At 41.9% G+C, this 576716-nt stretch overlaps 8 protein-coding genes and 1 pseudogene across 13 annotated transcripts in view; 4 read left to right on the top strand and 5 right to left on the bottom strand.

Moving 5' to 3' along the window:
• Positions 1–13650, bottom strand: part of PRELID3A (PRELI domain containing 3A) — a 16100-nt gene extending 2450 nt beyond the window's left edge. Inside the window, exons 1-5 of the mRNA XM_065398912.1 lie at positions 13561–13650; positions 8217–8385; positions 7736–7825; positions 6737–6807; positions 6543–6645 (exon numbers count right to left, since the gene is read on the bottom strand). Of these exons, the coding sequence (XP_065254984.1) occupies positions 6543–6645; positions 6737–6807; positions 7736–7825; positions 8217–8385; positions 13561–13592 (465 nt within the window). The 5' untranslated portion in view covers positions 13593–13650. The remainder of the gene's footprint in view (positions 1–6542; positions 6646–6736; positions 6808–7735; positions 7826–8216; positions 8386–13560) is intronic.
• A 7868-nt stretch (positions 13651–21518) lies between these two features.
• AFG3L2 (AFG3 like matrix AAA peptidase subunit 2) lies at positions 21519–48219 on the top strand. Its single transcript, XM_065397882.1, has 14 exons — positions 21519–21581; positions 25450–25524; positions 28148–28272; positions 30414–30687; positions 31389–31526; positions 37019–37172; positions 38393–38500; positions 38652–38777; positions 39901–40011; positions 40667–40782; positions 43611–43811; positions 45247–45441; positions 46999–47245; positions 48106–48219. The coding sequence occupies exons 1-13, from the start codon at positions 21579–21581 to the stop codon at positions 47236–47238; spliced, it is 1866 nt and encodes a 621-aa protein (XP_065253954.1). The 5' UTR covers positions 21519–21578; the 3' UTR covers positions 47239–47245; positions 48106–48219.
• A 6786-nt stretch (positions 48220–55005) lies between these two features.
• On the bottom strand, positions 55006–65754 carry TUBB6 (tubulin beta 6 class V). 5 transcript variants are annotated; one of them, XM_065397874.1, is made up of 5 exons: positions 65698–65754; positions 64748–64856; positions 63487–63597; positions 56049–56069; positions 55006–55964 (listed from the first exon to the last, which is right to left on the bottom strand). In XM_065397874.1, exons 1-5 carry the CDS (start codon positions 65752–65754, stop codon positions 55006–55008), a joined length of 1257 nt encoding a protein of 418 aa, XP_065253946.1. The 5 variants fall into 5 exon arrangements, with proteins under 5 accessions (XP_065253946.1, XP_065253945.1, XP_065253948.1 ...); XM_065397873.1 differs by having other exon boundaries at positions 55006–56069; XM_065397876.1 differs by lacking the exon at positions 56049–56069 and having other exon boundaries at positions 55006–55952.
• Positions 59061–59143, top strand: LOC135875315 (U4 spliceosomal RNA; annotated as a pseudogene).
• Positions 65755–105603: 39849 nt separating the features above from the next.
• On the bottom strand, positions 105604–119832 carry CIDEA (cell death inducing DFFA like effector a). Its single transcript, XM_065399577.1, has 5 exons — positions 119785–119832; positions 114088–114244; positions 113184–113330; positions 109516–109697; positions 105604–105733 (listed from the first exon to the last, which is right to left on the bottom strand). The coding sequence occupies exons 1-5, from the start codon at positions 119820–119822 to the stop codon at positions 105604–105606; spliced, it is 654 nt and encodes a 217-aa protein (XP_065255649.1). The 5' UTR covers positions 119823–119832.
• Positions 119833–143668: 23836 nt separating this feature from the next.
• Positions 143669–175379, bottom strand: IMPA2 (inositol monophosphatase 2). Its single transcript, XM_065399429.1, has 8 exons — positions 175278–175379; positions 161479–161612; positions 155616–155720; positions 153649–153694; positions 150973–151081; positions 147854–147962; positions 147515–147666; positions 143669–144230 (listed from the first exon to the last, which is right to left on the bottom strand). The coding sequence occupies exons 1-8, from the start codon at positions 175377–175379 to the stop codon at positions 144115–144117; spliced, it is 873 nt and encodes a 290-aa protein (XP_065255501.1). The 3' UTR covers positions 143669–144114.
• Positions 175380–191661: 16282 nt separating this feature from the next.
• Positions 191662–204405, top strand: LOC135874579 (centrosomal protein of 290 kDa-like). Its single transcript, XM_065399452.1, has 7 exons — positions 191662–191746; positions 194605–194744; positions 195784–195870; positions 198836–198926; positions 199833–200022; positions 201070–201167; positions 204049–204405. The coding sequence occupies exons 1-7, from the start codon at positions 191714–191716 to the stop codon at positions 204199–204201; spliced, it is 792 nt and encodes a 263-aa protein (XP_065255524.1). The 5' UTR covers positions 191662–191713; the 3' UTR covers positions 204202–204405.
• A 9893-nt stretch (positions 204406–214298) lies between these two features.
• MPPE1 (metallophosphoesterase 1) lies at positions 214299–229247 on the top strand. Its single transcript, XM_065399796.1, has 9 exons — positions 214299–214579; positions 218732–218840; positions 219916–220019; positions 221752–221832; positions 225164–225272; positions 226763–226837; positions 226939–227061; positions 227846–227986; positions 229065–229247. The coding sequence occupies exons 1-9, from the start codon at positions 214299–214301 to the stop codon at positions 229245–229247; spliced, it is 1206 nt and encodes a 401-aa protein (XP_065255868.1).
• A 3450-nt stretch (positions 229248–232697) lies between these two features.
• On the bottom strand, positions 232698–553554 carry GNAL (G protein subunit alpha L). Of its 2 annotated transcripts, none has more exons than XM_065398246.1 (12): positions 553086–553554; positions 427636–427708; positions 426751–426805; positions 426451–426570; positions 326554–326651; positions 258243–258297; positions 246958–247031; positions 245008–245066; positions 244462–244582; positions 242351–242481; positions 239910–239977; positions 232698–232844 (listed from the first exon to the last, which is right to left on the bottom strand). In XM_065398246.1, the coding sequence occupies exons 1-12, from the start codon at positions 553552–553554 to the stop codon at positions 232698–232700; spliced, it is 1470 nt and encodes a 489-aa protein (XP_065254318.1). The 2 variants fall into 2 exon arrangements, with proteins under 2 accessions (XP_065254318.1, XP_065254319.1); XM_065398247.1 differs by lacking the exon at positions 553086–553554 and adding an exon at positions 428001–428455.
• Between the last annotated feature and the right edge of the window lie 23162 nt (positions 553555–576716).

Here is a 576716-nt window from a genome sequence, read left to right as displayed (position 1 = left end):
TGGCCACATAGAATGTGCACTGCCCAGTTTTGTGAGTTCATGTAAGAGACTTATTTGACATGCTTATCTTGCTGGACTCTAGTGAGTCTCACACCCTTACTGAAGATTAGCATTAAAATGAGAAATTTCTAGCCTAGAGTTAGGTACAACTTTTATTTCCTTAATCAAAAGTACTGGAGTGTAGGGCTTTAAAATTCCATTTACCCAGGGTGAGTAGAAGTTTTTCCCAGGTAAATAGGCTGAGTGAGGCCAGGGAGACACTGGCCTCTGTCTGACGGGGAGGGGAAAGGAAGGCCACAAAACCTCTCAAGCACTACTGCTTTAACAGGAATGGTTGATGCAATTAGCAGAGTGCCCAGGTGGAGAGAGGAATATTTGGTAGGTGCAGGGGCTCAGGGCCGGTGCAAGGAAGTTTCACGCCCTAGGCAAAACTTCCACCTTGCGCCCCTCCCCCCAGCCCTGCAGCAGCTCCCCCCCCCCCCCCCGCCCTGAGGCACCCCCCTGCGGCAGCTCCCCCCTCAGGGATCCCCACCCCAGCTCACCTCTGCTCCGCCTCCTCCCCCAGCACGCCGCCCCCACTCTAATTCTCCTCCCCTCCCAGGCTTGCAGCTGATTGGCACTGCAAGCCTGGGAGGCGGGAGAAATGGAGCGGCGACCGCGTGCTCGGGGAGGAACGCTGTTAAAAAAAAATATATATATATATATATATTGGGGGCACTGCTTTTTGGCGCCCCCAAATCTTGGCGCCCTAAGCAACCGCCTAGTTTGCCTAACTGGTAGCACCGGCCCTGCAGGGGCTCAGGCATTTCCTTAAGAGCAAGAGGGGTAAGGGCAGCACCCTGTAAAGCTGAGGGACTGGGGTAGAACTGATTAGGGAGATGGAATTTAATTTATTTGGGTGGCAGAACAGACCAAGGGAGCGGTTATTATTTAAGAGGACAGAAGAAGTGATTTTTTTCCAGGGGAGTTAAGATATGTGGGCACAGGTACTTTCCCACCTGGCATATGAGGCTTAGTCTTCAAGCAAGTGTCAGAAGCTTTTCAAGTCCCCTTGGAGAGAAGTAAAAATCAAGCTCACTGTAACCTCTTACATCCTTACTACCACAAAAAGCATCCTCTAGAACAGGGGTCGGCAACCTTTCATAAGTGGTGTGCCGAGTCTTCATTTATTCACTCTAATTTAAGGTTTGACGTGCCAGTCACACAGTTTAACGTTTTTAGAAGGTCTCTTTCAATAAGTCTATAATATATAGCTAAACTATTGTTGTATGTAAAGTAAATAAGGTTTTTAAAATGTTTAAGAAGCTTCATTTAAAATTAAATTAAAATGCAGAGCCCCCCGGACCAGTGGCCAGACCCTGATTCAACAGTGCAGAATACAGGATGGCACCCAAATGAGCAGATATCAGATGACAGGATTCCTCAGAACAATATTTCAGTAAGAACTGAACTCTTGTGACACAGGCAGCTCAGCAAGCAGCACCAGAATGTATGCTATGGGATTGAGTCGTTATGTCATTAGCTTTACAAATCGCAATGCATGCAAACACGTTGAATAGCTGGGGGAACTTTACTGTTGCAGGAACAAAGAGGGTGTTACCCCTTAAGAGAGAGCACTGTATATGTATATTTGCTATAGGATATTTTAAAAGTCCCTATGCCTCGGTCTCCTCTTCCCTAACCAGAGGGAACTAGAGTGGATGCATATTCAAATAACCAGTCAGTCTTTTTCAAGTTAAGAAAAATAAAAGATTGCACAAGCTTACGATGCTATTTCGATTTAGCCACATTGAAAGAAAATTGATTGTGAAATAGAAAGAGTCATCTTCAATCAAAGCCCTTTGTTATCCAAGTGCTATATTGAGTTATTTATGTTTATGTTACGGTTAGCAGTCAGTGTTCAGTAGGAACTGCCCACACACTAGTAGACAGTCCCCATCCTGAAAAGATTTTAAAGTATTAAAACCAGAAACCAATAGAATCAAAAATTCTCATTCCTGAGCCAAGACCAAGCATGAGAAATTTCAGTTCCTACAAAAATTAGTGGCTCTGAAGTTAGCGTTTCTAGTGAGTGCCACCAACACGTTAAAGGGACATCAACTTGCATATTTTTGGTTTGGCTAATTAAAACTGAATTTATTTTAGTCAGAGCAACCCTTATGTCTTCTTAAAAGTTGTCTTTTCCCCCCTGCTTCCCTGCTGATATCTAGCAGCCCCAAGGGCCATACCAAACTCCCCACTCTCCTCCTCCCCACCAGCCAGTTTCCCCTCTGTGCACACAGTTGCCAACTTCAGTTTGTTTTGCTGGTACTATTGCTGGCAAACTCTCTCTTGCAGGATATAGGGAAGCATGCATGTGAGCTACAACAGAGCAGTGCAGGTTGCTACATGCAACAGGAAATAAATGCACAACAAAATAGTGAAACTGTTTTTTCCCCCTCTAATCTCTGTGAATATGACAGTTCAGTCAAACAAACAAACCACGTAGCTCTTTTCCCACAATGTTAGGTGTTAGAAATAACCCCAGGTATAAGCTTTTCAATTTGAAAAGCTATTTTTCAAGTTATTGTCCTTTTAGTTACAGGGACACTAATATACAAAGCACTGAAAGAAAACAAGTAACATTTAAACACTAAGAATGTTTAAGTCTGATCATACAGAGAGTAGACTTTTACTAGCCAAAAAGTTAGCCAGCATCTTTTGGGTGGGACTCAGATCCACAGAATTCCTTCCAAGGGTTATAACCAGTCAATCATCCAAAGTATGTTTGTTGGTTTTCCAAAACAAATAAAATCAGTGAGGTATTTTCTCGCAGCTCTGGAAAAACTGCTTAAATCCATATAACTTAAGCATCAATGCACCATGCTGACAGAGTAAATTTCAGAACAATTCTCCAGTGGAATCTAAGTTAATAAAGCTTCACCTCTACAATTTCTTTTAAAATTAAGGACCTGGGCAGTTCTACTCAGTAAAAGGAAAACAGAATCTGACAGAGGACTGGAGTTTTTTGATATATATTATCTGTGTAATATATATAGTATTTAATACAATGTTATTTAAGTCCTACATTATATAAGACTTAAGCAAGCACATTCATAACCAAGCATGCACATTACATATATTAGCACTACATTATGCTTTCAATATTAGGTCAAATACTAGTATAAAGATTTATTAGATCTTGGATAATTGATAGCAAACTGACTCCTCCAGTTGAAGTTTTTTGGAGAAGACAAAAGCTTAATGGTTTGTCCAACTCAAGAATTTAGTGGAATGAAAAGTAAACTTGAAAGCACACAGCCAGCATTTGCTGATTTTATAAGTCATATAGACACACATCCCAAAATAAAATTATAAAGGAATGAAGGAGAAGAGTTATGAAAAAAGGTTTTAGGATTTTATCATTGGAAGTTTGTGGTTTCAATACAGGAATGACAGAGTTGAGCTAGGCTAGCTAATGGAAGCCAAGGTGGAGAGCACTATTTACTGTCCAGCATAAAAGTAACTATGAAAACTGTAACCACTCCTTTCAGCCCTGAAGTCGGAATATGAAAGAAAGCAGCACTTCCTACCATGAACAAACTGAAATGCATCTGAAAGTTAAATTTTAAATAATCATGTTGCTTAAAGAAGGTCATTCATTTGTAACAGCAGCAAGCCAGGAAAGCAATTTAAGATGCTAAATGAGATTCTTATTGCAACTATACCAATTCAGAGTGAAATATGTTCAGCTTCCACCTAAATTTTAAAACACCAACAGAAGCTCACCCCCCTGCCCCCCAATCCCATCTACCTCTTAAAAAAGTCTAATGAAAAGGAGGAGACCAGATCAATTCCTGCCAGGGAAGACAAAGCAAGTAGAGATAACTCTGTGCTGAAGACTATGCTTGTTAGGCACCTGTTTTGAGAAAACCAATCCTGAACACATTAAGTGCAATTCTGCTCTAATTTTATAAGGCTGATTCCATTAACCAAGCATTTTTTTGGTTAATTTCTTTAGATAACTGTTCTTATGTAGTCCAATTTAACTGACCAAGCTGGCGTGGGCCCCTATTAAAGAGTGACACATTCACATGCCTAGGTACCTGCAGTAACCGATCATTTGCATGTATAAGAAGCAATACTATGGTACAAAAGCACTGCAGTACATGTAGGAATAACTAAGGTCTGCCTTTCCACTGATATCGTGGATTTGGGCTACTTGACCCATTCCAGGTCACAATGAAAAACAAAAAAAAACAAAAAAAAACCCGAAACCATATGATTCTAGTATTATGAGAACAAGTTTGCCATTCCTGAATGTAACTGTGATTATATATTAAAATACATGCAAGCTAATGTACATATATATAAAAATCACATCACAACAGTCCATGCACACATTTGCTAGAAAGCTGAAATGCTGTACCGAGATAGTGAATGCCGGAGTTACCACTAGTTAGTACAAACTGCAGATGTAGAGATAGACTGCTAGCTTAGAGCGCTTTCAGAATTTTGAATTATCCACTCAATAGCATCCCACCCCTGGAGTAACACAGAAAAGATTAACACATGGCACAAAATTCATCTTTCATCATTGTAGTATTCAGGCATCAGGCCTGCAATCTCAAACCCTCAAAGCAAAATTCAACATTTACGTCAAAATTTCAAGATACAGCAGGAAACACTTTCCAGCAAAGCTTTTGCCATGTCTAAGCAGACTTCTGAAAGCACAGAAACTCAGTCTTGTGCTTCTGCAGTCACCACTTCCTTCAAAGTAGATCTGCTTGTTAGTAATGAGAGGGCTGGAAACACAAATTCCTGCCAAGTTAAGCATCTCTGTATGGACTTAGCTGCCTTAGAAAGGACAAGAAGGTACTGTTCCACTGTTTGACACTTGGCTACGAAGATGTTTAAGTGTTATATGGAAGGAGCCCTTTTCTAATTTGGCTTTCTATATATGTCGGACATTTTCTAAGTGGGCTGTTGGCAAACCAAAGATTTAACCGCAGTTATGAGTGCCAGAGGATGGTGAGATCACAGCATGTACCCCATTACTCTAAGTGGAATTAGAGGAGAGAATTGTAAAAAGTTTAAGTGGAGAGACGTTTATGGCCACCAAACTAAAATACAATCTACACCCTCGAAATTCAACTAGCCACTTTTTCTCCCTCTCCCCAAACCCTGCAGTTCATCCACTTAACCCCCAACCTTAGCACACTTTATTTCTGCCAGTCTATCCCCTCACACACCTTTACTATTTCCTCAGGGAAGTGCACTGCAGGGATGAAGCGAACATTCAGATTCCCTCCTCTTCCCACCCCCCACGATAGCCTTCTGGCCAAGAAGGCTGAATGTTCATCAGTCTAATACTGGACATCAAGTGACAGAAGCAGCATTGCTGCCTAAGGATATCCTACTTCCAGGGGAAAGGGGCTGGCCAAGGCACATACTACCTGGGATGGCATCGGGAAGTAAGACTAGACCTGAACTGCCACTACCCAAGCAGGTCAGCTCCCACTTCTATTTGTGCACCACATCCCACTCACCCTCACATCTGTCTCACTGCTCCCTCCGTCACTGTTTGTCCTTCCCATCCTTACACCTGACCCGTGCTCTATCACACCATATTCATTTCAGTCTGCTGCACTAGCATCTCTGGAGGAAGAGGAGAGGTACAGGTATGATCCTCCATTGATTTCTAGTAGTGTGAGAGCAAGACAGAGTGCCCCCAACAGTAGCAAATAACCACTCCCAAAGCTCTACCTGGAGCATCTGAGCATGACGTTGGGACGAACAGAGCTTTTTTTCTATGCCTTGCAGATTAACACAAATTGGGGAATTTACTTACAACTGGGAGTATACAAGTTGGCCTAGGTTCCTCCCCTTCTCATCGAAAACATCAGGTAATTTAATCTCTGTGCAGAACTGCTTGTATAAAACTAAGCTGGATGATTTCAGGTCAAGAATTCGAACAAATGAGATTGTGCTGAGCACAAAGTCTGCAATCAGTGTGAGCAGTGTTGGATTTTGTGAATTTATTTTCCATTCAGTCTTTACAGACATCTTTGCTGGTAGCCTTTTTAACCATTTGAACTGTGGCACCTTAAAGACTAACAGATTTATTTGGGCACAAGCTTTCGTGGGTAAAAAAAAAAAAAACCTCACTTCTTCAGATGCATCTAAAATGAGGTTTTTTACCCATGAAAGCTTATGCCCAAATAAATCTGTTAGTCTTTAAGGTGCCACTGGACTCCTTGTTGTTTTTGTGGATACAGACTAGCATGGCTACCCCCTGACATTTGAACTGTGACATGAGTGTTTAAGAGCTGCTTGGGTAACAGTCTCTAACAATGGGAACATTACAGACATGTTAGCCTGCATTTAAAAACTAATGAACAAGTACTGCATTTCTTGCTTCTGGTGACATTTACAGGAACAACAAGAATTTAATGGTTAAAAATAAAAGTTGTACACACTTAGGGTCCAATCCTGCAGGTTTGAGCCTTAAGCACGGTATTCAGCAGTACAAGTGCCCAAGAATTATTGCCACAAAAGCATACCTTTCTAGCATTGGAGGATATTGTGTTGGCCATTAAACTTTCCAAATAACTACTCAGGCTAACGCCTTTTACAGTAATAATTGCTTCTTGAGTTAGCACAGTCCTGCAATGAAAGAAATAAAAAAGCTTATTGGTACAGAAAAGGAGCAATATACCCTCTCTCACAAACAGACAGACCCCCGACCCCAACTTACTTTTCTGGGTTTTCAGGATGAGGCGTGTAGACCAATCTCTCATCAACTGACACCAAATTTGTGAGAGTAATCTTAAAAACAAAAAACACACAAATCCTCAGTGTTTCTCCTCTTTGCTGTTTCCTCTTTCAACAATTCAGTGGCACCAACTGGTGCTTCATTATCCTTAACAGCAGAAAACAGGACAGTTACTGTACTTTGTAACAGCACAATTATAATTGTCAATAATAACTGAGAGGTGGTTTGTCTTCTCCTATTGCAAATCCAGTTACAGCTAGGTAACCTTTGCCTTTCACTAGATCTCTCTACATTCCACGTTGTCCGACACAATTTAGGTAGCTTTCCAGTAACATTTCTGAATGTTGAACCAAGTCTGAACTTCAGTATGTTTGCAATGGCAAGCTTTTTAATCCAGGCTCTTGAGGAAAATAAGCAGCCTTACCAATCACACACAAAACATGTACTTAGGAAAGTCCCTAAGCCTACATTTACTGTACAAAGACAAGACTTTTTCTGAAATCGTAGATTTAAAACTCGATAAGTTTGAAGGACATTAGAATACAACATAACAGTTTGCAAATTTCAACAAGATTAAAGATTTGCAATATAGTTCTAAATTTATTTCTGCTGCTGTTTAGGGAAATAATTTCTTTGGCCAGCATGTTTTATTCTCTAAGTTTGTCATTTCTGCTTTCTCAGAAGATGGTTTCACCTGATGTCAAAGTTACACCCATACAAATATTTTATACTGCCTACATATTTAAAGTTGCCTACTCATGCAAAGAAGCAGCCAACAGCAACTGAAAAAGGAAATGTTATTTAAAAATTTGGCAACCCAGAAAAGCTTCACATTGAAAATGCCGGTCTTTGTTTGACAGCCGTGAGTGCATTGTACATTTCTAAAAGCAAAGCTTTCTTTTGTATTGCAAATAAGCAGGCGGTTGTTCTATTCCCCTACAGCCATTACCAAAAGCTTCCTGACCTCACTTAGTCACTTACATTGGTGGAGCAGAGTTCCATTTTCTTTTCTACTGGATCTACCACCGAATGTTCTTTAATGTATGTCAAAGTCCTACTTGTTCCCAAAATCTAGAAGACAAAACATTCTATTTAAATATTCAACATGACATCAGAGCAAATTACAAAAGGTTTTCTGTGTTCTAAATTACTACTTTTACATATTTATGTTGTGGTTGTACATAAACACCCTGATCAGGATCAAGACCTCAACATGCTGAGTGCTAGGCAATCATACAAAGTGACATAGTCCCTGCCTGGAAGATACTACAATCGAAATTTGATTAACATTTCAGCAAACACTGCAGTGCATTCATGGCAAGAGATGTGCTGCTATATTATTACACTTTCCTTACGATTTCTGGAAAAGGCATTTCCTATAAATTCAGAGTTGAGATCCTAGAGGATGAAGTGTTTAAATGCATTACATCATCAGTTACTCATTCAACTTATTAAAACATACCGCTTTTACAATACTTGGTAGTCCCCACTCTGTGCTGAGAAGTCGGTGACTATGTAACCTTCCCTGGTTATCAAGGCTTCTGTCTATCACATCTACTCCTACCACACATGGATTCATGGGATTGGGGTATTTTCTCATAGCAGCTTTGATAACTGTATCCCATGGGTGTCTAGGGGAAAAAAAGACAGTATTTATACATTTCATTAACAATATTCATCTAAGATCGAATGAGTGGTGCAGACTTATCTGGGGTATTGGGTGAAGTACTGGTCACCTCGCGCCTCAAAAACAAATATCGCTGAATTACAGGGGGGCTCAGAAGGTCTATTAAAATAGTTAGGGGCATGGAAGAATTTTTACATGGAAAGATTAAAAAGACAGATTGTCATGTCTCCTCTTATTTGTTTACCTGAAAGGAAACAAAGGTACATAACATGAGGAAGTTATAGTGAAGATAGATCAGGAGCTTCTGTTTTTCCTGTCTAACAAAAACAAGGTGACATTTACTGAAGTTAAAAAATGGCAAATTCAAAACAATTAATAGGAAATACTTTTCCATGCAACATGTAAGCGAACAGTAGAACTCACTACCAAAGGACACGGAGGCAAAAAGGAATAATAAATATCTAGGTAATGCTAACAAATTTTGGAAGCAATATTAAGCCTCATGTTTCAAGATTTAAACCAATCTCTAACTATTTGGGATTAGAGGAAACCTAGTACATGGGGCAGATCATCCCACATGCACCTACTGTGTGGTTTTGGCACCTTCTCTGAAGTATCTGGTGCTGGCCACAGTCAGATACAAGAGAGACAAGACTGGACTAGATGGACCATGGGCTTGATCCAGTATGGAAATTCTTCTGTTCTTAAACAATATTGACAGTGTTGAAAGAATACCTGATAGTTTGTGTAAGTGTACTTTGTATTGCATACATATTATACATGATCAACCTGTTCCAAAGTGATTATTGATTGTCTAACTTGAGAGCTATTAAAAAGGGTGGCGGGGAAGATGGAACAGGCTGAGTTATAGATAATGGGTGCTTGATAAAGTTATGTTTGTTCTAGCAATATGGGGTTAATGTAAGCTTTACCTAAGAGTAGAAGAGACAAGGTGGATGAGGAACTCTTATTGGGCCAACTTCTACTGGTGAAAGAGACAAGCTTTCAAACTTACATAGAGCTCTTCTTCAGGTCTGGGAAAAAGAGACTGCGTAAGCTCAAAAGCTTGTCTCTTTCACCCAATAAAAGGTATAACCTCATCCACCTTGTCTCTCTAATATCCCAGAACTAAAATGGCGAACAAACAGATTTATGAGGTCATGTTCTCCATGCTAAAGCTGGCCTCCTTGAAAACTTCTTTCAATGTTCTAAGGTTGTGGAGACTGGTACTCACCTTACCTTCAGCTCTTGCTATTCACATGTAAAGAAGGCCCCCCACTACATTAGCAAAGTGACAGTGTCAAGAATACATTTCCCCTAAGCCCTCAGCAGCCTCTGAACTAAACACCATATTCCACCAGATCTTTATCAAGATTTCTTTAACAGTTTTGTGTAGTCTAAACTAGCAGACCAACCACTGAAGTCCACGCACCTGCTACCCACAGCTACTGTCTGCAGTAGGATTCTCTCATTTTGTAAATCAGCTGTTACTTCAAGGAGCAAGCTCAAGTCCAGCTAAACCAACACAAACTACAGTGGTTTCTCTCAGGTATTTTCTGCACTCAAGTTTTCCATATTACTAACACTTGTTCAGCTCCACTGCTGTTAGCAAGTGTGGCTCTGCAGTGGAAAAAAAAGTTCGGGAATAAAAGACAAGTGCAGGCACCATGCAAAAGGTGTTGCTATGTGGCGGTGTTAAAACCCTTACAAGAATAAGCATTGCAACAGTAAATTTTATACAACTGACTACTGTTTTTGTTGCGCATAGTCAGGACCTTAGAGGCAATCAGCCTTATGTCATGTTCTGAAGTCTTGAAAGTCAGCTCCTAAGGCCCAGCTTTCCAAGGTCAGTAACAAGGTTTTCTCAGAGGCTCTCACTTTTGACGTCACTCCCCTCAATGCCAGAATTTGATTTGATGTTTAATTCAAACTTCTGACTAAACAGTATTTTGTCTTTTTTATTGGAGATGTTTAAATAGGTGAGGTTTCGTGAAGAGTAAGATATTGAGTCATTTTGACACACACACACACACACACACTTTGTTATAGGAGCTATATTAGATAAATAATGGAAAAGAGTTTCAGTTTTGAATTAGACTACAGCTTAACTCCCCCATGTAGGAAGGCATCTACAAGACATCCCTCTATAACACACACACTGGAGTTTTGCAAACATCTCCAGCATGAACAGGAAAAACAAAGTGGTCCTTCAGCTTCAAATGGGGAAATTTTTATATATATATATATAATTTCAAGCAAAAGTTCCTTCCTCTATTCCTAGACCCTGCTCTCTACTAAAAGATATGCATGAATTGGTCTTCATATTACCATCAGGAATTATGCAATGTAACATGAACATAAAACTAAGCATAAAGGTGATTAACAAAGGCAAGATGTCCTTGAAGACTTTCAAGGAGCTAAAGGCCATTTTATGAATCTCTGATATAACTACACTCTCACACTTTGCAGCATACAGTTTTGCAGGCCGCACACTCTGCGATCTAATTTTCACATAGCATCAAGAAAGTATTATGTTCCACAGATAACTGATTTTCAAGTCAAGCTCTGCAGTTGCTCAAAACAGAAGTTGTGCAACAAAAGAGAAAGTGTTAATAGCACCGACCCCTTTCATTTTACACTAGAAGTTTTGGTTTACACATGATAACTTCAGCTGTCAAAACCCTGAGACTAGATCTTTGTCCACATACCAAATGTACACCAGCTTAACTGAAGTTATTTAATATCGCTAAACCAGTATAAACTCCTATACTAAGGAAGTTTAGCAAAGATTTTAGATTGCTGCTAACATCATTCTAGCTTCATCTATGTTAGCAACTGCGAGAGCCCTAGCATAGGGGGGCTTTCAATGACATTTTTAAACACTCTGGGTATGTCTACACTGCAATAAAGTACCCACAGCTGGCCCATGTCAACTGACTCTGGGTCATGGGGCTTGGATTGCTGGGCTATAAAATTGTAATGTAGACTCCTCCCCCTTCATAGGGTCCCAGCACCCAGCCTCTAGCCCAAATGCCTACACTGCAATTTTATAGCTCTGCAACCAAAGCTAGAGTCAGCTGATAAAGGCCAACCATGCAGTGTAGACATAGCATGTCTAATCAACAGAGGGTCTGTGCCAGGCTAGATGACATGGAGCTTTAAACACAGATGGTACACCTACATTAAGGCTCCCAAAGTTGCTAACACTGGTAAAGCAAGACTGGAGTTTGCAATAATGGGACTTTTTCAAATCCCTCCTCAAAACCCACTTCCATCAGCTTGGAAGAACTGGGTGGTAACAAGCACCCAGTTCCTTTTCTCTTTCCTCCCCCCTCCCCGCTGTAGTCCATTAAAAAAAAGAAAAGAAAAACCAGCACACACAACTACAAGCTTCATCTGGGACTACAGAGTCATATTCTGAATTTACTCAGCAAGGAGGGAGAGGGAAGGAGGAGAGTATCTCCTAGGTTTATCCAGTCTAGACTGTAGAGTCCTAGGAAGCAGGGACTATATTATATTTCTATATAGCGAGGCTATGACTTCACTGACTTAAAAAAAAAAAAAAAAAAAAAAAACACACAACAACAAGCTTCTACCTACCAATCTGTGCCACAACATATAAACAAACGCGAAAAGGAAGCCGCTGTTTTGAAATGTCTAAGCCATCATCACTGAAGTTCGTAGCCTGTTATCTACAGATGTTTCCCAGTATGATGTGGCTAGACTTTGACACACAAGTATTCTCAAACTTTGCTACCAATTATACAGTTCTCGTTTTGTGTGACAAGCAGTTTTCAAATGTCATACATAATCATTTTTGCAGTTAAATGCTTCATTTATATGAAGAACAACATGAAATAAATGACAAAGTAAGTTATTAACTTTGAATGTTAGCAGCTCATTGAAGATATTTCATGGATTACTTAAAACACATTACCCCTTAACAAAAAACAAAAACAAAAAAAGGGGGGGGCATACACAAAATGTTACAATAACTCAGTTTTAATCTGTTCATACCCTTTAGGAGAATCAACTACATCTGTGTTTGCTCTAATATTATGAAAGGTCATTTATGAATGCCTATGCCTTAATGCCAAATAATGTAATAGTTTTGTCAGTTTCATAACTGCCCTTTTAAAGTCTTACTGCATATGTTGGCACTGGCAAACAGAAGACAGCTGTGGAAACCTTTCACACTGCTTTCAGCCCTTGTCTATACAGGAAAGTTTCAGCATAATTTGGGGGGTGAATTTAAACCAATGTAGTTATACCAGCAGAACTCCCTGGTGGACACTCATTCTATTATAAGAGCTTCCTTGGTGGTTGAGAAGTGGTTTAAACTAAGGTGAAAAATGCCACTCTTTTACAGGATTAATAATGTCCACAGGGGGTCACACCAGTATTACCGGTAAAACTTCCCCATTAGACAAGCCCTCAATCACCTCTCTCACGTTGGTATGGAAATTTTGCACAGATCTCCATACTGCACTGCCACCAACTGCATCCCCTTTGAACAGCAAAATGTACTCCTCACTCAGTGAGAGCTGCGCACAATCTTAACTTTAACTACAAAAAGACCTCATGATCAGTTTCTTAGGGAAAAAAAAAGAAAAAAAAAAAAGGAGGAACTGCGGAATTGATAACACTTCCTGCAACCCACACAATGATAGAGAGAGAGATACAGAGTCGCAGCACAGGCTGATAAGCAAAGTTAAGGCCACTGCAGTAACGGTAGATCCTAGTTCGCACTTAGCACTTTTTCCTCTGTAGGTCTAGGTGGTGCCAGCTAGCTCTGCCGCTGTGCTGCGGGGTGACCCCGGACTAGTCACAACCCTACTCTGTGCCTCAGTTTCCTCAACTATGATCTAGGGATAAATGCCATTTCCCGGCCCATGGGCGAAGGGCGCTGGGTAAGGACTGGAGCATCATAGCGCCGGGGTGGCGTTTAGCCCAGCGACCGGCGGGGGCCCGCGCCAGGGAGCCCCGGCTCACAAACAGAGCCCCAGGCTGGGCCGGGAGTCCCCACGGGCACAGACCGGCGTCTGGCCCGGTAACGGTGGAGTCACAGCCCAGGGCCGCAGGGCCAGCGCGCTACGGCCTGCAGGAATCACCGCCCCGCCTGGGGCCCGGCGCCCAAGCTCCCCCAGCCCAGGCGCGGCGCCTGCTCCCGCCCGCTCACCCGAACACGTGCTCCGAGCTCCAGATCTTCATCGCTTCGCTGCTGTACCCCGGCGCGCGAGCTCCAATGGCGACCTCTCAAGCGCTCGCTTAGGGCAAAGAAAGAGCCGGCTCAGCGGGGGAGGGGCCGTGACGCAACCAGGGGGCGGGACGCACCGAGCCGGGTACAGAGTGTGCCGGGCAGGCTCATGACTCACGCGCTCCCAATTGCCTCACGAGTGGGAGGGGCGCGCGGGACACCGGGAAAAAAAACCCTGCCCCACCTTTAAATACGTCATTCCATTGCCTGTAGTTTCCTGCAGCCCCGTGACCCCGCTCCCCTCCTGACGTTACGTGATGAGCTCACACGCTGCGGCGGGGGCGGGGCTTGTGGCCGGAGAATCGAGTCTCACGGTGGCCGTTTGGCCATGGCGTACCGCTACCTGCTGCTGTCGCGGGGCTGCTGCCGGCGCCGGGGCCTGCCCAGGGTCCTGACGCTGCAGCAGCTGCTCTCGGGCCGGGGCCCCTCCGGGCCGGGGCTGGCGCAGGTGAGCGACACGGCGGTGCGGGAGGAGCCAGGGCAGCCGCTGTCAGTGTCCGCGGGGGACGATCGCTCCCAAGCCTGCGAGGGGGGTTGGGGTGACCCGCCCTGGCTCTCCCGCTGACCATCGTGCCCGGGCGCGCTCCCCACGGCCTGCGTTCACCCGCGCCCGGGGCCCGGCTCCGCAGGGGGCTGCTCTCCCCCGGCCAGCGCGCCTGAGGAGACTCACGTTCCTCGGTGCCCGCCGCGTAGGCCCTACGCCCCTGGCCAGAAACGTGCGGGCGTCTGGCTCGGCCCCAGACCACGGCTGCACCCCCCTGCTCGCTTTGAAATCGCGCCCTCCACGGGGCCTTGCCTTTGCGTTTTGTCCTCAAGGAGCCGGGGACCAGGATGCCCAGGCCCTTCAGCGTGTCCCTGCCAAGCGGGGGCTGGAGGCCGCTCTCCAGGGCATCAATGTTAAAGCAAGGCGGGGGCAGTGTAAGGCCAGGAGGGCGCTGGGGGCTCCCCGGGCTGGTTAGTCGGGGCGCTCCGCTCAACTCACAGGATTCTGGATCCCAACGAACTGTTCGCAGCTCACCCGTAAGCCAAGGTGCTAAAAAAAATCTCCTGTGGTCACTTTAAAGGGAAGTGACGGGAATTGGAAGCTCACAGGTTCAAGCTTTAGGTTGCAGATTTGAATGTGGGCAAATGCAGTATTGCACAAAAATCACTGACATCCGATGGCTGTTCACTCTCAAAAGCACAAAAGCTATCTGAGTGGTCACTGGTGAGGAACTTATCTGTATTTAGTTTGATTAGGCATAGATTTGCGCATTTTATTTTATTTTGCTTGTGACTTACTTTGTTCTGTCTGTTACTACTTTGAACCACTTAAATCCTACTGTCTGTATTTAATAAAATCACTTTTTATTTAGTAATTTACTCAGAGTGTGTATTAATACCTGAGGGAGCAAACAACTGTGCATATCTCTCTATCAGTGTTATAGAGGGCGAACAATTTATGAGTTTGCCCTGCATAAGCTTTATGCAGGGTAAAACGGATTTATCTGGGTTTAGACCCCTTTGGGAGTTGGGCATCTGAGTGCTAAAGACAAGCACACTCCTGTGAGCTGTTTTTGGTAAACTTGCAGCTTTGGGACAACTGATTCAGACCCTGAGTCTTTGTTAGAGCAGACTGGAGTGTCTGGCTCAGCAAGACAGGGTGCTGGAATCCTGAGCTGGCAGGGAAAACAGAAGCAGGGGTAGTCTTTGCACATCGGGTGGCAGCTCCCAAGGGGGTTTCTGTGATCCAACCCGTCACAGTAGCACAAAAGCTATCTGAGTGGTTACCCTTATTTGTAATGTCATTGGATTAAAAAGGGAGGATGGTCTTGTGGCATGGCACTGGACAGGGACTCCATTTAGTGCTATGTCACTGGCTCTCAACCTTTCCAGACTACGGTACCCCTTTCAGGAGTCTGATTTATCTTGCATAACCCCAAGTTTCATCTCACGTACAAACTAAGACACAAAAATACAAAGGTGTCACAGCACACTGTTACTGAAAAATTGCTGACTTTCTCATTTTTACCATATACACCTCTACCCCGATATAACGTGACCCTATATAACATGAATTCTTATATAATGCGCTAAAGCAGCGCTCCAAGGGGGGCGGGGCTGTGCACTCCAGCGGATCAAAGCAAATATAACATGGTTTCACCTATAACACGGTAAGATTTTTTGGCTCCCAAGGACAGCGTTATATCGGGGTAGAGGTGTAATTATAAAATAAATCAATTGGAATATAAATATTGTACTTACATTTTAGTGGATAGCATATAGAGCAGTATTAGCAAGTCCTTGTCTATGAAATTTTAGTTTGTACTGACTTCACAAGTGCTTTTTATGTAGCTTGTTGTAAAACTAAGAAAATATCTAGATGAGTTGATGTATCCCCTGGAAGACCTCTGCGTACCCCCAGGGGTATGTGTACTCCTGGTTGAGAACCACTATCCTACGTGACTTTTGGCAAGTCACTTAATGTCTCCATGCCTCAGTTTCCTATGTGATGGGGGAATAGTTCATGTTGTTGCTGCAAAGGTAAATGAATACTTATGAAGTGCTTGGGATACTTCAGCATGAGGTCTCAAACCCTGAGTATATACTTCCATCTCTAGGCATAGTTTGTTTTAATTCTTAGTTTCTTTGTGTAGATTTTAGTGAAGCCTTAACTTTATCAGGACATCTTTCTTAATGGCTTCTTGTAGGCAATGCCACTGATCTTTAAGAAAGTTGAACACTTACTATTATTATTGGGTATATTCTTATTCAAAGTAGTATGTTTTCCTTTTAAGAATTCTTATATTAAGGAGGTAGAATATACATGATGATGAACATTAGAAATTTAATATCTTAACTAGAGTATCTTCAGTGGAAAGCATAATTTACAAGAAACTGAAGTAAACTGTGGAGATAACCTTATGTAATGATCTGCTGTGCCTGCCTTTATGTAAGTTAGTTATACTGCATTTTCAAAGGATTAGTCTTTATTAGAAACCTTCTACTTTTTTTTTCTAAGCACTCTTATGAAGTAGCTGATGGTTGTCAGATACTAAAAAGGATGTCAGCTGGGTCCAGTTTACTTTGTTCAGTTTAAGACAGTGGCTCTCAACCTTTCCAGACTACTGTACCCCTTTCACGAGTCTGATTTGTCTTGCATACCCCCAAGTTTCACTTCACTTAAAAACTACTTAAAAAATCAGACCTACAAATACAGAAGTTTCACAGCACACTATTACTGAAAAATTGCTTACTTTCTAATTATTACCATATAATTATATAATATTTATATTCCAATTGATTTATTTTATTTCCATTTTAGTGTATAGCATACAGAGCAGTATAAACAAGTCGTATGAAATTTTAGTTTGTGCTGACTTCGCTGGTGCTTTTTATGTAGCCCGTTGTAAAACAAGACAAGTATCTAGATGAGTTGATGTATCCCCTGGAAGACCTCTGTGTACCCCCAGGGGTGCATGTACTACTGGTTGGAAATCACCAGTTTTCACACTTTAATCACACTTTATTCAGTATATTCTAAAAGTTTTAAGGATCATTATTCAGGTAACATTAAGTTTTAACTTGTCATTTAACTTAATTTATTTTATCTTAACAATTAAAATTGTTTAAAATGGATCCTTTCCACCAAACTCTAAAATCTAGAACCCTGCAAACCTGGAAGGTACTTCAATTAGCATAATATGAACTTGTTGTGAGTCTGCTGTAAATGGATCCTAATGTATATAAAAGCTTTAGATCTGCTTTAAGATTCTCTTTCTCTCAAATGGGCTTTTCAGCTCTGTGTAAGCACTGTCTAATATGCCCCTCTGTCTTGGACCTCTGAGCAGATCCTTCCTGTACAGAAAGAATCTGGATTTTTTTCATAGGAACTCATGCCATACCTGTGAGGATCTCACCTGCCCAACCAGGCTCAGTGCTACACTTCAAGTACCCATTAGCTGATGATGTGAAAAATACATTTAGTAATATACTTTAAATTATCCTATGTCTGAGATTGTACGGGAAATGTAAAGCTAAATATCTGCACTGTGTACCATATGTAATTATTTATAAGAAATGTTTTGTGCATTTCCTCTTGTTGCCCAATCTGCACTATTGCTGGCAAAATCATAGATTTGTACAACAAAGGTAACAAAGACTTGCCTATTCCAGAAAACCATATGATGACTAATTTCCACCTTTCTCCTCCTAATTTTTTTCTTTCTCTGCTCATATCCACAGCAATTCTTGCTATATTAGGGTGGAAGAAAGAATCTTCTGACATGCTGTGTAATATCTGATGACTGGTGTCATCTAAAGATTTTTAAAGAGATTGATTGAAGACATCTCTAATACTTTCTTGTTACCTAATAGTGTTTGCACTTCATCTTTCAGCTCCATGAACAAGTTACCACTAGAGTGACTACTAACAAAAGTACTGTCTTGGCAAGCGTAATTGCTGCTTACAGAAGACTCTTCTCCCAACCTCCTAAAGGTAATTATAACTTAGCAGTAGTGAGTGAAATAATGAGGACCACTCTCATGTTTCATTTGGCCCTATTCTCAGAAACAACAGGTTCCAGCATTAAATGGCCACTGATAGCAAGATGGAGCAATGCTGGGATCAGCAGACTGCACCTCCTGTTAAAGATGAGTAACTGCAGTTTGCTCCCTCTTACGGAATTTAAACTGGTCTTCAGGTTCCTGACAAGTTGCCAGTGCATCGCTCAGTTAAGCAAAATTTGCGTATCCCTGATTTATAACTTTGTGTATGGAGTAGAAAGCTCTACTGAATTGTTAATAAAATAGTGCTATAAATGCTTATTTTTCTACCTGCACGAGTTGGGATCTTTATACACAAAGATCTCTCAGATACATGGTATGTATCATCTAATTTAAACATTGATAGTGCAATTATTTAAATATGACATATATACATGAGTGGTGCTTGATAGATAGGAAGAGGGACATGTTCATGCTGTTGGTGAATCTTTGGCTAGCTTTTTCACTAGAAGCCTCAATCCTCCCCCCCTCAACCCCCATTTGGAGGGTTAGTATTGAAAAAAGGGTTGGTAGTTAAAAGGCAAGATTCTTGTCCGGCACTTTTTCTAGGTCTCTCTTTTTTCCAGTACCTTATTAAACACCCTTTCTTTCCTTGACTTGTAGGGCAATTAGACTTTGGCTCAATGTTAATTTAATAAGAGCATAAAAACTACTTATTTTTCTTTTACAAGTAAATATCTTTAGTCTAAATAAACCAAATATTTTCTACTGAACATTATAATGAGTTCTTGTGGAAAGAGCCACCACTGAGATGAAGCTAATAACTTATATGATACAGGGTGATAAGTGCATAATATTTATGCTTATTATATTTGAGTACCCCCATTAATCTTCATAAAAGTACCAATGGCTAGAAGTATATCAGGCACTTTTAATGTGTTCTCTTAATAGGATTTGAAAAGTATTTTCGTAATGGAAAGAAAACTAATGAATCCAAAGGATCAGCTGGAGAAACAAAAGGTACTAATGGGCTTTTCCCAATTCAGGCTTTGCTTTAGGATACTTATTAATTCTGTTACTATGTCACTGATATATTCATATTAGATGTTTGCAGAAACCGTGCTCCATGTTGGCTCTGAAACCGCAGACTTCATTAAAACCTTTTCAGTTTCATATGGCATATAGAGTCAGTCATTCATGGAGTCATTTTTTGCTTCCTCTTATGCCCCTCCCAGCCTGGTATTCTAGGATACATGTTCAATGCCCTTTTAATCGACATAATCATGTGATGTACATATGTAGATCTCTGAGCCTTTCCCAGAGCAAGTTAAAACATCTGTTCCTTGTGCAGGAAGCAATCACAGAATCACTGTTCAGAGGGTGGGGCCCCAAGCATTAGCTGTGTGTAGGCTATTGCTTGAAGGAGAGGCTGGCAGTGTCAGTCCCATAGAGTCCCTTGCTCAGGTGTATGTGTAGGCCAGGAGATGGGGAAACCATTGGCCGTAGCAACCATTTGGTTGTCATAGTGATAGATGTATTAAGGGTCTGATTACAGGAAAATAGGCAGTAATCAGAGCCTGTTGTGAGGAGGGTAACCAGCAGTCACAAAAGCACAGTGCAGAGATAATGAACTCCTATCCCCGGATTCTTTTCCATTGTCTTACAACTAGGATGTCAAACCAGACTCCAGATTCTATTTTAAACATTTCCTGAACGTTGAAAGAAGTAAACAATGATCTATAGGCCTAGATATCATGGGGAGTTTTAGTCATATGATGCTTAATGCTGGTCATGGGTACCAGATTGACAGCCCAGGAAAAGTCCTCCATTTTTTTTGCAAAATGGGGACAGAGATAGTATAATCTTCCCCACATTGCCCAGCCAATACACCTCCATGTTCTGGAGGGACCAAATCTAGGGAATTGCGTATTCAATTCTTAGAAGCTCCCAAGAGTTGTGGAATACAAATAGTGGTGCTCTGCTTTGATCATGGTCATGTGATGTGGCCATCTGTTGATTAAGGAGTGGATTACGCGACTCTTGTTTGAGGGGGGAAAACAAAAAGAGAAAAATGTGATTCTTCAATAGATGATATTTTGTAATTGATTTCTGAGATGCTTTGCATTTGTAAACTATTGTGCATTTCGGGTTAGTTTTGTTCTTGAGAAAAGCTTTTATTTAATTATATTATAAACAGAAAATCCCTGTGTTAGTCTGAGATTTCTGTAGGACTTGAAAATGTTGTTAATGTGTCTCTCTCTTTGGTAGAAGCAAAGCAGACTAATGCCCAGCGACCTCCTGGGAGCAACAGTGGAGGAGGAGGAGGAGGAGGTGGAAAAAGAGGTGGCAAGAAAGAAGACACTGGATGGTGGGCCAGAGTTCAGAAGGTCTTCACTCTAAAATACATTGTTTTGTGGCACTGGCTTACCTTGTATAAACACTGTGTGGTGAACCAATGAAAGAATATGATTTTGACTCTTTGGAAGAAGTGCTTAGTGTATCTATAATGAAGCTTTGAGTGTATATCGTTGGCTTTAAAAACTTCTTATTGTCAGGGGAGACTTGATGATTTTTTATTTATTTATTTATTTATTTATTTTGAGGCACTATGTGGATCAATAGACCAAACTGATAATAGTTTTCATAAAGTTTGGTACATTTAATGAATGTAGGCAACGCGAGTCATTTTGGCCATAGAAATACAGTTGACATAAACACAGCTTTTCTGGAATTTTTTGACACCATTAAACGTAACACCAAGGATTGCGATAATTAAGGGTAGAAATAATATTTTTCTTTTCAGTTTCTTTATTCTGTCTGTTTGACAGCACTTTGTGTATAATCAGTTTCTTTCTCCTGTATAGCTTGATCAGTTTCCCCTTTTGTTTGTGTGGGTCTTGTACACAGCAGTGATGGAAAGAGAGAGGTTTTTTAAAAATGGGGGGGTGGGGTGCGGGAAGTGATTGTAAAACCACAAAAGTTGTCAGGAGGACTTGGGACAGGAGTAAATATCTGAAAACTCTTTAATTGGTTAGCTTTCAAATTTACTGTGTCCTCTTACTGTTTATAAAGTACTTTTTAAGATCCTCTAATAAAAGGCATTGCTGTGGAAATGGCATAGCCTTGTCTTTTGAATATAAAAAGTACAGTATTTTGGCAAACTTAATTCAGTTTAGCTTGATGCACTCCTTGTTTAACCCTGGGAACAAACAGAAAATGCACGTGACATCCGTTCTTTAACCTTGCACTCCCTGCACTAGAGAGACAAAAAAATTCTTTTGTTTTTTCTTCTTTCCGTGTCCTAGGGTGACTTTCCATGGGATGACAAAGAGTTCCGGGCTTACTTCCTGAGCAGTTGCTTTATCTGGGCTGTTGTTACATATGTCTCTTTCTTCAGGAACTCTGGCAGCGAAATCACTTGGAAGGATTTTGTCAATAATTACCTTTCTAAAGGAATGGTGAGTAGTAGGTATGGGGAATCATAAAATGAGAGATGGCTAGATTGGGCAACAGCATTAGCATGACTTCTGCACAAAAATACTCTGAAACATACTAACAAAGGTAACTAATAAATAGGCTTGGCAGAATTTGACTCTTACTATTTTGTAAGTTTGACAATTGGTATCTATTTGTATTTTTAAGATTTTTGTTTTGTTTTACCTATTTTAACACTTGCAGTTACAGGAAGACTAGGGTTGGGGTTAGGGCAGTGCTGACAGTGGTGCTGCAGGAGGCTCCCTGCATGACTGAGACACCTACATAAGGTGTGAGGGAGGCTGAAGTCCTGGCCTGATGAGCAGAGACCCCTGGGCAGGACTGCAAGGAGGAAGATGTGACCCCGGCTGTAGGGAAGGCCACTCTGCTGCTGAACAGTTCCTGCCCAGGGACAGTTCCCACACTCCTGGATGGTGGCTGAGGCCATGTCTAAACTACCAGCTAAATCAGCACTGCAATGCAGCGGTTTCAATTTAGCGGGTCTTGTGAAGACAAGCCAAATTGATGGGAGCACGCTCTCCCATCAATCTGTGTACTCCACCTCCCTGAGAAGCATAAGGGAAATCAGCGGGAGAGCGTTTCCCGTCAACACAGTGCAGTGTAGACAACGCGGTAACTGGATCTAGCTATGTCGACTTAATCACATAACTGAAGTACCGTAACTTTTTAGATCAATTTACCGCGGTGGCGCAACAATTTTCCATGTTCCACGGTAGTGTAGACCAGCCCTGAGTGAACAGAGACAACTGTTCGCTGAAGGTATAAGATGCAGGGAAGGCGGTTCGCTGCTCCTGGCCAATGGGGGCTGCGTGAAGCAGCACGGGCCAAGGGTTGTGCTGGCCGCCCTTCCCGCAGCCCCCATTGGCCCGGGACGGCAAACCGCAGCCAGTGGGAGCCGCAATTGGCCGAACCTGTGGACGCGGCAGGTAAACAAACTGGCCCGGCCCGCCAGGGGCTTTCCCTGAACAAGCGGTGGACCAGCTTTGAGAACCACTGTTTTAAGGGAAATGATTGGAAGAGCATATATTGGGATTCAAGGCCAGGTATTACTTTAAATTCTAATTAATTTTTTTAATTAACTGGATTTCAGCTTTCTGGTGTTTTTATAGTTCCTATTGCGATGTTAACATGGCTATGTTGTGTGTATGTTGTGTATTGGATGATTGTTTATACAGTTTAAATAGGTGACTTTATATGTTTTCTGTAATGTGGCAGAATTAAGATTATTGTAACTTAATTTTTGAGCTTCCAAACTTGTTTGGTTGAAACTTTCAACGTTACTGTTGTACTGATGTGCTTTGCGGTTTTTTGGATTTAATTTCATTTTGAGAGTGTGGGAGGAGAAAACTACCTGATCGTTTTGTGAGTTCCCACAAGTGTCTACATGTTTGACACACAAGTAATTATGCAGTAACATAATTATTTCTGTGTTCTTGCATGTGTACAGCTGAACACTTCATCATGTTTTGAGCCTAATTTTCAAACCTAGGTGCTCCGATAGGATGTCTTAAACTTGTATTTGGATACTCATATTGACATCTCATAGAAGTGTACGGCTGGAAGGGACCTCAAGAGGTCATCAAGTCCAGCCCCTTTTATGAGGCAGGACGAAGTACCCCTACACCATCCCTGAAAGGTGTTTCTCTAACTTGTTCTTAACCTCCAATGATGGGGATTCCACAACCTTTCTTGGAAGCCTATTCCAGTGCTTAACTATCCTTTAAGATAGGTTTTCTTAATATCTAACCTAAATCTCCCTTGCTGCAGATTACTTCTTGTCCTTTCTTCAGTGGACATGGAGAATAATCGATCACCATCCTTTTTAGAACAGTCCTTAACATATTTTGAAGACTGTTTTCTGGTGCCCCCTTAGTCTTCTGTTCTCAAGACTAAATATGACCGGTTTTTCAACTTTTTCTCATAGGTATGTTGGTTGTTTGTTTTTTGTTTTTGTAGACCTTTTATCATTTTTGTTGCTCTCCTCTGGATTCTCTCCAGTTTGTCCATATCTTTCTTAAAGTGTGTCACCCAGAACTGGACACAGTATTCTGGCTGAGGCCTCACCAGTGCTGAGTAGAATGGTATTAGCCTTTTTTGCAACTGCATCACACTGTTGACTGATATTCAATTTGTGATCCACAGTAACCCCCAGATCCTTTTCAGCAGTAGTGCTGCCTAGCCAGTTATTACCCATTTTGTAACTGTGCATTTGATTTTTTTTTTTTTTTCCTTCCTAAGTGCCACTTTGCCACTTTCTTTATTGAATTTCATCTTGTTAATTTCAGACCAATTCTCTGATTTGTCAAGGTCATTTTGAATTCTAATCTTGTCCTCCAAAGTGGTTGCGACACCTCTCACCTTGATGTGATCCTCAGATTTTTATTCACAAACACTCTCCGTTCTATTGTCCAAGTAATTAACAAAATTACAGAATAGTATCAGACCCCTAGGGGATCCCACAAGATGTGCCCCCCTCCCTCATCTCCAGCTTGACTGTGAACTGTTGATGACTACTCATTCAACCAGTTTTGCACCTACCTTAGGCCTGGGCTACACTAGCAGGGGGGTTCAAACTAAGATACGCAACTTCAGCTACGCTATTCGTGTAGCTCTTAGTTCAACTTTCCTGGCCGTCCTCACGGCGGTGAGTTGACTGCTGCGGCTCCCCTGTCGACTCCGCTTACTCCTCCTGCCGAGGTGGAGTACAGGCGTCAATTCAGGGATCGATTTATCGCGTCCAGACGAGACGCGATAAGTCGATCCCCGATACATCGAACACTACCCGCCGATCCGGCGGGTAGTATATACATACCCTTATATAATTTCATCTAGGCCTCTTCTGTGATAAAAAGGCCTATTAGGTCATCTGGTCCTCCTTTCTAATACAGTAGTTTTTGCTGTTGATCATTTATTAAGACTTATGTAGCTGACTGTCAAAATGAGATTTGGGCACCCTGTTTAGATTATTATATTTGAAAATTGGGCTCTCGCTGTTTATTTGCATGTCCAGTCACTGAAGTAAATGCAATTAGATATGTGTATTCCCAACTAAATGCAAATCGGTTGCCCACTAGAATGGTGCACTCATAGAGCGTTTGTTTCATGGAGAGAAGTGTTTTCCTATTTTAACATAATGAAATTAAACTTGACACCATACATTCCTCAAAAGGATTAGGAATATGACAAATTTGAGGCTTTCAAACAAAGCTGTTTGAGTTATGAATTAGAGGTATGGCGGAGTACAACTTCTTAAATGTGAAGCTTCTTTCACTTGCATAAATCAGAAGCAGCTCAATAGATTTTTAACTCAAATAATTCAGCTTTTGGAATGAAAATGTTTGAAAAATGGCAAAATGTTGACATTTAAGGCTATGTCTACACTACAAATTAGTTCGGTATAATTTACGTCTCTCAGGGGTTTTGAATAATCCATACCCCTGGGCAACGTAAATTATACCGACCTAAGTGGCAAAGTAGACAGTGCTATGTTAGTGGGAGAGCTCTCTCGTGTTGGCTTAGAGCACCTCTGGTGGAGATGCTACAGCGGCACAGCTGTATTGGCACAGCTGCGCTGCTGTAAAGGGTGATATAGACATGGCCTAAGTGATTGAAAGTTATTTTTGATAGCATGGCCATCTCAGCCTTAACTGTAGCTTCTCAACTATAAAATAATCTCAATCTTAACTTTGCTGCTTCTATACATTAAAAGGAAGATATGGAATTGCACACTGTTACACCAGCAGTGAATCTGGGCTGCATTTTAAAATGTTTCTGTAAAATGTAAAATTATCTGTAGTGCATTCTAAAAATGTTTATTCCTTTCTCTTGCAGGTGGACAGACTAGAAGTAGTGAACAAGCGCTTTGTTAGAGTGGTCTTTACTCCAGGAAAGTCTCCTATGGAGGGGGTAAATTTTAGTTTTGAATATGGATACATGTATTGCAGAAGGCAGCAGAACTCTTCACTTCAAATACAAAATTGTTGCTGCAGAAAACTTGGTCTATCTATTACCATTCTCCCCTATTTTAACTTCCATAAGGTTACCTTTAATATTCTGACTATTTACCTTTAATGTTCTGACTATTTTGTTTTTTGTCTCTCCTGATTCTTTGCCTCTGCTTATCCATGCTCTACCCCTATAAATAGCTAAAACCAAGACACATTACCAAACTAATTTTAAAAATTGTTTTGTAGTTGTTCTTTCCTTCCCATGCCCACTGTCTTAGTCCACATGCAGAGCCTTCAGAAATCTGTGTTTCAGCAGCTAGCAGTTTCCTACTGTAAATTAGTCCACAACATGCTGCACATCTAGTATTGAAAATCCTTTAGTAGTACATGCATTTATCTATAAACTCACTTGATTGCCCCTACCAAAAAAAAAATTGCATCTTGATGATTTTCCAATCTTCACTAGCTAAGTGAAAACTGAAGAGATGATCTGGATTTTGACTCTTTCATTGTCTTAAGAAACATAGTTCTTAGCTTGGTAAAACACTTCCTGGTTCTCCTTGGGAACCATTTCCCTGTAACCTGGTGAGGATGAAAGTGTAAGTCCTGGCTAAAGTGCTCCAAAGAGTAAAGTACCCAAAGACAAGCCCTAAACTTTTTTTTTTTTTTTTAAAGTTAGTGCTAATAACTATCAGTATTCCCTGTAAACTACACACACTTGTGGCGGTGGCGCAACAATTTTCCATGTACCACTCATGTCACAAACTGCGCCGCTCACAACTTCCTATTTCTCTGGGGCAGGTGCTGCAGGGGCTGGACTAATGACTGAGGCCGGGTGGGGCTTTGTGGCTCATGGGGGCAGAGGCGAGAGTGGGACCTGGATGGGCTGAAGTGGCTGCAGCAGTGACTGGGATCGGTGAGGGAGCAAGTAGGATATGGGGTGATTGGGTGAGGGCCAAGAACAGCTACCTTTGCAAGAGAGATGCAAACTGCCGAGACCCCTTTCCAGTCTGGGACTGACTGGGCTGTTTCCACCACCACCACCATGAGACTCAGCTGCTCCCCTCAGTCCCAATGCAGAGCACCCACCCGTCTCTTCCTCTTATCCCTGACGCCCCGACTGTCCCCCACTCCCTATATGGAGCACCCACCCTGACTCCTCTTCCTATCCCTGACACCCTGACCTCCCCCACAGCCCCATTTCAATCTGCTCCTCATGTGCAACACCCACCCACACATGCTCCATTCCTCTGCTCCCTCCACCCTGACACTCCATTCCCCATTCCCATACAGAGTAGCCACCCCAACACCCCGATAAGAAGACTTAAAAAAAAAGTTTGCCCAAAGACTAAAATCTAGTGCTCAGAGGAGTTTGTGGCCCATGCAGCAGAAAGCAAACTTAGAGGGAATGTTGATAACTATTGAAATATTCGGGTTTGGATGACAGCACTGATCATTTCAGACATGCTTAATGTTAAGCAAGCTGGATGACATTACCACTGGCCATATCCCTAAAACATCATTCCATATTTTTAAGACATTATATGGTTGTCACTTCTATTTTTAGACTGTACCCAAGGAGCTTCTTTTCCAGACTATTAGCTTTTGCTGAACCAATGTCTGGAAGTCCCTCCAGGGTAAAATGAAATATGCAATAGTTATTTCATCAGTGAAACTAATGTGATTTACTGCTCAGATTTGTTTGTACACTTACTCTTTAACCTATAAACCACGATTGGCCGTGGTTTCTCAACCGGTTAATGGTTAGGATTACAATTTTATGCAATAGCAGGTTTTCAGGGCTAGTCATGGTGAAAAAGAGAAATCATAGAAACATGTTCCTTAAAATAAAAAATCTAGTCTCAGCATTGTTTCAAACCTGAGTGTGGTGTTTTTAACAAGAACAGTGCACTAACTGTTAAGAATTGTGATAAAAGTGAATAGTTGAGGTGCCATAGCAAGCCAAATTTTGTAATTTAGTTTCACAAAATGTATGTAGAAAATTTTTCTTTTCAAACCTGAGAGTGAGGAGCCTCCTTTCCTCTTCAGGAGAAATAGTGGCCATTGTATATTTGTGGCCATTGTATATTTGCTGGGCTCTTGCTCTCCCTCTGCCTCATAGGCAGCCCTAGATTTCCCTTTGAAGATTTTAATGTCTGTTCTATTGGGCTTGTTGAATTCACCCTCTCAAAAAAAAAAACAAAAAAAACAAAAAAAAAAAAACACTTTTTAACAAGTCAGAATTTAAGCCTGTTTAAAGTGCATGAAAATCCTGGCATATATGACTTCTGTGATTGCAATGACCAAAGTCAAGCCTAAGTAATGGTCCTCCAGTAACAATTTGGGTGATATGAGTTTCCATAAATGTACCTACTAAACCTAAACTCATTCTATTCTGCAGTAAATATAAATTATAGTTTTGTAAACTAAAGTAAATATTTCAGTTGTGAAACAGTGAATCAGTCCTTTAGTCTGAGATTAGGCCACTGATTTTTGTGTCTGTTTTTTATCTTTAGATGGATTGTGATGAGGCTGAAACAAATTATTCATCTTGTGGTGATCATAATTTTGTTTTTTTATAGCGATATGTCTGGTTTAATATTGGTAGTGTGGACACTTTTGAGCGGAATCTGGAAACTGCACAGCTAGAGTTTGGAATAGAAGGGGAGAACAGATTACCTGTAGTCTACTCAGCAGAAAGTGATGGGTAAGAAGCTGTTTAAACTAGATATGTTGATAAACTTTTTCTTTCCCAGTGGAATAATGGGGTTGTCCTGTATGCATATCATGGCACACTAGATGGCAGTATTATGAAACACTCACTCTGCTTTGACCTTTGGTTGTGTTCAATATGCTGAACATATGACAATTAATTACTTAACTTTATTCAAAATCTTCATCTCATGTAAGCTTTCCAAGGTTAGCTTCTCATTATATAATATGTATCTGTTTCTGTGCATCCGCAGCTGACCCTGCTTATCCCCTTAAATAGGCAAACTTAATTTATGTTTGCAGCACCTGTGTTTACCCAAATAAAGAGTAGTGGCTCCAAAACATTACATTCTTTGCATTTATCTTCTGTGGCTTCATTTTTCTGAGCTGTCTTTAGCACAGATCACAACTGCCTCTCTTGTTAAGGGTATGTGTCCTGGGCTCTGAATGGCTCAGGTGTATGGGGAAATAGGGATTTTTACCTCAAATTTGGTTTCATTCTGGTCCAGGTGAGCAGTTATAGAAAGAATGACTGCTGTTGAGCTATGTAAAATTAGTTTGGCCTGTCAGGAATTACATCTCCTGGGGTATGCTACTCCCAGGGGCTTCTTGACTCCTTGAGGAGAAATGAACCGGTTCTGGCCTCTTGAGAAGCTGTAGGTAGCAGATGGGTCACTGCTGCCAAGCACTTGGCTGCTGCCTCTCCATATATGCATGTTCTTTCAATGTCTGTTTGTCACTGTTGCCACGGTCTGGGTATGCATATTTTTTTTCTTCCTCTGTACAAGGTAGTGATACACTGTGGTGTTCCTTGTTTTCTCTATGGCAACAGGAAAGATGGTCCAGTGGTTAGCCTGGACTCCAGAGCCCTGGGTTCAATTAGCTGATTCTCCACAGGCTGCCTGTGAGACTTTGAGCCAAGTCACTTAAGCCTTGTCTTCATTGCTAAAATGGTGCATTTTTTTTACCTTGGGGTAACTAGTGCATGAGCTATTCTCAGGTAAAAATTCAGTGAGGACAAGACACTTTTATTTTACCACAAGGTCAGCACTATACCCCTGCCTGAGGTTGACCTCACCTAATTAATCTCACAGTAAAACTCAGTGCGTTGTCTTCACTGTGTTTTCAGTGGGGATTGCTCACATGTATTGGTTACCCTGAGGTAAAAAATACACTTTTCTTAGTAGTTAAGACAAGGCTTTATGTGTCTTTGTGCTTCAGTCCTCATCAGTGAAATGGAAATAGTACTTCCCAGGGATATTGTAAAGATAAATGCATTAAAGATTGTTAGGATACTATGGAAATGGGGATGTCTAAGTACCAGAGGTAACTAGCTTGCAGAGAGCTGTGCTGGGACAGAATGAACAATGATGGTGGAAGGGGTGTGTCAGACGATGGGGAGCATGGGTATGGGGAAGGGCTATACTGGGACTGAATGAGGAAGGAAGAAAGAAGGAGTAGACAGAGTGAAATAACAGCAAGAGCAAAAAGCAGCGTTAGAGAAAATGAGGGGGGGGTGGGGGTTAAGGGGAAAACGATGCCTGCAAGAGGAATTCCAGCATAAAGGTTGGGAGCTGTTGTCTTAGGACTGTTGATCATAACTGACAGCCTCATTAGCAGAGAAAGTTTTAATGGGCCTGGACACTGAGCTGCTTCTCTCTTCTAGGTGGTCTTCTGATAAAATATTGAGGCATACTGTCATTTCCCATTGTGCTTGTTACAAGGATAAGTAGATGACTTCAGTTTCCAGTTCTATCACTTGTCACTAATCAGATGCATAGGAGTATTTCTCTGTTTAAATGCTGTTTGACAGTTGTCTTTTTTTTTTTTAAGGGCTTTAATTCAAATACATTTCAATCCACATTTTTAAATGTTGATTCTTTGCGATCATGATTACAAAAAAGGAGGCTCTGTAGAATCTGTTTATGGTTTCTCTAGTTTAGTATCTGTTCCCATATTTCCCCTTAACCCTGTTATGCATTGTATGCACTTCCTGTAACTTAGTCTACAGATTACTAGAACATAAACTCTGAATAACCCCCAAGATCTATAATGGAAATTAACTTTTGTATGCATTGTAATATACAGTAGAGACTCTTTACCAATGTGTGATTATTTTTTCCTCTCTCTCCTCAGCTCGTTTCTTCTGAGCATGCTGCCCACAGTCCTTATAGTTGGCTTCTTACTGTACACAATAAGACGAGGGCCCGCTGGCATGGGTCGAACAGGGCGAGGAATGGGTGGACTCTTCAGCGTAGGTGAAACCACAGCCAAGGTCCTAAAGGATGAAGTAGATATAAAGTTCAAAGATGTAGCTGGCTGTGAAGAGGCCAAATTAGAAATAATGGAGTTTGTTAACTTTCTGAAAAACCCAAAGCAATATCAGGATCTAGGAGCAAAAATCCCTAAGGTAAGAGAACAATAGCTCAGAAGATGAGGGAGATGTAACACTTATTTTAAACAGCACTTTGTGAATTTTTTTCCTCTCCTCATTTAAAATTATTTCAACTACAAAGCTATTCTCTAGGTACTTTGAATCAGAGTAGTAACCTTTAAAGTAGATGGTGCTTTCCAGCTCCTGTCTTCTGACAAAGAATCTGAAGAAAAGCCAGTATTAAGAGCCAACAGTGTGCATTGCTATAAGGCTGTCCCTGTCCTGAGGGGCATACTCTAATTTCATGTTGGCCAAAACTAGAGAACAAGAGAGAGAGAATTTACGGACTATAGTATATAATCAATTGTTGTAAAGCTGCCTATTTTTTCACCCAGACCCAATCTTACACCTGGCATATTTAAGTTAATATTTTTCAAAATTTTGGCCAAAATGCTTTGAATTTACTACTTGCACTAAATCTGTTTTCAAAATCAGGCATCATATTGTCATTAGTTTTAATCTCTCATATGCTGGTTTAACACCAGTATAATTCCAGTGAGTTTAAGTGAGATCGGAATCAGGCGTACAGCCTCCTAAACTTAATTCTTCATCCCATTCTAGACGTCTTGAATTGGACTGATTAATTATCATAACATTAACTGGAGAAGGTGTTCTGATGGAAATGTTATAACAAATATACTTTCTTTGAAAAAAGCTAATTATGCTCCTTTTTGCAGGGGGCCATTCTGACGGGTCCTCCAGGCACTGGGAAAACACTTCTAGCTAAAGCTACAGCAGGAGAAGCTAATGTTCCTTTCATTACAGTCAATGGCTCTGAGTTCTTAGAGATGTTTGTCGGCGTGGGTCCAGCTAGAGTAAGTCTTTGGCCTTGCTCTGTTGTTGCAGTGTCAGTTGTTAAAAAGACGCTGTCAAGGTTGGTAGGCCAAAAGTTTGATGTACCTTAAGTTAGTCATCTGTTCAATATCCTACTAATAATTTCAGGTGTTTTTCTTTAAATGATAGCCACAAAGTTAGCTTTCTTTAAAAAATAAAATAAAATAAAAAAAAATATATCAGTGCAGTTATTCTCCAGTTGCAGGCCACCCTGTGCTTGTTACTCTTTACCTTTGCTGTGTTTGCATAAATTGGTACTAAATAAACTCTCATAATTCTGTTCTGATGTGCATATAAATTGCGACTGCAGCCGTGGCAATGTCTCCTCCCTCTCTAAATTTTTGTCAGCATTTCTCTGAGACCTTGGGCCCTTTTTAAGTGTCTGTCTGTTCAGAAACTTGTCTGGGTCATAAAAATTTTGCTTCTAGCTGAAAAATGAGCTAGAAAGACTTAGTCCAAAAATTATGTATTAAACTTGTTTGGCTGTTTTAACGGAAGGTTAAAAAGTAACATTACAGTTTCAGATGCTGTTTTGCATACATCCATAACTAATCAATGAATTGGGATTAAAAATTAAATGTATGGCTCATCATTAGACAATGTCCAACCCTGAGATTCGAGCAGTTTCAATAGAGCTTTCAGACATAACTGCAACAGAACAGCTTGTTCATCCCTAACATGATTTTGCAGCTGTGTTACTGATAGAAGTGCTGCTTGTATTGAGTTTTTTGGGTGAGGTGGATACCTGGTCACTAGAACTATATTAAGACCATTAACTTAACATAGACCAATAGCTTTGACCTATACATGCTTATGTTCTTGTATCAATAGATTTTTAAAAAATATTACCAGCCCCACCTATATTAAGGTTACTCAACACTTCCCATTATAAGCAACTGAGAATAGGGTCTTATAACTTTGTCAAGCTCTAATTATTTAGGCTGAAATTTTTCATGCTGGGTGTCTGCGTTGGCTGAATTCTTACGGAAAACTTCAGCCAAAACAGTTCAGCCATTTCTGATTTCAAGACTAGGGAAGAATACATAGTTTTGCCCATGTGAAAAATTTCTCCTGATTCTTTGGGGGGGGAGAGGGGGGAATGCCTACCATCCTCCCATTCTTTGGAGCAGAGATGTGAAATTTGGCAGAGTGAGATGGCCTATGAGTCTGGGATGTGCCTTTTGTGAAGTCCCTGTGAAAAATGCACCCAAATTTGGACAAGATATATAAGCCTTCCAAAAAAAAAAAAAAAATGCAGTTCAGTTCAGTAGAGATTTAATAGCTAAATTCTCCGAAGATTTAATACACATTGAGCATGCTTAAGCCTCTCTCAGCTGCTAGTGCTGACCAGACTTGCACATGTGCCATCCACACAGAATGAGAATACTCTGTCCCCCCACACACTCCAGTCACAGGCAGAAGATGTATGTACTATTCCCCACAGAGTGATGAAGTATGCTCCAGCCCAGGACTTTGGGGGCTCAGAAGGACTTTCCCTGTAATGGCTGCTCCAGGCTTGGCACTAAAACTCTGAGCAGGGAGCCTGTTTCTCTGTCTTCTCAGTTACACCCCTGAGCCCTGCTAACATCCAGGCAACATGGAGAGGAAAGCTGCCTGATTCAACGCAGAGGGCACAAAATCAGGACTGGAAGAGGGAAAGGAGTAGATTGGGGTCGGGGGACTGAGTTGGAATGGTAGACTGGGACTGGTTGAGCAAGGGGACTGGGATGAAGGGGTACGTGCTGAGGGATGCTGGTACTGGAAGCCATTAAAGGAAGGAGGTGTGAAGGAGACAGCCAGTTGGTTTGGCAGGGGACGAAGTGGGGGAAAGATGAAAAGAAGCAGATTGTACGACAAGCCTGCTGAGGGAGAGTGGGACTGGGAGCTAGTGCTGGGGGAGGAAGACACTGGCTGGATGAGAACAGTAGGAGGGAACTAGGACTGACAGAGCAAAGACACTGGCTACAGGAAGGTGGGGGTGGGGAGGTGGATGAAAACAGCATCTGGTTGGACAAGGGTAATGGGACTAGGACAAGGAGCCAGAAGTGAGGAAGACACAGGACTGAGACAAGGAGAGTTTGGAGGGGACGGAGCAAGAGGGATGAAGACTGGGGGAATGGGCAGAAGTCTATTCCTGCTAGAGAGCACTCCCCTCCAGAATCTGGAATGGAACCTATGATTCCAGAGTCTCACCATTCTTCTCATCAGAAAATATTAAGTGAAACCCACTGACAAATGGTTTCATCCTCCTCTAGTGCTGGTTCATAGAAAGGATGACAATTTACCACTGCTAACAGTTATTGTTGGCTCAAGTGGCAGAGGGTCTGTGCTGTGCACCTAAAGGTACCAACCCTGCTGAAGATCCATGTGAGTGCCAGTATGAGGCCAGATGATGGAATTTCTGATTTTTCAGTTTGCTTTTTTAAAATCCTACAAAATTATGGATTAAAAAAAAATTTTTAAAAGAACATTATTAAGGTTGCTACATCAAGCACTCTAAATGAAGAAACACTAGAGTTAAGGTTACCTGTGTGGGCTTAATTCAGCCCCCTTGTGTATGTGCATTACAATATAATCTTTAATTACATGATCGCATGTTATTTTTTTCCCACAGGATGTCTGCCTTATTTGTTACACTGTGTGGAAGGTGCTTGATTAATGAGTAGCTGTTCAGTATATTATTTTATCCTGGTTGTTCTATCTGGCCCCAGGCCTTATTTACTGTACACTATTCAAACCCTGCTTTGAATACAGAATTTAATTTCCTTATCAATTTTTCTATGGTGCTCCTATCTATGGCATCAGAATGCCTCAACATTAATTAATCTTCACAAAACCCTGCGAGGAGAAGGAATGGTATTATCCCCGTTTTCTAGATAAGGAGTTGAGGCACAGAGTTAAAGTCAAGTTTCTAATAATCTGGGGTGCCAAATTTGAGACAACTAGAACCTAAGTTTTGAGTCTTCAGCAGTATATAACATTTATATATTCAAGTACAGTTCCTGTTGATTTCCGTTTCAGCACTTCTGCAAATCAGGTCCCAGGGTCTCAAGTTGGGCACCTAGAGAATGAGGAACAATTAATTAGTGATCACCTGTGGAAAAGTTTGGTTTAAATGATTTTCTTGGCATTACACAGGAACTCTGGCAGAGGCAGGGATAGAATCAGTTTTCCGGGGCACGATGAGTCCATCCTTTCTGCAATGCCCTGCCTTACTCATTACAAATCTGTCAACTTCAACAAATGAGGTGGAAGTCCTGCAGACAGGACTCCTTTATAAAAACAACCCTGATTCATCACCAGAGCAGGTCCATCCTGTTCACTGGAAGGAAAAAAAAAGTGATCACGTAATTTAAAACCATATCATAATACATATGCACAAGGGCTCTCAACTTTCATTCTGGCACTTCCTAACTTTTGAGTGCTTAACTTTGCAACCATAATGTTAACATAGTTTTGTGTATAACAAACAATTGTTTTGTCCAAAACTCATTTCTCATTGCACCACCTTTTGCCTTTTTGGGATATGCCTTTATTTTACAGCTTTAGTAACCTGAATAATAAAGCTGTGAAGCTGGACTATATTGGCAAATAGTTCTCCATAGACCCTTGTGCAAGCTTTCTCTTGGATTGGTTTATTCTCATGCCTTCTCCTTTTCTGTTCTTCCCTGTTAGTGCCCTTCGTCTTTTTGGTTTTTTTTTTTCTCTTGCTGACTTGGCTCTAATGAGACCCTCATGGTCTGATTACTAGGGTGAGACAGCAGAATACCTCCATAGGGCCACACTGCATCCAAAAGCCTGACATTCTGTCTCATTGGCTACAACCTTTACTATTGGATATGATAGTTAATACCTTTGCTTAATTAAACCATAACTTCAAGTATAGCCTGCATACAGGTTTTCCAAGAGAGAAATATACTGAAAGGTAGAGGTAGGAATAAGGTGTTTGCGAGTGAGGGAACCCAGAAAAAGATAGACATTCAAAATTTCATATCCCATCTCTTCTTAACTGACCTATAACTTGAACCAATTATTTTCAACCTTTGGAGAAAAATTTTCCTGTGGCTTCACATTATATTTGCTAACTTCTAGGCCAATTCCTAGCCAATGTAATGGGGATAGGATGGGACTAAAATATAGGTATTATAATTTAACATGGCTACAGGTTAAGTATGATCATGGCCCTAATGTCTCTCTTGAACACATTGATGTCTTGTACCTGCAGATGATAAACTAAAGCTGACTAAGAACATATCACACAGTAGACCTAAATACATCTAGTTCCAGTGATTTTTTTTTTTTTTTTTTTTGGATTGTGAAAACTTTTGTGTTTTTTATTGATTACAAAAACTCATTCCATATTTAACTTGCCTGCAGTGGAGAAATAGTACACCACATACCTCTTAAACTTCACTTTGGTCAAGAAAATGACAGTTGAAAAGTCAGTCACATTTTATAGTAGAACTATGTAAAATTGGTGTCACTTTTCTCGACATATCTATTTTGTGGTTATTCAGAGTATTATCTGTTTACTTGAGTGGAAAAAAAATGAGTTGCTAGGGGTTTTTTACTGCTTTTTGCTCCTCTCAGACCTATAAAGTTGCCACAGCTATCATTGACCTGGAGTCTATTCTCTTCTTTATTATGATACAGTTGGGACACTTGTACAAACCCGGTGAAGGCAATGGGCATGTAAATGTATCACTAGTGACATAACTTGTCTTACAGAACCTTTATTACTAGTGATCGTGTATTGAGAGATTCCAGTCTGAGTTTGTAGGACTGAACTTTAGAAAAATGTCTTTATCCTGCAGTGAGTTGCATGGGTTGGACTGTCATCAAACTTGTAAACCAAATATATTTTGATTTGTAAGCCATTGAGAGATTAATTGGGACCCACAATGCAATTGTTAAAGTTACTGTTCAGGATAGAACAGCACTTTAATCATGCAAGTACAACAGTCAGTGGTTGTTTTCCTTTTTACACCTCTACCCCGATATAACGCGACCCGATATAACACGAATTTGGATATAACGCGGTAAAGCAGTGCTCCGGGGGGGTGGGGCTGCGCAGTCCGGTGGATCAAAGCAAGTTCAATATAACACAGTTTCACCTATAACGCAGTAAGATTTTTTTGACTCCCGAGGACAGCATTATATCGGGGTAGAGATGTATTTAAAAATTTAACTCTCTGGTCTGGTATGTTTTCCTAAAACAATCTCTGCAACCCAAGAATGTATGAAAGACAGGTTTATCTTGCATTACTGCCTTTCAGTCTTGCAGTATTGTGGCTTCATTGTAGTCTTCCATTCCTTGCCATTTGGGCTAGAGGATCTTGTTTTGAACATTTAACAGTGAGACTAGCTGGAATCTTAAAAGCCAGTGATGTGATACTGTGATGTGACACTGATCTTGGGTCTATTTGTGACTAGATGATTGAAAATAACAGAGGTATTACCTTCTCTTTTTAAGGTCCGTGATTTATTTGCTCTGGCCCGTAAAAACGCCCCTTGCATTCTCTTCATTGATGAAATAGATGCAGTAGGAAGGAAGAGAGGACGGGGAAACTTTGGAGGGCAAAGTGAACAAGAAAACACACTCAACCAACTTCTAGTAGAAATGGATGGTAACTATTTAGTTCTAATACTGGGTTATAAGAGTAAGACACAGATGTATCTTGATTAATTTGTAATGGAATGAGATAAATATAATAATGGTCATGGACAAAAATATAAATGTTTTTATAGATGTGGGTGCAGAAGGAAGAGAAAATGAAATAATAAATTAGCTGTTCATATCTATAAATCTTAGCTAAAATCCTGGTCAACTATAAGTAAAATGAATATGACGTGCTTTTCCCCATTTATTTAAATTAAAGAGAGAGCACTCGGTTTGGCACACATTGAGGTCTTCACTTAAAAGTGTTCAGGAAATAGCAGAGCAGAGATTCTGCATTTGAGGTTTGTTTCTTTGGCAGATTTGTGTGGAAAAGTCTTTGCTCAAGACTAGTCCATCTCTAGTCAATGTTACTAATCCCAGAATTTCATTAGCATTATATTCACTGTCAAATATGTAGAATAAACTAGATGTTAATACAGTGATTTACCCAAGGACCCCCCCCCTTTTTTTTTTTAACAAGTTGTGAGAATCCAGACATTTTCTGCCACATATACTAATGAGTTTCTAAGGTATTTGCAGTATCACTACCTTAGAGCTTGTGTGGATTACTGTATAGTGAAGTGGTTCTCAAACTTTAGCAACCTGAGAACCCCCATTTTGATTTAAATTTTTTTTGCAGACCCCCCAAGCCAGCTTCTAATTTTCCCGAGGGGTGCTCAAGCCCTGCTCGGCCCCAGGCCTCGCCCCCATTCCACCCCTTCTCCCAAGGCCCTACCCTGCCCCACCTCTTCCCACCCCACCCTTGTCCTTCCTCTTCCCCACCTCTTTCCACCCCATCCCCAAGTGTACCCGGTCCCTGCTCCTCCCCCTCCCTCCCAGCGCCTCCTGCTCGCCGCTGAACAGCTGTTCCGCAGCATGCAGGAGGCATTGGGAGGGATGGGGAGGAGTTGATCAGTGGTCCCAGACATGACTCATGGACCCCCAGGGGTCTGCGGACCCCAGTTTGAGAACCGCTGGTATAGTGGTTAGGTTTAAAAAGTGCTTCTTTCTAATGCACTGTCTCTCTTTCGTTTACAGAGATGCAGTAGTTCTGTAAAGTGGGCAGTCTAAACTACTTTCTGCTACACCATATGATTTTTTTTTTTTTAATTAATGAATGGTGATTGTGTGGTTTTAAATATTGTTTACCCACTTCATGGTTCTTTTTTGTTTTTGTTTTTTGGACAGGATTTAACACTACCACAAATGTAGTCATTTTGGCAGGCACCAATAGACCAGATATCTTAGATCCTGCACTAATGAGGCCAGGGCGCTTTGATAGACAGATCTACATTGGTAAGATTATCTATATCTTAGCCTATATGAGTGTGTTCCTACAATCACTTGGGCACATAAATATTCCCACGCCTAAGTGTTTGCTTTTTTAATAGGAAGACATATGTTTATTATGTATTAAATAAAAAAAATTCTTTTTAAACCCTTAAAGGACCTCCAGATATAAAGGGAAGAGCATCTATTTTCAAAGTTCACCTCAGGCCCCTGAAACTAGAAAGCATCATAGATAAAGATAACCTGGCAAGAAAACTTGCAGCACTAACTCCCGGGTTTTCAGGTAAGTGAATTATAAAGCCATACTTGCTCTAAATACACTCATTACATCAGCTGTACCAGCTATCGGGACTGCAGATACTGTTTTCTTTCCTTCCCCACCCTCCTACAGCTTTACTTTTCTGAATGGCTAATAATTTTTAGGTACAGTATGAAATTCTCCCTCTGTTCCATCATTGTGACAGATCCAGATGGTAATTCCCTCCTCCCTCCACCAAAAAAGTCACCTAATTCTCACTACTACTGAAACTGATTTTTTTTTTTTTTTTTTTTTTTTTAATTAATACATTGATTTGGATGTTCCTTTTCTGACTCTAAATGTTACTGGGGAAAAAACCCATACATATAATATATTTTATTTTCTACCCCAGCAGAAAGTTTAGTTATAATCAAATGTTGTCATGATTTTTTCTCAGATATTGAGACATGCTTCCTAGAAATGGGTTTTGGAAATTTTAATCACTGTTCTAATCTAGCCCAGGTCTGTATCGACCAAAAGTTGTTGCCATCTGACAGTGGTGGTCTATATAAAACTTTGTCTGTCTCTGTGTTGCTGTATTTGTCTACAACACTATACCACCACCATAGTTGTCATCAATTGGTGTCATTATATGGAGTCTCTGTAGACATACCAATGATTGAACGGCTTGAAGCCAGAGCTGTCCTTGTGTTCTTACAAGAGATCATTCCCAAGCAAGATTTGAGATGCATTTGGCCCATATGGGGGAAGCCTTCACTGTTGCTACCCATTCTGTACCTGGTCTATAGCTAGATAGCAGACTTTAGGATATAGGACTTACTAGTTGAGTACTTCACAAACAATAAATTCCTCTTAATAATCGATTTAAAGAATTAGGTCCATTAACCTTACTGAATGTATTTATACAGCATAATATATTAAGTGGCGCTCTAGTTCTTTAACGTATACTTAATTTGAGTCAATATTAAAAACAGATTTTTCTGTAGCAATTAAAACCATTCTCTCAAGATTTATTGTGACATTTGTTTTATTGGGATGCTTCAGTCACTTAGCCAAGCACCAGACTATTTTCATCCTGTTAGTGCTAAAAAAATCAGTACTGTAGTTGGAAATGACACTGATGCACATCCTCTGCCTTGGTTTTTAGGTGCTGACATTGCTAATGTTTGTAATGAAGCTGCTTTGATCGCTGCAAGACACCTTTCGAATGCCATAAACCAAAAGCACTTTGAGCAAGCGATTGAACGAGTAATAGGAGGTGAGAGAATAGAATGGATCATTGGTCAACAAGGGAAAAGAGTGGCAGAAGGTTTCTATTTAAATGCTGTAGGTCAGATCTATTTCAGATATTTTGAAAAATAAGTCTTTAGTTTTGCACTAATAGTTAATGTCCTATCTTAAGATTTTAAAAGAATTGGCATCACATATTAAAATGTTCCTCTGCCTCACTGATTCTCCATTCCATTACAAATCTCATCAGGAAACTTCCTTTCTCATTTGCTTAAGCTGAGGGGAAGAACAGCTAACTCTTTATCACTTAAAAGCATTTTGAGATCCGCTTAGTTTGAAAGATACCATACAAAATAAAGTAGTATTGTTTGATTTAAAGAGGAAGTTTTAGTATAGTGCATCAGAATATACTGAAGAACTATTATGTCCAAATTAGAAAGTCTTTTTGATAAAAGTACAACATGCAAACTACTAATTTATTTATCTTCAAGATAATATGGAATTTAAAGTCTTGCATCTCCTTTTCTCGTCTCTTGACTTAACAATATATTCCATACATGGTACCTAAATACCACTGTGACAGGCATGTTATCAATACATAGAGATGCCAATAGGAAATGGAATGTTTTTGTGGAAGAGGGTGTGTCTGAAACTTTTGGTAAGTTATTGTGTTCTTTGTAAAGGTTTGGAAAAGAAAACGCAGGTACTACAACCCGAGGAGAAAAAGACAGTAGCATATCATGAGGCAGGCCATGCAGTAGCAGGATGGTTTCTGGAACATGCTGACCCACTCTTAAAGGTAAAATAGGGAAAAAATTAAAAATTCCCTTGTTTAGAAAAAGGAACACTAAATTAGAAGTATAAGGTTACTAATTCACTTTTTCTTATTCCTTGTTTTGGGAAGAAAATATAAAAATGTGGTGTATTTGTTACTGTCCTATCGGGTATTAAAACATAGTTTCATGAAAGACCATGTGAGTTCTAAGATGCTACTTTCTTGGTTCTCCTTTGCAGCTAGCTTTTTCTTAACTATTTCTGATCAGTTTTTATGGGGGTCTGCTATTAAGGGCCTTCTTGGAAGGTGAAAGACTCCTATCTGGCTCAAAATAAACATGTTCTGTTGAATAGCTTGATGCCATATTACCATGTTACAGTATTAGGAATTGTCTTGTCCACTGTAATTTCCCAATGTCCGTTATGAATCCAGCTACCATCCTCCTGGTTTGTTTAAAAAGAATACAAAATATTAGGAACTAGATAGTTTGTGAGATTTAGAGCCTGCCTTGGTTAGATCAGATTCAAATCTGGGTTGATTCAATAGTGACAAGAAGTTGCAACCATATGACAACTATTCAGCAGCTTATGAGAAATGAACTGATGAGTCTCAGTGCAGTCCTTCAAGGACAAAAACCACCACAACAGTTCACACTAATTGGCAGCTTTGTTGGCAGTATTAGCAGAGAGGCCAAAGACAGAGTGGAATTCAGATTTAATTTCTAATCCAATGCCTAGAGAGGTTTCCTCTAGGTTTGAGGAACACTGAGGAGGGGTGGAGAAGACTGTCAGTTCTCAACTGAGGGGGGGTCGTGACCAGGTATAATGGTGTTGCAACCACACTGTACTCATATTACTAAATGAGAGGGGGAGGTCCGAGCTATGCTTTGACAACCTGAGCGAATGAGTTTCAGTATGTAAGAGGTTGAGAACCACTGAGCTAGATACATCATGAGTTCAGAATACAATTTTTAAGGATTACTAAAGCATTTCTACATTATGATTGGTAATGATCCCTTCTCAGATTTGTTCATCCTTGCTGAAAAATATATCCTAAATCTTCATTACTTCTAGCATTCTCAGTAATGACTACACCATGCCCACCCATTCCCTCCATTCTGTTGATCATTCTCTCACCTCTTCCAACCTTCTTGTTAATTTAATCCAAAACCTTCCAGCTTTTTGTGTACAGACTGGATTTCATCTCAGGTATCAGTTTGTTTAGATTTGATGTAACAGGTGCTAGATTAACAACACTGGAAATTAATTCTTTTTCTCATAAAAAGTATTGCACAATTAAAAATAGGCCAATCTAGATAAGTGTTATGTTTTAAGATGGCTGCTACTAGAGCTCTGCTTTGAATATACTACTGATACCACAGTCCAGGGGTAGCTGAAGCTGCTGCACATGTGGGAAAAACATTTTAATGTATACAGACTAAGGTCTTAGTTTGCAGGAGAAAAGGATTTGAAAAAGTGACCTGTGGTAGACAGTAATGCCCTTGGCATTGACCTTTTAAAACAGTATATGTCACTGTCATGAGATGATCTAGAGAGGGTAAAGATCATGGAGCTGAGGTCAGGAGACATGGCTTTGAGACCCTAAAATGAAAATCTCACTTCTGCATTGCCTATCTGTTTTGATATTTTTACTGTTTGTTACTATGCCATTTCATCAGTATAATCTACCCAACATATTTTTCTTTTTTTGGATCATAATTCAGGAGTTAAATATTTAAGCTTATGTTTATTTTTAAAAGGTAAAATAGAGATGTTTCACAGTTTGGGAATAAAGAGCTATATCTATATCAGATCTCTAAATTTCTTTTAGGATTTCTGATGTCTCCAGTCCATAGTTTTGGTTTACATAAAGTGATAGTGTATGTTAAATTCAACTGAATAGGTATCTTCTTGGGGCACCCAGCTTTAAAAACATTGATCTAGGGTTTGTTCTGATTATCTGAGTTTAAACAGATGCACAAAGCTTGACAAGCAGATGATTGAGTACAGTCTCCTGATTCCAGTTTTAACTATCTGGGTATCAAGTAGTTGTGCTACTAGTCATTTTCTGTTTTTAAAATTATCCACTTGTCTCCAACTGCAGGCATCCCAAATTCCTACAACTTAGACTATTAAACATGGACACCCTCCTTACCAGTAAATGGAAAAAGGATGTCAAGAGTTCTGTACACCCTGTCACAGGACACGTAATACTAAAAGGGCTTAAAGTTCCTTACTATCACCAAATCAAATTTACTTGATTTAAGTATCTTTGAATCTTCATTGGCTGAATAAAATATTAGGACACGTTATAATAGCTGTATCCCAGGTATAAATATTATAATATTTTCCAGGCTTCCAACCTTAGCTGTTGATATCCCTGGTTAGGATCATCCTCATCATAAGTCTGTTTCATAGTTTGAAAGGGGTATGTCTAAAGTCCTATCCTGTCACAAATTCTAAGCTTACCATTAAATCTGAAGGCTGTGGTTTTCTTCAAGTGCTTGCTCATGTCCATTCCATATTAGGTTTGTGTGCTGACCACATGCACCAGTGCCGGAACTGGTGTTCTTCGAGATGTGTTGCTTGTGTCCATTCCACAACCCGCCCTCCTTCCCCACTCTCAGAGTTTCCGGCAAGAAGGAACTGAGGGTGGAGAGAGCCGGTGGCACCCCTTATACGGCGCCATGCGGGTGCCACTCCAGAAGGCGCCAGAGCCGGTCCCCTATGGATACTGCAAAGGGAAAAACTTCCCACATCGGTGGGAAAAACTTCCCACATCTTCACATCTCGAAGAACACCAGTTACGGAAAAGGTAAGTAACTGTCTTTTTTTTTTTTTCCTTAAACCAAGGTATCTATTATCCCACGTGGCAGAGGATTGGGTTATGCCCAGTATTTACCCAAAGAACAATACCTTTACACCAAAGAGCAGTTACTCGACAGAATGTGCATGACGCTGGGAGGACGTGTGTCAGAACAAATCTTTTTCGGAAGAATTACAACAGGAGCCCAAGATGACTTGAAGAAGGTGACTCAGAGTGCATATGCTCAGGTTTGTACTTCAAGTAGGAAATTTTATTTTCTATGTTTCCCACTAAATTGTTTAATACAAAATAACTTTGAAGAAGAGCACACTTTGGCTTGCTGGCCAGGTTTTTGAGTTGCAGAATTTAGACCATATTTTACTGTGCAAGGCTATATTGTCATGTGGTATGCATTTGTTGCATGATATTGGCACTTTGTCTTAAGCATCTGTATTCTGTTTTTGCCCATAGCAATAATCCATGGCTGGGCTGTGATCATTGCATCATATACATTATTCAATGGCCTAGAGATCAAATCAAAGCTGATTGCTCTGCAGGAATGTGTATGTGACATGGCTACACTCAAATGTGCAAAGAAATTTTGCACTTAGAAAATGGCTTTAATATTTTAGTTTACAAGTTTGGATTTGTGGACACGTTCTCGTAGTTATATACCTTAGAGTCCTGATTGCTCAACTAGACTGAATCCATGGGTATGTAGTTAATAGCTGGAAACCATGTGTTTAATGCACCACATGCTGTAAATCTAAGGATGAAAAGAAGGCTAATATTCCAGTGTTTAATATAATAAACAAGACTTCTCAATGGTGATTGTTGTATTATTAATGTAAAGACACAGCTGAGTGAGGTCATTAGCAATGTTCCCTCTAATTTTTTCCATCCATGTGCGGAATAAATTTTGTTATGTGCACTGAGGTATGTGCGGAAATTAGTTAATCAGCATATGGGGTCAGGAAGATATTTCCTACTATTCCAGGGTACATTTACAGGATGGTGATACTTTTACCTTCTGAGTGTCTTGAACTGAATTTCAAATGTACTCCTGACTCAACACACTAAGTGTCATTTATGTGCTGTTTAAAATTTTTAAATACTTTGTGGAAAACTTTCGAAAAGAACAGAATTACCATACTTTGAGACACGGGTGAGGTAATATCTTTTATTGGACCAACTTCTGTTGGTGAGAGAGACAATCTTTCGAGCTACATAGACCTGAAGAATAGCTGTGTGTAGCTTGAAAGGTTCTCTCTCACCATCAGAAGTTGGTCCAATAAAAGATATCACCTCATTCATATCACCTTGTCTCTCTAATATCCGGGGACCAACATGGCTACAATACTGCATACAGTGATACTTTTGTAACTCAGAAACATTCAAACATAGTGAGCATTTAAATGCATCTTGGCTGTTTACAGATCTTTTCGAAATATGTCAAAGATAGATAACTATGAATCTCCTACTTGAAGGAATCTGTTAGTGATTTACAAAAGAGGGAATTAACTCTAGTGTTATGTGTTTTGTAGAAAAAATGCTATTATTTTCTCATTCTAATAAATTATATATTTTAATTCAACTTATAAATAGGTTACTTTTGCTTGATGCTCTATTTTCCAGTACTACACTAATCTAAGTCTTCCACTTATTGCACTGTTCATCTTTCAGATCGTTCAGTTTGGCATGAATGAAAAGGTAGGGCAGATTTCCTTTGATCTCCCGCGTCAAGGGGACATGGTATTGGAGAAACCTTACAGCGAGGCAACTGCAAGACTGATTGATGAAGAAGTGCGAAATCTTATTAACAGTGCCTATGAAAGGACAGTAACTCTCTTGACGGAGAAGAAAGCATATGTGGAGAAGGTAGGTTTTATAATAAAATCTCTTATCACCAATGTCAAGTTTACTAGTTAAAATGGTCAGAATGAGCTGAATACATAGATAAATATGTTGAGTATTGGACCAATAAATTCTTCAACAATATAAAGCATTCAAATGTCCTTGTAATAAGTTGAGTACTTGCTAATATGCAACAAGATGTGTAAGAAGCATATTGTGCACTATTGTTCCAGTATCTTCAGAGCTGTACTTAGGGTTGTTCTGTTAGCAAGTTTTCTTGCAGAGTCGAAGACAGAATTACTCTCCTGCAAACCCTATAGCTGGTGTGGGGGGGGGAAGAAACAGTAAAAGGGTAAAATTAAACATCAAGGTTCTGGAGACAGTAGGTATCTGGAAGAGTATGGTGTAAAACTTCACTTTAATCTTATGGAAGGTGAACATGTAAAATTCTTTCCTCCTTTTTCTCCTCCCTCTGAAACGTTTTTAAATTTTAGGTAACAGGGCTCACAGATTGGAAATAATGCATCTTGGGGATCCCACTTCAGTTCAGGTTCCCCTCCTCCATAAGCTTTACCTCTGATCCAGGCAGACTGATCTTTCAAGGACAAGACAGTTTTCTTGGATGTGCATTATCTGACAGACTTATCTGCAAGAATACAACAACTTGTATGGGTTTCTGTCAGAGTGGTATAGCTGACTACCACCCCAAGAAAGACAGACTGTGCAGTAGTGTTTCATCATCAAAAGGGACAGTTATAAAGTTTGGCAAAACTTCATCTTAAGTGTAATGAACAATGAGAATACAGGAGCCAAGTGTCTGTCAATCACACTTCTTTATTTCCTGTTTATTAAACCATTGTAAGCTTTCCTGTTTTCCTTGTTAACATTTAATCCCTCTTCTCAGTCTCTCCCTTCCTACTTCATAATGTTTCATTTTTCTATGATGAAATATTCTTTTAAGTACATTCCAAAGAAATGTGTGTTGTCCTTGTCATAGCTTACGCTTCTTTTATTTAAGCATGGGTGCTGTACAAGACATCACTTGCCCAAGAAGCTTGCAACCTACAGTCTTATACCACTTTCCTCTTGGTACTGTACATGCTATATTCTGCAGAGTGAAACTTAGCCAGTAATAGCTTTGTTTTGTAGCTTGGCGAATACTCTGAACGTAAGTCAACCTCAGACCCATTGTGCCTTTTAATGGTCTGGTGAGCAAAGATACAGGAGCAACTAAGAAGCTGGCCTTCTATCCGTTATTAAATCCCTGTAACATTCTCCAGAGCTCTCTAGCCGCAGCAGCATTATTCTGAAGCAGCCATCGTTGAGCAACAGTGGTATTCAAGGCACTGCACCTGATACAGGGTTTTAAAAGTGCAAAATTCTCAACTACTTTCATGCACATTGAAGGTCTTACAGCATGAAGTGAACCTTGCTGAGAATCCCAGCTCTCCGCCTAAAATCTACCAGCATAGAATTTTGAAGCACAGACTGCCTCTCTAAGTGCTTGCTCTCCCTCTTTTATGTGAGAAAGCAAATACATCCTGTACCTGTTTGTGTAATATAATTTGTTGCTATTTTCAGGTTGCTTTACGACTGTTGGAGAAGGAGGTAATAGATAAAAGTGATATGGTTGAACTACTTGGCCCAAGACCATTTGCAGAAAAATCTACTTACGAAGAATTTGTTGAAGGCACAGGCAGTCTAGATGAGGATACTTCACTCCCAGAAGGCCTTAAAGATTGGAACAAAGATCGTGAAAAAGAGAAGGAGAGCACAGATGAACAGATTGCCAGGCAGATAACAGGAGGGATACCATTTTAGTTTTGAAGTATGCTGTGATATAAAATTGCACAATATTTTTGATTTGCATTCTGAAAAGACCGGAAAACACTTCAATAGTTTGACTTAAGAACCATCTGCATAGTCAAACATATCTTTAGTGATGGTAATCAGAAGAGCAGGGGTTGACACAGAGGGATAAGAATACTCAGATCTCTCTTAAGCTGTCCTCACTTCATAGGTAAAAGATTATCACTTCTGAGCTGTCAACTAAGGGAGATGTTAATTAGAGATTGGCCTGCATTAGAACCTGAGAACTGAACCCCTCTAAAATTTTGGAATGGTTTGGATCCAAGTCCAAACTGTGTGTGTCAGGTCCATTTCTAAATTTATTTAAGCTGATGCAAATTAAGGTTCCATTAGTATTGATCTAGATAGTCTGTTTATGTGAGCTCTACCCAATGTGAATCATTTTTAACATCTATATGTGGGAAAACGTATTATTAAATGCTTAGCCAAGGGTCTAGTCAGCTTACGAAAACACTTGATGTTTCTGCAAAGCATCAGCTTTTTTCACCCTCCTCCTATTTAATCTTACTCCTTTTTTCTTTCCCCCTCATCTCCAAAACCAATTTGTTCACAGGGAACTACCATGTAAATTTACCATGAAATTGGAGACCCATTGAATGCTTTACAGTTATAGTCATGGTTCAGTGTCTTAAAGTGTAAAACTAAATTCAACTTCTGCAGTTTTAATAAAATGTGGGTTTTTGGTTTTTTTTACAGGGAGCTGTAAGATATTGAATATGTGAATGCACTGTGTTCATTGTGTAAATAAGATTTCTTTGAAAGTCATTAAAATCAGAACGTTGTACTTTTCTGAATATACTGTCTTGCCATTTATTTTAGGTTGATTTCTTATGAGAAAATTTTGGCCCAACTCGGAGGTCTTTATTTCAGCAAAACTCCTACTGACCTGAATGTAAGCTTTTCCTGAGTTAGTACACCAGGATTATTCCTCATAAATGTAAAAAGTCTAGTAACCCTGTATTTCTGTCTTTGTACAAGCACTTGAAAGTTTGTAGAGGGCTGGAGTAAGTAGAATATTTAATATATCAGTCTTTCATATCTGAACACTGGTGTCCAATCTGCTTAATCCTGAGTTTGTTTTTCTAACCTCAAGTAGGCAATAGTTATCTGCACAGGTTCAGCACACAGTTTAACACAGTACACGTAGTCTGTTTTCTACACTACAGGTTGCATCAGTTAAGGAATTCTAATTTTTGGAAAAGTTCACTGTCAGGCTCCATCATTGAAAAGAGATGAGTCCATCTAGATTATCTTCTGTCTCTTTAAGAGGAGGAAGACCAGGAAAATTGAGCCACTGGTCTCCTTTGTGATGGTCAAGAAATACATTTAACACTTTCTTTTCTTGTGACTGAAACTTCATGTTTAAGTGAATGACCATTTAATTGGTTCCAGCCATACATTCTGATTAAAAGGTAGTATGGCAATAGAAAAGAAAACCAGTAATAGTCTCTGAGAAGAAGTCTAGGATGATATGAGTGGCTTGCATACAAGAGTGAAGATCCTTAGAGAGCTGTAGGTGAAAGAACTATCTCCTGTAACTTTTCTGCCCCTCCCTTTATAATGTGAAGCCTTTTAAATTGGCATTTACAAACTGAGCCAAACTGACCATGATAAAATATTGTTCTCTGACTGTTTGGACTTCTGCTAATTGGCAATGCTTTATACATTTGTTGACAACCTCATGAATGCCGAAGACTCAAAAGTCTATAAATAACTATGATCTCGTCTCTTGACTATATTCTGGAGAATTCTCCACTTTTGGGGTAAAGCTAATTGGCAGATGGGATATGGGAAAAGTCTGTACTGTGTTGTGTGTGGCTAAGAAAAGGCTTCAGTATCTAATGCTATCAATCAGTGCTGGTTGTAAGAATTAAATTCTCTTTGCCATCAGCAACCAAATTATATAGACTAAAAAGAAAATGCCCTTCTCCCTTCTAAATAAGGAACATACAATTAAAATACGTTTTAAATTATATCAAACTCAAGGTTAGTACTAAAAATTGAGCTTTTTCTTCAGAGATAAATAATATGCCATAGAACTGATCTGAATGGGAGGTATTTAAACTATTCTGCTGACACTGTAAACAGCAGATCTGAGGGTCCGTTCTACAGCCTGTACACAGGTACACCTAACTAACTCAGTGGGAGTTGTTCTTGTGCAAGATAAAACGGGGTGTCAAAACAGGATTAGAAGATGGTGTCCTGCTTTGAGCAACCACTGCAGAAAAGTAATGGCATTTCCCAGGATAACCTTCAGTGGAGGAAATTAGAGGGGAGGAAATACAATGGGGAGGGTGGGGAGAAAGACATGCATTCTGGAAACAAGGGAGGTTGAGAGAATATTGCCATTTAGGAAACATTTATTTCTATAACTATTGTGTGGGGCTTAAATACTCCAGTAATTGCCTCGGAAAAACTTCAAATATATATTTTTATTGTAGCATGCAAAATAAACCATGTGTTGGTGGGGGAACACCTCAAATAAACTAACGCAATAATAAAGGAAAATTGGTGTACCCAATTTCAGGATGAATAGAGTCTTAGTGACAAAGTTGTTAAATTGACTTAAAGTAAGACACAATGTGGGAGGTAGGAGGATTTATTTCTTTGTCTTTGGGCATCCTCTAGTGTGGTATTTTCCATATACTTTGGATTGGCGCCTTTTTTCCCCCTCCTTTGTTTAACGTGGCTAGTAACTATTACTGTTAGGAATCACCAATTTGTAGTCTCTAAGGATTATATATGTCTCTCCACTTCCTCAAGCCTTCAGCAATTGCTATCCCAGCTCTGTGAAAGTGATGTCACCTATCCATAATACTAAGAATTTTCTGTTAACATGTATCCTTTTTCTGGCTGTCCAACTGCATATTGAATTGACTTTCCCATTTAGATTGTAAGCTTCTCTGGGCACGGACTGTCCTGCTTAAATGACTCTGCAGTGGATGAAGTGCTGCATGTCCCACTTTATAGCCGTAGTGCTTTTCACATGGTCCTAGTTCTATTGCGTCACTAGGATAAGTCTGAAGATGTTGCACCTTTAAAGTAGCATAGAGTGGCCCCAACTGGTGATAGCTGGAGCCAAAATGGAAAACATTAAACCTGAATGTTATTTACCCCTTCACATAACACAACAACCCCGAGGTCACCCAAGAAAATTAATAGGCAGCAGCTTTAAAATAGAAGTGTGAAAAAGTACTTACAATGCACAATTAACCTGTGGAGCTCGTTGCCGGGGATGTTGTGAAGGCCAAAGCTATAACTGGATTCAAAAAAGATAGGTCCATCAATAGCTATTAACCAGGTTGGGCAGGGATGCAACCCCATGCTTTAGGTGCCCTACACCTCTAACTGCCAGATGCTGGGACTGGATGACAGGGGAGGGATCACTCAAAAATTGATCTGTTCATTCCCTCAGAAGCATCTGGCACCAGCCACTGTTGGAAGATCGGATACTGGGCTAGATGGACTGTTGGTCTGACCCACTATGGCCGTTATTGTGTTCTTATGAGCAAAACCAACCCTGTCTTACCACCTGCCCCTTTACAAACACTTAAAATCACAGAACTTTAAATGTGAGGTGGAAGGAGGGGACTCTAAACCCACCCACTCAAGTGCAGGCGAATGCAGTAGCTACAGGTGGGCTTGTGGCCAGACAGCTGCAGTTTCACAAGCTGTCTGAAAATCTTTCAGAATGCTGGTGTCTTTTCCAGTAGGGACTCTGCGGGTGAGGTGACCAGCTGACTCTGGCTGACATTCTCCCCTTCCCCTGCCAGCTGAGTGCAGGTGAAGCAAGAGAATGGTTTCAAGAGGATGGGGTGGGAAAGCATAGGCCCCTTAGTACTGTTCAGCCTGGTGCTCTAGGAGGACCAGAGAAGGGCCTGGCCCAAATCCCACCCCACCTTGTTGTAAGAAGCCAGGGTGGGAACATGAGACATCACTAACTTGAGGGGCAAGACCAGGACCAGGAACCTGCAGTGGTTCAGTGCATGACCAGCTGAGAAGTCCCATCCCCATGGCCTTGTGTCCTTTTATCTGTTTTGTCTTGGTTTTTGGAAATCCTAGTAGCCTGGCTGGCTAAATCAGAGGAAGTCACAGAGTCTGGCTCAGCATGTGCTCCTTGAGAACAACCTCCCCACCATCCCTTCTCAGATTGCTACCCCAGCCCTGCCCTACCCTACCCCTCTGCCTCTCACACAGTCAGATACGCTGCCAGGCAGATATGCTTTGACTGTGATGCTCAAGGTGTGAGCCTACTGGTATTTCTTGGTATGGCATCCCCTACATCTGTGGTGGGTGGGTATAATAGGCTGGGGGAGGCTAAGCCTCCCCCAACAGACACTGCCCCACCCATGTTGCTCCTCTTCCTGCCCCCACTCCTCTTTCCCTCCACAAGGCCCGCCTTCATTCTGCCCCTTCCCGGAGGCCCCCACCACTCACTGTGTTGCTCCTCTCCTCAACCCTCCCTCCCCCGAGATCGCCACTGCTCACTGTGTCACTCCTGTCTTCCACCTTCCTCCCCGCCCCCCAGGTCCCTACTGCCTGCCATGTGGCTCCTCTCCTCCACCATCCCTTGAGGCCCCCACCACTCACTGTTGCTCCTCTCTTCCACACACCCCACCTCCTGCATCATTCCTCTCCTTCAGCCCCGCTCCCTCAAGGTGCCCACTGCTCACCAAGTTGCTCCTCTCCTCCACCCCGCTTCCCCTGAGTCCCCACCACCACATCGCTCCTCCGCAGCAGAGGAGAGGTGCAATGGTGAGCAGCTGGGGGGCAGGGGTAAGCAGAAGCGAGGCCTGGCGTGGAGTGGGGTGGTGTGTGGGCAGGGCCTCAGGGAGGAGGCCAAGTAAGGGTGAGCCTTGGGGCAGAGCAGGGAGTGAGGCCACAGTCTGTGTGCCAGGGGAATATCCTGCGTTCACACCAGCCTTCCCAAATGCTGGAGCCACACGCCGCCCATGCCTACCTATCAGGTAAGTACAACATTGTGGCTGGGCACGTAGAGAGACTAGGGAGCTTGTCTGAGGACAGGGGAGACAACAGAATAAATGAGTTTAGCAGACGTGGTGAGGGAGGAACCAGGGAAGGAAGGTGAAAGGGGGAATAGACTAAAAATGAGAGAGGAGAAAAAAGACAAACAGAAAACTCAGGTGGAGGATATAAAGACTAAAGAGGAGGAGCAGAAACAAGATAGGACTCAAGCAGGGTAAGTTTCAAAATAAAAACTGCCAGGCTTGCAGATAAAGGTAGAAAATCAAATGAAGGGACTGGGAGAATACAATAAAGGAAACAGTGGTACTATTAGCAACTCCTCTCTCCAAATCCATTACTGAAACATCTCAATTTTAATTCTGAAAGTGGGGCAGTGATTTGGAGGGAGGAATAGATGCACTCCCATGCATGGCTCCACTCAAACTGGTCCCTTGTGCCCTTTCCTACTGAGAAGTGACTCGGGGGAGAAAGAGGGACGATGTCCAGGTTTTCCCTCCTTCAGGAAAAAGAGAGCTGGAGATATTCTCAACAGAACCCTTCTCAGTACACAGTAGAGGTTCTCTTTCCCCAGGAGACAACTACAGTTAGAAGTGCATGTTGAGAGAGAGTGAATTAGGTGAGGGCGTAGGATTTCAGGACTCCATGGTGCTCCAAAGGTTCAGAATTGATACTCCAGATGTTAATTCAGTGTGCACATAAAGACAGCAATATAGAATTGCCTAATGTTCACCAGATGAGCACACAAACCTCTGGCATCCCTCAGGTTTATGGCTTATTTGAAGAATTGTCCCTGGCCATTTGTTTCTAAATGGAGTCAACTGTGGCTGATGCTCCATCCTTAATTTAATCTGTATTGCAATACACAAGCAATTGCATGTACTATAACTAAGATAGTAGGCTGTTGGGAGATTTCCATCTTAGCTATTTAAGGTACCTATCGTGATATCTGAGCACATTTTAAACTTGTTCTTGTGTAGTGTGAGCTAGAAAAAGCCATGCTAGAAGTTTTAGTTACATAGGAGAAAGACTAGTAGCTGTAGATCGTACAAGTTAGTACAGTAGTATGCTCTTACTCTCTCTGGCTGTAGAGCACAGAACGTTTGTCCACTCTTTTTCTTTAACCTAACAGTCATCATAGCCACAGTGTTTGTGAACTTATTTGTCTGTGAGTCCCCTCTTTGTTTTGTATAATATTAGATGTTAAGTCCTCATTAACATGTTTAGAATTTCATGTAATTCTTAGTTAACATTCAATATAGTGTTAAAACCATATTCCCCAATCTCCTGCTATGTAATGTTAATTTCCTTTTGCATAATTGATCATTTCAAAGAGTATAGTCAGCTCTACAGTTGGCACTTTCTTGACCTTTCAAAGTACACCTATCCAGTGTCCATGGATATCTGGGTATACACTTGTAACAGGGCCACTTGCATCTTTAAGGGCTAGGAACTAGCCAGTCCTCTTCAATTTATCGGATCCAGCTGGGAAGGAGGTCAGGTGATGGGCATTTTTAATTTATTAAAGATAATTTAGTACAGATTCAATATGGATAAAACTAAGTAGACAATTTTAGATTATAAAATAAATACAGTTTTGTCTAATGAATTTTTTAAAATTCTGACTCCCTGAAATCAACTTAATAAATATTGTAATCTTATTAGACGTGATGGATGTTGGGACAAAATAAAATTTTTCTAGAGTATTTGTAAAGTTCTTTAAGTACTGAGTAGTACTTTGGCTTAAACAGCATTTTGGGAGGGGGAAGGAAAGAAACAGAAGGTTCCTGAAACTTTTACAGTTTGGGTTTTCTGATTATTTTTTTTCTTTTGGCCTTTCCCTAGAGCTCTTCCAAGTACTTGAAAAAAATCAGTTTTATGGAATGTAAGGCATATGAGTTGGTTTGTACATGTGCTTCCTTTTTACTATCTTTAATATTTTTATATTCAATTCATAGGATGGGTGAGCTTACACAAGTTCTGCAGTGTTGTGCATGAATTTCATATAAACGTTGTGTGTGATCATTCTGGGACAAGTTGGTAAAGGATTCCTGAATACATTGCTAGTGACCTTTGGTTCTCAGTTCACTTGATGTCAATATAGCACTGACTCCTGAAAACACTCTTCTTAAGAGGATACTTGTCATTTGTATTTAGATTTGCTGTTAAATGTCTGAAGTCAAATATCAGTGTCAACATTTACTATACAAAAGAGTAGAATATGATTAAATTTTAATTTATTATGAATAGATTCTGCTCCTGGCACGTAGGTACTATACATTCAGTACAGAATAACACTTCAAAGACCCACAAGATTTTTGCTGTTATTGCTGTTCACAGTTTGATGAAAACAGGACAGCCCTATTTTCAAATGACTTTCCATCCCCATTCTACCTCTTGTACAACTTTTCATAGAAGACAAGTTTTGTTTATTTAAACAAATCTAGTGATCTCTATATTTAAACTTTTAGGCCAAAATTCTAAAATTGGATGCCTAAAATTAGCCTCCTATATAAAAGTGGCATGATTTTCAGAGGTGCTGATCTCCCTCAGTTCCCACGGAAGCCAACGGAAGCTGAAGGAAACTCATCATCTCTGAGAATCAAGCTACTTTTTTTTCCTCTCTATTTTTTGAAGAAAGGAGGATGGAGATTAAATATGGATATACAAAACTAATTTTAAAAATCCATATTTGAGAATTTTGATGTAGATTAGAGTGTGTAAGACAGAATTTCTTTATTCATTGATCTCTTCCTCATCATCTTCAAATGTTTCCTCTCCATCATTTGCCGTAGCTTCTTGGTACTGCTGGTACTCCGAAACCAGGTCATTCATGTTGCTTTCTGCTTCTGTAAATTCCATCTCATCCATCCCTTCTCCTGTAAACCAATGGAGGAAAGCCTTTCTCCTGAACATGGCAGAGAACTGCTCAGAGATCCTTTTGAAGAGCTCTTGAATAGCTGTGCTGTTGCCAATGAAGGTGGAGGCCATCTTGAGGCCACGGGGTGGGATGTCACAAACTGCCACTTTGACATTATTTGGGATCCATTCCACAAAGTAGCTGCTGTTCTTGTTTTGGATGGCCAGCATCTGCTCATCAACCTCTTTCATGGACATGGGACCTCGGAATACTGTTGCCACTGTTAAATATCGTCCATGTCTTGGGTCACATGCTGCCATCATGTTTTTGGCATCGAACATCTGTTGAGTGAGCTCTGGAACAGTGAGTGCTCGGTATTGCTGACTGCCTCGGGCTGTCAAAGGAGCAAACCCTGGCATGAAAAAGTGAAGGCGTGGGAATGGCACCATATTTACTGCCAGTTTTCGAAGGTCAGCATTCAGCTGGCCTGGAAAACGCAACGATGTAGTTACTCCACTCATTGTAGCAGACACCAAATGGTTTAAATCTCCATACGTCGGGGTGGTGAGCTTCAGGGTGCGGAAACAAATGTCATACAAAGCTTCATTATCAATGCAGTAGGTTTCATCTGTGTTTTCAACCAGCTGGTGGACTGAGAGTGTAGCATTATAAGGCTCCACCACTGTGTCAGAGACTTTTGGAGAGGGCATGACACTAAATGTATTCATTATCCTATCGGGATATTCCTCTCGGATTTTGCTGATTAGTAGCGTTCCCATGCCAGAACCTGTTCCTCCTCCAAGGGAATGAGTGAGCTGAAATCCTTGCAAGCAATCACAGTGTTCGCATTCTTTTCTTACAACATCAAGCACTGAATCTACCAGCTCTGCTCCTTCTGTATAGTGTCCTTTGGCCCAGTTATTTCCTGCACCTGTTTGTCCTGAAATAATATAGGATAAAGGAAGAAAATATTACTGATAGGGTTTGACGGTTGGAGGCTTGATGATCTCAAATCACATATAATTAATTGTTCTAAATTTGTGAGCTAGTAAATCATACTCTCTGGTCTTCCTTACAAATATGTACAGAAGAATTACTAGTGGCATTTTTTGACAATGAGCACATAGAAAAGTATTGTTAATTATGTTAGCTGTGATTTCTGACAGACACTGAAGGGGAAATTAGGTTTTCCAAATATTAACTGAACTTTATCTTTAGTTACTAAGTTTAGTTGAATTTACTTCCTGACTTTCTCTCAGCTTGGATAGTGAAAATTGGCTAGTCTGTTTCATGGTCATGTCTAATAATTTTGACTTTTTAGTTCCCATTCATAAACAATATTTGAATTGTAGACTCCGCAGAGGGAATGGTATTCTTTTAAAAATAAGCTGTTTCCACTGAAAGATTTAAAAATAATAATGAATGCATTGCTTTATACTTCCCTAAATGGTTTAAAACCTAAATTCCTTTTAATGTCCTAACCTGGTGTGAATCTTGTCATTTTAATGTATATTTTGTGATCTTTATCACGAAGGTGCCAGATTAAAAAACTCAGCAACCGAACCTCTCTATACATCCGCAGAGGAGTTGTAGCAATGGGCAGTTTTAGAGCAAGTTTCACATGTTACTTTGCCTATTGTGCCTCGTCCGGGCATCCCTGATGTGGATGACCCAATTCTAGGCATAAGAGAGTGTGTTTCAGTTTCCATGCCCATTAATTTATTTTTCTTGGCCTTGTACCTGCATCTTGTATCCGCACTGACTCCAGTGCAAAATAAGTGCAAAACACAACTATCCTCATCTGGCAGTGGAGCCAGTGGGGATGGGGGGGGGTGATCGACACCCCTCACTCGTGGCCTTTAAGTGTATGTGTGGCACCTTTTCACACAGGGCTGGAGACTGAGCCTGCCCCACTCTCACCCAGCAACGATGGCTCCTGTCCTGCAGGGCTGAGCCTGGCTTCGCATTCCAGGCATTGTGACATGGCACATGGGGTCACATGGTGCTGTGACCCCATGTGCCATGTAGGGTTGCCCTGGAGTCACCAGGAATTAAAAATTAATCTTTCATTAAAGATTGTCATGTGATGAAACCTCCAGGAATACGTCCAACCAAAACTGGCAACCCTAGTGCCATGTCACAATGCCACTCTCTCACATTTGGCTTGGCCGCTCCTCTGGAGGGGTAGCCCTGCCAAGCCTGAGTGATGCTGCAACCCATGCACCGTGTGGCAATGCCTGGAGTGGGGAGCCAGGTCCAGCCTCACAGGACAGGACCCACTGCTGCTGGGTGAGCATGGGGCAGACTGATTCTCCAACCCCCACCCCTCCTCTGGGTCTCCCCTCTGCAGCACCACGCAGGGATTAGGGTTGCAGTGCCAGGGCACGGGGTGCATTATGGGTGGTCAGTGCCAGCTGGGTGGGACAAAGAAGAGGAGTGTATTCATCAATACATTGCCTCCCTGCTTGCAAAACATGGCTCTACCACCGTCGGGTAGTATTTTACACACAGGTTTCTCACTTTACACTGGTGTAAATGACTGTGTGAGATGCAGAATTAGGCCCTAGATTTTAAAATTACAGCACTTCATAGAGAACTGGGGGTTTGAGCTTCACTTTGAAGAAACTCTCTTGTTCTGTTAAGCTATTTTAAGAAAATTTGAGTTGTTAAAATGTTTACTTTTGTCTTATGTTACTGGTCACTTTAGTTTATATTCAGTGAATTTTGTCTCTGTATTTTGCCTTCTCCAAAACAGATCTAGAAATAAAGTTGACTCCTTGCTTTAGAGGCTTTTAATACCCCTAATCCAGTTTATTCCATAAGCACAAAGCTATCATTTGTTCACATTTAAAAGCTCGCTTTTTATAAATAATATGATGCATATGCCACCAAATCATAGACACGAATCTTTTAAATTAAAGTATGTTAGTGTTTCATGTGGTTACTGGTTTCAAGCAAGGAATACAATTTCATTCAAGGATGAAGCTGACCTTCTGAAACTAGATTTTATGCCAAGATACAATGCTATATTTAACTTGATGTAACCAAAACTATGCTTCTTTACTTAAGTGACTGGCTTGAATCAAGATGTTGGTGTAAATAGGGGCCAAAGGTCTGATCTTGCAAGTTACTGAAAATGTCTAGCAGGTAGTGAGTGCCCTCAACTTTCATTAATTTCAGGAGGAGCTGAGGGCACTCAGCACCTCTCATTGCTGCTCATTGCTATAAGATTGGGCCTCCAACTTTTCCTCAGCTTATGTTTTCTCTCTCCATGCCACATTTTCCCCTCCCATTACAATATGGATGCTACGGGAGCTCCTTCCCTGTGTTGTTTCAGTGTTGTTCTATTAACTGGATAACAAAAGGTGCTAATAGAGGACCAGGTTTTTACGCTCCTCTTACTACTTTTATGAATAGTCCCATGAACTCAGTGGGACTACTTTTATGAGTAAATGCTACTCAGCATGAGTAATGGTTGCAGAATCAGACCCAGCTTCCAACTTTCATAGCTCTGCCCCACTCCTTTTCACCTTCTACCCACCCTCCATGACCAGGTTTAAGCCCCAGTCCATGTGCTGTGATGCGCTGCTGCCAAACCATCGGGTCAGCTAAACTGCTGGTTTTGGTATTGTTTAAATATCTTGTAACTTCACCATACCAATTTCAGTTTCCTTGTTCCATTATTGGTTAGCTAAGACATTGTTCTATACGTTGTTATAGCTTCCTCTCTCTTGAGAATGTAGGAAGTTCTGTATTTCCTGTCCAGCTGTGCAGAGTGCAAAACAATATCCTCCCAGCACTGAATAAGATAAAAATTGTCCTTGCTCTGCTTGAGCTAACCACCCCCTGTGCGTACTGCAGCCCATCAGGCAGCATCTAGCAAACAGATACTACTGTGCTGTGTATTTTGTAGGATCCTAACAAAAGATTCTGCTTTGCGCAGTGGCAGTATCATAGCCAATGAGGTTAATCCGAGGCGTGATTATTGCTAGTTGAAATCTTTCTCTGAAAATTGTCCCAGGAGTACGGGTAGCAGAATGTGGCTCAGAGATGGGAATAGTGATAAAGCATGAATGGAAACAAAACATAAGTAGATAAATTGATGGGGAATAAAGCAGAAAAAGGCAAATTACTCAGGAAAGATAGGTGCATGTGATTTGTTCAGTACAAAGAAATTAAATAGCAAAGATTATACTTATTTTCCCTCCTTTTATGTAGATAGTTATCTTTTGACCTTAGGAACACCTATTTTACCTCATTGAGTTGATAAATCTGTGACAATGCAGAGATATGATCTCATCCTGCTCACCAATAGGAGACTTTTTTTTTTTTAGCTTCGAGTTAAATAACGCAAACAAATCCAAGGCAATGAAAACTGGTCTCGTAAAGGATGTATAGAGGGAACAAACATAACCTACTATAAAATAAACATCTGACAGAAGGCTGTATATTTTTAAACTGCAATTGTCTGATGACAGTATTAAATCACAGAAGGAAAAACAAAAAGGCTCAAGTTGTAAGAAAACATTACTTAATGTTTTACTTAAAATATTTATATTGGAGTTGATCGGCATACAAATTGCTCTCCCTTGTGATAGAATATTAAATCTGGGGACTTTAGAAGATGTTTTGCTGTATTTTGAACATTCTGAATGATCAGATTCACATTTTCATTAGATACAACAAATTGTTATAGCTTATGACACTATGATGCGAAAATTTGCAGTTTATTAGGCTCAAGTAGATGCCCATCAGTTTACTCATACAGACTGTGGTAAATTATACTTTACCACCAAACACAATTGTGTTAGATCCTACTGGTCAAACACAGAGCCTACTATATTAAGGTTGTGGAACAATTCCCACTATAAGACCCAGTTTTCAGTTGCTTATAACTTTGCCAAACTGTAACTGTTTGGGCTGAAAATGTCCATGCTGGATGTCTGCCCCAGGCTGAATTATTTTTGCAACATTTCAGTCAACATTGTACAGCCATTTCTGAGAATGAGGCTAGGGGAAAATACATTGTTTTGCCCATGTAAAAAAAATTCTGGCAACCTTTTCTTTGAACAGCTCTAGAGCTCCCATGCTTTGACTGTGGGGTGGCCTTTGTCTCAGGATTTCACTTTTTGCTATCCTCATGAAACTCTGCCCACATTTGGCCAGGGTATAAGCCTTTGAAAAAAGTCAGTTTGCATATGCTCAAAGATTGATTGATTTAATTTTTAGCAGCTAAAATCTCTGAAAATTCCCATCCTCACTGAACATGCTCAAGTCTCTCTCAGCTCCTAGTACTGACCATACTGTGCATGTGTCATCTCCAGAGAGCAAACAAGCATGTTCCAGCCCTGTGTGTAACTCTCCCTGTAATGAGTATATTCCAGCCTTGTGCTGTAACTCCCCCAGGCACAGTGGGAGCAGGCATCAGAACTGATAGGGCACCTGTCTCTCCTGTGCACACACATGTACTTGTGCACTCTCACACCCCCACTGGCACCCTGGCAGCTTGGAGGAGGACACTGATTCAAACGCAAAGGGAACAAACTCCGGACTGGGGAGAGGGAAAGGAATAGATTGGAACAAGGAGCCTGCTGAGACTGGGACTGCAGGGGGGAGGGAGAGAGAGAGAGAGAGAGACTGACTGGGACTTGGGGGGGAGTGGCTAAACTGGGATTGACACTGGTTGGGCAGAGAGGCTAGGACTAGTTTGACAAGGAGACCAGGAGCTGGGGAAGGGGGTGAGGAGACTGGGAGACAGTGAGGGAAAATGGGGCAGGGAGGACTGGGAGCTAGTTGGCTGGGGGATGGCGACACTGAGATTAGATAAGGAACTGGGGGGAGGACGGGTGACTGGGACTGGCTGGACAGGGAGACTTGGACTAGGAACCAGTGGGGGAGAGGAGAAAGATCTACCAACAAGCTGGTATGGGGGGCAGGGGACTGGGAATGGCTTGTCAAAGAGACTGAAGCAAGGAGGAGAAGGGAAATTACTCTTCTCATCCCAGTCCAATGCTATAACCAGCAAACTTGCTGCCTCATATGAAAGAGGAATTATTTTCCCTGTGCTTATTCATATTTTAGGTCAATAAGCTTGTTAATGTAAACTTTTACTCCTATTGACTTTAGTGGAAATTTTAGGTGTGCAAGGAATGCAGGATCAGGCCCGACATGCACAGAGAACTCTAAGGCATTTGATGCACTTTAACTGACCTACTTTAGCATTTTGATGTGCTACAACTATAAGTTCTGACTTAAAAAAAGCAAAAAGCTGAGTTTAGGAACAAATCCCTCCCTATAACCATAGATCTGAGATACAGCAAATATAGAATCACCATCCTCTGCCACAGAATCCTTAGTGGGGCCCATAACAGATATCAAATAATAAATAAAAAGATGGGGGGGGGGCGAGCTTTATTGGCTTTTGACACAGTAGATTTCCATTTCAGTTCTAAGGCACCCATTCACCAGATTTGTAGGACAGTGCCTGATGCTGGCATTAGGCCCAGCATGGGACACCAATTGATCACATGCTTTTAGCTCATTGTTAGTTTAGCAGGAAGAGAGTATAATGTAGTGGAGGGCTGTTCAAGAAGTTTTTAATTTATTTTGCTGTGTTTTGAGATGGTTCCAGGCTGCAAAGTTCTGATTCAGACTTTTCAGAAGTGTAGGTGAGTTCATTTTCATGGGTTTGATTTGGCCCACTATTGAAAAAGGGAGCCGTTGTGAAGTTTGGGTTCAGAAACAAAGTTTCAGGTTGTTTGGATCTGTGGTTTTGGATCAGACCCACCTCTGCTTACTATAATTTAAAAGCATTTTAGAGGAACACACACACCCCTTTACCATAATTGCCAGGAAGTTTAATGTCTGGAAAGGGAATGGGGATACTGTTACAAAAGCAGTTAAAAATTTAAAGGCCTTTGAAAGTGTATAGCCTTTTATTCCCCTCCTCAGTTGCAAGGTCTTGGGGTTTGTTTCATTTTCCGCTACCAGCCTAATATTTATCCTTCCCATGCTTGTGTTTGACACCTTCCTTATGTTGACATAGCACACCAACTTGTATGTTGCAGCCTAACAATAATCTGGGGAATGGTTTTTGTGGTTAAGGCATAGAACTGAAAACCAGGAGATAGCGGTTCTAGTGATAGTTCCAGGGCCGCCCAGAGGGGGGGGGAAGGGAGTGGGGCAATTTGCCCCGGGCCCCGCAGGGGCCCCCACGAGAGTTTTTCGGGGGCCCTGGAGCGGGGTCCTTCACTTGCTCCAGGGGCCCCGGAAAACTCTCGTGGGGCCCGGGCCCCCGGAGCTTCTTCCGCTCCGGGTCTTGGGCGGCAATTCGGCGGCGGGGGGTCCTTCCGCCCCGGGACCCGCCGCCAAAGTGCCCTGAAGACCCGCGGCAGGGGGTCCTTCCACCCCAGGACCTGACGCCGAAGCGCCAGGTCTTCGGCAGCAGGGGCCCCCCGCCGCCGAAGACCCCAGGCCCCCTGAATCCTCTGGGTGGCCCTGGATAGTTCTGCCTGGACACTTAACTTACAGATGCTTGAGTTTCCTCATCTGTAAAATGGGTCTGATAATACTCTCTAACTTGAAAGGGGGTATTGTGAGGTTTAATTCACTAGTGTTTGTAAAGTGCTTGGTGACCCTCAGATGGAAGGTGCTACAGAAGTATAAAGTTGAAAAAATTCTCACTCGATGGAATCTCCCTGTTTGCTTTCAGAGTGACAGTTCTGTTTGGTTTCGAGCTGGTTTCTTATTTTACTAGAAAAAAACCAACTACACCAGCATGCGGTTGCACCTAATCTGCTTTGCACACCGTTTTCCCCCCCATTTCTGACTATACTGCACACTGACCTACTGAAAAGGTAAGAAATTCCATGGTCAGTGAAGAATTTCATGCCCATGGAATTTATATAAAACTATGGCTCCAACTAATAGTGGAATTTGTGAGAGAGAGAGAGCAGTTCCCTTTTTCCCCCTGCAGAATTTCCCTACCCTTTTAAAAGAAGTTCAGGAACCCTGTAAGTTCAATGAATATAGCACAATTTAGAGTATCAGAAAATCATGGGAAATATTTAGTATGTTTGTGTAATTCAGAAAATTGTCAATGTAATTAATAGAGCAATGTTTGACCCTCTTTTGGATTTTTGTTTTGTTTTTGTTTTGTTTTTGTGGACAACTGATATTTGGATAATTGAACTGTACTGTTCAGCTACCAAACTTCTTGTTACTAATGGCTGCTTACAGCTGTTCGCATAAAAAAAAATGTAAGCTCTTCTGTCCCCTCTATCCCAAAGTACATTTTGACAGTTAATTTCTTGGTAATTGAGCACATGTTTTAAAAGGAAAACATGATATCCACATACCAAAGATGAAATTATCAGGTCGAAACAGTTGACCAAACGGACCAGATCTCACACTGTCCATGGTTCCTGGCTCCAAGTCCATTAAGACTGCTCTGGGTACATATTTCTGTGCTACAATAAAAATTAAAGACATCCTTAGTATACTGAAATAGACTAAGTTCCTTCTATTATATTTCTTAATATATAAACAAATTATATGTCATAGTATGTAACATTCTTAGCTTGCTCATGTATCCTGATACAACTTGTATTCCTATATAGGTGTCTTTCCTCTCAAACATTATAGGAAAAAATCACTTCTGGTTTAGCAGCTGATTTAAAATCCTTTTGTTTTTTGTCATTCATCCATCTAAATTACATTTTAAAAACTGCTCTTCTACCAGTTGATATCCATATATGTAATTATCTGGGGAAATATAGGTTACATGTCCTTGGTAAACAGTTTATCATATATTACATGAGTAGAGGGTCTTTTATTCAAATAATCCCCAGATATTTTATAAATGTAAAGAACCACTTGCATCCACCACTGAAATGGAGCCACTTCTGGGAGGTGGAAAACAGCAGCTGTTTAACAGCACACACCACCACTATACAGTACAACAGTTAATAACAGGAAGTGAAAAATGTCTTACCCAATTGAAATTGTAGGGGGAATTTAGGTAGAAAGAATTACCCGATCTGAAATTTGTCCCACACTTTGCAAAAAGTGCCAGGGATCTTGAATGTGCACAAGTGATCCAGATATCAGTTTTACAACCCATATGGAGGAAACATCTTCAGCAGCACAGTACCCACTAACACCATACTGGGGTATTGATTCCCAGCATTCAGGGAACACTGCCATCTTAGTGAGTCACCATCACTTCCCGAGGCCCAACTTTTCTTAGCTTCTGAACTCGTAGTCAGTGTACTCTGGGGACAAGCTCACGTTATAAACTGCTTAGTGGTGTCAGTCAATCAACAGACACGTTTATGTGACTTAATCGTATATTCACAAGCAAAAACTCCTAGCAAACAAAAAATAAATTCAGAGCTGTTTGCACCATTTCCTTCCTGCTGCCTAGAGAGAGGGAGTCACAGCAGATGTTGGGTTGGGTGGTTGATTGGAAGACAATGCACACATGTCTAATCAAGTTTTGTAGCTGAAGCTATGAGTAAACCTTTGCTTTCTTCACCATTTTAACATGCCTCCTCTCCCAGTTAGGGAATATCACTCTCCTCGCCCCTCCTAACCTCCTCCGGCGGCGGCAGCACTTACAGGATGATTCATTATAGTAGACATTGATTCTCTCCAGCTGCAGTGCTGAGTCACCAGCGTAGCCTCCTGCTGGGTCGATGCCATGTTCATCACTGATCACTTCCCAAAACTTAGGGAGGAACAGAAAAAGGGAGAGAAACTTGGTTAAAGGAAGACGTGAGCAGATCTGTTCTCACCAAAAAAAAACCCCAACCCTGTGTCTCCTTCTTTCACCAGCGTCAAAATAATCCAAACCCACCCACACTTGGCAGGGACTGGGAAGCCCTTGGAGGCATGCCTTGCCCTAACAGCTGCCGGATTCTTGGCATGTCTGAGAGCTGCTTCTCTGAGCCCCGCCCTGACCCTGGCCCGACCAGCAGAGAGGAGATGGGGTGGGGTTGGAGAGAGACAAAAGCCTGGCAGCAGATCTACCCCAGGATTTAACACCAAACACAGCAAATGGTTAACATCACAAACTGTTTGCGGGGCTATTTTACTGGTTGTTGCTTTTATTTTTGCTGCTTTTCTTTCTTTGATCCACTACTCCAGTTCATTTTTTTTGGCTATTGCTTGTAGTTTTTCCAAAGCCTTTTATGGTCACATGAAGGAGGCAACTTTTGCTAGTTTTCAAGCTCTCTGGTCTGTATGCACCGACCCCAAGAGAAGTCAGAGTCCAAACTTTTTGTTGTGAGAAAAAACACCGCCTCTAAACGGCCATAGATATCAGAGGAAAATGTTTTCACCCCTCAGCCAAAAGGCTAGAATTTCTCAAGATAAGAACATCCTAAGGCAATGACACGCCTTGTTGCTTTGCAGAACTTTTCGTTGTGCTGCTGAAGGACTTAAAAAGCAGCTGTGGTACCGTTGTACAACAAAACACAACATCTTCAAAAACAACTACATTTCCCTACGTGCAGTTCTTAGGAAATAATAAGTGAGGATACTATTTAGAGGAGGAAAAGATCTCTTACCTTAGTTCCAATTTGGTTTCCACACTGGCCAGCCTGGATGTGGACAATTTCCCTCATTGTGATACTTACAAGTGTCTCTCTCTCTCACTCTCAGACTCTTTGCAGAGTTCAGCTATGTGCAGTGTGTCTCTGGCTCAATGAGTGTTTTATTGGCTCTGGGACTGTGATCTTCCCTCCCAGCTCGGCTCACTAATAGCCAGCCCAGGCTGAGCAACTGGCTTTGGCCAGCCTCCACTGGGGCTGGATCTCTGTGTGAATGGCATTTCAGCTCATCTTTCATTTCTGGTCCAGAATGATGTCAAGGGGCCAAGACTGGAACAGGCTAATACATTAACCATTTGGGAACTTGCATTTTCCTTACTCAGAAGTGTCTATTTATAATAGACAAGATAAATAAAATAATACCAAAGTAACAATAATTTATGGACATAATCATCACATCAAACTTGAACACAGGTGACTGTACTTTACTGAGAGCAGGTTAAATAGTTTTTTCACCCCAAGTTTGGTGGCTGCATTTTCATAATACTTTTTTTTAATTTTAGCATTAGATAAGTAGGGAAATAATTAATTGCTCTCGCGTTGTGTGATTAGTATCTTAGCACATACCTGCACGTTTGACATTTACAATAAAAGTCCCAAATATTTCTCGCATGGAGTCAGTTCACTCCTACACAAGCCCACATTTTGCTTTTAATCTTGACAATAGTTTGCAAATATCAGGTTAGTTAGCTTCACAACACCCCTGTGAAAGAAGGGCTATCCAATTTGACATGGAAGGAAACCATTGTCTTCACTGGGATATTTGCATGAGGATGGGTTTGCAACATCAGGCCTTAAGTGTCAGAGCTAGGGTTGGTACCACATCCTGTGCTCAGACCGCTAAACCATACACCACTTATAACAATCATAATCTTGCAAATCTATAGTTATTTTTATATCACTGTTGTGGTTAGAAGCCCTAGTCATGGACCAAGACCCTATTGTGCTAGGCACTGTACAAACAGAACAAAAAGATGGTATCTGCTCCAAAGGGCTAACAATCTAAGGCAAGAGACAACAGATAGATGAGTGAGTACAAGGCAACTTTGGCATGATGGCCACCTTTAATCCAAATAGCTTCCAAAAGACTTTATTAATTGCACAAACAAATCATTGTATATATCCACTAAATGTACATGTGCTGGCTATAAGTAGCAGCTGATCAAACAAACAATGTTTAGGTGCCAAACCTTCTTGCCTTATTCCCACAAATAGTCCCATTGTAGCCATAACTATTTGTGTGAGCAAGGAGAGCAGATACTGGCCCATTTGCACGCATTTTCCAAAAGGTGAAATATGCACTAGGGATCAGCCTGACTTGAATCAACCTAGAATCTCACTCCCTTTTCCTGGTGTCAGTCTGCTAGGCCCAGAGAAAAACATTCCAGCACCAACCTGGCAATCACTGAATGTAAACATCCTCACTGCTCCTCTGTCATCCATGTTAATGTTTACTCAGCCTGTAGTCTGGTTAAAGGCAAGTTATGAGATTCAACCTCCTTTATAACCTGTATATATCTGAGGTAAATGCACTCCTCCTAAGTTGTTCATAGCTTTGATCCTGGAAGGGACTGACCACTCCATCCAGCAAAGACCTAAGAAATGTGTTTAAGTACTTGAGTATAGTCTTAATTACTTTAAATTATGCAGGTGCCCAAGGGCCATGTTTTAAGGTGTTTATATGCAGTGGTGAGCTGGAGCTGGTTCGCACCAGTTTGAAGCAGTTTTAGAACCGGTTGTTAACCCGCTTCCCTGCGAGGGGGCGCAGTGGTTTTGATGGGCTCCAGCCGGGAAGTGATGTAATTCCTCCTCCGGCCGCCGGGGGCGCTGCGCTGCGGGAGCCATGTGGGCTGCCGCCTGGCCCTGGGCACGGGCCCTGTTGTTGCTGCTGCTCCTCTGGCCCTGGGGCTCCCACTGCTGCCTGGTGGGTCCCCGGCTGCTCTGCTGGGCCTGGGCTGCGTCTTGCTGCTCAGGCTGCTCTGAGCCGCTCTCCCTGTGAGTACCTGCCACCCTGCCCGCAGCCAGCCCCTGTCTCCAGCCAGCCCCTGCCCTGCCCCCCCACCCTACCCACAGCCAGCCCCGCCACACCCCCTGCCCTGCCCGCACCAGTCCTGCACCCCCTGGCCTGCCCCCCTATCCTACCCACAGCCAGCCCCGCCACACCCCCTGCCCTGCCCGCACCAGTCCTGCACCCCCTGGCCTGCCTGCAGCCAGCCCCGCACCCTCTGTCCGCAGCCAGCCCCTGCCGCACCCCCTGCCCTGCCCTGCACCCCCACCCTACCCACAGCCAGCCCCGCCACACCCCCTGCCCTGCCCGCACCAATCCTGCACCCCCTGCCCTGCCCCCCTATCCTACCCACAGCCAGCCCCGCCACACCCCCTGCCCTGCCCGCACCAATCCTGCACCCCCTGCCCTGCCCCCCTATCCTACCCACAGCCAGCCCCGCCACACCCCCCTGCCCTGCCCGCACCAATCCTGCACCCCCTGCCCTGCCCCCCTATCCTACCCACAGCCAGCCCCGCCACACCCCCTGCCCTGCCCGCACCAGTCCTGCACCCCCTGGCCTGCCTGCAGCCAGCCCCGCACCCTCTGTCCGCAGCCAGCCCCTGCCGCACCCCCTGCCCTGCCCTGCACCCCCACCCTACCCACAGCCAGCCCCGCCACACCCCCTGCCCTGCCCGCACCAATCCTGCACCCCCTGCCCTGCCCCCCTATCCTACCCACAGCCAGCCCCGCCACACCCCCTGCCCTGCCCGCACCAATCCTGCACCCCCTGCCCTGCCCCCCTATCCTACCCACAGCCAGCCCCGCCACACCCCCCTGCCCTGCCCGCACCAATCCTGCACCCCCTGCCCTGCCCCCCTATCCTACCCACAGCCAGCCCCGCCACACCCCCTGCCCTGCCCGCACCAGTCCTGCACCCCCTGCCCTGCCCCCCTATCCTACCCACAGCCAGCCCCGCCACACCCCCTGCCCTGCCCGCACCAGTCCTGCACCCCCTGCCCTGCCCCCCTATCCTACCCACAGCCAGCCCCGCCACACCCCCTGCCCTGCCCGCACCAGTCCTGCACCCCCTGGCCTGCCCCCCTATCCTACCCACAGCCAGCCCCGCCACACCCCCTGCCCTGCCCGCACCAGTCCTGCACCCCCTGGCCTGCCTGCAGCCAGCCCCGCACCCTCTGTCCACAGCCAGCCCCTGCCGCACCCCCTGCCCTGCCCTGCCCTGCACCCCCACCCTACCCACAGCCAGCCCCGCCACAACCCTTGCCCTGCCCGCACCAGTCCTGCACCCCCTGCCCTGCCCTGCCCCGCCCCCCCATCCTACCCACAGCCAGCCCCGCCACACCCCCTGCCCGGCCCGCACCAGTCCTGCACCCCCTGGCCTGCCTGCAGCCAGCCCCGCACCCCCTGTACGCAGCCAGCCCCTGCCGCACCCCCTGCCCTGCCCCGCCCCCCCACCCCTACCCACAGCCAGCCCCGCCACACCCCCTGCCCTGCCCTGCCCCCCCACCCCTACCCACAGCCAGCCCCGCCACACCCCCTGCCCTGCCCTGCCCCCCCACCCCTACCCACAGCCAGCCCCGCCACACCCCCTGCCCTGCCCTGCCCCCCCACCCCTACCCACAGCCAGCCCCGCCACACCCCCTGCCCTGCCCTGCCCCCCCACCCCTACCCACAGCCAGCCCCGCCACACCCCCTGCCCTGCCCGCACCAATCCTGCACCCCCTGCCCTGCCCCCCTATCCTACCCACAGCCAGCCCCGCCACACCCCCTGCCCTGCCCGCACCAGTCCTGCACCCCCTGCCCTGCCCCCCTATCCTACCCACAGCCAGCCCCGCCACACCCCCTGCCCTGCCCGCACCAGTCCTGCACCCCCTGGCCTGCCTGCAGCCAGCCCCGCACCCCCTGTCCACAGCCAGCCCCTGCCGCACCCCCTGCCCTGCCCCGCCCCCCCACCCTACCCACAGCCAGCCCCGCCACACCCCCTGCCCTGCCCGCACCAATCCTGCACCCCCTGCCCTGCCCCCCCATCCTACCCACAGCCAGCCCCGCCACACCCCCTGCCCTGCCCGCACCAGTCCTGCACCCCCTGGCCTGCCTGCAGCCAGCCCCGCACCCTCTGTCCGCAGCCAGACCCTGCCGCACCCCCTGCCCTGCCCCGCCCCCCCACCCTACCCACAGCCAGCCCCGCCACACCCCCTGCCCTGCCCGCACCAATCCTGCACCCCCTGGCCTGCCTGCAGCCAGCCCCGCACCCCCTGCCCACAGCCAGCCCCACCACACCCCCTGCCCTGCCCGCACCAGTCCTGCACCCCTTGGCCTGCCCGCAGCCAGCCCCTGCCGCACCCCCTGCCCTGTCTCCAGCCAACCCCTGCTGCTCCCCCCTGCCCGAAGCCAGCCAGACAGCCCTGCACTCCTCTGTCTCCAGCCAACCCCTGCCGCACCCCCCTGCGGCCCTGCCCGAAGTCAGCCAGCCTCACACACCCGTCTCCAGCCAGCCCCGCACCCCCCTGCCCTGCCTCCCTACCTCCAGTCAGCCCCTGCCCTGCCTCCAGCTAGCCCTGCCCCATGCCCCTGTCTGCAGCTGGCCCCACGTCCACTGGTGCCCTGCAGTTCCCAGGCAGTAATCCTGCACACCTGCTTCAATGAGGAGGGCAGGGAGCAGCTGAGACCCACACATGTGCACACCTTAGGGTGACCAGACAGCAAGTGTGAAAAATCAGGACAGGGGGTGGGGAGTAATAGGAGCCTATATAAGAAAAAGACCCAAAAATCGGGACTGTCCCTATAAAATCGGGACATCTGGTCAGCCTAGCACACCCCCACGGAGTGGCGGGGACCCACACATGTGAAACGGAGCTCATTTCTAGTTCAGGCCCATCTTTTAAAAAAAGAACTTTAGGTAGGGTTAACATACATCCATATTTTCCCGGACATGTCAGGCTTTTTGGTTCTTAAATCGCCGTCTGAGAGGAATTTTTAAATTTTAAAAATTTTAAATTTTAAAAATTCCTCCCGGGAAAATACGAATGTATGGTAATCCTATTGATACAAAAAATACATACTGTGGCACAACCCTTAAATCAGAACTTTTTATAGGGAACCGGTTGTTAAGATTTTGGCAGCTCATCACTGTTTATGTGCCTAAAGATGCACATAGGTACTTTTGAAAATTCCACTAGCCAACTAATTGATTGTGCTTAGGCATTTTTTGAAAGTCCTGCTAGGTACCTATCTGCATCTTTTGGCACCTAAATACCTATAAAAATGTGGCCCTAAGTGCTTTATAGGATTGAGCCCCAGAAGAACAATCTTTTAAACAGGGATTACTTGTATGAACATAATCTTAACTCTCTATTATAGATTTATACCTATTGCAATTTTATCATGATCTCTTTCTCAGCTACCTTATACCTATAATTTAAATTAACTACAACTAAGGGCTGTATTCTCCCATTTATTTTATGCCTAACTTGACAATTATAATATGAATTTTATATCTGCTGCATTAAGAGGACAACAGATCTCTAAATATCTTGTTCTAGCAAAGTTCCCTCAGACATTTCAGAACTGTCTCATACTTTGGCTTCTAATAAAATCGCTGTCCCTTCTTTTTGCAATAGTTATCTGTACACTCAAAGTAAATATAGTAAAAGCTGGTCACATGTCTTATGGCCAGAAGATACAACCTCTATGCACCTCACAGGCCTGACCCTTTGAACACTCATCTCATATGGCCTACATTCTCAAAAGTATCCCCTCCAGTAAGTATAGGAGCGGGGGATAGGGCTAGTGCATCCCCTAATATGCAATAGACCATATGTAAAATAAGGAACATATAACCTCTAGGGCATCTGTCTGAATTTGTCTATGAATGCTGTTTATTAAAAGCCATTAGTTTTAGTTAACATTAAACAGTTCTTTGATGTTCTGGTTGGAGATCTCTGTCCATTTTATAGTAGACAGGCATCTATGTCACAAGCAGGATTCGGCACCACCATTTGGTGTGATAGACACTTGACAAAATGACCGTACTTAGAGACGGACATTGGAGGAGTTGGGTTATGTCATTCAGTCATTCAATTTTTTTAAAAATTACCACAGTCTTCAAAAATTTTACCACGGACGCCTGTGTCCGTGTACGGACACGTTGCTGACCCCAGGTCACAAGTAGCATCGACAGACACCTTCACTGGCAGCCTCAGCAGAGATGTCAGAGATGGAATGAAGAATTAAATACTTGTATGCCTCTAGAGGTGGTCTTACTTCCTCCAAAATGACACTCCTCCTGGCAATACACCAGGGTCAAGGTGTATTGCCAAGAAGGAAAAGCTTGCGTTGCCATTGTCTGTGCTATACTGACAGGGCCGGCTCCAGGCACCAGCCCACCAAGCTTGTGCTTGGGGCGGCACCTGGAGGGGGGCGGCGCAGCGCTCCGGCCGCCGGGGAGAGCGGGGCCACAGCCGGGCTCGCCGCCCTCCCCCCGGCGCTCTGGCCGCCCTCCCCCCCGCGCCCTCCCAGCTGGGGCTCGCCGCCCTCTCGCCGCCCTGCGCTCTGGCCGCCGGGGGGAGAGCCGAGCCCCAGCCGGGGCTCGCCGCCCTCTCGCCGCCCTGCCCCCTGCGCTCTGGCCGCCGGGGGGAGAGCCGAGCCCCAGCCGGGGCTCGCCGCCCTCTCGCCGCCCTGCCCCCTGCGCTCTGGCCGCCGGGGGGAGAGCCGAGCCCCAGCCGGGGCTCGCCGCCCTCTCGCCGCCCTGCCCCCGGCGCTCTGGCCGCCGGGGGGAGAGCGGAGCCCCGGCCGGGGCTCGCCGCCCTCTCGCCGCCCTGCCCCCTGCGCTCTGGCCGCCGGGGGGAGAGCCGAGCCCCCGCCGGGGCTCGCTGCCCTCCTCCCAGGGCTCCGGCCGCCCTCCCCCCCGGCGCCCTCCCCCCGGCCGCCGGGGGGAGAGCGGAGCCCCCGCCGGGGCTCACCGCCCTCCCCCCGGGAGGGCGGCCGGAGGCTTTTTTGCCTGGGGCGGCAAAAAAGCCAGAGCCGGCCCTGTATACTGAACATGTTCTTTGGATAAACCAAAGACTAACATTCCCAGTGCTCTCAATCTGGCACCTTTCACAAGAACTAAAAGTTCACTTTAAAACTAAAATAAATATTGAGACACAAGGGAGAATAAATTCCACAGTGCAGATAAAGTGTCTAGGTTCATGACAAGTTGCTACAGTACACAGAAAAGATGTTCCAATAATAACATCACAGACTCATCATCTTCTTAGCAGTCAGTATAGTCAGAAAAACCACATGGAAATTTTTTTAACATCCTGGGAAAACACCACAGTAGTTCTTTCCTATTTAGTTGGTCATGAGACTTGATTGTTAAGCTGTTTCCTGCTTTTCTGGGAATGTATTTGTGTTCAGTGCAATGTTATTGCTGGGAGCACTCCTATATATTAGAGGAGTTTGCATAGGCTAATGAGATGTTAATGTTGCAAAAGAGCTGTTAACGCGATTGTTAGGTGTGGGGTTCCCTAATAATTAAATAAACAACATAAAATAACTATTTTATTTTGATTTGGTTTATCAGAACATTAGCAAGTGTCCATCACATGCTCTGGGTGATTTTACAAAATTTTAAAATTCACAGTATCAAAATAATATTCAAAATTCACATAGTACGCTGCACATTTCACACTAACAGTCAGCTTACCAGCAAGCTTATAAACAAAACTCACCCTACACTAAAGACTGAACAGGAATGTCTTGTTGAGGCTGCGATTTATTTATTTATGTATGTATTGTTTGGCAGTTTTTAAGTTTCCATGTGTTTAAAAAAACAACTCTAGGTTGTATTTAATTAATTAATTTCTCCACATGTACAGGAAGTGAAATTCTTTGATTAAATTTGGTACAAGTTTACTCTAATAAATGATGGTTTTGGTACATTTAAAATTAAACCGTTTGAGACATTTTACACAGATAAAAACTATGCACTCATGTATTTGTCATGGGTGTTTCGCATTCAATCATGTCAGCTCATCTATACTCCCAGGATTATTTCCTTTTTTATTGTGAGACAGAGAGGAGACAGGAGTGCTTAAGCAGTTTCCAGAATTGGGGGGGGGGGGGGGAGTCCTTAGTCTTTTTCTATTTGACAAAAAAAATAATATTTTTCCTCCAGTGATATCAAGAATTTGTGCAGGGCTGCTAATAATGTTTACTAGGCAACTGCTACTACTGTAGAGACAGGTTTGGTGTATCCTATATATAGTGTGGCTACATTTTTAACTCAGCAGTTGGATTTATATAAGTAAACAGACTAACCCAGACAAACCTTTCACCAGATTATAAAATGTATGAGTTAGGGCAAATTAGGCAGTTAAACTACCTGGCAGTAGCACAACACAAACTGAGACAAGCAAGGAGATTCAAAATTAAGACAGAAGTTGGTCTCCATTCAGCTTTGGTGCCACTCTGTGTGACAGATTTCAGAGTAGCAGCCGTGTTAGTCTTTATCCACAAAAAGAACAGGAGTACTTGTGGCACCTTAGAGACTAACAAATGTATTTGAGCATAAGCTTTCGTGCGCCAAAACCCACTTCATCGGATGCATGCAGTGGAAAATACAGTAGGAAGATATATATATACACACAGAGAACATGAAACAATGGGTGTTACCATACACACTGTAACGAGAGTGATCAGTTAAGGTGAGCTATTACCAGCAGGAGAGAAAAAAAACTTTTTGTAGTGGTAATCAAAATGGCCCATTTCCAGCAGTTGACAAGAAGGTGTGAGGAACAGTGTGTGTGGGGGGGGGAATTCTTGTCAACTGCTGGAAATGGGCCATTTTGATTACCACTACAAAAAGTTTTTTTTCTCTCCTGCTGGTAATAGCTCACTTAACTGATCACTCTCGTTACAGTGTGTATGGTAACACCCATTGTTTCATGTTCTCTGTGTGTATATATATATCTTCCTACTGTATTTTCCACTGCATGCATCCGATGAAGTGGGTTTTGGCCCACGAAAGCTTATGCTCAAATACATTTGTTAGTCTCTAAGGTGCCACAAGTACTCCTGTTCTTTCTGTGTGACAGAGACTTTTGAAATCTGATTTGTTTGAGACAGAAAGGCCCAGATCCTCAGTGGTATTTAGGCCCCTAACTTCCATTACTACCTTTGAGGATTTGGGCCAAAGTGCAAAATAAAAGTATTCTAGAAGGAACACACTGTCATTTCTACAACCCCCTGTGAGCGATACAGTTGCTAAAGGACATTCAATCTGGAGATTAATATTAATTATTATTATTATTATTATATTTTGAAAAAGGTTTGTTTTGAACTTTACAGTGCATTAGTACTGCTGACCACGAGGTATTGCTGATTTGCTTGCTGGAATGTACTGTATGACCTTACAATGAGCTTGCTGTTTTCTTTTTAAGGGAACCCAGAAGGTGGTGCTGGGTAACTACTCACTCCCCAAATGCTTTCATAAGCAAAGTCCTTCTGGATTCTGTTTTGTCAGTGCTCCTTTTCAAGATAAATGTGAACTCACCATAAGTCACTGAGATGCACTGTCATTAATATACAAATGATGAGCAACATTTCCTTTTCACTGAATCCAGATTCTGTAGTCACATCACACTTGCCATCTCTGTCTGAAATGAGGATTGGAATCAAAGCAACGTCAACTCAGCGAAATGGAAGTTATGAATGTTTTGCAGGGGAAACACTGAGAAAGATGGGCAGCAGCAAGGGTGGCTGTAGCACTTTTTTAGCTTTGTTTTTAACATGTTGCATACCAGATCTTCACATTCCTAATCTGTGCACTTATATGGGCCTCATCACCATAGTACTCACAATCATTAATGGATTTTATCTTCAGAACACTCCTCTGATGTAGAGGAACATTATTACCATTTTACAGACAGGGAACTGAGGGACAGTGTAAAGTAAGTCACTTGCCCAAGGTAATACATGAAACCTGTCACTCATCTGGGAACTGAACCCAGCTCTCCCACAGCTAAGGTCAATGCCCTATCTACTTTAGACCATCCATGCTCTCATGGCAGCTACCACTATTAAAATACATCACACTATCATCTTTTTTTCTCCACATGCAAGGTCCTTGCACCTGTACTGTCCTGGAGATAGTCCATGCATATTTCTGACCAAAACTTCGAACAATCAAAGAGACTGGCCCCAGAGGACAGATCTCAGAGTTTACATGGAGCCCAGTGTGTGTGTGGGGATAGGAATTTTAGAGTCTAGTCAATGCTGAATAGATGCCAGTGCAGTCCAGACATGATTAGTAAATCTTATGTATTCAGTCTTGGTGCTCTGAGCAAAGGAGGCATCAGGAATGAGGAAAATAATTGTTTTGCTGCCACTAGAGAATCATTCTAAAGAGCATCAGAGACAAAATTATTTTCTGACAAGAACGTTCTTCTGGTTGCGGCTTATACAAAAAATAGTTCTCAGCTTTTTGTGTCCTCTGACAAAAGTGCAAGCAATAATGCTCTATGGCAAAGTATTTGAGTTCTTTCTAAATTGTCAGTCAAGGAAGTGTACTTTTGAGATTAAATATGCTGGTTTGGAAATGAAGGTGATTCATTTCACCATGAGTGACTTGATTCTACATGAGGAGTTTGGAAAGTAAGATCAGTTATACCTTTGCTTTGTGTAGATTCATCAGCTTTACAAATGGGCCACAGTTTTGTCTTTTTCTCTGTCACCTAGTGATAATTTCCTCTCATCCTCTGCCCTTCCCATTGCATCCACTCGCTAACACAGCTCCCATTCATCTGTCACACATGTCCAAACCAACTCAGCATACCGCCTCCAGGCTTCTTGACAAATGATTCTCTCAGATTACATTCACAGAGAGAACAGCATCATTCCGAGCAATCCCATCTAGGTTTAGCACAAACAGTGTAGCAGAAGCTGCCATTCAACAGCCCCCAGCCTATTTTTAAAATGCCAATCTGAAATGCAGCCACAGGCATGGTGGTATTGCCTATTGAAGGAATGCAGTCTCATATTAATTACATTAAAGCAGCTGAAGAGTTACCCCTTTGAGCAGTACACTGTGAAAGATTTTAGTCAAGAATCTGAGTGGGGGGAAGGGACAAATCATACACTAGACAGGCGATTTCTTTTGGAAAACTTCCTTAAGTATCGAAGCCAAGTCTCTCTCTGTGCGGCGGCTGCATAAGACTGCAGACTATCAGCATTATTGCCATATTGATGATTAAAGGCTTATGAATGCTGAGAATGTAAGAGGTCAGTATAGCCCATATCCAGGGTTCATCCCACTACCCGCCCACATTGAAAAATCCATTTCACAGTCCATTTGTTAAACAATATACCCAGAATATTTGAGGGTATTGGATTACATTACATGCTGTCACACAACAAAATGCATTGCTTTGAGGGCGGCTGTGGGGAGGAAGCGCTATTGTAATCTCTGTGAGGGAAATTTTCAGAGAGATTTAGCTTTATTTTGTAAAATGACTTCAATTTAGTACCACAGCTCTACATGGAATTGAAGCTAAAAATGACGTACAGTGGATCACCTCCATGATATGTTGTCCGTACATTGGCCTTTCTTATTAAGTATTTATATTACAGTACTGCCAAGAGGCCCCAAATAGGATGGGGGCACTGTTGTGATAGGCATGGTGGTATAAATACAGAGGTAGTCTCTTTCTGAAGCATTTCTGTCTAAGATGAGTAACACACAAAGGGTGGGAGAGCATGAGATGATGATATACATTTTTAGCTCAGTGGTTTGAGCATTGGCCTGCTAAACCCAGGGTTGTGAGTTCAATCCTTGAGGGGGGCCATTTAGGGATCTAGGGGCAAAAAGAAAAAAAAATCTGTCAGGGACAGTACTTGGTCCTGCTGTGAAGGCAGGGGACTGGACTCGATGTCCTTTCAAGGTCCCTACCAGTTCTATGAGATAGGTATATCTCCATATCTCACTTTAGCTTTGCAATTACATGAAAAAAAATTAGACTCTCACCAGCAGCCCCTCATCTTAGCCATTGAACTTTGGATGATTTCTTGAAGGAATGCGGCAGGAGTGCATCTTGAGAATGGATTTGAAGAAGTAGCCTCACAGATCATGATAGTTTCAGGGAGTGCCTTCTCTGTAGAAAAGATGGCATGGTACAAAGCACAAAGCTAGTTGTGGGAGGAGTGGACAAGCAAGAGGCTGAGGCTGGCATCCTTGGAGAGAAAGTGGGGAGGGACTGAGGCAATAGGAGACAAGAGTGGATAGATGGGGAGGGCCAGAGTTATGAAGGGCTTTGAAGGTTGGGCCCAGGAGTTTGAACTTGATGCAGTTGAACAGGGGAGCAAGCGAAATGATTGGAAAAGGAGGAGGATGTCATCAGAGTGATGGGCATTGAAGATAATCTAGGCCAGTGGTGGGCAACCTGCAGCCCATCAGGGTAATCTGATTCCGGGCCATGAGACATTTTGTTGACGTTGACCCTCCGCAGGCACAGCCCTCAGCAGTTCCCAGTGGCTGCGGTTCACCATTCCCGGACAATGGGAGCTGCGGAAAATGGCAGCCAGCACGTCCCTGATAGTGTTTCAGTCACATCATGTATGTCACATAGCCACAGTATATTACCTGTAGCAAAACGGAAAAAAAAAAATTTCCATCATCCAGAAACAACCATAGATAAGTTTGTGATAAGAACCAGCAGATTACAAAAAGAGGTAATTGATGAAAAAATTGCGCAGTTTGTTTATGCAACAAACTCTCCTTTCTGAATGATCGAGAACCCACACTTCATTAACATGGTTCAGTCATTAAGACCAGGATACAGTCCACCCAACAGAGCAGATGTTGCAGGCAAATTGCGGAATAAAGTGTATGAAAGAGAAATTGAGCAGTGTGCAAAAGGTCTAGAGGGTAAAATTGTTAACCTGAGTCTTGATGGGTGGAGCAATGTCCACAATGATCCTGTTGTATATGTTTGTGTGACAACAGAAGAAGGGAATGTCTTCCTTACAGAAACAATTGATACATCAGGAAATGCACACACAGCAGAATACTTACAAGAAGTAGCAATAAAAGCTATAACAAACTGTGAAAAAAAAATCAAATGTCTAGTATGCAGCTTGGTCACAGACAATGCTGCAAATGTATCCAAGATGAGAAGAAATTATTTAGAAGAGAGTGAAGAGAGTCCCAAGCTAATGACATAGGGTTGCAGTGCTCATTTGATGCACCTCCTAGCCAAAGACTTCAGTGTTCCAGAAATAAAGGCTAATGTTGTTGAAATTGCAAAATACTTCCGTAACAACCACTTTGCAGCAGTTGCTCTGAAAAAAGTGGGAGGAACCAAGCTAACTCTCCCACAAGACGTGCGATGGAACTCAGTAGTGGACTGTTTTGAGCACTATATCAAGAATTGGTCTAATCTGATGATAGTTTGTGAACAAAGTTGTGAAAAAATAGATGGCACTGTCACAGCCAAAGTTCTCAACACTGGGCTTAAGAGAAATGTTGAACACATGCTGAGTACCCTGAAGCCTATTTCTGTAGCCTTGAACAAAATGCGGGGAAATAGCTGTTTTATTGCTGACGCTGTTGAAATTTGGAAGGAACTGAGTGATATCTTAAAAAGAGAAATATGCAATGACCGAGTTAAATTACAAGCATTAAAAAAACCCAATGGGACAAGCACTATCTCCAGCTCATTTTCTTACAAATATTCTCAATACTCGGTACCAGGGTCAAACCTTAACTGCTGAAGAAGAGGAGTTGGCTATGACATGGACATCCAGCAATTATCCCTCCATAATGCCAACTGTAATAAACTTCAGAGCTAAGGGTTAGCCATTCAAGAAATATATGTTTGCTGATGATGTTTTAAAGCAAGTCTCACCAGTGAATTGGTGGAAGTCGCTTAAGTACTTGGATTCAGAGACTTTTGAAGTGATAATCTCACTTTTAACAGCAGTAGCTGCTGGTGTAGAAAGAATATTTTCTTCCTTTGGACTAATTCATTCCAAACTGAGCAATCGTTTGGGACCTGAAATAGCAGACAGCTGTGGCGGCACAGGAGCCAGCAAACAGAGCTGTAAACAGGGGAGTTTCAGTGGGAGTTTGCAAGGGGAATTTGCGGGAAAAACTAAGGGCTTGTCTACACTACAAAATTAGGTCGGATTTATAGAAGCCGGTTTTATAGAAACCGGTTTTATGCAGCCGACTGTGTGTGTCCCCACATAAAATGCTCTAAGTGCATGAAGTCGGCGGACCGCGTCCACAGTACCGAGGCTAGCGTCGACTTCCGGTGCATAGCTCTATGGGTGCCTATGGGTACCTATCCCACAGTTCCCGGAGTCTCCGGCGCCCATTGGAATTATGGGTTGAGATCGCAATGCCCGAATGATGCAAAGCAGTGCCACGGGGGGTTCTGGGTACATTGCGTCACGCACCTCCCCCGCCGTCACAGCAACGGCAGACAATAGATTCGCGCCTTTTTACCTGGGTTACCTGTGCAGACAACATACCACGCCAAGCATGGAGCCCGCTCAGCTCAGCTCACCGTCACCATATGTCTTCCGGGTGCCGGCAAACGTGGGACTGCATTGCTAAACAGCAGCAGCAGATTACTGCCTTTTGGCGGTAGACGGTGCAGCATGAGTAGTAGCCTTCATCGGCGCTCGGGATGCTGGTAGCTGTGGGGCTGGCAGCCATAGGGCTGCATTGCACCAGCCCCTTGCCTTTTGGCAGTAGATGGTTTATTACGACTGGTAACCGTCCTGTCAGTATTGTCTGCTGAGCATCCAGAAGAGGCCGAGGGCAATCTGGGTGCTCAGCAGATCTGCAAGAAGAGCTTTCCTCAGGTCTGAAAGCAAGTAAATTTAGAGGTTGCCTGAAATGCTCATAGATTATTGTAGCCTGAGCGCCTTTACCGATCCTTCTGGCTACTGTACAGCAGCAACCCCTTGCCTTTAACCGTCCTCGTTGGACAATGATGGTTACCAGTCGTAGTATACTATTTGCTGCCAAGTATTGTCTGCTAAGCACCCAGAAAAGGCCGAGGGCGATCTGGGTGCTGGCAGACATGTGGCTGGCACACGTGGGGCTACATTGCTACACAGCAGCAACCCCTTGGCTTTAACCGTCCTCGTTGGACAATGATGGTTACCAGTCGTAGTATACTATTTGCTGCCAAGTATTGGCTGCCAAGCACCCAGAAAATGCCGAGGGCTATCAGTCATGCTGCACTGTCGTCTTAAGATGTAAAAAATAGATTTGTGTTTTATTCATTTCCTTCCCCCCTCCCTCCGTCAAATCAACGGCCCGCTAAACCCAGGTTTAGGAGTTCAATCTCTGGGGGGGGGGGCATTCTGTGTGACAGTTGTTTGTATTTCTCCCTGATGCACAGCCACCTTTCTTGATTTTAATTCCCTGTACCTGTACGCCATGTCGTCAGTCGCCCGCCTCTCCCTCCCTCCCTTCTTCCCCTGGTCTTTAGATACTAGTTTCGCGCCTTTTTTCAGACCAGACGCCATAGCTAGCACTGGGATCATGGAGCCCGCTCAGATCACCGCGGCAATTATGAGCACTATGAACACCACGCGCATTGTCCTGGAGTATATGCAGAGCCTGGACATGCCAAAGCAAAACCAGGAGGACCAGCTGAGGAGGAGGAGGCGATTGCAGCGCGGCGACGATAGTGATGAGGAAATTGACATGGACCTCTCACAAGGCACAGGCCCCAGCAATGTGGAAATCATGGTGTTACTGGGGCAGGTTCATGCCATGGAACGCCGATTCTGGGCCCGGGAAACAAGCACAGACTGGTGGGACCGCATCGTGTTGCAGGTCTGGGACGATTCCCAGTGGCTGCGAAACTTTCGCATGCGTAAGGGCACTTTCATGGAACTTTGTGACTTGCTTTCCCCTGCCCTGAAGCGCCAGAATACCAAGATGAGAGCAGCCCTCACAGTTGAGAAGCGAGTGGCAATAGCCCTGTGGAAGCTTGCAACGCCAGACAGCTACCGGTCAGTCGGGAATCAATTTGGAGTGGGCAAATCTACTGTGGGGGCTGCTGTGATCCAAGTTGCCAGGGCAATGAGAGGCCTGGTGATATCAAGGGTAGTGACTCTGGGAAACGTGCAGGACATAGTGGATGGCTTTGCTGCAATGGGATTCCCAAACTGTGGTGGGGCGATAGACGGAACCCATATCCCTATCTTGGCACCGGCGCACCAAGCCACCGAGTACATAAACCGCAAGGGGTACTTTTCAATGCTGCTGCAAGCCCTGGTGGATCACAAGGGACGTTTCACCGACATCAACGTGGGCTGGCCGGGAAGGGTACATGATGCTCGCGTCTTCAGGCACTCTGTTCTGTTTCAAAAGCTGGAGGAAGGGACTTTCTTCCCGGACCAGAAAATAACCATTGGGGATGTTGAAATGCCTATCGTGATCCTTGGGGACCCAGCCTACCCCTTAATGCCATGGCTCATGAAGCCATACACAGGCAGCCTGGACAGGAGTCAGGACCTGTTCAACTACAGGCTGAGCAAGTGCCGAATGGTGGTGGAATGTGCATTTGGGCGTTTAAAAGCACGCTGGCGCAGCTTACTGACTCGCTGTGACCTCAGCGAAAAGAATATCCCCATTGTTATTGCTACTTGCTGTGCGCTCCACAATATCTGTGAGAGTAAGGGGGAGACATTTATGGCGGGGTGGGAGGTAGAGGCAAATCGCCTGGCCGCTGATTACGCGCAGCCAGACACCAGGTCGGTTAGAGCAGCACAGCAGGGCGCGGTGCGCATCAGAGAGGCTTTGAAAACTAGTTTTGTGACTGGGCAGGATTTGGTGTGAAACTTCTGTTTGTTTCTCCTTGATGAAATCGCAGCCCCCCCCACGCACCCGGTTAACTCTACTACCCTGTAAACCAAGCACCCCAACCTCCCCTACCCTCCCCTCTTCAAGCACCACTTGCAGAGGCAATAAAGTCATTGTTACTTCACATTCATGCATTCTTTATTAATTGAGCACACAACTAGGGGGATAATTGCAAAGGTAGCCCGGGATGGGTGGGGGAGGAGGGAAGGAAAAGGACACACTGCACTTTAAAACTTATTGCTGTGGAAATCATCTAGGGTGGAGTGATTGGGTGGCCGGAGGCCCCCCCACCGTGTTCTTGGGCGTCTGGGTGAGGAGGCAATGGGACTTGGGGAGGAGGGCTGGTGGTTACAGAGGGGCTGTAGCGGCGGTCTCTGCTCCTGCTGTTGGTTACAGAGGGGCTGTAGCGGCGGTCTCTGCTCCTGCTGCCTTTCCTGCAGCTCAACCATACGCAGGAGCATATCACTTTGATGCTCCAGCAGCCGGAGCATCGACTCTTGCTTTCTGAGTACAAGCTGACGCCACTTCTCCTCTTCAGCCCGCGTTTCAGCACGCAAACTCTGCTCTTCAGCCCGCCACCTCTCCTCTCGCTCATATTGGGCTTTTTTAAAATCAGTCATTGACTGCCTCCACGCATTCTGCTGTGCTCTGTCAGCGTGGGAGGCAGTCTGTAGTTCAGTGAACATTTCGTCACGTGTCCTTCGCTTCCTTCTTCGAATATTCACTAGCCTCTGTGAAGGTGAAACATTTGCAGCTGGTGGAGGAGAAGGGAGAGTTGTTTAAAAAAGATACATTTTTGAGAACAATGGGTACACTCTTTCACGTTAGATTTTGCTGTTCACATCACACAGCACATGTGCTTTCGTTACAAGGTCGCATTTTTCCTCTTATATTGAGGGACTGCCGGTTTGGTGTGAGAGATCACTCACGCAGTGCCAGGCCACAGATTTCAGCTTGCAGGCAGCCATGGTAAGACACAGTCTTTGGGCTTTTTTAACCTTGTTAACAAGTGGGGATGGTTTAAAACAGTACTGCTCTCATTAACCATACCAACCACCCGTTGGGTTGGCCATTTAAAATGGGTTTGCAATGTAAAAGGAGGGGCTGAGGTTTAAGGTTTAACATGCAGCACAAACCCAACTAACTCCCCTCCCCCACACACCCAATTCTCTGGGTTGGTCACTTCACCCCTCCCCCCCACCGCGTGGTTAACAGCGGGGAATATTTCTGTTCAGCAGAGCAGGAAGGGGCACCTCTGAATGTCCCCTTAATAAAATCGCCCCATTTCAACCAGGTGACCGTGAATGATATCACTCTCCTGAGGATAACAAAGAGCGATAAGGAATGGATGTTGTCTGCATGCCAGCAAACACCGGGACCATACGCTGCCATGCTTTGTTATGCAATGATTCCAGACTACGTGCTACTGGCCTGGCGTGGTAAAGTGTCCTACCATGGCGGACGGGATAAGGCAGCCCTCCCCAGAAACCTTTTGCAAAGGCTTTGGGAGTACATGAAGGAGAGCTTTCTGGAGATGTCCCTGGAGGATTTCCGCTCCATCCCCATACACGTTAACAGACTTTTCCAGTAGCTGTACTGGCCGCGATTGCCAGGGCAAATTAATCATTAATCATTAAACACGCTTGTTTTTAAACCATGTGTAATATTTACAAAGGTACACTCACCAGAGGTCCCCTGTGTGCCCACAGGGTCTTGGGTGAGTTCGGGGGTTACTGGTTCCAGGTCCAGGGTGACAAACATATCCTGGCTGTTGGGGAAACTGGTTTCTCCGCTTCCTTGCTGCTGTGAGCTATCTATGATGTTCTCTCCATCCTCATCTTCCTCGTCCGCCGAACCCGCTTCCCTGTCTCCAGAGAGGGACTGATAGCACACGCTTGGGCTACTGGTGGCTGCACCCCCTAGAATGGCATGCAGCTCCTCGTAGTAGCGGCATGTTTGCGGCTCAGCCCCGGACCTTCCGTTTGCGTCTCTGGCTTTGTGGTAGGCTTGCCTTAGCTCCTTAATTTTCACGCGGCACTGCTGTGCGTCCCTGTTATGGCCTCTGTCCTTCATGGCCTTGGAGATCTTTTCTAATGTTTTGCCATTTCTTTTACTGTTTCGGAGTTCGGCCAGCACTGCTTCATCTCCCCAGATGGCGATCAGATCCCGTACCTCCCGTTCGGTCCAGGCTGGAGCTCTTTTGCGATCCTGAGACTGGGACTGGGACCCCATCACGGTTACCTGTGCTGATGAGCTCTGCATGGTCACCTGTGCTCTCCACGCTGAGCAAACAGGAAATGAAATTCAAACGTTCGCGGGGCTTTTCCTGTCTACCTGGCCAGTGCATCTGAGATGAGAGTGCTGTCCAGAGCGGTCACAATGAAGCACTGTGGGATAGCTCCCGGAGGCCACTAATGTCGAATTCCGTCCTCACTACCCAATTCCGACCCCCATAAGGCCGATTTTATCGCTAATCCCCTCGTCGAGGTGGTGTAAAGAAACCGGTTTAAAGGGCCCTTTAAGTCGAAAGAAAGGGCTTCGTCGTGTAAACGTGTCCAGGCTTAAGTCGACTTAACGCAGCTAAAGTCAACCTAAACTCGTAGTGTAGACCAGGCCTAAGAGAGCTAGACAGAGGAATAGACAGACTAGTGAAGGGAGTGTGTGGTGTTCTGGCAGTGTTCTGGTGCTCGTTGGGGGTTTGTTTTGCTGTGGGTGGTGGTGTTTTGGTTTGGTTTGTGTTTCCCGGACTAACAGGTTTTAGGTGGGAAGGCTATGACAGATACAGAGGCAGCAGTGGAAGACACAATGAAGATGACTGGATGTGGAAGCTGCAGCATGTACATGATCCTGGAGGGGGTACCTGAAAAGAGTTTCATCTGCATGAAGTGCCGCCTGATAGAGCTGATGGAAGAAAAGATCCGAGGATTGGAGATGCAGGTAGAAACTCTGATTGAGTTTAGAAGGGGGTTCGAGCAGATGATGGAGCAAAGACATGAGGAGGCTGAAGGGAAAAGCTCAGATTTGCAGATGGAAGCAGGACCAAAGAACTCGGAGGGGAGACTGCTGGGTGAGGAAAGTGGACAGTGGAAGCATGTGACTAAGAGAACCAGGCAGAGGAAAAGATGGGCTAGTGAAGGAGAAATAGAGCTCAGGAACAGGTTTGCGGAGTTGGAAAATGAAGAAGGGGCACAGCAGGTGGTCACTGAAGGTGAGAGGGCAAGGAAGAAGAGAAGAGCAGCTAGTCCTGTAGGAAGAGGGGAAGAGTCAATGGAGATAACACCACCAAATATGAGCCCCAGGAGGATACGGGATGGGTTGCAGAGGATTGCAAGGGACAATAGGAATCGAGAGGATTTGCAGCCAGAGGGAACAGGGGATAGACCGGAGAATCGCACCATCACCAGGAAAAGGCAGGTCTACGTGATTGGGGACTCCTTACTGAGAAGAATAGACAGGCCTGTAACTAGAGCTGATCCGGAGAACAGAAGGGTGTGCTGTCTGCTGGGTGCTAAGATACAGGATGTGGACCTGAGGCTGAAGAGGATCCTAACGGGAGCGGGAAAGAATCCACTGATTGTCCTTCATGTGGGAACAAATGGTACGGCTAGATTCTCTCTGGAACGTATCAAAGGAGACTATGCCAGGCTGGGGAAGATGCTTAAGGAAATCGAGGCTCAGGTGATCTTCAGTGGGATTCTGCCTTTTCCTAGAGAAGGGCAACAAAGGTGTGACAAGATTATGGCGATCAACAGATAGCTCAGGCAGTGGTGCTATAAGGAGGGCTTTGGGATGTATGGCCACTGGGAAGCATTCATGGACAGAGGACTGTTCTCCTGGGATGGACTTCACCTGAGTAGGGAGGGAAATAGACTTCTAGGATGGAGGCTGGCACAACTGATTAAGAGAGCTTTAAACTAGGAATTTGGGGGAGATGGTTGGGAGATGTCCAGGTAATCTCCACGCCGGAATTTAACATTGAGAGGGAAGAAAACGAAGTAAGAAAGGATACAGCCATGGGTATGAGAATGAACATAAGGAGGAAGAGTAGTGTAGATACCAGTCTAATAGGTGATACTGGTGGTAGAATGTCTGGGCCTAATCGGGTAAAGAATATCACTGAAGCCAAATGGCAAAAATTAAGATGTTTGTACACTAATGCGAGGAGCCTAGGTAACAAAATGGAGGAACTAGAGCTACTGGTGCAGGAAGTGAAACCAGATATTATAGGGATAACAGAAACATGGTGGAATAGTAGTCATGACTGGAGTACAGGTATTGAAGGGTATGTGCTGTTTAGGAAAGACAGAAATAAAGGCAAAGGTGGTGGAGTAGCATTGTATATCAATGATGAGGTAGACTGTAAAGAAATAAGAAGTGATGGAATGGATAAGACAGAGTCTGTCTGGGCAAAAATCACACGGGGAAAGAAAGCCTCCCCTGGGATAGTGCTTGGGGTGTGCTACAGACCACCGGGATCCGATTTGGATATGGATAGAGACCTTTTTAATGTTTTTAATGAAGTAAACACTAATGGGAATTGTGAGATCATGGGAGACTTTAACTTCCCAGATATAGACTGGAGGACAAGTGCTAGTAATAATATAATAGGGCTCAGATTTTCCTGGATGCGATAGCTGATGGATTCCTTCACCAAGTAGTTGCTGAACCAACAAGAGGGGATGCCATTTTAGATTTGGTTTTGGTGAGTAGTGAGGACCTCATAGAAGAAATGGTTGTAGGGGACAACCTTGGTTCGAAAGATCATGAGCTAATTCAGTTCAAACTAGATGGAAGGATAAACAAAAATAGATCTGGGATTAGGGTTTTTGATTTCAAAAGGGCTAACTTTAAAGAATTAAGGAAATTAGTTAGGGAAGTGGATTGGACTGAAGAACTTGTGGATCTAAAGGCAGAGGAGGCCTGGAATTACTTCAAGTCAAAGTTGCAGAAACTATCAGAAGCCTGCATCCCAAGAAAGGGGGAAAAATTCATAGGCAGGAGTTGTAGACCAAGCTGGATGAGCAAGCATCTCGGAGAGGTGATTAAGAAAAAGCAGAAAGCCTAAAAGGAGTGGAAGATGGGAGGGATCAGCAAGGAAAGCTACTTTATTGAAGTCAGAACATGTAGGGATAAAGTGAGAAAGGCCAAAAGCCATGTAGAGTTGGACCTTGCAAAGGGAATTAAAACTAATAGTAAAAGGTTCTATAGCCATATAAATAAGAAGAAAACAAAGAAAGAAAAAGGGGGACCGCTACACACTGAGGATGGAGTGGAGGTTAAGGATAATCTAGGCATGGCCCAATATCTAAACAAATACTTTGCCTCAGTTTTTAACAAAGCGCTTAGGGACAAATGGGAATGAGGATATGGAGGTAGATATTATCACATCTGAGGTAGAATCTGAACTCGAACAGCTTAATGGGACTAAATTGGGGGGCCCAGATAATCTCCATCCAAGAATATTAAAGGTACTGGCACATGAAATTGTAAGCCCATTAGCAAGAATTTTTAATGAATCTGTAAACTCAGGGGTTGTACCGTATGACTGGAGAATTGCTAACGTAAGAAAGGGAAAAAAAGTGATCCGTGTAACTACAGGCCTGTTAGTTTGACATCTGTAGTATGCAAGGTCTTGGAAAAAAATTTGAAGGAGAAAGTAGTTAAGGACATTGAGGTCAATGGTAATTGGGACAAAATACAACATGGTTTTACGAAAGATCGTGCCAAACCAACCTGATCTCCTTCTTTGACAAGGTAACAGATTTTTTAGACAAAGGAAACGCAGTGGATCTAATTTATCTCGATTTCAGTAAGGCATTTGATACAGTTCCACATGGGGAATTATTAGCTAAATTGGAAAAGATGGGGATCAATATAAAAATTGAAAAGTGGATAAGGAACTGGTTAAAGGGGAGACTACAACGGGTCATACTGAAAGGCGAACTGTCAGGCTGGAAGGAGGTTACTAGTGGAGTTCCTCAGGGATCAGTTTTGGGACCAATCTTGTTTAATCTTTTTATTACTGACCTTGGCACAAAAAGTGGGAATGTGCTAATAAAGTTTGCGGATGACACAAAGCTGGGAGGTATTGCTAATACAGAGAAGGACCGGGATATCATACAGGAAGAGCTGGATGACCTTGTAAACTAGACTAATAGTAATAGGATGAAATTTAATAGTGAAAAGTGCAAGGTCATGCATTTAGGGATTATTAACAAGAATTTTTGTTATAAACTGGGGACTTATCAGTTGGAAGTAACAGAGGAGAAGGACCTCGGAATATTGGTTGATCACAGGATGACTATGAGCCGCCAATGTGATATGGCCGTTAAAAAAGCTAATGTGGTCTTTGGATGCATCCGGCGAGGTATTTCCAGTAAAGATAAGGAGGTGTTAGTACCGTTATACAAGGCACTGGTGAGACCTCATCTGGAATATTGTGTGTAGTTCTGGTCTCCCATGTTTAAGAAGGATGAATTCAAACTGGAACAGGTGCAGAGATGGGCTACTAGGATGATCCAAGGAATGGAAAACCTGTCTTATGAAAGGAGACTCAAAGAGCTTGGCTTGTTTAGCCTAACCAAAAGAAGGCTGAGGGGAGATATGATTGCTCTTTATAATTATATCAGAGGGATAAATATCAGGGAGGGAGAGGAATTATTTAAGCTTAGTACCAATGTGGACACAAGAACAAATGGATATAAACTGGACATTAGGAAGTTTAGACTTGAAATTAGATGAAGATTTCTAACCATTAGAGGAATGAAGTTCTGGAACAACCTTCAAAGGGGAGTAGTGGAGTCAAAAGACATATCTGGCTTCAAGACTAAGCTTGATAAGTTTATGGAGGGGATGGTATGATGGGATAGCCTAATTTTGGCAATTAATTAGGATCTGAGTTACTACAGAGAATGATTTCCTGGGTGTCTGGCTGGTGAGTCTTGCCCACATGCTCAGGGTTTAGCTGATCGCCATATTTGGGGTCGGGAAGGAATTTTCCTCCAGGGCAGATTGGCAGAGGCCCTGGAAGTTTTTCGCCTTCCTCTGCAGCGTGGGGTACGGGTCACTCGCTGGAGGATTCTCTGCACCTTGAGGTCTTTAAACCACAATTTGAGGACTTCAATAACTCAGACATAGGTTAGGGGTTTGTTACAGGAGTCGGTGGGTGAGATTCTGTGGCCTGTGTTGTGCACAGGTCAGACTAGATGATCATAATGGTCCCTTCTGACCTTAAAGTCTATGATTCTATGAAAGCTTGTTTTTCTTTTCCAGATTATGATCAAACAGGAAAATGAAGATGAAGACGACAGAGTTAGCTGCAGAAGTCAATATTTTAAGTTTCTCATGTTGACCTGGCTGACAGTTGATTTATTTTTTTTTTAAATATTTCATTTAACTATTTTAGTTAAAAACAATTTTAACAAAAACAAACCTGATTTAAAAAAACTTGAATGTTTAACTACATTCAAAAATTCATATGCTTGTTTTGTTAAAATATTATGTTTGCTGTTGAAGAAAAAAATCCAGAATACATAACATTGTTGCTTTAGTTAAATAAAACAATTTAAATGTCTGTCTGGTGATGTTCTACTCCTAATACAGCATGGCAAGAAAATCCTCCAAATATTAATGATTAACCTGTTGAATTGGAAATAGTTTGCATCCCAATGACTTCACAAATATCTGCTTCAATTACCTTTGGTAAATGAAATAACCAGACAATCATTCATTTTCTGATATAGCTGTAAAACTAATCTGAAAATTTTAAAAATAAATCACTTTTAAAATGTATAGTGTGTACCTTCTAAAATGAAACCTACATTTATCTCTGAGTTGTGAAGAATATGTATTAGGGTTCTAACAACCAACAAGAATGCACTTTTATGTAGAAAACCATGATTAAATCGAGTCTTCCTGACTAGTGATTTAAATCAATCATGATTTGATTTAAATCAAATCTACCCTGTCGGGAAATCATTGGGATAAATATGGTAAAGTTGTGTAAGCAGTTGAGAAAAAGTGAAAATGGAGAAGAGGAGGGACCAAGGACAGAGGCCTGTGGAGGCCCCCAAGACAATAACAGAGGGGAGGAGGAGAACTGCTGAAAAAATGACCAGGGAAGTGAAGCTTAAAGTACAGATCTGCTCTGAAAGGTGACCATAGAGAATGGAAGCTTCTTACTCAACAGATTTGCTCCCTGTGTAGATTCAGTCAGAGCTGCTGACTTCAGTGACAAATTTTTTTTTACTGCTTTGCACTCTTGTGACAACTGCGGAGCCAGCACTGCTGAGTTTACTTCTTGTGTATTAACAGAATTGTTTACTAAATTCCACCCAGTTACCATGGCCATAATTTGGCTTGGAGAATTTAAAAAAGAAAATGTTTATGATGCTTAAGAAAGAAAGAATGATAGCTTGACTCTCAGATCCTAGGCTGAGGGCTTGTCTACATGGGGACATTGACCGGAATAGCTATTCTGGAATAAGCTATTCTGTAATAACTATTTTGCAATAGCTTCTCATCTGAAACCTCTATTCTGAATGTCCACATAGTTAGCTATTCAGGAATAGCTTCTTCCACAATAGTTATTCCAGTCCACTTTTGTGTGTAATCAAGCCCCCAGTCAGCAGGGCTGGCAGTCAGAAAAAACAACCTTTTCTGTAAATTAAGGACATTTGATACAGAAGTTTCTGATGTGGAAACCTACAATGCCATTTCCATATCATTTTTCAGAACAGAACACAATGCAGTAAGTATTGCTGCAGACTTTGTACTTGCCCAGTACAATAACCAGTCAATAGTCCCTTTCATTCATTCACCACAGTGAAAGGCATGCATCTATGTATTCTCTTTTAGTTGCAAACATTAGAAATTTGGGCTGGAGGAGGAGAGAGAAGAGATATTTAAAAACGCAAATTGCTAAATAAAGAACTTGCAAACCAAACAGCTTGTTCCTGCAATGTAAGCTGCTTTACTTTCCTATAGCCATAAAAATTCCTATCAAATAAGTGATTGAGTACATAGAATAATGAGATTAGTCAGAAATAGTTAAACCAAACTGGACTGTAACCATTAGTCAAAGGCCCGCTACGTGTGATATTTCTTTCATCAATAATGAAAAAGACCAACCCACTAAAGGCAGAGTGAGTAAGAAGCAAATTTTTTGTACTTGAATAGCACCTTACAGCTGAAGATTTCAAAGTGCTTTATAAACATTAATTAAGACTCACAACAAACCTGTGATGCTGATAATGATACTGAAAAAGGTATCAAGGACTGATTTATCCAGTTTATACTTACTAAAATAATTAAAACTTGTGTTTCCCTTTCAGTTTAGGTAGTTTAATTTATTTTATGTTGGAACCAGGTAGGGTGCTTCATGCTGGCTCCAGAATTTATTAGACCATGTTGTAGTTTCAATAAAGTTACATTTTGTTTGATGCCCTATACAAATTTGAAAATAACACCATTTCAGTACACTCTATCAAACAAAAATAGAGACAGTACAAACAGTGAGCAAAGCCGCTTAATCTAGGAAAGCTTAAGAGCAGAGTCTACTGTGCACAACGTTGAGTGATGAGTATCCTTAGAAAATACTTAAGATAGATAAACATGTTCAATGGGGGGAGAGATAGCTCAGTGGTTTGAGCATTGGCCTGCTAAACCCAGCGTTATGAGTTCAATCTCAGGGCCATTTAGGGATCTGGGGCAAAAATCTGGGGATTGGTCCCCCTTTGAGCAGGGGGTTGGACTAGATGACCTCCTGAGGTCCCTTCCAACTCTATGATGATTATTCAATAAATAGTGTGTACCATAAGCTTTGATAAAAATATATCAACCTGGCTTCATCTACATAAAGCTGGAGTTTATCTTGGCAAACACCAGATTCTAGGGCTATTCAGAAAGTCTTCACAGACAGTTACTATGGATTTCAATGACTGATTATATTGTTTAGTGCCCAGGTTTGTAGATTGCTTTTTTCTTTCTAGCCTGTTCTTTTTGTTTTTATTATTTTCTTGGTGATGAGCAGTGCCATTTAGGCTCCCAATCCACTGTTATTCAGGTGTCTAAATCCCAGTTTTAGGCTCCACTGTGATTGACAAAATTCCCACCAAACCCTGTAGGCACCTAAACTCACTCAGTGCCTAGGTTTTCAGGGTGAAAGTTCCCTAGGCACCTAAGTTTCTGCCTGTGGGCATGTGCACTGCTGCCTCATTCTAAACATCCGGACATGTATCTCCCACCTAAGCCTCAAAACAATTCATGAACTGGGGGTAAGATAGGCATTCAGCTGCCTATCTTGTTTGCGGAGCTCAATCTAGTAGCCAGGCTCGGAGGCCACCTACTGGATTTGGTCCCATTCAAAATCTGGCCAGAGAAGGAAGTGGAGGCGGTGCCCACCTTATAACTTTTAGCCCAGTGTTTAAAGCACTCTGCTGGAATGAGAGAAAGAATCTGAACAGGGGTCTCCCACATCTCAGGAGCGTGCTCTAACCACTGAGCTATTTTTGCTTGCTGTCTCTCTCCCTCTGTTGCACAGTGGATAAATATTTAAATAGTCATTGGGCCAGAGAGAGAATGAGAATGACTCTGTAGTTCAGTTGTTAGGGCACCCACTTAGAAGGTGGGAGATCCAGGGTCCAGTCCTCTTGCTCCAATCATGCTTTCATTATTTATCCACAGTGGAACCGCTTCAACAGGAGAGACTGAGGGAGCCCCAGGTCCAAATATCCCAGGGCTGAGTGCTTAGAGCACACTCCTGAGAGGTGGGAGAATCCTGTTCAAATACTTTCTCTCCTTCTAACATAGGGGCAAATTGAACCTGGGTCTCCCATGTCCCAGGTAAGTGCTCCAACCCCTGGGCAAAAAGTTATAAGGTGGACACTACCACCTCCTCTGCCTCCCACCCCCATTTTGCGTGGAGCAGGGCAGGTGCATAACTCATTCCCTCCGGAAATGCCTTCTGTGCTTAAGCCATCTGATTCCAGGAGACAGGGTCCTGTTCCTGGATCGCTAAACAGAGATAGGTACTTAAGACTGGATTGCAGGGAGATGCCTATTTCTGTGAGAGGGGGTGAGGTTTAGGCAGGGCCGGCTCCAGGGTTTTGGCAGCCCCAAGCAGCCACACCAAAAAAAAAAAAAAAAAAAAAAAAAAAAAAAAAAGCCGCGATTGCGATCTGCGGCGGCAATTCGGCGGGAGGTCCTTCGCTCCGAGCGGGAGTGAGGGACCGTCCGCCGAATTGCCGCCGAATAGCTGGACCTGCCGCCCCTCTCCGGAGCGGCCGCCCCAAGCACCTGCTTGCCCGGCTGGTGCCTGGAGCCGGCCCTGGGTTTAGGACACATACTGTCATCAGTATCTCCCATTGGTTAGTTTAGGTGGCTCCCTGCCCAGCCTTTCTGGATTGCATTCTAAGGTGCCTATCTCTCCCCCTTCATTGTATAGGGAATTTATGTGCCTAACTCAGGCTTTGTGGATTGCTGTGTTGTTCCTGTGATTTTCTAGGTGCCATGACGCTCAGCTTTGCAACACTCAAGCCCCTTGGTGGATCTGGCCCTCAATGCCTTTCCTAAAGCCAGAAACATAGGAAAATAATTGGGTTTTTGGTTCCCCTACAAGGGGACAGACCTGGCCCAATAAGAATCACAAATTAATAGTCTATTTCTGCAGGCCTTAATCCAACAAAACTGCCACAGAAGCCAATTGCAGTTTTGCTCATTTAAGGTTTGTAGAAGTTGGAACAATAGTGGTAGATTAATTAAAAACATATCCAAGGGAAACAGAATAAAGGCCTGATGTCAGTCCTTGGCTAGCCAGGTTTGGATCTTTTACTGCAATGAAATGCATATATCCATGCAGTCAAATAAGAGCCATTGAGTGCAGGGCCGGCTCTGGCTTTTTTGCCGCCCCAGGCAAAAAAGCCTCCGGCCGCCCCCCCCCCCCCCCGCGGGGGGGGGGGCCCTCTGGCCGCGGGGGGGGGGGCGGCGAGTCCCGCCGAGGGCAGGGCGGTGAGCCCCGCGCTCTCCCTTGGGCGGCCGAGGGCAGGGCGCGGGGGGGGGGGGGGGGCAGGGCGGCGAGCCCCGCGCTCTCCCTCGGGCGGCCGGGGGGAGGGCGCGGGGGGGGGGGCGGAGCCGGGGGGAGGGCGGCGAGCCCCGGCGGGGGCCTCCGCTCTCCCGCCGGGGGGAGGGCGGCCGGAGCCCCGGGGCGAGGGTGGTGAGTCCCGGCGGGGGCTCCGCTCTCCCTCCGGCGGCCGGGGGCAGGGCGCCGGGGGGAGGGCGGCCGGAGCCCTGGGAGGAGGGCTTCGAGCCCCGGCGGGGGCTCGGCTCTCCCCCCCGCGGCGGCCAGAGCGCCGGGGGCAGGGCGGTGAGCCCCGGCGGGGGCTCGGCTCTCCCCCCGGCGGCCAGAGCGCCGGGGGCAGGGCAGCGAGCCCTGGCGGGGGCAGGGCGGTGAGCCCCGGTAGGGGCTCGCAGCTCTCCCCCCGGCAGCCGGGGGGGAGGGCGGCCAGAGCGCCGGGGGGAGGGCGGCGAGCCCGGCTGTGGCCCCGCTCTCCCCGGCGGCCCGAGCGCCGCGCCGCCCCCCTCCAGGTGCCGCCCCAAGCACCAGCTTGGTTGCCTGGTGCCGGCCCTGATTGAGTGAGGGGCACATGACCACAGGAATTTTTCCCATTAAGTATTATAAAATGGATTGGATCCTCTGATCTCAGCTCCCTTTCTTGGAAGCAGTGACCCACAACTGAGATATCCCAGGCTCCCCCTACCCTGCCACATTCAGTACTGAGTTATGTAGTACTTTACAGCTGAGCTTTGGTAAACCTAAATACAGCTGGAGGCAGGGCCGGCTCTAGGCACCAGCCCTCCAAGCACGTGCTTGGGGCGGCACTTTCTAAGAGGCGGCACTCCGGCCCCCCTTTTTTATTTTTATTTTTTATTTTTTTGCTTGGGGCGGCATTGCCGGGAGCCGGCCCTGGCCCAGCGGCGCCCTGTACAGCGCTGCATCCCGGGCGCCGCTTCCCTTCCCCCCCCCCTCCCCGAGCCCCTCTCGCGGCCGCTGCAGCCCGGGCTGTGGCAGTGGCTAGAGGGGCTCCCGGAGTGTGTGAGGAGCGGGGGGGGGGGGAGGGGGGAAGGGAAGTGGCGCCTGGGATGCAGGGAGGGAGATGGGGTCCTGCTGCCGCTGCCGCGCCGAGTCTTCCCTTCCCTTCCCCCCCGCCGCTCCTCACACACTCCGGGAGCCCCTCTAGCCACCGCTGCAGCGGCCGCGAGAGGGGCTCCCAGAGTGTGTGAGGAACGCGGAGGGAGAGAAGCGGCGCCCCCTGGAGCCGAGCCCGGGCTGCGGTGGAGGCGAGAGGGGCTCCCAGAGTCAGGGCCGCCCGGGAGGGGGCAAGTGGGGCAATTTGCCCCAGGCCCCGGGTATGTCCAAGGCTCCCCCCGCCTTCGTCTTCCCCCATCCCCCGGCATCTCAGCCGGTAAGGGGGCGGGGCTGCAAGCTGCGGCCCAGCGGCGGGAACTCAGGCCCCGCTGGAGACACCAGGCGGCTGCAGCGATGTTTGGGAGAGGGGTAAGCGGCATGGTAAGGGGCCAGGGCACCCCTGACCCCATCCCCCACAACCCTGACCCCCAGCTCCGAGCCCAGCCCCTCTGAGCCGGGCACCCCTGACCCCATCCCCCACAGCCCTGACCCCCAGCTCCGAGCCTAGCCCCTCTGAGCCGGGCACCCCCTGAGCCCATCCTCCCCACAGCCCTGACCCCCAGCTCCGAGCCCAGCCTCTCTAAGCTGGGCACCCCCCGACCCCATCCCCCACAACCCTGACCCCCAGCTCCGAGCCCAGCCCCTCTGAGCCGGACAGCCCCCAACCCCTTCCCCCCCACAGCCCTGACCCCCAGCGCCGAGCCCAGCCCCTGTGAGCCGGGTACCCCCCAACCCAGAGCCCAGCTCCCCACCCAGCCCTGGGCAACAGCAGCACCATCCCCAGGCAGCGACAGCCCATTGGCACCAACCATCACCCAGCAACAGCCCATTATGTAATTGCAAATGTATACATACTATTAAAGCATTTAATGTTTTTAAATAGTGTATTTAGTGTATTTTCAAATTATTACAAATTAATTTTTGAATCTATTTCACTAGTTATTTTTTACATTTCCAAATACATGTTACTATAGTATTGCAACTTTTTTTATGGAAGGGGCCCCCGAAATTGCTTTGCCCCAGGCCCCCTGAATTCTCTGGGCAGCCCTTCCCAGAGTGTGTGAGGAGCCAGGGAGGGAGGGACGTGGCGTCCCCTGGAGCCAAGCCCGGGCTGCGGCGGCGGCGAGAGGGGCTCCCGGGGTGTGTGGAGAGGTGAGCGGCCGGCTGGGCTCGTCGGTGCTGAGCAGGTAGCCCCGCAGCCGGAGATCCTCACCTTCCCGCCCGCCGGGGCTGGGCCAGGGCGCGGTGAGGCTGAAGAGCAGCAGGTCCGGGGGGCTCTCCAGGTCCTCGGCTGCCAGCATGTCAGGGGTGAGGGCGGTGAGCACAAACTGATCCACCTTGGCCACCAGCAGTGCCGCGAAGCCCAGGGAGGGGGCCGTGTTCTCCGCGCCGCCCCGCAGCCGCACTGCCACCTGGAAGTACTCCCACTCCGCGCCGCCCAGCAGCTCCACCCGCATGGGGACAGAGTCATGGCTGGGCCAGGGCTTGGCCGCCGTGTGCTGGTAGCAGATCCCACGTTTGGGGGGGAGCCCAGTGCTGGGGTGGCAAGGGGTGCAGGGGGGGAAGAGAGAGCCCAGTGCTGGGGTGGCAGGGGGTGCGGGGGGGGCACTGGTGGGCTGGGGGGGGGCAGCCAAAATTTTTTTTGCTTGGGGCGGCAAAAAACCTAGAGCCGGCCCTGGCTGGAGGGAGACAAGTATCTTTATCCCCCTTATGCAGAAGGAGAAATTTGGTGACATGAGTTGTTGAAGGTCATAAAGTGAGTCAGCAGCAGAGGCAGGGTTGGAAGTCCACAACCATGCTCAGTCCACAAAAGTGGACAATTACCTCATTTCTATAAATCCAGCATTAGGGAGCTGCCTGTGGCAGACCTGCTGCACAGATGGATCTGTTAATATTCCTGAATATTTCAGGAACAAAGTATTCACAAGATAAAAATAAACTCCTCACCCAGACCACCACACCCCCATATCTATGCATGAGTTAAGTAATTTTAAACATTACCTCATACACCTACTTGCAGTATACAAAATCATGGTTATGAGTATTTTAAGTTCACTTGATGAAGAATGTGTTTTTTCCCATTTGAAACAATTTATAAAATATGTGCATCTTTGCTGCTATTTTGTTACTAATTCAGCAAAGAGGTTAGCACAGAAATAGGGTCAAGTGAAGTCAAAGGAATTAAATAAAAACTTTTTGACCTTAATTTTTAAAATCTTCTTTGTATGAATTAAACGTATGCACAGTTCACCTGCTGACGTATGACCACCAATGTGGCTCAATTGCCCCCAAAGTAATAAATTAATGATCTACATTAAATTTTTGGCTCATACTTAAGGCTAGCATTGCTCTGCACTAGTAACAGGGGTTCTGCAGAATTAGAGGTACTCTCTGGACAAGCTGTCTAGCTAAGACCCTTTCTCCCAGTCTCTGCCAAATGGCACGATAAAAGGTATAGGAAAGCCACTAGAAGTCAGTGTCATCCAACATTTCTCCCTTACAGAAAGAATTCACATGTACAGACTGTAAGTTGTTCCTGGGTATGTAACTATCACTACTGCAGGCACATTCAAATGAAAATAAGAGAAAGATGAAGGAGTAGGACTATTACTTAATGAGGAAGAAGAGCAAAGAATGGATGACACAGAAGGCTTCTGAAGCATTTATAATGCCCCTTTTGCTTCAGTCTTCGCTAAAAAGGTTAATTGTGACCAGATGTTTAACAATTAACCAGGGGGAAGGAACACAAGCCAGAATAGGGAAAGAACAGTTTTAAAAGTATTTAGTTAAGTTAGATGTATTCCTGATGAAATCAACCCTAGAGTACTTAAAGAACTAGCTGAAGCAATCTCTGAACTATTAGTGATTATGTTTGAGAACTCTCTGAGAAAAGTTGACATCACAGAGGACTGGAAAAGGTCAAACATAGTACCTATCTTTAAAGGGGCAGGGGGAGAATCTGGGAGAATTATAGACTAGTCTCCTAATTTTGATACCTGGAAAGATTCTGGAATAGTGATAAGAAATAATCAAAATGGATCTGTCAAGAACAAATCAGGCCAAGCTAATCTACTTTCCTTCTTTGACAGGCTAACCAGCCAAGTGGATGGTGGAAAGCAATAGATGAAAAGTTTTCACTAATATTCAACCTAACTATAAGGATATTTAAGCACTGGAACGCATTATTAGGGAGGTTATGGAATCACCATCATTGGATTTTAAGAACAGGTTAGACAAATAGCTGTAAGGCATGATCTAGGTATACTTAATACTACTTCAGCTTGGGGCCAGGAGTGGAAATGGACTAGATGACCTCTTGAGGTCCCTTTCAGGCCTGTATTTCTGTTTCTAGAAAACTGTTTGTCTGTATGCAGTACAAAGCCAGTAACATTTCAGTATAAAAGAAATAAAGCCCAAATGTTAGTTGAGCTATAGCCCAATGCAGTCCATAGGTTTCTACGGCTATGTCTGTTGCAGTTATCTCCATAGCTGTTTCACTATTGGTATCAAGATATCAAAAGTATATGACTAATGTTTAAGATTGAATCTATGTTAGCGTATTAGACTTTAAGGCCAGAAGGGACCATCATGATCTTCTAGTCTGACTTTCTGCACATTGAAGGCCACAGAACCTCACCCACCCACTCCTGTAATAGGCTCATAATCTCTTGCTGAGTTATGGAAGTCCTCAATTTTTGATGTAAACACCTCAAGTTACAGGAAGTCACCATGTAATCTAGTTCAAACCAGGAAGTGACCTGCACCCCATGCTGTAGAGGAGGGCAACCCCAAATATGGCCAACAATTTGACCTTGAGCATGTAGGCAAGACTCATCAACTAGACACCTGGGAGAGAATTCTCTGTAGTAACCCAGAGCCCTCCCCGTCTAGTATCCCATCTTCAGCTGTTGGAGGTATTTGCTAATAGCAGTTGCAGATGGGCAATCTGCCATTGTAGGTAATCTCATCATACCATCCCTTCCCTAAATTTATCAAACTCAGTCTTGAAACAAGTTACATGTTTTGCCTCCATTACTCCCCTTGGAAGATGGCTCCAGAACTTCACTCCTCTGATGCTTTGAAACCTTCATCTAATTTCAAACCTAAATTTAATCAATGGCCAGTTTATATCCATTTGTTCTTGTGTCAACATTGGCCCTTAATTTAAATAACTCCTCTCACTTCCTGGTGTTTAGCCCTCTAATGTATTTAGAGGCCAGCCTTCATTTTGTTAGGCGAAACAAGTCAAGCTCCTTAAGTCTTCTCCTGTAAAGTAGGTTCTCCATTCCCCTTATCATCATACTCGCCCTTCTCTGCACCTGTTCCAGTTTGCATTCATCTTTCTTAAACATGGGAAATCAGAATTGCACACAGTATTCCAGATGAGATATCACCAGTGCCTTGTATAATGGTAATAACACTTCCCTGTCCCTACTGGAAATACTCCACCTGATGCATCCTAGGATTGCATTTTGCACAGCCACAGCACATTGGCAGCTCATAATCATCCTGTGATCGACTGATACACCCAGGTCTTTCTCCTCCTCCGTTGCTTCAAACTGATACACCCTCAGCTTATACCAAAAATTCTTTTTGTCAACCCCTAAGTACATGACTTTGCACTATTAAATTTAATTCCATTTCTATTACTCCAGTTTTCAAGGTCATCTAAATCTTCTTGTAGGATATTCTGGTCCTCCTCCATTTAGCAATACCTCCCAACTTTGTGTTATCTGCAGATGTTATTAAATCACTGTCAAGTTGTCTTGAGTGGCTCAGAGTGTGAGTACCAACCTCAGGGCAGACTGAAAAAGCAGGGTACAAACCCCAAATTGGCTTAGAGTTTTATGCTTAGATTTCACCAACCAAGTATCAAGTGTGAACACCTCAGGTACTATAACAGCCTATAACGTTCCCTTGGGTACTCCAGTTTATCTTGCCACCAGCTTGCCTTTGTGATAGATGGTCCCTTACACCAAAACATCACAACTATGTTCAGATTACTCCCAGTCTTAAAGGACTAGTCACTTACCCCAGGTCAACTGTACCTTAGCTCCTACCCCACAGACAACCCTTGTAGCCCATCCTATAAACAACCAACTAAAGATTTATTAATGAAGTAAAGAAATGAGCATTATTTACAAGGTTAAATCAGGTAACACGCAGATAAATGAATTACAGTCTTATGTTCCAAAAGGGTAATAGCTTGCATATTACAGCAGCTTCTCTATATATCCTTTAGGGCTAATCCACATGGAGTACTCTTGCTTAGAAATCTTCCCCCCTCAGAATTCAAGCAGCAGAGAGATACAGTTCCTCTTGTCAGGGATTTTATTGCCTTCCCCCAAAGTTCAAGATGATGGAAGATTGATCCCTCCCCCCACCTGCACATCTCCTCTTCATGGGTGCATGTGGGGGGAGGGATCAATCAACAAAGTCTTTATCCTTTGATGTTTCACAACAGCTCATTTGATTTCAATGGGCCTTTTTCTGTGCAGGACCTAACACCTTCTGTAGGAAGCCAGCCTGTACATCAGTGGTCCCCAAACTGTGAGATGCACTTCCCTAAGGGCATGGAGGGGCCCCACCCTGCCCCTAGCTCCGCTCTGGCTCCCAACCACAGTTTCAAGGGGCAGCCGGGCACACATACAGATTCCATTACGGGTAAAGGGGGGGTGCAATGGAAAGTTCTGGAACATCAGCTTTACACTAATGAATGCTTCTTTCTTGTTTGAAGATACAAAAGTTTACATGCAAACACTCAGTATGACCATGTAACATGAGGTATAGATGTTAAGTGAAATTAATACAGTCAGCATCCTACAAGCATTTCATAAAGTCATTTTTATAAATCTAATACCTATTTTAATAATACTAACACCCAGATGAGCCAGACTGGTTTCCAGCTATGCATTCAGCAGTGTTCATTTGGGGCCTAGGGACCTTGGTATGAGCTGGCATCTGGTCTACCCGCATCACACATTCCCATTTTGTGCACCAAGGTCATTAATGAAAATGTTAAATAAGACTGGGCCCAAGATGAATCCTTGAGAAACTCCACTAGTAACTTCCCTCTAGCCTGACGTTTCAGCATGACTGATTGGAGTCTACTATTTAACCAGTTCTTTGCTCACCTTTCAGTTCATTAATCCCCATCTTCTCTAATTTAATTAATAATTTCCCACATGGAACTGTAACAAATGCTTTACTGTAATCCAGGTAGATTAGAGCTATTGCATTTCCTTTGTCTAGAAAATCAGTTATCTTCTCAAAAAGAGAGCAGGTTGGTCTGGCACAAACTACCATGTTATATTTTATCCAAATTATCTTTTATCTCTATGTCCTTAACTCCCCTCTCTTTCAAAATGTGTTTCAAGACCTTACATACAATTAGGTCAAACCAGGGCCGTCTCTAGAATTTTTGCCGCCCCCGCCCCGTTTTTTTCTTACCCCACCCCCGGCCCCGCCTCAGCTCCGCCCCTTCCCCAAATCCCCAGCCCTGCCTCCTCCCCCCAGGCTCTCAAGCCTGGGAGGGCGGGGGAGCAGCGGCGCGCGAATCAGCTGTTTCGCGTGCCGCGGCCGCTCGGGATCTCCCCCTCCCTCCCAGGTTTGAGAGCCTGGAAGGGAGGGCGAGCCCCGGCGCGCGAATCGGCTGTTTCGGGTGCTGTGGCGTGCGAGCGGCAGCAGCGGAGGTGAGCTAGGGCAGCCGGGGCACATTTTTAGGGGCGGCATTCTGGCGCTGGCCATGCCGCCCCAAGCACCAGCTTGTTTTGCTGGTGCCTAGAGCCGGCCCTGGGTCAAACTAACAGGCCTGTAATTTGCTGGCTCACTTTTTTCTTCCTTTCTTAAATATAGGTACTATATTTGCAATTCCAGTCATAGGGTATGACCCCTAAATTTTATGGATTCATTACCAATCCTTTTTATTGGGCTTCCAATTTCATGTGCCAGTTCCTTTCATATTCTTAGATGGAGATTATCTGGATCTCCCGATTTGGTACCATTAAGCTGTTTGAGTTTGGCTTCCACCTCAGATGTGTTCATGTCTACTTCCATACCCTTATTCCTATTTGCCACCCTGCTACTGGCCCCAAGCTCTATGTTAACCTTATTAAAAAGGGAGGCAAAGTATTCATTTAGGGCCATACCTAAATTTTCAATCTCCACCCTATCCTCCATGCCCTCCTTCCACATTCTGTAGTAAAAGGCTAAACAGTCCTTGGACTGAAGTCCCCTTGTCTCCATTGGTTTATTATAGCCATCCCCACCTCTTCTCTAGTATGCGTTCAAAGTGACAGAGGGTACTTGCTCTTTCAGCCCCGGCACGCTACTGCCTCCAGGCAGAAGTCTTTTCCTGCAATAGAATTTTGACTACATGCACGTCCTGATCTTAGGATAGAGTGGAACCAGGTATGATAAATACTGGATCACAGTAGGAAGGCAACACTATTTTAATTCTAATTCTTAAGGAGCCTTGTTTTGCCTACAGAACATGAGCAGGAGCTGAGTCCAAAGGCTTGAGTGAGTACTGAGTGAAAATGCCTTTAATTAACTAGGCAGCATGACTGGAGGTATGTCAACAATAGAGTTAAACACCTACAGCTGGACCATGTCAGCTGACCTCCATTTGCAGGGCTCAGGCTGCAAGGTTATAAAGTCGCAGTGTAAATGTTCATTTACAGCCCCACAACTTGAGGCAGCTGACATGGGCCAGCTGTGGGTGTTTTACTCCACTATAAACAAACCAACAATCTACTTGATTTAGGTTAAGTAATGCAAACCCAGAGCAGAGAGAAGGGCCACTGCAATACAGGCAAGAGGAACAGCTAATGTGTTTGATAACTTTGACACAAGTGCCACAACATCCAGCTCCTTGAGTGTAACAAGTACACCTTTGGTAGGACTAGGAATGAACCTAGATTATACTTAAATTCTTAAGCTAGTCAATGGGGTAGTAAAACTAGCTTCACATCTGTACTTACCCAGAGTGGAATGCTTTCCCTGACTAGTTTTAACCATACTAATCAAAGCAGCATACCACCTTTGCAATATTGTCCAGTTACAGACTGTATAGCGTTATCCCTCCTTGACTGTTAGCCCCCAAAGGAAAGCTATGCCTATTACCACAGGGTAATATTTAGCATAGCTGTAATTTGGAAGATTGACCTCCCCCCTTACACACAAATATGGAACCTGTTTTCCCTGTATCTGAACATGGGGGAATGACCTATGACAAATTTGCAGAATGTCATAGTACCATAGCTACAAGAGAGGCAATTAACACAAGAAGCCTCATTTGATGCAATATTGGAAGGGTAAATGTATTGAGTTAGGAACAGCAGTGTGAAGGTCTTACTGAGATCATTAATACCAACATAGTATTTCACATGGCAGGCTAGCTAGTAGTTAGTTACTGGATCTCATGGAATTGATTCTTTCCCTGAGGCTGTGTGTGCTTGTATGGTGGCTGATGTGCAACCTTAAAGACCGAATATTGGAACTTGTAGCATCTCTTGAAGAGGCCATTAGCAAGGACAACTGCTAGAGGTACATCTTCTAGAATTTGTCTTTTAACAGTTTGCTATCATGGATGATTACAATTTAAGGAACCCAATAGCTTTGAGGGACAGTTTGTTGATTCAGAAGGTAATTATATACATAATTGTTACTGAAGATGCTACTGTATGTATAGCTTCTAGCTGTATTTAGAGTGGATGTTCTGCAAGTCCAGTTCTCAAAAAAAATAAGCTCCTAAATATAAAATTTAGGAATTGTAAATGTGCCTTTGAGGGTGCCTTAAGAGATGGGACAAACTGCAATTTCAGTTGAGACTTATGAATCTCATTGTTTTAGAGAAAGGAAGCGTGTAAGCATTCTAGGCATAAGACATTAAGCCAGTTTATTCAATGCAGGACTGGAAATTGTAAATACTGAGTTAAGAGAAATGCAAGTTAAGTAAGTGATCCTCAAGATGTAAATCAACACAGTTTGTGCTGCTTTAATTCACTTTTAGAAGCCACTACAGTTAACAGTGCATAAACCTGTGGGGCTGTACTTACATGGATATAGTTTCAGTATGCTTACAGGGCAATGGTTATACATATTAGCACTGTAATGCAAAAAATGTGTATGCCAGCCTTAAAAAAAAAGTGGTAAGGGCAGCTCTATTTCTACTATCTTTAAACTAATTATTTTAATCAGATAATTAGACAGAGCTCACTGCACCAGATCCTATGGTACTGAAAAAAAAAAATCAAGTTATTTATTTACATTGATACAGAGTGAAACACATAATTTAACTGGGAATTTGAGTACCAAGGGGGTGAACACTTATGAACAGTACTGAGGACATAAAAGAAACTTAAAAACCACAGAGAATTCATTCAGAAGGTGCAACATGGTTGTTTACTCACAAGACAATTAAGTCTTGATCCATGCAGGGGTATCAACCACTTGGTACAAAAAGAGTCCATGCTTCCATGTATACCTTTTCTTCATTTTGGATATCTGTGTGTGTGGGGGGGGGGGGGGGGGGGGAAGGAACTTCTGTCCAATTCCCACACATTAGACCTCTTTCTATTCACTGCATTAAAAAGACTAAAGACTCTGATCATATTTACAATTGTCACATCATTATCTTACAATGAAAGATCTGCAAATGTGCCAAAGGGCAAAGGTTAGATTCATGTTTGTCCATTAAAGTGAACTTCTCATCTACTTTCATTTAAGATCATGAAGCTCTCTTTAGAATTGGACAGGAGAATGTTTGGTGTGAAAAGGTGCAACTGATATTAGAAGTGAGATGGCTTGTTAGTGCTTTGAGCTTGTACACATGCCATCTTCCTCATATTCACCCATCAGCTGCAACACATAAGATCCAGTGTAGAGAAGAAACTGCCCAGTTATTTGTGCCACATGGGACACAAACCGAAGCATTCTCCTAGAAGAGAAAAAAATTTAACAATGTCATTTCTAAAAGAAAGTCTTAGAATGCTGCATCATGTTTCAGGACACATAGGGCTCTTTTAGGATGAGTCACATATTTATAAGAATCCTCATATTCCATCCACTTCTAGCCATTGTTTGGCAACAAACATTACACCAAGGCCTGATTCTGCAGTCACAACATAAGCAACTCCCACTGAGTGGGAAGGAAGCTGTTTGCATGTAGCAGAGTTAGGGCCTGCAAGAGAAACTTAAGTTATGCAGACAAAGCAGTTACCTGAGTATCAGCAGAACATTCCAAATACCCTTACTGGGATTGCCATGTTTCCATTAATGACTTCAGGTAATCAGGAAGTCAATTTGAGCTCTGCAGCATTAATCCATTTTACCTGTTAGTATAGTACAAGGTGGGAAGTAAGGAGGAATGCCAGCTACAGAGCCACCACTGACATGTCTATTAAAGTATTGACCAGGTCTTATACTTGAGCACTCACATTGGCTTGTTTGGCTGCAGTGAACTTACATATGGAATACTAATGGAGCTGAGAATCTTAAAGCTTTGTCCTCCCAATTCGTGAGTATTAATTACTGCTTACATTCCAGAGTGAATTACTGGCTTGAAACATGTATTGGGTCTTGGAGCCTGCCTAAAGCTGCAAGACCCACAAAACTAAGGCAGTGTAAGCACTATTATCAGGACCCACAGGTTTTGGTGCAAGTTCCAGGGGTATAGAGAAGATAAAGCTGAACACTTGGGGTATCCATGATCTCTTGGTACATACACTTTGTACACCAGCCTCCAGTCACCCCTTAGAGTGATATTTTTTAAGAATGAGAAAACCAGGCCATCTAGACTAGGAACTACACTGAGTTCAGCTTTCTGTACCAGCTCTGAGTCTGTATATTTACAATTCTGCTTTCTTTCTCTCTAAACCAGGGGTCGGCAACCTTTCAAAAGTGGTGTGCTGAGTCTTCATTTATTCACTCTAATTTAAGGTTTCACGTGCCAGTAATACATTTTAATGTTTTTAGAAGGTCTCTTTCTAGAAGTCTATAATATATAACTAAACTATTGTATGTAAAGTAAATAAGGTTTTTAAAATGTTTAAGAAGCTTCATTTAAAATTAAATTAAAATGCAGAGCCTCCCAGACTGGTGGCCAGGACCCAGGCAGTGTGAGTGCCACTGAAAATCAGCTCGCATGCCGCCTTTGGCGCATGTGCCATAGGTTGCCTACCCCTGCTCTAAACCCAAATGAATCTTTTAGACTCAAGTACCTGGAAGTTACCTGAACTCACAGCTACAAGCTAAATATATTAGGAAGCAGAGAACAAGGGAAAGGGAACAAAGTACAGTAATAATCAGAGGGCTAGTCAAACTCAACCATTGCTCTATGAATGAGATCCTCTTCCCCACTCCTCCGCCCAACAATTCCTTAGAAGATAGGAACTAGGCCAACACTCCCCCTTCCTCAAAGTAAAGCCTCACTTCTCTTGTCTGCCTAGCTTTCCTAGCCCTGAGTAAGGACCAATGCAAGGGATCTACTAGTACTGCCCACTTCTAGGATTCCTGTTTAATGCAGAAGGCAGATCCTCTTATCCTACAATCCTCCCTGATTGCCTATGGGAAGTTCATTGTTCTCTCAACAGGAAGACAATTTAGGTTTTTTTTTTTTATATATACTTACAGTCAGCAATTCACTCTACAGAAGTTGAATAAAGATCTCTCAGGAACTTGGCAGTGCTTTAAAGACCATTCCTTTTTCATGATATGGAAGGCACCTATTTGCTATAGCTTCAGTATGTTCTTTTCAATTAGTCTGCTGGGACTGGCCAAGTGACTTTATGGAACCAGGTGCAGCCTTCTTAGGCCTCCATGCAGCTGAGTCTTACAACAGCTGCAATGTGTGTGACAACTGGCCGTGGGTGCCAGTGGCATTTTTAGCTGTGGAGGAGATTGTTATTTGTTGGTCTGGACATTTGATCCTTTCTTTGATAAGACAATAAGAAATAGAAAATTCATCAAGTTTGATGGCATGTAAGGGGCTCCCTGCCTGCCAAGTGAACATTCACAGTATGAGACTTCAGAATCACTAGAACACATTTTTCAAGGGACTCTTAAACTCTGCACTGGAGTCTAGTCTTCAGCTTGCAGCCACTTGGGATAGGCTCTTATCTTCCTTCTAGCTAGCCCTTTGCAGGACTTGCTTGCTTGTACTGGCCCTAGAACGGTCTTATTGTAATATAGCTATGCTTGTAGCAGGACTCCAGATACCTCAGCTGTCTGCCTGCTGCTTTTTGCAGCACTTCCTGTATCAGCTTCTCTCAGCAGCTGCAGCATGCTGGCAAGAGTTTGGAGGAACTATCACTTAAAATTCCCTCTTACAATGCAAGTTCCATTGTTAGAGTCCAAAGCCATAACTGTTAATTGAATTAAAGATTGGCACAAGACATTAGTCCCCACTTGTCACAAGGGGACAGTGTTTAGTTCTGTTAAACAAAGTTCTGCACTCAGTTACCCATCCAGCCCCACTGAAATCAGTGCTGGGCAAGGGTATAATACATGGCATAACTGGACCCTCATTTAAATCCAAGACTGAGAATCCAGACATTAAGGGATAGACTATCAGTCTATGCCAATTTTAGGCCAGTGTCTTTAGTCTTAAGTTACATAGGATTTGAGGGGTCAGAACTTTGTCAGACAGGTGCAGAAAGGTGTGCTGTTTGCAATTTAGAACTCTTTCATCTCTGTCAGTAAGCCATTGTCTTTTGAAGTCCTCACTTAAGTGATACAGAATATCTTCAGGTTCATGTAGTTTCAACCTATAACGAATAGGCCTTCTACACTCTGGCAGAGTAGGTAGAATATTTGCTTCCATCTTCACCCAGGGAGTGTCAATATATGCTATTAAAAAGTATCTGCATTTCAGTATTTGAAGGGATACACTTAGCCCAAACTGCTCTGTATCAGGGAGAGGCAGTTCACTTGGGAACCAAGACATCCCACAATCAGGGCCGGCGCAACCCATTAGGCGACCTAGGCGGTCACCTAGGGTGCTACAATTTGGGGGGCAGCGACTGCAGTGGTATTTCGGCGGCGGGACCTTCCGCTGCCTCTGTGGGGGGCAGCATTTTGGGGCGGGACCTTCTGCCGCCCTAGGGCGGCAGAAAAGCTGGCGGCGCTCCTGCCCACAATCTTATTCAGATATGTGAAATCCACCTAAAGATGTGTAAAGTGAACTTTACACCCCTCATTTCTCTATTTTCTCCATGCCCATCAGAAGGGGAACTCATCTTGTTCTGTAGAATGTGGGAAAAGCCTAAAGGTTACTGTTATTCAGTCCTTCATTTCACTACACTGAAGTTGTTTTGATTTCAACTAAAGGAACTTGGCATCCTTCCCAACAAGTCAGCCTTCAACCACCAGGTACTGTACATAGACTGGTTTTGCTTATAACACTTCCATTTGTAATATCTTACTCTTGTGGTAAGGTTCTATTTTAAATTTCTGCCACAGAACCTTAGCTCTTAGATACATAAAAGTCACATTGTAAAAAAAAAAAAAAAAAAAAAAAAGCTAAGAATGGCTATTGCAGAGTGCTGTGTCATGGGCAGGAAACAGTCTAAAAATGCCTTTGCCTCTACTAGTTAATGCTGACATGGGTAACCAGTTAGCATCTTCATTGTGGGATCATTTAAAGTTCATGCTCCTTTGAGACTTGTTTCGGTTTATATCTACTTTATTACCCCCACTGGACAAATAGGAATGCATACTTACCGCAGCACAGTCTTTGCTCCCATACATTTGATGTCATATGACACAGAGTAGATTTCATAGAAAGTAGCTCTAATGTTTAGACAGCCAATAAAATCCTTTGGATTCAGCTTGTACAAGTCCAGAGTAATGTTGGCTACCCCCATTTTCTTATTCTGTTGTACAGTGAGGATATAATTTTCTCCCTAATTTAAAGACATTTAATTATATACTATATTAGTAAAGGCAATAGCATAGAGAATATACCTTAATGACCCTAGATAATGCAGCTATTCTTTAGAGGTATCAAATGTTATTCCAATCTACATTATTGGTGTGGGATATGAATCCAAGTAGTGGTAACAAGGTATTTGCCACCAACTTGCAGCTTTCATCAGGCCTGTTAGAGGACTCTAAAGTAACTAATCCTTTATATGTTAATGGATACTCCCTTCAAGATGTCATTTTTGCATATATGAAATATTACTTTTCTTTAGTCAGACTTGTCCCAAGATGACCTGAGACTCCTTGAACTATCAGGGCCAAATTCCATCAGGATTACAACACTAGTCACATGTTAAAGTTATTTAGCAAGTCAGCTGTATTGGCACAATGACACCAGTTATGACATGAACAACCAGTAACTGAGAAGAGATTACTTTAAAATATTAGTCTGTTTGCTGCAGCAGTCCACTTAAAGCAAATCAGGAGTCCAGATGCCCAATGTTTGCCTTCAAAGGGGAGTTTGCCCAGCTTCATGGTGACTGGGCCTTGGAATGGCACCTGGGAATTGGGTGTTTGGTGATTTGTGGACCCAGTCCTTAGGACTAGGATTTGAAGTAACCACCAAGTAGTCTAATAAGTCACTGGAAGGAATCACTATGATGGGACTTAGTGCTGTTCTGTGACTATTCTAAGTTGTACTTAAGCAAACTTAAAGGAGGGAAGGACAGGGATAGTGGTTAGAAAGCAAGTACCTTCAACTGCTAAATCTTGATCTCCTCCCAGGTTGTCTACCAAGTGAAAAGCTGCTCATGCTTTTCCCCCCTTCTTAAGATACTGTCACTGAGAAGTGTCTGCAGCAGTCCAATGCTGTAGGGAGACACCTAGTGGATATATCTTGTATCTTACTCAATGAGAAATTTTAGTGCTTCTGGAATGCTTTGTACATCACTTATCACTATTTTTAAAAAATGAAGACTGCTTGGAGCAGCTTTGCAATTTTATCTAGTAAGCAATGTACAAGAAAGGCTAAGATACAGATTACTAGGGCACTTGGCCTCACTAATGTTTACACTAGACTGCTCTGCATTTGTTTTTGCTTTGCCAGTCCACAGTAAATGCTTAGGGTTTGGCTCCCTTTCACAAGGATGAATTTAAAACCTTTGGAATTATGTTTTACAAGTACTCTTTCAGCATGCTCATTAGCTAGTTCCCATGCCCTTTTTTGTAGCTTTTTAAGTTGGAGGATGCTAGCAGATGACATATGACTGAGCCATGTTCCTCATTTGAGTTATTTTGCAACTATACATAGATCACTGTGGAGTCTGAATCATTGAAATATAGGGCTAGAAGTGACCTCAAGAATGCAAGTCCAACTTGCTGTGCTGGAGGCAGGACCAAGTAAACCAGATGATTCCAGACAGGGGGTTGTCCAACCTCTCCATAAAAGCCTCCAGTGATGAGGGTTCCACAACTTCCCCTGGAAACCTATTCCAGAGATTAATTACCCTTATAGATACTAGAAAACCCTTTCTAACTTAGATTTCCCTTGCTGCAGATTATTTGAGGTAGGACAAGTAGTTATGAGCCTAGACATAGAAAAAAATTGATCCCCCATCCTCTCTATAAACAGCCTTGAACATATTTGAAGACTGAGGAGGAACCTAAATCTTTTTTCTTCTCCCCTGCCCCTGCCCCCCCACCCCATATGCCCAGTTTTTAGCCTTTCCTCATAGGTCAGGTTTTTTTTGGGGGGGGGGAGGGGAGTATTGCTCTCCTCTGGAGTCTCCAATTCATACACTTTTTCTAGAGATGTGGGGCTTCTATTAATTTATGCACATTATGCTTGTTCAATTGCTGCAAGGATAGTTTGACTATGGACCAGGTCAAAAGGGGTCTTGTGGAGGGAAACTAAGCAGGAACCACCACAATAACTACAGACAGGATACTTCTGAGGAGAACACTTCCAGGAACATTAAGAAAACAATGTCTGGGCTATTAGTTAAGGAATCAGAGATGAAGCCTAAGATCAAAGGGACACTAAACAGTAAGTCCCACTTTGGAAAGAAAGGAGAATCTGTCAGAGGAAATTTGAAAACATTAGGTCTACCTGGCTAACATCAAGAGGATGGTGAACTCTAGGTAGATGAGCCTGTATAGGCAATTTCAAAATTTTTGTTTTATGCTAGGTGATGTTCCTTCTGTTAAGAAACATGACCTGGTTTTGAAAAGGCTATCTGGTCACTGGGGACTACTGCCCAATCTCTTCAGTTCTGCTCCTTGGAAGCTTTGTCTGCAACCCAGGCCTACTGAGGCAATCATGCGTAAACAGGAGCCTGCAACCTAGGTCCTAGTCTAAGACAGGTGACCACTTAAGGCTGGACATTCATAGGCATTCAGAGGAGATAGTGGTACTGCTAGCCTGTGTCACTTGACAAGCACAAGCAATTTGTTTTTCTAGAGAGCTGTCATATAACAGAAGGGCCATTAGAGAAATGACCTAGTCTCTTATTTGCATTATGGAGATCTGATCTGGACTATTCCCACATGTGACTAAGGCCCCCCAATTTGCAGCCCAAGGGAAGGAGTGTCCAAACAAAAAACAAAACAAACAAACAAAAACCAACAACCCTAAAACCATTAGGTGAACCAGGCACATTCATCTTGAAATGCTCTTATGCCAATAAAAAAGTCTAGACTTGTGTTTTTCTATTTCATAATTATGTTTTGATGGAACACTTTAGCCCTTTCCTAAGATTCTGCAAGTGGAATAATGCAGAAATATTTTTTCCTAAGTTAGTTACCTCCATTGACTATCTAATATGGAGTTTTACACTATTTCAGATTATGCTGTAATCATGCCTTGGCTTTTACTTTAAGGTGAGCTGCATAGAGGAAAAGTCATGCTTTAAAAAAAAAAAGTCTGTTTTGCCTGATGTAAATAGGGTGACCAAACACAAATGTGAAATCAGGATGGAGGTGGGGTGGGGGGGAGGGTGTAATAGGAGCCTATATAAGAAAAAGACACAAAAATGGGGACTGTCCCTTTAAAATTGGGACATCTGGTCACCCTAGATGTAAAAAAAAAATATTGGTGTATAGTTTTCCTCCCCCCCCCAGGAAAAGTCAGATTTCTATACTATAGGATAGAGACTTGAGCAAAAAAGGGATTTTTTTGGTCCTTGTAGATGCCTGTTAGCATAAATTGGAATTAAATTCGTATGTTTTTGTAAGAGGTTTTCTGCCTGTTCAGCAAGGGTCAGAAGAACTCCCTATTTCTAGTCCTCTGGAAAGATTATGTATTCTTAGCATAGTAAGCAGGTTTTGGTTTTGACATCCAGCCTTCTCTGAAGAGAATTTTCCTCCCATTCCTCCCCCAGTCCCACCCCTTCCCCACTGCCAGCTGCCACAAGTCTCCTTAAGCCAAAGAGGATCTGCAAAAGTTACAAAAAAAGCTGTTAACACTTTACTTGTGTCCACTTCTGTCCTTTTTCTAGAAGAAGGAAGTGAGTATTATCTCCCAGTGATTGAAAGAACTCTTCAGTATCCACAACTGTGCCATCTTCCTCCAAAACTAGAGTAATCAGTCCAGCAGTAATCAGCAAGGCATCTAGGGCCTACAATAAAAATAGTAGATCTAATTCACAATGCTATCTGCTTTGTTAAGTTAATTCCTTCTGTCTATTCAACATTTAAGGACAGCAACCTACTCACTTGTAGAGTAGCTGAACACCAAAAGAAGGTACTGATTTGCTTCTGTTTTACCTATAAAGATCAGTTCCAACTTCCACACCAAGGAAGAGTTGTGACATCCAATATGACACCACATGGTCCTGTACTCCGCAGAGTAGTTACTCTTTTCTTCCCCCACCCCCTAATCAAGTTACTCTGAAAGTTCTGTGCACTTTCACAGCATCTGGATCTCATGGTAATGTAAGCAGGCTTTGATAATGTATTTAAAGGCAAAGGTTTAGTTTTAAAAAGGAGGAATCCAACTACAGGTCATTAAGTATAGCTCCATAAGCAGTCTAGTTGAGTCTTGCTCTGAAAGACTCCATTTTAGTTTAGTTTTGAGACAGTATTTCCAGTATCTCCTTCTGTTGAAGGACTATGCTATGTTTCAATGAAGTTTCATCCCAAATTTGACACTAAATATCCCACATACCATGGCTTTTTAGAAATTTATTTATCTTAGACTCCAATTCACCAAGTTTCAGAATTCAGAGCCTCAAAAACGAGAGCCTATATTTCAGTCATTTGACTTAGCCCAGGGTAAAGTAAGTGTTGCTCTCATACAGAATTGAGACCAGAAGGCCTAGGTATTATGTTCTTACTGACAAGTAGTTTTAAGTCTCAATCAAGTGTTTGATATACCTTGCTAATAAGCTCCTGCAGACTGCTTGCAACAACTCCTTTCCGACTGCTGCGGTCATGATTTGATACACGGAAGGGTCGGGCTGCAGGTGTGAGAGGAGGGAATAGGGTCTGTCTCGTCACCGACCCCACAGATGTTCCCATGGATACCAGAGATCTAAAAAGCAGTTTATTTTAATTAAAATACAAACATTGAAATTAGTCATTGTGATTTATGCATTCACTATATAATGCTCATATGTAGTTCTCACAGGCCAGTTGAGACCAGACTAGTTTCTTTAAGGTGGTCAGGGATCAAAGTTGTTTCAATAAAACTAGTGTATTTACTTTCTTCTTGGCAAGATAATGATTTTCAGTTTTAGAACTGTATCGACATTTGGGACCAACTTGGCCAGGTCACACCACTGGTCACAGTCCTGCTTACAACAACTGACATTCTTTAATAGGATATTGCAGCATTTTTCAAACTGGGATCTGTGGACTCCTGGGGGTCCCCAAGTGTACCCCAAGGGGTCTGCAGGTTCTGCTGATCAACCCCTTCCCCTCCCTGCACACAAAGTCCAGCAGCGCAGCAGGGCAAAGGCAGGCTTCCTACCTGCCCTGACTCCGTGCTGCTCCCAGAAGCGCATGGCACATCCCTGAGGGTCTCCTTGCTTAGAGCAGCTACCTTTCCAACTTAGTTTACTTCAGCACCATTGTTTATCTTACAGATAAGGAAACTGATCTTTCATTTGGCTGATGCATTTGAATGCCTCCCAATAGCTGTATGAAAGAAAGTTCTTTACTAGATAAGACAAGCCAGTTTTAGTCTAGTAAATTGTAATGCATACATGGCTGTGGGTCCCATCAACACAGTGCCTCTGCATCCACCTGCTATGAGGCAGGGATTCACCTGGATAACTTCCATTATTACATCACCAAAGCACTGGGGGTTTACATACCTGTTGCAAGTAGCAAACTAGCTAGCAGGAGCTATTTTAAGATACGAGCCATTACTTCTCTGCAGCACTGGCTTTGTCAAGATTTGAAAATCTGCCAGTGATGCAGCAAGTTAGATGCCCCAGGTAGCCTAATCACTGGAATGACTATTTTGAATACTAGTGTTCAATTTGATGCAATTATTTGGCTGAAGTTAGATTTATTTGCTTGAAATTAGATTTAGTATAGTGAATATGATAAAAATCTTCCCTCAGCCCATTTAATTCAGCTGAGGATGCATGGACTAAGTTTGTTGGTCTGAAAGTCAGAGATTGCTAGTTTTGACTATCAAGTTTGTTTTGGTTCTAGTTCCTGATAAACCTGTGAGAGGCACTTAATTCTGGCCAGACATATCCTTCACTTATACTGGCTTTGTTCTTCATAATCAGCAACATATTCTTAGTTTGAGATTCACTTAATTCAAGAAGTATTCTTTTGATTCATATTTATTCCATGTATAGTTGAAGCCATTGCTTGCTGGATGGTTTTTCCCCCTCTGAAGAGCAAATTCAGCACATGAGGTACTAGGCATCACTGATAATAATCAGATACAGTGCAAAATGCAACATTGTAAGTTTTCCTGCCATACCAGTGTGCACTTCAACCCTGATTTGAAGTTATCCCTGGGGCGAATTGGCATTTTTCTGCCCAGTTACCAGTTTCAGCAAAGAATTACAGTACAGTTAAGTTTGTGATGTAGGTATTTGCTCTTGATCTTATGCCTAGTGACAAATGTGATCAGTTTTTACCTTTTGAATGCTAGCAATATGGATTAGATTTGGATAAGTAGCATACAACTACAAAGTTTCATATCCCATCATCAAGCTTAAGGCCCCCATAGTAGGAAGCTGTCTGCAACTTTTTCAAACAGGAAGCATACATCACTTTTATATAAAAGTCACTTTGCCAGTACAGTACTAGAATCTATCAGTCAAAAGGACCCTACAAGCCCAGGTGGAACAGTTGAGGTTTGAGGATATTAAGTGTCACAGTTTACTTTCTAACTACACCTCTACCCCGATACAACGCTGTCCTCGGGAGCCAAAAAAAAAAAAAAAAAATCTTACCGCGTTTTAGGTGAAACCACGTTATATTGAACTTGCTTTGATCTGCCAGAGTGCGCAGCCCCCTCTCCCCCAGAGCGCTGCTTTACCGCATTATATCTGAATTCGTGTTATATCAGGGTAGAGGTGTACTAAGCTGAATTAAATCTTGTGAAGTCTTATTTTGCCAAGAAGGGAATTTATTTGTTCAGGCAGAAGACAAAGCATAAGAAAAAAGCAAAAGGCCAAGGCATGTATTATGTATCAATAAGAGTTACTGACAGAACAAGGAAGCATCATGTGGGCTTTAGGTTTAGGATTCAGAGCCAAGTAAGAGCTTGGGTTCAGGTTAAACAGCTCAAGAGCTGAGCTTATATGATTTCTGCCATCTTGTGCTGCTATTTGTCCAATTTTGGCACCCAAATCCTCCAGTAGTATCAAAATATAGTGCCCAGTTTTGGATCCAACACGTAAACAAAGCCATAGGATCACATTAAGATTCAAGATTCTCATTCGAATTACCTTTTTTGGTGATATGAACAGGTTCAGAATTGAAGTTCTCTAGTACTACCATCAGTCACGGTTTCCATCTATGATACCTGCCTACATTTATAGCAAGACTGTTACTGCCTGTTCAGGTAGCTGAGAACTCTGGGTTCCCAAGTGGTAGAGCAAACATGATTCTCTTAGTGATAGGAGCCATCAGTGACTGCTTGCCTTTTTACCTATTTGGACACCAGATCCAATTCTTACATGTCCATAGTGACTGCAGCCAAAGACTTTTAGATATACTAATCCAGATTCTTGGAACCCAGTCTGGCTGCTTTATACAGTAGCAATTAGAAAGCAGCCTTTGAAACAGACAAGTGGATGCCTGATGCAAGGGAATCCTCGGGTGGCTTGGTGTCACCGCAAGACTTGGTACCCCACAATCTACTGTGTAAAGAAAAAGTGAAAGCCAAGAAAGGAAAATAGTGCAACAATAGCAAGAAATGCTAATTACATTTAATAACTTCATTAGCAAGTTAAACAGGCCCACAACTGTTTTATTAAACTACAAGGGGTATGTTTTAGGGAGGCAGTGAGGGTCAGGGCCGGCTCCAGGCACCAGCTTAACAAGCAGGTGCTTGGGGCGGCTAAAGGAGAGGGGCGGCACCTGCGGCAATTCGGGGGCGGCAGGTCCCTCACTCCCTCTAGGAGCAAAGGATCTGCTGCTGAACTGCCGCTCGCGGCTTTTTTTTGTTGTTGCTTGGGGTGGCAGAAATGCTGGAGCCGGCCCTGGTGAGGGTACAGGTATTTTACTCTGTCTAGGCAGTAATACCAGTTCCAGGGCATGGAAGAGTTTTCTACAAAGGTACACAACCATCATCCTCAAACTTTAGTAATCTGCTAAACTTGGTGTTAGAGCCATATTAGAAGTTCTTCATTTTTGAACTAGGAACTTGCATAGTATTCCAAACACTTGTTTTTAGAATGGAGACATGTAGGATTCATAATTCAGCTACTTTTCAGTGGGTGGTACTTTATAATGAACCCTATGCACACTGTTGGCTGAAAAGCTTGAGACAGCTTGCAGACAACGTACAGGGTGTCATGCATGGTTGTCTAAGTGATGTGGTGCAACAGCCTTCAGTCATACTCAGAAGTCACAAGTTGCACAACACCAATCTATAGCCTGTTTGTGACCTTTAGATTAGAGTAAATTGACTAAAAGGGCTACCCTTAGCATCAAGAGAGTGAATCAGCTAAAAGTGATTCAGTTAGTGTTTCAGGGAGGATGTGCTATTAGCATTTCCCCAAACTATGCATTTTAGAGCGCTCTCTAAAGTTCTGTGAATGATAAAAAAATTACTCGAATAGCTAATTTAGATTAATTAGAATGTACAAGATGAAGACAGGAATGAGACAAATTTAAGACTGCTCCATAGTGAGAACTGTCTTTTTTAGACATACTGAATAGCTGCAACACAAATATAGATTTAAGTCTTAAGTCACATCTTAAATTTAATGGTTGACCCATGAGCCTTACACTTTCTTGGCATGACAGCTGGTTGTTTAGTACAGTGGTTTTCAAACTTTTTCTGAGGACCCAGTTGAAGAAAATTGTTGATGCCTACGACCCAATGGAGCTGGGGATGCAGGGCTTGGGGTGTGGGAGGGGCTCAGGGCTGGGGCAGAGGGTTGGGGGTGCAGGCTCTGAGCTGGGGCCAGGGATGAGGGGTTTGGAAGGCTCAGGACTGGGGCAGGGGTGCAGGAACAGATTTACCTCTGGCAGCTCCCAGTCAGCAACACAGCCGGGGTGCACCACAGACCACTCTGTGCCCTGGAAGTGGCCAGCAGGTCTGGCTCCTAGGCGGAGGCACTCAAGCAGCTCCACGTAGCTCACCCGCAGGCACCGCCCCAGTTCCCATTGGCTGGTGCGGAGCTGGTGCTTGGGGCGGGGGCAGCATATGGAGCTCTGTGCCCCCCCCCCACCTAGGAGCCAGACCTGCTGCTGTCCGCTTCCGGGGCACAGGGCAGTGTCCGAAAGGGTAAGCACTAGCCTGCCTTAGCTGGGCAGCACTGACAATGGGACTTTTAATGTCTCGGATGGCAGTGCTGACCAGAGCAAGGCGACCCAGTGCCTGACATGCCATGATCCAGTACTGGGTCGCGACCCACAGATTGATTGGTTTAGTATATACTATGGTGCAGTAAATGTACCATTTGCTAGTTTTACTGCCAGAACATTGCTTTAATTAAATACAGGACACTAAATCATATGTACAAAGTTACTTTTGTTTACTTGCTATTATCTTTTATAAGATCTCAATCATCAAGATGCAAGTGTTAGGCAACTAAGAATTGAAACAAACTCCAGAATGCCAAAGCTTATAATCAAGACAGTGAGAGTTTCACCTTCAAATGCTATAGAACACAAGACCAATCACAATTTTGTCTAGTCTTTAAGATCATCTTATTGTTTTCTTTCAGTCTCAATTTTCAAACATTTGCGATTTAATAGCAGTGTATACAGTAACTCCTGAAGCAACGGAGCTAACTGTACTCCTGCTGTAGTACCAATACTACGGTAGAGCCATGGCTATCGTCTAAAAATAGTTTGATCACTGTTAAGACACTTGACCCAAATCTTTGTTCTCTTTTAAAAAAGAAGTGGATGAAAGGAGACACTAGGAAAAAAAGTTTCCTTTTCAGTACAACGAACGTGCAACTATGTTGCGATTCCTTTTCATACGGAAACTGCTAATCCACTACCATCTCTTCTGTCTCCTTAAAACAACGCGAGTTTCAGAGGAAGCAAGATGCCAAGCTCGGATGCACGGGGTTTTCAGCAGGTGAAGTCATCACTACAAGGCACTGCAGCTTCTATATTAAGCCAGAAGGTGCGGGCGCTAGGTTACTTCCAAGGGCGCCTGGTAACATCTGCGAGTTACATTTTCAACAGCAGCTATCGAAAGGTTTCGAGTGAGCCAGAGAGCCCCCCCTGCTGCGGGATCCCCCGGGATTAGGGCAGGCGGAGGGCGAAGCGGATTGCTCGGCGGCCCACGGGCTGAGCCCCGGCAGCAGCATATGGGCGGGGAGGCTGGAAGCCCCCGCGTTTGGATCCAGCCTCGGATCCCCGCTGCGCTTTGCTAGTCTCGGGCCGGTGCACCCCCGGGGACACGCGCTCACTCACCGCACCAGGGTGCCGGCGTAATCCCGAGCGCTCTCCATGCTGTGCCGTGCCGTGCTGACCCGGGCGCCGCGCCAACAACCACCAGCCTAGGAACCACCCCCGGCCGCCGCTACTTATGCCGGCAGCTGGCCCCGCCCCCGCCCGAGCGAACCCCGCCCACTCATGGGAAGCCACGCCCATTATCCTCTCCCCCCTCCCCCATGCTCAGCCGCGCCCACTCCTAGTGCCCTCCTGGCGGGGGTGCGGAGCTGCTGGGGTTCGCGTGAGCCCGGGCGTGAGGGATGGGGCCGCAGTGAGGGTCAGAGGGGGGAGGGGTAATGGGGGGGTTGAGGAGAAGGCTTAAGGTAGAGGGGAGGGTCAGAGAGTGAGAATTGGGGTGGGGGAGGGAAGATGAGCAGGAAAGGTGGAGAAGGGACCGGGGAAGAAGTGGGTGGGGTTGACTGGAGGGGCAGGGACCACATCAAAACATTTATTGGCAGGCTGCAGCCCCCTGGCTGTTGCGAGAGTGCAAAGGTCACGGGCTGTTTCTCAGAGCAGGCGGCTGGATGCACCAGGCATCCCGCTTACTTATCTTCATAATGATTAACGAATAAATGGGGCTTGGTCCCCTCTGCCTATGTATCACTGATGACTGTTTCTGATTCCCTGGTAGCCAATGTGATGGTCTCTTCACTGTCACTTTATTTTCCCTGCTTTGGTTTTGCCCAATTTTTCCTCACTACCTTTTAATAGAAAGCTTTCTATAGATTTTGTTAGTGTTTGTCTTTGTACAGTACATTCTGATGCGATCATAGAGGTTTTCTGGTGGGTATAGGTTGAGATGGCCATAGTCTGATAAATAGAGCAGTGGTGTGACTACTATGGCATGACTGCTCTGCAGCTGGTGTGTTTGTTTACATCTGTGCAAAGTGGGTATAAAATGAATAGTACATTAAAATGGTAGTGTTCGCCCAGGTGTAAACTGAGTATAAAAGCTTCCAAGCCACTGTAGAATCAGTGGGCTGTAGCCCACGAAAGCTTATGCTCTAATAAATTTGTTAGTCTCTAAGGTGCCACAAGTACTCCTGTTCTTTTTGCAGATACAGGCTAACACGGCTGCTACTCTGAGACCCAAGTCAGTTATGGCAGCTGTTGCCCTCTACAGAGCTAAAAGCAAATCTGCCTAAAGAGCTCTCTCTTTTATTTTTGCTAAGGATATACAAAAGTGGTTATATAGGGGTAAGGTATCATGAACTAGGGAGAGGGATGGTAAAAAGCGGTAGATTGACAACACTGGAAAATAAAGTCCTCTGTTTTTCCAGCAGATCAGACATATCAGAGATACCAGTGAACTTGTTAACTGGAGAAATCACAAGGCAAAAGTGTATCTTAAGAGAATTATGTTTTAACCCTTGTAGATCATATGTTGTAACGTGATTTCTTCTGGCCTGCGTGAATAGGAAAAGCATAAAATAACTGTGTTAAAGAACCATGTTTTAGCCTAGCTACCTACCTGCAATAAAATAGTTCCCTAACATGATTTCTTTAAGCCACACAGGCAAGAATAAAACATGTTATAATATATTGGGGCCACCACCCCAATGTTTAAGCAGTTATTTTGGTACCGTAGATGGAGCATTAGTGGCTGATATGTAGTGACAGGGAAAATTGAACAGGCAATTCATCTGAAAAAGAAAAAAGTTCCTTTCAAATATGCTTTTGCCTGATGATTTCACCTATGAAAGACTTGCATAAAAACTTCTCTATACATGAGGTAGGCCCATAGTTGGTGCAACAAATCACAAGGATCATTGTAGAAATCAAAGTGGCAATCACTCTGTGGAAGCAGGCTGTCTTGCATAGATACCTGTTAGTTGGGCACTAGCTTGGGGTTAAGATGTTCACACTGGCTGGGTGCTGTTGTGTTGGGCATGACAGTACATGATCTGTTGCACAGGTGTGTATTATCAATGTGGTCAATGTGACAGAGATTGCTGAGGGTTTAATAAATCGAGGTGCCTGAACTGTGCAGGTTTACTGATAGAACATATGTGCTCGTTCTAGGTTCACATCACCTCCTCAGTAAGCCCAAGAGTACATGAATTACGGTAACAGAAAGGAGAACTACTCAATGGTGATACAAGCCTTAGTTTATCATTGTGGCAAACTTTTGGACATTTGTATGGAATGGCCAGGAAAAGCACATGATTGTCTGAAGCATCAAGCAAAGATGAGATGTTCAATATACAGTGCAGTGAGGAGGCAGAAGGACCTGGAACACCTTATGAACAATCTGGCTATTGCAGTGGAGGCTGTTACTTATTTTAGCACAGCTTGCAAATTAGAGATGCTCTGAGCACACACAGTTGCATACTGATGGTAGGGAACTGTGAATGAATCATGTATATCAATGAACTGTTACCATTTATTTTTGTTTTGAGTAGTTTCTTGCTATGTTGGTAATGGTTGCTCATCTGTTAAATAATGTAGTAATTAAATTATCCCATTCATTTAATTTGTATGGTGAGGGATTTTATGGAGTCTGGAACTAAGGATGCATTGATGTGGCAATAATTATTATCAACTGCAGCTATAAAGTTCCTTTACATAGTCTAAAAATGGTGAACTTTATACATTTGCTGTTTGTATGTATTTCTTTTTCTCATGGTTTATTAATTATTTGTATTCGCTATAGTAAGGGAGTGTATGGAGGAGTGATTTGTTGTATTGATATGAAAGAGCAGTCTGACTGATGTAGTGATTACACACAAACATTTTTTTCAGAATCTGCTTTATTATACAAACACAAAGTGAAGACCAGCTACAACATCAACTCAGTGTAACAGATTTACAAAAAACAAGGGTCATAAGTATTCCATTTCATAGAATCATAGAAGATTAGGGTTGAAAGAGACCTCAGGAGGTCATCTAATCCAACCCCCTGCTCAAAGCAGGACCAACCCCAACTAAATCATCCCAGCCAGGGCATTGTCAAGGATGGAGATTCCACCACCTCCCTAGGTAACCCATTCCTGTGCTTCACCACCCTCCTAGCGAAATAGTTTTTCCTAATATCCAACCTAGACCTCCCCCACTGCAACTTGAGACCATTGCTCCTTGTTCTGCCATCTGCCACCACTTTGCACAGACTAATTCCATCCTATTTATCTTTTCCCCTTTTCATGTGAAGAGGTGGGATGGCTTAGAGCAGATGTAGGGAGCTGGAGAGTAGCGTGCAGTCATATAATAAGTACTATTGTCTTGAGTGACAGTGTTGTATTGAGCAGATGGTATCTGTGCAGGGACAAGTTGCAGAACAGATGTGTTGTCATTTCTTCTTGCTTGAGGAAAGCCAAATTCAAATTGTTATGTGGTTACCTGTGGATTACTGAGAGCATTTTTGTATGTGGACATATGTCATGTTGCAGATGTGATAGAGGGAAGAATGAGTATGCCAAATATTTAATGTAGGCAAATTTGTCTGGAATATTTACATAGAAACTAGAAAGGAAACTGTTTTGAATCCCACATATTTAAACAATACTTTACAATACCTGGCAGCTTAATTTCTGTCAACCTTTGGACATGTGAGTGATACTGGGATTCCTCCTTGCCTCACCCAGGTATGATCTTTCAGAGCTGTGTGTGCCTCTGCAAAATATCTTGGAACAAATTCTGCCCTGATTTAAGCCTGTGCAATTCTGCTGAAATCCATTCCATTTTCTTATGTGTAGATTGGAAATTAATTTAAAAGTACCATTTTGATGGACCAGAGAGACCAGCCCTTAGCTCCGGCGAAGTATCTGTCCAATAGTGAAGTTCTCTAAAAAAAATTACTTCATGAGAAGAGGTCATGTGATGTTTAAAATGTATTAGAAAAACATCCAGACATTATTGAGGGGCACATATTACATATGAAAAAATAATAAGCATTTTTAGTGCACTGGGATTGTTCCAAGACAGGTTCAAATTTATATCAGTCATTGTTAGGTGAGGTATTAAATACAAAAGCTGAAATCCTGCCTTTATTTACACCTTCTGCAACCCTGTTGAAGTTAATGGGTGGCATGGGATGTTCATTGGCAGGAGCTGACCCTGAATGCTGAAAGCTGAATTGTTAAGTTTAGGGCTGAATTATGTCATCAGTAATTACAAGCAGAATTTTTGCTATGGGCTTTATTATTGTAGGTAATGCATCATATAATTAACTTCTGTTTATTATGACTGGAGCCAAGTCTGATGTACTTAGTCTGAGCTGAAACAATGCCTTGTTTGAAATTGCAAAAGTTTTGAATTAATTTTTTTAAAAGCACAGATTGAGTGTATTTGCATTTTCTAAAAAGGCTGATTGTAAATCACTTTTTATTAATAATTTTGTTTTTGATTGTAACAATATATTTGGAGGTACTCCAGACAACAAGGAAACAAATAATTCTTTCACGAGACGGAAATAAGATTCCAACAGCCCCCCTTTTTTTTTATTTAACAAACATCCACTTTTTCCTTAACAGGTCTCTTTTTACATTTTAGCTTATTCTGTGTTTCTTTATCACTTCTGTGGGTGATGCTCCTATAATAGTCATTGATTTAAGGGTTCTGGACCATATACTAAGTCCTATTGGTTTCTCTCCTTAGCTGAGAAGGGCTTTGTGTAGGAGGACATAGGGGCTTGGGTCAGGGCCTTCTCTAGTTATTCATGTGGGAAAATGCATTGAGGTGTTTTAGTTAATATTTAGATTTATAAACGTCCATTTTCTTTAACAGGTCTCTTGCACACATTTTTAAACATCTCTTTCTCTCCTTTTACACCCCCCCCCCCCAGCTTTTAGCTGCAGGTCTTCATTGTTTCTAGAGATCATGCTATTTATCAGTCTTGATTTAAGGTTCTGAGCCATATATCAAAGCCTATTGTTTTTGCTCCTTAGTTATGGTGGGTTCAAGTGCCATAAAGGTTAAGCCTGATCCCAGAAGGGAAAGGGTTTAGGTCATAAGATCACACCCATAATCATATCAGGCACATTGTCATTTCTGGTGACATCACAGTAGGTTACATCACATCCAGTGACACATGCTTATCTTATTTCTGGATCAATCTCTTATCTCATCTATCACTCTAATTTTAACTGAAGCTAGGGGCTTAGCACTATTGTCACAGATCTAATAAGTGAGACCTCTTAAAAAGACCAACAAGATAGTGAAACATTAGTTGTAATATTTATCCATGTTCCCCTTAAGAATTTCCTGTGTACCTGTAATCCTGCATTATAGCAATAACCTAGGAACCAAAGGGCTGATAGTTTAATTTGAGACTGTAGTATTAATTTTTTGTTGGCTTCCATGAGGTTCTGTAGAGCAGTGCTATTATATGCACCTGTTCCCACCCCATAGCTGGTGAGAGTCCTCTCCCTGAGCCACTCAGCTTCTGTTGGCCTGAAGCCTTCAGTTTTAATGTCCCATGATTTACTTACACTCTGACTATTGTTATTTGGCCTTTGGGCATTTAAATTGCATGTATATGACATATTGAGACAAATTGAACCATTGTAAAATTTCACTGAAGTCATATGAAGACCAGGAATGAATTTTGCCCATAAGTCCTAGTAAAATGAAGCTACTGAGAAGGTGAGAATTGTAGCTTGTGTTTAACAGAGTCTCTGCAACTTTGAGATTCTGAAGAAGCTAGGGCGCAGGTCAACAAAATGTGTCATGCTTTTTGTAGAATCATAGAATCATAGAATATCAGGTTTCGAAGGGACCTCAGGAGGTCATCTAGTCCAACTCCCTACTCAAAGCAGGACCAATCCCCAATTAAATCATCCCAGCCTGGGCTTTGTCAAGCCTGATCTTAAAAACATCTAAGGAAGGAGATTCCACCACCTCCCTAGGTAGCCCATTCCAGTGCTTCACCACCCTCCTAGTGAAAAAGTTTTCCCTTATATCCAGCCTAAACCTCCCCCACTGCAACTTGAGACCATTACTCCTTGTTCTGTCATCTGCTACCACTGAGAACAGTCTAGATCCATCCTCTTTGGAACCCCCTTTCAGGTAGTTGAAAGCAGCTGTCAAATCCCCTCTCATTCTGCTCTTCTGCAGACTAAATAATCCCAGTTCCCTCAGCCTCTCCTCATAAGTCATGTGCTCCAGCCCCCTAATAATTTTTGTTGCCCTCCGCTGGACTCTTTCCAATTTTTCCATATCCTTCTTGTAGTGTGGGGCCCAAAACTGGACACAGTACTCCAGATGAGGCCTCACCAATGTCGAATAGAGGGGAATGATCACGTCCCTCGATCTGCTGGCAATGCTCCTACTTATACAGCCCAAAATGCCATTAGCCTTCTTGGCAACAAGGGCACACTATTGACTCATATCCAGCTTCTTGTCCACTGTAACCCCTAGGTCATTTTCTGCAGAACTACTGCCTAGCCACTTGGTCCCTAGTCTGTAGCGGTGCATGGGATTTTTGCATCCTAAGTGCAGGACTCTGCAGTTGTCCTTGTTGAACTTCATCAGATTTCTTTTGGCCCAATTCTCTAATTTGTCTAGGTCCCTCTGTATCCTATCCCTACCCTCCAGCATATCTACCATTCCTCCCAGTTTAGTGTCATCTGCAAACTTGCTGAGGGTGCAATCCACGCCATCCTCCAGATCATTAATGAAGATATTGAACAAAACCGGCCCCAGGACCGACCCTTGGGGCACTCCGCTTGAAACCGGCTGCCAACTAGACATGGAGCCATTGATCACTACCCGTAGAGTCCGATGATCTAGCCAGCTTTCTATCCACCTTGTAGACCATTCATCCAGCCCATACTTCTTTAACTTGCTGGCAGGGGCGGCTCTAGCTTTTTTGCCGCCCCAGCACGGCAGGCAGGCTGCCTTCAGCGGCATGCCTGCGAGAGGTCCACCGGTCCCGCGGCTTCGATGTACCCATCGCCAAATTGCCGCCGAATCCGCGGGACCGGCGGACCTCCCGCAGGCATGCCATCGAAGGCAGCCTGACTGCCGCCTTCGCAGGGACCGGCAGGCCGCCCCCCGCGGCTTGCCGCCCCAGGCATGCTCTTGGAGCACTGGTGCTTGGAGCCGCTGCTGCTTGCTGGCAAGAATACTGTGGGAGGCCATATCAAAAGCTTTGTTAAAGTCAAGGAATAACACGTCCACTGCTTTCCCCTCATCCACAGAGCCAGTTATCTCATCATAGAAGGCAATTAGGTTAGTCAGGCATGACTTGCCCTTGGTGAATCCATGCTGACTGTTCCTGATCACTTTCCTCTCCTCTAAGTGCTTCAAAATGGATTCCTTGAGGACCTGCTCCATGATTTTTCCAGGGACTGAGGTGAGGCTGACTGGCCTGTAGTTCCCCGGATCTATCTTCCTTCTCCCCTTTTTTAAAGATGGGCACTACATTAGCCTTTTCCCAGTCATCCGGGACCTCCCCCATTGCCATGAGTTTTCAGAGATAATGGCCAATGGCTCTGCAGTCACATCCGCCAGCTCCTTTAGCACCCTCGGATGCAGCGCATCTTGCCCCATGGACTTGTGCTCATCCAGCTTTTCTAAATAGTCCTGAGCCACTTCTTTCTCCACAGAGGGCTGGTCACCTCCTCCCCGTACTGTGCTGCCCAGTGCAGCAGTCTGGGAGCTGACCTTGTTTGTGAAGAAAGAGGCAAAAAAAAGCATTGAGTACATTAGCTTTTTCCACATCCTCTGTCACTAGGTTGCCTCCCCCATTCAGTAAGGGGCCCACACTTTCCTTGACTTTCTTCTTGTTGCTAACATACCTGAAGAAACCCTTCTTGTTACTCTTAACATCCCTTGCTAGCTGCAACTTCAAGTGTGATTTGGCCTTCCTGATTTCACTTCTGCATGCCTGAGCAATATCTTTATACTCCTCCCTGGTCATTTGTCCAATCTTCCACTTCTTGTAAGCTTCTTTTTTGTGTTTAAGTTCAGCAAGGATTTCATTGTTAAGCCAACTATTCTTTCTACACATCGGGATGGTTTGTTCTTGCAACCTCAATAACGATTCTTTAAAATACAGCCTGCTCTCCTGGACTCCTTTCCCCCTCATGTTATTCTCCCAGGGGATCCTGCCCATCAGTTCCCTGAGGGAGTCAAAGTCTGCTTTTCTGAAGTCCAGGGTCCATATTCTGCTGATCTCCTTTCTTCCTTGTGTCAGGATCCTGAACTCGACCATCTCATGGTCACTGCCTCCCAGGTTCCCATCCACTTTTGCTTTTGGATCACACCCACAAAAGCATTGTGTGGGTTCAGTTATATCCATGCCAAGTCTAGTTTTTACAGAATCTGCCTAAAGACAGAGGTATCTGGGAAATTGGATACCTCTGTCTTTAGTCAGGAGCACGTGATCTGACCTGCATAAATAACTTTCTGTTTTGGGAGGTGTGTGTAATGGCTTCAGGGAAAAAGCATTCAGACATTCGGGCTCCATCACCATACAAACAACGTAGCACAGGAACTTTAAAGAAAGAGACAGTATAGAGTTATCATAATTGAATTCCTGCTTACCATAACCTAGACTCTTAAGAAAGGAGGCGTAAAGTTTTTTTTTAATCCAGACAATGTTACTGGGCTATTTTAATGCAGCAGGTAATTTATAGCAGCATATATATATAGCTGTAGTAGATTCATAGATTCTAGGACTGGAAGGGACCTCAAGAGGTCATCGAGTCTAGTCCCCTGCCCTCATGGCAGGACCAAATACTGTCTAGACCATCCCTGATAGACATTTATCTAACCTACTCTTAAATATCTCCAGAGATGGAGATTCCACAACCTCCCTAGGCAGTTTATTCCAGTGTTTAACCACCCTGACAGTTAGGAACTTTTTCCTAATGTCCAACCTAAACCTCCCTTGCTGCTGTTTAAGCCCATTGCTTCTTGTTCTATCCTTAGAGGCTAAGGTGAACAAGTTTTCTCCCTCCTCCTTATGACACCCTTTTAGATACCTGAAAACTGCTATCATGTCCCCTCTCAGTCTTCTCTTTTCCAGAGTATGTAGCCTCTTTCTCTCATACCTGTTTATTATAACTCTGTATGGAAATCTCTCATATGGACAATAGTTGTACATTTCTATGGATCCTGTTAACTATAGTAGGGGCAGTTTTGGTGATGTTTAGTGTGCTGTTCAGTATCTGTTATAGAGTTTCTGGTTGGGCCCACTTGAGTTGGTTAGCAAAATAAAGACAGATGGCAAAGGATTAACACTTCTAACACTTCTTCATTAGTATGCAATCATCCCAGATTTTTTTCTTTTCTTAGGGCTCAATCCAAAGCCTATTAGGTCAAGAGAAACACCTGTTGATTTCAGTGGACTTTGAATCAGACCCTATGTCTAATTAGACTTTCCTCATCTAATGCCCGGTCTAGACACAGGTTTGTTTGTTTTTTAACCAATTTAACTATTTCAGTTAGGAGTGTAATTTTTTTTAAACCAAAATAATTATATTGGTACAACCCCTTGGGTGGACACAGGTAGACCATTGTAAAGGTCCCTACATTTTTTGGGAATAAGCTATATCTGTATAAGCACCTTTATACTGATATAACTGACCAAACTAGGAATAGGGATGTAAATATCAGTTTAAAAAGTTAACCAGTTAAACGATTAAAATTATATCGTTTAACTGGTTAACCGTTAACTGAGGTCGCTCCGGCTGACCTGGCACGGCAAGGGATGGGGCCACTCCAGCCCAGCTGGGATGGGGTCCCTCTGTCTGGCTAGCCCGACGCGGCCGGGGCGGCTTCAGCCGATGCGGCCGGGGCGGCTTCAGCCGGCCCGGCGCGGTTGGGCTGCGGTCCCTCTGGCTGGCCTGCACGGCTGGGGCTGGGGTCCCTCCGGCTGCTGCAGGGCCGCCGGGGTTAACAGTAAAGGCCGGTTAACCGTAAGCTTAATGCTTACCGGTTAACCAGTTAACCTTTCACATCCCTAACTAGGAGGTTGCACTGCTTTAACAATACTAGTTTCAAACCAACATAGTTAAAGTGGTACAAAAACTGTGTGTGGACAAGCCCTTAGTTCCCCTACAACTCAGGACGTCTTCACTGCAGAATTAATTTGTGTCAAAAGCCCTTAGTTCGAGTGTGGTAGTGCTTTTAAGTTACATTGTCTGGCCTATCAGGGGATATACGCTACAGCTCTTGTTAGCCGATTTAGGCCTGGTCTACACCTAAAACTTAGGTTGACCTAGCTATGTTGCTCAGGGCTGTGAAACATTTCACGCCCTGAGCATTGCAGTTAGGTAAACCTAACCCCTCATGCAGCCACAGCTAGGTTGATGGGAAGTTGGAAGTGTCTACACTTTGGTGCTACAGTGGCATAGCTGCAACACCGTAGTTGTGCTGCTGTATCGGCTGTAGTGTAGACATAGCCTTAGTCAGCTGCTAACACAGCCACTCTGTGCTGATAATACAGTCACTCAGAAGCTACTCTCACTGAGCTGGGCTAACTCAAGAGGAGTTAAGATGAGAGTAGATAACTTGAGTTAACTCTGCAGTGAAGACACAGCCTCCATCACACAGCACATATACACCTAACGGAATCACTGCTTCTGCTGCATTAAGAATATGGATGTCAGACAAGGCAGACTCATATACTCCATAATGTATAATAATAAAGATTCATCATACTGGCAACATTTCAAGATTCAGAAAAATAGAACTGGTAGCTCGAGTAAATATGTATTGCAGTTTTTGTGTACTTCATCTTAAACTGTAGATACAAAATCACACAATTGTTTTGAGTTACACTTTAATTGCCAAAAAGATATATATATAGATTAGATGGAAGGAGTTAATGCTCAGTATATCTGTAGTTGTCAGACACTTCAGCTAATCTAGCTGTTTAGAGCACCAGCCTTAATCCGTGTAGGGAACTAGGACATCAGACTGCCAGGGATGAAATGGTTACAAAATGAGCAAAAGGGTTTGTGAAGGACCTGGGGCTGATCTGTAATAATTTATGACTACTGTATGAGATCTGGTTATTAAGATAGTTACTGTATGGCTATATTTGGTTATTGGAGTCTTTAATGTATGCATATGTTGTTTTAGTTTAATAGCAGGGCTGTTGTGAAACAAGCCAGGAGATAACACAATGGCTGTACATAAGCAACCTCCTGGTAAACACATTGAGTGTCATTAACAGACAATGTCTGAACTATTAGCTGGGAAGATGCTACTTCCAGGCTCTAGCCAAAGTTACAAGCTATGTTCCCTGGTGCTGGTCGCCAATAGATTTAAACAGTTATCAAAGAACTTTAAATAGTTAAAAAGAAAATCTCTAGAGAGGAGGGAGGAATTGTAAGGGAGCTATTCATGGGGAACAGACACAGAGATCAACGCAGCTGGAAGGTCAGAAGCAGTTAGGCCTTCTTAGGCTTCCCAGGGGATAATAAGAAAGATGTTGGTAAGATAGACGGATTTATCCCTTTGATTGATTTAAAATCCTTTTTCTCTTATGTCATGCTTTCCTTCTACTGTTAAGATTAAGCAGTACTTGGGTTTGAGAAAGCTGTCTAGTCACCTCACCTGTATTAATGACTGGTCACAAGCTCCCAAAGGGAAGACTTGCAGGTGCCGAATCCAGCAGGCCTGCTGGGTAAACACGGTTAAATCACAGGGTGCTGTAGTCCAGGACGCCATCTAAGAGTGGGAGATTCATGGGATTCCAGCCTGAAAGAGACGAGGGCACAAGTCTGGGCCGCCCGGGGGGGGGGGGGGGCAAGTGGGGCAATTTGCCCCAGGCCCCGGGCCCCGCAGGGGCCCCCACAAGAGTTTTTCGGGGCCCCTGGAGTGGGGTCCTTCACTCACTCCGGGGGGCCCGGAAAACTCTTGCGGGGCCCGGGCCCCCAGAGCTTCTTCCGCTCTGGGTCTTCGGCGGCAGTTCGGCGGCGGCGGGGGGGGTCCTTCCGCCCCGGGACCTGCCGCCGAAGTGCCGGGTCTTTGGCGGCAATTCGGCAGCGGGGGCTGCCTGAATCCTCTGGGTGGCCCTGGCACAGGTGCCACCACCTGAGGGGATCCACTCAGAGAGAGACCACGGTGGGGCCAAACATTACAACGCACAAGCCTGAGAAGGAAATAATTACAGAGATACCAACCCCCAATAATATATCGTAACTATTTCAAAATTATCCGCTTGATATCATTGAATCACACTAGTTTCTTTTTACAGCAGTAAACAACATAACCGTAAATGCATTTCCATTCCAGGGGTGGATCAAAGTCAGTCTCTGCAACATGGATGCTGTTCCCAAAATACTGTCAAGTGCTTTTTTACCAGGTATTAGGCAGCTCACCTCACTGCTGCACAAGGTCAGTGTGGCTGGAGACGTGAGGCTTGTCTGCACAAACAGTCCATGGCAAGCGAGGATGTGAATCTACCCTGCACTCACCTGCAATGCACTACTCTCCATGTGGACCCTGCTGGTGTGCACTAACAGTTCCTTAATGTGCTTTGATCTAGTCCTACTTCAAAGTGAGGTGGAGCAAAGCGCACTGAGGAATTGTCTGAGAAACCCTGTGTAATGCCCATATAATGATACAAAGATTTAAAGACAAAAGAGGATTACTGCTTTATTTTCAATAAGCAGACTTTTAACTCATTCCCACCCAACGTTTTTTGTCGCAGTGGCCCAGAGAGGGTGCTGTAAGCTAATGCTTACTAGAGAATTGGCAGAAACCACGGTCCAAATTCAGTGTGTGGAAGACACAAAGGGTGCTGCTGGTTGAAATCAATTCATGTATTTTCTACAATCTGTGTTTTAACCGTATATGATATTAACACATGTGACCCAAGCCAGGAAAACATAGTTCCCAGGATACCTCCAATCCTGGCTTCAAAGGATTAAAATAAATATACTTGGCTGTCAGTAGATGGCTGTGTGTTAAATCGGGGTGAACCACAAAGTTGGAACGCTTTCAAACAATCTTCTTGTAAGCCAATAGGGGGAAAATAGAGGGCTACTACTTGGCAGTAGAATGTATAAGTGTGGAGAAGAGAACAAAATACAATCTCCTGCATGAAACAAACTATGGCAATGATAACTCCATCTTGCCAGGAAAAATCTTGTTATTTTAAGAATAGTCACTGCAGATCTGATAGAAATGCTAGTGGATTTTAAATTCATACATCATGCATCTTATTTGTGTCAAGCATTAGTTGTTTAGAGCTTCATTCTTCCTGTTTATATAAAGGATATTTCCTGTGGAATGAAATCAGTGAGTGCCTGCAGTGTTTAGTGAGGACAAAGGGAGTAGCAGGCGTTTAGGGCCTGCTCTAACTGCCATTGAAATTAATTGAACTCTTGCCATTGATTTCAGTGGTAATGAGATTGGATCCTTATTAGTGCCCCACAGTATCAGGCCCACCGTCACTACTGTGGTTGTTCAGCAGGCTGCAGATCAGATGGGCATTTGAAACTAATCCAACTACAGTCAGGAGATCATGAATACATTACAATATACTATTGTTTGAAACTGTCTGCCTAAATGTCAAGACTGGAGTTCACCTAGTACAGTGTTCTGCTCCACCATTAAATACAGCGACTGCTAAATCTCCAGCACTTTTAACTGCACCCACTGTTGCTATTTTTTGGGTGCTGTAAGTGTATGCCCCCCGTACAAGACTCCGCCCCAGGGAGATTGCAGTTTAAATAGGTAGACAATGTAAAACATACTGGATGAGCCAGAGCAAGGTGCTGTTCCTGAGTATTTTTTTATGTGGATGTGATGGTCTTCTTTAAGTGGGTAACAGTATCTTTTGTTGATATGGGCATTTGTGGGAGAAGCAAGTTGAGATAGGTTTGAAGAGAGGAGAGGGGAAGGTCCCTGACACACTGGGATAGGAAGAGAATTCAGGGTGTAGAGGCTGGCATAAGATACAGTTTAGAATTAGATACTGAATACTATCAGCATCTAAACACTTCTGAGCATGTCCATATTTCAGCAATATAAGTAGGATTATCATTGTTATAATGGCATCCAGATTGAGGCAATTTAGTTCCTACCTCATAAATCAGAATTAAATGACACAATTTTCTGCAAAGTAGTGAGACACCTGCTTATAGTTGCATTGATTCTGTTGTGTGACATTCAGCTTGATAGTGCATTAGCTTTGTGTAATCACTGATCTCTAGTTCTATATTATTTGTCGTTAACACATACCGGCTTTTGTGAGGGTATTGATCTACTGTTTTTAAACCTGAGCCTGAACTATTTCAGTGAGATATTAGTGGAAGAAATGTGTAAATCAGATTACTGCACTCTCTTATTCACAGCTCTTTTCAATACACCGTTATTAATACAGAACACTGCTGCTCATGGTATTATTGACACCCAACATTTCCAAGACGAGTTCTTCAGTCTTTGGGTTGTTGTACTGGTGCAACTGAACTAATGGTACATCTACACTGCAGGCTTCTTTTGGCAGCGTGTAAAGTCCATACTCCCCAACACATGTATAAATAGCAGTGTAGCTATTTGGTTTAGGCAAGTAGAGTAAAGACACTTGAAGGATGTGGGTTAATATGCGAGTACATACCCTACACACTCTCTACTTTCCCAAGCTGTGTCTCCCCATCTCCACTGCTATTTTTAGCCATGTAGTGTCCTGTTGCCTCCCAGCTGCTGGAGCCTTTCCCCTCTGCAGGAAAAGACACCCTCCCTGCTGCAGGGAAAGGCTCTAGCAGAGGGGAAAGACTCTTCCAGCTCCCCACCACTGGAGCCCTTCCCTGCTGCAGGGAAACACTCTGCAGCTGGAGCATTTCCTCTCCACGGGGAAAGGCTCTGGCAGGGGGAGGCAGCAAGGAAAGGCTCTGGGTGTGGGGAAAGGCTCTGGTGTAACATTTCCCAGCTTCAGGGAAAGTCTCTGGCACCTCCCTTCTGCTGGAGCCCTTCCCCACCACAGGAAACGTAAGAGTGGCCGTACTGGGTCAGACCAATGGTCCATCTAACCTAGTATCCTGTCTTCCAACATTGGCTGGTGCCAGAGGCTTCAGAGGGAATGAGCAGAACAGGACAATTTATTGAGTGATCCATCCTGTCATCCAGTCCCAGCTTCTGTCAGTCAGAGGCTTAGGGACACCCAGAGCATAGGGTTGCATCCCTGACCATCTTGGCTAATAGCTGTTGATGGACCTATCATCCATGAAAGTATCTAATCCCCTTTTTTAATCCAGGTATAATTTTGACCTTCATAACATCCCCTGGCAATGAGTTCCACAGGTTAACTGCGCATTGTGTAAAGAAATACTTAAAATTCCAGCAGCGAGGAGGAAAGGCTCTGCCAGGTCCCCATTGCTGGAGCCTTTCCCTGCAGCAGGGAAACACTCCAGCAGTGGGGAAAGGCTCTAGTAGGAGGGAGCCTCACCCTGCTGCCTCCCCTTTGCCACAGCCTTTCACTGACATGCGTAGCTACACAGCAGTGTAGACACAGCCTGCTTTTCATAGAGGCATGTAGCTATACATACACTACATGCCACAACCAGTGGTGTCTAGTGTAGATCTAGCCTAAATCCACATTGATTTACATCTACTGAACTAAATGTTGTTTGAGTGCTCTTTTTAAACTGCAAGGCGGTGAAAATGATCCAACTTTGTTGCACCTGCTGCTGAGGTGCTCACTGCTAAATTGCACACTCAGGCCCAGTGAAGCTTGTCTGAAGCGGATGCCTATATGTTGGCGCCACTGCAATTCTGCTTATTCTTGCAGCAAGGGTTGATACATTTCTCCCCCTTTTGAAAGTAAAAGCTATAGGCCACTGGTCTCATTGAGGAATAATTAAAGACAGAGCTCTGTTATGAGACAATTCAAGTTATGACCTCAGTTGCATCTGTGCAAACCTTCTGAAGGATAATGGGGTTGCAGAGGCATAACTGAAGGTATACTAGGAAGACAATGGAGTTACACACACATCACAAAAGATGTAATTTGACCTGTAGAATCTCTACTACTGGTGGTGATGTATGAAAAGGACATTTGACTGTCAGAGGCCAGGATCCATTTGTGGAGCCAGCCGTTAGTTCAAACCATTTTTACCTGCAAACTGAGCAAATTGAATATAGAAATTAGTGAGACACAATGAATATTGAAACCTTGCCGTAATATTTTTCAGAGAGTCACTTTTCAGGGAAAAATGCACTTTACAGGCAGTTTCCATATTTTCATAAAAGTGAATCTAGACTCTCATATGATTAGGATGTACTTCATTTAATCATTTCTCTCACATATAAAGTTTTACTCTATATTAAGTTATTATCCTAAAAGGATTTGCCAATAGGCAACCCTACTATGAAATGCAAAACTGAATACAGCAATGATTTGATTGCAACACCTCATGTTGGCAGTTGGGACATTTCCTAATGTGAGAGAAGAAATTTGTACAAAAGAAAAATATATTTACAAACTGAACATGCAACACAGACTTAATTTGCTTTTATATATATATTTTAACCCAAAAAATCAGACAGTTTCGCCACTCCTTGGAGTAGTTCTAATATTCACATTGGTCAATTCAGTAAGTTTTGTGACCATTAGCTTTTAACATTTATTACAAAAACAAACAAACAACATTTAAAATAAAAATTAGTTATATATGGTATAGTACAAAACAAAAGATACCGTCTGATATATAGAGCATGACATTAGAAAAGAAAAAATAATACGTGGACATTTCTGAATTTTTTATAAACATATTTTCAAAGCGAAATCAATGTTTCTATTTTAAACAGTGGCCCCAGTTCAATCCTGGCATAAGTAGGGGGAGCTCCCGATGAAACCAATGGAAAGTGCACTGCTCACATCAGGCATTAATTTGGCCCTTGATTTGCAGTTCCTACTTGTGTTTTTAATTCACTAACCATTTCTTCCTATGATTTAAAAATAGCCATAACTACAAAGTGAAAAGATGAGCACTGTTATATTTATGAAGACATGTCTTCAGTCAAAACTAAGAACAGTAAGAGCAATCCATATATGGCTATAGTCTATAAAACATCTTTTTGGTAGTGAGAATGTAACAATAGAGCAGCTAAAATTATGTTAAAATATGGATGTGTTTATAGTGGTGAATATGTTATCCGGCCTTTTTATGATGATTAATTTTTTTGTTGGCTTCCATGATTTACTCATCATTCTCCCCCCCCAAACGCTTATAAATAGATTAAGCAGTACAGGAATACAGTGCAGCTCAAATAATCTGCAGCAAAGTGTGGTAATTTCCAAAATATTTGTAATTAGAGTGCATTTGCACTTCTTGTAATTATTCTGTCCATGCAAAGTGGGTGCAAAATACTGCCTAATCTAGTAGCATTTTTCATCCACTTTGCACAAGTGTCCATGATTACACTAGTTGCAAGGCAGGAGAGACTCAGGCAATAGGGCTCACATCCACAAAGATATTTAAGCTTCTAGCTTCCATTAAATGTCCTTGGAGATCTGGGCCTACATTTCCAAACTATCATAAAAATATTAGAAAACAATTTCATTGTTGTATTTATTAAACACATAACAAAGGAACTTGTTAACACATCAACTGTCTGAAGCTTTGGGAATGATCCTGAAAAGTGTTGAGCACCTGAAACAAGCATTTAGGAGCACTCAGCACCTCCCAAGAGCCTGCCCATTATTTGTACTGGACAGAGGAAATGTAAGTATTTATGTACAATACTGTCTGCTAGCTAAAAATCAATAGCCTTTAAGCTTATTTCTTATTTTTATGGCTTTGGAGAGTTAGGGTTAAATTCACTGCTGGGGGCTCAACTCCATTGACATCAGTGGAGTTGGGTCCACTTATACCAGGGGTGAGTTTGGACCATGGTTTCTAAACGGAGGCACTCCTGCATAATCTGTTGATACTGCTTAACAAGGAAGTAACATGAGCAACACTAGGCACTACAGAATAGCTGTATTATAGGAGAACAATGTGTTACTTATTCCAGTGGACAAACAAAAGTGGTTGAATTTGATATTTCTATCACCAGTTTGTTCTTGACAGCATTCAAATCATACCTGAATTAAAAAATTAGCATGTAAGTGTTCATATTATGTCTTCCAAATTAATGATTTATAAGTGACCATTGATACTATAGTACTTAGAAAGACCACTGTCTCATTTCATGTAGCAACAACAGACTTCACATCCTCTCTCTCTCTCTCACACACACACACACACACACACACACACACACACACACACACACACACACACACACACACACACAACTGCATATATATAATATGTGGAAAAAAGAAAGGGATATATCCAAGATCCATTTTGTTACATTTGACAGAGATGGATGGTACCTCTTCACTACATTGCTTAAAAGTAAAAGGGACACATGATCTTCTGATTGAATTTTAGTTTTTTGAAAAATGATTTTAAACTGTTCAAAGTGTCCTGACTTCAGGAAGTAATTCAAGGAGATGCAGAGTTCCAGAAATGGGATTTCTGACATGCCAGAGCAGTGTCGGTATTTCAGGCAGTAAGGAATATATTAGCATTATCAATGGTTAAATGATGGGGAACACAGGGATATACTTATCTTAAATCTTTAATATTATTTTAAAAGCACATAAGATTAAGAAGCACAGAACTAATATACCACCACATTGTTGGAAATTATAGAGATGGAGGGCTAGAGGCCAATACACAATACTGATTACTTCAACCTCCACCCCACCTTTTTACTATCAGAGGATAACTGATGTGTTCTGAATTCTGTAATAGTAAAAGATGTTGATGTATGAGTGAAACAGATTTCTTTAGATCTTTGGGTCAGTGCTCGCTACAGAATCGATCCTTGAAATTATGCTTTGTTTTATTCTCTGTCAAACCTTGCTCACTTTCTGATGCACTTTTTTTGTGTTAAACAAACAAGAGATAGATAAACACTCAGGGTAAAATGTTCAAAAGTGCCTACGTCAATTAGGTGCCTAAGTCCTATTGAAAGTCAATGGGACTAGACTCCTGAGTCAGTAAGGCACTTTTGAAAATTTTACCCTCAGCGATTGGGGGTTTATTAACACCTTTGATTATTTGGAAGAGACAATGGTATGGTTATGGCTTTTGTCTGTACTGTTGGAAGCACCAGGGCTCAAGTGCTACTCAGAGAGGGGTACACAATTGAGTGTTTTCCTCACTCAAATAAGAACACACCAGTGGTCCAGATACTGTGATATTTGGTCTATGACGGAGGAGGTTTTAGAGGAGGAAAGTGTAAACTCTTCCCCCTAAATTCACTCTGTGCAGTTCAATACTATGTACTTTTTTATTCTGACTTTTTTAGCATTCAGAATGGTCATCATCTTGTACCTTGAAGCATGAGGATCTGTCTACAGCCCTTATACATTTTTATCCTAGCCTGTGTGCTATCTTCTTTCCAATAACTACTCCCCTTCTTTGAATTTGGCTGCCAGTAAAGCCATTCACAAACAAACAACCCACACCAAACCCATAAGCACTTAACCTTGTGTATGTCTAGATTTCCATGTTTTTGCAGGTGGAGTTCATAAAGCAGAGAAATACAGACTCCGTCTCTCAATTTCTGTCTACCATATGTTTAATGCAGATTATAATCCTTTTCTCATTGAAAAATAGATTGTTACAAAAACATTTAAAAATAATTTCAAACAGAGAGTTACTAACTGGGTTTATATTACCCCATTAAGTGTTATATACAACACTGACAGAGTGTAGGAAAATAAGTGAACAATATTTTTGTAACAGCTGCTGATATATGTTTCTGTTAATGATGATCTTGATCTTATCAACTGTCAGTGGCCTCTCCTAAGAAGTGGACAGTCAACTGGGCACTGCACACTCTAAATCTGAAGTCATTGTTGAGCAATAAGAGACACTCCCTTTGTAGCACCATGAATGTTTTACCTCGGTAGTATTTCTAGGGCTAAATGCTCTGTTGTAAACAGGTGCAATTTCTTGACTGCAGTGGACTGGGATGGGATGATTTTAAGGGATATATTATTGAAAACTTGAGCATTTATTTGCTTTTCTGCCCCACCTCCTTATAAGAACAACGGCAATAGACAATTTAAAATATGTAACCAATTCAATAGGGTGTAGTGTATTAGAGTCTTGACATTACTGGTGCATGCAAACTGTGGTGTTTGTAACTTGTTACAGACCAAAACCCAGGGATGTGTAAAAGCTGTACATTAGGGCATGCACTGAAGTATGCCACATGACAGAAATACATAGTGCTATTGTTATATGTGCTACATGTTATAGACAAAGATGGAGTTCCTTTCTATGTTACTTAGTATTTGATGAACAGTATATCACATTTCCCTATGCTGTGTGATCATGTAATGGAAGACTTTACTTTATCTGCAGTTTACTGTTATTCCCATAGTTTGTTTGTTCATACCAGAATGCACTCATACAGGAGTTCTACATTATTATTTCAGATTATTATACCAAAACAGTAGATTTAAAATGTTCTAAACCATTGTGCAGGTGACAGACTGAAAAGTCAAGGAATAGGATGCTGAGCAGCAGTCTCTTGAATAAAAGATACCATCTATTCAGAGCATGTACACACTTGCAGATATCTTCACCCATTTTGGTCACCCAGTTACACATGCATGGTCTAAGATATTCATAATTGCAGACATTTGACACGTGCTAGCTTCCTTTATGTTTCTACAGATAGAACTGAGTGTTCTCTGCACATGCCATATACTGTTTTAAAATGCCCATAATTTTGTTTTTTTCAAAACCAAATTATTTCTATATAGCAAAGGCACTAGTTTCCATTTCAGATTAAATTCTATAAAGACTAGAGATTTAAAACTTTTTTTTTTGAGTTATCCAAGCACAAAACAAACATTTTTGAAAAATTTTTCAACAGCTGGAAAAACACTTAGGCCTGGTTCATGCAGGCAAACTGATGATTTCAATAAGGCTCTGCAAAGGTGCAGGATCTGCCTGCATAGATCCAATTGCTGCCACATTCTGACAACTCAAAAAAAAGCTGAATACATTTATATAATTTTCTTGGTGGAAATGAAACAAGCATCTTCAACCCCTAAAAGTACATTTTAAAGTAAATTTGCAAAGTACTGTCCTGTAATTAAGATGATTAAATTATGTGTTTGTAAAACAAACTATTTTTCATCCTGAATACACTAGGGACACAAGAGTATGAGGCCACAAAAAGTATCCTTTGGTGTATCAGAGATGCCCGTGGCTTCTCCTTACTCTCTTCTGCAATCTCCACCAACATTCACTAGGATACTAACATGGAAAAAATGCCAGCACAGGTTATGACATTCAGGATAGGAAAAACTTGTTCTCAACATTTATAATTTATAATCTTTGTTCACATTTAAATACTGCCTCTGCTTTCAGAAACTGGCCTCCAAAATAATCTAAAGCCTGAAACGTGTTTTAAAAACAACCCAAAGCATGTGAAATGGATTGTAGCCTTTCACATCTTACTGTGTTAAAAATACTAATTTTATAACTGCTGGTTAAAGAGTAGTTACCAACCTTATTTTATTTAAGAAAAAAAGAACCCTAATTAAAAATGTAAAGATTTGGCTCCCATATTATACACACAGTATTAATTTAAACCAGTGGTTCTCAAACTTTTGCACTGGTGACCCCTTTCACATAGCAAGCCCCTGAGTGCGACCCCCCCTTATAAATTAAAAACACTTTTATATATATTTCACACCATTATAAATGCTGGAGGCAAAGCAGGGTTTGGGGTGGAGGCTCACAGCTCTCGACCCCCCATGTAATAACCTCGCAACCCCCTGAGGGGTCCCACCCCCCAGTTTGAGAACCCCTGATTTAAACCTTAGAATGGAAAGTCTACAGTAAGGAATATGCCTACAAAAGAGAGCTTTAGCTAGTAAGCAAGGAAAGATGGACGGGAAGGTCAAAATCTAGTACAGGATTTACCTCTAAGAACTGTCAGCTAATTAATAATTCTAAGTAAAATGTGGGAATCACCGTGGCCAATGGCACTGCAAACTCTGGGCCTTCTGAAGCTACTGATCAGCTGTAACTCCACTAACATCAGTAGGAGTCTGAGGTGCTCATCAACTCTCAGAAGCCCTCTATTTATTTTTAAAAAATAATGTTTTATCCATGACAGTAACAGGTGAATCCGAGACTGGATTTCTGGACATTCCCCTCCCCACCTCACTGAGGCCCCAATTCAGCAAAGCATTCAAGTGTGCTCAAATGCCATGAAAATCAGTGGGCAGGATTCTTTCATCCATTAAGTGCACCATGTAAGTGGTGCAGAGTGAATTTAAACCAGCCAGAGAGTCTTCCTGCGTACAAGGAATCTCTACTGATGTAAAGCTGGTAGAGGTGGTATAGACACCTCCTAAACCAGCTCTCTCTCTGGCATAAGGAAAAGAAGGGATAGGCTGGTGGACTGAGAGGGGGAATGGTGGAGCTGAACTCCACTACACCTGATTCTCTGCAGGTGTAAGATCCATTTACAGAACTTACATCAATCAGTGGCAGAAGCTAGAGCAGCAGGGGGCCTACTCTGTCTTCTGCCCTGGCTAAGTGGCCAGAGATCGGGGAATTACAGCCGGCTTCCTGCATCTGTCATTGTCCTCTGCGTCTGAGGTGTGCTTTGATGGAGAGGAGAATCAGGGCCAATGAGACTTAAGCATGTGCTTAAATGCTTTGCTAAATCAGGGCCCTATATTTTAGCCATTCTCTCCACAGCCAGCATTTTGCATTTCTCATTTTAAAAAATACAGTATACGAGTTATACTCGTAATGAAAAACATTTTTCACAGAAGAAAATTAAAAGGCATGTACAACGGCTAATATTTTTAACAATGTGTTCTTTAGTTGTGCATGCAAAATGGATAACTGTATACTCAATTTCCAGTTTCTCATTGCAGTTTACATGCACATTTACATAGTCTGCACGTGCAATTTAGGAACTGATTTTGAAAATTTAGACCTATATGTATTTTGGGGGCCTTTTTGTTTCTTTGTATTATTAAAAAATAATTGTAGATTTGAATTCTCAACATCAATAGAAAAACTAGAGGTAAATCCCCATGTTTAAAATCAGATTCTTTTCTGGACACTAACATTTAAGAAGTTCAGTAGTGTCAGATGATATGATTTCTTTAAAAAAAACCCCAGAAAGTATCAACTTGATTTTAAAAAAAGTGCCAAACACAAAACTAGAGTTGCACAGAATTTTTGTGTTTTTAGATTTAGTCATTTAATTTACAGGGTTTCCATATATTCTGAAGGTGACTACAATTGTACGTGCAAATGAATACTTTATGTTTACAATTATCCTTTTGCAAGCACAACTAAGGTGCCCATTTTTACAATTTACCCCTAAAGACCAAATCCTGCAGTTTCTTCTTGGGCAAAACTTCCACTGAAGTCAATAGTTCCTTGACATAGGACCCTATTTTCCAGAACTAACTACCATGTATAGTATTTACCATTGTAAATAGTCCCCACAGACATCAGTACTCATGGTAGTAAGCACTCTGCCCACTAGTCACAGCTACTCCATGGTAGTAAATGTTTGCAGGTTTGAGCTCTCAGCAAGGGTTCAATAAGGACTGTAAGATTTGGCCCCAATTGGTTAACGTTCTCTATAAGCTAGAGTTGGTTGGACAATTTGAAAAAAAAAAAAAATCATGAAATATTTTCCATTTTTTTAGCAGCTCTGTTATTAACCATATAGGTAACTCCCACTGCATTCATAAAGGTAATATATACACTTCCTTGAAACAAATACCTAAAATCACCTTCTTCTGTACACTTTGTAAATCACCGTAAACATCCAAAATATACATATATATGGCCATGATATAGTTAGAAAAGAGAAATGGAGTAATAACACTTTTTATTGCATTCTCAAGTACTGTTGAATATGGGTACGGTAGGCACACATTTTAACTACTTATCATCTACTACATTCCTAAAGCTCATTTACCTGAGATCTGTGTTTTGTAAAAATAAAGTTTTCTTTTTAGTTGCATATGTTACAAAAGACTCAGTTTCAGCCTGAACAGATGTGAAACTTTGAATCTGGCAACAAGCGCTACAGGTGATCATATAAAAAAGGTACTGCTGAAATAGATGTATATTAAAAAGAAGCCACAAATCTTAGAGGTTTTAAAAATCTCCCTTCCCCCACCCCACAATGTTGGGAAGCCACATTGTAATAAAATTTTTAAAACATTTGACACAGAAGACCTGCACAGAAAGCATGTTGTTAAAATCATGTACCCTCTAAGACACCCATCTTGGAAGAAGTTAAGTAGCTTAGAAGGACAAACTCCATGTTACTTGTAAATGTATTTAATGTCACTCAGTTCTCATCATCCCGTCTGTAGTGAATAGTTTGTATTTCCTGAGCTAAGAACATGGCCATCTCTTTAGTGCCGGCAGCAATCACTCGGCATGACATGAGATCTAGAGGTCCCCCTAAGAACAAGAGGATAAAGAAGAACCATGTTTAGATACAGAAGTGATGTATGGCATATTATATTATACCCTTGTTGTAGATAGAGAGATTCAAAAATACTGAAACAACGTCACAGCCACATTTAGAGGGGGAAATACCTTGTTGAGGCATTCAAATTCAGAGATGTCTTGCAAAGCAAAGTGTTCTAGAAACCATAGACTTATCAAACACCAAAGTACACAGCAAAAGCAATGAATGTTTTTATTTGTTCAGTACACAAAAACAAACACAACATATTCCATTTTACTCTCTTAAACAAAACACCAGATGTTTTGTTTGCAAAACTAGGGGTAGTAAGGAATAAAATAGGAACCAGCATAACCCGTTTTCAGGGTTAAACATACCCTACAACTGGCAACTGTTCTTTAACACATCAAGTCTTTCCACAGTCATGCACACTTTGATCACCACTGGGCTTGACTACTAAAGAGCACTCTACTTGGGGGATGTATGCTCTAGAAATTAATAAAATAATAATCCTTAACATTTTGGGTCTTTACATCTTCAAGGTGCTGTACAAATATAAATATTCAGATGAGCACTCTTGTGTCTCCCTGACAGCCCTTTCTTCCCAAGAAGCCTTCATCTTTGCTGAAATCTGTTTAGGAGTCTCAGCATATCCAGTAATCTCTGCTGGGCCCAGCTGTATACTTCAAATGTAACACTTTAAAGGGCTTACTCAAAGACACAGACATTCATCCTCAGCATCTCTGACCCGGGAAAGCCCTAGACTGGAAATGCAAAATTGCGATGAAATTAGCCAGTCAGAGCCTAGGGCAGAGTGGGCCAGACCTGAGATGTTTCACTGGATTATCACTATAAGCAAAGGAACTGTATGGGGGTGTGAGGGAAAGAGAAAAGAATACAAAGATTGCGGCTATAAAAGCAGCCCATAAATAGCCACCTAGGGACAACGTTAAATAAAAGTCACTCAAAATTGTGGGAAAACTGTACTCCTGGAAAGGACAACAGGGAATGGGAAGAACCATCTGAGGACTACTTCCATCGGGGGGGACGGAAGGGGGGTTTAAAATGTCCATGGAAGCAATATCCTGATATAGGAAACAAGAGTTTGTTAGCTGCATTTCTATTAGAATGTCTCTCTAATGACTGACTTATTGAAGTTGCATTGCTAGTGCCTTTGGATCAGACAGCTTATCTCACCCTATTGCTTACCAGGTGCTGTAATTGTAACAGCAGCAGGGGAATTTAAAGCTCTCCCAGTGCAAAGCAAGTAGAAGCACCACCATGGTCCACCCCAAAATAACCTTGGTCTGAGCCAAACTCAAAATTTACTCGTAGAACACTATGCAGCCAAGAGGCAAAGGGATAGAAGAATCAGCGAGGCACTACAATCACACACGGATTACTGTTAGAGACACTCTAGCACCAAAAGGCCCTCTCTCATCCCACTGCCCACATAGATTGCCAAGGTTCTCAGCAAACCTATGGCAGAAAATGCAGGAAGGAAGAAAACTTGATTGTTGGTGGCAGAAAATACAGGGAGACTAAGGAGCAAAGTATTTCTGTAAACCCATCCTTCTTTAAGGGAGGCAGAGTTTACCTCTGCTCTCCACTACCACAGAGATAGCAAAGTCACACCTTGCAGAATTTTTCTAGATTGTAAATCCCTACATATACGCATATGTCTCCACCCAATCCCAGAACACAGCCCCTCCCCCCGCACGGGAATTACATCACAGTTGAGCAGAATACCCTCAGAGGCCATCAAGAACAAGAAGCTAAGATCAGGACTAGAAACAGAGTCCTCTTCCCAAGAATTCTGCCTATTCACGCCAGTAGTAATTATAGTAGACTGACACAACCACAATCAGGGCCGTCCCCCTCCCCCCCATGACTCCCCTGCCATTCCTGGCTGGTAAAGAAAAGAGACCACCAGGAAGGAATCCTGGCAACAGGCTGTTAACATCTCCTTTTGAAGGGACTCTGCCATCCACTCCCAAACATACAATAGTCCAACCAGAATTTAAAAACTATCCCGCAATTCCAGAGAACTTGGAAGCTACTGCTCAGCATCTAAGCTTCCTTTTCCAAGCAGACTAAGAGAGAGCTGGCAAAAAGGCATCTCCAACGCCACTTGTTATCTGTCAGAATCATGGATCCCTCTAAGTGTGGCGTGAGGGCAGGGAGTATAATACTGAGACAGCATTTGTTGCTCTGGTGGATTACCTTCTCCGGTCCATACCCATTCTACTGGACTTGTCTGAGACATTTGATACTGATAAATACACCTGTCTTGCCTCTAAGAGCTGAAGGAATGAACAGAAACGCTTTGAATTGGCTTAGATCCCTCCTCTCAGAACAAAGCCAGAGGATCACTATGGGTAACTGTTCCTCTACCTCCTAATCCCTCACCTGTAAACCCAAACTCAGTTCCTCTCCCATATTATTCAGCATCTATGAGTAAACACTGGGAGCATTGGCAAGATAACACAGACTGAAATGCAGGCAACACCCAACTCCACAGTTCCTTTACACCAAGCATAAAGAGCACTATCTACCAGCATTCTGAATACCTAACTGAAATTACCTTCTGGATGAAAATCAGATAGCAAAAACTGAACCCAGAAAGACTTGGGTGATGCTGGTAGGAAGACAGAACTGCTCTGTAGAACTAGTTTTCTTTATAACACCCCCCACTTTCAAGAATATCCACTCATGTTTTTATGTTGGTCCTCGGCCTCGCAGCTCTTATAGTACTGGTAGGAAAAAACCACCACCCTCTACCTCCAGCTGGCCAGAAAATCATGCCCCATCCTATCAGCCCCAGCCTGTATTGATCCTCCACTTTCAGAACTAAATGCAAAACCCAATTATTCATCTTAGTTTTCCCTCAGTTTCATCTGACATACACACACACACAAAACTCTTTCCCTTCTCACCCATATACAAATCAAGCCTTTTCTCCTACCAGCGGGGAAGGAAGAGAAAGATTATAATTATTTCTTTTAAAAATAGTTTGGAGATATTCAGATAGTATTGCAATGAGGACCGTGTAAGTACACAGATAGATTAGACAGAGACAGGGAAGTAAAAAAGAAGAATGCAGCCCAAACTAGAAAAGCTAAACATCTGAACATTTATCTGCCTCACCCCTCAGAGACTATGAAAGGTGATTGAAAAAAATTGAGTGTGACAATTATTTAGATTGTAGTAGTGCCTATTATGTGCTTTCCAAACATGAAGACACAGTCCCTGCTCCAAAACAACATACTTTACTCACCTGAAGTATCTATCACAATACCACCTGCCTCTCTAATAATGACAGTAGCTGCTGCCAAGTCCCAGCAATGTAAACCAAACTGGTAATATGCATCTGCAGCACCCGATGCTAGATGGCACAGAGCCAAGGTAGAACTTCCGATTACACGGATCCTAGAAGCAGAGAGGTATAAAAGAATGAAAGGGGGAAAACTGCTTTTATTTCAACCCAGGTATTTATTAACAGGGTACAATATGCATCACATTTGATTTAAGTAGAATAACATTCTGCTTGGAATTTCAGAAAGTTGAGAATGTTGATGATTTTTAACATAATAAAATGTTTTCTTAAAAACCTTACCCATGTACTTGGGCTTTGAGTAAGCTCTCCATGTTACCGAGGAACAATTTCAAAGTCTCAGGGTCACGTTTTGGACCAATTTCTGTTAAGATCAAGGCCTTCGACTTATCTGCAATGTAGACAATTGTTTCTATTAACTCAACAACCTTTCAAAGTAGGTCTTGGCAATTTCGTCACATTAAATATGAAGGGGCTTTTCACAGCAAAACCATTTCTCATGCACACAAAAATTGTTCTTCTTTTCATATTCTTTCTCAGGATGAGAAACTGCTTTTGTCTAAATGACTGTAACAAGACTAAATTGCTCATACAGTTGGGTTATCTAAAAATACTTGTTTGGTAAAAGAAGGGAAGGAAGAATAAGAACAAAACTGGTTTCTATGAGTTTCCTTTGTTCCCTTGGAATTTTTCCTTCATTGACCAGTCAGCCTTTGGTGACCTCACAAACTTTTAGCAGTCAGCTAAAAATAATTGACATAGGATCTATGCATTCCACTGTAAATGAATTGTATTTTAAAGCAGAATGCTTCCTGAACAGGGAACTTCGATCTCTTGGATTATACCATTCATTTTAATTAGACAAAGCTAGGTGTATGATAAGTAAAGATCAATTAAAAACATCCACCAAAACCTCCATTTATCTTGCAAAAACTACCCCCTTTTACGTTTAGACATTGGAAAGACTACAAAAGTCACAAACGTGCAAGTATCAATATATTTACCAGCTATTCTATATAAAAAAAGTCAGTAGGTCTAATTCTGAACTAATTTTTACGGCATTAGTTTTTCCTTTTGTATTGTGTTCAATTCAGTAACTTCTGATTTACAGCAGTATAGGGGCCTAATCAAAGCCAAGGACTCTTAAAGCCAAAGGAAAGATTCACATAGAGTTCAATGGGTATTAGATTCCTGATGAATAAACAAACACTTCCTAATACTTAGTCGAAGTTATGCTAATTTAGGAATTGGATTTAAAGACTGAAACGCTTTAAGGAGGGTTTGGGCTTAAGGCATAGGGAGGAATTGAACTTAGGGAAGAGACCATCTAGTGAAAAGACACAAGGTGGCTTCAGGAATTCAAACTACAGGAGACAGCTGACCAGAAGACAAGTTCTCCACCCTGATGAGGGGAAGAGAAACAGGGAGGGTTGGTAGAAGAGAGATGACAGTGACCTGGGTAAATGTGTGAGGAAAAGAGACAAGGGACCAACATTTTTGACTACTGAAGGGGGCAGAGTGGAGACCAAAAAAAAAACCTCACGCCATCTATGGTATCAACACACTTAAGGCTAGGCCTGGCTTTAAACTGTGACAACGTTTGTCAAAGGGAATTTTATATCTTTGGGATGTTCCTTCATTACGATTATTTAAATCTGTGCGTGGTGGATATCCCAGACCACAGCTCTGTTTTCTTACTGTGACATAACCTTTGCAAAATTCTGTCATCACCACAATGTGATTTTCTTTAGTTCTGAATTGTTAAATGCTGAACATATCTAGCATTAATCTAATTTTATATTGTACATCAACATTTTCTATACAAAATACATTTCATGAAACAAAAGCATGAGGTAACATATAAGTCTAAAAGCCACAAATTCCAGATGCCAGCACGAGGAGAAACATCTTGTACTCCAGAGGTGATTCATTCTATTGAAGTTAAAATCCTTATTAGACAAGAACAACCGCAAATGGGCTACATTTAAACACCATAAAAATCAATAAAAATATTCTCCATCTTCCCTGTTCAAAATACCCCACACAAATGAGTACATCTCAAAAGAGAAAAAATTATAAAGCATCTGACCCTGCACTTATGTTCTGGACTCCCACATTAGCAGAAAGTCCACAGGGAATTGGGACAAAGTGGTGCTGTCTCCCACAGCCCTTGCTCAGCTGAAGGCCCAGGACCATTTAGACATAAAAGTGAATGGGGCCAGTTTATGAAGGATGTAGGGCAGTTGGGAGATGCCCTGATTCCATAAGCCTCCCAGGCATACTCTGCCAAGGGGATTCTTGTGGAACATGGGCTGTATTTTAAAACTTCCCTCCCCTGACAGAACACCTTTGGAAGGGTGGCTAGGGTAGGACCATGGACACCTATTCTGGGTAAATGTCCTCCCTCAGGCACAGCTGCTCCTGTGGGGGAGAAGTGTACCATTTGTATGCTCTTTCTCCAGATAAATAAACCTGGCCCACTAAAGACTGGTCCAAGCCACAAAGTCTGGATCTGGATCCAAATTTTTCCAACTATCAGGGAAGTTCTCGTCATCCAGGGTTGGTCTGGACCCATATCTAATCTGTACATTAAATTGCTTTAATTTACTATGATTTCAGTCTGCACCAAACCATTTTTCTACTGTAATTTTATCATTTCTGGGGTACAAAGATACAGCTCTGTAACATCTGCTTGCTTCTGTCTGCTAATTATGCTGCCTTATCTTCTGCATTGGATTTGTTAAAAGAAAGCTTCTTGTTGTTATGTGCATTTGATTGAACTTAACTATTATAACTAGGCAAATGCAGAATCACTTTATTAGGTTTATAGTAATAAATTCCAATACAGTAGGGACTAAGTGTTCTAACTAACTGTATGATTAAATAGACCTCTCACACACATCACAGCAAGTTGTTTTTAAAGTAGTATAATGTATGCATCCATTAATTCCATTTACTACTGGCATATGTGTTTACAAACAAGATGCAGTATATGGCACCATTAAGTCATCTGAAAATAAGTGAATGACAGATGCCATAATAATGTGGGCCTGATTCACCATTCCAGCTGCACTTTGTATCCCGGAGTTACACCAGTGTACAGAAGGCATGGTATAGTGGTGAATTTCATCCTATTTCTTGATCTTAAAGGAGTGGTTTTGGGTCAATACTGATCAATTCATGTGGGAATTGCAAAATATTTTAGGACCATTTAATACTAATTCACATAAAGCTGTATATTTTAAACAGAAATTTGGGAACATCCTTATGTTTCCAGGAAAGACACAGTTATAATGCAGGAAAGATACTTTAAATCAGGATAATAATTTCCATTTAGGATTAGCATCAACTCTGAAATTCAACATATTTCTTTTAGAGTTCTAACAAAAATCTAGACCAACCTGTCTCTTTTGATACCTGCAGCCTTTTTTCATTACAAAATGCCCCTTGACCTCTTCTACCAGTGTATAATCGTTCTTCAGTGCAATGGTAAATTACACCAAATTCAAGCTTTAAGATTTTGAAAAGGAAAGAAATGAATGCAACTCAAATTACTCATCACAAGTATAAACAACTACTAATGGCAGAAAGATCAAAATTATTTTAATTAGCTATATAACCAAAGATTATGCTGCTGCTAATAAATAACTGTAATGTTAAACTGAAGTTTTAGATACATAACATATAAAATTCAGTTTAGAGAGAGATATATTAATTCTATCTATTCACAGCTCATTTTTACGCACACTATTAGAATGATATAAAAAGTTACTCTGAAATTCAATTCAAGGAGTTATTGAGAATATGTAAATCCCCCAGGGCCAGATTCTGAATACTTTACTCCCATTAGTGAGCAGTCACTCACATGAATAGGCCCATTGACTTCACTGGGGCTATTAATATTGCCAACCTCAAGCATCTCAAATTCATGACTCAGGCCTCCAAAACACATGAGATTGGCTTACAAATCAGGCAATTTAAAAACAAACAAACATAGTTTGCATGTTATAATACATTTCACTTGCCTTCTATCTTTTGAGCCCTTGAGGTGCACTCAAGTCATCTTTGAGTTTTTCTCTGCAATCATGAAAGCTAGAAGCTAACTGGTCTTTTAAATGAACACTGAGATTCTCGTGAAACACCTGACTCCAGGAGCTGGGGCTTGAAGAAAAATACCGAATATCACGAGACTCATGATAAAATTATGAGAATTGGCAACACTGAACTATTTGTGCGAGCACCTGCTTACAAATGGGAATAAGGGGTTCACAATTGGAGCCTTAATAATCCAGGCCCAAAGTACACCTCTACCCCGATATAACGCTGTCCTCGGGAGCCAAAAAATCTTACCACGTTATAGGTGAAACCGCGTTATATTGAACTTGCTTTGATCCGCCGGAGCGCGCAGCCCCCCCCCCCCCCGGAGCACTGCTTTACCGCGTTATATACGAATTCGTGTTATATCGGGTCGTGTTATATCGGGGTAGAGGTGTACCTAATATTTTGTACAACTATAGTACCTTCCATCAGAAGATCTTAAAACACTTTACAGACATTAATGAATCAATCCTCACATCATTACTATGAGATAAAATATTATCTACATTTTACTCATAGGGAAACAGACATAGAGAAGTTAAGTGACTTGCCCAAGGTCACAGAATAAGTTTGTAGAAGAGCCAGTAATAGGACTCAGATCTTCTAGACTCCCAGTCCCTTGCTGCAACCATGACCCATGCTACTTGAGTGACCACCTCTTACCCAATAGTCCTCAAAGATAGCTTAGAGGGAATGGGTTTTCCTTAATATTCATCCTGAGGTCCCATCTAAACCAACCTGGAGTCAGACTCTTCTTGGTTCAGGGTCCCTATGTATGGAACTCCAGGTCTGAAGATATCCACAAGAATCTCTCTTTAGCAGTATTCAGGGCTTGATGCTAGATCTTTCTATTCTGGTCAGTTCATCTATGCCCATTTTGGCTCCTTTATTGAGTTATTTTTTTTACTTTTGCCTGGTTTTTTTTTACTACAATGGATGGTAAAATTTAATATGATTGTTTATTTTTGTTTTAGCAGCATCTAAAGCCTGATGGGTGCTATAGAAAATAAATAAACACTAAAGAAAGCTGTTTTGTAATTATATGCAATATTTGAAAACATTTGGGAAGGAATAATCTTTGGAATGGCACTAAAGTGTGTCTTTACAATTTCTATGTTTTTAAAGGCAAGCTGCAGTCCATCTAGATACACATATAGCACTATACTGTCCAAACCAAAGGGAGTTGCTAGTCCTCATCACATCTGAAAATTAGGCCATCGCTGAATTTGCCTGATGCTGCATTCCTTGCACACATAAAATTCCTGTTGGCTTCAATGGGAGCTAACGGCATGTCAATGCATGTAAATGCAAAGGCCCAAGAAGCACATTTTACAATGGTGTGAATAACTACTTAAAAATAGCTACTTTTATTTTATAAATCAAACTGTACAACTACAGTAGCTGTACAAACCCCTCCAAAATGAATTGTGAGAACTAGGAAATTTAAAAAGAACAGTATTCCCAAGCCCCAAGGCCAGGTTCTTTGTTTTTCTATGGACAGGCTCTTATGAAGATACATGGAATAATATTAAATTTACTGCACCTCAAAAGCACACAAGGGAATCCAAACCATAACTTTGCACGTATCACAAAAAGTAATCCTACTATATACTATACACTGTACATCGAAAAAACTGTCTGAGAGTCATGGAGATTGCTAACAGCTTTAAAGCAATAGGAATCAGCATAATAACAAGAGAACAGTAGAAGATAAATATAGAGATGCTTAGTCACAATTTAACTTATTAATGCCTGATTTTATTAACTCTTGCATCAGTAGTCCCCTTTTAATAATATATAAATCCAATTAACATGGGACTACCTGCAGGAGTAACGGTTTGGGTATTATATTGGTGTAGTGTGACCAAACAAATTTCAATAGCATGGAAAGAGCCTTTGTATTAATTTTTTAGTTCCCACATGGCTCTGAGGTTTATAGCTGGATCTCAGGTTACCAACTCACAGAACATATTTTATACCTCTTGGTTAACAGCAAATCCAATGCTAACTGCCACTGTTGGAAACCTGTGACAAATAAGAAAGAAAGTACTATTCATGAATAATCTCTCTAAACATGCAAATTCCGCAACTCCCAGCAGCAACTGAACCCACAGAGAGCACTGTAATTTTACTCAACTAAAAACTTCATCTACATTATACCTTCCCTCTGTTTCCACCCAAGACTGTCCCTTGTACTTTGTCAATTCTTTTTTTTTTTTTTTTTTTAATCGAAACTAACATTTCAAAAAGTTAAAAAATAAATTAATGAAAACAAATAGGCTGTGTATATTAAACATATATTTGAAATTTTAATGATTTTCCCCCTTAGCGTAACTAAATAACCTAATCTTAAAATAATATTGTAATAAATAATTTATACTTAGAGTACATTTCATCCAATGATCTCAGAGCACTTTGCAGACAGTAATTAATTAGGGAGAAACTTTGTACCTGAGGTCAACAATAAATGAAACCTGTTATACTACCTTCTGTCTTGCCAAAGTAATAACTACATATTTCACTTGCTCCTTTTGACATAGGTATTAATTGTCCCAAAATTTAAGTATGAACTGACAAATTAATAATTTCTTAAAACTTGTAGAATAACAGCAGAAAGTATTACTGGAAGGCACAATTTCACTGTATTACCTGAAACATCAACCCCCAGAAGCTGGCCCCAATTAACCACAGTGTAAGCACATATTATTCCATTGGAGTCAATGCACCAAGGCAGAATTAGGCCCATCATTTTAAAAATCTTGGCCTATTAGACCAACCATACGGAATTATTTTAAATTTAGTGGGACTGTCCAGGTGAAGTAAACAGTCATCGTTAAAAAAAAAAAATCAAATATTTAAATTTTGAGTTAAAGTTGTAGTTTTGTCGGTGCACCGGGGTGGGCAGGCGGGCTCAGCAAGGCAGTATCCAGGTGTGGAGGGGCTTAGCATGGGGGGGCTTAGGAGTGGGTTGAGAGGGGTAATCTGTGTCGGGCAATCTGGGTGCAGGCAGCTCAGAGTGGGATCCAGGTGCGGGGGGGATCTGGATGCACAGGGGCTTGTTGTGGGGTTCAAGGAGCAACGGTAATAGGACTCTGCAGGGGGGCCCAGGTGCAGCTGGTTGGGGCTTGGTGGGGTGGGGATCTGGGTGGGGATGGCTCGTCAGGATGGTCCAGGTGCAGGGGGAGTGGAGCTCAGTGTGTGTGTGGGTTCTGAGTGTGGGGGGTGAGGTTTGGCGGGAGGGTCTGAGTATGAGGGGGTCTGAATGCATGGGGGTTGGGCAGATGGGGGAGCAGCTCCCTGTACAGGGATCCCTCCCCCTGAAGCTGAGGAGTGATGGGTGCAGGAAGCGCGGCGGGGGGGGGGGGCAGTTTGCAGAGCTTCCTGCAGCCGGGGGAGAAATCTGGGGGTGGGTGTGACCCGGCCCTGAATGCCATGCAGGGAAAGAGGAAGTCTTGTCCTCTCCAGCCCAGCCGGGACTAGCAGCTGAGCCCGGTGCAGGGTAGGAGCCATCAGCTGGGTCTTTCCCAGTCCCGCCCCTTGCCCCACAGTGATTTACCTCTCTGCCGTCTGCTCTGGGCACCGGAAACATACTGCTGGGGAGGGTCGCATGACCACTTGTGGCTTCCCTTTGCTTCCCCATCAGAAAGTCATTTTTCTGCGGGGAAGGAAAGAAATCTGCGGGCGATATAAATTCTGCACATGCGCAGTGGCGCAGAATTCCCCCACGAGTATCAAATACTATATCAGATATAAAAAGATACTGGAATGGATCCTGCAGGTCTTGTTCAGGCAAAACCCCTCAGTTTGTAAATATAATGCTGTAGGTAAGTGTAAATTGAGCAAACTTAACACAGTGAAATATATTTCGGTAATGGGGGGAGAGAAGGATTGAGGAGTAACTGAAGAGTTACTATATTTTAACAATTCTCCATGTTACTGAATTTACCTGTGCACAAAATTGCAGGTTCCATCAATGGGATCAATAATCCAGGTAGGATTGTCAGTGAGGACACATTTTGAACCAGCAGCAGTGGACTCTTCTCCAATAAACCTATATTTGACATGGAGTAAAGTATGCTCAGAAAACTCAACTCCACTTTCTTGGCTTTTGGGGACTATTGTTACATTTATGTATTTTTAAAGTTTAGTTACCAAAAACAAAACAAAACAAAAAACCCACACAAAAAGCCCACCACCACCACCCACCAACTCACAGAAACTTTGTAAAGAAGTTCTGAAAAGATAGCTAGAAAATTGTTTTATACAGTATATTAAAAAAAATCCCATTCTAGTTCCCCCTCCCTATATATTAATGATACATACTTCAAAATCCTGTAATGCATGTAGAGATGGATCTGAAATGAAACCCCAACTTTGGCAGAAGTTTAGATCTGGATTGCAATTTGGCAGCTCAGGCCCACTTCTAGAAGGAACCTCCATTCCTTGCAGGTGAATTCACCAGGAAATAATATAGCCTTAGAAAACCTACAATCCCACTCCCACCACAATTTTTAATAGCAGAGTAGATCAGGAAGCAAAAAGTTCACAAAGCTGAACTTTCCTCTTCGCAAGACCCAGAGTAATTCAAGAGAATTAAAAAAAAAAATACACAATTTACAGGAGCACATTGAATTCCATGTTGAGCTGCTGATTTTCTGTCCTGTCATAATTTATTTCAATAGGTTTTCTGTTTTCCTTTTCCTAGGAATTGTACATCCTGTTCTGGCATCTGTCCTGCCTTCCTTAGTTATCTTTTCCATTCCCTAGATCAGTGGTTCTCAACCAGGGGGTACGCGTATCCCTGGGGTACGCAAAGGTCTTCCAGGGGGTACATCAAAGCATCTAGATATTTGTAGAGCTCTGCACGGATATACATTTATATACGTGGATGCAGATATCCGCAGATATAAATCGGTATCCGTGGAACTGTAGGGCTCTCCCGGGAACCGCAGTGGCGAAAGGAGCAGATCATGGGGCTGCTGCTCCCAGGAGCCAGCGTCCTGCACCGGCAGCTCTTCTGGCACAGCTGTACCGCCCCCAGTCCTGTCCTCCGGCATGGCTGTACAGACCCCAGACAGGAGACGCAGTCACGCAGACAGCTGCCTGGAAGGGACGGGGGCAAGGCTGGAGGCGGTACAGCCGCCTGGGAGGAGCTGCAGGGACAGGGCATGTTCAACTCTTGCCCGTTGGGCTCCCTGGGGATTGGAATGGTGTGATGGCAGAGGCACTCCGCCTTGTGGAGAGAAAGGGAGGGAACAGATTCATGGTACTCAAGAGACAAATGACTGTCTCTGACGTGAGTCCCTTCCAGTCTTCTTTGGCTGGGAAGATGGTGGCTACAATTCAGGCCCTTGTGGGCGGGCTAGAAAGAGGGCTGAAGCAGTGAAGTGAGTGATGGCAGGGAGAGAAAGGACCCTCCGGGCTTTGACAGGGAGGGACATAGGGAGAAGAGAGCATGGTGAGGGAGAAAAGGAAGGCAAAGAAACATATTTGCTGTATAAGACCAGTTATATGTAGTATTTACTGTCAAAACTTTTGTAAGGTAAGAAAGTTCCTTTGTAACTAAAAGTTTATTGGTACTATTGATTTTAAAAGGGCTTTACACAGTAAAAATAAATGTACAGGAACAGAGCCAGATCTCGTGCCCATCTGAGTCAATGGCAAAGCTCAGTCGTTGACATCACTGGTGCAAGGTCAGACTCATATAGTATGATCCTGTACCCAGGGAAGTAAATGGTAACAATCCCATTAACTTCCATGGGAGCAGGATCAAGCCCATAGTGCATAACATAGGACTTGTCTACACTACCGTGCGGGGTTGATCTAAGATACGCAACTTCAGTTACATGAATAGCGTAGCTGAAGTTGACGTACTTAGATCTACTTACCGTGGTGTCTTCACTGCAGTAAATCGACAGCTGACACTCTCCCGTCGACTCTGCTTACGCTTCTCGTTCTGGTGGAGTACCGGAGTCGACGGGAGAGTCCTCAGCGGTCGATTTATCGTGTCTATACTAGACGCGATAAATTGACCCCTGCTGGATCGATAGTTGCCCGCTGATCCAGTGGGTAGTGTAGACAAGCCCATAGCATTGAAAGATACTGCTCTGTGGTAAAAATAATGTCATTAATGGAGAACTATGTGATGAGTGCTTCATTCTGTGAAGAGTCCAAACCATGTTACTATGTAAAGATACATTAGAAAAAGAAACAGAGAGTCCTGTGGCACCTTTAAGACTAACAGATGTATTGTTAGTACAATACATCTGTTAGTCTTAAAGGTGCCACAGGACTCTCTGTTGCTTTTTACAGATCCAGACTAACACGGCTACCCCTCTGATACTAGAAAAAGAAAGTTAAAAAAATCAGTCATCTAGAAAATACTCATTAAAATCCATGAAAGTACTGAAATAAAATACTGAAATTCTTTATTTTTAAAGAATCAGTAAAGCAAAAATGAAAACTGAGGCACAGATTAATGGGCTGACTCTCACCACTAACCAAGTAGGGAGTTGGACATCCAGCGTAGAAATATATTTTTAACAAACTTTTCCACTATTTTTCCCGTTACCTCTGTGAAATCTTCTTGGTATTAGCTGATGCACTGAATGCATAATTCTGCCACATCACAAATATCTCTGATTGCAGTGACGACTCTGGTAAAGTTTGTCACTACCAGAATTTCCTTTTTAAACTAAGAAGTACCTGAACCAAAATAATTTAAGAAAAGGGGAATAAAAAAAATCTAAAAATCTTAGTTGGATGTCCCTGAGAGCCGGATTAGTGGAGAGACAGAGCACATAAACCTGTACTGAAGTCAATTTTAATTTTTTTCTTTGCTGTTTACCTTTGTACCTATCTACTGTATCTCGTATGTTGCAAGATGGACCTTTATTCAGACAGAAGACTATATTCTGTAAACTGAAATATGCATTTGGGTCAATACGAACCCTGGCCAAAACATAACAAACAGAAACTGAACTGTCTTAAAGAAAGCGTTGTTCACTTAGTTACCTTATGAAATCAGAAGCTAGGAAAAATGCATGGGCAAATTCAAAATGGAAGTTGACTGTATAGGGTTAATAATCTCTCATCATGTTGGAGACTTCCATTTCTGGGTCTATGTTGACCTTGCACCTGGTATTCCTATTCTAAATAGCATGAATGCTTCTAACACTTTATGCTCATGTTACATGAACCTTGTATGCTACACTTCCTCTGGCGGATCATTAAGGAAAACTCACATATTACAGAACAGACAACAGCACAGCAAGCAGTACTTTAGATGGAATATTACTCAAATAATATATTTGTAAATCTCAGCACTGCCTAAGAATTGCAACCAAATATTACACACTTAAATTGTGTAGTACTGCCACAGTTTTGGATCACATAACAGATAGTTAGAAAGATGTACTTAATGTAAAAAATTTTCAGTAATTTTTGCATTAAGTGTGCTCTTTACACCAACATGACCAATGAGGTCAGGTTTTTCAAATATGTTCCATTTTAGCTGAATTCTTTGGAATCTGACACAAAATCATCCCTATGTAGTGCAAGGCCTATGTGTGACGTTCTATGCCTTGGGGGAGCACCCTATAACCCCCCATATTCCTCATCTGTATATAATTGTGATATTACATATAAAGCATGCCTTGTAAGGCATCAGGGGAAAGGTTACGATCTGCTGAAAGTAATTTCTCTATCCATACATGTATCATTAATGCATGTGAAGTTATGAGAATTGTGTTGTATGGTTGTCACTAAAACATACTGTAAGTTGGGGAATCAGCCAGATATTAGCTCCCCAGAGGCAACAGCAAGGAAAGTAACCAATGCCTGAGTTGGTAACCAGATATTAGCTCCCCAGAGGCAAGAGCAAGGAAAGTAACCAACGCCCAATCCATCAACAGCCATTGTCCAGCAAGGGAGCTCAAATGCAATGACTCACCTGCATGAGGCCACACCAGGGGAATTACTCAAACTTACTGGGAGACTCAGCAATGCCCCCAGACACGCCTGAACTTGTGTTTTCCAAGTACATGGAGTGAGGGTATAAAACAGACAGAGTGGACACATACTGGGCCTTTTCTCCTGCCCCCACCTATGCTGCAAGCGGCTAAGACACTGAGAAGAAGAAAAGACTCCAACAGAGGAGACTTTTTTAAGGAACAAACCTGTTTAAGGACTGCAATATCCAGTGGGGTGAGAAAAACTGCTTAATCGAGATATTGCCCAGTCTAATAGGGTTGAGAGCTTAGACTGCGTGCTTATATTTTATTTTATTTTGGTAACTAACTCTGACTTTTTTCCTATCACTTAATATCACTTAAAAATCTATATTTTATAGTCAATAAATTTGTTTAACTGTTTATCTTTACCAGTGAGTTGGTATGAAGTGTGGGGGCAAATCTGCTCAGGCTTGACAAAGGCTGATGTATGTCCACTTTCCATTGTTGAAGTGGTGAACCAATTAATAAATTAGATGGTATATTCCTGAGGTACAGTACTGGGAGCTGGGGGAGTGGAGGGGCGGGGGGGGATTGAGCTGGTGTCTGTGTGATTCATGAGTGCCTCTGGGAGCATTCATGCAATCTAGATGGGTGTGGGGCTCCACATGCTGTTGTGTTGAGTGATCACAGCACCTGGAGGGGCTTGCTGCTGGTCACTAGCAAGGCATTGTGAGAGACAGCCCAGGCTGGAGAGAGTTAAGGGGGCACAGCAGTCCCATGGTCCCAGGCTGTACCCCGGGGGGATCCCGTCACACTATGTACCACTTAAAGTACACATAGAGGGTTTATGTAGATTTAAGTGGCACACAGGCCTTGTATTGGCTCTCTTCAGAGGGCTGAATTTTACCTTCATAGGTTAAAGTCAAATGTGGAAATCAGTTGTAAAGTATATATTTTGTGTGCATCAAGCCAATCTTAAGACATGTTTTATAAAGCCTATTTCCAATGTGAATATGCTAAAATGTATCATTTTATGGTTTCTGTTTATAGGGGGTTACTCTCAGCTGGCCCCTAATAGCTCAAGGGGAATCACATATCTGAATTCATGTTTAAGACCTACCGTTAAATCCTGTGCAGTAATTCGTACAACATTTATTTTTCTATAGGCTAGGAGAGCTAAATGTGAATTAATGCTATACTCAGTCCAGATCCTGCGCGCACACACATACACATGAGTAAAACAAAATTATTCACATGAATGTTTGCAGAACTGGGGCCTTAGTGATAACTGAATGCAGCTTGATTCTAATGTCCATTTGATGAAATATTCCTGGCATTATATTACAGCAGAAAAAAAGATACAGAGTTGTGAACAAATTAAGCTTTCTTAGGGATAGTTTAATTTAGAGACCCTTACTGGGGACAAGAGTGTTATATTACTATTTAATTAAATCCAAAAAGGTTGCAAAATATTAAAAACCTCAGATGATGACTCAAGTTAATCCAGAGCAATAATACTGTGTGGCCAATAATGAAAAATACAGTGGACCTTCTCAAAGTAATTGTCAACATGAAAGTGAATCTGGAACCGAAATTTTTAAAGAAAGGAAGCTTAATATTTTTTCCAAACTGCTTAAATTCAAGACATTTATTAATTCTTAACAATGGAGACCAGAACAGAGTGATATCTAAATGGTATTAAAACTGAATTCAGTTATTAGGAGGCAAATTAATATGTACAGATGGTCATCTGACATCTAGGGACTGAATTTTATAAATTCCCTTTTAATGATGGTCACATACATGGCCTGTGCAGGGGACAGGGTCTTGGGCAGTTCTCTCTCTAGAGATACTTACCTGTGGGAGGGAAACTTCTCTTTCAGAGCAGAAATAATCACATTTTCCACAAAATTATCAGTTTCTGTCACAAGATCTGCTGCAGATGTTTTTGTAGACACTTGTTTTTCCTCTGTAAGAGCTTTCTTAATAATCTGAAAGAGGAGTACACACATCAGATTTATTTCTGACATTCCTTCCCTAGACACTAACAAAATATATTACATATGAGGTTCTCTGCGGACCCTAAAATCTATTGACACATCAGTATGCTACCATGCAAGAGAAGGGATCCAGGTCTGGGACTCAAAATCCATCTTGTTTGTTCAGGGGCGGAGAATACTACTGAGGCAATGAGGGTAGGACGCACCTTGCATCTCTCTCTATAACAACCCCTCTAACTAGTTTAGGAAAGTCATTGACAAGCTCTGGAAGGAAATGCAGCCACAAGTATAGTAAGAAGGATAGCAGCAGAAGGACACATTAAGGATTGGAAATATTAGGAGAGAGACCCAGGGGAAAAAGGAGGATCCTCAGGGCTTAGGAGTTTTCTTTCCCCTTCCATCGGAAATACAATATTAAAAAAAATAAACTACAGGGACAAAACTCCCACCTCTTACATTTTAAAAAGTGACAAAAAATGTAAACCATACTAGTTTGGCTCTGAAAAGAAGCCTTTTATATCAGATTTGGGCCAAGATTGTCAAACACGGGTGTCTAGTGTTAAGGTCCTAAATCCACATAGGTGGCCAGATTTTAAAAAATGCTCAGCACCCTGCGAAATTGGTGGTAGTTGCTGGGTGCTCAACACCTTTAAAAAACTGGCCATTTATTTAAGTGCGTAAAGATGGACTTAGGAGTCTAACTCTGGGTTTGTTTGTTTTTAAATCTTGGTGTTATGTTTTTAAAAAACTTGAAAGCCAAACTAAACTAAAGTAAATCTGATGCAAATTCACAAATGGGAAAATGATGAACGACAAACTTCTTCATATTTTCACCTCTCATTCTGTTTCTTACTTCATAAGGCAAGACATTATGAAACGAGGCATGATGACAAAATGTTTCTCTTGGAGGAACAACTAACTTATTTTTTTAACCAAAGACAATTAGGAAGTACCTAAGAAAGGACATCAAAACAGTCTGTGATAGAAAAGACAAATTAATGTAATTGCTGGATTTGTACATAACTATACAAAATAAAAAGGAACATCAAACCAATATTCCAAACACAACCTCCTCCTGAGGCATATATTTTTTTAAATCCTTCAATCGAAACTCTGGCACTAAAGTATTTTTAAACCTACCTAAAGAAAAGCCATTTATGTTCAAATGGCAGTTTGTTCTACAGTACTGTGTATGGGACTAGAAACCAGGAAATTCCAAATTTCTATAACATTTCTACCACTTGTTTATCATGGGCAAAAATATTACATTTGAAGGGTTTCACTCTCTTAACTGTTATAGTGACCATCCTTACATAATCTGGACCATGACTTGCTGTGGGGCCCTAGGAAAGTCCCACTACCTCTCTGTCTCAGTTTCATCAGCTGTAAAATTAAAGTTATACACCTCTACCCTGATATAACACGACCCGATATAACACGAATTCGGCTATAAAGCAGTAAAGCAGTGCTCCGGGGGGGCGGGGCTGCGCACTCTGGCGGATCAAAGCAAGTTCGATATAACGCGGTTTCACCTATAACACGGTAAGATTTTTTTGGCTCCCGAGGACAGCATTATATCGGGGTAGAGGTGTACTTATTTCCCTAGCTCACAAAGGAGTTTAAAGATTAATTAATATTTTTACCTTTGAAGATGGTACACAAAAGTTTTTGTATTATTACATGGCAAAATGTTTACTGCAGAAAACTCATTTATTTCCTTACGTACTGCCCTGTTTTCCTGGTGGTACTGAACCTCTTTAGCTAACTTAGTGCCTTGTGTGTGCACGATATCAAGGCCCCAACCTTTTAAGAACTTTACACATGAGTAACTGTGCACATGTGAACGATTCCAAATTCAATGGGCTCACTCACATGTGTAAAGTTACCATTATGAGTAAGTATTTATAGGATTAGGGCCTAAATTACTACTCTCATGGTGTCCCCAAAAAGTCATAAGGCAGTCAAGTGAATTAAGAGATCTCCTTTGTATGATATTAAATATTTATTTATTTTTCTTAACACAGGACTAGATTGAGCAAGGAGAAGTACATACATAAACTGGTCTGCACCAGGAGGCGTTCTGACTTAGAGACACACCTCTGAGTCTCAGTTCCTTTCCTGATTTCTCCTTGCTCCTGGGATGTGCCAACAGTAAATTACTACCCCATCTGTACGGGCTCAAATGACTCTAGCCACGGGTTGTGTGTGTGTGTGTGTGTGTATGGGGGTGTGGCCTACGTTCCGCCAGTTTTCTGCATATCCCCCTGTTCCTCTTATATGGACAACAGATCCAAGGTCTGTGTAAGCTGCATAAATTGCTAAGGAGAGGGGTTCTTACTCCATCTCACCCACTTGCACCTGAAATCCAAGTCAGAAACTAGGGTAGGTCTATACTACGGGGTTAAGTCGACCTAAGTTACACAACTCCAGCTACATGAATAACGTAGCGGGAGTCAACGTAGCATAGGTCGACTTATTGCGGTGTCTACACCGTGCTGCGTCGACAGGAGAAACTCTCGCCTCATCTTATGTTATGCTTCTCATTCCGATGGAGTACCGGAGTCGACGGGAGAGTGATCTGCGGTCAATTTAGCAGGTTTTCACTAGATCCGCTAAATCGACTCCCGGTGGATCGATCGCTGCAGCCTCAATCCATGGTAAGTGTAGACATGCCCGAGCTCACCATGCTTACATTTTTTGCGTTATAAACAGAACAGCATTTGTTCTTCATAAAATTAAATTTATCAAGTATCTCATATTGGGCCAAATTCTTTATGCTGAATAGTACCTTGCACTAGTCCACTGAAGTTAGTGGGACTACTTGTGGAGTAAAGTACTTCAGACCTGGGTAAAAGTATTAGAAGCTGGCCAAATGATGAAAAAAATACAGAGTATGTACAACAGAATCCCATTAGGTTTGACTCTTTACAGAACACTTGATATAAATACATTTTAAATGGCCGAATATAATCACCTAATGCATTTGGCTAGTCTTCCAAATTAGGTGTGGAGTCACGTAAAAGTCCTTCAAGATGATAAGAGCTATGACAGTTAAGTGAAATCTATTCAGGGACCACAAAATGTGTAAATGAAATAAAAATAGCTCATCCCCCCCTTAGTATTGTGTAATGAAACTGGCAACCAAGCTGAGCAATTATATGTTGGCTATACAAGTATTACACTAATCATCCTCATTAGATTACAGTTTGCCCATATTGTAACTGTTTATTTTTATAGGGAAGGACAGATAATACCTAGTTGCTGATCTAACAGCCACGTAATTTACAGAAGTATATATCAACACTTCATTGCACCACTAAGAGGTAGACTGCGCCTGGCCCTTGTGTGATTGCACAAAGGGCAGAGAGAAGTGAAGATGCAAGGTGCCCATGCTTAAGAGTCTGACATAATCATGGTGTTAGTATAGGGGATGACAGAGACTATTCCCATCTAGCATCTCTGGGAGTTCAAGCCACCTTAAAGGGAATGGAGAGGCGGCAGGGCCATGGCTCCATCTCCCGCCATACCACACAGTAGAGCAATAGGCTGTGGAGGGGGGATCATGCTATAACCTCCTAAGAGATGGTACACGGTATGCACTTGCCTGGCACACCTGAGTTTCAGGAAGGATTGTGCCTCCCCGCAGCATGGCTCTGGAATGCCCCTCAAAATGGGCTGTGCCTTAATGGCACAATCAAACCCTAAATACTGAATGCTTGGACAAGTGTCATTCCCCAAAATAAAATTATTCTTTAAAATCAGCCTGCCTGTGTTTCACTACAAGATACCCTAAAAATGTCACAGAAAGACAAAACAGATAAGGTGAAATCCTGGCCCGACTGAAGTCAATGGGGGTTTTGCCATTGACTTCACTAGGGCCAGGATTTCACACCTAATTCTGTCTGGCAGCTTTCTCCTTGTACAGTTTAAAAACATATGGAAACATTAACATACTAGACATATACATTGCCTAATTTTTCTCTCAGGACCTCACGTCTGGGGGTGGTCTACACTACAAACTTAGGTCAGCTTAACTACATTGCTCAGGGTTGTGAAAACTTTCACAGTCTGTGCAATGTAATTAAGCCAACCTAAGCCCCAGTGTAGACACTGCTAGGTCAAGCTAGTAACCTCTTGGAGAGGTGGATTATCTACAGTGACAGAAGAACCCATCCATTGCTATAGTAAGTGTCCACACTACTGTGGCGCAGCTGCAGCAATGCAGCTGTGCCACTGTGGCCTTTCTAGTGTCCACATACCCCTGGTTTTACACTGGTGTAACTCTAGTGACTTCACTGACGTTTCTCTCAATTTACACAGCGTAAATGAAAATAGATCAGATCCATATTGTCCAGTACTGTTGGAATAGCAAACATATGAGATGAGGCCAGCCACATCTGTGTCATTATTAATTAGCTGCTTCCGAGCCTGTGGGGGTGGGACTAAGGAGGGCCATGCCCATGTGACAGTTTAATGGACATCTGGGCCTTATGAGATCCATATGGGAGTTGGAGCCACTATGAGTGGGAAGGTTCCTGTGGAAGGCCCTAAATTTTAGTCTGCAGGAGGCCAAATACTCTAGGGGCCCCAGTGCTCTATACCAGAGCAGGGAAGGACACAAGGAACACAGCCCAGGAGGGTCTGAGAATAGTACTCCGGGGGAATCAGACTGGGGTCTGAATGCTCGATCCCAGAGCCAGAAAGACTCGCACAGCAAGCCCACAAAAGGGTTGGGAACAGGGCCCAGAGAGTGGGCTAAAGAGAAGCCCTTGAAGGGCAGAAGAACCTTTTTGTTTGTTGGGACTTTTTCAGTTGGACTTTCCTTACCCTGGAAGGGGATAAGTTTTGTTTGTTATTTGGTTGGAGGGCTAAGCCACCTCTCCAGAAGAAACCGGTGTCTGGCAAGCCAAGAAAATCTGCCCTGGGGAGGGAAACTGAGGCAGGGGACTTCCTGCTCTGCCATGCTTGGCCAGCAGGGAATGCTACAGTGCAGCTACAACCCCACAACAGGTCCTAATCCCACTTACTTAACTTTGGGGTGACTTTTTGCATAAGTTAGTACGTTTACTTACACGAATAAAGTAAGCAGGATTTGGTAATAGAGTACTCAACAGAAGAAGGATGTGAGAAAGTCCATGGTAAATCCACAGGTATAGTGAATGGGGAGGGATTTCAATACAGGCCAGTTATGCACAGAAAATGGCCCAAATTAAAATACTGAATCCATGCTCCCATGCCCCTCCAAAGTAACTGGATCCAAACTGCACGGCACAGACCCACATATGTAATATACGTAAGCAGAGCTAAACAATGGGTTCAAGCATGAGATTCACGACTTGGAGCAGGTACATTCCCAGATCAGACAGCATCACTATGACACATATTCATGTAACTATTTCTTTATCAGCCTTCTGACTTTTGGAGACACTAGTCCAAAAGTATTAAAAAAATTCCCATTGGTGGATATGTTTGTGGGCTCCTCTGCTAAACATGGATGAACATCTTTGAGAAGAAGAATACCATGTCCTTTTAAAAAACAATTCCATGGAGACTGATGAATTTCCTCTTTCAATTCTCATTCTTAAGGTTTTTACCAAAACAAACAATCCCCCCCCCCCAAAAAAAACAAACAGGAAGCCCCAGAAGATGTAGTTCTGATTAACTTTTACCAGAAATCCATAATCTGGATTTCAGTACTCCCCTCCAAGAGATGCCGTTGGTAGGACAAATACCACTTCCAAAATGTCCACCAACTTCTCACAGTTGCTTTGGCTGACTCCCGAAATAGGAGTGAAAGCATGACCTGGAGAAGTTCTTCCACTGGGCGGTGATCCATGTTGACAACTCTGGCTGCTAGGAGCATGTGGACCCAAATGGCTCTGCTGGATGCATTGGCTCAAACCACTTCTGGTCAAGTCCCAAGGGATGAATAGACATGTTCTCTCACAATACACCAGGGATCGGCAACCTTTGGCATGCGGCCCGCCAGGGCGGGAAGCGGTGGCCAGCACATCCCTCGGCCCATGCCGCTTCCCGCAGCCCCCATTGGCCTGGGACGGCAAACTGTGGGCAGTGGGAGCCGCGATCGGCCGAACCTGCGGACGCGGCAGGTAAACAAACCGGCCCGGCCCGCCAAAGGTTGCCGATTCCTGCAATACTCTATGAATCAAGCCCTAAAGCAGCCATGGCTACCAAAGGTGCTAAGAACCCTGAGTTATGCCCAAGAAACAGCAAGGTCTGATCTGGGTCTTCATACTGAGAGTGTACCTGCTGGCGTGTACATGAGATTCAAACAGCAATGGAGTGTGGATGCTCAAGCATGAGCTTAGAAAGAATAGGTCTGCAAGTGTGGATCCCACAGACCTGGGTTTACTATCCAGTGTAGAGATACCCTAACTCTCAGATTGAGACAGATATTGACTAAGGCCACTAAAAAAGATTTGTTACTATACCCCCTCTCCCCCATGGAGATGCTGATACTTGCAAAAGAGTTCTTTTGTTATGATATCCTAAATCACTTTCCCATGCAGAGTAAGTTATAATAGCAAAAGGACTTTTTGGCTGGTACAGTTACATCTACTGTGGCAAAGTACCGTCTCCTCCGCAGCAGGCTCAGTCCTTTTTAGCCTTGGAGACACAGGCTTGGGCAAGGCAAATCCCTGCAGGTAGCGCAGGGTCTGGCTATTCCTTTTCTCAGTCAGCCCCTTGTGCTTGTTTATCTTCCCTTCTGGGGACAGAGTGCAGCCTTCCTTGCAGGAAGGGTTCAGAGTCTTGCTGCTCCTAACTTACTGGCAGCTTCCCTGGTTCTCTCACTCTCTCTCCCCCCTCCTTCCACACTGGGGAGGGTTTAAAAAGGTCCCAAGCAGTTGGAGCCAGCTGACCCTAATTAGTTCCCTAGTAACCCCTTGCCCAGCTGAACCTTATTTCCCCATGGTTCTCTCTCTTCAGTGGCTTGGGAGAGGCCTTTTTAACCCCCTGGGACTGATTACTACCCCCTTTGTAGCTGTTTGTCCTGGGTTTGCCACATATCCCCCCCCCCTGCTCAACACTACGGGGTTGGGCTACTTGGGTCGGAAAGCAGTGCACTCTCGACAGGCCATCCGCATTGCCATGTCAGGTCCCAGACCTATGTCGTACCGTGAAGTGGAAGGGTTGAAGCGACAGGAACCACCTTGTTACTCTCGCGTTTTTGTCCTTGTTTTGGTGCATCCACTGCAAAGGGGCATGGTCCGTGACAAGGGTAAATCTCCGTCCAAGTAGATAGTAGCGGAGGCTCTCTATGGCCCATTTCACAGCCAGGCACTCCTTCTCCACCACGGCGTATTTCCGTTCCCTAGGTAGGAGCTTCCTACTGAGGAAGAGGACGGGGTGTTCATCATCTCCGACCATTTGGGAAAGCACCGCTCCCAGCCCTACTTCAGAGGCGTCGGTTTGTAGGATAAACTCCTTCCCCCAGTCTGGGGCTACTAGTACGGGGTCTGTGCAGAGGGCCGTCCTCAGATCCGCAAAAGCGCCCTCGGCCGCCGCGGACCATTTTACTATGTCAGGGCCCCGAGCTTTTGTTAGGTCCATTAATGGGCATGCCCTGGTGGCGAAGTGGGGAATGAACCGCCTATAGTACCCCACTAGTCCCAGGAATGCTCTGACCTGTTTCTTCCGGAGTGGTCGGGGCCACTTCTGTATAGCTTCTAACTTGTTGAGCTGGGGCTTCACCACGCCCCTCCCCACTATATACCCAAGGTACTTAGCCTCAGCTAACCCAATCGAACATTTGGAGGGATTGGCAGTCAACCCTGCCTTCCTGAGGGTGTCCAGGACCGCTTCTACCTTCTCCACATGAGTCTCCCAGTCGGGGCTATATATGATGACGTCATCGAGATAGGCTGCCGCGTACTTCCCATGGGGTCGCAACAGTTTGTCCATTAGCCGTTGGAAAGTAGCGGGGGCCCCATGCAACCCAAAGGGGAGAACAGTGTACTGATATAGACCTTCTGGCGTTGCAAAGGCGGTCTTCTCCTTGTCGGCCTTGGCCAGGGGGATCTGCCAATAGCCCTTGGTAAGGTCAAGGGTAGACATAAACCGTGCCTTTCCCAACTGTCAATCAGCTCATCTATCCTGGGTATAGGGTAGGCATCAAATTGGGACACCTCATTGAGTTTGCGGAAGTCATTGCAGAACCTCATACTGCCGTCCGGCTTAGGCACTAAAACCACGGGGCTGGACCATTGGCTATGAGATTCTTCAATGACTCCTAAGGCCAGCATTTTCCTGACCTCTGTCCTAATCTCTTCTCTCTTGGCCTCTGGGATCCGGTATGGCTTAACGTTCACTTTCACTCCAGGCTCCGTGAGGATGTGATGGTGAACCTCCGTAGTCCTGCCCGGCTTTTCGGAGAACACATCCTGGTTGCGTTTGATCAGGCTGATCACTTGTGATCGTTATTCCGGAGTCAACTCCGGGGATATCCCCACCAGGTCAGGCTGGTTGCTTTTAGGGGATGGCACCCCCAGTGCAGCCACCGGAGCTTCTCTACCGTGCCAAGGTTTCAGCAGATTTATATGGTAGATCTGCTCCAGCTTCCGGCGGCCCGGCTGTCGTACCTTATAGTCGACGTCTCCTATCGCTTCTATTACCTCGTATGGCCCCTGCCACCTGGCCAGGAGCTTGCTCTCGGCCGTGGGTATGAGCACCATCACCCGGTCCCCCACCTGGAACTTCCGGGTCGTTGCTCGGCGATCGTAGTTTGTCCGTTGTGCCCCTTGGGCCTTCTCCATGTGTTCGCGCACAAGGGGGGTGACTTGGGCTATTCTGTCTTTCATCTGCAACACATGTTCAACAACGTTTCTCCCAGGGTTCGGCTGTTCTTCCCAGTCTTCTTTAGCCAGGTCCAGTATGCCCCTGGGGTGGCGACCGTATAACAGCTCGAAGGGGGAGAATCCAGTGGAAGCCTGAGGTACCTCCCGTACGGCAAACAGCAAGTAAGGCAGCAGGGCGTCCCAGTCTTTCCCGTCACGACTAATCACTTTACGTAACAGGTTCTTCAATGTCCTATTAAAGCGTTCGACCAGGCCATCGGTCTGGGGATGGTAGACCAATGTTCTAAGGGTCCGTATGTGGAGCATTGTACACAGGTCCTTCATCAGCTTAGACACAAAGGGGGTCCCTTGGTCCGTCAGGATCTCCTTAGGTATTCCTACTCTGGAAAAAATCTGGACTAATTCTTTGGCTATGGTCTTGGACGTGGTATTCCGTAGGGGTATGGCCTCGGGGTATCGGGTGGCATAATCTAGTACTACCAGAATGTATTGATGGCCCCGGGCTGACTTTTCCAATGGCCCTACTATGTCCATAGCTATACGCTCAAATGGGACCTCGATAATTGGCAGAGGTACCAGAGGGGCCCTTAAGTGGGGTCGGGGCCCATGTATCTGGCATTCTGGACAGGATGTGCAATATCGTCGGACCGCTGCATAAACGCCAGGCCAAAAAAACCTCTGTAGAATCCGATCCAGGGTCTTATCTACCCCTAGATGGCCCCCGAACAGATGGCTGTGGGCCAGCTCCATTACGGCTCTTTGATGCTTCCGTGGGACCAAGAGTTGTTGTATGACTTGCTCTTGGACCCGGACTACTCTGTATAGCAGGTCATTCTTAATCATATAATATGGCCCCGCGCCCTTAACTCTCCCCTCCACGGGTACCCCATTTACCTCGACTACTTCTTTGAGAATATTGTGGTATATGGGATCATTGGCCTGATCCTGACCAAAATTCCCGCGTGCGGTCCCCATTTGTCTAAACTCGGGGGGGTCTACCTCCGTCTCCCCCTCGGGGAAAGCCCCTGGGGAACCAGGTCCGGCGATAGGGTTGTTGATCGCCGACCCAGTCCCACTGTCAGTCGAGCCCCTTCTTTCCCCTACAAGCGTAGACTTCTGGCACTGGGTCAGGACCCTTGTCCCCCTCCTTTTATCCACCCTCCGTTCCCTCCTAGTCTTCCTGGGCTTCCCCGGCGGGGAGAACAAATCCTGGCTAAATTCATGGAAGGTTGGGGGAGGGTTAACGATCTGGGCCACACCCTGGGTCCCAGGGTCATTATTTTCTTCTACCTTCTCCCCAGGGAGTAGGCTATCAAACCCCGGGAAGTCTCGTCCGATAAGGACAGGGTAGGGGAGTTTTGGAACTACTCCCACCGTCAACCTAGTGGGGCTTCCGAAAACTTCTATTTTTACGGGGATGGTTGGATAATAGTTGACATCCCCATGCACACAGGATATTCCCGAGCGTTTGGCCCGGGATAGTTGGTCTTGTCCGACCAGCTTCCCCGAGACTAACGTGATTGCACTTCCCGAGTCTACTAAGGCTGTGGTCTTTATACCATTCATCTTAACTGGCCTAGTGTATCTATGAGGGACCATCGCAACCCCGACTAGACTTATTAGATCACATGGTCCCCCTATATCTCCCAGTTCGCATTGCATAGGCTCTCCTAGATTCGGGCATTGGGCAGCGATATGCCCCATTTCGCCACAGGCATAACATCGGTACCCCGCTCGGGGCAGCCCCCTATTTTTCGGGCTGCTGGGCTTTATCTCTCGAGTCTTTCTCCCCCAGTCCTCAAGTCTCTCCGGGACCACGGGCTGCTCTTCTGCCTCCTTCCTCCCCTCCATTGTCCGGCCTGGCGCTAGGGCAAACCGGGGCCTCGGTGCAGAGACTGGTCTCCGATTCTGGCGCCTTCCTTCCCCGGGGGTCCGAGAAAGTTCTTGGGCTGCTAAGTGTCTCTCTACAAGGGCAACTAGCTCATCATACGAGGAGGGATCATTTTGGCGGACCCACCCTCGTACGCCCGGCGGCAACCCCCTCATGTACCTGTCCAACACCAGGATTTCCACCACCTTCTCCGGCCCATGGGTCTCAGGGCGGAGCCACTTCCGGGCGAGGTGGATCAAGTCAAATAGCTGGGACCTCGGCGCTTTGTCGTCCCGGTACTTCCACTCGTGGAAGCGCTGGGCCCTTATGGCCGGCGTCACCCCTGACCTCGCCAGGATTTCCGCCTTCAGCTGGGGGTAATCCATAGCTGCTTCTATGGTCATATCGAAATAGGCCTTCTGAGCCTCCCCACACAGAAATGGAGCCAGGAGGCCTGCCCACTGATCTTGGGGCCAAGCCTCCCGCAGTGCCGTCCTCTCGAATGCAAGGAGATACGCCTCTATATCGTCATCCGTTGTCATCTTCTGTAAATAGTTGCTTGCGCGTAGCGGCCGGGTCCCCTGGGGCCCATGCGTCAGCGCGGTCAGGGCTTTCAACTGGTTCACTACATCATTCAGGGTGGCTCGATCTTGGGCCGCCTGGTTCATCAGCAATTGGTTTGTCTCCTGTTGGACACGTACTGAGTCTTGCTGGGCTGTCATCTGTACTCTGGTAGCCTCTTGTTGGGCCGCAGTGGCCTGAATCAAGGCCTTCACTACGTCCTCCATTTTTGTGTGTGTGCGTGTGCGATTTACCTTGCTCTGAGATGGCTTGCCACAACGCCTCACTCCATCCCACTTCTGACACCAAGTGTGGCAAAGTACCGTCTCCTCCGCAGCAGGCTCAGTCCTTTTTAGCCTTGGAGACACAGGCTTGGGCAAGGCAAATCCCTGCAGGTAGCGCAGGGTCTGGCTATTCCTTTTCTCAGTCAGCCCCTTGTGCTTGTTTATCTTCCCTTCTGGGGACAGAGTGCAGCCTTCCTTGCAGGAAGGGTTCAGAGTCTTGCTGCTCCTAACTTACTGGCAGCTTCCCTGGTTCTCTCACTCTCTCTCCCCCCTCCTTCCACACTGGGGAGGGTTTAAAAAGGTCCCAAGCAGTTGGAGCCAGCTGACCCTAATTAGTTCCCTAGTAACCCCTTGCCCAGCTGAACCTTATTTCCCCATGGTTCTCTCTCTTCAGTGGCTTGGGAGAGGCCTTTTTAACCCCCTGGGACTGATTACAACCCCTTTTGTAGCTGTTTGTCCTGGGTTTGCCACACTACATTATAGCTTTTTCTGGCATAGCTGTTTTGGTTAGGGGTGTGATTTTTTTCACACTTCTAACCGGCACAGCTATGCTGGCAAAACTTTTAAATGTTGACAATTCTTTATTTACACCACTGTAAATCTGCAGTGACTTTTATTTTATCTGCCCCATTGTGAGAAGACTGGCAAAGCAAGAAGATAATAGCAGGCAAGAAACCAGTCATTCAGCTAAATATCTTTGACACACTCACTTTCTCAGAGAGAAACCCTACCTTTTATAAAATGGAAATATAACATATTTTGGATATATGCATCATGATATGAAGTATCCTCAATTCCCCATAATCCAGCATTGTTATTACTGTATATACTAATAATATTACAGTAATACATGTGAAGATGCTTTTTTCTTACTAAGAAAGAAAATACATTAAAACATGTTTGCTTTGGCAAATCATTCTAATCTTATTTTTAAATATAAAAAATGCTCCCAGTCACAAAATATGTCTGCTTCTGGAGTGTGTATTGGAGCCTTTTCCTTCATACTGTTAATTAGAGAATTAAAACAAAACAAACCACCCCAAACCACCCCTTAACCACAGACCATTATTTTAGATACATTCTGAAATTATTTTGAAATGTGAAAAAACACTCCGATGGTGGAATTTCCCTTAAATACCCTACTAAGACGGTATATCATTACTGCATTCTCATTTTTCCTCAAGAAGACTGTATGATGATGCCATTCATCTAAAAGATCATTATTGGTGGCTTGAATATTTGCAGTTCAGGCTGCTAAAGCCTGCAAAAACCAAACAAAATGATAGACTAAAGGCCGCATTGCTACATGTTTGTTAAAAATATCACCTATGCTCAGTTTATGTGAAAGCAAAATCCCTCATTGATATTCAACACGATGCTGAAAACTCAGCCTATGTGCAGCATGCAATGGCAGGTCTCTACCTCAACAAAAACATCTACAAAAACGCTTTACAAAAAGCTTTTCCAGCTACTTAGTGTAATTGTTTGAAACGTTCCTGCAGGTGTTTAAAATATATACACTACAGTATGTCATTTATAAGTTGGTGACGAAGGGACGTTTCTGTGACCTGGATCAATGTAAGGCAGCTTTGTCACTGCATTTGACCTGACCCAGTTGGCTCTCTTACCTCCTCTTACACTAATCCCCTCCCCTTCAGAGATTTTTCCTGCAACTCTTTCCCCCCGGCCTGTTCCTTCGCCCGCCCTCGTTAACACCGCAGGCACCAACAGGTTAGAGTGCTGAGTGCACAGGAGCGTAGCCTGCAGCACACAGCAGGGAACTGTCCCGACCACTCCAGCAGCATTATTAACCCTTGCAAGCAAGATTTCCTCACCCCGGAAAGGGGCATTTATTTGGGGGACCGTAGTAGGGAGAGAGCCGCTGAAAACTCTCTACGGACTGCAGCACACGTCGTGACTGAGCAGATGATCTTGCAAGTGCGGACCCTCCATTCCCTGGAAGGGGGAAGTGACTGACCCGTCAGGGGCAGGGGCCAGCCGGAGGGGGAGGAAAGGAATGGCTCTCGCTTGCCCCTACACATGCTATCCCCAAGCTGTGACCGGGGAAAGGGAGAAGACCGAGGCAAGTACAAAAGTATCAGTGTGGGCTCTTGCTGCTGCTAACCTGCCCAGCCCGCCGCGCCAGCTGCACCGCCGCCTCCATACACTCCTTCCAGGGGTCCCCTCCGGCCGCAGCCCCCGGCCCCTCCTCTTCGCAGGGCTTCATCGCAGCTCCTCCTGCCACCTCTTCTCCTGCGCACCCCACGCGGCAGGCAGCTCCCCGGGCTCCCTGTCAGTCTCACTGCCAGGGAGCACAAGTGGGGGGTCGTGTTCCAGCTCCCCCCGAACCAATCAGACTTGCTCGGAAACTTCTCTGGCTTCTCCCCTGCCGCTGCTGTAGCTTGGGTGAGGCGAGCGGGGAGATTCCAGCTGCCGCAGGCTGCTGCTTCCAGCTGCAGGGTGTCTGTCGTGCTGCTGCCTTTTCCCTCTCTCTTCCACCCCCTTACCCCGCCTTTCCTGTTTCTCTCCTCCTCCCTCTTCTCTTCCCCCTTCCTTCTCTCCCTGGTGCACAGGGGCGGGACTGCCCCTGTCACTCTCTCCCCCAGTACCGCCTCTCTGCAATGAATGGCAGCCTGGGCCTGCCTGCGGGAGGAAGGGAGGCAAGACGGCCAAGCGCCTGACGCTGGTACTGGGCAGAGCGATGGGAGGGCGGCAGCTGCCGCTCAAAGCCTTCAGGCTGCTAATTTGAGCTATAGGAGCTGCTGGGGAGGTAAGCAGCTCAATAGCGATGACTCAGTGATGTGAAGAACAGGATGTGGCGGAGAGCAAGTCATGGTGGTTACTTGCTTTGATCTGCCTCCTGGCCCATAAACCTTGCGAGCTGCACGTAATCGCTCCCCTTTGTGCAGGTTGAAGACAGGCTCGAACAGCAACACTTGCTCTTCTCGTTGCAGGGATGGGCATGCCAAGGATTAATATCCACTGAACCTAGTAGTGTATAACCTTGCTGATCTGAACCCCTCGTTGATCTCCAGCTCCCTGTTAATTGAAATGGGGTCTCATATCCCCCAGTGTCTATTAATTATAGCAGTCTCCTTTTGGTCCTGCTCTTACCCATTAATTTCCCCCACCCCGTTGGTCTCTGGGCATACTGCAATACTTATCTGTTTCCCCAGGTTTTTGAGAAGGGTATGAGTTCCTGACAGGTGAGTTAAGAGTTTGCTATATTTGTAAGATAAAATTATTGTTTTTAAATGTTAACCCTCTAAGAACATTGCTGGATGGACATATAGTAGACATTCTAAATATATAAATACATGTCTTTCATAATAAATCCTCAGCAAATATGTTAGACTCAGTCATGTATTTAGTATAAAAATCTTATTAGATATACAGTTTGCTTTAGTAGGATTTCTACTATATTTTACATGCAAAGCTATTTAAAATAACCTTCCTGTGGTTTTACGAGGTCCCCAGATATTTGCTGCCCTAGACAAAGTGGAGAATGTATGTAATTTAGACAATCAACACTCCCTAAATATTTTGCTGCATTAGGCAGCTGTCTGTTCTGCCTATATGGTTTGACTATTGTGAAAGAGATACCCTTTCACATTAAGGATTATATACTGTAACACTTGCTAATAAATCAGAGATAAAGGACAGATACTGAGTAGTAGACAGCCATTATTTTAGTTGTTTAGAAAATGCTCATGTTTTAGGCTGTAATATAACATTAACTGCCCTATAGAAGAAAAGGGAATTATTCCGGGAAATTAGGAGATGTACAACATAGTCCACCGGAATTTCTCAATGACAAGAGGAACAGAACTCAAAACCTACTGGTCCAATAACGCAGGCCTCTACCACATAAACTAAAAGAAAATCTCTGTTAGCTAAAAACATGAGAGGGCCTATGACACACAGATGAGTAGTTCAGATACCATCTAGTAGAGGGCAGTGGCACAAACTAATACACACTCATAAACTAGCCAGTTCATTACAATATTTACATTGTCAAGCAAGAAGTTCAAATAATATATTCTGGAATTTTTTGCTTTAGACATCAAAATAAGGCCTTCCCAAATGACTTCTTTGGGAGGACTCAATAGCACAAGGAATTAGTAATGAGACATAGAGCCTTTGTCTCTAGTTATCAGTCCAGTCTAGCTGATTGTGAACAAAAGTTATTACCATCAAATATCTGTTCAGCAGCTAAAATGAAAAGAGTTGGTAGTTCCAGACCACATCCTAGAAGAAAGGCGTTGGTAATCTCATCAAAGATGGCCAAAGGGTTGAATGAGCACAGAGAAGGAATCATACTAATATGTTTTTTGGAAAAGGATTGTGGAAATTTTTATTGTCATTCTGTACCTGTTCTGTGGTTAAAGGGCTTCATTTTCCAGGATTGTCAATTTGACGACCTTTCAGAAACACTGATTTCAATTGGAATAGAAATGACTACAAAAATGCCTGAGTCGTGAGCATATTTGCATTTTAAAAACATATTTGTAAATCACTAATCTTAGGCCTGGTCTTTACTACAAAGTTAGGTCGGCTTAACTGCATTGCTCAGGGCTCTGAAAAATTGCACACTCTGGGCAATGTAATTAAGCTGACCTAAGCCCTGGTGTAGACACCACGAGGTCAATGGAAAAATTCTTCCATTGACCTAGCTGCCACCTCTTGGAGAGGTGGATTTACTAAAGTGACTTCCATCTCTGTGGTGTCTACACTACAGTGCTACAGTGGTGCAGCTGCAGCACTTCAGCTGTGCTGCTGAAGTGTTTCTGGTGTAGACATACCCTTAGTCTCCTTTTTATAATCGGTGCCAATTCAGATATTTCTTGGGGGCAAGGGAGGGAATTCTGGTCCCTGCTGCCCTCCCATCAGGGACCCTATTCTGGTCCTCGCTCATCCCCCCCACCCCTTTCTCCTTCTGGAAACCCACGTCTCCCTTGGCTGGGGAGTCTCCCATCTCATAGTGCATGAACCGGTGCTGCCAGGAGTGGATCAGCAGAATCCCCAGTGCTCTGCCATACCGGAACGGACTCCTCATGTGCTAGGCCACAATACCATGTGGCTCAGCTTTCCCTCCACCTGGATGGAGGGGTGACCAGGCCTAATTTGAGTGGCATTGCAACCCCATGTGAAACTGAATGTCTGAAGTTAAGCTCTTAAATCAGTACTTAGGTGGCTAAATAAGTGACCTGATTTTCAAAAGTGCTGAGCACCCAGCAATTCCTTTTGCATAAGTAATAAAGATGGATCTTTTGACTCCCAGTTCTGTCCTCAATCCTTTAGACCAGTGCTTCTCAAAGTCGGGCCGCTGCTTGTTCAGGGAAAGCCCCTGGCGGTCCGGGCCAGTTTGTTTACCTGCCGCGTCCGCAGGTTCAGACGAGCGCGGCTCCCACTGGCCGCAGTTCGCCGCTCCAGGCCAATGGGGGCTGCGGGAAGGGCAGCCCGCACATCCCTCAGCCCGTGCCGCTTCCTGCAGCCCCCATTGGCCTGGAGTGGCGAACCGCGGCCAGTGGGAACCGCGATTGGCCGAACCTGCGGACGCGGCAGGTAAAGAAACCGGCCCGGACCGCCAGGGGCTTTCCCTGAACAAGCGGTGGACCGGATTTGAGAAGCACTGCTTTAGACCACATATGTTAGTTAGAGATTTCTGGAACAGGATGGTCTGTGAATACAAGCCTTTGTTAAGTTTCTTTAATCATCTTGAATTATCTGTTTTTCTTTCATTACTATCTCTACATGTTATATCAACATACCACCGGTCTCAGCAAGAGTGAACCTACTGTAGTTGAATATAATTATTCCACCTCTAAACCCCGTCTATGTAGGCATTGCATTTTCATGCTATGTTTCCACAGGCCACATCCGCATTTGTGCTGTCTGAGCCTGTTTTGCAGATCTTTTGCATGGAACCAGTTTTCTGTTGGAATTAAGTATGGCATCGTACTGAGCAGGAGGATTTGATAACAACAAGTAGCATTTGAGGCTGGATTTGTAGCAAGTCGCTTTGTCTTTCTTCACTGCACACTCACTCCTTGCTCTTAGAAATGAAAATACTGACATTCATGATTAATTAGTTTTACAAATCTTTACATACAGTGTAAAATTCAAAGTGTCAGATCCTCAGTGCAAAGTGGACATAGAGCTGCACTAAAACAGCAGCTGGAAACTCCTCTTGCATGAAGGAGTCTCTGGCTGGTATAGTGCCATGGTAATGTAAGGGGAAGGAAGAGTGTGGCTGGAGCACCTTGTTTTCTGATGCTCTTGAACAGAATGGCCACTAAGAAGTATTATTGCAGTGGCAACATAAGTTTAAACAGTCCTAAGACTCCTTGGACTTATGCATGAACAAACCACAAGTTGCCACCAGGTTTGGGGAGATGGAAAGGTGGCTTAAAGTCACTTTGCTCCTTGGCTTGGTTTCTGTGCTGAACATAGCTTGACCAGACCCGAGGTTCTGGCCCTAATTCTGTTTCTACACTGAGACAGACTGGATAAGAATATTTACCAGCAGTATTTAGTAAAGACAGGTTATACGTTGGCAAATAATAAGCAAATCTACAAAGATAGGGGGCTTCATATTCTGAGAAGATACTTGAAGCAGGATTAAGATGGCTGCCTTTTTTTACAGGTGATTTATGAAAGAAGATTTTTGTAGTTACTTAATTGACTGCCAACAGCAAAACAATACATTGGATCTTTCCTTCTATAATTCAGCAGTTATCTGTTTATTACTCTTATACAAAGCAGAACATTTCCTTTCTTGCTGCTCAGATCTGCTACTGGCAATTCTTCAACAAAAAAACTTCAAAAACAGACTTCAACGAGAAACTGCAGAACTGAAATTAATTTGCAAACTGGAAACCATCAAATTAGGCCTCAATAAAGACTGGGAGTGGATGGGTCACTGCAAAAAGTAATTTTCCCTCTATTGATACTCACACCTTCTTGTCAACTGTTGGGAATGGGCGACGTCCACCTTGATTGCATTGGCCTCGTTAGCACTACAAAAGTAATTTTCCCTCTGTTGATATTCACTCCTTCTTGTCAACTGTTGGGAATAGGCCACTTCCATCTTAATTGAATTGTCCACATTAGCAATGACCCCCCACTTGGTAAGGCAACTCCCATCTTTTCATGTGCTGTAATATATATTCTGCTTACAGTATTTTTCACTCCATGCTTCTGATGAAGTGGGTTTTAGCCCACAAAAACTTATGCCCAAATAAATTTGTTGGTCTCTAAGGTGCCACAAGGGCTCTTCGTTGTTTTTGTGAAAATCTAGTAAATTGATTCAGGAGTATCCTGAGAACAATTTTGGAAAATCCCGGACACTTGATAAAATCTGGTTGATGGGAAAGGGGGAAAATGCTCTTCACAAGAATTTTTAGGAACTTTAGGGATAAGTCATCTCCAGAAGGGAGGATTCGGTAGCATTCAGAGAGGGGGTAACTCCATCAGAGGCAGGAAAATTATCGTACTACTCCCTTTAATATGGTGGTAGAATTTTAACAATAGGCTCTTATAAGCCCTGGCAGCCCATCCAGCACACTGAATTGCAAAGATTTTAGGTATGTAGTGTAGTTGTAGCTCAGGGGTCGGCAACGTTCGGCACGCGGCTCGCCAGGGTAAGGACCCTGGCGGGCCGGGCCAGTTTTATTTACCTGCTGACGCGGCAGGTTCGGCCGATCGCGGCCCCCACTGGCCGCGGTTCGCCGTCCTGGGCCAATGGGGGCGGTGGGAAGTGGCGCGGGTGAGCAATGTGCTGGCCGCGGCTTCTCGCCGCCCCCATTGGCCCGGGACGGCGAACCGCGGCCAGTGGGGGCCGCGATCGGCCGAACCTGCCGCGTCAGCAGGTAAATAAAACTGGCCCGGCCCGCCAGGGTGCTTACCCTGCCGAGCCGCGTGCCGAACGTTGCCGACCCCTGTTGTAGCTTATTAGAGAGACAAAGTGGGTGGGGTAATATCTTTTATTAAACCAACTTCTGTTTCTATTTTGAGGTGGCTTGAAAGCTTGTCTCTCTCACCAACAGAAGTTGGTCCAATAAAAGATATTACCTCACCAACCTTGTCTCTGTAAATATTTTTAGGGGCAAAAGTATCAGTTGAATAAGCCATCATTTTTTGCAGGTTCACACTGGCCATGCAGCTGTTCAGCTCATGCTGCACATTAAAAACAAAACAAACAAAACAAAAACAAGCTAATCAGTTACTGTAAATAGTATTTTAAGAACCCCACAAATATTCTGTAGAATTGTAGTATTCCCTGTAATATCTACAAACAAATAGCAAAACTTCCTACCATTTTCCTCAGGAAATTTTCACTGGCTCTTTATTATTACTCTGCTGATTACACTGAGTTTATCCAAATGTGTCTTAAGGCCCAATCCTGCAAGGTGTAAGGCACCACCTATTATGCGGTGCTGAGTGCCCTCAACTTCTGTGTGCATTTCGGTGTGCATTGAAGGTGCACTCCACCTTGCTGGATCAGGCCCTTAACCAATCTTTCATAATGTCTAAGATCTTTCATAACTTCTAATCTTTCATAACTCCTAAACACTGGCCAATTCCTCTCACATAACTCTTATGGTCTACACACATTACTCTTATTTAAGCATGTCAACTCAAAGTAGTTTCATTTTGACTGGATCTGAAATACTGTTGTTTACCAGGTACTTCATTATTTGTGTGAATGCTCATCATCTTAGATTAGCTGCTCTTACAGGTCACTCTTCCTCCAGAGTTGCATAAGAGTCATGCAGCTTCTTTCTTTTAGAAAATGAACATCTGGTGAAGTGAAAACTTGTAACCCTGACCTAAGTAGAAAACAGACTGTAATTGTAGATCTCTCTCACTTCCAGGAAGTAAAGCCTTAATTGATATATTTGTCATTCAATTAAATGTGGTATTCTTTGTTTCCTGTTCTAACCAGTTGTGCAGCATTAATCAATATCAATGTTCTCTATGCCATCTGAAGTGCACTATCATAGTCTATTCAGTGGTACAGTACAGAAAGGAGGGTCACCCAAAGGTGAAATTGCTATAACTGAAATTGATTTAATTACACCTCAGCCAACAATTTGTCATGTCCCTATTTCACAGTAACTGTACACTGCACAAATTTTACTATATTGGTGCAGTTATCATACAGAGAATCCAACCTCCAACATCCCTTCCGAAATCAGCATGAAATACATGGAAATCGTCATATAAAATTCCCTGTCACTTCACAGGATTGATGGATGATCTCTTAAGGGGAAACTAAATGGGAAAGCAAACTACTAAAAGCAGGACTATTAATCCCACAGTGCAAAAGAGCACTTCCCTAGCATCACAGCCAGTGACTTTCTCCATTGTTATTAAAGCACTTCAGGGTGATCCCTTACAGATGCTCTTTTATCTACCATGGGATTTTAGTTACTTTTTCTAGCCATTGTTACTAAAGCTTTTATGAGTGTATTGTTCTTATAAAAGATGAGGTTTGTGACTGAGGTGCCTGCAGTTGAGAGATATTCTGGATAATAAGGCTTTTAACAGGCAACCAACTGTTAAAATGCTCATTTGATATTACAATGATAGTTTTAACCCCTAATAAAAAGAATGTTTAGGGCCAGATTTTGGCTTTTCCTGTTGGGTGTGGAAGAGGAGAGGTAAATTACAAGGAGACTTGCTTGACTACCACACCCCTAGAGGAATTGTGGAGATATCAACAAGAGTCCCATTGTTTGTACTCCCTGCTCATAAGCAAAGGGGCATTCATAGCTCAACCAGTGGCTCTTCACCTACTTCTACACTAAAGTTGCACTAACAGGAGTGCATGCTTACACCCTCCGCTTAAAGGGTGTTCACTTCCCCAGCGCTCACAGATATAGTCTGACTGCCTCTGCAGGCTGACAGAATGCTCCAGGGAACTACTCCTGGTGCAGTGTCCTCCACTCTCTCCCTAATGCTGCAAATTAGCCACAATCTAGTCTTAAACATTTAGGGCAGAATTCTGCTCTCAGATCTGTTCTGGGAGCTCCTCATATATATAGGTAGATCAGAATATTGGATTCAAGATCTGCCAGGCAGCTCTGATGGCAAAATTGTACCCTTCATTATTTTCTACCCCAGAAATAAAAAAATAATATAAAATTAACCAATTATAACTGGAAAATTGTATTGAAGAAACTGTAAAATAAAAATGATACTAACCCACCTTATAAAGGTCTTAAGAGAGATCTACAGATGAAAAGCACAATATGAGTACTAAATATTATTACTATTGGGACTAGGTTGCTCCTTCCTGTGGTAAAACCTGGGAAGGACCTGTGGGCCCAGCCCATATATATATGGACAGAGGCGACACATAACTGTGGATAGTGGGTGAGGGCACAATTTAAAGGTTCTGTGAGGGCACGTGACTGCCCCGCACTTTGCCTCTGGATCGAAGCTGTTGCTGAATGGAAGACAGGGCAAACCTCGCTGCAGTGCGAGTGGAGCCGTTTCCCCTGGGCAGAGCTCCTGCTATAGGAGTGGGAGAGCAGCCTCTGCCCTGGGAAAAGGCACAGGGAGTTTGCCCCAGGGTGGTCTGCAAAGCAGGCACCTGGAAGCACTGGGACTCCAGCAGCAGGGAAGGAGAAGCAGCCCCATATAGCAGGGGAGGGTGGGGGAGCCTCAGCCCACAGCCAGCTGCTCCCTCCCTCCCCATGCTGCATGGACACTCAGGTGACTGCTGCCACCAGGGTGAGCTGCTGCCTCCTCGCTGCTGGGCATCCCGGCGAGAGGTGTCCCAAGTCCTTTCCCAGAGTCTGCAGTGGCCACTCTGGATGGGTTCCTTTGTAACATTTAACTGTTGCTAAATGGAAGGCTGAAATCTGGAGGGTGGGGGGGAGGGCATGTGACCCCATGTGCTCCCACCCACGTGTCGCCTAATAATGTGGAGGATCTCATGGGATCCAAAAAAAATCATAAATCAACCACACAGAGGCCCTGTGCCTTCAAATTGGCTCTCTATTCCTGGTGACCCCTAATCTTGGTAATGTAACTCAGATGGACTTGCCCAATGTGGCTGTCTGATACCTCTTTAAAGGGAGGTTTCCCTCTGTAGAAAGGCTATTGCCTTTTATCAGTTTTCAGTTTTCCAGATTTCGATTTAATAGACTCTCTCTCCCCTTGCTCTTCTTCTTATGAAAAGGGATGAATAGAAGTTCCTCTTTTACCTTCTGTATACTATCTAGGACATTTTTATTGCATACCCTTTTATTTGTTTCCTATCTAAGATGAACAGTCCCAGGGTATATGTACACTAAGGACCTTGTCTACATAGTTAGGCTGGAAAAGTGTAGATGCAGCCTACACCAACAGGAGTTTTTCTGTTGGTGTAGGAATACCACTGCTCTGAATGACATAGTCTACATTGACATAAGCCCTCTTCCATTGACATACAGTAGAATCTCAGAGTTACAAACTGACGGTCAACCACACACCTCATTTGGAACGTGAAGTATGCAATCAGGCAGCAGCTGAGACAAAACAAGAAAAGCAAATACAGTACAGTGCTCTGTTAAATGTAAACTACTAAAAAAATCAAGGGAATGTTTAAAAAAAAGATTTGACAAGATAAGGAAACTGTTTCTGTGCTTGTTTCATTTAAATTAAGATGGTTAAAAGAAGCATTTTTCTTCTGCATAGTAAAGTTCCAAAGCTGTATTAAGTCAATGTTCAGTTGTAAACTTTTGAAAGAGCAACCATAACATTTTGTTCAGAATTACGAACATTTCAGAGTCACGAACAACCTCCATTCCCAAAGTGTTCGTAACTCTGAGGTTCTACTGTAGCTGTGTCTACACTGGGATTTTTGTTGGCATAGCTGTGTCGGTCAAAAGTGTGTTTTTTTCACACCCTGAATGATGTAACTATGCCGACATAACTTTCAAGTGTAGACCGTGCTGCCAACTTCTCAGCCTCTCTTCACTGAAGAGGTTTTTTTTAATACCCCTAATCATTCTTGTCACCCATCTCTGAATTGTTAAACCATCATATTTCTGTTACATCTTTTTTGAGACCAGGACTGAAAAACAGTATTGCAGGAGAGCACTCACCTGCCCCCTCCCTCTTCACTGTTGGTGACATGTGTCCTAATCCCAGACAATCTTAATCTAATATCCACTTCAATCACTATTATTCCTGCTCCTCTTCTCCATCTTTTTACTCTACTCTCTCTAACCTGATTCCCCACTCCCTCTTCCTTTCATCTGCTCCTTCAGGAATGTTCAACTGAGCTAAAAAACAAAATAAAGTGATACCATCAAGACAAATACATAATGAACCCAGCAATCTTACTATTGTAACCCTCATCCTCCCATCTTACTATTGTAATCCTCATCCTTCCTCTTTTCTCCTTCCTGTATTGTTTGGTGTTCTCACTCATTGTATTATGTCTAAAATTAGATGCATCTCCTTTATTTGGCCTCTAAAGTATCTAGCATACTTTTACACTCTAAAAATAGTAATAGTCATGTGCACCCACTCTGTCTTGAAGAGAACCACTGAGGACTGAGAGAGTTTTTCAGTCTCCAGGATCTATTTAATTATTTGTCTCTCTGTTGAGACTGCCACAAAAGGTAACAAATACTACAATTTGTGATGGAGGCGTTTATGATGTGGACACATCTCAGCAGGAAACCTGATGGACAACACCTCACTCATTTCACATAGGCCATTAAACTGCCAGCTGATGGTAACAACTTCTGGGCAGAATCCCAGAAGAAATTGTAGTAAATACATTCTTCAAGCTGATTGTGCAAAAAGGAGAAAAATAAGGTTTGGAAACATGGTCTGGAGAAGAACATATTGCGATGAGGCAACAATTTCACTGCACATGATTTACAAATTGGTAATTTAAAAAACTGACTGGTACTTTCTGATTCCAGGCTCAAAAATTGAAAGACAATAAAGATTGAAGAGACATCAGTGTTTCAGATGGGAATCAGATTAAAGAAGTGAGGTGGAATTAGTGTGGGGGAAGATCAGAGTTTGATGTATTGTTACAGGAGCACGTGAATTTTAATAGGAGAATTTAATCCCTGGATAATCAACCTCATTCTCATCAAGATATTAGGGCAGTCTGTGGGTGAAAAGGACACAGTCTCATCCTTTAATCTTTGTGAAAAATGGCTACACTTGAAGTATTATAGGTTGCATCAAACTAATCCTTTGCCCAGAGTTCTTCTGACATAATAAATCAATGATGCTACTCCACAAATATGGCTGAAAACAAAAATGCTATGGATCATATTCACTGTTGGTATAAACAGACTCAAATCTACTGAAGTCAATACAGTTTATCCATGTATGTCAGCACTGAATTTGACCCACTGTTTATATAAAGCTTAATTAGAAACAAAGAAAGGGAGAGAAAAATGTTTGTCAAGCAACTGAGTAATAGGGTAGGGGAAAATATTTCTTTAGGAGTTTCTAACAATGAAAAGTAAAAATCACAATGGCATTTGAGATGTTTATTGGCACAGATCTGCACTGCTATCTGTAATAGTAGAGTATGCTGTTAACATGCCTTGGAAATGAGAATATTTTCCAGTAAAAAAAAAGATGAGACTTTCAAAGTTTGCTATAACCTGTGGTATGCACATAAACTTATTAATATAAGCAAACATTTTCAACAGGCTAGTTTTGTGTGCCCCTGGTTTTGGATGCTGAACAGTTCAGTTTAAACACACTTTATTAGTTTTCATTAAAAAAATAAATCAGGTTTATTTAACTACAAAGAGAGAAATTTTAAGAGTAGAAAGTATTAAAGTCAGAAATGGTTACAAGAGAAATAATGATAAAACGCTTTCTAGTAGCTAAAACTTAACAAGCTAGACTTGGTGCAAGGTAATATCCTTACCACAGGTTCCTAGCAACATTGCTGACCAAATTCTCAGGTCAGGAACTCCCCCAAAGTCAAAGACCTGATTCCTTTGTCTTCTTAGGTGGGTGAGAGAGAGAGAAATTGGGAGAGTAGTCTTGGAGTGTTTTTGCCTCTTCCTTCTATAATCTAGTCCAGGGGTCTCAAACACGCGGCCCGCTGAGTTATTTTCTGCGGCCCGCGAGCTCCTCGCGGCCCACTGCCCTCTCCCAGCATTTACCTAGAGCGGCTCCGGCCCGAAGCGCACTGGGGGCAGGGCAGGCTCCCTCCCTCCCTGCCCTGCTCCCGCGCCGCTCCGGGAAGCGGACGGAACCTGGGGAAGGGGGGGCGCAGGGGTGTGTGTGGCTGTTGCTTCAGGCACTGCTCCCAGCAGCTCCCATTGGCTGCGGTTCCTCATTCCTGGCCAATGGGAGCTACTGGGGGCGGTGCCTGAAGCAACAGCCACCCCCCCCGGCGCCCCTCCCTCCCCAGGTTCCGTCCACTTCCCGAAGAGGCGCAGGGGCAGGGCAGGGCAGGGAGGGAGCCTGCCCTGCCCCCGGTGCACGTCGAGCCAGAGCCCGCCCCCCGATCCCCTCCTGCAGCCGAACCCCCTGCTGCACCCCTCACCCTGACCCCCTGCCCTAAGCCCCCTGCTGCACCCTGCACCCCGACCCCCTGCCCTGAACCCCCCGCCACACCCCTCCTGCACCCCAACCCCCTGCCCTGAGCCCCCTGCTGCACCCTGCACCCCGACCCTCTGCCCTGAACCCCCCACTGCACCCCACACCCCAACTCCCTGCCCTGAGCCCCCGCCACACCCCACCTGCACCCCCTGGGGGCAGGGAGGGGGCAGAGTTGGGGTGGGGATTTCAGGGAAGGGGTTGGAATGGGGGCAGGGAAGAGGCGGGGCCTCATGGAAGGGGTGGAGTGGGGGCGAGGCCGAGGGGGGGAGGTGTCAGTAAATGCGGCCCTTGGGTCAATGTACTAGTCCTCATGTGGCCCTCGTGGTCATTTGAGTTTGAGACCCCTGATCTAGTCACCCTTTCAAATGCATTTTCCTGAGGGTTATCCCTAGATAAAGTTCCTTCCAGCACTGAGACATGGAGTCTTGTGGTGAAAGAGGTTAAATGTGGCTGTTTCCTAAAATGCAGTTCCATCCATTAATACCCCCCTTCATTGCCAAAGAATGGCCACTTGACAGGTGATTGCCAATTAACTTTGATGACACCTGGCTAGAGGCATCAGCTTGTCCTTTGTCTTTGCCAAACCAATTTACCTACTCCCCAGACTTGTCCAGTAAACATATTGTAGTCATAATTTCAGCTTACGTTCAGAACTCTTAATATGCATTTCATACATACATTATACAAGAATATTGATGATCAGTGTGTTACTATTAGTTTTTAAATGAGACCTCACACTGCATATTTTACACAAAGATTATTGTTATAATAGTGGGTAGGGCGTGAATACAGGGGTGCTTTCGGTTCACACCAGTGTTTATTCCCCTTTCTCTGTCTGTCTCAAATTGCTCTGCCATGCCAGCTATGGGGATGTAGAATTGAACAAGGATATGTAGTTCAGTGGATAGAACTTTAGACTAGGAATACTGGGTTCTCCTCCTGGCTTTGTCATTTACTTGCTATATGTCATGGGCAAGTCACCCAACTCCCCTGTGCTTCAGTTTCCCATCTATAAAATGGGGATGGTACCCATCTCTGTAAAACGTTTGAGATCTCTGGGTCTAAAAAGCTCTGTATAAGTGTTACATTATTATAAAGTCTCATTATATATAAATTATTATGGAGTTGGGGAATAGGGAATGTGTCCAGAAATGGTTATTTGCAGAAGGAGTTAAGGAAGTTCTGTAGATCTTCAGACTTTTCATTCGGTGAACCACCTGGGACAGATCCTTTCATAGGCCATCTTCTCTCGTACCCCTTATATGTCTGATTGTTCCTTCTGCATGTTGTTCAGTGGGGTCCTCTTCCTTCTCTCTTCCACTTTCAATGGGAGTTCCAGAGAAGTCCATCCTTTACCCCTTTCTCTTACCCTTCTACAGAAGAACCTAAGTGGCTTACGAGCATACGTCTTACCAAGTTGTTTAAATGCTCTTGAAAATACCACCCCCTTTGCCTCTACGGGCCTTATCTTCTCACATGGCTTTAACTACTAGATTTATGAACAATTAATAAACAGAGACATTTCCAGATTTCAGGGAAAAGTAGTGTCCTCCTCATACTGTCTATAATGGGATATAGAAATGCCCGAGAGACACCTCTTGTCTGACTTTTCCCCACTGCAGTGCTTCCCACCATGGCTTCCCTTTGCCATTTGAAAAATGGGTATCCAGATAAAAACAAAGTCAAATATTTTTACATCAAATTTGTAAAATATAATCACAATTATAAAAGGGCATATGGAAAATAACATGTGCCCTTCTTTAAGTGAACTGAGCCAGTGACTGGTGTCAAGAAGTGTCTTCTTTGAAGACTACACAGGGGTTCTTGCTTTATTCAGCATCAGTTTGTCATGGTAGTACAGTGATTCCCTGAGATGCCATGTAGTAACAGGGCAAATTCATGGGCCCTGAGAGTGATTCCTGGAGGGTTGTGTGGCTGATCCTGAGGATGAGGTAAACAAGGGAGACCGCACAAAGAGAGGGTGAGTGGCAGCTACCAGGGGCCTTACTAAAAGGCCACAGTTTGTATGTGCATGTGCTTGTATGCAATATTGCCAACCCCAAATATTCAGTGTGCGCATGAGCACAAGTCAACCCCAGTGTGTGCATGTGCTTTTGCATGCAATACTGTCAATCCCAAGTATTCAGTATGTATGCATGTGCACATGCTTGTGTGCATTATTGCCAACCCTAAGCATTACATATGCATGCATGTGTGCTCGTGTGCCCATGTACTTGTGTGCAATATTGCCAACCCCATTCAACATGTGCGCATGTGCACTTGTGTGCAAGTCAAACCCAAGCATTCAGTTGTCCATGTGCTTGCGTGAAATACTGTCAACCCCAAGTATTCAGTATCTATGTGTATGCGCACATGCTTATGTACAATATTGCCAACTCCAAACATTCAATGTATTTGTGTATATGTGCAAAATTGTCAGCCCCAAATGCTCAAAAATCATGAGTCAGTTTAAAAAATAAATCATGACTTGCTAAAAAATAAAGAGACTTTTAAAAAGTAATACATTTTGGGTTGTTGTTTGTCTTCTGGTTTTGGTGCCTTTAGAGTGAACTCGTTTCACATTTTTCAGCTTTTCTTCCCAAGCCTGAAAGCTAGACACTCCCCTTTGAAAAAGGTGGAGCATGTGATGTGATCAGTGCAGGAGGACTCCGGCGGGACACAGCAAATATTGCAAGAAGACCAGCAATCAAATCACAAGCCTTGGCCTGTACAGGCGCATAACACAGCGTCACATGGACTGTGCCACAGAATCACGTAGATCAGCATTTTTCAAAGTTTGGGTCACGACCCAGTATTGGGTCGTGGCATGTCAGGCACTGCGTCGCTCTGGTTAGCACCGAGAACCAGAAGGTTAAAAGTCCCATCGGCGGTGCTGCCCAGCTAAGGGAGGCTAGTGCCTACCTGTTCCAACACCACGCTGCGCCCTGGAAGTGGCCAGCAGCGGGTCCGGCTTCTATGCAGGGGGGCCTCGGGGCTCCGCGCGCTGCCCCCACCCCAAGCACTCCGGCCAATGGGACCTGGGGAGGGGCAGTGCCTGCGGGTGAGAGTCGCACGGAGCTGCTTGCGCGTCTCCGCCTAGGAGCCGGACCTGCTGCTGGCTACTTCAGGCGCAGCGTGGTCCATGGTGCCAGGGTAGGTGGAGGTAAATCCGTGCCTCAACCCCACACCCCAATCCCCTGCCCCAGTCCTGAGCCCCCGCAAACCCAAAGCCCCCTCCTGCACCCCAAACCCCTCATCCCTGGCAACACCCCAAGCCTGCACCCCCAGCCCAGAGCCCTGACCCCCTCCTGCACGTCAGCCCAGAGCCCCCCCACACCCTGAACCCCTCATTCCCAGTCCCACCCTGTAGCCCTCACCCCTGCACCCCAACCCTCTGCCCCAGCCCTGAGCCCCTCCCACACCCCAAACCCCTCATCCCCAGCTCCGTTGGGTCATGGGCACCAACAATTTTCTTCAACTGGGTCCCCAGAAAAAAAGTTTGAAAACCACTGACTTAGATGGTTTGCTAGTCTGAGTCCCTGTAGGGCCCGGGAGAGGAACTAGCCCCTCCTCTTTGCCTCCGTCTCCATGGCACCCAGGAGGAGGCCTGAAGCAGCATAGTCGCGGGTTAATTACATCACCCACTTTCTGAGGTCGCCTCCATCCGAATAATTAGGTGCCCGTAGCTTGCCTGTCTCGAGCTGGGAAAGTCGGCCGTGAGGACGGAATCGCCTCCGCCTCTTAATCCGCATTCAGTATTGAAACACTGGAGCCCCCAGCCCCTGCACGCCCCGGTGATGCACACACGGAGGGAAAGTGGGCAGGCAGCGAAGAGGGCACGCAGCCAGGGGGCTTTCAGTGCCGCAGCCGCGGGGCCGTTGGAAAGAGCAGACGCGCGTTGCGGGGGGAGGGATTTCTTTAGTCCCCGCTCCTTGCTCGTGCACGGGGGGTGGGGTGGCCTCTCCTCTGGGGCCCATGGAGCTGCCCACCGTCCACAAGTGTCTCCAAGTGAGTGAGCCGCGGAGGCTCGGGTGGCGGGTGCCTGCGAGGGGCGCTGAGGCACCGCAGGGGCGGGTGGTTCCCGGATCCAGCGCCTCAGCGGCCGGCGGGGCGACACTGGCCCGGCTGCGCCTGTGAAAGGCGGCGCTGGCTGAGGTGCTGCCCCTCAGTGGCCCCTGCCGCGTCCCCGCTGCTCCTCCAAGGCAGAACGGGCCTTGTGGCTGCCGTAGCAACGCCCCGCGCTCCCGAGCCACCAGCCGCGTGCCAGTTTGGTGGGAAACAGTCTCACGTGCCGCGGCTGCCTGGGCCGGGGGGAGAAGAAGGAAGGGCGGGGGTTGCTCCCTTCCCGCGCTGGGCAGCGCTCTGTGGATTGGCGCTTTCACTGTCCTCCCACCCCGCCTTGGGCTCAGCTAATTCATAACCCCCGTTTGGGACTTTCGCACCGCGCCAGGGGTGAAAAACCCTCTTAAGCTAGGGAAATATGAGTGTAAACCACAAACACTGGCGCGGGGACTTAGAGGCACGGGTATTCCTTCATACTCGTTGTATCTGCCCCTTCCCCCAGTTAACCAGACTGCAAGTCCATAGTGGTGGTGGTCTTTACCGTTGATGTACAGTATGCGCTACTGTTAGCTGCATTTTCCACAACATGATAAATCTAGGTATCTGCTTAAGGCCCAAGTCCATCGAGTCATTTTACTCACATAAACCCTGATTCATCAAGGTACTGAAACACATGCCTACCTTGGTCTCAGAGTTCAGTGGGATTATTTCCAGACTAAAGTTAGAATTGTACATTTTTTGCAAAATCAGGCTCCTAATTCCAGTCATGCAATTGGTTCCATAGGGGTCAGCCTGCATGGATATAACTAGGACCAGGTGCTTAGTTTGTAACTACCTTTAGGATAAAAGGAGATGAACACATTAATTGCTCACAGTGACTACTTGGCATTTAAATGGTTAAGCTATTTATGTTGTTTTCATTGTGTTTATTTAGCTCTTGCATGTTTCCAACATCTTAAATTGCTCTCTTGCTGATTAGAAGATGAAGTGTATGATGCTGTTATTTATAATAGCTGAACATAAACTTCTTAAGATCTACCAATCTAGTTACCATTTGGATTTACAATATCCTAATTTATGTAAAAAACCACACCCATTTGAAGTGTACTTTTTTATTTTTAAAACTTGTCTTATAATAAACTTATGACCCTGATCCTGCAAACACTTATGACATCCTTAACTTTACTTGCTTGAGTATCCCAATTGACTTCAGTGTAACTACTTATGTATAAAGATAATCAAAATCATAAGTGTTTACAGAAATAAGCCTAATCATATTGGAATAGTTGGCTGGGGAACAGTACTGCAGAAAAGGATCTTGGGGTTACAGTGGATCACAGATTGAAAATGAGTCAACAGTGTTATGCTGTTGCAAAAAAGGCAAATGTCATTCTGGGACATACTAACAGGAGTGCCATGTGTAAGTCATGGCAGGTAATTCTTCTCTGCTTGACATTGATAAGGCCTTAGCCAGAGTACTATGTCCAGTTTGGGATACCACATTTAAAAACTGTGAACAAATTGGAGAGAGTCCAGAGGGGAGCCAAAAAACCAACCAAACAAAAAACGACTTGGAAAATATGAGAGTGAAAGAATTGGGCATGTTTGGTCTAGAGAAGAGAAGACTGAGGACATGGACATGAGAGTCTTCAAATGTATAAAATGTTACAATAAAGAGGATGGTGATCAATTGGTCTCCATGTCCACTGAGTGTAGGAAAAGAAGCAATCATTTTAGTTTGTAGCAAGGGAGATTTGGGTTAGATATTAGGAAAAATTTTCTAACTATAAAGACAGTTAAGCAGTGGAATAAGCTACTTAGGTGAAAATAATATAAATATATAAAGTGCTTTTCATCCTAAAGCTATTTATATACTAAGCTTCAATGGGACTAATCATTTATAAAGATAAATGGGGGAGAGATAGCTCAGTGGTTTGAGCATTGGCCTGCTAAACCTAGGGTTTTGAGTTCAATCCTTGAGGGGGCTGTTTAGGGAACTGGGGTAAAAATCTGTCTGGGGATTGTTCCTGCTTTGAGCAGGGGGTTGGACTAGATGACCTCCTGAGGTCCCTTCCAACCCTGGTATTCTATGATTCTGTGATAAGCACAAGTGTGTCTGCAGAATTGGGGCCTATGTTTCTAAGTATAGTCCAACACAGCAGTTCTCAAACTTCATTGCATCGTGAAGCCCCCTTCTGACAACAGAAATTACTACATGACCCCAGGAGGGCGGACCGAAGCCCGAGCCCACCCCAGTCCTGCTGCCCCGAGCTGTGGGGGTACCCAAAGCTGAAGCCCAAAGACTTCTGCCCTGAGCAGGAGGCATGTAACCTTAGCCTGCCTTTCCAGGGCTGAAGCCTTAGGGCCCTGGGTGGTGGGGCTCAGGCTTTGGCTTTGGCTTTGGTTTGGCCCTAGCAAGTCTAACACCAGCCCTTGGGGTCCCGACCCAGAGTTTGAGAACCTCTGGCAACAGCATGCATATCTTCTCCCTCTTCTCTGTGTATAGAAACATATTTTTCACTTGATGCACTGACAAAATAGAAGCATTTGATACTGATTAACTAAACTGTATGGAGGATATTATAACTTTTGTGTATATCCTAAGGAAAGTGTGTTCGGGTTCATTCTCCATAAAAATATTAAGCCAATGGCTTTCTGAAGTACCTTGCTTTATGCATATGAGTGACCCAGGGTAAACATACTGGGGTTTATAAAAATGAATGTTAATCAGAAATGTTAGGAACCCACATTAATATAGCATTTGAAAATTTCATTTGGTAAAATGTTTTTCTCTTACTTTCCAGCTCAATAATGAAAACGAACAGCTACTTAGGAAGTTGAAAAGGCTGCGTAGAAAAAATCAACAGCTAGAAAATGATTTGGCTCAGATCCAGGAGAAACTGCATCTGGAGCAGTTAATGCATGACTATGTCACAAGCAGAGAGTAAGAATTATTATTTCCCTGGATTAAAGTCTCGATTTGAAACTAGGACCTGTATGCAGGGATGACATTGCCATTGCCATGCAGAACTTGGGTACTTGTCCCCTGATGCCATCTTTTAGATCAGGGATTCTCAACCTTTTTTTTTCTGAGGCCCCCCAACATGCTATAAAAACTCCACGGCTCAGCTGTTTTTCTGCATATAAAAGCCAGGGCAAGCGTTCGGGGGTCGCAAGCAGAGCAATTGCCCCGGGGCAAAGCTAAGTTGCTCAGGATTCAGCTCCGGATGGCTGGGCTTGGAGCCCCAGGCTTCAGCACTATGCGGTGGGGCTTCGGCTTTCTGCCCTGGGCCCCAGCAAGTCTAATGCTGGCCCTGCTTTGGCAGACCCCCTGAAACCTGCTTGTGGCCCCTAAGGGGGCCCCAGAGCCCTGGTTGAGAACCACTGGTTTAGATGAGCCATTAAACATAATTTGTTCTGCTTATCTTTGTTGGCTGTCTGTGCAAGGAAAAAAAGGGGATGATAAAAGTCTTGGGGCACTGCTCAAAAAAGAGTAGAGGGCAAGCCTGGTGCTCTGGACAAAATTCACACTGTCAATGCAACAGCAAGTTCTAATATCTATCTGTATGTATGTGGCTGCTGCGTTTGCTTACTCAGTGTGAAACCAGTATCCAACTTAGTGTAAAGTGCTCTACGTTTATTTACCATCAAAATATCCATCAGTGAGTGTAATGTGCAATACTTTAAATATTAACGTTATTTAAAACATCTGGAAGTGAAGTTTTGACTTTTTTTTTAAGTTTTGGTGCTTTGAAAAGTAGCTAGATAGCATTCAATGTATCTCTATGTGCAGTATTTTCAGGAGGACTTTCCATACAGAGTGAAAAACGTGAGAAGTGTAAACTTGTATTTTGAGGTCAAAGGAAAAAATGTCTTCATTTATCCTTCCTACTTTAAAATGTCCCATCACAGTTCTGAAATCTGTTTGCATTGTTGAGTGGGAGAGAGACCATCCTTAAGCTGTTGCATTTATTTCAATTAAGTGTTCAGGTTCAAACAGAATCCCACTTATGGCACAAGGGAGGTGGCAGTCACAACAAGGAAATGAAAGTAGCAAGCGAAAGTGCCAGGTAAGTTCTTCTGGGGACTTGGTTATTTGCAAGGTTAATGAAGCATGTCTTCTCTCACTGGAACTAGCATACTTTAAGGGATTTATATGGTGATTCACTTCTCTTGGGTAGAATATGGAGTATATTATTCATGAGAAATGTCATGGGTATATTAGATGTTGCTTGGAAGTAACTTTCAGTGTGTTTGAGGGAATTCAAGTTCCTACATTATGCTATAGAAATGAAAATTCATTTTGTTTAAGTGTTGAGAAAGGGAATGCTTTGACAATGCTTCAGACAATGAAAGTAGAGAAAAATATATAAGGTCTGAGTAGAAATTTTCTCCACAACTCACTCACTTGGGAAAAATAGAAGGAAGTGAGGAAGCTTAGGGAAAAATGGAAAGAAGTTAGGAAGCTTGTGGAGAGGAGAAAGATAAATGACATAATTTGAGGTTAGGAATCTAGAAGGATTAAATGTAAGTCATTCGTTGGACAGTGCACTGTCCAATATAAAACCACAGCAGTTAAATCATCCTATTGCTTTAGTCTGTTATTCTTTGAACAGAAAGTGATTTATTTTACATTGGGGTTTGTGAATTATTTCTGGATGTAAACTCTCATAACTGGCTTGTGATGTGAAGGGTACAGTTTTAGTTCAGTTCACAGAAGGAGCATTAAGGCTGTCATCATGCTATTTGTAGTGCATACAGGGGCTGCTTTGCTTGCACGGAGCCCTATTAAGTTCATTGGGACTCCATATAGTGTAGCAGTCCATTCATGCTCTATCAGTTGCAGGATTGGAGTCTTACATTTTATTTGTCAAGGTTTTGGATCAAATTAAAGATTTGAATACATATTTTGTAGGACAATAGTTATTGGGAAGTCATCAAGAATTTGCCTAAGTGGTAGGAATTCTCCTACCTTTGCTAATATCAAATGTTCATAATTAAAAATCCCTTTCACTGAAGTCTGAATTATATACAGTAGTTCCATTGACAAGAAGGAAGGAGACAGAGCCAATATCTTGATAAATGGTTTGCTTTTTCAGCACTTAAAATGAATCTAATTTATACGGTGTTTCTAGCCTATCACTATTTTCTCTATAATAGTTCATGATTATCCTTATTAAGGAGATAGTTGTAATGCATGCGTGGTAATGTTTGTCCTCCTGTCTTTTTATTGCACTATTAAAACTTGTTAGGTGAAATAGGATACAACACACTCATGCAGTCATATTTGACTTTATAGGTGAAATGTAAAAAAATAAAATCTTATATACCCTGAATATTTCTCACTCTCTCTTCTCTAACTCTAGCTATGAGGTGTTTCTGTGAAAGTTAATAAAATAAGTTTAATATGCCAAACATTCAGTATAGGCACCCTATGTTTCATGAGACTGAGAAATAACTTCATCCATAAGAAACCTTCAGCGTTTGTATGTACAGCTTTATAGAAAATGGAGGTTTTATCATAGTGTCTGTTTCAGAAAGCACAGGGTTCTTCACATAGCCAGTTGCATTTTGTTCTCAGTAAGAGCCCAATCCAATACCCATTGAAGTCAGTGACCTTTGAGTCAGGCTTGAATAGTCCAATCCTTAATCCATGAAGTCATTGGGTCTACTCATATGAGTAAGGGTTGCAGGTATGAACCATACATTACTGTTCTTTGTTGATGTCTAGCATACAGTTTTTTATGTGTATCTATTTTGGATTTATTTCATATGAATGTTGGTATTTGAATGGGCATATTTCTTATACACAAGAATACCAATAATTTGGGTTATTACCTAAGATTATGCTCTATTTCTAGGAGTTAATGAACATATTAATGGTGTAATAGGAGAAACATCCATGCGTATTCACTAGTTCAGTGGTTTTCAAACTTTTTTTCTGGGGACCCAGTTGAAGAAAATTGTTGATGCCCACGATCCAACGGAGCTGGTGGTGAGGGGTTTAGGGTGTGGGTGGTGCTCAGGGCTGGGCCAGAGGGTTGGGGTGTGGGGGTGAGGGCTGAGGGGTTGGGCCAGGAATGAGGGGTTCAGGGTGTGGGAGGGGGCTCTGGGCTGGGGCGGGGGTTGGGGTGCAGGAGGGGGTCAGGGCTCTGGGCTGGGGGTGCAGGCTCTGGGGTGTTGTCAGGGATGAGGGGCTTGGGGCGCAGGAAGGGGTTCCGGGTTTGGGGGGGGGGCTCAGGCCTGGGGCAGGGGGTTGGAGTGCGGGAGGGGGTCAGGTCTGGGCTGGGGATGAGGGGTTTGGGGTGCAGGAGGGGCTCCGGGTTTGGGGAGGCTCAGGGCTGGGGCAGGGGGTTGGGGTGTGGGAGGGCTCAGGGTTTTGGGCTGGGGGTGCAGGCTCTGGGGTGGAGCCGGGGATGAGGAGTTTGGGGTGCAGGAAGGGGCTCCATGTTTGGGGGGGCTCAGGGCTAGGGCAAGGGATTGAGGCATGGGCATGGACTTATCTCCAGTGGCTCCCGGGCAATGGCGCAACCGGAGTGTACCGCAGACCGCCCTGGAAGTGGCCAGCAGCAGGTCTGAGTCCTAGGCGGAGGCGCATGACTCTCGCCTGTAGGATCTCCTCCCCCCCCCCCCCAAAGTTCTCATTGGCCGGCAACTGGAGTGCGGAGCTGGTGCTTGGGGCGGGGGCAGCACAAGGAGCCCTGTGGCTAGAAGCAGGACCGCTGCTGGGGCACAGCGCAGTGTCGGCTAGTGCCTATCTTTTCCTACCTTAGCTGGGTGGCACCGCAAACGGGACTTTTAACATCCTGGTCGCGACCCATGGATTGAAAAACACTGCACTAGTTAATCTATGGACCTGATTTATGTAGACTCAGAGATATGAAATATAACTACAATCCAAAGGGTTTCTGTATAACTAACACATTACCAAATGTGAGCAGGCTTTTTTTTTTTTTTTAGGATTCTGGTATGAAGGAATAAAATGGTAGTTTGCATGCTATATTCAGCAATTCATACACTTTTTTCTGTTATTAGAATACTTCAGATGTATAATAACCTGCAGAAACATTATGACAGAGAAATCAAAATAAACCAGGAACAAAGTGAAACAATTAAAAATCTCACTGTAAGTAGTGACCAGTTTATTTCAAATAATTTAATGTGACACTTAAGGATAAGTTTTGAGCTTTCCTAATATTTGTATAATGGTCATGAATATTTCTCTTTTCATTCTCTCTTTAAATTTTCTCTCTTGTTGAGTTCACAGGTGAATGGTCTTATTTTGACTTTAAGAGTAAATTCTGTCACTGCTCTCTTCGGTCCACGATTTCAACGTTGATTGCCTTTAGGCTATTTTTGTAGATATTTGTAAGAACTGGCTCAATCTAACTGGAGTTAGTGTTCATTGTGTTGGGATAAACACCATTTTTGCTATTGCCAGAAAAAAGAGTTGCATAATTGTTAGTTTAAAAACTTCATATTAATATTTCATAGTTAACTGGATTTTTTAAATCTGTTTTGTTGTTTATGTAAATGTAGCCACTAGATAAGGAAAATTGTTGTATTTTAGTATTTACTTTTAAAAATGTGGGACGTGCTGTATCTGACAATATTATGTAATATTTCAAACTAATATTTCCCCAATACATTTAAATTCTTTAAGTGCCTCTTCAGATTTATGCACTCTGATTAATCATTTTTCAAAGTAAAGTGTCATGGTTGTTGTATGGCTGATATCAGTAAGTTCAGATCAGGACCAGTGTAAAATGTTTCATTTTTTTTTTTTTTTTTTGTGGGAGGAGGGTTGGTATTTCTTATTTGTGTGTATGTATTTACAACAGATTTTTGAAAAAAAAATGGTGTTTGCAGGATTTGCCTCTTACCCTTCATGCTTTTGCTGGTAAATTCTGTTCTAATTTAGATACTGGGAGCTTTAAATTGGTGCTAAGAGATATTTCTAATCACATAAATCTGAGATTGAATTTTTTTTGTACACTTCTGCTTTAAATTTTCTATTTTTTTTCAAACATAGATTAAAATTCATGAGCTAGAGCATCAACTTCAACTACAAAAGCAAAGAATTGAGCAGCTGGAATGTAAAAAGGTCTCCCAGAAGGACAACACTGTTTCTGGAATAAGGACTCCAACAGCAGAGAGAGAAGTAACATTTTCTCATAGATGCATATGTAAAAAGAAGGAAGCCTGTTCTTGCAAATATTTAGGTAATAGCTATGTATGGCAGTTTACAAAACAAACATTGACTCCCTGCTCTGATGCTTTTATACATGTCATTTCTCATCAAAGAGGCTGCATTTCATCCTAAAACATAGGGCTCACTCAAGGCAACGTGCTTCATTTAGCCATTTTTCAAAGCTTAATAGCACTTCAGATACTACAATAAGGGCTATGTGAAAATGGCCCCTCTGATCAATAGATCTACGATTTAGTCTCATATTTTTTTATTTTAGTGACAAAAAACGTTTGCTGCTTTTTACTTTTGCTTAGACCTATAAAGCCAATGTAGCTCTGGGAAAGGAATGTAGTCTATATCTTGTGTATCAACATTATTTACTATGTTATAGTCAGCTGTACCTGTACAAACCCATTGGAGGCAGTCTTGTTGCACAGGTATGCAGCTTCATACTTTTGACTTCAGAATCTTAATTTTTGGTGATGATGTATGAGGGAGAACCTAGTCAGATCTAACCTCCCTGCCACCCCCCCGTTTTTTTTTTTTTTTAACAGTAAACTGGGCACCTTTGTTATGGAAGCTAAGAGACAAACCTAGACCCCACACAGTATAATTTTTATAAGGTCACTTTTCTAGAATAGAGCAGAGTGGAACAGGATTTTATCTAACTAATGGAGGAACCCATCAGAGGAATAGTTTATATATAGAGTGCCCAAACTACTGTGACATCAAGGTTTTTATTTAAAGCCAAGAACTCACTGCAATTCCAAAGTCCTCAAATCATGTGTGAGAGTAGAGTTTATGATTGTTGGATAGAATGCTAGCAAAGCAAAAATCTCAGAATAGGCTTTTATAAAAATTTACATAAAAACTATCCCACTGGCAGATCCTATGATCTCGTAGTGGTTGGAAATGTGTAGGATCAAATTTTTAAAGGTAAATTATTTTTTTTCTAAAATACTGTTATGCAAATTACTGCTCATAACACCAAACACTGGATGTAGTATAATATGATTATGACAGACGTGTGAGAAGTTAATTGTAATGATTAAAATATGAATTTTTAATTTGAATGTAGAGCTATTGCTGCTTGAGATTCAAAAGCTGAAGAAAAAAAATGAGAAGTTGTCTAGAGAAAGGAGAATGCAAAGAAATGAATTACCTGGATTAGACAAGGTAACTTCCTTTTAGGGTAAATTTCATAATAGAAAAATTTATAAAACTAACTTCCTAGTGTATATTAGCCATAGAAGAAGTACTTGCTGTTGTACAAATGGACTCCAATATGTGTTTGCTTGTTAGCATTTAAAACGTCTATGGTTTAATCTCCTCCATACACTCTTGTTCAGGAAGAGGAGTAATTGGAATTCAGATGAACTTTTGCTTTTACCTGCTTGATTCTCTTGTGAACACGCTTTTATCTTGGGTGACTTCTGTCTCCAGTCCTCCACCTTCTTGATAAATCAAGAGATTATTTTCTCCGTGTTACAGAGAAACTGACTGAAGTGTAAATCGATTGACTTAGTTCTGCCCAACAGATAGATAATTGCATCGAAAACAAAAACAAATTTCCCAAACTAAGTATCCACTGCTGCTCTGTAATATTTGTGAGCGGAGGATTATTCTCCCATGGAGTTAATTACTCCTAGGGCAGGACTTTTCACTCTTCTTTGCTGGGCTGTTAAAATTGACATTTAGACCAAGGGGGAAGGGAGTTAGTGGGAAATGTTGGTAATTCTTGAAATGAGATGGTAAGAGTTGGAGGGCTAATCTTACTGTTCATCTGAGTTATTTGAATATCCAGATGAAAGTTTTCTTCATTTTAAGCAGCAAATTTCCTTTCAGTTTTTTTTAGATTTTTGTGTTTGCATAAAGCTAATGATTTCAGCTCGGTCCTTTTGATTGGAGGACAAACATTAATCCATTGGCTCTTGGACTGGGACATTTGTAGCACATGCTGGCATCATTGACGTTCAAATGATTTGGGAACTTCAGTCCAGTTAGGTGCTTTTGTAAATTTTATGCTCGGTGTTTAGAGAGTAATCCTAATAATTGTATAGTCATGAATGTTCGTTGAAGAATAAATTCAGATACTGATATAACTTTTCACTTGTTTTCAGTATTAACTTAGTGCTTCCTCTTGAAGGAAGTACTGCCTTGTCCTGTTATTCTCATCCGCTCCAACAGATTTTCAGCTGGGTAGTACTTACAGATCCAGCAGGAAGTGATATTGGTGATTTATGGTGTGTGACTGTTTTCTAAGAATTGTTACGAATCAGTATGGCCCAGCCTGATGTTTTATTTAGGAGGTAGGGTTACTACTGTGTGATAGAAAATCTCATATTTCAGATGAGAGATCTATCTGAGGACCTAATTATTTGTCACTAAGGTTGTTATTACTGATATACTAGTAGCTGAAAGCCTGTGATATCACATGGGCATGGCAGTCGGGCCACATAATCCACAGTCTATGCAGCCTTTCTCATACAACCAATACAACTGTTGCATGCAAATTAGCTATAGAGGAAGGGCGGTGATTGGTTGAGTTACCTCTGATATCACAATGGTCTAGGATTCGTGGCTTGGCATAGATACATGCCTACTGTAGCTACACACCACACAGGTGTAATTCATAAAATCAAAGTGGCTGAGAACATAAAAATTGGACAGTAAAACAGTGAATCTGGTGATATTCTGAACAAAAAGATCTCTCAGCCATGCTTGTAGCTGTTTCTGTCTCCTCACGCTGACTCAATGGACATTGTAGGCTTCACAGTGACATACAGAGTAACAATTGTGGAATTTTATTATACAGATGACTACAAGATGTGTGTGGCCGGTTACAAAACCAACATTGACTCCCTTCTCCAAAGCACTTAGTCAAAGTAAAAACAAGAGAAGAACACAGTAAAATCTGGAGGCATCTTTATCATGTAGTCTCTTTTGAAAGTAATAGATTCTGTGTCACCTTTCAAGCTAGAGTTCTGGGTGATTACATTCTGCCTACTATTGCTAAACTGCCTCTGTAAGTGATTGGGATATGCTATTCCTTTTCTGTCCTAAACTCTGAAAGATTGCCTGTGCAAGTCATTGCCTTGATTCCTCCATTACTGAAATCCGTATCCATACCTTAGTCTCCTCTCTCCTTGACTATTGCAGTTCCAGTCTTTACGGACTCACTCCTAACTCTCAGCTCTCCAGACTCCATGATGTGTGGAATTCTGCTGTCTGGCTTTTGCAAATACAGGGAAATGTAACTACATTTCCATTATCAGACACCTCTTTTGGCTCCTGATTCACTTTGAGATCCCATTGAAACCCCTTTGGTTTTTAAAATTTTCACTGATTTGTTCCCTGTGTCTTTGTGGACTTTGTTTTCTCTCTTGAATCCATTTTACTATCTCTGTCCACACCACTGGGTTTGTGTGACTACCTTTCCTTCTTGCCATTTAGAACTACCTTTTTGTCTTTCTGCAACATTGACTCTTCTCTCCTTTGCTTCTGTCGTAATTTCTCTTGCTGCTATCGTATTTTTTACTTTACTTTTATTATTTGTCTGTAAAATATTTTGAAACTGTTTGTATGAAAGATGCTATATGTATAAAAATTGTAAGCTGTTGTGCAGTATTGCAGTTAGCTGTCACATCTCAGTTCAGATGTGGTTGCAGCCTCACTGGTGACCAAAGTGATTCCTATGTGTATAACTTGAAGAGTACTCGGAGGGTACATCTACGCAGCCCACAGCAGCGAGTGTCAGAGCCCGAGCTGATAAACTTGATGTCGCTGTGTAGACGGTTGTGTAGATGTTCCGGCTCTGGCTCTGAAGCCCACCTCCCTCACCAGGCTTCAGAGCCTGAGCTCTGGCCCAAGCTGCAATGTTTATGCAGCTGTTTTTAGCATGTTAGTGGAAGTTTGAGTCTATCGACTCGGGCTGTGAGACTCGCTGTGTCTGTAGGCTGAAGAAGGGGAAAATTTTGACGTATGACCATAACCTTCCAATGGCTAATGGGAAATGTAACTAGAAAAAAAAAGATGAATACTGAATTTTCTTTTTTAGGAATTTTTCGACGAGATAGAAGATTTAAAGTATGCTCTACAAGAATCAATAAAACTGAATAATCAGTATGAAAAGTGCTTGAAACACATAAGTTCAACATATGGATTTGCTTTTGCCGCACCTTATACGACTATTACTAGTTACAAAACTTAATAGAAATTAAACATTCCATTTAGATTTTTAGTGTTGAATTCTCTCCCCCAAACACGACCAACCTGGTTACCAGGTTAGCACTTCATTTTCCACAATAAAATCATGACTTCCTTGACTCTAACATGCAATTTTACAGTGTTCTGTATCTTTTACGATGACCTTGTGCCTTTGTTATATAGTTTTTGAATAAACTATCCTTTTACCATTTTGTTTTAGAAATTCAGTTGTTCTGTTTCATTTGTTTAAAATGGATGTTGCAGGAATAAATAATGTGCATTTTTTATAATCTTTGTATTTAAATTTGACTAATTGTCCAGCTTTGGCATTTTATTATGATAGACTTCATGGGCTTAGTCTTCAGTTGTGGTAGAAGATCAATGCAGCTGAGGAGGGGCATTGCAAAGGTTGTTTTAAGGTGCTGTGCAGTCAGATCATTTGGGTGCAGGGGAGCAGGAATCAACCTGCCCCCTCCCCACTATCCAAGGTCGGAAGTGCTACAGTAGCTCTATGCCACTTGAGCTTCAGTCCAAGCAGGCGAAATATCTGAAGGATTAGTGACCTGGCTTTAGGGTTGCTTTGTGCTAGCAGTTTGATATAAAGCTGCCCTAACACAGCCTAGGATCTGGCCTATTATTTGTAAGTTCACTGAGGACGTAGTAACCCCAAATTCCTAGTTTGAGTTGGTCCCTTGAACATTTTACCCAGATGTTCCTAACTGCTATCTTATTCTACGTGTTTGTTTACGCTTTTCATGACAGTTTTTTCCTTATTAAATAAAAGAGCAACTATCTGTCCATCAATTGGCTGGTTTCTCAAGAGTGTTTTACAGAGAGACTCTTGGACAGATTTGAGGGAGGAGAAGGTGGTGGCTTTACATATCAGTTTTGGGAAGGTGCTCCCCCATGTAAAGGGCAACATGGAAGAAGGTGCAGAGATGTTATGGTCAAATTCTTTATTTTTCCAAATTAATAGGGTGTTCCTTATGAATCTTTTACCATTGTAAAAATATACAGCGAGGAGGAAACACCTCACAATGGAGTCATTCTTCTGTCATCCCTGGCAGAATTTTGCGGTTTGCAAAGTCTGCTGAATAATGCAGAAATCTTCATTATAATACATTGCCTCTGCCTGAGCTATTTAAAAAGAGTCAAGAAGGTGAAAACCTTGCTATCCCTTTTATCATACTGTCTTAAAACTTTCAAAACAACTATTGCGTCATCCCAGTCTCCACTCTTTTAGAATGAGAATAAGCACAGGTCCTTTAACCTTTCCTTAATTAGATTCTTCATCAAAGGTCTAGTTCTAAACAACACAATCATCTACGCTGGGATATCTAGTGGCAATATGGTTGTCCTTTGATGTGGTTAAATCATAATTCCATTTGGCAGTGAGATGGGTCTAACTGCCTGTTAACTGTGACCTTCAAATCATTCTAATGCTACCTGTCAGAAAACAGCCATCCTGTAACCAGGGCTGCAAACATGGTGTGGATTTACTGTGGATCAATATACTACACCCAGTCTTCCTCAAAATAGCTTTTATAGTCGAAAAAGAGAGCAGCTACAGCTGTGAACCAGCATTTCAGCTGTGATTGAAAACAGCCAACTAGAATTCAGCTGCAGCTGGCCAATGACAGAACCTCTGGGTTGAATTGTAAAACAGCCAATCCGGATCAGTGTTTCATTTGGCTAGTAAGAAGAGATGTCATGCTGCATTCCTGGCTATTAGTGCCAATTATGCTCGGCTGGTCTCACGATGTCCTTTCAGTAGAAGCAAACTGTAACCCAGAAATGTGTGCACAGATCAGACACCTGCGGCAGCCCTAAAATCTGCAGCACAGCTCCTAGAATAGCAACAGCCAGGAGCAGAAACACTGGAGCAAGGGGCATTGCAGAGAGGATTCACCACCCCGTCTGTTGGAGGTATTGTTTTCTACTATTGCTGGTGTCCTTTCAATGGCAGTTCCACCAGGAAGATAATTTTCGTGCACCTGGCTTTTGGTTGTATTTTCTTGGATTATCGTTTGACTGAGGACTCGGCTCTTTCATCCCCTCTCCCCCGTAGCTCTTTGCGTGCAGATGCACTAGAGAAAGTTGATTTGTAAAAAGTCTTTTAATGAAGAGAGAGTCTCCCGGAGAGCGGTAGAACAATGGTTATGAAACTGTAGGTTTTATTTGCCTTTTTTCTGTTAAGCATGGCGTGGATTTGTGAATGCGAAGAGTCTTGAGGTTTTTTGCCTACCATCGTTTACGTGCCTTAGTGCAACTCAAGTAACTTACTAACATTTTCTATTAAACCATATAATACTTTGGCAGCCCTTTGATAGTTTGTGGTTCCCCCGTAACAATCTATACAGCAGGAAGTAAAGGTGGAACCCTGGTATTAGAGATAGGTACGATTTGCACGGTAAGGCTTTGTGTGGTATGTGCCTGCCTAATAACCGTTTCTGTTTTACACTCGTCTCTTCAATATGGAACATGCAAACAAGATCCTGTGGTTTTATAATGCTGTCCTTGATTAAAATGCTAGGTAAGAATGATGTTAAAACAAAGGTAACCCGGCCTCATTTGTAGCTTCACAGCTCAGTGAGTTTGTAAAGTGGCCAATGGCCTTCCCCCCCCCCCCCCCCTTCCCTCTCTTGAAGCAGAGATTAGAGGTTTTTCTGGAATTGTAGTTTACTTTTCCAGTCATCTAAGTATACTTTATTGACCTCTTGTTCATACATCTTTAGTTTCTGTGGTTCTGACACGGCCATGCCAGCAATGATGCTCTCAGCACCTTTCAGGATGGGGTCCCAGTGAGAAATGTAAGCAATATGAAGAAAGACCTGACTGGCTGAAAGAAGAATGACTCCGTTGTGAGGTATTTATCTACTGCTTCTATTAAGACCTCCTTATTCCCTCTCCCTTCCCCCACCCCAGTAATTTCAGATGTCTACTAAGGAAATTGGAGTTTTCGCTAAAGGAAAGGGAAAGGGAAAGTCGTTGCTCAAAGCTTATTGTTTCTGCTTGTCCTGATTTTTATACTAAGTAGCTTGCAGTATGTTTACAAAAACAAAAAATCTACCACCTGGATTCTTCTGAGGTCAGGAAGAACTTCCCCTAAAGCCTTTTATCCACCATTGGGTGGATAAAAATGGATTTTCCCCCCTCTACAAATCAGATTAAAAAAAAAAAAATTAAATGTAGTGTTGTTTTCAAATAGTTTATTTCAAATTTAATTTTAAATAGGTTTATGTTAAGAACTAAACTTACTGAAATCATTTAAATAAAACATTCAAGCAGTACATGTTTGCTGCTGAAGTTTTAAAGAAACACCACTGAACTGCTGGATGTTCATTCAACTAGCTCATTTCAACTTTGAATGAACTAGTTACTGAAAAAGCAGAAAAGCTTATTGTGCAGAAGGATGAGATCTATTTGTTCTAAAATCTTGAAGTAGATATGCAGAAACAATTCATTATCTCACGCACCTTGTCTCTTTTTTTAAAATAAACAGTTAGCTTTAAATGCAAAACATGTTTTGATAAACTCCCTCCCTCCCCCCCTTATGTATCCAGCACATTTAAGGTAGCTATATTCAACTGATAATATTTTAAAAAGCTGGTTTTGTACACTTTTAATTGAATTCCAATTTCCATCCAAATGCTGCTTGACATAAATCACGAGTAAAAAAAAATTAACCATAATCTAGTACAGGGGTAGGCAACCTATGGCACGCGTGCCGAAGGTAGCACGCAAGCTGATTTTCAGTGGCACTCACACTGCCCGGGTCCTGGCCACCAGTCTGGGGGGCTCTGCATTTTGATTTAATTTTGAATGAAGCTTCTTAAACATTTTAAAAACCTTATTTACTTTACCTACAACAATAGTTTAGTTACCGGTATATATTATAGACTTATAGAAAGAGACCTTCTAAAAACGTTAAAATATATTACTGGCACGCGAAACCTTAAATTAGAGTGAATAAATGAAGACTCGGCACACCACTTCTGAAAGGTTGCTGACCCCTGATCTAGTAAATAAGAAAAGCATCATTCATCATTTTCCAACATAAAAATGTAAACATTAAGAATCTGAATAAATGTATGTTAAACTATATAATTTCTTACACTAAATCTATAAATATTTATTTACCCTTCTGGTTAAGAAGTGCCAAATTTAGTGTGACAGCTATCTTTCGTAGCAAATCAACATGTTTTAGTGTCGATCAGCTTTTCTTTAGGAAAACAACTAAAAAGAACAAATGCAAAACAAGATTAAAATCAAAGATTTAAATCAAAGTTTCCTGCTTGATGATTGAAATCCGTAATTTAAATCAGTCTACTCTGACTGTTAAGGAGACTTTTGTTCCTCCTTCTGAAATATCTGGTACTGGTCTCTGTCAGACACAGGGTACCAGATTAGACAGACCATTGATTTGCTTAATGTTGTAATTCCTGTGGTTCCTAAATTTAATTTGGGTGTAGGATGTTGGATTGCTGTTACAGTTCTTGTATCATAACTGAAGAATATCATATAACTATGAATTTTCTTCATAATATGGCAGTTGTCCCACAGGACAACTTGTGAGAGGTAATGACCCTATTCATAGTGTGAAGAAAGGGAGAAAATCAAGTTTTAACAGATGGCAACAAACAGAAGAACAAAGAGGATATTTAGCATGTACTTGGAGCTGTCTCCTATATGAAACCGGATTGTGGAAGCTATTTTCTTGCTCATAATCTAGCCATATGTAGTTGAATGAACAGAAAATGTGCATTTGCAGGTTAGTTTATTGTGGCTGTTTGAGTGTTTTCTATCATCTAATGAGTGAGCAGTTGCTGCATTTTGAGGTTTTTGCCTTTGCATTATTTCCTGCACTTCTCTAAAGCACATAGCAAAGATTGACCCACTACTGTTAACATATTAAGTGACATTGAAAAAGTATAGTCCGTGACCCAGACTGATGTCTGTTTGCTGTCTTGAAAAGATAATGTTTCTAAATAAATATTGGTAACATTGACAAATCCATGTTTGAAAAGAGGTAACTTCGTGATCAGGTTTAGGCTTTCTTGAGAAAGTAAGATGCTTGTGGCATGTTGCCAATGTTAATTTTCTTTAAGGCAGGGACTTATTGAGAGGCTGCCTGGCCCACTGGTTTTAGCATTTGTAGTAGGAAGAGCTGAATTCTGTCCTGATTCTGTCAAAAGGGTGGCTTTACTCAGACTTCCAATAAAATGCTGCCAGAACATCTGAAAAATGGCTACAGGCATGTCAGACCGAGCCATGGAGGATTCCAAAATTAGTGTATACCTTTGAAATGCCTCGTTTCTCCATCTAGGTAATGGTGCTGACCTGCCTTTTTCAAAATATTTAGATACCTATAGATAAAAAGTTGAATGTAAGTACTAAGTATTACCATTATATGTTGTCTCCTAATACTTCAGAGCATAGGAAAGCAAATAATGAAATGTCCAATTCTCATCTTTAAAAGAAAGTGTGCATGGTTTTTTTACAGCTTTCCCATTAACATTGATTCAAATTTCCATTAATAAGTATTTAGAGAAACACTGTCACTTGTGCTCCTGTCCCAGTTAATACAATCTAAGTGGCTGTCTCTTAAAAGCAGGTGCTTCAGGCATGTTGTGCTGTCTCCTAAGTGAAATCCTGGGAGAGGCTGCACATGGAGGACTAGGCACTTTGCTCTAAGGTTAACCTAGCAGCCTTCCTGTCCTGTGGGACTGCAGTCCCTTCTTTTGCTATTTCTTGCAGGCACTTGCCCCAGAAAGAGAGTATTTTTCTGCAAATGATTGTAGAGGAGGTGGTATTTTGAAAGTACTGGCATTTCTTCTCCTAAACAGAAGGAAAGAGCTTCCCCCCAGGTATCCAGGAAAAGGTCCACTCTCGGGCCTTTTTGGATTTTCCTTTACTGTTGTTAGTCTTGGATGCTGCCAGATCTCTCTCTCTCTCTCTCTCTCTCTCTCAGGATAGAGAATCCTTTGTTTTGGATTAGGGTTAAGACAGTTTGAAAAAGTAATCTCTAGAAGGAAAGACTTCTTGTGTCACCGAGACTTTGAAATCTCCTGAATTCCCCTTTAAAAACACTGTCGCCCCCAGAGATCTGTTCCTCCTTACTGCAAACCTCTAAATGAATTTACCACACCCTCGAGGAAATCTACTAATCTGTTAGGATTTCACACAGTGAAATTAATTGAAGTCAGTAAATCATATTGAATTTGGAATCCTATTAAATTCTGGTGACTGTGCCAGAAAGCAGTCACGTTTGCCATAGTGTGTCCTGGGATGATTTGAATGCGAATATATTGGGCTGCTCTCCCTTCCCATCTCAGTGCCTCCTATACATCATTATTATTTTTTTATTAGTAGTAATAGAATATGTTATGCTTCAAGGGTGAGCTGTACCTTTGACCCCTCACTCAATCTCTCCGTAGACAACGCTTCCAAATGACAGGCCAAGGCCTATACTTCTCTTAGGGTGGAATCCCACAATCCAGCTCACTGCTAGACAGGGTCCCCTGGTCACAGCATCCCAATTCACTAACCATGTGTCCTCAGCAGGGCCAGCTGGGTTTTGGCCCCTGCTATAGACTTCCCTCTGGGAGCCTGTGACCAGTATGAAAGTGAAGTGACAGAATAGCCTCTTCAAAACAAAGTACCCACTTGCATGATGAAATTAAAGGACACTTGCTGGACAAATTTCCTTTCCCTGATTTTGGTTTTCAGGCCTGTTCTAGCAAAGGTTAAATAAAATGGACCAAATTCTGCTCTTGCTTACAGGTATGCTAACTTGCTTCAGTCCACTGGGACCATTCTCTTCTTCTAGCCCACAAACTAGTTTCAGCATTGAGTGACTCCGAGCAATATAAGCGCTCTCTTTGGGCCCCAGTAACTGGAAGTGCACAGTTGTCTGACTCCGATAGTAGGGTATGTGTTCTAGCCCTTTCTTTGGTTTGCTGTACCCATGTGGCAGCTTAGCTACAGGATGGTGTTAGGGAAAAATGTCATGATCTAGGCTGTAACCCAGTTCCACAATGTGGTTTTATAACTCTGTTGTCCCATTCACACTATAAATAATAAAACCATATTAGAAATATAACATACAACTGTGGGCTGGTGCAGTTAGAGATTTGTGTAGAAGAGTGCTATGCCAAACTCAGTACTGGAGAGTAGCAAGCAAATAACTGGTTCACTTTATTTTACTAATTTTTATTTCTATAGAATCTTATAGATTCTAGGACTGGAAGGGACCTCGAGAGGTCATCAAGTCCAGTCCCCTGCCCTCATGGCAGGACCAAATACTGTCTAGACCATCCCTGATAGACATTTATCTAACCTACTCTTAAATATCTCCAGAGATGGAGATTCCACAACCTCCCTAGGCAGTTTATTCCAGTGTTTAACCACCCTGACAGGAACTTTTTCCTAATGTCCAACCTAAACCTCCCTTGCTGCAGTTTAAGCCCATTGCTTCTTGTTCTATCCTTAGAGGCTAAGGTGAACAAGTTTTCTCCCTCCTCCTTATGACACCCTTTTAGATACCTGAAAACTGCTATCATGTCCCCTCTCAGTCTTCTCTTTTCCAAACTACACAAACCCAATTCTTTCAACCTTCCTTCATAGGTCATGTTCTCAAGACCTTTAATCATTCTTGTTGCTCTTCTCTGGACCCTCTCCAATTTCTCCACGTCTTTCTTGAAATGCGGTGCCCAGAACTGGACACAATACTCCAGTTGAGGCCTAACCAGCCCAGAGTAGAGCGGAAGAATGACTTCTCGTGTCTTGCTCACAACACACCTGTTAATACATCCCAGAATCATGTTTGCTTTTTTTGCAACAGCATCACACTGTTGACTCATATTTAGCTTGTGGTCAACTATAACCCCTAGATCCCTTTCTGCCGTACTCCTTCCTAGACAGTCTCTTCCCATTCTGTATGTGTGAAACTGATTGTTCCTTTCTAAGTGGAGCACTTTGCATTTGTCTTTGTTAAACTTCATCCTGTTTACCTCAGACCATTTCTCCAATTTGTCCAGATCATTTTGAATTATGACCCTGTCCTCCAAAGCAGTTGCAATCCCTCCCAGTTTGGTATCATCCGCAAACTTAATAAGCGTACTTTCTATGCCAATATCTAAGTCGTTAATGAAGATATTGAACAGAGCCGGTCCCAAAACAGACCCCTGCGGAACCCCACTTGTTATGACTTTCCAGCAGGATTGGGAACCATTAATAACAACTCTCTGAGTACAGTTATCCAGCCAGTTATGCACCCACCTTATAGTAGCCCCATCTAAATTGTATTTGCCTAGTTTATCGATAAGAATATCATGCGAGACCGTATCAAATGCCTTACTAAAGTCTAGGTATACCACATCCACAGCTTCTCCCTTATCCACAAGGCTCGTTATCCTATCAAAGAAAGCTATCAGATTGGTTTGACACGATTTGTTCTTTACAAATTCATGCTGGCTATTCCCTATCACCTTACCACCTTCCAAGTGTTTGCAGATGATTTCCTTAATTACTTGCTCCATTATCTTTCCTGGCACAGAAGTTAAACTAACTGGTCTGTAGTTTCCTGGGTTGTTTTTATTTCCCTTTTTATAGATGGGCACTATATTTGCCCTTTTCCAGTCTTCTGGAATCTCTCCCGTCTCCCATGATTTTCCAAAGATAATAGCTAGAGGCTCAGATACCTCCTCTATTAGCTCCTTGAGTATTCTAGGATGCATTTCATCAGGCCCTGGTGACTTGCAGGCATCTAACTTTTCTAAGTGATTTTTAACTTGTTCTTTTTTTATTTTATCTGCTAAACCTACCCCCTTCCATTAGCATTCACTAGGTTAGGCATTCCTTCAGACTTCTCGGTGAAGACCGAAACAAAGAAGTCATTAAGCATCTCTGCCATTTCCAAGTTTCCAGTTACTGTTTCTCCCTCTTCACTGAGCAGTGGGCCTACCCTGTCTTTGGTCTTCCTCTTGCTTCTAATGTATTGATAAAAAGTCGTCTTGTTTCCCTTTATTCCCGTAGCTAATTTGAGCTCATTTTGTGCCTTTGCCTTTCTAATCTTGCCCCTGCATTCCTGTGTTGTTTGCCTATATTCATCCTTTGTAATCTGTCCTAGTTTCCATTTTTTATGAGACTCCTTTTTATTTTTTAGATCATGCAAGATCTCGTGGTTAAGCCAAGGTGGTCTTTTGCCACATTTTCTATCTTTCCTAACCAGCGGAATAGCTTGCTTTTGGGCCCTTAATAGTGTCCCTCTGAAAAACTGCCAACTCTCCTCAGTCGTTTTTCCCCTCAGTCTTGATTCCCATGGGCCCTTACCTATCAGCTCTCTAAGCTTACCAAAATCCGCCTTCCTGAAATCCATTGTCTCTATTTTGCTGTACTCCCTTCTACCCTTCCTTAGAATTTCAAACTCTATGATTTCATGATCACTTTCACGCAAGCTGCCTCTACTTTCAAATTCTCAATGAGTTCCTCCCTATTTGTTTAAAATCTTGCCTCTTAAGATTTCAATAATTTTATAATGAATTTATCTTTGGAGCAGCTCTGTGGGGAGAGAAGAAGTATGTTACTGAGGTAAAGAGACTTTAAGTGAAATTTTTCCTGTGGTAGAGCCAGAAGCTGTGGCTCTCAGTCCTCTATTGTCTTAGCCACACACCTATTCTTCTTCAGAGCCAATTTAAAATTAGAGGATTGGGGGAAGGAGAGGTGTGGTTTGAGTAGCCTGAGCTTGTAATAAAGACCAGGATGGATTTTCAGATTTCCTAGGCAATAATCTGATTCCTTTGTCTGGGAAAACAACTTTGCCTTTGTGATTCTTGTTTTTAGTTACAGGGCTCCAAGGCTTTCAAAATAATGGTAGTAATTTAATAGGAATTGGGATGTGACTTTTCATCTTGTAAATGAGCAGTACTTGATTATTAATGACTGGAACACTGGGCTTGTAAATATCTTTTTATTTTATATTGCTTCTGCAGGGATTCTGTACCAATGTGGAGACCATATGAACCTCTGATTGGACCCCACCATTTCCTGTTGTATGAAGGAGGGTGCTTTGCCCCTGGGGAACAACTTCTGTAGGCTGACATGGCAATGATGAGATCCGACTTGGGCATTATGAAGATCCTTCGCTTGAAGAAGAGAGGCTGTTTTCTGCTGAAGCTTTTGTGTCTGGTTGTCTTGGTGTTAATCTTTTGTGAATTCTTAGTTTATTATGTGGTGATATTTCAGTGTCATTGGCCAGAAGTTAAAATAGAAGCTCACAGGAGCAGCAAACAGTCTTCGGCTTCTGTCTTGAAGGCCATGTTTTTATCTGATACCCACCTGCTTGGTGAAATCAAAGGGCATTGGCTAGACAAATTAAGAAGGTAAGAACTGAATTTAGGGAACATGCTGTAACCAATTTTTTAAAGCTTTTCTCAGCATCCATGTATAAGCAGTAGTAAATGTAGTGGCATTTGGGGCAAGTAGCCACTCCGGCTTCTGACTTGCTTATCTGAATTTCGGGGGAAGAAAATAATGGAGGGTTAGGGAATTAGACTGTGTCTAATCAGTGCAGTGTCTAACAGACCCAGGTAGCTAGTATTGCTGTTGTATTGTGCTGCCATAAGCTTCTGAGTGCATTGTCTGGCTCAGAGAATCCTTTTTTTCAGTTTATAATAATACTTATAAATTATACAGTGCTTTACAAAAATGAAGTAGTTAATCTCCACAACACCCCTGCTAGTCAGTAATAGTATCCCCGTTTACAGGGTGGGGGAATTGATAGTAACTCGTCCAGTGTCACACTGAGCCAGTGGCAGGGCCACGACTAAAATTAAGCTCTCCCAACCCCATGCCTAATCCACTAAACCACATTGCTTCCCTCTGGTAATCCATAGAGAAGCAGAACTTTTGAAGGAAAGTATCCATTTTTCCATGGCAGGAGCTATGTGACTGAGTGGCATCAAACCCAATCTCTACTGAACATTCTTTTATCTTTTAATAACCATAAATGTATTTAAAGGAAGAATTGGGGAGAGTGAGCTCAAGCCCTGATAATAGACTTGGGTGAGTGAGGTGGGAGTCCCCCTTGCTCCACCCTCCTGAGAGAGAGAAATGGTGAATGCTTTTAGATGTAGTGTCCCTTCCTATGTGAGCTTGCATTGTCCAATTGTCCATTGCAGAAACTATCAGAAGCCTGCATCCCAAGAAAGGGGAAAAAAATCATAGGCAGGAGTTGTAGACCAAGCTGGATGAGCAAGCATCTCAGAGAGGTGATTAAGAAAAAGCAGAAAGCCTACAAGGAATGGAAGATGGGAGGGATCAGCAAGGAAAGCTACCTTATTGAGGTCAGAACATGTAGGGATAAAGTGAGAGAGGCCAAAAGCCATGTAGAGTTGAACCTTGCAAAGGGAATTAAAACCAATAGTAAACTGTTCTGTAGCCATATAAATAAGAAGAAAACAAAGAAAGAAGTGGGACCGCTAAACACTGAGGATGGAGTGGAGGTTAAGGATAATCTAGGCATGGCCCAATGTCTAAACAAATAATTTGCCTCAGTCTTTAATGAGGCTAATGAGGAGCTTAGGGATAATGGCAGGATGACAAATGGGAATGAGGCTATGGAGGTAAATATTACCATATCCGAGGTAGAAGCCGAACTCGAACAGCTTAATGGTACTAAATCGGGGCCCAGATAATCTTCATCCAAGAATATTAAAGGAACTGGCACATGAAATTGCAAGCCCATTAGCAAGAATTTTTAATGAATCTGTAAACTCAGGGGTTGTACCGTAGAGAATTGCTAATGTAGTTCCTATTTTTAAGAAAGGAAAAAAAAGTGATCCGGGTAACTACAGGCCTGTTAGTTTGACATCTGTAGTATGCAAGGTCTGAGGAAAAAATTTGAAGGAGAAAGTAGTTAAGGACATTGAGGTCAATGGTAATTGGGACAAAATACAACATGGTTTTATAAAAGGTAGCTCATGCCAAACCAACCTGATCTCCTTCTTTGAGAAGGTAACAGATTTTATAGACAAAGGAAACGCAGTGGATCTAATTTACCTCGATTTCATTAAGGCATTTGATATGGTTCCACATGGGAAATTATTAGTTAAATTGGAAAAGATCGGGACCAATATGAAAATTGAAAGGTGGATAAGGAACTGGTTAAAGGGGAGACTACAACGGGTCATACTGAAAGGTGAACTGTCAGGCTGGAGGGAGGTTACTAGTGGAGTTCCTCAGGGATTGGTTTTGGGACCAATCTTATTTAATCTTTTTATTACTGACCTTGCACACAAAGTGGGAGTGTGCTAATAAAGCTTGCGGATGACACAAAGCTGGGAGGTATTGCCAATACAGAGAAGGACCGTGATATCATACAGGAAGATCTGGATGACCTTGTAAACTGGAGTAATAGTAATAGGATGAAATTTAATAGTGAAAAGTGCAAGGTCATGCATTTAGGGATTAATAACAAGAGTTTTTGTTATAAGCTGGGGACTCATTAGTTGGAAGTAACAGAGGAGAAGAAAGACCTTGGAGTATTGGTTGATCACAGGATGACTATGAGCCGCCAATGTGATCTGGCCGTTAAAAAAGCTAATGCGGTCTTGGGATGAATTAGGTAAGGTATTTTCAGTAGAGATAAGGAGGTGTTAGTACCGTTATACAAGGCACTGGTGAGACCTCATCTGGAATACTGTGTGCAGTTCTGGTCTCCCATGTTTAAGAAGGATGAATTCAAACTGGAACAGGTACAGAGAAGGGCTACTAGGATAATCCAAGGAATGGAAAACCTGTCTTATGAAAGGAGACTCAAAGAGCTTGGCTTGTTCAGCCTAACCAAAAGAAGGCTGAGGGGAGATATGATTGCTTTTTATAAATACATCAGAGGGATAAATACCAGGGAGGGAGATGAATTATTTAAGCTCAGTACCAATGTGGACACAAGAACAAATGGATATAAACTGGCCATCAGGAAGTTTAGACTTGAAATTAGATGAAGGTTTCTAACCATCAGAGGAGTGAAGTTCTGGAACAGCCTTCCAAGGGGAGTAGTGGGGTCAAAAGACATATCTGGCTTCAAGACTAAGCTTGATAAGTTTATGGAGGGGATGGTATGATGGGATAGCCTAATTTTGGCAATTAGTTGATCTTTGACTATTAGTGGTAGATATGCCCAATGGCCTGTGATGGGATGTTAGATGGGGTGGGATCTGAGTTACTACAGAGAATTATTTCCTGGGTGTCTGGCTGGTGAGTCTTATCCACATGCTCAGGGTTTAGCTGATCGCCATTTTTGGGGTCGGGAAGGAATTTTCCTCCAGGGCAGATTGGCAGAGGCCCTGGGGTTTTTTCGCTTTCCTCTGCAGCGTGGGGCACGTGTCACTTGCTGGAGGATTCTCTGCACCTTGAAGTCTTTAAACCATGGTTTGAGGACTTCAGTGGCTCAGACATAGGTTAGGGGTTTGTTGCGGGAGTGGGTGGGTGAGATTCTATGGCCTGCGTTGTGCAGGAGGTCAGACTAGATGATCATAATGGTTCCTTCTGACTTAAAGTCTATTCATCTAATTAGATGAATTGATAAAGACTTCCTTATTTTTTTACTTCAGCATTGGAAAATTTCATGTGATATTAAGACATCCTATAACACTTTCAGTTATGCGCTCAACCTAGAGAAAAAGCTATTACTAACTAATATGAACTACTAAATACAGGTAGTTATTACATATCGGTATAGGACAGGGATCACATGATATAGTAGTGTAAGTCTAGAATATTTCTGCCAAATTCACTGGTGTTACGTTTATAATCCAGAGCAGAATCTGGCTTATTCTGTGTCCCAGCAGAAACCTTGCTCAGATCACTGCAGGATGAAATTTACTAAAGGAAGACATCCGTAGGGGACTCAAAACAGTGGCTTGATCTTGTATAGCAAAGTTGCTGGCTTACCTATGCACACTAGTGTCAGCTTTATCAACTACCATTTTGACACAATTCATTATAACGTTTTAACAAAATGGAAATTTGTTACCCAAGTCTAGCAAATAGCAGTATAGTAGTTTACTCATTTTAAATTGGTTTATCTGGAGGTCTAATCTGTGTCATTGGTTAGATTTGTAATGATGATTCAATATCCAGCGTGGGGGTTTGTTCTGAGCAATCAAAACCTTTTGCTGCAGGAACAGATGCATTCGGTCAAGTGTGTGCGATTATTCAACATACTTCCACTGATCAGTTTTTACATACTTTGAAAATAACCCATTAACTTGCGATAAAAGGTTAGTATCAGCACTTTGACTGGTGTCCCATGAGCTGGTGCTGAACATGGTTTTTGATGTGGGGGAGAGCAGGGAGGTAGCCCAGGAGCTGGTGTTAAACCTGACTTTTTTAAAATCTAGCTGGGTTTCAGAGTAGCTCTTTCAGTCTTTGAGAGTCTGCTTCACTGTCCTGTCAGGCAAGACCTTGTTTAATCAGAGTAAAGGATCAGGCAGTTAAGAGAGTCTATTGATTCGATGCTTCCTGTTTCTTAGGGAATGGCAAATGGAGAGAGCCTTCCAAACTGCCTTGTCATTACTGGAGCCAGATATTGTTTTCATCCTAGGAGACGTCTTTGATGAAGGAAAGTGGAGCTCCTCCCAGGTAAAAGGTCCACATCTACTGATTTTTAGTGTCAGAAAATGCTGAACTGCTTTAAAAGAAATGGGGTTTCCTGGAAATAAGTGGCATGCAGAGCAAGCCAGGCTTTATTTGATTTTCCTCTTCCACAATTGATGTATTGCAGATTTGTAGGCCGTGACTATAATTTCTAGTGTAGTGTGACATAGTCACTGCAAGGCAGTTGCACTCCAGTGTGAGTGGAGGGTATATGTGGGCACAAATAAGATCAGGCAGTAGGCATAGTCTTTTGCATTGAGTTGGTCTCCAGCGCCCTACAGTGCAAGGTTAAGAGGAGGTGAATGTGCATGGCTGGGGAGATACGAGTTAAATGTGATCCTCCTCATGCTTATGAAGTACTGAGGCTGTGAAAAGGAGATTAGGTAGATTTCTCCTTCTTTTAGGAGTGGTGCTTCCTAACGATAATCTGGGGAGTAGTATGGAAAAGAGGTAACATTTATAAATGTTTGTGGCCACCACTATGATGCTAGGTGTAAACACTGACAGGCTATTAGCATGAGTGGCCAACAGTCCAAACTTTAAAATGGCAAATGACTAACCCAGCCTTTTACTTTAAAAGGCATTATTGGCGTTCTGAAACCCAAAGAAGTGCATTGCCTAGTGTAATAAAGCTGTTGGCAAATGAATTTTGCAAATATAAACAAGGGAATCAGTCAGGCCTGTGCATTACTGGGTAGTAGTGTTTGGGGCTCTGACCTTCCTGATAGCTGGTCAGAAAGTTCTATTTGTGTCCTGTATTCTAAAGCCAGTTCATTGTTGTTGCAATATTAATGACACCAATAGCTGTTTTAATATTGTCCATATTCCAGTCTTAGAAGATATACAATGGATGCTGCTCTCGTCTTGGCAGTGGTAGTTTCCAGTGGGTTGACTACAAACTGAAATTTGGTGATTCTCCCTGGACTTGATTTTTCCAATAGCTTCTTTCTCCTCTCCCCAAGCCAAACACATAAAACATGAAAATCTCAAGGTGACAGCCTACTGCTAAGTCCTTTCATAGTTGTCTTCAACATCAGCAGTTTTTACAATTTTCCTGCAGGCTTGGGCAGATGATGTCAGGCGGTTTCAGAAAATGTTCCGACATCCAGTTCGCACTGAGCTAATGGTGGTTGTTGGCAACCATGACATTGGCTTTCACTACGAGTAAGTATTTCAGAAAAATTCAGTGCACTGTCAGGTATGAAATGTCAGGATGTAAACAGTGACTCAGTATTGCCAGCCTCAAGAGATCAAATAACATCAGATTGGCCCCAAAGTCAAATGTTGGTTTTTAGTCTGACTTTTGACTTTAACGCCTCTCTACTCCTCTGCCGATGTGTGTGAGAGACTTTCAGGTTGGAGAGTCAACCTTTAATACACGCTTCTTTCTGGCTGCTCAGATGGAGCTCCCACTTCCTCTCCCTCAGCCCCTACGGTAGGGCAGCTGCCATCCATTTCCTATTACTGTCTTACTTTCTCTCCTGCTGGATGAGGGCTATACAATGGAACTGGAAAATGAACATCCAAGAAACACAAAGTACTCTTCTTATTTATCGAGTCCTCCTATTAAGGATTTATGTGAGCGGAAAGATCTTTACATGTACGAATGTCTTTACAGCATCTCCCACCTAGCTAATTACTGCAAAACCCCATGCAGAGCTATCTGTATCTCAGTGCAGTAATTATAAAGACAGTCCTTATTTTTTTAAATAATTCACATTGAAAGCATTTCAAAAATAATTTTAAAATCAGACTTTGTTTGCATAACTGTGATCAGCTACATTAATAGATCAATTATCCAATAATTTACAATAAGTTCACCTTGGATTTGTCTGCCCTGGACCTGGCAGCACCTGTTCTCTGACTCCTCTGCCCCCTCCTCTTCCCCCGGGAGGAGTGGCTGCTGTGTAGCTTTTTCCTGACTCCTTCCCTCCACCTACATCTCAAGCACTGACCTGGCACTGGGTTTGTGTGTACTTGGAGAAAAGCTGCTGCTGGGTCCACAGCAGAGCAAGTACTGGGGTGGGGTTGGGTGTAATGCTGTTGGGCCCCAGACTCAACAGTAGCTTTTTCCTGACTCCTTCTCTCCACCTACATCTTTCTCTGTGCCCTGCTGTCCCAGGACCCTCTCTCTGCTACCACTGAGATAGCGCCAATCCATACATGAAGGCAGGGCTCAGTGGCAAGGGCAGATCTGTTTTTCTCAGTTTCAGAGGCTCTCGCTTGAGCTCTGCCTGAGTGACCAGCCCTGAAAATTGTGTGAAAGGAGTGGCTGCTTGGGTCTTTGTGAGAGTACCTCCTGTAGGTATCAAAATCCCATGACTCACCATTAATTCACAGGATTTGGCAGTACTGAATAACTGTTGGCTTCCATGTGAGTCAGGGTTTTTTTTATTATCTAGGGCTTTTCTCTTCAAGTATCAGTTAAGAGGGGCTGGGTTGCATGTTTAGAGCCAGACCTTGGGTGTAGCTCATGTGCACAGAGTGAGAGTTAGGAGTGCCCTGTAAAGGTGGCTTCAAGGTCACATCATGGTCAAGCTGCTGCTATAACTCACACTGTGCTGCAGTGACCTAAAAATGCAGCCAAGGTATTGTGGGTATTCTGCCCCATTCCCTACTCTCTCAGCATCAGAGACGGTGATTTGCATCTGTTGTATTTCACTTTGTGCTTGTATTGGGGGTAATACTCCCTGGCTTGGTTATGCTTGCTCTGGGGCCAGAATAGACTGAGAGAGGCTGTATCCATCCCATGCAGAATCTCAGTTTTAAGGTCTAATCTGGATCATGGAGCAGTACCGGTTAGGGAATTGCCATTTAAATCTGTAACACAACTATATAAAATTACTTATAATGGCAAGTTTCTGAGCATCATACTACTTTTGTCTTTTAAACACAGAATGACCACTTACAAGTTAAAACGGTTTGCAAAAGTTTTCAACTTCACCTCAGGAAAGCTAATAACCCGGAAGGGGGTAAAGTGAGTATAATGTTTGCCAACATTTTGAGCTTTTTCATTGGTTTTTTTTTTTAACTTTTTTATTTTCTTGAACCTGTTGTAGCGTGTTTTCGTGAATATTTGTTAAACATAAAACATTATTTACTCCCAAGAAACTTGTTTGTAAATACTGTAAAGCCGTGGTCTCCAATCTTTTTATGCACAAGATCACTTTTTGAATTGAAGATCAACCCAGGATCTGCCCCGCCCCACTCACTCTGTTGCTTTCTCTCCCCCACCCTCACTCACTTTCACCGGCCTGGGGCAGGAGGTTGGGATGCGGGAGGGGTTCGGATTGTGGGAGGGGGCTCCGGGCTGAGCCTGGGGCAGGGGGTTGGGGTGCAAGCTCTGGGAGGGAGTTTGAGTGCAGTGCTCATATAGTTACACTGCACCTAATCTCATAGAATCTACTGGACATTTCATGAGTTTTACTTTTTATTCGTGTCATTTTGTGGTTTATAAATCCAAAATCCTTCATGGACTCTCACAAATCAGTGTAACATTCTCAACTGTGGGGTGTGCATTGGCTAAGCCTGGGGCAAGGGGTTGGGGTGCAGGAGAAGGTGAGGGGTGTGGGCTGTTTGGTGCAGGAGGGAGCTTCGGGCTGGGGTGTAGGAGGGGGTAAGGGCTGTGGGCTTTGGGAGCGAGTTTGGTGCAGGAGGGGGTTCCGGGTTGTGGTGCAGGAGGGGGTGCAAGGTGCAGGCTTCGGCCAGGAGGTGCTTACCACAGATGGCTCCCGGTTGGCAGCGCAGTGAGGCTCAGGCAGGCTGGCTGCTGGCACATCTCGGCGGCCCCTAGGGGCGAGGGGGACAGCGGGTCTCTGTGCAGTTCCCGACCAATGGGAGCTGCAGGGACGATGCTGGGGGTGGGGGCTATGTGCGGAGCTGCCGTCCCTGCCCCTCTCCCCGGAGGCCACAGAGATGTGTCAGCAGCCAGCCTGAGCCCCGCTGTGCTGCCGGACTTTTAGTGGCTGGAGATCGCGATCGACTGGCAGAGGCTCCAGGATTGACCAATTGATTGCGATCAATTGGTTGGTGACCACTGCTGTAAAGGGAGCTATTTTGAGCAAAATAGAAAGAAAACAATTCAAAGGATTTAATGGCTGTCATATGTGCTCCGGAGCACAAGAACAGATTTATGGGGTTTGTGTTCTTTTGCTTCCAACCACTTACGGTGACCACTGGCTGCCAATCTTAAATGTTGAACATTTCACTCAACCACTTTCCTCATTTAAGTATTAACACCAGTGGAATGTCCTCGCTTCTTCAGTGCTTGAAACTCCTGCCTTATTTGTGGAACATGGTAACACAGCACCTGGTCCTGCCACCCTTATTCACATGAGTGACCTCAGCAGAGCTTGGCCCACAATGCGTCTGTCATCTTATTGCCAAGCTTGTTCCCTCCTTTAGTTTTATCAGTTGGTTAGAGAAACTGTTGATAGCTCAGTAAATATTTCTATATTTGCTGAGCATGTCCCTGTGTCCTGGGTGCACATACCGTGTAAGGAAGTGCAGTGGGTCCACTGAAAGACATCTTATCAGAATTTTTTTTCAGATAAAGTGAAGGGAAATACATTGTACTCATCTACACTCTGACATGTATATGGTCAGAATATAATAATTTACAAGAATGTAGGAAATAAAGGCTACAAATGTATCACTTAATTTTTTTTTAAACATTAAGCAAGTATTCTAAACAGGCTGGAAGTGCTATATCCCCCAGGAAAGAAAGAAAAAGTGTGCTTCATGCAGGCTTATGAGAAAATAGACCCCCAGTTTAATACAACCATGTATTACTCAAGTCTGTGACCCTAAACACACATTTCAGCTAACATTTTAAAAATAGTCATTAAACAGGGACTAACATCCTCTCCTTACTCCAGACTGTGTGTATAGTACTCAATTGACCATCTGCTCGTTGAAATGAGTTTGCCTTATTAATACTGCTCGGTAAATGTGTTCTAGAACACTAGTACAACAAGTAGCTATTTAGTGAAAAATGTTGGCTGCAATTTAAGATCTGCTTTTTGCCAGCAACCCTTCCATGATGGAATCTAGCTCACTTTTGTATATAAGCACACCACTGTTCCCTCCTCCTGCATGCTGAGCTGTGAATATGTCCTTTCTCTGTCAGCTAGCAGGCTGTCCTTCTAATATAAAAATAAGTGCCTGTTTATACTTGTGACAGGTAAGAGCCTAGTAGCAAGAAACATTGTTTATTTAAAAGCTACAGCGAAGGTAGAGTTAGGTTTAAGTACAGTGAAAGCTTCCCTACCCTGCTTTGCCAGAGACCCATGGTTAAGTGAGAGACACTTCTCTTTAGGTGTGAATCAGACTAAGGGCTTGCCTACACCGTGCCAGAAGGATGTGTGTTGTGCTCTAACTGCCCTGCTTCTTGCACACTCTACAGGGCATGTTTTACAAATCACACCCCACCGGTGCACTTTGCTGGCAACCTGTAGACAAGGTCCAGGTTCATTTGTGGGGCCTTCCCTGGGCAGAGGCTGCCAAATGCAGTATAGCTTTGCTTTAACATTGCTCACAAGGCCTCTCTGGCTTCTGAGATACAAGTGCCAAAGCAACTTCTCACCTTCAGATTTCAATGTTATGGATTATTGCATTGCAAGAGGATATAATTTTAAACAATGCCTCACAAATTGTGTGGACATCAGATTCATCACAGCATCTAAACTTTGCTATGCAACCCAACTGACTAGATTAGTGTCTAACAATAAAACAGGTGATTATGGAAAGCTGTGGTAGAATGCAGTATCAGTATTTGAGAGGTATGGCTAGTGCAGCCATTCTCAAACTGTGGGTTGGGACCCCAAAGTGAACAGGGTTGCCAGGGCTGACTTAGACTTGCTGGGGCCCAGGGCTGAAGCCTGAGCCCCACCACCCAGGGCCGAAGCCAAAGTCCTAGGGCTTTAGCCCTGCGTGGCGAGGCTCAGGTTGCAGGCCCTCCCCCGGGGGGGCTGAAGCCCTTGAGCTTCAGCTTTGGCCCCCCCCGTCCAGAGCAGTGGGGCTTGGGCAGGCTCTGGCTTCGGTCCCCTCTCCTGGGGCCGTGAAGTAATTTTTGTTGTTGGAAGGGGGTCGCAGTGCAATAAAGTTTGAGAACCCCTGGTCTAGTGTGTGGCCTAGGCACAGTCATTACTGAATTTAGTTCGTACACTTTGAGTTTTTTATCTGAATTATGAACTTGTTTGCATTTTTTTTTTTTTTTTTTTTTAAAAACAAGGGCTTCATCTCTCACCACTAGTGTCTGGAGACCTAACAGTTGTCCTTTCCCCTATTCCCTCTCTGTTCTCCCCCAGTTTTGTCATGGTGAACAGTGTTGCCCTGGAAGGTGATGGGTGCACTGTCTGCAGCAGGGCAGAGGCAAAGCTCATGAAGCTTTCTCATAAACTGAATTGCTCCCAACAGGTAAGAGTCCAATAGTCCGTTCACTGTAACTGCAGAGTTGGAGTTGCAGATATAGTCCGGCTGGAAGTCAGATTCTTCTCCTTTGAAAAATCTCAGTCTCTAGTTTGTGTTTTGTCCTTCCTCACATAGTGCTCTGGCCTTGTCTCCTTGATCATTCTTACCTCCATATTCACGGTGGATTTCAGTGTGCATGTTGCTGACTCCCTCTGTCCCGGTCTTTCTGCTAACTTCAGAAAGACCGGGGCACGGGTCTTTTACCTCCTATAATCTTGTCCGGTCTGTGATCTCTGTCAGCAAAATCCTGTAGCCCTTTTCTCTGCCACATGTAATATCACTTACTCTGGTCTCTGCTCTTGTAAGGGAGCCTGCATAGTCTAATGGATAGGCAGTCTGGAGACCTGGATTTTGTTCCTCACTTTGCCACTGACCTGCAAGTCACTTCATCTCAGTTTCCCCATCTGTAAAATTGTTAATGGTTATTCTCCTTTGTAAAGCACTTGAGATCTAAGTATTATTCTTACATGGTCAGGGCCTTTTTCTATCTACCTTTTGCCTGTCATGTCTCCTCCTAACCTGAACTCTCATGCTGCTTTTCAAATGTACTCTTTTTAAACACTCCTCCGTCTTGACCAAATTAATTTGTGAATTTACCTTAACTTCCGTCCACTACATCAATAAAATTTCTCTTAAGTAAAAAGAGTATCAAACCACCCCATTTCCTCTTTCCCTTCTTAATGGAAACCTTTGTATCCTTGATGGTGAATTTTACTTTCATCCCATATCTCCTGGATCTGCAGACTTGCATGTTGCCATTATCTGTCCAGCGCGGTCTCTGAATACTACTAATTTGATTCCCACCACTGCTGAAATCTTCAAGCATGCTTTCATATCCTCTTGCCTTCTCTATAGCTATTCCAGTTTTCTATGGTTCAGCATGTTCTGTAAAGTGTTGCTGCCACCTTCTGATATATACAGAGAGAGTGCAATTGCATCCATGACATCCTCGAACAATTTCACTAGCTCCTTGTTCATTAAAGTCCAGTTCTAAATTGGCAGTCTTGATTTTTAAAACACTTCATGAACTTGCTTCAGGCTTCTGTTCACGTAGTTCCATCCTCTTCTCTATACCTTCACAATCTGCCCTCTGTGAGATGTGCTCTGAATCACCTGCCATTTGGAACAGACGTCCTACACAGCACCAGCTCTCTTCAAATTATCCCATCATACAGCTTTTCTCCCTTACCTATACCTCTTAATTTCTATTCTCTGATTTTACTCTGTAAGGCCTCATATGATTAGTTTCTCTGGTAGACACTGTAAACAAGTACTTTTGCAATAATCCTTATACAATGCTAGTGGGTTTTTTTTTGAGGAAAATATCTTACATGGTCTTCAACTTTGCATTTCTGTCCTGGCCCTCCAAGCACATAATAAATACAGAACTAGTGCTGCACAGACACAATTATGTTTGTCTGGCTTGATTTTATTAGCAGGAACAGAATCATTCCAACAAAAGGTGCAGTGGTGTGGAACAGCTTCCAGCTTCAGAACCAATCCTTTTACAGGTGTGTTGGAGATTAGGTGGGCAGGATTTCACCATATTTATCAACATTTTATAAAAGGCTGCATTAGCTAACAACTGGCTCTTGCTTTGAATCCCTGTCAGCATTACCCTCTTTACAGAAGAAGTGACGCTGAATGTGCTGGAGAAGATTCTGCTCTTCCAGAGGAAAAGAACATCCCATTTAAAGAAAAGTATGATGTACTTTCTAGAGAGGCTTCACAAAAGGTTTGGTAATTTAACAACTTTATTTAATATCACAGTAACTTTACAGCGCTTCCTGAAATCCTTAATTATGTATATAATATTGGAAAAAGCAAATGCTAGCTGAGATAAGCTCCTCCTGGTTTAGTGAGGCCTGGGGGAGACTGCTGATAGACCTGCTGGGCTCTACATGATAAGTCCAGGGACACTCAGTCTGCTGCAGAGCATTTATCCTCAGTGTAGCATTTTGTAGTATATGTAAAGTTTTAGAGTATATGGGTTACCCATTTTTAGTAGGACTAATAGAAAAAGTCAGTGATCTTGTCCAGCGCTCTATTCCATTACTTTCACTGAATTACTGATGATAAACAGAACATTCCCAATAAATTAAATGGGCAACAGAGATTTTTTCCTACAGCAGAAATATATATGCTCAAGTTTGAGGGCAGATCACCTCCAAATCAGTGCTACTCTTCATTTAAGGCCCAGGTTTTCTATTTGTGCTAAAGACTTGATACTGAGTGTTGTTCAAATTCATAAGCAATTTACCTACTATAGTAAAATGTTACAAAATACCACCTTGTTTTTATGACAAAGGTCAAATAGGGTGATTTACTATTAAAATATGACTATTGTATTAGTGGAAGACACGAGGATTTCACAAAATACTCTGCAAAAATAGTAGCCCAAGTAAAAATATGGAAGGAGAGCCCGTTGGAAGCAAAATTAGATATTAAACTGTGTGATGACTTTTACAAACATGAAAGGTTAATTTGAATTTGTTTATTTTGTACTGTTTCCAATATAGCTGTTATGGTGGTTTCATCCCCGTTTGATTCTGAGTGGCCATACCCACAGTGCATGTGAAGTGTTGCATAATGGGAAGATTCCAGAAATCAGTGTCCCATCATTTAGTTGGAGGAACAGAAACAACCCTAGTTTCATCATGGTAAATTTAAAGATTTTTATTTTTGTCAGGTAACTTTCATAAATATAAATCAACATGGCAATCAGCTATTTATTAAACTGCTGCTACCTGTTTGTTTTGTTTAAAAAGGCAGAACACCCACTCTCCCTCAAAACCCAACATTTACTTAATACACTGCATCCACTTTATAAAGCACATCAGGGGAGCCACACAGGTTGTGTGGTACAAGGAAGTGCTGTTAAAGGTCTAGTTTGTATATTCGTAAAAACCATGTGTAACAGAGTTTCTTATAAAGAGGGTGCAGGGTAAACTATTGACTTGTAAAAAAAAAATCATCAGTACCATGCACCGAACAGTAAAAAGGCTAGTTTTGCTTAGCTGATTTATCTACTATGAAAATAAGACCATATCTATCTCAGATTTCTACATGGCTTTCTTGCCTGTCAGACTCACCTATTAACCACTTCAGAGAGGGCAAGTTTTCATTTGTCTTCTGATAATCTGCCTCATTAGTTTCAATTCACATGTTTTCTAATTTCACTTAGAATGTTGGTTAAGCTCCATCAGATAGTTCCAATCTTCTTTATTATGTACCACGTAGAGATGGAGAAAACAACCAGTTCTACAATATTTCAAGTTTTTGAAAAGTTCTGTTTTAAATAGCAAAACCTACAATCAGTTTTTTTACTTTTCAGCATCTTGTGGCATGGGGAAAAGAAACTCAAATCTCATTACTCTTTGGTTTACACTCTTTAGTCCATAGACAACACCACCAAGTCCCTTCTCAATCCATGTATTTTATTTAACTGTTGGCATGTTTCTTTTGCTAAGTAGTCCTGCTTTTACCAGCTGCTACCTATCCAATCAAGTGCTTGTGCCTATTCTATTTTCCTTAAAGTGGTTGCTATCAAACCATGCACATTACCTTTGCAACATGTCTAGTCTCCAGTGCTATAGGGTGTGGACTGACTGCATGGCATTGGTACTATATTAGTCCAGGTTCTGCAACCTAATGTAGAACTTAAACATCACAGCTGTTTTTGATGTAGACTCACTAAACCTATACCCAACCACATGATGGTCTTTCTTTCTTTTTCAGGGCAGCATAACACCAACCGACTTCTCCCTCTACAAGTGTTTCCTTCCACTTGAGAGCAGAGTTGTTACTATATACTGTATAGCAGGGGCTCTACTTGGGGTACTGATACTAGCTCATCTTCAACTTCTCAATCCACCTTTTTATTTTGCTCAGCACTTAATCAGGAAGCATAAAGCAGTATGAAGAGCCAGACATCTGCATTCAGTTACTGAAATACCAAAGCTGAGAACAGTCAAACATCAGACTATATTCATGCCAGCAAATGACCTAATTGGATTGTTAATCCGAAGGCAGGTCGCATTTACACATACCATAGAAATCCTACACAGTTGATATGACTACTACAGGATAAATAATTAACTGAAATGAACTGTTTTCATGCTGTACAAAAATACAGTATTCTACAATCAAATGAGTCCATTTCCTTGCTATAATTTTTGTATCAAATATGTATACTAAAAGTTTGTAACTGTACATTATGTAAATCCCACAGCCTCTGCACTAGAATGTCCTACCTGGGAGGAGGCATAGTCTTTCAAGCTGGAACCATCACTGTATGTTTTATTGCTACATGCCCTTCTAATGTGATACTTCTGTTTCTTAATGTCAGCAGGAGATAGATACATCAGTGGATTTCCTTAGCATTCCTAAGCTGTCACACACAAAAAACTGTTGTTTGGGAGAAATCCCTGCTGCGTTAGTAGTTGTAGATTGTGATCCCCTGTCTGCCAGACCATCTTTCCACCCCTCCAGGGTCTACTTGCCAAAACACTTCAGCCCTTCCAGAAATTTGGGTGGAACCTCTCAAGCTGCTCTTTTTAATAAAATGTGCTATGATAATCTTAAACTACAGGGCCCTATTGCACCCTATAGGTCAATGTGGAGAGGTTTTCCCCAACAAAGGAGGTCAGATACTGCTGCAGTAACATTTTCCCATAGTTTCATGGTGGAGGACCAGGTGCACATTATGCCCCTGTAGGATTCCAAAAGAATGTTAACAAAACTTGGTTATATTAATGCAGAGCCAGCTTTGGGCTGTAATGTCAACTTTAATGGAGTTTTGGGGATTGCTTTGTAGGGGAAAGCTGTAGCAGCAGAGCTCCATTGGAGCCACAGCAATCCTCAGAGCTGGCGTAGTTGAGGCTCTCTGCCTCTGGGTCGCTAGATTGCAAAAATCTAGAAGCCAGAATCCCTGCTGCTTTATGGGGACAGGATAGACAAATACAATTACAAGAAAAACCATAAGGAAATTCCACAGCAGGAACCAGTTTGCCTTTTGGTGCTCCTGCAGAGGCAGGGGTTTTTAGTCTACAGGGGTGGTTTGTTTTGCCTACTTTACCTTTCAAGTGGGAATGAGTAATAAAAGAAAGTTTGCATGTTTCTAAAATAATTTTGGAAGGGGAGGTGTGAGAATCTATGCATAACCGGCAGTGGGAGATTTAGGGAATTATACCTATTACTAGCTAACCCCTGCCTTTCACTTTCTAGGAAATACATAACTGAATTGCAAATATAGAAATATCAAGACTATACATCCTACTAGCAATTTCACTTGGAAGGATAATCTTACAAAGATACTGTACTGTCTCTAAAATTATCCTATTTTAAAATAAAATTACTAAATTTCTCTAATTTAATTTTAAGTAAAAGAGGACTGGGTTTATAAATAACATGAATCATGGCTGTATTATAAAAATCTGATTCATACTGTGTTCCTGAAAACAACAATTCAGATCTTAATTTGTCCCTAAAATTTAAAACAAAGGATGGAGATAGTCCAAGGAGTGATTAAACAATCTACGAAGTAATGTAGGCTAACACTTCTCTAGGTTTCTGTTATTGCAACTGTAATTTTAGACATTTGTACAGGTTATCTTGGACACAGGAAAAGTATATACTCAGAGACATAAAACACCTATGTATAAAATATAAAGCAGTGTTATAGTTACTAAAAAGGACATGCCTTATTGCTACAGCAATTCTTGCTTTTTATATATTGTACTGTACCACAACTTGTTTTGAGAATGTCATTTGCATAAATTATTCAAGTTTGAGAAATATTCACACAGTTTGATTCTACAATATTTAAAATAAAACAATTTTCTAATGTCTCTTTATTAAAAGAGAAATAAAAATGTCATCTTGTAATTCTCTTAGGCCAGACACAAGGGTTTATACCTCCTCCCCCCCACCCCCCACCTTGCTATTTACTTGCACAATGAAAGCTGCTGTTGGTACAAAGATTGACGAGCTCTATATAATGGTGCTTTACACATTCACAATCGGCCTGTGCAATTGTGACGTACTATGAATGACCAAAGAATTACTAAACATATTTCTAAAGTTAAAGGAAAAAAAATCCTTGATTCCCATTAAAACAACACCAGGTTGCAATTTGGACACTTGAATGAATTCCAATGTTTTAAAGCTGAGATTTCAAAAGAGAAAGGCATGTTGCTGCAACATCCGGTGACTGTAATACCTTACTTGAAAAGGTAAGTGGTTAATTTGCATAATTTATATTTTTTATACTAAAGAGCATTGTTTTTATATAAACCAGAAAAAAATCCCTAAACTCTACAGATAAAGTTCTTACCTCCAGTCTCTGCTGCAGGTAAGGTTGACATCAAGCTGTACAGCGCAATCAAAAACATACTTACATCTTAGCTCATTTTACAGGTACAGCCATAATCAAGGCACAAAGATCTTCTACAAGTATTTTTCTTCAATAAAGTTGTACAAAATAATATTACATTTTACAGTCTGTACAATATAATAAACCAGCAGTAAAACAAAAAAATATATATATAGGGAGAGGACTGTTGTCCAAGAATGATCTAAACTAAACGGATCATTTGTGGACAGAACAAATAACGTAAGTGAGGGTGGTACATTTTCTGCCTAGATGCAACAGGCTGAAAAAGTAGCTATAATTCAAATGCCTGAGGTGTGTAGAGGCACTTAGCCCCAAAACCCCAGAAAAATTGCTTATCTTCACCATGCCTCTCATTATCTACTCTACTTCCTGTGCCAGTAACGGCTTAAAAGAGGAGGTCACTTTATCAGTTGACCTGCAACTCAGTAATGCTAAAAACTGTGACAGAGTAATAAATATTGTGGTGCTGCTACATTGTGTGTATACTTCCTCAACAGTATTTAATAACCTGATACAAAGTGCATTATTCTTTTTTCAACCATCAAGTACTCTTAATATCATGTTAAAAAAGGGACCCACACAAGGATAGGTATGACTTTAGTGTCATCCAGCTGACATACTAGTTTGAACTAACATAACCTGCTGGAAAAAATTTAGCAGGTTATGTTCAATTAGCAAAAACAAAACCCAAAAAACAAAACACACCTCTAAAGCAACAGAGGTAGCCAAAGGGCTTAGTGGAATGACAAAGAAGTGGCATATCAAAATAAAGCACACAAATAGTCCCAAAAAGCATGGCGGAAAAGAAACCCAAACTTGCTGCAAACCAGCTCAAAGGCTAAATAATTAAGGTAAACAACCTGAAAAGACTGACATTTCTGTAGTATTTTCTTCCACCCTGTGTGGCATAGTATAGAGAGAGAGCAAGAGAGTAAGGAGCTAAGTATTTAAAACCACAGGCTCCACGGTGATCCCAATCACAAGAGTTCATACTGGCGAAGATGCATTCTCTGAATGATGTCTCGACAATCGTTGAACACTCTGCGGATGTTTTCTGTGTCCACTGCACATGTGAAATGTGGGTAGCAGTAATGCCTGCCATCTCCACTTGCTGTACTTATCCTCTGCAGAAAAGGAAGAGAACATATTGAAGACTGATTGCTCAGGGGTCTGTCAGCTCATTACAGGGGAATTACATCCCAAACACGTGCCCACTTGTAAGATTAGCTGTTTGGAGAGCAAGAGCCCAGTTTGACTATCCAAATGCAAATCCTGGATGTGCCTATGCCTTCCAAAGATATGCCTGTGTTTTCATACGATACACACTGAAGAAATGTATTAAGTAGGTTAGATTATAATCAAACATGCATATAAACACATTTAGCCTTTTAACAGGTCAGCTGCTGGCAATCTAGTGAAAAAGCCCCCGTTTAAGTTGACTTTCAATTCTTAGATACTCATGTTAAGAAGTTTTATAACCCAGGCCACTTCAACTGCTTTAGGCAGTAGCAGATTAGATAGCCATTTAGGAGCCTTGCCTGTGGATCTAGAGGCGTTGTTCAGTGATTAGACATAGAAAACCCAAGGTTAGACAAAGAAAATGATATATAAGTGGGGTCTGTGAAGACAGATAGCAATGCCTGGGTATCTTTAAGCTACAATACCTTGCTCTTGCACTTCAGATGAAATTATATCAAAAAAAAAATTTTTTTTTTTTTAAAGTGCTCCATTTCTTGCCCACAAGCCTAGGTAGCTTTACATTCTCTGAAGCAGCAAATCATGGGATTCTAAGAGGGCTTGTTTTAACAGCCTTACTGACTGAGCATGTGAAAAATCTCATAGTTTATGAAGTTTTACATTATACAGATCCTTTGACTTGGACATTTATGTTTAGACATGCTAGAAGCTACTACTTTTCAGCATCTATGTATATGTAAGATAAAACCTTTCACTTCTAGGTCAATAGTTCAAATTATTATTGTTAAGCACCAACCCTATGATCAGCCCCATATGAACACAGAGGAATCCTGGACTGGTTTTAAAGCTTAGATGACTGAACTGGTCCTGTCTGACAGTTAATAGAACTCACTGCCAGCTAACAGCTGCAGTCAATACTGGCTGGTTTTATAGTATGGGCCATCAACTAGGTGCTAGACTACGACCATCACAATTGGTACTCTGGTTGACACTCAGCAAGAGAGACCAAGGAGTGAATGGGCATGAAAACTAAGCTACACTTTCCCCCCTAAAAGTTACGTCTACAGAACATCAAAAGGCTAGTGTGGGGAAATTTGCATTCCCTGTGACAACTAGCAAGGGGAGTGGCTCACAATCCATCCCACTACCACTGCCCTTAGAGACCAAAATACTCCCGTTTTGCACTAGGAAACAAGAGACCCAGGAATGAGATCAGAGGGTAACTTTAAAGAATAATCATTTCAACTCATGGTATATTTTAATGTTACTATATGCAAAATAATCATGCGCTACCGGGAGACCTAATTAGTATTTCCAATTTCTGAGTTGGGTAAACCAGGTAAAATATAAACAGAAAGTTTTAACAGAATATTAAGCACAGTATTATAAGGTTAAAATACCATTGAATACCCAGTATAACTGCATGAAGGGTATCTTGTAAGAGCTGCTATGTTATATATTATATGTACATACTCATATATAACCTGTACTGTTAATAACCACATACTGCATTCTGTAATGCATCTGTCCCAGGAATTATTTTTCTTTTTTGGTGCCACCAAGTGGCAAAACTGTGAAATTTTGTTTTAAATCAGCAATGTAGCTTGTCAACATGAATATACAGTTTGCATCAAGCTGGGGTGTGAACACGAGCTTGCTGTGGAGTTGCTGTGTGCATCATACGTGTCCTGTACAGCTTTATGATAATAACAAAGAACAGAACTCATCCCTCCTACTTCAAAAGCCCGGGGCCCTGCAATTTGAGCGACAGAGAATCTCCATTGGCTGCTAGGGGTATAGTGCTTATCATACACAGCCAATTTCTGATTCCACCAAGCGAAGTACAAAGTAGCCAGTTCACCACAATGTTTTGGTGATGCCCAGTTACAGTTGAGACTCTACAGCAGCATGTTAAAATATGTGTTTTCAACATGTGGTCTTGTTTGTGCCCTAGCAGTTAAGCAACCGTATAATTTTAGGAGATTGTCCATCTACTGAATTTTCAACTCCAAACTTATTCTGAGGAGTCATATTAGACTTCTATTAAGAGAAGTGAGTGCCAACCCAAGGAAAAATACACACCTCTATAATAACATTTAGCAGAAGAACCATTACTATACTAGAATACAAGAAAAATATTGAAGTTGGATCCCTATAATTATGAACAGGTCAAGATTACTAAGAACACAACAGATTCTTCTGAAAGGAGCTAAATATAGTATTTTTGGAATGCAGGTCAATATATTCAGATAGTAGCTGCTTCAAGTCCAAGAAAAAATTATTCAGATTTTTCAAAATAAAAACCAGAATAAACCAGATTTGCCCCGCTGCTGTTTCTGTAGGGCTGACCCATTGCCCTGAAGTAAAACATCAGCAGTTGCAGAATCCTGTATACAAAACATCACTATTTGTTTTGGGAGAATTGTAAAGAATAGATGAATGCTGGGTTCAACATTGTGAGGAGGAAGGATAGTCTTGTGATTAAGCACAGGACTAGGAGCCTGGAGAGTTTCCTACGAAACAGAGACCTTGTGAAATAGGAGACACTGCCATGAACTAGACATGTGACGTGACCTGACCTGGCAAGGAAAAAAAAAATTTGCTGAGGCAAAGAGCTGAATTGCCAGCCTTGTCTTGGTGAGCCAGACAAACAGCTCTTCCTGCCATACCTAGCTAATGCTTTCATAAATTGGAAACCAATGGCGTAGTTTTCACAGGTACTGAATACCTGCAACTTGAAGTCAAGGGGGCTTTCAGATAGTTAGCACTTCTGAAAATGAGAGCGAGAAAATGAAATGCCTACCTTCTGATACTTTTTAGCAATATTAGTCAGAGGTGTGTTTAAATATAAACACCTTTTCTTAACTAGTCTGTGTTAAACCTGTGTTTAATTAAGACAATCATCTGAAATAGAATTGGTGGCTGCAGTCTGGGTCAGCAGAGGGAGAGTTTTGAGAGTTGCAGCGTGCCAGGTACAGTTACAGAGGGCTATAAGACGACATGACTTTCACAGGCTACCAAAGCACCATTCCTAAAGCGTCTTGTGCAGCAGGAGCAGGGGGCTGATGTACCAGACCCGTGAACATGACTATAGGCTACCAAAATTACAATAAAGAATGGATAAGTAATAAAGGCAGATTTTCCAGGAAATGTAACAGAGCAGAACAAGAAAAAAAAAATACAGACCATAAAGAATTGGAAAGAAAAATGTAACAAAGGTAGTGAGATGAAAAACTCCTTCACTTTTTGAAGCATAAAATGTTCAAGGTTTCTCTAATTTGCTTCAGAACAGTATTTAAAATGTAAAGTAAAATAACTACTTCAGTCTTACTCGCCTGTTGCCATTGGCAGTGGCACAGTGCAACGCCTTAGGAATATTTTTACTAGAAAAACTTTCACTTCAGCCGGCTGACATTTTAAATATCCACATAAGTGTCTGGATTCCCCCATTTTCTTTTAGACTGAATAATGGAAAGAACAGATTTGTGAAAATTATCTGCCATGAACTCAAGGTGAGATTCTGTGCAGTGCTTCCACGGGGAGGGGAGGTTTAGGCTCACGTTAGCACCCTTGAAATCCTGGGTAGCTCCAGGTATAACCGGCCCTGGGGGCCTGTCTAAATTAAGGAAGCTACTCAGGCCTGCCAGGAATCTCTGCAGCACCATGTGCTCTGCTCCCACCCCAAAACACTCCTGCCCCACGCACAACCATTACAGGTGGACCTCAGAAGGCAGCCTTAAAGCTGTCTTCAGATGTGGCTAAACAGGGGGAATCCTCCTCTGGCCAGAGAGGGGACATTTAGGCCCCCTTCATGCTGTTCTGGCTCTTTTATGCCAGGTAAAGGGGCCAAAGCTGGGACAAGAATCTCACACTTCAGCCACCTGACTGGGGTGCTGAAGCTGATGTATGGGTCACACGACAGAGGGGACTGAAACCTTATGTAAGAGCAAAATCTGTGCTTGGCTGGGGGAACAAATATTTGATAAAGGGCTCTTCGATCTAGCAGACAGAGGTCTAACACCGTCGTATGGCTGGGAGTTGAAGCTAGACAAATTCAGACTGGAGATAAGGGGTAAGTTTTTAACTGTGAGGGTGATTAACCATTGGAAGAACTTACCAGCAGGATTTCTCAACCCTTAGGGTGCGACCCAAAATTGGGTAGCCAGAATATTTCAAAGGGTCATGGAGCTGGCTGGTCTCAGTGCCCCGCTCTGGGCGTTGAAACCTGGTGCATAGGGTCACAATGCTTGCAGTGGGGAGCTGAGCCCAGCCAGCTCCACAGGACAGGAGCCAGGAAGGAGAGGATGGTGTCATGTTCTCTGGTAAGTACCAGCCCCTGGATGTACCCTCTGCCCCACAGCCTGGCAACATCTCCTCTATCCTACCACCCATCCTGGCCCCCAGGTCCCCAAATTTTCTTCCCTTGCCCCCCCCCCCAGTGCCTCTAATTTACCCATAGCACTGCAAATTCCCCCTTTACACTTGGCCCACCCTGGGCTGTGTGTTTTCCGAGAGCTAATGGACTGCCACCCCTCTCCCATACACCTCTGCCCCATACCCTTTCCCCAGCCTCCTGCTGCCCCTAATTCCTTCTCCAGCTTCCCTAGACCCCCTAACTCCTTCCTCCTCACTACACCCTAAGTCCCCTGATCTCTCCACTTCACCTCCAGGCCCCAAATCCCCCATTACTCTCTGCCATCCATGGGCCATGGGGAGGGGCTGCGTGTTTTTGGGCATGGTCTAGCCTCACCACCCTTTCCACCAGTTGCAAGTGGGGCATACTCCCAGCTGTTCACATCTGGCCAGAGCATCTGGAATCTTAGCTCCAAGCCCTTCCCGATGGGCCCCTCAGGGGGAATGGGGGCATCAGGTCTGGGAGTGACTCAGGGGGTCAGGCCATCAAGCGACTCTCAGGCCATCAAGGTTTACAAATGGTTCCTGAGCCCCAAGATGTTGAGAACCACTGGACTAATGATCACAGTGATCCCCTCTGGCCTTGGAATCTATGAATCTCTCTCACCAGCTGAACATCTCAAGTTGCAGTGGGGGAGGTTTAGGTTGGATATTGGGAAAAACTTTTTCACTAGGAGGGTGGTGAAGCACTGGAATGGGTTACCTAGGGAGGTGATGGAATCTCCTTCCTTAGAGGTTTTTAAGGTCAGGCTTGACAAAGCCCTGGCTGGGATGATTAATTGGGGATTGGTCCTGCTTTGAGCAGGCGGTTGGACTACATGACCTCCTGAGGTCCCTTCCAACCCTGATATTCTAGGATTCCACGATCACTAAGAAAACAGAAGAACTGCAGGAGGGGCCTACCCGCCTGATACACGGGCTGGGCCTTAATGCTCACTAGAAGTGATTCAGGAGAGAGAATGTGTAGGTGTTTGTTGTTTTATCCCCAGATCTGTAACTCTTGTGTGCTTTCAGAGTAAAAGTTACTGTGTTTTCTGAAACTCCTGTGCAAGCCTGTGTTCCTTACTTTACCTGCCAGGTGTCCCTGAAGAGTTAAACTATAATGCAGAGTGCTGCTGGAGGGGACTTTGGTGGGGGAGCATGCATATTTGACTGGAGAACCCAGAGAACTGGTTTCAGGGGCCTAGGGCAGCTAGACTGTGGGTCCCACATCCCAAGTAACGGGGCCAGATGGGAGGTCTGCACCTGGGAGGTGGGTGCCTCGGAGGCCCAGAGTTAGAAACAAGTCACTTGTCGCTGCCCAGACCCAGCTGGCTTGGAAACATGTGGGATCCAAAGGTTTGATCCAATTACAACAGACTGTTGACTGTCTACTAGGGGGATTCAGACAGGTCTATAACTAGGGCCCTATCAAATTCACGGTCCATTTTGGTCAATTTCACAGTCATACGATTTTAAAAATCATAAATTTCATTATTTCAGCTCTTTAAATCTAAAACTTCACAGTATTGTAATTGTGGGGTCCTGACCCAAAATGGAGTTGTGGGGAGGTTACAAGGTTATTGTGGGGGGGGGGGGGTTGCAGTACTGCTACCCTTACTTCTGCACTGCTATACTAGCGCTGCCTTCAGAGCTGGGCAGCTGGAGAGCGGCAGCTGCTGGCCGGGAGCCCAGCTCTGAAGGCAGAGCCACCACCAGCAGCACAGAAGGAAAAATGGCATGGTATGGTATGGTATTGCCATCCTTACTTCTGCGCTGGACCCTGAGTCAGCAGCTGCCACTCTCTGGCCACCCCTTCAGAGTTAGGCGCCTGGCCAACAGCCACCGCTCTCTGGCTGCCCAGTTCTGAAATCAGCACAGAAGTAAGGGTGGCAATACCGCAACCCCCTAAAATAACCTTGTGACCCCCACCCTGAAACTCTCTTTTGGGTCAGGACCCCCAATTTGATAAATGCTGGTCTCCCCTGTGAAATCTGTATAGTATAGGGTAAAAGCACACAAAAGACCAGATTTCATGGTCCGTGACATAGTTTTCATTGTCGTGAATTTGGTAGAGCCCTATCTATAACAAACCTGTCGCTAAGCGTAGGAGCTGACCTCAGTAACAGATTGTGAACTCCATACAGGCCACGCAGCCAGCACAGAGATGTGAATGAAATCTGCTATGCAACAAGAATAAGCTTTTATAGATAAATAAATCCTCAAAATAAATCACATAAATTAGAAGTGGAAGCGGTCCATATTACTGTGGCCATGTGCACAATGGAGAACGAAAGGAAAGAGGAAGGCAGTCTGGGTCCACAGTAGACTAAGTACCAGACTGGGTTTCAGGAGACTATTCCTGGTTCTGCCAATGACTCACTATGTGTCACTTGGCATCTTTGTGCCTTAGTTTCACCATTTATAAAATGGGCTTCACCTTTTTTCAGTGCTGTGAAATGTATGGCTGAAAAAAGCTATGAAAGAGCTAAGCATTTTTTCCCCACCCTATTTTTGCAAAATGTGACCATATTGTCAAGTATGTTTAATGAGAGTAACCTCCATGATACGACTAGATATAGGTTTTTAAAATTACTCACTAAAAACTCATCCCGGATAAAGAACTTGGCTCTTGTGACTTTGGGATCTTCTCCAGCATCTGGTGTTGCTGTTTAATTAAAAATAAATTGTATCAGATAAATTAAATAAATGAGAGCTATTTTGCATATTTAATAACAGATGGAATAAATAAGAGATAGTTCTTTGCTATAGGAATTAAAAAACAATATACCTACATTACATTCACAATTGGTTCTTCCAAAACGAAAAAACACTTTAAACCAGCGTTTCTCAGACTGGGATCTGGTCCACAAGGGCACTCCAGTTGGTCTGTGGGCGCTGCTGATCAACTTCTCCCCCACCCTCCCAGCACCTCCTGCACGCCGGGGAACAGCTGTTCTGTGGCGTGCAGGAGGCGCTGGGAGGGAGGAGGAGGAGTGGGGACAGGGCGCGCTCGGGGGCGGAATCATGTCCAGGGCCACCAGCCCCGCTGATCAACTGCTCCCCGTCCCTTCCAGTGCCTCCTGCATGCTGCGGAACAGCTGTTCCCTGGTGTGCAGCAGGCGCTGGGAGGGAGGGGGAGAAGCGGGGACAAGGTGCGCTTGGGGGAAGGGGTGGAAAGAGGCACGGAAGAGGAGGGGCAGGGGAGGAGTGGGGGCGGGAAGAGGTGGGTCCTTAGGGGAAGAGGTGGAGTGGGGGCAGAGCCTGGGACTGAGCGGGAGGCTTGGGGGTCCACAAATTTTTTAAAACCAAAATGGGGGTCCTCAGGTTGCTAAAGTTTGAGAACCGCTGTTTTAACCCATCTTAAATAAACAAACTTCTATTTCACAGCTTGTTATGGGCAACAGCTCCTTGGATAAATTGGGAACATTGCTTACGGCAGTATCATTGGTCATACAAACCACTAGAACGGACTGTAGACTCTGCAAATGCTTACTCACATTGATCACTTTATTCACATGGATCAGCGTTTGGGTTTCACTTGGTACATATGCTGATTTGAAAAAAGGCCTCAAGTGTGTAACACAATGAAGCTACTACATAGAGTAATTTGGCTTTACAAATAATAATAAGATTTTACCTTTCTTTAAAAGTAAACTTGTTCTCTTTTTTTAAAACAATGTAAATATTTTTCACACTAGCAACTATTTATAATTAGCAAATATTTCAATGTAAAGTACATTTTCTTAACAACCCCTAGCATTTAGTAACAGGAAAACACTGAAATGTGAAAATAGCAATTCAGTAGTTAAACATTCTGTTGCTATCATATCTGTTGACAAAGTTTTGATGCTGAAGACCATTTATTATATAAGTTAGGTCCTACTTGAAATGCAGGCTGATTGTCAAATAATTGTGGCTGAGATGTGGACAAGACATGGAAAACGGCAGAAAAATAATAATGGACCTTTATTAATTGTGGTAATTTGGAAAACCCAGAGAAGACCTATTTGTTTAAGAAAAATTTGCTAGAACGATATAAACACTTAAATATTATGTTATGCCTGCTATTTTTTTGATAACCAGACATTTTGCTACAACTATATTAGAGTCATTAATCATAGAGTAATTTTTAATCATAGAATATCAGGGTTGGAAGGGACCTCAGGAGGTCATCTAGTCCAACCCCCTCCTCAAAGCAGGACCAGTCCCCAGACAGATTTTTGCCCCAGATCCCTAAATGGCCCCCTCAAGGATTGAACTCACAACCCTGGGTTTAGCAGGCCAATGCATGTGTGGCTGACAATGGGAGCCTGCCCTCCCGCCCTCGGGGATGACAGCCAGAGCTCCGCTGCCTGGGGCTGACAGCCAGAACCCTGCCACTGTCAGCATGGATAAATGGGGAAAAAAAGTGTGTGTTGCAAATCTCAAAATGTAAGAAAAATTGTGAACTGTGCAAAGTAAGTTAATTAAAATAAAAACTGCAGTGGAAGCTTAATATTACGGGATCCGCAATTTCCGCAATATAGCAAATTAAGTAGTACATAAGGTGTTTTTTCATCCCCAAGTTAACGGTACTTAAGCATATGCTTAACTATGCATGTGAGTATTCTCCACTGACTCAATGGAACTACTTATGTGCTTAAGTATCTTGCTGAATTGGGGCCATATTGGTCAATTTTTTAATGTTCTTGTTCAGTACAGGAAATTCATTCCTCTTAGATCACGTCAACTCTATTTGTTTTGGGTACAGAATTCATTTTATCCTGAAATAAGCAATGAATTGAAGAAAGAAGCTTGGTATAATTTGCTTCATTCCATCCCATCCTACCATAATTTTGTACGTAACTAAGATACCTGATCAGATGCTTACAAATAAAATAGGGCAAAGACCTTTCCCAAGTTAAGTTTCCCCTTTGAGTGTGTACATGCATGTCTCCTATCTTTTCACAGTGGTGTATCATCATTTTGATTGAAAGAATCTGCATGCTTTGTAGTACTTGTGAGAACAAGGATTATCCCAACAGTTACGAAATCTTACCATCATCAGGTACAGTGTAACGCACATATTCAGGAAAGTAATCTTCAATTTTTGATTTCCCTGCCAAGACCTTTTCAGCTAGCATATCCTGTTTGTTCAAGAACAAAATGATAGAAATGGTCCGTAACCACCTGTGAAGAACAAACCAGATGTTGATGCCAACTCTAACACATCCATTGGACAACCATTTCATAAAGGAAATCTTTAATGGCCTATTCCTATTTTGTGTGGTCTGTGAGGCACTTTTAACCAAGTTTAATAAAAAAACAACCAAGCTAAACTAATATTTCAGTTATCTTGAATTCACATCCATACTGGTTGATATATCAATAGCGTTTAAAATATATTGTTTTATAGATTGACCCTCTGCTACCAAATCACTAACCCTAGGCACCAGAGCATTAACATTTTCTAAAAACGTCACAGTAAAAACTTAATACTAGTGCTCCTTAACATGTAAAGATGTGCTTGGTTCTACTAAAGCAACAGAGAAATATTGGAGGTTACTTATCTGTCTTGTACATTTTTTTCATACAAATTGCTGTATCTGAACTGACCAACTGATCATCCAAACCAGAATCCTACTTCTGACAGTGCCCTATATGGTACCTGATGAGTCAGGGGAAGTAAATCCCATTCTGCCACAATAATGCACCGGACTATTATTGTGACACTACACCACTGGGATTTGTGCTAAAAATTCTTCCTGACCTAGTCTGACAATCACCTTACACCCAGGAGCATAAAGATAGATAGATCAAGTCTTGTAACTTCTCATGATCTTACGTTGCATTTCATTTTTACTTATTATCAATTAGAAATCTATTCAAATTGCTAGCTAGTTACCATATCTATCATTTACAGAGACTGCAACATTAGTGTAATCTAAAAGAATGCTACAATTAGATAAGATAGAGAAACTGTGGTAGCTGTTAAAATATCTAATTATACACTTATCATACAATACAACCTTATAACTTCACACTTTAGTAAATGGCAAACTCCAAATTTCATACACTAATCTCCCTACAGATTTTGGAGTTGCTTAAAATGACGCCCTGCAAGATTTTGTGGTTGTATTAGGGATGGGAACAAGAAATGTGACATCATGCTGTCAGCTGGACCTATCATGAAGCCCCATGTCATGCGCTAACCTTGACCCAAACAGTGGCTAAAGTTCTTAAACAGGGCTACTTGCTTATAACTGGGTGCAGTCCCACTGGACTTGTTTTCAGGGGACGACTCTTAGGAGAGCCGCTGCCTGTATGCTCTTGTGGTATTGAGACTGGTGCCGTGAACGTGCATGAAGTTGGTTGCTGCTACTGCTACCATACTGCTGTGATGAGAGGACATCCTCAGTGTATCTGCTCCCACCTGAGGGGGAGATGGAGCTGAAATATGAGAACATCCTGATCTTCCCCACTCAAACATAGCGATGGCAGAGTTGGGTTTCACTCGCTTCCTTAGCTTAACACTACAGAAATACAGAAGTGGTGGCAGCTCTTGAGACCTGGCTGCTGACCTTTCCAAAGCCCTTGTCACTCCCTGCCTGAATCTGTATGCTTCTGGTGGGCCATCTGGCCTGTCGGCTTCTTGTTCAATTCTATGATCCTGTTAGAATACCGAGAAACTGACGTAGTCTTGTCTCTGCAGCAGCAGCAATGTACTGTAAGTACAATAGCCCTGTTCCAGGGCCATAGATGGTGTTGAGGAGGGGTTAGTGCAGTTGGTGGTGCTTCAAGATTGGTTACCAGGGAACATTCTGGTCCTGTCTTGACATTTTCTAAACAAAAAAAATCTAAATACTTAGCAATGGGGCCTGCTCATTAGTGAGGTATCACTGTATGCACTGAAGTACACGTTCATTGGCAACTTAAAGTGGCAAAGTTCTTTTCAATCGGTAAGGAAAGATATTTTATTTGAAATTTCTATAAGTTGCTACAGAGATATTAATAATAACAGATAGAAAAAGTACTTGACTGAGCCTTTAAAATTATTAGCTAATGTTTAAGTAATTAATGCTTGAACAAAGCTTAGACAAATGTAAGTGCTAAATACTAATTTAATTATTACTGACTACATTAATACTCCAGTAAGAGATTTATTTTTACCTATTGTTCCAGATGCTTTTGAAGAGATCCAGGGATTCCCGTAGTCTGTTTGTGTTATTGTCTTCCCTTATTACCATGTTGTAGCTGCTACAGGCCACAACAAAGATTATAGCAGTGACATCTTGGTGGAACACACAAAAGAAAAAAATAAAGAGAACAGAATGTTTCATTTACCCCAAACAAGCTCAACATTGTAATATTTTAATGCAGCCACACAAAGGCTCCACACAACTCCGTCTGCAGTGTGTACTCTAATTTATGTTGGAAGAAATTATATGTGATGTTGGGTTCCTTTATTAATGTCACATGGTGATGTGCAGTTTTAATCTATGTTCAAATGAGACTGTTTTGCTGTAAACACCTCATTTGGTGAGAGAATCGTAAGAGAAGATGTAGTGAACTGCTAAAATAATACAAAATACACAGATGTTTTATGAAAAAAGAGACCGGCTTATTTAAATTTAGTGTAAAACAAAATTCTATGAGCAGTACAGAAATTCTCCCAGCAGAGAATAGATTCAAGCTAAAAATGTGGTGCAGACTTACCATTAAAACATTGGATCCATTTTCTTCTTTCGTCTCTCTGGCCACCTACATCAAACATGCTGTTAAAAAGCCATAGGATGTTATATCATTTGTGTGCACTAGGAAAATCACATGAAGCATGCAGGGTTAGGGTTCAGTCTGACAGATCCAAGGGCAATAGCAAAGAAATACTGCCTGAAGGGGAAGAGTTCCTGAAATTGTGTTGCCATGTCATGCAGACATAACAATTCTATCTTCCCTGCCCTGTTGGGAGAATTCCACTGAATTTCTACAGAAACACACTTTTCCTACAGGATAAATGGATTTTTAAGCCTTTAGGACAGGGGTCTCAAACTCAATTTACCTTAGGGCCAGTGCCTCAATCCTCAAATCCTCCTAGCGGGCCAATGTCACTTATGCTGCCCAGAACCCACCCCCCAAAAACTCCACCCCCCACCTGCCTAAGGCTCTGGGACAGAGTTTGGATTGGGGAGGAGGTCTGGGATAGGGATTGGGGTGCAGGCTCTGGGAGGGAGTTTGGGTGCAGAAGGGGTGAGAGATTGGGCTCTGGGAGGGAGTTTGGGTGGGGGAGGGTCGGGTCGGGTGCAGGCTCTGGAATGGAGTTTGGGGGCTGGGGTGTGTGTGGGGAGGGGATGCAGGCTCTGGGAGGGAGTTTGGAGACCGGGGGGGTGCGGGGGATGGGGTGCAGGCTCTGGGACGGGGTTGGGGGCGTGGTGCTTATCTGGGGCTCCAAGGCGGGGCGGGCCGGGGGGCCTCTGCGCGCTTCTGCCCCCAGGCACCGCCCCCGCAACATCTCATTGGCCACAGGGGCACTCGGGTTGGGGGCAGCACGCAGAGGCACAGCCCCACCCCTGGGCCCCAGGGAGGGGCCGGCAGCCACTGGAGCAAGCAGGCAGACGCCGCTCAGCTCCACTGTGCTGCTGGGGCCCCTGTGGGGGAATGTGGGGCCAAGGGAGCGATCCGGCCCCAAAACTGCTGGAGCCCCAGGGGCCACATTGGGGAGGCTCATGGGCCGCAGATGGCCCGCGGGCCGGGAGTTTGAGACCCCTGCTTTAGAACTATATGTGGCTGAGGTTTTGTGTGAGACCCTTTTATAGGTTTGGCGTCAAAATGTTTGGATCTACCGTGCTCTAACAGGCACAAGTTTCAGAATATTTCCAACACTCAGTGGGGAAGTTAAAATTCAGAGGCACAATATTGATAAAATATTTTGGTTAAAAATAATAACTACAAGCAGCCTGATGAGGCGTATGAAAAAAAGTGTGTGTTTTAATAGGGAAACAATATAAAACAGTGGCGGGCAACTTGTGGCCTGCGGGGCACATGCGGCCCATTAGGGTAATCTGATTGCGGGCCGCGAGACATTTTGCTGACGTTGACCATCCGCAGGCACGGCCCCCTGCAGCTCCCAGTGGCCGTGGTTCACCGTTCCTGGCCAATGGGAGCCGCGGGAAGTGGCGGCCTCGTGGCCGGTAATCAGATTACCCTGATGGGCTGCATGCGGCCCGCGGGCTCCAGGTTGCCCACCACTGATATAAAACCTCAAAATCCATAGATTACAGCTCTTCAGAACAAGAAGAGACTTATTTCTTTGGGCCCAATTCTTCAAACCTTTACTGATGCAAATATTCCCAATGAAGTCTGCATCGACTCCAAAGAAAGTAAAGAAAGTACTGTGTAAATTGACAAGATTACATAAACACTATGAAATGAAATAATAAGCAACATCCACTACAGATACACCCTAGGATAGAAAGACACTAGGGGACACTACTACAGTTTTCAGCTCTCTTTTCTTTTTGAGTAAAAGACAATTACATTGTGTCCTATTAAGACAAAGAGGTTGGAAGACCTACAATAGCTATAATATAAAAGGTGTGAGGTAGGGACATCTGAATCAAGTGGTTCAAAGTAAGTACAATAACCATAAATTATTGCTAATACACTTACTGAAAATTTACTTTATCTACTTGAAATCTTGTTTCAAAAATCCCTGATGTCAAAACTCTGCATCTTAATAGATCCTGGAAATAAGAAAATAGACACAGATGAATGACATTTTTACCCCCTTATTTTGATTTGAAAAGCATGGAATACTCCTTTAGATGAAAATCCTTGATGTTCATTTTAATTAAAGTAAAATCTGTCTTGTTTATAAGCATTTACCTGCAAATTCACACAATCAGTATACAAATAAAATAACATAGCTAGATCTTGACTTTGTAGAAGCAGGGGGATGTCACATGTTTTCGTCCACTAAACACATATTGAAGTCTGTTACTGATGATTGTATAAAGTTGCACATGTGAGATGGATAATGTATTTTAAATTATATAAAAAGTTTAAAATGTTAGGTTGCAAAGTCAAGCACTCACAAGTTAGGAAATGCCAGATTTACAGTTGCTTATGCAACCTTAATTCTGCCCCCCTTATGCCCTGAATGAGATGAGTCCTAGGGAAAAATAGTATGTGATCATGTAATTAAAGATTGTATCATAATTAACAAGGGGGCAGAATTAAGGTCATATGCACAGCTGCAAACCTGGCATTTCCTATCTTTTGAGTACTACTTAACTTTAAAACAAATAATATTCTTAACATAGTTTTTAATGTAATTTCCTAGGGTTTTTTTTAAAGGAAAAATATTTTAAAATTCTACTGTGTGCAAGAGAAATTAACTCACCTTGCGCAGTAACTGAGGTTCTTCGAGATGTGGATCCCTATGGGTACTCCATTTCAGGTGACGGTGCGATGCGGCACCGTTGATTGGAGATTTCTGGTAGCAGTGCCTGGTCAGGCCGCATGTGTGTCTTGCGGCCATTGGAGTCTCGGTCAGCGTGCGCATGGCCCACACCCGTCGGTTCCTTCTCTATTGTAGAGTCCTCGTAGCGAACTCCAAAGTAGAGGGGAGGAAGGTGGGTAGTGGAGCACCCACATCTCGAAGAACCTCAGTTACTGCACAAGGTGAGTAACCTTCTCTTCTTCTTCTTCGAGTGTTGTCCGTGTGGGTGCTCCACTTCAGGTGAATGTAGAGCAGTACCCATTATGGTCGGGGGGGCGGGGGGGGTAGGAGACTTGGAGTTATGTGAATGGTAGAAGTAGAGAGGACTGTGAGGCCTAGTGTGGCATCTGCCCTAGAGTCTTGAGTGATGGCATAGTGGTTAGCAAAGGTATGCTCTGATGCCCATGTGGCAGTTTTGCAAATTTCCGCAATGGGTACGTTGTCTAGGAATGCCATGCATGTTGCCATGGCCCTAGTAGAATGGGATCTAATCCCAGTAGGGAATTGTATGTCGTGTGTTTGATAACACAGGCGGATGCAATTGGATATTCAGTTGGAAAGGCATTGTATGGATATAGCAGCACCTTCGGATCATTCTGTCGTCGAAACGAACAGTCTCAGGGATTTACGAAAAGGTTTTGTTCTGTTCAAGTAGAAGGCTATAGCCCTCCTAACATCCAGGGTGCGCAATGAAGCGTCTTGTAGATTTTGTGCGGTTTAGGGTAGAATGCAGGGAGATGAATAGGTTGGTTGATATGGAAGGTAGATGCTACTTTAGGGAGGAATTTGGGATGGTGTTGAAATGTGACCTTATCTTTGACAAAGACCATGTAGGGTGGATTGGCCATCAGTGCACTCATCTCGCTAACCCTTCTAGTGGATGTGATTGCCACTAAGAATGCCACCTTCATTGACATATGTTGTAAGGAGCAGGTGGCTAGTGGTTCGAATGCGGGTATCATGAGTCCCTTGAGGACTAGGTTCAGATCCCACGTGGATGTGGGAGAGTGTACTTTGGGGTAAAGGTTCTGGAGCCCATCTAAGAAGTGTTTTATGATTGGATGTGTAAATGTCGAGAATCCATCAATCTTGTCATGGAACGTGTTAATTGCCGAGAGATGGACTTTGATAGAGCTTAGGGATAGGCCTGAGTTCTTGAGCTCTAGAAAATAGTCTAGCACCATGGGTAGGGGTGTAGTGCAGGGAGTGAGGTGTTTGTCAAGACTCCATGTGGAAAAGCGTTTCCATTTTTGTAGGTAGGTCTTCCACGTGGACTCACATCTGTTGTTCATTAACACGTGTTTGACTTGTTCTGAACAGGTTAACTTGTATAAATGGAACCATGGTGCAGCCACACCTTCAGATGGAGCTTCTCCAGTTGTGGATGGATGATGTGGCCGTGACAGGAGGATCTGTGGAGGACAAACTGACGTGCAGAAGGTAAGGGTACCAGGTCTGTCTGGGCCATGCTGGAGCAATCATGATGATCCTGGCCTTGTCATCCCTGATTTTGCGTAGGACTCTGTGTATCAGAGGTATGGGGGGGAATGCCTACGTGAGTGTCTTGTCCCAACTGATTAGGAAAGCATCCCCCAGAGATCAGGGACCGAGTCCCGCCTTGGACAGAACAGTGGGCATTTGTGGTTTTGCACTGTGGCAAATAGATCGACAGAGGGGAATCCCCATTGGTAGAAGATCTGTTGTAAGACCGTATGGTTCAATTCCCACTCGTGCTCCTGCGGAAAGTGTCTGCTTAGTGTGTCAGATGTGGTACTTAGACATCCCGGGAGATAGGAAGCTGAGATGTCAATGTGGTGTCTCCTGGCCACGGTGCAGACAGAGTGAGACCGAGCCCCCCCTTGTCTGTTGAAGTAAAACATGCACACTACATTGTCTGTCATCACCCTTATAGATTCATTCCAGCCCAGTAGGGAGGCCCCTGTTGTGATCATGATTGATGGTGGTGTTTGTTGGAAGGGAATACCCGCACACAGGTTTTCGGGTTTGGTCCACCACTGTAGGGATTCTAGGACTTTGGGAGGTGACGTAATGAGCTTGTTCAGGCTGTATTTGGTGGGTCTGTACACCGAACTCAGCCAGCCTTGGAGAAACTGCATATGTAGTCTGGCATGCTTTACCACGAATGTGGTGGCAGCCATGTGTCCTAATAGTTGTAAGCAGGTCTTCGCCTCAATTCGCGGACATATGGAGATGTTGTCTACCAGGTGTTTTATAGCCAGATATCTGGTATGGGATGAAAAGCTCTGGCTTGAACTGAGTCAAGGTGTGCCCCGATGAAGTCTAACTGCTGTGTGGGTACTAATGTTGACTTCTGCACGTTCAGTTGAAGTCCCAGTTTTTGGAAGAGATGGGTGGTGAGTTGCGTGCTTGTTTCTGTCTCTGTGAACGTGCGTCCTTTGAAGAGGCAATTGTCCAGGTATGGAAAAATTATGATCCCTTGTTTGCATTGATATGCCACAACTACTGCAAGGGTTTTGGAGAAGACTCTCAGTGTGGTGGACAGTCCGAATGGGAGCACTCTGTATTGCAAATGATCGTGTCCCATGAATCGGAGGAATGATCTGTGAGCTGGGTGTATAGTGAAGTTAAAGTATGCATCTTGTAGGTCGAGGGCTGAAAACCAGTCCCCTTGGTCCAGTGCTGGGATTATTGTGCCTAAGATGACCATCTTGAATTTTTGGGAGCGTGCGAATTTGTTGAGTTTTCTGAGGTCTAGTGTCGGGCGCCACCCCCCACTTTTCTTCTGAGTCAGGAAATAGTGTGAATAAAACCCCTTCCCGCTGTATTGTGTTGGTACTGGTTCCATGGCACCCAGCTGGAGGAGACGATTTACCTCCAGTCTCAGAAGGTGCTTGTGAGAGGGACAGGGAGGGAGGTAGGGTAGTGGGGCAAGAAGTAAAGGGGATGGAATAGCCCGATTGTACTATTTCTAAGACCCAGTGGTCTTGAGTGATGTGCTCCCACGCCAGGTAAAAATGTCGCAGGCTGTGGCCAAACGGGCAGATAGGTGCTGGTGTCATAGGGAGGTCATTCAAACCCTCGACCAAACCTTCAAAACTGCCGTTTGTTTCCAGTGGGTTGGGGTGCTGATTGCTGTGGATGTGCCTGCTGGCACCGAGGTGGTCTGTTCCTTTGTCTGCCCGAGTCATATGGTCTGGGTTGAGGGCAGGTATATGGATGATCCCTAGGTCATTGGTAGGGCTGGTATCATTTTCCTCTTCTGAGGTGGAGTGTATATGCCAAGTGTGCGTAAGGTCGCATGTGAGTCCTTCACAGTGTGTAGAACTTCATCTGTTTTGGCGGAGAATAGTTTGTCCCTATCAAAAGGTAGATCCTAACTTCAATTGCAGCTCCTTGGGTACGCCCGAGGACGAGGGCCAGGAAGCTCTACACATGACGATAGCCACAGCAGTGATACGGGCAGCTGTATCGGCCATATCCAGGGCTGCTTGTAAGACAGTTCTCGAGACCAGCTGTCCTTCAACAAGTATGGTCTTGAGTTGTGTGTTCTTGTCCTCAGGGAGGCCAGTGGTAAATTTGAAGAGTTTGGCATAATTATTGTGACCATATTTTGCCAGGAGAGTGCTGTAAGTGGCAATACGAAATTGCAAGGTGGAAGAGGTGTATAACTTGAGGCCCAAGAGGTCCAGGCGTTTGTGGTCTTTATCCTGGGGTGTTGACCTGTGTTGTGTTTGTTTGTCCCTATAAGCTGCAGCTTCCACCACGAGAGAATTTGGTTGCGGGTAGGAAAAAAGAAAATCCATGCTTTTTGCAGGCACATAATACTTCCAGTCTGCCCTTTTGCACGTTGGGGGGGCAGTGACTGGTGTCTCCATACTGTTGCCATACTGTCTCCGCCAGCTCTAGGATAGCCTCATTTATGGGGATGGCGAATTTTGTAGTAGAGGATGGCTGTAGTATCTTCAGCAACTTGTGCTGGTTCTCCTGGACCTCCTCTAGGGGATTGTCCTGGCTAATGCCTATTTTTTAAAAAATTCCTGGAATTGCTTGAAATCGTCTGCTAGCGTTGGAGGAGGCAGTATGATGGCCTCGTTGGGGGGAAAGAGGACAAGTTATATGCGGGCGACAAGTTCTCGGTGCCGGTTTCCTCCTGTGGTTCTTTGGTCGTCTCTTCTGGGGCCACCAATATTGCAGAGACGTTGGTGGAGAGCATCATTCTCCCCTGGGTGGTGAAGAGGTTCGTATGTAGTGGGCCTTGTATGCCATCCATGGATCCCACTGCAGCCACTGCATGGGAAAATCCATGGGAGGGCACATCCAAGACTGTCCATACCATGGGTAAGATGGTTGCATGTGATAGTCCTTTGTTTTTAGTGAGCCCCCCGTTCCCTTTCTATGAAGTATGGGGGAGTGGTGTGGGGAGAAGACTCCTTTGTCCTGCTCCTCATTCTCGCTGTCGGTGAACATTGACAGTGCTGTGGGAGATGTGGGTTGAGTAATAATCGGTGAGCCGTCGGTGCCGAGGAGAGGAGATTGTGGCACGGATGTCACAGTAATGTCCTTTTGGGTTAAGAATTGCTGTGGTGCCGGTGGTTGTGGTGGACTTTTGGTCACCCTTGTCAGATCTTGGTTGGAGCGACTGCTCCATAAGGATCATTATAAGATGGAGTTCCCAGTCACGACAGGCTTGAGGTTGTTACAGTGAGTGCACTTAAATGGTATGTGTGCTTCACCAAGGCACCTCACGCACTGAGAGTGCCCGTCGGACCTTGGCATCACTTTGTGGCAGGAGCCACATCTCTTGAAGCCAGGGGAGCCTGGCATTTCTAAGGAAAGTTTGTGTCCCTGAGGGAGACACGAACAAGGGGAGAACTGAAATGAATTTTTTTTTTTTTTTTTTTTTTTTTTTTTTTTTTTTTACTACTAGCAACTATCTAACTATACTAAAACTGGGAATACATCTAACAGGTATTTCTATCTATTTAACTATAGGAAGAGGAGATGTCATGGCACTGTTCTGAGCTCCGTCTTCAGCCGAGGACGGTTGAGAAGGAACCGAGGGGTGCAGGCCACGCGCGCTGACTAAGACTCCAACGGCCGTGAGACAGCTGCTGCGCACGTGCGGCCCAACCAGGCACTGCTACCGAAAATCTTAAATCAACGGCGCCAGGACGCACCGTCACCTGAAGTGGAGCACCCACAGGGACAGCACTCAAAGAAGAATTGTACAACCTTATCCTTATCATCAGGGTTTGAACCCTGAACCTTCTAATACTGCAGCCCAGACTGCTATGACTTGAACTACAGAATTAACTACAGTAGCTGGCAGCAGAAGATGGCTGTTTTCTCAGAGGTGGGAAGAAGCCTGGTCTACCTCTCTCTTTCTCTTCTTCCCGCCTAGGAGTCGGAGGAACTCCTGTACCATGTGCTGCCCTTGGAAGATGGCATGAGTTGCTGTGGCCAGGGACTGGTTGGAGCAAGCCTGGCCCAGCTCTCTCACTCCCCATCACCCTATGAGTTAAGGGAGCTTCAAGCCCACTTGGAGTGCTACAAGCTGGAGAGGGGAGGGAAATGGGCAACTGGGGCTGTGTACTGAGTCTGGGGAGGGGAGCCCAACCTGGTCTCTTTCTCTACCCTCCAACAGCCACCGCTACAGGTGCTCTGAGTAGTTATCAGTAAGGCTATGTTTTAGTCACGGATATTTTTAGTAAAAGTCATGGACAGGTCACGGGCAGTAAACAAAAATTCACGACCCGTGACCTGTCCATGACTTTTACTATATACCCCTAACTAAAACTTGGGCGGGGGGGCCCCGGGTGCTCGGGGGAGGGGGGCAGTCCGGGAGTGCCACAGGTGCTGGGGGAGGTGGCCAGGCACCAGCGTGTGGCCCGGGACCCCGATGGTGCTGGGGGGGGGGGTTGGCAGGGGCTCCCTACCCGGCTCTGCATGTCCCTGCAGCTCCTAGGCCGCGGAGGGACCAGGAGGCTCCGCATGCTGCTCCCGCCACAAGCACCGGCTGCGCAGCTCCCATTGCCTGGGAACCACTGTGGGCGGGGCCTGCGGGCATGGGCAGCATGCGGACTCAGTCCCCTGGCCCCTCCTCCACCTAGGAACTTCAGGGCTATGCCAGTGGGAGCTGGGGAGCCCCTGACCCTGAGGTAAGCACACCCTCCCCGCACCCTCCAACCCCTCAGGGCAGGCCCTGAGCCAGCACCGGCCGCTGCAGAAGTCACAGAGGTCACGGAATCTGTGACTTCTGTGATCTCTGTGACAGACTCGCAGCCTTAGTTATCAGACACTTCCCAGTAGCCCAGCTGCCAACATTTTCCTGAGGAATGCAAGTAATAGAAGAGAAATGATGATTTTTATAAATTATCTCAGAAAAACCTGAATGGAATTTTAGGGGATAAAGACACTTGTCTTGCCCAAAGAAAGCCTTTCTCCCAAATCTCAAAGATCTTCTGCAAACAATGGACGTGTGAGAACCGCTCAAATAAAAAAAAACCCGGAACATAACTTTCTACTATATATACTAGCAAGCGTTAGGCAACCTAAACATACGAGTCCCTACCAACTCCAGCTATAATAAAGCCATCAAGAATGACAGCATAGTGTGCAGAAAGGCTTCAGAGGAAAAAATGGGCCTAAGGAGATGGTGAAACCAAAGAGTGAGGCTCCCTCTTTGCCAATTTCTCCCCAGTTGCACCAGGAAGCTTGAGGCAGAAGTCAGGTCATGATTCTAGGAATGAGTCTTTAAGTCTTATGAAGGCTAACTTGCTCTGAAACCACCTTCCAGCTGCAAAGTCATCATCTTCTCAGACAGCTTTAGTAACCTGTTTGCATATTCCATTTCTATTTTGTATTCATTCTGCTGTATGATTTTTGCCTTGTGAATATTGTTTACAAATACTATAGTTATAATTAAGGCTATGTTTATGTCACAGAGGTCATGGAAGTCAGGATTTCCAGAGACCTCGGTGACATTCTCTGCTTCAGCTCCAGGGGCTGCAGGACTCTGGAACTAGCAGCCAGCGGGGCCCTGGCAGGGTTCCAGCAATAGGCGACAGCAGCGATAGTTGGCCCCCCTGCAAGGTTCCAGCGACAGGTAACAGACTCCTGAGGGGCCCTCCTCAGAGTTTCAGCAATGGACAACAACCTCGTGCAGAGGGGAGGGGGGCGCCTCAGGTGAGCAGCTGGGGGTGTCCCGTTTTCTTTTTAGGAAATATGGTTACCCTGCAGCTTCCAGTTGCTGTGGGCAGAGGGGGAACCCCACAGCTCCCAGCCACCATAGTGGCAGGGGAAACCACGGAGCCGCAGCAGCAAAAGTCACAGACAGGTCACAGCTTCCATGAATTTTTATTTATTGCCCGTGATCTGTCCGTGATTGTTACTAAAAATAACTATGACAAAATCTTAGCCTTAGTTATAATTCCTTTGCACTGCCGCATATCTCTTGGAGCATCTGGATAGTCTTGTGGTTAAGGCCCTCAACCACAGGAGACCTGGATTCCATTCCTTGCTCTGCCATAGACTTCCTGTATGACCTTTGGTAAGTCCATTAATCTCTCTGTGCCTCAGTTACCCAACTGTGAAATGAGACAATACTTTCTATCTCCCACCCCATATATGCCTATTTACACTGCGAGCTTTCCAAAGCAGGACACTCTTTTACTATGTGTATGTAAGACCTATCTCAAATCAGTTGGGACCTGTAGGTGCTACCATAATACAAGTAATGAAAAAATACAAATACTTTAGCCTACATCACTGGAGGGCTGAATGGACATAGCATCAAGGCATCTGGGAAAGGAGTATGTGACTGACAGGCAAATTTTTGGTACCCATGCTGGAAGGCCTCTGGGTGCCATAACAAAATATAATGAAACAATTTACAAAAATGAGCGGCCTGCCTAATGTTACTTTCAGTAGCTATAGAGAAGGAAGGTCACTCTGAAGACTGATCCTGAAATATAAAGTTTAAAAATTTAAATGCACATACACGTTATTTAACCCCAAGTGCCCAGTCCCAATTGAATAAGCAACAAATTTGTTCTAGTTTCACAGTGGTATAAATGATATAATAAATCCATATGATGCATCTGTGTCCCAACATGAAACTACAGGCCAATTTATAGTCCCACAAACAAAGCTTAGATAAAAGGCATGGCCTATGGGAAATAGGTGTTGGTTGGAGGCAAAGGGGAAGAAAAATAGAAATCCTTCCTGTAAGGCGTTGGACTCACCCCTGCGGCGCCTCCTGCTGGTCGTCCATGGGAATTAGCTTGTCCCAGCTCCAAAGCACCCTCTGCAGGCCGGTGATCCGCCTGCCCCTTAGCCCCCGTGTCCCTCCCAGGACCCGGTGCCCTTTTATCTGGGGGGCTGCCCCCTGGCAGTAACCCCTTTCTCTTTGGGTCTCCCCTCCCCGGGGAACCCCCACCCACTATCCCCACCTCACCTCAGAATAAGGCCACTGCCAGTCGCCAACTAGCCCCCGCTCCCTGGGGCAGACTGCAGTATAAGCCACTCATCATCGGCAAGGAGGGTTTGAACCTGCTGCCTTTGCCTATCCCTGGGCTGCTCTCTGCAACCCCCAGTACCTATTTGCCTTTTGCTAGGCCGCAGCCTGGGGCTTTCCAGGCTGGAGCTCCCCGGCTCCTCTGCCTTTCCCCAGCCCAGCTCCACTCAGGTACCCTATCTCTAGCTCCCTGCAGCCAGGCCCATCTCCCTCTACAAACAGAGAGAGACTCTGAGCTCCTGGCTCCCAGCCTCTTATATAGGGCCAGCTGAGGCCTGATTGGGGCGTGGCCCACCTGTGGCTACTTCCCCACTCAGCCTAGCAGCTTTTTCCCTTCCAACCGCCCTCCCTCAGGGCTGCCTTTAAACCCCTCAGGGCAGGAGAGGGTAACCACCCCGCTACACTTCCCCTTCTAGCATGTTTATGGCCTAGTGCGGGGGTCTCAAACTCAATTTACCTTAGGGCCAGTGCCAATCCTCAAATCCTCCCAGCGGGCCAATGTCACTCATGCCGCCCAGAACACACTCCCCAAAAACTTTGCCCCCCAAAAACTCCACCCCTACCTGCCTAAGGCTCTGGGACGGAATTTGGGTGGGGGAGGAGGTCTGGGGTAGGGGATTGGGGTGCAGGCTCTGGGAGGAAGTTTGGGTGCAGAAGGGGTGAAAGGTTGGGCACCGGGAGGAGGTCTGGGTGCAGGCTGTGGGATGGAGTTTGGGGGCTGGGGTGTGTGTGGGGACTGGATGCAGGCTCTGGGAGGGAGTGGGGATGGGGCGCAGACTCTGGGAGGGAGTTTGGCGGTGGAAGGGTGTGTGTGCAAGGGGGTGCAGGCTCTGGGAGGGAGTTTGGGGGATGGGTGTGTGTGGGGATGGGGCGCAGGCTCTGGGAGGGAGTTTGGGGGCGGGAGGGGGTATGTGGGAAGGGGGTGCAGGCTCTGGGAGGGAGTTTGGGGGCTGGAGTGTGTGGGGAGGGGGTGCAGGCTCTGGGTGGGGGTTGGTGGTGTGGCACTTACCTGGGGCTCCAAGGTGGGGTGGGCCGGGGGGCCTCCGCAAGCTTCTGCCCCCAGGCACCGCTCCCGCAGCGTCCCATTGTCCGCAGGGGCGCTTGGGGCGGGGGCAGCGCACGGAAGCACAGCCCCGCCCCGCCCCTGGGCTGCAGGGAGGGGCCGGTAGCCACTGGAGCGAGCAGGCAGACGTCGCTCAGCTCCACTGTGCTGCCGGGGCCCCTGGACGGGGGGAGTGCCCAGGCGCGACAGGTGGTGCCAAGGGAGCGATCCGGCCCCAAAACTGCTGGAGCCCCGCGGGCCACATTGGGGAGGATCGTGGGCCATCTGGGAGTTTGAGACCCCTGGCCTAGTGGATCTGCAGTGCAAACTCATTAGATATGCTTCCACCAGAGTTGCTTCCTCCTACACTCTAGTGTAGGTAGCTATCACAGAGCTCTGGTTCTGCCACATGCAGAAGGCAGAGTCCCCAGTGCACCACCTCTCTCCTGTTTGCCACCACTGCCGCACAGTAGAAATTAAACATTTCTTTTACATATGGAGGCCTGCCCAGGAAAGCTTGGATTTCTCAGTTAGTGTCGAATGCTGTGGTTTGGGGGAGACAGAATGGGGATGTAGGGAGGAAGAACAGATGGATCATAGGAGTCAACAACAGCACTGATTGTATTAATCTAGCTGGTTCCACTAAAGGGACTCTTAACATATTTTGAACTGGAATATTTCACTATCTCCTTAGAGTGCTGGCTGAAGTACTGCACTGGATTCAAGAATTATGTGTTTTGCCATATTTCTATGAAACATCAAAATCAGCTGAGATTAAAGTAATGTTTACATAAAGAATTCATGTAAATGTGTTTCTAGTTTCTCCCCCCAAAGGAAATTATATTACATCAGAAATTACTAACTTTCAAAAATAGGTACCCTAGTTCACACACTACCTCTTCAGTTTTACTTACCTGGTCTGTGGGTGTATAGTCAACCATACTGACGCTGTCAATTCTTTCCAGAAAGCTAGAATAAAAAACACACACACATTTAGAAAATCGTGAACTCTACAATCTCCATTACCTTTTCAATTTTAGATTCTAACACTTATAAAAAGATGGGTTCAAGGTTAACGCCTAAGTCTAACAATTTACTTTGATCAAGTATTTTCTGTCCGCAACACACCATTTACCCAGTCCGTGTTGCAATATTATGCTTTATACTTACCGTCAGGCAATACCCACAAACAAGCCAAATGGGATCAAAGTAAATATGAATTTTGTAAAACTGCATTAAATAAAATGTTGTTTTAAATCCACACTTCCTCATATGAGATAATGCATCTATGCAACAAGAACATTGTCAAGTTGTTCAAACCTAAAATTTAGGATTTGGTTAAAAAAAGTGGGAAGAGGAGTTTGTTTTGTTTTATAAACAAAACCTATTTAAAAATATTATTAATTTTAATAATTAATGTAAGGGGTTAGTATAACATAATTAAGGAAATTAAAAAAAAATTCAATGTGCCCGGGATTAATTAAAATGTGGGTCTCTTCCCCAGGTTTTTTGGAATTTTTTGTTTGTTTGTTTTCTTGTTTGAGCCCAGATGGCTCGTTTTCAGGGATTGCCTGAATGACTTAGAATCTGTCTTGAATTTCTGGATTGTTTTTGGTGCACATCCTCTGTCAGTGAATCCACCTCATGGTATAAAGTTATCATTACCAAGATTTCTCCCTAAATTAGCAAGTTTCTCCCCCATTTTTCTAATTTTTACGGGTATGCATGTGGAATTTATTTAATTACAGTGGGGAATATGAAAACATGTTGAACTCCTGACTTTCAGAGTGACTCAAACAGACGGCTTCACACACACTGTCTGGTTGCAAAAATACCCCTCCAAACCCTATTTGTACAGTACTTTGCCATGAAGACAAATGTAAAGAGAATGAAAGAGACAGTGTGTGTGTGTATATATATACACATATATAAATATATAAATAAAATACGGTAATTGCAGTAATTTTTTTTGTTTTCCACTGCCATAACTGCAGATAACTGAGATACAATAATTAGGGAACTCCATGATCATGAGGTTATTTTTAAATGATATGTACATTAAAAATATTACAAATAACAGCAGTATAGTTTATGCTTTAGTGAAACTAGCTACACGTGATCTGTACTGAAAAAAATACAGCATTGTCTGGTGATCATCATCATCTTACTTTATCAAGCAACAATCATATAATTAGTATCTAATAAGTCTATATTTGTTACTACTAGAGTTTGGCATAATCTCAGTGTCTTCACAGTACATTAACCTTTTAGCGTAGTACTAGCAAATTTCCCATGGTTTATGTTTTTTATAACTGAACATTTGTACGGTTTTCTCAAATGTAAAAAAAACAAACCCCAAAACAAACACCCAATATTATTTTTTGCAGAGAGAAAAATAATTCTTGAATAACCTGCATATAAATTACCTACTTGGTTAATTACCACAATATTAGATTATAGCTTTGACAACCAAATAAATGCACTGCTTGTACAAGTAATGGATTTCAGAAATGAGGAGATATGGAGCTGACATCATCTTACTAAACACACAGGCTCCTCTTCCATTACAACATTAAATACATTAACTTGAACTCTTTTTCTAAAATTGCTTTCCATAGAACATTAATTTCTATGTGCCCCCAAGTACTTCTATTAATTGCCTCTTGTTGGAATTTACATTTTGCAGGTGTACATCATAGAATACTAAAGATACAAGATGCAAAATTTAGATTTGATATGCTTAAAATGTGAGAATTCATTCCACCCTTATTAATCCTTATATCAGCGACATCTGAATAATGAAAATGCAATAGAAAACCAGTAAAAGTTGATGATATAATCATTTTTTCTCTTTGTACAGGTACACGTACACAACGTACATAATATGTAAAGCTAAGTAAACAGAATTAATTTCTACTGTATTTTTGTATCTACAGTATTGACAAATCCTCTATTTGTGCATATTCTTGACAAACATTCATTCAATATTTTTGTCAAGCCTGCAGTAAGTGTTTTACATAAATTTGCATTGAAATGAAACATGTAGGCTTTCATGTGTGTAATGAAACTATAAAACATTGTACACAGTCCAATTAGATTTATAAATTCACAAACCCATTTTTTATTTATGAATAATTTTAATCTATAATTGGCATAATACAGTATTTAGTTTCTTCTGTACACTAGTACTTTGTAACACCATTTTTTACATATCCTGACATGGAAGAATCTGCAATTTAAGTGTGGGGGCAAGATTGATGAAAAGGTCATCAAGCCTCTATAAGTAAACTGGGTTAGTTCATTGTTGACTTAAAGCATGTTAAAATGGATTGGAGAAATAAAAAAATAATCACCTGACATTATTCTTTCTATTAATATGTCTATCTGTAGTTTTATAAATATCCTTAGCAAGTTTCCTAGGAAACTCAGCTGACAGTTTGACAAGCAATCTCTAAATTTTATATCATGCAAGCTGTGAATACAAAAGTGCCAGGTTTCAGTACTGCATAGATAGGAACTATCAATAGGTATTATTCCTTCTAAAAAAGCATGGCAATTTAAGCAACTGTAGTGGCCAGGCAAATATTTTTTGAAAAAAGGATTAATAAATACTTAGGTAACAGTAGGTAGTCATACATCAAAAACCCTTTCTAACCAGGTGAATTATCAAGGGGAAACATTTAGCTAATTATTCTATATGGATAATCATAAAATAAACAAAATAAAAGGAAATTCTTAGTCATAAGAATAAAATAAAAAATGAAAACCATACTATGTTTGTGCAAGTTTATTTTGAGACTTATTAGAATTGAAAGACTAAACTGCAAAGAGATGCAATAAACTGCATTTACTGTGTACCTCTGACTGATTCACTTGCACTCTACCCACTAATACATCTTCCAAGGTCTTGTCCTAACTTTCCAAACCCCTTGTTTCAAACAGCTGCAATTTAGAACAGGAAATCAACACCGAACCAAACGTTTTCTTCATTCCTCAAAATTATAATACTCTGAAGCCCAGGAAGAGCAGTATTTAATTCTGCACCCGTGACAACTTTTAAGTCTGTTTTCCTGAGATCCTACAAAACTAGAAATGGGAATTTCATACCACTGAAAAAGAGCATTTCCTCAGATATTCTTTGGTGATAGCTACTGAAAGGGAGAACTAATAATTCCAATTGCCTCTATTTATTGAAGTCTACAGAGTTAAAGGAGGATCACAAATCTGTCATCAGTCCAAGTAAGGCAGCTGGAGAGCAGTAACTGTTTATACTTTTGATAGGTCACTGAAGGCTTTGGAGACTCTTTGTTAAGAGAGAGAGGAGAGTCATCTAACTGCAGGACTCACATTCAGCCCTCTTACAGAGGGCAATTAATCCTGTGTACATGCCACAGGCAGACATTTTATGATTAGATTACCTATCTCAATTACCTATAGAACTGAAACTGAGTTCTCTTGGGTAGCTGCTATGAGAGAAGATTCTGGTGATGGTAAAACTTTATTATAAAATGTCTGCTTGATCAGAGTGTGGCTGTCCGTGCCCTTTACACCTGCTACTCTCTTAAAGACACAAGACTAGAGTGTGTTGGTTTGGGGAATGCCCTAGTTTCCTTAATCCCACAAGTTCCCCCTTCAAGCAAACTTGCACTGCGCTCCACTCTGTTTCCCAATAATCAAAGTGGAGTTTGGTAAAATATTCTATTGGTGATGTACTAATCATTAAAAAAATCCACTTTATAGATGATTTGCTGATGGGTTTCCATGAACAGAGATGGCGTAATATTTAAACAGATAAACACAAAACAAACAAAAAAATCTTAAGTGTTGCTAATATATAGTTTTAAAAATTTCCTTGTGCTCTTGGAGCATTCTAGTCCATCCTCAATAGGGTTTTGCAGCCGTTTCCCATGCAGGAAAGGGGATCAATAAAACAATGAACAGACTTTCAAATTGGGCAGAGGCAGTAAAACAGCATCTGTTTTTAATCCATTCCGGAGCCTGCAGCACTTACTGTAGCTAAAAAAGAATATAGTTTTACAGTTCCAACTGTTTAAGCAACCACAGAAGAAAATAACTCATAGAGACAGAGATAATGTTACTAAATTTCGCATTTATTTATACAATATTTAAAACATAGTTATTGATAATTACACATTCATGTTTCTACTATATTGTCTAAGAGTTCTATTGGGAATAAACACATTTCTAGTACTTCATTTTTGTACTCTAGAAGTATAAAATATCTATTTCAATACACACACATGAGAGACTGAGAAGGTGGTTGCAAGTGAGCACAATACCTTAGCAAAGGGAGAGAAAATCTGGACTTTTAAAAAGGCAAATGTCTTTTGGAAAGCTTTGAATGTATACAATGAATTTTAAGAGCAGATGAGACAGCCTGTAGAGAGCAGCATTTACTAAACCACACACCCTTCTGTACCTGGGCAGACCCTCACTGCAGGAGTTTCATACTGCAACCTCTTCACTGACAGAATATACATACATTTTAGTTTAACAGCATGAGCTTCCACAGAAAAAAAGTGCAAAATGTATTGTAAATGAAACCAGATTTTAATACAGAATGCTTGGGTTTAATTTAATAGCCCTTATCAGAAGTGCACAATTTAAAATGGTCTATTATTCTCCCATTGATATGCAGGTGTAATAGACTCATTCTCTCACCGTGGTAACTAGCAAATGGACATAGCCTATAGGAAAACAGTGGGATTTGTCCAGAGGGACGGGCAATTCTCTAATCTCATTCATTAACCCTTTTACTTCAGAGCATCTTGCCAGCTCTCCTCTTTGGGGAATACTTTATTGAAGAGTCTTACATGACTGGAAGATAGCAAGGGTAAGACTCCTCCCTATCTTCAATAAGAAGGCATTACAGGGCTCTGGAATTACTGTTGAGAAGGCTCTGACCTTCCCGATTTTGTATTTGTGCTTTGTTATTTATAGTGCACTGGACAGTTGTAGCTGCCACAGTGGTCCGGTCTTATCCGATTGTAAGGCTTTATAGATCTGCATCAGAACCTTGAACTGGACCTGGTAGTGAACAGCAACACAGAATCGAGTTTAAGAACAGCGGTGTAGGTTGCAGATAGGTTCTCTTTATTCCATCCCACTTAGGCATTGGGCTACTGAGCTATGTACCTACTTGTAGTTTCTTCATGAACTTTTTGTCTCACCTCAGAGAGAGTGAGTTACAATAGTACAGCCTGATGGTGATAAAGTGTATGGATTTCTGCTACCAAATCATCAACCATAAGGGATGCATGGGGAGTTATGCATCAATGTGCATAGGTGCTGGAACTAGGGGTGCTGGAGGTGCTGCCGCACCCCCTGGCTTGAAGTGGTTTCCATCATATACAGGGGTTTGCAGTTTGGTTCAATGGCTCTCAGCACCCCCACTATATAGATTGTTCCAGCACCACTGTCAATGTGCATCAAGGGAAGAACAGATTTCTTAAACTCCTCACAAAGAAATCCCTTGAATCCCTTGATGATGAAACCTCTCTCGGCTCTGGTAGCTATGGCATTGCACAGTCCTAACTAGCACATGAGAATGCGTAGTCTCTGTCATTTTATAAATTGGTTATATCTACCATCAATCCCCACCTCCTGAAGCAAGTAGGGCTGAATTAAAAGGGCAAAAAGTTAAACCAATCTCATAATGCTTTTTCACCATTAATGAACTAAACCTCGCACTATTCCTGTGAGGTATAGACATATTATTTAACACCTCTTTATAGAGAAGAAAGCAGATTCAGAGAGGTTAAAAGCAGTGGCATATTATTATTGAATGGGGCCCATATGTAACCTAATCCAAGGGCCCCACCCCACAACAAATCAAAGGGCAGATGGTATTTAGAAATAGGCTTGATGAAGATAAAGAAAAATACCTAAAACATGGGTAACTCCTATTACACAGAGTTTTGTTTTTTGTTATAAACATCACTAGGCATTCAGTTTAACCCCTCTTATTACTTGCCAAATTGCCTTTTCCCAGCAACGTACTCTAAGCCATCTATGCAAAAAGGCCTCACAGCTTTTGGCCAAACCATTAACCTAAGCAAATACATTAAGGCAATACATTCAAGCACAATCAACATTTTAGATATGTTTTTAGTAACTTTGTTCCATTTAATAACAATGGTTTGGGTTTTTTTAAATTGAAAGAACACACACACACACACACACACACACACACACACTCACAAAGATCAAACAGTATAACTTCTCCATCCACTTGCCCTCTCTTGACTCCCTAAATCTGTTATGCAGCATTTGCTGTTGATGGCAGTGTGAATTTTGGGAAAAGCCTCGTTTCCTCCTAATTTAGCTAACTAGCCACTTCTTAGCCCAACAGATGTTTTTGCTTTGTGAACCAATGAGAGGTCTTTGGGGATCATCATTAACCCTCTTAACATAGACACTGCCTAAGATTGAAACCTGGAAAATTGCCATTTACACAGGGATTAGCCGGCTCTGGCAGAATTGAGACTCAGGTCTGTATCCCCTTCCTCTACAGTACAGAACCACACTGAAAACCTTATTCATCTGCTATCCTAACATGCATGATCCCAGAGAACAGGGAGGGAAAAGGGTGAAGAGCAAAAGGAGAAAGGAGAGAGAAAGATAATTTCTGCTAAACCAGGTGGTAACACAAATTCATTCCTAAAGGTCAAAATGATGGAGCTTTTCAAAACAGAAACTAAGATAGAAACAGAACTATTACCTGATGTTGCTTAGACTTGGGCATACAGCACCCGATTCTCATTACAATGACACCAGTGTAATTCCATTGATTTCAGTAGGGTTACTTCTGATTTATACTAGCAGAGAGGAGATTCAGGCCCATAATCTTTATACATATACTGGTATATCCGTATGACATACACGCAGAGATCTGATAACTATCATAACTATCCCTTGTGAAATACAAAGGCTACATACAGAACATTCTGAAATAATAATAGCCACTCTCAGTAGAGGGCCAAAAGATAATAAATCAAAACAGTAAGATCATGTTACATATCTAGAGTGCTTTGCAAACTTAAACTGATACATGATATACAGAGATCTCTTCATCCACACTGTTGGAATGAAACAACTGTTTAACACCATACAGCAACACTGCCCAACAGCTTAGGTCAGGAAGTGAAGAATACCATAAGTGTACAGGGATTTAGATACGCAGAATGTAATTACTCAATTAAAATTTGGCTGCAGTGTCTTTCATATGTCTGAACAAATAATCAAGACCTTGGTTCTATGTCCCACCCCTGCAGTTTGCTTCTTCCAAAAAGAACTTTGACACTTATGTTCTTGGAAGCCAAACTAAGGACAAAAGTCTTATTAACATTTGGCATTGTCAGATGCATCTGATTTATAAGCATCAATTACATAGCAGAAACACCCTTCAGCCCACTCTTGTTTGGGAATGCAAAAAGTTGCTGGAAGGAGGTGAAAAGTAAGGAAAACTTCTCTCTGCAGGATGTTACAAGTGCAGCTTACACTTTTCTTTTGAAAGCTTATCTTGGTACCTATGTATGAGATAAGCAAACTGAAAACTTTTACTATCCTGCCAGATAATTTTAAGGCAGGAGTTTTGCCCATATGGGAAAGGTAAAAAGATGATTTTAATTTCCGGGAGAGTGGGAACAGAGAAAGTGTGAAATTAATTCTCCCAGTGTGTAAGAAGAAATAGGAAACTTGCATGGCAGACTTAAACAGGCCATCTGAGAGGTGGCAGCGAACAACAATTCTATTCTCTGAGCTGCAACAGTGGCCATTTCCCTTCTGCACTGTGTAAGCATGGATCAGTGGCCCTTTCCTTGGCCCACATCCAATGCTCTGCTCCCATAGTCTGTCTATTTTTATTCTCAGTTGTTTTGTACAGAGGGCTCTCTGTGTACACTCCACGAGCAACCCTTTCCCATACAGGGATACTATATGGTTCAGCAACATATAGAACATATAGAACTTCTCCTGGGGATGTGGGTGAAGTCCACCCAAAAGGAGAATGCTCCTTTGGGTTCTCTAAGGACACTGAAACCACTCACTGGTACTCATTTACAAAGGTGAGAAAAGATCCCCCCAAAGATGATCAAAGGCTCAGAACTTAAAGTAAGGGGAAATGTCTGGAACTGACATCCTTCATCCCAAAGTATTCTAAAGCATTTCACCAGACTACACAAAGGAATCACTTCACCCACCACTGAAGTACAGCCATCCCTCTTTGGGGAAGTAAAGGAGGAGCACAGCAACCCTGCTCAACGGTTTATAATGTTGACCAGAATTTAACTGGACACCTCCTCTCCTATTCCAGATCGTACAGACCATCTCCCTCCCATCCCCAATCACAACATCCCTTCGCAACTATAGCAATTACTTACCTGAAAAAGTAATATGAGGAAAATATTTCAAGCATTCTCAGCTGTCGTTTAAGGTAGTTTAGCAGCTGGAAACAAGGACAATGGCCAGCACCATGAGGCACCGTGTATCTAACTGTGGAGATGCAAATATTAGGAGTGACCACTAAGTGCCACAAAATGGTCTTTACATTTCCAAATAAAGATGTTGAAAAATACTCATTGTTAAGTAATCGTTTAATCTTGCCCATTTTAGAACAGGATATATTTAACCACTGCATGTATTTAAGCAGTCAGTCATGACATGCACAGCATTGCTGAGCGATTATTCCATGCCTTAGGTAGTTAGTGTAAGGCAAGAAACCTGGCAACCAAGTAACTTCCATTACCTGAGAAACACAAAGGCTGCAGTTTTGTGCCTGCTGTAAGCAGAATACAGTGACCATGCCCAATTTGCTCTTAACGGTTCTAATTCTTGTTAAAATAACTAAAACCACAGTAGGATTATAAAATCTAATGCTCACTACTAGCATCACAATCGTACCCCACATGCTTCTTATCCTGGGCTGTGATACCAGTAATAATAACTGGTACTAGGCTAGTAGAGGAACACACAGGGCAGGTCTACCCTACCGCTTAAGGTCGATCGAACTTACGTCACTCAGGGGTGTGAAAAAGACATCCCCCTGAGCAATGCAACCTACAACAACCTAAGCGCTGTCCACACTGGCACTATGTCGGCGGGAGATGTTCTCTGCCTCTCTCGGAGGTGAAGTAATTATGCCAACGGGAGAGCACTCTCCCATTCGCACTTCTTCACCAGATGCGCTACAGCGGTGCAACTGTGCAGATGTAGTGCTTCTAATGTAGACCTGCCCTCGATGAATGTTCCTCATCCCCCCTCACCACTCCCTTTCTGCCCCTTCTCACTGACACCTCTGGAGGGTAAGTTAGCAATATCCCCCATGGCATCAGTTATTAAAACAGCAATATAATTATGTTAGGTGGGGAGTAGTTATGTAACAATTTGATTCCCACCTGCTTTCCCTTTTTAAAAAAAATGACATTTTGTTTTTATTAGCTTTTAAAATCAATCACTTTCCCCCATCCCTAGTTAGCAGCTACTATTTTGCAGGCCAAAGCCACTAGTTTAGGGAAAGTTAGAGGAATGTCAGCTAGTTTACACACTAATGTGCACACCTAGTCTGGGATGACGGGTACCCCTCAGCTGGGAACAGGGTGTCCCCCATCCTGCAGGAATAATGCTGCCAGTCCCATTGAGGCTTGTGGTAACTGTCTGTCTATTGGAGCCAATACAGAGTGGCAGGGAAGCTGTGAAAGAGAGGGGCCAGGGCAACACGAAGCATCATGGCTCTGTGGCTGCAATGAGCTATTCATAAGTGAACCCCTGTGCCCATGTGGGGCTGCTTGTGCTCAACTCATTGCAGGATCGGGACCTACATTAGCAACTTTCAGTGCTGAGCAACTTGACAGGCTAAAGAACGTGTTTCATGGTGCCACCATGATAAAAGCTGCAGCTTTCAATATTACAAAGCACTACTGCAGTGCAGCAAAGCTCTTTGTGTTAGAATATTTTAGAAGCTGTTGCTCCGTTGGCAGGGGGATATTGTGAGTTGCTTAGTTTCTACAAAATGTAACAAGCGCCATCACTACAAGGATGGAGTTTTGCTGAACTGATCTCTGATGCAAGGCTATTAAAGCTGTCTTCTAACTCCACTGAAGCCAATTATAAGTACTCTCTCTGAAACACTCATTCTGTACTGTACAACTTCTGGAGCTCCAGAAAACAGCTTCAGAGAAGAAATTTTAACTTTCTACTCTGACTTTCTTCTTAAAACGTTTTTATATCTACACCTTGTGGAAAAAAATTTAGATTTACATGAGACGTGTTGGGCAGTGCTGCATACAAATTTACAAGTACGGTATAAATGTCAAAAATCCAAAGCTGCTTGCCAGCACATTTAAATATTGAGACCACTTTTTTTTAAAGAGAAGGACAAGAATTTAAAAACCCTACATCCACATAATTGTCCATGTCACTCCAATCTTGACAACTACGACAGCAAAATCCCTAACAATCTGCTTTTGCAGGGGAAGTTTGTACCATTTCATGGCCCAGTTTCTATGGAATATTCTGAGAAGTAGTGTATCTGGTACCTACATGAAGAGTGAGACCTAGTCTATACTTAAAAGTTAGATCAGCATAGCTATGGTGCTCAGCGGTGTAAATTTTTCACACTCCTGCGTGCCATAGCTATGCCAACCAAAACCCCATTGTAGATGCAGCTAGGTTGATGGAAGAATGCTGCCGTTGACCTACCTATTGCTGCTGTTGACCTACCTATCAAAGCATGGGGACTCTGGAGAGCCACAGCAATGGAAAAACCCCTTCCATCGCTGCAGGAAGTGCGGCCACGAGCACTAAATCTTCAAAAGGTGCTGTAGCTGTGCCACGGTAGCACTCATCGTGTAGACATGGCCCGAGAGTCACGGTTGTGACTCTAAGGACCTGATTTTGCTTTCATGGAAGTCAATGTGAGCCTGATTCTGTTTACATGAAGGTGTCTTGACACTGGTCTGGCAGATAAAAGGGCATTAAAGTGGGTGCAAATTTAATTTATACCCCTTTAAAGCACCTTTATAATGCCAGAGTGGTGTAAAGGGGCCTTAGTGCAAATGAGAATCAGACCCTGAGACTTTTTCATTAATTTAAATGATAGTGGGATCAGGCCCTAATAGCCTAATTCTGCAACGTAGTGAGCACCCCAATCCCACTTAGATGAGGGCATTCAACAACTTGCAAGAGGTGCTTAGCATTTGGCACTATCAAGCCTTAAACTGGTAAAGAGAACATCATTTGGAGCCTGAACTTCCGTCTTATGTGTAGAAATGTCATATGGAATTATTGTACCAGTGACCTTCCTCAAGAAGGAATCATTAACCCACAAATCTATTGGTACAGTGTCCAAGTTAACAAAACTATAATTTGGTTTCAATAATGCAGTGCATTATAGTTCAGTGCAAACAGAGCAGTGGACTAGTTAGCAACTACATAGTTGAATAATTAGAAACATTAAAAAAATTAACCAAGGGTGATTTTTCACTAATAGCTAGAGGTTAATTTTCTAGTTTTAGTTTTCTTCTTTCAAACAAATGAGACTTTTGAAACCAAACATTGTCGCACCAAAATCTGCCAGTGTCTATTTTAGTCTAAATAAGCAGACAGCATTTCCTACTATCACTGTTTAATCCTGTAATCCCTTTAGATTGTTAGTAATAATCTTAAATGGATTACAAATAATCCCATTCAAACACCATCCTGGGTGTATCTGCTCAATGAATGTACATCTTGTGTTAGGGTTTCACACATCAGGCTACAGAGCATCCGAAGACCATACTTCATTTTAAAAAAATAATAATTTTGCTTTGCAAAAGTGCACACTTGACAAAAGCTTAAAATTAATCTAGAAGAGTACATTTTAAATCATGTGCTCACATGGTAATTGTGATGACTTGTTGGCAACAGAGACCATTCTTTAATTAGGAAAGGGTAACTATTTTGATCAATATTTTCCACATTTTACAATATGTTCTGTTCCACAAGGCCTCAGTGTAATTATTTTTGTATTATTTGAATACAATCATATTCAAAACAAACAAACAAAACAAACTATTTAAAGCAATTGTGTTTTAAAATTTATTTCAGTATTTATTTTATTATTTATTATGAATGTAACCAGTACAAATCCTGGGGGGGGAAATAGCTTCTGGACCTGCAGGTACAAAGGAGGGTAGGTGGTGAGTATGATATGTAAGAAATAAATATATTTTCTCAATAGATTCAACTGCAGAAGTGCAGGAAAAGCAGCAGTGTATGTGAGTAAGGAAGAGAACCACTGAAGCAGCAGTTTTCTGTTCTTTGGAGGTGGCTAGCAAAAAAGGGAATTAATTAATTAAATAATATCTACAACTGAATATTATTCAACAGAAATAATATGTACTAAATAATAAAATAAATATTGATATTTAAAAATCATGTTTTAATCTAATACAGGATTTGTGTCTTTCATCTGGACTGCCTTCATTACAAATATGACAGTACACTTGTGACACTCATTAGCACAACATATAATGCAGATAAAAAAAAAAAAGTACCAGAGGCCAGGAAAAAAGGGAAGTTCCCAACTGGTTTGGATGTATTCTTCTGTTTAATATCTTTTCTCCCTGAGAGTTGAGTATCAGGCTTGTGTCTCAATACAAGCACTGCAAATGCCCTCTGCCATCGCAGGACCTCAATACAGGTTTTGGAAGTTGCAAACACAGGCAACCGGTAGCAACTGGAAAGGAGTTATAGTTGGAATACATTCAAAGCAGTTTAAAGGACTTTTGATAAAGTATATTTTTAAAAATTGCTGTTGTGAGGCTGCGGTTCTTTAAAACTTGGAACATCATCATCATAATCCTCAATACTATTTATTTTGCTAGAAGAATGCTACAGATAAGAGATAATGATAAATAAATGCAGAAATAAATGTAGATTGCTTGTATAAAAAGCAATGAGATATTCCCCTTATGTGAGACTTCTGAACTTTCCTCAGATTCTTCTCTCTCGCCCACCCGCCCCCCACACTCTATCCAGAAAGAACAGATTTAAAAATTTTATTAAAGTGAATGTTTAAAATTAAACATACACAAGTTAAAAGGGAAGGTACTGTACATCTGAGGTCAGGCTTGGGTTATGAGGAATTACAGGTGTCGGTTGCAAGTGTGAAGAGATACATACATATCACATAACCGGCATAGACCCAGATTGGGGTGCAAGAGTTTTTCAAGTGTCAGTGAATAAGTGGGCTCGGGTACGCCACCCATGGAATGTAAAAGGAGTCCAAGTTAGTATCGGTGTAGCGAATGAGTACATGGGTGGGGTGCGTCCCTTGGTTCGTCAGGGAAGGAACTGGGTTATTTCCCTGGTCGGTGGTCTCAATTACTCAGTGTGGTATTGGCGGTGTCCTGTGATGTGTTCCGTATAAATGTCTCTGGACCACCTGATGGTCTTGGACACCATGAGCTGTCTCATAGTACATGGCTAAAGAATCCCTCAGGGCTAAAGAATCTATGAGATACCCACTAAAACCATGATTCTATAAAGCCTTGCTCGTGAACGTAACTTTAAGCATGTAAGTAGCTACGCTGGACTCAATAGGACTTCTGAACTCATTGGGACTACTCACATGTTTAACATTTAAGTACATGGCTAAGTCATGGCTGAGATTGGGGCCTCAATGAATGTCTTTTATTGCAGAAAGCAACAGAGGGTCCTGTGGCACCTTTAAGACTAACAGAAGTATTGGGAGCATAAGCTTTCGTGGGTAAGAACCTCACTTCTTCAGATGCAAGTATTGCATAAGATCTTGAATCTGCTATTTGCATGTTACAGCATAACTTCCAAAGGCTGAATAAAAAGTCTGGGACCACAGTGGGCCCAAGTCCAGCAACATGTGACACTACGCTGATCACTTCAGTTACAGAAGACCCGTTTTATTCTGAGACATGGCCATGCCAGTGTGATAATTATCTTGTTATTAAAGGTGACCTGTAAATAGATTTTTAAAAAAATCCAACTGCTTTGGATTTGGACACTCAGGTTCCCCTAGGAATTGGTGTAAGAGAGTATTCAGCATCCCTAAGAAGTGTCTGTAACTGCCATTGCAGTTTGCCAACCACCAGCCTGTGTGACTCCCCAACATGCAGTGAGTCAAACTAAAGATACTAAACACTCTATAAGTACATTAAACATGAATATTTAAAAACCACTCAAGAAAGTGGAACAAAACACAATTTGCCTCACACTCATAGGTCAGCTCCTGTTTCTATTGTTGTGGATATGACACACCAGGCACAGTGCGTTCTGGAGAGTCATGAGGGCACATTGTGCTTTGACAGCAAAACTCCAGGCTGCTCAAGGGAACTGAATTACACAGTTAGATGACCCTCAGCTGAGAATGCTCTGCCTCAAGTCCCAACAAATGTATATATATCTAGAGCAGGGGTAGGCAACCTATGGCATGCATGCTGAAGGCGGCACGCCAGCTGATTTTCAGTGGCACTCACACTGCCCAGGTCCGGGCCACCGGTCTGGGGGGCTCTGCATTTTAATTTAATTTTAAATGAAGCTTCTTAAGCATTTTAAAAACCTTATTTACTTTACATACAACAATAGTTTAGTTATATATTATAGACTTATAGAAAGAGACCTTCTAAAAACATTAAAATGCATTACTGGCACACGAAACCTTAAATTAGAGTGAATAAATGAAGACCTGGCACACCACTTCTGAAAGGTTGCCGACCCCTGATCTAGAGGATATCAGAATAAATGCATCAGTTGATCTCAGCTGCCACACTCGTGAGTAGGATAATAGCTTGTCTGTAAGGTAAACAGACCACAAATGGAATGATCTTTTATAAAGCAAGACCAACACACTGAATTACACCTAAACGCAGATGGAAAAATGAACATACTGCTCAAAGCACAAGTGCAAAACACTAATACCAACCGTGCTCCGCTGCCACACTAGTACTATCAGCTAGATTCTGTTATGTATGTGGAATTTCTTATCAAATCTATTTCTTTCCTGGGGCTCTCCCCCTCCAGTTTTCTTCCTTTAAGCAACTACCAAATCATAATAATTAGGCCTCTGATATGTACTGTTTAATAACAATTCAAAACAATGAGTAAAGTCCATAGGAAATGAAGACGACTAAGGGAGCTCGTTCCTTTATAACTATTTATGACATACAGAACACAACACACACACACACTCCTAAGAGCTATATTTTGTATCTTTTAAAACTAGTTTTTAAATGCTATTGATGTAGTTTTTGAACTGGCAATTCCAAAGTTTATGCTCTCTCTCTGTGAATGGCAGGAGGAACTGCATTGCAGAAGGCAAAGATGTGTGTTGGAGGACCAGTGGGTTGATTATAGGGGCTTTTCATGTACAATGCTCCAGAAAACAAACTTTTACATATAGATAATACCACTAGAAGTTTGGTAATGAGTGGGTTAAATCAGTACAATTAACCAGTATGAAAAAATGGAACATTTCTCACCAGTAATTTCCTTTCTGCTAGCAGTGTCTCGCACAATTCTTCATGTCTGGGGCCTGGGCGGCTCTCTTCACTCTCAGAGGGGTAGCCGTGTTAGTCTGAATCTGTAAAAAGCAACAGAGGGTCCTGTGGCACCTTTAAGACTAACAGAAGTATTGGGAGCATAAGCTTTCGTGAGTAAGAACCTCACTTCTTCAGATGCAAGTAATGGAAATTTCCAGAGGCAGATATAAATCAGTATGGAGGTAACGAGGTTAGTTCAATCAGGGAGGGTGAGGTGCTCTGCTAGCAGTTGAGGTGTGAACACCAAGGGAGGAGAAACTGCTTCTGTAGTTGGATAGCCATTCACAGTCTTTGTTTAATCCTGATCTGATGGTGTCAAATTTGCAAATGAACTGGAGCTCAGCAGTTTCTCTTTGGAGTCTGGTCCTGAAGTTTTTTTGCTGTAAGATGGCTACCTTTACATCTGCTATTGTGTGGCCAGGGAGCTTGAAGTGTTCTCCTATAGGTTTTTGTATATTGCCATTCCTGATATCTGACTTGTGTCCATTTATCCTCTTGCGTAGTGACTGTCAACCAGACAACTGGTTAACCAGATCAGCTACAACATCACTGGCTCATTCACCTGCACGTCCACCAATGTTATATATGCCATCATGTGCCAGCAATGCCCCTCTGCTATGTACATTGGCCAAACTGGACAGTCACTTTGCAAATTTGACACCATCAGATCAGGATTAAACAAAGACTGTGAATGGCTATCCAACTACAGAAGCAGTTTCTCCTCCCTTGGTGTTCACACCTCAACTGCTAGCAGAGCACCTCACCCTCCCTGATTGAACTAACCTCGTTATCTCCATACTGATTTATACCTGCCTCTGGAAATTTCCATTACTTGCATCTGAAGAAGTGAGGTTCTTACTCATGAGAGCTTATGCTCCCAATACTTCTGTTAGTCTTAAAGGTGCCACAGGACCCTCTGTTGCTCTCTTCACTCTGAAGCTCAGGGAGGTGAATCAGAGTTTTGGAGCCACATGGTCTGGTCACACCCCCTTAGCTCCTCCTTGCTCCCAGATGAGTTATTCAGCTATTATAAGCTGTGAAACTTGCATAACGTCATTAATAACAAATATTCCAGAGATGCTAAAATAACTATGCACATTAGACCAAGGAAGATGGTCATATGGTAACAATTCCACTTAATATCTGACCCTTGATTCAAGAGCCATCCAGGTAGAATTGTGGGAAACGCTGCTAGGAGAAAATAAATTATCGATAAGAAATTTTCCATTCTGCTGCTCAACATCTCCCACAATTCTGACACCTAGGAAGAAGTGAGCAGTGAACAAATGTAGAGAGGATTATAGAAAAGGACAGAAAAATGAAAATGGTATCCCTCCCATCTATAATATTTGCTCAAAGAGCAAAATCATTTCCAGACCATCGTCTGCAGCAGAGGACAGGAAATCCATCTTGTAATGCTTGATAAAGGTGGTAGCATTTGACCAGCTGGCTGCCTCACAAGTTTTCATGTAGATCCATTAGCTCTTTCTGCCCACAAGGTCGCCAGGGATTGCGTGGGGTGTGCCCTGACCACTTCTGGAACTAGAATTTCTGATGCCTTGCATGCTCTCACAATGCATAGTTTAATCCACCTAGCAATAGATGACTGGGAAGCTCTATCCTTAGCATTTTGGATTAAAGGATACAAACAGGCAGCTGATCTCTTGAAGACTGTACGTTTGAGGTAAATTTTCAGAGCCCTTCTGATAGCTAAGTTGTGCCATCTCTCTTCGGTGGGATGCTGTGGCCTTGGACAGAATGTAGAACCACCTCTCAGGAAGCATGGAAAGAAGAGTTCACCTTTGGGATAAATGATTCCAGAGTTCTGAGCATCACCTTATCCTCGTGGAACACACAGTCAGGTTCCTGCCTACAGAGGGCCGTCAGCTCTGAGACTTGCCTGTGGACATGTTGGCTATCAGGAAGCACATTTTGATGGACAAATAAAATATTGACACTGACATCAGTGATTTGAAGGGATGGTTTGTCAGGGCTCTCAATACAAGGGGCAAGTCCCACTTGGGAAAAAGAGGTCTAATTGCTGGCTTGGCTAAGTGGATCACCCTTAGGAATCTGGGTACTTGGGGGTTCTCTGCCAAGGAATCTGCGGATCCTGAAAACATCATGCTACTAAGGGCAGACACCTGAGTGCAATGATGCAGGGTTGGAGACCTTTGTTGAAGCCTTCTTGGAGAAATCCAAGATAGCCAGAATTTCTGGATTCTAGGGTTTGCTTTGTGTTCCTGGCACCACCTGCAAAACCTGGTCCAGATAAAGGAGTATGCATTCAAGATCAATATTGTTCTACAAGAAAGAAGTGTTTTTATGACATTTGAGGACAGGCCTAATGATACTAGTGCTTCCTTTTCACTAGCCAAGCGGATAGATGCAGCCGATTCTGGTCCGGGTGAAACAGAGGACCTTGTGAGAAGATGTCCTGTCTCTTTGGGAGCTGTAATGACAGTCCCAATTTCAGCTCTACCAGGTCCAAAAACTAGGGTCTCCCTGATCAACGTGTGGTTACCAATATTACTGTCGCCAGTTCTCATTTTATTTTCTGGATCATCTTCTCTAATAATGGGAAGGTGGAAACTCAGAGGAAGCTCTGTGGCCATCTGTGTGATAGGGCATCTGTCCCCATGGATCTAGGGTCCACTTCCCTGGTGAAGTACTTTAGTGTCTTCGGGGTCATGTGGTTCGCAAATAGGTCAGTTGAGGGCAGGCTGAACAATTGGATGATTAACTCGAAGACTTCCTGATTCAGGCAGCACTCGGAGTTATCCACCTTGTGGCTGCTAAATCAGTCTGCCTTCTTGTTCAGATCTCCCTTTAGATGAGCTGCCCTGATGGAGAGGAAAAACAGCTCCACCCACTGCATGATTTCCATTGCTTTGGCATATAACACTGGGCTTCTTGTTGACACTGCGTTGTTCACATATGCTACTCTGGTCATGCAGTCTGACTGAATCAGGACTTGGTTCCCCCTCTAGGCTGGAGGGAACCTTTGTAGCACCGACTTGATTGCTCTTAGTTCTAGGAGGTTTATGCTGTGGGTCCTTTCCACCAGGGTTCAGATGCTTTGAGCTTTTTGGGATCCCAGGTGTGCTTCCCAGCCCTCCAGACTGACATCGGTTGTGAAGATGAGGGGATCTGGAAGGCATATGGTCATGCCCTTGTGGACACTGCCCTGGACTGACCACCATTTTAAGGAGTTGATCATCTGTGCTTGGAACCCTCACTTGATCCTTCATGAGTTCCAGGGAGAGGTTCCATACTATTAAGAAGAAGCCTTGAAGGAGCCTGATGTGTGATTGCTCCCATGGAATGATGCATGATATCAGGGGGCCTAGCAGTTGAAGGCTCAATGCAATAATGGGCCTCTTGCAGTTCCAAAACAACACAAGGAGGTCTTGAATCTTCTGGAACCTCTGTTGAGATAGACATATCCTTGCAATCCAAGTGTCTATGTCCATTCCCAAGTGGGGTATTTGGGTGGACAGAACCAACAAGCTTTTCTTGATGTTGATAATGAAGCCATGCGTCTGCATGAGATTCAAGGTCAGGGATTTAGCTCTGTGTGCCACTGCTGGAGATGCAACTCTGATTAAGATGTCATCCAGGAAGGGGAACAATTGGCTCTCCTGTGACCTGAGTCTGGCCATGATTACCACCAACATCTTTGTAAAGACCTGGGGGAACAGGATAAGCCAAATGGGAGCATCCAATATTGATAATGCTTCCTATCATAGGCAAATCTTAGGAACATGTGATGGAATGGTCAGATTGGGATGCAGAGGTATAGGCATCTGCTAGATCCACTGAAGTCAGTAAATCCCCCTGGGACAGCGATGCCACTACAAAGATTAGGATCTCCATCTGGAACTTCACTTTCTTTATCCACTTGTTGAGCCTTTTGAGATCTAGAATGGCTTGGATTCCCCTTTATACTTCTGAACAATAAAGAAAATGGAGTATAACACTGAGAATCTTTCTTCGGAGGGAACATTTTCTATTACTCTCATATCAAGGAGGTGCAAAATCTCATTCTGGATTAGATTGCGCTTTACGGAGTCATTCAAGATGGGGGACTGGATGAAAAATGGATGGGGTGGAGCCCTTCACTCATGGGTGTATCCCAGAGTCACTGTTTCTTTGACCCACTTTTGCAGCTAACCTCGCTGAGGGCCTGAAGTCCTCTTGCAAGATCTTTCTGAACCCACCTGCTGGATCCCATTCCACCAGGGAGGGGGAAAGCTTCTAGAGTGCTCCTGGCCAAACTTGCAAGGAGGAAGGTGCTTATGAACCCTGCTTCTTTTCTAGGGCACTCAGGACCCATTTTAGGACTGAGGGAGGATTTGTGACCAGGGGGTAGGGGATCTCACATGCCTGTCTGACTCCTAGCCCTGGGACCTAAGAGAGTGAGGGACAGAAGGCTGGGTGCCATCTGCCAAGTCTGAGAGGGCAGTCTCACAGTGCACCCATTTGGATTTCATTCAGTGCTTTTTAGGCTGCTCTGCCATGAGTGGAAGGTGCAAAGGAGCTGGCAGGGAGGCACTGCAGCTGAGGCTTCTCCGACACTGGGTAAAAAACTTGTGTGGGGGGGGGGCAGGGCTAGAGATGCCGGGAGGGAGATCACTGCTCACCACTGCCTCAAATTTTGACAAAAAAAGCCACCCGTAGGCAGACGAGAAGGTGGGAGCTGTAAAAACCACCGTCTGCATGCTACCATGGAGGCAGAAAACCTGGAAGCAACAAGAAGCTAAGGGGGCGTGGCCAGACCATATGGCTCCAGGACTCTGATCCACCTCCATGAGCTGCAGAGAGGAGAGCAGCCCAGACCTCAAGAATTGTGGGAGATGCTGGGTGCAGAAATGATTAAAACATGTCAATGTGGCATAATGCTTGCAAGATGTAATTCATTAATACAGGAAAATGGCAGTGAATTTTTCTGGAAGGCTCAGTGCATCATGTGTGACCATTTCTGTTAATATGAAAGTATGACCATGTTCATAACATAATTTAGAACATAATGCACGATCTAAAATTGCTAAATAATTCTATGCAGAATGTCATAAGACTGCAACATTTTCATAGTCAATAGTGTCATAGTACTATTTTAAAACTATATTTGATTCAGGGAAATTAAGGCAACAGTGAATGTTACTGTAGAAAATAAAATACATGTCCAGTCCACATAAACTTGCATGCAACCACTTTTAGGAATCTGTGAATAGATATTCTATCCTGTCAATATATTTCTCATATAAATCCAATTACTTGTCCTAGCATCAACCCTTTTGACTGATAATTAGATTTGTATTGCTTTGGTTTTACTTGTGAATTTACATTTAAAGGGTCTAGACTGTACCACGCGCAGTTGTGTTGCATGTTCTAACATTCATATATATTTACATTTGTGTCAGTGACCAGATTTGTTTAGGAGCTTCATTCAGATTTTCAAACACTCTATTGTACATCTCAGTGTGCATCTCTAAACTGAGCCATGCCAGGAAAATTCTGGAGGGAGGAAATTGACTAGAAATAAATATCAAAATCAATGTCACAGCACAAGCAACTGTTTGTATAGTACACAGAAAATTCTAATTATTCAAGCTACTTTTTTTCCTTTTAAAAATTATCAGCTAAATTTAAACAGGAATTTTTTGGGGTTGGAGAGAAGAGCAAACAACTGCCAGATGATTCTAAAAGCTCAATTCATAGACTAGTCTGCCATGGGTCATAAATCAGCACCATAGAGTTTATAGGTACAGTGAGAACTCTTGACAGATACAAAAAACAGATTTAGAATTGAAGTTGAAAATTATATAAAAATAGCTATATAGATACACATATTCTAGCTCTCTGTTGGAGTACACTTCCAAAAATAAACTAGTCAAATGGATATCTTCCTAGAAAAGCTGATTACATAAGCATAATTGCACAAAACACAAGTACCTGCACTATCTCTCTGCAAAGTATAAATAGTTCGAAGTTACATTAGACAGTCTTATTTTAAAATGCTATTGTTCTAAAGCTCATGCACTTTCTTATAATCCCTTTTAAAAAAAAAAGGGAAAAAAAAGAAGTAAAAAACCCCAATCTTCAAGATTCAAAATACACTTTCTCCAGTGTTATATAACGTGTAATTAGAGCTTGTAAAAATCTTTGCAAGATTTTTTCCTAGCAGTGAAAATTGGTTATTAAAAGAATAAAAGCCTTAAAAATTCAAACAGTTTGTTTTTATTTTTTAAGTTGCTTAACGTACTAACAATGTGGTTTTCTCCACATTATAAAAGGCTTGGAAGCATTTTCAGACAAACTGTGTTTTTTCTTTAATAGTTTCCATGACCAAATACACATTTCTACTTTTGCACCCAGTCTTTACTTTGTTGTTGTTTTGGTGACACCAAGTGACAAAGAATGCCATATTTTGCCAGTCATTAATTAAAGGAGGACCAGAGCAAGGCCATCTGCAGAAACCCTGTGTATGGATCAGCCTGAGCTGAAGAGAGGCTTGGGTTGAAATGCTGGTTATTAATTTACTTGGATCCAGAGGCAACAAATTCCAGCACAGGAAGTTGGGAGGCCTGTGCTAAAGTCAAACATCCTGCCTACAGCTCAGAGGCAAGGTGAATCTCATCTTGTCTCTCTGCTTAGCTCCTTACACAAAGCCCTATTACAGATTTGGGCAGGAAGGGTGTATTTCCCCCTATGTTCATTCAAACAATGCATTGACAGTGGGGTTTTCTGCTTACACAAATTTCAAACGCTTTTTAGTAGGAGGAGGATGAATTAGCTATGTATGGTTAAAACTAGTTTCTGCAAACAATGACTTAACATAGCAAGTTGTCTCTTGGAGAATCTGCCAAAGGAGGATTTTAGACCCCACAAATATTCTTAGATTTTTATTTTACTTTTTCTAACCTACCTCCCTGACTTGGATTCCAATTTAATTTTCATTTAAAAATTTAAGCAGGAATTGCCTAACACTAAGGAGCAAGCCTTATCCCCTTTGGGCAGGGGTACAAGTCCTGAAAACACTGCAATTTGCCACAGTTCTGCTATATATGCCATGTGCAGGGAGACTCTGTACCCCTTATTTCTGCATGGACGTCTTGTTTATATCAACTAGAGCTTTGCTCAAAGATCAAGAGTATATATGGACCACAATTTGCATTGATGTTGCTGATGCCGATCCAGATAAAGTTACTCTATCAACTCCTCTTCTGCTTTTTGGTTATGCTGATATAATGTCTGTGGCACAGAAGCCTGCCTACTTATGCTGTATAGCAACAAACACAACCACCAGTATGAAAACGGAACAATACTCTTAGGTAAATGACTATATTTGTGTGAAACTCCAAGCAGCCTGCTTTTTCTATTTTATGTTCTTTTTCTCAAAGAGGCCCCGTCAGTTGACCTATGACTGATTGAGGCAGCATTTCTGTTTCCGTGGCAACCTCCAGAATCCACAGATTCCTCTCATCCCCTTCCTCTCTCCTCCGTCCTACTGTTCTTTAACACCAAGCTAATTGAACTACTATAATCCACAGGCATTTTCTTTCTCAGGTAGCCTTCAAATTTTGTCTTTTACCTTATAAACAATAATGTAGGAAAAGCATGAATGGTCATTGAGCTCCCAGAAATTTATCGACATTAGGTTATCATCATAAACTTGTGCATGAAAATGAAACAATAAGGGAAGAGAAGATTTTCCATTTCTAGCACCCTGTACAAAAGCTCTTCATCTTTTAGTTTGTGACTACCAATCACCACCCACCAGCCCTCCAACACTATACTGATTGTTATTCATTTTCCTTTCTTCATTAAAACATTTTTTTTTATACACAGGCTTTATAATCTGTTCATAGGAGAGAAAGTGAACTGATGTTTCTTGGATCTAGTTACATTAGCAGACTTTTGGTGAGCTTGGGTAACCAAGAATGAGCTGCAATAAAACTTATCTTAAGCAACCATCCAGAAACTGGTTGCCTAATAGAAATGAACATTAACTAAAGAACAAACAAACTGTACTGTGGAAACCTTAGGATTAAGGTTAAAAATTATACTTTAAGAAAGTTGTTGCCTACTAGAGGTTTAGTGCAGGTTTCACTGTATGTGCAACCCATAGGGATATGCTTCTAGTAAGATGTACCGTGGATTTATTATTTGTTTAGCACCAGCAGTTTGCCAGGTGCTTTACAAATAGTCTCTGAACTGAAGACCTTACTATTTAGGGAGACACAGAAAGGGGATGGGAGGAGACAAATAGCAGCATAAATGAACAGCAAAACATGGCAAATGTTTTGTTAGCTCCCTAGTTTGTTTCCTAATAAGCAGGAATAAGGTGGGAATTGGATAGGGGTGTGGAGAAAAATCACCTGCTGAGTTGTGAACAGATCTCAGAGGGGAGAAGTAGGGCAAGGCAAAGTAGGGATTTAGCCATACAACTAACATGAACAGAAGTGGCACAGCTAAATCTTCATACACTGATTTGAAAATTCATCCTAGAGAGTCAATTAAATACATATTGAAAATATTTTCCATACATCCAGGAGACTTCTGGTTTGTTTTGTCGTGAATCCCACAAGAGCAAAACAAATGGCATTGCCATCCTAATATTTGGCTACCTAGCTCTTATTCCATGAAGTAAAAGCTAATGGAACACATGAAACCTGATTAAATATTCTGCTAAAGTTAAGCTATGATTCACCTGTTCTTCGCTATTACTAATATAATTATACCTCTACCTCGACATAACGCTGTCCTCGGGAGCCAAAAAATCTTACCGCGTTATAGGTGAACCGCGTTATATTGAACTTGCTTTGATCCACCGGAGTGCGCAGCTCCGCCCCCCCCCCCCCCCCGGAGCACTGCTTTACCGCATTATATCCAAATTTGTGTTATATCAGGTCGCGTTATATCGAGGTAGCGGTGTACTTGTATTAGTGCTTGAAGGCCCTAAGTTCAAAGCACCATTATATTAGGCACTGGACAAACCCATACTAAGAGACAGTGTGCTCCCCCTACCTCCCAAAGAGCACACAATATCAAGAAACAAAACAGAAAAAGGGTGGGAGAAAAGAAATACTCCTCCCATTTTTCAGACACAGAGTAATTAACCGACTTGCTCAAAGTTACACAGGAAGCCTGTAGCAGGGCCGGGATTTGAAGTGAAGTCTCCTGCATTCAACTTTAGTATTTTAGGCACATTCTTTCTTCCTCTTGTGCATGTAACGTCTCAGTGTTAATGGCAGGGGCTTCCCTCAACCACTGAATAAAGAACAGTCACCTATGAAAGTTCACTAGTTGCACTAGAACCCTCCATCAATCAAAGTATTACAATGAGGCTTACCATTAAAATTTTACAAGTAAAGATTTGTAAGAAACTGACAAACTACAGACATTATCAGAGAAACCGCTTTTGATATTTGTGTAAAGATATGTCTATAGGAATGCACTGTGCATTTAGATGCACAATCTATGTAACGTGATCAAAGTACTACTATAACTAAGTTTTTGGTTTGGTTCACATCCTGACACAGCACAAAAAAGGTGATGTATCATAACACTACTTAAATTTTCATCAAGGAGGCTCGCAGACACAGCTAAATCAGGGATTACAAAGATATACAAACAATTTACTGGATTCTATAAAACTGTTAAATTTGTTATTATGGATGCGCATGCTAACACAGAAATGTCTGCATTTTGTAGTGGATTGAGCTAAGCGATCCAAATGTCTTTCTTTCCCATTCTGGCTGTTGAGCAGGGTATGTGTGCTGATGTTTGGTGGATATGATTCTACGATTCTATGATATTTAATGGTGTATGGGCAGTCCTTCATGCTATATTGTATTGCATATTTTAATTTATGAGGCAGGTGCCAAGATAATAGAATTAGTGTCTACAGATTTTTTTTAAATAAATTTGCAGAAATAACTTTATATGCATGTATGGTCTGGCACTGCGGACAATGAAATCAAAGGCAAAATTCTCATGGTCTTCCATGAAGTTGAATCAGGCCCACAGTTTGCAATTCTATAAAGCTTAGTGAGGCTTGTAAGAATTACTATATAAATCAAATTTATGGAAAATCAAAGAGGGCTTTCTCAATATATTAAACATTTAATAAAAGTATGGTAGTATATTTTAACTTATAAATATGATGATTGATGCTGCAAGAAGCATCAGGCAACCAGAAAGGAAGAAAAAAGAGTGTCTGATATGAGATAAATAAAAAAGAAAGTACAGCTTTGCTAAGAAGGGATAGAGACTCAAATGGGGCACATGAGAGAATCTGGAAAGAGCCCAGAGAAAGACTCATGCAAAAATAATAATAATAATAATTAATAATAATAAAAAAAGGGAAAAACAAGATAGAGGAAAGACACTGGATAAAAAAAGAGAGAACAAAAAAATTTTAATGAAAAGCCTGAAAAAAATAACTAGCAAAACCAGAAAAAAACAGTAAAACAATTCAGACATTTTTGCATTAAAAAATTATAGAATACTGCAAAAATATTTTCCTTCTGCTAAATAAGAATTAGAATCTCAACTTTTAACTCTCACACAGCAGTTATTGCGCAAGAGTTTACGGAGAAAGAAATGTATAGATGTTATTTTCATAAAAACTTTTACTGATCCAAACATGCCATTGGAATTAATTTGCAAGTACATTAGAGTGCAATAATGCAACACACTTTGATCTACTTATATTTAATTTACTAGGTAACTGTCCTATATGCCAAATTTAACATAAGTGGTCACGTTGCTAACACAACATGAGTGTTCTCCCCAGAAGACTTATTTTCTTCCTTTCTAATTAAAGTGCCATCTGTTGATATTAAGGCTTTTTGCAGACATGTTCTTTTGATTTACCTGAATACTGTTGACCTGCACAAAGATGGGAGATTCATAATATTTCAGCAAGAGATACCTGTTCTAAGTTTTCCTATAGGACAACAGATTCACAGCAGCTATGACTCTCTTTTACCTGTGCATTTTTAAGCCACTCAGAAGTTAACTAGTACAAATCCCTTTCCCAATTCACACATCCAGATATATGATATCTCTTTCATGTTGTAAAAACAATTTTAAGTAAGTTTTTATACTTGTTGATTTGTTTCCTTTCATCAGTGAAGCAGGAAATGTGGTTGCTAAAATGCACTGTAACGAAGACTTGCCTTGTAAGCAGAATTCTTGTAACATTTGGGAATGAACATTTAGAAATAACTACCTTTTCATTAAATGCTATAGATTTGTACAGCAGCTATAGTAAGTGATTTTATAAAAGTGAAAACATTGTTGCTCACTTAGTAAAGTCATGATCAGGGATTCTAGTTTTCTGTGATTAAAAAAACCCAAAATTCTCTGATTAAAAAAACCCATAAAAATTTGCATTTTCCCTTGATTAAAATGAAATGCTGAACTTTAGTTTCTCTAGCCACAATGTATATAGGTATCAGTTGAACACAGAGTTTTATTGACATATTTATAATTTTTAAGCAAGTACGAAGCCTACCAGTGCTTTCAGTCATTATAATAAAATAAATAGAATTGCAATTTGTATTTCTTACATACACCAAATACTTCTCTGTCTGTAGTCTATATTTTCAGAAAATTGTTTTTTTAAAATGCAGAAAAAATAAAGCCAAAAATGCTTTTATATTAACATTACTCACTTTCTGAGTTAGTCCTGGTTGTTAAAATAGAGTTGCAGCATTCCAGGCACATTTTCATCTTTCAGATGTTGACACTGAACACAGAAAAGAACCCCAAGTTTGCTGAAACTTCTTTCCACATCAGCTGAATGTACAGTCAGTTGGAGGAGAACCACTGCATGTTTTGGCAGGTTGGGAATGCGATCTTCAACAGCCATCCAGAAGTAATGGGATCCTCAACGTCTCCAAAACGCGTCTTTGGCAATCCCTAGATACACTGACCATTCCATGTTGCATTCATCAGATAGCTTTAATTGCGGTTTCACAGTTTCATAACTCAAAGAGGCCCCATCAGTTGACCTATGACTGATTGAGGCAGCATTTCTGTTTCCGTGGCAACCTCCAGAATCCACAGATTCCTCTCATCCCCTTCCTCTCTCCTCTGTCTTACTATTCTTTAACACCAAGCTAATTGTTGTTTATTTTTTAGGTTGTATTGTCTCAGTTTATCAGCAGTGCTTTGAACAGTTGCGGATCCATTCTCATTATGAACTGATGATGCAAGATGCTCCAGTCATGAAATTAAATCCAGGACAATGTTGTACGCTTTGTGTATTTAGTGTTTGTGGGACTGTAAAACATCCAGTACTGCCACCAGGCATCCACAGTGCTCTGCAATGTATTTCAGGTCAGTGTGCATGTCTTCTACCACTAACAGGCTGGCTAGTTTCCGCAGAACAAATGTATCCCCATGTTCTGTTTGTTCATGCTCCATGAATCCATGGTAGAACTGGTAGTACTGTACATGGTACTTTACACAATTGAACCATGAATGCCACCTGGTCACAACTGGTTCGAGTGGAAGTGTTGGCGAATCAACACTCTGTTCATTCAGGTATCTCAAGAACTCTGCATGACAAGCTGGAGCTGTCACTAAAAGTGACTTCATCATAGCAACAAAGTGATCCACTTGCTTAAAGGTATCTCACCAAGTTTTTTCAGCCGGAGCAACTATATTTGCATAGCAATGATTATGTCAACATGCCTAGAAGGATGTACCTTGAGCACCTGAAATAAAATGTTGAAAACTGGTCTATTTTGGAAGTTGGTTGTTTCGTCGGTGATCACAGCAATAGAGTTTCACTTCAGGTCACTGAGAAAGTGCTGTTTTTCCCTCTTCAAAAGAAGTTGGTAAGTAATGGGAATACAGTTGATCTGATTTTGGAATGGCACCGCCTCCCTTAACATGCTTGCTCAAAAAAATCTCTGACAACAGGTAAATCCATTTTATGCAGAGGAATGTCTGCTTTTATACACATTTGAACAAAATCTGAAGTGACACTTTCACGCTGTTCTTTGGCAGTTGTAAAACTCTGGAATGATCCAGTCACAGTACATTGTTTCTTTACTGTTGGTAATGGCTCTGCTGTTTCAGCCTCTTGTTTTCATTTCTTTTCATTCAGTTTATGTTTAGCGCTTTCCATGTGTTCTACAATTGTCTGCCTTTGAACATAATCTACAGTCTTGCTGTGTACAGTACAGAACAGCACATTACCATCAATGTGAAATTTGTCCTTGCCAAACTCAGTGACACAGTCTTTAGGAGTGATTTTTAAAGTTTTTGGCATCTTTTCATAACTTTAATTACTCACGTCTGGAGGCTAAAGTGAAATGTAAGATGTGTTAAAATATGAACCTATAAATGCCGCTAAGAAACCTCTATACACTGGAAGCAGTTTTCTGAAGTATGTTTAGCTATGTAAATTTAAAGCACATTCAAAAATCAACCAGAAGAAGGGGAAGTTGCGTGCATTGAATAAGTGACACTGGTACTTTCAGTAAAATTTAGTTAATAGTTAATATGTTTTTATTTTTTTCACAAAATGTAAAAATTAAAGATTCTCTGTAAGTACACAAATTCTGTGTTTTTCTGCATTTGTCCATGGCAAATGGGTTTCTAGGATCTCTGGTCCTGATTATATTTATTTCCATAATAAATTCTGTTGTTCTAAGGTGGCTTAAAATGCCTTAAAAATGTAAGTCAGAGATACTGTTACTTTTTTCAGTAATTTTTTTTCAACTTTTAAAATTTGTTTTAATTTTTCAAGTGACAGTACAGAGGTGTATATTTCCCCACAATGGTTGTGACAGGAAAGATTATGATCATTGTGGGAAATGGGAAAAGAATACTGTAACTGGAATTAAGCAGGTGGTGCATATGTGTGAGACAGAGCAGTGGGACTGGCAGAAAGCCGCTCGTGTTCAGGTGACAGTTAGTTATTGTATCTCTTCAGACTTGAATTGTGGGGGAAGACAGAAGGAGGTCAGTGGAATTCATGGTAATAGGTAGGGCCCTACCAAATTTACGGTCCATTTTGGTTGATGTCATGGTCATAAGATTTTAAAAATCATAAATTTAATGATTTCAGCTATTTCAATCTGAAATTTCCCGGTGTTGTAATTGTTGGAGTCCTGACCCAAAAATAACTCTGTGTGTGTGTGTGTGTGTGTGTGTGTGTGTGTGTGTGTGTGTGTGTGTGTGTGTGTGTGTGTGTGTGTGTGAGGGGGGTCGCAAGGTTATTGTAGGCAGGGTCGCAGTACTGCTACCCTTACTTCTGTGCTGCTGCTGCTGGCGGCGACACTGCCTTCAGAGCAGGGCAGCTGGAGAGCAGCAGCTGATGATCGAGAGCCCAGCTCTGAAGGTGGAGCCGCTGCCAGCAGTAGCGTAGAAGTAAGGATGGCATGGTATGGTATTGCCACCCTTACTTCTGTGCTGCTGCATGCAGAGCTGGGCCAGCCGGCTGCCCAGCTCTGAAGGCAGCAACGCAGAAGTAAAGGTGGCATGATATAGTATTGCCACTCTTACTTCTGCACTGCTGCTGCCACAGCGCTGCCTTCAGAGCTGAGCACCCGGCCAACAGCTGCCGCTCTCCAGCTGCCCAGCTCTGAAGGCAGCAAAGTAAGGGTGGCAATACCGTGAACCTCCTAAAATAACCTTGCGACCCCTCTGCAACTCCCTTTTGGATCAGGACCCCCAATTTGAGAAACACTGGTCTCCCTGTGAAATCTGTATAGCAGTGGTCCTCAACGTGGTGCCTGCGGGTGCCATGGCGCCCGCTGAGGCATTTATGTGCGCCCGCCTAGTGCCCAGCAGGGGAGAGAAGCTGCAGCCCCGCGCCTGCCGGGGACAGAAAACTCCGGGGCTGCAGGTGCCAGTGTTCTCGGTCCCAGGCAGGCGCGGGGCCGCGCCTGAAGCCGGAGAGAAGCCGCGGCCCCGCGCCTAATGGGACAGAGAACTCCGGGGCTGCAGGCGCCGGCGTTCTCTGTCCTCGCGGCTTCTCTCCGGCTTCTCTCTGGATTCATATATTATGTAATATTAAATATGTTTTTCATATTATTTAATGTACAAATACAAAATAAGCCTTGAAAAATTGTTGGAGCCCACCACACTCTTCTGAAAACATGAATGTGCTACTGGCCACAAAAAGGTTGGGGACCACTGCTGCATAGGATAGGGTAAAAGCACACAAGAGATCAGATATCATGGTCCATGAATTTGGTAGGGCCCTAGTAATAGGTAATGTTCAGTGGCAGACTGTGGATTCTGGTTTTAGCTGACATTTCCTTGATTTGGGGATCTGCATAGGGAAGACCTTAATTAATGCAACCTTAATTTATAATTGATGAAATTTTTAGGGAGGGAGAGGGAGAGAAAGTCTATACATATATCAACCATACCAAATAATTTGTTGGCTGCAAGTTTGTTATTTAAAACAAAATACTAAACACGCTTAACAGAGTGGCGCAATCCCCCTTGCAGGTATATTAAAATAATTCAAAATTTTACAGTTTTAAAAGAAAAAACTAAAGGAAAATGCCTGTTTAATTTATGAACACACACACACACACACACACACACACACACTGTCTACACATATTTATATGCATATATTTAATGGATCAAACATGACATGCACGTAACAACTCTGACCACATTATCTTACTGCTGTAACCCCTTGTTTTTGTTTTGTGTTTTGTTTTGCTTTTCTTATTCCTATCATAACATTTGTTGCTATTATGGGGCTTAATACAGGAAATGGGGAGTGAAATTCCATGGCCAGGTCAAATGAGATCTTCATAATAGTCCTTTCTGGCTTTAAAATCTATGTTACTGCAAAGTGAACTGTGTCAGTAGTTCCCTGCACCTGTGTGGAGCGCCACTTATTCTAAGAGGGCTCTGGACACGCACAGGAGTTTGCCCATGTGATTGTCCTTGCAGGATTGGGGCTTTAGATTGTATGCCTTTTGGTGGGAGCAGGGACTTACATACTGCAACTGGGGAAACATGGGCAGATTCTTGTGCCCCTGCAGAGCCCCACTGAAATTAAGAGTCCATCCGTGCCAATCCAATTACCCAACTGGGGTCTGTGTTTGTATTGGTCTTTAAATGTATTTTGTATAAATAATACAATAATATTTTATGGCCTGTTTAAACAACTATATTATTTTTACAATGGTTCATATGTTATAAAATGAGTGTTTTCATTGCCCCTCACTTAGAAAAGACATCCCTAAGTAAGGGCAGCACAGAAAATTGCATCTGATGTCACTATAGTTATATATACACTATGGCATCAATTACACTCAACAAAGATACAGACAAGAAATCAGGAATTAAAAAAAAATTTTTTTTTACTCCCAATAATAACTGCATCAATGGAATGGAACAGAACACTATAAACACTGTTCTTGTTTTATACTGAGCATGGTTTCAAAATATTTTTCTATGGAAGAGAGAGACATTCCTAAAAAAATATGGTTTATAAGTCATTGCATTTGTTTCAAGTGCGAGGTTTTTGTTTTGGCCTTTAGATACCTGAAACTTGTTTTCTGATACCAACCGTCTTTTGTTTACAGCTCATTGCTGGGATACTCCCTTTGATTCAGTCTGACCACATGTGACACTCAGCCAGTTTCTGTTCTGCAGTGGTGCTGCAGCTAAAAATAGCTGCAGCTTGCCTTGGCTCCACATCTAATTTACAGAAGCTCACAGAAAAGGCCCCTGTTAGTGGGTGAGCGACATACGATTGTACAGCATGTGCTGTTAGTTCACTAAGTGCCTGGAAATACCCCACTGAAATGAATGGGAGTTTGTAGTTGACTTCCGCATGAGCAGGATCAGGCTTAGTGCTATTTTTATTTTATATATTTTCTTAATTTAAAAAAAAAATTTCTTAATTAGGAACTTTATCACAGCTGCAAAACATAATAAAATTACATGCTATCTTGTAACTTTTTTAAGTGAAGTTATAAACATTTACTAATAACTACATTAGTTCAGAGGAGATTCTTGCCACTTTCTTTTGCTGTATGTTTTACAAAACAAAAACACAAACTTTTAGATTTCCTGTTTAGGTTTCTTCAGTATGTAGTCTAACAATCATTTGTAAGCCTTCCTTCATGAATCACTGCTTTTAGGAGTTTATAACTTTGTCATAAAAACTGCCTCAAAATGACATTTTACATACAGTTCTGAAACTGAAAAAAAATATTGGTGTTTGAGTGTTAAAATCTAACAAAATAAGTTAATGTTTTAAATTTTTCTTCCCTTCTGAAGATGAAAAAAAAGCTTAATTTTCTAAATTAAAATTTTGCAGACCACTCATTCATAATGCACAGTGGTGGCATTCTGGAACTAGTTTAAAGGGAAAATTTCATTAGAAGTAAATAAACGCGGCATATGCAGGGCAACCACATTGATGCAATAGATTTTAATAGCATGAAAGGAGCCAACAAATTTTCAGTTTAGAGATACAATAGGAATGAACAGGAGCACCAGATCCCAAATCCCCAAACTATAACTAAGACCTGTTTCTCTTTAATGGGCCAAAAAACCATTACTTTGGGGAAAATTTGAATTCAGGTTTGATTTGCAACTTCAGTCCCTCTTTAGTTAAGCTGCTGATCTCTGTGGTGTTGTGACTGTTTGGAACCACTATTCGGGGTGGCCACAATAAGGTATTTTTTTTTAAATGTTGAATTTTAAGTAATGCACTGAGATACATGTTGGAACAATGTTGTTTTGAAATGTATGTAAAGAGTATAAATAGGTCACCTGAAATAAAACTACATTGGAAAACGTAATAAATAAATAAAAGGGGGGGGGGGGAACGGCAGGCGAATAGCAAGGAGGTAAAAGCCTGTGTAAACAGGAAACAAAGACATTCTTGCATTCACCCAGACCACAATGTCCTGGATCTCTGTAATCTCTACAATCTCTAGATGAAGGCTTTGACCTTGTAACTGATAGCATATGGGCAGACTGCTGTGCCCATGCAGACCCCCTCAACTGAAGTCAACGGTTCTCCACACAGGCGCAGCAATCTATTTGCAATCATGAGTTATCAATTGCAGGATTAGGACCTAAACTGTAGCACAAGTAGAGACATTATTTAGTACACTGCAATGGCTCAAAAGGAACCATCACCCAACCAATGAATCTCACCCTATGCTATAGTTTATTAACTGAAAATCTCTAACAAGATCCTGGAATCAGTCTGTGCTGGCTCCAATAGATCTTCTTATGAAATAGGGTTAAATAACAATGACAAAGCATCTATGTTTGTGTGTTTATATGAGAAGTCATTATGAACCATGAATTTTAAAAAGTCTGTAATTGCACTGATAATATTAATTACACAATACACAATGATGACTTTCATACACTTGACAGGCCATTTCTTTAGAATATACTAGAGGAAAAAAAATTATACAACAAAAACTGAGGGACTTAGACCCACAAAAAGAAAGATACTCTTAAGAGCAGAATGAAAATATTAAAAATCAAGGCACAGAGCGTGCACATGAGAGGAGAGTGCATTAACAGCCTGACTTAATGGAGGTGTTGGTCTACATTTTATATCCAAACTGTGAAATTCCTTACTCTTAAGAGTTTAAGTAAAGTCTTGAATATTAAAGTTTGTCTTTTTGTAGATGGAATAGCTAAACAACTTTAAAATTCTGTTTATATTTTTAATTGATAAACATGTACTGAAAATTGTTGGGCTGCCTCCAAAACCACAAATCACTTTGATAGCTTTGAAATCAATGTTTATCATTGTTTTTACGGCCTCCAGCTCACTACCTCTATATAGTGGACATAATGACAAGGTTTGAGGCACTGTGTACTGTAGCCTCATACTATTGTTGCCAGAAAGTGAAACAAAACTACAAAATAAGATGTTGTTTTACGATTTAAACTTATAAAGGGGAAGAATGGGGAGAAATGATCATTTCTACACACATCCCAGAGCATATGGATGTGATACATGGTGCTGCTGTAATACAATCCAGAACCTCTTTCCAAAGTCTTACCTTTCAATTCAGAATGTTACCTAAATGCTTAATAAACAAAGCAGATGGCTAGAAATTATATAACTTAACTACATGAATATTCAGCTGACTACTTCTTTCAGACTCCCGGCCAATGTGTTGTGGTTGTGATGTTAGGGTGAAAAATGGCTAACCACAAGCAGGCAGGAATAAATATAAATTTCTAAAGTTATTCTTACTACACCTGTCCACACCACACGTCTGAGTTCCTAACCCGCAAGAGTACAGAGGACAAACTGTAGGCCACAAAGAAATTAAGTATGGACAGACTACATTTAGGGTTCCAAATTTTTTTCTTCAGTTATGAAGAAAATAGAATGAATGTTTTCTTCTTGCAATATAGCCAAACAGAAAATGTCTTTTGAAAAGAAGTTTTATTTTGTATACAGTAGCACAGAACATTCTTTCAGCTTATATTTTTAACGCCACCTTTTAAAGAAATGTACTACAAAATACATGGATACATTGCTTCTCGACCTATGTTGCCTCTCGATCAAGTCGAGCGATCTCCAGTGGTCTAGGCGGTTTTGATATACATGACAACAGAGTGAATATCCTGGCCTATGCAGATGATCTGGTCCTGATTGCAGACGACCCTGAAAGTCTCTAACAAATGCTTGACATCACCAGCCACGCTGCCAACTGGATGGGATTCCGCTTCAATGCCAGTAAGTGTGCATCCCTGCATATCGAGGGCAATAGAAGGGATTCGGTCCAAGTGACATCTTTCCAGATCCAGGGCGAACCCATGATCTTCCTCAAGGATGGGCAGGTGTACCAACATCTTGGCATGCCGACGGGTTTCTGCGTCCACCAGACACCTGAGGATACCATCGCAGAAATCCTACGAGATGTGGCCAGTATTGACTCCTCCCTACTGGCACCATTGCAGAAGATCAACACCTTGAACACCTTCCTGATTCCCCGTATCTCATTCGTCCTGAGGGGATCTGCCATGGCGAAGGTACCTCTGAACAAGGCAGACAACACCATCCAGCAGCTGGTGAAGAAGTGAATGTTTCTTCTCCAGAGGGCCAGCAATGATTCCAAAGGTAAAGAATACAGATCACACTATCATCACGCCGAGAGCTAGAACCATGCTGGAGAGGACCCTGAAGGATGCCATCAGCTGCCAATACGTGGAAAACCTGAAATGGAAGCCGGACCAGGGCAAAGCGCTCGAGGTGACATGCAAGTGGGATGCCAGCAACCTCTTTCTCCACGGCGACAGCTTCACCCGATTTGACAACTGGAGGTTCATCCACAGGGCCCGGCTCAACTGTGTCCCACTGAACAGAGCCGTCTGCCATGGGAACCGGGACAAGCGATGCAGGAAGTGTGGCTACGCCAACGAGTCGCTACCCCATGTCCTGTGTAGCTGCAAGCCCCATTCAAGAGCGTGGCAGCTCTGACACAACACCATCCAAGTTCGCCTGGCCAGAGCCATCCCGCCACCTGTGGAGAAGGTTGCCATAAACTCTGCCATCCCCGGAACCAACAGCCAACTGTGACCGGAGATCGTCATCACCAACGAGGACCGGAAGAAGATCGTCATTGTGGACGTCACAGTGCTGTTCGAGAACAGGACCCTGGCCTTCCACGATGCCTGAGCTCGAAAGGTAGAGAAATATGCCCCTCTAGCCAAAACCTTGAGAGCTAAGGGTTACCAGACACACGCACTGATCATCGGAACCTTAGGTGCATGGGACCCCAGTAACGAGCGAGTGCTGAGGGAATGCGGAATCGGTCAACGCTATGCTCGGCTGATGCGGCAACTCATGGTGTTGGATGCCATCAGGTGGTCAAGGGACAGCTACATAGAACACATCACTGGACATTGGCAATACCAGGAGGGATGAGCTGGAGTGCTGATGAGAAGCACAGTCAGGAAAGTAACTGAAATACTTTCCTTATGGATTGTATTTTCTAAATGGACAACCAACCCCATTCTCAATTACTGAGGGACAATCTCCACTCATTAATATATTTTGCTTTCCACAACCAAATCTCCGTACAACTTTTCATAAGTGATGTACCCGAGTATTCGGATTCCAATATCTAAGCTGTATTGTTAAATCTATTCACCTAAATTTGGGTTATTGCTAATTATGTACTCAATGTATCATTTGACTTTTAAAAACTAACTTGGTATTTGTGGATAATCTAAGCAGTATACCCAGATGTACAGACACTCTTTTCCCAACCTATGTATTATATAATTTTTTTAAACATTAGCTTTAATAAATTTTTTAAATCTGGTATTTTAAATGAACTTTACATATAATACTGAGGGTCTAGTCTGCAAGATTAATTATCAGAATGTTCTACCCACAGTGCTATATAAAATAAGCTATATTCAGTGCCCTGCTAGATCCTGGAAAATGTGTTGCATACAGTCAATACTCAATATAGAAAAACACCTTGACAAACTTTAACCTAGACTTTTCCAGGACAAGTAAGAAACATTTTAAATAATTCTCCTTTTTTCTTTATCTTTTATCTCTTATCTTATCACTAAACATGATGGTGGAAATAGAAATGTAAAAAAATCGGTTTAGTCTTGCATTGGTAAACAGCCATTAAGTGTTTTGTGTTTTAGCTGCGATTGGTAAAAATACCTACTGTCAAGGTGCTCACAACTGTGCTAACACTAACATAAGAGAAGCAAAGGAAAGAACCAAAGATACCGAATATGCTGATGAAATCAGGGCTTAAATAACTACATTTCTAGGATGATGTGCTACAACCACACAAAGTAGTAGTAAAAGTTTTTTTTTTTCTCTCCAGTTTCCCCTATGCTGGCTATCTGTCATGGATAGTCTTTGCTATCTATACAACAACAACTATGGTTACCAATTCTACAAGCTTCCATGTTTCTCTTATTATATACATTTTCATACATTAGTGTAATGTTTAAGCGGTTTGACAGCACATGCCACAGAGTAAGTATTTTACCAACTCTGTTTTTCACCTATCATCAGCACAGTTGCATACAAAATGCTTATCTAAAAACTACATGTAAGTCTTGCAAAGGCAACCTCAAGAGAAGAGCTAAATAAACATCTTTAAACGTTGGTTAGAGAGGGGAGGTTTTTTCACACTCCTAACAGAGACAGCTATATGGGCAAACTTTTTAAGTATATGCCAGGCCTAAGACCTCAATTCACCAAGGTGCTTAAGCATATGCTTAACTTTTAAGCATGTAAGTACTCCCAACAAAGTGAACATGGAACTTAAAGTATTTGCTTAAGTACCTGGCTGAACTGGAGCCTCCAGCTGCTGGTGAGGTCTGATCAAAGGTGCATTAAAGTGAGAGGTATTTAGATTGTGTTATAATATGATTCAGAGAAGCAGGGAGCGCAAGTACTACAGCCTTAATAGTCATAGACTTACAGAAAAAGATACTGTGACGGGTTGGATCACAGAAACCCCGTTGGGAGCTGCCACCCGATGTACCAAGACTACCCCTGCTCCTGTTTTCCCTGCCAACTCAGGACATCAGCACCCTGTCTTGCTGAGCCAGACACTCCCGTCTGCCCCAACACAGACCCAGGGACTGAATCACTTGTCCCAAAGCTGCAAGTTTACCTGAAAACAGCTCACAGGAGTGTGCTTGTCTTTAGCACTCAGTTGCCCAACTCCCAATGGGGTCTAAACCCAAATAAATCCGTTTTACCCTGCATAAAGTTTATGCAGGGCAAACTCATAAATTGTTCGCCCTCTATAACACTGATAGAGAGATATGCACAGTTGTTTGCTCCCCCAGGTATTAATACATACTCTGAGTAAATTACTAAATAAAAAGTGATTTTATTAAATACAGAAAATAGGATTTAAGTGGTTCCAAGTAGTAACAGACAGAACAAAGTAAGTCACCAAGCAAAATAAAATAAAATGCGCGAATCTATGTCTAATCAAACTAAATACAGATAATCTCACCCTCAGAGATGCTTCAGTAAGTTTTTCTCAGGTGGTAGCTAGGGGATTCTTCATGATGGCTCCTCTCCCTCCTCTGTTCTCTTCCACCCCTTTATATATCTTTTGCATAAGGCGGGAACCCTTTGTCCCTCTGGGTTTCCACCCCCCCTCACTGGAAAAACACCAGGTTAAAGATGGATTCCAGTTCAGGTGACATGATCACATGTCACTGCAAGACTTCATTGCCCACTTGCCAGCACACACATATACAGGAAGACTAACAGGTAAACACAACCATCTGCAGACAATGGTCCTGGTTAATGGGAGTCATCAAGATTCCAAACCATCATTAATGGCCCACACTTTACATAATTACAATAGTCCCTCAGAGTTACATTTTATATTTCTAGTTTTAGATACAAGAGTGGTACATTTATACAAATCAGATGATCATACTCAGTAGATTATAAGCTTTGTAATGATACCTTACAAGAGACCTTTTGCATGAAGCATATCCCAGTTACGTTATATTCACTTATTACCATATTTTCTCTAAAACTATCCCAGTTACATTATATTGACTTATTATCAAGTTTTTATAAAACCATATAGACTGCACAACGTCAGAGATACTTCTAAGACTAAATTCAGCCCATCTGTACTATATTTGCTAAAAGAATAGATGCCCTTCCTGCATTTGTTCTAAATTTAACAACCACATGCCAGAAATAAAAAGTGGTATAAGCAGTCTCAAGTTTTCATAGGATAATCTTTTGAAAACAATTTGCTCTGCAATCTAGGTGCATAGCTGCTGTTGGAAAGCACTTCTCTTTTCCACGACATCCCCATAAGCATCAATATTGCTCATGGACTTAAGATGTGAAATGTATCATACATCTTTCACACAAGTTTATACCTAATAAAATTATTCTATAACTGATTCCTTGAAGGAGAGGAAAATCTTTACCTCTCTGACGTTTTCCATGCAGACCATATTTGCTCCAGCAGAGGTAGTCATAGTCCATCTTAAAACAGTTATACATGCCAAAGGCTACATTTAAAAGTACCCGATTGGATATTGTACTTGTACCTGGGTCCCATGACTTCAGAGATGAATAGTTTGCTAATTAACAAAAAAGTTCGCTGAACCCAGCAATTTATTTATTACATATTGCTCACAGTTCCTTACACAGAACTTGTACACCTCTACCCCGATATAACGCTGTCCTCGGGAGCCAAAAAATCTTACCGCGTTTTAGGTTAAACCGCGTTATATCAAACTTCCTTTGATCCGCCGGAGTGCGCAGCCCCGCCCCCCCCCCCCCGGAGCACTGCTTTACCGCGTTCTATCCGAATTCGTGTTATATCGGGTCACGTTATATCGGGGTAGAGGTGTATTTAGAACACTAATCATGCCATTCCTTTACTAGTAATGCACAAAAAATTGAATTAAGTATTGCTATAGTTGTGACAAAAACTTTACAAAAACAACAAGATCTAAAGCAAATGACCAGGAACAACCAATTCAGACCTCCTCTATAGTGAGAAAATGCATAATGTTAGAAAAATGTGTTAACTAACACAGTGTTAAACACAATCTTGTCCTTTGTGTGGACAAAGATAGTGATGTTTAAAAATATGTCAGCATGTCATGGTTATTGCCATGTTTAACTATGACCAACTAACACATTGTAAAACACAACTGCCCTTGTCCACATTAAATTGTGTTTAACATTATATTAGTTAGCAACATGATGCATTTTCTCCACACAGACATGCCTAGATTTTGTTCAGGGGATACATTCCACGTCCCTAGCTTTTTTTTTTTTTTTTTTTCCCCCCCCATCTTAAATTTTTCTTCTTGATTAGGGGTATTGATTGCAGAATGTATTTTATAAACATTTAACACTGACCTAAAAATCTTGCAATAACCTACACCTGTTGGACCAGTTAAGGACAAAGTAACAGAGTTAGGTACGTCACCAACCACATTTTCTTCCTTCTACCTTTCTAATGTTTTAAACATTTGTTTGGAAGCTTGAAAATAAACATTTGACCCTCCTCTAGCAAATCTTAAATTCTACAGTTTTTTTAAGTACAGCAAAAGCCAGCATAACCTAATTTTATTAATGTCTCTGTCCATATGCATGGCTCGGGAACAACATTTATTAGTTAACATGTGCTGGACAGCAGGAAGGGGGGGAACTTTTTATGTATATGTATTGAAAATAGAGTCTACTGTTAAACAAATAGACTTTGGTTCATAACAGTAATTTTGCTTTAATTAAATTTGATCTTTAGGATTAAGATGCCATTCTCAATTAAAATTACTACAATGTTAAACATTGACAATATCTTTTACATTTCTAACACCCTTATTTTGTCTGAAATATAGTTATTTAAACACCTTAATGTTACTTAAAACTATTGCTGGTTTACTAACTCCCTTGAATTAATATATAAAGAAATAACTTCTCCTCAAGTTACAGGAGGTCAATTAACAACTGTCTTCAGTCCTACAAAAGTAAATATATATTTTACAAACTTCTAAAATAGGACTTTTAAACCACATATTGTGAGTCCGGTAGTTGCTATACCCATGATGGATTTTCATGTAAATAGGTGTCTACTGAATTCTTAATACCCACATTGCTGAGCACGTTCTAGCATCTGAATCCTCCTGATTCACAAACCATACACAGAGGACTGTAATATTTTGCATATCATGCAAATCTTTTGTATGTATCATGTTTTATTCCAATTTCTTCTGGCTTTATGCACGGATTTCTCTTGCATTTAGGTGAGTTAGATTCACAGAGGAGAGGACAAGGCACTGGGCCAGAAGTCAGGAGACCTAGGCTCCACTCCTGGCACTGCCTGACCTGCTTGATGGCCATGGACTCATCTTTCCCTCTGTCTGTCTCTCAGTTTACCCATCTGCAAAATGGGGAGGATAGTCACCCTCCTTTTAAAGTGATATGAGATCTATTTATGAAAAATCCTATAATTTATTGTAATTTTTACAAAGGATGCCAGAATTTGATTTTAAAGGGTAATGCTGAAGTCACTGGGGAAAGACTGATGGTTTGTAGCATGTCTGTTTCTGTATAAGTTGGTCATGATTGCTGGGCTGACTTTTTGATAACCATATGGTAATGGTATAATCATAGAATCATAGACATGTGGGGCTGGCAGGAACCTCATGAGGTAGGACCTAGTTAACCTAGACCATCCCAGATAGGTGTTTGTCCAAACTGCTCTTAAAAATGTCCATTAATGGGGATTCACCATCTCCCTTGGAAGCTTATTACAGAGCTTAACTACCTTTACAGTTAAAAAGTTTTTCTTAATATCCAACCTAAATCCCCCTTATCTTTACTGAATTTCATCTTGCTGATTTCAGACCAATTCTGTAATTTGTCAAGGTCATTTTGAATTCTTATCCTGACCTCCAAAATGTTTGCAACCCCTCCCAGTTTGGTGTCATCTGCAAATTTTATAAGCATATACTCCACTATCCAAGTAATTAATGAAAATATTTAACGGTAATGGAGCCAGGTTTGACCCCTGCAGGTACTCTTTTGATATCCCCTCCCAGTTTGATAGTAAACCATTTATAACTACTCTTTGAGTATGGTCTGTCAACCTGTTGTGTACCCACTTTACAGTAATTTAATCTAGACCATATTTTCCTAGTATCACGGGGTAGCCAGGTTAGTCTGTATCCACAAAAACAATGAGGAGTCTGGTGGCACCTTAAAGACTAACAGATTTATTTGGGCATAAGCTTTCGTGGGTAAAAAACCCCATTTCTTCAAATGCATGGCGTGAAAATTACAGATGCAGGCATAAATATGCTGACACATGAAGAGCTCCCTTCTCTTCATGTGTCAGTATATTTATGCCTGCATCTGTAATTTTCACTCCATGCATTTGAAGAAATGGGGTTTTTTACCCACGAAAGCTTATGCCCAAATAAATCTGTTAGTCTTTAAGGTGCCACCAGACTCCTCGTTGTTTTCATATTTTCCTAGTTTGCTGATGAGAATGTTGGACTGTGTCAAAAGCCTTACTAAAATCAAGATATATCACATCTACTGCTTCTTCCCATCGATAGGCTCAATCCTCTAAATTCAATACATCCAGTACACTTTGCTTTTAGGATATCTGATTATTGTATCTAGGATGTGTCTATACAGCCTCATAACTCCCTGGAAAGCATCTGGTCCATCTCAATGCTCTTTCTGTAGTGTATCAAAGGAACTCTGTTCCATTTCACTATTTCTTACATAAGACTCTTTCTAGCATGGAACCAATTGACTCATCACTATGGCTGGATCAAGGGAAGTAGATATCCTACCTCAAAGGCACTATCTAGAGACTATTGAATCCCTTGCTTTTCTTGCACTATATACCTTTACCCCGATATAACGCTGTCCTCGGGAGCCAAAAAATCTTACCGCGTTATAGGTGAAACCGCGTTATATCGAACTTGCTTTGATCCGCCGGAGTGCGCAGTCCCGCCCCCCCCCCCGGAGCACTGTTTTACCGCGTTATATCCGAATTTGTGTTATATCGGGTCGCGTTATATCGGGGTAGAGGTGTATATCAGATGTCACATATATATTAGGGCTATCAAACAATTAAAAAAATAATCGCAATTAATCATGAGATTAAAGAAAATAGTCATGATTAATTGCAGTTTTAAACAATAGTAGAATATCAATTTAAATTTACTATAAATATTTTTTGATGTTTTTCTACATTTTACATTATTATTTTCATTACAAATATTTGCACTGTAGAAAAGATAAACAAAAGAAAGAGTATTTTTCAATTCACTCATACAAGTACTGTAGTGCAACTTACAAATGTAGATTTTTTTCATGGAATCATAGAATCACAGAACATTAGGGTTGGAAGAGACCTCAGGAGGTCATCTAGTCCAACCCCCTGCTCAAAGCAGGACCAACACCAACTAAATCATCCCAGCCAGGGCTTTGTCACACCGGGCCTTAAGAACCTCTAAGGATGGAGATTCGACCACCTCCCTAGATAGCCTTTTCCAGTTCTTCACCACCCTCCTAGTGAAATAGTTTTTCCTAATATCGAATCTAGACCTCCCCCACTACAACTTGAGACCATTGTTCCTTGTTCTGTCATCTGCCACCACTGAGAACAGCCGAACTCCATCCTCTTTGGAACCCCACTTCAGGTAGTTGAAGGCTGCTCTCAAATCCCCCCTCACTCTTTTCTTCTGCAGACTAAATAAGCCCATTTCCCTCAGCCTCTCCTCATAAGTCATGTGCCCCAGCCCCCTAATCATTTTCGTTGCCCTCCGATGGACTCTCTCCAATTTGTCCACATCCTTTCTGTAGTGGGGGGCCCAAAACTGGATGTAATACTCCAGATGTGGCCTCACCAGTGCTGAATAGAGGGGAATAATCACTTCCCTCTATCTGCTGGGAATGCTCCTACTAATGAGCTCAATAAGCCGTTAGCCTTCTTGACAACAAGAGTACACTGTTAACTCATATCCAGCTTCTCGCCCACTGTAATCCCCAGGTCCTTTTCTGCAGAACTGCCGCTTAGCCAGTCGGTCCCCAGCCTGTAGCAGTGCATGGGATTCTTCCAGCCTAAGTGCAGGACTCTGCACTTGTCCTTGTTGAACCTCATCAGATTTCTTTTGAACCAATCCTCCAATTTGTCAAAGTCACTCTGGATCCTATCCCTACCCTCTAGCGTATCTACCTCTCCCCCTAGCTTAGTGTCATCCGCGAACTTGCTGAGGGTGCAATCCATCCCATTATCCAGATCATTAATGAAGATGCTGAACAAAACCAGCCCCAGGACAGACCCCTGGGGAACTCCGCTTGATACCGGCTGCCAACTAGACATTGAACCATTGATCACCACTCATTGAGCCTGAAGATCTAGCCAGGTTTCCATCCACCTTTTAGTCCATTCATCCAATCCATACTTTTTTAACTTGCTGGCAAGAATACTGTGGGAGACCATATCAAAAGCTTTGCTAAAGTCAAGATATATCACGTTCACTGCTTTCCCCATATCCTCAGAGCCAGTTATCTCATCATAGAAGGCAATCAGGTTGGTCAGGCATGACTTACCCTTGGTGAATCCATGTTGACTGTTCCTGATCACCTTCCTCTCCTCCAAGTGCTTCAAAATGGATTTCTTGAGGACCTGCTCCATGATTTTTCCAGGGACTGAGGTGAGGCTGACTGGTCTGTAGTTCCCCGGATTTTCCTTCTTCCCTTTTTAAAATATGGGCACTATATTTGCCTTTTTCCAATCGTCAGGGACCTCCCCTGATTGCCATAAGATAATGGCCAATGGCTCTGCAATCACATCAGCAAACTCCCTCAGCACCCTCGGAATCATTGTATCCAACCCCATGAACATGCGTCCAGCTTTTCTAAATAGTCCTTAACCTGTTCTTTCACCACTGAGGGCTGCTCACCTCCTCCCCATACTGTGCTGCCCAGTGCAGCAGTCTTGGAGTTGACCTTGTCTGTGAAGACCGAGGCAAAAAAAGCATTGAGTACTTCAGCATTTTCAACATCATTTGTCACTAGGTTGCCTCCCCCATTCAGTATGGGTCCCACACTTTCCCTGACCTTCTTCTTGTTGCTAACATACCTGTAGAAACCCTCTTGTTACCCTTCACATCCCTTGCTAGCTGCAACTCCAATTGTGCTTTGGCCTTCCTGATTAAACCACTGCATGCTCAAGCAATATTTTTATACTCCTCCCTAGTCATCTGTCCAAGTTTTCACTTCTTGTAAGCTTTCTTTTTGTGTTTAAGCTCACCGAAGATTTCTCTTCTCTTTTCTTTTAAACGTAACTACACTCAATATCAAAACAATGTAACATTTTAGAATCTACAAGTCGAAGCATGAAGGGGCATATGAATATTTAGCATATCTGGCATGTAAATATCTTGCTACGCTGGCTAAAACAGTGCCATGCGAACGCCTGTTCTCACTTTCAGGTGACATTGTAAATAAGAAGCCGGCAGCATTATCTCCCGTAAATGTAAACAAATTTGTTTGTCTTAGCGATTATGTGAACAAGAAGTAGGACTTAGTGGACTTGTGTGAGGCAAACTGAAAAATACTATCTTTTTTACAGTGCAAATATTTGTAATAAAAAATAATATAAAGTGAGCACTGTACAGTTTGTATTCTGTGTTGTAATTGAAATCAATATATTTGAAAATGTAGAAAAACATCCAAAATTTTTTATAATAAATGTAAATTGGTATTTTATTATTGTTTAACGATGTGATTAAAACTGCAATTAATTGTGACTTTTAAAAAATTTAGTTAGTTTGTTTTGTGTTAATCGTATGCATTGTGATTAATTGACAGCCCTAAATTTATATATGTATATAATCCCCAAGGCTGTCAGCACTGAACTCTGCCTGGCTGCTCCATGGGATAGGGATTTTACTTGCAGGGATCATGGGGACAGGACAACAGTGACTGACAGGGAGACCAGGCTTATTCCAAACTTCATCGACTGAGTTACATTAGACTTCATCTGAGTCTCTGATTTGGTAGTGAAAAAGACATTTTCCTCAATGTAGTGAGGCTAATGGATAGTTTGCAACGAATATATTGGTGTTATTAATTTGTTTAGTTTGTTTTCTACTAAGAACCAGCCCCTCAAGGCTTTCCCAAGGAGAGAAGGAAGAGGAAACGCAGAGAAAAATTCTGAGAAGGCTGAGAAAAGAAAGTAGAAGGGACAAAGTAAATAATAGGAATATTATTGAAAAAATAAAACCATGTAATTGTCTAGCTCAAGACAAAGCTTCAGAGCTCCTAATCAGATGGAATGAGCCTCCTAACAGAGGCAGAACATTCTGAAACAGGAAACAGTGACTCCATCCATGCCACCATCTGGTGCACAGATCGCCCTGCAATTGTCAGCATAAGCTGCCTCTGTCCACTGACAGGAAGGGATCTAACACACATGGAACAGACCAGTGGACATACACTCATCACACTCACTGATTTTTGTTATCTCACATCTGAAAGGAGACCTGCATATTGAGTTCCTGACTCATCCCTTCCCCTCAGTTAAAGAATCTCTATGTCCAAAATCTGGAAAGAATGAGATATCTTTTTTAAAGGCTTTACTTCTAAAGCAATAACCAAAATTAGTGGGTTAAAAAACACTGGTGGTTGCAACATGGTGTTACTTACTTCCTGAGTGTTGTTTAACCTCTTTCCTCTTTGCGGGTCTGCCACCCTCCTAAATGAAGGTACTGACTGCTGATCAGAGATGTGAGGAAACTGAAGCAGTAGAAGTAGCTCCCGTGTTTCCTCAGTCAGTTTACTAGGAAGCCATTTTCAGGAGGTGTTGGTGAGGAAGAAGTCTAGGGAACATTTACTTCCCATTAATACTACTACTTTTTGGCAGAGAAGGGAGAGTATCAAACTCCTCATATTTCCAGTCCTAAACAACATTTTTTCTTTGACTGCTGATCTGCCACAGCTTCCTTAACTCAAGCAATTGTGGGGAAGCTGATTACATGCCACACAGATCACTATGCCTAACATTGTTTGGTCTCTGAGAATGATCCCTGAGGATGAACACAGCTAACTACAAAATTCAGACTGGCAACTAGAACAAAAACAAACAAAAAGGCAAAGATTTGTAAACAGACAGGCAGATAGCAGGAAAGCCAAGAAGGGCTGACTGACAAACTGAAACAGAGAGACGTAGAAATTTTTATTCCCTCCCCCTTCCCCCCACCGTAAATGGAGCACAGTAAGATGATGGTAATAAGAGGTCTTCAGGATCTCTATATAGTTTCACTGAATGAGTGCATGGATAAGCCAGCCTCAAAACTGGTGACTAATAGAAAAACATTTCTCATACTAATAATAACAAATAATATTGTTATTATTTTTCCACAATAGGACTTACACTGTCAGAGCAGAAATTACCATATTTAGAAACAAGAGAACATAGTGTAGCATGGGCCCAAATTGCTTATAATTGATCTTGAACAACAGAAGGTCATGCATTAATCTTAAAGTTGATTTTACTAAAATGACACTACAACATGGAATACTCTTAATAAACTTTACACCTCAAATTCTGCAAAATGTCTCTGAAATAATCAATGATATCTTTATGCCTAGAGTATAAAGTGGCAGATTTTTTAAAGACCTGTAATGTAAAAATAGTGACAGTTTATAAGCCACTGATGGCTAAATTCATTTGTTTCTATGCCTGTTGAAAGTTAATGCAGTTCAACGTTTCCCTCCCTTTCCTGGCCTCCAGCACTTGGCAAATGAAAGATTACTTTCAATGCAATATTCTACGTTCACTTTGATGCAGTCAGATCCTAATCATTTCAACTCTGTTTTTCCTTTACTGATAACAACCTTTTGGGGGACAGAGATAAATAAAGAGCCTTTACATTCCTCAAAAAATGAGCCTCCTAATGACATCATCCTCTTGATATTCCTGTGTTTGAAAATCAATGTTGCAGATATATTGCTGCAAGACCATTCAATGGAGAGGATCATTTCTAAGGGCACAACATGCATCTCAGACTTTTAAAAACATTCAGAAGGGTTATATTGCTAGGAACCTCATTTTTGTAGAACATGATTTACTCCCTAATTATCTTTCTCCCTGGAAGGTTATCATCAATTGTAAAAAAACAGGTTAAAAATTAGTAGGATCTGCCTATATCAAAGTGAAAGTAGAATAGTGCACTGAAATTAATCTTATGTTTGTCAAGTGCTTGAGTCTTAATGTGAAAGCATACAACACTTTTTGGATTTTCTGCAGATTTCATTAGGAGTTTCTGAAATGACTCCCCGTATTTAAAAGCATGGAGTCTTAGCTGACTCAGTGAAAAATGAAAAGCTCTGCTCTGAAAGGAATGCTCCTTTTTCCCCTCAGGCCTGTCTACACTAGGAAGTTTTAATGACAGAAGTTCTTCCAGAAGACTGCTACCAACAAAGTTATTCTGGTAGAATGCATTCATATTTGGCTGCTTTTGCCAGTACAGAGTGTCCTCACAGCACCAGTGGTGTACTGGCAAAAGATGTGTGGCACTGTGAATAGGCAACTCATTGTGTCCCCACAACTATCTGGCACACTATCATTTAGGACATTTCTGTATGTATTGTGGAACTGCTTCTGTGTATGGGGGATACCATCACTCATCTCAGAGAATTGTGGGAGTTCAGGGTCAAATTCCCACACATTCCTCTGTCCCTTCCCATAATCACTCTTTTTGTGTGTGCTATATTTCCTTGGCTGAATTGATTATAAAGCAGAGCCATCTGAGAACACATCTTATACTGTAACTACGGCTGTACCAAGATTTTGTTTTAAAATAGAAGGGGCTTTCCCCATGTTTTTTCTCATGTTGTGGTTCCTTTTGGAAACAGTACTCTCTCTGTCATATATGGACTAAATTTAGTACTTATCAGACATAACATCTACATGATATCCTTTTCCTTCATCACAAGGGACAAATAACAAACCACATGTCTGTGATAAAACGTAATTACCACAATAAGAATTATGCGGAACATAGACTTGCAGCATGATTTCTGCTTTAAAGGGAATGAAGGAGAAATATAATATGCCAATGAATAACACACTGAAATCACTGCAGAATATAATCCAAATACTCTAAAGCTACTTTCAAAGTCCAGGCAATGGTCCGTTCCCTAACACTGAATGCATTAGCCATTTACTTGAAAGCACCTAGAGATTATAAATGGACAGTTTTAAATATAATGCATAAAATAAATGTTATGATAAAGACAAGCCCTTACAGATATATAATGCTTTCATCATGAATAACCCTACAGGGAGGCCATGAGAGATTCAGCATATGTAAATTGCATCCATAAAGAAATACTATAAAAATATACATTAATAAATACTTAAAACAATTTAGTGAGGAAATAACAGATGGAATGACCTATTCTTACATGTTCAACGAGGCACAGGGTCTGGTCTCACTATCCATAGATGCTACTGACACACTACCTTCCTATCTGCTTCAACCACAAACTAAAGCATGTAAAGTATCTTGATTAATAGTCAATTTGCAGAGAACAAACAAACAAACAAACAAACAAACAAACAAACAAAGCAGGGGAAAGCAGAGAAGGCAAAGGGTAAGGAAAGGAGTAAAAAATTGGAAAATATACATATACAATACTATATTTATAGATCTACGATTATAGGAATAATTGCAGTTTCAATTTAAAACAAGAGCATACATGAAGTTACCACGTGATGTGCAATGGGGTGGGTGTTAAGGGCTATGTGGGAAAAGTCACTCTAAATACACTGGCTTTTGCACAATGCAATCTAAACTAATATTTCATTATCAAATTCTGGTCTCAGTTACACTGGAGTAACTCAATTTACGTCAACAGATTTACTCTGAACTTTCTCTAAATTGATGTGATGGCAGGATTTGGTTCATAATCTCTCTTTTATTTTTAATTTTTTAGGAGCTTTTAGTAAAAAGTCGAGCTGCTTCTCTCTGGCTTCCCACCACCCTTCTTTATACATAATATATTTGCACATGCACATTTTGGGGAACAAAAATATATGAACTTTTGGAGAAAACAGGTTGCTACCTATGTTCACTGTTATTTTCAAATAGTCACAACTTTGCCATATCTGCAAGACATATTCTATCTGAGAACTATGCTAAGTCTGGAGTTTGAAGAAAAAGTTGTTTTGAGTTATCTAAATGCCAGTGATATATCAGTAATTTTTTAACATGAGGGCTTGGGGGAAGAAAGTGAGACACTCTTCCTTTCTTCTAAAAAATTGCATAGGTGTCCATATAGGTACAGAAGACAAAGGAGATTGTGCATAGGGAACATTGTTCTGCTTGTCTTTTTTCAGGGCAATATCTTTTTTCACCATTTGGAGAGCTTAGGGTAGTATGGGCTCCTGTACCCCAGGGAACTGAGAACTTCCCCCAGTTATAAAGAGAGGTACAGAGCATTAGAAAAAAAATTCCCACTGACCAAGATGAATGGGAAGAGAACAAGCCAGAAATGGCAAAAATGAAACGTTTTGAGCTCTATAGAAAAAGAAAGAAAGAGATTTAGAGGCCACATGTAAATCCTGCAGGAGGCAAAACAAAAACTGGGACTCTCTTGGAAGGCAGAGTCAAGTTTTTCTCCTCATAGAAAGGGTTGGTCCTTCTTCCGAGTCTGTTAAAGCAGAGGAAAACCCATTGTCTGGAATGGTGAGACTGGGTATGATTGAAAAAAAAAAACACAACAGTCTTCACAGGTAGCTGTTGTGGGAACACTCCTTTTACTTATTGAAGGGACTCAAGGAGACAGGTTAAAAATATTGGCAGTGCTTTCAACCACATTCTTTCCGTAGAAAGGTACTGGCGATGTGTGTGGGGGGTGTTGTTGTTGCTGTCTTTTTAATTATCTTCTCAATTGTGTAATTTTTGCAGTTTACTCCTTTAGCCTATGACAATCACACAACAGCAACTCTAGTTGATTATGGTAATGGCCTCTTAGCAAGGCATACAAATTGTTCAGAATGCCTCAGCATGTATGTTTACTGATTTGTGAATATTGGCTTGGCCTGTGCTTTTTACAATGTTTGCCTATGAAGTGGCATATTTACTTTACAGTGAGTTGGCTTTATTGGGTTTTAAGACCTTAAATGGTGTAGTTCTTTGCTATGCTTCATTCCTTTTTCTTGAGCCACATCCTGGTAGGAATCTGCACTCTCACACCACTTGCCTATTATTGTGTCTTCATTCCTGAGGCTATTAGGTTCTTGCTGTGGTGTATCCAGAGGTATGGAACAACTGGTTTCCCTGAGTATCTATCGCTTTTGCTTTAAAATAGTTTTATTTATTAATTTATTATGTTCACTGTTGGCTCAGATTTATTGTCTTTCCCCATCCAATCCCCTTTTGCCCCTATCCCTACCTCATTCTCAAAAATGGTTTTACTTTTTAAAGAGGATTTTAAAGAAAATTTTAATTGTACTTTTAATCATCCTTTTAACATACTGGCCATCACTCTGAGTGCCTTGTCTGATGTGTGGAGGTTGGTTTTATAAAGACATTATTACATTTCCATGAATAAGTTTAATAGGAGATTCTTAACTTTACCATTTCTGCAGTGTGGGTTGCTAATTATTATTTATCAAGCATCAGTGGTATGCTCAGCATTGTATATAAAACTAGAGGTAATTCAGCATCACTCAGGACTTTTTTCCTCAATCAGAAACATCTGAGCTGGTCTGAAAGGCCATCACCTTCTCTGAATTCAAATCCCTCAAGAAGATCCACTGCTACCATGATTCCTACAAGAAACTGACTAGAAATGGCAGATAGAGAGGCAATGAGGGACAGTTGATAACCCAAGTTACAGAAAAACAAAAGAACAACATGGTATCATCAAAGACCTTAAACCTGCTCCCATGCACTTCTCAGTGCAAACTGGGGCCAAGATATGATCAATCACCACCTTTATTTATCCTTGTATCCACTTTTGTCTATTCTGTGTCTATTTGTCTTTTAGATTGTATGCTCTTCGGGGCAGGGTCTTAATTAATTAAAAAAAAAACTTTGATGATGAAGGGAAAGTAAAAACTAAACACTGTTTTCAGAAAAGCCACAGAAATGAGGTCCATTTTTAAGTTCAAAATTCACCTTTGCATATTTTAGAATCTAAACACAATCAAACACACAGTCTTCCCGTGATTAACTGGGAATTCTCTGGGATGTAAATCAGGCAAGATTTTGGTTCTATAAATTGTAAGAATGGATTGATGGACCAATTTATGGAACCACTGAAGCACCATATTAGTGAATCCTTTCTCTGTAGACACCTTTTTTGCTCTGACAATTAAACTAGAAGTTTCCTGACACATTTCATATCTATTTTCTTTTCCTACAACCTAATTTAGGCTAAAATTAATCTTTTCATAAAAAGTCCATATAATCAGTCATAATTAAATCAGAAAAGAGTATATGGAAGAAGAAGAACAGTGCTTATACAATAAAAACAACTGAACTGGTTAATTTAAAGCTAAAATAAAGTTTTTGGGGGGCAGCATTATTGTTGTATTATGAGAGACAAATTTAGCTTAAATTTAATTAGGGACGCTCTCCAACTGCTTAGACTCCTTTACTGACTTACCTTAAAACCAGAGTTGCAATTCGGCTGAAAAATAACAAGAACCCACTCTGGTTTAGTTTGAGGTGTAAAATTTCTTTTTCAAGTACAGGGGCTTAGCCCTTACATTTTCCCAATACCACATAAAGCTTATTTAATTTTTGTATCTCTTAACTTCCATATTCCACCATTTTTCTTTTTTCAAAACTGTCAATGCAGCATTAATTTAGAAAAACCACCACCAACAACCCAGACTTCTTGTAGATCCGAATATAAACAAAGTATTGCACATATGTTAGGACAGAAAATAGCATGTATGAAGAGTCTGGTCAGTGTGCAGTCCCTTAAGAAATAAATCTCTCTCTTTGTTCTTTAAATTACTCAGTGGTGCACAATGATCAATTTGAAAACAGAAAGACTGACCATCTGTCAATGAAGAAGTACACTAAAAGTTTAAAGTAAGTCAAACTTGAAGTTTAAATAACTTGACAGTATCCCTTAAAATCTGCCACTAAATGTCCATAGTTTTTTATTTTTTAAACATTCAAGTTAAAATTATTAAAATTAAACAGATATTTCATGGAATGTTAGGCTTGAGATAGCAGAACATTGAATACATTTTCTATAGAGCAAGGCAAAAAAATTCACAAGAAAAATGTAAAATATATTGGTGTTACATAATGATAGCATACAAATGGGCTAAGCTATTTAGTCAACCAACTAATCTCTTCCACAGAGAAACACACACACACTCAACAATAAGTTTCAAAACAATGCATTTAATTAAGTTCCATATTTCAACAGAAAGTGGAGAAAGTTGAATAAATACACCTAACTAGCCTGTAAAAGACTCTTACAATTCTGTAAAACATACAATAAAGCTCATTTGGTCATATCTCATTCTATTCTTCCACTTGACTACAGAACAATATCGACAAACAAAAGTGGATACATTTCTGCTGGGTCGACAGAATGATCTACAATGTCTTTTTCTAATTCACTTGACAAATCTTGAACACATGATTCCAGTCAGCCTGTATTTTTATTGTACTATTTTAAGATGCTGCTACAAACCAGCGACTCATATTAAAGAATTCTGGAGCTAAACAATTTCCATGCTTATTGTAACTAACATGTAAATGTTAACCTTTCCTTGATCTGATAGTAGGAATATGCTGTTTTGTCAGGTTTTATTATTTACATATGTAGCCATGAATTGTCTGTGTCCTAGATGGACATCACCTATTAAGCCAAAGAACAGAACCTTGGGTAAATAAAAGGTGTCTTTCAGTTACTTTAGTAAACTATAAAAAACATTATTCTAAACAATTTCCTTAAATTACAGGGTTTTTTTGTAAACATTTTTTCACTGAAATGGAGGGGGGCATTGTTTGTTTCTTTAAATATCTGTAAAGAAAAAACTTCAAAAAGTAAATTTAATTTTTTTAATATTTACATATTTAACCTTTAACCAAATCGGCCCTCATTGGACCACTGTCATTTTTAAAAAGGCAAATATCACAAATTCTAGTAATTCTCAGTTAAGATTCTAAACACCAGCCTTAACTCTGCCCCTCTACTGTAGCCCACTCCCTTGCCTTACAAGAGACTCTCACCTTGCTGTAATATGAAATAAATTTAAGTTTTTTATTTTTGCACATGATTTACAAAAAGATGGCCTTTTATTATAACCCACATCCATCCTTCAAGGCCTACAGCTTGAGGTTGAGGCAAAGCTTCTTAATCTCAGTAAGAGTCCTTTTACTAACTTCAGTAAACTTTGGATCAGGTCCCATATGAAGTTTAGGGGAGCTCAAGTCTGTACTGGGAGTGTGTTTAGGATGCTGGAGGTCTGCAATCTGCATGTGTAGAATGGATGTGGTAAAGGTTGATCTCTGGCTTGTACCTGAAGGGGGGAATCTCAGACCAACAGCAGAGGGTAAACTGGGTAAGGCAGGGTGATCAACAGAGACAGAGATGTAAGAAGCTCATACATTGAGGGAAAGGAAAGACTTTTTGCCCTCTAGATTATACCAGGATGTTAAGTAAGGTTGGGCTGTCATATATTACACATATAGTACTACACTGCATATACGGTAACATTTTATTTTAAACATTTGTCTGTTTTTTATGAGTGAAAAGCTTTAAAAATAATTACGATATTGTAAGTTTAAAGCATCTCTTGTGATTAACCTCACACTTTCAAAAAATATTCTCCACCAGGTAGAAAAGAGCTCTTTTTTCCAGGTAGAATGAGAGTTGATTTTTGACTGAAATCATCTTTCAATGATGGAGTTACTACTGTGATTCCATAATTTTAAGAAAGATGACAAACTGTTATTAAAAATGACCTTAAAATAAGGTTAAGGATGCTGTTTTACACTTCATCCTTATCTTTAGGATTAGAAAAATTAACCCTCCTAATCCATACTTAATGACTATTTTCTTTAGTTAATGGCCTTAGATGAATCTCAGGACAATAAATCAGCTCTGACAATAATGAATCTGGATTAGTAACAGTATAAACAGCACAATAGTCTATTATGGCAATAATATTTAAACAAATCAAGAAATTCACTTCATGAGTAAGTGAATACATCTGAGTGAGGAAGTCCATGTTTAACCTGCTCTGCCAATTTTTTTGGAATGGAGGGGTAGGGAAGCGGGTCCAAATGTTGCTACAAGTAGTAAGGTTAAAATTACACAAATACTCTCAACTGCTAAGAGAAAGCTTCATACTTTCTTTACAGCAACATATTTTAGCATTTTAAACTCATGAAAAAAACCAGCAATTACTTTGCTCCTATGCATGAAAAAAGTCTAAATTCAAATACACATATATTTATTTTCATTTTTAAAGGGGCACAATTAACTTGAAAATAACATTACCATCTTAAAATTTTGTACCTATTATTATAAATAAGACTTCAATTATATAACTGAGATTAGAGAATATTTTATATTTTTCTACTTTTTCAGTTTACTTTGTGTCTAGTAAGTTTTACATTTTTGTTGCTAGCGTAGGCAGCAAGCAGCAGAAAGGTGTGCATACAGAAAGCAGAGGGAAAATATTGCTGAGAGTCAGTGGGTTTGGTGGTTTTGCTTTCAGGCCTCCCCCAAAAAACCCTTCTAAACATAAATAGGTGAGCAGTGAAAACATAAATTTTTAAAAGATTGAAAAGATGCTTTATTAGTTAAACTGAATTATTTCAAACCTAAGAAGTAAGTGTTACTTTTTTACTAGGTGGAGCAAATGCAAAATTAATATCTAACTAAAATTACTCCTGAACCTCTGCAGTGACATGAAACAAAATCATCATCAGGAAAATACTACACACTTGATTTATAACTCCCTCATCAGCTGTCTTTCAAGAGACTGGTCTAGTTGTTGGTTAACAGCCAAAAATATACACTAATCCTTTTGTTCTAGAAGCTGTGATAGTAAACGCCTTTGTACCAAAAGAATCATCAGCATGGATGAAGTTATTATTCTATATTCCTAACCCACCTCTATTTTCCCATCTTTAAACAGTGTTTTACTGGTGTCATAAGGTTTCTGTTTTGTTTTGAAAATACAGTTAAGTGGAAAGAATTTGCTCATTAAGTGGTCAAACAAGATTTATTTCTCCTCCACATATTGAGTTTTTATAATTGGAAAATTACCCTATCACCATGTGTCCAGCCGTGAAATTTTTTTTTTGTCATCATCACAGTGGTTTGTTTATGTAAAAACAAGAAGAGTGCCTTTCAGGGGAGAAAACTGTGTTATTCTAGTTTTTACATATCACTTACAGTAATTTAATGAAACCAGGAGCCCAGCTTTTAACATAAAGTGTTGCTGCATTAATAAATCAATAATTTCTTTCAGATATAAAAAGTATTTTTGTGACCTATATTTAATAACAGACTACCAAGTTAAGAGTGAATTACTGTTTCTATTAACATTTTCCCCCTGGCTTATAATTCAACAGTTTAATTTACTGTATCATACACGGTCTTCATTTGAGTGAATTTTCCTCCTAAAATATGGTTTAAGCACCTTTTTTAAAGATAAAAAGCAAACCAAAATAAAGGTTTGTAATTGGCTCAGAACTTTTGGTATCAGTAAGCTAATGAAAGGATAGGGTTAAAAACAGAAATATTATGGACACTCAGACCATGTTCACATTATATTGCAGTTGAAAATATACAAATTACAACTATGTTTTAACGCATACTTTAAGGGTTTGAGCAGAGTTTCCTTGACCAGTATGAAGAGGGACTCTTCTCCTCTCATGTACCTCCAGTAATCACTCCTGCCAGCTTTCCCTCAATTCCCACACTCCACACAAAAGAGACAATTTTGGCAGCTCTATTCCAGGGAGCACCTGTCTCATCAACAAGCATTCTGAAGCCTCCAGTCAGCTGAGTTCTTTGGCCATGTCGACACCAGAACACTAAAGTAGTGTGAAAGTAACTAGTTAACAATGAAAGCAGAACTGTATTTGACAACCATTTTCAAACACAGATTTTTGCAAACATGATTTTAGCATATTTTGATCTCCAGGATAGATGAGTTTCTGAAACCACGTTATTGAATTCCTGTGATGGTTCTTGGGGTACCCGGGACTATAAGTTACCTTGTTACCCAGTTCCCTCTTAGCAGGGTTCTATCCCAGTTTCTGAACTGTTAGCAACCTGCATGGAATCTGGGCACATAGATTGTTACAGACATATTTAGAAGCCACAGGAATAGTTACAAATGGTATGTACTCAGGGCTCAATCTGTAAGACTCCCCAAAAACTCTGCAGCTCTCCATTAAACAAAGGAAGTACTTCTGGCCTTTGTTTCAAATGGTGGCCTATACAACCAAATGCCACATTCTTCTTTAGGAACCTGAATAAAGTATTCTTTTCTCCTATTTGTGAAGCCTCTCTCATTAGGGGTCTTTGTCACACATTGTCACATTCGGGATTTGACAGCTAAAATGTCTATAACTGGAAATTAGAAAAGAACATTTACTACCTTACAGAACTGTGTTTCTCTCTTCAAGTGACTGTCCACATGGATTCCACTTCTGGTGACCTGTAAGATGTGATCTCCTACGTAAGAGGTGGGGTTGGAGCAAATTTAAGAGATTGGTATGGCAGATGAATCACCTGACTGAAACTGAAGTCTAAAACAACCTTTGGTATGAATTCAGGTTGATGCCTCAGGATCACTTTATTCTTATGGACCACTGTGTAAGGTGGACCAGCAATAAGAGCCTGAATTTCCCCTACCCTTTTGGCTTCTGTTATTGCTAATAAAAAGGTCATTTTCATAAATAGATGGTACTGTGGGCACATTGCTAGGGGCTCAAAGGGAGGACCCATTAACCCAGTGGTCCCCAAACTGTGGGGCACGCCCACCTAGAGGGGCATGGAAGAACATTCGGGTGGGGGGCAGAGAGGGAGCGCCACCCAGTTCCGTTCTTCCCCCAGCTGCAGCCGTACTCCGCCCCCTGCTCTGCCCCCAGCCGCAACACCACTCTGCCCCCGCTCTGCCCCAACCCAGCTCTGCCATTATTCCCTCTCTGCCCACAGGTGCTTCTAGCCCCAGCTCCCCACCCCCATCCCCAGTTCTTCCCCCAGCTCCACTTTCAGCCCAAACTCCTCTGCTGAGCCAACTATGCAGTAACGGAGAGGGGTGCAGACAGAATTAATTACTGGTAAGGCAGGGGGCAACAGAAGTTTGGGCACCACTGCATTAACTTAGCTAAGACTATATTAAGATCCCAGGAGTGAGGGGGCTCCTGGACTAGGGGAAACACATGAATAAAGCCCTTGGAGAAACTAGCAACTGTGGGATGGGGAAAATATGATGTGATCCTGTATGGGGGGGGATGATGAGTTGTTATTGCTCCTAAGCACACCCTCAGAGAGCTGATTGATAGCCGTAACTTCTTTCTGGATAACTGGTCATCCAGAATAACAGAAATCAGAATGTCTAGAGAAGACAGATTGGACTGTGCTGCCCAGAGTGTCTCTTCCATTTCGCTGCATAGGTCAGCCTAGGAGAGTCCTTTGCGCTTCACACTAACATATTCAGACCTTAGCTTCTTTCAGTGCTATTTTACCAACCAGCATCCATACTGTGAGGGGCAATGATGCTGGGTCCCGATGTACAATCTGCCCTTCTCTCTTGGAGATTATGTCTGGTAAGACAGGTAATGTTATCAGGGGCTGTGCTGACAGGTTCATTAGGATGGAGTACCAGAACTGTCTGGGCCAAGCTGGTGCTAGTACGATTATTACTGCTGAGTCCTGTCAGCATTTCTTTGGGACCCTTGGTACTAATGGGATTGGTGGGAAGGCATACGTTATCTCTGGAGTGCACAAGACAAGGAAAGCATCTGACAGAGAACCTGGGCTCAGACTCCCACCTTGAGTAGAACATCTGACACTTTGCATTTTTGCCTGTGGTGAATAGATCTGCTTTTGAGTGACTCCACCTGTGGAAAATGCTCTGCAGGATGGAGTCTGATAATCCATTTGTAGTCAGTTGTGAATTGCCTGCTGATCTGGTAAACTAGGACATTCTGCAAACCTGGTAGATGCAGAGCTACTGTTGTGATCTGGTTACGAACAGACCAATTCCATAGGCAAACAGCTTCTTCACAAAAGGGGGGGATGAATATTCTCCTCCCTGTCTGTTGATCTAAAACTTTTCTGTTGTGTTGTCTGTCATGACCTGGGCTATCAGTCCACTTAAAATGGGGAGATATGCTGTGCAGGCTAGCTAAATAGCTCTCAGCTCCAGGACGTTTATACCAAGGTTAATCTCTTCAGTGGTCCATAGGCCTTGAGTTTGAAGGTGATCTTCCTGGCTGAGTGCAGAACCATCAGTTATCAAGAGGTAGAGAAAACGATATCCCTTTGCTTACCTGGAGAATGTACCTGTACCCGTATGTCCATGTGATATCTGTTTGGAAGATATTCAGATTTCAACTCCCTTTGCATGCAACATAGGTGAAATCTGGCATGCTGTGTATCATTAGTGCAGCAGGCCACGTGACTAAGAAGTCTGAGGCAGTGACTAAGATGTTGGAGGGTGAATCTGCAGCTGGTTGATGAGGTCTACCATGGTACTGAATCTGTCTTGTGGAAGATAAGCTCTTGCTGTTGTGGAATCTAGCACTGGCCCTATAAACTCTATCTTTTGGGTCAGCTCTAATGTTATCTTTGATCACTCGGAGTCCCAGAGTAGAGAAAAAGTGTAGGATCATATGAATGGAGATGTTCACCTGATGCAGTGACTGAATGAGCCAATCATCAAGGTACAGATATACCTACATCCTTTGCTTTCCCACATGAGCCACTATGACTGTCAAGTACATGGCAAATACTCTTGGCACTGCTGAAAGACCAAAGGGCAGGACTCTGTGCTGACAGTGGGAATTTCACACTAGCAATCTGTGTGGTGGGATGGATTGATATGTGAACGTATGCCTCCAGTAGGTCAAGAACTGTAAAACAGTCTTGAGGATCTAAGGATGCGATTATAGAGGCTAGAGTTACCATTCAGAATATGAGGTGACAGATAAAGGTGTTGAGATTTCTGAAATCCAGAACTGGGTGTAATATGAGTAAAACCCAACCCCTCTGAACACACTGGTCATATGAACAAGACTGAGATGAGCAGGTAGGAGATGCCCCTCTTCTGTGTTCTGATGGGGAGGGAGAAAAAGACAACTCCTCCGCTAGTGGTGGGGCTACTCTAACAAGGGTTCTAGGGTGAGCGAAACTCTCTCTCTTTGCCGGCACTGAAAAGGTGCAAGGTGCGGCGCTAGCAGCTGTGAGCCACTCCAGGCAGCAGGACACTCAGTACCATCATAGTCGATAGTACAGTGTATGGCTCCCTCACAGTAGAAAGTAGATATGACTCAGGAAGAACTTGGTGCAAAGAAAATTGGTGCCGAGAGTGCCTGCACCACAGTATTTGGTACCAGCATTGTGGGTACTGAGGTGATGGGCACTTGGTGAACTAATAACAGTACAAAATGTCGGTACCAGGCAAAGTACTGAGCTCCACTAGAGATGGTACCGATGGTCAGTGCCTGATCTCTGTTAGGGTGTCAAAGGGACATGATATGGACTGTGACCTACCCTTTACTTGAGCAGCTTGAGGCTATTTATGCTTCTTTCTACTCCATTCCTGGGAGGCTGACCTTGATTTGTGCTCCTTGATGGAGCAGTGTTCTTTCCTACCCCTTTCACATGAGTGGGTGGCAGAGGACATAGCTGGTCTTAGAAGATGTTGCCTTCTTGGATGAATGAGCCCAGGAGCTTAGGGTTCTGAGTTCTTTTTTAAAAAATAACAGGGATATGCTCTTTCCCAAGGCTGAAAAAGCACCTCAAGTACCCATCATTCAGTAGAATAGCTGCCTCAAATGAGGGGCAAGTTTTGAAGCCTGGGGACTTACCTTTAGCCACAAGCACTAAAACCTGATACAGGGGAAATCCCTAACACTAAGAAGACTCTTTTTTAAGTAGCCACAACTAATTCTAAAACTATGTTAACCACAACTACACTATTTAATCTATACTAACTAATTATATATATACAAACAAAAAGAATTTCGGTTGCACAGAGTGTAAGAGAAGTTGAAACAGCCAAGGATACTGTTTCACAGCCACAGGCAGTAAGAAGGAACTGAAGGATGGCTGGGCCCTCTGGATTATATGCCTTTGGGTGGTGATGGGGGCACGAGGATACGTAAGGTGCAGGCACAGCACTAATGGACACTGCTGGCTGAAAGTATCCAATCATGATGTGGAATGCATGTGGACAATCATTCAACTAAGAACTTTTCTTTAGTTATCCTATCTAGTACTGGGATAAATGCAGGAATTCAGATGCTAGACTTAGGAGATGAGTGAGTCTGCTTGGTCCCATCAGCTAAGCAAGCGGGCCTTGCTTGGAGAAGCAGAAGCAGGATGAAGACACTTTCCCAGTGCAAAGAAGAAGTGTATCAGCAGGCTGAGCTCAGAAAAGAACGGTATTGAGAGAAGATGGGGCAGGTAATTGTAGTCCAACAGACTTTGACAAAACAGCCAACTCAGGAGGCTGGTGAAACCCCATTCTCAAAGAGAGAGCAACTGCGAAGAAAAAATGGGGTATGTGTTTTTTCCATGTATATTAGCTCAAATATAAAAATAAATTTGCTTTGGCCAAGCTTGTGTTTGCTTTTCTGAACACTTGAAAAATCAAGCTTTACTAGCACAAATATTTGCAGAAAGCTGATTTTAGGCTTGCATACTTGAGTATACCAGAAATGGCATATTTCATATAGGACAGAATCCTGGTTGACAAAACAGGGGACAGGGTTCCTTAAATTTTCCCTAAGTCCCAGAATAGAGACAATTAAATGAGCCAGAATGCATCTTCCACAGCTAGGACCACCCACTTACACATAGTTATTTTGTAAGAATGCAGTGAGACTAAATTAAATTTAAACACTGAAACCATCCAATAAATCTTAATTTTTCTAGGAATGAGGCCTTGGGAAAAGTCTGTGCGACCCAAAAAGAAAAAAGTTTATTTTTTTTAATTGACTAATCCTGCTTATCTATTTTCCTGTTCTCTAAACTTCTATGTTTCCCTGAGAGAGTCAAAGCCCCAATGGCATCTTTAAGCCTTATTTCTGATTATCAGAGTTAACCTCACTCAGCCAGGTAACACAAAAATAAGTGATGAGTGATCAGTCAATCAGAACTAACCAACCTAGCCAAGTTTTGAATACAGAATAATTAATACTTGTAACAAGTGGTTCGAGATCAATCCAAAAAATTAAAATATCTCACAATCATTAGTAATTTTGAATAATGAATAAACTTAAGAAAATTTTATACTGCTTGTGGATGTTACAGAAATATAAAAAGTTAAAATTTATGGAGTAAATTATTTGTTTCAAATTAGTCACTCAGCTCTCATATATAATGTTTTACTAAGATAAAGCCATATTTCAAAATGTTTTTAGATTTTTCATTGGTGCTTGAGTACTTCAAAAGGGTGTGCACTGACAGCACTAAAGACCTTTGTTTACCCAAAGAATTGGTACAACTTGTGTAGTATCAAATTAAGGCTTTGTCTACACTGCTAAATGAACGACAAAACTTTTGTCATTCACAGGTGCTTTAAAAAGCCCCACCCATCCCCGAAAGACAAAAGTTTTGCCGCAGCAAGTGGCAGTGTAAACGGCTCATTGTCGGCAGGAGCGCTCTCCTGTCCACAACGTGAACCCCGCTCATAGGGGTGGAAGTATTTTGTCAGCAAAAGTGCTGACAAACCGCGTTTACGCTGCCTGACTTTTAGTGACATGAGCTTTGTAGTGTAGACAAAGCCTAAGTCTTTCCACATTGCCTACCTCAACCCTATTTTTTAAAAGGTGAAGAGAACAGTTCAGTCTCAGTGACTGCTAAAATCATTGGTTTCTCTGCTGGGATTGCTAAGAATACTGCCAATTAGCACTGAATATGATGGGTGTGTGTAGGTGCAGGTTGGTTTGTGACATGCACACTTGTTCACCACAAACGGCTTTCACATGCACATTACAAACAGCAACAATCAATCATTATCAGCTTAATTGTCTTCGCGGTATGCTCTTAACAAATAAAAGGGAACTCAACATCTCATGGTTTCCATAAATCCATTTACTTTAACACACTCCTAAACTTTTAGGGACACTTAATCAGTTCTACAAACTGCGATCTGACTTGTTTTTTCCCCCCCTTCATAACTGGATTATCATTATTTTGAGGAGTTCTGGATTCATAGAAGACTATACTTTAACAAAGCCCTTCCAGGCACATAGTTAAAGTTTGTCATCTACTGAGAGATGGCATAAAAATAGGTTTCAGAGTAGCAGCCGTGTTAGTCTGTATCCGCAAAAAGAACAGGAGTTCAATCATGAAGAAACAATGTAATTTATAAAGTAGTTAAAACTGTGGTTGTAATCATTTTTCAAAAGTCTGTTTCATGTGGCCAGCTATGGAGTGAAATTTTTAATAACCAACACTATTGCCTAGTACACTGCCTATGCTCTAGGCAGGTCAGCACCTGGGCAGCATTAAATCATAGCCCTGTGTTTCTCTCAAGGGATTTAAATTTCCAGAGTATTAGAGCAGTGGTTCTCAACTTTTCCAGACCACTGTACCCCTTTCAGGAGTCCGATTTGTCTTGCATACCCTAAGTTACACCTCAGTTAAATCCTACTTGCTTACAAAATCAGACATAAAAATACAAAGGTGTTACTGCACAACTGTTACTGAAAAATTGATTACTTTCTCATTTTTACCATATCATTATAAAATAAATCAATTGGAATATAAATATTGTACTTACATTTCCGTGTATAGTATATAGAGCAGTATAAACAAGTCACTGTCTGTATGAAATTTTAGTTTGGACTGACTTCGCTAGAGCTTTTTATGTAGCCTGTTGTAAAACTAGCCAAATATCTAGAAGAGTTGATGTACCCCCTGGAAGACCTCTGTGTACACCCAGCGGTACACATATCCTCTAGTTGAGAACCGCTGTATTAGAGTACCCAAAAATACACTTCAGTGTTCACTTAATCTCCAATACTATGATTCCCCAACCTTTCATTGTCAATAGGCTGGTTTTGTATATGACACCGTCAAAATCTAGGTAAGAGAAATGGAATTTAAAGGAAAAATAAATGAATGAGGTTCTTGCACTCTCAAAACCATATTTTAATCTCTTATGTGCAGTGCCTCTTACATTTGTGAAGAGTATAAAAATTAAGGAGATTTACTGATTAAAAAAAGGTTGACAAAATATTTCAGCCCAGAAAGAAAGAGAAAAATAGAAGCCAGAGTAAAGAATACACTGCTGGTTCTGTGAAGTGCATTTCACAAAACACTGAACTTACTGTATTTTATTTAAAAACAAAAACAAAACCCAAACACCTGTCTTGTAGCTGTGAAATACTTTTTCTCAGTACGGGGTATAAATATGTTGTATAACTTTGTAGTTAGGAATAGAAAAATTCAAATCTTTGTTTAGGATACACCTAGAGCTGTCAGACCTCAAGCGAAATATCCTGCTTGGTCACAGTTTTTCCATTTCTCACAAATTCCATGCTATGTATTAATGTGACAGTCGTTTAAACAAAGTTCAGGTAACAGAGGGAGTTATGGGAGAAAAACTAAAATGAATAGACGCTCAGGGCTTGATATTCCTTTACACCAGTCTGGCAGTGTAAAGCAGCCTTACAGTGAACGCAAATGTAATTTACGTAAATGAGCGTAAATGAGAATGAGGCCCCTGCTGTCTATGATGGTTTCTATGGCCTCTGGTACCAGCGGGATAACCTTAATACTTCTAAAAAAAAAAAAAAATAAATAAACTAAGCTAAGCTTTTAAAATGTATTTTTAAACTTGCTGAAGCTTCAGAATTGCAGACAAATTAAAGTTTTTTAACTTGAATTTTATTTATAATTAATTTAATAACATTCAGCAATTTTTATAAAGACATCCCATCCATCTTGTAATCTAATAACTGTCTTACAAAAGAAGCTTTTTAAAAAATGGAGAGAGGATTGGTGGCATACTGATCATACACTATCTGCATTGCCATCTAGAAGATCGGGGTTCAACTATTGCTCTGGGATGCTTGCTCATCAAGTGAGGACAACCTCTGGGAGCTTGAGGATGACTGAGGTGGAAGAGTGCTATTGCCATTCAACATTACCCTTTTTTTTTTCCAAATGAAGAAAAACTATTAGTGTGCTCCAAATGGAATTCCATTCAGTCCTCCTTAGAGAGAAAGTTAGTACTTGTGTACAAAGCCTTTTCTCTATGTATAGAGGAAAATATGTGCATCTTTCCAGTAATATTTCAAACTTACTTTTAATATTATATTCTTCAGTTTAGAAGGAACAAGATACCTCTACTGTTCTAAATTATGTCAGCTTCTGGAATGGAGGTGCACATTTCTACATGAAGTAGCTGCTATCATCATATAGTACATAACATATAAATATATAACAAACAAAAAGCAATAATTACCCATCCATTGACTCCATCATTATTGTATCAATGCTTCTGTGTAATAGTGACAAGTGACTGTTTTGGGGAGCAGGTTAAAGCCAGAAATATTTTCAATCTGTCCCCCAAGATAAGAGTATGTTAACCTATTTTTAAACAGCAGTACAATCTTTCCTGAGAGAAAGCTGTGTGTGTTAAGCACAGAACTAGGAAACCAGAATTCAGGAGTTCCAATCTCCGCTCTGACCCTGACTTCTTTTGCAGCCTCGAGGAAGTCACCGGACAACTTTCCTTCCATTTACTCAACCAAAAACCTACTTGCTTCACATGGTATTTTAAGTGTTAATTAGTGTTTGTGAAGCCCTTTGAAGATGGAAAACATTATATAAGTTCTAAGCACTATTTTCAGAATTGTAACGAATAAAGCGATCCCAAATTACCAGATTTAGTAGTAGTTCTGTCTAGCACTATTTGGATTAGATAAACTAATGCATAGTACTCTCTCTTTAACTGAGATTGTTAAACTCTTGGTGATTACAGATGCCCCCTGATTTACGCAATTGTTCTGTTCTGGAAAGCCTTGCGTAACTCGAATTTTGCGCAAGTCAGAAACGTATACCCATACGTTATGCAAAAATTTCTGCAACTCGAAAATCCTATTTCTGGTTTAGCGAACTTTTTCCGTAAGTGTGAATTTGCGTAAATCGGGTCTTTTGTAACCCAGGGAGCGTCTGTACCTCAAAAAATAAATGATCAATTGGAAGAGATAGGGGACAGGGCATGTAGAAAAGAAAACCTTCTTATTCTTTACATTCTTTTAGAAAAATGCAAAGTTTAATTTAACATTTTGGGATATTGGAATTGACCCCAATCCCATTTTGTCACTTTCATTTCCTTTCTGTACATAAGTATTGGAGCATAAGTCTTTTCCCACATGCCAAAATTGCCATTTGAGGCTTCTTTACCCTCACATAAACATACTTCCATTAATATTACAATGGAATAATTTACTTTTTTCATGCCGTTCCATTGCATCCTACCCCTTTTCCCAAACAGGGCTGGCAAAGGTATGTAGGTTTTGTCTGTATGCTGGACACTTCAATCAGCACAGACCAAATCTGTACCATAGAGAAAAAAATTGACAGAAATCACAAATTTAGGGTCTTTTGCAGAGTTTGTTGTATCATTCAGAATCACTGCTTTCAGTTAAATAATGATATTTCCAGTCAATCTGGCTATGAACTGATTACACAAGGTAAACCAGGAATGCCCAAATTGTGGCTAACTATGCCCACTGAGCTCCTTTCTACCCATACACAATTCCACCACACTGTCATGTGTAAATGCGTCTATGTTTGCATCTATGGGAGAAATGACCCAATGGCACTGAACTGCCAGTTTATGGCAAAAAATGAGTTTTCTTTGTGTTCTTGTCTCTCTGCCGGAGTCCAAACAGAGGGTGCAGAGAGAACAGAAAAACAGGACTCTCAGTTTTGCAACAGACCTGTGATATTGCTGCTGACCATAATTATCAGTCAGGCTGATCTCCAGAGCCTGCTCTTCAAAAACCCTAAATCACAAAGCAACTCTAAAGGCACAATTTCTGGCAATAGCAATTCACATAAAAATATATATTTTTGGTCAAAGTCTAATTCAGAGTTGGGTTATTATTTCTAGTGACGGTCAAGTTTTTAGCTTTAGCATATTGGTGAACTATTTCCTTTTTGATTAAAAGAAAGGGGTGTGCTATATGTCATAATCTGTTTGGGATTTTCATCTCCACATCCTCACATACAGACATTTCCACTGGAACTCTGTGTAAATCATATCCTATTAAGTGAATCCTTTTAGGGATTGTTACTTGTGTTACCACATTTACTGATTGACTTGATGTAGCCCTTTGAGAAGATAAACGGGCTAGTTTCTTAGAAGAACTGTCAGCTATTGTGTGTTTGTTGAATATACTGAAGAGACCCAACAGTAATGTAGGTTTACATTGTTTTTGATAAAAATCTCAAAATCTTTAATAAATGTGAAAAAAAAATTTAGCAATCTCACTACTATGTGCCTTGATGCTTAAAATGTTCAAATACAGAGTAATCCAAAATAAAAATTCAGAAGTGTTTTCTCTTTAAATAATCTTAATTACTTACTGTAATTGAAACTGGTCTAGGTAAGTACTTTTCAAAACAGACAGCTGTTACTTAAAATTATTTGACTCACTAATTTTTTCTTTTACTTTGCCTTCCTCAGCAGTTAAATAGCACCAGCAAAATGTGTAGCTGTCTAGTAACTGAGCAACACAGTAAAACCATCAGTACTCTTGCTGTGCATGTTTTGTATATGTAAGAAATTAGAATGTTGTTTGGTGCACCACAAACTCCCAAATCTTGCAAATATAAATATCTTTTGCAGACTTATTATAATCCATTACATTCTTGGGTATTAATTACACAAAAATAAACACTTACTACTGTGCACAGTCAATCAGTTGGTATTCGTTTGACCTCTCGAAGCATGCCTTTACTCCTTCATCATCCCAGAGCTTTTTTGCATGTTCAAAGAATTCCTGAAAATTGGAAATGTGACAAATAAGAGAAGATTTCTCAGGTTTTGTTTTAATTAAAAAGAAACACAATGGTTCCTCCCTCCTCAAATCTTCATGTTTTAAAATGGTTGCAACATGAAAAATTATACATTTAAAGAAGAAAAGGTGAAGAATTATTAGTGAAGTCAAAGTCTCAGAAAAACTAGTTTGGACTGTTGAGTACTTTCACATACAACCTATCAATTGGTTTCAAGAATTTTATATGATCCAGCCTTTCACTACTTTTCCAAAAGAGCACTTGTTTATTTGGAAAGTAAGAATTAATAAACGGATCCAGCCTAACTTCCCTGTGTGGCCAAAAGAAACGTTAAAAGGGTTGAAACCAGGTTGGTGTATCCCAGTGGCAGAAGACAAATTTCCAAGTAAAAAATCAGATTCGCTGACACGATGGAATTTGAATAGCAGATCCTCTCAAGGAAATCAGAGTTGGAACTGACTCTTAAAATTATAAGGAAACCTCAACACCAAACAACTGAGCACACAACTCCATAGTAGCATGAATATGGCAATGTTAAAGCACCCAAATTTATTTTTTGCTTTGAAGGACAGCTTGTTGGTTGCTTTTAGCAGCCTAGCAAAGAAAGCCCTGAAAGTTAGCTTCTAGTTGCTACCCCTGAAATTGGACCCTTTATTCCAGTGGTTCTCAACCCTTTCCAGACTACTGTACTCCTTTCAGGAATCTGATTTTTCTTGCGTACCCCAAGTTTTACCTCACTTAAAAACTCAGGCTTAAGCTTTCTGCCCTGGGCCCCATCAAGTCTAACACTGGTCCTGGCGACCCCATTAAAACAGACTTGCCCACAGTTTGAGAACCGCTGGTATAGTGTATGGAACGGTATAAACAAGTCATTGTCTGTATGATATTTTACTTTAGTTTAGTTCACTAGTGCTTTTTATGTAGCCTGTTGTAAAACTAGGCAAATATCTAAATGTGTTGATGTAACTCCTGGAAGACCTCTGCATACCACTGGTTCAGAACCACTGCTTTATTCAAAAGACTCTGGCCTCAGATTCTGGGGAACCTAGTATTTTATATCTAGGACTATGCCATAATTAAGAAAACCATCCTGAAACCAAACTAACCCAACACACCTGTTCCTAAAAGTATAGAGAGCAGTTATAAAAGACAAGCAATGCTCTTTCTGTGTTTGGAGGCACTTGAAGCTACCTTGGCTCCATTGTTTGGCTGAGCCCAGCTCAGCCAAAAAAGGCAAAAAAAAAACCACAATTAGGAAGGTCCCTCATGTAACTTCACTAGAGACTGGAACTTTTGTAGAAACTCTGAAGAAACCAGAGAAAAAGTGTTGATGATACAGAAGCCTATGGTCTTCCCTCTGAGACAGAAATAAAACAATGGTTTCCCATCATAGTGGAAGGTAGCTCTTTGCTGTCAGAAATTACATTCTGGAAGAGATGTAAAACCAAGACTCTTATCTTTTATGTGAATTAAAGAGTCCATGGCACTTACCACAAGAATAGATGTGCTGGCCCTACTGAGCTGGACAAAATCCACTTTACAAAATTACATTTTGTCTACCTAAATTTCACACTGCAGTTGAGTTTGGAGATGGCATTATCTTTCACTTCCTGCCCTAAAAACCTATTGTGTACTATTGCTGTATGCTGTTTAAAAGCTTTTGTATCCCACTCCAGAATATGTTGTTAGAACAGGGAACTTGGGGTCAGGACTCTCTACCTCTATTACAAACCAAAACAAAAAACAAAAAAATCAATCCCCCCCCAACCTGTTAAAAAAAGTAACAGTTAAAATTGCTAAATATTTACCTATCACATCATTTATAAAAACACAAGTCCTTGTAATTAAGAGCATCATAAATCTTACACTTCCCAAATAATAAACAAACGTATTGTTCTCATCCAGTGTGATGAAATTTCATTATAACAAAAGAACTTTAACTCTGACCCATAGAATTTTAGAGCTTTGTTATTGTTGGGGTTTTTATTGGGGTTTTTGCTGTTGTAACTAAGTAAATTTTGGTATTTTCTTTTAAACAATAATGTGAAGTGGGAAGCAACTAACATGTATCAATTGGCAGTAGAAGTTTTTAGTAATGCACAAATTGCTGTTTATTGAGAATAATGTTGCATATCTAATTTAATAGGAAAAATATGTAACATTGTCAGAAGAGTAAATCTGGATATGATCAGGACAATCTAATTTTCCAAGCCAAAGCTACAGGGCAAGCTAATATGTAGCTTTATAATGGAAGCTGGTTGTAACCTCAACTCTGGAAAGGCTATTGCCTCTTTGTAATTCCTGGCTCAGCTACTAACTTGCTATGTGACTTTCAGCAAATTACTTAACTTGTATCTGATTCAATTGCACTAGGGAAAATGTGTATAAAAACACTGTATACATCATAGGACTGTTATGAGGCTCAATGACTGTCTGTAAATTACAGAAATGGATGAAAAAGCATGTTTTCCAACCCCTACTATATCCTTTAAACAAGAACAATCTTTTCTGTGGTAGTAAAATTCATAGCAGAAATTTTCTGTTAATGTATTACATTAGTATTGAAATCACCCTCTAGTCTTAAACCCCACCTCCAAAAAACACCACCCACAAGGTAATACAGCATGTCTAATCTTCAGTAAGTGACTACCAGATGCTGACAAAACTTTCAAGTTAGAGTACAAATGGAGGAAAGATTCTGAGAAGAGATGGTACACCATAAAAGCAAACCATTATTTTTCAAATGTACTGTATGTAATGTAGATGCAGTGAAATAAAGATAAATGACTTCCACTTTCCTGAAGGATTTCAAACCTTGAAGAAAGTGAGGTGTTAAACAATAAAACACAACACTCTGAATTGCGTTAATTCATAACTACTGTTTCTCTTTCTATTGTGACTATTACAAGGGCATCCAGATGGCTAACTGGATGCAAGAGATTATAATCAAATGAAAAGCGAACATTTCTCTCTCTCTCAAGTCATTTTTTCAGACTTCAAGAGAGAACTTGATGGTATAATAATCTCAATTCTTTTTAGATTTACTCACTTCACAAATTCTGGAGCCAGACCCATCTGGGTCAACCAGAACCACCCACTAACCTAAGCCTTACAATTCAAAAGAAGTTTTCCTTTGGTGGGTTTTTCCTTTTCATTTTTGTGTTGAAGAGGAAATGAAGTATTCGGTGACTTTGAAAGGGAAAATTCTGGTAACTGTGTAGGATATGAGAGTCTCTAAAAATTCCTAGTAATTCTTTAAACATCAAAATTCTACCTTTTGAAGTTATGCTACAGCCACCATAAAGCCCTCCCCTCTTACAGCAGAAAGAGAAACCAAGTGAGAGAACAAAGAAAGAAAAAATTAAGAGGGTGGAGCAAGGAGAGAACTGAGAACATAAAACAGAGAATGCGGCTATAAAATATAAAAATGAAAGATCAAAGAATTAATAGAGAGAGATAGAAAGGAAAGATATAAGAAAGGAAATAAAAAATAAATCAATAAAATAACTGGAGAGAGGAAGAAATCAAAAAGGAAAATAAAAATCAGAAAATATGGCACAATCTTTAGATTAAAATATTTGTTTCAAATAAATATTTAATCCTATATTTTATTGGATTTCTCTGTTTAGATTGGCCTGTACTGTACTCCAAGAGTACTGCCATTTAAGAGAAGGACATGAGGAAGCAGCATGGTGCCAGGAGAAAAGTTCAGCTGTGGTCCCCAGATTTAGGGTCCAATGCTTCAGTTCCTGGAGTATGATGAGCTGAAACCCCTCTCTTCCCTCGTGGCATCTATCTTTGTAGGCCAACCTGTGATAAGATATGGTGGGAGTAGGAGGTGGAGACATTAGTATAAAACCACTCCCTTTTCCAAAAACTGGTATTGATTGAGAGACACTGGGTATCTCAAAAACTCACTGCTTACAGGCTTCTCCTACTTTACTTATGTTTGTACCTCCACATGGTAAACACCTCTGACTCCTAGGTGTTTATTTTTAAAATTTATATTTCACTTTCTATAGAAAAAAACTGTAGCTTTTGGAGGCAAACAGTGTTTTGGTAGTGGGTAAAATAAAGTACTTTTAATTTGCACTAAAAAATTCAATTTCTCTTCTCTATTTTTGTTTTACATCTGTTTTTCATTAGATGCAAATTTAATTTTGCATTTCTTTCTCCACAAGTATAATTCTGCATATCTATTATCCCCATTTTGGATACAGACACCTTACACAAATCATTGTTGGTCTCTAAGACCATACAAATATGTTGGGCAGAAATTATATGCCTCAAATATTTTAGCCTGATTATTTTATTTTACAGCAGACTGTTTAAAATGATTCCCAGATTTTTTAGTCTAACACAAGTCCTATAATACAGAACAAATACACTTGCCTCTTTAAAATGTATTGAGCTACTGCAGAGGAGCATATTTGTCTGCAAATTGCCTCCCACCTACATTTACAATCCTTTTTCCTTGATGACTAAACCGTTCCACAAAAATCCTACACCATTTCAAGACTACCATCAACACCATTCACTTTCCATGCTCACTTTTAACCCGGTCTCTTCCCCTAATAAGCACCCTAATACATTATCCCTTTCTTAGCTGCTCAAGACACCAAGATGTGACCCAGATCCCACATCCCAAATTCACCTATTACACCTTGAGAATTGCCTAGATCCAGCCTACTTCCTACCTTCATCCACTAAGACATTAGATAGCATTTATTTGGCTTGCTGGTAAGATTTTAAAAAATAACTAGTGCTTTTAGCTGCCTCAGTTTTTAGATGTCCAACCTAAGGCATATCAGATTTGCGAGGCTGGGGGCTCAGAACTTCCTGAAATCAGGCCCCTTAAGAAGTCTCAAGCTGGACATGTAAAAATTGAGGCACTCCCAAATCACTAGTGACTTTTTACAATCTTGGTCTAAAGAAATATAAAATTGAGCGTTGATATTTATTGTAGACACCTAAATCTACTACCATAGAGATAATTAGTACAACAGAGCCTAAAGAGAAACTGGGAATAAGATAATATTATTAGGAATAGTCCAGATAATAATACAATATTCATAGTAGGGTCATAAAAAAGTAAAGCACAAACTTGCTTCTTCCCTAACTCTTCATTAGATAGGTAAACAAACGTATAAATATTTACATTCCTACCATATTTTTCTTGACCTGGGATCTGAATTAGAGATCAGAGCCAGCTTGCAGGAGTAAGGGATGATGCTTCAGGTCTCATTAGCTACAGGTATTTAATTTCTTTAGATGTTTAGGTGGTTAGTGTAAATTCAGTTATGAAAAAGTCAAAGCCACATGAATGCTACAATTTTGATTTAATCACAATCAAGATGCAAAATACAGTATCTTAAATATTTAGTAACAATACAGATCTGACTGGAAGAGTAAGGAAAAGAAAAAAAACACCCTTTGAATTTCCTTAGATACCCAAAATCAAGGGCACACATTTTCGAGCCCTCTATTCTCTTACACATAATTTGTCTTTGTTGTAAATGTAAAGATTCATGCATCACCTAAAAAAGGTGCAGTGACACAAACACGTGCTATAGTATTGTTTTGAGGTGGGTGAAATCTTGCTATGGGTTGAGTTAAAATCTCATTCAAACTGATGATACTTTTCATTCAAGATAGTTGTAAGAGACAGTTATGGGGCCATACCTGAAACAAAGTGTAACAGAGTCTGCCCAGAAACTAGTACCATTCCACTGGGTATTCTGATTAGGCGTGCCTGTGTGCAGGTGTGTGAGGGAACACAGAGAAGAAGAGAGAGAGTGAGGCAGAGGAAGAAAATAAGAAAGTCAAGTAGGAGCCTGGAGCCACAGTGTGACTCTGGAAAAAGTGAGAGCACGCTTTTGGGTCTGGTGTTGGCTAAAGAGGCTTGGCAGCTATAAGCTAAGGGTGTGTCTACACTGCAAGCGCTACAGCGGCATGGCTGCAGCTACACCGCTGTAGTGTAGACACTTCCTACAGCAACAAAAGAGTTTTTTTCACTGCTGTAGTAAATCCACCCCCTCAAAAAGTGCTAACTAGGTCAATGGAAGAATTCTTCCATCGAAATAGTTGTGTCTACTGTAGGGGTTAGGTCAACCTAACTACATCGCACAGAGCATGAAATTTTTCGCAACTCTGAGTGACGTACCTAGGTCGACCTAAGTTTTAGGTGTAGACCAGGCTTACTTACAAGAAACTGCTTCTTTTGTTCTTGGTTCCTCCTGAGTTCAGAGAAGCAGGACTTCATGCATTTCTTGTAAATATACAAGACTGCATCAAAGAAAATATCAGACTCCATCAATTTCTGCTTCCAACTGGAACATATCTAGGGCCCTGAAATTTGGCTAGCTGCTCGTATCAAAAAGGGGCAACAACAAAACACACAGTGACTTTAAGATACGTACAAGTGTATATCAAGTACATACCACTTCCTGGTGCTACTGCCTATAATCAGCACTGAATTTTCAATTACAGGATTAAATTTTTTTTTAAAGGGATTTCAGTTAACAGTTTTCAGCACTTTCTCTGTAGGATGGAGAACATGTAGGGAGGTTCCTTCTACACAAAACATATCATGAGAGAAACTGTGAAGCAATATTCATAAGAAATCATTATTAAAATCACTATTTCAAATGTGCCTTAAAGGAGTTTACAGCATGATCCTTCTTGAAATTTAATTTTCCTTATTTAAGAAATAAACATTGCATGAGAAACCTACACCCACCCATACAGCGCCTACAAAACCTGTCACAGTGCCTAAAAAAAGGAATTGTTTGACTTTCCATCTAGGGAATAAACTTTTTAAGTGTCTAAATTAGGCAAGAAATATAAGAGAAGACTAAACAGCCAAATATCTTCATGGAAAAATCTTTATCTATGTTGGAAACGAAATTCTTTATCTGATGACTGCCTTACAAACTAAAAAAGGTTCATATTAGATCAGTCTTTTTTTTCCTAATGAGGCACTTGCATTCCAGATGAAGCACACATTGTGGCTGTCCTGATGCCACCTTTAACCCTCCTAGAAATTGGTATGCAGAAGACACCACAGTATTTTCTCTTCTACGTATTTACTCTGTTAATGCACTGTAAAACTTGCATGACTCCTTGACAAGATAATATGAAATCAGGTCATTTCCCCCTACCCCAAACTAAAATTCATATTCCTAGTCTCCCGACCCTTGGGTATCCAAGCTTATTTCTTAATTCAAATGCAGCTTTAATCTGTTTACCTGTCTGATTGGTATCACAAGCATTTAAAGAATGTGGAACTAAAGTGACAAATGTCCTACAATGATATAAGAAGTATATATTTTTATGGTTTTATACTATGGTGTGAAAGTCAAAGTCTTGAATTTTATTCTTTGATGTGGTTACTTTTTTGCTTTTGTTTTAAACCAAACTATGCAATTCACTTAAAAACAACTGTTTTGTTGTTTTTGAAAGATAGTCCATAAAATTTATATTTACAAATGTCTTGTTCTCAACATACCTAAATTCTAGAGTGAATAAGGCAAGAATCCTATAAACCACCTCATTTTATACACAGCCCTGATTCATTACCTGAGCACTGTCCATCCTGTGCACTGAATGAGGTAAGATCCTGTGTAGGGTGACCAGATGGGATGAAGAAAATATCGGGACATGGGGGGCGTGGGGGGAGGGGAAGAGTCCTACTGGCGGAGCAAAAACAAAAACACCAGGAGTGCGAAATATCGGGACAAACGCCTAAATATTGGGATGTCTGGTCACCCTAGTCCTGTGGGAAAAATGGCCTGTGATAATGTAACAGAAGACTGTATGATAATGCATACATACAAGGGTGCAGAATTAAGGTTTCACAGGCAACCTATATTCTGGCATTTCCTAACTTTCAGGTTCTTGACTTTGCAACCGAAATAACATTCTTGTAACAGTTTTGTGTATGTTATTTCCTAGATAGGTTTTTAATGTCAAGGGGAGCCCAGCCTAGCTCTCGCCCCACATTCCAGAGAGGTAAATTGAAGAACAAGGAGAAAAAAGACAGAAATCCCATCATACTGACACACAGGGTCATTGACAAGATTGGGACCTTTAGATACACAGTACAGATCTCTACCACTTGAGTTCAATGGGGAACTGGTAATAGTAGTAGACTCTTTTCCTCTATGAGAACCGGCCACTAAAGAAGAGAAGAGACAGATTTTACCAGTAGATTTCACAGCTGTTTGCTCAACCGCAGAGGACTGCTGCGACTCAGGAATCTTGGGTTCCATTCCAGGTTCTGGAGGAGAGTGGTTGTAACCCACACACCTCCTGGGTATGGTGCTTATAATGCAGCCAAATTTGGGTGGATTTTCAGAGAGGCGGAAAAATGAAACTTCCTGAGTAAGTTCCTGCTCCAAAACATAAACATGTTAGAGCTTCTCAACTAAATGGTTGGAAGAATTTTTTTAACATGGGCAAAACAATGTATTTTCCCTTTATCTCATTCTCTGAAACAGCTGAATCATTTTTGTTTTTTTAAGTTTCAGCAAAAAGTGCCCATGGCTGACATCTGGCATGGAAAAATTCAGCCAAAAGGGTTAAAGTCTGGCAAAATTATAAGCAACTGAAAACTGCATCTATAATAGAAACTCTTAGCAACTAAAATGATTAGGGGTTTGGAACGGGTCCCATATGAGGAGAGATTAAAGAGGCTAGGACTTTTCAGCTTGGAAAAGAGGAGACTATGGGGGGATATGATAGAGGTATATAAAATCATGAGTGGTGTGGAGAAAGTGAATAAGGAAAAGTTATTTACTTGTTCCCATTATATAAGAACTAAGGGCCATGAAATGAAATTAATGGGCAGCAGGTTTAAAACAAATAAAAGGAAGTTTTTCAGAAAGCGCCCAGTCAACCTGTGGAACTCCTTGCCTGAGGAGGTTGTGAAGGCTAGGACTATAACAGGGTTTAAAAGAGAACTAGATAAATTCATGGAGGTTAAGTCCATTAATGGCAATTAGCCAGGATGGGTAAGGAATGGTGTCCCTAGCCTCTGTTTGCCAGAGGGTGGAGATGGATGGCAGGCGAGAGATCACTTGATCATTACCAGTTAGGTTCGCTCCCTCTGGGGCACCTGGTCACTGTCGGTAGACAGGATACTGGGCTGGATGGACCTTTGGTCTGACCCAGTATGGCCACTCTTATGTTAGGCAACTGCAATTATAGGCTTTGCTGTCAGCTCTGTCTGTAACAAAAAGTCTTCTCCTATTTGTACAGAAAAATAGGATTTGCCACACTGGATCAAGACCACTGGCTCATCTAGTCTGCTATTCTAATTCACACAATGGACAGTAACCGATGCCTCAGAGGACGATACAAGAAACCCCATGATGGACAATTACAGACAACCTGCTCCAAAAGGAAGTTTCTTCAGAACCTGCAGCAGTTAGTGGTTAGCTTGTGCCCTGAAGCCTGATATCTATAATTTAAAAAAACAACTATCAAAAGTAACTGCAGATGTTTTAGGAAGCCCATAAATGTCTAATCCTTTTCTCAATGCTTGCTATCATTAATATCCTGTGGCAATGAATACTACTAGTTATTATGCATAGTGGAAAAGTGTTCTCTTATTCGTTTTGAATTTGTCCTTCAGTTTCATTGTTTTGTATTAGGAGACAGAGCGAATAAGAACTCCGGATTTACCTTCTCTGTACCATTCATAATTGTATCTGTAACTCCATTGTGTCTTCTCATTAGTAGTCTCACTCAACTGAACAGTCCCTATCTTTTAAAACTCCCCTCATAGGTTAGTTTTTCCATGGCTCTAATAATTTGTCTCATATCTCTGAACCCAATCTATTTCTTTTATATCCATTTTGAGACAAGATGACCAGAACCATACACATTAGGGTTGGCAACTTTCTAATAGCACAAAACTGAACACCCCTGCCCTTCCCCTTCCATGAGGCCCCACCCCTTCTGTGAGGCCATGCCTCCGCTTGCTCCATCCCCCCTCCCTCTGTCGTTCACTCTCCCCCACCATCACTCACTTTCACCGTGCTGGGGCAGGGGGTTGGGGTGCAGGAGCTCCAGGCTTTGGGGTGGGACCGGGGATGAGGGGCTTGGGGTGCAGGAGAGGGCTCTGGGCTGGGGCAGGGGGTTGGGGTGTGTGTGGGGGTGAGTCCTGCACTTAGCACAGAAGAATCCCATGCACCGCTATAGGCTGGGGAACGACTGGCTAAGCAGCAGTTCTGCAGAAAAGGTCCTGGGATTACAGTGGATGAGAAGATGAATATGAGTCAGCAGTGTGCCCTTGTTGCCAAGAAGGCTAATGGCATACTGGGCTGCATTAGTAGGAGCATTGCCAGCAGATAGAGGGAAGTGATTATTCCCCTCTATTCGGCACTGGTGAGGCCACATCTGGAGTATTGCGTCCAGTTTGGGCCACCCACTACAGAAAGGATGTGGACAACCTGGAGAGAGTCCACTGGAGGGCAACAAAAATGATCAGGAGGCTGGAGCACATGACTTATAAGGAGAGGCTGACGGAACTGCGCTTGTTTAGTCTGCAGAAGAGAAGAGTGAGGGGGGGGGGAATCTGATAGCAGCCTTCAACTACGTTCCAAAGAGGATGGAGCTCAGCTGTTCTCAGTGGTGGCAGATGACAGAACAAGGAGCAATGGTCTCAAGTTGCAGTGGGGAAGGTCTAGGTTGGATATTAGGAAAAACTATTTCACTAGAAGGGTGGTGAAGCATTGGAATGGGTTACCTAGGGAGGTGGTGGAATCTCCATCCTTAGAGGTTTTTAAGACCTGGATGGAATGATTTAGTTGGTGTTGGTCCTGCTTTGAGCAGGGGGTTGGACTAGATGACCTCCTGAGGTCTCTTCCAACCCTAATCTTCTATGATTCTATGTGCAGGCTCTGGGGCCAGAAATGAGGGTCTGGGAGATGGCTATGGGCTGGGGTTGGGGTGCGGGGGACAGAGCACTCTGTCTGGGGGTGCAGGCTCTGGGGTGGTCTGGGGATGAGGAGTTTGGGGTTCAGGAGGGGGCTTTGGCTGGGGCCAAGGGGTTTGGAGGGGGGAGGGGGTGTGAGCTCTGGCTGGGGGTGTGGGCTCTGGGTTGGGGCCGGGATGAGGCGTTTGGGGTGTAGGAGGGGGCGCTGGGCTGGGGCAGGTGGTTGGGGTGCGGGGGGGGTGAGGGCTCTGGGGTGAGGCCAGGGATGAGGGGTTTGGGGTTCAGGAGGGGGCTCAAGGCTGGGGCAGGGGGTTGAGGTGTTGGCGACTGGTGTGGGGTGTGGGCTCCAGGAGGGAGTTTGGGTGCAGTAGGGGACTTCGGGCTAGGGTAGGGGGTTAGGATGAGGGAGCGAGTTTGGGGTCCCGACGGCGCTTACGGGTAACGAAGTGGCCGCCAGGTCCCTGCAACCCCTAGGCGCATGGGCGGCTCCGGACGCTGCCCTCACACACACATGCGCCACCCCCGTACTCCCATTGGTCACAGTTCCTGGCCAATGGGAGCTGCGGAGCTGTTACTCGGGGCAAGGGCAGCGCACGGATCCCTGGCTGCCCATGCGTCTAGGAGCCACTAGGACCTGGCGGCTGCTTCTGGGAGTCGCAGGGAGCCTGCCTTAGCCCCAGGCCCCCACTGCGCTGCCGACTGGACCTTTAATGGCCTGGTCAGCAGTGCCGACAGGAGCTGCCAGTGTCCCTTTTCGACCAGGTGTTCCGGTCGAAAACCGGATGCCTGGCAACCCTACCAAACATAGCATCAATACTGGATATCTTTCTAAGAAGATATGCTAGACCTCAAACAGAAGTTATGGCCCTAAGGCAGAAATTACTGGGCAAGGTTTTATGGCCTGTGTTATGCAGGAGGTCAGATCAGATGTTCAAAATGGTCTTTCTGGCTTTAAAATCTATGACATTATCATTTACATTTTTGTTGTAGCAAGTCACTCTTTGACAAACACCTAAATTACCATAAAATGACTACAAGAGTGTCATGGTATCATGTGTCGATGCTGTTATTTGAGAGAATGTTCAAATGATGCTAAATCAGGTTGTTTTAATCCCACATTGTTTCACAAAAGGGGAAAAAACAAAAACATGGGGTGGTGCAAAGGGCGAGGAGGATCCAAAGGCTTCAAAATATCTGTGGCACAATATTCTGAGAACAAACTCCCCCTATGTTTTACTGTAATCAATGACTGTGCTACAGTCTTCTCTGATGCCATATTTATCCCATATTCCTTCAAAATGAATTATACAAAAATCCTCAGCGTCAGTAGGTGCTATAAACAATAACCTCGAATCCCTTGATCTGGAACCAGTCGCTTTGAAATCACATATTTTTCAGGTACGTCAGTGACTCACCATAAAAATCTGACCCTTTCTGTGAAATATATCATGCATCTGCACAAAAATCGGATGCTTTCTATAAAAAACAACAAATTAAAATGCAACTGAGCTCGTATTATGGAATACTAACATTCACAAATACTAATACTCACTTTTTGATATGCAGTACATAGGATTCTTGCCAGATTAACACCCCTCTCTCAGAGTTCTGACACTTTAAAAAAAATCTCCACAAGTATGTAAAATTAGGAGATCAAGTACCACTGATGTTTATCCTCTTACCATTTTTATTCCTCCCTCTCAAATGTTGATCACAGTAGTCCTGCCTGCATTACAAAACCAGCCAACCCAGTGGACCTGGCTACAACACAGTTAAAATGTGTAGGATACATGGGATTGAACAGTGTTCTAACAAAATCATGACTGGGTTAACACTTTGGACATGGTCAAACAGCTAAATGGTAATAAATTATAGATGCTAGCAGGTAATGTTGGCAGCTAGATACTAAGGAGATGGGTGCATAAGTGTCAGGGGCAGATTATACAGATTCCTTATTTGAATCAAGAGGACAAACATATTATGACAGATTAGAGGTCTTTGTGTGAACTGGCTGTTATACCATCACAACCATTCTTTAAAAAGAATCTATACTGTGTTGAATAGGTAATTCTAATACATACAAGCTGCACAGTTCAGTTACTTTATCACGGGGTATGTTTGGTTTGGATTTTTCAGGGTAACCTTTTCAAATGTTTCACCAGGTAAAACCACAAGAGAGAAGTCTGATCACTTATCTCTCAAACAAACAAGCATGGTCTCTTGATAATCAACCTTTTGTTTAGGAGACATGAGTGTCCCTTATGGCTCTACCAATTCCATTTCTCAATCCTTTATGTATCAATCTGATCAACGAGGGAGCCTATTTTGCTGTTGGTACACAAAATTCAGCTGCCCAACCTCCTAAGGCTAGCAAGATAGATAAAGAGGGTTACAATTTAAAAACAAAATTATGGGCATGACAGAAGATCCCTTTAATTTTTCCAATAGCACACTAATCAAAATCTTCATTAGCACCCAAGTAATAGCCTAAGAATAATTAAAGCCATTTAGGAATGGCCACTCTGCACCCAAGGGACCTGCTTAACGATTATGTTCGGAGCTTCCTTATGCACCTGCTCTAGTGTCAGCTTAATTAGGCAGTAACCCTTGGGAAGAAGATAACCTCTACCCCCAGCAAGGTATTTTTCTGCTGTAACTTCTGGGTGTGCAATAATCGTGCAATTACCTTGCTAATTAGTAAAACATTTTAATAGGCAAATCAGCAGTTTGGCTGCTAACAACAGAGTTGTCCCCCAGGACCAAACTAGGTGCCTGTCAAAGGGAAATCAAAGACACAACCTAATTCTTCTCCTCACACACCACACCCCTTTTCACTTTCTTTAGAAAGTAATAATCACAAAAAAATTTGATGAACCCCCACTAAACATAACTTTAATCTATGTCTTAACGTGGAGGGTTTGTAAACAGCATTCCCCATTGAATACATTTATGTCAGTGCATCTTAGGGCTCAGAGACCAGAATGAACTAATCAACTCCTAAGAGAATCCTTCCATACCTGGAATTGAAAGGAAAGTACCTAGCGAAACAAAGTGCATTATAAATGTGCTTAAATAACGGTTTAAAACTTAACCAAAAAGGAGAACTGTAAATACACAGAGTGTTTTGTGAATTATGGAGCTGCTTGATAGTGGCTCCACATTTAAGCTTGCAACCAGTGTGTGCCACTATAAGCACTTTTTTCATCCTTGTCCCCACTCTCCTCCAATAAGCTCAATTGTGACTTAAAAAAAAAATTTAAATCACCAGAATTTCTCTAAATAGATCACAGAATTCATTTGTAATGTTTGAAATATATATTAAGGCTTTATTTTTCAATTCTACATCTGTAAAAATGGATTCTCTCAATTTTACAAAAAGTATCTAACAATTCTTGAAGCCCTACTAGAGCAAAAAAATGATTGTATGTAAAGTCTTGAAGATTTCTACACAATTGAGCATAGGCAAAGTCTTGCAAATAGGACAGTCTTCTAGGAGGGGGTGAAGGACAAAGCAGCAGTTAATAAGACAGCTACTTTAATGACCGGTTTCCCATCACAAAAAATATTTCATGTCAAGATAATTGTCAGCTAAAATTTTAAATGAAAATAATGGTATTTCAATGGTGTTTAATGTTTAAAGAACTTAATGGCTAAATTTCATATAGGAAGTACTTCATTATTTAGCTGTAGTACTTTAGACACCTTAGTCCTAAAGAGCAGCTCCACTTTAGTCCTCTTTCCACTCCTCAAAAAATGCCTTGTTCTTCCTGAACTGGATGGCCTTGCCCAAGTCAGTAAGTTAGAAACTTTATTCATACTGAAGAAATGAATCTCTCATTTCAAGCTTCCTTCTCTTCATTTTAACTCTATGCTTCATTTTGTACTCCTGGGAGAATTCTGCGCCACTGCGCAATGCAGAATTTTGCAGAAATTAATGTTGGGTGCGCAGAATTTCCTTTTCCCTCCACAGAAATGGGCTGGAGACATGCTGGCCGCCACTAGGGACCGCTGGACCCGGCAGAGCCCAGCTTGCAAATAGAAGACAAGGCCAGGGGGAGGGAACTGGAGCATTCCCAGAAGTTGCAGTTCCCAGCACGCCCTGAAGGAAGGAGGTGTCATCATGCAGGAACCTCCATGCAAGACTGGGACACAGCATCAGGCTGTTTCTCCCTCTGGATCCCTGGGTTCCAGGAGGGTAGGGTCTGTGAGTGTCTGGGCTGGGGGAAGGGGACGCAGCTGGCCTCTGGGGAGGAGGGGGTGTGACTGTCTGTGCCGGGAAGAGCCCCATGGCAGGCTCTGGGGATGTGAGTTAGTGTCTGGTGCCCCGCCTGGACTCGGGGGGGAAGTGCCAGAGAAGCGGTTTCTTTAATTCTCTACTCCTGGGGGAATTTTTGTGTGTGTTTGTATTGTTACAGACATACTTGCTGACAGGTATTTTGAAATAATTCACCAAAATAAATGAAACTGGTGAGATTATGTAGTGTTATTTTGATGAATAAAATTAGCAGAATTTTGCAGAATTTTTAAATATTGTGTGCAGAATTTTTAATTTTTTGGCACAGAATTCCCCAGGAGTAACTTTGAGTCTGTCATTATGCATTTTAGAAACCTATGTCACCCACTTGGAACGTTGAGGGTACAGAGAACTATGGAATTAAATAGGATGTCAAGTGTACTAGAGAGAAGAAAGGGCAAACTTAGTTCCCTCACATAAAGAAACATGAATGTAGGCTAATAGCAAAGGGGAAGAAAAGGAAGGCAAAAGAAAGGATTGAGAGGGAGGACCCCGGAGGAAGTCCTAATGGAGGAAGAAGCTGTATAAAAAGGGAAGACTGAAGTGAGATAAATAGCTAGGGAATCTCCTAAAGAGTACTACTGTGAAAAGTGTTCTCTTCTCAGATGAGTTTGGTGGTTATAGGGAAGATACTACCCGTTATATTTTTTTTACTTTGTACTGCAAGTCCTGGCTATATGCCTTGAAGCACTAGAAAAAGTAGCATTTTGGACACCCACAGTTCAAATGTTTTTGGGTCCAGCTCCTTAAAGGCTCACATAGCTATTCAAATGAACCTCTAAACTGACATAGACTGCAATACACTTGTTATTCAAGTTTATAGACTCAAATGAGCACAACTCAATTGTGTGCTGAAATATGATGTTTGTGCTGCAAACCATACCTTCTAAAAATAATAATTTCAGCTAAAATTAAAACATTCAGTGGTAAGAGCAAAGAAAATCGGTTACTTTCCTGCTACTGACAATGGCCAGTAAAATTAGTCTCTGGATCCATCGTGTATTTTCTTTATTAGGACAATGGGAATTTTATGTTCCATTGTCAAGTGCATCCACATTTCCCCTTCTTCACTTTAGAAGAATTTTTCACAGCTTTTATTTTCAAGTTAAGAGTTAAATAGCCTTTTCAGTGGATAATGTTTGGATTTAAAATATTTTCTAATATATCAACTCATGTCAGAATGTTCCACTGGTTGTTAAATTAACATCCTCAACTTTTCCATTCTGCCTAATCCTGGAACAAGTATGCCACTATCCATAAGATAATAATCAACTGGTTACAAACAGCTCACAATCTCTCTACTTCAGGCATCTGCCAATTCCTGATGCTGAATCAGCACAGTGGAACAGCTCAGTGATGCAAAAAATAGTTTGCAAATGCTTCCTTCACTTCTCATCCTGGTTTCTCCTAACAGAAGAGGGGGGAAGGGAGAGAACCATTTTAGTAGACTATGTTGAAACTGTGATCCTTAAAGATTCTTGCTACTGTATGATTTCTGAATGAATTACTGTGCCAAGGACAAAAAGGTTGTATACAGTCTACATCATCATAGGATTTGGTCAATAACTATGTTTCTTCCTTTCCTAATGGAATATACTCTTATAGTTCCTAATGGAAAAACTACATTTAAATTAACTTTTCTCCTGAACGGTCAATTAAAGTAATATATATATTACTTCTATATATAAAATTCTGCTTACATACTTCACCGTTTCTACACAATATCTTAAAAAAATAGAAGTATTTTTATAATCCTGAAAGACATCTGCACTATGGTATGTTAAATATAGTTAAGTAGTTGCTAATGACACAGGATGTGGTAAAGCTGCAAGGGTTTGAATAACAAATAAGGCTTCATACCAATGACCAAACAGAAAAATTAAATATAGATTCAACCTCTGAACACAAAACCTAGTTGATGATAGTAGGTTATCACTATTATCTAAACATTGATGATACAGACTGTAGATGAGTGGTGAGCCTATAAACTGGAAATAGAACCTGTGCTGTAATGTGAAAAATCAGAGATGTTATCCAAAATGGTGACATTTTTGCAATACTTAAGTAACAAAAATGAATGGCGTTGCCTTAGAGTGTCAAAGGTCTAATATACCTCTATGAAACTGTTGCAAAAGTGGAAAGTGTGTGGTGTATGATCAGATTAGAAGACAGGAAGTCAGGCTTCCTGAGTTCTATTCCTGGCTCTGTGACTGACCTGTGTCAACAGAGGTCCTTCAACTTCTGTGCCTCTATGCAGCCATCTGTAATTGAGCATAATACTTCACTACCTCACAGAGTGCTGTGAAGTTTAATTAATTAATATATGAAATTCATGTTGGGATCCTTGGATGAGGGATGCTATATGTGTTCAAAGTATTATTATAATGTATAAATTATGTAGTAGTATTTTTTTTGTCATTTCTCTGTAGGCAACATCGTCAGTTCACTAGTGTTGTCAAAATAATCAAGTTCTCATTATAGTCAGGTAGTATAGCTCTAAATCTTATATTTAGGGCCCTTCGTTTTCAGTTTTTATTAAAATTTTCCCAGGAATTTATCAGTGTTTAGTACTACAACAACAAAAACAGGTGAAAAATCATTGCAAAAAACCTTAATTTTTTCTGGGTAAATATCGGGATTTATTTTGGTGGATGGAATGACAGGAGAAAAAAGTATTCAGTAGATTAATGCTTTGATGAATGGAATTCAATGTGGTTTGCTGAAGAACTAAAACAGAACTCAAAACACAATGCCACCTCTGAGTTTAAGAAAACAATATATCTCTAATCCCCAAATAAAACTTATCATTTGAATAAACAGCTTACTGTTGTAGACTTAGAAGTATTCGCCTCTAAATACTTACATTTAATAACTGGGCCGCACCATTTGCAGCACATACACTCAACTTCATCCTTTTCTCCTGTTTTTGTTTTTTTAAAACTTTCGAATACTTGTGTTCTGAAACATATTCTGATACAGATTTTCATTTTCTTCCCATTTTAGTGTGTCAAATTTTTAAACCATTATCCGCTAACAGCTTGAAATGTGTACATGGTGGGCATGAGATTCATCAGTACGTTCAGATGTGCATGCACTTCAGAGCTTGTGTGTGTGCCTGTTTGTTTATTGTGTGCATCTTCTAGATTAATATATAGCCTTATTTCAACAGGCAGCTGTGCATATATACGCAGATTAATGTACTATCAGAATACATATATCTCATGCAATGTATTGTATTTTCCTAATAAAACAAATTATTTTTTATATATTAGAATGATATAAAAGTAGGGCGAAAATTGGAAAAAAAACTAATACCACCTTTTGTAAAACCTGGGATTTTTCCGGTAAAAATTGATTTAAAGGGAAAGCGAAGGGGCTTACTTATACTTTCTATACTTTAATAGATTGATACATTTCCAGGCCAAAAGGGGACTACTCCTATGATCATCTAGTCTGATCTGGGTACGAGAAGTCACAGAATTTCACTCAAAAATAACAAGGAGTACTTGTGGCACCTTAGAGACTAACAAATTTATTTGGGCATAAGCTTTCGTGGGCTAAAACCCACTTCATCGGATGCATGCAGTGGAAAATACAGTAGGAAGATATATATACACACAGAGAACATGAAAAAATGGGTGTTGCCATACCAGCTATAACGAGACTAATCAATTAAGGAGGGCTATTATCAGCAGGAGAAAAAAAACTTTTGTAGTGATAATCAGGATGGCCCATTTCCAACTGTTGACAAGAAGGTGTGAGTAACAGTAGGGGAAAATTAGCATGGGGAAATAGTTTTTACTTTGAGTAATGACCCATCCATTCCCAGTCTTTATTCAAGCCTAATTTAATGGTGTCCAGTTTGCAAATTAATTCCAATTCAGTACTTATTGCAATAGATGGAATTATTCTTCCCTACCAAGGTAGCCCGATCACTTTTGAATGAACTGAAGCATATCTTTTAGAAAGACATCTGATCTCAAGTTAAAGGTTGAGTAATGATGAGTTTTCATCTTCCCTTGATAAATTATTCCAATGGTTGATTATCCTCACTGTTAAAAAGTTGCATCTTATTTCTAATTTAAATTTTTCTAGTTTCACCTGCCAGCTATTGAATCTTGTTATGTCATTGTCTATGCTTTAAACAGCCTCCAAATATTAGTTACTCCTCCCTGTGTAGCTACTTTCTATGCCATATGATGTACTTGACATTATAGGAATTACCATACTGGATTAAAAACAATTTATGAAATTTATAAGGATTTTTACAGTGCTCTTTATTACACTATCTGAGCACCTGATGGCCCATTTATGAAACAGTAATAGTTGTGCAAACATATCATATGTATTTACATATAAACCTTTTTTACTTTTTCAGTTTAGAAAAAATATAATTCAGAGAGTAGAGCTCAGAAGAATGAGATGAAGAGGCAGGAGCACATCCAGGGGCAGACTGTTCCTGTCAACATGGAAACTATGTTAGTGATGTGAATTAACTTATAGCAAAGACAGTCTCAAAGAATGGTTGAAGCTATACATATTCTAGAATAACTATTACAGTATTCTCAGTCTAAGTTAAAGAGTTTCATTCAACACTATTTTTAAATGATTAATTAATGAAGCATTTTTAATTGCCCTTCTTACCCAATTTTGGTGCTTGAAGGTTGCATATCAAAAAGTTCTCTCTTACTTTTATACATACTTTAATATTTATAGTTGATTTCCTTCCAGAGAAGTAGAAAAGTGGTTTGAAAGCATTTAGCACTCCATTTTCTTTTATAGAAATTATTTGGAAGCAAATTTTACAAGTCGGGCTGCAGCAACTGTGACTCTGGCAGACCAGGTGCCAGTGCCAGCTCCTGCCAAGGACCCTATCATGCCTCAGTGGGACACTGACGAATACTTAGCTGGAACCAGTCTGCTCTTCTCTGTGTTAGTAGTGTTCAAATAGGTATTAGAATTATAAAGTTGAACTTAGTGTTTAGATTTCATTGAGTGCTTGTAAGTTGCTATATGTGCCCATCTTACTTATACAGCTGTATCCCATATTGTAAGGTAATATCGTATTATAAGCCTCTGGGACTGTGCAAATCACCAGACAGGAGAGAGACATAAATGAGTGTAAAGTGCTGATCTCCAATAGAACGTGTATGTCCTGCCCCACGAGGAAGACCCACTGACACCAAATGAACTATTGTGGAACATCAAAGAGGACAAAAGACTTTTTTCATTGCTCTCCTCACCCTTCTTCCCCGAAGAGGAGTCGTGCAAGTGAATTCCTTCCATCAGCTGAGTTTGTCACTCAAAGTGCAAGGGGGGAAGGGAATAAAAAGCCCTAACAAGGAGGAACTGTATCTTTATCTACTTGGACTCTGACGATATGTCTACACTGCAATTACATACCTGCGGCTGGCCCATGCTGGCTGACTTGGGATCATAGGGTTTGGTCTAAGGGGCTGTTTAATTGTGGTGTAGATGTTCGGGCTTGGGATGGTGCCGGGACTCTGGGACCCATGAGGGCGGAGGGACCCCAAACTCAGGCTCCAGCCTGAGCTTGAATGTCTACACCACAATTAAACAGCCTCTTGGATCGAGCCCTGTGAGTCCAAGTCACCTGGCATGGGCCAGATGTGGGTTTTTAATTGTTGTGTAGCTGTAACCTGAGGGACAAGGATTACTAAGCATAAGCAAAAGATCTCCAGTGCTTACCCTGGGTTAACCCTAAAGGACATATAGAGCTTGCTTATTACAGCAGTTTCTATTACTTTTTGAAACTTAAGATTGAAACTCATTTGTGTGTATGTTTACTTGCTTTAACCTTGTAAATAACTCTCTTGTTTACTTTCCCTATATAATAAACTTTTAGATAGTTCATTACAGGATTGGCTACAAGCACTGTCTTTGGTGTGAGATCTAAAGTGCAATTGGCCAGGAGTAAGTGACTGGTTCTTTGGGACTGGGAGTAACCCGAATGTTGCTGTGATTTTCAGTGTAAGGTCCCATCTATCACAAAGGTAAGGACTATCTGTGACTCCATTTTAAGACTGTTGTAGTGCATGAGGAGTTTACACTTGATAATTGGTTGATGAAATCTAAGTATAGAACTAGCAACCAATTTGGGGTTTGTGCCTCGTTGCCTAACAGTCTGCCCTCAGGTTGGTACCCATGCTCTTGAGCCACCGCAGGACAGCTTGACAGCAACATCATGTACTACGTAAGGCACAATCTATAGCTTCAAGCAACTGTCCTATTTAACTAAGCCACAAAGTAACAGGACAGTAACAAGCTCACTGCTGTGGGATCCACTTAATCTCTGACTCTTCCAAACAGAAATCCTATTTTTGTCTACATTCCTCAATTTTCTCATCATGTATTCGTGCCACTTTGTACTGTCTTCACCAATAGCCAGAATGCTGCACAAGCCTTCCCACATTAACTCATCTGTGGTGATGCATTTACTGATATACAAGGAAAACACTAGTCTCAGTTCAGTCAGTTTTGTGTTGCAGACTCAGATCTCAAAAGTTAAAAAAAGAGGGGTGGGATAGGAAGACATTTTAGAAAGAACTATTTTTTGTCCTTTTTATCGTATAGTCATTGACTTTAAGAGCTGTTAATTCTCCATGAACTGACTATAGCCAACATTCTCAAAAGTGACTTGTGGTTTGTACACTCAAAATGATACACCTTAAAAGAACATAATTTTTGGAGGATGCATGCTCAGTACTTTATAAAAAGAGCTTTAAACAACCTCAGGACGGAGATGCAAAAATTGGAGGATCCAAAACCACTAGACACTTTTGAAAATCTCGGCCACACTATGTACCTAGAGTCACAATAGGTCATCCTGAACACACCAGTATTGACACCTCCATGAGTCCTAAAATTGTCAATCCCCAGAATATAGGTATGTAGGCCTGGAAGGGACCTCGATAAGTCATCTAGTCCAGTCCCCTGCATTGTTGCAGGACTAAGTATTATCTAGACCATCCCTGACAGGTGTTTGTCTAACCTGCTCTAAAAAACCTCCAATCATGGAGATTCCACAACCTCACTCGGTAATTTGTTCCAATGATTAACTACCCTGAGAATTAGGAAACTTTTCCCAATGTCAAACCTAAATCTCTCTTTCGTCAATTTAAACCCATTGCTTCTTGTCTTGTCCTCAGTAGACAAAGAGCACAATTTGTCACTTTCCTTCTTTATAACACCTTTTACTCCTTTATAACACCTTTTACATACTTGAAGACGGTTATCATGTCCCCCCCTTCACTCTACTCCGGACGAAACAAACCCAATTTTTTCAATCTTTCCTCATAGGTCATGTTTTCTAGATCTTTAATGATTTTTTTAATCTACTCTGGACTTTCTCCAATTTGTTCACATCTTTCCTGAAGTGTGGTGCCCAGAACTGGACGTAGTACTCCAGTTGAGGCCTTAATGCTGAGTAGAGTGGAAGAATTACTTCTTGCAGCTTGCTTACAACACTCTTGCTAAAACATAATAATGTTTTGGGTTTTTCTTTGCAATAGTATTATACTGTTGACTCTCATTTAGTTTGTGATCCATTATAACCCCCAGATTCTTTTCTGCAGTACTCCTTCCTAGGCAGTCATTTCCTATTTTGTATTTGTGCAATTGATTATTCCTTCCTAAACGTAGTACTCTGCATTTTACCTCACTGAATTTCATCCTATTTATTTCAGACCATTTCTCCAGTTTGTCAAGAACATTTTCAATTATAATCCTGTCCTCTAAAGTGCTTTCAACCCCTCCCAGATTGATCTAGTCTGCAAACTTTGTAAGTATAATCTCTATACACTTTAAGAAGCTCACCTTCCACTTTTTAAGTCAGAGAAAATCTAACCAGTGTTGTGAAAACACAAGAGGTTTTAGGTTCCATTCAGAGTTATTTAAATTTTTTATTTCCATTTTTTTAACTTCTATGTCATTTTGCAGAACTAACCATTAAAGCAGGATGGTTGGCTGAAGATAAAAAACAAACCAGTGATGGCTGTAAGCTTCCATACAGAGAAAAACGTGAACCTACTCAGTTCTACTGAATTTAGATCTGAGAAGAAAACTGCAGATTAAGATCTCCAAAACTGCAAAAGATGCCATGAAAGACTGCAAAGAAAATTCTTACAGAGTTCTTGGGTATTTTGCTCAAAAAACAAAACTAAAATGAAAAAGGAGAGAACTATTCAGTTGCAATCACTTTAAATTTTTGAGATATGGGTGTTCAACAGAGAGGTGTTTTAACTGGCTCTGTCATACCCCTCCTGGCCCTGTAGGGGAGTGGCCAAGAAAAGGTGGTGTGGCTGGACTACTGCTGTACCCTGGCAATGCCTGACTGTTAAAACATCTGCTTGAGAGTCACTGCAGCTGGGTACAATTTACAGCAGCTAGAGCAGGGGTGGGCAAACTTTTTGGCCCGAGCGCCACACTGGGGTTGCAAAACTGTATGGAGGGCCAGGTAGGGAAGGCTGTGCCTCCCCAAACAGCCTGGCCCCTGCCCCCTATCCGCCCCCTCCCACTTCCCGCCACCTGACTGCCCCCCTCAGAACCCCCGACTCATCTAACCTCCCCCCGCTCCTTGTCCCCTGACCGCCCCCTCCCCGGAACCCCCACCCCTAACCGGCCCCGGAACCCCACCCCCTATCCAACCCCCCTGCTCCCAGTCCCCTGACCCCTATCCACACCCCCGTCCCTTGACAGGCCCCCCGGGACCCCACACCTATCCAACCCCCCTGTCCCCTGACCGCCCCCCAGAACCTCTGCCCCATCCAACCGCTCCCTTCTCCCTGTCCCCTGGGACCCCCCGCCCCTTATCCAACCCCCCAGCCCCCTTACCATGCCACACAGAACAGCATGTCTGGCAGCTGCACCGCCCGGCGGGAGCTAGACACGCTGCCGCTCTGCTGAGCAGGAGCGTGCAACCCCGCTGCCCAGAGCACTGCCCACGCGGTGGTGTAGCTGCGGGGGAGAGGGGACAGCAAGGGAGGGGCCGGGGGTTGGCCTCCCTGGCCGGGAGCTCAAGGGCTGGGCAGGACGGACCCGCGGGCTGGATGTGGCCCACGGGCCATTGTTTGCCCACCTCTGAGCTAGAGGCTTTTCAGAATCAGAGTAAAACCACTCCTCATTTTTCACTTCATTTCATAAAACCTTTATTGGTTCCCAGGTTGTAGAAAAATCATAGCCACCAAAACACAACTCTCCCTCTCAACATCCTGAAATGAGAACCACTATAAATCAATCTGTAATTTTTGAAACTGAAGTTCCAAGCTGAGAAGCACATAAAAAGCAGGGGAAGGCCCTCACTCATCTGCTTCTTGGTTTCTGGGACACAGGCTGAACCCCTTCTGCTCTTAAGTCTTTTCTCATTCCTTTTGTGATACAGTATGGAAATAGATGGCTGTATTTAGTCTCTTTTCCTTCTGTAAGGAGGAAAAGGAGCTGTAATTTCTTCCAAGTCAAACCCCCAATGCAAGGGAATTCATGTCTCTTCATCTCCCCAGTGAGGGAGTGGAAATCAAACCAACATTCAGGGCTATACAAAGTCATCTGTTTCCACGATCAGAGTTAGGAATAAGCAGCTCATGTATTCTCAGTCATAGAAAGTCCCAACCTTTATGATGTGTCATCGTCCGCTATCCCTTGATACAAAGATGATGGCTGCCAAGGGTAAAAGTCATTGATGATTTAATTCGTGCTTTACAGGTTTTTCCACATATGTGACAGGTGGTTGCTTGGAGAGAGCACAACTGCTGGCCGGGATGCTGTACCCTTTCCTTCCTCCTCTGCCATTTCTCACCATTTTGAGCAAGGTAATTCTCTTCAAAACAGGCTGAGACTTGATGTATGATGTGACGCCATTGCAGTCTACTGCCAGCCAGCTCTTCCCAATTTATGGGATCAATGCCTCCCTTCTTAAGATATATTTTCAGTGTGTCCTTGTAGGACATAACCAAAAGCATTTCCTTTGACCTCTGCAAGTCCTCTTTCTATGACTAAGTTGAGAAAAGAGGACTTGCTTCGGAAGATGAGTATCAGCCATCTGCACACAATGGCCAGCCCAGCGAAACTCATGTTTTATAATCTTTGCCTCAACACTGGTGATGTTAGCTGTAGAGAGAATGCTTGCATTGGTGCAATAGTCTTCCCATCTGATATGGAGAATATTCCTAAGGCAGCACTGTTGGTACCACTCCATATGCTTAAGATGGCTTCGGTATGTCACCCAGGTCTCACAACCATAAAGAAGAGTGGGAATGACTACTGCATTGTAGACCAGGATCTTAATTTCCATCCGCAGATCTCGGTCTATAAAGACATAACGGAGCAACTTCCCGAAGGATATGCTGGCACAACAGATCCTATGTTCAACCTCCACATCAAGATTGGCTATCTGGGAGAGATGGCTTCCAAGGTAAGGGAAATGCTCAACATTTTCCAGCAATGATAATTTGTGGGAGAATGGAGGCAACTTGTGCTAAGGCAGGCTGGTGGAGTACCTTCGTCTTCCCAATGTTGAGGGAAAGTCCCAGCTATGATAGGCGCCTAAGAAGAGATCTAGGGTGGATTGCAAGTCAGCCTGTGTGCGCAAGGACTGCACAGTCATCAGCATACTGAATGTTGGTAATAATAGTCCTGGTGACTTTAGTTTTAGAATGAAGGTGTCTCAGATTGAAGAGCTGTCTGTCCATGAGATAGTCAATCCTAATTTCAGAAGAAAGGCAGTCATGAATAAGAATCAAGATTAAGGCAAGCTAGATGGAAAAAAGAGTGGTGAACGGGACCGTCTCCAACCCATTACAGAGGACAATGGCAGTCATCCCCATCATGAAGTAGCCTGAGAACATGAATTACAGTAACTTCAATGGACAACCGAACATAGACAGCACCTTCCGTGCTTCACAACTGATGGAATCAAAAGCTTTAGTAAGGTCAATAAATGCCATAAACAATGGATGGTATTGTTTTCTACACTTCTCTTGGATCTGTTGTGCAACAAAAATCATGTTGGTGATGCCCCCGATGGTCTGAAACCACATTGGGATTCTGGAAGGACATCTTCAGCAAGAAGGAGGAGATGGTTCAAAAGGATGAGAGCAAGGATCTTCCCGGAAATGGAGAGGAGGGCAATACTTCAATAATTCCTGCACATTGACTTGTCCCCTTTCTTAAAAATAGTCACAATATTGTCGGGTGGAATTTCCTCATTAACCCAAATTCTAACAAGAAGTTGATGAAGTTTTTGCATGAATGCTATTCCACCAGCTTTGAATACCTCCACAGGGATACCATCTGGGCCTGGCACCTTGTTGTTTCTAGTCTGAGTGATGGCTTGCCAAACTTCCTCAGAAGATGAGGGAGTCAGCCAGAGGTTCTATTACTGGATGTTGAGGAATGGACTCAATGGTGTCACCTGAGACTTCATATTCGCGGTTTATTACATATCAAATAATATCTGGGCATATACACTTTGTGCAAACAGAAGTAAACCTTCTAAAGCTATCTGCTTTTCAGAAAAGACAAACCTATTGTAGACTGGGAAGGATCAAGATTCCATCTGGCCACTACTTCTCTGTAGTTATATCTCTAGACATTATTATTCCTTGAACTATTCCATACAGTGATGATTTTCCTGGTAAAAATGTCTTTTCTTCTTATACAATCTTTACTGTCCTCAAACTGTGCCTCTATTATACATTTATTGTATATTGAAAACTATTTAGATCCTGTGTCCTTTTGTGTACACCCATTTAGGTATTCATGCAGCATACAAGGTCAACACACAATCTCTTTTTTGAACATGTGGAGTTCAATAAGTCTTCCCCTATAGGGCTTTCCTTTCATAAAATCATACCATGGAGCTACATTTAAAGCTGTATAGTTAAAATAAGCACTAATAAGTACAGCCCAACAAATCCTTTTCAGTGTATGATAATTTACCTGAAATTGCTTTTAATATTTGGTTGAAGGGGAAAATGCTCTTATTGTTTTGAAACTGTCAGCACTGGGAAAGTTATGCCAAAGTGCCCCCAAATCCCTAAAATAAGCCCTGTCCTATATAAATTAAAAATTATTTAAGAAGTATGTGTCAATACTCTGTCATGTACTTCCTTTGCTTTGCAGATAACCACCTTAAGAAATTTCTATAGAGAACATGCCTATGTTTTAACAAATGATATATACACTACAGTATGCTATATTTGCACAGCTAGTCACTTAATGTTTATGTAAGTGCTAAATGTCATTTGAACCAATATCTGTTCAATGATATATGCTACACAGCTATCACACACAGAGCAGCTCTGGGCTCAGTATGCTTCTTAAACCTCATACATACAACGTTCATTTGATTGTAAGCTCTTTAGATAGGGGCCATGTCTACCTGTGTGTTATATTCGTTAAGGCTACATTGTGACCTAACTTTTAGCACTGTGTGAAGAGCAGTGCAGCTACCAATAGCAGGCCTGGGGAAGGGCACAATTACTTCCTTAGCTCCCGCTTGCTCCGGGAGGAAAACAAGTTACCGCACGTTTTTCAGGGTGTAGTTTTACATCTCCCCCTTGCACTTGTTCAGCTCTTCTGGCCAACGCTTTGGAGGCTCCACTCACCCTCTACCCACTTGCGTCCCCTTTAGTACCCGGCATGGCCAGGAAAAGACAAGTGAAAAATATTACCCTTAAAAAGGACTTTAGTGTCAATATTCTTCCTATATTGGTGTTGATGATGATGGTAGGGGGTGGGAGGAATGTCTATTTTTATTTTCACATTGTACTTCCAGTACAAATAAGATGGCAACTAGAGTTTGAAAATTGCTCAGTAGTAACTGCAGAGATCATCATAAATAAGTATATCAAATACAATACGTGCTATTGTACAGTGTATTCATAGCAAATTCTAAAACGGTCTAGGAAAACATAATTGCCTCTCTGTATTATCAGTAATTGATTTACGATCATCTTTGTTTATTATGCACTTCTAATTTACAAGTCAACACTGACAGTCCCTTAACGCACAATTATTGTCTGCTTCATTATCGGGTATATGTCTAATGGTACAAGCTAGTGATTAAAACATATGAATTACCAGGAGAATACTGAAAAGTAGTTTTCCCACTAGAAGCAAGTGACAAGGTAAACATAAAATAATAAAAACATATCTGCTGCTGCTAACGTAAATAAGGCCGCAATTGTGGAGGGTAACATTAGTGCTTAGATATGCTGTTGGCAGCCAGAATATACCCCAACTCTCTTAAATGTGTTCAACTACATAAAGATTAAGGCCAATTTTCAAAATTGGATACCTAAAGCTAAGTATCCAATTCCACATTTGCCATCTAAACAAACATGACCTTATTTTTAGAAGTGCTGAGTACTGTTCCCACTAACTTCAACACAAGGTCAGCACACCTGAAAACAAGGTCACATTTATTTAGATTCCTAAATATAGATTTTAGGTGCCTGAATTTAGACATCCAATTTTGCAAAATATTGGCCAAGGTGTAAAGGGCAATAAGGTATTACAGAATTTCTTTCTGTTAAAGTAATCTTTGTAATAAAACTCTGATATTAGGTATTTAACTTCTTCACTGTCATGGTGGGTCCCACCATCAGCAGCCCAATGGTTTTACAAAATAAATTCTTAAGTTATAATGATTATTATAGTGGAGCATTTGGTATCAAACTTCCTATTGTTTCACTCCAGAACACTGATGAAGCTGAGGTTGGTACCCATAGTTAATTCTCTGCTCTGCCACAGACTTCCTGTGTGACCTTGGACAAGTCATTTAGCCTCTCTGTGCATCAGTTCCCCTTTTGTAAAATGGGGATAATACTACTTCCCTACCTCACAGCAGTGTTGTGGGTATAAATACATTAAAAACCGTGAAGTGCTTTGAGTTCTATTGATGAAAAGCACTAGATAGGAGCAAGGCATTATTATTACCATCATGCTTCCATGTGACTAAAACACAGAAGCTGGACAAAAAGGTAAATAAAATGTTAATTTTTAGCGAACTCCTTCATCAATCCTATGTCAGACAAGTGAAGAAAAAATGTACCTGACTGAATTTTCCCCTTCAATCTATACTATAAATGGAATGTAAAGCTTTGTAAGTATAATATAAAATCAACACATTTTAATCTAATAATAAACTTTATGCATTTGATAATTAGTTAATTTGAGACAATCCAAATTGTAACTTCAAAAACGTTATGAAAAACAGGAAGTACAGTTCAAAACAGCCCCCTCAAATGGAGAAAAAAATACAATCTACAGTGCAGTATAAAACAAATAATCATACAAGGCAAAAAGTCTCTGTTCACATACAATAATTATTCGTGTTTTAAAAACATATATAAAAGACATATAAGCAATCAACTGCTATATTGTAATATAGTAATTGTATTATTATTATTATTAGTAGTAGTAGTATTGTACTGAGTAGGTGCCCTAGTCATGGACCAGGACCCCACTGTGCTAGGTGCTGTACAAACAGGGGGGGAAAGGCAGTTCCTGCCCAAAGAGATACAATCTAAGTATAAGGCAAAAGATGGATATACATGGACGGGGGAGTACAAAGAAACAATGAGACAATATTGGTCAGCATGCTAAACAGAAGTCTCAGCACACCAGTGGCCTGCCATTGTCAATTTTTTCTGGCATCATAGCAAGAGAGAGTTTTAAGGGGGGCTTTGAAGAAGGATAATAAGGTAGCTTTGTGGATGTTTGCAGGGAGGTCTTTCCAAGAATGAGGGTCAGCATGGGAGAAAGCACGAAGGTGGTTGTTTGAAAATTTAACAAGTGGGCGATAGAGGCTGACATCATGGGCTGATCAGAGGTGGCAAAGGTATCTGTACTGTATTAAATCTGTACTGCCAGATGAAAGGTAACATTTCAAGGAACTAGCAGAACTATAAATTCCACACTCTACAGCTAACATGTTTAAATAAACATACATGACCAATAACAGCTGCAGTTTATCAAGTAACTATTATACAAATTTAAGCAGTTATTTAACCATATACTTACATCACAAACTACGACTATATAAAATGTGCACAAGCACTTCATATACCACTATTAAAAACAATTACACAATAAAGAAATTAAGCCATAAAAAACCCATTAAACATCATTAAGGATTTGACCAAAACAACAAAAAAGCTTACATTTCCTTTATTTTATTGGCTCATTTTGCCAATAAAAATATCCAGCCAAAATAATCCACAACAAAGTTTTTATCAACACAGGAATGTGTAGTATGCATATTTGCATATCAATACCCCAACTGCTTTTCCAGCTCATAACTATTTCTCAGCAGTGCTAGTGTCTGAGCTCTTGGAACAAAACAAAGCATGTACTGTATTTGTGGAAGCACTGAATTCCCTGTAATGATGTTCAAGACAGACCTTCTTCACCTTTGGTATACACCTTTATTAGATATGAATCAAATACAGCCATAAATAACAGGACTACTCCAATGCTGCACTTTGGGTTCACTTTTTTGCCTCTTTATATTTGGCATTATCTCAGTGTTTCTGAAACTGGGGCCGCCGCTTGTGTAGGGAAAGCCCTTGGTAGGCCGGGCTGGTTTGTTTACCTGCCCCGTCCGCAGGTCTGGCCGATCGTGGCTCCCACTGGCCGCGGTTTGCTGCTCCAGGCCAATGGGAGCTGCTGGAAGCGGTGGTTCGCTGCTCCAGGGCAATGGGAGCTGCTGGAAGCGGCGTGGGCCAAGGGACGTACTGGTCACCGCTTCCAGCAGCTCTCATTGTCCTGGAGCAGCGAACCGCGTCCAGTGGGAGCTGCGATCGGCCAGACCTGCGGAGGGGGCAGGTAAACAAACCGGCCCGGCCCAGCAGGGGCTTTCCCTACACAAGCGGCAGCCCCAGTCTGAGAAACACTGCATTATCTTGTGCCTGCTGGGATATATGGAAAACAGCCTTCTTCACAGAGTAACTAGTGATAAGTGCCACAGAAATGCCTATACAGAAATAAAATAAACAAGGGCTTGAAGAATTTACCTTACACCTACTAGCCTGAGTACTAAGTCCACTAGGATACGTGTGCTGTCACAAACACAGCAGACCACACCATCCAAAGGCACACCTCCTACAATTTAAACAAACAGTTGTGTACTGTTCATTGAGTACTCTATTTAATTGCAACACATTTCCAATCAACTTTCTATTTAATAAATGTTTTTTAAGGTAACTTACTGCTAGGACTAGTCAGGGGGGTTGTTATTTTTGTTATGTTTTGTGTTAACACACGCATACAAAGTGAATTTATCTTTTTGTGGGTTATTCAAAACGGTTATGCCTGCAGGCTGCTCCTACACTGCTGCACTTTCTGCATGAAGAAGGTGCTCCCTACACATGCCCTGAATAATCACTAAGATACTACATCGATTAAATATTTGCATATAATAAACATCCCTTTCCCACCAAAAATAAACAACAATAAAGACAATAAAAATCACTTTCATACATCTAAAAATCAAAATCACCTACTCACTAAGTTTGCCCCATCTGGCACTCTAGGAAGCTGGGAGGAAACAGACATTCTAAGGAAGACAAGTCTTTTACAAACATGCTACTAAGTAGAAACGATAAGAAATAATAGTTTGCACTTCCACAGTGCCTTTTATTTGCGTATCTCAAAGAACTTGATACATATTTAATGAAGGCACGCCATAGCTGTGTAAGATCAGTAATGTGAATGCTTAGGCAAGGAGGTTATACGGCTTGCTCAAACCACACAGTGTGCCAGTGGCTGATCAAGGAGCAAAACTCAGGAGTTCTCTCTCCCAGTCTGCTCCTCAAATCACGGGGGACAAGGATATGGCATGCCTCTGCTTATGTTGTTCCCCCTTTATTTTAGCATACATTGCATTTTCAAGAAACTTGTTTTCAGTCATAGAGCAATAGCCTTAGTTTTAGCACATTAATGTTTACACCATCATCATATATTTGATGAAGATATTTTGCACCATTTAAAAAACCCCAAACATAATGTAGTATTATACTATTTTTTTTGTTATTAATAATTTTTTTTACCCTTACAGCACTATCATTTTCAGTGTGACATCTAATGGTTCCAGTTTCTAATTGGTTCAGCCCATGGAGGATATCCTGTAAATTGGCCAGAAACAAGTATACACTTGGGGTATATTTTTGTACAATAAAACTTATACATATATAATCTATTGTCCGAAAATAATCAGCCACAGATGACATATGTGGCTACTAAGAGTGCACACCTGTGTAAATAATGGTTTTCAGGGGAAGTCAGTTCAGCCCCTAATTCTTTGGATAATTCTCCAGACAGGCCTTTCTAAGGAATTATAGTGAAGAAATGACAGGAGTTCAAAACAATTCCTGTTCTAGATAGTATGGTACCTATGAATGGGGCAATGTACTACTATGCAGCTATGCTGAATTTCATTTCATTTTTCATTGCTGCTGAATGGTATAAATATGAACTAAGAATATTTTTATGATGTCCCTTGTGACTGGCAAGCCAGCCCTGGAACGCTACTTCCAAAATGCATAAGGTTCTTTATTTAAAAGCAACAAACTAAATCCCTGATTTTGCAAAGGGATTGATGTGAGCTGTCTCTTATGCTCACACAGAATTCCCGCTAAAGTCAATGGGGCTCCACACAGCCACAAGGGGATCCTAAAGCAGATCCAGTTGCAGAACTGGGGCCTAACACTCTTCCCTCCCCCATGAAATTTTACCCTGACTTTGTATAAGTGACAGCATGTTTGACTTAATGCCACCCTGCTTCAGAACTGTTGCTGGTAGCTTAGTTTTTGACAACGGCATTTTGTAGATAATTAGCGGACTTATGTCTGAGGATTATAAGAAAATTTTTAAAAAATTAAAAGGAAGACAAAGGAAATTCAAGGGGTTAGTCATGAACAAAATAGGTTAAAAAAAACTTTAGATCAAGTGCCTTCCATATACACCTCTACCCCGATATAACGCTGTCCTCAGGAGCCAAAAAATCTTACTGCGTTATAGGTGAAACCGCGTTATATTGAACTTGCTTTGATCTGCCGGAGTGCGCAGCCCCACCCCCCCGGAGCGCTACTTTACTGCGTTATAGTCGAATTCGTGTTATATTGGGTTGCGTTATATCGGGGTAGAGGTGTATCATGAGTATGTGTTGTGTGATACTGAGAGAGGTTACTCAGGTCCACCATTTCTGTGGACTATAAGGAAGTGACTAAATCTTGTAAACATATTTTAAAACAGACAATTTGATTAAAAACTAAAAATTGTTCCATCTAAATCCAGATTTTAGGCTTGAAAAATTAAGACCATCTTCAGGGGAAATGAGTAAAAATGGTTAATTACTAGATTAATTTCCAAGGAGCTATAAGGAAACAATACTGAGGAAAGGAGAAGAATAATAGTCAGCTTCAACTAAAACAATTCAAGATCTCCTGTGGCACTTGCACACAGGCACACAGCTATTCTCTAAAAAGAGCTATATTTCTGGAGTTTGATGTACCCACCCTCCACACACGCACATCATATATCATTTAAAAGCGTATTTATGTATGTTTAGATGACGTATGATGTGGTGGTGTCATTTTTTACACATTTCCAGAAACACTGCAACATGACTATGCCTACAGTTTTTACTGTTTCAGGCTATCGCTACACTAGAAAGCTTACAGCGGCTCTGCACTGATGCAGCTACTCTTCTGTAAGCTCTCTAGTGTAGCCGCTCTAAGCTGACGGGAGAGGGCTCTCCCGTCAGCTTAATTACTCCAGCCTCCATGAGCAGCAGTAGCAGCATTCTGGGTTGTCACAAAGAGGTCTATAGTTGGGAACCCCCAGTGTCTGAATATGCTCTGTAGTACCCCGGTGTTCATTTCCCACTCGTGGTCCTGGGAAAATTTTCTGCTCAGAACATCTGCAGTGGTGTTTTGACATCCTCGTAGGAAGGAGGCTGAGATGTCTATGTTGTGGCAGATGCATCAGTTCCATAGTAGCATGGCTTCTGTGCATAGGGAGCGTGACTGTGCTCCCCCCTTGTCAGTCTATATAAAACATAAAAGTGACATTGTCTCTAAGAACCTTTATGGCTTTGTCCCTGATCATTGGTAGAAAATGTGAGCCTGCATCGTAGACTGCCCACAGCTCCAGTAGGTTTATGTGTAACATTGATTCCGATGGGGACTAGTGTCCTTGGATTGTGTGGTTGTGCAGGTGTGCCCCCCAACCTACCAGAGAAGCATCCAGTGTGAGTATCATCTAGGGTTACCGTATTGCAGTCCTGGAAAAAGAGGACACTCCAAGGGGCCCCGGCCCTGCCCCAACTCCGCCCCTTCCCTGCCCCGGCCCCGCCCCAACTCCGCCCCTTCCCCAAAGTCTCCGCCCCAACTCCGCCCCCTCCCCTGAACGCTCCACCCCCCTGCTTCCCACGAATCAAATGTTCGCGGGAAGCCTGAAACAGGAAGGCAGGCAGGCAGCAGGTAAGCTGGGGCGGCGGGGGGGAGGAGGAGCGAGGATGCGCGACTCAGTCTGGCTCCCCCGGCCAAGCGGCTCCCTCCGGCGGCCGGCCAAGAGGCTCTGGCTCCAGCCCGGCCCGGGCCCTGGGGCGCCGGCCCTGGTTCCGGCTGAGCGGCTCCGGCTTGGCCCCGGCCCCGGCCGAGCACCCTTGGCCCCGGCCCTAGCGACTCCAGCTCGGCTCGGGCCCCGGAGCCCCGGCCCTGCCCCGGCTGAGCAGCTCCGTCCCGGCCCTGGCCCTGGCCGAGCGGCGCCGGCCGGTGGCCGAGCACCCCCAGACCCGGTCGCTCCGGCCCGGCTTGGCTCGGGCCCCGGTTCCGGCCGAGCGGCACCGGCCCAGCCACCGGAGCACCCCCGGCCCCACCGGCCCCAGCCGAGTGGCTCCGGCCTAGCCCCGGCCCCAGCGGCGCCGGCCAGCGGCCGAGCACCCCTAGCCCCGGTCCCAGCGGCTCCGGCCCGGCCTGGCTCAGGCCCCGGTTCCAGACGAGCAGCTCCGGCCCGGCTGCTGGAGCACCCCCGGCCCCACCGGCGCTGGCCGAGCGGCGCCGGCCGAGCACCCCTAGCCCTGGTCCCAGCGGCTCCGGCCCCGGTTCTGGCCGAGCGGCTCCGGCCCGGCCCCGGCTGCCGGCCGAGCACCCCCCAGCCCCGGTCCCAGCGGCTCCGGCCTGGCTCGGCTTGGGCACCGGTGGCCGAGCGGCACCGGCCAGCGGCGGCATCCGAGCTCGCAGCCGCCTCCACCTGGGCTCCGGCTGCTGCTGCGCTGGGGAGAGCGGCGGGAGCCGGGAAAGTTGGAGCCCGGGGAGGAGGCGGTCCCCTTACCATGCCTCCCTGTTTTCCCGGACATGTCCCGCTTTTTGGAAATTCCTCCTGGACGGCGATTTGAGGACCAAAAAGCCAGACATGTCTGGGAAAATCCGGACGTATGGTAACCCTATATCATCGAAGGAGGGTCTGTGCAAAGGTAACTCCCGTGCAAATGTTGTGTGGTTGAGTCCACCAATGTAGAGAATTTTTTATTTTGGCTGTCTTTGTAAGACATTTGTTTATGCTGTGTCTGTGTGGAATATATACTGTCCTGAGACAGCCTTGCAGGAATCACATGTGCAGTCTGGCGTGTTTGATGACAAATGCTGTTGCTGACATATGGCCTAACAGTTGGAGGCAGGTCTTGGCCAATGTCTGTGGGCTGGCGTACATTATGGTGATTAGATTAAATAGAATGGTAAATCTGTATCAGAGCAGAGAGGCTCTAGCTTTCCAAGAGTGCAGGTAGGCCCCAATAAACTCCAGGGTCTGCACAGGTGTAAATGTTGATTTTTGTTCGTTTATTTGTAGACCTAGCTGTGTGAAGAGAGCTACTGTCTTTTGGGTAGCTTCTAGTGCCTCTTCTCAAGTCGATGGTTTGAGTAAGCAATTGTCCAGATCAGGAAATATTACGACTCCTTGTCTGTGGAGGTGAGTTGCCACCACCACAAGAACTTTTGAGAATACCCATGGAGCAGTGGATAATCTGAAAGGGAGTACTTTGTACTGGAAATGATCTGTTTCCAGAACAAACCTGAGAAACCTCCTGTGTGAGGGATGTATCGTTAAGAGGAAATATGCATCCTGGAGGTTGACAGCTGAGAACCAGTCCCCTCGTTCTAGTGCTAGAATTATTGTTGCTAGTGTGACCATCCTGAATCACAGGGTCTTCATGAATTTATTAAATGGACCTTCATTCTCCAGTTTTTTTTCTGGATTAGAAAATAATGGGAGTAGAAACCCTTCCCTCTGTGTTTTGTTGGTACTGGTTCTACTGTGCCTAGGTGTATGAGATGGTTCACCTCCTATTGCAGTAGATGTTCGTGAGAAGGGTCCCTGAAGAGGGACAGGGAGGGAGGATGGTTAGGGGAGATGGAGATAAATTGGATGAAATAGCCTGTCTTGATGATTTCTAATTGTCTGATGTGATGTTTCGCCACGCTGGATGAAATGGAGTCAGATGGTCTCCAAATGGATGGATGGTATTGGATTGGTCCAGCAATAGAAAAAGTGAAAGGTGTCTCTGGTCCTCGACCAAACCCTCAAAACTGTTGTTTAGAGGGAGGTTGTTGGGATATTGAGGGCTGGGAAGGGAGTGGTTTTCATCTTGCGGGCCTCTGCCTCCATCTTTGCGGGTCATATTGCCTCTGAGGTTGTGTGTAGGGTGCAGATCTAGATCTTTGCATTGAGTAATACTTCCCGTTTTTTCTTCTGTGTAGGTGTGTGTATGCCCAAGAATCTCAGAGACACCCTGGAGTCCTTCAAAGTGTGAAGGGACTCATCTGTTTTGGCTACGAACAGTTGGGACCTTTGAAAGGAGATCCTCGACAGCTGATTGTGCAGCCAGGAAGCCATGGCGATGGAATGTGCCGCCATGTCTGTAGCTAGGAGCTGACCCTTGGATATAAATGCTTTAAATAGTTCTTTTTCCTTTTTTTATGTGTTCAATAAAGTCAGACATTTTTGAGTAATTGGACTGACTGTATTTGGCTATTAGTGCTTCAGAGTTAGTGATCCTGAACTGTAGTGTCACTGAAAAGTAAGCTTTGTGCCCCCAAAGATCCAACCTCTTCTAGTCCCTGTCATATGGGGTGGATCTGGAATGCTGTTGTCTACCCCACTCATTTACAGCCTCTACCACCAGAGAGTTTGGTGTGGGGTCTGAAAATAGAAATTCTATCCCCTTGGAAGGGACATAGTATTTTTTATCTGCTCTTTTGCAGGTGGGCGGAATTGTTGCTAGGGTCTTGCACATGGTCTTGGCTGGGTCCATGAGAGCCTCATTTATTGGGAGGGCAATCTTTGAGATGGTTGAAGTCTGGAGGATGTCCAGCAACTTATATTGGGACTCTGCAACTTCTTCCAGTGGTATCTCCAGGGAATCTGCAATCCTCTTAAATGGTTCCTGGAACTGTTTAAAGTCATCCCCTGTCATGGGAGGTGGGGGCAGAATAGCTTAATCGGGAGAGGAAGATGAAAAATTGGCAGCTGGTTTGATTTCCTGATCTAAAGTCTCCAATTCCTTGACTGCCTCTTCCAGAGCTTCAGAGGGTCCAGGAACAGAGGGTGAATGGGAATGCCTTGACTTCTCCCTGAGTGGACTGGGAGGTTTAGGATAGCGTTGGCGGTACGCTGACCATGGACATAGGCGCCAACTTCTCCTGGCGCCGGTGGGTACTCGCCCCCCCCCCGGCCCCGCCTCGACTCCACCCCTGCCCTGCCCCCATTCCAAACCCTTCCCCAAAGTCCCCGTCCCAACTCCACCCCCTCCCTGCCCCTATTGAACTCCTTCCCCAAATCCCCGCCCTGACCCCGCCTCCTCCCTTGAGCGTGCCGTGTTCCTGCTCCTTCCCTCTCCCTCCCACAGCTTGTTACGCCGTGAAACACTTGTTTCACGGCAGCAAGCCCTGGGAGGAGAAGCGGGGACGCGGCGCGCTCAGGGGAGGAGGAGGCAGAGGTGAGCTGGGGCGGGGAGCTTGGCTGCTGGTGGGTGCAGAGCTCCAACCAATTTTTCCCTGTGGGTGCTCCAGCCCCGAAGTACCCATGGAGTCGGTGCCTATACCCATGGATCCAAGTGTGGTGGAAAGGGTATAGGTGTCAGCATCCATGAGTTTCAGGTCTTGGGTGGTATTCATGGTACTGTGGTGGATGTGCTCTAGTAGCTGTGTGGATAGACAAGGAGTGACGGTCAGAGTAGATTTCTCCTTCATCTTCATCTTCATCCTCGTCACTGGATAGAGGAGGAGCTGAGCTGGGAGATGTAGTAAGTTGGCATGGTACCAAGCGTGCTGGAGTAAGGTCGGTACCGAGGAGTGGAGATTCCAGTGCTGAGGAGCCCAGAAGATCTTTATGGCAGAGAAATTGCTGCGGTACCGAGAGCATCAATACTAAGGAGGATGTTGTCGGCGGTACCAATGCCTTTACCACGTTTGCGGGTGCCAAGGGTCACGTGCTATGCACTGTGGAGGTAGAAGGTGGTGCCAAAAACTGTACCACTGCCAAGCTGCTTGGTGCTGCATGGTTGAGCAGTTCCAGTGGCACCTTTCTCCAGCCAGCCTGCTTAGGGTCTTTGGCTTGCACGGTACCCACGCTACTGGGTGGTCCCGCTACCCCAGAAGAGGACAGTCTTGGTGCAGTCAGTACCGATGGGGTCTGACGGGTTGGAGAATGTCTCCTTTTGGTGGATTCCCAAGGAGGGGAGTTTGGAGTCAGTTTCTTTATCGCCTTTTTGGTGGAATGCTCCTTCCGCTGAGAAGGTGGTGGGGAACCACTGTCAGATGACACCATTGGAGATCGGTTCCCAGGAGGGGTCCGTGATCCTGGATCAGACGCTGGGCACAGAGACTTCTCCATCATGAGGGGTTTTAGCTGTAGCTTCCTTGCTTTCCTGGTGTGAGTAAAATGGGATCTTAAAGCAAAACCGTCTAGTTACACTGCAACAATACCGTCACCTTATAACATTGCATTTTACCAGCTGATTGAAGAGATAGACAATGATCTTATGTACAACAAGAAGGCTCTTCTCCTACAAACATATAAAGCCCTACTTCCCTCAGATGCAGAAACTGTGTCAACCTGCTAGAGACACTGTCCTCACTTCTTGAGTTCTGAGCAGCAATTGACCCCGTTCTGCACTGCAGCTCTTTTTATATGGACTGCTGACCCTGGATTGGCTGCTCCCTGAAGCGCTTCTCTTGATTGGCTCCACTCCATGCAATCTCTCTATGTCATTTGGAGGACTCACCTTCACTACCCTGGGGTAGAGTATGGTAGGACTCCGGGGCCTCCCTTAACCCCTTCCACTCCTGTGTGGGGTGGACATCCCATCACACAGTGCAATAACATTAGCTGAGGCTATCCTAGCTGCTAGTAATCTGAAGCAGGAACTTAAGTCATTCAAACGTTTTGTGGATATTCTTCTGGCGAGTGAACCTGGTGAATAGCTGTCAAATGAACACTGTGTATAATGCCACTTCCAATTCTTTGGTCTGAAATAGCCAAAATGAAAGCCTCAGAATATTATCCAAAGCCGGTGATTGTAGTTTACACAGGTCACCTGCCTTTGTACCCCAATTAGTGCAGGAGGTTTTGTCCTTTGGTTGATAGATAAAGAGGCATATAATTCAGCCAGCAATGAGTATCATCCTTCAGAAGACATTCAAAGAAGGTGCTTCTTAGTTGAGGAGTGCATACAAAATTATCACACCACTGTCCATGACCAATTTTCCCTCCACAGAACTGTATACATGCCAAGACAATGAAGACTGGATAACCCATGCACTCTTGACGGAGATCCTAATGATGAACAAGATGATGATAACAATGTTGACTAAAAATATCACCAGCACTATTGCATTCAATAATACCCGTAAAAATTTATTATTAGAGTTTGTTTTAACCTTTAGATTGTTGTTGTGTTGACTTGAAGTCACAAAGCAATCCAATTTTATGTCTTGAAATAATACATGGAGTCATTAAATTAACAGAAACGAATGCAATATATAAAGTGGTCATTTTAACGTGTTGATGGTATCATTATTTATCCCTGCTTCTATGGTAACGGCACCATTTGACAACTTGTCATCATACCTCATCTTAAAGAGACATAATAAGCTTTAAATGATGTGCATATACGTAGAGAGGATACATAGGTTGATCAAATCATTGGTGTCTGCTGTTCACCAAACACCAACATTTAAAGGACTAGAGGTACCATGCCTTCTTCTTTATCTAAAAAAGGTAATCCAGAATTACAGTTTCATTATTTACAAAGATTCTGTATATTTTCACTGTCTGTATGTAAATATTGACTAAAGTATACAAAAGTTCTAACTCCACTTGTCCACTGAATTTAGAATATACACCTCTATCTTGATATAACGCTGTCCTCGGGAGCCAAAAAATCCTACCGCGTTATAGGTGAAACCACGTTATATTGAACTTGCTTTGATCCACCGGAGTGCGCAGCCCCGCCCCCTCGGAGCACTGCTTTACCGTGTTATATCCGAATTAGTGTTACATCGGGTAGCGTTATATCAAGGTAGAGGTGTATTTTTTAATGCCTTTCTAATGTAATTTTTTTAAGTCTCATATAATTTTGTATTTAGTTTTGCCATTATAAACTAAGCCACAATTGCAGGGATTATGCAGATCATGGTTTATCTAAATAGTAAAAGAATATGAACTCTAAAATCTTTGGACACTACCAAACTATAGCTGTTTCACTAAACTAAAGTAAAGGGCGTCAACACCACTAAATTTGTTCTAAGAATCTTGGCTTATAAATTAGAATATGTTTATTTAGGTTTATAAAATATAAAAGGACACCCACCCAACATCCTGGGCACCTATACACAACTTTATTTAAAATAAAATCATAATGGACTGCACATCCCACCAAATACATATACTTCAAATAATCATAAAATAAGGTCCCTTCACAACTGGTAAGACTATAAGGACCCTTCAGTTCTCAGCTAACCTCTCCACAACCACCTATGAAAAAAGATGCAGCATCCCTGAAAGACTAACAGGTATGGGATATTTTGGACTGCAAAGGAAGAATTCCAAACTCAAGGATCACTCATGGAGAAAGCTGTGCCTGGAATTACCACTTGTGTATATCTCCTATGCTGATCTCAATGGAGCAGTATGGCATAGAGCTCATAGGTAATCAGCTTCTAACCCATTTAGAAATGTACAGATTAAAGCCAACACCTTGAATTCACCTGGACACCTATCAGCATTAACTGCAGATCATGAAACACTGGTATAATGTGCTGCTGGCATAAAACTGCACTTAATGATCAGCCTGATGCATTCTTCATTAACTTTAGTTTCTGAGTGGTCTTTTGTTTATGACTATCTAAAATTTCCTCTACTTGTTTAATAAAACAGATTCTGAAACATTACCAATGCACTATTAATTGAAATAATAGGTACAGTTAGAGATTTGCTCAGAAGTTGCAGAATTTGCAAAAACAAAAACCCACACCAAAAAGATAACAAGCAAAAACCACCCAAATGTTTTCTCTATATTCAGAAAATTTTGCTAACCATTTCTCTTTGATTTGTTTTATAATGATCTATTATGCATACACACTCACATATACGTCGGTAATGCATCTAAAAATTGCAGCTCAATCTTCCTAGAATCCTACTATAAGCCTATGTAGCATGACCAGCATCAAACAAGCAGGAAAAAAGAATCTCTGTTAATGGAGGGCATACTTAATAGTTCCAGTATTGAGAACATCAACCATTCAAAATGATGAGATTTTTTAAATTATAGGTTTGGAGGTTTTGTTTTATTTCCCTTCTGGTTTGTTTTTACCCTCTGGTCACATTATAAAGCTTTTCTCTGCAACCATGAAGGCTAGAAGCCATTTTAAACAAAACAAAAACAAACAAAATAATAAAAAAAACAACACCAAAACCACCCAAGAAAACCAGTATCATCAACAACAAAAACAACATTAAAAGCTCTGATTCTCACATAATCGCATGGACTCCAGAAGTTGGAGTTTTAAGAAAAACACCAAATATCACAAAAATTGGCAACTTTATGAGTTCATTGGAAACAACTCTATTTGTTGCAATTCAGATTCACTGAACACCTTAGGTCACTCTGTGGCCTTCCTAACTTGAGTGAATTGACAGCTGTAGTTCTCCAGCAGCTGTTCTTACCACATGTTTGCCAACTTACACATGCAAAAATTCTCAATAAATGGGGATCACTGCCTCTAAATCTGTCAGATGTAATTGTGTAGTAAGAAAATTACAAAGTACCACTAATAAAGAATTAGTTGTGTAAATCCATTTCAATTTTCGTCCCCACAATATTCTATCAATAATGGAAGAATTGAACCTAATTCCGCTTTTCCATATTAAGGAGCTCTTGAAGGAACAGAACTTAGTAGCCAAGTAGTTACTACTTAAGTTATACAGACTGTGTAGGAAAGATTCAGCTTGTCCCAAGGGGTATATACGAAACCAGGGGTTCTCACACAGGGATACATCGACCACTATTGGTGTATGTAGAGCACACTGGTGAACATGGCTCCTTTTTTTCTAGCTGCTACATTACTTTAATAGACCAATAAAAATGCATTACATTCTTTCCTAATATTTCTTTTCCATGTAAGTGAATTCTAAGATTTCAAGTGGAAAGCAAAGTGTCCATGAATTAATTTCCTATATTTTATAAATGTATGGTCCAGATATGGAAAAAATTGAGCATTCCTGTGCTAAATAACCCTCTGTGATACTTCAAGAAAGGTATAGCATGTATTCCCCAAAGCTCCTGCTGCCAGCTACCAAGTGGGCCACCTACAGTGCTACACTGTGGCAGTGTGACCTTTAGCACTCAAGAACCACTAGCAAAAAAGCATTCTACAAATGTGTAGAAGAGGGAAGTGGAAAGGGAAGGAGAAAGTTTGAAGGCTCCCTGCCTATTCTCCCACTCTCTGCCACACACCTACATAGGACCAGCCAGAATTTTGTCCAAAAGTATTAAAAAGAAACAAAAATGGTTATGAAAAATTAAAGTTTGTTTAAAAAAAAAGAACAATTACTTACCTTGCAGTAACTGTGGTTCTTGGAGACTTGTTGTCCACATGGACTCCACTCTTTGTTCACATGTGCATCATGCACAAGAGATCAGATTCTTTGGCCAGCAGTGTCCACTGGGGCCGTGTCTGCACCCTAGATATCCTTGCATCCCCCCCATCCAAAGACATAATGGGTGAAGGGGTCCAACCTTCCCTCAGTTCCTTCGCCAATTCAGAATCCTAGAGAAGGACTTCATATTAGCCTGAAAGGAGGGTGAGTTAGGGAAATCTAGCACAATTACTGTAAGGTAAGTAACTGCATTTTCTTCTTCAAGTAATTGTCCATGTGGATTCCACTATTGTTGACTACTTTGCTTGAAGATGGGTACAAGGGTACAAGATGGGAACAAATAATGACTGCAAGACAAACCTAACACAACAGGCATCTCATCTGGAAGCCTGTCAAAGAATAATGTCTTGTAAATGTGTCAGTTCAGCTCTATATAGCAGCCCTGAGAATTTCAGAAATAAGGACACTCTTCATGTAGGATAAGCTGCTTGAGGTCTAGTGGAATGAGCTACTCTCATCTGAAGACTGGCTGACAAGTAGACTTTACATCCAAACAGGTCAAGCTTTCTCCATAGGTGTTGATATGGGAGACCCTAGTTGTTTGGACTTCTTCTGGCCAGCTGCTACAAAAAGAGATCCTGACAGTGGCTGAGAATAAGAGTACTCAAATTGGAAGAAACCCTGAAAGGGAGGTGCAATAGCTACTAGATCGCAGGTATGGGGTTGTCTATCCCAGGGTACTCAGGGCCAAGGTTGATAGGGATATGAATACTGGACTGGTGAATAGAGAGAGAATACTAGGGGGGCTGTTCTCTATGTGATCCAAAATCTGCCACCTTACTAACAATTACCTGCTTCTGTATATATTAAAGAGATGGAAGGAGAAAGATAAAACAGTGAAGAATTTGTTTTGGAAAATAAATATGGAAATATACATATATTTAAAAAATAATAAAATCCAATACAATAGGCAAATTTGAGATTTAAAAATGTTGATAGTGTTCCTCTAAAATTGTAGCAGTATTGTATATTCTTAAAATAATCCAATATTAGAATTACAAATTTTTAGAAGGTTCTATACTATTTAGTGTATCTAATGAAACAAATGTTTAAATATGACAATGCAAGGATGATAGGCCCAAAGTCTGACTTGCTTTTCTTTTCTTTTTACTTCTATTTGCAAAGTTCATGCAGTTTTTCATATATAGGCCTTATTTGATATGAATGTTGATGCTAAAAAGCCCCCAACACAACCAAGAGCAGCAATCCAGTACTCCTGAGTCCAAAACAAGTTAGTATGTGCAGATCACTGAGGGGAGAGAAAAAGGTCCTAATCCAGTAATACGCAGTGATACATACTTATCTTTAACCTGTAAATCCTATTTGAACTCAACTGGACTGCTCACAATGCTTAAATGCTATGTTGAATCAGGGCCCAAAATTAGTAAGGCAATGGATTTCAGTTTACAGCTCTCAAAGGACTAGAGAACAGTGAATAAATAAATTTGAAAAATAATGAACATATCCTGATAATGTTCTTTTAAGGGAAAAAATATGTAAGTAAAACAGTCATTTGAACTATTTGATTATTTAAAAAATAAATCAGTGCAAAGCAAAGGGGGGAGGAAGAACAGTAAAAGTCAAATGGAAATTACCCAGAATAAATGCTGCACAGAATGAATGAAGTTACTTAAAAATGTCTTCTGGACTAAGAATTCTAAGGAAAAAAAAATCCTTAATCTTTTGATAATCTTGGCTTTCCTTTTCCTTTGCAACTTTATGAATGACTGATTAACCTGGTACAATATGTTGCAACTCTGAATTAGGTACTCCCTGATAAGGAAATGAGCAAATCTGTGGTTGCCAAAGTGAAGACAATATAGTGAAAGACTGATGCATCCAATTATTTTTCACATTCTTCGTTAAATTAAATGTTTGTTCAGGAATCTTGCTCTCCTTTGAATATAGAGAACCAGATGTCTCAAAGTGAAAAAGCACTTTATACACTCCTACTGCTTAAATCTCAATAGAGACCGTGATGAATTAGGACATATCTGTGTTTGTTCATGAGGAGTTACTTTTATGGAATTAAATCAAATGACTCTGTTAAGGGAGAAACCAAGAGGAAACAAACCAATGGCAAAAATAAGACACCTGGGGTAAATAGCTTCAAAGGAATTAAGATTATAGTGGCTGGACCATCCCTTTGGACGTAACTACCTAGCTGCCTCCATCCAGCCTAGAATGGTTTACTCTTCTCAGACCAAAACCCAAGATCAAAGGCATTCCTAAACCTTAAAGATTTTGGCTTCAGGAAGGAGAAGGGATGAGTGGGTTGTCAGCAGACTGAGATTGACACCCAAACTGATTGAGACACACAGAGAGCGCAGCAAACAAGCTGACTCTCTCTCACCCAAGAAATGTGAATAAGATGGACCTACCTGAGATATGGATACAGAAGTTAAGCTTAGCAAAAGAAAAATGTGTACAGGACTTTTTGTTGTTTTCCTAAATGATGTGTTTTCTATAACAATTAAAAAGGTATTTTATTTTGAAGATGCTGGTGTTTTTGTTTTTTTTTCCAGATGGCTGGTCACAGTTGAATTAAAATAGTTTTACAAAAGATAGATTGTGCCAGACCAACCTGATCTCCTTTGAGATGATAACTAATTTTCTAGACAAAGGAAATGCAGTAGATCTAATTTACCTGGACGTCAGTAAGGCATTTGATAAAGTTCCACATGGGAAATTATTAGTTGAATTAGAGAAGATAGGGATTAATAGGAGAATTGAAAGGTGAATAAGGAACTGGTTAAAGGGGAGACTACAATGGGTCATACTGAAAGGTGAGCTGCCAGGCTGGAGGGAGGTTACTAGTGGAGTTCCTCAGGAATCGGTCTTGGGACTGTAGTGGGGTGGCAGTCATCCCTCCCCCTCTGGGTCGGAGGGAGGCCACACTGCCTCACTAAATCACTGGGATCACTGCCTAGCGTGAGGGGAATTAGCAAATCAGGTGCTAGCGCCCCGATCCTCTTGGTGGGGCAGAGCTAACAAGCAGTCTATGGGTTCTGGCCCTCAGGCAGAGCAGAGCAAATAGGCAAACACAGGCCATTCGGCCTAAGGTGGGGAGGCTGCTACCCCATGGGTGTGGTTGGTAGCAGGGGGTAGGATGCCCCGTACCACCCTACTCCACTGGATCCTATCCCAGGGCCCTAACAGTGGCGGATGGTTCCGCCACTGGGTCAGCAGGGATCAAGCCAAAAGTCGTTGACACCAGCACTGACAGCAATAACCGGACTAAAGTCTGGTTTCCCTGGGCTACTTCCTACCATAGTTTGGGGTGGGGCTCCATTGTCCAGGGGTCCTTTGCCTCCTCAGGGTATTCGCCCACTGGCAGTCTCACCAGCTCCTCTGTGGACTCGGTCTCCTCCAAGGTCAGGGCACTGCCTGGCTCGATAGCAGAGTCAGAGGCTTGCAGCGAGCAAGATACTTCTGTCTCCTTCCCTGTCTCAGCTCCAACTGAGCTGGAGGCTCTGCCTTTTATGCTACCTGTCCTGCCTTTCAACTTCTGGTGGGAGGGGCGAGCCTGGCGTGACTCCACCCACACAGGCACAGAATGTTTCCTCCCACTCTGGCTTGGAAGGAGACCACATCACCTCACTATAGGGACCAATCTTATTTAACATTTTTATTACTGACCTTGGCACAAAAAGTGGGAGTATGCTAATAAAATTTGCAGATAACAAAGTTGGAAGGTATTGCCAATACAGAGGAGGACCAGAATATCATATGAGATGATCTGGATGACCTTGTAAATGGGATGAAATTTAATAGTGCAAAGTGCAAGGCAGTGTTCCCTCTCATTTTCCCCACCCATGTGCGGAATGAATTTTGTTATGTGCATCAATAGGGAGGTGATGTGTGACACATCACCTCCCTATTGGTGCACAAACAAAATTCATGTGGTGGGGGTGGGGCCGAGGGGTACAGAGTGTGGGAGGGGGCTCAGGGCTGGGGCAGAGGGTTGGGGTGCAGGGGTCTGAGGGCTCTGGCTGGGGTTGCAGGCTCTGGAGTGGGGCCGGGGATGAGGGCTTTGAGGTGCAGGAGGGTGCTCTGGGGCTATGGCGGGGAGAGAGGATTCCCCCCCGCTCTCTCCCCCTGCAGCAGCACCTGGGCTGGGGGAGAGAGGCACCTCTCCCCGCCGTGGCAGCTCTGGGGCTGGGGCTGTTCTGGCCGCGCCTGGGACTGGGCTGGGCCAGGCTGCTCCATCTGTGCCTGAGTTTGGGCTGCGCTGCCAAGGCCGCCCCTGGGTCCGGGCCATGCTGCCCAGGCCGTACTCGGGTGTGGGCCGGGCCGCCCAGGCCACGCCTGGGGCAGTGCCATTCCAGTCATGGCTGGGTCTGGGCCGGGCTGGCCATGGCAGGTCCAGGCCGCAGCAGAGTTGGGGCCGGCGGAGGGGCACCCCGGCTGCAGCAGGTCCGGCTTGCCCTGGCCACGGCAGGTTGGGGGCCGGGCTAGGTTGGGGCTGGGACAGGGGCGCCCCTTCCCCAGCCGGGTTCCCTGAATGCCTGTGTGGCCCTAATAAGGCTGCTGCACAGCCACACATCTTACAGGAAACTTAGGTGCAAGGTCATGCATTTAGGGACTAACAACAAAAATTTTTGCTAAACGCTTGGGACATATCATTTGGAAGTGACAGAGGAGGAGAAAGACCTGGGTGTATTGGTTGATAACAGGATGACTATGACCCACCAATGTGATGTAACTGTGAAAAAAGGCTAATGCAGTCCTAGGATGCATCAGGTGAGGCATTTCCAGTAGAGACAGAAAGGTGTTAGTACTGTTATACAAGGCACTGGTGAGACCTCATCTGGAATAGTGTGTGCAATTCTGGTCTCCAATGTTTAAGAAAGATGAATTAAAACTGGAACAGATGGAGAGAAGAGCTACTTAGGATGATCTTAGGTACGGAAAACCTACCTTATGAGAGGAGACTCAGAGTTTGGCTTGTTTAACCTAACCAAAAGAAGGCTGAGTGGAGATATGACTGCTCTTTATAAATACATCAGAGGAATAAATACCGGGAAGGGAGATCAGTTATTTAATTAAGTGCCAATACGGACACAAGAACAAATGGATATAAACTGGCCATCAACAAGTTTAAGCTTGAAATTAGATGAATGTTTCTAACCATGAGGGGAGTGAAGTTCTAGAATAGCCTTACAAGGGATGCAGTGGGGGCAAAAAACCTAACTGGCTTCAAGACTGACCTTGATAAGTTTATGGAGGGGACAGTATGATGAGACTGCCGACAGTCCCATGTAGCCAATCTGCAACTGCTAGCAGCAAATCTCTCTAATGCCTGGTGATGGGACGGGCTCTGAGTTACTATAGAGAATTCTTTCCCAGGTGTCTGATTGGTGGGTCTTGCCCACATGTTCAGGATTTAACTGACCACCACATTTGGGATCGGGAAGGAATTTTCCCCTGGGTCAGATTGGCAGAGACCCTGGGTTTTTTTGCCTTCCTCTGCAGCATTGGGTACAGGTCACTTGAATGTTTAAACTAATGTAAATGGTGGATTCCCTGTAACTTGGAGTCTTTAAATCATGATTTTAGAACTTCAGTAATTCAGCCAGAGGTTAGGGGTCTATTACAATAGTTGGTAGGTGAGGTCCTGTGGCCTTCAACATGCAGGAGGTCAGACTAGATCATCATGATGGTCCTTTCTGCCCTTAAAGTCTATGAGGTCTTCAGTGGGTTTACAGGTGTCAAATACAGTTGGCCTGTTGGATTAAGGCAGCTGAGTGGTTGCAGCCCAGAGATCCAGTCTGAGAGCGGATGGACTTTGTGTTTCTACTCTGAGTGAGGTGCAGGAAGCCAGATTTGTCACCTATTGGGTAACAGTTCAGAGGACTAAAAAGGGTCTAAGGTGCAGTTTGTTCTATAACTGTGACAGAACCTCTCTGTTAAACTTGTATATACGACCATAATGAGAAAGATTTGTGCCTATACATGTTCTGCTGTCTGTGCACAGTTGCTAATTATTACATTTAGGGTTTCTTTGTGTGTGTTCCAGGAACAGCTACCCCATTTTTACTTCACTTTTATTTTCAGTTAGCTTAAGACATGTTTAAAAGTTCACATTAGTGCTCACTAAACCCACATCCAGTTACACTGTTCAGTTTAGCTCCACCTTCTCTTACTGTACGAAGACAATTAATCTCATGTCTAAAGTTCCTTATTAAAGCAGAATAATTAACTGGAGAGTGGGCCTGACTAGCTTTAAGGATTTCTGTTTGCAGCAACAGGGACAATTTAATTTCTAAACCGATTTAAAACTACATGTCTTAAAAATGAGGGAAGATGAATAAGTTTTAAATGAAAATATTTCTTTCATTTTAAGAAATACATATGTGTAACAGTTAAATTGGTTGGGGATAATTACTTTCTCCATCTTGAATTTCCATCAATTCACTGAAAAATGATGTCAGATTGTTATTTCTAGTGCGACAAAAAAAATCATGTTACACAATACTCCATGTGTTGCTAAACCTTAACAGCAGAAACAACATGGTTACACTATGCTTCATCACTACTACTAGAGATTCATTTTATATTTTTTGTGTTAAATAATCATTAAAATTAATCAACATTGTTAATCATGTAAGACACAAAATATTTTTTCTATTACCTTGTCATTGTCAGAAGTAAAAGCTATTTAACACAAAATAATTGACAAGAAAAGCTGCAGCTGAAATCTCATGATAGTACTGTCCTTGGAAGCCAAGAATTTGAGCAGAGTTTTGATTTGTTCTGTTATAGACAAGATAAACACTTCTTAAACAGTAAAAGCCAAAGTTTCAAAATGCTTCAACTTGACCATCATTTGTGCAATGCACTTTCACACACAAATGAGTATAGATACACATCCCCTTTACATTCTTGCACAAGTGTATTCTTTAAATTGCACGTTTGCCTACGCCAGCAGACAACTGTGAATAATTTCAGAAAGGGGGAGGATTTGCAAATGGCAACACTCAATCTGCTAGGTTCATGAAGGACTGATTTTATGTCTCTGAGGAGCTTTTGGATTCTTTCTGGTTCTTGACTGGAACCATTCTTTTGGGGATTGGAGACAAACCTCTGACAGAATCTTAGCCTAACAGATGAGGAATTGAAACCTGATTTTAGGAAATTTCTATTTTTCTAAAATCAACGAACTTCTTCAGGACATGATCAATCCATGAGAATTAATAGTTTCTATGATCAAAAAAAAATACTGTCCCCAAAATTCTTTAAGTGGAATAGAACTTCTTATTCTTCCACCTGCCATAGTTTAATTGAGGCCTTATTTATGTAGTGGTTGTGCTTGGGGTAATACACAAAGCCACACACCCATATCCCATGCAATATGCAGCCTTAATTGTAACCATAATTATTATACAACAATTCAGACACGTATGTGATTTCTATTCTACAATTTCTATATAAAACTTACTACCAAATTTAGAGAGAGAAAATGTAGGTGAGGTAATAACTTTGATTGAACCAACTTCGGTTGTTGGAAGGGACAATTTTTGAGCTTCACAGAGCTCTTCCTCATTTCCAAATTTAGAATAATCTTGAAGCTATTATTTGCAAGTAAATACCACATCTCAATAATACACACTAATATAAAACCATGTATGGAACTATGTAATATGTAATTTACAATAAATGTTCAACCCAGATGAACATGTAATCATTAATCATTGGAGATAAGGCTTCATGTTCGTTGTTCAGGATGAGGGCAGAGATGTGTGGGCTATGGATACTGGAAGGGAACTAGCTGAGTGTGAGAATGTGTTCTGATAAGTGTAAAATAGATGATGTGCAGAATGCTTTATCTACCTATATTTTGCTTTTTATTCTATGTTAGTGCGATATGCAATTTTGCAACACCACCACATTTTTTTTTGTATGTAGAAATAAAAATATATAGATTATATTGACTAAAGAGTTCTCCTCTGATTTTTTTTAGTGTTTAGATACTTTTACTTATTGGGTAAAATACCTATGTATGTTGTTCGCTATATGTATAAGAAGGAAAGTCTCTGACCTTCACAGTCTCCTTAGTTAGTAAAATGTCATGTCACCGTGTTTAGGTACAGAGTATAATATTTATAGATAAATTTACCTATTTGCAAGTAATAGTCTCCATCTTCCTCAAATATTTAGTAATATAATTGTTGATTGTTAGAATATAGACAAAAATACATTTTAAGGTTGCATTAATTAAGTTACAAAAAATTAGGTTACAAATATTTTTAGTTCTTTGTTTTAGAAAGTAAAGATCTGAATGGGTCATTACTGCTGTAATTTCAAAATACATAATTTCTGATGAGGTTAATGTCAGTGCGCCATGATCAAAAATGATGACAAGCACTACTTGAACCTGAAATGACTAAAGAGTTATTATTGTCTGTTTTAATGAGACACGCAAGGTAGGTAAGGTAATATCTTTTATTGGACCCATGTCTGTTGGTGCAAGGTACAAGTTTCCAAGCTTCACAGAGCTTGCCTTTTGAAGGTATTGTGCAGGTTTCCTTTGAAGACATGGACTAAGAAGTCAGATATGGAGTGATAACTTTGTGAAAAGCGTTTGCCCACAGGTGATAGTGTTTTTGTCTTTTATAATTTTTCTGTATGAGTTCATACCAGAGTATAGCGGTTGTCTGGTTTCAACACACAGTGGTTGGGGCATCTGATGCATTGAATGAGGTACACCACAGGTTGTGATAGGCACTCATGAATCTTAAAAGTGGTCACTCCATATGTGACCTCCGAGTCCCTATTCTCAAAGGAAACCTGCACAACGCTTTCGAAAGGTGAGCCTGCAAACTTAAATTGATAACTCTGCTATGATACTAAAAACCATGGACAGACACTGGCTTTATGGCTAATTACAATTTGTAACAAACCCCACTGCCTGCTAAGGCCTTAATTGGCCACTTAATTTTAAGTGGTCTCCTACATCATGGGTTCTCAACCTTTTTCTTTTTGAGGCCCCCCTCAACATGATATAAAAACTCCATGGCCGAGTGGGACAGGAGGGACCCTTGGCATAGGCATAGTTTGACTTCTATTTGGGGGGGAGGGTGTCAAGGGCCAACAGGGCTCGAGCCAGCGCTGCACAGTGGGGTCCAGGGAGAGAGTGCCACCTCCATCCCCTGATTCACCTCAGCAGGCCACCAGCCTGTCTGGGCTGTGGGGGGATTCAACCAAAAAAATATAACTCAAAGTGGGGACTCAGCTCAAAAAGTAAATATTGTAAAGGAGAGTTATTCTCCTTTGACTGTACAAACAAAATTAAAGTTATCTTTTCAGATAAACACAGCTTACTGTAACTGTTAACAGTGCTGTTTCAAAGACTAAAGAAAATGTTTCATCCAGGTCAAATAGAAATCAGTATGTAAATAATGTAGAATACTGCAGGAAGTTTTAGCTTTTTTTGTACGGAAAATAGCAAATAATTTTACCTTTACCTTAAAAAAACTTTTTAAAAGTCATAGATGACTGACAAAGAGTGAACACCTTCCGAACAAATTATATTGGAAGTATATAGTACTTCCCCTCCCCCCCCCCTTAATATTGAGCTGTAGGTTGTGTGCCTAGGCTCACTCCTGAATCTGATGTAGTTAATGGCAGCAAGATCAGTCCCTCAGTTGTATCTTGGAAAAATTTGACCTGTTCATAGATCTTTTATTGAAAAGTGCTGCTAGAACAAGTATATTCTCCCTGCAGTGAAAGGACTGTAAATTCTTTTTCTAATATTCATGACTCTAGCTCAGTTTTGTTAGATTTCTGTTTGGAGATAGATATTTGCAGAGTTAGCTAAACAGAATAATTATATTTCTTATCACCATTTTTCCCTCTCCGTCATGAATGCTGTCTTCTACAGAATCCAAGATTTCATTTGAAAATAAATGATCTGCTTATTTCTACAGCCACAATGGAAGCAATTAGATATGAATTTTCAAATGAAAGCTTAGAGTAGTATAAAACTGCAACAAATGCAGAAGCTCACCAATTTTGTAGAACTTGCACTCTAATGCACCTCCACTTTTTTTGGTTCCATGTAATAAGTTACTCAACTATTAAAAAAAAAAAAAAAAGGATATGCACAATGTAAAGTAAAACATATTGGTAAGGGGACAGATTTCTGTTTCCCAGGCATTAACATAGATAGTAGGAATAAATTAAATACATTGACATCTTTTAATTTCCTTTTAGAATTTTTATGGGTTATTACAATTACATTGGACTGAAACTTTTAGAAATATTATTTGGTGATACTGGAAGACAATAATTCCCTCAAATGTTCATAAAAACAAATAAAACCAAGCTTCTCCTCCTTACACATTACCAGAAATACTGTACAGCAGAATAGAGAACATGACTTTCAAGAGGAAGTAAATTATTTCTTTTTCCATACAGGTCACCTATTAAATAGCTTTATAAATGGTGTGTAATGTTAACTTTCAGCTCTTGAAGAGGACTTCACAATATCATTTTAATGATGAAAAGAACTACAGAAACACAAAACAATCTATCCCTCAAAGTGCAGAGACTGCAAGAAAAGCCGCAGAGAGAAAATAAGAATGGCAATAAATACATCAAATAAAACTAGGTCTTCAACAGTCAAGAAGTAAATACAAAAAACAAAACTCTCAAACACCATTTTACTTCTGAAGCAAAGAGAACAAATGGCAACAGGCTTCTAAATTAATACCAATAAAACATTCAGTAGGCTCCCAACCAGAAAAGTAAGGAGATGCAAGTCTATTAGTTTCTTCATATTGGGCCAGAAATCATTCTCTGTTCCTAACATTTACTATATTCTTTAACTGTTAGTCTGAGAATTTACACTTTTTTGGATTTTCAAAAAAATATAAATTCTTAATTATCTGGCATATAGTAACATGCCTCTTCAAGACTACAGTCCATACCTTTACACTGAAATAAGCATGGCCATGTACCTCAAACTATATTTAGCACAGCAAAAGCACATGGAAAAGCAAGTCTTGTTTTATTCCATAGTGAATAAAAGAGAAACGGGCAGTGAACATCAGTACACCACAGAAGCCAACAAGAAATTAAATAGCAAAAAAAACCAGCCACATAGGACTTTGACAAAACAAATTATAATGGGGGAGTTCTGATTTAAGAGCAGTTCAACTAACAGCTCAATAGATTTCAGGATGCAGTTAAATGTGTAAGATGTTTTAATATAAATCAGCTTTGAACCTCACTTGCAGTAAGGTTCACAGAGTGGATAAATTTCACAAATCATGTTAATGACCTTAAAAGTATTAGACTTTCATTTAATAGTTGAATTTATGTTCAGAGAATAGACAATGCACAAAATGGAAGAGAGATGGAAAGAGGTATATGTCAATATATCCACAGGAATCACAAGAATGTTTAATAACCCATATCCGAACAAATAACTTAGCAGCTCACATTTTTGTGTAATTTTGTGATATTGTACCCAAAACAGGTACTACTTAACCACGAATGCAACAAAAATGAAGATTGCTCACCTGTAACCAGAGTTCTTCGAGATGGACTCTGCATATGGGATGCGCTGATGGTGCAGCTCTGATGGTGGAACCTATTGAAAGCAGTGCCCACTGGAGCACTCTCATGACCCTCCCAGCCTTCCCGCCATGGTTCCTGATTCTGCGGGTAAGACTATAAAACAGGGCATGGCACTCTGGCCGCCTCAGTTCCTTCCACCACCTTCTGAAGTCCAGTATTGCAATTAGGAATTTGAGGAAGTTGGGCGGAGAATGTGAATATGTAGAGTCCACCTTGAAGAACTTCACTTATAGATAAGTAACCTTCATTTTTCTTCAAATGCCTTCTGCATATTCTGGTTCATGGGACAGTTTGACAAGCAGTACTCCCATTCAAGGAAGGAGGGACATGGATTCCTAATTAAACAGGGATTGAAGTACTGTTCTGCCAAACTGAGCAGCCAATATGGATGCTAAGTCCAGAAAGTAATGTTTTGTAAACCTATTTATGGAGTTCCTCGGGGTACAGTTCAACAGATCCCCATAAGTGGAATGTGTCTAATGCATGTCTAAAAGAAGGGTACCTAATTTCCTTTGGAAGATGGATGGATGCTAGCATGTAGCATCTCCAGTATGCATAGTCTAACCCAGTTTGTTATGAGACTACTATAGCCCAAGCAGTCAGGTGTTGTGAATGAGGGTCTCAGTGATAAATCTATCCATTCTGTTGAGATAACAGGTTTGGCGTGAGTAGAGATTGGTAAAGTCCCTTGACTAGTTGAAGTAGGACCAGAAACCACTGTTGTCTCGGCCATGCTGGGACAATTAGAATTACTTTCGCTCTCTTTTGTTTTATCTTCCTTATTATCCTCTGGTGGAAGGTAAAGGGAGGAGTGACAGATAGTGGAACCCCATGCATTGTCTTTGGGGACCACTGTATGACTTTTATGAATGGTTTATGTATAAGGCTAAATTTTAATCATGGGCATTTTTAGTAAAAGTCATGGACAAGTCATGGGCCGTGAACAAAAATTCACAGCCTGTGACCTGTCCATGACTTGTACTATTTACCTGTAACTAAAACTTGTGCGGGGGCCCGTGGGTGCTCGGGGGGGGGGGGCACAGTCTGGGGGCACCATGGGTGCTGGGGGTGTGGCCCAGAACCCCAGCTGGTGCTGGGAGGGGGGGCGGTGGCGCACTGCCTGGGACCCTCGCTGGTGCTGGGGGGAATTGTGTTTGGCGGGGCTGGTAGGCTCCCTACCCAGCTCTGCATGTCCCTGCAGCTCCTAGGAGGAGGGAAGGCCAGGGGGGGTTCCGCGCGCTGCCCCCGCTGAGCTCTGGTTCTGCAGCTCCCATTAGCTGGGAACTGCAGCCAGGGGGAGCTGCAGGGGCAGTTCCTGCAAGCAGGGACAGCGCGCAGAGCCCCCTGACCCCTCCTCCTAATTCAGGAGTTTCAGGGTCATGCCGGCCACTTCCGGGGTGCCCTCTCCCCCAGGTAAGCCCTGCTCCACACCCCAACTCCCTGCCCCAGCCTGAGCCCCCTCCCATACCCGAACTGCTGTTGCTGCTGGCCCAGGGGCTGCCCGAGTGTTCAGGCAGCCCCTCAGCCAGCCACACCAACTACTGCAAAAGTCATGGAGATCACGGAAAGTCACGGAATCCGTGACTTCCGTGACAGACACGCAGCCTTATTTATGTATGATTGTGTTCTACTCCATGGGGGAGGGATACCACAGTTTCTCCAAGAACTAAAAACAGTGGGGGTGATTAAGGAAAGTCACTGAGACTGTAAATAACTCCACAGAGATACCACTCCTGGGGTGGTTTGGATATACTGGTTCAAACTGGGTTCTCCAGAGACTCAGAAACAAAAAAAAGGACTTTTGGTATAAAAAAAGTCATATGGTCTACCTTTTGATTCAACAAACAGATAAGACCTTTGGTGCTGGGGTCTCCACAAACCTGGAAGGAATGGTTGGAAGGAATTTAGCCTAACCAGACTCACCATGTTTAGGGTGTGTTTAAATCTGTTTATTATTTTTATATGTTTTATCTGTAATGCTTCTGTCTTTCAAATAAACATGCTCGTGTTGGAAGAACCGTGTGGTAACTGGTAAATGCTGGCATACACTGGTCATAGCCCTGGGAAACAGCACAGCGCAGGCGCTGGCCTTTCGGCAGATTGTCTTGCTGGGGATATCACAGTGCATGGCAGAAGGCTGTGCAGTTTTAGAACCCCTCAGTCAGAAGGGAGTGGGACACAGGTCCCTGCCCAGAGACAGGCGATGGCTGGAGGTCTGAAACCTTACTGGGAACTCCTGGAATGGACGAATGAGGGGGAATACAAGTACAGTTACTCTGAAACTGTGACAGGAGGGAAGGCATAAAGACAACTTTTCCCCTGTCTACCAGGTATGTGTCTGAAAATGATTCTCTCCCTCAGCTTTTGAGCAGAATCTGGAACATTTTGTATTTTGCTCGTTTGTAAAGAGGTGTATATCCGGATGACCCCACAAGGCTCTCTTCTTTAATTGATACCTTTAATGACCATTCGTTGTATCCCTGCTCAGCTGATCTGAAAGGTTGTCATCTTTCCCTGCTAGGGAGATCTCATGACCTAAGCCAAGCACGATACCTATGAAAAATGACCAAAGCTACCACCCTTCCAAAAGCTTTTGAGGAATCAAACAATGCCCTTAGACTGTTTAACAAGATGTTCTTCAGAAATAAGGGCATTGGATAACTTCCTTTGCTCTTCGGGAAAGAGTCTTTCCATCTTTTCCCAAAGATGATATTGATAACTTGCCATTATGGCTTGATAATTTGACACACACATGCCCAATGCTGCTGATGAAAATACCAGCGCACTGTAGTTTTTTTTTTTCCTTCTTTATCAGATGGCATAGAGCAGGGGTTCACAAATTGTCGGTGGTATTTTTTTTAAGAAACTGGTACTTAAACCAATAAAATTTGAGAGCTGCTGATATGGAGTGCACCTGTCCACGTCCAGACCTCTGGAAAGCAGCAACCACAAGCAAGTTTGGCATCAGATGGATGTGAAAAAATAAAAAATTGCAGTGAGGCAACTGGTATAATTTATCTTCTTTCTTCAATATTGCCTCTATAGTGGATCATACTGTTTTTGTTGGTTGCAAGAGTCCCTCCAAAATCAGAAGAGTAACTATTTCCTTGGAAGGTAAACCAAGCAACCTGAAGATAGGATGAGAAGTCTCCTCAACTTTAACAAAGGAGATTTTAAGAGTCGTTGCCATCCTATGAACTAGTTTGTGAAACGTGACTGCAGCCTCTGAAGGGGAAGATTCATCAATAATTCTCATATTTGCATACAGGAAAATCTGATCCTCTAGCCCAGGGTCCATTTTCTGATAATCTTCTGGTACCACAGGTTTCTCTTCTTCAAAGAGTGTGCCTGGGGTAATATTTGGGGATTGATCTCTCCACCTAAAAATATTAAACAAAGCTAGGGTAGTTTCAGACCAGTCAGATGAAATCTTCCTGGAGCTCTAGTGGGAGATGACTTCTTACTCCAGTGGTTGTGTTGCACTTCCTAATAATGCCTGGGAGAGGGCCAATAAGGCCATCAGCCCCACAGAGATACCAATCTGGCCAATCCATGCCCAGATCCACCTCATATCTGTTGGGATAGGGATTTTGGTCCATATGTGTGTCACGGTATTTTTTCTTATGAGATGGAAGAAGTGGTAATCGGCTGGGTTGTTAAGACACCAAGCCTGACTGAGGATCTGACCTCAGATCCGAACCCGACTGCAGAAGAGAGAGCAGCGGTTTTGAGTTTTAAATATTAGCCAGGATGGTCAGGGATGCAACCCCATGCTCTGAGTGTCCCTAGCCTCTGACTGTCAGAAGCTGGGAGTGGATGGCAGGGGATGGATCACTCGATGATTGCCTGTTCTGTTCATTCCCTTTGAAGCATCTGGCATTGGCTACTGTCAGAAGACAGGATACCGGGCTAGATGGACCACTGGTCTTACAAAAGGGCAAAAGCATTTTTTTAGGTGATCCTGCAGGAGCAGAGCTGGCCTTGGTGTAGGGGGTAATCAGGGTGGTTGCCTTAAGCACCAGCTTCTGGGATTGCCAAATCAACATCCGAGAGTGCATGGGGGATTTGCACTCTCACGGTCATAACTGATTGTCGTCTGGACTCAGAAATGAGGAATGGATCCAAGGTGTCACATACAGAAGCAGTTTCATCATTGGATGTCCAGGGTCCTTCGGTCTTGATTCAGGATCTGACAGTTTGAAAAAGAAAAATGGATCCAGTAACTCCTGAATGCATTTTGGCTGTGCTCATAGAGATCTTTTTCTAAACCAAGTCTTTGTCTGGCATCAAAGTTCCTGGATCCGATGGGGGGAACTTCTGCAAATTGGCACTGTTTACAGAGGCTTTCACCAGAGAGATGCCTCTGCTTTTTGATTTCAGATCTGATGGTTTAGGGTGTTTTGATTCTTTTCCTTGAAAGCACTAGGGGCTGATGCTGGTCTGTGCCCACACATGAATTCATGTGAAGTACTGGATCAGAGGGCTTGGCTTCCAAAGCCTCCTGAAAAAGCAATGCCTTGAATCTGTTCTGCTAGTTATTATGTACCTTCCTGGTGAAAGTGCTGCAGATCAAGCATCTTGAGGGAGAGCGTCCCTATCTGAGGCAGGCTGGACATCTTGCAAATGGGCATTGATGCCAGAAGGACCGAGTGGCAAGAGGCACACCTCTTGAAACCCAGCTTTTTGATGTGCAAGCGTGCCATAGGATCTGAGTAGAGGAATCAAAGTTCTGAAACTACCTATGTTAAAATAACAGGAGTACTTGTGGCACCTTAGAGACTAACAAATTTATTAGAGCATAAGCTTTCGTGGGCTACAACCCACTTCTTCGGATGCATATAAGTGGGTTGTAGCCCACGAAAGCTTATGCTCTAATAAATTTGTTAGTCTCTAAGGTGCCACAAGTACTCCTGTTATTTTTGCGGATACAGACTAACACGGCTGCTACTCTGATACCTATGTTAACAAATTAGTTAATATTTTTTCTAGAAATAAAACTTAACACTAATAAACCTATTTAGAACTAATTATTAACTCTAAAATCAAAACTAAAAGTATCTAACACAAGGGTGGGCAAAATACGGCCCGCGGGTCAGATCCGGCCCGCCTAACATTTCTGTCCAGCCCACCATGAGTAACATTTCTGTCTGGTGTCCTCTGCCCCCCTCGTGATCGCCGACTCTGGGCTGCTAAAAGTGCTGTGGCACAGAACCCACACCATGGGTGGACCCACACCACTCCCGGAAGCGTGCAGCTGCTGCTGGCATATCTCTGCACACCCCTGGTGGGGGCAGGGGGGAGAGGTGGCTCCCCGTGTTGCCCCCGCCCCCAGCAAAGTCCTCACAGCTCCCATTGGCCAGAAACCAGCCAATGGGAGCTGCAGGGGCTGTGCTTGCAGGCACAGGCAGTGCACAGAGACCCGCTGCCTCCCTTCCCCCAAGGGGCGTGCAGAGACGTGCCAGCAGCAGCTGGCCGCAGCTGCTTCCTGCTGCGCCGCCGGCCAGGAGCCACCTGTAGTAAGCACCTCCTGGCCAGAGCCTGCACCTCGCACCCCCTCCTGCACCCAAACTCCCTCTCAGACCCTACACCCCTCACCCCAATACCCTGCCCTAGCCCGGAGCCCCTTCCTGCACCAAACTCCCTCCCAGAGCCCACCCCCCCTCCATTAATATAGTAGAAAAGTGCGGCACGTGACAACTTACCAAAATTTGTGGAGTGGCCCCCTGCGAAAATTATTGCCCACCCCTGATCTAAAGGCACTGGCAAACAGGATCTGGGCCAGAGGCCCAGCATGGTTCCCTATCCACCAGTTACATTTGGAAGGAACTGAGACAGCCAGAGCTCCCTGCTTCCTTTTATAGTCTCACCCTCAGAAAATTCAGGAACAGCAAGGGGAGGTACAGGAGAGGGTGGGAGAGCACTCCAATGGCCACTGCTTTCTAAAGTTTTCACCGTGAGAAGTGCATCATTGGTGCATCCTATGAGTATGAATATGAAGAGGCCACTCAAAGAAGAACTAGTAGTCTAGATGCTAGCAATACCTATACTGCCAAAACAATGGGGCTAATGTTTTCAGTGGACACTGTCAATGTTCTTAGTCCTAAATTAGTCCAAGCAGCTAAGTGTGACATAATGTGTATACACTTTGCACCATCCCTCTGTTGCATTCTTGTGTAAGTGGGCAAGATATCAAAATATAAGAATTCTGCTCTCCAGGCATTTCAGCATTCCAGCAACACCATACTTTAATACCCTCACAAAAATGCAGCAGAACGAGCAGAGAAATGGTGTGATTTATATCACATACACTGCACCTTACACCACAATGCACTTGGACTTTAAGAAAGCCTTTGACAAGGTCCCACACCAAAGGCTTTTAAGCAAAGTAGGCAGTCATGGAATAAGGAGGAAGGTCCTTATGGATCAGTAACAGGTTAAAAGATAGGAAACAAAGGGTAGGAATAAATAGTCATGGTGATTTATGCATGAGAATGTTTTAATTAGACAGGTACACAGATGAGGTAACTGAGTAAACTGATTTCAGAGTAGCAGCCGTGTTAGTCTGTATCCGCAAAAAGAACAGGAGTACTTGTGGCACCTTAGAGATTAACAAATTTATTTGAGCATAAGCTTTCGTGGGCTACAGCCCACTTCATCGGATGCACGTAGTGGAAAATACAGTAGGAAGATATATATATACACAGAGAACATGAAACAATGGGTGTTACCATACACACTATAAGGAGAGTGATCAGTTAAGGTGAGCTATTATCAGCAGGAGAGAAAAAGAACTGTTTGTAGTGGTAATGAAAATGGCTCATTTCCAGCAATTGACAAGCAGATGTGAGGAACTGTAGGAGGGGAAAAATAAGCATGGGGAAAATAGTTTTACTTTGTGTAATGGCCCATTCACTCCCAGTCTTTATTCAAGCCTAATTTAATGGTGTCCAATTTGCAAATTAATTCCAATTCAGCAGTCTCTCGCTGGAGTCTGGTTTTGAAGTTTTTGTTGTTGTAATATTGCGACTTTTGGGTCTATAATCAAGTGGCCAGGACTGAAGTGTTCTCCAACTGGTTTTTGAATGTTCTAATTCTGATCTGTGTCCATTTATTCTTTTACGTAAAGACTGTCCGGTTTGGCCAACGTACATGGCAGAGGGGCATTGCTGGCACATGATGGCATATATCACATTGGTAGATGTGCAGGTGAACGAGCCTCTGATAGTGTGGCTGATGTGATTAGGTCCTATGATGGTATCCCCTGAATAGATATGTGGACAGAGTTGGCAACGGGCTTTGTTGTAAGGATAGGTTCCTGGGTTAGTGTTTTGTTGTGTGGTGTGAGGTTGCTGGTGAGTATTTGCTTCAGGTTTGGGGGCTGTCTGTAAGCAAGGAAGAGGGGATAAAAGATAGGTGACTGACAACAGCTGAGTGGAGAAGACACAGGGAACAACATAGCAGAGACCACAGTTTTAAAAAGTGTTACCCTGTCCCCAGGAGAGGTAACTTTCTTTCTTGCCTTATCTGTTTTTTGCATGAATATGTAATTCATAGGTGATAATAGCATTGTTTTAAAACATACAAAAATAAAGGCAAAAGGTAAACCGTTTAAGCCTAAATTGAAGTAGATCTTGTTTTTCACCCCAAGCAGACAAGGGCGAGAGGCTTTCACCTGAGGGGTGCACTCAGAGACTAGAAAAGATGACAGAGAGCAGCTAACCCAGGACTCCCCCTAAGTTTTATGCAATTAATATTGCTTTTGTTACCATTTGCATTCCACGACACACAGACCATAATAATAAATGTGTAGGATTTTTAGAGAAGCTGAAATATTCTATTCCCTTATTTTCAAACATTTTCCAAAGTATTAGTCTATTTGCTTATCAAACTCACTCTGCCCGTTGCATATGTAAGAATGAAAATTTTATACAAGAAAGGTATCTTAGAAGTACTGCTAAAAAACCTTAAATACACAAAGAAAAGCTATGGCAGACACACACAGGCCAAGTGGTATCCGATGATTAAGGCACTGGGCTGAAAGTCAGAAAATCTGGGTTCTATTCCTAGCTCTGCCACTGACTCTCTGTGGGGATTTGAGTATGTCACAATGCCTCAGTTTCCCCATCTATAAAATGGGTATAGTGATACTTACCATCTTACCCTCAAAAACACAGAGATGCTTGGACAAAAAAGAATTATTAATTACTACGACTACGGAGCACCACTGGTCTCCTTCTTCATAGACAGGATTCTCTCTATTAGGCCACAATCTTCCTGACCCTTTACAATCTGATCATAAGCCTTACTGTATAATATTATATTTGTCTTCCCTCCCTCCCTCAACCCCCTTGGGGAGCTGGCTCACTAGAGATATTTCAGAATCGTAGAAAAAGAAAAGATGAGAATGTGATGTACAAAAAATATATGGATGAGATCTAGGATTTATTTTTTTTTATATACAATTTCCATTTGGCAAATTACCTGATTTTGAGCTGTTGGATAGACATACAGAATACCAACCACATTTACTGCTCATTTGTTATTGCAATATTACATTAGCAGGATTATCTTTTCATCACCTTCTTATTTCTTTCTTCACTCCATTTCCTGTCACGCACAAAGAACTATATGTATGATAGTTCACTCTAACAGGGGTTTCATCATAATTTCAAACTGACATCTTCCTCCCATGCAAGATCTAGGAAAGAATCATATTAACCCTTTCAAAACTAGGCATCTGTGAGGTGACTAACACACAATCAATAATCTTGCTCCCAACTGAGATTAATAGCAAAACTGTCAATGGAAGCAGAATTGGGTATTAACTAGCTAGTTGCCAGGACTTTTGTGGGACTACCAACCAGTAGCGCATGCTGTGGTGGGAAGAAAGAATTTTTACCTATTGGGAGGCATGGTCAGGATTCCATATAGAGTCCATACTTGTTTCACCTTCCCTGCTACAGAACTCCCCAACCCAATCTGACTTTCTTAAATAACCGGCTATCTGATTAAGGGGGGCAATATCAGGTGGTTACGTTTAGGAGCAACCAGAAACTTGCATGGAAGCAGGCAGTAGTGGAGAAATGGAAAGTAAAGCCTGTCGCAGAAAGAGTGGGGTGGAATTGCATTGGTCTGTTGGAGTTGTGGGGGGCACTTTATGACATTTTGGAGTGGTGGGAAGGCCAGGAAAATAACAAGGAAGTGAAAATGTTCTAATTTTACCGGAGGGGAAAAAAAAAGTAACAGGAGGGGTGGAAGGAGAGAGATGAAGGAAGGAATGTACTTGTCTTCAGTGATCTGTGGGTTAATAACTAAATACATAAAGATCAATAAAAAACCCCACCACTTTAAGTTATTTTTCAACACTCACAATAAAACCCACAAATTCTTCTGTACACTACTTCCAAACCAAGACAATTTTTATAAAATTGTCAAAGATTCAGGATACTTAAGGAAGAATGTGATTCTTCAAGTAAGTAGACAAGCTTCATTTTGTATACAGTACTATGTAACCCTTTCCAGTCAACATATGGATTGGAAAAGGGCTTTATCCATATCCGTAGTTCTGAGAACAAAAATAAAAATGGTCAACACTAAAGCAGAAAAACATGGGGTCTAACATAAGAGTATTTAAGGACAATATTTTGGATAAGCAGCTTAGACAGAAGAGTCATGTGAATTGTCTAAAATATTCTATATTTTTACATAGATTGTACTATCTATAAGATTCTACCCTATATATGATGTTTTGGACTCTTGCAATGTTTACTTCAGTACATATTAACAAACTGGAGAGGGATGTACTTTATGAACTATTTGTCAGTTTTACAATGTGAGCAAACCCTGTTAATTTGCAAAAAATAAAATAAGTCATTAATAGCCTGCCTTATGAACCAAAAAGCAGTGTATGGGCAAAATGACAAGAACTGAAAAGTATTTTCTCAGCAACTTATAGTAAAGGATTTCATATCTGATTTGTAATTTCATACAAATTAGAAATACTAAAGATCTATTAATCTACCTAGCCTACCACCCTAAGTAATTATTGCACAAACATAAAGTATATTAACCATGAAACTCGAAAAGTTAAATCAACTCAAACTATTGTAGCTAAAACAAATTTTTAAAAAACCCAGATTCTTAAATATATTTACAGTAATGAATTCTGTATATACACTTGCTATAAAATTACATTAAGGGAGATGCAGCAAAATGAGGACACCCATTGGTTTCCTCTAACATGGATGACAGTGTCTCCCAGGAACTTTCAACCTCTCTTTTAGAATAGTAAAAAGGCAGGTCACTGTCCAAGCTGAAGTGTTAAATTCATCCCATCTGTCATTTTGTGAAATAGTTACATTTGAGAAGGCACTTTAAAAGATTACACAATTCCCTAGCATTTGCTGTTCATTGTGAAAGCAAAGATTTTATACAGTCTGACCGACTTAAAAATAACGACATCCGATATTTGCATTTATAGTAAATAATTAGTATGAAAATTGAAATGAGACTTTACAATTATACCAACTCACATATGCATCTGAAATTTATATATCCCAGAAGACAATTAACTCAGCCAACTTCAGTCAGAACACATTTACATTTATACTATAACACTAAATTAGCTAATCAATATTTAAAAGATATAAAACTCAACCTTTACTAATCTTTCTGTGGATATTGCTGTGGCTGGATGTTCCTTTCTGCATTTTTTAAAATCATCTGAACTACAGGCTATACAAAGAATATTTTTTATTTACAATTTTTATAGCTGTTTCATAATCAAATCATTTTTTAAAAGATCACTGAAGTTCTCTAATTAAAGATGGAATCTTGCAGTCCAATTTATATCTTCACAACTTCTGATAACAGAAGTAATAGATATCTTTATAACTATAATAGAAACATCTTTACTATATGTTCTCTTTCTTAAATAATTTTGCACTTAAAGTTCTCATGACATCAACTAGAACAAATTTAATACAGTACAAAGCCTGGAGCAATAAAAAAAATGCACTTCTTCCCTTTACCACCTAGAAGGTCAGACTAGAGATCTGGTGGTCCTTTCTAGCCTTAGACTCCATAACTGTGACTTTTACTTTCTTTGAGTTTCTCAATCAGTGCCTACCTTTGAAATCTGTACTGAGAAACAATGGAGGTGGGGGGAGGGGGAGGTGTTGGATTAATTCCCAACTTATCCAAATTCATGATAATATTGAATATACAAAGAATAGCAAGCAGCTATCTTCAGATTCCTTTGTATTTTAGTTCTTTAATTGTTACGGTGGTACATCTTTAATAGATCTTTTCAATTTTGTAGCTAAGCAGATGATTTTAGACTCACATTCATATTTGTCCACAAAATATTTATAGCAAGTGGTTTCTCAATTTCGATGGCATAAATGTAAGTGTATCTGATGCTTTCCAATCAAAGCTGTCATTTTTTAAGAAAGTAAGTATACTTTGAGGCTGCCTAGCTACTAATTTGAATAGTCTCATTTCCATTTTGATCAAGTGTTATGTAACATGAAAAACTCTACCCTGCTTGCTTTCTCACTATAAGCAATAATACAGTTCCAGCAATAATACAATATAGGAAACTAATGTTTTTCTACAAAACAAACAAGCAAACAAAATTAAAACAACTCCACTGATATACTAAAAACAAGTTTTAAATGAATATTCAAAATACAGAAAACATCAAAATGCCAGTTCTAAAGTTGAAAATACATTTTTTCTTTCATTAGCAATTCTCTTTTTCATTATATATGAAGTGGTATATTAAAATTATTGTAAGGCGAGGGGTGCACAAATTTCATTCAACTCAAGGCATATTGCCAAGAGTTTGAGACCTATGCTTTATTTACATAAAATGAAGCAAATTAAAAGCCATCCTTATCTTAATCAAGTCAAACTGGAGTTCTATACACTGGGTTTTATAGGATGGAATCTTGACCTTACTGAAGTCAATGCGTGTTTTGAAATTGACTTCAAAAGGGCCAGTAACTAAACCACTAGTCTCTATGGATTGCACCTTCCTACTGCAAAGACATGGGTTGAGGAATTATATAAGTCCTTGGACATCATCTGATTTATTTTTCAAATAATTTGAAATATAATTGTTTAGCAATTAAGCTCTGAATGCTTGATTTAGAACATCCACTGAAGGTTATTTTAACCATTAGGTCTCACTTTATCCATGTTTCTTTGTAACAACTTTCCATAACAAGTATCCTCTTTTCTTTGCTACAGGTTTTCTTATGATTAGTTTGATAAGCAAAGAGACAGATACAGTATCTAAGTAGTGGTATGAATATGAACTATATATCCCATAAACTGTGTTTATTAAATATTAAGGCTACACATTAAAACCACAATCCTGGAAATTTAAGTTAAGGTTCCAGCATCACAGTTAATTCAGAAACGTTGTACATCTATTATATTTAATGATATAGAGACAGTCACATATTAAAAAAAGGACACCAAATATAAATTCAAGGTATTTTAAAAGAGTAAATTAAATGTAGCTACACATGCTACTGAACCCTCCTGCAATTTTTTTGTTTTACCAATCACATTTTCCTTGAGAATCTCTCCCCTGTTGCTGTGTTACAGAAGACAAAAACAAATGAAAACCAATTGCCAATACACCAATTCCTGTCAAATGAACAAAGAAAAACTGGGGGGAAAATAGAAAAAATATTTTCTTCCAATCTCTTTCAGTTACGGTAATCTTAAGTATTACTTGTAAAACAGTAGTTAAAAAGTCAGACAGTAGTGTGATTTTCAAGTTATGTTCCTTTATGCAGGGCTGCCCAGAGGATTCAGGGGGCCTGGGGTCTTCGGAGGTGGGGGGCCCCCACCGCCGAATTGCCGCCGAAGACCCGGCTCTTCGGCGGCAGGTCCCGGGGCGGAAGGACCCCCCCGCCGCTGGTCTTCAGGGCACTTCGGCGGCAGGGGGTCCTTCCGCTCTGGGACCCGCCGCCGAAGACCCAGAACAGAAGAAGCTCCGGGGGCCCGGGCCCCGCGAGAGTTTTCCGGGGCCCCAGAGCGAGTGAAGGACCCCTCTCCAGGGGCCCCAAAAAACTCTCGTGGGGGCCCCTGCGGGGCCCGGGGTCTGGGGCAAATTGCCCCACTTGCCCCCCCCTCCGGGCGGCCCTGCCTTTATGTTACATATTTAATAATGAACAACAGAAACAGGAAGCAGCACTTCTGCAAAATGTGGTAAAAGTGGCAATCCTCACACAGACAAGACTTCTAGTGGCTTTAGTGAAAGTTTTACCTGAATAAATTAATACTTATATAATTAGTATAATACTAATACTAGCTACACTGCAGGATCAGTTCCTTAAATATTTTTTCATTGGACCTTTAACTTTTGCATTTCCTGAATTTGTTATTTTAACTGTGCAAACTTTGAGCTGTATTAATTGAGGGTTTATAATTTAGTTTTATTTTCTAGCTTTTAATTTCTCGTCCTTTTTATAAATGAAGGGGAAGAAAGAAGATTTTTTAAAACAAACCAGAATGCACTTAATTGTCTGCAGGGATAAGGAGGGGCACGAGGTAAAAAGTTTGGGGACCACCCTTGTGCTAGGCACTGTACAAACATCGTAAGAGACAGTCCATGTCCTAAACAGCTTAAAGCCTAAACAATTAAGACAAAGGATAAAAAGAGAAACAGAGGCACAGAGATATGAAGTGACTTGCTTAAGCTCACACAACAGGTCAGTGGCAGTGCCAGAAATAGACCCAATTCAGTGTTCTATCCACTGGATCAAGCTCAATCTCCTAGCCTAATATTAATCTGCCCCTGGTTGGCAACATACATTATAAATAACTGATTTTATGCTTATGTTTTTAAGTATATTAATCTTGTGTGAATCATAAATATTAACATTATTACTTAATATAGTAAGCAAGATTTGCAATTTAGGTTTTCCAAAATATATGAAGCTCTGATGATGACCACTGTGGAAATAATTGTGTATGTGGAACATAGGGTACAAATTGCTATTGTCTTTGTCTGCAACTCTACCAGACCTAGAACATAGCAGTTTTTTCTGGTTATCACCTACCATGGACTTCCATAACCAAAGAAACAAACAATGCAACAATTCAAGATCTATGAAAACCCATAACGGAACTGAACTCTGAACTGTACACCCATAAAAGATTTACTGCAGTGTAAAATGTATTAAAACTGCTTCCATGGCAGCAAGCATTTACCAAACTTGAGGGAATTCTCCTTCCCCCATGAGAACATCAACCTTATTGTTAGAAACAGCTGATTTAGAGGATTCAGGGTACAATATTCTTTAACATTTCACTTTTGAAAATGAATTCACTCTAATTATAACAAATGGCTATATTAGAAATTTTAGTTCAATTATCGTGAAATACCACATGCTACTACCAACTGATATCTAAAAGGTTTGAACTAGGGCTGTCAAGCGATTAAAAATATTAATCATGATTAATTGTGATTAATTGTGCTGTTAAACAATAGAATACCATTTATTTAAATATTTTTGCATGTTTTCTACATTTTCAAATATATTGATTTCAATTACAACAGAGAATACAAAGTGTACAGTGCTCACTTTATATATATTTTTGATTACAAATATTTGTACTGTAAAAACAAATGAAATAGTATTTTTCAATTCACCTAATACCAGTACTGTAGTGCAATCTCTATCATGAAAGTCGAACTTACAAATGTAGAATTATGTACAAAAATAACTGCATTCAAAAATAAAACAATTTAAAACTTTAGAGCCCACAAGTCCAATCAGTCATACTTCTTGTTCAGCCAATCACTCAGACAAACAAATTTGTTTACATTTACAGAAGATAATGCTGCCCACTACTTAATTACAATGTCACCTGAAAGTGAGAACAGGCATTTGAATGGCACTGTTGTAGCCAGTGTCACATGATATTTATGTACCAGATGCACTAAAGATTCATAAGTCCCTTCATGTTTCAACCACCATTCCAGAAAACATGCTTCCATGCTGATGACAGGTTCTGCTTGATAATGATCCAAAGCAGTGTGGACTGACGCATGTTTATTTTCATCATCTGAGTCAGATGCCACCAGCAGAAGGTTAATTTTCTTTTTTGGTGGTTCGGGTTCCGTAGTTTCCGCATCAGCGTGTTGCTCTTTTAAGACTTCAGAAAGCATGCTCCATGCCTCGTCCCTCTCAGATTTTGGAAGGCACTTCAGATTCTTAAACCTTGGGTAGAGTGCTGTAGCTATCTTTAGAAATCTCACATTGGTACCTTCTTTGCATTTTGTCAAATTTGCAGTGAAAGTGTTCTTAAAACGAACAACATGTGCTGGGTCATCATCAAAGACTGCTATAACATGAAATATATGGCAGAATGCGAGTAAAACAGAGCAGGAGACATACAATACTCCCACCAGGAGTTCAGTCACAAATTTAATTAATGCATATTTTTTAAAACAAGCGTCATCAGCATGGAAGCATGTCCTCTGGAACAGTGGCCAAAGCATAAAGAGCACGAATCTTTAGCGCATCTGGCATGTACATATCTTGCGACACCGGCTACAACAGTGCCATGTGAATGTCTGTTCTCATTTTCAGGTGACATTGCAATTAAGAAGTGGGCAGCATTATCTCCCGTAAATATAAACAAACTTGTTTGTCTTAGCGATTGGCTGAACAAGAAGTAGGACTGAGTGGGCTTGTAGGCTCTGAAGTTTTACATTTTTTTGGAGTGCAGTTATGTAACAAAAAAAATCTATATTTAAGTTGCACTTTCATGATAAAGAGATCGCACTACAGTACTTGTATGAGGTTAACTGAAAAATACTATCTCTTTTGTTTATCATTTTTACAGTGCAAATATATGTAATAAAAAATATAAAGTGAGCACTGTACACTTTGTATTCTGTGTTGTAACTGAAATCAAGATATTTGAAAATGTAGAAAAACATCCAAAAATATTTAATAAATTTCAATTAGTATTCTATTCTTTAAAAGTGCAATTAAAACTGCAATTAATCGCGATTAATTTTTTTTAGTTAATCGCGTGAGTTAACTGCGATTAATTGACAGCCCTAGTACTAACTTAATTTCCAAAATAACTAATAGGAGTCCTGGAACTGTAAATTCCAGCATTCATTTTTATCTTACAAAATAAGTGTCTTTTTATCTTGATCACTGTTTGTACCAAGTTCTTTATGTTTTGATACATTGTGATAATGCTTTACACAGACATCTGTTATGCATCCAGCTCATAAATGACCTTCAGTACAATTTACTGTAGTGTGTACTATACAGAGTTATTTGGTATCCACAGGAACAGTTACCAACTGATGTGAACTTCCTTCCCTAAAGAGCTTGTTTTGAATAATAAACTATTCCAGGGGGAAACACATTATCTTGTCTAATCAAATGTTAAAATGAGGCTAATTTCATTCCAGGGTTTTACTATGAGTTACGGAAATGTGTGTGACAGTGACCTATCATTAAGTAATAACCAAAAAGGAAGATGGTGAAAACTGAGTAACAGAGACTGCACATATGAGTTTATAGCTACATTTAAAACTGTTTAAAGAATTAATCAAAATAAAGGTAAGTGCACACCAAGACTTCTATTGTTTAGTAAACACATTTTATAAAAGGTTTATTTTTATGTAGCCTGCGTCTGACGAAGTGGGCATTCACCCACGAAAGCTTATGCTCCAATACATCTGTTAGTCTTTAAGGTACCACAGGACTCTTTGTTGCTTTTTACTCTATACAGTTGATTTAAAAATAAAAAAGTCTAAACTAACAGCAAAAGAAATTGTTCATGCAATATTAACATATTTTCGTTACTCTCACTCTATGGATATTTATGTAACTGACTATTTTCTGATTAGTTAAAATTCAACCATATGACAGAAAAAGTATGTGCTTTTGCTTAAAAAGCAACTCATCTGTCTAACAGCACACACATGTAGGGCAACATGTTGCATATCAGAGAGCTAGTGCCAAGTAAAAATATAACTCAGCCCTCCCTGGTGTCTCCTCTTCTGCTATAGAGCAGGATCAACCCAGCAATCCCCTAAAGTTCTTGTGCTGGGAGGAAACGCCTGGAGACTCCCCCTCCCAATTTCTGCCAGCAGGGGAAAGGCGGGGGCAAGAGCAGTGAGGGAAGAGGAAGAAATGAAAGGAAGACATTTCAAAACCTTTTTCAAGCCCTCCCCAATCATTTTCTACAAGCCTCTTACTGAGTGGAGGGAGGAGAGGATCCCACAGCCTGGCAATCAACTATGGAGAGTGGGGAAAAACGGGATGGAAATTAGTTTGCTGGCACTCAAGAGTAGTAATTAGGAGGAAATAATATGTAAAGCTATTAAAAATATACTGTACTGATTGCAATGACTACAGCCTAGAGACAATGGATATTTTACTAAGTTACTCTTTGGTTAAATAGATTCCCAAGACTGAAATATTACCTACATCTTTCAGACAATATACAGCAGCAATGTCAAGAATTATTTCAATATCTAGCAATATTTTACTTCTGTTGACCTCAGAGCCAGTCAGTCAATAGCTCTATACTCAATATTAATAGTACACTGATGAAATATGTTTGGGTGGTATAAAAGCCTTACGGATTTAAGTCTGAGATAACCACATTACTCACAAATGGCAAAAAAGACAGTTACCTTTACCATAACTAGTGTTCTTCAAGATGTGTTGCTCAAGTCCAAATTAGGTGTGTGTGCTTGCCACATGCACCGGTGCCGGAAGTTTTTCTCTTAGCATCCATAGGGGAACAGCTTTGGTGCCTTCTGGAGTGGCGCCCACATGGTGTGGTATAAGGGGTGCCACCGGCTCCCCCCACCCTCAGTTCCTTCTTGCCGGAAACTCCGACAGTGGGGAAGGAGGGTGGGTTGTGGAATGGACATGAGCAACACATCTTGAAGAACACCAGTTACGGAACAGGTAACTATCTTTTCTTCTTCAAGTGCTTGCTCACGTCCATTCCATATTAGGTGACTCCTTGGAGGTGGGTAGGAGTTCACAGATGTGTAGATTGCAACACAGCTCTGCCGAACCCAGCGTCATCCCTGGCCTGCTGAGTGATGGCATAATGAGCGGTAAACGTGTGGACAGAAGACCACGTTGCGGCTCTACAGATGTCCTGGATTGGGATGTGCACCAGAAAGGCCCCCGAAGATGCCTGAGCTCTCGTTGAGTGGGCTCTGACAATTGGCAGTGGCGGAACCCCCGCCAGGTTGTAACATGTCCTTCTGCATGAAGTGATCCAATTGGAAATCCTCTGCGAGGACACCGGGTGACCCGTCATCCTATCTGCTCTAGCAATGAAGAGTTGAGCTGATCTATGGAAAGGCTTGGTATGTTCTAAGTAAAAAGCTAAGGCCTTTTGGACGGCCAGAGCACGAAGACACCTCTTTTCACTGGTCTTGTGCGGTTTGGGACAGAACACCGGGAGGAAGATGTCCTGGTTCATATGGAAGGTGGAGACCACCTTTGGCAGGAAGGCCTGGTGGGGCCACAGCTGAACCTTGTCTTTGTAGAAGACTTTGTACAGCGGTCAAGGCTCTAATCTCAGAGACTTGTCTCGTCGATGTCGCCGCCACCAGCAACGCAACCTTCCATGACAGGTGGGAAAAGGAGCAGGAACCCAGTGGCTCAAAGGGTGGGCTGGTGAGCCTAGAGAGGACCAAGTTAAGATCCCGCTGTGGGATGGGAGCCCGTACCTGCGGGAAGAGTCTCTCAAGCCCTCTCAAGACTCTGACCGTCATGTCATGAGAAAACACCATCTATCCTTGGATCGGCAGGTGAAAAGCAGAAATGGCTGCAAGATGCACTCTAATGGAAGAGTGCTCCAGGCCCTGGTTCCTCAAATGGAGTAGGTAGTCCAGGACAGCCTGTATGGAGGAACACGAGGGAGAGATGCCACGCTCGGACGCCCAGTGGGAAAACCTCGTCCACTTGGCCAGGTAAGTCAGTCTGGTTGAGGGCTTCCTACTTCCCAGGAGGTCCTGTTGGACCCCTTCCGAACAGGTCCGTTCCTCCAGGTTCAGCCACACAGCACCCATGCTGAGAGGTGGAGGGACTCGAGGTTGGGGTGTAGGAGCCGACCGTGGTCCCGTGACAACAGGTCTGGTCAGTTGGGCAGGGGCCAGGGAGGGGCTGCTGTCAAGCACGTAAAGGTGCTGAACCAATGTTGATGAGGCCAAGCACAACAACCTGCGCTTTGTCTCTCTTGATCTTCACCAGGACCCCGCTGATGAGTGGAATCGGAGGGAACGCATACATCAGGCTCCCTGACCACGACAGGAGAAAGGCATCAGAGAGGGAGCCTTTGCTCAGACCTTGCCGAGAACAGAACCGGTGGCATTTCCTGTTCTGTCCACTTGGGGAGTTCCCCACCTTTGGAAGATCATGCAGACTACCTCTGGATGGAGCGACGACTTGTAGTGAGAGGAGAAGTCCCAGCGTATTCTTGACGCCAAGAAGGTGACAAGCTTCCAGATGGATTTCGTGGCTGATGCAGAAATCCCATAGACAGAGCGCCTCTCGACAGAGAGCTGAAAAGCACGCTCCCCCTTGCCTGTTGATGCAGAACACTGAGGCTGTGTTGTCCGTCAGGACACATACCACCTTGCCCGACAGGTGGGGCAGGAAAACTCCACACCCCAGCTGGCCTGCTCAGAGCTCTTTGACGTTTATGTGCTACTTCGCCTCCTCGGAGGACCACATGCCCTGTGTCTGGAGGATGCAGAGATGCACACCCAGCCAAGGTCTGAGGCCTTCGACACCAACTCGATGGAGTGAGGGGGGTTGTCGAACGGAACCCCTTCCACGACTATCCTGTGGTTGGTCCACCATTGCAGCATAAGTGCACACTGCCATGTGGCCCAGCAGCGCAGACAGACCTTGGCTGTAGTCAGAGGGAACACGGAGACTTCTGCGATGAGGTTCATCAGCGTGTGGAACCTGTCCCGCAGCAGGAACACCCTGGCGCAAGTCGAGTTGAGGACCGCTCTGATGAACTCTATTCTCTGCACTAGCACTAACGTCAACTTTTTGTCATTTACCAGAAGGCCCAGAGAGTGGCACGTGGCTTGAAGTACCGCGACATCCCTTTGGACTCGAGACCTGGAACTGCCCTTGACAAACCAGTTGTCAAGGTACAGGTAGATCTGGACTCACCGCACCCAGCTGTAGCAACCCCTTTACCTCCTGCACGAGGAGACTCTCATGAGAGGGGTCCCTGAAGAGGGACGGGGAAGGCTGGTGGGAAGGGGAGGTAGAAAGGAACTGAAGGGTATAACTCTGTTCCACTGTGCTGAGGACCCATTGGTCCAAGGTTATAGCAGTTCAAGCGGGGAGGAAAAGGGAAAGATGGTTGGAGAACACTGGGACAGATGGATCCAGGGAACAGTCTGGTAGGTCGCCCTCAGGCACACCCTCAAAACGACCGTTTGGCCCCTTGCTTGTTACGGGTTGAGCCTAACTGGGCAGAGGGTGGAGGCGGGTGGCTCGAGCGGCGCTTGTAGTCCTTGGCTCGTTTGTGGGGCTGGTCCTGCCGAGGCTGGCTCCCCTGGCTCTGAGGCTGCTGTGGTTTGAACCGCTTATGCGCCGGGGCTGGGACATAGAGACCCAGGGTTTTCAGGGTGGTGTGGGAATCCTTGAGACCATGCAACTTGCTGTCCATTTGCTCCGCAAATAGAGCTTGGCTGTTGAAGGGCATGTCCCACATTGACTGTTGGGCCTGAGGACAACCCAGAGAGGAGCAGCCAGGAGGCTCGCCACATGGAGATAGCGGAAGCCATAGTGCGGGCAGCAGCAGTTTCTGACACTGCCTGGAGGGCTGCCCTGGCTGTGGTCGTGCACTCATCAAGGAACACTCTAAACTCCTTCTTGGAAGCCTCGGGGAGCGACCCTTTGAACTTGGCCATGGCTTGCCACAAATTGAATTCATATTGGCCAAGGAGGGCTTGGTGGTTGGCCACTCTCAGCTGAAGGCAGGAAGACAAATAAATCTTACGTCCAAAGATCCTTACGATCCAGCCTCCTCGAGTCTTTATTTTTGGGAATGGCCCCAGGTTGCCCTTGCCTCTCTTTGTGGTTAACCGCCTCAACCACAAGGGAACTAGGGGCTGGATGGGAGTATAAGTACTCATACCCTTTGGTTGGCACAAAGTACTTGCGTTCGGCCCTCTTAGAGATAGGGGCCAAGGAAGAGAGGGTCTGCCACAGGGCATTAATGATTTTGGAAACCCCTTCATGAAGGGGTAGAGCCACCCTGGCAGGAGTCAAGGAGCAGAGGACATCAAACAGAGAGTCCGAGTGCTCTTCCAGTTCCTCTGCCTGAAGCCCCAAGTTGGAAGTGACTCTCTTCAAGAGTGTCTAATGCGCTTCGGCATCATCCGGAGGAACCGGGAGAGGGGGCCCCATACTAGCCTCGTCTGGTGACGACGAGGACAATGCTGGTGTCCCAGAGGGTCTGCGCCAATCCACTGGCGAGCAATGCCTCGAATCCCTTGATTGGTGCCCCGGTATGGGGACCAAAGAGGGCTCCGCTGAGCCTGCCTCTCTAGTCCTGAGGCATGATGGCTTTGCGCGGGGCAAGCGATGGCGGGACGTCCCTCTCGATGGGGAATGGTGCCGCTGAGGCAGGGACACATGCATAGGTCCCAAAGTGGGTTTTCCCCAAGACTGGGGTACCGCTGGAACTGGTGTGGGCGGCACCGGTAGCATCAGGATCTCCTGAGCTGCTTGAAGGGCTATGGGCATCGATGGCACCTGGTTGTGGTCTGTACCGCTATCTGGAGTCGCAGGTGAAGTACAGGATGGGCTGCACTGCTCAACTTGAGCTGGGGCCCGACTTCCTGAAGGGGGCATTGAGCTGCTCAGCACGGGTCATGGCTCTCCCCCAGCCCTCTCCTTTCCCTTGCGGGAGGTAGGAGATCATCCCTTCACATTCTTCTTCGGCTTCATGACCGGAGCCATGGAAAGAGACTGGTGCCGGCTTGTGGACGGCACCGGCGGAGCACTGTGCAGGGACGCCATGGTGCTCGGTGCAGAGTTGGACCGCTGCTCTGGTACCGGAGTGAGTTCCGACTCCATTAGGAGTGCCCTTAGATGAGTTTCGCACTTCTTCTTCCTGCTAGGTTTAAAGGACTTGCAGATACGGCACTTGTGACTTATGTGCCCTTCGCCAAAGCATCTTCGGCAGCTGGTATGTGGATCGCTGACGGGCATAGGCTGTTTACAGCGATCGCAGGGCTTAAAGCCTGGGGACTGGACCGTTCAGGACTAACAAAGAGTTGAGAATTACTAAGGGGGAAAACTAAGAAACTACTATCTATACAACTATTTTGCAGGTTTTAAAAGTTTGCAAGAACAGAGAACGAAACAACGCTAGCCAAAGCAGCAGATGTTTCAGCACTGTTACTGGCGGCAAGAAGGAACTGAGGGTGAGGGGAGCCAGCAGCAGTGCCCCTTCTACCGCGCCATGTAGGCGCCACTCCAGAGGGCGGCAGAGCCGGTCCCGTACGGATACCACTGAGGGAAAAACTTCCTGCACTGGTGCTTGTGGCGAGCACACACACCTAATATAGAATGGACATGAACAAGCACTCGAAGAAGAATTTTAGTTTATGCAGGTAATCTCAAATGAGAGCCAATAAAAATTTACCATGCCACATCCATCATTTATTTTATGCCATATGGTTCACAGAAAAATTATTTTAGAACTATTTTAGGAATGAGTTTTTAAAAGTGTATTGGTACTATTTTTCATACCCCTCTGCTTGCAAAACCTGATTCTCAACCTATCAGGACTACAAGACTGTCAGGTTAAAAATCCTACATTTGAAAAAGATTTTCAACTTGCTACAAACAGAGATCTTATTTTCACCATTTATGAACTTGGCTTATTATTTTGCCACTGTTTTAATCAAAATATACAAACACTATCAATTTCTTTCTTTTAAATTACAAAAAAAAAAAAAATCTACTCAGGTGCATAATCAGGACCTCCTGAACTAACAGAACACTGCAATATTTGGGTTGACAACACTGAAATCCTTTAAAAATTCCAACATAAGAAGTATCAGAGGGGTAGCCGTGTTAGTCTGAATCTGTAAAAAGCAACAGAGGGTCCTGTGGCACCTTTAAGACTAACAGAAGTATTGGGAGCATAAGCTTTCGTGGGTAAGAAAGATGCAAGATCTGAAGAAGTGAGGTTCTTACCCACGAAAGCTTATGCTCCCAATACTTCTGTTAGTCTTAAAGGTGCCACAGGACCCTCTGTTGCTTTCAACATAAGAAGGACATTTTAAAGTGTCAGGGAATTTCTTCTGATTTTAGCATCTGTAATTTTTTTTTAAACAAATCCTACATTTTAAGCCAAATGTGACTGTCTCTCTTTCAAGCACTTCTGCAAAAAGAATCAGATAATATCAGCTTCCATGGTTGTGACTAACAGACTATTTTGAACTCATTTTGGAATGTTAAAATTTTCAGATAACTTGCATTTTGCCATTGGTTGAGTTCTTTTCAATTGGCCACTTTTATATTTTTATTCCAGTCTCATCAAGGTTAAGGAATTTTTTCATAAGTTTGTGACACAGACTAATATCAATACTATTTTACTTTTTAAAATACAAGTAAATATATTTACTTTTAATAAATATAAATCTATTTTTTACAAAAATGTTTCTTTACATGCTGTGGAAAGATAATTGGCCTAGTTTGCTTATGCCAATGCAATACACCAGATTTTAGAGCGGTGATTATGGCAACTCAGAGTTGGAATGACAAAATCATCAGACTGAAAACAAAAAACAAAAATATACTGTTAGATGCCGAGAAATGCTTAATATGCATCAATAAAATAAATTTTCATTATTCAAGCATTCAAATAAGACACTGTGCTTTGTGAAGATGGAGATAGTTCTCGATCAGTCTTTTTAGGACAGTCAATCAGAATTAAAGTGGATGAAATGTAAGTTTCTACTTCCTCTCAGTATTCAATGACGGACAAGATAAGCAATCATCTAAAGATGAAGCTAACATGAACACAGATATTAGAAGTCACATTATAACATTGTTAGTAACAGACGGAAGGTGAAAACTTCAACTCCAAAGCTATACCAGTCTGTATCAAGGCCAAATGTTAAAACAGGTCACATTTTCTCTTAATTCATTTTCTAAAGAGCATATTTTTGCCTGGTTAAACTTTATGAATTTGACTCTCAGATATCTCTAACTGATATTAAACTCTGTGTTTCCTACAATGGTCTATGACTTGTGGGACTTCCCAAAGTTGTACTGCTTTTATGTGTGTGTAAAACACACTTTAAAAATTGTTTGAAACTCTCATTGAGAATAATTTTCCTTCTAGCCACAGGCAATCATTTACTGTCAGGTATCAGCCTGCACTAAAAGAATACATGAAGAGATATAAATGTTCCATAATACATTTTCCCAGCTCATGAAAACAGAAGTATTAAATGCTCTTGGGTAAGAACAGGCTGGTATCATATGCCCTCTAACAGCAGCTATGTTCTACCGCAAGGGTCGGCAACCTTTCAGAAGTGGTGTGCCGAGCCTTCATTTATTCACTCTAATTTAAGATTTCGCGTGCCAGTAATACATTTTAACGTTTTTAGAAGGTCTCTTTCTATAAGTCTATATTATATAACTAAACTATTGTATGTAAGGTAAATAAGGATTTTAAAATGTTTAAGAAGGTTCATTTAAAATTAAATTAAATGCAGAGCCCCCCGGACCGGTGGCCAGGACCCGGGCAGTGTGAGTGCCACTGAAAATCAGCTTGTGTGCCACCTTTGGCATGCATGCCATAGGTTGCCTACCCCTGTTCTACCGGAATACTGAAATGGTTGACCTACAGGGCATCTCTCACTGGTGCAGGAGAATGAACTTTCACAAAAGCTGGAGCTGAGATATAGTTGGTTAGTCTATTAAAAAAAAAATCAAGATGAATGTCCCAGTGTGCCATTTAATGAAGCTTTATCCTCACCCAATATCCACAAGTGCAGTATTATACTGGTTTATAAGCTGTAACATGGTATGTAGAAATATCTTTTTCTTTTATGGCTAACTGACCATATATGTAGTGTTTGTATATATCTAATATGTCTTCTGTTGGGTGACATACCATACCAATACAGAGGGACAGGCTTGATGGTCTCCACAGTAATAGGTCTTTTCAGCCTGCAGTTATATAGCAAGGGCTACAAAGAACAGTTTTCTGTTATACAAAATCTGCACAACTAGACCTGTGGCATGCTGTATTTTGTAGCCCATAAAGGTTAATAAGTGACCTATTTTAAAAAGATGCTAAACTAACCCTGTGTTATTTAAAGATCACATTAATGCTTAGTTTAGGAATAGCTGCTGCTAATAGAGCAATATTTCCTTTCTGGAGAAGCAAGGATAAAACAGATATATTTGCACTTCCATCACTCAACCATACTCCACAGACCAGACTTCAAACCCAAAACCAAAAATAGTAAAGTTAATATTTTGCACCTTTTTGTCAGGGACTGAAGGATTTCCCCTGAGTCTTGGTCTTTCCAAGAATCTTGGTTTGGCTATAATCTAAGTACTCCCCTCACCCATTCTCAGCCCAAATGAGCTGAGATGACTCAGCATCTGACACACTGTTTTAAAAAAATGAAAAAATACTCAGGAAAAAGATATGGTGTAGGAAAGAGGAGAAGGAGATACTATTTACATAATGTAAACACTGGGAAATGTACACACCTGGTAAGAGAGTAAATGAGTTAGACTTTCAGTTGGCTAAAACAATGCCCTCATGTTTTGGCATCTATTTCACCAACTACCAGCAAGAACCCACCCAAACAACATTGGGAAAAACAGCCAAAAAATAGAACGCATTGTCTGAGTTCACTCAGTCAATAAGTACAGCAAACAAAGAGTGCTCAAAGCAAACCAGCACTCCCGACAGCAGTAAGAGCATGGAACTCCCCCAGCACTCTCACTGACAGCCAGAGCTGTGGCCTGTCTCCTGATTCCATAAAATCATCCTGAATTAATTTTTTTTTAAATTTCTATTGGGTGTTTGGAAGCCTAAAAACCCATGTGTAATATAAAAACAACACCCAATTATAAGAATTCCAAGCTCTTTAAAAAAAGATGACCAAGGTCATGGGAAAACTAAGAACCTGTCAAATTTGGATGGTACCAGAGCAGGTCAAAGTCATAACATTATCTATGTAATTTATTAATATTTATGGTACAAACATGAGCTAAGATTGGTATTAGCTATGGCATTTGGTAATATTTATGATATAAGCAGCATACCACTCCTAATTATTACACAACCAAAAAAGGATGGGGTACCTTTAATTAGATGATGCCCCAAATAAGTATGATCGGATGAGATATGTCATCAAATTCATTCTATTTTTTCTAAAATCCACTGTCAAGCTCCATTTTTCTTTTCTATTTAATATACTTGTTGCTGGAAAAAATAAAAGGAAAAAAAATCAAATCCTAGAGTAGTAAGATGTACCAGACTGTCTATTAAAGGAAATTTTCCTTGCCTGTGTATTTTCTTGCTTTGAGATCTTCTATTCCAATCCAGACAATTACATAGAGTTCTACCCAGACAGCAACTGAAGTAAGTCATCTCTTTACCAATAGAAAGATACAGATATAAAGGGCATGCCAGCTCTGAGACTTCCATTGAAAACTTCAAAAGGAACACTCTAAAGTTGAAGTCTGTATAACTCTCAAATTCTAAAATCTAATTTTAAATCAGAAGTGAGTGAAACTAATTGATTCACTGGTACACTAGATTTCAAAGAAAGAAAATAAAAAGGGGGAAAAAATGTCTTCTCTTCACTCCTATAAACTAGTCCAGATGTTTGGGAGATCCCTAACAGTGAACTAATATGCTAAGAACCAAATTTTCCAAAGTACTTACTAATTTTGTGGGTCTAGCTTCCAACACATAGGACAGTATTTTCAGAGGTGTGATGCACCCACAACTCCAATTAAACCAGTGTAAGTGGCAGATGCTCAGCACTTCTGAACAGCTATAGTGCTTAGGAAGCTATGCACTGTCTCCCAGGTGATTGTCTTTCAGATTTCCACCAGAGATGCCTTTCTTCTTTCAGAGATCCCACTGATATGATTGAGTGTACTTTAAAAGCCTGTAGAACAGGGATTGGCAAACTTTGGCCCGCGGCCCGCCAGGGTAAGCCCCCTGGCGGACCGGGCCAGTTTGTTTACCTGCCGCGTCCGCAGGTTCGGCCGATCGCGGCTCCCACTGGCCGCAGTTCGCCGTCCCAGGCCAATGGGGGCTGTGGGAAGTGGCAGCCAGCACATCCCTCGGCCTGCACCGCTTCCCGCAGCCCCCATTGGCTTGGGATGGCGAACCAGTGAGAGTTGCGATCGGCTGAACCTGCGGATGTGGCAGGTAAACAAACCGGCCCAGCCCGCCAGGGTACTTACCCTGGCAGGCCACAGGCCAAAGGTTGCCGATCCGTGCTCTAGAACTTCCTTCCCAACACTAAAGTACGCTTCTCTGATCATCTCTTGAATTCATCTGGAGACTGTCAATTTGGAAGTTCCCTGACCTTTCCTGGACCTATGGCACAAGAGGAACTGCCTCCATGAGTTCCTAAATTAAGCTCTCTTGTCCATGTAAGTAAAATATGCAGGAACTTGACAACATCCAGACAACATAGTGAATTGTGGCTAGGGTGACCAGACACCAAGTGTGAAAAACAGGGACAGGGAGTGGGGAGTAATAGGCACCTATATAAGACAAAGCCCCAAATATCGGGACTGTCCCTATAAAATCGGGACATCTGGTCACCCTAATTGTGGCAAAGAGTAGCCAAGGTTATCTGGTGCTTCAGATTAAGTGTAGTCATTGTTTTAGGTCTAAATTCAGGCAGCATTTTGATGACAACATTGTTTTAGTGGAAAAAATCATACATAGCTTCTAATTAGACATGGCCTGAAACTTCCCTTCCCTGACAGCAGAAGAAACGGTGAGACAAAAAAGGATGTTTAGGGACAGTATCTCAAAAGGTTCAAAGGACCAAAGAACAATTAGCACTAAATTCAAGTCCCTGATGAAGATAATATATTTTATTTTTACATACACACACACACACACACACACACACACTTGTGTGTACACTGCAGTCCTAACTTCTCCATAGCTTTCAATAATCAACACATCTGATGGCTAAGGAAATAATGATCCAGTATGCACCAGAAACTACATTAGCTGTTCAGCCTTGTTTAGTGGGCACTCAATGTACAAGCCAGTCTGAAGCAAATGGACGAGCTCTGTATACTGGAAGGGATCCACTCTGCTCTGCTAAATTAATGGGGGGCAAGGAGAGAAGAGTTTTCTAAATATCAGAATAAGCCAGGTGGAAAAAAGGGTTTTCAAGAGTGCCGCACTGTACATCGAACTTTGCCCAATACATACAATTTCTTTAGGTTTGTGGGTTCCGTAGACAAGTTATAAACAAGAATTGTGGTGCAGAAACAAATGAGGGGTTAAATTCACTAATATCAAGTTATTTGCTGTAGGCTTTATAAAGTAGCCTTCTAGAGGATAGATAAGAGACATAAATGTTACACATAACCATTAGTCTCTACAGCACCAGGTCTCTGACCCAGAATCAACAAGTCCTGATGGCAAGTAGTCGGACAGGACTTTGTACATTTATGTTTACCAGTTCTGCATGCCACTGCTTCCTTAGCCAGTTCAGAACTATGCAGAATATAGGTTCCAGGAGACCTACCTATTTTCTGCAAGACCCTAGCAATCACAGGCCAGGCAGGAAAAGACAACAGGATGAAGCTCCACTTGTACTGCCAGCCTGTTTTATTCTGGTCTCTTAGGGTACGTCTACACTGCATCTGGCTTGTGCCAGCTGACTTAGGCTCATGGAACTCCAGGCTAAGGGGCTGTTTAACTGTAGTGTAGAGACTGAGCTCTGTCCCCCCCCCCCCCCCGCCTACTTTGCAGGGTCCTCGATCCCAGGCTCCAGCCTGAGCCTGAATGTCTGCACTGCGATTAAACAGCCCCTTAGCCTGAGCCCCACGAGTCCGAGTCAGCTGGCACATGCCGGCTGCAGATGTCTAATGGCAGTGTACATACCCTTGGACATGCTGAAATGCATGTTGACCTCCTTGTTCTTGGAGGCCATTAGCCTCCTACAGTTGAACATTTCTGCAATTGAACAGTCTAGGAAGTTAACTTCCATTCCTCCGAATATACTGTGTACTGCTCATCGTATTGGTTGCACTGTTTCTCTTTATCAGTATGTAAATTACAAACTGTGACACAGAGGATCCTTGGCAAAGGGTCTGCTGTTCTTTGCAAACAACGCTTGTCTCAGACCTGACAAACTCACTACACCACACACATCTTGCAGTATATTTATCCACAAGGGGTAACATGTAAGGCATCTCCAGAAAGCTCATAACTTATCAAGTCTCTTAACTGCAAGATATATGTATGGAAATATTTTAAGGAATAACTATATTGAAAGTATGCTTTGTGGTCACCAAGGGATAATAGGTCTCAGTTATGGCCCCTTTCACGCATGAGGGGCCAGCCCTCCCTGTTTAGCCAGCGATGTAGTGCAAGGCTCAGTTGTCCAGTCTCTCTCCATCCCAAGAGTAGCAATTGGAAAGCATCCAAGACAACTGCAAACAATCAAGGTAAAAAAGGAACATAACAACAAAACAGGTGTTTGCTCTATGAAGAGAGACAAAAGACTGTTTCAGTATAACAGAGTAGGGAGAGGCATTTTGTATCCTTTCACTAATGAGACATCTTGGGGAGTAGGGATGTTCTCATGAAAAATTGGATCCTGGTTGCTGTGAAGCCAGCTAGCTCTGCAACAGACTGAACTTTGCAGGGGAAACCTACTTTACTAGCTAGGAAAGGTAACTACTATAATAAGCACAGACCCAAGTTTGCATTTTATGATTTTGTTTTGTATTGTAACTCTTTGTTTCCACCACTCTCTCTTGTTTCTAGTTAACTCTCCTTTCTTTCTTAAACAAACCTACTTTCATTTTATTACAAGGGCTCACAAATGCTGCGTGTTATACAGGAGAGGCGGATTTAAGGTAAAACTTGTAAACTGGGGTACACTGCACCTTTGGGGGCAGAGGATCTGGGATTTCTGTAAGTGTCCCACGTCAGGGGTTGTATATCACAAGGGAATGAAAGAGACTTGGGGACTGGGGTGCACCTATTGTTAACTTGAAAGTTGAGGACAGGGCTGGCATAGCTTTGAGCAGAGTGCTTGAGCGGCTAACACCCAGCCACCATGGACAAGACTCCCTCTCACTAGAGGCGGGGTAACAAGGTGACTCACAGTCCTAGGTACTCCAAAATGGTCATACAAGCTAACTGGAGTAATTTTGTCCTGTCCATGACATCAAATAGTTCAGGGCTTGTCTACATTTACCAGAGGATCGACGCTGCAGCGATCGATGCATCAGCAGTTGATTTAGTGGGTCTAGTGAAGACCCGCTAATATGGAAATATACCTGTCTCATAGAACTGGAAGGGACCTTGAAAGGTCATCGAGTCCGGCCCCCTGCCTTCACTAGCAGGACCAAGTACTGATTTTTGCCCCAGATCCCTAAGTGGCCCCCTCAATCCTTAACAACCCTGGGTTTAGCAGGCCAATGCTCAAACCACTGAGCTATCCCTCCCCCCAAATTGACTGCCGATCACTTTCCTGTCGACTCCTATACTCCACAGGATTGAGAAGAGTAGGGGGAGTCGATGGGAGAGCGTGGACCCCACGGTAAGTAGATCTAAGCTACGTTGATTTCAGTTACACTATTCACGTAACACACGTATTATTCACGTAGCTTAGATCGACTTTTCCCTTTAGTGTAGACAAGGCCTCAGTCTCTTTCATCACAGATCCATTTCTGGTACTCCCTTGACTATTTATGTGGGCCAGAGCTGTGTATCTGACTGGTTTCTGATGAACATATTCTTTAATCTTACTTTGAAAATGCTGCAGGGACAGTAGGGCTGTCTTAGATCTGTAGACGCGCCATTTCCTCTCTTCTAGTAGTACCACCAGCTTTTAGTCACTCCTTTGCTCATGTGAAAGTATCTCAGCACTGAAGAGATGTGGAAAATTTAAATATGACACCCCACAAGATCCTTTCTTTAGGTTCTTAATACTCAGCTATCATGTAAGAGACCGTCAAACATTAAGATAAGTTTTAGCAGTTTCTGATAATCCTTTTAGACACTGCTTTCCATTGCGGGACAAAGAACAGTTTAAGGGAGCCTCAAATGAAAGTGAGCCTATGAGATTACTCTGAGGCTTGCTGCCATAAATCTCAATATGACAAAGTACAAACGTGGAATTAAATGTGTAACAAAGATCCAAAACAAGAGAGAAAAAATTCATGCTGGAAACTTGAAATTATAAGGCATTTGCTTCTTTACCGTAAACAATGCTCTAAGTCCTCAGAAGGGTGACCAGATGGGATGAAGAAAATATCGGGACACATGGGGAGGGGCGGAAGTCTCGCCGGCGGAGACGTCTGGTCACCCTAGTCCTCAGTTTCACAATTTGTTAATTCAAATGTAAATAATTTTCAACAATAAAAAATGAAGTCTCCAAATTTGTATGGGACTAAAGTGAGCAAGATCCCACAAAATAAGGAACATTTGAGAGACCTCCTTGTTGCCGGTAAGACCAAGGCACACAGGCACCTCCATTCTAAAATCTTCCAGAAGTAGAGCAAAAACTGAACCTCACACTGCACCTCAGTTATCATTTCCATAGTTAGTAAGACACTGACCAGTCAGTCAATGATGAACTGTTCTCCCAACTAAATCCCAAGAAGGAGAAGAAATCTTTTTTCCTTGTTTATTGTGCGCCTATGGTTTTCTAACAAATTGCAGAACTACTTAATCACTATCTTAGCTGCTGTTCTGTGTTTTGACACAGATCAGCCAGTCATCCTTCCTCCTTAACATGGTTGCTAATAGCTACCTTGCTCCTAGGAAAGGTTCTTAGAACTGTGCCCAGGCCAGATGAAAGCCTTATTGGAAACACTGCCCAGGATAGCAAAGAACAGGAACTGCTGATGGGGCTAGAGAATTGGGACATGAAGAAACCCAGGGAACCACCTGTTAGAACTATGGACCCAGTGCTTGAAAGTCCTACTGCAGTTTGATTTTTTGGGATGAGTGCAGGGGAAAGACCATGCTGTACCGGTATCTTTCCTGATTCATCTATACTTTTCCCCCTTAAACAACAGACTAGAGAAAGACTCCTGGAAGGAGGGGGGCTGGAACAATTTGTATAGTGGGGGTGCTGAGAGCCATTGAAACAAACTGTAAACCCCTGGTTATAATGGAAACCACTTCAAGTCAGCGGGTGTGGCAGCACCCCCAGCACTCCTAGTTCCAGCTCCTATGCCTAGAAGGCCATAGAGGAGGCAGACAGCTGTTAGGTTGGTGTGAGTAAGAAGACAGAAAGGTGACCCTAGGAATGGGGAAGGTCAGGGGGCCATTTCAAATCTTGAGATGGATCCCAGGTTAGTGACCCCTTTTCCACAACGGGATCCTTCAGAGTCAGAGCTCCCCTCCCCCCCGCCACACACACCCAGTTCAGGCAGAAAGGCCCTTGCTGACCTACTCTCTGAGTGAAATTAGCTAGTTTGCCATTTTTTAAATGGCAGACAGAAAAAAATTGATATATTTTTCAATTCAACCCAGGTAACCTGAGAGTATTTAGTGGATATCATATTTCTTTGCCAGCAATACAAGATTCCGCCTCACTCACCATAACATACAAATATATTTAACCTTTCTTCATCTTCACCATTTCTTGTTGCAGTTTTAATGTGGCAGTGAGCCAATTTTTGGGAGTGGATTTGTTTTATACAGAGAGATCCCTCAAAAGTGTTTTACAGCTTTCTAATTCTCCATACTGTGAAAAAGCTTTGAGAAAGTGAAACTGATTTGCTTGAGCTTTCATCACAGCACATAGGTCATTTAGCAGAGCACAGGCAGAGGGGACATAGATAAACAGAGGAGAGAAAACAATGGAGAAAAGCAAATTTCAAAAATATTTTAATAGTGAGCAGAGGAGTTCTCAACTAGCAACCCCTTCCCTATTTCTGCTCCTTTTGTCAATCTACAGTATTCTTTCCCACAAACCACATGTTCTGAATCATTTAAGACCTAAATTGACATAAAAATAACACATGTTCTGCTGCTTGCAGCATTTCCCCAAGGGAGATCAAAAAGTTCAAAACATTTTTTTCAAGTGACACAGAACAACAGGAACGCAAGAGAAAAAATTGTGACATCATGGTATTTTTAAACATCATATTTCTCTAAAAAGAATAAGGGTTATTAGCAATGGCCTTCTCCAATGTTACAGGAGACTAATTTCCAAAAAATGTAAGTAACAATGAGCAGATTTGAAAGTACAGAAATCAACCAATTAACAATGGCTAGTTTAAATACCTATTTATAATATAAATAAAACTAAAAGACAATGTATTTATTGTATACATGTTCCTAAAATCCTATTTAGGTTTCTGTAAAGAGCTGCTTGGAAACTTGGGGTGGGGGAAAATCTATATAAATTTCACCCTACATATTATCTGTTTTTCCTTTTGTTTTAATTACTAAGTATTTTTACATGAAAAACAGAATCTCTGCTCCTCAGCTGGTTCATCCTGTTCTTTATTTCCCAACTCGTGTTGTCTTCTGTTTATAATATAGTAATTCACCCATCAACGGAGGCCTCATCTACACTAGAAAGATGACCCATTGCTGACAATGGACATCAGCCATGGGTGAAGCTGAACGAGTGCTGAACAAAGTTTTGCGTAAGTGTATCAAAGACAATATTCAGAACCATTTCAAGAAGAGGTTAAAATCTCACCAAGTTCTAAAAAATAACTCATGGTTCAGAATTAAAGCTGTTTTGGAGAGATGACTATACATTCGTTTCTTTGTAATTGATAATAATAAGCTTACTATGTGGACAGATTTAAATGGCCATTAACTATTCATTTCCTTGCTCTTAGGTGCTTGGGTCTTAAAAGTAACATGATAGGTAAGTATACTGTTGTCATTTTAGAACCTTTCACTGCTTTCTGAAACAAAATTTTTGTTTCCTAAGTGTTTTTAATTATTTTTCCTTTTGTAAAGGTAAAAATTAAGTTCTAAATTTTAAATAAATGGGATGGAGTAGTCTGCAGATTATTAAATTAAAGGTGTGACCAGAGATGATCAAGATAATAGTGGTTAGAAACTAACATCCATAATCCCCCAGTTAGTTTGAAATTGTTATGTGAAACATCCATCAGTGGGCTATTAGCCAAAATGGTCAGGGATGCAATCCCATGTTCCGTGTGTCCCTAAACCAATGTTTCTCAAATGCGGCCACCAGTGGATTTTTCTGCAGCCAGGACAGTCTCCTGGGCAGAGATTTGGGGGGGTGGGAGGGAAGGGGGAAGGAGGGGCAGCAGCAGCCCCTGCCTACAGCTCCCAGTTGTGGCTCCTGGATGCACTCCCTTGAGTGCCGCTAGCCAGGGATTGGCACCCTGCACCACACAGCCTCCAGGGGCCCCGGGCAGCACCTCTGCAGACATGTGGGCTACAACTGGGCTACACACAGGTGCAGGGCTCTGGTCCAATTGTGAATTATTAATTGCAGGATTGGGGCCCATGTGTGTAAATCTCTTAAGGCCTGATTTAACACCCATTGAAGTCAGAGCCTCCCATTGACTTCTATGGGCATGGGATTGTACCCGAAGAAAGCAGTAGAAAAAAGCACAATTGCACATAAGCAATACATCATAGAATCATAGAATATCAGGGTTGGAAGGGACCTCAGGAGGTCATCTAGTCCAACCCCCTGCTCAAAGCAGGACCAATTCCCAACTAAATCATCCCAGCCAGGGCTTTGTCAAGCCTGACCTTAAAAACCTCCAAGGAAGGAGACTCCACCACCTCCCTAGGTAACGCATTCCAGTGCTTCACCACCCTCCTAGTGAAATAGTGTTTCCTAATATCCAACCTAGACCTCCCCCACTGCAACTTGAGACCATTGCTCCTTGTTCTGTCATCTGCCACCATTGAGAACAGCCGAGTTCCATACTCTTTGGAACCCCCCTTCAGGTAGTTGAATGCTGCTATCAAATCCCCCCTCATTCTTCTCTTCTGCAGACTAAACAATCCCAGTTCCCTCAGCCTCTCCTCATAAGTCATGCGCTCCAGACCCCTAATCATTTTTGTTGCCCTCCGCTGGACTCTTTCCAATTTTTCCACATCCTTCTTGTAGTGTGGGGCCCAAAACTGGACACAGTACTCCAGATGAGGCCTCACCAATGTCGAATAAAGGGGAACGATCACGTCCCTCGATCTGCTGGCAATGCCTCTACTTATACAGCCCAAAATGCCGTTAGCCTTCTTGGCAACAAGAGCACACTGTTGACTCATATCCAGCTTCTCGTCCACTGTGACCCCTAGGTCCTTTTCTGCAGAACTGCTACCTAGCCACTCGGTCCCTAGTCTGTAGCAGTGCATAGGATTCTTCCGTCCTAGGTGCAGGACTCTGCACTTGTCCTTGTTGAACCTCATCAGGTTTCTTTTGGCCCAATCCTCTAATTTGTCACTCTAATATCTTGCTTTAGTGACTGTAGAATACATTCCACCAGGTTTTTCTCTTCTCTGTCAGTTTTAGTGAGGGAGAATCTAGTTTAGTTTTCAAGTAATGGAAATTTCTTAATTATTTTACTATTTATGAAAACTGCACATTGCAAAAGTCAAAACGTATCCAATCTAGCGACATTTATAAAGCATTTATCACTGTGGGACTGTACCTGAGTACTGCATTTGGATTACAGTAGAACCCTTTAAAAAAAAAAAAAATCAAGTAATTGGGGTTTGAGAAATTCATAACATTGAACAGCTCATAAAATTGAACATCTCAAAATTACATTAGGTAAGATGCATAAGCTAATTTATTAATTGTTCAATGAGCAAGCTAATAACAAACAATAACAAATGTAATGATGTGCCTGTTATAATCTTGCTTTGCTCACTGCTCAAGTACATACACTGGTACCTTGCTGACTGAGGGATAAAAATAGTTCATATAACCGATTATTCCCAAGATTCATAAAATCAGGGCTGTTAGTGATGCTACCCTTAGGTAGCAAGTAAAGTCTATTTATGTTCCAAATTTTATGAAAATTCAATTTCATTTGCAGACAAAGGGACACAAAAAATTAGATATCTTGCAAAATTTTCAAGAAGAATATTGTCTTAATTACAAAAAGAGTAATTTATTCAAGCTTTTCTAGATTTCAGTGTAATTTAATCCTAAAACTTTGAATGCATGAGGATTTTCCCCATCCCATTCTCCCTTAAAGTTACAAAAGGGGTAAAAGTTAGCCTTGACTATGGACAGGCTAACCACTTCTTCTCAGTACACCACTGCTTGCAGAGGATAGAACCTGGTCATCTAAGCTGAAGGAAGAACTCTGGTAGCTGCCAGCTACTGAATGGTCCTTACATTCCTTAAGGTACAGCCACAAGTCAATGGAGGGCAGCATGTTCATATTAAGAGAGCCCTGTCCTATTCTCATCCATAGTGTTCTCTGCTAGTCCCACTCAAGTCAATGGAAAAATACACCCACTGTCCTGAATGAGCAAAATTCAGCCCATAATGCCTATTTATATGTAAATATAGCTTAAAATTAGGGTAGATTCTGAGCAAAGTCAAATGACAGAAAATGCTGTAAAGATAGAGCTGGTGATGGAACTGTTTTTGTTCTTTGGGAAAACCATCCACCTCTACCTAAATTCATTTTTCATCATTTCTCCCACCATGCCCCCTACCCAGAATTTTAGTTCTACAAATAAAAATATTTTAACCCCCAAATACTTACTGTGCTACTGCATTATTTCATATGGTTTTCTCAACTAACATTTTACAAGAAAATATAACCTGATCAAGTCAGCTATTTTTAATATAGGGTATGTTGTTGGGTATTTGCCTGACTCTTAGAAAACAGGCTGTAAACAGAGGTACAAAAACAAAACTAATTCAGGTAATTTCAGTAGACTACACCAGTAGCATGTAGTTCTGTTAAACATTAGACCATGGTAATAAAAGGCACTACTATGAAATATCCTTTCAGCTAGATAGTTAAAATTGTAAAACTGCATCAGAGTGATGATGTATAAGGCAAGGAGGACAAACTGTAAATATTACTTCAATATTTGGACTATCAGGATCTATAATTTAAACAGAATGATGTTGAGTTAAATAATTCAATGCATTCATTGTTTTAGCATCACAGTGACAACCCTGTAAGTTAAGGCTGAAAAGACACTTTTCCCTCTATGGTTTCTGTTAATAATATACTCAAATACTTTTTGGGATGAATATTTCTCATCTTATGCTGGAAAGCTGCATAAACATAGTATAAATAGATGGGAAGACAAGAGGGGAAGGTTGATCTTTTTTGTATTATAATAATTCAAAGCTGTATTTACTTTTCACAATATTGAGATGGGGAAGATGCCAAAATCAAACATGGAATTCAAAACCTGTACCGAACTCTACCCCTCCCTGCCCAACTCTTCTCTCTCCTCTCACTAACTGTGACTCCACTGAGAGATGATGCCTGTGTTTGTCTACGGCTCCCTGCCAGAGCTTTACCCAGGCAAACCATTGGGGGCCTAAGTAGTTTGCCATTTCTCTCCTTCAGCAGAAAAATGCTATTTTTTTAAAATAACAATTGCTAGCTGTTGTGGCCTGGAGACTTTAACTGTAATGAATGTGCTGTATTAACTCTTCTGAATAATTTCCATGAGGCTGGAGGGGAGACGAAATGTATTGCTTTATTTCCATTCTGCATAGTATCTAAATCAACCCAAGATCAGGTTTACTTTTCCAAGCTTGAACATAATATAAATAATGCCTTCATCTTAAAGGAAAGAAAAGCATTTAAATAAGGGAAATTTATTTGTAAACAAGAAAGCTTGGGATTCATTAAGGGAACTATATATTATAGTCAAGTTAAATTTTAATGCTCAGGTGCCTTGATCTATAAAAATGGAATCATCATCAAGCAATGAACATTTAAAAAAATAAAATCGGATTTGGATATTACTGGTGCACTAGGACTGTAACATTCAAGGCTTTCATTTTCAATATGGCCTTGCAAATAAACTATCCTTGTTTAATTTTGTATTAAAAACAATATGCTAACATTTCTTTTGATTCTCTCCCAAAGTACTGATGACCACCTAACAATATTACAATAAGCAGTAAGTAACAAACAAAATTAAAGTATGTACTTGCTCTCACACATGTGACATGCCCACTCGGTGTCCTTATACATCAACTAATTAGAGCAACTAAGACTCAGTGTATTAAGCTAATGGAAACCAGACACATCTACACTAAATCTGTATGCATACATGTACTAGAGGAAAGGAAGCACCAGAAATCCAACTTCAGTGTCAGTTACTAATTAATTGTTAGTCTGTATCACAAAACAAGTGCTATTGGAACCACAAAGAAATCTCATGCTGTTACATCATTGCTACTTTTTTCCAAATATCCACTTTATTTCCATCCCAGTTCTCCTCACAATGTTCACTTTTGTGCAAAAGAAAAAAAAAGTTGTTACCAATTGCATTCATATGTATATTATTTTTCCACATCCTAAGTGTCCCTTTTCAGTATCCTCCTCCTCTAGTTTTGGAAGCGTTAATCCAAGGCATTTCCTTTCCATATTTGAGAAATAATACATTTAAGAAAAAAGCAAAAACAATGTATTGTTAAAGTTTCAGTCTAGATCTTAGAATTTGAAGAAACCCAAAAGATATAATTCTTTAACTTTAAAGAGCAAGTAGGTTTTTAAATTTTGACTTGGTACTGCTGCAGTACTTTATAATTACCTCTGAGCATCACATTAAAGACTTATGGCCCTCTACCTCCATCAAAAATAGTAAATAAATCCCTAAAGTAAAGTTATTTAGAGAGGTAACAAAGCAAACTCAAACCAAGCCATGTTTGCCAATATTCACATATTTTTTTCCATCTATTTTGATCTTTTCACTTATAGTGTGGTACATTTTCTCATACCTAAAGAACATGAAAATACTGCAAACCATATTAAAAAACACAAATATAAGATGGTATTATTACACGATTCCTTTGGGGGTTAGATCAAGCATGAGTTACAGGAAAAAATAAACATTCTGAGGCCAATTAGGGTGTTAACTAATTGAGTGACAACGATTTTTTTTAACCATGTATGGACTTATTTATATAGTGGTTTTCATTTTTTATTTAGGTACTTATTTGGGATACAACTTTTACTACACCTGGGCCTAATTCTATACTCTTTACTCAAGCAAAATGAGTTCAATACTTGTTACATATATTGTGTCTGTCAACAATTGCTAGACTGTACTAGCTCTGAATAAGGTTTACTAGCACTGTTTTAAATGATATGATAAAACGCCTAAAGAATGTCTATGTAATTTTTAAACCTGACCACAAATATTTTCCTGTTTTTTTTTTAAAGGTATCAACATACAATGTTGATTTTTATGGGAAAAACTGAAATGATGCTGTGAAAACCTCAAACTACAATATCCAAGTAAAGTGCAATACACTAAAAATACAGATAATTTTAAATATTTTTACTGTCAGTATCTTCATTAATAGTTTGCTTTTAAAGGACTGCATTTGAGAGCAGTTTACAGATCATTACACAACTATGTGTTCTAAAATTGTATTTTAGACTAGCATTCTAAATTCATCACATTTCTCTTTAGAGAGAAAGAACAATTTTCTGTTTAAAAAAGGTTTAACAAAGTGCTTCATATCTCTAACAGTATTAGAAATTTTTAAAAAGTGAGGAAAACATTCTTTTGAGAGCCCTAACATAGGAATTTGCTAAATAGCACCAGCATTCATGTTTACATGTTTTCTACATTAATCAGTGATTCAGTTTGATTAGCTACTAAAGTAACATCAGGAAACACTTGACCACTCAGTTATAATTACTATACACAGTTTCTCCACTACCTGTTATATGCATACCTAGAGTTGAGTTAAACATTCTGTGGAATAGAAACAAGTGTATATATTTAGAAAAAGAGCTTAAAACTACTTTAAAGATCTAAGGAAAGCAAAGGAAAAAGGCAACTTGTGGCAAGCAAGTTTGTAGTGCCTATTACATTCAAATATTTCATTGAAGTTCAATAGTCTTTAACAAATACATGCTTATATAATACATCATGTTTTTCCACAGCTAGTAGCATAATATGCCCTTAATATGTTCACTCCGCTTCACAAAGGGCAAAAAAAAAAACATCAATACAGGATTTAAAATGGCACAAGTCAATTCCTGTTAACTTTAACAAATATCAGTCAACACTTTGCCAAAAAATAAAATAAAAATCCTCTCCTAAATACACCACAGATGTTTCTACTTCAGCTGTAAAATCCCTGTGCAGATGCTATACTTAACAGCAGTATAAGAATAATAGTATTAGACTCATTTAATGCAGCTTTAAAAAAACTGAACATATAATATATACATTAAGTAAATAAATATTTTGACAGTTTCTTCCTTTTCTTTGATTATGTAAAGTCCTGCAAAAATATAATGGTCAAAATATATTATTAATATTCATAAAGTTATGCAAAAATATACCTACAGATTACAATAATGAAACAATGTGTTATTGAATGCTGTCCGTCAGCCCAAGGTAATTTTTTTGGTAAAAATATGTGAACATTTAGTAACGTATATGTATAGCCTCATAATTTTAATCAAAATTAATGAAAGACAACACTAAAATAGGAAATTGGAGATAAATTAGCAAACAAAAACCTTAAGACAACTTCACTAAGCAAAATTAAATATTTTAACATGGAAAATTATATATTTCTGCAAAAATACTATGGAGGTTCACTGAGGAATTTAAAGATATTACAAAGCAATTTACTCTTTAAAATTAAAAGAATGTTTACAGCACTAGTGAGGTTAGATCTTCTGCAGTTATTTTAACAGATAAATAAAAGAGAAATCTCTTAACAACATGTAGATTAAAAAACAAAACAAAACAAAAAAAACCCAACCACCCCACCCTGCCTCATGCTAGTCCTTTGTCTGAAGATGAAATCCTGGCCCCATAAAAGTCAATGGAATTTTTGTCACTGACTTCCAATGGGGCCAAGATTTCAATCTGAGAAAATAAATTTGTTTTCAATGCACTTCTTTTATGAAGACAGTTTTCAAAATTAGAACCACGATTAATTCATGTAATTTAAATAAGCATATCCAAGTATATCCAGTGTATCATAAATATACCTAAACTATTCTCCAAAAAGTTTTGGCCCTATTGTGCCATCCGTTTTTAGGCTGAAATCCTTGTATTTCAGTATGAACTTCTTAAAGATGAATAGGACAGTACAGTCCTTTCATCACATTTTACATGTAATTTATTTGAAATTCATATTACACTAGAAAAAAAATTTATATCAAAGACTAGACATTGAAAACTATCTAAAAATGTTTGGTAAGTTTTTAGTGATTACTGAGACTTCTTTTATTGTCCTAATAAATTTAAAATATACTGATTGAAATCCTTGCCTGATTGAAATCAAAGGCAGAACTCCGATTAACTTCAATTGGACCAAGGTTTAACCCAGTATCTTCAGAAATTAAAAGAAATAAAGTAAATATTATTTATATATATTAACTATTATAACATCCATACTAGTAAAAACTTGACTAGCATTTCCATCATTAAAAAAAGAGTTATCTTCTCAAATGTGATAAAGTAACATATTACACTGCAAATGTAACACCTGACCAAACACTGAGTTTAGTGATTTTTTTTCTTTGTGCAGTTTTAAGTGGACCTGATAGAATATATCCATGATTTACTGATTTATCAAATATTTAGATTGGCTTTCCTGTTTCAAAAGGCCATATTCCATATTTCTAATGTTAATTACAGAATTACTAAAACTTAACAGAAGATGTATAATTGAACATCCTCCATGGAACAGTACTTATTTTAATATCAGTCCTTATTTAAAAAATGGGTCAAATGCTATGACAGTAGTAAACATTATTTTATTCCAAGTTACAAACTCTGGACCTTATCCTGCTTCCACTGAGGTCAATGACAAAACTCCCTTTGACTTATGTTACAGTAGAATCAAGCCCTAAAGCATGGATTTTTCAATCTCAGAGCAAGTCTACATTACAAAATTAAGTCGACCTAAGTTACGTCGACGTACAGCCACTGCAGTAGCTTTTGCATGTTCACGCTATGCTCCTCGTGTCAGTGGTGTGTCTCCTCACCAGGAGCGCTTGCACCGATTTAACTGTCAGTGTAGGGCATTGTGGGACGGCTTCTGAAAGGCAGCAAGTTGATGCAAGCAATGCAGTGACTACACTACATCGACCTAAGCGCTGCATCTCTCATGGTGATGTAACTCACCCACTGCACCGACTTAATAATTCCATCAGTGGGAACTACATGTTAGTCTAGATGTTTACAGAGTTAGGTCGATATAAACTGCCTTACATCGACCTAACTCTATAGTGTAGACCAGGGCTCAATCTTACTCACATAATTCCCTGGAAGCAGAACCATATTAAAATTATAAAAGGAATTACCTAGCTAAAATGTAGATATGTTAAAAGTACTAAATCGAGGAAAAACAAAAAATGTATTTGCTTTCCCTCTAAATCAGCATTAATTTTCTTCTTTATTTTTTGAGTACAATTCTTATTTTTATACAGCTATGTCACACCATTTCAAATGTTTCTTTCTAAAAGACAGTTTAATCTAAAAACAATAAATTGTCCTGCACTCCTTAAGTTTTCTTAAAATCAAAGTAGATTTAGAGTCCATATGGAAATTAACATATATTAGTTATTCCAACCAAAATTTCCAGTTGAACCTGCCAGTGAGCCAGGTTTGCTAATATGTAAGACTTTGTAGAGTCAACAATTACTCAGATTTGCACTTCTATCCTTATTAATGTAGACATATACTGTGTGTGACTGACTGAGAGAGAGACAGAGAAAAAATATAGAACAAGTCTGAAGATAAACAAAAGTAAAAATGCCACACTTTAGCCCACTTTAAGACATGGAAAAAGAGATACACTTATGAAGACTCGCAAAGGATGCTGTATATTAATTTATTTTATACAAATTATTAAGAGGCAATATTAAAGAAAAATAAATGAAAAACCAAAGAAGAAATCAAATGCTAAAGTTAGTGAAATAAACTTCAGAACTCAAACATAAATCAAAGACTATTTAAGTCAACCTCAAATTCCATTTCAAAAAGGACTTTGTCATTTTCAGTAACTCATATCCACCAAGTGAACAATCATACAGTATGTGGGCGTACCCTGCAGTTGCAGCTTTCTCAGCAACTGAGTTCTATGTTAAATTGTAACTCTACAAGATGTCTGATTATTTATTTATTTAATATTGAACCTTCAAAGTACTAGATTTATCAGAGGCAACAAAACCACACACCAGAGTGTGTTAGTAATATATTAAAGAAACAAGTATTTCCCCCCTCCACGCATTTCCACCTGCAGGTTAAACTGGCTTTAACAGCCTGAAGACACCCTATAGTAAATGACTGCTTTGGCAATACTGACAATAGGAACAACTCATAAGCTTTTAACCAATGACAGAAAAAATTATTCAGTCTTCATTGTATCCAAAACAAACTGCTATTGATATCCACATTTTAGAATTAATTTAAAAATGTACTATTATAGACAATAAAACTCCACTAATACTCAAAACTTCTAGGCAATTTCTTTCACACAAAACAAAACACACCATGCATGTTTCTATAAGCAATAATTAACATCTAAAGATCAAGATAATCCAATGTAAAAAGCAGTATCCATCTGCAAATTAACCTAAATAACATACTTTGAATTACACTACCAAGGAGTGACTACTATAGAAAGCCCAATAGGTTTTTACATTTCTACCCAGCCCTAAGATGGCAGCATTCGTGCACAACTAAAATAAAGAATTATATCTTCCTATTCTCATTGTTCACTGTTTATTCCAGCAACATAATACAAAATTTGAATAAAATAAATACATAAATAAATACATAGGTGATGAAGACACCTTAGTTGGCCATCAAATATTTTAAGTTCTTAGTATGAAAATTAATAAGAATGAAAAAGTGTTGACATTTTTAAAACTACATATATTAGGGTTTCTCTGTGCTTCTATTTCTTAAGTATATACTGTAATTCCTCAGACTGATGTCCTGCTGCACCAAATTATGCCCAGAAAAATAGCTTTCACAACAATGTTAAATTGAGACACTGAAATTTCAAATAATCTTAATTTCTTTGCATTTCATTTTCCTCTTTAAAAACAAACAAACAAACAAAAATTACTAAAGCACAACTGAACAACATTAAAACAGGTGCAACACCATACAATGTTAAAACAGGTAACTTGGTGATAATGCTGCGACAAACTTGTTTTAGCAAACACCTTTCAAATGGTAAACAAGTCATTTCATACATCAAAGTCAGAGCTTTGTGTTCTCTTTCAAAATTAGGAAAAACAAGTATTTTTTTTACTCTTACCTGTGTATAGTCAAAATCGGAAAGCGGAGCTATACTCTTGATGTAGTCCATTCGAAACTGGTTTTCCGGATTGGCCAGTGGAACTGGGGGTATTAAAGTGCCCATTGCTGAAACTATAGTCTAGAATTGGATAAAACAAAAACAGACACATTAATCTGGTTAATCTAAAATACAGGATCAATAGAAGATAATCCAATCTGATCAGCAAAATGGGATTTCTCTACACAATCCTAGAGAGCATAATACTTTTGGCTTCCAGTGTACAGAAGCATTTAACAATAGTATAAAATGTGTTCTTACCACAATCGCATCTTTAACATTTTTCCGAATATCCAGTATTTTCTGTTTCTTTTCTCTGAATTAAAACAGAATTAACGATTTAATTTCTCTCTCAAACCAATTCATTTAAGTTACATTCAGAATTTTTTACTGACTGCTTATTTGTTATTTAACCTTTAGGACAAACTGACTGAAAAGAACAGTAAGATTATTTTCCATCCATCACTTTTTCATATTCTATAAAAAAAACAGTGAAAATAGATCTCTGCCAATTTTGTCACGTTAGATAGTCATAACCACATCTGCAAAGCTTTCCTGGTGGGATTGGAAGTCATTCCTTCATTTCTATAGCATGCTAAATCTATTCCCCTACAATTTAGAACATATATTGTATAGTTAAAAACCTTATATATCTAAAATTAGCACACAATTAATATTAAATACTGGCAATCAGTTTTTCAGAGAGAAATCATGTAACCCAAGAATACATGATGATTACATTCATGCAAATTGGTTTCAGTTTTGTGCTAACCACCATCAGAAAAACCGCAGCAGCCCCGTCATCCTGTGTATGAATTGATATATCTCTCTATATTACATACAGATACAATATTAGTTATTTGCTGCTATGCAAAAAGTAGTCGCCATGTTGTTGCTACACAGGGGCCTGTCAAGCGCTGCAGTAGCAACAGTGTAAAATACAGTAGAGGGGCAGGAGCAGAAAATACAAATATATAATAGTAGTAATTCCTTGTATTTTTCTTTTTTTTTGCAAGCCAGTGTCAAACCGCCAACACACACACACATATAGGGTGGAGGAAAGAGAAATTACCCAGTGTGTTGTGTGTTAATATGTTTCAAATGTATATTTACAAATAGAAGACACAAAGTATCAATAATTCTTACTCTGAATTAAATCCATTGACATGCAGGATCCTCATTTGTTTCACAATAGTGCTTTTTCCTGACTCACCAGCTCCTGGAAGAAAAAGACAGAACACTGCCATGTATATACGGGTTTTTTGGTGACATGTTAACAGCATCTCCCACCTCCAACAGCATTTATATATATGTACCCATGTGGCTCCCACACACAGCTCAATCTGTGCACTTTTCACATATTGCTCAATACAATTGCCTGCATTCTTTGTATCTAACACACACTCTCTCTCACACACACATTAATCACATAGCTTCTCCGTTATACCCCTACCATGGGGGAGCGCAGGCAACGGCACCCTCATTCCCCCTCCCCCCCCCCGCTTCCTTACCCAGCAGAAGCAAACGATGTGTGGCTTTATAAGCCAGTCTCTCTTTCTGCAACTGCTTCTCTATTTTTTTGTTGGCTTCTCGCTGCGCTTTCTCATCGATACGCTGATCCTCTGTTTTGCTGTTGCCCAAACACCCCATTGCTGCCGCTTAGGATGGATGTCAAATTGTGCTCTTTCTATAGAGATTTATTTACAGGAAATATGTAAGAGATGATAGGTATTTATATCCCTGCGACGGTTTCTCTTCTCTTTCTTCCCCCGGTCGCTCAAATAAAATGGTCTCTGGTCGCTTTCTGATCAAACACAGTTTGATTTTTCTCCCCCGAAGAGGTACAAGAAGCAGCCGGGAGAGAGAAAACGTTTTTAAGATGAAAAAAAAAATCTGTACAAAAATGTCTAACACACAACGAAAGCGAGAAGAGCTCCTCCTGGAAACCAGCCTAACGCTGCTCTCCTCTCTCCCTCCCCTCCACACACACAATCCCTATATTTCTCTGTAAAGGTCTATTTTTGTCTTTCTGTGCTCAGCACTGCCTCTTTCTGTGAGACCAGGAAACAGTCAAACTACAAACCCCACACAAGTGAAAGAGAGAAGGAAAGACGTAAAAGCTGGAGGTACCTGGATCGTGTTGGATTTGTCCTGCAAGCTGCCAAGTTTTGACCTCGAAAAGTCCCAAATTGTGTCACAGAAATAGAGTTCCAGACTTAGGCTCCTACTTAAATTAATACTAATAAATAATAATAATAATAATAATAATAATAAATCTAGATCCTGATGAATCCCAGAGAGCATGATTTCTGCAAAAACCCTGAGCCAGCATCTGGAGCCTGCCAAATTTTGGCCCCAAGATGCCAAATTCTGATGTCTCCATAGAGAACAAGTCTAGCCATGCCTATGGTACCAAATACATTCTGGATTTTGGCACATCAGACCTACAAAAACCCAGATCTCGTTCACGGATCCTACCCCATCAGTTTAATTTTTGGCTTTCAACCCCTCCCCCACACCAAAATTCCTTGGCATTCATAGAGAACAAGCATAACTTATGCTTGGGGGGAGGGATAGGTCAGTGGTTTGAGCATTGGCCTGCTAAACCCAGGGTTGTGAGTTCAATCCTTGAGGGGGTCACGTAGGGATCTGGGGCAAAATCAAAAAAAAAAAAAAAAAAAAAAAAAAGTCCTGCTAGTGAAGGCTGGGGGCTGGACTCAATGACCTTTCAAGGTCCCTTCCAGTTCTAGGAGAGGGGATATCTCCATTAATTTAAATTTAATCTATTGTACAAAAAAAATCTGGATTCTGATGCATCCCAGTACATGAGTGCCACAAAAATCCAGCTCCTGCTCCTGGATGTTGGCAATTTTTGGCCCTAAACTCCAAATTCTACAGTCTAAGCAGATAACAAGGGTAGCCATCCCTCCTACTACACTGGAGAGAATCTGGCTCCCAGTGCACCCCAGCCCCCCGATAGCACTGGAAAACATGTATCTGGTTTCTTCTACACCTGCCAATTTTTAACCCTATTCTCCCCAAATCTGCAGTCTAAATAAAGAAAAAAAATGTAGCAGTTTCTTAATGCCCCCCCAAATTCAGATTGTTGTGAACTGGCACAGCAGCACCACAAAAACAAATATCCAGCACCTGAATCCAGGTAGTTTTTCTTTTGTTGTTGTTCTCTTTCTTTCTTTCTTTAAATTTAAATCCTCAAAATCCTACCAGCTAAATAAAGACATGCAGCTGTCCCAATTCTACTGCATAATCCAGAATCCAGTGTATCCCCTATTCAGTACCATGGCAAGGACACATAATATCTGGTATCTGGAGCCCAGTGAAACAGTGTTTTGGGTTGGCCCCAAACTGTATCATCAAAACAGACAACCCATGCCCTGTGGCGGCTCCTAGTTGGCTAGCAAAACCCAGCCCTGACATCTCAGTGCAAGAGCAATACGTGCACAAAGGGCACCTGGGTCTTGCAGAATCCAACAATATTTTGGCCACAAACCTCTAAATTCTAGTCTATACATAGTGACCAAGCATAGCTTCTCTTAGTCTACTAAAAAAAAAAAAAAAAAAATCTAGTCTCTGAGCCATCGCGGCAGATGAGCACTTACAAAAAAAAAAAAAAAAAAATCCAAACATGGACCCAGATCCAACAAGGTATACCCCCATTTTTCACCTATGTTCCCAAAATTATAATTTCTAGATAGACAGAAAGAATCACCATTCATTTACATTTACAGTCCTTAACTGGATTTTTCAAGTGCTCTTGTGTAAGGATGGATCAGGGACCAGCTTCTGATACAGTGAAGTAGGAGCAGCTATACTCAGGGTAAACTCCTGGCCTTACTGAAGTCAATGGGATTTTGCTATTTACTTCAATAGGGATTTAAGCCTTGGTCTTTATTTAACAGATTGTAGGTGTTTGTGACCAAAAAAAGAGGCCCACGTGGGTTTTCGGATTGCTCTTTCACTGAGATGTCAGAGCCTGGAATTTTTGGATCAAGTAGAAGCAGCAACATGAGTTGTATATTTTGACAGTACAATTTGGGAACTAGGGGCCAAAAAAATGGCAGGGTCCAGCAGGTTCCAGTGCCGAGTACGTGTCTCTGCAATCCAGTTGAGCAGGAATGTATCGAAGTCTGGAGTTTTGCAGCGGAACTTGAGAAGCTGCTCTTCTCTATTTAGTCTGTTGAACATTTGAGTTTGGGATTTACAAATAAAAAGGGTTAGCTGGATAAAGGTGCCAGATAAATGTTTTTGCAGTGCTGCTGCATTACAGGGTCTGCTGCATTCTGAAAGTTGTTACTTTCCCCCCCATTCCTTAGAAAGTTGAATTTGGGAGATTAGGGTTAAAAACTGGAAAGGCCTAGCAAGAACCAGATCAGTATTTTTCCAGTGCTATTAGGTCAGAAAGCATATAGATCCAGATTTTTCAAGTGAAATAGGAGCAACATTTGTTTTTTATTTAGATGATACAGTTTAAATTTGGGACCCAAAACTGTTGAGACCCAAACGAAGTCAAGGGCAGGATTTTTTAGGCTTTCTTGCGCGGGGATGCATTACAAACCAGAATATTGTCGTGCAGTAGCAGTAACTATACCTGTTCTCTATTAATGCCATGGAATTTTGGAGTGAAGACCAAAACCTGTATGGATTTGGAAGGATCCATGTGCCAGAACTGGGTTTTTGTGACATTTATGTATTATGTGCCAGGATCCAGGCTTTTTTTGGTGCAGTAGGAGTAACTAGACTTGTTCTCTATTCAGGCATCAGAATTTGGGACCAAAAGTTGTCTGGATCCAGTTGCCAAATCTGGGTTTTTACAATACCCCTAGTTCTGGTATGTATTGGTGTCTGGAATTATTTGGGGCAGTCGGATCAGGAAGACTTGCTCTCTATTTTGATGACACAGAAGACTCTGCCAAAAATAGTCAGGATCCAGGTAGATCCAGCTTTTACCTTTTTCCAAAGGGGAGAGGGTTCCTTATTTCCTTTCTGTCCTTCCCCAACCCTATGACCCTCCCTGATCACTTCCTCTTGAAAAGGGATCACTTAATTTGGGAATAACACACACATATGAAACCTGTGAACAGAAAGTATAGAATCGCGTTTGACTGCAATTATAATCCAGTCTCTTTCTCTGCACAAACTCAGTACTGCCTCTCTAGCCACAGTCAAACGACAGAACCCTACAAGTAGAAGTAAATATATCCTGTCGCCTATTGTTTTGGAGACAGATCACAACTTTGCACACACACATGCACACACAGAAATAAACCTATTATTTGAAAGTAATCTAATTATAATCAAATCTCTTTCTTTAGACTGCCCAATTTCAGCAATGCCTCCATATCAGACCAAGAAATAGACACTAGAACAAAACACTCATAAGGGTAATGCTAAACCCCATACAAGAGAAGAGAGATACCTCCTACTCCCCCTGCCCATGCCCTTCTCTACAGCCTGGTCCTCCTGAGATGGGATCACAAGGTGTTGTTGTTGTTATTGTTTTTAAAGACACTCTCACATTCAACCTATGCACTGAAATATATGTTTGTGTGAGTGCAATCATAATTCAACTTCTCCCTCTGTGCTGTGGACAAACTCGGTTTGCCTCACTATGAAACCAGGAAACAGTACACACCCTTCAAGTGAAGAGAGAGCAACTAATTTATTTCCTGCTCTCCCTCTCTCTCAGACACACTCTCTCCCTACTCTAGATCCTGTTTCTCCTGAGAAGGAAGCATATAAATTTGAGACACAAACTCAGATGGAAGCTGTGTCTGTGAATAAGTGTGTGTGTGTGTGAGCACTGCTTCTCTCCGCGTGAGAACAAGAACCAGACCCCTCAAAGCACACTTTTTCACTCCCATTCCGCTTGCATTTTGAAAGGGAGAAAGTGTCTATAAATAAGAAGAAATGGTGAGGATTAATAGAGAAATCACACGCAGATGGCCCAGGTTAGGGCTCTCGGGCTCCTCCTCCCCCCTCCCAGGGCGGGCGTAATGTAGCCCCGGCAGCTTGTACTGCGGCTGCCTTTTCTGCAAACTTCAGGTGGTTCTAAAAGCTGCCGATTCCTGGCATCCAGTACCAGCAGCCTTCCTTCGCATAGTCACCGCTGTAGATTTCAATCTGACTTCGTAGAAAGAGCAAGAATAAAAAAAAGGATAATAAATAAAAACTCAAGCCGGAGTGGAGCAAACAGAGGACAGGCTCTTCCTGCCTGCAAAGACGCCTTCACTTTCACAAAACTCTCTCTCAGCACTGCCACTATCCTCCAGCGCAGGCATTGCGCCATCCGAGGGACGCTGTGCAGAGAGGAATCACTCACACACCTCTCTGCTGAACTCCTAATGCACCTACCAACTTCAAGCACACACGCACTCAGATAAATTGAACTCTCAGCTGTACATATTGTTCTTAATCCCCCTACAAACAGGGGACTGACGGGGAAGAATACTCTAACCCTGGACAGGTAGTCAAGAAAAGGTGATCTCTTAGCTGAGAGAAAATTATTCGGTAGAACTGCTCCCATTAACCAATGTAGGCATCAGCCACATCTTAATGCAAAAATGAAACCACAAAAAACTGTCAATGCAATTATGCTACTGTTACAGCTTTAAAAAGACATACAACTCAGGAACTAAAATGTTAAGGCTCTCATAATAATATTAATCTGACCACCTGGCACATAATATTTTTGATAACAAGACTGTTAAATACAAACCTAAATTAAGTATGTGCCATGTGGAAAAGTGAGTTCTGAAAAAAATTAGCTTTTTATCTTCCTGTGTTTAAATCTGTAACCTTGACAATGCATTAATAAAGAGGGGGTCTGCATTTCGTTTTCCCTTCTAAAAGAAAAAAAGAAAGGGGATGAGTAAGAAAAACTGAGTGAAGATTAAATTTGCATTTATATGGCCAATGTGAAGTTAAAATCTGTTTAAAATCACTGGATAAGTAGCAATTTCATTGAGGTGGACAGCTTGGAGAGGGCACAGGGTATAACCATTCATGAATGGGCTTCCCAAGCAGTTTCAGTTTGGGCTCTCTTCCCTTCACCTCCATGACTCAATTTACATGTCCCCTTTCCTGTGCCCTACTCCTTCCCCCAGCATCAATCATCAGGACTCCCCTTGGCAATACCATGTCTCACTTCTGTCTTTTTGCCCCACCCTCTGAAGTCCTCAACAGCACATTCATCTCTCCATCTAAGGCCTCTGGATTAATACTGAAGGATAACAAGGAGCATAAGGAGGGGATTCACAAGGGTGGGGGCTGCACAGCAAGTGTAGTCAGGAGGAAGAGGGAAAGATTTACAGAGAAAAGCAGTAGGCAGACTGGCCCCGGGGAAGTGGCAAGAGCCATGTGGGAATCAGGAACTGGAATCCAGGAAACTGTGTAGCAGACCCGATGTCTTCTGGTTACCTCAATTATAAGGCATATGAAGGGCCTATGAAGGGCATATGTGCAACATGACTGATACCTGTCCTACTGAGCAGCAAGACTTCTCTTCCACTCAGGCAGGTTGGCCCTCATCTAGCTCTGCTGAAGAAAGTCCAGGGGAAATGTCTACCCCCACTCCCCAGGGGTTGAATTTAGATTTCTTGTAGAGAAGGGAGTTCACAGCTTTGTTACTTCTTTTGTTTAACTGGAGGTATTTTTCTATAAAGACAGGTTATAGTATGGCAACTGTACATAAGTTTACAACCCATTGATAGTGGGCCAGGACCTGAATTTAAATGGGGGTTCTATTGAACCCACCATTAACCAGCTCTCCAGGTTGCCTTTACTGCACGTCTGACACCACAGTCCTTGTGTTGGACAGATTTGTGATGTGCTAGGATTGCCTCCATATTTATTGCAAACACATCTGGTCTCTGATTTGTTTACCAAGGTAAAAGAAAAAAATAGAAGGTATACATTTTAAATAGATGCACTTCAGTTCTTTTACTGCTTGCTAACACTTTCATTTGGCAATTAGTTTTCACGAGCCTGGCAAATACCTACTTTTCAGATACTCAGTTTCTAATTATTCTACCATGTGCTACCTGTTCAAATTCACAGACTAGCTTTAATGCTAAGGCCTGTAACAATGGTCAGTGGTCTCACTTGGCCGCTAATTTTTGTAAAGAAAATGTGCCTCTCTCTTGCATGGATCAAGGTATTCTATACATTTTTGAATGACTGCATAGTGATGTAATGCCTGTGTGACACACAGGAATGTTGGGAACAGAATGGTCTTTATTTTCTGGACTGACTGGATATGATTTACACAGGTTTAGACAAATTTAATATCAGCTGACTTCAACAACTACAGTTACAAAGTTGTGTATTTGCCTCAGTCCTTGATCTTGCATCAGGACTCACTACTGCAGATGAGGGTTGCCAACTTTCTAATTGCACAAAACCAAACACACTACTCCCGCCCCTTCCCCTTTGCCCCGCCCCCGATCACTACATCCCCCCTCCCTCGGTGTCTCACTCTCCCCCACCCTCACTCACTTTCACTGGGCTGGGGCAGGGGGTTGGGAGGGCTCTAACTGGGGGTGCAGACTGCAGGTTGGGGCCAGAAATGAGGGGTTCAGGGTGCAGAAGGGGGCTCTGGGCTGGGACAGGGAGTTGGAGTGCAGGAGGGGGTTGCAGGTTGAGGCAGGGGTTGGGGTGCAGGAGGGAGTTCAGGCTCTGGGCTGGGGATGAGGAGTTTGGGGTGCAAGATGGGGCTCCAGGCTGGGGGGTGGGGCCAAGAGATTGGGCATGCAGGAGGGGGCTGTAGGTTGAGGTAGGGGGTTGGGGTGCAGAAGGGGGTATGGGCTCTGGGCTGGGGGTGTGGGCTCTGAGGTGGGGCCAGGGATGAACGGTTTGGGATGCAGAAGGGGGCTCTGGGTTTGGGGGGGCTCAAGGCTGGGGCAGGGGGTTGGGGTTCGGGCATGGGCTTACCTTGGTCATCTCCTGGTCAGCAGTGCAGTGGAGCTAAGGCAGGCTCCCTGCCTGTCCTGGCTCCACGCTGCACCCCAGAAGCAGCCAGCAGGTCCGGCTCCTAGTTTGGGGGGGGGGCAGGAGGCTCTGTGCACTGCTCTTGCCCACAAACACTCCCCCCCAGCTCCCGTTGGCTTGCGTTCCCAGCCAATGGAAGTGCACAGCCAGTGCTCAGGGTGGGGGCAGCGCGCAGAGCCCTGTGCCCCCACCACTTAGGAGTCAGACCTGCTGGCCGCTTCTGGGGCGTAGCTCTGTGCCAAGACAGGTAGGGACTAGCCTGCTTTAGCACTACAGCACCGCTGACCAGACTTTTAACGGCCCGGTTGGTGGTGCTGACCAGAGCTGCCAGGGTCCCTTTTTGACTGGGCATTCCGGTCGAAAACCGGATCTGTGCTAGCAGATCCAAATACAAGATCAGTGCCTTGAATAACCATCTGATATTTTCGTCTTTATCTTACCTTTTCCTCACCTCATGCATCTATTTATGACCATTACTCATTGAGTCATGTGCAATTTAAGTTTTATGCTCTCAGGACAGTGACCATGAATTGGGTTTTGTGAGGAGCCTAGTATATTTCTGGATGGTTAAAATAGTAAGGAAAAAAGAGCAATAACCAAAAGGAAGGAGAACTCTACATCTGGAATAGGAGGCTTATAGGGACAAGAATTTCCCTCTGCATTTTCATTTTTATGTAAAATGAACCAAAATTGCATATATGATGTTTCTTGAAGAGGATCTCACTATCCTTCTCAAAATGTTTATACTAGCTTTGTGCAATGTGTGATAAATAGGGATCTAGTATGTTTGGTGGAGTGGGGAGTTAACAAAAAGGTGCCTCAAAATACAAAGGCCGGTTCTGCCCAAATAATTCTGCTGTCCTAGGCCATGTCTACATGAGAATACTCAGGAAAGTTAAGGCAAATCAACTAAAGGTTTGAAGTCAATATGCATTAATTAAAGCACATTAAATTGCCACAGGGATGCTCCCATTCAGGAGTAAAGTGGTCTTTGTTAACTGTAACTTAATCCTCCTGAGGTGAATTAAAGCCCCTTTACTCCTGAATGAGAGCATTCACACAGAGTTTAACATGCTTTAACTTGTATGCATTGACTTCACACCTTTAGCTGATTTGCCTTAACTTTCCTGAATATCCCCATCACATAGGTAGACATGCTCAGGGGGCTTGTCTACACCAGGCAGCTTTTAGCGACTAAAAGTCAGCATGTGTAAACACTCTTTGTCAGTACTTTGTTGGCACTTTTGCGGAAAAAATACTTCCAGCCCCGCGAGCGGCGTTAGCTTTGTCTGCAGGAGAGCGCTCAGGCTGACAAAGCCGCGTTCACACTGGCACTTGCGTCCGCAAAACTTTTGTCTTTCACAGGGGGGCTTTTTTAAGTATCCATGAAAGACAAAAGTTTTGTCAACAACTTCACAGAGTAGACATATGCTGAGTCAAATCAGATTTTAGAAGAGGAAAGGAGGGAGGATTTTGCTTTGTATGTAGGTCTGAGAACAGCTGCTATCTTACATTTTGCAAAGTGCCAGGGATATGAGACTGACACTATGTCATCTAAATAAGTAAATACATTTACAGTATCCTGCATGAAAATTGGCCTGGCAGCCCCTTTGGCTGCCAAGTTAGGCCAGGCCAATATTTAGTTTTATTAGATGGGATGGACACTGGCTTTTTAAAATTATTATTTAGAATTACAACAACACATCAAGGATTGGGCTTTCATTGTACAAGCACTTTACACAAATAACAAAAACAGTCCCTGCCCTAAAAAGCTTACAATGCAAGGCCACATCTACGCTACAGGTGCTATAGTGGCATAGCTACAGCCTCACAGCTATAACGCTGTAACTCAGTAGCACAGGCATAGACTACAGTGATACCCCAGGTTGAGGGAAGCATTCTTCTTTTAACCTCGTGGCATCTACACCGGGGGTTAGGTTGGCATAGCTGCAGTGCTCAGGAATATGGGTTTTTCACACTGCCGAGCATCATAGCTCTGTTGACCTAAGCTTTCTAAGTGTAGACGAGGCCCAAATAACTGTTTAAGAAGTATGTTATTGCTCTAAGAAGTGTGTGTGTGGAGGGGGGGGGAAGGCGCATTGGTACAGTGTGGCTGACTCTTGTGATTTTATCACAAGTTTCACACTATTTGGTGTTTTCCTTAAAACCACATTTTTTAGAAGCCAGTGACTCAGAATTGCAGCTTTCATTTAAAATAAATGAATAATAAAAGTAAGTTTCTAGCCCCTCATGGTTGTGAAGAAAAACGTGGAAACACCTGGCACATTAGAAACTAGAAGGTAAATAGTGAGAATCCAGTATTTATTATTCAAGATATCATTATTTTGGGGGGCCTGACTCATAATGTTGAATGCTTAGGGTTGGCAATATTGTAAAAAAAATAAACATTTATCAGTTTACTTTGTACATATGATAGTGGTCTGCACAGACAGTTATTCTTTCCCCCATACAGTTAGTTTCCTGATTGTGTGGGTCTTTCACACAATAATGGAGAGAATTTAAAACAAACAAACAAACAAAAAACAACAACCAAGAACCGGAAAGTACAATTGCAAAATGACAACAATTGGCAAGGAGACTCAGGGACTTATATAGCACATGATTTTTTTTAACTGACCGCATTCAAATTGATGATGTTTCTTCAGCTGATGACCATTTCAATAAAAACATTCAGCCAATACAGCATGAGTAGAATAGCAGGAAAGGACATTTTACAGGAATTAAGTTACACATTTTAAAGATGCAAATGCAAATGCAGTGTTTTACCAAGTACTTTTACCACTCTTTTTTGGGTCCCCTAAGTAGAAGTCTCAGAAACAGGGAAATATTTAAGTTTTAATCTATCCAAAAGAGTTTTGTTAATACGGTACATAACTATGAAGCTTTTTTCATTATATCTGTGTTGTATGACTATCGCAGCACTCATTATACTCCCAAAGTTTTGCCCCAGCACATCCGGAGCTATCTTTAAAACATGGGCTGGATTGTCTACGAAGATTTTTTTTGGTTATTCCAAAGTCTTGATCAAACTATCTGGAAGGATTGTCCCAAGGGCATTACATCAGAATGATTCTCAGGTGAGTAGAAGACTCCAGAAGAAAGCAAGTTATAGGGGAGATGGGGGTTCAGTTTTGTAAAAAAGTCACTTAAAAAAGATATACCCCCTAAACACACAAATAATTTACTAAACAATCAGTGTTTCATATGCACTTTGGGGAAAGTTTATTTTTTTTTAAATTATGTGGGTTTTTGAAGAGCTTATCATAGAACGTCAGGGTTGGAAGGGACCTTAGGAGGTCATCTAGTCCAACCCCCTGCTCAAAGCAGGACCAATCCCCAGACAGATTTTTGCCCCAGATCCCTAAATGGCCCCCTCAAGGATTGAATTTACAGCCCTGGGTTTAGCAGGCTAATGCTCAAACCACTGAGCTATCTCACAATATGGGAATGGATCCTGTAGAACAGGGGTCGGCAACGTTTGGCACGCGGCTCGCCAGGGTAAACACCCTAGCGGGCCGGGCCAGTTTATTTACCTGCTGACGCGGCAGGTTCGGCCGATCGCGGCCCCCACTGGCCGCGGTTCGCCGTCCCGGGCCAATGGGGGCAGCGGGAAGCCACGGCCAGCACATCCCTCACCCGCGCCGCTTCCCGCCGCCCCCATTGGCCCGGGACGGCGAACCGCGGCCAGTGGGGGCCGCGATCGGCCGAACCTGCCGCGTCAGCAGGTAAATAAACTGGCCCGCTAGGGTGCTTACCCTGGCGAGCTGCATGCCAAACGTTGCCGACCCCTGCTGTAGAATTTGGCAAAATTTCCTATAGATTTGTAGAGGTAGCAATCATAATTTTCAACTGAATCTAGAAAAGCAGAATCAAAATGGCATACAATTTCCACATCTAGATTCATAACTTCACCCTTAGGCGTGTTTGACTTCTATATTTGGGGAGAAGGGGGATGACGGAGCTCCAGCCAGGCCAATGAGGCCACACATGAGTGGGGGGACAAATTCTTCGCCTGCCTGAGGCTTGCAGTTTGGGGGGCAACATCCCCCCAAGCCTGCTCCAAACTACACCCATGACTTCACACATTTTTAAGCTGGGCCCATCTAATTGTGTGGCCTTTGCAACGCCTTTGAAAGTTTGTTAAAAACTTAAATCTTGAGAGGGACTCTAAAAGACATGCAGAAAATTGCAAGGTTAACCCTGTATGACAATATTCAGTTGATGGTAGGGTGACCAGATGTCCCGATTTTATAGGGACAGTCCCAATTTTGGGGTCTTTTTCTTATATAGGCTCCTATTACCCCCCTCCCCCATCCCGATTTTTCACACTTGCTGTCTGGTCACCCTAGTTGATGGATAATTTTTATATCTGATTTATAAATACCTGTAAACAGGGATTTGATATAGGAACATTGAAAGTCCCTGAAATCTACCTATTAGCAGCTGTTTCTGCTTGGGATCAGCTTTAGCACTATGCTATCAACATCATTAAACACACTGACAAGACTGCTCTTTCATTAATTAAGGATGCACCAGAAGATTTTATTTTTATGACATGCAGAACTTAAGAAGCTACATTTCTGATGCTGTTGTAAAGGTATGAAAACTACTTAATAAAATGCATTGGATTGTCAGTAGTGCTATCAGCCCATTTATTACCACTAATAAAGATCAGATCAGAAGTTTCTAGTAAAGAATCATTAGATGAGTTACAATTATTGTAGGCTTTTATCCAATTCTCCATATATGCGCTTTAATTGAGAACACTTGATTTTAATAAAAAAACCCATAACTTTTGGCTAGAGACTCTGTTATTAAACTTTAGACTGCTCAGAATGTTGTCCATACATCTCTAGGGAAAGGCCTCTATGAATCTGTTAGAACTGCAAAACATTTACCAGAAACACAAACCTGTGAAGATGCATATCACTAGAATACAAATAACGATGTTCTGTCTGTTCTTCCATTAAACAAGGTAACACTTCTCTTTGTATTCCCCCACACACACACACTTTTTTTTTTTTTTTTTTTTTTGAGTTCTTTCGATATTCGGTGCTATAGGACATTTGGTGTTTTAGGAAATGTTCTTTACTTTCTTTTGTAAATTATATATGAAAAATCCAAAGCTATGTTAAAAGATTATTATTGAGTCTGGAAAGTCAAGCATTCTAAAATTAGCAAATGCCAGAATTTAAGATTGCCCGTTCAAAATTAATTCAGCCTCCTTGTACATATACATTATCATATGCTTTTTAATTACAGGGTTACATATTTTTTCCACAGGACTCCTGCCTCATTCAGTGCACAGAATGAACAGAGCTCAGGGAATGAGGCAGCTATTCAATATTTTTATCCTTATCATTCAGTTAGTGTCTTCTGCCTTATTTAATATATATCATGCAAAACCTGTGATTAATACAGAATTGTTCATTTCCTTATATGGTCTTTTTTTAAGAAGACTCATTGCCATAATACCTGAGTGCCTCACAAACATTAATGCATATATATTCACTACAGATAGCCTCAATGAAACTTGAAGGAGGCCACCCAGTAAAATCAGTGGCACTGCCAGAATTAGAACTCAGGACCTCCTGACTCCGAAATACTATGCTCATTCTTCCAAACCACACTGCCTTTTTACAAGAGGTGCTGAGCTGCCACAGCTCCCATTAACTTCAGTTGCGAGTGTGCAATGCTTCTGCATATCACACCACTGGTGTCTCAGGCTGACTACCCAGAAAATGCAGAACACGCAATTAGTTGCCACCTGCCAACATTTTGGTTTAAGTGACTTGCTCAGCATCTAAATAAGAACTCTATGACAGAAGCATAGATAGAACTAAGTTCTCCTCAGTAGCATTCACCTGACTTATGCACAAGACCATCCACTCTCTTTCTGCAGCCCACTGTCTTGTTTGCTCTGTCTTCCAACTTCCAGAGGCAATAAGGCAGCGATCCTACAAACAGCCTCATTTACTATGCAACTGAGGCTACGTCTTCACTACAGGGGGGGTGTGTGTCGATTTAAGATACGCAAATTCAGCTACGCGAATAGCGTAGCTGAATTCGACGTATCGCAGCCGACTTACCCTGCTGTATGGACGGTGGCAAAATCGACCTCTGCGGCTTCCTGTCGACGGCGCTTACTCCCACCTTCGCTGGTGGAGTAAGAGCGTCGATTCGGGGATCGATTGTCGCGTCCCAACGGGACGCGATAAATCGATCCCCGAGAGGTCGATTTCTACCCGCCGATTCAGGCGGGTAGTGTAGACCTAGCCTGAGATTCATTCCAACAATGGTAAATTTCTGAAGAGTGAAGTTGGTGTAAACAGGGACATAAGAAAGCTGTGTCTTTCATGCTCCATAACCAAGTTTAGCAGCTGTAGTTTGTTTTGCAACTGATTTTGCATTGCCTCCTCCATTAAAATTATCCTATATCAGAGTGTGTATTTGGTACATAATGACTTTGAAAACAGGGGCCTTAGACATTCCCACTGCCTGCCCCTTCTCATGCAGTTTTGTCAGAAAAAATTTGCATTCATTGTTAATTCCCCCCCGCCCCCTTTATCTAAGTGATAGCAATGTTAGCTGTCCCATCTTCTGCAGGAGGGCATAAGCAGCTAAAATGCCATACAATAAGTTTTATGTTGTGTTTTAAGACTGCTGTATCTCAGGGTACGTCTTCACTCAAGGGGAGGGTCGATTTAAGATACGCAAATTCAGCTACGCGAATAGCGTAGCTGAATTCGACGTATCGCAGCCGACTTACCCTGCTGTAGGGACGGCGGCAAAAATTGACCTCTGCAGCTTCCCGTCGACGGCGCTTACTCCCACCTTCGCTGGTGGAGTAAGAGCGTCGATTCGGGGATCGATTGTCGCGTCCCCTCAATCACCGAGAGGTCGATTTCTACCCGCCGATTCAGGCGGGTAGTGTAGACCTAGCCTAACATCTTCATTATGGGAGTTTAGATGAAAGGGGTTAACCACTAGCCTAGGAAGCATTTCTCCAAGAGTGTTGCTTTGTGGTATGTCATAGAAAGTTTCTTTTGTGAAAATAATATTTCATACTTTACGATGTTATGGAACACTGTGTCTGAAGTCTCTTTCTAATATATCCTCAGGTTACATGAGAATTTTCTATAAATCCTTCACTACTTGTCCCGTCTACTATTCCACTGATTCTACTCTCACTGCACTGTTCACCTTCTCCCACCATCCCCCATTCATTTTACCATGCTGCCCTCCCCTGTTGCAGTTTTTCATGACATCACCCTTTCTGTCTGTAACATTCTCTGTATATCCTTCTACAAAAAGTGAATCTATAAGGAGAAAAGGAAATCACCACTCATGCCAATATCTAGATTTTGAAGTGCATCCCATCTATCTCCTATGTGTCTGTCTTTTAGATGCTCAGCTCTCCATGGTCTTCTGTGTACTGCACAGTCCCAAGCACATTAACAAATATTGACAATGTTTGTGGTAATTTTTTTCAGAAGTACCACATTTTACCATTTCCCTTCTACAAAGAGAGAATAGAAATATCTTTTTTCTACTTAAGTCTGCTCCAGTGCGCTTATATACAATTTGCAGGATATTCTATTTTGCACTGGCCATGGACCGTATTTTGTTGCCATGAATTTTCTGAACATATACAATACATTTTCTTCTCCATATCTTCCATGGAAGAGTTTTTGAAGGCTTAGTTTACAAGTCAAAAAGTCCAGATGTTGACAGGCATGTAAATCCAACTGCAGATTTAAAACACACTGATTGCAGAGTTTTGTTTTTTAAACAATCCTATTACATTTTAAAGACCAATATTTTTAAATTGTGCAATACACCAATATTCATCTATTAGATAAATCACTTTAGCAGAATTAAAAAAGAGGAAAAGATCTAATTTACAGTACTCTTGACATTGACACGCATAGTAGTTTTCCAGAATTATTGGGGTTGCTCAACCTTAAAGTAAATATAAATAGACCTAAACTACTCCATTAGCATTCCAGAGTACCAAAATAATGTAAATACTGTATTCTGTAATATTCTAAATAGTTGCTGTACACCATCACTGGGCATGTGCAGAATTTATACTCAGACTTGTTAGTCTTTGCTTGGAATCTGACCACACATAAACATTTCTGGATTTACATTATCAATAAATGGAGTAATTTTAATCTCAAATATAAACACAAAACATTTTAAGAATTAAATGAAAAATGTACTATGCACAGCAGCATATAACATTTTGTCTACTAAGGACTAAATCCGGATTGCATTATGAAAAACTCTCATTAAGGTCAATGACAATTTCACACAAGTTATGGTGAGGAGGAGTAGGCTCTTTATGGCTAATCACCAATCCTCACAATGTTTTGTAAAATGGGAATGTAAGAATACTTTGCAGTAGCAGGAAATACAGTAGTACAAACAACAAACACTATATGGTAGTAAATCTAAATTTATTTATTCTGAGCCTTATTCTTGGTTATTTTGGAAAGTAAAAGATAGGCACAGGGGAAACTGCCAACCAAAACCATCATGCTACAGGGTGAGACTTCACTCCCATTTTAGTGTTTGTGCCCACAGCCAGCCTCTTTGCTGACTGCGTTCTATCTCAGATCCCCCTTTCCATATACAGCACAGTGTTTGATATTTTTATTTCAAAAGCCTCTCTCTCTATCATTTTAGGCCTTCCTTAAAAAACAAAAACTTAAACTCCAAGAGTAAGGAGGCAAGGGGAATGTGAAGTCTGAGACAAAGTCAATTGTCCCCTGCTCCAGAGGCACCAACTTTGTCAATTCTCCAGGGGGTGCTTGCCCCTGCTCGGTCCCAGGCCCCACCATCCTCCATCCCTTCCCCGAAGGCCCCACCCCCACCCCGCCTCTTCCCAACCCCGAGCATGACCTGGCCTTGCTCTGGCCCCTCCTCCCACCTTCTCCTGCACGCTGCTGAACAGCTGATCCCAGCGAATGGGAGACGCAGGCGCTGATCAGTGGGGCTGCCGGTGGGTGCTGAGCACCCACTATTTTTTACCCGTAGGTGCTCCAGCCCTGAGCACCCACGGAGTTAGTGCCTATGTCCTGCTATGTTGATTGTTATTAGATAGGTGATTGCCCATGTCATTCTTATGAGGCTTTTTTGTACAGCCCTTATTTTTTGTTTCAGGAGTAGAGTTTAGGAGATGGCTGAGGTGAATACTCCAAGTTTCCAATGTCAAGAGGCAAAGAAAATGGATGGGTGGGTGAGAGGGAGGGAGCTCAGTCTTGTCTACTTCCTAGGTTAACACCTTTTTATTATTTCATAGAATCATAGAAGATTAGGGTTGGAAGAGACCTCAGGAGGTCATCTAGTCCAACCCCCTGCTCAAAGCAGGACCACCTCAACTAAATTATTCCTTATTTCCACTGGGGGGAATCATAACGCTAGCTGTTTGTCTGGAACTTCCCTTCCAGGATGAGACAGAGGGACTCTCAACAAAAAACAGCAAAATCTCACTGCACAATGTAACTGTAAGAGTATTAAACATATAAATGTTGCTCTGTTTAAAGAAGAATACAGGACTTCATAGAAAAAAAGTCAAATATCTGGAAAAATCAGATCAAATCTAAAAATGCTAGCATACTAGCTATTCAAGATAAGGAAAGATTGATTGATCAAGTACTTATGTGACTTACTGGAGCAGCTGTTGGATACAAAAAAAATAATCTCTTAAGGAAAGAGTATTCCATTGCCAAAGCAAGGCAGGAATGACACCATTAAAGCATAATGACCCTGAGTCTAACTGTGTAGAGGTCCAAAGACCTGAAGAAAAGCTCTTTGTGGCTCAAAAGCTTGTGTCTCTCGCCAACAGAAGTTGGTCCAATAAAAGATATTTCCTCATCCACCTTGTCTCTACAGGTCCAAAGGTATGTCACAATTTTCAACAAAACTTTCACCCACAAGAGACACTCACTAGTACTGAAAATCCCCAAACACATAAAAACACTCCTCTCTGTTCATTGGGATATGATAAGAAACATTTGTATTATAGACTCTGCTACTACTGTTACATTTTGCATACACTTAAATATCAATGGGATAGGTGCCTTAGAAATACTACAGATAGACAATGTAAAAGATATTTTGGAATAAAAAGCAACTCTCCCTCTCTACCTACACCTTGGGGTTTTTATGGAAAAAAGTTTTCATTTTTGATTTCACTGTGCTGTCTCTCTCCTTCTTAATACCTCATTTCCCCTGATAATTTATCCTTAAGGAAACATACTTCCTTAAATGTACACATTTTTGAACACCTCCCAGTTTTTTTCCACTTAATTGTGTTATTCTGTCCCATTGTCCAATGCATTTAATGATGGAATGAGGTCGTAAATCAGATAGGTAGTCCTCCATGTTTTTTATGGGTATATACCACAGTGTCCGACATCCTTTTCGCCTCATTTCTGTGGCTTTATAACTCTTTCAAATCTCTTTCACAAAGCTTTTCAGTGTTATGTACTGAAAAGGTACCACTACTATTTAAAAAACAAAACCAAACAAACAAAAATGCTGCTGAATTACTATGTGACAGTTCCATCTGCTATTCACTTGGTATTTAGTGTCTGAACTGTGGTCTATTGTTGGTCTCAAACCCCAATCCTGTAACAAGATTCATGTGGGCAGAGAACCTGAGTACACACAGAGCACCATCCACTTAAATGGGGTCCACAACAGGCATAGGGGTCAGGACTGGGGCCTTAAATTGTAAACCACAGCATGTCTCTTCAGCACAGTAGCTCACCACACTGTCAGCATTCAAGCAAATAAACAATTTATCTTAATTGCTTATATGCAGATACTTTCTAAAATTTTAGAAAATTACTCAAAACTATTTTATTACATTCACATCAGTGGAAGCACAATTTAGCTCATGTTGTATACAATATGAAGTTATAGTTAAAAGCTAATTTGTATAATTTGCTAAAGTAGTTATCTTATTGCCCTTGCTTAAGACAAAAAAGTGAGCAGCACACAACCGTTTTAACTTTCCTTTTCCCCCCAGTGAGAACCTTATATAATAGATTTAAAATATCATTGATTTCCAAGTACAGACTTACTTTTCCAGTATTTTTTCCCCTCTACGCTGTGGTGTTGTGGGTTTCACAGACAGTAGTCTTCTATTTTGCTTTTATAAAGCCTCAATTTTGTTTCAGATTTGACTTTTTACTGTAGCCACTCCTTAGAATTTTAAGACTCAGTTTTTCATTAGTAAAAAGCTGTAAGGAAGCACTTTAAGATTAGTCTGTTTTTTGTTTTGTTTGTGCAGCCATGCCATATTTGAGTGAATATTTATCAGCCTGTTGTTATTTATATTGTACAGGAACTCAGAAATAATAAAGGGATGAAATTTTACATAAGAAATTAAAAAGATAAAGATGAAAAATGAGTCTTCAGGATAAGTCACCATTTATGTCAGAAAGGAAGAAGCATTACTTGAATGCTTTTATTTTTGTTGCTATGGAATAGCAGCCCAGAAAATAACCACTCCCTTTTGTTGTTGTAGGGCAACCTTTCTTACTGATTTATGGTGAACTAGCTGGTGGCAAACAAACAATAGGTGGCAAACAAAATATTGTAAAGATATCTGAGTTTGTAAGGTATTTGAAGCATGGAATATTATATATTGTATGGTTGTACAGCACCCAGAAAAATGAGGCTCTGATCCTAAGTGGAGCATACCAGTGCTACTGTAATACAAATCGTATATGATAATATAGGGATCGCTGGGGAAACTAAAGCCAATGAAAATAACTGGTGATGACTTGCAAATCACTGAGTGAAACTGTTTAAGAGTATCCATTGCAGTGATTGGGGAGAGGAGAAGGGGGAAAAGGTAATACAATGTTTTTAAAGTACATCAGAAGCAGGAGGCCTGCTAAACAACCAGTGGGGCTCCTGGACGATCGAGATACAAAAGAAGCACTTAAAGACGATAAAGTAATTGCGGAGAAACTAAATGAATTCTTTGCTTCAGTCTTCACGGCTGAGGATGTTAGGGAGATTCCCAAACCTGAGCCGTCCTTTGTAGGTGACAAATCTGAGGAATTGTCACAGATTGAAGTGTCACTAGAGGAGGTTTTGGAATTAACTGATAAACTTAACAGTAACAAGTCACCGGGACCAGATGGCATTCACCCAAGCGTTCTGAAAGAACTCAAATTTGAAATTGCGGAACTATTAACTATGATTTGTAACCTGTCCTTTAAATCAGCTTCTGTACTCAATGACTGGAAGATAGCTAATATAACGCCAATATTTTAAAAGGGCTCTAGAGGTGATCCCGGCAATTACAGACTGGTAAGTCTAACGTCAGTACCGGGCAAATTAGTTGAAACAATAGTAAAGAATAAAATTGTCAGACACATAGAAGAACATAAATTGTTGTTCAAAAGTCAGCGTGGTTTCTGTAAAGGGAAATCATGTCTTACTAATCTATTAGAGTTCTTTGAAGGGGTCAACAAACATGTGGACAAGGGGGATCCGGTGGACATAGTGTACTTAGATTTCCAGAAAGCCTTTGACAAGATCCCTCACCAAAGGCTCTTATGTAAATTAAGTTGTCATGGGATAAGAGGGAAGATCCTTTCATGGATTGAGAACTGGTTAAAAGACAGGAAACAAAGGGTAGCAATAAATGGTAAATTTTCAGAATGGAGAGGGGTAACTACTGGTGTTTCCCAACGGTAAGTCCTAGGACCAATCCTATTCAACTTATTCATAAATGATCTGGAGAAAGGGGTAAACAGTGAGGTGGCAAAATTTGTAGATGATACTAAACTGCTCAAGATAGTTAAGAGCAAAGCAGACTGTGAAGAACTTCAAAAAGATCTCACAAAACTAAGTGATTGGGCAAAAAAATGGCAAATAAAATTTAATGTGCATAAATGTAAAGTAATGCACACTGGAAAAAATAACCCCAACTATACATACAATATGATGGGGGCTAATTTAGCTACAATGAATCAGGAAAGAGATCTTGGAGTCATCGTGGATAGTTCTCTGAAGACGTCCACGCAGTGCGCAGCGGCAGTCAAAAAAAGCAAACAGGATGTTAGGAATCATCCAAAAAGGAATAGAGAATAAGATGGAGAATATCTTATTGCCCTTATATAAATCCATGGTACGCCCACATCTTGAATACTGCGTACAGATGTGGTCTTCTCATCTCAAAAAAGATATACTGGCATCAGAAAAGGTTCAGAGAAGGGCAACTAAAATGATTAGGGGTTTGGAACGGGTCCCATATGAGGAGAGAGTAAAGAAGCTAGGACTTTTTCAGCTTGGAAAAGAGGAGACTAAGGGGGGATATGATAGAGGTATATAAAATCATGAGTGGTGTGGAGAAAGTGAATAAGGAAAAGTTATTTACTTGTTCCCATAATATAAGAACTAGGGGCCACCAAATGAAATTAATGGGCAGCAGGTTTAAAACAAATAAAAGGAAGTTCTTATTCACACAGCACACAGTCAACCTGTGGAACTCCTTGCCTGAGGAGGTTGTGAAGGCTAGGACTATAACAGGGCTTAAAAGAGAACTAGATAAATTCATGGAGGTTAAGTCCATTAATGGCTATTAGCCAGGATGGGTAAGGAATGGTGTCCCTAGCCTCTGTTTGTCAGAGGGTGGAGATGGATGACAGAAGAGAGATCACTTAATCATTACCTGTTAGGCTGATTCCCTCTGGGACACCTGGCATTGGTCACTGTTGGTAGACAGGATACTGGGCTGGATGGACCTTTGGTCTGACCCAGTACGGCCATTCTTATGTTCTAACAAATATATATAACTTCAGTTGTACCCAAAGTATGACCCTGAAAACCAGTAACAATGGGCTAAATTTTCCAAAAGCTACTGTGGTTCTGGATTTCTAAATCTATGCATGTCCAACTGAAAATCAGACCTCTTTAAAGCATCAAGTTTGGCATCGAAAAACTAAGACAACTGAAAAAATCAGCTACTATGTCTAATTTATCTGTGGCAGAAAACCCAAGTAACAACCAACTAACAACAAAATAATCAGTCTATACAGCCACAATTGAACTCAAATTATAAAACTGTATTTTTTTTGGTTATGAAGCAAATCACCCTAATCTAAATTAAAGATTTATTTTTAATATAGAGATTACAGCATGTGGCTTCTAAACACAGTTTGCCCCTCCCTCCACGTCTTCATAGGAATCAAATAAACAGCTACCTCATATAATCCAGGGTGTAAATCTCCTTGGACATTACAGTGAAAAATACAAAATTTCAAACACTGAAATCACTATTCTACATCTAAAAGTCAACAAATCTTCAGTATTGAACATAAGTGTTGTAAGCAAGACGCGAAAAGCAATTTTTCCATTCTACTCAGTCCTGATAAGGCCTCAATTAGAGTACTGGACCCATTTCTGGGCACCATACTTTGGGAAAGATGTGGACAAATTGGAGAATGTCCAGAGGAGAGCAACAAAAATGATTAAAGGCCTAGAAAACATGACCTATGAGGAAAGATTGAAAAAAATTAGGTTTGTTTAATCTGGAGAAGAGAAGCTGAGGTGGGACATGGTAACAGTCTTCAAGTACATGAAAGGTTGTTATAAAGTGGGGGGTGATAAACTGTTCTCCTTAACCACTGAGGACAGGACAAGTAATGGGCTTAAATTGCAGCAACGGAGATTTAGGTTAGACATTAGGAAAATCTTCCTAACTGTAAGGGTAGTTAAGCCCCGAACCAAATTACCTAGGGAAGTGGTGGAATCTCTGATATTGGAGGGTTTTAGGAATAGGTTAGACAAATACCTGTCAGGGATGGTCTAGATAATACTTAGTCCTGCCTCAAGTCAGGGGACTGGACTAGGGGACCTATCAAGGTCCCTTCCAGTCCTACTTTTCTATGATAATAACTACAGCATTTTTCTTATTTCCCCCCCCAGTATTTACAAAGCATTCTTAGATCCTGGAAAAAAGAATTCCGATCAAACTTCCTTGAGCACACAGATCTTCAGGAGAAAAGCAATTTTCATGTAAAAAACAGTGTCATTCTTAAAATTAAAGTAGAAACAAAAACTACATTTAGTAACAGTTAAGGTTGCATCAGGACAAAGCCTTAACAGCACAAAAATACAAAGATAAGAGGAAATGCCTACATGCCATTCCACCTTCATATTGCGGACAATGTTGGTGACAATGCACTCCAACATTTGATAAGTCTTTCACTTCCATCTCCAACAGACACTAAAAAGAAGTACTTACCCCACTTCATGGGTAGAATGGATGGGTCCTGGTGCAACCTTAAGTGTCACTAAACATAGTTTATATTTGTTAATTTCATAGATGTGCGTGTTTCTGTTGTTTTAAATACAGCTTTGGTGCACCTCAGTGCATAGCTGCCCAGGATCAGGGAGAAGGGAAGCTGCTTCTTCTTGGGAATCAGATGGAGAAACTGGGCTGCTGAAGCTGCTTCTGACTATGTCAACTCTCCTGAAGGGTGAGCAAGATTGTGACATACCTCAGTAAATTCCATAAACCTATAGTATTTCATCCCCTTTTAAAAGTTCCTAAAAGTAAGTACACTATCAAGAGCAATCCTCCTTATGCAGCAGTGATGACATACCTTACCAGCTGGGGAAAACATGCATGGAGGAGTCTGTGTCGTCCCTCATTTCCTGAGACACACTGTAGTTTCTCTGTGGCTCTTGCATTAACAGTGTCATTTATGATGTTTAGAGTCACAATAACCAAAGCTGGATCAGTCAACTTGAAACACACTGTGGTGCACTGGATAAGGTTTGGATTTGTCACATTTCAGACCTGGATTTTATTCCTGACTGTACTGGCAGTGACATTCTATAAACTCTCTGATAACTTATTTTAAAACTGTGTGAGTGGGAGTGTTCAGCAGCACCTCCCTGACTGCATTTTAAGGTTGGTGTTTACGTCCCTAGTTAATAATAATAAGGGTAGTGAAGTGCATGGGAATATAAACAGCAGTTAGAAGAAGAAAGATTTGAACTCCTGGCTTCCTATTATCAAGCTCAGGAAACTTTTCCCCAGGCTACATGCAGTCAATCATTTCCTCCCCAAACAGAGTCGGTGGTAGCAGATACAACACCAAATGCATTGGAGGTTTGGCTTGGCACATATTATGTGTTATGTTTAAAAAGTTATAAAATGCTCTATAGACAAACACTTCCTATGTATAGCTGATGTCAGAATCAGTACATTAGGACAGGGGTTCTCAACCTTTTTGTTCCTAAAGCCCCCCAACATGCTATAAAAACTCCACGGCCCACCTGTACCACAACAAATGTTTTTCTGCGTATAAAAACCAGGATTGGCATTAGGGGGTAGCAAGCAGTGCAATTGCCTGGGGCCCCATGCTACAGGGGCCTCCATGAAGCTAAGTTGCGCAGGCTTCAGCTTCAGTCCCAAGTGGAAGGGCTCAGAGCCCTGGGCTTCAGCCCCATGCAGCGGGGCTTCAGCTTTCTGCCCCGGGCCCCAGCGAGTCTAACACTAGCCCTGCTTGGTGGACCCCCTGAAACCTGCTCATGGCCCCCCAGGGGGCCCCAGATATCTGGTTGAGAATGCTTTAGGAGGTGCAATGTGGGCAAAAGGCAGATCCCAGAGCATTAAAAGGGTGCATAGAAAGGCACTCTTATTAGTCCTTGTGTATCAATCCATTTTTCATCAAACCACCATGAAAAATTCAGCCAGTGCTCAAAGTTTACATTTTATGTTTAGGCTTCTGCCATTTCAATTAGATTTTTACAAAATGAAAGTTTAAATTATTGAATTTTGAGAGCCTTAGCATCATTCATAATTGCCATGTAAAATACACCAGCATTCAGGAGGTTGTGAAATTTACTTTTTAGAACAAGGAAATCAATCAACAACACTTGTCACTTATTCACTATAAAACTAAGGTGACCCTATGCCTCAGTTTCCCCATCTAAAAATTAATATAATATTTACCAATCTCCTCAGCGTTCTTGTGAGGCTTAATGAATGTATGTAAAATACCTTGAGATCCTGGAATAGTAGGTGCTATACAGCAAAGTATTAGTAATGTTTCTCAATCCTAGATTCCCATCAATTAAAAACAAAACATCCACAGGGCTGTCTTCATTTAATGAATTTTTTGATAGTAAACTTTATTTGTATTGAAAGCTTTTGATTTATTAACACTACACCTGAATACAAAATGCTAGAATAGTCAAAGAGCACAGATATATGTAAGAAATTGGCAACATGCCAATCCAGGATCCTGAAACTAAGCCAAGTTTACTTAGTTTGTAACTTTAAAAACAGATCATTGTAGAATGCTGCAATTACTAACAAGCTATTTTTCATGGAAGCAATCTGAATAGCCAAGGAGATTTACATGATAAAACTGTTAAAATATTTGTTTGTAAGTGTTTGGATGAAACTGGTACACCAAGAAATCAAAGCTGATGAAATTCAGCAATGATTTCTTTTTATACCAATCAGATATAAAAATAACTGGTATCACTGCTGTAAATTTTATGGTTCAAATCAACATGAAATTCTGTTTATGTCCTATTTCCAAATAACTCCACAACCTCTCTTTCAGCTGTTAAATGAAGCCTTAAAAATTGTACATAGAGTAAAAATGTTGTACAGCTTAAAGTATGTTTTTTATGTACCACAATATATTTGACTACATCAGGATATGTGCACACAATATTTTAAAAAAAATGCTACAAAATATATACGGGGTGGGGGTGGGGGTGAGATATCAAATTAACACCTATATACCCACACTGCCAGCGGATTAAAACCTGAGAAGAACAAATGGGCCTTCCATTGTGTCCTAAAAGTCAAATGACTGCAGACCAACTGGGGAAGTGAACTTCAAGAGTAAGGGGCCTTGCATTGGGAATAGCACCATTCCCCAGACAAGTCTAATTACTTAAGTACTCCAACTAATCTTCACTGCTATGACAGTACATAAGGAAACAGGCAGTCTTTCAGAATCCCACATCTTTATGGCTTTACAGATCAAAGTAAACATACTCAATAACATCCAGATGCCAATAGGAGCAGATGTGTAAGTGGTGTAATAGTTTCCCCATGGTATTTACCTCTTAACAGGCAAGCAGGCACACTCTGCACAAAGTGGTCATTTTGCTTTAATATTGTTAATTTTCTAGATCTTTTTAGGGTTACCATTCGTCCGGATTCCCCCGGACACGTCCATCTTTTTGAGCTAAAAATAGCGTCCGGGGGGAATTTGTAAATGTCCGGACTTCCCCCTCCCTCCCCCCGCAGAGCGCGCGCGGCTAACAGGGCAGCCGGCTGGATGGTGCCACTTACATGGGGCTCTGACAGCCAGAGAGAGCCCCTCCTCCGCTTCCCCTGCAGCAGAGATCACTCCCTCCCTCCCTGCATTCGCAGATCGCCTCCGGCAGTCTGGAGCTCCTCCCCCGCTCCTCCTCCACTGCTGCCCAGCGTGCCGGGACGAGCGGCTCAGGCCGTTCCTGAGCAAGTTCACAGAGACGTTAGGCGAAGTCCAACAACAAGGGGGCCAGGGGGTCGGAGAAGGGGCAGGGAGGTTTTGGAGGGGGCAGTCAAGAGATGGGGGGGTCGGGAGTTCAGGGGGGGCTTTCTGGGGGGGGTGGATAAGGTTTTGGGCAGTCAGGGTAGAGGTAGGGGGTAGGGTCCTGGGGGGCAGTTAGGGTGGGGGGGCTGTTAAGGAACAGGGAGGCTTAGGTAGGGGGTGGGGTTCTGGAGGGCAGTTAGGAGCAGGGGTCCCAGGAAGGGGCAGTCAGGGGACAAGGAGCGGGGGGGGTGTTGGGAGTTCTGGGGGCGGGGCTGTCAGGGGGCAGGAGTGGGGAGAGGGATCGGAGCAGTCAGGGGACAGGGAGCAGAGGGGTTTAGATGGGTCGGGAGTTCTGTGGGGGGCTGTCAGGGGGTGGGGAGTGGTTGGATGGGGCGTGGGAGTCCCAGGGGTCTGTCTGGGGGTGGGGGTGTGGATAAGGGTTGGGGCAGTCAGGGTACAGGTAGGGTCCTAGGGGGCCAGTTAGGATGGGGGGAGGGTCTCAGGAGGGGGCAGTCAGGGGACAAGAGGCAGGGAGGCTTAGGTAGGGGGTGGAGTCCTGGGGGGCAGTTAGGGGCAGGGGTCCCAGGAGGGGGCAGTCAGGGGACAAGGAGCGGGGGGGAGGGTTGGGGGTTCTGAGGGGGGTGGGAAGTGGGAGGGGCAGGGGCGGGGCTAGAGCAGGACGGGGGCGGGGCTAGGGCGGGGCTCCTCCCGTCCTCTTTTTTGCTTGCTGAAATATGGTAACCCTATCTTTATAAAGATTATCATTGTAGTATCTAAGTACATTAATGAGAAGTATGCATAAAAGTCTATCTTCTAGTTCTGCCAGAAAAAACATACAAAGTTATTGTTGTGATTTTTTTGTAAGATGTTAATTTAAATTTTTCATGATTTTTCCCCCCCCCCCAAAACCTGGCATATGCATCCACTGCTATGCACAGTTCCTAAAGCTTAATTGTATGGCAATGTTCAGCATACTTTTAATGTACCTCTGAAAACTTTCATTATAAATCCCTTTTTAATAATATACAGGACAGAGATCAAAGCTTTGATGGGAAAGGAGTACCAGGTAGTTTTAAAATTATATCCTGTGATAAAACTCACATGGATTGTAGATTGGATGAGCATTCTGAAATCTTGTTTCAAGACAGTTGCATTAAAGTTCCACTATACAAACAACTAAAAGACATTTTGCAATATTGTATTTCTAAGGAAACATTTCAGCGGCCAGTATGACAAAGGGTAGTGAAAAAAAGATCAGAGGGGTAGCCGTGTTAGTCTGAATCTGTAAAAAGTAACAGAGGGTCCTGTGGCACCTTTAAGACTAACAGAAGTATTGGGAGCATAAGCTTTCGTGGGTAAGAACCTTTCGTGGAAAGCTTATGCTCCCAATACTTCTGTTAGTCTTAAAGGTGCCACAGGACCCTCTGTTACTTTTGAAAAAAAGATGAAATCCTTCAGTTAACAAACAACAACAGAGGATAACAGGCTGACTTTGTATCTTTATTTGTAGCTGCCTAACAAAAGTAGCAATTCTTTCAGTTATTGTTGTTATAAAAAGTTATTTCTTGGAAGGCATTAATAAAATATGAGTTTTGCTTCTTGATATTCACTTTTTAAATTATTTCCCTTTATCAAGAACTCCATAATCCACTTCAACAGTAAACAGGTTTGCACAATATTTTGAAATACTCTGTATATCTGCCAAAACCAGCAAAAGGAGAGAATAAAGTACTTGATCAGGTTATCTATACTTGCAGCATGGTGTTCTCTAAATAACTTCCTGCAGTGTGCTCTCAAGAACACATTCAAGATTTTCAAAGAACATTAAATGCTTTAGTCTCTCCTAAAAAAGCATCGTAAAGTAGGAGAAGTTCTTTCACGTAAGGGCAACATTCTGCTTGATATTCAGAAGTTACACATTTCTGGTTCAGCGATCACAAAAATACAAAATCTATCACTAACCCATAACTCCTAAATCTCATGATGCAACACCTAAAATCTATTCAACCAATGTCAAAATGTTTGTTCCTTTTCATTTTACTCAACTGCACTTTGTTTTAGACCTTAGAAATCCCACCTCAGATTATAAATTGTTTAGAACTGATCCCATGTTAGCCACTGAAATTAATAAAGCTTTAGATATAACATGGACAGAATACAGTATATTTAATTTAATAAAAGGTGAAATTTTCAGTTGCTGAACCACTGAAACAGATTGAACTAAAACCGATAAATCCACAAATATAATCAAGTTTAAATTCAACCTGCTCCAGAATTACTCCCTGCTAACACTTCCATTACATTAAGAAATTATATCTGTCAACTTTTTGAAAACAAAACAATGCTAACAAATAACAAAAGATACTATAGGTTTCCCATTTTCTACTATTTTTCTTCTTTATTAGCTTTCTGAGTCTTTCCCTTAGTAATTTATCATTCTAAGACTGCTTTTCTTTGTTTCTTAAATCCCTCTTTCGTTGGTACAACTCTCTCTCTTATTTGGCCTTCCTCCTATTTTTCTCTGTTTTCTCTTCCTCAGTATGTCCTCTTTTAACCCTCTCCACCCTTGGAGCTGTAAATGCTGGCTGTGTTATGCCTAATTTACACTACATTATGATCTCTCCAGGAAAGAGAAACTTTATGTATTGTAAAGTGGTATGTGCATTTATGGCAATACAATGTAATTTAATAAGTCTCCCTTTTATTTCTCAAACTTGTGGGATGGAGACTTCAATAAAGTACTTCTCTCCTTCCAGATGTCAGTGATGCATGTTACAGTAGGTGACAGTAAATGTGAATGAGTAATCCTGCAAAAGCTGGAGAGAACCATCTGATAGAACCTTTTTTGTTCTAAGAGGACAGACACAGATTCTCGCTTGGTCAAAGCAGTGTAGTACAACATAAAGTATAAATTCTAGATTTCTATTTCCAAGACAAGTTGTTTTCAGAGGCTAGTACTTAGAAAGCTGAATAACAAGTACACTTCTAAACATCTCTTTAAAAAAGGGTAAATTTGAATTAGGCCTGTTATTGGTTAAGTGATCTAAAAGCTGATTATGCTTTTTAAAGATAGATTTAATTACAGCTGCCTTAAAAAGAACTTGGAACATTTTCAACAGTGATAAAAGTAGACCACGGATGTCTGTTGCTATTAGACAGAGGCGACCATGTTGTTAGATATCTGTTAAACTAAACCACTGAGTCTACAAAGTCAGAAGTGAAAACAAGTAAAACCAAAGCAAACATTTTGTGACAACATTGATTTTTGTTATGTTCCAGAATAAAAGTGCTGTGATTTCTCCACACAAATAGGTATACTTTTGAAGACACAGAATAAGGCAAGATAAGATACAAAAAGTCAGAAGTACACCCATTTGGTAAATATGCAAGCAATAAAACTGAGGTAGTACATTTCTGGGTGAGTACAGCATGGACACTAAGACATGAACCTGAAGACTAAGTGATGAACCACAGCAGTGCAATTACAATATTTTATATGCAAAACTTGTCAGCAGAAAAGATCAAGATAACACAGATGACTTATGGAGCAGATCTCTCAGTTAGAGCAGAGGAGGGGCTTGGCTGTGGCACAAACAACTCCTGGATAAGTTCCAAGACAACAAACTCGTTTCTTTTCAATTAGATGATCTAATGGACCCCGTGATGATCCAGCACAACAAACAAATTGTTTGAGAGCATGCCAAAGAGTAAAAAATAAACAGTAAAACATGATTTTTTGGCTATTAGTACCAGGACTTCACTCTCATTAAAAGGGGCTCTTTTGTAAATGAAACTAGTTCTGCAATACACAATTCTTTATCCAGCTCCTGCTATTTTAAACAAGATCCTCTAGTTCTAGAAAACTGACTGAAAGTTTGTTGGAAGAGATTAAGAAGATTGATGTATAGTCCTCCCTTCATGAAAGCAGTGAAACAGGTCATAGCCTTCCAAATAGGTCATACTTTAGCGCTTGCAAGCAAGGAAAGTTTAACAAATAGGATTGTCTGAGACTCATTACAGCATATAAATGGTCTATGGGCTTGATTGTCAGTGCTGGCAACACAATATGAGAGCCTCAAAAAACAATTTGTAATATGTGTAAAAGAAGGATATTAAGCAGAAAAGCTGGGGGGGGGGGGGGAACATTAAAACAAAGCTAGTCTAGATACATGGAGGAAAAAAAATATAGCTCAGAAGGCCAGTAAAGGAAAAATTTAATTGTGGAGGAATGAACAAGTTGTGTCTCACAGAACGGTTGCGTTTTTCCCCTCAATGTGCACCACTGCACAATACATGTATTTGAAGGGCATTTTCCCAATCATGTTTTTCAACTGAAAAGGTAATGAAGTCCTAACAAACAGATTTATAAAGTTCAAACATCATTACTTCCACTAACTATTAAGATATATCACTTAGAGGCTCTCCCACTTATACAACTCTCAAAAGCTTGGCAACAAAGATGTCATATTCACCATTCATCAATCTAAAGAAGTAAAGAGGCACATCTCTGAATTTCATGTCAGACCACTAGTTGTGAAATTGTTTGCAATTCCAGGCATCAGAACAATAAAAAATGATACACCAGAAAGCTGGTGTAAAAATGGTCAGCAATCAGGATATGACAATATAATGCAGATCATGTATTGTATCAGTCAACCCCCTACACCACCACCTGTAATCACAGTTAATGGGAACCTTTCTGAATAATTTGGCAGGCTTCTAACATAGTCCTGTCTTACATTGAAAGGATCAGTGCAGCCTTGCTAGCTAATGCAAGTGTAGATATCAAAATACCCTTCCACCCCATAACAGACAAGCAATACTGGTGTCTATGTAGAATGTGTGAAGGGAGGTTCAAAGCCATGGATAGCATCACTACTAAGGGTGAAGGTTTGGGATTCAATCTTGCTTTCAAGGTCTTTTACACAAAAAATAGAGCTAATATGTCCATTACAGTGGTAAAGCTGAGTAGTTGTGACCGTAAGAGCATCCCTGTGTCAGAGGCAAGGGGCTCCCTGGCATCCATCAGTGAGTAACCCACCTCACTATTGTTAGAAGCTGTATCTAAAAGATGTCATGTAATATACCACTGGAAATTTTATAATGTACTGATCATTAATATTCTTGCATGATAAATGTAAAGTGAACCCACAAAGGACCATGCAGATATACTGAAATTATAATAAAATGTGTTTAACCCAGACATGCCAGGAGGAATTGATAAACAGGTTTTGTCCAGACAAAGAAAGAGATCAACACCTCAAACTGGGTGTGATCAAATTCAATGGGCTATTCATTTGTATCACAGGTTGCAGGAAGAGCTCATTTGCATTGTAAAAATCATCAGCAGGGAGAAGGCAGCATGGAGTATACACCAGACAGCATGGTGTTTACATCCAGCAGGGAAAAGGAACTTTATCTGGGAATATATTTCAGAACAATACATTTCAAAGGTTTATTGGACTATTAAGAGGGGAGGAGCAAACCCCTAAGTTATCCTTCACCTGAGGAGATAAGAAAAATCAGCGCCTTGGACTATAGGGATCTTGACTAAAAGTTAGTCAGAGCCATTGCTGGAAAAGGAAGATTGGTGAGGAAACTACCTTGAACAAAGACTGTAGCTTAAGTTAGGCTTTAGCCATCAGAGTGTATTTTTACTTTTGTTCGTGAGTTGGACCCTTTCTATCTTTACCTCTTATACTTGAATTCACTTAAAACCTCCTTTTTTAATCAAATAAACTTGTTTTACTTTTTATCTAAACCAACCCACTCCTTTGAATTAGCTGAAATGATTGTTAACGCCAGTCAAGGTAACAAGCTCTTGTAGAAACTCTTGTCTCTTTAAAAGGAGAAGTGAAAAAGAATAAATGGACACAAATCAGATGTCAAGAATTATAACATTAAAAAAACAGTCAAAGAACACTTCAATCTCCCTGGACACTCAATAACAGACTTAAAAGTGGCAACTCTTCAACAAAATCTTCAAAAACGAACTCCAACAAGAAACTGCAGAACTGGAATTAATTTGCAAACTGGACACCATCAAATTAGGCCTGAATAAGGACTGGGAGAGGATGGGTCACTACAAAAACTAATTTCCCCCTACTGTTACTCACACCTTCTTGTCAACTGTTTGAAATGGGCCATCCTGATTACGTTGGCCTCATTACCACTACAAAAGTGATTTTTCCTCCCTTGGTATTCTACTGCTGAGAATAGCCCACTTCTACTTTAACTGAATTGTCTTGTTAGCACTGACCCCCTACTTGGTAAGGCAACTCCCATCTTTTCATGTACTGTGTATATATACTTGCCTACTGTATTTTCCACTCCATGCAGCTGATGAAGTGGGTTTTAGCCCACAAAAGCTTATGCCCAAATAAACTTGTTAGTCTCTAAGGTGCCACAAGTATTCCTCATTTTTTTTTTTAATATCTTCTGTGAATGAACAGTGAAAGGGGCTGTGGATTGCAGAGAACCATCTCTGAGGAGCTCAGATGCTGCAGTTCACTGTTTGTTACCTGGTAGGCATGGTTTGGGCTGGGAGAGCCCTGAAGAGTTTGCTGGCAAGACACCCAAGCTGGTATGTTAGGGAGCTGTCACATAGCTTAGCAGCAGTTAAGCTCTCACTTGATGAGGCTGAGAGGGGTATGCAGTGTCTCACAGACCTGGGTATCCCCAGCAACTTGCCACAGTCATATATAAAGAATTGAAGACTAGCAAGTTATCAGTCTTGGGGTCCAAATCATTGATGGAAAACCTCTCCAAGTCAAAAGTCCGCTTATGATGCCTGCTTTGAGCTCCCTAGTCCAAAAGACTGATTTTTATGTTGACCGTTTTTCGTGCATGAGCACAAGTGATGAGAGCTGATGTGTCATGTTCTCTGGAGTGGCTCACAACTGTGAGTGCCTATCTCAGGGCAGACTGTCAGAAAACAAGAGCAGATACCCCAAACTTTGTATGTTGTATGTTCTATAATTAGATTTCACCGTACCAGTAACAAAATCTGAACTCCTGGATCACTATACCAGTCTTACCATGAAGTCACAGATAGTCCCCATAGAATCTCCAGCCTATCTTGCCACCCAAACTGAACTTTGTGATAAAAGATTACTTAAACCAAAAATCACAACACATCAGGTTTCTCCAAGTTCCAAGAGACCAACCACTTATCCCAGATCAATTGGTACTCCAGACATTACACCAGAGACAATACTGGCAGCCAAATCTATAGTAAACTAACTAAAGATTTATTAACTAAGAAAAGGAAATGTGAGTTATTGAGAGGTTAAAGCAGGTAAAATATATGTACAGGTGAATCACAGTCTATAATTCCAAAACATAGCAGAGATGTAGTAATCTGGCAGATTTCCTTGAAGTCTCTCAGGGCTACCCAAAATAACTCTGGGGATCTCCATCTTCTCGTTCAGTTTATTCAGTCCTGTTAGAGCCCAGAGTTGAAGGATTTTTCCTTGAATCCTTATTTATAGCTTCTTTTGATAGAACACAAGCTGACAGTATCTCCGTGTGGGCTTTTCCTTTGATGACGATGGGTGAGGAATGCATTTTGAATCTCTGATGTCAGGTCACCACCACAATGGACATTTGCTTTGGAATTAGCACCTTTTCTGATTAAATCCTTCATTAACATTCCCCAGACATCAACATTTGATGTCTGTTGAATTATTTAGTTACAGGGGTATTTGCACTGTAAATGTTTGCTATTACATTATAACAGGAACAGATAAGTGAAAACAACGCATGTAACATCCCATTAGTTTTATGAAGTTTAAACACCAAAACACTAATTGCTTTGATCTATAATAATACACAAGTGAATTGACCTGAATACACTCTAGCATGACCTGGTCAGCCAGCATCACATGAGGAATAGCCAATCATCAGGTTCTTGGAATTTAGCCACCAGACTCGGGTAGGCCCTGATTTGTAATATGAGATGTATGCAAAACATCCAAATGTTTTAAGGTTGAATTGTGCAGTGTAAACAATAGTAAAGTTCTTCGATGTAACTGAAATCTTTGAAAGTGGCTAAATATCTTGGGGATATATTTAAACGCTACAACTAACCAAATGTAAACGGAATAGGCCTCCATTGTTAAGTCATGAGGATTTGCCCTTCAGCTGTGATAAAACACTGCTCTTGGATCACAACTGTTGTTATGACCTTAGGCTACCTCTGCTCTGGGCTATGTATTGTAAACAGATCCCAAAAAACTCATCCTTTTTGGTTACCTCTATTCTAATCATTTAGATTTAGTTTAGTCTAGTTTGAAAACAACCACTTAGCGGAAGACCGGAAGACATCAGTTCTAGTGTGAACAATCAAGGTATGCCTATACTACACCTGGGAGCAAGACTCCCAGCCCGGGTCCACAGACTTGTGTTAATGGGGCTCTTGCTAGCGTGCTAAAAATAGCTGTGTAGATGTTTTGGCTCAGGCTTTGATGCCTGGGTATGTGTGTGGGGAGAGGGGTGCCCTTCAAAGCCCAAGCTCCAGCCCAAGCCACGTCAAAGTTTCATATACACAGCTATTTTTAGCACTCTAGTGCAAGACCCACTAGCACAAAAGTTTGTGAACCCAGGCTGGGAGATTCATTCCCAAATGCAGTGTAGACATATCCTGAGATTCCTATCTCCAGGCAACAAAACAGCAGCAGCATCTGCTCACCCACCCTTAGAGATGGGAGGGAAGGGATAAGCATCACAAACTATAGATAGCAGAGGACAGGTAGCTTAAAGGGCCGAATAAAACCAAAACCAGCAACAGTGTCCATAAAAGAAAACAAAAGATTCTCTGGACCTCATTTAGACTAACAGATGCTGGATTTAATACAGGCATTAAGAAATCAGTAGTTGAAGTTGATGCTTGGGAAGAGAGATACAACAGTAACAAAAACAAAAGCTGAACCTTACTGATTCATACCAATGACTGGGAAATCCTTCATGAATTAATACGTAAGTGAGTAAGTGAACACACAAAAAACACCACCATCATTTTAGTTCATTTGACAACAATAGTTTTATTTATGACAGTAATTCAGAGTGTACTAAAAATCCATTAGTATATTCTGTAGAAATGAAGTCTTAGCCCTAATGAGACCAGACCCAATATTACATGAAATTTATGTAGAAACGTAATTTGTGCAAATAAGGTGTGCATATTAGTGGAGTTCTACTTTAACGGATATTTTCTTCTCTCCACTTGTTGACTGGAAGAAAGCATAAGGAAAGCTATTGGACTACTATAAGAATATGGAATAAAAAATTTTAATAGGTAAAGATGCTGACAAATTACAGTGGTTCTTTCAGATGTCAGTGAAATATATACTAGTTCTAAAATAATTCTGTAATTTTTGATCCTCCAGAAACAACAGTATTTTTTAAAACTGGTGTATTAAGAAGTCTTTGTTGTTGTTGCCCTGAGCTATATAAATTCCTTGTTAAAATATATTTAACTATTCTTGATTTTGACTCAGAGGAGGTCCTAGCTGCTGTATCAACAGCACTCAAATAAAGGTCAAGATAGTTCTCAGGAATTCTCCTGGTGGATTAGGAAAGTTCAAGACCACATTCTCTTTAATATACATTGATCACTGTAACTGAGTATTTAAATTGATAATATTTCAGCTAAACTCCAATGACTTACTTAAAGTGAAGAACCCAATGTGCCATAAAGCTGAAGCTTTTGTATATAGTTTTATTGCAAGCTTTTTATGTTTTGTTTATTAAAAAATCTGAGCCTTCTATCATTTTTTTCCCCTCCTCTGCCTCAGCAGTTCCATTATCTGGAAGTTTTTGTCTTTCACCTTCCATTTTTTGGGATGATCTGCACTCCTCTGGATGGCTTAACGCTAGATAAGAGGTTAACCCCTTTTTTGGTTTAAATATTGCAAAAACCTAGCTTGAATACTGGAATCGCTTCAAAACGGTTATCTGGTGTGAGGAATTGTTCTTGAGCAATCTAATTTAAAGGTCCTTGTATTTCTGGGAAAGCTTCATTTTAATTGGAGCTTACAACTGACAGTTTTTTCTAACGACTCTATTCCACGCAGAAGTCAGTGGGGCAGATATTTCCCCAAAATAAGTCTGAATTCAGAAATGATTTTTATTTTAATAGACTAAAATTAATGTGCATTCTCAACTACTAAACAACAAAATCATGGGGGGCTGGAGATTAAGAGGAAGAGTTGGAGATGCAAAAAAAAGTCATTGGAACAGCCAGATTTTTACACTACTGTGTAGACTGGTCAGTGCCACCCCCACCGTTTCAACGTATTTTCAAAACACTCTGGAAACACGTTGAGAAGGCTCCAATAATACTGCTACTCTGCTAGCAGAATGAGGTGAGAGACAGACCACTGAAAGTCTCTGGGTGTCCTCTGTAACAGATGTGGACTCGCTACAGAGCTTGCTTCTGAGTAAGACACACACCAGATGTGTTCACCATCAGATCCTTTAATACACTGCCAGGTATGCCTGAGGTTAGTTTAAATAAGGTATTTTACACACTGTGGCCGAGAAATATAATACAGTTTAGCATTCCATTACACTGGGTAAATATAAAGGCAGGAAAATAAGGGTGATGTCATGGTAGGGATCTATTATAGGCCATCAGATCAGGAAGAGAAGGTGGCAGTGTCAGCATGTGGCTAAACTAGCAAACAAAGTGGTGACAATCTAGCTCTCTGCAATAAAGGGAGAATAAATGAAAGCAATTTGAGAAGATACAAAGAATTAAGCCAACCTGAAACCACAGATCTGTGCCCTAAATATCAAAAACCACCCATGGAGCCAGTTTTTAAAAGAAAAAAAAGAAGACTGAAGAGAGCCAGCAGAGCCCAGTCCCAGAAAGCAGCCTCTAGAGGGAGAGAAAATTTAGCAATAGAATCCTTCAGCTACAGAACATATTATAAATGATTCTTTAAGCTTGGAGATGTTGACCTGGATCCTTTACCCTGTAAAGACGTAGTGGGTAAGTGATTAAAAAAGTGATTTAAAAGATTTAAAAAAATAAAACAAATGAATACTGTTGTGGTTGGGAGAGTAAGGATGGCAGTGGCCATTTTGGATAGGTCACACAAATGAAGGGGGAGTCTGGTGGTAGCCATCTTGAGAGGAGCACAACAAGCAAGGAGGAAAGACAAAAAGATCTAAATGTCTCAGAAAGGAAAGAAATCCTCCAATACAAAGACCTACCCCACCCTACCCCGCAAAACAGACATGGCCATGAAAGAGTAATCCTCCGCCCCCCAGATCCATTTTCCTGAGGTCCCCCCAGCAGACTCCAGACCAAGAGATGTGATTGTCTATCTACACAACTAAATACTAAAATACTGAGGGCAATGAAGGAGAGAGCAGAACCACTGATGTTTCTTAACCAGCCAATACAAATTTTCCCAGATCTGGCAACCTCAACCATTAGAAGTGAAGAGAACTGCCAGGTGACCACAATTCTTAGAATGAACAATAGAAGATGCAAATGAGGATTCCCATTTAGACTGTCTTTTAATTAGAAGCTTAAGAACAATCTGAATGGGATCAAAGGCATCAGTCCCACACTTCACCATGAAATCATTGGAAATCAGTGAGATCAAAGAGAGCCACAACAGAACAGAAAGACAGCAGGACAGACATGAGAGCAGAAGAAACTGTTCAAATCCCGAAGAATAAGATTAGTATATGGGCTAAGACATTACAAGATATAATGGATATTATATTCATGTGGTTATAATGATAAAGAGATATACTTAAACAGAAGTTATGCTCTATAGCATCCAGGATGGTGTATGTGGATACAATATACTTAATTGGTATAACATAATTAATTTAATGTTGTGATCTATATTATAAACAAAGTTAATAACAAAATTGCAGGAGTCCCAGATCTCTCCTACTGAAGTAAATTTGACTTTAAGGTTGCTACCAACATTCCAAAATTTATATTAGCTTGATGGGTCTGTTTACAATATGTAAATACTCTCTCATTGTTTTTCAAAGCACTTTGGAAGTAACTCACCCGTGGGGGAAAATACATTCCTTTGTTTAGGGCAAACCTGTTTACCAACTCCCCCAGCATGCCTGAATTAAACACACTTTAGTATTCTAGCATATTTTCATAACACATACATCATGCAAGAATATTAATGATCAGTGAGTTACTAGTTTTAAAATGATACCTCAGAAGGCACATTTTGTACAAAGATTATTACAAAAGTGTGTAGGGTGTGCATAAGGGAGTGCTTAGTGTCACACTCCCTCTAGCAGGGAACTAACATGCCCACCCAGGAAAGAAGTAAGGGGACCAGGTGACAATGGGGGAATGCATAGGGAGGTTGAATAGAGCTTTGTTGTATGACCCCCTTAGAATTTAAGGGCTGGAAGAAAACTTTCAGAATTATATAGAAGAAAATAAGAAAGGGATCAATAACAGTGTTCTCTGGGATGCTGGAAAGGTGATAATAGGGGGGATTTTATAAATAAAGCATCATAACTCAAAAATATGGGTGCTCTTGAAGAAGAGTTTGTTTAAAAAAACTTTCTGATTGGGAAAAAACAACGAGGAGTCCTTGTGGCACCTTAGAGACTAACAAATTTATTTGGGCATAAGCTTTCGTGGGCTAGAACCCACTTCATCAGATGCATGGAGTGGAAAATACAGGAGCAGGTATAAATACATGAAAAGATGGGAGTTGCCTTACCAAGTGTGAGGTCAGTCTAATGAGACAATTTAATTAACAGTAGGATACCAAGGGAGGAAAAATAACTTTTGTAGTGGTAATGAGAGTGGCCCATTTCAAACAGTTGACAAGAAGGTGTGAGTAACAGTAGGGGGAAATTAGTACGGGGGAAATTAGGTTTAGGTTTTGTAATGACCCAACCACTCCAACTCTTTATTCAGGCCTAATTTGATGGTGACCAGTTTGCAAATTAATTCCAGTTCTGTTTTGGAAGGCAGACAAAAATCTACAGGATCTAAAAGACTGCATACGAAATAATTGAGATAATTGCTTGTTACAAACGGGTAAGGCTGAGCAAATACTTAGCTATATTAAACAGCACTATTATGAAAGGGCAATAAAGCTGACAAACTTTTAGCCAGAAACTTAAACACAAACAGGATAAATCAGCCTTCCCTCTGATTAGAAATAACAAGGGAGATTTAGTAACTGGCATCACATAGATCTCTTTGCTAACTTTTTCCATACTTTGTACACTTCAAAACACCCAAATCCTGAACTTATAAATAGAGCTTTCAGAAGTGTGACACTACCTCAGCTCTCAGAGGATGATGTGGCAGCTATTGATAGGCAAATTGCTGCAGAGGAAGTTGAAGCTGTAATTAAGAATTTAAAATCCAATCAAGATCGAGGTCCCTATGGATTTTCTGGGGAGTATTACCAAGCTCTAAAGCAAGTGTTTGTCCCTATTTTAACTGAATTGTTTAATGGTATAATCCAGGGGAATGAGATTCAAATTCATGGAAAGAGGCAAAAATATAGTGGCCATTCCTAAAGAAGGAAAAGATCTTACCAAGTGTGCATCACACAGACCTATTTCTTTAATTAATATGGGTGCTAAAATTTATGCCAACATGCTAACAAACAGACTCAGTATCATCTTGCCCAAATGCATTCACTCTAACCAGTTGGGACTCATTGCTGGCACGCATCTATCTGATAATATCAGAAGAACTTTGAATTTCATCTATAATGTTAATTATAGCAATTCTTCCTGTGTGCTGCTTTCTTTGGATGCTGAGAAAGCCTTCAACTGGCTGGAGTGGGAGTACCTCAGACAGGGTTTGGTAAGGTCTGGTTTGGGAAATGAGTTTTCTATGGGCATATTGACCTGAACACTCATCCATGACCCTCTGTTTGGTTAATGGTCCTCAATCCCCTCCTTTTAATTTGTATAGGGGTGCGAGCCAGGGTTACCCCTGATTTCCCCTGCTGTTTGCTCTGGCAATAGAGCCATTTGCAATAAATGTGAGAAAAAGTCCCTTAGAAAAAGCATCAAAACATTTTCTGGATTAGAAGATAAAATAACTGTGCTGACTATGTCTTGTTATCCAGGATCCAGAAGCATCACTAAAAACTACAGAACAATTGACTAGAATTTGGGCAGGTATCAGTTTTTAAAATAAATTATGACAAATCTGAAATTTTAGGCATTAATATTCCAAAAGAGTCAAACCAAACTGTTGTCAGCTACACACCTTTAAATGGGTAAAGGAATCTTTAAAATATTTAGGAATAAGTATCGTGGAGAAACATAAAAATCTTTTAAAGGCAAGTTATCCTCCACTGTGGAATAAACTAATAAAGGACTTGAAGGAATGGAAATTTCTTGGGTAGGTATGGTAGGCTCAGTAAAAATGAATGTCCTCACAAAGTTATTTTTCTTTCAATGCATCCCTATTGGTTTCCCGGACCTGACATTAAAAACATGGCAAGATGCACTATTAAAATTCATATGGAAAAATAAAAGACAAAGGATGAGTTCTAAAGTTCTGTATAAGCCTACAAATGGGGTGGATTCGTTTTCCCTGGTTTTATTATCATGCATCAGAATTAAAAGATGCGATCAGCTGGATTAACAATACACCATCCAAACACTGTGTAAAACACAAACAAGACTGTATCCAAAGTGTAGCTATTTATGGAAATTGTTGGGTTAAAAATAAATTTAGGTCACCAAAAATAAAAATAAAAAATCACTGATTCATTTGGACCACCTTAGTAGCTTTGGGGGAAAAAATAAATTCCTGTTGCTCAGGCCCTCTCCCTTAGTTACTTTTGTTAATAATCTGGAATTTATCCCTAGGAAATATCAAAGTGACTATTAGTTGTGGGTAACAGCTGAAATTATTCAATTTGGACAGCCGTTCCTGGGTCCTGATTTGAAATCATACCAAGAGAAATACTATAAAGACCCCATATTTACAAGTCAAACATTTTATTGTGAAATCTAGATACAAGAGGGCCCTATATAGCCCTTAATTGTGCATTATGTGAAAAAGTATTTCCTTTTGTTTGTATTAAATCTGTTGCCTATTACTCTCATTGGGTGACTCTTGGTTTTTGTATTGTGGGAAAGAGTAAATCCCAGGAGCAAGCTGGAACAAAAGGTTTAAATTCTAAGATATATGTAATTTTGATTGAAAAAGACGTTTATAGGAAAATAACCCACAGGAAAAACTGGGAGAGGGAACTGGACAAAGAAATTAATCTAGAAATGTGGGTCTCTATGTGGGAAAGGGATTTACTCTTTCCCACAATACAAAAACCAAGAGTCACCCAATGAAAGTAATAGGCAACAGATTTAATACAAACAAAAGGAAATACTTTTTCACATAATGCACAATTAAGCTGTGGAACTCATTGCCATGGGATGTTCAAAAGAGAACTAGATAAGTTCATGGAAAATGAAGTTTCTCACAGTCTTCTCTGGACTTAACTAACTTAAATAGCTTTAGAGAGACAGGGTTGGTGAAGTACTATCTTTATTGGACCAACTTCTGTTGGTGAGAGACACAAGATTTTGCACTTAGGGCTGGTCCACATTAACCCCCCACTTCGAACTAAGATACGCAACTTCAGCTACGTTATTCACGTAGCTGAAGTCGAACTATCTTAGTTCGAACTTACCGCGGGTCCACACGCGGCAGGCAGGCTCCCCCGTCGACTCCGCGTACTCCTCTCGCGGAGCAGGAGTACCGGCGTCGACGGCGAGCACTTCCGGGATCATCTAGACAAGACGCGATAAATCGATCCCAGAAGATCGATTGCTTACCGCCGGACCCGGAGGTAAGTATAGACGTACCCTTACACAGGGCTCTTCTTAAGGTTTGGGAAAGTTGGTCCAATAAAAAAGTATTACCTCAGGCACCTTACCTCTCTAATATCCTGAGACCAACATGGCTACAACAACACTGCATATATGAAATACTTTGTCTGGTCTGCAAATTTTTCATTTTTACCACTCAATTCTCTTTCCAGATAGTTAATACATTTATTAAATACTGGACATTGAGGCACCCCACTGTAAACCTTTTTTCATGATAAAATTGGACATTTAGACCTACTCTGTTTTCTACTGTAGTTTTTGACTCACAACAATAATTATTCATAAGACAAAGCAATAAGCTTTAAATATTTTCTTTTTTAATTTACATTACTAGTGCAATTTATAGGCTGATTTTTCTTTTCTATTTGATAATTTACTCAACATGCATAATTGCTCTTCTTATGTTTGTGACATTTTCTCATAATTTGTGTACAACACTATACCGCTTTTTGTTATTGTGTTCCTGTACCTCCTTTAATAAAGAGAGAATATAAAAGTTAAAGAGTTTACAACGAACAGCTGGGGTTTCAAAGAATGTCAAAGGGAGACCTCAAAAAGTCCGAAGTAGGGATAAGATCCTCATCCTCACTCTGGCCCCTTTACACCATATAAAAGGACTGGAGCAGCAAGAAGAGGCCTCTAAATATCACATTTCCAGCTGCAAGAGGATTCTCCTAGGACAGGCAAGGTGGAAGATAGCCATAAGGCTGACTTAGGAGGACGGCAAAGCCCTGGCATGGGGCACGTCAAGGCAGGATGGGTGTGTTTGGACCATCGTGCTGCAGTCCATTGGGCAGTTCTGAAAGGCTGCTGTAATTCAGGATACGTCTACACTGCATGCTTCTATGGCGGTGAGTAGAGTACATACCAATGCAGCTCCCCAAGTACAGGTATAAATAGCAGGGTAGCCAGTGAGGCACAACTTAGGCAAGTAGAGTAAAGATATGCCTAAAAGGTGCAAGTATGAAATGCGAGTGCCTATCCTACTTGGCTCTCTACTTGCCCAACCTGTGCCTCCCCATCTATACTTATATTTTTAGAAGTGTAGTGCCCTGCTGCCACCCTGCTATTAGAGCCTTTCCCTGCTGCAAGAAAAAAAAAAGAGTCCCCCAAGGGGAAGGCAATGGGGAAAGGTTCCTGCAGCTCCCTGCTGCTGGTGCCTTTTCCCGCCTTAGGGGAAAACAACAGTTTATCATGGCAGTCATCATTGGATTGTGAGACAGATCTTTAAACTTACTTTGAGAACACAAGGTACCTTAGGTTAGTACTCCATGACATATTTTTACTCAGATGTGGCACAGTACCACCTCTGGCAGTACTTCTGTCAAATCTCTAAAGCTAAGCAAAGCTGAACCTGGTTACTAATTGGAGTGGAGACATCCATGGAAAAACCCTGCAAGTGTTAGTGATTCAGAAGGTGATACTCTTCCTTTTGACAGTATTAAATCAATGCTTCAGAACACTGCTGTGAGTCATTGTGCTATTGAAAGCACTGTCCTTTAACTAAAATGTAAAGTTAAGCCTCTGCCCATTCCTGGTCATAGATGATTCCATGCAGCTTTTGGAAGAATAGGAATGTTCATCCTAGCCAAATTTCTATCTAGGCAATTATGTTCTGTCTACTTGCCTTTCTTCTCTCTGCAGTATGAGGGTATTTCTTTTCCCCTTTCAAAGTCTGTGTAGTCTTGTTGCATTTCAGCAATGGGCAAGTGTGACATTCCCCAGGGTATAATCTGGACTGTGTCCCCTCAATTCTACAACCACACTGCTTCGCTGTGAGAGCATCCACTCCTGGTCAACTCACACACAGCCTCCAGGATGTAAATCACTTCCAGCTATGTTGTATGAGTGCTACAGCCAGCCACCCATGAATTACACTGCAGAGCAACACCAGCGAATTCCCAGTCCCAGACTTTCCACCAGAAATGTGCGTCTTGTACTGCCTGGACAATAGAAGCTTCTACTAAGTCTGTCATTTCATTAAAAGAAAATGATATGCACAAATCTTGCTATCCCAAATTAAGCTTCCCAAACACTTCAATCCAAACACACACTGGTTTAGATAAAACAATAAAACAAGTTTAACTACAGAAAGATAGATTTTAAGTGATTACAAGTAGTGAGGCATAAAAGTCAGAATTGGTTACAAGGAAATAAAAAGATAAAATGTAATTAATATCTAACAAGCTAAATGAATTCAAAGCAAAAGTTTCTCTCACCACATGGTCTAGCAGTCTCGAATCTGAAGGTTGGAATCCTTTCAGCCAGGGCCCCTCCTCCAGTTCAGTATTAATTATCTTGTCCTTCAGGTGTGGTTGATGCCATGAGCAGAGAGAAAGGGATGAGTATTTTGGGGCATCTGTTCCCCTTTCTTATAGCTTTCTTTTTCTTTGAAAATCATCGCCAGCTGAGGTTCAGGAGACAGGAGGTCTGGGGGGATGGGAACCTTTAGCTGTTCCTTTGCCCAAAATGTACATTCCTCGCTCATACCCTTTTTCTTGCCAAAGAATGGCAAATTAACCAGGTGATGGTCCATTTGATTTTGTTGACACCTGGCTGAGGCATCATTTTGCCTTTTGTCTCAGAGAAACTGGTTTGTGCCTGCTTTTCTAAACTTGGAATGTCTGTTGTATTATACAGTAGATTTTTATAACTTTACATACAGTATTGCCTCACATATTTTACCAGAACAATAATGATCAGCAAATTATGCATTTCAAATGATACCTCACAAGGTATATTTTGTACAAATTCATTATAGTTTTGTAAAAAGGGGTGAACAGACTGTCATAGTGAGCCATATGAATATATTCCATATAAAAAACCCCTAGCATTACTGTAACACTAAATCTGAGTAATTCTGCATTCAAATCAACCTTAATTCTGCTCCCCTTTATTTATGCCCTAAAATATAGTGTGTGAATTTACAATACAAACTGAAATTTCTTTTATAAAAGTGTATATGGAGAAAGTTACAGCACACAGTCTTACTGCTTTGCTTGATTTTGTAAATCTTAAAATTTATAAAACAAGGCAAATTTGAAAAGGCATTTGTTGCTGGCAAGCTGAATAAAAGGAAAAAAAGGTTAGAGTGGTTTATTGTTTAAGCATATCTCAAAATGTAGATTGGCTTAAACTCCTGCCAGAGTTTAGATCATCCATGTCTAAATGGCTTCAAGCATCCCTCATTCTGAACTGCTTTAGCTGTTTAAAATCACATCAGAATCGCAAGTCCTACTATGCACAAACTGATTTCCCACTTTAAATGCTCACATTCCCTTCCTTCCTCCACCTTACCAAACATGACATTTCTTAGATTTCAACAAGCACTACAAAAAGCCAGATTTGAGCTAAATTGGCTCAGTATGAGTTCTGTCGGCATAAAATTTGATTGGACTGCATTTAATTTTTTTTTTTTTTTAAAGTCTTCCATATGCAGAACTCAAATTGTTGAACCAGTCTTGCTCCAAAAAATTACCTCTACTCAGAGCTAAGCATGGAAAATTTAATTCCAAAAGGAATCTGTTTCAGGCGAATACAAAACTGCTAAAAAAAGAATTAGGATTGAAGAAAAATGCTATATAAAATGCTATAAAATCTATTGGGATAGATAATATTTATCTAAAAAGAGATTACATTTTCTATTCCTCTCCTACCCCATCTTTGTTAGACTGAGTTCCTCTCCTACCCCATACTTGCCATGTTAGACTGAGTTCTTTGGTGTAGGAGCAGCCTCTTAGAAAGAACCTTGTACACTGTGGGCATGACTGTAATCCTAACAACAACAAATATCTGGTGAACAAGCAGCATGCTCTTCATGTTATCTAAGTAATGTACACACTCTTTAGCCAGCTGCTTTACCACAGTGTTGTATCCCGGATACAAACAACAGGGTAACTATTATCAGGGATAGCATAACGTATGAAATACAGTAAAGATGTTTGCTATTAAACTATAAAAGTTTTCTAGACCATCAACACTACAATTACATAATTGAAATTGTTCTGGTGTTCTTAATAATAACATGTATTGTTAAAAAACCAGTAAGTCCTCTGGTTGCAGATGAAATTCAGTCAGTCATAAATACAGATTCCCAGCCAGGTAAGGAAAAATGTCAGCTCTCATCCATGAGATGGTGACGGACAATAATTGAGATTTTGGGTGTTGCTGCTGCTTAGAAGCAACAACTGGTCCACAGATCTCCTTCAATCTCTGTAAGGCTTCAGGAGATTCCTTTCATTAAGTCTATCCTTCCTATTGGTTTCATTTTTAATAAATCTGTCTTCTGTAATATAACCACTATATTCTCCCGTGATGTATTTTTCTCCCATAATAATCCTTTATTATAGAGTCAAATTCTGTTTCCAAATTAAAGTATGGATTGATAATCTTGTTTTGTCTACCCAAGGCCAGTCTGAACTCCGTACCCCCTCTTTTTTATATTCTCCAGTTACAGCTCATTTTTGTACTTTCTTTCCCATACATTCCAGAAAATAAACAGTTTCCAGTCCCCAAACAGCTTTTATGCTACTGTAAAAGGAGCAAGTAACCCCATAGCCGTGTACAGTTCTTGAGGTGGTCTTTTTGCCAACTTCTTTCCCAACTCTTGCAGAACATGACACTCTCTTTTGATGTCAACAGAAGTGCATTTAGATAACCAGCACACTTAAGACATGGTATGCCTACAGGAAATTACATATACAAAATATGTAATAATAAATATTCCACTGTGATCACCTTAATCCAGTTTCTTGAATCACTGCATGAAATGGAGGGGTTTTTGTTTTGTTTTTAATTAGCACTTTTCATCATATGGAGTTACTATCTTTGTGCAATACCAGCAATGACCTCACAAGGAGTAATGCATCCAAAAGAGCCATTACAGTCTAAAGAACAGGAGTACTTGTGGCACCTTAGAGACTAACAAATTTATTAGAGCATAAGCTTTCATGGGCTACAACCCACTTCTTCAGATGCATATAGAATGGAACATATATTGAGGAGATATATATACACACATACAGAGAGCATGAACAGGTGGGAGTTGTCTTACCAACTCTGAGAGGCCAATTAAGTAAGAGAAAAAAAACTTTTGAAGTGATAATCAAGATAGCACAGTACAGACAGTTTGATAAGAAGTGTGAGAATACTTACAAGGGGAGATAGATTCAATGTTTGTAATGGCTCAGCCATTCCCAGTCCTTATTCAATCCTAAATTGATTGTATCTAGTTTGCATATCAATTCCAGCTCAGCAGTCTCTCGTTGGAGTCTGTTTTTGAACCTTTTCTGTTGTAAAATAGCCACCCGCAGGTCTGTCACTGAATGACCAGACAGGTTAAAGTGTTCTCCCACTGTTTTTTGAGTATTATGATTCCTGATGTCAGATTTATGTCCATTAATTCTTTTGCGTAGAGACTGTCCGGTTTGGCCAATGTACATGGCAGGGGGGCATTGCTGGCACATGATGGCATATATCACGTTGGACTGGGAATGGCTGAGCCATTACAAACATTGAATCTATCTCCCCTTGTAAGTATTCTCACACTTCTTATCAAATTGTCTGTGCTGGGCTATCTTGATTATCACTTCAAAAGTTTTTTTTCTCTTACTTAATTGGCCTCTCAGAGTTGGTAAGACAACTCCCACCTGTTCATGCTCTCTGTATGTGTGTATATATATCTCCTCAATATATGTTCCATTCTATATGCATCCGAAGAAGTGGGCTGTAGCCCACGAAAGCTTATGCTCTAATAAATTTGTTAGTCTCTAAGGTGCCACAAGTACTCCTGTTCTTTTTGCGGATACAGACTAACACGGCTGCTACTCTGAAACCTGTCATTACAGTCTAGTGGATCAATGATCCATGAACTAAAAAGGTCTCAGTTGCTCATTTGTTCTGCAGCCATTATAGCCTACTGGGTCAATGATTCACTAAAAAACTTCTCAAGTGGGTCTCTGCACAATAAATTGTGCAAGTCTTGAGTGACAAGAATCCAAATTTGGATTAAGAGTTTATTCAATGTAAATAAATACAAAATACATTTGAAAAAAGGAAGGCTACAGAAGATTGTTTTGAGGATCAACTAATAAAAATTGCTAATTTTAAATAATAAATTTTGATCAGCAAAATCACATTTCAAAGAAAGGGTGACAATATTTAATTGAACATCACTGAATTATTTCACTTAAAACATTCTTACCAGAGCTGCCAAATGGCTCATTCTAGTGAACAAGTCAATTGTTGAAATAACAGTAAAAAATATTTTCATTTTTGAATAGTTAACCTTTAGCAAACATTGTGATTCCTAAAGGTGAACCACAAAGGACTGTTCCTCCCCTTAAATCCCCAAACTCTTTTGTAAGTTTCCAAAAGAAAGGAAACGATAAGAAAAATACGCAATTAGTACAGTAGTTTAACATAATCTGAGACAACACTATCTGCTCAAGATTGCAAGATATATTGCCTGTAGCCTTTCCTTATACAGTAAGCACCATCACAACTGCCATAAGCCAATATTTGAAAACCCACCACATTTTAGTCTCATTCCCTTTATGTATATTTGCAATTCCTCTCTGAGAGTGTGTGCCACTTCCAATAAATCCACCAGCCTACTGACACTGTATATTTTACTACAAGGAGAAAAATATTATGGTAAAACAGCGCTTAAAAGTACCAGTTTCCCTACAGTGAGGGCTATCAATCACAGCGTATAGCTAGACTGCAAAAAAATAAAATAAAATAAAATAAAATAAAAGGGTGTTAACTCAGGTTAGATAACTTAGGTCAAAACGAAAGTGAAGATATGGCAATTTATCTTTAAATTTGAATTAGCAGCTTTAGTTCAAGCCTATAGGTAGGACAGTATGTTTTTTACAAACACAAAACAAACAAACAAACAAAAAAAGAAAAACTCTCCCCTCAGTGACTGCTCCCATTCCGCAGGGCTGGGCCCTGCTCCCACTCTGAGCGTTGTGAATCAACGCACAGGGTCACAAGCGCCACTCATTCAAATTTGGCCCAGCCATCCCTCCATTGTCATGAATGGTGCTGCGATGCCATGCATCAGGTCACAGTGTCTGGTGTAGGGAGCCGCCGGGCCTACTCCTGCAGCACAGGACCCACTACTGTACATGTGTGTATATGAGCGGAGGTGCACCTCACTCTGCGACGCTCCCACTCCAGGGTCTTCCACCCTCTGGGACAGGACCCAACCTCTCCTATGTAGATAAAATTAAATAACACAAAATCTCCAAAAAATAAAGCAAGCAATTATTAAAAAAAAAAAAAAAATTCACAGGGATCTATCTATTGGGTATACCTGGCATACCATTGATTCTACTGAAAACCAGTCTGTAATACAACCATTGACCCTCACACAGCTCAATGTCCTGATGGTATAGATCCTCCACCAGGCACACTAAGTCCTCAGGCACCCCATATGGACATAGCAGTATCCACAATTTCAGTAGAATAAGGGGCATGCCAGAGATGCATTCTCCCACCTACTTCGTTTAATGTGCTAATAGATTATCTGACGACAATGCTGATTGAAGACCACTAGGAGGTATGAAATATAAATATCCATATTTAGAGGATCTTGATATTGTTTTACTTGGAGAGCTCACTGTCCAACTACAGCTAATGTTGGAAGAGCTGCAACAAACTGCAGAAATGATGGGACTTAAAATCAGTGGTGATAAAACCAAAGCTATGCATGTCTCCCATAAAATGAAAATGAATGAATGTAGATGGCAATGACATTGAATGGGTGAACATTTTATCTATCTGGGTAGTATGTTGACAGCAGGAGGTTCTATAACCAAAGTCACAAATTGGATCGGTCTTGCTTAAAAGGCATTTCAGCATCTTCAAAGGCCTCTGTTTTGGTGGCAGAATGTCTGTGTGACAACTAAGATACGAGTGTTCAACACGATAGTGATGACAATCCTGCTATATGGAACAGAAACAGGACGTTGAAACAGTTTTCCTATGAAAAGTTATGGTGTATTCTTAACATCCGCTGATTTCATTTTGTCACAAATGAAGAGATATTTAGATGATCCCTGCAAGATGCAATCTTGCACCAGTTGAGAACAAGATAACTGCAATGGTGGGGTCACATCCAACGTGCAGAAGATATACTTTATAGAAGTCTTATAGAGCTGAAGTTGAAGGAAGTAGAACACAAGGCCATCCATGGATGAGGTAGAAAGATGCAATTTAGAGGGCCCTTGAGCTCCCGGCTGGGAAGGCTAGACCCTGGCCCCTCCTCTGCTGTCCCCCCTTCCCCGCAGCCACGTGGGCAGTGCTCTGGGCGGCGGGGCTGCGCGCTCCTGCCGAGCAGAGCGGCAGCGTGTTTGGCTCCGGCCGGGTGCGCGGCTGCCAGACATGCTGTTCTGAGCGGCATAGTAAGGGGGTCAGGGCCGCGGGGTTGGATAAGGGGCGGGGAGTCCCGGGGGGCACTCAGGGGACAAGGAGCAGGGGGCGGTTGGATGGGGTGGAGGTTCTGGGGGGCTGTCAGGGGATGGGGGGGGTTGGATAAGCGTGGGAGTCCCGGGGGTCCTGTCAGAAGGCGGGAGTGTGGATAGGAGTCGGGGACAGGGAACAGGGAGGGTTGGATAGGCGTGGGGTCCCGGGGGGCCTGTCAAGGGGCGGGGGTGTGGATAGGGGTCAGAGCAGTCAGGGGACTGGGAGCAGGGGAGTTGGATAGGGGGTGGGGTCCCAGGGGCAGTTAGGGGCAGGGGGTCCCGGGAGGGGGCGGTTAGGGGACAAGAAGCAGGGGGGGTTGGATGGGTCGGGGGTTCTGAGGGGTGCAGTCAGGGGGTGGGAAGTGGGAGGGGTCGGATGGGGGCAAGGGGCAGAGGCCAGGCTGTTTGGGGAGGCACTGCCTTCCCTATCCGGCCGTCCATACAGTTTTGCAACCCCAATGTGGCCCTCGGGCCAAAAAGTTTGCCCACCCCTGGCCTACAAAGAGGTACAATATATATAAGAAACATTGTCTTTATGTCTTATTAGTAACATATGCCAAACTATCTATGAAGTGTAAAAGCCATCGCTAATTCTTGGGTCTTGCACAACAGGACAATGTTATTACTCTACTATAGGAACAGTATTAACAAAGGCAGACAAGCACAAAAGGCACACCAACCAATCACTCAAATACTAGTACTCAGCAGTCACATCCCAGCAAGCACATCTATGCACATACTACCATTATTTTATGTTCTTGCCTGGGACTGATCACCATCTCTTTTCAAAAACAAAATACAATTCTTACTCACGTACATACACCCTGCTCTTTCAGTGTTGCATAATTCCATTGAAAAACAAGAGTCTCCTTAGAAGGATTGAATGAATCTGGGTAAGCTACAGAGGCCATCCCAATGAATCAGTGTATTCCAGGTTATATAACAGATTAATAATTATTACATATTACCAGAATTTCCTTACTCATCTGAGTTGTGTGACATTTAATGTTAATCTGATCTGTCATGAAGCATTTCTAAAGATATTTCTATTAACGATGGGCTAAGTGATTTTATGTATGGTCCCACCTACCCAGACTCCAACTTCACTTTATCCAGTCTGGGCCAGATGTGCCAGTATGACCTCAGATTACCAAGTCATAAGTGGATGATCTTGCCCCCAAAATGTTTTCTCTAATATATACATTTTATTTGTTTCACAACATAATTAAAATGCCACTTCTTAATGTATTTTAAAAATCGGGTCCATTTCACCGAAGGTAGTGAGACGAACTACTTTATTCTTAACCACATATTGACCAAAGTAGGTATCTGTACACACACATTTGTATCAGCTGTAAAACAAGAAATAGGTGAAGATGGTGTCGAAAAAGTGCAGGAAAAAATGCAGTAATTTACTATTGTAATACAGATTCTTCTTTCCCTCTTCTGACCCCCCCCCACCCACCCAAACATACAGAGCAAAGGAAGTATCAGAGTTTTCCAATATTTTGAAAATGAAAAACCAATATGTGAAATACTACACAAACACAAAAACATCTTAGAAGGTACCAATTTGATTTTTATGATTTTGCCAAACAGGGGATACACCCTTCCTACTCAAAAGTAAGAAAACAAGTTTGAACTGCGCCTAGAGAAGGTAAGGTGGCTCTAAGTTAGTGATTTCCTTTTTAAAATACTTTAAGTGTCACATAACCCCTTTTTCCAAATGAACATCAATCTTAAAAAAGCATGCCCCAAATTAAGATATTATTAATATTTAGTGTATTGGGCATGTTATAATGATTATAAAGCAATGCTTTTTGATATATTTGGGAGAAAGTAGATACTGCCTTATCATCCAGCACCAGTCTCAGAACATAGAGTGGGAGACTTGTAGAAAATGCTTGCTTCAGTGGACAGAATTTCAAGTTCTCTGAAGTGATTTTTCTTCCCCATCAGAGTATCAGTAGCTGCCGAAAAGCTCTTCCAATAGGTTACTGGTATAATTATTAAACACTACTAAATTTGGGGGACGTGCATCAACATACATACAAGTCACATTTGCAACCTTTTCAGGGGAAGATTTATGTGAACTAGTTCCAGAGTACCCAAATGCAATCCAAATTCTGATTTCATGTATGGAGTACCAAGACTGGCTCTGACTCTACTATTACAGCACTGTAAACTCTTTGCAGATATGGTTGTACAGTGACTAGCACAATAAGGCTTTCATCCATGACTGGAGTTCCTAAGCACTACCACAATACAGAGAATTACTCAGTAGGAGGGTGGGGGGACCCGCACAGAAGAAAAGAGTCCATTATGAACAAGTAAATATTCCCACATTAAATTGTTTTTGGAAGACAGCCTCAGATGCAAACTTAACTTAAAAAAAAAAATCTAACTTTTATTTTTTAAGTAATGACCAAATGCACATAAATCAGCACATTAAGTAAAAAATTACAATTAACAGTTCACAGAACATCACTGAAACCACCACTGCACAATATATATACACTATACTGTAAAAATATATGAAATAAAACATACATACAAGTGTTTCAATAGGACAAGAGCAACAATAGAAAGAAGAATTGCTATAAGAGTATTTTGTAATTGCTATAAGAGCACAGGTGCCAGCTTCCTCTGGGCCCCGGTGGTGCTCAACCTCCCACTCCGCCCCAGGCCCTGCTCCCACCTACCCCCTTCCCCCAACCTTGCCTCTTCCTGCCCCAGCTCTACCCCAGGCCCTGCCCCCACCCCATCCCTTCTCCCAAGCCCCCACCCCCACCCTGGCTCTTCCTGCCTCCACTCCACCCCTGCCCACCTCTTCCCGGCCAGTCCAGCCCCCTCCCCGAGCACGCCCTGTCCTCACTCCTTCCCCTACCCCCCAGTGCCTCCTGCACACTGCGGAACAGCTGATCAGAGTGCAGGAGGCGCTGGCAGGAGGGGGGGGGGACTGGGTGCTGGTGAATGCTAAGCACCCACTAATTTTTTTCTCTGGGTACTCCAGCCCCGGAGTACACACAGAGTCAGCACCTATGTATAAGAGTAATATTTAGTTTTGGGGTTGTTTTTTAGTTTGTGTGCACGTGCACATGTGTATGTTATAAATATTACACTGAAGAAGGTTAGGGTGATCTACAACAGGTGTTGGAGTGGAAAGAGCAGAACAGAGCATGTTTACATACGTTTCAAGTAACAGGAAGTTATATTACATCTCCTACACAATTTGGCAGAAGAGATGGGCTAGACTGGTAACACATAGCTTACAATTTTGTTGGCAAATATATACATGTCAGTATTTGAATCTAACAGTTTATTGTAATCTTTCTTGATGTGCTAATTAATTTAATCTTCCTACACATTCTTTTTCTTCTACTGCTGAAATAGTAGTGCTGGATACTTTTGAATATATTTTGCTTGCATTACTGTAAACAAAATTCTTCAAGCATTTGGAGTTCAAAGTTTAACATTTCTTTAAAAGCTAAGTGCTGTACAATGAAACCTGTACTAAGGGACTAATCAATGGATTGACAAAAGCTCTTAAGGCAAACCATCTTAATACAGATGGTTCTGATTTTTTCTTCACAGAGGCAAAAAGAGAATTTAAAAAACCTTCTTACATAGTAACAAACTAGTATATTAAAATTGTACAGTGGGAGGAACAGCACAATAGCAGAGTTTGTTTTGAATGCAAAGCTCTAAACACACTACCAGCTTTAAGATGCCCTAACTGGATTGATAGGACTAGAGTGAGCTCCAAATGTTTCCCATGCAGGATGCAGAAGTGGCTGAACCTCTAAGTCTCAGAAGGATTTATGGCCATTGTAGCAATGGCAGCCAAAACAGAAGTAATGGCTGCTGGTTATTTAAAGGGTCATATTGTCACTTCACCTATTTTTAGGTGATCAATAGTTGCACTAGCAAGATGTCACCTACTAAAAAGGTAATTTTATTTTGAAAAGTACTTGGATATAAACTTCAGGAGAGTCACTGAACACAGGTAGTCATCTAGAATGGATAGTCTTCAATAAAAGATTCACTGTACTGAATATTAGATTCTTACTTTTCTAGATTTTACAGCTTGTGATCTGTTTTGTTATAGAAAGTATTTATTTTGGAGACCCAAAACAAGCTGAACTCTGCCCTGTTGTGACACCATGATGGAAAAAAGAATATAAAGAAAGTCTAATGTCTTTTTAAAAAAATCAGCAAATACCAAAAAACAACAAATACTAAAATACCTTAATCATAAATCATATGATTACTGCATGGTGTCACTATGCAGCAGAATTAACGTTATTTGGGTGTCTAAATTATGTATTTTCTGCTGTATCATGTTTATATTTCTTTGAATTCCCTGGGTTTGAAATGCTTGATTTTTGGATAATTACAACATCCCAGAGTCTTTTTTGCCCTTAGGTTACTAATATACATTATAATACTCCATCTTAAGTTTATTTTGGACCAGGAATAGTAACACGTTTGACAAACAAAGGGGGAGAAGTGAAGGATGTTTCCAAAAGGCTCATATGATTGTTTATTTTCTTATGTATACATTTTCCCTGCACTTTTAAAATATATTGTTTCTAAATGAAGTGTTCCGCTCTTGCAAATATGTAAGTTATAAGTGAGGAGATAGGATAGGTGAGTGGAAAGTCTAGCTGTGGAATTCACTCTCTCTGGCACTCTGCCAGAGCCCCAGTTCATTGATCTTCAGAGTTTGGTACAATTAATGTATATCTTTCGCCTAGTTATTCATCATGGTTGGGGAGTAAATGGATGGGGCTATAAGTGCTCCCTATTGTAAGTAGTTTAATATGTTCTTGCATGAGGTTTGTCATGTGCCTTAATATCACAGATTGAACACACAAAAATTATTACATTTACTTTGGGCTTCCTCATTTGTGATGTTTATAGCTCATTTTAGGACAAAAAATAGAATGCTTTTAAAATTGTTTCCCTTAAAAGGTGCCTCCAGCCGCCCCGCCCCCATGCCCTCCAATCAGTGAGCATGCGAGATAGATCTTTAGGGTCCGATAGCCCACTCAACAAAATTATTTCAATACTGCAAATACAGACAGAAGTGTATTTTAGGTGGATATTTTAGAAAAACCTATTCAGGATTTGGCTTGGCTTGATTTATTTAGGCAGTTTCAATCTAAAACTGGAAACCCTAGAAATATGGTATAAAAATCCATGCATAACATCTTGCGGCAAAATAAAAGCTTGTAAAAGATTTTAGGCTATAGTCATCTATCCATTTATTTTTATAAGCGTTTGTATTCTTTTTGAAAGGGGTATAAGTGAAGTTGCAGATTATTTACATACAGGTAGTGGATTCTCCAGTCAATTTTCCAACAAACTAGATAGGGAAACGGAGCTAACTTGGGATGACAAATAAAACAGGATGGAAGCTTGCTAACATTTAATGAGACTTTATTTGTCCCATTCCTCCATATATACACCTACGCTTAGTAAGGTAACAGTTGAAATGGGTTGATTTAATTGTATCTTATTGGCATGTTTGCTCAGCTAAATTAATCTATAGGTATTTGTTCTCCTATACTAAAACAATCCTCCTCCTTCATCCCAGCCCCCGCCAAAAGCAGCTCTATTCTATTGAGATAAACGTGTAACAAATTTCAAGTATGATAAATTAGATTTTAAGTACTTTGTTTCCTTACTGCTGCCATCAGTAAAATTTACAGCATGTGTTAATTTAGAGAATTATCTTTTTTGTATGGTTAGTTCCGGTCAGTCAATCATATTGCTTCACCAGTGAATTTATCTAAAAACAATTCTCCATAATGTGCACTCAGAATTTTATAAAGAGTGTCAAATAGCAATTTACCAAGAGTACAGTGTTTGCACCAATGCAGTGTTCACTGTAAAGGGTAGTTTTAAAAAGAACTATCATAATTACATTTGTTTTTGTTACTCCAGTACTTGTGAAGTAATATAAAATTCTAGGGATGAGAACTGAAAGGCCTAGGTTGCAACGTTAAGTTGTTCTGACTATAAATTCCACACTTACATCTTTGCAAGACTGTTTAATCTCACCCAGCCTATTTGCTTTGGCCATATTTTTATTTTATATACGATTAACAGTTTTTTCATCAAAAAGGGTGGCTGAATAGATTGTGTGTCTGGGATGCTAAATTTTCACAATTTTACCAGATTGCTTAATATTTGTCAAATTTCAGGAGCTGGAACAGGTGGATATAAACACAGGTAAATAAGTTTTTTTTTAAATCAACAAGGTAGAAGAAATGAGGAGTCTACTAAGTGGAATAAATAAACAAATATTATTAAGAAGAGACAGTGTAGATTAAAATTGGTTAAAGTTTAAGGCGGTGGTAAAGGAGGCATTAATACAGATTTGCACAACTCAACCTAAAATCAATGTGGATGAGTGAAAAACTGCTTGTTAAGTGTGAACAGAAAAGCTATAAGGAACATAAGTAGTAATGAAGGTAATATAGAAGAGATTATTCAAAGAACAAGAAAAAACAGCCTAAATAGCTATGGTTAAGATATTTAACAAATACTAGAATGACTGAAAATTAAAGGAGAATTAGGGATGGCTTTAGTAGGACTGCAAAATAAAGAGTTAATGGTTACTCAAAAGGAAATAACTAAATAGCATATTTGCTTCAGTATTTGATAAGGGCAATATTAACGTTAGATCCATTTAATTGTCGTTTCTTGGCAAAATATAATGAGCATGCAGATTACTAAACAGTTGATATTAAGTATTTAGATAGGTTAGAGACAGACAAAATACTGGATAGTGATTACGTGTGATACAAAGTTAGGGCCTGTTCCAACTTCCATTGACATCGATGGAAGGACTCCCACTGATTTCAGTGGGAGCTGGATTGGGCCCTTTAACAATAGCTGAACAATATATTGTAAACAAACTAGGTGATTGAAAAAAGGTGTTTTAAGAGGGGGTGGGAGTGGGAGGAGAACTAAACCCAGCATGCGTACTTGGAAAAATTAATATGCTATCCACAAGCATAGCAACATTATCCATGACAAAAAAGGCAAAATATTTGTAAATGTGTGGTTGGCATAGATTTATGTAAAGTCATTCATGTCAGACTTATTTTTGTATAAAAGTAATTATGGACCTATATACATGGGAGCCTGCAGAATTCATTTTTTTTTTTTTTTTTTTTTGAAAAAAACTGGAAGTTTTTCATAGGCCTCATGAAAGCTCCCTTCACTAACACCAGGCCAGAATCAGTTGCATGGCACTGGGAGTAAGGTTGTTTTCCCCCCCCAATGAATATGTTGAGGGAGGTGGGACTAACTGTACAGAAAGAACCAGACAGAAGTGTTCCTAGCAAAAAAATCTTAGGAACATCCAAGGACAGAAACGTAGGCTGAGATTTATGTTCTATTACAAAATACAGCCAAGCTCCAAGAAGAGGGTTCATTTGAACATTAACTTAGAGTTTGAAACTTCTCGTTAATACAAGGTAGGTACTCGGTCCTTTCACAACTACTTTCCTGTGAAGAAAGGAGATTTCAATTTAGTATCTTTCATGAGTGCTGAATTCTCTTAAACATACAAACCTTCAAAAGAGTGGAAAATTTACAGTTAAAAGGTGAACAAGTCACTTTAATAGAAGCATTTTATGGCAATTTTGTTTTGTATTGAACTTAGTCGTTGCTGTCTAAATAATTTTTCAAAGGAGGCTTTGAACTTCATACAGTAGTTCATACAGTATGACAGTATGACATCATACTGGAACCACTTAATGATGAAGCAAGAACACCCATTGTTGGGACACCCATATGCCAGTGTCACTCCAACTACAAGCCTGAATTTTCTTGGTTTTGATGCGCTTAAGTTTAGACACAATTTTTAAAAAGAGCAAACTGTAGAATGATGACAAATGTATAAAGTAAACCAAGTCCAAATCCCATCGAAGGCAGGAAGTTGTGCAATACATTATCTCTTGAGTTCCATGGCTAAAAACAGCCCTGAATGAAATTTCTGGACTGAAGAGAATATGCAAGCTGTCACAACCACTGAGTAGTTACAGCTGACATATCAACCCAAATCCATAACTTCTACTTTTTCAATTGCTCAAGTCCAGACTTCCTAGCAGCACTGAATGAAAAACATTCATCAAACTATAAAACAGTTTGAAAGCTTCAGTGAATTGCCCAATGGTATAACTTTCAAGACTAACTCATTAAACCTTTTCAGGATTTTTTGCTTTTAAACAGAATGTAAAAGCAGTGAACAAAACAATTATCAGTACTAGGGCTTTTTTATGTCATTGGACAATCCACTGAACATGCAACAACATGCTGAGTTTAGCATATATACTTTTATTGACTGGCTTTAATGGACAGTTTTCTGCTTAAGTATTATTGTGCAAAGGTAAAAAATTATAATACTTCCCTAAGTTAACATCATGTAGTTTCTTTCTCTTCATTGCTAATTAACAGTACATCTGAGTATAACTATAAGCCTTTACAACATTCCATACAACTAGTCACACTTCATTATTAAAAAAAGTAAGAGCACTTAAGTCTCAAACCTGTGAGGCAAGACAGTACATCAGTCTGTAAGAAGGTAAACTAAAGGAGAGAGGTTAACTTAGGGTTACCATATTTTAAGTGTCCAAAAAGAGGACACTCCACGGGGCCCTGGCCCCGCCCCGCCCTAGCCCCACCCCGCCCCAACTCCACCCCTTCCCCAAAGTCCCCGCCCCAACTCCGCCCCCTCCCCTGAACGCTTCGCCCCCTTGCTCCTCCCACTCCCCTGCTTCCTGCGAACATTTGATTCGCGGGAAGCCTGAAGCAGGCAGGCAGCAGGTAAGCTGGGGCTGGGGCGTGGGGGGGGAGGAGGCGCGGCCCAGTCCGGCCCCCCCAGCCGAGCGGCTCCCTCCGGCGGCCAGCCCCGGCCCCAGCATCTCCGGCCCAGCTCGGCTCGGGCCCTGGAGCACCGGCCCCGGGCCCGGCCCCGGCCCAGCGGCGCCGGCCGGCGGCCGAGCAGCCCCGGTCCCAGTGGCTCTGGCCGGCCGGCTCGGCTCGGCTTGGGCCCCGGTTCCGGCCGAGCGGCTTCGGCCCGGCCCCGGGTGAGTGGCGCCGGCCGGCGGCCGAGCAGCCCCGGTCCCAGCGGCTCTGGCCGGCTCGGCTCGGGCCCCGGTTCCGGCTGAGCAGCTTCGGCCCGGCCCCGGCCCTGGGCGAACAGTGCTGGCCGGCGGCCGAGCAGCCCCGGTCCCAGCGGCTCTGGCCGGCTCAGCTCGGCTCGGGCCCCGGTTCCGGCCGAGCGGCTTCGGCCCGGCCCTGGGCGAGCGGCGCCGGCCGGCAGCCGAGCACCCGCCGGCCCCAGCGGCTCCGGCTCCAGCCCAGCGGCTCCAGCCCAGACCCAAGCCCCACGACCCCTCCCTCCCTATTTTCCCGGACATGTCTGACTTTTTGGCAATTCCCCCCGGACGGGGATTTGAGGGCCAAAAAGCCGGACATGTCCGGGAAAATCCGGACGTACGGTAACCCTAGTTAACTAACTCACCCAAAGTCACACAAGATAGAGACAGAGTTTAAAACACTATGTACTATCTTTCAATTGATTTCCAGGATGGTCATTATAGTTTGTGAACTTACATTTTCTTTCACTAAAACTCAATTCACAAGAAAATGTTATCTTGTCCTCACAACAATTTCCATCTGCCTTTCTCCCTCTGTTATACTCAAATATAACACGGTTACTTAAACTTTTTTTCTGTTACAATATGACAAAAAGTAATGATTCTTTGGGCATATCTACATTAGCAACCACTGTAGCCATAATTTACTATTAGTGCAACTCCAAAAGTGGAAGTTGTGTGTCTGTCTATGCTACAGCTTTCACCCTCATTACAGGTAGTTGAGCTTAATTTTTGGTGAATTATGGTTACAAAGTTTGATAGTACAGAGGAAAACTTTGGTTAATTTGCAACTTTATTATCTTAGTCTCTTAAAATTCAATTCCAGGTTTAGATTCAGAAGTGTAACATCTACAAAGTGTGACGCAGTTTCTTTTGTTGCGGAGGGTTTAAAGTAGGAAGTTTGCTGCTTCAGCAGAGATTGTATATTCTTTGGAATCTTGCTGGTTTAGAACAAAGTCCAAACCTTGAAGGCCAAAAAAGAAGGTGGGCATCTTAAAACAAAGTTTGTAATACAAATGTATTATAGGCAGGGCTGGTAGCACTGCCTATTGTGATTGCTTGATGATTCCCATTATAAGATACTTTTTCAGTTGCTTAAAACTTTACTAAACTTTAACCATTTGGCCTGAAATTTTCCATGATGAGTGTCTGCCTCAGGGTGAAGGTTTTGTTTGTTTGTTTGTTTTTGTTTTGTTTTTTGGAAAATTTCAGCCAAAATGGTTTGTTTCTGGGGCGGGGGATGGGGAGGAGTTGTTCTGCCCATGTTAAAAAATTTTGGAGACATTTTCTTTAAAAGCTTTAGTGTCCCCATGCTACACACCAGGGACTTAAGTTTGGCTTTTGTGTCAGGGACGTGCCTTATGTTGTCCTTGTGAAAATCTAACCAAATTTGGCTAAGTTACAAGTTGTTGGGGGGAGGGAGGGGGATCAGTTTGCACGTGCTTAGTAGAGACTTCATAGCAAACTATCCCTAAAGATTTTGTTTGCACTGGGCTTGTTCCAGCCCAGGATCAATCAGGACTTGACTTTCCCTGAAATTGTAGCCCTGGGTTGTGCCAGTTCTAGGCACCTGAATGGAGAACAGGGAGCCTGTTTCTCCTGTGCTCTCAATGCCCCATCTGCTGGGCTCAGGCGGTGTGGAATAAGAAGCTACATAATTTGAATGCAGAGGAAACAAGAGCCAGACTTCCCAAATCCCTAAACTGCTTTGAAAAGCTTAACCACAGTTTATACTAAAATATAGGCCACTCAGGGAAAGGTATTATAAATTCTATAAACAATGTTGCAGTCAGTATTCATTCAGATACCCAGTGTGATATTTGGTGGTGACATTTAAGAAAATTAAAATTTTGCAAGTTTTATATTTCTGAAATTCTATATATACTTTGCATAATCTTATGGCTACTTATGCTTTGTAAATTCTACAGAATTCAAGGACAAATGCAAAATAATTCAGAATGAATTATTAGTTTTAACTATTTTGAAAATGTATCTTCCATTAACAACTTGATGATTTAAAACAGACTTTATTAATTGTCTCCCCAAACCACAGTATAACAAAATTTTATTTGGTCTTTAAAGGCTTAATTTGTAACTTGTCCCAAAAAAGTGTGCCTCAATAAATCAAGCCTTAATTTCCAGTCAGTATTAAAAGCAGATTGTTGTTTTAGTGCTTGTCTACATTGGGGACACGGGCAAGGCTCCTACAAGTCATTGTCTTAAATACACTAAGTCGGGGTCGGCAACCTTTCAGAAGTGGTGTGCCGAGTCTTCATTTATTCACTCTAATTTAAGGTTTCACGTGCCAGTAATACATTTTAACGTTTTTAGAAGGTCTCTTTCTATAAGTCTATAATATATAACTAAACTATTATTGTATGTAAAGTAAATAAGGTTATTAAAATGTTTAAGAAAATTACTTTAAAACTAAATTAAAATGCAGAGCCCCCGGACCAGTGGCCAGGACCCGGGCAGTGTGAGTGCCACTGAAAATCAGCTTGCATGCCGCCTTCGGCACGCGTGCCATAGGTTGCCTACCCCTGCACTAAGTTGTTACACAGAAGGATTAGACAGGAGGTTCTTTCCTCTTCCTCCAACCTCAAGTGGCTGAATTTATTTAAAGGAGCACTCAAATCTGGGAGACATAAAATTAGACCCAGCATTTGGGTTTTGATTTGCATATTCATGCATGTGCTAGAACCAATACACCTTGCTGTTTCTATATCCTTCCTGCCTGTCTGCTGTAATCTCGTGACTAAGCAAGATTTTGAAATGGGCAGGAGTCTTGCTGAATTCTTGTACATTTCAGTATAATTTCTGCTCAAAAGACAGAATTAAGCACAGCACAATCATATGCTTCTGGTCAAAAGAACCTAGTGTTCTGAATTGGTTATTGGCAAGTCATTTAGCAAAATAATTTTAATTTTTCACCTGTTAATTTTCTTGTTTTAGGAGGACTGGATTTTTTGGTGGTGGAGGTAGGATGATGGGGGAATGACAGAGAGGGCAATTTCCTGCAAGATCCTTGAAAAAACTTTTTTGACCTAAGTTTAAGTATATTTGGAGTCCACTGTATTAAATGCAACACTTATTCGTTATTTTGGGATTGAATGTAATACAACAATTGGTTAATTATAATCTATGCAATGAATCTTCACAATTGTCTAGACAAAATAATTAATTACTAGGTAGTTTAGATGCCTCAGATAACATCTGAATACCAATGACTACCAAGTTCCAGTGTTTTACCTTCAGAGTTCAGTGGACTCTGTAAAACAATTACTAATGTTCTCTTTAAAAGAAAACTATATTTTAGAAAACTTTGCTAGAAACTGACTCCACTTAAAGAATGGAATAAAAAATACAGATCAGGTATTTGTTGGTTCAATGTTATTTTCTATTTTCTTTCTTTTAAAAAAAATGTTTCAAGAAAATAACACTAGATTTCACTCCAAATCAGTTGCATAAAAAACATTAAAGTGGAACAATCTTCCCCATCCAGGATAAGTAAGCGCAGATCACAAGTTCAAGAGTTCATGACTCAAATCCCCTTTTGGTTCCAGAGACCAATGTTCCTTCACATTTCCTTCCTCACTCCTTACTATTCCCTCATGGAATTCACAGCCTAAGAAGGAAAGAAATAATCAAGTCTCATTAAAGGACACATTATCGCCAGCTATTAATTTGGAGGATTAATGGTTGTATTTTTCCCAGACTTAATGCCATAAACATTGAAGGTTTAAATTGTTCATTCTTTAAAATGTTCATAATTTCACGATTTTCTTTTGTTTCTCTCTTTTTTTAAGTGACAACCTGTAATACTAAACGGATATGCTGTCTTCCTAGGCAGTATATACTCAGATGTTTCTACTTGGAGAAAGCTAGCCTTTACTTTTATTGAAAGAGAGCCCATTCCTTTGATTCTCCCCCATCCAAACACATGCACAACAATGTTTTCACCGTGTAGAAAAAATATTTTGATACATGAACCAAGTTTGAGTACCTTAAAGTTTTAAAATACATAATTTGCATCATCCATTGCCAAAGCACCATGGGCATAATCAAATAAAAAAACCCAAAATATTTAAAAGCTTAACCAAAAGTCACCACTGAAACCTTACATATTTACACAGAGCTTTAAGAGCAGGTTACAATTTTAGTTAAAGCAAAGACTTGCTGAAACTATAATATTCATTTTCTCTATTCTCCCTTTGAGGAACCTTCAGTGAAACATTTTCAAGGGTTCTAGCCACTATTCCAAAGGATGACATTTATAAGCACTTACACCTCATAAAAGTGTGCTCCATAAACAATCTCCTGTCACATCACCCAGGGACTCGATACTGCTCAGTGATTTATTTTAGCAACACTAGAGATCACTGGTGCTTATACTGAATACTGTCTCATTTTATTCTGAGGGACAACATCATCTCAAGAGCATTAATCTTATTTCACATTGTCCAAAACTCTCCACTACAAAAAAAAAAGTTGTTTGAAAGGTTATGTGGTTCTGAAATATGAATTTGTAGTTGAAGTGAAATGTTCTTAATTTGTCACTAAAATCTTTTTTCCTCCTATACCATTAAAACATAGCTAAAGACTATGCACTATCTGTTGTTATTTTTTCCTAGTAACTTACATGCAGTCAAAAGTTATTCATTACCCAAGCATGGAAATCAACCCAGTGTTCAGGCTCATCTTGATTTCTCCTGAGAAACTTGGAGTAATGGGAAGAGTAACTAAGAATGCCCCTGTTTCAGCCTCCCAGGGATAGTGGATCGTCTGTCTCCTCCCATTCCCCCTTTTACAAATCCATCTATACCCACTCCTACCACTGCCAAGATCTCTGTAATTTGTGATCTTTACAACTTCAATCTAGCCACACTCAGAGCAATTTGGGCTTTACACTAGACTTCAGGCCTTGCGCTGCAATGAGGATTTCACTAGCTGTAATATTGCAGTTAGGATTAGCAGAATTCAATTTTTAAAAAATTATTATTTGGATAGATAATATTGATGTTTATTTTTAAGCTTTTTTATTATCTATTTAAATTTTCACAGTTATGGGAAGTTATGGGGGTCAGAGAATGGTGGAATAGACTATAATTAATTGACAGTGGGCACAGATTCAAAAAGTTAAAGCTTTTGAACTGTTAAAATACAAATAGTCAAGATCACATGTCAAAATATACAAAGTAAATATCCTGAAATCAAACTCATTCTCAAGCAGATTTTTTCTTACTGTGCCTATCTGCAAATTTTAGTTATCATTGATGGAAATACTTTTTCACCGGTTTGTGTATGTATGGTGAAATCAACATTTACTGACATTTAGAGATAAAAAACTAATCCTTCCAAGCCTACAGGAATACATGAGGAGGAGGAGGAGGGCAGAAACTATAGCTATGGTAAGACACTGCCAAGATTTCCAGAAAGTACATTTAACTTTCATTAAATCTAGACTAGAGGAAAAACTGGTGTACAACTTGAATTCCCACAATGCCAGTTAAAGCTGTATCAATGTTATTGGATACATACTTGTGCTCAGATATATGACAGGAGAGTTGAAGCTGGGTAGCTGGAATGGATTTTGATTAAAAGGTCCATGTTGGGCTATAAATCACTTAGTTTTCTCCAAAGGCTGGTTATGTCCATGCAGTCACACATGCTATTCTCCTGAAGATTATGCTGTGAGTAGAGATGACCTCATCCTACCATTGATGATAGTGATTAGTTCTTTTAGCTAACACCGTACCACATCTCTGGAATGACGTGAGTCATGTTTCCAAGATACAATTTTGCCTGCAAGTACCGGAAACAACCACTAGTCTGCAGTGGAAAAAGGCTTCCATTAGCTTGAAGCATGGCAACAGCAGGGCCGGCTCCAGGCACCAGCACAGGAAGCAGGTGCTTGGGGCGGCCAACGGAAAGGGGCGGCAATTTGGCGGCGGGTCCCCCAGTCCATCTCAGAGGGAAGGACGGGCCACCGAACTGCTGCTGAAGAATGAAGTGGCACGGTAGAGCTGCCGCCAAAGTGCCGCCAATCATGGCTTTATCTTTTTTTTTTTTTCCTTCGCTGCTTGGGGCAGCAAAAAAGCTGGAGCCGGCCCTGGGCAGCAGTTATGATTCTTTTGTCAATAATGGCAGGTGATGACACCAGATACCGGGTTTAGAGGGGGGTAAGTGAAAAATAAGGATACTTTACAAGACTACAGCTTTTACCAAGTATTGGAGATACTTTGGGAAACTTTATTTAGTACATGGCTCATCTCCTCACTCAGTAAGATAGGAGCAGGGCAAATATTTCACATAGAACCTTCTGCTGCTAATAGTCTAGCCTCACACCCTGGCCTAAAATGATCTTTTAAATTGTACTAAAAGAATCAAAGTCATGATGTATTATGAGTATTCAAAATCCACAAAAACTTGGAATTAAGGAGACACATGCCAAACCTACTTTATATGGTCTCTCTACAATCTTAGTATTCCTATGTAACATAAACAAGATAGTTTCAAGTTCATAATTAACAAATTTAAAGAATGTATCATCAGAAAACTGGAGTTGAGGTTGTGCTTTTGCAATGCACTTTTCAATTATTTGGTGTGTGAAGTGATGGTGATTGTATAAAGTGAGTTTTAGAGAAGGTATTATTGTGCTGGTGTGATTGAGTATCATGATGGTAATGTACTAATGATTAGAAATTGGTATTATGTTGGGAGTGAAAGTAAATATTCGTCTTAACTTTGATTTTCCTGCTTTAGAGTTTTCCCTGGGAGTATATAAGATCAACCTTAATTAGCAAACTAATTTTGAGGGGCAACTTTTATGCTATTTAAGAAATGTCAAAATGCAAGTATTAGTGGGGGAGGTCACAGGGGAATCAGGTAGAAGTGGAGGGGCTGAGAAGGGGGGTTATTACGGAAGGCAAGGACTCAGCAGAGAGGGAAGATGTGGGAATATTTGGAGACAGTGTTAAAAGGAGGCAGCAGGGAGTATGAAAAAAAAGATTGGGGATAATGAGGGAGGCAGAGGACCATTGAACAATGTAGCAAGAGGCATAGGTGAGACAATGAGGAGAGACACAAGAAGGTGTTGGATTGGGGATAGTAGGAAGCGAAGGATTGGGGGCAGTGGGTGTTTGATGGAGAAATAGGGGATACTGGGAACAGTTGCAAAAGATGCTATGGGGGAGGAAGAGGAATAAGAACAGTGGTTGCAGAAGACAGCAAAAGGCTCAGAGAAGCAGAGGGAAACAGGAATGCTGTGTCCGAGGAATCATACCTCCTAATAGGTAGGGTTTCCCTGTACTGGAAAATGCATGCCTGTGGTCCGTGTGGATTTCCCACCACAGAGAAGCCCCTTCTATTGGAAGTGGGGCTTTATTGGCTCCATTTACAAGAAGTGGAACCAGTTCTTAGTCTTAGTCAGACTTCGTCTTGTGCGGCACAGGGGAGAAAGATTGACAGCTGGTACTGCCCCTCCACCAAGAACATTGAGACTGTCCCAGTTGAGCTGGAGGAAGAAAGAAATGACACGCCACCGCTTGACATTAAGAACATAAGAACTGCCATATTCGATCAGACCATGATCCATCTAGCCCAGTATCCTGTCTCCGACAGTGGTCAGTAGCAGTGTTTCGGGGGAGTGTCTTCCACTCCCAACTTCTGGTTCTCAGAGGGAGGGTTGACATTCTCTTCAAAGGCGACAGTGTGGCTGTAGAGATAGGGGCTGGAGTGAAACGGGATGAACAGACAGACACCATGAGAAGATAGGAGACCAAGGCAAGAGGGCTCCCCCCCCCCAAACACTCCATAGGTGAATCATGGGGGAGTCAGAGGAGGGAAGGTGGGAGTGTTAGGAGTAAGCATTGTGTTTCCCTGCCTTCCATAGCACTAAGGTGGTCCTAAGCACCTCCACTTGACATTCCCTGCTCTTACCAGCCCATCCTGGACCAGCCCCTAAAGGATTTTAGCATTACCCTAATTCCAGAGCAAGAAGATTATTAAGTGGGAAACATTCTGTATCAGCTTCCCTGGTGAAGCCAAAGACAGTTATAGCAAATAATCATAAAAACTGTTTTATGTTTCAAATTGTCTAATATCTACCCTAGGAAGGTGTTCTATTAAAGACTGACAAGTGTGGGAAGTTTGAATTATGCAAGTGTTCACAAATTATAGGGATCCAAAAAAAGTTGAACTGCATGTGAAAATTTCCGGGGGTGTGTGGCTTTAAGTGTTTTTAAAGAAAGCGACATTTGTGAAAAAAAGTTTACCTAGAAAATTCAAATTGTCCAGCTTCTTCAAAGAGTTTCACATTTTGGCTATTCCACACAAACCCTATCCCCCAAAACCAATGCCCTTCCTCTATTAATTTAAAGGTAAATTCTAGAGACTTGAACTCTGCTTAAATGGAAGAGCAATACAACCTTAACTATAAAAGCACTCCAACAGCTTCATGATAATATAATAAAAAAAAGAGAGTATGATCAGCTTCCCATATTTGTGGAGGTGATATATGCATGTTAAGATGGAGATAAATTGCATTAGCAAGTGATAAATTTACCATAATCTATGAATTAATCCATCTCCCTCAGACTTACTCTAAAAATCTCAAAACCTCTGAGCAGCTTCAAACAGCTGCCATTTTAAAAAAGAAAGTAAACTGAACACTTATGAGTAATACGACCAGACTGTGAGGGGCATGGAACTGCTATGTAATAATCTAAGAATACTGATGAAGTAGAGAAACCACCTCCCGGCATGGAAGGGGTTGAAGAGAGCCTTTGGGCCCAGATAGCCCCGCCCCATTATATCTGCAGCCAATGACAGGCCTGGAGGGGAGAGAAAAAGGAGAGAACCTGGCTCAGTTTGGGGCTGACTGGTGAAGAGGCAGGATAGCTGCCTCCCTACCTGAGGGGAAAGATCAACTAGCCTGCCAGCCAACAGGAAACAAGCACCATCTCACTGGCCAAAGAAGACTGTGGAAGAGGCTTAGTAGCAACTGGACTAAGGGATAACTGGGTAACTGAAGCACAGAGACTTTGTGTGGATCTGACTCTGCCAAACTTATGGCTGCTCCACCTGGAGGAACCAGGGACCACAGTAGGATGCTGCCCAAGGTCCACGAGAGGGCGCTACCAGAGATAAGCCTCCACAGCAACTTAGACTATAGGGGCCACTCCCACACTGAAGGGCACTGGACATAGACGCCCTGCTGGAAGGTCCTCTACTCAGCGGTTGACTTACACCGCACCGTGAGCTGGGATCCAGTGCAGTGGGAGGATCTGGAGCCCGCTCTCCCCCCACCTTAAAGACTAAGGCACCTCGAGCAAGCCGGCCGGAAGTCAAGTGCTCCAACCACTAGGCCATCCGACCCTTTATTACAGAAAACCGAGATAAATTATATAAATACTGTATGTGACCTGGTCAGTGAGGTTAAGTTACTGTGCAACTACGGCGGGCTATTAGAATTTCCTGTCTGACTGTACTGATCTAATTTATACTGGAGGCAGAGGAATTTTTATTATATGCTTATAATTCAATGGAGTCTGTGCATTAAGGCAATACAATGGCTTCTCACACAAGAACATCTAGGGACACACTTAAATGACAGTGGGACAAGCTGTTAGATTCAAGAATCCTTTATCCTGTCTGCAACAAGTTGTAAGCCTCATTTTGGCAAAGCTGGGAATCTGGAGATCAAAAGAACACTAAACAGTTAAAAAGCCCTTCTCAATAGAAGTAGAGAGATCAATCATCAGAAGCTGTTGAGGAAGACAGGTTGACACTGGAAGAGACTGAGGAGGGAGTCTGAAGAAGTTGGGCCTTTCCAGGTCCAGGGAATGGTAAGCCTTTGGGAAAAGCAGATACTCGTACAGACTGGTTTATTATTTTTAAAATATTTGTTCTCTGACATGTTTTTGATCTAATAAATAATGTTCCACTTCAGGAAGGCCATCTAGTCACTGGTTATCATTGTCATTGCTCCTAGATGGAACAGAATCTCAGGGGCTGGACATAAAGTCAGACTTGCTAAGGTAACTGTGGTTGATACACCAGGGACAGCAACCCAGGGCCTGGTCTGAGAGTGGGAGAATCATTCAATTCCACCCAGAGGCGTAGCGAGCGCCCTCCGTACCCTCCGACCGGAGGGGGCCCCGCAAGGAAGGGGGCCCCTAAAAGTGGCAAAATAAATACCGCATTCCAGTTTCTGCATTGTAAGGGGCCCCGCCTGGACATATGTTCGGAGGGGGCCACCGTTCGGAGGGGGCCACGTTCTTTGTTGCTACGGCCCTGATTCCACCCCAAGTCTGGTGACAGCTAGAAGCCTGAGACTGAGACCAGGTGTACTCAACAAGACCAGGAGCGATCAGGGGTGCAGTTAGCCCATCCCCAAAATGATAATCCTTAATACTAACATTTCTCATATTTTTATATACAAGATATCAACAGATTTTTACTGCTTTCTATGAATTGGTTAAATGTTTGTATTCTGTATATTTTTGATATATTTACATATGATGTATATTCAGTATATCAATATAATTATGTACAAAAATAAAGTGACACCTTGATTCTGAAGAAACTGTTAATGAAATATTTTAATTGCCTCCACTTGAGTCACTGACTCAAGGTCCAAAGAATTATCCTTGTCAGGACACAAAAGGCTTTGTGTGTTCTATAAATCATTTCAAAATATCACCAAAACAATCTTGTTGTTTACTCTGAAACTTGTCTTTTCAATGAGGATGACCTAGATAAACTGTGTAATGAGTCTTAAACTATGTTGTAGGTGCTGTTTCAAATTGCTGTAATATAGTTATTCTCCCCTTAGTGATAAATTCCTTATATAAGAATGTAGTCTTTTACATGGTTATTTTTATTTCACAGAACTCCCATAATGAAGATAGCAATGAATGGAAGTTCTGCAGATAGGATTTTCTGTAAACAACATAGAGCAGGAAAATATATCCAAGTATTTATTCAGTTTTGGACATAACTAGATTATATGAAGTATGCTATCCATATTAACCTTACACCGTGAAGATAATCCATTGGGTTTGCACATAACTAACTTGCCAGTATATTCTGTATAAAAAAATAGTACACCGTGTGTAATTTAACATATTTCAGTATATTTTGCAAGTAAATGTTGCCATTCTGAAGCACCAATTTTTTTTACTCCACCTATTACACACAAATAACGGTTAGTCTTTTAAATACTCCCAGTGTCATTAAAGCATTGCCTTCTCTTGTAGTACATTTCATACTTTAAACTAATTTTTCAGCCTGAAAAGTGGCAACCCCTAGAGCTTAAGCAATTCGTTTTTGTATAGTGTGCAGTTGCTGTATTTAGTAATAACTATTTCTTGGACAGACTGAGTCACAATACAAAGAATTCAACTACTTTAGTCTTAGTTCTTACTCATATTGCATACCCTAGAGTTGTATTGAGATATTTTTAAAAGGTATTGAAATCACCACATTTTTAAATGTACCCTTCCAGTCAAGAAAATAATTGTATTATTTCTGATCCCGCCCCCTTAAAAACATAGATACACACACACACTTTTTGAAGGCCTACCTGAAAATCTAATTCTAATGAAAAAAATCTTTATTTTGTTAAGGGTTAAAAAACATAACAAATAAACAGACAACCCCTATTACTTGGTTCATGAGAAAATCCCTAGAAAACACTATTTTTTTAAAATAAAAGCACAGAAATTAATCTAGAAATCACAAGAAATTATATTAATCTTAAAAGGATTTCTCTAACCCACTACATTTATTTCCAGACTGCACAGACTCTGAGATTAACAGCATAGTCCGTGAATTATCTATATCCAGACATCCAATCTGGCTATGGCTGTGATCTATTCGAAAAAAAATTAAGCTCTTCAAAATATACCAGGGAATAATTATTTTGGAAACCACGGAAAAAGACATAGCTGGAACCTAACTGTGGGGGAGACCACAGAGTGATCGCTGTCTCAATTCATGGCAACTGCACCTGTATTTCCCCTCAGTTATCCAGCAAGGACACCTACTCTCTGGCTTTCAACTTCCCAGCCATTGCCTTTCTGGGTGGAAACACCCGTCTGGGGGGTCTCTGCATCTTAATTTTAAATGAAGCTTCTTAAACATTTTAAAAACCTTATTTACTTTACATACAACAATAGTTTAGTTATATATTATAGACTTATAGAAAGAGACCTTCTTTGTGCTTATAGAAAGAGATCCATGTCTCTCTCACTTTTGACCAGATTGCACAGTTCCCTGCTTTCACTGTGTTATTCCCAGTACAGACAGGTTGCCCAAGGACACCTGCCTGCTTTCTCTTCAGAGACGATTAATAGATTTAATTGCTACAAATATAAGGTAAGCACTTTCTATGCAAACCGACTTTATTCTTAAGGTAAAAAGCATTGCAGAAAAAACATATTCAAGGCAATAAAATAAGCTTACCAGACATCACCCCAACTCTAACATTGGCTCTGGAAGGAGCTGTCCTTCAGCATCCGATCCCTGGCGTATCCTTTACGGTCCACAAGTTTATCACAGCCTCAGCTCAAAACTAGCTCTCAGTGTTACAAGGCCTCAGTAGGCCCAGACCTTCCAACCCTACTCTAGGAATTGGGACGCTCCATGGACAAGGAGTCCTGTCCATTTGCTGAATAGGAAGAATGTCATTAGCCAGTTTAAAATCAAGCTATTTATCAAAAAAAACTTTTCTGTGTCTGTTGGTCCCTGGAGAATCCAGTCTGAGCTAGTATATACATACTGGTCCAGGAGTGGCTTCAAAGCATTTAAAACGGAGGAAGCACATAGAATCATAGAATTGTAGGACTGGAAGGGGCCACAAGAGGTCTTCTAGTCCAGTCCCCTGCACTCAAGGCAGGAGTAAGTATTATGCTAGAACATTAGCATGCCCCCTCCCTACTAGAGGAGATACATACAATGCCACAATACCACATATACAACTGCATTTTTAATACAATGTACCCCCAAGGTATTAATCCTAATTCAATAAGGCTGAATTTAATTCAATAAATTTCATTCAGGATATTGCAGGAAATTGTCAGGCTGTCCAAATGTCACTTCCCTCCAGTCTTCAACTGTTAACTCTATGGTTGGGGTGACCAGGAAGATCAACAAACCTATGGCAAAACACAGGGCCGGCCCACAACATTTTGGCACCTGAGGCAGGGAGCTCAAATGATGCCCCCATACCCCCTCGCTTGGGCCAAAACTTTGAAAGGTCTCAATTCTGCCTTCTTCCTGTTCTACTCCTCTCATGGTACTGCTCTGCTACCTACCCCAATAATGGAGAACTAACAACTTAAAATGCCTTGTTCAAAAATTTTAAGTAACACTTAACTTTCAAATGCCTGAACAGCAAATGTAACTTTTCTTGTCTGCATAGTAAACACTGGCATTTTTATCTGTTTGAATAACTGAAGTGGTGTTTTCCGTGCCTTCTTGGTTGCAAAGATTTGAACTGCTTCCTGAAGGTCCACAGTCTGGGCCAGCTCATCCTCTATTGAGATGTCTGCAAGGCCGACCAGCCTCTCCTGTGTCATTGTGGAGCGTAGATGTGTTTTTATTAACTTCAGCTTGAAGAAGCTGCGTTCTCCACTGGCAACTATTACAGGAAGTGTTAGAAGTATGCGCAGAGCAACAAAAGCATTTGGAAAGAGGGTGGTCATCTTATTTGTGCACATCTATTCCAGAACAGCCTTTGGAGTTGATCCTGCTGAAATGTATCTTGAAAGGGCTTTCAGTTCATCACCTAAATCACTCGCATCAATATCGCGCATCTCATCATGTGTCAACACTGTCTCTAGTGCCCTGCATTGCTGGTGTAGGTCTTCTTCAGGTAAAGTGAGGAGTTTTGGAATATCATACAACATCCCAAATATACTGCTGTGTTTCTTGAGCTGCATGAAACGTTCTTCAACTCATTGTATTGCACAAGCTAGCACCTCGTTAAAGAATTCAACTTTGAATTGTTGTTTGGGGTCTCTTATGGGATTATCCCGTGCCTCGTAATCAAAATGTTGTCTTCTTCTTTGGTGACTCTTGTGTTCTTGAATGGGTGGGAAAACAGTTTCAGTGTGAAGTTCCTCTGCCAACTTCTGTGCACTCTTCAGAACGTTTTGAAATCCCTCATCTGACCGGTAAGACTGTAGGTATGACTTTGCTTTGTCCAGTTGTTCCATTGCTCCAGACATATCAAGGTCAACACCTTGGAGTCTCTTGCTTACAACATTCATTTCAAACAGTATGTCATGCCACAACACTAAGCCACACAGAAATTTGATTCCATTTCCCTCTGCCACTGTTCTCCCATGAACAGTTCCTGTCATAGCATTATCCTCCATAATGGCAACTATGGCATCATCTATCTTCCCAATTTGGTGTTTGATAGGCTTTATCGCCTCCACTCGACTTTCCCATCGTGTGGCACTCAGTGGTTTCAGTTTCAGAGAGGATGTTCCCAGATGTTGCTTCAAAATTTGCCATCGATGAGTTGATGCAGAGAAAAATACATAGATGCTTTGAATTACATTAAAAAATTCAGCAGCCTCACTAGAAGCTGATGCTGCATCACTGACCACCAAGTTCAATGAATGAGAACCGCATGGGACAAAAAAAAGCTTGAGGGTTTAACTCTCGGATCCACGTCTGCACTCCTCTGTTCTTTCCTCTCATGCTGGCACCATTATCGTAGCCCTGACCTCTCATGTCAGCTATCGCAATTCCCATATCTGCCAGCTTTTTAAGAAGCACATTTGTCATATCAGCTCCTGTAGTACAATCAATGTCAATAAATTCTAGAAAATGCTCTCTGACAGTCACCATTGCAGGGACATTTTCACTAGGTTCTGTTGTTACAAAACGCACCATTAAAGTCATTTGTTCAGTATGGCTGATGTCAGGTGTGCAGTCCAGAATAACAGAGTAATATCTTGCTGACTTCAGATCTGCCACAACCTTCTGTTTGACTTTTGTTGCCAGTAACTGTATGATCTCATTTTGAGTTGTTTTTCCAAGGTACTGGTGTGCGTACATTTCTTGGGTGATGATTCTTCTTAGATGATCCTGGAGTACAGCTTCAAACTCAGCCATCAGCTCCACAATTTTAAGGAAGTTTCCATTGTTTGGCACATACAGCTGATCTGAAGCGCCACACAGTGCTAGGTTTTGGATAGCAAGCATTCTCACAATGGCAATGAGCCTTTTCAAAACATTTTGCCAGTAAAGAAACTCTGATGCAATCGTCTCTTGATGCTGATCATCTATGGTGGCCTTTAACCTTAGTCTCATCTCAAGCTCTTTCCACCTATGGAATGCTCTCTGGTGATTTGCTGCCTTCTCATGGCATGCCAGATTCTAGACAGATTTTTCCAGTCCTTTGTTCCTGTAGAACCCAATGTGGCTGGAACATTAGACTGGAAGAGTTTGCAATAAAAACAGTATGCAGCATTCTGGGTTTTTGAGTACATAAGCCATGGCCTCACCACTTTGTCACCATTGGGGATTTCACGCGAGTTATGGGTTGGATGGAAACTTCTATTTTCATTGCCTTTGGGGAACATGAAGTTTTTCACTACAAGGCAGTACAAGGAAGTCCCTCAGGCTATTGCTCAAGTGGGTCCACAGTCCTGGATCATCTAGACTTAAGGAACTAAACTCAGCAGCGGCTGTTTCTTGAGCCTCCACCACACTCTTCTCTGATCTACACTTTTCTTCAGGAATGTGCATGGTTACATCTATTTGAGATGGAGATATGGATGCTGCAGTAGCTGTCAGGTCACCTGCACTCTGACTAACTGGAAGATCAGACATCTCCTCACCACTCACATCCTCACTGGGGCCGGGAGGCTCACCGTGAACATTTGTGTCTATTTATCTCAGGAGAGCTCCTTCCTGCTTAGATAGAAACGCTTCCTTCGCATTCTTTCTTTTTCTGAATGCTGCCACAGAGGGGCGTTTTCTTCTTTCACTCATGACTGCTGTTCTGTGCCAGCTATAGTGGCTCTCAACACTCAATTCAAGGGGACAAATAAACAGGCTGGCAGCAAGGCCTGAGTGAGGGAAGGTATCAGTGTCTTAAGGACCTAACTGGCTCCTACTACTTCAGTTGACTGTCTGTTCTCCTCAAGTGGGTTCAGGGAAGCAGCAGGAAACAGGAAGCTCCCTGAGAAGCTGGTGTTAATCAGTCCAGGCTCCTGGGGGTACTAGAGAGGTACATAAGAGGCTTCTCCTCCTCTCTCTCCCTGCAGCTCCTGCTGCTTTCTGTTATTCCCTCTCACCTTTTCTCCTGCCTGCCTGTTATGTCTCTTGTGCTCTCCTTCCTCCAGCACAGCATTCTATCATCTCTGTGCATCTAGAGCAGAGAGAATACATAAGCACCAGCAGCAGACACAATTTTCTACACTCTGGGTCCTAGTGGTGCCCCCTCCCCAGTCTGGCACCTGAGGCCTCAGTTCGCCTCATGGTTAGGCCAGCCCTGGCAAAACACTCCATAAAGAAAGATGAAAGTAGTGTCACCAAGAAAATGGGAGAAACTGAGACAGGCCTAATATCCCGGTACTAATAACCAGAGATCCCAAAAGTAAGCCTCTGACTTCAGCCTGGATGGCAATAAGGCTGATTCCAAAATGTTCCAGGATCATAGTCTCTGGTTCCAAGAGAACCCTACAAACCAAAGAGGAGAAGGACTTCTTAACTACACTGGTGATGGCTCCTGGAACAAGAATTCACTAGATCCTCCCTTTGAATCTTTATCCAATTAGCTGTGGACCCAGCTTGAAATGAGACCTCTACCATAAAGGAAAATAGAAGCTGTTCTCTCAGCACTGTAGTCAGCAATTTAAAACCTTCTGCACCAAGGACATAAAATTATCTTGGCACTGATTAACATTTTACTTCAGCATTGGACATTTGTTTTAATAGGAACACAATGCGCCAAACAAAAAAAAGTTACAGGAGTCCAGAGAATGGTGATTGTGTTTCCTTCTCAGGTCTTAGTCTCTGAGGATGAGCTATGCAGAACAGAATCCGAGATCCCTTTCAGTCTACATCTGGGCACTGAATATTTGTTTCCAAAGGACTTTGAGACAAGATTTAGAAGAATAACCTGGAACCTGCTCTATCTGGCCTGGAAACTCTCAGGGCTGCCTCCAACACCATACAATGCAAAATCGTTGTGGGCCTAGCTAAGAAATTTAATGCAAATGCTAGGTGAAATGTCTTTCACCCAGGCATCTAAAGCATTAACATAGAAAGCCATCTGTTTAGAGCAGCCAAAATTTCCCAACAAGAAACAAACTTTTTCTACCCTAACTTTAAAACAAGCTCTCAGCAGGGCAGGGAAGTAAGTTTGCAAAGAAATGACGAAAATGCTTAAAATTCAGAGGACCAGAACAAGTTTTAACATTGTGCTCTAGTGGCTAGAACAAACTTAGGTTCTGTCAGAGCAATGGTTGGAGTGTGCTTGGAGCATTCCAAGGATCAAGGCAAGATCTGCATAGTCAACAAGAGTCAAGAGTTTGAGGTTGATATGGAACACAAAAGCCATCCAAGAGTGACATATGCAAAAGGAGACTCCTAGGAGGAGAACATGGATGTAAAAACGTGGCTAGAGATGCTAAGCTCCCTAGTTTCTTTTGTTTGGGACATCTTGTTGAGTAACTCCATTCAATTATTCTTTTGGAGGCTAAACAGAAGAAAGAGACTATTGAGGACTTTAGTTTCAGAACCTAAGGAGTTGTGACAATTTGTTCCATTCTTTAATGCTCCCATGACAAGGCTAGCTGCATTGTAATGAGCAAGAGAAGCAGTACTGGTCAGCCTTTTCTCTGAGAGAGTTTCAACAGGCTGGCGATGGAGAAGAGTGTTCTCCTTTTGTGGATTTCAGAATATGGGCCTTACATATGGAACATCTTCTGGTCTTTGGCTTTCAAGTTCCTAAGCTGCTCTGCCATCATGGAAACTGGACATGCGTCCGAGGGAGTATTCCTGTGAGTAGTCCTTGAGAAAAACAACCTTAATAAGTCAGAATGGATAAAGGGAAGCAGAGAAATAAAAACTCACTACCACTGCCCCACCCAAAAATACACATTCAAAGAAAAATAAACAAAATAGCAGAGTCACAAATGCCACTGCCATCTTGCCAGTACAGGCAGAGTTTCTGGTGTTTTGCCAGGTGTCTGGATAAGCATTTCTCGTCTCCTTTCAAAGTGCTCCAGTATTAGGGAGAAGAAGATGCATCCCCTGGGAGAGTTAGCATACACATTTTAAGAAAGAAGTCGGAACAGAATATCATGATTTCATGGATCCAAGCTCTATGCAAATTCTTGTAAGGTTATAAGGCCATGTGAGTGTGAACAGAAAAGAAAAGCAGCAACAGTCTTCTTTCAGGGAAGCTGAATGAAAGTTTCTAGATCCATGGATAATTACGAGAAACTATGCATGGAATACAAGTACCACAAAGAACTTATAAATGGCTGCAGCAGCTAGACGTTCACTTCAGAAGCTATGTGGCTTAGCATACAACACTGGTGTGGCATTTAGAATCCTACATCAGCCTGGTGATGCATATGATGACAGCATACAGGTTTAAGAAATCCACAATGCTCAAAATGCACCCAGAAAGAGAGTGATTCCTAGACCACTACAAAGTAATAAATGGCACCACTTCTCATGAATACATTTACAATTTCTAGGTCAACATGCTTTGGAATTATGATGAGTCAATCATTTTCTAAGAGCATGTCTACACTGCCCCGCAATACAGTGTATGGGAGTGTGAACAGCAGTGTGCACCAAAGAGTTGCATTGTAACTCTTCCATACGGATGCTGTGGGTGTGAACTAAATAATTCCTATTTAGCATTAATGTAGTCCTCTTACACATGGGGGAAATACAGTGCAGCACGTTGGTATGCATTGCTATTCAAACCTTTATAGTCCAAACTACAGGGGAGTGTAGAAGACATGACTTGGTGTCGAAGAACCACCTCACTTGTGAAATATCCATGTTGCCCAAATGCCTACACTGATCTGCTCCACAAAATCATACCTGTGGAGTTTCAGATACATAGGATTGGTTTAGCTAAGTTGGGGAGATGGCAAAAATTGAGCTATTGGAAGCAAGGCTTTCATTATTTCAGACCATATTACAATTCCTGTATAAAGAAAAGCAATTGTTTTTGTTTCCATGACACCATGCAAGAAGTTTAATTACAAAAACAAAATCAAATCTTGTTGCAGTTTAGTTTTTGAAAACAACTGCAACAAATATGGTCAAATAGGTATCTAATCATATTTAAAATAGTTCATGGTAGAAGACTAACATAACTTGCAGTGGCATTTCTTTCTGTATCTGTCTGTCTGGACTGTTGGATGGTGTCTGTTTTGAATAACGGGAGATTGCAAAAGCTATCAGGAACATCTAGGTCAGTGGTTCTGAAACTGTGGGTCGGGACCCCAAAGTGGGTCCCGACCCTGTTTTAATGGGGTCGCCAGGGCTGGCTTAGACTTCCTGGGGCCCGGGGCCAAAGCCCAAGCTCAAGCCCAAGCCCAAGGGCTTCAGCTCTGGGCGGCAGGGCTCAGGTTACAGGCCCCCTGCCTGGGGCTGAAGCCCCTGGGCTTTGGCTTTGCCCACCCAGAGTGGCAGGGCTTGGGTGGGCTCAGGCTTTGGTCCCCGCTCCTGGGGTCCTATACTAATTTTTGTTGTCAGAAGGGGGTCTTTGTGCAATGAAGTTTGAGAACCCCTGTTCTAGGACTTGGTACCCCCATGCTGTTCACAGAAAAAGGAAAAATTCTATTTTACTAGTGAATTTTTATTTTAGAACCCTCCATGTCAGTATGCACAGGGAGCACTCCCTATCTCCTCCATGGCAACTGGAGGTATGAGTTCTTTGAGTTTGGGCTTAGGATCCCCCTCAGGAAGAATTCTCAAAACTTATGGCTTCCATGGCTTAAAAATACTAGCTATATAAAAGTTTAAAAGTGCTATTCAACTGAAACCATTTGCAGCCTTGACATGAAATGTTAGGGATTTCCTGGAGAAGTACCATCTTTCCCTCTCAAAACTACTGAACAATCAGCAATAGCCAGGAAAAAATACCCTGGACATAATTCAGTCCTCCGAAGTAGAGTCAGACTGTCTGACATGGAGGCTCTAGGAATGAAAATTCACAGGGAGTATTTCCCTTTTCTCAGTCCCCTCCATATCAGGCAATCTTCACAGCAGGAGATTGAAAGCAGTAAGTAAACCCTAGGGAGGGAGGGAGAGAGAAAGAGAGGACTCAGTTTACCTATGTAGAATTGAGAAAGGACTTAAGGGTACTGTGGCACCCTGTTCTGAAACAACCTTCTACCAAATACTGCATTAGGGTGAGGATGCTGATTCTAAAGTATTTGATAAAGTGTGTATGGGAGGCCCTGTAGTAGCCTTACAGACCTCCTCATAAGATCTGTGTGATTTCTCCTGCCACAAAATCAGTTGCTCTTTTCATAGAGTGCATTGTAAAGAGAGGAGTTGTACCTGAAGCTTTGAATGCCTCTACTATAAACATCTTTATTCTTCTGTAGACTCTGTTCACATCTAACTTCTACTTCCTTAACAATGTTGGATTCAATCAGAAGGGAAAAATACTACTACCTCTTATACAAGAAAGATTATGGTGACTTTGGGGATGGAGCCCTGACTATGCACAAATTATCATGTTTGATAGAACGAATGACTGAATTTCGCTGAGAGCATGCCAAACTCAAACCCTGTTAGAAAAGGTCGTGGTATGTAAGCAATACTCTTTTAATAAGATGAGGAAGAGAAGCTGAAAGGTGGTTTTATTAGGACTTATAGTCTACAGATCAAGATCATGACAGGAATCGCCATATTGACAGAGGTCTGATAAGAGTGCGGGTGCTCTTTTATGGACTTTTATGTCCAGGGCCGGCTCCAGGCACCAGCGAAGGAAGCAGGTACTTGGGGCGGCCAATGGAAAGGGGCGGCACGTCCGGGTCTTCGGCGGCAATTCGGCGGCGGGTCCCTCCGTCCCTCTCGGAGGGAAGGACCCGCCACCGAATTGCTGCCAAAGAATTAAGCGGCGCGGTAAAGCTGCTGCCAAAGTGCCGCCGATCGCGGCTTTATCTCTCCCCCCCCACCCCTCGCTTCGCCGCTTGGGGCAGCAAAAAAGCTGGAGCCGGCCCTCTTTATGTCATGGTGATTAGAGATTCTCATAGGTTTCTCACAGTGCAATATGACTGCAGATGCTGACTTGTCTTTACAAAGAAAATGGCCTTGGGCTCCATGTTCAGGCCATCTTGCAAAAACACCAGATTTTCCTTTCCTTCAGCTGACTTTGCCCTCATGTGTGTCCCTTGTAACACCAACATCTAAAACCTCAAATGTGAATTTCCTCTGAGATGCTATGAGGGTTTTTATCACCTTCTTAGAATGAGAAACTGTAGTTCCTTCCTCTCAGCTTCCCAGATGACTAGTTAGGCAGCCCTGAATATTAGTTCAAGATAGGTCACTGTTGCACAATGTTTTGTGGTTGCATATTGGGAGTTTGAAAGAAGGTTCCAGTTACATCTAAATTAGGCCTGAGACCCAAGACCAGATGGTTAATGAGAAGGGTATTATAATGACCATATCCTGCTCCTTCACAATTTTATTTACCATCTTCACGCTCAGTGGAGGGCGGGGGGGGGGAATAGGAGGTCTTTTAGCACACTTCTGAGATAAGGAGACCACAGCTACTGCTTTTGGGTGTATGTTCCTCACTTAGTACCTCTTGGTTTTCCAGCTAAAATTGGATGCAAATAGGTTCATCAATAGGCTTCTAACCTGGCCTGTGATGCACCAACAGGCTAGCTGATCTAGTCTGCATTCCTTTGGACTCACTGAGTATGTCTCACTAAGCCAGCAAACCCCAATTTTCCTTCTAGGTGTAGAATCCTGAGGAAAAGAGTGAGAGCGTCTGCCCGGGACATGAACAAAGCTACTACTCTAAGTAATAGTGACCATTAGAGGGGAGGGATAGCTCAGTGGTTTGAGCCTGAGCCTGCTAAACCGAGAGTTGTGAGTTCAATCCTCGAGGGACCCATTTAGGGATCTGGGGCAAAAATGTCTGGGGATTGGTCCTGCTTTGAGCAGGGGGTTGGACTAGATGACCTCCTAAGGTCCCTTCCAACCCTCATATTCTATGATTTTCTGCCTTATTAGTTATATACACACCATGTTTCTGAAAAATGATCTGCTGGGAATGGAGGGATGAGCTTGATGGTCCATAGCATAAAACAGGTTATATTCCATGTTTCCTTCTTGGGCCACATCTGCCTCATCCTCTCTCCCCCTCCCCTGCCAAAATATGTTCCCCCAACATGGGGTCTGATATCTGTTTTGGATTTATCTCTGGACCAACTTCAGGTAGCTGGTAAACTCCTTCTTCTTATTTAAGAAGAGATGCCAGTATTGGATCTGGACCAAGGTTTTTATTTACTGATTTCCCGCAACTACAGGCTAAAAGCAAAGCAAGAATTGTGCCAGGTATCCAGACATTCATCACAAGGCCAACTAGCCCAGGAGCTGAATCAGAGATTATTTTGGGAGATGTGTGCTAATGCTTGGCAAAACAGACGCTATCTTTTTCCTTCTCTCTTCTGAAATTAAGATAGCTTTGGATGATAATTTAGATGCTGGAATTTTGTGAGGGCTGTAATTGGCCTTATAACTTGTTCACTCAAAGCCATGTTTGTGAAGACTTAAGCCATGGCTGGTGGGCAATGCAGAATATGATGAAGTTGTCCAGACAAGGGAAAAGTATTTATTTAACTTGAAGAGAGGGATGACATAACATTTGTAAATACCAGTTGTAGCAAGGCGGTGGGATACCCCACAGCCCCGCTGAGGGCCAAACCTCCCCTAACACCAACGTTGGCGGAGCCACTGGGTCCGGCGCCTGCCCCTCAGAGGGCATGGCGCCAACCCAGAAGTATAAAAGCCCACCTACAGAGCTCAGTGGAGAACAAGCCGCCGCAGAGAGCAGATGTTTGTGGATGAGCTCCCGCTTGGGAGACAGCAGCAGGCCGCGACCAGCCTGAGGACTCACCAGGCCAGCCAAGTCTACCCCTCGCCCGTTACCCCGAGGAGGACTGGCCGAGCCTGCCCCTTTCCAGCTACCCCGAGGAGGAGCCGAGCCTGCCCATTTCCAGCTATCCCGGGAAGATAGATGATGCCATAGTTGCCATTATGGAGGATAATGCTATGACAGGAACTGTTCATGGGAGAACAGTGGCAGAGGGAAATGGAATCAAATTTCTGTGTGGCTTAGTGTTGTGGCATGACATACTGTTTGAAATGAATGTTGTAAGCAAGAGACTCCAAGGTGTTGACCTTGATATGTCTGGAGCAATGGAACAACTGGAGCCGAACCTACCCTTCGCTACCTACCCAGAGGAACCGATGCTGGTGGAGACCAGCGAGGGCACTAGTACGACCCAGGTACCCTATGAGGGGGAGTGTGGAAGTAGCCTGGGGGCAGCTGACCCCAGTCTGGCTGCAACACTGCCACAGCCTATGTCAGTGTGTTGCGGCCAGGATCCCCACTGACAGCAGCGAGTTTCCGCCGCTGCTAGGGCCCCGGGTTGGGATGCAGTGGAGTGGGAGGGCCTGCGTCCCCCCTGCCACCCACTCCTTGGGTGGCAGACTCCCCCTTTCCCTGGCCTAGAGAGGCTGGGCTGCTACAAACCCATTGACTCAGCCCTTGCTTAAGGGCCTGGGTTCCTGACTATTTGATTGCTGCCCCACCCTGACCTAGGGCCTGGGCTGCTACAAACTCACTGACTCAGCCCCTGCTTAAGGGCCTGGGATCCTGAACTATTGGCTCAGCCCCTGCTTCAGGGCCTGAGCCCCTAACCGTGTGTTTGCTGTCCCACACTACCGCCGGACCAGGACTGACGGCGGACCAGAGCGAGGCGGTGGGATACCCCACAGCCCCGCTGAGGGCCGAACCTCGGCCGAGACTTCTACACCAGTATAGAAGTTATGAGTCCAAAAAGGGGGTATTCTGTTGAAAATGCTTCTTGTTGTAACAGAACCTAAAGTATTTCTGTGTGACTCTCCCTGAACATATCTTCAGTAGATCTCCAGGAGATTTATTTTCATATTCTAAAGTATTGTAATATGGATTTCAGTATTTCTACCTGGAATACGGATCTCCTTACGGACTTATTGAGAACTCTGAGATCTAAAATGGGCTGATGCCATTGCTTCTCTTTGTACCACAAAGAATCTTGAGTCCTTTCTAAAAATATCAGTCTCTCTACAGACAGGGCCGGCTCCAGGCACTAGCTTACCAAGCAGGTGCTTGGGGCGGCCACTTCAGAGAGGGGCAGCACGTCCAGCTGTTCGGCGGCCATTTGGCGGGCAGTCCCTCACTCCTACTCGGAGCGAAGGACCTCCCGTCGCATTGCTGCCGCAGATAGTGATCGTGACTTTTTTTGTTTGTTTTTGTCTTTTTTTTTTTTTTTTGGCTGCTTGGGGCGGCCAAAACCCTGGAGCTGGCCCTGTCTACAGAACTAGTTCTGTCATTCTGATGTGGAGGAGATGAATCATTATACCCTTAATCTTCTGATGCTACAAAGGGTCTTGTTAAACTTGTCAGTTTACTTTGGGGGAAAAGGATAAAAACTTTTCCCTTGGACAAAGAGTGAATTCTAGTGACTATCTTTTCCCGATTATCTCAAGCACCCATTTTCTGATATGGTTCACTCCCACTTTTCCTAAGTGCTCCTTAGGAAAGCCAAAAAGAAGAGAAGCTTTTGCGACTGGATGGTTTCCAAAGAATCCCAGTCTTGGACTTCAAACTCTCTGGAAAAGCAGCAATGGCCTCCCTTTCTAATGTGTAATCCTTAAGTTGGAACCCACTGAGCAATAGCTCCAGGCCAATGGGAGTTGCTGGAAGCGGCGGCCAGTATGTCCCTTGGCCCGCGCCACTTCCAGCAGCTCCCATTGGCCTGGAGCAGCGAACTGCAGCCACTGGGAGCCACAATCGGCCGAACCTGCGGACGTGGCAGGTACACAAACCGGCCCGGCCCGCCAGGGGCTTTCCCTGCACAAGCGGCGGAACAAGTCTGGGAACCACGGATCTTGAGAAACTAAACAGCTTAACCAACATCACCCCAATGAAACATTTGCAAAATGGGTACCAATCAGAGCTCTTCTCGAGAAATGCAAAGCAACAGCAAGTAAAAATAGGATAAACTGCAACTTCTGTTTATTATAGGTTGAGTTAGAAATAATGTCTAAAGTTACGGTTGCTTAACATTTTCCATTATAAGACCCTGTTTTCTGTTGCTTATAACTAAAAATTTTTAACCATTTGGGCTGAAATTTTGCATGCCAGGTGTCTGCCTCAAGCTGAAATTCTGGAAATGTTTTAGTGGTTTCTGAAAACATAGGTAGGGGAAAATAAATTTCATCAATATTACAAATAATTCTTACAACTGTTTCACTGAGCAGCACTATCACCTACATAGTTTGGAGATGCAAATTCCCCTAGTTTCAGGAATGTGGCTTGTGTTGTCCCCATGAATATCCACCTAAATTTGAGCTATAAGACTGAAGAATTACAGTTAATATATGCTTAGTTTGAACTTTTTAGAGTTTGGCAGCTAAATTCTTTAAAGACTGCTGCCCTGAACATGATTCATTCCCTCATAGCTTCTACGTGCTGACCAAACTGCACATGCACCGTTCCCAGAGATCGACTCCACATGTTCCATCTCTGGTCTGAAGGGGCTGAGCAGTACTTTCCCTACAATTGCTCCTTCTAGCAGCTAGGGGCTGCTGTGGTGCTAGGCACAGGAATTAAGAGCAAGGAGACGGTCTCTCCTGTGTCCTGGATGCTCCCACTGCTGGCACACAGAAGGAAGAGTAAACAACATGACCAGAATGCAGAAAGGTGAGAAGCAGTTGGGGATCAGAAAGAGGCTAGGGGCCTGGATACAGAGGGGAAAGACACAAGCTCTTCATTTGGGAGAGGAGTTGGTAGGAACAGGGGAGAGGCATTCTCCAGAGGTATATTTTAGATGCAAAAGGTAGAGAGGGCAGGCAGGTTAGAGAAAGAAGGGTCTATTACCACCACAGTACACTCCTCTCCAGAACCTAGAAAAAACAATTCCTGGGTCTCAATGTTTCTTTTCTGCGGTCAGCAAAGAGTGGTGAAATCCATGCTCAAACTGTGTGTCTTATCCCTCTCTCATGGCTGGTCCACACAGAGGATGACAACTTACTACTGCTATCATTTACTCTGTTAGCTCAAGCAGCAGAGGTCTGTGCTGTGGATTTAAATTGTCAACCTTGCTAATGATATGTGGGAAGGAGGGAGTTCCAAATGGTAAAGATTGTTTTTTCAGTTAGGTTTTATATATATAATTATATAAACTTCCTAGGGTTTTTTTTTTAAAAAAAAACTATTTAAAAGAATGTTAAGGTAAGCACAGTCAAGCACTCAAAAATTAGGAAATGCCAGAATTAAAATTGCCCATGTAATCTTAAATTGGGCCCCTTAGATGTTTGCATGATACAGTCTTTAGCACGTAACTATTTTTCCACAGGACTCTAACCTTGTTCAGTGCAAAAGAAGGACGATGCTCAGATGATAAATCAGAGTTGTGTAGTGAATGAGGCTGTTGTCTAAAGGATAACACAACCTCATTTGTTTCAGAAACAGGAAGGTGTGAGCAAGTGTGGCAGGCAACTGCAGGAAGGGAAAGAATAGCTTCATGGTTTAAGCTGTTGAACAACATCCTGGAGATCCAGATTCTAACCCTGCTTCTGCCATGGAATTCTTATGAGATGCTGGGCAAATCACAAACTAAAGATTTTCACCAGTAGCCCTAATTATGTGTTCCTCGTTATCTGGATGCCACCTGGGGTCAAATTTGCAGAAGCACTGAACACTTACCACTGCAAATGAAGTTAATGAAGGATGTCCTTAAAACACATACAATTATAAAAATGCTAAGAATTCTGAAAAATCATACCCTAGATATCTTAAATTGGATACTCAATATTTGTGGACATTTTAGGCAATTTTGATTTTGCCTTGATTTCTCCGTGCCTCCATTCCCCCTTCTTCAAAATGAGGAGAATACCATCGCTTTACTTCACACACGTGTTGTGAAGAGAAATTTGTTACTCTGTTGAGAGGGGTTATAGAGAAAGGTGAACAAACTTGCACATGTGGTGGTTATGCCCATTAATTAGACCTTTTGGGAAGAATTTATTAAAAAGATTCATGCTTCCCAGAGATCCCCTGACCTGCTTACGTAATGCTCCAGTAAAGGATCTGCATTTTAAACAGAATGACTCTTTTTTTTATTATTATTATTGTTAGCCGCTAGAATCTGTATTACACATTGTTGGATATGTGTGATCCCTTCTCCTCTGGAATTGAGGTATACTAAAATATGGAATATCCTTGTAATGGAAAAGCTTTCACACAAAGTATGTATACGAGAGAAGTGTCAAAAAAGAGGATAGGTATTTGATCACCCTTTCTAGTGTACTCAGAGGAGGAGGGCTCCCCAGCCACCAAGCCAGAATTTTTAGTCAGGTTCTTTAAGAATTAACCTGATCTCGAATAAATAATATACAATGTAGTATGTTACCTTTTAAACTTTGCCTTAAAGAGGTTTTTTTTTTTTTTTTTTTTTTTTTTTTAAAGATAAATTTGTTAGTGTTGGTGAAACACTCAGATATTACAGCAATGATCACCACAGAGAGGACCATGAGAAAATTAATAATTCTGTATTCAATGCATGGTTTGGATGATGTGAAGTAAATAGGGCTTAGGACCACACATCGAACAATGGTGATAAAACAAGATATTAGATAACTACGCATTCAGTGAGCACTGTTCATTGTGTGCACTGAGAGGCGGCGGGGGAGTTGTGGAAAAAATAGTATGTGATAATGTAACTAAAGAGGGTATCGTAATGTATATGTAGGACTTCTGTTTGGGGGGGGTTATTAATTTTATCGTTCAGGGTTTGTGAATTCTATGTAGACGTCCAAAAAAATTGGGGGGTTTCAGAGCAGTCTTTGTATTTACTGTAAAAGAGTATTTTCTTGGTAAGGTTCCCTAGTGCGCTTTAATGTAGTACTGTTTCAAACAGAATTACGATAAAGCACACTAGGGAACCTTTAGTGCGTACCAGCAGAGTCTACATGGACCAGTTAATGAGCAACACATTATTGTACTTTAATGTGGACTATGAGGGTATGATTTCTACTGTTCCATGTAGACAAGTAACCATTTCCTATGTTTTTCCAATGTCTATCCAATAAACACGGATTTCTTTTTCTTTTTGTGCAATGGGGTGTTTTATGGGTGCTTATGGGTTCAAACCAAAAATGAGAAGCCATATACATATGGTGCAAGGGAACCAAAGTAAGGTTGCCCAGGCAACATTAATTGTAGCATTTCCTAACTCAATTGTTTGACTTTGCAAACTTAACATTCCAACCTGGCAATGGGTCTGATTCTCAGGTAATGACTTTGGAAGTCAGGAAAACACAACAGGAGCCTGAAATGACAGTAATGGAGTGAGACTATATCATAAATGGAGCACTGGAAGCAAGATAAAATAACACTTTAAGCAGTTTGTTTCATAATGATTTCCGTAACAGAGTCATAAAAAATAAATCTCAACAGTGTGCCAGTGAATGATTCTCAAAATCAAAAATGTAATGGAGGAAACTGATGGATGTCCCTGAGGATCAGTATGAGACTAGAAAGACTCATTTCTATACCACTGGTTTGCAAAATGTTAGTAATGACAAATTATCCTACAATAATTATTCATTTATACATGAAGGGCCCTTGGTGGTCTCAGCCTAGTCAGTCAAGTATGAATCAAATCACAAGAGACACCATTACCAACATGAATGCCATTTGTGATCTCAGAACAGGCCACTGAATGAATGGACAGGAAAAACTACTATCACATCCCTAGATATGGGAAGTTGCTACTGCCCATGTTGCACCTATTCTGCGGTTAATTTGTGGCTGGTAGCTTCCCATCAATCTAAAACTAGTCTGATTTTTTTTTTTAAAAAAGGGCTAAGTAAGGAAATAAAGCCTCTAAGGCCAGGTCTATGCTATAGACCTATATTCACATAATTACATAACGACACAGTTACACCGACCTAGCGCCCCCACACCCTTGGTGTAGACAGCGCTATGTCAACAGGACAGCGTCTCCTGTCAATGACAGATACAGCCTCTCAGGAAGGCAGATTAACTACACCTATGGGAGAAACCCTTTCATCGGCATAGGAACGTCTTCACTTAAGCACTAGAGCAGTGTAGCTGCATCAGTGCAGCTGTGTCAATGCAGTGTTTAAGTATAGATCTTCTGCCCTAAAACTTACTGACATTAGAAATGGAAAAGGCCTATTAGATCATCTATCCCAGCACCTGCCATGTAGGACTGATCCTCACCATAGGATTTTAGCTGCTTTCCACAGTCCACTTGCAAATTTAAGTGATGAAGCAGGCCTCCACCATTTCCCTTGGGTGACCATACAGTTGTCTAAGTAGCAACCTAGTAGCTGGTAGAATGTGTATCTTTTCTTTTGCTTGTTTTTATCCTACTATAGCTAGCTAAATGTCCCTTTGGATCACTTCAGATTTTTCATGTTCCATTAAGTTTGTGTTCATACTTGTAAGCAGCTATTATCTCCCTTTTAAAATTAGCTCAGGCTCAAAGTTGGCCAAGGATCTAGTAATAATCTATCTGTATCCATCTTTTACCTTATACTTAAAATTGTAAGGAAAGGGAAAAGGGAAAGGGACCATCTTCTTGTTTTGTCTTTGTTCAACCCTGGTCCTTGACTAGGGTTTCGAGGCACTATAGTAATAAAAAGTAATTGAGCAGCTTTTGGACATCAATGCAATGCATAACTTGATGTCCTTCCATTCCTGTGACTTAAGATTTTATCAAAGCAAAAAAGAACTTTATTCACGCCATCTACATCTGTTTGCAGAACACCGTAAATATAGTATACAGAAAGTTAATATCTGAGATAATAAACTTTTTTTTGCAGCTCAAGTTGACCTTCCATTTTCAAGCTGTTGCATTTAAAAACCAAAACAACCCTCCTTCCCATTCCAAAAAAACAAACAAACAAAAAAAACTTCTCTATATTTCAATAATTAAAAACACAGTTATCTCCATTAGAAATTTAGTTTCTTTCCCCTTAGTATTTGCTGCCACCATCAGGATCAAAGGTATAATACAAATTGGATGTGTGCATTTACTACAGCCAAACTTCATATTTTCTTCTCTTATGCTCTGATCTTCCCCACTGAGCCTCAAAGAGGTGCAAGGAAGGAAGGAAGGAGGCATGGATAAGTAGGGCAGACATCAGAGTATGGTCTCTTCAAACCAGCCAAGATACTTTTACCTATCTGTCATTCCACACATTTCCAATTGCTTCTGCCACACTTACATACTATCGCAGCAACCAAATTTTGACGGAAAGAGCCTTCCTAATGCACTGGCTCAGTGTTCCACATGACCGTTTAGACCATTTGGTAAAATAGAACAATTGATATCACTATTAGTACTCTGCAGGAGTACTATTACTAGTACTATTAGTGCTCTGCAAGAGCACCTCAATCTTGCATTGCCAAACTCGTTTTAAACTGAGAAGAAGAGATTACTCAATTGTGCAGTAACTGCATTCTTCGAGATGTGTGTGCCTGTGGGTGCTCCACTTCAGATATGCCTCTCAAGCCCTCAGAGATTTTTCTGCTAGCAGTACCCGGTTGGCCTGCACATATGCCCTATGCCTCTTCTTGCTAGACATCAAGGTTATAGAGGGACATGCAGGTGAATCGCCCTCCGTTCCTTCTCCACCTGAATGTCACCACAGAGACCAGTGTGAAGCAGAGGGAAAGGAAGAGCACCCATAAGGACACACATCTCGAAGAATTGCAGTTACTGCACAAAGTGAGTAACCTCTTATTTTTCAAGAAGAGGCCCTATGAATGCTCCACTTCAGGTGATCTCCAAGCAGTTTCCCCAGAGTGAGGTTGGGAATTGAATCCGGAACTGAAAATAGTACAACTGTACCCACAGCCACATTGGATCTGATGGCATGGATTAAAGTGTAGTGCTTTGAAAAATGTATGTACTGAAGCCCATGTAGTGGCCTTATAGGGGTCCAAGGACACGACTGAATTGTCTGAACCAAACCTGACAAGATTATAAGACTCTCTAAGGAAAGGTAGGCTCTGGCTGTCGATGAGTCCAAAGAAGCCCATATAAACTGTATCTTCTTTAAGGGGACTAACACAGATTTCCTTACATTTAGCTGAATATCCAACTCTTGGAACAGAGCTAGGGTTGTCTGCATGGAAGATAGTACTGCTTCGTAAGAATGGCCCTTGAGTAACCAGTCAGTCATCAAGGTACTGGAAGACCAGAATCACCTTCTGTCAGAGGTAAGCAGCCACTACCACCAGGGGCTGGAAAACACCCTTGGGGCAGAGGAGAGATCAAAGGGAAGCACACGGTATTGGAACGATTCTGGCCTATAGTGAATTGCAGATATTTCCTATTCAATGTGTGTATCATTATATGGAAATAGGCTTCTTGTAGGTTGAGGGCTGAAAACCAATCCCCTTCTCCAGTGAAGGAATGATAGCTGCCAGAGTCAGCATCCTGAACTTCTGAAGCTTTACAAACTTATTTAAAAGTCTTAGAGTTAAGGTCAGTCTCCACCCCCCGTCCTTTGGTATGAGGAAATACTTTTGAGTAAAACCCCTTGCCCTGTGAGAGGGAGGAGTCAGGTCAATTGCGCCTAACCAGAGAAAAGAGTTCACCTCCTGTCATAACACAAGCTCAAGGAGTCCCTGAAGAGAAACAGGGAAGGGAGCTGAAGGGAGGCAGTGACAAAGTGGATGGTATAGCCAAGAGTTATGACCTCTCTGACGCACTTGTCTGTAGTAATCCACTCCCAGGCATGTTGGAAATGGAAAATGTGGTCCCCAAAGGGAGGGTGGTGGGCAAATGGGCGCAGCTGTAAAACCAGAGATGTGGGATGATTCGAATCCTCAAAACTTCTGCTTAAAAAGACAGCTGAGTGGTTGTGGAGGGTGGGTGGGCAGCAGTCTCTCTCTGAAACTTATGTGTCTTTTCCTGGAGAGCTCAGGGATTCTATGGAATCCAAAGAACTGAGCAGGACGCAGTCTCTGGGCAATTTGTGACCTAATAAACAGTCTCTTATTTGTAAGTGTATATATGCCCAGGGAACATAAAGTAACTCTAGAGAGTGTACACAAGGACTCTTCTGGGGTCTCTGAGAAAAGCCTATAACCGTCAACGGGAGATCGTTAAGGGTGTTCTATGGCTCTCTCGGAAACCTTGACAGTTGAAGCCATGATGCCCTGTACATAAACTACCACTGTGGAGATGGACCTGACAGTAGCATCTACAGCATCTAAGGATGCTTGAAGAGTGGTCCTGGCCAATAACTGGCCCTCTGAAATGATGGACTGGAATTTCTCCTTGTGTTCTTGTGGCTGGTGTTCAATAAAGGCCACCAATATATTATAGTTTGTGAAACTGAATTTGGCCACAACTGCCTGATAGTTTGTAATCCTGAACTGCAAGGTTGCTGACAAATAGGACTTTCATTCAAATGGATCCAGTCTCTTTTGGTCCTTATGTGAAGTAGACCTGGAGAAGTGTTGCCTGCCTTGCTCGTTTTAGCACACTACTAGGGAGTTAGGTGAAGGGTGAGAGAACAAGAAATCAAAGTCCTTAGGGGGAACAAAACACTTATAGTCCACCCTTTTACTCATTGGTGGAATAGTAGCAGATGTTTGCCACAAAAGATTTAGCTGGATCCAGGAGCACCTCATTTCTGGGTAATGCCACCCTGGAGGGTGGTGTTGTGTTGTGAACCGCTGACCTCTCTGATTGGAATTTGAAGAGAGCATCAGCTACCCTCTTTGAGGTATTGAAATTGCCAAAAATAGTTGGCCACGGAAGGTGATGGAGGCATAACCACTTCATCTGGAGACAAGGATGAGATGGGCATTTGAGGGGTGGCCTCTGTCTGTGCTGGCCTAGTCTGCCTTTGAGATGGAGAACTGCTGTCGGTTAGCAACCCAGGGATCCCAATGTGGCCACTGCGGGAGGCCCATACAGGAGTTGGAGTGACATATAGCATTGCTTCCACGACCCTTGATAACAGTTACAATCTTCCCTGTGACTGTCAAAAAATGGGTTCCTGTCAGGATACATAGGGAACCCTGGACTGAAATAGAAGAGACTGACTGGAAGTGCCATTTATCCTCTTCAACAGCGTCCAAGAGGAGCCCCCGTAGAAAATAGAGGAGAATCCTGAAGTACCAGGGGAGCAGTCTGGAGATCGATGTATTGGTACAGAAAGATGCTCAGGACTGATGAGGAGCAGGGATTCTTGCTTATCCAGTATGGACAGATCCCTTGCACATGTCAACTCTTGCAGTAGCAAGTAGGGAATTGGTACCTATGCAGTAACAGAGGATGCAGTAGCTGAAGCGGATGGTGCTGTTGATGTCCGAGGTATACCAATGTAAGTGCCAATGGAGTCTGGTGCCATCACTTGCTCGGTACCAATGATGCCAAATGGGTAGGTGGTGATGGTGGACTGAGCCTGATGGTACCAAACTGGGGTGCTTATGCTTGCTTTCCTTGTCCCTAGTAGAGGGAACTGAAATCCTGTCGGAGCAATGCCTCTCCCTTGAGCTCAGGGGCTGTTTCCACCAGTACCAGAAGAGTCTCCAACTCAACAGTATCAAGTTGGGATGTCAAGGCTTCAGAGACCATAGCTCTCACAGGGGACCTGGGCATTTTCAGAGCAAACTACTTCAGATCAGAGTCTGCTCTCTTCTTTTTTGGGAGTCCTCTCAGAAGCCTCCAATAACCTCCACTTCTTAGGGGATGCCTGCACCAAGGTGGAAGGGGGGCTGGATCTGTCCAGAGACAGATGTACGGGGGTCTCCTCGGCTGACTCAGACACTGGTCGAAATGGGCATCTTATCATTGACAGTCTGAACTTAATCTTTCTTGCCCTCAACTTTAAGGCTAGGCAGAAATTACATTTCTGGGAGGCGTGGGACTCCTCCAAACAACAGATACCTTCAGAATGGCCACCACTCACAGGTGTAGCCTCTCACCAGAAGAAGCAGCTTTTGAAGCCTGATGAGCCAGGCATGCCCTGCCAAGATGACAAAGCTCCCCATAGGGTCAGCCAGGGGGCTCCACTCTGCATGCTGCCCCCGCAGCTTCCATTGGCTGGGAACCACAGCCAATGGGAGCTGCAGGGGTCGTGCCTGTGGACAGGGCAGCATGCAGAGCAGCCTGGCTGCACCTCCGCATAGGAGCCAAACGGACATGCTGCTGCTTTGGGGAGCTGCTTGAGGTAAGCACTGCCTGGAGCCTGCACCCCTGAGCATCGCCCTGTGCCCAACCCCCTGTCCTAGCCCCGATCCCCCTCCTGCCCTCCGAACCCCTTGGTCCCACCCAGAGAACCCTCCTATACCCCAAACTCCTCATCCCCAGCCCCACCCCAGCTCCCACACCCCCAGCTGGAGCCCTCCCCCTCCCCCTGGCACCTCAGCCCCCCTACCCCAGCCCTGAGCCCCCTCCCACACCCTGAACTCCTCATTTCTGGCCCCACTCCAGAGCCCACACCCCCAACCAGAGCCTTCACCCCCTCCCATACCCCAACCCCAATTCTGTGAGCATTCATGGCCCGCCATACAATTCTATTCCCAGATGTGGCTCTTGGGCCAAAAAGTTTGCCCACCCCTGTATTAAACCCATATACTGGCCAGATTTGACCAGGACAGGACAGTACTGCTCCAGAGTCCCAGGCTGGGAAGCTGGTGGTTAGAGAGCCTGCGTGTAACTGCAGCTGGGTGTGTCCGTACCTGTGTGAATGCTGGTGAAAGTGCAGGCTAGAGGGCTTTGCAGCTTGTCACAGCAGTACAGTGTAAGAAGGAGACCAGGCTGGTGGGTCAGGGACCTCAGTGGTATCCCAGTTCCAGGTGGCACCCCAGGGGGAACCAGTCACACTGAGATTAAAAAAATTAAATGCCCCAAAGCTTTAACACAAATTAAGGTTGCCCAGTGGTGCCTAGCCTAGCAGCAAAATGTGGAGGGTGGCTAAACTTAAGCCTCTGAAACCCAGAAAATATGAAGTTAAGATACATGCCACCCCTGTAATGCAACCTTAATTCTGCCCTCTGAGCAATACCACACACGCTAGCATTCTACCCTCCCATGCTACAGAACATCTGGGATATATAGCACATGAGCACCAGGGCCGGCTCCAGCCTTTTTGCCGCCCCAAGCGGCAAAGAAAAAAAACAAACAAACAAAACAAAAAAACCCAACCACACACACCAATCAGCGGCAGCTCAATCGCACTGTTTCAGCAGCAATTTGGCGGCGGGTCCCTCGCTCCCTCTCTTCCTCTTCGACGGCAGTTCAAAGAGGAAGAGAGGGACGGAGGGACGTGCCGCCGAAGACCTGGACGTGCCACCCCTTTCCATTGGCTGCCCCAAGCACCTGCTTCCTTCGCTGGTGCCTGGAGCCGGCCTTGATGAGCACTGTAGGACAAAGTCTAGTACTGCCTCTTTGCTACAGCAAAACTTGGGGTTTAAGTCAGATATAAACAAAAGCTACCTACGTGTGGCCTACACACAAACACTGAGGCTGCTGCACACAAACCACCCCAGCTTTGCTAAATGTTACATTGTCACCCTTGCCCTGAGAATTCCTTCTGAAACATTGCCTTCACTTACCCATCAGTAAGCGTTAAGATCAGTCATTTATACCACCAGACTGCTGACAAGCCTCATTGCAAGAAGATACCCTTGTGTACCTTTGAGGATACAACCTACAAAACTCAGCGCTGATATGAGGCATAGTTGATCCTTTGAAGTACACATGCACCTCCTGTCATATCACAGTAACAGACCTGTTGAGTTGCTCCCACGAATACAGCTACACCTAAACATAGTGAAGGCAGTTAGTATGCCCGCAGATAAATGCTGCAATTCAAATTTGTGGAGTACAATACAGATAATGGCAGATTCTCTAAGAACCTCCTCATGGCTACGGACTACAATGGCACCTCCCTTATTGAACCACTCCCAGTGGCTATTGCCAGTTCCAGAGGGAAGAGTTAAGGTTGTGTTGCAGGGTTGGTGTGCATCTGCATTTTGTATTTCCTGGTTTGCAGAGGTTTAAGTTTAGCCTCAATTCACATTTTGGAAGGCCATTAGGTACCACTTGGCAACCTTAACTCTATCTTAATGAAATTTTTTGCATTTAATATAGCCCAGTTTGGCATCTGAAACCCATATTCACATGTGGCTTGCTGTACTTGCAACATTACTAGTGCTTGGACAACAGCACATGTTGAGAACAGATGGAGTCCAGGAGATCGTCCTCTCAGTATACTGCCAGTTGGCCAGAGGCTGACATCAGGCTTCTGGTGGACCTCTGGCATCAGGCCAGTAGGATGTAAGATTTTGGGAGCAGAACCTGAAATTTACACCACATATCAATACCATCTCCAAGAAGTTGGCAGAAGGAGGAATCCACCAGATAATTTTCTCCCTGCACTGAGATCCTAAGTCCCTGAGGAATCTGAATTGGCACACTGAGAACCACAATGCCTAGTGTGATGACTCACTGCTCGAGAACATGCGCATTCTACAAAAAACTGTACCAGGTACCCAGCAGCACTCCAAACATGGAACCTGTGTAAATACTGGATGGGTTGAGGACAATTTAGTCAGGGCTTGGTCCTGTTTTAAGTAGGGGGTTGGACTAGATGACCTCCTGAGGTCCCTTCCAACCCTGATATTCTATGATTCTATGACTCTGCAGGCAGAGTTTATAGTCTGTCAGGGGCAAAAGACCTAGACCAGTCAGAGTAGATACCCAACCCAGAGGAGATGGAGCAGACACCAACCACTTCTAGGCACTGCCAGTCTGACCTTAGGCCAGAATCCTAGATCTCTCTAGGAAAGGGCTGAGAACAAGACCAGGGAGGAAGTAGTGGAGAAATCAGCACCTCAGCTGGTTAAGATGCAAGCTGCCATTTTTGTTACTGGGGAATATTACAACGTAAGGGCCAGCTTTGCCTACTTATGACAATCTTATTACTGTAATGGAGGATACTGCATGCTAGGGGGTGGGCTTTTTATACAGTGAATGATTTTAACTTCGGTTGAGGGTGAATGTACCTCCGTTTTCCCTATTCCACCTTCGAACCCAACCACATACAATCCAAGATGGATTCCAAGCAGGAAGAAAAAAAGGTTAAATGTAATTTATTGTGGCTCACATTGCTGCATGTAGAGCAGCCAGTGATTATTAATACAAGCCATGCAATGACTGCAAACTCAGGGACAAGCATACTTGAATAAATATATAGCAGTGCTTTTTCCTCACACTGGCTCTAGCATTACAGTGTTTCCAGAGGCAGCCTAGATATTAAGTTCACTGCATGAACTCTGGTGGTATTAAGTCCAGAACATTTGCAGAGTCCCTTAGTACTACCAGTCCAGCATCTGACTACCACAAGGGGAAAGGGAGGGGACTGTGGCACATTTGCAGTGGTTCTATGTTGGTGCATCCTAGTTTAGCACCCTGAATTTTGGTCCACTCCTGGGTAGTGTTGCATAAGTCAGCAGAAACTCCAAACATTCAATGAGGTATCTGGGCAGGACCTCCTTGCACCTCATTAATTTGCCCATCATGTACCAAGAGATGAAAGAGCACCATGACATCGGGATTTCTATCAGAGGCTTGAAATAACTTCTCTTTTCCTCTCAGGAATCTCCAGCAAGTTCACATCTTCCAATGCCACCAGAGCCTGAAATAATGTTAAGACCATTCATAGTAATGTTCCTGGCTCTGGCCTGTCCCACAACCCCGCAAAAGCCATTTTTTTCTTTTAATAAATATAAAGTGCTTATTGTCTCACTGCATATATTGTGGGAACAATACACACACTGATAAAGTGCATTTCTATACATGCGACATTGTACTTCACTGTTTCACTTGAATTCTCTTTGCAGTCGTCTAGCCAAGCGATGGCATCTTCAGTGGCATGATGCAGTTCTTCTAGGCCACCGCTGAACCTAGTCAGCAGGCATTCATCGACAGGTAGCCGGACACCTACTTAAAGTGGCCAGAGCACCTTTGGAGAAACAGGTGCGAAGACAAGCGAGGAACGAATGGCGTAAGTTTAAATGTGTACACCAGATCAGAAGCTGCCCAGAACCATTCACTGTAATAGAGCTGGAACAGACAGTGGGTAGCATCAAGTGTGTAACAGCTGTGGGCTATGACAACATATCTCCAGAATTCCTGAAAAACTTTGGCCCCCGTTCTCGACTTTGGCTTGTGAAATTCTTCACTAGGGTCATCAAGGAAGGTAGGCTACTGAACATATGGCACAACAATGAAATAATATTGGTCAGCATGATAGGCCAGTGGTCTCAGCCCACTGACAACCTAATCATTGTGAAGATTTTTGTAGGCATCATGGCAAAGAAGAGTTTTAAGAAGGATAATAATGAGTTAGTTTTACAGATGTTTATTAAGTGCGCCTCCCAATCATGAGAGGCAGCACAGGAGAAAGCATGGGATTAGACGTTTACAAGTTTAATAAGTAGGTGATGGAGGCTGACATCACAGGCCGATCAAAGGTGCAAGTTGAATTTTCAATATTAAATGAGAGATAATGGGTAGGGTGCAGATAGGCCCCAAAGGGCCTTGAAAATGAAGACAAGTAGCTTAAGTTTGATACAACAGAGAAGAGGAAGCCAGTGGAGGGATGCCATGGCCAAAGTGATGGGCTTAAGAAGCTCTCTCAATAGACCTAAAGCTCCCCTTCTGTAGCATGGGGATACCACCATTGGTGTTATATGAAGATTAAATTAAATACACCTCTACCGCGATACAACACTGTCCTCGGGAGCCAAAAAAAAAAAAAAAAAAATCTTACCGCGTTATAGGTGAAACCACATTATATTGAACTTGCTTTGACCCACCAGAGTGCGCAGCCCCCCCCCCCCCCCCCCGGAGCACTGCTTTACCGCATTATATCCGAATTCGTGTTATATCGGGTCGTGTTATATCGAGGTAGAGGTGTATTTGTAAGGCACTCATTTACTACAGTGAAGAGTGCTGTAGAAAAACAAGAGGGCAATAATTCTGCTTTAAATGCAGGGTTTGACCATTTTGAGGCATGGGGCCACATGCTGAGTGATGAAGATAAAGAGAAATATGGAATAATTACCCATTCAGTAAGTACTGAAGAGAAAGGCAGCAGTCCAGGGGTAGGAGGTGATCATATGATTCAAGACTATATGAAGATGCATACCCACAAAGGTTGAAATTAAATTTGAATTAGTAGCCTTAATTCTGGTACTTCCTAATTTTGCCTGCTTGACTTTGCAATCTTCATGGTTCTTTTAACCATGGTTTTTATATAAAAATAAAATTTATACATTATGTCCAGAGCACACAGTGATGCTTGTAATTAATGTTGCCTAACGTTTTCCATTGTAACCTTCTGTTTTCAGTTCTCTACAAGTCTGTCAAAAACTTTAGCCATTCAGGCTGAAATTTTCCATGTCTGATGTCTTTGTCTGGGAAGTTCAAGCAGGATAATTTGAAACATTGTCTGAGGATGAAGTTAGGAAAAAGATAGTTTTATTAGTTTTTTTTTTTTTTCCATAAAAGTGTCCAAGCATTTTTGAACAGTTCTAATATCCCTATGTTTCAGAGTAGGAACTAGAAATTTGGCAGGGAATTAGTCCTGGAGTGGTGCATATAGATATCCCCAAGAAAGTCCATCCATATTAGTAGTTACAAGCCTCTGAATATTGGTATTTACACTACTATTATAAGCCAATAAACTTACTGCTTTAACTCCAGTGGTGCTGTGCGCTAGGTCATAGGTTCAGTCACTGCTGACTCACTCAAGGAGGTCATTGCAATCATGTTAAAAAAAAAAAAAAAAAAAAAGTAGTTTCTTCCCTAAATAAGAAGGACCTACGGTAGCTTTATTTGTTTATATCTCATTTAGAAGGACTCCAAATAAAAGTGTTAATGTGGCAGAATTGTCTTTCCCATGCAGTCTTAATTCCACCCCTTGTGTGTATACATACTGCCAGTCTTTAGTTACATGACCACATACTATTTGTTCCACAGGACCTCTGCCTCATTCAATGCACACGAAACAGTGAATGAATCAGGGGGATGCAGGCAGAAAAAGGATAGTTTTGTAGTTAAAGCACTGACCTGGGATGCCAGGGAAAGGTCTCTCCCATAGATCGTGTAATGTTGAGGAAGTCATTTAAAACCAAAGTTTTCAGAGGTAACCATTAATTGTGTTTTATTCAGGAATCATAACTTGAGATACCTATGGCTTGACCTTCCAAAGTGCTAAGCATTCGACTCCAAATGAGACCAATGGAGATTTCAGAGTTGCTGAAAACCTCTGAAGAGCTGACCATAGGCATTTTAAGTTGAGCAACCAGAAAGTGGGGCATCCAAAAATTAGTGGACATTTCTGAAAATGTTTACCTCATTCTCTCTGGGTCTCAGCATCTGTCAGAACAAGAATTCCGCTAGACTGACAACCTTAATTCTGAAATTTTTCAAATGTTGTGAACTTTGCAATTTTAACATTTAGTGTAAGTTGTTTAACTAGAAAGTTTTGTACTTCTGTGTATTTTGTGCACATGTGCACAATTTATTGATTTGCAACCTAAAGAAACAAATATTGAGGGCTTCACACAGTGTAATTCAACAGTCAATTAAAAACCGTGACAAATATCCTATTTTCTAAGTTAAAGTTTCCTGTATATTAATTCATGGGATCTGTTTTAATATCTCTTTGTAAAGAAATTGCAGGTTTCCTGTAGAGGAAGATTCCCTAGGTGGAGAATTAATTAGAATGCTAGGAAACCTAGCTCTTGCAAAAGTATTTAGATACCCCTGGAGGGAGGGACTTCCCTTTGTAGTAGTAAATAAGTTGCCAGCCATACACAGGGTCAAGAGAGATTTTTCAGACAGTCCAGTAATATGCTCTAAAATAAGAACAGGAAAAGACTGTTTATTAAAGGACAATGGTCTAAAATATTTTGTAAATTGGAAAATAATTGTATATTCCGTACTAACTGAAGAATGAGAATATCCCAGCATGTTAACAAGGATTTAACAAAGTCACCCAAAGAATTATTAAAAAGGAAGAGACTCACTTAAGAAAGAACCTCCCTCACACCCTGGCTTGAACTAAGGCAATGGAGAGACTGCTAGTTCTAATGAAGACAATGGGTGGATTTTGAGAGTTTCATAAAGCAGGAACAAAAGCCTGCATCCCACAGACAACATCTATAGCCATCAGATTTTAACCTCTGTAAATAAAGTCTCATGCCCCCTACTTAAAATGCAAAAATGGGACATGTGCAGGGGCTGCTGTTGGGAGCCCCAGACCCTCCTCCTGCCATGGGCAGGGGGCCACAGTGCCCAAGCGCAGTCCCCAGCCCATGTCCCTGTCCCACTGGGGCTCGCCACAGTGGCCTGGGCTCCCTGAGCGGCTCTTACTACTGCCCGGCTCCGGCTTCTGGCCTGACCAGGGGCAGGGCCTCATGGCAAGGGGGGCTAAGGCCCACCTCAGCCCCCCACATTGGGAAGAGGCTGGTGCCGCCCCTGAGCCTAGGGCAGGTGTGGAGCGGCGCCACAGGAAATCTGGGACAAATGCTATCCTGGAGTCATTCAGCCTGGGACCAGGACTTGAAAGGTACATTTCAGGACTGTCCTGCCCAATTAGGGATGGGTGGTCACCCTACCCAAACTAATACAGCTTTCCATAACTGCTAATAGAGTGCTACCTTTCAATGCTTTTCTTTCCTTTCCTTCTTAGAACAACATTTTATTTAAGAGCTATCACGCTTTGGATCCAACCGTTGCTTTGTGGTAAAGATTCTCACTGAACAAAACAGCATTCAATAGTTCTCTAGCCATGGAGGAAGATGGGGGGGGGGGGGGGAGGAGAGAGAACCAGGGGAAGTAAATTCATCCAGGGATAGCCAAGTTCAGAAGGTCATAAAGCGATTGCCCACAAATGTGTTCAGAGAGGATACAGAGTGAGCACTCAGACTTTAGCAAGCAACATGCCTTGGCATGCCTTTTATAGATGTAAAAAAAACAAATAAAAACAAAAAACTGATAATAGAGGGAAGAAATAGTCTCAGAAGAAAGTAGGCAAGTTAATAGCAGTCCTTATATTTAAATTGATACTGTATATTATATATTTAAATTGATTATCTGACACAGAAGGCTAAAAAGATTATAATCCTCCATCTCTGCCCAGCATCCATATTTATTTCAAATCTCTCTAATGGAAGGGCAGTAAGTGGAACTTTATAGGAGGGCACACCGTTTGCATAGAACAGAAAATTGTAGAAACCCTTACTTTTAAATTTGTAATGTGCCTCTTTGCAACCTCAGAGTCTCAAACTACACTACTTCATTTAAATCAACATGGACAAGCTGGGCCTTGAGTGTCCACAGGCCACACCTTAAAATTAAAGATGAAATTGACAATGGCCCACAAGCTGTATTTTGGACATCCCTTTATTAGACAAACATTTTCCTGTATAATATTTGTTACATTTCAGTTACCACAGATATTTTAGAAAGCTATAGCAATGTTATTATACAGCACTGATCAGATTTGAAATTCCTTGGTTGGAAGCAATAGCAGGGTCTCACCAAGCAACCAATTGATCCTGTGATGAGAGATCTCTGAACTTTAAGGGAGAAATATCTAGGCACATTATGATTCTAAGCAAAAGAGGTATTGTAAATATTGGTGCATGGCTGTAGGATAGTACTAGCCAAGCTTGAAAACCCTTTGAGCAGGGGGTTGGACTAGATGACCTTCTGAGGTCTCTTCCAACCCTAATCTTCTATGACACTCCTGACTGAAGACAGTCATAGTAAGTGAGGGGACCTTCACTTTTAATTTCTGCACAGTAAGGTCTTTTTCCCAAAAGGATTATATTTCTAGTTCTATTGTTGCAAAGAAAACCTTCCAAATATGAAGATGACATAAGGAAAACCCCCCACAAAGCTGCTGTTCTTCTCGAAGGAGCACATAGCCTCTGCTGAAGCTCAGATTTCTGAAACTGTAAAGCAAAATTAACAAACTTATCTCCCACACAGTTAAGAACTCTTCTGGGTATCAATGAAACTAAAAAGACACTTATCAATGTGACCCTTTTACTGCTTGGAAAAGCTACCAACAGTAGTAGCAACAGATACCTGGAATAGTCATAGAAATAGAGGACCAAAAAAGGAGAAACAAATAAGAGGTAGAGTTAACAAGACTGGGGATGATTAAAGCTCAGCATTTGTTTCAGTTTTCTGGGGTCAGTGGAGTAGGGAATGATATACAAGAGCAAACCAGTTCCTTTCCCCTTTGAGATATATCTTGGAGTTTCATATTCACCAGGCATCCAATAACCAAAGGCTGGGGCAAGAAATGAAACCATCTGGCAGGGTCCAGAACCCACCCTTTTCTAGAAGCTGGGGGTAGTACTCAGCTGATTCTGTGAGTACTGTCCATAGAACTCATGCATGATGACTGCCTCCAGTAATCTTTTGTTTTGATCTATGACTCAGTCCTCTGATTAGCAGGTGTCTAGTATGTTTCTCCAAGACTTGGTACAGTACTTTAACATTTCCACAATTTGGAAAGTTGTCTACTGTCTAAACATTTATACTATAATCTTCTCTGTTGTATCTGAATGCCTTCTTTTAATCCAAAAGAGAAAAGCATATCTGGCTTCTAGAAACTATGGTTCCTCGGTGACAACAACATATTTATCTATAATGTCACTACAAACTTCAAGAGCTAAAAGAGGTTATGACGAGTTAAGAACATTGACCACAATTTCAAACCCAGGTACCTAAAGTTTAGGTTCCAAAAATCCATATTTAGACACATGAATTAGAAGGAGAGCCTTAAAAAAAAAAAAAAAAAAAATCATGCCAAGTACTTTCAACTCCCAACTTTTTGAATGGGAGTGGTAGAAGCTCAGTACTTCTGGAAATCAGGACATTTATTGAATGAGTAATGGTGTTTTTCTATCACTAACTCATAAAACACTCCATAGAATGGTCTACAAGATAAACAGGTCTACCACCTTTGAGTTTTGTTCCCAGTTCTGCCATTTGTTTCCTTACATAACCTTTGGCAAGTCAGTTACCCATTCTGGAAAGGGTATGGACACATTCCACCTAGGCAAACAGGGCATTTTAGTAGGGGTTTTACCAGATCCTGGAGTTTCTTAATTTTTGAAAATTAGCTCCAGCCAGTTTGGAGGCACACACTGAAAATATTCTGTAGCAATTTTTTTCTTAGCCCTGCTTTATTGTCTAGTTTTCAACAAGCAATTTAACATTTTCTGTTCTTATTCTTGCAAAATGACGTATGCAAGTCTGTCAAGCCTATTTATAGTAGTATTTCAAGTTTTGTGGGGTAATGCAATTTATATCGGCACACAAAGTTTTAGAAATCATGCAAAATTTTCAAGAAACTGTTTAAACAGTCTTTTAAACTCCAAAGTGTATATCCTGTTCATCTATAATATTTCCTGAACATTAAAGACGTGCTACTCCACATAGCTAACAGAAGTGTAGCACAGGGTTAGTGATCCAAGTGTGGGGTCATTTGAGCAAGGGGTTCCCAAGATAAAGCCCCCCCCCCAAAAAAGAAAAACAAAAAAAACCCACAGCATTTCATTGCAGTCACAGATTCTAGCAAATGTTGAAGTTTGAAACCCACTCTGGGCAGAAATCTGAGAACGAACTGTAAATATTGGAGAAAAATCTGACTGTCACTGGTTTTTACTCTTATTTTGGAGAAATGTCATTTGGATACAGCAGATAATAAAGAAGGCACTCAAACTACAGCTCTACCCTGGTATAAGACGAATTCTGATATAAAGCAGTGCTCCGGGGGGGTGGGGCTGCACACTCCAGCAGATCAAAGCAAGTTCGATATAACGCGGTTTCACCTATAACGTGGTAAGATTTTTTGGCTCCCAAGGACAGCCTTATATCGAGGTAGAGGTGTATGTTTGAAAAGAAAATAAATTACACACGCAAATGCTCACTGACAAGGGAAGGGTGATTAGAGAGTGCAAGAGTAGGTGGTAGTAGTAACAGGGGGGAGAAGAGTTTGGTCTGCCTCAAGTGATGGTGTATTACAGGGAAGGGGACAAATGGGAATAGGTTGCAGAGGAGGAAAAGAGGTTGGGTATTCAGGTAAGGGGAGGGGTTGGAATTAGTGGGAAGGATTGTAGAATGTGAGGGGTACCAAAGGTAGTTGGGGATTTGGGGAAACGGGGGTTGTCAGCCCTGAATTCTCCCCTTCCCTGTGTGTCCAGTATGACCTGGGGGAGCCCTACCCCACTGCAAGGGCCTGAGCCCCTCTCCCTGCCCACTGCATGTTCTGGGATTGGGGGGGAACCCTGCTCCTCTTGGGGTGTTTGAACCCCTCTCTTTGCCCCCCACGTAAACTGGAACCTGCTGCGTGTGTGGTGCCGGAAGATAATGCTAATTTATACATCCGAAACCCAGAAAATAGTTAAGATACACAACACCCGCATGTGGAGTGGGGAAGGAAGTCCAGAGTGTGTGTGGGAAGGGCCCAGTTTAGAAGAGGGGCAGACTGGGTGGGCCTAGAGAAGCTTGGTTGAAACAGAGGAAGGAGTTCCAGCTGGGGGGTAGGAGGTTAATGGGAACGAGGGATCCAGCTTAGCATTCAGTTCACACTACATAAAGTGTGCGAGTCAACCCTCCAGTAAGTTGCTGTCTGATGTGTATACCGTAGCAGACGGCAAGAGACAGCAAGGATCAACATCTTACATGTTAATGGCCTCTACAGTGCCAACTAATGGCTTAATGGGATGGGAAGGAGAGGGTGAGCTGAAAGTGCTGGCAGTGGGACTACATGTTGTGGAAAATGGATGGAGAAGCAGGTGAAGGGAAAAGACACATCCATCTTCTCTCCCACCAGGGTGGATAAAAATCAATGATTTAAAAAAAATAAAAAATATTTTTGATTGAAATAGTATTTGTATTTTGTTACTTAGATTATAATTAATTTCTTCTTTTTAAAAATAAACCCGTTTAAAATGAAATCTGAAATCTGAATTTAATACAAACTATGTTAAGGCCGAAACTTACTATCTTCTCTTAAAACATTGAAATAAAAAATATGCTGAATCAAAGAGCCTCTACAAAAAGTTTGAATTAACGCCTGCTTTATGCTATAAAGAATCAAGGGGAAAAACATTTAACTTTTTAGGTAATGCTTTATAAATATTGCACAATAGGTCACATACTATATTATGGGCTTGTTTTGTTCAATAAAAATAATTTTGTATGCTGTTTCATGTGTTTAATTAAATTCTGTTACCATCCTAATGCAGCTTGACACAAGTCATGAGCAAAAAGTTAATCCTCTAGGGAATAAGCAATAGATTATTCACCATTTTTTAACTGTAACACTCCCTCACTCACCCCGGAGGAGGGAGGTCACTGAAGGGCTGGCGGTAGCCCATCTCCAAGCTCGTCTCGGTTTAACTGGAGCCTGGGCTTGCCTGGGCTCAGGCAGCCGGCAAACAATAGTCTTAAGGGGCTGGCTATAGCCTGGGCGGGGCTCAGGCAGCCAGCAAACACTACAGTCTCAAAGGTAGGCTGGGGCCTGGGCTTGCAGGGCTCAGGCAGTCAGCAAACAACATTCTTAAGAGAGCCCCTTGCAGAGGAACGAAGGTCAGCCACCTGGGGGGGGGGGGGGGCGGGAGGGGGGCAGGGGGACGCGGGCCCTCCCTACTCCACCGCGTCCCAGCCCAGGGCCCTGGCAGGGGCAGAATCAGCTGCCCCGGGGTTGGCGGGGATCCAGCCGCAACGTGCCGATGCAGGGGCTCTGGGCTTTGCAGCCAGCCCTACGGCGGCTGCCCCTGGGCCACTTCCTGCCTCCCCTGGGGTGGGTACCTCTGACGTCCAGTCGTTGTCCGGCTCCTCCGGGTAAGCGGCGGCGGGCACTCCGAGCCAGTTGTTGTCTGCGTCCGGGGCATGGGCCGAGCCAGGTGGGGGATCCGCTCCGTGCTGCTCTGGAACCGGCGGGACATCCTTCCCCTGTGCAGGCTTCCCCCTGAATGGGCTGCGGGTTTGGTCTTTTATACTGCTGGCCATGCCCCTGTCCTTCCGGCAAGGGAGGCGAGCCGGCCTAGGCTCTGCCCTCCAAGGGGCATGTAACACTCCCTCACTCACCCCAGAGGAGGGAGGCCTGTCCGCCTCACTACACAAACATACTAAAAATGTTTGAAAATATTCAACTATATAATTGCTTAAATAAATGTATATAGTTATAGAGCATCCTGCTAGATTGCAAAAAGATGTATGAAATTTAGTGTAAAGACTATTTATTTGTAAATCAACATGTTTTAATGATTATATCAACCACTGAGAATCCAATTTTCTTTAGGAAGTAACTGAAGTAAATGGAAAAGTTGATTAAAATTGATGATTTAGATCAAGGCTTTTCACTTGGTGATCTAAAACAAGCCACCCCATGTCACCCCCTTAAAATTACTGTAACCACCACATAATACAAGCTGTCAAGATCTTGGGACACAGATCATGGATGAGATTTCTCTCAATGGCTCTTTTAACCACTACACATTGCAAACATTTCAAAGTATGGCCATTATCCCCATTCCATTATGACAAAATGTGGGGGCAAGAGAACTGAGGAATCACTTAACCATGGGGCCTAGTGGGGAAAAACAAAACAAAAAACAAAACACTGAACTGGGATTATTCCTAACTCTGCCAGACTGGCCTGCTAGTTGACCTTGGACAAATCACTTAATCTCTCTCTACCTCAGTTTCCCATCTGTAAAATAGAGATAATAATGTAAAGTTCTTTGAAATTTACTACTGAAAAGTACTATATAAAAGTTAGGTCTGCTCACTAGCCACAATAGCACACCAACTGCAAATCTAGGTAAGAACTACAACTGCATAAATCGCCATTAACTCCTACTAACAAAGACTTCTGTTTAAAAAACAAAAAGAAACCCTAGGAAATAAAATGGCGAAAGACTTTATTAATACAGAATTACAGTTGCCTGGCGATAGCTCGTGCCCTTCCAGAACATCAAGTTCCGCAACATTCAACACTATATATCCTGATGCAACCTTAACTCTGCCTTCTTTGAATGATGTCCCAAAACACCCAAAGTCACAATATGTGTTTCCACTATAATGGATGGGCACTACCCGAACTTGCCGTACACGCTTGCTATGGGTATTGTCCAGAGTGACGTGGGGTGAGAGAGTAATCTGGATTTAATTATGGGTAGGGGAAAACATAGATTTAGGTGATATCCTACATGAGTCTACTCCCCTGACAGAATACCATATTTGTAAAATGTAACAACGACTTCATAATTTTTTACAACCCATTCATGCAGGATATCACCTAAATCGGGGTCCCCAACGTGGTGCCCGCGGGCGCCAAGTGTGTTCTTAGCACAAGTTTCGTAACGCAATGTAAAATCCTAGTGAGGAGAAGGCAGGTTAGTTTTCACACAAGTGAAAAACTACAACCTGCCCTGTCTTCACTAAGATTCTACATGGAGGTAGCTACCTTGCATTAAGAACACACCTTTCCCCCCCCTAATGAAGGCAAAGGCTGTATCAAAGATGAGGCAATTAGTGAGCTTGAACTGCCTCAACTGTACCCATTATGCAAACAAAAGTCTCCAGTTTCCAGAGCTACCAAGCTAGCACCTTTCAGGAATGCTAAATTCACTGAATGTAAACAGAACACAATGTTTTCCCCACAGTCAAAAGTTAAACATAGAAAGCAAGAACTAAACCAAGGAGCAATTAACACTCACTTCTCAAAATAAGAATTAGTACTCAAGCTTCCAATGGCCATGTGTGTTTTTCTGCAGTCCTTAGTGATATTTCCCATTTGTGAAAACTTTTTCAAGTCCCATCACCACCTCCCTCCCTCAGTGGAGAAGGGCAATCCTGTAATGAAGAATCAGTGGATACAAGGAATAAACAGGATATATTTTTAAATAGTTTATGTCCTATTTGATAATGTGTGAATATCTGAGTGAAGAGATTTCAGTCAACTAATACAGAATTATTTAACTGTTCAGTGCATCTTTGAAAAAAGTTCCTCTTTAGACATCTTTAAGATTAGAACCTAGCTCAGTAATCTGATTCTTTAACTTCTTATGCTTGAGCACCTATAAAAACAAAAAAGGTTTAAATAATTTAAGCTACATCAAATATAGAAACTTTTTTCCAAGACTGGTATGATAGATTTCTATGGTCTTCTTAGCAAGCCTATCAGCTTAGGCCTGGTCTACAGATTTTGTATAGGTATACCTATTTCAGTTAGCGGTGTGATATTTTACTATACGGATGTGTAGCATTTCCTTTTGCACCAACTCAGAAGTATCTGCTCCTGTAATTACTACACACCAACTGATTTAAATTGGACTGCAGGTAATGAGAAGTTCTAAATCAAAGAAAAATAAGATGTGTTAGGGTTTATCTATGCTGTAATGGGACAGAAAAAAAACTAAGTTAAATTTATTATCATTCAGACCTTTAGTTATTTCTGTGCAAATCTCTGTGGACTCTTCTCTCAGATTAAGAGTGCCCTACTTCAGTATAATTTAAGTTGGTTAAAAGTTACTGTGTAAATAAACCCTTTTATTGAAGGTAGGTGTTAAGTAGAGTAGGGGCACCAAAAGAAAAGGATGAAGAAAAGGAAGCCAATAGAGCCATGAATTGGCTGGACAGTGAACTAGAAGACAGTGTTAGGAAGGAGCAGGCTGGTAAAGGAGCAGGTGAAATCTACAGTTGTAGCACTCACAGAACTATTGCTCCACCATTTGACCTGAGAATGGCCTTAGCACACCAGAAGTAAAGATGTAATGTCATAAGGGAAGTTATCTTGACAGCTTCATAATACAGAATGGACTGAACAATATTCAACTCCTATTCGAAAACAGTGAACAGCAGACTTTTATTAATTTTAATTTTTAAATTAAACCAAAAAGCTGTGCTAGATAAGATTTTTCAGAGAAAGGGAATAATGCAAAACAGCAATTACCGTTTCTAAGGTTTTTCGTGGAGAAGGCGGGGGAAGTAATCAACAGGAAGTGGGCCAAAAACTTACCTATTTCTGCTGCCCTTTCAGCTATGGTGAGTCAGATAAATTACAATCCACATCCATACCAGCCTCAATTTTAGTTTTGCAAAACAAAACTCAACTGATTAAATTTTACATAAAAAATGGCTGCCTCAACCTCTTTTCAGATTCACTTCTGCACACATTTTTTATTAATTATTTCGCTAAGATATTCAATCCAAAGGAAGATGGACAGTTCTACCTACACCAAAATTATTTCAGTTTGTAAGAATACTGGGGAACTACAATGGGGGATTTTCAAGCAACAAAGCAACAGTATGAACAGTTAGTATCTGCAGAAATGTCAGCTACTTCTGCAAGTTATCTATAGAATAAGTAACCTTAGCAGGATTCAGTTTAAATAGACTGCACAAGCTCTGTGCGATGGCCTGCTCCATCACTCACCAGCTCGGAGTGCACTCCATTCTTGGGCAGGAGTCATTCAGCAGCAGAGTGGCCTCCCCTAAAGCAGAGGGCTCATCCTCCTTGTCAGCGTCCTGGCAGGACCAGGATACCTTCCTGATGAAGCTGGCCATGCACCTGAACCAGGATCACTCAGGGGGAGCAAGAGAAAGGGACCTTTCCAGGAAATTGCCACATCTTCTGGGAATCCATGTGTGGCTCTGGACACCCCCAGGAATCATTTGGCTCTTGGCACACAAGGCAACCTAAGTGCCCAGACAGGGGCTCGAACCCTGGCTTCTCAGATTAAGAGCCTGATACTCTACTGGCTGAGCTAGCAAGCGATCTTGTGCTGGAGCTGCAGATCCGATTAATGCAACAGTGATTTTAGGTTAAAGTTCAGGGGGGAAATGAATGCAATGACATTTCAGGAGGGGGCCCATAGTACTGTATGGGGGTGTGACATTCCCCACAGTGCAATCTGGACAGTTTAACAGCGGTGTCCACTCAACTCTCCAATTGGGATGCCTTTTACACTGCTTCACTGTGAGAACAACCACTCCTGGTCTGTTTACACATTGTGGATTCTAGAGACTATCACCCCGAGCAGAATTATCTGAGTGTTTCTATCCAGCCATTCCTAAATTATATTGCAGAGTGACACCAGCAAATCCCCAGTCCCAGACTTGTGCCCAGAAATGGGTGCCTTGTACCACCCAGCTCTGTCCTTCTGTGCAGTATAAACTCATCGGAAGTACGTCATTTCACTAAGAGAAAATGATATGCACAAACCCTGTTATCTCAAATGGAGTTTCCAAATATTTCAATCCAAGCACACACTGGTTTAGATAAAATAATAAAACAAGTTTATTAAACTACAGAAAGATAGATGTTAAGTGATTACAAGTAATGAGGCATAAAAGTCAGAATTGGTACAAAGAAATAAAAGGTAAAATGCAAACTAATACCCAAGGATACGATTTTGTCACGGATTCTGTGATTTGAATGGCCCTCCATTATGGCTTTGGCTTCAGCCCCCGCTGCCCACAGAGGTGGGGCTGGAGGAGCTGTCAGGCCCCTCCCCACTGCAGCGGTGGAGCTCGAGCTGGCAGCTGCCCCTCGACAAGTCACAGGCTTCCATGAATTTTTGTTTATTTTCTGTGACCTGTCCATGACTTTTACTAAAAATAACCATGACAAAAATCTTACCCTTACTAATACCTAACTTACCAAGCTATGTGAACTTGAAGCAAAAAGTTCTCTCACCACATGCTCCCAGCAGTCTGGCTAAATATCTTCAGCCAGGACCATTCCCCCAGTTCAATGGTGCTTCCTGTGTCTTTCAAATGTTGTTGATGCTGAGAATAGAGATGAGGGGAGAGAGGTTATTTACAGACTCTGTTCTCCCTTCTTATAGCATTTCTCATCTTTGAGAATCATCTCCAGCTGGGGTTCAGATGACAGTAAATCTGTTTGCCAAGATGTAAATTTCTCACTCACATCTGCAGCAGCTGGGGGCTGTGGGGTACCCCTGCTGCCTGCAGCTCTGGGGCTCCCCCGCTGCCCATGGGGGCTAGGAGCTGCAGGGTACCCTGCCACACACAGCCCTGGGGGACAGCTGCACTGCCCGCTGCTCTGGCAGCCTCAGGCAGCTGGCCCTGGGAAATCGCCTGAACAGTGGCCGATGAGGCTGCCCCTGGGGACCGCCTGAGCAGCAGTCCTGGGAGCAGTGGGGGCCAGAGCAGGCTGCGCTCCCCCCCCCCCCCAGCAGCTGGTGCCACGGGCTCCCCCCAACATTCAACCAGGGTATTTATGGTATAAGTCATGGACAGGTCACGGGCCATGATTTTTTGTTTCTTGCTCGTGACCTGTCCATGACTTTTACTAAAAATACCTGTGATTAAATAGTAGCCTTGCTCATTACTTGTACTCACTTAAAATCTCTTTGTAGTTAATACACTTATTTTACTGTTTTATCTAATCCAGTGTGCTTAAATTGAAGTGCCTGAATACCTACTTGAGATAATAAGATGATTAGTCCCTTGAAGGAATAACGGATTTAAAATATTTGTACTGTGCAGGAGAGGGCTGGGTAGTACAGTACATCATTTCTGTGGAGGGGAAAAAAATCTAGGAGTGGGGGTGTGTTCGGATCACCCTGCAGTATAACCAAGGCTGGTGAGAGCCAGAGTGTAACTCAAGTATGGGTGGCAGGCTGCGGTTACACACAGACACTCAGGGTGTGACTTGCATGCTGGCAGGCTTCTGTGAAATTTACAAGTTGCTCTTACTGTTGATAATGCCTTAAAAAGACATGGAACTCTAGTTAACAGGCTCCAAAAGGCAGTTCCTTTAATCTGGAATGCATCCTTTTGCACTAGAATTTCAAAGCAAACTGAAGGCAGTCATATCCTGCAATGTACCTGACAGACTCTATGGATCAGGATCTCTTTTTGCCAACTATATAGTGTTTGAGTCATTTGTCAAGGCTCAGATGTCACACAATTTTAGCAACCATGAAAATATTTTGTGTATTTTCCCTTGCAAGAAGAGCTCACGCACGATTTTGATTCGTACATGATAAGGGAAGCACCATGCGATGGCAGTGTAACAGCTCTTGAATACTGAAGGGGGGAAACTCAGTCATTGCTTCTCATGTCCAGTGTGGCATTACATGCACTTGTAGTGCCATTAATGTCAGTGTCTGTGGAAAGATCAATCTGTTCAGAAAAGTTTAAGACAAACATTGCACGCGCTTCTCCGAAGACCAACTTGGGCAGCTCAATGGTTTGTACTACAATAAGGACATAAACTCAAATTTAAAGAGCTTTCAAAATCTGGAATCATCTCCTGGTTCTAGCAAAATAATAATGCATTCCGATACCCGTAAAAAAAAGGCCCAAGATTCTCTCCCCTCAGCCCCCAACCTCCTAGCTGTGGGACTGGGCAAAATTCTGTGATTTAGATTGTTTTAGGCTTGTTACAAAAATAAAGCTTTAACTTTTGATTCTCAATATCTGTCATTAAATAAATTGTCTGAATCCTATCTTAGTTTCCTACAACTGTGAAAATTAAAACGAATACAATAAATACTTAAAACCCATGATTTTGGGCTACTGAGGAAATTAAAATTTTAAAAGTGTTTACAAATAAGTCTATATTATCCATTAAAATTCTAAAAAAATAAAAATTCTGCCAAGCTTAAAAAACAAGTAATGCCCACATTTCACTGGATCTGATCCAACAAGCTCTGCACAAATCACTGAACATTTCCAGTTTTAGCTAATAAGAGTATCTACTAAAACCAATATTTTGGCACTATTTCCTTTTAGAGTTAGTGCATTGTACTGCTTAATTTTATGTTATGAAGTCAATCCATGACTTTGTGAGACACATTACAATAATAATGTAATAGTGACAGCCACAGCTAATGAGCATGAATACTGCACACATTTTATGTCCAAGTACTTTCGTCGTTCAGTTTGCTGACTGAATATCTCAACAATTAGATACTTCTACAAATGTGTGAAATTTTCCTCAATAAATTCATTTTCCAATGTACCTGTACTAAATACATTATATTCTGTGATGCCCCAAAGTTCCAGATCTACAAAGTACATATGAATGAACAAGTTATTCCTTTGTCTACATATTCTCAGTGTGTCCTGTTTTCTCTATGGAGGTCTTTTAGGTTGCAAGTTCTTCAGGGAAGGGAAACTGTTTTTTGTAATACCATGGATTTCTTTGAGGAAATATTGTTCCACCTTATCACTAGGTTGTTCAAACTGCAAATTTCTACTAATCGTTCACAATTTTGGTTCATGTCCAAGCCTCTGCCTCACTAACCCATCATTGTTACTTCCAACCTTTGAGTTAAAAAATAATCACTCAGTCACTATGATATATTTTGGGATCTTGGATGACATATCCTTTAACAAATCATAAAACACATCTTTTTCCTCATTTGGCTTTTTTGTTGGTGTATAGCACTGTATGACAGAGTTTGGGGGGGGGGAAATCTAGTCTGAAAATGAGCTCTGATAATGCTTTCTTTGACTGATCCCCACTCAGTCAGTATGCTTGCTCTGCTTCATCTGACATCAGGATTGCTACGCCACCTTCATGTCTACCATCCCCATTCCTGGAGCAGATGATGTGGGCAGTGACCATAACCCTCACTAAATTGAAGATGAAGTTAAAGAGGATGAAGAAGGTTAAAAGAAGACAGACTGTCGACCGTGCACAACTAAAAGATCCAAATACAACAAGGATGCAACATGACTTCTATGACAAGTTAATATAGACACCATCAGAAAAAGAGAAAGAGAGAGGGTAAACTAGAGAAACATTACACTGAAGAATAGAGAAAGCAGTCAAATCCATCAACATGACACTCAGAAGCCTGAACTGACCAGCACAAGACTGAAATGGACACTATATACCTGAGGGTGCAGGTAGATAATGAAGAAAAAAAAAAAGAAAACCCTGCCATTTGTCTTATGTAATTCCAAGCACATCACAAGGATGTGAACAATAGTAATAGCCAAGGGTATCCCATTTTTAAAATGGGACAAGAAATAGCAAGCCCATAGCAGGTTCAATGTTTCCAGTCAGACACTTACAACAGCATACGCTTGCATTTTGTAGCACAAATGTCCAACATTTGGGGGGGGGGGGGGGGGGAAATCAACTTCACTCATCACTGATTGTGTGTAGTGGATTTTTGAAGCTTGAAGCCTCTGACATGTAGGAATGTGATATTCTAGAACACTTTTGAAGTCTAGTCAGTCAGCACTCCTGTTGCAAAAATCTATTTTACATTGCAAGTATCTTAATGCCACACATCTGATATTCACGGACCTTCCTTAAAGAAATCTACATCGTAAAGCTACTGCATTCTAACTCCAAATTCCATTGAAGCCTATTCTAAACTCACTTCTAAGGTCACAGAAAGACTGGGTCTCCATAACTGGAGGGGTTATGTTGCAGCAGAGTTGTTTAACACCTTGTGCAAAATTCACCCCACCTTTTAAAGAAAAAAAAAGGGGGGGGGAGCAAGTTGCTCCATATTAAGCTACATGTGCTCCAAAGAACAAGATTCTATGGTCTATGCCTTCTGCAATGTATTACAGACTTCATTCTTCCTACTGGAAAAACCTTATTATCCTATCAAAATGTGTCAGAAATGAGATATGGAATATATCACATATATTACCAAAGATTTTCTCTTTGAAGGTTACAATAGAAACGCTATGCAGAGAGAATCATGTTCTGATTTATTGTTACTGCAAATATTCTCAAGCTTGTTGCTTATCTCTACTGTGTGTACTAAACCATACCATGAATGGAATGTTTTCCTTCCTCACAGTTTTAAGAGGCCAGTTGGACAATGATCTTGAATTTGTTTCTCAGAAGAACATTTCCTTCTTAGAGAGACACTATCAACTCAACCATCCCCAAACATTTGTTTGAAAGTTTCACATCTGCTATAAAATTTCAACACCCGATATAACTAGAATTGAAAGAAGTTACCAAAACACGCCCTATTTTCCCCCAATTTGTTTACTTTGTGTATTTAAATGTTATGTATAAACCAGCATCACTATTCCCATGTATAAATTATAAAACATCAACCAGATAAGAGAAAAAGCCTTAGAATTAAAAAATAAAAAACAAAATCAAAAGACAGGTTATTTAGAGTGCTCCAGCCATAACTGGAATTTTTGGTAAATTTAAAAACATTTATGTTGATCGTCTCCTTTAACTACACCTCAAAATGACTATCAAACATTTACACTGGAAGATATTACCTAATGTCATGCCTTGATGTTATTACATTCCAAGACTGGGTCTTGTCTTTTGATGGTTTGTACGCAAAGACTAAACATCACACAGGCAGACACAAAAAATGCTGAGAACAGAAATACAGAATTTCTTTAATACTGCCTATCAGTTCTGATCCCACTCTTTGAAGCCTCATACAAACAGTGAATTATCTCTGCTTAGACAATCTGCTTAATGCAGTTTATTAAGAAAAAAGTAAAGTATCTTAAATCCCTGACCTTGTAACTTTACAGTCTTATGTGCAGAAGCAGCATAAAAAGGATTTTAACATATACATGTGCAATATTAAAAGAATATTAATCACTGCTGATCAACTTGCTTTGCAATGATATTCTTACAGATATTCTCACCCTTCACTCCCTTGTTTTCAACTGAGAAAATATAAGAACGAAGTATAAGCTATGGCAGATGGTAAATATTAGATTGTCTCAAATAATTGCTCTACAAAGGCCAAATTCATTCCTGATCTAGAGCAACTGAGGGAAATAAGTGGATTTACACCAGAACTGAATTTAGCCTCAACTTCCTACTTCCCTTCCCCACCCTGTGGGGTTTTTTGGGGGTTGGGTGGGGTATGAAGGCTAAGCCTCTTATTGTCTTAAGAAAATTTTGTTCTAACAATTTCCTTTGGGCACTAAGGTAAGATGTTCAATCTCATAATGCTGCAACAAACAATTACAGGTCATGAGACTGAAAACAAGCTTGTGACTGACAGAGACATTCTGTCTGTGGAATTAAAGATATACTGCCTGGTATTACTGTTCCATCAAATGAATTATTTCAGCATTTCTATCTACAACATTAAAAAAAAAAATCAAACAATTCAAAGTTGAAAATTGTATTTACTGTAAAGGAGGATTATTACACAATGCAAAGAGGGATTATTGTTTGCTTTATATTAAAAAAGTTAATGAAGCACATTCTCTACTTGATATTGAACCCTGTATGGTCAGAGGAGGAGATTGAGATTTTAGAATTTTAGTCCTGACCCTGTCATCATCTGCAGTGTGATCTTGGTTAAGAAGCATCTGTTCTGTGTCTCAGTTTACTCCTGTTTAAAATGGAGTCAATATGTATAGAGCATGAAAAATACATTCATCCTGTGTAAAGTGACAATTTCTTCAGCTGTTTGTTTCCTTTTAAAGAATACTTATTTCTTTATAGGTGGAAATCAAGCTTTCTAAATGTTAAATGATGCAATGCTAACTTCAGCTGACTACAGACAGCTCAAGTGCCTCTGCTCAGGACTTCAGCATCAACAGAAGGAAGTTAGCAAAACTGGTGAGTCTCATTGCTGCTACTCGGAACCTAGGGACTGAGTAGAGCTGCTGAAGAGAATCATTTCAATGTCATTCTGCTGCTTGGGAAAGCAATGATCAGCAGCAGAGGCAAACAAATAGACTATTCACAGGCATATACCACCAAAATAAGGTTGAAGGAAAGACTGAGAAAAGATATCCTATACCATTGCAGTCAGGAGGTTCAGGGAAGAGGAAAAGAAAATTATTCCTTCCTTACACCACCCACATGATGCATCGAGTTGTTCAAGTTTATCAGGCACCTAATCATTAGAGGCTGATAAGAAGGAACCGTGGAAAGCACTCTAATAAAAATTTCAGCACTTCCTCTTTCCCACAAGCTGGCCTGGGTGCTGAGTTTCTCACCAGAGAATTGCCCTGAAAGCTTACTTTACTTATCTTTCATATCAATTTAAGTCTAGAAGTTGTATGATAAATTTCTGTAAAGCCCCCTCAAAAATGTGGGGCAGTTTAATTTATGAAGTATGATGCTAGAATGAAAAAGGCACTATGGAGTATTATAAACATTACAATTACTGTATTTGGACACATCTAGAAGGAAAAATATATGCATGATTGAAATACCACATGAGGGCCTCTATTAGACAGCGGAAAGTTTTAAAACATACCTTTAAAAAAAACAGCCCTCTTCTCCTGAATCATTCTTCTATAACTTGTAAGCTTGATGTAAATTTAAATCCCAGAACACCCCCTTAAATATTTTAAATCCACTTTACAGTCTGAGCTAATGAAAACTATATAAAAAACAATACAATAGTGCATCAGATTTTCATGCTAACTTATAAATTCTACCAAATGTCTATTTTGACATTTTTAGGAAATTACTATACAGAGGTCTGAATCCATAGCATACTCTGATAATTGTAGGGTCTGTCTCTTCAGAGCAGATACACATTCTCCAAAACTTACTGCTCCCTTCCACATTCACTAAGAGTGGAGAAGACTTAAAAATATATATATATTTTAAAAAAGAAAAGCAGGCAAAAAAAAAGTTTCAAATAGGTTAATAATTAGGCAAGGGTTGAGTACAAGTAATCAGTGGCCAAAAGCAAAAGAGAAACTAACAATGGTTAGATCAAGAATCAGTTTCAGTAGCTTGCACATGATTTTAGTTTCTTTTTAATTAATTTGTGCACCTTTCACTGTCCTGAGCACACTGCTTATTGGCTTTTTTTTTTTTTTTTTTTAAATCCTTAATGTGTGTCTTCCAGGTAGGTTGTAAGCTCTTCCCCTGTGTTTGTATCGCACTTAGCATAAGATCGTAAAGCACAGCATTTGGTAAGATGTCAGAATGACATGAAAGATTTGGTTGTTTTAAGAGCCATTTGCTTTAATATGATGGTAAAATACATAACAGACCTTTAACACAGAGACTTAAGAAATTCTGTTCCTGACACTTGTACGTTCAGGTCTATATTATAATTGCCTACATACAATGGGTCCTGAATCTATCAGCACAAAACAATAAGATCATTAGTCTAGTAACACAACAGTCAGTGCTCTACCAACAAGAATGTGTGATTGATATTCCACAGAACGTCAGATATGATGCTCCAATTAATTCAGTTACAGCACATGCTATCACTTTCTAGTAGTACAGAAGTTTATTACAAGCACAACAATACAGTCAGAGAGGTTTTTAAGCAGGCATGTACTAGAGGGGCCAACTTCTGGCTTAACAATAAGAGTCCGCACCTATATTTGCACTGAAGAAGAGGGCGGACATCTTAAAAATATCTTCTTTTTTTTTTTAATTTAAAAAAGATCCATTTAATTTCATGTTTTCTCTTTAAAAAGAAATCTGTTTAAAATTTAATTTGAAATTATGACAATGTTAAGATCTAAACTTATTTTAATCATTTAATTAAAAAATGCTGCATCTATAACCCCCATCCAAATTTTAATGAGTTAAAGAGTGCTGCTTTTTTAATTATGTACAGAATCGAGGGGGCTGTACATCTTTAACGTCTGAGGTTAACTCAAGATTTATAAAGATAGCACAATGTCAGGTACCGCATTAAATAAATATCTATATTATTTTCAGTCTTTACAACTGAGTCAATACTGGTATTTACAATTTTTTCCCAAATGTAAGTGCTTTCAGTTTCTGTTGTGCAGAAAAGCTTTTTCCTTAATTACTTGGTTTCAGTTTAGCTAACAGGTGCAAAAAGAACATTTTCTTCATTTGGATTTAGTTTCCTTCAAAGTTGAGGAACGAATTCAGAGTTGAAAAACCAGGAAAGCTTGTTTTTGCTCTTCCAATATATGAATAAAAACTGGGTGGGAGATGATGACAGTTACTAGTCAGTTAGCCGGGGTCTAACTGAGTGCCATATTCAGGGTCAGGAAGGAATTTTCTCTCAGATCAGACGGGCAGAGACCTCAGGGTTTCCGCCTTTCTCTGCAGCATGGGGCCTGGGTCACGGGTCACTTCCTGGTCTGAACTAGAATGAGGGCTTGTCTACACAGATGCTATATACATGGATGGGAGGATTCTCTGGTTATAGTTGCCAACCCTCCAGTATTGTCCTGGAGTCTCCAGGAATTAAAGATTTTTTCCACCCCCCTGAGCAATGTAGTTATACCAACCTAATTTTATATAGTGTAGACTAGGCCAAAGTGGTGGATCCTCTGCAACTTGAAGTCTTTAAATCAAGATTTGAGGACTTCAGTAACTTAGCCAGAGGTTATGGGCGGGTGAGGTTCTGTCGTCTGCAACGTGCAGGAGGTCAGACCAGATGATCACGATGGTCCCTTGCGGCCCTCAAGTCTATGAGTAGAGCCCTGCATGGATGCAAACACTGTATCCGCACCTGATCTGCGAACACTGTCTGTGGATATCCATGGATATAGAGCAGATATCTACAGATTTGCATCTATCTATGAGTCTATGAGATTTTAACAGGTATTTAGGTGCCCAAAAAATACAGATTGGATGGCTAACTCTCATTGATTTCGCTGAGAGTTAGGCAGCTAAGCTATTTAAGCATTTCTGAAAACCCCACAAGGCATCTATCTGTATCTTTGGGCACCTAAATACCTTTGAAAACCTGGCCCATGGTGACCAGAAACAATCCATCAATTCAATACCTATGTCAATACTATTGCTTAATCAGTTTTAAACACAAAATGTGTTTTGATCAACTTTGTTTTCTTGTGTATCCAGCACGTTTATGGTAGTTTTATGTAAATAAAAAAAATCCAATGTTAAAATGCTGCTTTTGTACATTTTTAATTGGACGGAAATTGGAATTCAAACACGGCTTGACAAACACCCATAAAAATCATTGCCTAGTAAATAAGCGATGCACCATTCATCATTTTTTTAAAAAGTAAAAACTGATAATCTGAATAAATCTACGTAAAGCTATATAATTGTTTTAATAAATGTGTATAGATATAATGTATTCTCCTGGAAAGTAAAAAGTACCACCATCTTTATTGTAAACGCTATATTTGGTTGTAAATCAGCATGTATTAATCCTTATGCCGACCAAACAGAATGAACTTACTTTAGGAAAACAGCTAGAAAGTACAAACGCAAAACAAGATTAAAAGCAACAATTTAAATCAATGTTTACAGCTTGATTAAAAAAAAAAACCCTGTGATTTAAATCAATCCACTTTAGCAAAAAAACGACAAGAGGTGTAATTACAACTGTTATTTTAGTGCAACTTTATGTGTCAATAACCCCTTAGAACAATGATGTGGGTGAGAACTCACAGCCTTCAATTCTCCATTAATGAAGTAGAAATGGAGAGCAAAAGAGATTCTGTGACTAAATAACTTAATAAACATGCACAAATGACTAATGGTACATAAAAGAATCAAATTTAAAATTCTATTTATAAGTTACTTTATTCAGTTACCAATCATAACATGCCCAATTTAAAATAAAATTGACATCACATAATGTGTCTGAAATTTTATATAAGACATCTTCATAGAGTCAAAGTTTAAGGGCAGAATGAACCACCAGATAATCAAATCTGACCTCAGGTACATTACAGGCCACTAAACCTTGCACAGCCATCCCTGCAGTAAGCCCAGCAATCAGAATTAGATCAAAGTATTATAAACCCCAGGAGACAAGCTATTATGTGCCACAGGCAAAGAACAAGAGGAACTGAGGTGCACCAATGCATGAGCCCTCCACAATGGCAGGACATTAATTTGGAGAGATATGCCCAGATGATCCTACCCCTACCCCACAATCCCCAACACAGTTTCAGAATTATACATTACAGTTTAAACTATTAAAAATGCTGATGAGTTTATCTACTGAAAGGCTCAAGGTGGCCATGATTTTTTCCACATGACAAAAATGTTAAAGAAAAAAAAAAAATCCACCAACACATACAAGATTTGCAATTAGAAAAAAAAATTAAACATACATATTTAAGACTTTCAGCAGTCATAATTTACATATCCAATGACAGAAGTCTCTGACTGGTTTCAGTTAATTTCTTCTATGTTAAGGATTTTTGCATAAAATAGGGCTGCATACCTCTAGTGCAAAATGTACACAGAAAAAAATAAATGTTTATGTATTGTTTTGAATATGTGAAGAGCTATATAAAACAAAGTTTTTATTTATTTTATTCAAGTTTAGTTTGGCAAGCGACTTTTCTCTCTCACACCTTTTTTCATTTTTGAATGACAGTGACCCCTTAAAAAGTAATTAATTTAAACCCTGATCTTGCAGCTGGTTCCAGCCCCGTGATCCCTTGCATTTACATGGAGGAACAAGGGGGTCACAGGTGTGGACCTCATTAAAGGACCCAGGAATTAATGTTAAAATGAGATCCCTAGTGCATTTGTTCAGAATTATCAAGGAAAACAAAAACAAAACAAAAAAACACCTTGCTATTATCTCTAAGGGGCTTAAACAATTTTCAGACTTTTTTAAAAACAATACATGATTACTATAAATGAAAGAATAGGAGAATATATTTCTCTATTTTGTTTGTTTCCCGTGTGTATCTGACAGAACTTTGTACCTAGCTACTGTCAGGGTTTCTCTTGTATAGGCCATTTCCTTTTCACACAGCAGAAGAGAGTATTTTTTTAAATAGGAAAAGGTGAATGTAAAAGCAAGTATCTTGGTGAGGGGACATCAGGGGCAGGAAAAATATATAGTTATTTTAAAGGCGGCCATATTTCAAGTTGATAGTGTCCTTTTATAAAGAAGGATTTTCTATCCACACAACAATATACAAGGAAAGAAGTTACGATGTATCAGACAGAGCTTGAACAATTTACTTTATATATCTGAAAAAATGAACTGCAAAGAGGAGAAATAGTGTTTTGCCAGTTACTGTTTCTCTGATATACAGAGACTTTTTAGAAAGCTGATTTTCTTTCAGTTATTAATTTAGACATATAAGCTGCTCTCACTTACTCTTTGCTGCAGAACCTGAGCAGCGATAGCAACACAAGGTTCCTGCAGCTTTACCTGTCCCAAATGAGCGATGAGACAATGCCAATTTCTTAGGCCCAGATCCTAAAAGACTTACATACATGCTAAACTTTACATGCTGCAAGTAGTCCCCTTGACTACAGTGGGGCATCACAGTGCATAAAGTTAAGCACATACTTAAAATCTTTGCTGGATTGGACATACCATCCCCGCTTCCCTAACTTGAGAACAGGAAGAGCTGCAGATTAGACTGCAATTACTATTGAGGTTTTTGAAGTGCTGAGCTAATATTTTTAGTATAGGTAGCAGCTTAGTGGGTGGGGGAAGAGAGAAAAAAATTGTATCTTTCTTGAAGAGCTTTGTGTCTCTCTGGTCTACTATTTTATTGCCTCCACATTAAAAGACCACACACTCACTCCATTTATTTGCCAGCAACCTTTTGTTCAAGCAATGGCTCTTTAGAGGCAGGCCACTGTTCAGTGACAACTGCTTCTTCTGTCCACATTGGTATCAACCACACTGTTTTACAGATCAGAAAAAAAAAATTAAAAAAAAAATCCATCAATGTATCTTAATAGGATATAAATTTTAAAGCTTAAGCATTGAAGTTGAACTGGTAAAGCGTGTGGTAGGGGCCACTTTTATTTTTATATAGAGTATTGTATTCCAAACAGTAGGAATTTCCCCCTATAATTACCAGCTGTGCTATATATTACAAACTTCCAGACAATAACCAAGTCTGTAGTTTATTTTTAGAATTTGAGTGATACTGTTCTGGTAAACATGAACTACACCTTAACATAAGGAAGTATCTTGGACACTGCCATATTACATTGTTTTGTTCCCCCCCACCCCCTAAAGTCAAATAAAGGAATCAGTTAAGTACAGTTAAAGTACAGCTGTATAAATAAATATACCTATCCACACTCTGTAATGCATGTAGAGATCCAAGCCAACACACAAGACAACACATATTTGTACTCCCCCCCCCCCCAAAAAAAGGTATTTCAACACTAACAGAAATTAGTGGTCATGCTCAGGAGGCACCCAAACCCCTTTCCTTAGACCATTAAAAAACAACAACTCTGCAGTCTGACTATTCCATTTCCTGTGGGAAATTAGATTGTATTAGATACACTTGCAGTATAAAAACCGCAGGGGTATTAGCTGGGATTAAGCCTCTAGAGAAGACTATTAACTAATATCTGTAAAGAGCAAATGGCAAGCAGCACATAGTATTTCCGAAAAAACAAGTCACCTTGCAGGGTTGTATTTTTGTTTGGTTTTGGGGGGTTTTTTCCCCTTGAAAATAGGTAAGTGAACCACTATCCTTGGAACAAGTATATGCTAAAGAATATACATACCCATGCCAAATTACTTTCCCTCATATACCCTAGACCTTCCCTAAAATAACCAGCCCATTATTTCCTAGCATTTCAGCAGTATGCTCATTAGGAGCTACAAGCCTGTACTACCACTTCCTATTAAGCCATCAGTGGTTCCACACAAGTAGCAAAGAGGAGGCTCTTTGACAGAACACATGCTTTATTCAAAGCCATTTTCATCTTCCATGCATCTGATTTTCGAATTCCTGAGATACCAGCACAAGCGCCGTTTACTTTTCGGCTAGACAACACAGACACACACACCGCATACCACGCACACCTCCTCCTCCTCCCAGCTGAAAATGAAGCCTGCTCGTTCCCGTCTCCACATCACTTCTGCTTTGCTGCCTGGGTGGAGCAGCTCGCCTTTTATAGGGCTAGTTACAAATCAAATTCTCCATCGCAAAACCATTTCAAGATCCTGGGAGGTGGAACACAGGGGAAGAAAAGGTGGAAACCTGGCTGGGGGAGAGAGAGGGCCAGCAACCTGGGGGAGGGGGAAAGGAGAAAGAAGGAGGGAGACAGAGGGGGGAGCAGAGCTGTGGAGAGGAGAAGAAAGGGGGAGAGGAAGGAGAAGGACGAGACAAAGGAGGGACTATGGGGGACGCCAGAAGGGCTGGCTGGGAGCCCGGCTGGGCACCTGCCGGCCGAGGGCTGCGCGGGGGCGGCCCGACTCCCCCTCGCACACGTACCCAGCAGCAGCAGCCGGTGCGTTTGCTTGTACTCCCGCTTCTGCTCCTTCAGCGCCCGGTCGATGCTCTTGCTGACTTTCCTCGCCTCCTTCTCCGCCTCCCGCTCTTCCAGGCGCAGCTTCTCCCAGGGTCTCTGCAGCGCGGCCGGCTGAGGCGGCTGCCGGGGCTGTTTGCCGCCGGGCTTCGGCAGCGGCTGCCGCTCCGGGGCCGCCCCGTTGCCGCCTCCGTTCTGCAGCAGCAGCGGCGGCGGCGGCCCGTCCGCCTCTCCCCCGGGCTTGTCTGCAGGGTGGAGCGAGCCCCCGGCCCCCGGCTGCCCGCAGCAGCTGCCTCCCCGCGGGGCTCCGAGCGGCTGCGGCGGGGGGGCCGTGTGCTCTGCGGGCTGCTCGGGCTCCGAGGCGGCGCTGGAGATGGAGCCGCCTCCGCCGGGGTCCCCAAAGAGCCGCGGGCGCAGACTGTAGCAGAGCCCCATGGCTCGGTGCCCCTCCCGGGGACAGGCTCTAGCGCGGCGGGGCTGGCCTCAGCGCTCGCCGCTGGCCCTGCGCTGCCGGGGTCCGGGCGGGGAGGGGGCGGCGGGGAGCCCCTCACGGCCCCGTCGGGCCATCTTGCATTTTCCTCTCCGACTCCAGGCGGCTTCTCCGCTCAGATCACCTGACACGGAGCTGCCGCCGCGTCCACCTTACCGTAAATACCCCAGCGTAAGCCCACCGCGCAGGCACAGAGCGGCGGGGAGGGGAGGCCCTCGGCCCACACTGACAGGCTCACAGCCATCCCCTCCCACAGAGCCTGACAGCTATCCCCTCGCACGTCACAGCCCCCACCGGCTCCCCACACACATTGCCCGCTCCTCCGCGCTCAGAGCCGTCCTCTCAACCCCCACCCAACTGTGTTATCGCACATCCCTTCCCTCACACACACAGCCCCCCCACACTCCCCCCTCGCCCCCTTCCCTTACCCGAACAGACACACCCTCTGTAAACATCCTCCTCAGATTTATCCCCCTTCCTCCTTTATACACTCACCCCCACCCCCACCACATCCCTTACACCCAGACACCCTCCATAAACTTCCTCTCCTTTATACACTCACCCCTCACCCCTTTCCGTACACCCAGACACCCTCTGTAAACGTCCTCTCCTTCCTCCTTTATACAGTCACCCCCACCCCTTCCCTTACACCCAGACACCCTCCATAAACTTTCTCTCCTTCCTTCTTTATACACACACCCCATACCCCTTCCCGTATACCCAGACACCCTCCATAAACGTCCTCTCCTTCCTCCTTTATACATGCACCCCTAACCCCTTCCCATACACCCAGACACCCTCCGTCAACTTCCTCTCATTCCTTCTTTATACACTCACCCCTTCCCTTACACCCAGACACCCTCCGTAAACGTCCTCTCTTCCTCCTTTATACACTCACCCCTCATCCCTTCCCATACACCCAGACACCCTCCTTAAACATCCTCTCCTTCCTCCTTTATACACTCACCCCTCACCCCTTCCTGTACACCCAGACACCCTCTGTAAACTTCCTCCTCAGACTAATCCCCCTTCCTCCTTTATACACGCACCCCGCATCCCTTCCCGTACACCCAGACACCCTCCGTAAACATCCTCTCCTTCCTCCTTTATACACTCACCCCTCATCCCTTCCCGTACACCCAGACACCCTCCGTAAACTTCCTCTCCTTCCTCCTTTATACACGCACCCCTCACCACTTCCCTTACACCAGACACTCTCTGTAAACTTCCTCCTCGGACTTATCCCCCTTCCTCCTTTATGTACGCACCCCTCACCACTTCCCTTATCCCAGACACGCTCTATAAACTTCCTCCTCAGACTGATCCCCCTTCCTCCTTTATACACACACCCCTCACCACTTCCCTTACCCCAGACACCTTCCATAAACTTCCTCCCCAACCCCCCTTCATCACTTACACACCCAGCCACCCCCCTCAAACCTCCTCCCTTATCCAGACACACAGCCATCAGCTGCCCTTTTGTCACAACCCCTTCTTCTCCCACCCACTCATAGATACAACCCCCATCAGCCACGTATGCCTCCCAACTTCCTGTACCCTCAAAGCCCTCACCATGCGCAGAAACATGACTTCCCATCCCTCACACGGAGCTCTGCCCCCAACAGCTGCCTAATGAGGTAAAGCCATTAGAGAGGCTAGTTGAGGCATGAACCATTCTATCCTTAACAAAAGATAGAATCATCACCCACATACACTCATTCATACAATCCCCTCATACAGCCATAAGCCTCCCATCTCCACATTCACAAGTTCCCATACACTAAAACAAAACCTCCAATCATATACCTGCTCAGCTTCCCACTTCACACAGAGTAGTTATGGAAAGGGACTTCAGACCTGGTGGTGCTAGAAAATAATGGAGAAAATATATATTCAGGTTTGTTCTCTCTCTTGCTCTGTACCCAAATGTTAATTGTAGTACTCTACCACAACTCATACTGCTTCAATTGCTGTATAGGGATGGATGGCACTTAAAGTCATGCTGTGTCATGTTGAATGATAACGGTGGCCATACACATAAGAAATCTTGGACAAAGAGACTACTTTGTCTTCTCACTTAATGTTACAAATATATCAGATATGCTTTGTCCCAGCTTCCTCCATTCTGTGTGCATCCTCCGCATCTCAATTTTCTACTGTAATATTTAGTGAAATTTTCAATCTGCCTATTAAGAGACCTGTTTGTTTGGGGGTAGGAATAATGTTTCTAAATTGCAACACTAATGGCATTGGTAGAATTCTTATGATAAAAATATACCTTAGAGCGATTTATAGTATCAAATAGGACCTCTTGATTTGTTAATATCTGCAATATGATAATAATGATTCTCTATACCGGCTAATAACATTTCTCCAGACTTTTTAGTAACCTTGCAGCAGCATGTCAATTTCTTGGCATGTAATATTTACACTGACCAATAATATATGAACAGACAACACTATTTATAGCCTTTTTTATTAAGAAGTGGATGAAGCTAGTGTCTCTATATTCCTTAGTGATGAGACCAAGTTGGCAACAGTTTTTAGTTTTTGGATAAGAGAAAGGGAAAGATCTTTCATAAATACAACTCCATGTCCAACAATTTAATGAACATCCCTGTCAATATATATTTAGGAAGCATTTATAGCCTTGCATTATCTTAAACTGGGAAAAGACAACACATTGCCATGAAAGAACTAGATCCTTGTAAAACAGAGAATTAAGGATTCCATCCTGCACTATACAAACCAAATTTTGCCATTGACTTCCATAGTAATAGTATCAGGCCCATAGTAGAAATTTGGCTGTAATCCCACTCACAGTATTGATCCTTGCACCAAATGAGAACATCTGCCTTATCATCTCGGAATGGAGTGCACTCGTTTCTGTTTCTGTTAAAAATTCTTAATATTTCACATTTATTATGTAGTTCTTTCTTGCAATTGGTTTCTAAAGTACATGACCAACTATATATCAACAACAGAAATTACTTCACCCATCACTGAAATATATCTAAACTGGAAATCAGTAGGTGTTTTAACAGTTCATAACAGTACACCACATTTTAGGACATAAAGTGAATAGTGTTCCCAGTTGAAATTACAGGGGGAATTTCAGTGAGCAGAATGTAATTATCCAACATGGAATCTGGTGAGATGGGAGTAACACCCCTATACTCACGAGTGTTATTATATGTTCAATGACTAGAGCTTGTCAGTACATTGGTTTTGTGTCTCCTCCAAAAGATGGAAGAGGGAATTTATAGAAAGAAGTACTATTTCCTTTTTATATCTATTTAAATTAAGGGCCCAAATTAAGGAAAAAAGGTGCCATTTGAGGGTCCACTTCTCAATTCTTGACTTCACTAAAATTGACATAACTATCACATGCTTAAAGTTAAGTACATACAAAAATATTTGTGGGATTAAAGGGTTACTTTTCAAATATGATAGGAAATTCCAGAATCTGGTAAAATTACTCCTTGCATTTGCCCATCAAAATGTCCTCTTGGCCTAGGATGAATATGTGCAGATCCATTTTCTAAGTGGAGTAAGTGAAGATCGGAGCATTTAAATCAGGGGTTCTCAGATTTTTTACTGGTGACCCCTTTCATACAGCAAGCCTCTGAGTGTGACCCCCCTTATACATTAAAAACACTTTTTAATATATTTAGCACCATTATAAATGCTGGAGGCAAAGGGGGGCTTGGGGTGGAGGCTGACAGCTCACGACCCCCCCATGTAATAACCTCCCAACGCCCTGAAGGGTCCGACCCCCAGTTTGAGAACTCCTGATTTAAGTGATTGGACAATTGGAAAAAGGCAAATATAATGCCCATCTTTAAAAAAGGGAAGAAGGAGAATCCGGCTTCACCTCAGTCCCCGGAAAAATCATGGAGCAGGTCCTCAAGGAATCCATTTTGAAACACTTGGAGGAGAGGAAGGTGATCAGGAACAGTCAACATGGATTCACCAAGGGCAAATCATGCCTGACCAACCTGATTGCCTTCTATGATGAGATAACTAGGTATGAGGAAAGCAGTGGACATGATATACCTTGACTTTAACAACGCTTTTGATATGGTCTCCCACAGCATTCTTGCCAGCAAGTTAAAGTAGTATGGATTTTAAAGTAGTGTGGATTGGCTAGATCGTCAGGCTCAACAGGTAGTGATCAACGTCCCTGTCTAATTGGCAGCCAGTATCAAGCGGAGTGCCCCAGGGGATCGGTCCTGGGGCCGGTTTTGTTCAACATCCTCCTTAATGATCTGGATGATGGGATGGATTGCACCTCAGCAAGTTCGTGGATGACACTAAGCTGGGGGAAGAGGTAGATATGCTGGAGGGTAGGGATAGAGTCCAGAATGACCTAGACAAATTGGAGGATTGGGCCAAAAGAAATCTGATGAGGTTCAACAAGGACAAGTGCAGAGTCCTGCACTTAGGACGGAAGAATCCCATGCACTGCTACAGGCTGGGGACCAACTGGCTAAGCAGCAGTTCTGCAGAAAAGGACCTAGGAATTACAGTGGATAAGAAGCTGGATATGAGTCAACGTTGTGCCCTTGTTGCCAAGAAGGCTAACGGCATATTGGGCTGCATTAGTAGGAGCATTGCCAACAGATGGAGGGAAGTGATTATTCCCCTCTATTTGGCACTGGTGAGGCCACATCTGGAGTATTGCGTCCAGTTTTGGGCACCCCCACTACAGAAAGGATGTGGACAAATTGGAGAGAGTCCAGTGGAGGGCAACAAAAATGATTAGGGTGCTGGGGCACATGGCTTATGAGGAGAGGCTGAGGAAACTGGGCTTATTTAGTCTGCAGAAGAGAAGAGTGAGGGGGGATTTGATAGCAGCCTTCAGCTACCTGAAGGGGGGTTCCAAAGAGGATGGAGCTAGGCTGTTCTCAGTGATGGCAGATGACAGAACAAGGAGCAATGGTCTCAAGTTGCAGTGGGGGAGATCTAGGCTGGATATTAGGAAACACTATTTCACTAGGAGGGTGGTAAAGCACAGGAATGGGTTACCTAGGGATGTGGTGGAACCTCCATCCTTAGAGGTTTTTAAGGCCCGGCTTGACAAAGCCCTGGCTGGGATATTTAGTTGGTGTTGGTCCTGCTTTGAGCAGGAGGTTGGACTAGATGACCTCCTGATGCCTCTTCCAACCCTAATCTTCTATGATTTGCTAAAGGTTATAGAGGAAGCCTGTGGCTGCGCTAGGAACAGAACAGTTTTGAGGTAGTGGACCCCAATGCCTCTCATATAAACTATAAAATGGGGAGAATAATGTTTCCCCACCTTAGTAAAACACTTTGAAATGTACAAGTTGGGACAAGCATTCTTCTTCTTCCTGCATTAATCCCATCAAATGAGGTGTACTCTACAGGTTCTCTCCCTCCAAGGTGCTCTGTTCAATGCCATATGCTCTATCCAGCCATATGCTAACATGTCTTCCTTTATGACATCCCATCACTTCTTCTTGGCTCAGCCTTTCTCGCTCTCTTTTTTTCCTTCAATCTTGATTTGTTGGACTCTCTTACCCACACAGTCATCAGGAGTGCCCTTTACATCATCAAACCATCCGAGCCTTCACTCCCTCATTTTTCCATTTATGAGTATGGCTACATTTTAGTCACGGGTATTTTTAGTAAAAGTCATGGACAGGTCACGGACAGTAAACAAAAATTCATACCCATGACTTGTCCATTACTTTTACTATATACCCCTAACTAAAACTTGGGCCGGGGGGCCGGGGGTGCTCTGGGGGGGCAGTCCGGGTCCCTGCTAGTGCTGCAGAGGGTGCTGTGTGGGCCAGGACTCCTGCTGGTGCTGGGGGGGTTGGGCAGTAGCGCACAGCCTGGGAACCCTGCTGGTGCTGGGGGGGAGGGTTGGCAGGGCTGGCAGGCTCTCTACCTGGCTCCGACCGGCATGTCCCTGCAGCTCCTAGGAGGGGTGTGTGTGTGTGTTGCTCCAGGCATAATCACCAGCTCTGCAGCTCCCATTGGCCGGGAACCGCAGCCAATGGGAGCTGTGGGGTGGCGCCTGCGGGCATAGGCAGAGCGTGGAGCCCCCTGACCTCTCCACCTAGGAGCTGGAGGGACATGCCAGTGGGAGCCAGGGAGCCCCCTCAGGTAAGCGCCACTCCACACTCTAACCCTCTGCCCCAGCCCTTAGCCCCCTCCCACACGCCTAAACTACTGCTGCTGGCCCAGGGGCTGCCTGGCTCGGGCAGACCCTGAGCCAGCACCAGCCGCTGCAGAAGTCACGGAAAGTCACAGAATCCATGACTTCTGTGATGTCCGTGACAGACACTCAGCCTTATTTATGAGTGTTACTTTGAGCATGTCTGTAACATACACATTTCTCACATGGTCTTTATTGCTTACGTCACTCATCCATCTCAACATTCACATTTCTTTGGAACAGATCATTTCCTTACATTTCTTCTTTGTTGCGCAACACTCAGCACCATATATTAAGGATGGACCACTGTTTTATAGACTTTCCCTTTTAATCTTACCACTATCTTCTTGTCACATACTATACCTCTTATCTCTCTCCATTTGAGTCAGGTAACTATTATCCTAGTTCTAATTTTGTCCTCAGTTTCCCCAATTTTGGAACTCAGATACTTGAAACTTTGCGTTTTCAATATTGTCTGCCAATCTAGTTTAAAGGACAATTCTTCAGCATTCATACTTCTGACATTACACACCATATACTCTGTTTTGACTCTGCTTATTTTGAGCCCATGTACGGACAAACATTATTTACCACATTTTTCTGATGGAACAAGTAAGCTACAGAGATGTTCCAGATGTTACCTCAGACACACTGTGGCCTAGTAGGTCAGCAACCTGCTGGTAAACCAAAAGACCAGAGAAGTCATTCACCATTGCCCTGCACCTGGTGTAGTCATTTACACAAAGTGGCTGTAAGCTGCCACCAGATCAGAATAGTAGTGTTTTACATCCATTTTGTACTCACTTTACACTGATGTAAAAGTGCACAAGGGGCAGAGCCAGTGGTGGTGGAACTAAGGGTGCTGAGGGTGGTGCTGCACCGCCTGGCTTGAAGTAGTAATAACAAACATCAAATGCATGGTTTCCATCATCAGCATCCCCCTATAAAAATTGTTCCAGCACCCAGTGGGCAGGCCAACAAAGACTCAGGCTCCAGAGTTCTAATTTTGGTATGACACTAATTCCTGGAATACACAAGTTTTGTACTGGTGTAATTATTTTAGTTAGGAGTGTGATTTTTTACCAAAATAGTTCTATCAGTACTGTATATCAGTGTGAATGCAAGTGTATTGGAATAAAGTTGCCATTGCTGTATGTAAATAAGCTGTACCAGTATAACTGCATCCACACACGCAGGGGTTGTGCCACCTTAACTATACTGGTGTAGTTAAAGCAGTATAGATTTGTCACAAGCCCTGTGACCCTGATCCTGCAAGCACTTGTGCATATAATTAACTGTACTCATGAGAGTAGTCCCAGTGAAGTCAGTGCATATAGAGATAAAATGAGAATCTCATATATGTTTAGTATGTAGGAACTATACAACTGATGATATCCTTAACTATTCATTTCTTTATTTTTAAGTACTTGGGGTTTTGTAAATGATGTGATGTATAACTACACTGCTGCTCCTTAGCACAGCCTTAAATGTTATTTTTTAAATTACATGTTTTGGCTTTGGAATGTATTTTGATTCACTTCAGATTTACTTTAAAAAAATCTGTTCTTTTATTGGAATGAATCCTCCGGCATGAACTGGGAAATGAAGTATAATTTGGTCATGATGTGGTAATGAACATTGCTAAGAAGCCCTGAAGTAATTATTTATATGTATTCCATTTGTTGTCTGACAAACAGAAAGCAATTAAGAGCCTGATTCTGCCAGTTTTAGTCATGTTGAATTACTACTCACTGCAGAATAGTTCCATTAATTTTAGTCCTAACTGTAAAGGACCTAATCGGCGTAGTATCTTTTTTCACAAGTGATCCTATTAAAATCAAGATTAGGAACGGCTTTCTTTTTGAAAGAGTGGGAAAAGACACCATCAAAAAAAGACCTGAGTTTCTGTTGATCAGTGCAAGTTTCTCCTTTCCTGATTCCCCCAACCCTGTAAGTAAGCAGTGCTACACTAAGTAGCACACCCATCCCCTGGGTTGTATTATCATCATAGTCACAACCAACGCCATCAGCACCACTTACGGGTCATGGTGGACTGGTGTTTGCAATAATTTATGCCTAGAAAGTCACAAGAATAGCACGTAACGCTATGATGCTAATACTCTCTGGAGGACCCTTTCCTGGACATAGGACACTTTTGCCAAAATTTCTTAAGTTAGGCACCTAAATCCACATTTAGGGTCTCAGTTTTGCAGAAGTGCTCACTACCCACAACTCCCATTGACTGTATTCCAAGTTTTGTGTGCTCAGTCCTTCTGAAAAATCTGGTCACTCATTTAATGCCTAAATACAGACTTAGGATCTGAACTTTAAGCATCCAAGTTTGCAAATGTGTTCCTGTGCCCTTCCTTATGTATTCTCCCATCCTAAAAGAGATAATAATTAGAGCTCCCTTTCCAAGTATGCTGTTACTAGACATTCCCATAAGATGGCTCTACTTACTTCACTAAATATTAAATATAATGACTATCTTAGCCTTTACTTAAAAACAAACAAAATATATACATGTCCCAGTTATAGACCCATTTTAGTCTGGTGAAAATGTATATTCTGTTACTTGTTTTATAACATTTTTGGTGACATACAGTGTCCTTGACAGAGTGTAATTTCTTTGGCGTTTTTACTAAGCTTAATCAGGAAATGAATGTTTATGATCAATGTCTGTAAAGCATGCCAAAAAACTGTAGGAATTTGAATAGTCTGGAAAAGTTAAGTTTATAGAAATCAAAGAAGATTTAATTCAGTTAATATCCACTAGATATTTGCTGGGACAAGAGTTTCAAAGTAAAAGAGAAGTTCTCCTAGAGCAGAAAATTCTTGGGACTTATCTTGTAAACTCTTACTCCTATTTCAGTTCTAATTGTAATCAATGGAGCTGCCCACGTGAGTAAGTGTTATTAATGTGAATAAAAATTAGCAAGATTGGGCATTATACTCCTTGCTTACAGTAACTAACTTTAGAAACTATATGGAAATATTGCCTCTGGCTGATTTCCTTTATTTTTCCCCCACAAGATTTCATTAAGTCCCAGTGGGGTGTTGCTACAAGGTTTGGTCATTAAAGAGGAAAGCCAAGAAATGGAAGCAAAATACCTAAGGAGCACATGTTGTGATAAGCTAATAATATTTGCAATGATTCAGATCCTCAAGTTCTTAGTGTTTACTGACACAAAACTTCTATTGAAGTTAATGGGAACTTTCCCTAAGAAAAGACTGCAGGGTGCGGCCCAGTTTTCCTTATATGATGGACATACTGTGTATTCTTCATTAATATAAAAATGTTTTGATAAGAAACCACTCAAGCCTTTTGGAATAAATTTTGTTACGTCTGTGCGTAGGACTCAATCAATTTTTAAAATATACTGCTTGTCTAAATGGGCTGCATAATTTGCCTGTATTGTTCTGTCCCACCATATAATTATTGAATAATGTCTCATTTGTTCAATATACTTCAAGCTTGATGGCACACTATGACTCAGATTCTGCTCCCAATGACACTGGTGTAAAGGTTTGCAGGAAGTGTTGCTACACCAATGAGCCTCCTATAGTAGCGATGGCCTGGAGGAAGGCCAGTGAGCCTCTACACCATATTGTAAACCTAGGTCTGTGGGACCCACACCTGTGTACTTGGGATTTCCAGGCCTGTGCTTGAGCATCCACACTGCATTATAAACCTGGGTTTACAGTTCCTGGACCTGGGTCTCACAACTGTGCTGACATGTCTATAACATGATGCAGAGCTGAGTGTGGGAACAAGGTCACTTACTCAGTTTCATTTGGTAGCTGCTGGTTCTCTTCCAGTGGTCTCTATGACTTGGGGGTTATAAGAGTGCCATCCCTCCTTAGCAGATTGTCATGCACCACTGTAGGCTAGTGCTAACTGAAATGCCCATAACCTGGTCAAGTTACTCATAGAGGAGAAAGGCAGAAGGGGAGTTCCCAGAGGTGTCATTACTATCCTTGGCCTTGCAGTAGTTGATTTTAAGATGCTTGACTCTCTCTCAACTCCAATAGGAAGTCTGGTGGATCCCCAATGCCACAAAGTTCTTCAAGATTTCTTTGTACACATGATCATTTCTTGCACTCTTACAGAAGGCAAATGTTTAGAAGGCAGTGTGGATGTGGGGCTGGCCTAGGCTGGGAGTACATTGGGACAAGGAATTTGGTGAGACTGAGAACTGGTGAGGGTAGTTTGGAACTGGGCGTGGTTGGGCAGGGCCAGCTCCAGGGTTTTTGCCGCCCCAAGCAGCCCCCCCCCCACTCCGAGCCGGAGTGAGGGACCCTCCACCGAATTGCTGCCGAATAGCTGGACGTGCCGCCCCCACTCCGGAGTGGCTGCCCCAAGCACCTGCTTGCTAAGCTGGTGCCTGGAGCCAGCCCTGTGGTTGGGCAAAGAGACTAGGAACCATTGTGGGAAATGGGATGGGGGAAAATGAGAACTGGTTGGCCAGGCAACGGGGAACACTGAGATTGGACAAGGAGCTGGGGGTGGGAGGGGAGGGAAGAAACTGGGACTAGCTGGACAACAGGACTGGGACTAAGCACCAGTATGGGGCAGGGAAGACAGATCTAAAGGAAACTGAAGTGTGGGGAGGAGAACTAGGACTCTTTGGGCAAAGAGACTGGGACAAGGAGCTGGCGGCAGGGAGGGAGAGAGGTCGGACAAGAAGCTGGGAGAGGGAACTGGGACTGGCTCAGCAAAGAGGCTGGGACTGGATGTGTGGGTGGGGAGAGGCAGGAAGTGGAGGGAAATTGGGACAGATACCCCAGAAGGGGAGGGTAGGACTGTCTTACCAAGAAGACTGGGACCAGAATTAGAAGCCTGATGACTGGAGATTGGGACTGGATAGGCAAGGAGAATGGAATTGCCAGACGTAGGGAAGACACGGGACAGGGACGGGGACAGTTTGGAAGGGATGGGGCAGAAAGGGTCAAGCTTTGTGGGAAATAGGTGGAAAGGTTTGTACCCATTAGATAATACTTCCCTTCAAAACCTTCAATGGAACCCAAGATTCTCAAATCCCCAATGTTCCTCTATTGTATTGTAAACAAATATTTGCAAAATACACTTGCAAAATGTACAAAAACAACAAGGAGTCCGGTGGCACCTTAAAGACTAACAGATTTATTTGGGCATAAGCTTTCGTGGGTAAAAAAACCTCACTTCTTCAGATGCATGGAGTGAAAGTTACAGATGCAGGCATTATATAATGACACATGGAGAGAAGGGAGTACCTCACACGTGGAGAACCAGCCCTAGTGAGTAAAATTTGGACCAAAACACAAATAAACAGCCATAACTTCATAGACCCTCCCCCCCCCCCATCTCTTGTAGAGCAGGGCTTAGCCTTTGGCACTCCTGCATCAGGACAGACTCCAAGACTATGGGCAACAGCATGATCCCACTAACTGATGACCACAACAGATGATTATTCTGTTTGAGCAAACGCCAAATCCAAGACTGGTGTAATGTGATGCTCTCCTTTAAAAATTAAACAAACAACCCTCCCAAAAACAGGATGTACAATTTGTGGGATGCTCTAATCAAGCTCCACTTGCTGGAGCAGTCTATGAAGATCAAATTGTACCCCAAAGAAGTGGGTACCAAGTCCAAATTTCCAAATAAATCAGTGTCTATGAGTGCCTCCTCTAGCAGGCACACAAACACCAAAAGCCACTACTGAGAAGCTCTTGACATGGAGATCCCTGGAACTACCATCAGGAACACACGTGGCTCTAAAACCTGGCATGAACATAGGGCATTCCAAGCACAGATGTAGAGACTCCAAGCTTAGCTTGGTATCATCCCACAAGGATCATCCCAGAGATAAGACCACTAAACCACAATCAAAAATAAGGGCTAATGATGTGGAGCTGGCTATACTGGTGGTACCAACCAAACACCCACCCACTGACTTCACTTGCACTGGCAGCCATGCCGCCAGCTATGTTGGCTTTGTCAGTTGAGTCACTCACAGTACTGGTGGATATCCTTCTGGAGGAACCTGCACTGACTCCAGCACCAAGACTCTGATATTGAGATTATCATTCACTTTGGCAACATTCCTGAAGGAAGAGTATTCCTCTTCATTACCTGGCCACATCTTCTATTGGGTATCATCCCCTGGCTGAATTCCTTGATAGAGCTCCATCTTAGCATCACAATGATTGGCAATGGACTGGCCAACAGCATGCTAACCTCTCATACCCATATGGCTTGCACCAAGAAATTATTGGGCCCTCAGAGACCTTCTTAAGTCTCCAGAAGCCAGTCCTTGTCTTGCTCAAGGAAAAGGAGGACTTTGTATTCTCTGGCAGCATCCCTGGCCAGGCCACAGGTAGAGAGGAGGGCAGAGACACCTGTCCACCATGGAATGCAGGGAACTATGTCATCTTCCCATGCCTCCAAAGGACAGCTCTCTGGCTGAAGCTGTTGTCTCAGTATCAGCACTGGATGACTATAAGACTTTTCAAGAACTGCAAGGGAGGATAGCAGACTCATTGAACACCAGTCATAAAAATGTGACATCTTCACTGCGTCAGGTCTGGCAAGAATCATCTTCTCAATTAATGAAGGGACTCTTGACACTGCGAGAGCCGTGTGGTACCAGACTCCCAAAATTATCTTAGCCACAGTGAAAAGGCTTGATAAATGATATCGAAGAGGAATTTTACCCTCACCCTAATACAGGCTCATTAATTGTCTCTGCAGTACAGGAGAAGTCCTGATTGACCAAAAGCACCCTGAAAGCCAAGAATACAAAAAAGCTGAACATATCTGGGAGAGAAGCTTACTCCTCAGTTTCTTTGCATTTCTAAATTTCCCTATCTGTAAAATGGAGATAATGTTACTGACCTTTTTAAAGCACTTTGAGATCTATGGATGAAAAGATGCTGTATGAGAGATAGGCATTATTACCACCACCACCACTTAGCTAAATGTAACTTTCTAACGTAGGCGAAAGCATCACCACCTTTAGCCAAACTACTACCTGACAGCCAGGAAGAGCTGAAAGACTTAAGCAAAGAGGGCCAATTGATGACTAAGACTTCTCTTCAGGCTGCTATGGATGCCTCAGAGATAATGGCCAAATCCACGGCAATGGTCATAATAATGAGAAGAACTTCATGGCTTCAGGCATCCCTAAAAGAGTGCAAGCCACAACAGAAGATCTGGAGGGAATGAAGATATTTAGCAAATGTACAGACAATCCTCTTCATTCCCTGAAACACTCAATGGCCACACTGTGCTACTGGGGGATCTGTACACCAACCTCTCATTGAAACCTAACCTCTACTCGCCTTAGATGAGACGGAGGACTCCATCATATCAAACTAGGCAGCCTAACTATCCTCCAGGGAATAAAACCAAGAGACTGAGGAGGAGGAAGATAGATGCAGGAGGCATCACATCAGAATGCACCAGCTACGAGGCAGCAGATTTGAGGAGACTGTCAAGACCACACCAGAGCCGGTCAAGAGCAAAATGTTACCTTTGGAAGCTGCCTTGTCCCTGTTCCTGATGCATCTGTGTTTAATGGCATTGTTAGAGAGGCAGAAAAGGGCACCTGATTCTGAGATAACATAAGGTAGGACTACAACCTTCTTGTTGATCTGGTGTCTCACTGGGGAATAAAATAAAGAGCTGCAGATGAAGTCTGGAAAGCGGCATCATGTACACGTGACCCATCATTCCTAGGCATTCCCAAGTCTGTATTGTCATAGTAGGGTTTGATCTCATCTCATGCAGTGTAGATTTTAGGGACAGGAACCTGTCCTCTGGGAGGTACAGTCTCACTTTGTCAGGAGTTGATTCTGGCTCCTATGAATTCAATAGTCTGCGGTGGTGTGAGAGACAACGTTTTGTTCACCAAGAGGCCTAGCTGGCCAACCAAGGAGAAGATATCATCTCTGGCTGCCATGGTTTCCCTCTGCCCCTGATCAGCCAGCCATCCAGGTACAGATAGACATGGATACCTTTCCTCCTTCTGTGTGCAGAGATCACCTCTAGACATTTTGTGAAGATTCTCTGTGCCAGGGAGAATCCAATGGCAGTATCTTGTACCATTAATGATTGAGCCCGGTTGTAAACCTCAGGTACATGCTGTGAGATGGGTGGAAGGTTATGGAAGAATGCTTCCTGTAAATTGAGAGCCACAATCCTGTATTGAATGTGAAGAGATGGAATGATGGAGGCATGTGTTACCATCTTGAATCTGAGACAGGGTATGTAAGTGTCTTCTCAGATCTCGAATAGGATGAAGACCTCCTTTTTCATCAGAATAAGGATTTATCCGGAATAGAAGCCTCTTCCCCATACTTCCATGGAACCTCCTCTGCAGCTCTTAGATGAAGCAAAAAAGCCACTTCAAACTGCAGTAAGTTCTAGTAAAAGGGGTTTCTGAAAAGGGATGGATAAGGAGAGGGGTGGAGTGCAATAATGTAATTGAATTGGGTAGCATGGGTAATGATCTCTACCATCTGTCAGATGTGATGGCAGACCAAGCCTGGTGGAAAGGGACAAGGCAACGTAGGTACAGACTTGCCTACAACTGATTATTCAAATCTGTGCATGTACATGATGCCTTCACCTGCAGCGCCAGAATTTTGATTGATTTATTCCCCAGTGAGAGACTAGCTCTATGAGAAGGTTGTAGTCCCACCTTATATCATCTCAGTAACAGGATGGTGGTTGGACTCGAAGAATGTATAGAAAGGGGTACTCTTTTCCACGTCCTCTCCAACAATGACACTAATCATAGATACATCAGGAACAGGTTGGGGATCCCACCTGAACTATTTCCAGATGCAAGGATCCTGGTGCCAGAGTGATACGGATCTTCACATAAATGCCTTGGAGTGCAGGGATGTCAGACTTATTTGCATGGCATTCCTACCTGTCCTACAAAGCTCCACTGTGCAGATCTTCACAGATAACACATCTGTACTGCACTAGATAAACAAGCAAAGAGGCATCTGCTCATCATCTCTCAAGTTATGGATGTGGCTTCAGAACACAGAATAATCCCATTGACTCTTCACCTCAGAGGAGTCAGCAAAAATCTAGCAGACTCCGTAAGCAGACAATGTGTCATCAAACACAAGTGGTCAATATAGAGGTTCATCATAGAGCTCATATTTGATCAATGGAAGAAACAATGATAGACCTGTTTGCCACCAAGGACCATGCCAAATATCCAAATTTCTGCTCCAGAGGAGGCATGAGCCTGGGATTACCACCAGTCATCTTCCATTTGCTGTGGAGACAAGGCTTACTATACGCTTTTCCACCACCTCCTCTGATATCCTGGGTAATATCCAAAAATCAGATGGGATAGAGCCACTCACTGTTTTTAGCTCCTTACTGGCTGAGACAGTTTTGGCTGATAGATATACTACAGGTGTCCATTCAGCTTCCAGATTGCCTGGACCCGATATCTGAGAATCTTAGCTTGATTCTACATACAGACCCGAAGTTACTACATCTGATGTCATGGATGTTGGCTGGTAAGTACAACTAATAGAGACTGCTCCTAACAAGTCTAAGAAATTCTGATACAGTGCAGAAAGCCATCCACAAGAAAGACTTGTTCTTCTTCAGAATGGAAGAGGTTCTCCTATGGGCAGCCCAAAATGATCTAGACCTTGTCCAGCTCCCATACCAAAGATCCTTGACTATTTGTTGCAGTTAAAACATTCTGGCATTTCATTCAGTTCCATTAAGGTCCACATTTGCAGCAAATTCAGCTTGTCATCCTGCTGTACAGTTGTGCTCAATCTACTCTTACCTGATGTAAGTTTCTCAAAAGGTCTGTTACACACTTACCCACTTAATCCTGATTGGGACCTCATTATTGTCCCCCTCATTGAGTCTCCCTTTGAACTACTTTCATTGCATCATCTCACTCTCAACACAGTCTTTTTGGTTGCCATCACTCATGGCTGGACCCTCTACATGACATTTCACAGAGACAAGGTAGTTCTGAAGCCTCATCTTAAATTCATCCTCAAGGTGTTCTCAGAGTTCTACCTTAATCACTCAATTAATTTACATGTCTTCTTCCCAAACCCCCATTCTGCCCCAGGAGAGAAAAAGTTACATACGCTGGATGTTTCCAGAGCTTTACTCTATTGTCTTGAGAGATCCACAAGTTTCCAACTGTGTTCTTGGTTATTTGTAGCCATAGCCAGCTGTTCAAAAGGTCAGGTTATTTCATCAGAAAGAATACCTAAGTGGCTCACACAGTGCATCACCATCTGTTAACAGTTGACTGGTATACCTCTCCCCATAAATATTAAGGCTCACTGTACCTGTTTCACATAAATGCCAATATCCAAAATCTGCAGAGTAATGATGTGAAATAATCCACTGACCTTCATCAAAATGATACCTTGGTTTCTCGCTCAGGGGTGTGAACCCCCCCCCCCCTTAGCACTGCAAGTTTCAGCGCTATGAAGTGCCAGCGTAGACAGTACACCAGTGCTGTTAGCCATGCTCCCAGCACTGGTAGCAACTCCCCTCATGGGGTGATTTTTTTTACAGCGCTGGCTCCCAGCGCTGGCGCCATGACTACACAGCCACGTTAAAGTACTGCTGCAGCAGCACTTTACGATGCTAGTGAAGACATACCCCGAGAGGGGGTTTGTTAGCGACTGGGTTGCGGGCGGTCTGGCCTAATTGTTGGAGCAAGAGTCTGGCCTACCAGTTAGAGCTGGCTCTATACAAGTTGGGTCTAGCAACCAGAAGCTAAAGCCTAAGCCTAAGCCCAAGGATTAACCAGCATTGCAGTCAGAAGATGTAGAAGCAGGTCAAAGCTGAGAGTGAGAAGCCAAAGCTGAAGGGTTAACAGGAGTTGTAGTCAGAAGGTGGAGTCAAGGATCTGAGCAGGGAGTCAGGAAGAATCTGGGGACTGGAGCAGGAGAGGGTACAGGCTGGACTAGAAGAGGTACAGGCTGGAGCAAGGCTAGAGGAGGGATAGGACCAAGCAGAGCTGCAGGCTAGGAATGTGTTGAGTAGCCACTGGACTGAGCTTAAGTATCAGCCTGCTGACCCCTGCAACTAATCAGGTAATGCAGTCAGACAGCTTCTATCAGGACCAGCTGCACTCATTAGGTTGCCAGGAGACTGACTGTCCTGCAGGCTGGCCCCTGACTGGGTTGCAGGTACTCTGCCCTTAATGCCCTCACATGGGACTACAAGGATGCACAGTGTGTATGCATGGCCCCTGTGGATGCGGCTATTCAAAAGACTTCAGTCTCACGTGCATGAGGCACACGTGTACCCACAGTGGTATCTACACTGTTAACATCTCAAAGAACCAGTTACAATAAAGTAAATAACTGTTCTCTGCCTGTGCAACCTTGACTCAGCCTCGTTATATGCATTGTTAGTCTTTAATTACATGATCACATCCTATTTTTTCCAGAAGACCCCTACCTCAGTCAGTGCACAGGATGGAGCTGCTCTAAGGATGAATCAGAGTTGTGTGGTGAGCAGGCTGTCACAGAGTTCTTATGTGATACTAATCAAGTCACTTAAACCAAACTTTTCACATGTGATCATTAATTGTGTATTTCTAATTTTTTGGGTGCCCAACTTGAGACCCTGTGATGATCTGCAGAAGTGCTGAGTGCTCAAAGCTGCAACTGAAGTCAATGGGAACTATGCTTGAACATATGAAGAACCACATGATGCTTAGTACTCTGAAAAATAAGGTTATAGGCATCTCAGATTGGGCACCCAAAATTAGTGGAAATTTTTGATGTTTTTCTCTCAGTCCCTCAATTCCTCATCTGTAAAAAGAGGATAACACCATCTCCTCATTTCAGAGGGGTATTGGGTTAGATACATTAATTAATGTTTGTGAAAGACTCAGGTTATTATAGTGGTGAGCATCAAAGAAAAGCCTAAGAGGAAATTAAAAATTCTGCCTTAAGTATTTAAGGGTTTAAATAGTGTGCAGTAAATAAGGCATGGGACCACACATTGAACCAGAAGAAAACAAAATATTGAATAGCTGTTCATTAAGCACTGTCCATTCTGTGCTTTGAATGAGGCAGAGGTCCTGTGGGGAAAAAAAAAAAACAGTATGTGAAATTGTAATTAAAGACCGTATCATAACACATACTCACAAGGGAACCAAATTAAGGTTGCATGGGCATTCTGGCACTTCCAAACTTCTGTATGCTTAACTTTGCGTGTGTGTGTGTGTGTGTGTGTGTGTGTGTAATTGTATACTTTAATTCCTGGAAGAATAAGGTCAGGTCAAAAGGAACAGCTTTTCTAAAGATGTCCTTACCTCTGTTACTTCGTATACCATCTTATGTTATGAAGAATTTTCACCTGATTTGCTTTTCCGAATGCTGTTTTTTAACTCAGAAAGCTTTATTAGCATCCAGACATGTAGCTGTTCACAGCACCTCAGCCTAGATTTAGATAGAATTCTTTACCATCAGAGTATCTGGAACTAGCCTGAAACTGGATAATATTGCCCCCCTCCTCCCTTACTGCCACGAGCTCATAATTAAATCCTTTGTTAATAAAATATATATAACACAACTTCTTCAAACCCAGTTGTTTTTACTTTGGGCAACTCTTCCCACTGCAAACATGAAGTCATCAGGAAGTGCCTTAGTCTAAATTCTTAACCAATCATCCAGTCTTCTGACACCTCAGAAACAGCTTTGAAAATCCTTAATAATTTTTGGATTTTTTTTAAAATCATGTATTGGTGCTTACATTTTGTAAAAATTAAAGAGAAAAACAAATGTAAAATAAAACTGAAGTGAACTGAAAAAATAAGTGGGGAGAAGTTCATGTTTCAAAGTTTGATTTTAATTTTTCTATATTAAATTAAACACACTTTCCATTCCAACTGACATAACTGCTATTCCATCAACAGAATATATAGGGTTCAAATACAGTATATTTATTCTTGAAGATAACAGGAATCAGAGAGGAGACAACAATATCTGTGGGAATAGACAATCAAAAATGATCCAATTATAAGAAAGTTCCCTCCTCTCCTTCCCTCCCCCACCCCCGCCACTAATGGATCATTCACGGAAGACAGAGGGAATTGCTAAAATCAGGATGCTGCCTCTGAAAATGAAATTAGACCAAACAAGGATCAGCAGTTCGCAGACTAACCACTTACAGGAATGAAAATGAGGAAACAGATAAATCTAGGGAAATCAATGAAAGCACAGGAAGCCATTAATCAATTATTATTACTAGAAATCAAAGAGGTAATATTGCACAAAGAATACTGTGCCTAAGAAAAATATGTTAAATGCTTATTAATCTTTTTTTTTGTAATGAAGGTAAAGGACTAAGAGGATTTAGCAAAATATTACACAATATTCATGAATTCCAATAATTAACAGTGGAGAAGCCTATGGAAAGGAAGACAATGTATGTAACCCTAGGGCTTAAATTCATTTGGAGCCACCTGTAGTGGAGCTCCGGTAAATATTTTCAAACCCTAGTGCCTTCCACGGCGCAGAAGTCCCCAGTCCTGGCGCACCCTATGGGACTGAAGCCCTGAGCCCTGGTGCCCTCCCCCCATCACGGGGGGAAGTCCTGAGACACCCTGCCTTGCAGCTGAAGGCTGGAGCCCTGAATGGAGGGCTCTGGGAAATAATCTCAGTGAATGTAAACCCTGTGTAACCCCCCTACTCTTGGGTCACCTCCAGACACACAAAGCCCATACTCTTTGTGTACTGCAGGAGGGAACTCTCTGGGATCAGAAGAAAGAGAAGTCAATACTCTTTTTCCATGCTCTCTCCCCTGATGTATTCTCCTTGGTTGTCTTCTCTCTGCTGCTTCTAATGCTCAGTCCTGCAAACTTTACTGACATGAGCAAACAAATGTGAGTAAAATGTTACTAATGTGCTTAAATGCAATCTAGTAACTCAGTCGACCTGACAGATATTTTAAAATAATCCTTATGTTCTTGAGGAAAAAACCTGATGTGAAAACATTTAACAGTGTATGGCTAAGTCATTTTTGTCCCATATATTTAGAACCATTTGAAACTTTTTCATCAGGTTTTTTCTGTCAAAAATGTTTTTTTCTTAAACTAAAATGTTCACAGAACAGTTTATTTTCAGCCAAAATACATATTTTAAATACAAACTGAAAAATAAAATATTTGATTTTTAGAAAACCAAAAATTTTCAGTTTTTGATTTTTTTTAAAGAAAATACTGACCATTCTGACAAGCTCTATTTATTATGATACAACTTTATCAGCTTCTTGGGATTCTAAACATAGATTTATAAATTATGGTGCAGAAAAAAAGTTACAAAATCAACCATTACTATTTTTAAGTGACTTAAAACTGATTAACTTCCTTTTAGGTCCTGTCCTGTACAATTTAAATGCAAACCTGCTAGTCGGCTAAGAAGTGCACTTTTATACTAGAAGGTGTAAATGGCTGCTATAAAATAGGTCTTTGATCTATAGACAATCACAGACTTGGTTAAAGCCCATGGCATGCTAACCAACCTTCTTTCAGACTAAATTGGTGGAGCAATTAAACACATTTTGTGTATTGGTAGCTGGAAACAATAAAAGCCACCACCCAAGTCATTAATCCACATGGCAAGGCCTGATCAGAAGCTTAGGTAAACTGTGTGGGCAGAGTCTAGGGTTGCCAACATTGTATTTCAAAAATGCAGGACTGTTTTCTTAGCAACCCTATGGGGGAGGAGTTCCCTGTACCCAGGAGGTCCAGGGGTGAGGTGCTCAGTCCCACAGGGAGTGAGGAGGTACTAACCATGTGGCAAATCTTGAGGAAATCTTCCACTCAGGGCTTAAATTCTTAGAGATTATTTCCCAGAGCCCCCCACACTTCCCCTACCATTCGGGGCTCCAGGCTTCAGCTATGGGGTGGAGTCTCAGGGCTTTAGCTCTGTGGGGGTGGGGGGAAGGGGAGGGAGGGGAAAATAAAATAAAAGATCACACCAAAGAATGTATGCTGATATCATCCATTTTTCATCCTAACAGAAACAATCACGCTAGACCCCAAATACTGGATAACAGCCTGAGCAAAAAGGGTAACAGCACCACCCTTCTTTCATGATCTAGCCCAAGGCACTGGCACCAGTCTTCACCTGACCCTTCAATCTACTCCCAGATCTGTGTGTAAATCCCCAAAAGTTGTATGGTAAAATGCTCTAAGCTTTCCTTAGAAAAAATGAGTAAATAGGATCATCTACTTTTGCATTCCTTTTCTGCCTTTCCTCATTGCTTTGAATAGAAATACTAGACAACTTTCAGACATACAAAGATTTTTTTTGTATATTAAAAAGTTATTGACAACAGGCAGATGCACCCCTTCAGGAGAAAGCAGAAGTCTTATAACCATCCTATCTTTAACTTTTATTATGGAATCTTAGACATGAAAAATGGAAAAATCTCTGGGTCATCAAGTCAATCCTCTGCCAATGCAGGATTGTCCTCCAGTAATATCTAATCTAATCTATCTATCTTTTGTTTAGCCAAATTTGAAATGAATCTAGTGTTGAGGCTTCTACCACTTCTTTTCAGAGACTACCTTTCAATCTTCTTATGGAGAGATACATCATATCTCCATAGTTAAGGTCAAACAGATTGTCAGCAAATTTTTCTGTCTTTGATCAGTTTCATCCCATTATCACTAGCTGTACACATTATCATGTAATCTAAACCCTTTTAGCTTAAAACATCGAAACCAAGTGCCCTTTAATGCCATTTCTATCTTTCAACTAATTGTAGGTAGCTTTTATATCACCATAATAATATACACACTATATATATTTGTTCTTTTAATTTTTTTTCATATGTCAGTCCCTTCAGCCCGTTAATATTTTTTGCTGCTGTTCTCCAAATTGTCCTAGTACAGACATTGCAGCTGAATCAGATAAACCAAAGATTATGAGAAGGAATGGTACATAAGATATGTAAGAAGACATAATCTGTGTGACTGCATCTTGGTCATTACTAGGAAAATTAAATGTTATTAAAGAATTCCTTTACAAATATTTAATAGCTACACAAACATCACTAAATGATGCACAGTTAATTGCTATTATTCTCTCTCTCTCTCTCTCTCTCTCTGTTATACTGCTTTTTGGTAAAAACCTGTACTGTTACCACAGAATGAATCTGAGCTGCTAGAGCTCAAGCATTCCATGCATTTCTTGGGATTTTTGGATATTCAGAATCTTTTTCAAATTTTTTTGAATAGTACAGAAGATGGTCAGGGATGCCACCCCATGCTCCAGGTGTTCCCAAACCTCTGACTCCCGGAAGCTGGGACTGGAGGACAGAGGATGGACCATTCCATAATTGCCCTGTTCTGTTCATTTTCTCAGAAGCACCTGGCACTGGCCACTGTTGGAAGACAGGATACTGGACTGGATGGACCATTGGTCTGTCCCAGTATGGCCATACTTATGTTCTTATATCTAAGCACCAAGTCTGAAATATCTACAATCCACAGAACAACAGATTCATAGCCTTCTGAGGTAAATAATTTGAGTTCCATGCATTTTAGTGTGTGTGTCTTTCAAATGAGACTTTAAAAAAAGAGATCCTACCATATCTTTTCTGGCTGAACATTAAAGATTCCATAACCCTTTTTGTAAGAACAAGGAACTGACCCTGTGACCTTACAAAATGTTTTCCTCTCATGCAGCGTGCTGTGCACCATTTCTCTGCCTGTCTGCAACCTTCCACTATAGTATGGTTTTTATAATTGTAAACTGCTTTGGGTCTTTTGGGATAAAAAGGTTCTACATAAATGAAAACTATTAATATGATTTTAACTGATTTTCCCATTAAAACTTTTCTTTCTATAGTTTTTAAAATGTGCATTTTTTGGCTAAATTTCCACAAACAAATCTTCAAATTTGAAACTA

The sequence above is a fragment of the Emys orbicularis genome, chromosome 2 (assembly GCF_028017835.1).
Source record: "Emys orbicularis isolate rEmyOrb1 chromosome 2, rEmyOrb1.hap1, whole genome shotgun sequence".
NCBI classification, from domain to species: domain Eukaryota; kingdom Metazoa; phylum Chordata; order Testudines; family Emydidae; genus Emys; species Emys orbicularis.
The sequence above is the reverse complement of the archived record's forward strand: the minus strand, read 5'-3'. Positions and strand labels throughout refer to the sequence as shown.

Bases quoted from the DNA above. Each gene is read 5' to 3' on its own strand.
- AFG3L2 (XM_065397882.1), top strand. The intron at 28,273-30,413 runs GTAAGAAGCTGT...CTCTCTCCTCAG, and splicing joins TACTCAGCAGAAAGTGATGG to CTCGTTTCTTCTGAGCATGC. The intron at 43,812-45,246 runs GTTTGTACTTCA...TTCATCTTTCAG, and splicing joins CTCAGAGTGCATATGCTCAG to ATCGTTCAGTTTGGCATGAA.
- TUBB6 (XM_065397873.1), bottom strand. From the start codon at position 65,754: ATGAGGGAAATTGTCCACATCCAGGCTGGCCAGTGTGGAAACCAAATT. The intron at 63,598-64,747 runs GTAAGTGCTGCC...TTTTTATTGTAG, and splicing joins CTACTATAATGAATCATCCT to CACAGAAATATGTACCCAGA. The intron at 56,070-63,486 runs GTATGTGGATAT...ATATTATTTCAG, and splicing joins ACCTGATAATTTCATCTTTG to GACAAACAGGTGCAGGAAAT.
- CIDEA (XM_065399577.1), bottom strand. From the start codon at position 119,822: ATGGAGAGCGCTCGGGATTACGCCGGCACCCTGGTGCG. The intron at 114,245-119,784 runs GTGAGTGAGCGC...ACTGCTTTTTAG, and splicing joins TACGCCGGCACCCTGGTGCG to ATCTCTGGTATCCATGGGAA. The intron at 113,331-114,087 runs GTATATCAAACA...TTTTTATTGTAG, and splicing joins TGCAGGAGCTTATTAGCAAG to GCCCTAGATGCCTTGCTGAT.
- IMPA2 (XM_065399429.1), bottom strand. From the start codon at position 175,379: ATGAAGCCCTGCGAAGAGGAGGGGCCGGGGGCTGCGGCCGGAGGGGAC. The intron at 147,963-150,972 runs GTTGGTCTAGAT...TCTACATTGCAG, and splicing joins GCAGGTATCAAAAGAGACAG to ATAAGTCGAAGGCCTTGATC. The intron at 147,667-147,853 runs GTAAGGTTTTTA...CTCTGCTTCTAG, and splicing joins CTCAAAGCCCAAGTACATGG to GATCCGTGTAATCGGAAGTT.
- LOC135874579 (XM_065399452.1), top strand. From the start codon at position 191,714: ATGGAGCTGCCCACCGTCCACAAGTGTCTCCAA. The intron at 194,745-195,783 runs GTAAGAATTATT...ATTTCAATTAAG, and splicing joins GACTATGTCACAAGCAGAGA to TGTTCAGGTTCAAACAGAAT. The intron at 200,023-201,069 runs GTAATAGCTATG...ATTTGAATGTAG, and splicing joins CTGTTCTTGCAAATATTTAG to AGCTATTGCTGCTTGAGATT.
- MPPE1 (XM_065399796.1), top strand. From the start codon at position 214,299: ATGGCAATGATGAGATCCGACTTGGGCATTATGAAGATCCTTCGCTTG. The intron at 218,841-219,915 runs GTAAAAGGTCCA...ATTTTCCTGCAG, and splicing joins GAAAGTGGAGCTCCTCCCAG to GCTTGGGCAGATGATGTCAG. The intron at 227,987-229,064 runs GTAAATTTAAAG...TTTCTTTTTCAG, and splicing joins ACAACCCTAGTTTCATCATG to GGCAGCATAACACCAACCGA.
- GNAL (XM_065398246.1), bottom strand. From the start codon at position 553,554: ATGGGGCTCTGCTACAGTCTGCGCCCGCGGCTCTTTGGGGACCCCGGC. The intron at 426,806-427,635 runs GTAAGAATTATT...GTTTTAATTCAG, and splicing joins GTCAATGGATTTAATTCAGA to AGAAAAGAAACAGAAAATAC. The intron at 426,571-426,750 runs GTAAGAACACAT...ATCCAATTCTAG, and splicing joins ATGTTAAAGATGCGATTGTG to ACTATAGTTTCAGCAATGGG.